Below are 576,716 nucleotides of genomic sequence, written 5' to 3'. Positions count from 1 at the left end.
ACGCGGAGCGGCCGCGGATTCGTACCGAAACGGTGGACGGTGCCGGGATAACTACTGGACCCCCTTTTACCCCCACTCCCGTCGCTTCCGAGCTGGCCGGCGAGCCCACCCACCCCGCCCGCCCGGGCCAGTGAGGCCCGCCGAAGCGAGTGCACGTGCAGGAAATTTCCAGGAAAGTGAAATTTCTTGTAGAACGCACTCGATCATGGACGACAATAACACTATACGACGATTATTTACATCTCGACGATGAATATAACGAACGCTGCAGTTGTGTCTCGAATAGTGCAGTCTGTCGCGGCGACACGAAGTTGGGAACGGATACGCTATGTTTATGCGGCTGACTTCGTAGCGACGCTAACATCTCCCGCGACATCTTCAGGCGCGAAGTTTTGATTCTGTACGTAATTTCTCAATTAATTCATATACAGTTTTAAAAAGCTAATGTTTACAACATTAATTACGAAACCTTTACATATTTATGGATATTGATTATGACTCTCTAAAGTAAAACATTATTGCGATCATTATCAATTATTACATTTATAAATATTAAATTTTCCAGTTAAATCATATATAATTTTATAAGCTAACGACAAATTATAATATTAATTACGATACCTTTACAGAACGTTTATTGACAGTCATCATTAAATATTAAATTTTCCAATTAAATTGTACCAAGTAATGAGTTAAAAAGTTAAAAGTGATGTAATAAAGTTAAAAAGTTAACAACTTTTTATTTAACTTAGAAGTAAAAAGAATTGATTTTTACAAAAGTTTAGTCAACGATGAGATGGGATTTCTTGAAAAAAAAAAAAAAAAAAAAAAAATACATCAATGAAAATTAAAGTAAAAAATGCAAATACCTACCTTTTTATTCAGAAATATTCAACAAATAAATGATTTCGCTTCTATCTTTTTAGTAGAATAATCATAGACTTTAATCTATGATCGAAACCGAGCGTCCGTACACGAATGTCAACTTCAAATTGTTCTTAATTCATCGTGCTTTCATGCGATTTGTTCGTCTCGTCGCACTGTACCAACGATCATTTACGTGAACGCAATGGAAACAATATACCGAATACAAGTACAAAATTGACTCCGTCTCGTTTTTTTACATTTACTTTAAACTCTTTACACTTATTTCTTTTTCAGATGCCTCACTCTATTATTATAGATTAAATTTTCGAAAAAAGCAACTTTTTTTCCTCTAATTTGTCAATGTCTAAAAGTTTTGATTTAAGATAGCACATAGAAATTTCTTGAGAGTAAATTGAAGCGATCGTCGATATTGAAACGGCGTGTATTTATTAAAGTAGACTATTGATCATTAATTTGCGAGTATCACATGGAAACTGAAATGCGAGAAAGATGATCTAAAATAAGTTTCCTGAAATAAATTTGTCACCCATTTCGTCTCCAGTTTAATCATGCAAACCTCCCGTCTGTTCTTAAATCTTTTTTTTTTATTACACTCGTACAGACAAATTAATATACGCGCAAGCTAATGTTCTTCACCGTTTCATTAATTATGTGCGCATGCTTTATAATTATTACAGAGCTGGGTACAAAATCACAGTCATCGATAAATCCGAGAAGGACTGGTGGAAAGGCAAGTGTCTCGGTGGTCGTATCGGTTATTTTCCAAGTGCGTATGTAATGCGAGTAGAGTCTGGTCAAAGGACTCTACAGGTCACGCGCAACTTGCAGTTGGCTGAAACCACTCTGCTGCGAGACCAGGTATTTAAAAACCAACATTTAAAATTTTTATTTCTTGAATCATCAAGCATATCATTCTTAATGTAATGCCTATCATTGTCGATCCAGATTTTTGTAAATATTTTTTTAAAAAAACAAAGATCTTTTAAAATTAAACTTTGATTTTTCACACAAAATGTTTGACTGATTCAATTCATTAAAAACTGAAATAATTAAAAAAAAGTGGGCTCATCAGAGATTAAATAAATTATCGAAGAACATTGCCTCCAAATTTGAAATAAATCGGTCGAGTCGTTTCCGAGATATTGTGAACAGCGCAAACTGCATCACTGAGGAACACGGTCTACGCAAAAAGAAATAACAAAACTTTCTATGAATAAATTTTCGTATAAAAATTCTTAATTACAGTTAAATAAATGTACTTTTGATTAAAAAATGTGCAATCGAATTGCATAATTACTTTTCGAGATAAAAATTTCCAAAACTTACCGATTTTTTCTAGCCCGTTTACTCTGGTGCACCTCCTTAATCGAATTGAAGAATTTAATCAATTTAATACGTCAATTTTTTTTCTCAATGTATTAAACATCTTCATTTCCGAATTAACGTAATTCACGATTCTTTAACGCGAAAATTCGATTCTTTCATTACACACAATGTACGTAGATCGTAATCCAAGTGGGCGAAGAGGTGGACGGGGTGGCGATGGTGAGATGCGCGGCGGACGTACGTTCCGCCGATCACACGGGCAAGGAAGGCGACGTTCTCTACAAGGAGATCCTCTGTCCCCTCAAGTACCTGCAGGAGGTGTGACAGCAACCTTATCATCATCAAGTTGTACGCGGCGGTAGCGCGATCGCGAGCAACGAGCGTCGCCGTTGCACCGATATGCGCGATCGTTTCTCGGCACGCCGCCACGTCGCCGAGAAGTACTACGATTGCCTGCAATGCGCCGAGCAGTGCCGTCATGCGGATAACAGCAACGCCAACGGCAGGAACAACAATAATAGCTGCAGTAACAACAATAACAGCAAGAGCGACGGCGGAGCCATCGCCGCCGGTCATCGGTTTCGCGGTAATTATCATCTGCCTACCTCGAGCGCAGAACTGTATCTCGATGAAGAGGCGCCGATGTCTCCCGATGAGTTCAGAAGAATTCGAAGCGCGAGAAGCGGCACGAGCAAGTCTCTGGCGAGGCATCAGGCCGCGCACTTGACACCGGTCAAGAAGAGGTCCTCGCTGGCGCGACCGGTTCGTGTTCACGACTCCTTCGTGCAGCCCAGGCGGCCGATGGCAGAGGATGATGGTTATCAGGACCCACAGCAGAGCGAGCAGCAGACGAGCTCGTGCAAGAACCCGTGGTGGTGGGAACGTCGGGATCACCAGGAGCCTAACACGTCGAACTACACCTACCATCGGGACGCCGAAGACGGGAGCGCCGGTTGGCCTATTCGCCTGCGGCTCGAGCAGATGCTGGAGCTGACGTTGCCGCAGACCAAGCGCAAGAGGAAGAAAAAAAAGAAGAAGAAAACGACAACGGCGACGATGATGCTGATGAAGCAGCAGCAGCAGCAGCACGGCAGGCATGGCTTCAAAGATACCGAGAGACTTCTCAAGGTACTCAGCATTAACAATGTGGACCAAGATAATAGGTACAACGTCAAACGATGTTCCGTCATGTAGAGATTAGACTGCGATAAAAGAGAGGAGAGAGATAAGAAAAGAAAATAAAGCGTGTAACAGACTTCTTAAAGAAACATCGTAGGATACGCTCGTATCTGAAATCCTGCTTTCGGGCGTTACTCGCGGCCGAGTGGAACTGCGAAGATCAAAGTTTCGAGTCTGTGCTTTCGTACTTGATTAATTTTCGGTAAGTTTTATTTTATTTTAAAAAATTCTCTGTTTTACTTATAGAACGCGGGAGAGAGAAGTCGCGGCGCGACGAGAAAAATCTCCCGCGTGCATTTATCTTCGTCTCTTTATTTGTCTACTTAATTTTTCTTATACGCGAAGTTCTCATTTTTATCCCCGTCGTTTAGATTAATTTTTATGTCTTGGACAGTAAGTGTTCACTTTTGTAGTAACATCTGTGTCAGACAATCGAAAAAGGTCTGGATTCATTTTCGTTTTCTTACTTTTCTACGTAACGATGTGCAATTTGTTTCACATTATTGTCTTCAGTGTCATCTTCAGTGTCGTTAAGTGTTAATGGCGAGAAAATTATGCTATTACGCGACGTTTATTCCGAAGCATTATTTTTCGATAACCATTGCGGCCTCGATAACGCGCAAAGCACTTAGAGACAGAAAACCGTTTCCGTTTCGTTCTTCCCTTTTCTCAGTTTAGAGATAGAGATTATCTCCTTCTAGCTGCGCATCCGATCCGGCATCTCCGAAAGCCAGTACACACCTTTATTGCTTTGATCGAACATTTTTACTTTTATAGGATGAAGTGGTCAGTGTCTTGCGACTCAAAAGAAAAAGCTTAGCAGCGGCTTATCCGCGTTATTACCGCGTTTGCAGTGTGAGAAATGTCGCGTTGCCGCTTGGTTTAAAAGTCGAAAATCCACTTTATCTCCGTGCAAATGTACAATCGCGCGGGGCTAATTAATCGTTCGCACCCGCATCCGCGCGAAAGCGAACCAAAGATTAAGCGTGAAAGCGAGCAAAAAAAAAAAGAGAGAAAGTAATACCAATTTCATTCCACTAAACTGCCTGGGATCATCGCGGACGCTAAATCGCGAGCTCCTCTCAAGTTTCGCGCGTCAGCACCGCTCCGAATTATTTTTTATATCGAGGAACACCGACGGCATATCATGTCGGCGTGCGAAAGTTATTCACGGCGGCTTTGCGAATCGCTTTTTTGCGATTGGAGAAACGAGTGGATGAAGGAAGTACATCACATATATAGAAGGTGATAGTTTCGAGAAAGTGAAATTCCAAATGCAGAGAATTTATGTTGTTTCAGTTTCAATTATTTTATATTTCTCTTTAAAAAAAATTTTTTTAAATGAGTTTTAATTATTTAATTCTATATCTTGATAACTAGTTGTTCGTTCTATTTTTAATTTTTAGTTGATCATCGCGTATTAAGGATGTATCGGACACACAGTCCCTGCAAAGTAAATAAAATTTGGAAATGTATTAACACTTCAAACTGTGTACACAATATACGTATGACAGTTGTATGAATAAGATTATATTTTTATTTATAACATATTTTTCTAGTTTATTTACTTTATTTGTTATTAAAAATGAAATTGTTTTTTACAAACATTAAAAAAATCTCAATTTTTTTGTGTAAGTAGTTAAGTGTTCAAAGTGATTCAAAGTTTCATTGTAATTGTCTATTTAGTTATTTTGTAAATAAATAAATAAATAAATTTTGTTTATTTTACAGAACTGATCTCTGCATCACAATGAAACGTTACATAAATCATCTTGAATATTTAAAGTTCTTCAATAAAAAAATTTCAATTTTTTTTTACATTTCATTATTAATTATATTTTCATTAGGGCACATGTCTACTTCTTATTGAAATAACTTTTTATCCAGATAAGAAATTGCTGCCAAATTTTTTCTACTACTTTCGAACGCAATATAGAACAATCTGTAATTTTTTCATAATTTTCTTAACGATTGGAAAAATGTCCATACATCCTTAAATTAATAACGGACATGACGAACAGCTGTATTTATAGAGATAAATAAAATTTCGTGATATATTTCCTACGTTCTCTCAGCTCTTCGAGTTGTCTCGTTAACGGCGATCGTCCAGAGAAGAGCAGCACACAAGTACCTACAATCAACGGATGTACACGCGTAATCCAAGTGCCATATTGCGTCGCGGCAGCATTAAAGCCTATATAAAACCTAAGCATTTGAATGAACGTTCCAGTATTAAGTAACATAACAAACAAGGTGTGTGATTCGAAGTATAATTCGTGACGCGATGATTCGAGATACGCGCACTCCCCCTCGTCGTGTCGTAGGCAACCCGCACGCATATAAACAAATAGATAAATGCGAACCCTTCCTCTGTCCGCGAACGAACGTCACGAGGGAGAAGAGTCGGTTCGCGTGAGCTCACCGCGCGTTAAAATCATATGATTATCGATTAGCAAGCGAATGAAAGTGAGCGCGGTCCTAATCGGATCTTCTTTAAATTATAATCGTCAAAGCGGCACAAACCGGTTTTTAACATTTATATTTTTATTCTAATTTTTGCATTTCTGATTCGCGAGCGATCGCGAAGAAACGCGACGTCGGGGTCTGCGTTCAAGTTGCGCATTTAACGAGCATTTACGGAGGACTCTTCCGTCGGTTTTCACACGTGTGAACTTGCGAATCAAGGTGAGATAATCGTAGACGTAGTGGTATCAAGCAAAAATTAGGCGAGTGTCGTTTCGTTATGCATATATTATATGTAATGTGTCGTCACGAGTGCCCTTTCTTCGTAACTCTGTTGGATTGTCAGCTATAGCGTAGAGACGTAAGGCCATTGCAGAGCTACCACTCCCAGTATTTTGTAAAAAAAAAAAGAGAAAAAGTACAAGTTTACGCTACGATCCACCACATCGGCGTTCAGCACGATCAAGAGACGAACAAATCGCGATGAGAAGATCAGATTTACCAGCGACTCACTGTGTGCGTATCCTTTTTTTTTATTATGGATTCACTGTGCCGAGATAGGAAAGGAGGTTTGACTCGAACCGGCGTAAGAATGGCTGCGGATTATTACCTGTATCCGGTTTGACGTAATCCTCAATGTTGGATATGTTAACGAGTCTATAGTTCGTTTACAGGAGAACCTTTGTTATACACCCGTGCAAATGTATCGTTTGGCCGGAAAAATAGACTGCACGAAGAAAAAATATATTATCTATATGAAGGAAAAAAAAATATATATATATATCATATATAAATGTATCTCTTAATGTTGCAGTTTCCATTTTCCCTCCACTTTTCTGTCCTCTGCCCTTTTCAAGATCAGCGTCACCTCGTTATCTCGTGGAGAACGTAAATTAATGTAAAGACGCTGACGGCGGCTTATCCCATAAAGCTGCGCGCAGCTTTCATCCTTAAAATCAGGTGATAATATAAAAATTTTTTAATTCTACAGAAGACAATTTCAACGCAGATAACTGCGTTCTGAATTCTTATTGGGTGATTTTTAATGCATCTTTTCTTTACGGTACGAGCTTATCTCTTGAAAATACATAATGTGAGGATTAAGATTAAAAACAACTTGAATAATAAAGCAGGGAGATTTTTTTTATTATTCACATGTACAATACATTCGCGAGCATTACGGTCCTCATTAAAATTCTCTCGTTAAAAATCCTCTCATTAAAAGTCTCGATAGTTTGCTCGTCGAGAGCAATGCATATAAATACGACTGCCGTAAGCGAATCGGCAGCCAAAATAATTTTTTCCGCTTCCTTCAGTCGACTATTGATAGATAAATTTTTTAATTACAATTTCAATTACCGATTCTAGATCAAATCTCCACTCTTTACAGCTTGTATTTAGCTGCCCGTACAAGAGGGTACTTGTCGCCGGTGCAAATGCCCCGGAAATCGTCTAGGGACAGATCCACGATGGCGACGCCTCCGAGACCCTTGGATTTGACAAATGTGGCCTTGTTGCCGGCGGTGTCTGGATCCTCGTAACCCGCCCAGATTCCTTCCGCTCCAGTTTCGCCGTTGTAAGCTTTATAAGCGTAGCTACCGTACTTCTTGGATGGATCGCCGACTCGTTGCAGTCGTCCCGCCGCGTGCTCGGTCAGCCTGGAGCACATCTCGCCGTATGACAGTAGACCCGGTTCGTTGGTGTTAGTTCCGGGAGCACCTGGACCATCGGTCACGATGGGCGGTACGCCGGAAATCTGGCTGTCTGCCGTCAACTTCCACGTGCGAGCGTACGTGGGGATACCGACGACGATCTTGCTACCGGGAGTCCCGTTCTCCAGCCAGTACCTGTAGAATCACTCTCGTTATTCCGATATTATTCTTATTGAATTATAGTTTTGTGCAAAAAGTCTCTTGCTCTTAACGGAAAAATTAGGGAGAGGTCAAAGTAAAAAGAAAGATCCAGACACGTTTAGCTTCTGGGATATGTTAAGATTGTTAATGAATATTTATGAATGTTAATGTAAAAGAAATAAATTTTGCATCATAATTTATTTAACATGTTATGAATAAGCAAAGTTGGGTAAAGTTAATTAATTTTTTTTTTTAATAAATTAAGATAAAGTTTATGACTTAAAAAATTGATTTTGTTACGTTAAAAGTTACATGAACAAAAAAACTAACTTGATTAAAAGAATTACGTTAAAACTATAAATTATGTTAAATTAATAGTTAATTTTATAAAGCATCATTTATGTTAAATTAAAAATTTGTAATTTTTTAAAGTTAGATTACTCGATAAAACAATTAATATGAATTATGGATCATTAAACAAAAATGTTTGTTTAATGATGACAAAATTAATTTACATAAAATAATAAAAAAATATTTGTTTATATGGGAATATACTTTTTCTTGAATACATAAATTTTTAATTTAGGAAAAAAGTTAAAAATTAAAGCTCGTGTTTTAAAAATGGCTAGTTAAAGTTAAAAATTAAATAATTTAAAATTCAGTTAAACGTTATTAACTTTTAACTTTATTAACTATTAACTTTTAACTAGTTACTACCCAACTCTGGAGTCAAACGTAGTAAAAAAAGGCAGAATAATACGAAAATTCAACATAAAAAAATCAAGAAAATTGAAAAATGAGATTGCGTGTAAAGTTACTAGACGGGTGCTGCATTTTATATTATACATTAAAATAAGTGCATTTGGGGGGAAAAAAAGTTTACCTTGCCGCGTCATCAATATTGTCAGCCTCCTCACATGCACGTCCGCAACTGCCATAAATTGATCACGTTATATATGTTAAATTTCGCGCGACGATATGGAAAAAAATTAATGGGACGTGCTGTGAAAAAGAAGCAGGAGACTTACCTTGTCGCAACGTCAACATTGTCTTCCGCCACGCGTCCATAACTGGCATAAATTGGTGCTGTAAAGTCGGCTTCCTTTGGGTTGCGCTCCGGTGTTTTTTGATCAAAGGCAAAAAGATGCACGGCTTCGATGTTGGGCGCCAACAGTCTCGGGTCGTAGTAAGCTGTCAGAAAAAAATACATATATATAATTGCACGCATTGCAATATTCTATTAATTGTTAATAATAATTATTGCCCACGTAGGATACTGACTGGTAGCGTTAACGTGAGGCAACACCGTGACAGTGAGGGCCTTTAGTCTCGATCTGAGTTGCGTCTTGAGATCACGGACTAAAATCGTGAAACCATCGCGATGTTCTTGCTCCTTCTCGTCCTGGAATTTCCCGTAGCCGAGCTTCTTCTTGAAACCGTGCCAGAGAGAACTTAAAGTGCCGCGATGTTTCTTGGGTTTGACTGGCGGGAACTGCCATGCCAGATCGATTCCGTCGAAATCGTAGTCGTTCAGCAGCCTGTTCACGGAGTTGATGAACTTCGTTCTGCCTTCCGAAGTCTCGGTCTATCGATCCCAAAAATTTTCCCATGCATCGTTCCGCTTAATTCTTTATTTTCTCGCTTATTATTCTGATTATTACTATCTTATTTCGTTTCTGAATCTCCATCGTTTTAATAATAACAATAATAATAATAGCAATAAAGATAATAATGATAATGATGATAATCTTTGTTGCAAAATATACAACATTATGAAATTTGATTAAATTTGTTTTAAGGCACTTTCATTAAATATAAAAAATTGTCGCGCGAAATAATAATGAGATCATAAGCATTGATACAACTCACCAACACGAGGTATTTGTGTTCATCATCGTAAGGATCGGAGTTTCCTCCGACGCTCAGGTAGATCTTCAGATTGGGGAACGATCGCTTCAACTGCGTGGTCAGTCTGTAATAGGAATAGCCCGATCCGGTATCTAAGCTCGGCGAACCGGGAACGATCTCAAAATCGGAATTAATGTGAGCGTATCCGTAGATCAGGTGAGTGCAAAGAGATAAAGCGGCTCCGACATCTTCAAGTTGGAACTTTGCTGGACCTTGAAAGACAGAAGAGCTTTGTGAATATAAAGCATGTATTGGCAATAATAAATAACTGATTAAATGGAAAACGATGAAGGCTAGACAACTAAAGATAAGGAATCTAAAATTACATTTATAATTTGTGATATTATCGGAGTTCAATATTATAAATTGCCATGTTCTATGGAATGTCCTTACAATGTTAGATTTATTGCCACTCATGTTTGACTTTAACGTCTACCGCAAACTTACACAAATTCTCTTAACACATAAATACAAGTCAGAGAAGTTTCAACACGTAGAACACACATTACCGGTTTTAAATATCTAATAAGATGGGAAATATTAAACAGCGGAAAATTAAAGGAAAATTCCAACACGTACTTCTCTTGCAATTATTTTTGTTTTTACAAATTAAATACGTAAAATGACAATGACAATGTTTAACGATGATGTATGGGGTATTAACTACAATTTTAATTAAACCCAAATTCATAAAAACTATATTTAACATTTGCTCTGTGATGTGTCACTTAAAATATCACGTAAATTAAAAAAAAAAAACAAACAAGAAATTCTCTTCTCTCAGACAATTTTAACATATTTATGGCTCGATAATAAAATCTTTTAGACAGCACATTATTAACTTTAACAATGTGCTGTCTAAAAGAATATAATATTTTAATTTACATTTAATTAACATTTAATATTCTCATGCAACAGAACTGCAGATCATTAATTTCTTTATATTACTTAATAGATTTGATACGCTTGATAATTTCTAATTACCAAGAAACGATTCTCAAGGAAATCGTTTTTTTTTAACCACAAGATAAAGAATATTCTTCCAACGAACTGCGTGCGTCGCAAAAGTATGAGTAATGAGTATATCTAGCAAACAGTCTCACCTTGCCTCTCATAAGCGGTGCTATTCCAATAACAAACCACTTTGTTGTGCTCGTTAGGGTCAACGCCGAACACCGCCTGAACGCACAGCACCGCGAAAACAGCCGAAAGTAACGTCTTCATCCTCGCTGTCTGAAATTGTAACACGAATTGCAATTAATCAATTATGCGATATAATAAGTAATAAAGCAATATTATTCTACAATTAGCAGTCCGATTAGCACTGGACTATTGGCGATATACATAACACTTTATAGTTTCTCCAAAAACGAGCCAAAGTATTTTATCCAAAATAACACTATTATATGATCACAATTATAGTTCAACAAAAAGAATTGAATCATCCTTGTACATTCATACGATTAACATGTTGCAAAATTTCTCACTCTATTTCATATAATTAATCATTTTATTGCTTTTATCTCTTCGTGCGATAATTTAGTGCTCTTGTTACTTTTTATCTTCGACGTAGTAATTATTTCGTAATATATCTCACGCTTTTATTTAATATTAGATCGTGCTCTCAAAAATTTTAGCGCTTTCTGTAGTTAATATCCGACTGTTCCAAATATTTGCTATCGTCTTACCTTCAGTAACGAAAGGAGCGTACTGGCGCGCGCTTGCTCCTCGTCAGGGACTTTGAAACCTCGATCCGATCTTCGAATCGAGTAGTGGGGCCTAGGCGATATTACGTCAGTCCCGTGATCATTCGTAAGCGAGTTTCGTCGTTGTATTAATACATATATGCATATGTACAAGGTGGTCCATGTACGGCGTTACGAGCTGTTTCCCAAGAAATCATCGAGGCCAATGACGTTCACATCCATATCCAATTTCAGATTTTTCAGAATTATTTTTTAAACTTCCACACAATTGATAGAATTCTGGCCTTTTTCCTCAAACGATTTAGAATTGCTAATCGAGAAGAGTAGTTCTGACAGTTAACAGTTTTTATACCAAAACGATAGAAACGGAAATAAAAAAGTTGTGATGTCTTTCTTTTAGTTCTCGAATAAGAATCTTCCATATCTCTCCTGCGAATCGTAAATATTTTTCGAAAGTTTGGCTCTCGCGTGAATCACCTTGTATGTAATATACTGTATATCTTAGGCGACAAGGTGTGCGAGAATTCACCTGATGAATGATCGAAACTCACGCACATCGAGCCTCCAAGGTCGAAGATTGCGAAAACTGAGACGAGCTGATGAACAAACGAACGAAGCTATCAATATTATACGTATCACTGGCCATTATCGCGTATTCTTCATAAACCGAATGATAACCAAGAAATTAGTTCAGTATTTATCAATGTGGCTGTTTTGGGATACGTGACATTTGACCTTTCTTCACTCCATTTACTTTTCCTCGCTGCATTTCTCTTCGTGAAACTTACTTGTAGAACTTATGAATAAATGCATTAAGATTTTCATTAAATCCGATTTCGATGTATTCAACAAAAAGGGAGGAACGCGCGATGGCCCTGCGGCACCCTGTATACCTTTGCTCTCCTAGAAGTACTGAGTTTCGAGGGCGACGCTTCATCCCCATAAGCTTTGAAGGATCGATCGCTGAAGCATACATAAATGATTCCCGGCGGTTTTCCGGTTTTATTACGACACCTCGTGTATAAAACTCGCACGTTTACATCGACGGGTGTCCTCTGATTTGCAAATGATATTAACGCGGCGCTGTGGAAGCGACTCGGTTAAAGCGAAACCATCGCGGTCAGCTAAAATCACAGATACGAAATATATTCTGCAATAGAATCATTCTTGCGGAAATCATAAAATATCAATAGAAATTCATGCGATGTAGTTTAAATACGTAAATTCCTAATCTTTAAATTCAGAGAGCGTCATTAATAATTACACTCTTCATGCAATTAATAATATACAACATAATTATATTTTATTGTACACTACATTTACATTTAGCGTGATGTTAATAATTACATCAATCACATTTATGTTGCATTTTCTCTTAATTTGGCGGAATTTCCGTTTTAACGGGTTTTTTTTCGCTCCTTTCCTGTTCAACTAGGTCACTGGTGCCTAATAATGTTTTTAAAAAGGTTTTTAGGTCTAAAAAAAATCTGAAAAAATTCTGGAACATACTTCCAACATTCCAGAATACGATTTCACATTTGTTTGACCCAAAACGCTTTTCACTTCTTTTGTACGTACAAATTTGAGGGAGAATAATTGGCCACAGTTATGTCCAACCCACAAAATTATAATTTTTTAATTATTGTAATTAATGGGTAGTTCATACATTTTTCTACATAAGATAAAAAGATCCAAGCTTAATATTACCCAAAATTAATTAAAAAAAAAACTGTTTTTACCTATATTTTTAATTACATATAAAATATAATTCGCATTTTTCTCGAAACGGATTTCATGTAAGTTGAACGTTTCTTGCATAACTATGGCTAATTCGAGATTGAAAATTCGCCCAGGTCTTTAAATTTGCCCCGGTTGATCCACGGAGGATTAATTCACGTTTAATAATTTGTTACCATTAAATTTTGAATTAAAGAATATGTAATTTAACATAATAAATTTCCATCGACTTTTTTCCCGATTAACCTATTTTGTTCACCAAGTGACTCAGTGCGGTCATGCAACCTTGCACGAAGGTCGCTATAACGTGAGCACATCTAATCTATAAGAAGACTTTTAAGAGGATAATTGAACACGACCACTTAGTGCATTCGTAGACACGTTTACGTGCGCATCTCGTCCTGTAACAATAAGTAGTGTAACGTGACTACTTATCTGCGACGTCTTCAAAATATAGCAATGTTACTCGAACAGCGAATCTTGTCGATAAAATTCTCCGCGTTCGAAAGCCGCCGATTCTATTTATTTACGATTCAATCGCGAGTAATGAAGCACGCGTAAATGTATTTATTTTTTTTTTCGTAGATCTGTAATTATCAGACATTATGTGTAATTATCAGACATTATGTATTTTTCTGAGGGATGTTTACGGATAATTTTTCAATCAAATCAATCACGAAATAATCGAAACGTCCGTGCAAACTTTCCTTAGGTATTCATTGGATTCGTCGGGTAGCCTGTGTTCTCTAAGCGAGAGAATTACTGCAGAACATTTGATAGCCGGCGGGAAATTATCGAGTTAAAAAAGATTAAAACGACGATCGTGCACGCACGAATCTAAACTATGTTTGCGTTCTTGATTTTGCTGCGAGAGCCTGTCTGAAACACGGTTCACCGAGAATAAGGTCCGCAACGATAACTCGGGCAAAAGGTTACTAAATAAACTGTTTCTCTCATATTCCGACGAGAAATGTGAAAGCTATGTGCTAAGAATGTTAAAAGTGTTTTTTAACGCGTAAACAATTTTTTTCTGGTTGAATATATGAATACAGAAAACGCGGCGATAAAAGGATACAAAAAGTGCAGCGAAAAAGTATTTTCGCATTATTTTTAATATTGCATAATAAGCAGAAACAAAAATAAAAAATGCTTCCTTGCATTTATTTATAAATTGCGGACGTTTTGTAATTTCATCAAATGAAGAAATAACGTCACACAAATCTCATTTTAGAAATAAATGTGTCTTCTAAAAAGAGGAAATCGAAAAAGATTTTACAGAAAATCTAGATAAGAAATTATAACGTATACTTATTAGAAATATTAATCATAATATATCTAAAACGGTCTGTACAAATCAAAATCTTTATTGATATTTATCGTTAGATTATGAAAAATTATAGGATTTCTGTAAAATAATGTATTAAAAAAAAAACTCAAAATAATGAAAGTAATAATTTACTTTCAAAATATTTCAAAAGTTAATGCAATACACTTTTGATAAATTTGATTACATTTTTACAAAACTTATTTCAACTGCTAAGAGAACGGTTTTCTACAAAATAATAAGCGAAAGCAAAATATAATATTTCATTCGTTGAATCATGATTCGTTGATACATAATTCGATTCTGAGAAACGCTGGAGTTGTAGGATGCTGCTAAATGCTTATGTAATACTTGTGCGAGTCATAATAATCAGTAAATAGCATTTCATATAATACGTTTATGTTCTGCTTCGATAAATACGTTAAATTATTCTTCAAATGATAAAAAATCATCGAGTAACCAAATTTTATTCTTATACAAGATATTCCACTTCACGTATTATTCTTCAATTTCATTATTCTCTCCATCAATCTGAAATTGATTTTTCCTGTTTAGAGAACACTCGAGGGAGATTTAACCAGGTCATTTATCGTTGCCCTCTTTAATTTTTAATAATGTATATCTTAGCGATTAAATCAGATTTAAATTATTAAAGTAAACTCCTTCTAAAAATAATTGTAAAATGTTAATTTCAATTTTGATTCTCTAAACTTAGGTTCACGAAAAATTCTTTTCTCAATTATTTATAATTTGAAAATCTCAGCACTTGTTCACTAAAGAAAAATCAATTTTGAAATATTTAAAAAATTGTTAAAATGAATACGCAAAGAGGCAAAGATGCATTCTATGCATCTTACATTTTGTTTTTACGTATATCTATTTATCTACATAATTTCTCAAATTAAAATCAATTTAATTCATGCATATTTTTCAAAGTATTTTCAACAGAAGTAATGTTTTTGTCAATAAATAACAATTGCATTGCCAACAGGCAACAAAATAACGTTTACTTAAGCGAGAAGTAAATATCTTTTCGTTTCCAGCCAAAAGCTGATTCGAGTGATTGGACCATGAAAAAGTAAACGCGCACGGTCCCCTCGACATCGGAAATGTACGTGACTATGTTTAAATCATTAATAATTCAATCTTGAGTTATCGATTCCGCTATTAGCCTGTTATATTATCATATTGCTCGAAGCGAATTTCAATTTACTGATAACAGTAAGTTCCACGAAAAACTGATTTGCAGGGAAATTTTCTAAAGACAAAAAAAATCAATGGAGAAAGGTCCGTTTTTTAATCGTTTTTATTACGAAAAAAACGTTATGTACATTTATCGTCTCTCTGTATATCTATTTATATATAACTAAAAATCTAAAACTATAACAAAATATTATGCTATATTCGTCATAAACTAATTAATAATTCTTTCTCAGTTAAGTTTTCAACACTTGGGCTACGGTATACTTGACGTACTTGACGTACTTAATGCTACAGACGTTTCAAAGGATACTTTGATTAGTCAATTTATAAAATTCTTTGCTCCAATTGATCAGTCAAATGCTTCGAGGCATATGTAGCATTTGGTCAAGTGAACTGTAGCATTATCAGTTAAATTCTTCTTCAGGCTTTCGGCAAGGACAGAATAAATAAGATGTAAATATTTTTCTATCAATCGCTTTTCTAACTCCTCATTAAATAATTTCAGCAAAAGTTAACTTGATAATACGTCGAGATTCATCGATATATAAACATATATGTATATATATCGTCTATATATTGATATATTTATATTTATATATCAATTCGACAATACGTCTATTTTTAATTTCGCTTAAAACAGACGCGCGTAATTTGCGATCGTTAGCGACAACGGACATCGGTAAAAAGCAAACAAGATTAAAAAATGATTTGACTTTAATGTAAATTGTCTTAACAAAGTTGACAAAATCGATTGTCGATGTGCCATTGTCGCCGTAATAGTACCGTAAAAAAGTTTAGATTGCAGCAGTAGAAGTAACTTTTTTATTGCATAAAAATTCTGGCGTGTCACGACGTACTAAGTCATTTATAAAACGATGATAAAATTTTTTTTAATGTACGCAGAGAATTGAACGAAATTACTTAAATTTCTATGCACTTATATATTGTGCACAAAAAGACTGACGTTATCACATATAGATCATATTAAGTTTTCATACATAACTTATATGTAAATTATGTGATTAATATAAAAAAAAGTAATTCTATTAGCTCTTATGATACTTTTATTATTGTAATTAATTTTAACGCATAAATACTGGATGGTTTCAGAAATACTTTCATATTTTGTATTACGTTATAAAGTTAATTCTGCCAGTGCAATCCAACTTAACGCATTTGTAACAAAGTCATGAGTGCCCCAAGTAATAAACGCGATTAAGTCACTCGACTCGTGCACGTTAGGTCTTAATCTAGAAAAATACAGTCTATCTTTTCTTTCTTCGAAAGTATGCGTTACAACAGTTCATTTTGAACCTTGTGAAATTACTGGAACCGCCTAAGTCAAACGCCCACAGCTGCGCTTGACGATATTTGTACCGTATATACTATCATATATCGATATCTAACTAAAATCTTGTACAAGAGTCTTCGTATGAAAGATGAAGATGGATTGAATCACTGTTAGTTCCTCGTGAGACGTCACATCGAATGGTTCATACAGATTATAATACACAATAAGTGTTCGTCGCTGATTAAATCCGTACGATCAAGAGTATCAGGTCAGGTCAGGTCAGATTAGATCAGGTCGTTTGACTGTTTTTCAGTCGATTGCCTCTTGTGCCGTCCGGGTTGCCAGTCGCATTTAAAAAACATTTGAGCAGTGGTGCTGATTTTATTCCCGTTTTCCTTGTTTCAAATTATGCGGATATTCAAACATGTCGCCCTCGTCTGAAATTCAAATACAAGAATAATTTTGTGCGATCGCGACATCAATTGTGAATTGACTCGATCGTTACCTTCTCCTTCGTCCTCGCCTTCCGCCAGGTGAATATCGTTCTTTTGCTGCGGCTCCTTGTCATAATCGCCACCGTCGTACTGATCGTCACCGCCGTTAGCTTGTCCATCGTCCAATCTAAAATGAAAAAATGTAATATGATAAATTTATCAAAACTGAATGTACCGTAGAAAAATTTAAATAAACAAAAAATCTAAAATAACAAAATCAAATTAATTAATAAAAATAAAATTGATTAATCAAAATTTAAAATAAACAGACATTTACATACAATGAAGTTGTATAATCTAAATATTTTATACATGATAATAAACACGCTATTTATACATTATTTAATCGAGATAAAAGTATTAGGGCTCACCCAGGAACTCGATTGAGCTCTTCGCCGACTTCTTGTACCCCAGGCCCCACCCTCAACCAGGTGTCTTTCGCTCTCCTCTCGATCTGTTCGCCAACGTGTCGCGCGGGAGGATTTACGACAAACGGCGGATCCAGATTACCAGCTTCAACCACCGGTTCCTTTTCCTCCTTGTCATCCATCTCATTCGCCGGCGCGAGTTTTGGTGGCGGTGGCTGCAAATTATTATGAACCGCCGCCGCCGCCGCCGCGTCCTCTCGCTTTCGGATATCCTCCTGGCGCTTCTCCTCATCCGCGTCGTCGACGACCTTCTGCTCGATAATTTCCGGTATCGGCAACACACCGACCGGCACTTTGACCTTCGACAGGGGCCTGGCCGGCAGCGGCGCGGGCTTGTCGACGACAGACGGTGACATCAAATTGACGTTGTTTGCTACGGTGATGTTCTCCACTTTTCGTGAACTCGTCACACTCTGAAAAACAAGTTTTTCACACTATTACACACAATACAAGGCAGTCATTCAGTAATCACCAACGGGAACTGCTCGATGTTGCGATGTCTTACTTATTCAATCTTTGCTATTACATAATGTTACAATACAACCGGTTATAGCGACAATTATCACTTCTCAAAATAAACTAAAGAATCGTGTATAATTTCCATTAATTCAGCATAATTCATCCTGGCATTATACATCGTTGAAAATCATTGTCGGTCTCGCTACATAAATCCATTATGGTGTAGATGTGTAGAGAGTAGTTATTCGCATCATTCAAATAAATAATTTGTTCAATAATTAATTTTAAACAGAGCAAGCTGTAAGTGCAGTGCAGAATGTAGCAATTTTATGCATCGAGATAACTGCAGTGTTGGAAGTTATATTCATTAGTAATTCAAAGAGAAAAAGAATTATAGTATGTAAATAAAAGCTTTCCTCACAATAACAAATTTTCAAGCAATTTATTTAGCTAAAGGTAATAGCCTTGAGCAACATAAATTGGCGATACGACAAAGGAGCGATGCAGAAGCTGATATTAGGTCTTTACGAGGTTGCCAATAAAAATGCAAGCGAATAAACGTAATAACAATTTATTAATGCATCGTAGAACACAGATTTACAGGCACATTCAGTATGGCTCGCAAGCCATTTGACACGTATACATGAATAGTCTTATTTCCAATAACAAAACTGAGTTCGATAAAAGAGAACGATCGAATAGATTATATATATACACAAATAAACTCTGTATTCTTTGAACACCCAACATATATCAAATAACAATCAAGTAACGATAAAGATATCTACAAAATTGTGCAAATAGTACAATAGTCGAAAAGACATGTAAAGATATCTGTATGATTACGAGTTTTAAGTATCTGTTAAACTTTTTAATCAAATGTTTAATAAAAATATTAGAGTTAATTTATTTATTCATTAATAATATTTACTGTTAGAGAACTGTACAAAGATTTTCATATATGACTTGAAATTTGATCAGTTCATGCATATTGTTAATAGCTTCCGCATTCATATTAATAAAATAATACGCGCAAATATATGTTTTACATGAATCAAATAATAAACGTTATAGGAACGATACTGCTGCAATAAATAATATATAAACGCTGTTAATAAATATATTAAGTATTTGCGACTAAAGTCAACTTCTTAAAACCGCTGAAAAATTACAAATTGTATCCATTAACAATACATCAGACGTATTTTCAAAAAAATCAAGCAATTTTTATTTATTTCTTATAATTACAGAATAATTCTTTTCGTGAATTACTGTATAGCATAATAAATGCAATACGCAGTAATTTACAAAAAGAATCATTCTAATCATGAGTAATAAATATATTAAAAAAAAGGTAAATAACTTTGCTTTATTTTGCATATAAAACTATGCGCTTTGACTACATATATCGCTTATTTATCAAGCTTAGTACAAATTCTACGTGTGATACAAGGCAATAGTAAAAAAAATTGAAAAAATACAATTGAAAAAATTATTATTTGAAGAAAAGATGAAGTAAGGAATAAAAAAGTAGAAAAACTTAACTAGACTAATCTTATTGATGTACTAAATTTATCCCAAAAGCATACAAAATTGTTAGAAAAAAAAGCAATTAGTTCTACAATATATTTATCAAAGTTTTATTGTATAAAAGAAAAATCCTTTCATTCGACTTAGAGAATAAAACGATAGTAACTTTGTTTTAATAATTAATTAAATCTTCCTTATCAATTCATGAGTAATGGCGCAAAAATATATTTTATTTATGTATAATATTAATTGATCATTGATTATTAATTAATACTAATAATTAGATGTATATAATTGTAATTTTATATTTTTGTTAATTAAATAATGATTATCATTAACAATTCATAATATATTAATAAAAATAATTTCGATATATTGCGCAATAAAAAATTAATCTTTAATGCAATTCACGAATTAAGACTCAAAGACAAGCTGAAAATAATTCAATTATAAATATTTAATAAATGCAAAATCTAATGAATTGCGTTATGAGGCACGTCGCGATCGAGAATCCCATATATTCTCCCCTGTAGATCCTGCAACTCGTCATCTTCTGCATGGGCTTTGACACCAGTCGATCGACCAGATACGGCCGTAGAGGCTCGCTCGACAGCAGGCTGCGCTAACGGTTGCTCAGCTTGAGAACCCGGCACCGCCGAAGCGTTATCATTTTTCGGACCGTCATCGTCTCGATTCAGCGGCGGTGACATTACCTGTTTTCTTTGTTCTTCATCAAGGCCATTCTTCTCTTCGTCTACAACATTCGGACGATCGACAACATCTTTTTGCTGCTGCTGCTTTTGTTGTAAGTCGTTAGCTGAAGATTCGCGTTGTTCGTTGATCTCTTTCGCTTCGCTGGGCCCTGCTGGAACGATGTTGCCATTCTGCTGAACGAACCTAATATCGTTGACTGGCTCGTTGATGTCGTCGTTTAACGTCTTTTCCACCGACGGAGTTGCTCCACCGATTGTGTTACGGTCATGAGACACGTACGGTGGCCTTGGCGCACTTACCTGCTGTTGCTGTTGCTGCGGCGCCGGGATCGGTTGCGAGTCTTCCTTCTGCAACGCCGATTGTGACACCGATGCTCGAGGAGTCACCAGAACTGAACTAGGAGGTGTACTTTTAGCATAGAAATTCTGAAATGCATAAAAACAATCGCAACTTTATATAACTGTCTCGATACTTCTCATGTAATTTTGAAGAAAACGTAAAAACGTAAATCAGTACTTGACAAACAAATGTAATGCTTAATGTCTTCATAAGATACCTTCATAAGAATTATTAATTGCCGCATATAAAATATAATTATTCTCTGTCTTTTTAATCTGTATTGTATCTGTTCATGCATATTATAATTGGCACTAATACTAAATTATATTGCTTTTAGAAAACGAATGACGTACTTTGGCGTTCTCCAATTCGCGTCTAAGCTGGAAAATCTCCTTCCTAAGATGTTCGACGGTACTACCGGTATTGTCTTTACTTTTCAACAATTCGTTGTACTTTTCTTCCAGCCTGGTCTTCTCGTCGTCTACTTCCAGGTACTTGGTCTTTAAATGCTCCAGAGCTTTGAACTTCTCCTCCTGTGCCTGTCGGATGCGAGCACGCAAGTCCTGCAGCGTTGTTTCCAGCCTACTGGTCTCCTCGAGCGCCTGTTTTTCGTGCTTCTTACATTCCTCCTGCAGATCCTTATGCTCCGTCTGTAAGAGCTTGTAGGTCTGCTGAAGTGAATTGAACCTCTGCATCGCCTCTATACTATCTTTGTCTCGCAGGGACTTTTCCCGCGACGCCCGTTGCTGCAGCTCTTGCTTCACCGCGGCGTTCGAGCTCTTCTCCTCGGCCAGGGACTTCTCTAGCCGTACTTTGTACTCAAATATTACTGGAAAGTATTTATCATATTAAATCCAGCTGAGCGCTTAAATCGGGAGGATTTAACTCTAGACTGCTACTCATTTTTCTAATGATAATAGTATTACTTTAGATGAAAAATTCGCCTACATAGTTAAGAACTTTTTTTTACTTTATACATTATAATTAGAATAACTGAAGTAGCACTGTTTTAATTTAAAAAATATTATTAAACATTATTCTTAATCATCAAAAATTTAATAGCAAAAATTTAATAGCAAAACTTGAATTAGCACTGGCTTCCAAAGCAACAGTCTGAGTAATATTAATTGTCTATAATCCCTACAATTGTAGAAATTTGTAGAAATAGAGTACAAATTCATAATTCTCAAGATTTGCTGAAAAAAATATACAATCCTGTTGCAAAATCTATAACAGGTACATATTAATGTCTTACTTTTCGCAACAAATTTTCACTCTCTGAAATGGATTAAAATTTCGGGTACTTAATATGCCAACATTTGCCCTCGGTTTAAATAAAATATTAACACATTTCGATTTCGATTTCAATCCCTAACAATTAATTATTTATGTTCCGTTGTGTTGAACTTACCTTGCAGTTGAGCAGCGAGTGATTCTTGCTGATGAAGACATTGCACTTGCATTTCCTGAAGCCTGGTCATCTCCGAGATGGTATTGCGGTACACGATCAACGTCAAGATCACCACCACTATACAGCCCCCGTACAGAGCCAGGCGGCCAGTTCGGCCTCTGCCAAGCCGCGAACCGCTCATCGCTCTATCAACAGGAAAAAGCATTCATTATAGTGTTATCTATTATAAAAACAATCAAGGTTGTTACATTGAGCGGAATCATATCAGTGCGTTGAATCGCAGAATTATATACACGCGTGTATTTGGTGTGACATAAATATAATGTATAGTCCCCCTCGCACATTAACGCCGTTTATCTATTAAAACAATGATTTACAGTGGCCAATTTCTGCCGATTGTATCTGATTGACTATTGCGATTAGAATAACAGTAATATAAATTCCGTAGTATACGGTAACATAAATTCATGATTTTAACAAATTTCTAGCATTACTTCAATATTTATCACAGAAACAATTAATCAATGACTAATAAAGATTCTTCAAAAATTAATAAAAACCAGTTACTTTTTGCAAAACAATATAGGAATAGCCAAGCCAAAAACAAATAAAATTAACGTTTAAAAAATAAATTTATTTTAACAAAAATATTGAAAAAGACAGAATGCGTTTCGATTTATTTAGTCTTCTTCAATAATAAAAAATAAACATTAATAAATATCTAAGGACAAACGCATCGTTAAGAGAAATATAAATATTGTAAGAAATAATGATATCAGAAACATTATATTAAAAACATCGAAGATTACATCAAGTTTAACAAGTCAATTATGTTAAAATATAAAAAAATAATATAAGATAAATAATTGTTAATCTAACAGAGTTCGAATAATAATAATACATACAGATCTCGACCGATAAAAAAAATGTATAACTGATTTTTCGTTATAACGTAAAAATAATTTAAATCCGAATATTGAGATAAATTAGTGAAACTATCAGAAGTAGTCAAGTATTGATAACAAAGAATTATTTGTTTAAAGAAGAAATAAAGTAATATTAAATTAAATGGTTGTCGCAATTCTACAATCAAAAATAAAAACGCAATTGTTAACTTGCTTTGAAAATAAGAATAATATTGTTAAATGGTGAAAAGGATGAAAAAGATGAAAAAGTAAGCAATCGTAAGCACCTTTTTTCAAACGGAGTTTGACGAAAGTGAGCAGTGTGGTAAAACAATAAAGATATAAATATTTGTATAATTATGATGTTTAAAGTTTAGTTTATTTTGTAAATAAAATAGATAAATAAATAACTTGAAAATGAGAAATTTGACCTAAAAAGAATTTTTCAATATTCGACATCAAAATATACATCATCTAGATAATTGTCAACAGGCAATCAAATTATGGGACGCAATATGAGATAGAGAGAACGCGAATCTATTGGACGTAATTAAAGTTACAAGCATACATTTCATTAATATTCTGCATTTAATTATAATCGTTTGTACTCTACAATCCTATCAAAGAAATAACAAATAGTATTTACGCTTAACCGTTTGCCACGTATACAAAGTTCAGTTTTCAAAATTTGTCGCTCCACAACAAAATATACATCAAAAGCAACGACGAACATAATTAAAGAAAGAATAAAAATACTAAATAAGTTTACGAAGCAAAAAGAGGGAAGGTAATTACTACGTAACGTTTTGTTTTAATATCTTTAGAAATAACATCATAAATTCACCATATTTTAAAATAATTAAAAAATGCGTATTTTTCATTCCTTTAAATTAAAATAAAACAAGGAATATTAATTATTTGCCTCCAGCTTTATCTGATATTTATAAGATTAAGTAAGTTAATGTACAATATTATTTAAACTAAATTAAATTAAAGCTAATGGTTTATAAAATTAGTTCAGTTACGTTGAAAGTCGCATGAACAAAAATCCAACTTAATTAAAAGTTGCTTCAAGATTCAATTAACTTTAGTTAAATTAAAAGTTGATTTTGAAAAGCATCATTTATTAGTTTAAAATGTAATTTTTTAAAGTTAGATTGCTCTAAATAACAAGACAACATAAATCGTCAAATAAATTTATAATTTTATTTGTAAATTGAGTTTATATAAAATAACAAAGAAATTTCTTATATAGAAATGTATTTTCTTTTCTTAACTTTTTCTTTTACATAGATAAATTTTTCATTTAGGAAAAAAGTTAATCAAACGTATGACTGCATTGCATAATGTAATTGGTAATAACGAATGTTTAGATATATCTTGATATGCTCTTTGATTTACTTGTAAATATTATTTGCCGGTTCGTGTAGAAGATATTTCCTAAACAGGATAACAATGAAGAACAAAAAGTTATTAGAAGTTAGAAATATTAAATAGAATAGAGCGAGAACAAACGTGTATAGAAACATATGATAGAAAAAAATATGAAGGAAATATCAGAAATGTTCTGTCACCAGAAATAGATAAGGTGGGATAAAAAGATTAGATACTAGATATTAGAGTATAAAATAAATAGAGATAAACGATATATATTATAGAAAAAAAGAAGAAAGGTGGCATCAGGGTTGGAATATTCAGATATGCCCAGAGTATTATTAGTATAATTTACGAAACAGTCTTATTGACCTTGTTGGTCCCACCCTTTAGCTTTCGCTTTCGTTCCTTTTCATGCGTATCATCCTATTGCTGTTCAATCTCGAGAAAACAAAGGGACGTTCAAGTGTTCTTCAGTCTTCCCTATTCAGATCTCCAGATAGAAACTCGCAAAACTAACAACGCGCAATTTAATTCCTTCATCCTTTGTGTTTTATTAAAAGAAGGAAAAATATGAATTCAATTTTTTGACAAAAATTTCCGTGGCAGAATCGGAGATTTTTAAATAATTAAAATCCATCTTGTTTCTATTAAAAATTAAATTTCGCGTTTAATATTTAATTGTAATACGGATTTGCAATTAAGCACAATTTCGATGAAAGACATTTTTTCCGCGATTCATTTTTATTGTGGCAAAATGTCTTCGATTTATGCAACAATAATACACCCTGATAATAAATATTATTTGTAATAAATATTAAAATGCTGATTAATTATATGACTAATTAATTGATTATACAAAATTTGCAAGAGAGGTAATATATTGATTTTAAAAGAGATGGACTGATTTGTCCACTCTCTGATAATTAATCACTGATTTCGGGGATTAAGATTAGAATTCTTTTACGGATATAAATCTCTTCAAATTTACTTTGGTCCATATATCCTTCGCACCGTCGCTTCGCGCTTTTTTTCTCGATCTAGGCGAATCAACGCGAATTTTCGTCGTGCGGGAATCGCGGGGAGGCGAAGTGGAGAGAAAGAGAGAGAGAGAGATGCAGCGGTCGGCTACTTAGCAGCTGGATCGAGTTCACTGACATTTCGGAGCACGCGCGATACGAGTCCTGTTTTGTTCGCAAACACGATGGCAGCGACAACAACAGCATCGTCGTCGTCGTCGACGACGATGACGGCAACGAACAAGACAACAAGGAAAAAGATGAAAACAACGAAGAAGAAAACAAAGACGAAGAAGAGAACGACGACGACGACGAGATGCGCCCGTGCGCACGTGTACCGTTCGCGCGGAAACGCGACGCTCGGTTCGCAAGCGGATTCGGTACCGTACGCGTATCCTGGCATTCCGCCACACCGCCGGGCGCGGAAGAATCGCTGCCCGATATATATGACACTCTTTGAACGCTCACATGCAGAGCAGTCCGGTAGGAAACACCGAGTCATTTAAGATAATTTTCAGGGTCTAGAGTTTCCGAGTGGGAAACGCGTCACGTATGTAGTCGGGCAGACTGGACTTGAAGAAACATTTAGCGTGATGCATGGAACGCCTTGACGTCGGACTTGACAATTAACGGACAGCAGGTATCCGCATAACTGTTTATTAATCAGTGAACTAAATGCATATAGATTACGCTAATTGTAAAATGCGTAGCCGACAGCTGCGAAAACATCGTGATACCGCGAGCATCGCGAATTCTGCTATGTGTCTACATTCTACATAATGAATTGTTGACATTATTGTCATTGTTGATATTGTAATGCTAGACTGAATACAGCATAAAGAAATTGCTATATTGTAGTATAACCAAACATATTGCGGCCCTGATTGTAAAGCAAATAAAACTCGTAGTGATGAAATCGAAATCATCCTATTTCGATAATTACATTGATCGAGAGACGAAAACATTTTTATCAACTCTAATCACAATAAGTGTTTCCCTAGATCACACTGTCGATCATGCGCTGAGACCGAGTAAGTGAAAATGTATTCTATCACACAGTAAGTTTTAGAGAAAAATAAAGCTGGAAAACGTTTTTGAACTATCATTGGAAATGCATAGCTAGTAAACTTGATATGCTATCCTGAGAAAAACAAGTTGTTAAATTGAAAAATTTTTTTCAAATTGATTAAACTTCTTTCAAATATTTATGTATTATATTTAACTCAAAAACATAAAAAACACTTGTATTTTAATTTAAGCATTTATATATATAGATGTTTAAATATTTGAACATCTATATATTTAGCTTAAATACTTAAATATTTGAAATAAAGAAGTTCAATCAAAGAGAATATTTTAATTAAAGTTAACAACTTTTTTCTCTGTGTAGAGACTTTAAAAAGAGCTCAAATAAAAGCTTGAACACACATTGTACTTTAAAATAAAAATATTGAATCGTTCATCGTAGGCATTATCGAATCTCTGCAGCGTTTTGTTTTAGCAATAACATAGATACGTAAAATGATATACAACATTAATCAAAAAAAATTTGGTCAAGTAACTTTAATTAGAATAGGTGTATGTTTTTATATTTTGGACGCATTGAATCCGTAAGTAAAAAATGAAGCTGAAATCCTCTTCATCTCTTATGGAAGAATGATTTCTAATCTCATTTTTGTCAAAAATCTGATAGAACATTTTACGGATTGGGATTCAATACATAAAAACTATAGGAAACGTCTATTCTCACAATTATCTGATAAAAATTTTTTTGTATCGACTGGTATTATCAAGAATCGTACGTACGCAGCTTTTACTTAAAATTAATTTTAGAATTGTAGCAAGGGGTATTCGTATCTTCTCTCAAATTATCTTGTAGCAATAAACAACAATTAGAGCACGATATTCTTTGTCTTCCTCTTTGTCTTATTAAAAAAAAAAAACAGTTTGTTTTCGATCAAACGAACAAAAATTTATTTATTCATCGAGTCACTTCATAAGACACTTCAATAGTCGCTGAAATCATTAAGATTGTCAGGGACCGTTTTGTCCACATCGCGTATGCTTTTAGCTCATTTGCGTTGTTGGTCTCCTTCGTCTCCTAACTTACAGAAGAATAACGCTTCTTACCTATACAATTAGGTATTACCTTGTACGTAATTATTAGACTCTTAGATTAAGGCCATACATTTGCATATGCATACATATTTTTTTCTAGATTTTTTTTCTCTTTCACTGGAATTTCAACGTATGTTTTTATCTCTAGTACAACACGAAAAGGATATACGCAACAAGAATGTAGTGACGTACTATTTAAAGATATATGTATATATATATATATATATATATATATATATATTGTACATTAGACTTCAGAATGGTTTAATACGGTTTCGTAACGAGAACATTGGTGTGTGCGAACTAAAAATAAATCTATTCCGAGAATACGGGAGCAAGAGAGAAATTTAATCTGAGTCTCTTGATCTCGCACTTGATAAAACACGGATAGCTCGAGATTAGACCGGAGTTTATCTCCAGATTAACTCTACCAGCTCTCTCTTTTTCTCTCTCTTTTTGAAGCATAGAATTATATCTTAACCTAGAATTTTATCTAGAAGAGGAAACTTCTCCAAACGCTGTGATAAGGATTTTTTAATATTTAAGAAATCTTGTTCGGGGATTACAGTTTCAACAGGTTTTCTAGCTCAAATGCACTTTCGTAGCGATTTAAATTGGATAATTATTTAATCTATCCCATTGAAAATAATTCTATAAGAGCATTGAGAGACATTAGGAGAAAATTATTCATTTTTTATTATTTATTATCAACCATTTATTATCTTAATGCCTCGATCAATCTTTCGCATATGTAAAGTTTTATAAGGTACCTAGGTACCTTATAAACCTGACTCGAACAAGGCTCAGCACTTTAAATAAGGTCCACTTGTAAATTTATTATTAAAAATACGCTTTATGCCTAAAGTATATGCTTAAAAAATGTATCATAGGAAATATGTAAATAGGGAAATATGTATGTAACTAAGGAAAATTTGAATCGACAGCAACGCGTCTGTGCAACAAAAACTTGTGACAAATGGGTATGTGAACGTTTTTATAAAAATTTACAGCTAAGTTTATTAAGTGTATGTACATATATAAAATAAAATGAAGGATTTTGTTTCTGTCATTAATAATTATTTTAAAATAAACCGATTTATACGATAATTTGGTTCTTTTGTTACTTTTCTTTATTAATTTATTTTAATTCAAGCTTTATTATATTCATAAGCATGTAAGGCCTAATGTCAGAGTTAAAAAAAATTGGGTCTGCTTATTTATAAATATTTTATATATAAGATACATTTTATTTTTGTGAATCACTAAAATAAAGATTTTATTTTCATCACTTTGTTTCAATATCACTGTAAATAGAATTTTTAGAAAATAAAACCAATTAAGTGAACCTTATTTGGCTCATGCACCATTCGATTATGATTTTCGCAAGGCATTTTGCAGATATCTAAATCCCATTTGGCATTATCACACACTCCCTAAAATCATATCGGATCGATCGAATCGATGAGGATGAGCCGCCTCGCCGCACGGATTGCAGTTACCTCTCCGTCCCCGTATTAATTAGCGCACGACCATTAGCACAAGGCAACGCGACACGTAGACACAAGTCGCGTGTGTTGCAGTCGATCCACGGGGCCGACAGAGCGGCAATCTGAATGCGAGAATGTCCCTAAAGCTAACGACGACTCGCGGAAGGCACTCATCCCGCGTATCGTACACGTGGAACCGCGCGGAGTGACGTTTTATATCCGCGAGGAGAAAGACTGCCGTCTGGATGCAGCGACGTTAGACTCGTCTCGTTAATAGAGGAATTAAATTGCTATGTATGCGCGAATCGCGAGACACGTGGATGCTTCGTATTCTCGCGAACATTGCGTACCCGTTAATTTTCTATATTTCTTGGCTTATAAGAAAAGTTACACAGTACCAGTCGATTGAAATTAAAATTTTATTAAATTATTGAAATTTAAGAAATATAAATGTTTGTAGTATATAATGGTAATTTATTCTTGTGTATTAAAAGTAATTATTTTTAATACACAAATCAGCATGAAAAAAAATCAGCATGACCATCTGGCTTAGATGTAAATAACTAATTTGTTTCTATATTTGAAAAGCTTTTGACTTTGTTATTTTATTAACAAGTTTTTAGATATTACAAATTTAGATACAAATTAATAAAAAAAAAAAATATTTTTTCCTTGTCCGCTTTCTGCAGAGTATAATTTATTTATGTAAAATACAACACTTCCAATTGACAATTAACTAACTTTTAATTAAAATAATAAAAAAATTACGCTAGAAATGATTAATTTTAAGTTTTACACTGGGAGAAAGAGATTAAAAAATTAGGGCTAGTTTCACAATTAGCTTTAAACAAACATAACTTGCTTAAATGAGTTTTCATTAAAAAAAAATATATTATAGCATTATTCAATTATTTTCATGAGATGGAAAAAAATACCAACCAGAAAATAACAATATGTTTGAACCAATTGTAGGAGTTAAAATTTTTTATATTATTGTTATCAAAATAATCACATAGTGCTCTTTAGATAATTATAGATGATTATAATATTTAAAAATATATATATTTAATTATATATTATATATATGTATATAAGTTAATTATATATTTTTTTAAATATTATAATCATCTATATATATATATATATATATATATATATATATATATATATATAAAATATTATACTATACGTAATACATTGTATACATGTATAATATACATAGAAAAAAATTGTATCAAATCAATAATTGTTTTATACATGAGCAAAAATATAAAATTTTCTTGAAAAAAATTATAATCTATTTGCTTACATAAAGAAAAAAATTTTTTATATTAGCAAATTATGTCTATTTAAGATTATTAAATTTTATTTGCTTAGCAATGTTTATATATAAAACAATAAATCATTGATATACATATATACAGAAAACAAAAATACATATATAACATTTTGCAGACTTTTAAGATTATTAAATTTTTTAAAGAAAATTAAATGAGGTGTACACAAGCAAGAATGTAATATAATTAATAGAATATATTAATTTCAATTTGATGCTAATGCCTTTCTGTGTACAGAAAACCATGTTACAGTTATTAGACATTTTGTTGCAGTTATTAGAAATATACATACGTTAATAATTTTTTAGATACATAATTTACGTAAGTTGTAATTTTTCAGATATAAAAATACGTGTATATAATATACGCGAAATAGATGTAATATAGGTATAAATATACATACTTTTTTGCATCTTAAACGATACGGATTAATGTGGGATAGCTAACAAAAAGATAATTCTTCGAAATCGAATATATTTAGACGCGAAATGAGCACTTTCGCATCACTAATGAGCGCTGATGTTAATTCTCATTAAACGGCGTAGATAATTATATAGCTCTATGTACAGAAAGTTCAAACATTATTAAAAAGCCTCTGTAAAAACGCGAATTTATTGTACGTCATGTAAGATAAATGCAAGACGCGGAGCACACACGTCTTACGCGGCGAACACGTGCGTTAACGTAAAAAATAAGCTTACGAGATTATCTTTATCGCGACATAAACAATAACGCAAGAGCGAAATTTCTAGTACTTCCTCGCGCGCGAGAAGAACACGCGCGTTTACGCGACAGCGCACGTTTCGCTCGGGCACATCAACTTTAATCTTCATTACGATAAACGCGGTCGTAATCGTAAAGCCATATGGTGACAAGAATTTTGTTCGCTGTTGGCACACGCGCAGCGGCGCGCGTCACCAGGAGAATCGCGACAAAGTACCTTGCTTATACAAAAGTTAACCTCGAACTCTCCGTCAGCAGCGTAACCGCGTCTCCACGGTTGAGCGGTATCACGAGAGAGAGAGAGAGAGAGAGAGAGAGAGAGAGAGAGAGAGAGAGAGAGAGAGAGAGAGAGAGAGAGAGAGAAGCGAACATCCGAACGACTCTGACATTCGCCAGCGCGTTTCGTCCACAAGAGGTAACCACAACCATCACCGGAACGCAAACGCTGAGACGCGCGAGTGGTGAGAGAGGAAAAAAAAAAGAGAAAGAAACATTCCTTCGTGTATGCACCAACACCGACGCTCGCGTCAGGGACGCGCCCGGAACGCACGTACCTCGTGTGCCCGGCGTGTACGACGGCGAGCGTTCACTCAGCTCTCCTTCATCGCCGCGGCGAGTGTCCCAGCGTCAGCGTTCCTCTCGTCCTCGTCGTCGCCGTGATCGTGGTCGCCGTCCCGGTCGGCGAAATGGCGACGGTGCGTCGCGACGCGCGTGCGAACGATGACTGCGACGGCGGCAGCGGCTCCACGCAGCCGTGCTCGCGGAACGCTGTTGCGGGGCGACGGCGGCGGCGCGGCGCGACACCGCGTTTGCATAGATGCGGCTCTCGCGATCGTGAAAGTCGCTTCTGCGGACGTGTGACGTGTGGGACGCTCGCTGGAGGCAGGCAGGACGATCCGCGGGAAATCGTGATTGCGCGAACGCCGACGATCCGACGATCACGGCGACTCTACTCGATTCGACTCACTTTCGCGACCTCGTGCCCGTGCTGGAGCGAGTGGAAACTCCGCGGTCAGCGTGTCCGATGATTGGCTGGCGACGCGCCAGCGGACGAATGGCCGTCGCTGGCACGAGATCGAGCGACCAATCGACGGTGAGATCGAGCGGACAGTTTCGATTGCGGTGCATCGCGATGCAGCGGTTCTTCGTTGCGACGTGCGTCGCCGTTTTAAGGATGGCGAGATGTAATTGGGACGAGTGACCAATTGTAAACTCGATTAACTTTCTCGGCGATTAATTCAACCGACAGAATTGCTTAAAGATGTATATGTCGCATCTCAAAGTATTATCGAGAATTTTTAAATTTCATAAATTGTTCTATTGTCACGTCGATAATGCGTAATCGAGCGAGCGGAAGGAAAAAAGAAGAGGGAAAACGTAAAGGACGGATGAGAACCCCTGCGGTGGTGACTTTCGTCGGCGCTCCGACAACGGTTGCCAGCAGTGGCCAGCACTGCCGCCTCGCGGGGCAAGGCTCCACGGGCGACGGCTGCTCAGTCAGGGATCTCGGTTGCATCGTGTCGGTTCGCAGGACTTACGTGCGATCGCAAGCGTAAGCGGAGAGAGAGCCAAAGCGCGCTCACACCCGCCGCGCTCTCTCTCTCTCTTTTTATCTTTCCCTCTCTGTCTCTTGTCTAGTCTCCCTGCGCCGCCCATCGCCGTCCGTCGCGCTTTGCGCCGCAAGAAGAGAGAGTCGTCGAGTTTTCGGCGGGCGCGGACGTTACGTTTAGGGTCACGTTCGAGGACCGCGGTCCGTCCACATCGACCGCGGTCGTGCACAGTGCCGCGAAGAGACCGAGAAGAGAGTGCAACCAGGAGGTTCGAGAGAAGGCACGAACGGCCGGAAGTAGGAAACCTACCGCCGTACAGCGGACGTGCGCTCTTATTCCTCCCTTCTCTACCATCGCGCTCTCCCTGTCTCTCCCCCATCGTGCTCGTTCGTTCTCTCTCCCTCTACCTCTCTCCCCCTCCCTTCCCTCTCTCTGTCCGTCACTCTCTCTCTCTCTCTCTCCCTCGCGCGTTCTCTCCTCTGTCCCGCGTCGGTTTCTCGTCGACGGCCGTCGGGTCGCGCCGCGCTGCGCCGCCTGCACCGCCTGCACCGCGTCGTGTCGTGTCGTGTCGTGTCGTGTCGTCGAGTCGTCGTCGTCGTCGTCATCGTCGTTGCCGTCATCGTCATCATCGTGTGTCCGCACCAGAGAGAGAGACCGACCACCCGTCGAGTCCACGAGCCGCGCCTCCTGGACTCGCCGCGCTGCCAAAAACGCCCGCTCGCCGGTGACAGTGACATGTGCGTTGCTCCAGTGCTGTGCCCTGCCGTTGCCGTCGTCGCCGTTGTGGCTATACGCCGGAGCAGCCTGCCGCGTGCCCGCTGTGCTGACTGCTGCTGCTGTTGCCGCTGCTGTGCCACCGTCGCCGCCGCTGTTACCGCCGTGCTGCCTCGCCGGAGCCGCTGTCGCCGTCGCGATGCGCCTCGCCGACGATGCCACCGCCTGCGAGATGCTGTGAGTATAACGAAGGTGTTTACGTTACTCGCCAGGTTGAGCGAGGAATCTTTATTCATCCGCGACTCGGAGCCGACGGCAGCGAGCTCCGGCGCTGTTTCGCTCCGAATCGTCGTCGCCGAATCGCGTCTCGAAATCCCACAGAGGTCACAACGAGGAAGAGAAAGAGAGAGAGAGCGAGAGATCTCATCCGTCCGGCCCGCGTTTTTCTTTTCTTTTTCTTTATTTCGTTTTCCTTTGCTCCGGATTATTTATGGTCGAGATCCGCGCGCTCGAACCGCTTCTCTCCTCTCCCTTTCTCCCTCACCCCCTCGCCCCTCCCGACTCGAGATACGCTCTTCCAGTGGAATAATAATTTCTCCGCTGCACTTCTGGCCGCGAACGCGCGTACCGCTCGGCTTCTTCCTCTCCTCGCGCGTGCATTAACGCCCGTGCTCCTCCGTCAGTTCCTCGCGCCACGGCAGCGCGGAACGCAGGAAGACAACGGCGGCTCGATTTCGTCTCGAGAGAGACGTCGTCTGTGCGTTGTCCGGGAATGAATATTGCACCCGCGGGGAAATCGCGCGCCGCTCGTTATCTATCGATTCCTTCGGCGTACGTGACCGCCGTGGCTGCCGTCGCCGCCGCTGCCGCCGCCGACGGACGACGGCGTGTCTTACATCTGCTGGCGATCCGTTCCTTCCGTCGGCGTGTCGCGAACGAGCGTTCGTCCTCGCGCCGCTCGAGTCCCGTTCCGGAGCTTTCCCGCCGACGAATGAATCTCCTCCGGAGATTGGATTCGCACGCGGCGAGGCATTTCAGGCGCGAGAAACCGATACCCGCGCCGGAGGTATCGATTTTGGGGAAAAGCCCCGTTGCCGTCGGCTGCCGTCAAGAGAGTTCATGGCGCGAGATCCTCTTTCTCTCTTTATTTTATTTTTATTTTAAATTATCAGTCTTATATGCGTAATTCTTTACTTATAACTACATTATTTCGCTTTTTATCCCTGTATGCGGTCTTCCTGCATTATTCCGTTTGTTCTTACACAGCGAAAAAAATGCTGTTGAATCAACGGTATCGGTTTAATTGCAAATAACTCATCAATTCAATAACACTATTAATTAAACAAAAAAAGATTAAAGTTGCTGGGAGTTGTTATTTGAATGTCTTAACGAAAGCTCGACAAAGTTATTTGACGTTTAAATTTATTTACGCTTTGTTTAATTAAGCTATATATTTATTTCTTAAATCATTACAATGATTCACGGCACCTAGAATGCACTTTTTTGTATATGACGACATTTGGTCATTCAATGGACGAAGTATCTGTAACATTCTGCTTCCAATAGGAGCACAGGACATTTTAGGATTTTATTTCAACTTGTTTCACGTCACACTGTACACTGTAGGATTACTCCAGATAGAGTTGAAACATTTGTATCTATTTAATGTAGTCTTTTCATGATTGTTTAAAATTAAGGATGTATCAGACATACAGTCTCCGCAAAGTAAACGAAATTTGAAAATGTGTTTAATATTAACACTTCAAATAAGCTATATACGTATAAAAGTTGTATGAATAAAATTATATATTTATTTAATAACATATTTTTATAGTTTACTTGCTCTATTTTTCCTGTTATAAATAAATTATTTATTTATGACATTAAGAAAGATCTCAATTTTTTGTGTAAGTACACAAAAAAAAGTTGGTATCAAATCAATAATTTATTGTTTCATAAGCAAGAATATGAAATCTTCTTGGAAAAATTTATAATTTTAAACAAACATAACTTGCTTACAAAAGACTTTTCTTCACATAAACAAATTATGTTTGTTTAAGAATATAAAATCTTCCAAGTAGACTTTATATTCTTGCTTATATGTATAATAAATGAAACAATGAGTTGCTGATTTAAAACTAAATTTTTTTGTGTACTTTAGGTATTCAAGATGATACAAAGTTTTATTGTGATTGTCTGTCTAGTTATTTTGAAAATAAATAAATTTTATTTATTTTACAGAACTGGTCTCTAGCTGCATCGCAATGAAACTTCAGATAATTTATCTTGAAAATTGAAAGTACTTAATATAAAAATTTAGATTTTTTTATTATTTCTTATTTCATTATTTTATTATTAATTACATTTTTATTGGAACATATATCTATTTCTTATTAAAATAATTTTTTATCCAGATAGAAAATCGCTACCACCAAATTTTTTCCATTACTTTCTAATGCAATATAAAACAATCTGTAATTTTTATATAATTTTCAGAATTTTCTCTGTTTTGAGAAATGTCTTATACATCCTTAAACCGTCACACCTCAATAATTGCGCTTAACTCTTATTTGTATATTTTTTAATTATTGAAAGTTCCTACTTTATTTCTTTTTAAAAAGATTAAAAATAATAACAATAACAAATATAGTTGAATGGATAAAATTTAGGTGAATCATCTATTTATTTCTTGAGACAGCGTGTGATTCGATGTTAATTGAATCAAACTAGCTTTTAATTTATATTACAGCACTTTTTTCAATGTAAAGGGTTTGCTCTAGAGCACTTAATAATATCCATTTCCACCAATGTAGATTAATGTTGATCTCAGTTTAACTTACTCTTCATCTTATTCTAATTTTTAGAACCACACTGTTAAAAATCGTTAGCAGAATTTAATGTATTTTAACGGAAGCAGATTTCAAGCAGGTACATTAAAAAACATTTAATGTTGTAAAAAATGCACTAAATTTCACGCACACACTTTTCAATTATAAAGATACATTAAATTTAATGTGCTTTAAATGCAATGCTTAGCTTAAAAATACATTGAATTTCATGACATTCTTAATGTTCCAACACTGTTGGAAAAGCTGAAGTAAATCAAACCGAGAAACCAAAGTTAATCTACATTGGTGAAAATGAACATAAACTGTCCATTTCTCTCCATGCGGCACCTCCTCTCCTCGAAATCGAAGCGCGTCGTCGGAGCTCTGTGCGGTGTGTGCCTCGCCACGAAATGCCCGAAATGCCGCTCACCGCGAGACGGTGGAGTCGCGCGCCTAGGGTCGGTGGAATTTTCGGCGCGTCGAGTCCATCGCTGCCGCGTCCGCGTCGCGGGGCACGTAAGTGTGTCGCGTAACAGTTGCCCGCGGAAGAAAACGCGGCGATCCGGGGCGAGCACGTCGTCGTTCGAGACACGATTGATCGCGCGGTAAGTGCACAACGCTCGGTGCAACGGCGCCGTGTCTGCCCAATCTCTCTCTCTGTCTTTCTCTTCATTTTGGGAAGGAAAATGAAAACGGCGAAATGATTCAACTCAGTGAACTATCCCGCAGTTCCGCGAAAAACGCGACAAGTGAGGTGATGGTGATGATGATGATGATGATGATGATGAATCGTTATTTATTTTGCGCCCCGGGATATATTCCTCTTAAGACAATAATACATATTAGAGATAAGAACATGTAGAAAACGCAAAATATCAATATTTTAGACTATAATACTAATCAAAGGTTTAACGCTTTGCGCTCTAAGCTAAAATACAAGTAGAAGAAAATAAGGTACCTGAGTCGAATGAGGTTCACCTAACTTATTTTATTTTTAATAAACTCTATAGAGATATTTTAAGTAAATTGCACTAAGTGAGAATAAAATGTGTATTTCAATCAAGTACAAAATGTTTATTTTAATCAATACAGAGTTAAATTAACTTTCATAATAGAAAATTTGTAAATAAACAAAAAAATTTTTTTAACTCTGCAATGAGAGAAAGAGAGAGAGAGAGAGAGACGTTAGGCTTTATTAAAGGCTTGTGTTTTTAATGGGGCTCAAATCAGAAATAAATTGAAGATAAGAAAGGAACTAAACATCATCTAAATCACTTTTAAAATAATTATTAATCACAAGAAAGAAATTCCTTAGAATCTATATACTCTATTATTGAACATCACAATTATTTTTAATTTTTTCTGTAATTGTGTTTTTTAACTTTTGGAAATTCTTGATCATTTGAGTGCAATTTTAGTTTCTTAAATGTTAACAGCATTGAAAATCGTTATGTATCAATAACTACATTCAACGCTAAACATGTTTTGTAAGCGGAAAGGGAGAAGGAAGAAGTAGCAACGTTATTATCTCGCGAGATAACGTGTCTGTTCTTTTCAGCTGAACTTCCTATACGATTCACCTTTTCTCTCTTTTTCTTCAACGTGAGAAGAAAAAGGAAAAAGGTTGAACCGTGCAGAAAATTCGGTCAGAAAGTGCAGGTCTAACGTCGGGATGACCGCTAGATGACTGAACCCAGCAACGCAGGACGACTCTAGGCCCTCTCTATTGATTCAAGTTACCCTACTGACTCATTTACTACAATTTCACCCAAACATGGATCCTCGCCTCCCGTCGTCGTTTCACGTTCGTAATGTGCGCGAAATATTACATTAAAATAGCTCGTGTTTCCTCTTCGGCTCGGTCTCCCGGATTTAAGGGCAAAAGTGGACGGTTCTACGAACGCGCGCGCTAATGAAGGGACACCAACGGCGAGGTTTCGTCAGCAAAAGTGGAGTAAAGCTTTTCGATGGCGTTACTGCGCAGTAGGACGAGCCTGACCCCCCGAGTCGACGCTAACATGGTGGTTCGTTCCATCGTGAACGCCGCCGACGCCGGCGGCGGCTTTTCCGCCTTGGGTCTCCCCGATTCCGGCATTTCGTACGCGTGTCCAGGTGATCGACCTTATCGATATGATCGAGTGATCGTAATCAGTAGGTATGTGCGATTCGAGAAACCATTATAACGCTATTAGCTTCGCGAGCCTATCTCGTAATAGCTCGATATCAGTTTGAACGGTGCTCGTCATTGTCCGACGATAATTAGATCGTTTCCAAGGTAAAAACGCCAGCCGCGACACAGATCGAGACACGAACAATGGAAGAACGTCGTCGTTGGCGTATACGATCGAGCTAAACTGTCGCTGCTTCAGATGAAACGTCGCACGAGCTCGAAGTGAATCGGACTGGTCTCGTTTCATCGAATTTTTATAAGGCGAGTCGATAACTCGATTATCAGGAGTTCCGATAAGTTTCAACTTCTTCCTCGAAAGGTCTTTTCAATTATTCGATGGTTGAACATTGTTCCGCGACTCTTTTACGTTTTCGTAAATCGCTCGCATTTAATTGTATTACTCGTCTTACATCGTAATTCCTAATCCCTCCGGCTGTTTGGCTACCGCTGAAACCGTAGCGACGAAGCCCCTAAGCGCGAAATCGTCAAACTGCATCGTGGATACATCTCGTGTTTCTGTCCCAAGTTATTAATCTTTCGCGACACCTTTCACAGAAATAAATCGATAGTCAGCGCTCCATTATTTTTACTTTACCGTGTCGCGTAGCGCGGTTCGTTATTCATACACACGAAAGACTACTGAGAGAAGCGTTTATTCAATTTACTTTTTTTTTTTCGTTTAGATTCGCACAGTAACCGTTATCTTTAACCCTCCGTGGTACAGCGTTTTTGTCACTGCTTTCCTCGCCCGGGTTATCTGGTGTCTGATAGCGTTTTCGAAAGGGTTTTTGGGCTTAAAAAGAAATCTAAAAAAATTCTAGCACACTCCTTCAACATTCCAGAATACGATTTTGCAATTGTTTAATCCGAAACGTTTTCCGTTATTTTGTATGTGTTCGAATTCGAAGGAGAATAATTGGGTTCTAAAAAAATCTGAAAAAAAATTTTGGCACTCTTCTTCAACATTCCAAAATACGATTTCACAATTGTTTAACCGGTAACGATTTTCACTTTTTTTTTTATACGTGTCGAATTTCAAGCAGAATAATTCTAAATGGAAATTTTGTCTTTAAATCCCTGGATGGACCATGGAGGGTTAATAAACGTTTTCCTGATAATAATCTTAAAACTTGTTATTTACTTGAGTAGTAATGTTTAAGAAATATATATACTTCAGAATATATTCACTACAGTAATACATATTTCTTATATTTCTGATTTATTTTCATCAAATATTACTTGTCTCAAGTAAATGATAATAAATGTATTTTGAGATTATTGTCACACGAAAGAAAAAATTGATTGCAGCATCAAAAATCTGCGCTAGATTTCAATTGTACATAGCTAAAATTTAGTTGCACCCCACACAGATTTTTGTTGCTACAACTAACTGCAACTAATCTTTTTTGTCCGCGCAAGAAAATAGTTTTTATAAAGATAACCATTACTCAAAAGAAGAAAACTGAAGATTTGGTAATTCTTTTTTCTCTTAGCATGCGAGGGGAATGACATTTTCCTCTGTGCAGCTTGCCATCGGCTTAGGAATATTACAATTTGGGAGTTATAATTGCATGTTATGTGGATCGTTTGGGAGAGGCATGTGTCGTCATATCCTGCTAGATGAAGTCCACCTCGATATCGTAAAGGGTTAGAAAGCGAATCAGGACGCACGCGAGGCGCGCTCGCTTCGTTCCCGTCAACACGTTTTACACGTTATACGACGTTAGACGAAGGACGGTAAACCAATCTTGCCGGCCGAGCATGGCTTCTCAAAGCCGTCTCGTTGAAAAAGGAAAAAAACGTAGGTTCCGCTGCACCGACATCGCATTCAGTCCGAAATCTTTTTCCTTCTACAACGCTTCTCGGAGCACGACGGATTACTGCCGTGCATTCGAATCTTTAATTGCGAAGCAAGTAACTTTATTTTGATAAATTAGAAGAATTAGAAGATTTGAAAAGAAAAGGATTTGTTGAAATAGACTTTAACATAAAGTCCTCTTATAATAGCTTTTCTTGATTCTATAAAGGAAAAAAAATATATATATGGAAAGATAATTAGACACAAAAAATGTATAATATATGTCTCGTTTAAAGCCGTAAATTTAATTTTACGCTAACATTAAATGATTTTTACAATGCGAGAGCAATTTGGAATGCAAATAATAGCATTTGAGTTATAAATGTTTTATTACTTAAAAAGTGACATAAGTAAAGCGTTAGCATTTTTTAAATGAAAAGAAATAGATCCTAAAAATTGCAAAATTGTGAAATAGTTTTCAAAAATTCATTATAATTGTGTGTGTGAAAGTATAACATGGAAAAAAGTGAACCTATGCATATTCATTCTAATTGAAACGTTCCAATGCAGAATTTTTAAAATGCTCTGAAAAGTGCTAATTGCGGGATGTCTCACTTTTCTGCAGAGAAAAAGGTATTTGGTATTTATGACCATAATTGAATGAGAAAATAATTATGATAAGGAGCTCCATTTTCACAGTTTTCACTTATCATAATGTTAATAATAATATAATCTTCTGATTATAGTTTTAACTACTATGCAAAAATTTTACTATAAATTATGATAATTTTAAATTCTTAATATAAAAGAATATCAAGATATTTAAGACGGATGATTAAAATAAAATAATCACTTTTACGTAGTAAATGTAATAACAATTATAATGAATATAATTATGTTCTTAATATTCACTTATGTAGTAATAACCAGTAACTATAATTTGCATGGTTAAAAGAATATAAGTACACTGAAAATGACTATAAATTGTGGTTCAATTATAATAAGTGCAACTATTTTTTCTCTTAGTGTCTCAACGGAACGATATGTCAAATAGAAATGAAAATATTACAATTATATTATAATTATCGTAGCAATTTATTAGGAAATAAAATCTGAAATTGAGAAAATGTGGAAGATGTTCAGCTTATATCGAAGTAGTAAAACAAATGTGGAATTCGCGCGCGAGAAGTCGTTACGTACGAAAAAGAAGAAATGAAGAAATTCTAGTTATGAAGGTTTCTACCCGCAAAATATCGGTCATTTCTTCTAGATAAGCTTGCAGTCGATTTAGAAACGTTACGTAAATCCTCGACAGCGCGATATCGATTTTAGCGAGCTTTTCGAAAGCATTTCGCGTGCTGCGAGTAGATCTAAGCGCACGATATACGCGGTTTGTGACGTCACACACATCGGAATGACGTTCGGGATTGAAGTGCGAGAGCGAAGCTCGCTCGTGTCGGCAATGGATCTCTCTGTTAGGCGTCAACGATAGAGAGGCGCGATGCCGACGACGTCGACGTCGACGTCGCCGTTGCAAGTAGGTCAACTGGACTCGTGCGCGCGACCGAGGCGATGTTTGCGACCGCGAGACCGTTTCGCTGTTAGCGCAGCTAGCAGAGGCGATTTCGCCGTAATGCAGCGCTGCGTTTCACCGATCCGATTTGATGAAAAATCGCGTTCTACCACAGGATCAAACTATGCCTGATTATATAATACTCCTATCTCTTTATTGTTGCACTGTTGAAAAGTCAAATTTAAACCAATCCCTTAAATTAAATAACATTTTAGACAATTAACCAGATGCGATTGCTTTTTTTTTTTTTTTAAATTTCACTGTAGATAGAACACTAAGGATGACCTGACGAATGTCGAACGTAATGAGCTTTTGTATAAATATTAAATTATATTTTGTCTTAGTAGACGTGTAAACAAACTATGACTTTAGCAAGTGCATCCGGCTAGACTTGTATGCTCCATCATCACGATATATTGTTCAAATGACATTTTGTTATTATTTTCACTTCCATATGTGTCAAAATTTGTCTTGACACAAAGCATGTAGTTAGAAGAACAACTTCGTGCAATCAACCCATTTCTGTGGCTGAATTGCTTCATTTTCAAGCAGTGTCTATATTAACGTGCGCACTTAGTGAATAATAGACTAAATCTGAGTCAAATTTGATGTTTCTTGAGTTTAATTTCATTATCTTAAATTAACGACGTATTGAATAAGAGCAATAGTGACTTATAAGAATGATTAAAAATTACTCAAATTAAATAAAATTCGATACTGTGAAATTTACAGCGTGGAGTGCAAGCGAAATAAAGGTACATTGTTAAAAATGAAATTCAATGTATTTTTAAGTTACACATTAAATTTAATGTATCTGTAACTGAAAATCATGTGCATGAAATTTAGTGCACTTTTGACAACATTAAATTTACATTAAATGTACATTAAATGTTTTTAATGTATCTGTTTGAAATTTGCTTCCGTTACATTACATTAAATTCTGCTACCGATTTTTAACATTGTACGGACGAGAAGCGCAGAAGGTCGCGAATATACTAAACTAAATTTGAAATGTATTACATTTAAATCAAATTGAGTCAAATTTAATGCATTTCTTAATTAAATTGTTTAATTACGTTATTTAATTAACAACATGTTGAGCAGTGATGAAACGGACCGTATTTGAGAATTTTGATCTGTTAAAAATTAATAGTTACACTGTTAAATTCATAATGTCGATTTGTTCTCAATTTGTCATTGAATTATTTTTTAATCCTTCCTGTATCGCCACTGTTCTTGCTTAATGTATTGTTAGTTGAATTAAAACAGCAGAGTTGAACATATTTAACTTAGAAATGTATTAAATTTAACTCAAATTTAGTTTATTCAGTACGTACGTACGTTAATATGAACACCGCTTGTTTTAAAATTAAGCAATTCAATCACAGATGTTTTTGTGTCAAAATAATAAATTTCTACACACGTGGAGGTTAAAAATAACCAACTATTATTTAACTCGAAAGTTAAATTTGATCCTTTAACATTTAATAATTTAAGTTCGAACAATCGAATCTTTTTGCTGACGAAAATTCCCGATTTCTAATAGCAAATTTAACGTTCTATCAAAATTCTATAACTATCAAAATTCATATTACTCTCGAATGTACGCATTTGTCAATGTCGCTCGAGTCAATGAATTCATCGACGTAACGTGGTAATTTTTGAATAACAAATGTGATAATTATTAGTTACGTAGAAGTAAACATAATTTGCGGTACCATTGTCGCCTCGTCGTCGTGCTGTGGTTAGTTTATATGTATATGCGGATAGTGTGTGTTTCCTTAACGCACATTATTCTCGACAAGTAATATTTCTTTCCCCGTGCATCTTTGGAAAGAGGCGTTTTCGAGAATAACGGGTCGGGTCAAGGTAATCCAGATTTGTGGAGAGCCAAGTTTTGAGAAAATGTAGCTCATATAATTTATATCCAATCACACAAAAAAATGAATTCTTAAAAGAAATGCAAATATGCTTTAATCAAGAATATTTTATGCTTAGAATAGCGCTAGGAATAAATAATCTCCGATAAAGAATACTACGTTATTTTTAAAACAAAGTGAAAAGATGTTTTTAGTTAAAAACAAATTTTACCTTATTTAAAGAATAGAGTTGTGCCCGTTCAACGCTAAATATGCTTGCATTAGGATTATTTTTTCTTCATCGCGGGCGGATCTGCTGCGGCGGATTCATTGCTCATATCACACATGTTACCTGTGGGTAGCAAATCCACCGCAATAGATCCACCGTGGCAGATCCGCCTGTGTGTACGTACAAGCAACCCCGGCCTTTCTCTATCGCTGTGACAAAGTCGGCCGTCTGTTAATTAAAACATAGATTAGATAGAATGAGCTGAACATTTTACTTATCTTTGAAAGTTTGAATCACATTTTGGAGGTATATTTCATAAATATAATATTTCACTTACGAAACTATCCTCGCTTACTTCATAATCGTTGAATCATCTTGATTGATACTAGAATCCACCGGGCTCTCGTGCACACTGTTGCTCACGAACGCGAAACAAGTGAGCTTCGAACGTAAGTCGAGCGCACTTTCAATTCTTAATCCAAGAATAAATAGCTTTCAAATAATGCGATTGAGTTTGTTGTGAGAATAATATAATATTAGAAACGAGAATACGATCTTAAGGATAAAATAGATATAATTTGCACAGATCTACTTATCATTGATGCAAGTTAACAGTTGTAGTTGAAGAGAACATTTTATACTTGAATGAGAACAAATAGCATTCAAGAATGAAAGTACACATGAATTAAGAATTCATTTCTTTTTTGTGTGTGATAATAACAAGCCTCCGATTCGCGATAGATGATTAAGGAACATGACATACGTAAATGGACATATCAACAAGTATGTGTTCTATAACATGGAGCAAGCAACACATTAATTATGCACGCTTGGATTACGTTTACATTGCCATGGAAATACGTCGATCGATGCTCGTAGCCTGGGGAAAGCGCCGGGGGAGCGCGTAGTCAGGAAGAATCGAGGAAAACCCATAAGGAAGACGCGAGAAAGTTATGGCTCTTCCAAACTTTCCTAAATAGGGTTTCACAGTTTTGTCGAGATTTATTACGTCCTTTGGGACGCGCATCTACAAGTAGGGCCGAATAAAAAGGAAATATGGGACTTTCGGAGACCTAGCGGATAAAAGATCGGGGTAATTAGCGTTATTTAAATCGAGAATTAATTTATCAATTTCCCAACTCTCGTTAGACAGTAATTGCCAATATTCCGACTGACGATTTGCTTTCTCGAATCTTGAAGGAGAAAGAGATGGAAGAAAGAATTGAGAGAAAATTGCAAAAACGAATATGGCAATCACATGAAATTGTTTATCGTAATTAAAACGATAAAACGCGATAATGAATTTAACTCATTTACGTGAAATTATCATGTATTAATAATAAATCTCGTATTAATACATATTGCTAGGCGACGAAATTATTGTTTAATGCCCGCGTATAGTGTAGGGAGCCGGTGTGTGTATATTAAATTTCTGATTAACGATTTATCTCCCGTTGCTTTGTGTGCCGATATTCTCTCAAAATAGCAGCTTAACGTACCGCAACATGAAAGAATTAATTGTACTCGTTTAGTGCCATAATCGTGAATACTCAAATGCAATCCAACAACATTGTTATCGTCGTAGATAATGACTACGGCTCCAAAATAATCTTTGATTAAGTGCAAGCCTGTTGATGAGTCGACAAAATTAAATAATAGCGAGATAATTTTATCTTCGGGGATTATCAGTATTTTCTCAGTAGCTTCTCTTTCCTCGAATAATAATCGATAAGTACCCACGGTGGCTCTTGTCGGTCGCTTTTTTAACTTTTAATACAAACCTGACAAGTATTTCACTTTGTTCAAAGGCGATATTTGTCAGAAGCAGAAGTTGAATACCGATAATCTCGATGGTATTAATCTTTGATGCTATAATATAAATATGCGTTTTTTTATAAATATGAAAGAAATGTCTCATATGATTATACGACGGCCATTATAAATGTTTTTATGTCTCTCGCGTACTCGTCGTTGTTTTAATAATTTAAAAATGATTTTCTCGCGATAATCACAGTCGACGATGAAGTAATATGGATTTTTTTCTATCTCACAAGGATGCATTCAGCAATTTATTATCGTCACAATGATGTTATTATTCAATAGTATTATTATTTAATTAGAAATTTCATTTTCGATAATTAAAGAACCATGAATAATATATTAATTTTGCATACCGCAGAGGTATTTGAAAAGAATTATTTGTTATGGACATTCGTATTTCGTTATTATTTTTATCCGCAGCAAAAACTGTCGATCGGATTTTTCGAATGTAAAAGAAAGAAGTGGCGAAAATAATAAAGCGGCGCTACGTCATAGACTTTTCCATCATAAAATATCTTGTTTTCGTATTCCTCATTTCACATTCTATTGAAGAAGTTAGGGGGATGTTTGAATTTATTAAATATTTGGATGTTTATTTGAATTGACAACAATGACGATACCCTGAAAAATATTTTGACAACGAGTTTCCAAGGCTCTTAAGTGAACTTTAATGTTCTGCGGAACATAAAACGATACTAAAGAAAATTAAAATATAAAAGAAAACAAAATTGTCCAACTCTTTGTCCAACTAAAATTTAGTAAATGTTTATTGTTTGAAACAACACATGAAACAACAGTAACTATAATTACACTGAGAAAAAAAGATATACTGAAATGTAAAAGAAATTTAAGTAAACTATGAACGCATTTTCTTCAAATAAAGGATTGTATTTATTTATTTGAAGAACATACTTTTTTTTAATAAGTAAATCATTCACTATTTATAAGAATTATTTTATTCATTGTTGTGTGAAATTGAAATATAAATTTCATTTTTTATAAATTAGTAATTTTTTAGTAATATTAATTTATATAATTTAAAAAAATAATTTTTCTATGCAGTAAATTATTTATAATTTGTCACAGATAATTAACTTTCTGCATTATAATAAATGTTTACTTAGAGTCTTAAAATTATTATTTATTAGATATTGTAGAAGTTGTATTACAGGGGGATTTTAAATCATTTTAAAAGATATATATTTCTTATAAGTAACTTATTTTTTTATTTTTGTAACCTCTCCTTTCTTCTTATAGTACCATACGCTTAGCGTAGCGTGTGGATGTTCATGTGTTTATTGCACGATGTGGAGCGTGTCTTCTTCTGCGCGTCTGAATAAAGTGGCAGCATCTTAGATGTCACACCAATTCCTGAGGCTGCGGAGCTATGAGTGTTGTTTGTGCCCTCGATCTTTCCGATGGGAATGATTTTGAGGAGGTTGTATCTAGATCCTCGTAGTATATGTCCGAAGTATGAAATTTTTCGTAGTTTTACAATGTTCAATAAGTAATTGACGATGTGTGTTAGTACGGTGTAAGCACTCTGCATTAGATATATGATCAACCTAGGAGATTTTTAAGAAAATCTTCTTAGTATCCACATTTCGAAGGCTTCTATTCTGTTAAGGGATACAACTTTGAGCGACTAGGTTTCAACTCCATACAACAATACTTCTCCTTTAGAAATGTGAATTTAAATAAATATTGAAATGTTATTTTTGAAGTTGAAATATTTGGATTGAATATTTTAAACATTTATTTATTTAGATGTCAAGTATTATTAATTTCTGCAACGTATTAATTTCTCTTTGAATTTGATGGAAAATAAATTATTCAATGAAATGTTCTTCACTTTGATTTATTATAATTAAGAGAAGAAACTTTATGCTTTAAACATTATTTATTTAAATTAAATAAATCGAATTTTAATAAATACTAAAATTTACTAACATTGAAAAAATATGTTCTTAGTAGAGCTGGTTATCACGGAATTATCACTCGCCTATGCGAGGCAGATACGTGCTAGTAATAATTCTCTAATTAAAATTATAATAAATTATAAAATGCATTAGCTGTCTTAGATCTAATCTCGTCGCGTTTAACTACAATAGAGTAATATTTATAGATCCAAAAGATATCAATAAGAAGCTAGAAGACTTGGACGCTGCTCTCTCCATTCTCCCTTGAAGTATCATTAACCTCACGACTGACTTTCGTTGAAACTTCATCAATATCGTGCATCTGAAAAGCATCAATTTGGACTATGTAATGACATTAGCAACGTAATACGACATCCCGAAAATATCGATGAATTATACAGGCAATGTTGTTCGGAACGGGAATCCTCGTTCTTCCTGTATAATTTATCGATATTTTTGGGATGCGCCACGTTGGATGCAATGACACCCAAGAGAAATCGCTATTTGTCATCCTTGCACATGAGGTATCCTTCGACAGTCTCGCGCAACCGCGGTCGTCCTTGTTCCCGCGTTACGCCAATCCTGTATACTCGAAATTGACGTCATCAGTGTGTCTCCGGATCGCTTAGGTATTTCCACGCCGTACCGGCGACGGCTCTCAGCGTACCGGATTTTCCACTTTTTCACCTGTTGAAAATTCCAGCCGATTTCTATGGGGCTCGATAGAAGCAGTGCCCACCTTCCCGCGCGTAGTAGCGTCCAAGTTCTATTTCTAGGTTCTCCCCGACGACGACGACGACGACGACGACGACGACGACGACGACGAGCGTCAAGCGGAGCGACGCAGCGGGCCGCGCCGCGTCGCGACGCCGCGTTTCCCGAGTTTCCGGCGCCAGCGTCGATGTGCGTGACGCTCGATATTTTAAGTTCCACCCAGGACAGCGGAGCGCTCTCCCCACGGCTGATCTCCTCTCCGTCCTTTCCACCTTCCCCCCTCTCCCCTGGTGTGTCACCGTTTCCGTTTTGCTGTTTTTCCCTTCTTCGGCATCGCTTCACCTCCCACTTAAATGTTATCGCTTAATCCTAAGAGGAATCCACACATGCGGTTTGTCCGGCAGATCCCCTTATATTGCATTTTCTCTACCCTGCGGTTTTCTTATTTCGCCGGAATTATCAGAGCGAGCGCGAGGGAATATCGTGCTCATGCCATCATTAAAATTCCTTTTATCACAGCCCTTAAGTAACGCATTTTCGCGTTTTCCTATTTTCCCTCTTAAATTACGTAACGCGATGTCCGCGCGCGCGAGAGGCTGCTTTAAAAGTCCACGAAGCTTTTAACTTTTAAAAGTTGTAAGAAGAGAGGAGGCTTCATGGAAGGTAATTATTACTTTATGAATGCCTGTGGATGTTATAATAAGATGTTTATTAAAGAATTTCGTATTTAGTTTGTTTCTACGAATAAAACGTTTAATGGACGTGAGAAGATGCCGCACGGTTTCTCCCCCTCCCCCCCCCCCCCCCCCCCTTTACCCCTTTCGTTACGTCGCGTCGAGGAAAAAATATTTGCACTAAACATATAAAAAGGAAGATTCTTTTCTATTCCATTCTATTGTTGTTGCTTTTGAAAAGATTTTGTTCTGGTCGGGTGGGATGCGCTGCGTCCGAGGTCGACGTCGGTTCGGCGAAGGCAAACACCTTTCTCCCTGCCCTCTTCTTTCTTTTTTCTTCTCACTTTCTCTCTTTCCTTCTTCACCCCTTCCTTCTTCTCGTTCCTCGTCCGAATCTCAGCTGGCCCGCTGGCCCGCGCGCTCATACGAGAGTGTATCGAACTTCCGCGTGGCTAGACTAAGCGAACGCCCCGAGGCCACGATTTCTTTAAGCGATTAAAATGCGAATTTTGCCAATGGCACTTGATTCATAGTCGCTACGGGGTCAGTTGAGTTGCTCGCGTCAATTTTTGCCATGTGCATTCTATATTTATATGTGATACAAATTTGATTATATAATTATTATTCTATATAAATATGTATTCTACATTTATGACTTGTTATCGGGCGAACAAAGAGAAAAGCAAACAGACTGTCTCTGCAATCACCGGAAATGCAGAGAGAAAATATAGTATTAGAGAAAATTAGAGACTTCGATCGTACCTCAAAGTTCAGTTCGGGGCTAATTTTCCTTTTTTCTTTTTTCTCGCTTCTGAAAGTTACGTAAAAGCGCCATTTGTTCGTCAGCTTTTAACTTCGCCATCTCGATTGTGTTTACTCGACGATGCATTCATCATTATAATAATATCTGACAATAATGACAATGATGATACTGATAATAATACTTGTTACGACGTTGTTGATTTACGCGGATTTTGTCCTGTTACCTGTTTCAGAACTAAATGATGATGTTAAGGGATTCAACGGGTAAGCATGAGGGAAAGAACACCCTCTGCCGACGACACCCCGAAAAGGGCTCCACCGGCACCCAGCAGAGGTGAGTGCCTTCGATGAAAATTCTCTACAACGTCGCGTTTCTCGCAGAAACACGTATATTGCGATAAACAACAGCTGATAGTATTCGTAGAAATGTTATTTATCACGGACGTATTATTTAAATTATGAGAAACCTACTTTCCGCGAGAACAGCCTTGCTGATCATCAGGTTCAGGATCGTGCCGAGTCAACAACGAATAATGATGAATTCATTCATATGCGCGAAGACATCATATCTTCACTGCCTCGTGTTTCATCGATGCGAGTGCCCGATGCGGCTTTAATAGATTTTTAACTTGAATATTCTTTGGCTGGTCCGATCACAAGGATATTCAACTTGGCGAGTTGAATTAACTGAATACATATAGTGCGAAAACTTGCATGGGCATATCCAACGCGGAAGGAAAAAATTTGACTTTTTTCCTCCCCCCTCCCCTAAAATTTTTTATTTGTGTTTTTACTTTTATATAAATTATTAAAAAATACAACTTTATTTTTGACTCTTTGAGCAAATTTTTTGTTATCATGTAAATATAAAATATTGAAGCTGCGTTAGATCGCTTTGGAGAAAATCTTTGCATAATTTTTAATTTTTTAAATTTTATTGTGTAATCTTCGCTTTTTATTCATCGTCCAGTTTAGTTTTATTTAACTTTAGATTAATATCGTATTTTTAATAATATTTGCCAATGTTTTTCAGCCTTTCTACGTTCTCATTAAAATTTTTAAAAATTTCTTTTCCCAGGAAAAATACAATAATAATAATAGCAATATTAAAAAACACATTTCGGTTTTATTTACTGTACTTATCTCATTTTCTTCAAGAAAAAGAATTGCGATTTACAAAATTTAATATTTTTTCATTGAAAATCAGAAACGAAAAGATATTCTAAGCTCTAAAATAAAAAAAAGACATTAACATGAAATGTACTGTTTACGTGATAAAAAAATTGATAATAACACGAATAAAAAACAAAAAAAAAAGAACCTGGATACGCCCATGCCTTGCGCATTTGCCCTTATGTTAATTATCGATCGAAGAAAAGTTAGTCGGCTGAGATTTGCGATTCAATCTCGACGTTCTCGACCCCCGTGCACACGGTTATAAACGCGAATGCGATGGATTACGATGGCGTAACGATTGTTCTCAAGGCTCCGACGCTAGAGGCAGCTATGACGGTTATATTTGCATCCGCGAGGCAAACGGATGTATGTCCAGGAACTAATCCTCCTTTTCTCGAGGAAATTCTCAGAGATGGACGCGTATAAATTTAATTCTGTCAAAATTGTGCGCTAAACAACGTAGGTCGTGACGTTTCATTAAACAAATTTCATTAAAAAATAAAAAGGGCATAAGTAAGTTGAATCCAAGTAGAACCCGCGAAGCGACGCGTTTTTCAACGCAACGCGCATTCGCCAAGTCACGCTATCCTCGAGTAGCCGTGCTTGGAAACTGTAGCTCGACTTCTCTCGTCCTTAACACGCTGCAGAACTCGTTTTCCCTAATCAAAACGATGTAGATACGCTAAAACCCGTTAATTTTAGCCTTCATCTGTATTATTACCTAATCATCTACGGCGCGGCATAAGTAAACTGCGGCGGCCGTGGTCGGTCGCGTGCGTCGCGCGTACGCATACACGGACGCAGGTATGAGTAGGCGCGCGATCAACGCGCATCGCGCGCGTGCACTCCGCGCTCTCCGCGCTCGTTCGTCGCATCTCGTTGCGCAACGCACGGCGGCGGTGGCGGCGACGGCGGCGGCGGCGGATCCGCGCACGGTAGTAGCGTATACAAAACACACGGGGGATTTTGAAAGTAGTCGCGCTGGTCGAGATCGTAATCGCGGCGAGTCGTTGGCGGCTGCGGCGGCGTCGACGCCGAGGCTAATTATCGGACTTGTTCGCGCGCGCACGCGAGCGTGGACGTGGACGTGGACGTGAACGCGACGCCGCGCGCCGCGCAGACGAATCCCGCCTCGAGCGATATCCGATGTACCGACCGCGATCTCTCGATTAGGACACGCAGAATCCGGCGGAACGAGTCCGGGGCCGGGGCGAGGACCAGCGAGGACCATGGAGGACTGGTAAGGTCCGACTCTCGGACTGAACTCATATTTCAAAACAGGCTCCGTGAATCGCAGACTGCATCCGAATTCCTTCGAGTTTCTCTCAGAATCTCTTTCCGGATCATTGATCACACTTCGGCGTTGGAATACTGTAGTAGCGTATAGTCTTCTCCTATCGGGGATTGGACGTCGTCCGATACGAGGAAAATGTCCTCTGATCGAGAAGAAACATTTTTTTCCAAGGAAATTTTTCAAAGGCGGTATTTCCTCTAAAAGGAAAAAAATTCCGCACAAAATTTTCTTGGGATTAAATATTTCTGTAAATTACTACTGAAATTATTCCCGACTAAAAAAAAATTTTCCCGGATGAAGGAAATTATGTCTGATGTAATTTTCCCGAGGAAAGTATTCTACGGGAAGATGGGGGAAATTTTCATACTGACGAGAATGCAAATTGAGAGAAATGTCGAGAAATATACTTGACTCTAACTGGATACGTGACGAATAATCTCCATTGATAAATTATTATTTTTTTTATTTTTTTTATTACTGTACACGTGTGTGTTTCCGCGCTAGTGTTTGCTTTCAGCTCTTTCATTATTAAGGATAATGTAATTACTCGAACTGCTAATTCCGCTTAATATTAAGCAAATAACTTATTGCCTCGCGGATTATCTGCATACATCTATGTACGAAGCGCCGGTGAAAATTACTCATTTTAGAGATTAAAATACGAGAGGTAAATTACTGTGTGCGAGTAATCGCATTACTTTCCCTTGATAATGGGAAGGGTAGTATTGTTCGTTATGAAAATGTAATTCCTTTCTTCTTTCCATTATTGGCTGGGACTTTAAGCCATTGCGTTGAACGGCTCCTGCAGCCGAAGATTGTCAGCATTCCCTGGAATTGCACATTCCTTGCGGGATCGGGTCCTCTTTCGCAATTCTAACGATGATAAAGTCCCAACGGATCTATATACCACGCGTCGCGCGCGGTAGCCGTATAAAACGCAAGGAGGAAAAGCTCAGAAGAGACGGACGGGAAATAAATCGATATCGCGTGAAATGGAGGGTGGCGGTATATCGGTAACGTTAATAGCCCGCGATAGGCAAACCATTAATTACCATTGTTGTCAACGCCTTTCGCAAAACGTACCGGATGGTCGAAGGGATTGCCGCGGGTATTACTAAGCCGGCCGGTTTTTACCACCTCGGGGCTGTTGTCAGGGGCCGTGGCGTATGTCTGCTGCGCGTGCACATGTAGGTGTGCATGTGCGTGATATACGTGTATGCCCGTCTATCTTTCTCTCCCTTTCGGAGTGCACGCTACTCGTACAGCCGTAACCCCTTTCGACGCGGCAGAGGGACGGTTATCGATTCTCGCGCAGCCTCCCTTCTCCCCGACTTCCGGATAAAAAAGTGTCGGCAGAGACATAGTCGAGGAGAGCCTTTACCCTCTTTCTCTCTTTTTGATTTGCTCGCGGTGGACGGTATTTGTTTGTCTTTGTTTTTGATATTTTTAATTTCATTTTAAACGAGAAATATATTTTTTCTTTTTTTTAACAACGGGAAGTGCGAAGAAGACCGTGTGATTTGGTGCAAAGAATTGAGACATCCGAGATGAGTAATCCGTGGTGAAATTCACTTTAAACTTGCGAGTTGCCGACTTATTCTTGTACTATGATTTGTAAATTATATATTTTTTTAAACTTGTATGAAGAATACCGGGGAGATATGCTAGTTACATCAGAGACAATACCGAAAATCATCTAAAACAAAAACAGAGAATTTATTATCCAGAGAAGAGTTTCTTCGAATAAAAAAAAATGTGTGCATGGCTGTACGATTAAAGAAAAGTTCCTTTAATCTGATGAAAATTTGTAGGTGTTTCTTTTATTAGAATTAAAAACATATAGTTTGAATATGCAACGTAAAGCTTTTTTTTTAATGAAGGAAATATATATTTTAAAAGTAATATTTTTAAAACTAGAACAATTTAATTATTTCTTACATTTCTGTCAGTATTTTCTTTGAATTAAAAAAATTATTTGTTTACGTTAAACAAATAATCTTAATAAATAATCTGTTTACTTAAAAAAAGGCTAATAACGTCATTTCTTAGAAAGTCAAATTTTTATTTTCCTCAAAGATATTTTCACGTTAACTTAAAAAAAATCAAGTTAAAGAAACGATTTCATCAAGTTTATTTTTCTCTGGGTGATTACTTATTTATTTATTTCCGAAAGTTAGAGTGTAGAGTTAAAATGTCCGCTGACATTTTTTAACACAATAAAGCTATGGGCACAGCAATAATGTACGATTTTATCACTTATCGCTAATCAGGTAGTCTATTTTTTACTTCCAATTGTTTTAAAACGAAAGTTGCATAGTAAAAAGAAACGATTTTGTGAAGTTAATTTTTTTCTGGGTAATTATTTATTTATTTCCGAAAGTTTATAGAGTGTAGAGTTAAAATGTACGCTGACATTTTTTAATACGACAACAATCTATGATTTTATTAACGTCACTTAAAGCTAATTAGATAGTTTATTTTTCACTTCCAATCGTTTTAAAAAGAAAGTTGCTTAATCGATAAGACAAATTTATTCAGGTTAATTAAATTTTTTAATTCTACATTGATGCGATTACAAAAGAGACGGAGAATTAATGATTAATAGTTAGCTAACTTCCGTTTTATCGAGATGCGATCGAGCGGGGGAATCAGTTAAACTAAGATTAATATTAAGCAGCGTCGGGGTGAGAGCGGAGGTTTCCACAACGAGATTACGTGAAACTTCGCCAGCCCTAAATAAATAAACAGCCGTCGTACTTCGCTTGTTTCTCAATGGCAACGATTTATCGCCCCGCCGCGCTTCGTTCTTAAACAATTATCCTCGCGATCCAAAAATAAATTACGCGATATCCGTCGAGGAAGCTGAAGTGCTTTAAGCAGCATTTCTGAATTTTATTTTTTAACGTTCGAAAATGCGAGACATCAATGGATCAGGTTTCGCGGTAATTTAGCGATTCGGAAGGAGGCATCGCGTAGCAACGATTACAAGGAGAATATCTTTTAGAGGCAGCTTCGGCGGACGTAGCTGGTAGCGAGACACCGAGCGACGAAACGGTCGAGGGTTGTCACACGGCGAAGTTGTCCGGCATCCCTTCGGTATCCGGCTCGACGCCGACGTCGTCGTCGTCCGATAGGATGGTAGCGTCGACGCAGAGCTTGGAGGATCTGGGCGTTAACCATCCCACCAACGCGGCAGGGAGTAACGCCGAACGTCAGCAGCAACAACAGCAGTTGCAGGAACGCTACGGTCACACCTACAGATCATCGGCGCAGACCGCGCAGGACAAGCGATCGCGGCTGAGTAACGTGATCAACAATCTGCGTAAGAAGGTGCCGGATGGAGCTGCTGGCGAAAACTCGGACTCGCCGAGGAAACAAGAGGACGATCGGAATAGCGTCGAGAGAAACCTGGAGACTCTGGAGAAGTACGTGATGACGGTGCTGAACGGTGTGATCAAGGACAACGAGGAGGAGGAGGAGGAGGAGGAGGAGGACAAGAACGCAGAGAAGACGAAGGAGCTGGAAAGGCAAGATGCCGACGAGGAGGAGGAAGAAGAGGGAGAGGAAGATCCAACGGGCACGGCAGACAAATCTGAGCCTTCGAGCGAGGGTGATATCGAAGCAGCTGTTGTGCCGCGTTTAGAGGATTCCTCGACTGTCGAAAATGCCGAAGACATCGAATCCTCGGAGACTACAGACTGCTTGAATAGAAAGGGTACGACGGAAGAGAGTCAGGATTCAGAGATCAGAATTAGTCAAGATACGAAGGAACCTCCCTCGAGAATGGAGGAAGAACGTCTGGATATTGAGGAGAGGGAATCATCCGAAGAAGATCGAATCGTTTTGAGGGAGAAGGAGAACCGGACCCTCAGCACGATTATAATGGACAGATTGAGCGAGCATCAAGTCGAGGAGAGGGCGAATGTCGATGACGGCAGAGGAAATCGAGCACGTGACGAACACGTAGTCAGCGAGGAAAATAGCGAGGCACAAGCAATCTGCGGTGAACTGCTGGACGATCTGTTGAACGACATCTATCGTACGGTTGAGAACCAGCCAAAGCCCGATGAGTGCGAGAAGTCAAAGCAAACCACCGACGCGACCGAATCGAGAGTGAAGGAGACCAAAGATTCAACTATCAACGTTCAGGAGTTGCCCGTGACGAGCCTGCATTGCAGTCTACCTTTGGACAAAGTCGCATCCGTGCTTCAGAACTGTCAGACGAGCGAGTCTGTGATCTCGCGACTCTCGTCGGGATCGCTTTCGAATCCTCCGCAGTCGGCGCAGAAATCGAAATCGTCGTCCTCCACACCGCCGGTCAGACTTCTCTGTCTCTACTGCGATAGGAAGTTTCTGTCCATGTCCCTGCGGCAACGACACACGGAGAGAGCGCATCAGCTCGGCGGTGGTAGGAGATCGGAAAGGAACCTCCGGAAACCTTCCCAGAACTGCCAATACTGCTCCGAGAAGTGTGCCGACACCCTGGAGGCTCTGTTTCAGCACATGATCGGTAGCCACGGGGATAAATACCACGCGTGCGTCCAATGTTCGACGAGATATCCCACCCGGGAAGCTCTGATGGGACACATAGGCGAGACGCACGGGGGTAACGCCGACAGGATCGGCCAGGTAAATGTCGCAGAAAATCGATGAGTGATGTGAATGCTATTTTACGTGTCTTAGAAAATAGAATATAGAACTTTTATGCTTTGCTCGATATTTATTAGAGGTTAAAAGTGATTGAATTTGTGAAAATGTGTCTCTTCCATTCTATATTCCATTTGTAATTTATTTATAAAACATTTATTACTGGCATTATTCTGCTGTTTACATACTTTAAAACATTTTTTTTTTTTAATTTTGTTTTAACTTTCTAAATATGTAATTGTTTATAATCTTCTATATCTGTTTGTAGTTAAAATACTTTTTATGGCTTTTAAGCATCTTTAAATTATTTGATAATTTTTAATTTTTCAACGAAAGAATTTCATTATGGTAGAAGCAAGAATCAAAAACAAATTCCAAAGTATCACTAGAGTAATAAATCGTGGCATTATATTCCTCGAAGGACAGAGAAATCCAAATAGCAGGAATATTTTCAGAAATTGACTTTAAGAATACCGTTTTCAGGATTGCTACAGTAAAATCGTGAAAAATAGTAAAATAATAATCTGAAAATTAAAAAAGGTCAGAGAAAGCTGGAAAAAATTAGGGAATTTATAAACAGAAAAAGCCGCAAAGTGAGTGTCGTCCACTTTGAATGGGATTTTCATGATTTGTAGGGGACTTTTCCCCAAATACACACCCGTAAAATATCCGTAACAAATACACAGTAATTTTTCTGTGTTGTCACCCGATTGGCTCGGATTTAAGTTTTCGGTCACCTCACTTTGTCTTCTCTTGCTTTTTTTGTTTTTTTGTTTTTTTTATTTATTTGCAATGTATGCACTTAAGAAAGAAATCGGTTTTTTTGCAAAGCTTATAAGTATATAAAACTTTTTAATTTTTAATTTCTTGAAAATTGTACATCTACAGATAATATTTTACCGGTGAAACCCATGGATCATCTACATACCGTAGAAGTTCTATATAAAAATCTATGACTCTCTTCACTTCACGGTTTCTCCTTGTTAACCTTTATAAGATGGGAAGCCGTCATAATGGCGTCGAAGTGTCATATATTTTGAGACAAGGAGTAAAATGAATTATAATGAATCTTACTCAAAGTAAAACTGAAAAAATTTTTAAATAGTCCCACTTATACTTTAAAGATTAAAATGTTAGATTATTGTGTTACTAATTTTTACCTTTTTATAACTTTTAAAAACTATTTTAAAAAGCTACTATAAAAACTACAAAATTTTTTAATTGTTTAAAGAAACACTGTAAATATCTTGCATGATGTTTTTACAATTTTACATCGAGTGATTTATAAAAAAAAACTTAACAGATATTGTTGAAAAGAAAAACTATATTTATAAGACTAAAATTTTTTGTTTTTAAAAATTCCTTAAAAATAACAAATGGTTTTAACGTTCTATTTTTTTTTGTTTTTTCTTTTATAGTTTTCAGTTTTGTATAGTTTTCTTTTTAATAAATAAAAATTTTTAATATATATTTTTCTTTGTGTTTATTCAGTGTTTCTTTCAGGTAGGGTATTTCTTTAAAAAGTGACCTAGTAAAAATCTGGGAATATTATTTTGCTGTTTCTGTAGCAACCCTGCTTTTATTTCCAATTCGACTCTCTCTCTCTCTCTCTCTCTCTCTCTCTCTAATAGTTTCTATGAAAACGTCAGTGACCCATCATTAGGTACGATCTTTCTTCTTTCAGGAGAAAATCAAAGAAGGGTCGCCCACATGTAAAGAATTTTGTAGTCAAACTCTACGTGAAAAAGTAAATATGTCATCAGTTAGAGACAGAAGATCCGAAGAAAAGGAATCGGAGGATCAAGGCGACAGTCGACGATTGGATAGTAGCCGGACGAAACTTATCACAGCGCGAGAGCCTATCGATAATCCGGCCAGTCCTGAGTTCGACAGTTCTTTCTACGTCAATGTGATCGGCAACATTCGCGAAAACCTGCTGCACCACCTAGACGGCAAGCTACAGACAGTGAGCGGCCCGTCGTCGTCGACATGCACGCCACCGATCGCTACCTCAAGCTCGACAACAGTGGTGTCGATGATGGAATCAAAATCGCCGCAACAACAACCGCAGCAGTCGTACTATGAGCACAGTGTCAATCAGATTCAATTTCCCATTGATATCTCGCTGACCGCTGCGACGCCGGTCTACAGCAAGGATTATTCGGCCAGCGAGGAGTACGAGAACTCGAGCGAGTACGCCCGGAAGGCCGGCAAAACTAGCAGCGGTTCGCGACCGCGCCGGGTCTCCTTCGAGAAGTACAATTTCCCGCGTAAGTACGACGGCAAGGAGCAGTGGACGTGCTCGATCAAGGATCTTAGCAAATTCGACATCTCCACTCAGCTGTCACTCCGAAAGAAGCAACAGCTGATCAAGGAGCGCCTCACCACCAACAAACTGCATCAGATCCCATTGCTACCCTGCGAGACCACCGAGGTAACTCTTTGCGATCAGGAACAAATCAAGTCTGTCATGGAAACGGCAACGAGTAATCAGGATAACATTGACGCCGGCTGCGTGGTCGATGCGCGTGCCACGAGTCTTGATGTCCGCTGCGATGTTGACGAACCGCTCCTAAACGAGATCAAGAAGGAATCGACAATCGAAATCAAGAAGGAACCGACAATCGAATTGTCCAAGACTTCGATGTCATCGTCGTCGTCGTCAAATTCAACAATTGTCACGGAATTTACTACCGAATATGCAGACTTTATGAGACTGAAGAGGCTCGAAAATGGCAACAACGAGTCCGCTAATAATCAGGAGATTATTTACGCCGAGCTGAGCGGCGAATGGTCCCGATTACGGATCTACATCTGCGGCGCTTGCGGTTCCAAACACGTGAGTATATAGCTTCTACATATATATTTTTTATATTGTAATTGTTAGAAACAAATATTAGATGAGAAACATGCAAAAATGCTAGTTAAGTATTGATAATTACAATAATTTAAATCTTAGCTTTTATTTTCGGTAAATGTGATCTATTTCTTGCTCTCTCAGCGTTTTATTTCTCACAATAAAATCAAAACGTCAATCGGTGCGATTTTTTAAAGTTATTTTGTGTGATTACCAACCCTTTTATTAATAAAACTTTTTACGGGTTTTTTTTATAAAGCAATTTGATGAATGTAAGATTTTCATTTAAATATTTTAGTAAAGTAAGCGCAGAATGTTTTAATTTTCTAAATTTATTAAACTTAACTAGGATTTTATGGCATTGTTCAAGTAAAGAAAAAATTTTGGATACATCGACTGCAAGAAATTAAAAAAACTGTAAATTATAAAGCACTTGCAAGCTTTTATATATGATTTTGAGATAATTTTAGATATTATTGTCGTGTTGCAAATGGTCTTTTAATTGGTATGAACGCGGTCTAGATAATTTATCAAACAACGTACTTGATCTTTGACATTCGTGCGATATATACGAACCGGATGGTAAGCGTTCGCGGCGTATAAGTCTTCTAAATCATCAACTCACTCGCGCACTTTATTTCTACGTTGGCCTATTCGCTCTTCACGCATTTGAAGCAGAAAGCAGATACGCTTGATTTATCTAATGAAATCTGTAATACTGAAATAAACTCGGTCCTCTTGTTATCACGTTAGCAACATAAAAATAACACATTTATCTATCTGCCGCGTTATCGAGGGAAAAATCGAGCCAAAGAAGACTACACGATATAGCCTCTTCGTTGTATCATCGCGTGTTGATTCAGTTTACAAGAATTGAAACACTGCGTATTCAAGAGACGAAACGCCAAACGCGGAAATAATGACTTGAATCGTCGATATTCCTGTGCAGGTGACGCTCAAAGAGATGGAGGATCACAAGGCTTCCATGCATCCGCGCGTCCTGTGTTCGCACTTCGAGTTGGCCGGCGATCAGCGCGAATACTACAAGCACCTGTATCTGCCGGGGCGAGACGCACCCACCGACGCGGCACGCGACGCTTGCCTTTCAGAGATGGTGTGTACCAAGTGTGCTAAAAGCTGTCCGAACGTGGGCGAATTGCATCGTCACATGTTGGAGTGCGGTGGTGATCAGGCCTGGCTGCTCGGCCTCACTGGCAGCGGCAAAAAGAAGTGCAAGTGGCGGCCGTTCGGCAGCCGCAGCCGTCGGCGGCGTCAGCGTGGCATGAAGAGAAACATACAGAACTCGCAGACGCAGCCGCGGGTCATCAGCATGGAGCGATCCAAGGAGAAACAGGCATCGACCGGCCCTAGAGTCCGCCCGAGCGACCGTAAGACTGAAATTCTCTTTTAACATGATAAAGCTTAGCACGAAGTTACTCCAGCTTTTCCGTATCACTTCTTATTTCGCGTACTTTATGTAATAAAGTGTAATAGGTTCATGAATAAACAAACAAGATACAGGAAACGTATTAAGGATAACAAGAAGTAGATTTAAAAGATGCGCTTTTTATGGAGTAGATTGTCTTTTGATCTAGAGAGACATTATATAATTACATAAATTGTAAATAATAAAGTTTTGATGCACGCGTATGCAATATACTTTTCACCTATAATCTTCAAATGTTATTGCTCGAAAGAAGAATTTATATATAAAAGATTTACTAAGATTTAATTATCTTAAATATTAAGAGAGAATTTATGAGCTATTGCAGTAGCTTCACGACCGATTACTCAAATTTGTTCTTAGGCGAGAGTATTCAAAAAATGCTGGCCAATCTGCCGGCTAAACGAGCCACGAGGAAGGTTCTGCAGGACAACATGCTACGATCACAGAGCCGACTTCGTAATGTAAGTAATTTAACAGCAAACACAGTGCCTACTTTTGTCTCAATAACACACTTGATCAAAATTGGATCGATATTAGAATCGTGAAGGACGATTATAATAGCCGACTGATTTAATTAGGATATCGACAGCATAATATCTAACGTTAATGTGTTCTTTATATAAAGGTTTGTGTTAATAGAATTGAATACTAAATGGAAGGATCGGAATGGATCCTTTCATTTCGATGGAAATTGCATATGTCGTAACATTAAAATTAAAATTTTCACGGATAGAAAAATTAGCATAAACGACCGATTGAAATCGTAAGTGTGGTTTGATGTAATTTTATCAAGTTATATTATTAAGATGAATTACGTGAGCAACAAAACGACGTCACTACCAATCAATTTGGACGACGTACAGTGTAGAAATCTTAAAAAAAATGGTCATAAATTTAATTTTAAATTGATATATATTAATTGATTTTAGCTATTCAAGTTGAAAATTTATTAAATATAATATTTCAAATGCTAGGCAATCGATGACACACATTAGTATTTCTTGTAATATGATGTTTATTGTTGAGAAGCATATTACATATTTATATTTTGATATATTTCACTATATTTAAATATTGTTACAAACAATGTTTTTATTTATAAATTATAACACTAAAAAGTAAACAAGAACTTCTTTGCAATACTCATTACATATTGAATTACTTATTATTGAATTACTTATTACTTGTTATTTATTGTATTTATAATGGATAACATTTTCTATTATTAATATTTACTATACTTCCCAATATTTCTCAGAAATCTTTTAAACTTGCATTCAAAGACTTTCTAGTGTAATTTAATTTGCAATTTAAAAAAGTTAGAAAAACATGCGGATTTTTAAAAATAAAAATTAATATTTAATGAAAATTTGTTTGTAACATTCCTCCGCTTTTTTTTTTTTTTTTTTTTAAGTCCGGGAGATGACACTTTTTTGGTCTTTGATGGTTACCGCTTGAAACCGTCATTAATTCGTCATTTGGACCTCTCGCTCGATCGTATGTTTTATTTTGATTAACGGTCGAAACACAAAGACAAATATTAAATACAAACAAATATTTGCTTTGTTTAAGTTTTTTTTTTTCAATTAAACTTAAAAAAATAATTTTTAAAGTTAAACAAATTTGTTATTTTAATTTAATCAATTTATTTAAAAAAAAAACTTTTTTTTAGTTTTTTAACAGATCTTATTTTTAGCTTAATCTGTATTCATTGTTTCTAACAACAAAGGAAATGTATAGACTGTAAAGTATTAAAGTAAACGATTGAAGAAAACGATTTTCGAGTTTTGTTTCAAGCTCGTACAATGTATAGGTTTTATTATAAGTTATAATTGATAAATAATTGAGCAATTATAATTGTCATATAAAAATATCATAAATAAATATTTACAATAATTATATTTTTAAAATATAAATTTTGATGTTAAACACTCAAATCACAGAATATTAGCCAGAAATATTTTAAAATCTTGCACTGTGCAACACTAATATACCAAGTAATCGAGGAAGAATCATGAAAAACTTGAGACTCGTCGAAATATAATGATAGAGTGTTATTGCCTTGCGCGCCTCGTCGCACACGAGCGGAGGCATCGATTAGTTGACGTACGCGCTCGTCGAAGTATACATTCCCATGATCGCGCATACGGTCGCGCGAGCAGAGCGATTTTTATGCCGCTGTCACATTTATTTTATTTATTTTCCTTATAAAAACCTGCCTTTCTTGCTTCAACGTGTTGTTTTCTTCTCCTTTATACCCTTATCAAGCAATGTAAAAGTAAATTTTTGAAAATAAAAATGTTTAACGAGAATGTTATTAGCTTTATGAATATAGAAGCTTAGAATTCTGAATAACAATGAAACCTGAATTCACCAGCGATAAAGCTGTAGCGATATCTTTGGACTTTGTTACAGGTGCAGACTAGAACGAGAGCTCGTATGATTGGTGATAACTCGTCCCGAATCTCACGGAACAAAGCCGCCTTGAGGAACAAATTGCTGAAGAACGCCAAGTCGATTCAGCGGAATCGCTGCCGAAGCGACAACATCGCCGCAATAATCGAAAGCGTCGTGAGGAAGTGTCACGAAACTGAAAAGAAATCGGACAACAAAGGTGATAAAAGCGCCGAAACCGAGAAGGAAGATAAGAAGGATGCCAAAGAGACCGAGAACGAAGGTTCGTCGAGGGCAATCAGCAAGCCTTCGGTACAAAATGATAGAACTGTTCGACCGAGAGTTGTTGGACGACCTAAATTTCTGGGCAAGAGGAGGAACGTGAAAAACCCAAACCTTCAAAGTAAAAGCGGTAACAAGCTGGTGAGAGCGATAAACAAGTTCACGAAGTTCAAGAATGGCGCTACATCCGAGACGAAGGGCGAAGGCGAGGAAACATCTTCCTCAAAGAATACACCAAAGAACACAAAGACGACGGTGAGAGCGATTGATAAAGACGATATCAATTCCGATGGCAAGAAAATATCGACGATTTCTGGAGTGAAGAACAAAAACAAATCAATACAAGGTATACTGAAGAGAAAACGTCTCGTGGATCCGGTAGCATCGTTAAACGCTTCTATCAAAGCGAAGTCGCAATTACGAACGCAGGATGGCAAGTTTGCTCGCAATCCGAATAAGAGCTTGACAGCGAAATCGTCGGAAATGAAAATTGATGACGGGAAACACAAGGCTGTCGACTCGATTGAAATCAAGCCTGAGCCGAAAGCGGCGCAGAAGTTGAAGAAGACTGAGGTTCAGTTACCACGAAGAGTTACCCGATTATCGTCAGATAGCGATAAAATGCCGACTTTGGAACCAGTCGTACAGATCGTTTCTTCTAATGAAGAATATGCCGATAAATCAGCGAACGATCTGCCTATCTTATCGCCAGTGACATCGTCGGGATCTCAGGATCAAAAGGCATCCCGAATTTCTACCAAGGGAGTTTTGAAGGAGAAAGAAGGTAATGCTGATCTCGAAGTCCCTGAAAAGAACAAAAAGGAGCTCAAATCAACGAGAGGAAGAAAGCCAAAGGAGGTAACAAAGAACACAGTGAAACGAAAGAAGATTAATATAGTTGAAGAAAACAAAATTTATAAAAGTAATGTAACTGTGCTAAAAGATGATAAAACGAAGGGTAGAAAGAATTTATCGGCTATTACTAATAGCAGCGAAAATAAGGAAGAAACATCAAAGAAGGAGGTAGTCGCTAAAAAAGATTCTAAATTAAAAAAGGAAGAAGTGATCAAGGAAACTCGAAGTAACTCGAAAACCAGAGCAAACAAAGATTCCGTGAAGCTATCAGATGTTCCGTTTGAGGTGAAGAAACTGTTGCGTCAGGCCAGAGGGTTCGGCAAGAGCTTCTTTAGTGCCAAAGATCTCCAGAGTACGCTGGAACTCGCGTCTAATGACTCGAAACGCAGCTTGAGGCAATTCACGCTAAGATCAAAAGTATTGCAAGTGAATGATAATAAGAGTGCGCGAGAACTCGATGACGAATTGGACGAATCGAAAGGCATGAATAAGAAAGAGAAGATTGAGGTGATTAGAAAGTCGTCTAGGAAAAACATTGAAAAGAAGAGTGATGACAAGATAGCGAAACCGAGTCTCGAGAAAGATTCGGCTAGCAACGCGACTGCGGCGCAGAACGAAAAAAGTCATCAGGGTAAAAGAGACAGGACAGCGAAAACGAAGGAAATTGCGATTGACAATCCCGACATGGAAAGTAAAATTGAGACAAGACAAACGAGAGGATCCTTGAGCGACGCCAAGAGCGAGTCTTCCTTGGAAATTGCAAGCGATAGCTCCCGGAAAGAAAGCAGCTTTTTGGGAAAACGTCGCAGTCGTAACTGCGAAGTGAAGGAAACCGAAAAGAAAGTTGAGGAGGTAATCGATAAAATAATAGACGGCGAGAACAATGAAAATTCCGATCGATTAGATTTGACAGTAGTGAATATCAATTTGAGCCACTTGCAGTCAGAGACGAGTAACCTCTCCATTGACAGCGGCAAGGAAAACTCCTTGGAAACTACCGTGAACGTTCACAACAAACTGAAGGTAGGGAGACCTAAGAAAACGTGGGGCGCGCGTCGCGAAAAATCGTCGAGAAAGAGATCTCTGAACAACGTTATCGGTATCTTGACGGAGGGCATGAATATTCCTGTAGAAGCGCAACAAAATGTTCAAGTGCTTACAGTTCAGACTAGTCTGGACAATCCGGATAGAGTAGTGCGAAACGGAAGCGTGCAACAACCGAACGGTGGCGAGAGCAATATGATCGCGGTAGATTCGGCATTCAGCGAGTTATCGGTCCTCGCCAAAAGCGAAGAGGAGTCCGCGGAAAATGAAGCCGTTACGGCAACAAGCGCGACTGATAAATCTCACGTGGACGATGAAAAGAATTCTCGTGATGAAGCACAGATCGAAAATGCCTTTGTCGATGGAAAAGTTGAGATCTCGTCTAAAATCACGACTGCTAAAGCATGTTCGCCGCCCAACGATATCATTCTCGATCTGTCCAGACGGAAACCCAAGGGCAAGGGCTCTTTTTTGGAGAAAATTGTATCGAAAATAGCCAAGCAGAAGGACGCTCTGCTGGAAGGTGAAGTAGGTTCTTTGCTCGACACTGCGACCGATGAGTTGACCAGCATTCTTGACGAAGTTGGACCCGCCTTATCTGATAACGTGGAAAACGTGAATGAAACAAGTCACGAAACAAATCACGTTTCAAAGAATGATGATAAAAGTATAACAGTTACATCCATTGATAAAGAATTACCGATGATTATCGAGCCTGAAATCCGAGAATCAGAAAACGATAAAACCAGTGTTGAGAGCGCAGTTTCCAAGCGTTCAACAGATTCTTTAGAAACTTTAGATAATTTTCAGGAAAATTTGGCAATGAAGATTGAAATGCAAAGCAAGAAGCAAACTGAAGTAAATGATATTTTAAATGTTGAAATAAAAAATGACGATAACGTGGATAAAAAAGTGAACGATACGATGTGTTCTGAAGAATTGCATATTGAGCCTTGCGAGGATAAGTCGATAATGAATAACGAAGAAATTTCAAATGAGAATCCTGCATCAATCGATGATTCAATTTCGTTAATTATGACGCAAACGGAAACTGTAGAAAAACTTGAAAAAAGAGGTAGCGTTACGAAATCTAGGAGAAAATCCAGGCAAAGATCGGAGAATATAAGCTACTCTAGAAAAAGTAGAAAAAGATCGTTAAAAAGCGACGCTTGTGTTGAACTAGATGTTGCGCAAAAAGAACTCCAACAGTTGAACGATATCATCGCGTTTAAGTCCAAAGAGGCTTTCACTGTTGAAAATGAGTCCTCAAAGAAAGATAGTGCCATCATAGAAACTTCAAATACAGATATCGAAATCGAAAAGTTGAAGTCCCTTCAACACAGCGAAAATAAAATTATCAAGGACGATTTGAAGCCATCGAGTTTAGAAAAGAGCCTCACGAAAGTTAACGACGAATCGAGTCCACAAAAAATCACCGATCTTCCGGAAGCGGCTTGTGAAAATGCGAAATTAATAACGATCCTTGAAAAACCTTTTGATAAAATAATTGCCGAGGAAGATGCTGTTATTACCAATGTTCAGTCGACAGAATCGATTGAGAAAACTGCCGATTTCTCACTATTATCTTCACAAAAAAGCATTGAATGTGAAAAATCTACAGATAAGACTCAGAAAAAGAATCAAATTGATACGAGCAAGCCTTCTAGACGAACATCAAAGAGAAAATTGAAACCTGTTTTACCTGTAACGCCGCCGATAGACGCTGACATCCTCCAAACTTCAGCAGAACCGATGGACGAGACAGAAAAGGTACTATCTTCACCGTCCAAAAGGAAAGAACAATCCTCTGAATCAACTGATGTTCAACCGATTGAAACTGGGACCACTAGCGAAGACTCAGACGTTCCTTTAGAAAAATTCTTACATTCAGTGGAAACAATGTCTGAGGAAAAAGAGGCACAAAATACAGACAATACAAGTCTCGTCAATGCGACGCCTTTAAAAACAACGAAGAAACGTGGCGCGAAGAAAAAGTCGTTGGCCGATGAGCATCTGGAGTTACCAGAAGACGAGCCTGTCAAAGTTGCTCCAAAACTCAATGACGAAGCTAGCACCACGGATTCTAACGAGCGGTTATCCGACTGCTCGGAACACTTTAAAGTACCGGAAGTAAAGGATTTTCAGAGCGCGAAGAAACGCAGCCCGAAAAAGAAGTCGCAGCCTGAAGACGGTCGTTGGAACGGTGGAAGTGTTCCTGAAGATTCTCAGCTGAACGAGGAACTTGCAGAGCCCGGCGAGACATCCAATTGGACCGAGGAGAAAATCGAAGAACAAGAACAAATAGAAAAACATGTCATGGGAGAAGACTCTAGCACGAAGAAGCTTGAGAGATCAAATTCTTCAGGTTCGATTGGGCTCACTCCAACTAAAACGCGATTTATGTTGAGAAAAAAGACACAGCTGTCAAGCGAGGATCTTGCTGATTCCAGCGTTCGAAGTCAGGATGCCGAAAGCACGGATGATCTGTCCGAGAGCTCGTGTGTCAGCGAGTCCAGTTACTTCAGGAAGAAGCGATTCGCGAAAAAGAAGAGGAAAGAGGAAACGATAGTTGATGATGACGCGCAAGCTGATACTTCTGTCGCAGATTTAACAACTCTGAAAAGCGATAACGCAAAAAGAAAGACGAGCAAGATCAAGTCGTTGCTCAACGAACACCTTGATCTTTCCGATGCAGATGAAATTGACATTCCGATGGATATCCAAGCTTCATTAGAAAATACGGAAGTTTTGGAGAATATCGAGCAAGAGTTTCAACTCGCTGAAAAATCTTTGGATCTACCAAGTGAAGACGCAGACAAACCAACGGATGACATAGAGAACAAAGACTCGTGTACCACCTTAGAACAACCGGCATCGAATAATCACGAGTCTGCGGATAATCCAGTTACTCCGAAAAAACGCGCAGCTGGTAACTTCGTAGTGGTACATACAAAGACCGGTGAGATCCTAATCGTAGAAAAGAAGAAAAAGTTGACAAAAGAAGCGGCGAGATTCTTCTGCGACGTGTGCGCTACCAGCTTCACTCGCAAGAGTTCCCTGAAGAAGCATACGTTGTCACAGTCCCATCTATCGCAGTTAGCAAAATCCTCCAAGGATAAAATCGAATTTGTTAACAGCAACACATTCGAGAATGCTGAGGAGGAGGATAACGAATGGAAAAATACTCAAGAAAATGATCAACGGGCAAAGAACGTTTCAGAAGACGCTCAACTTCATGAAACCGGTCGGAAATCTTCGGAACCGAACGAGAGCTATGTTCCTTTCGCAACTAGCACAGAATCCGAAAAATCTCTGATGGATCTTGGCACTACAAGGCAGACACTAGAAGATGAACTGCTGGACGAAGAGATTTGCAAAATCACTGAGAACATGAGTCACGACGAGTACGTTTTGACCGATCATATGACGCCAGAGGAGCTGATTTCGGTGACGCCGATCAAGCCTGTTCAAAACAAGCAGGAGGATTTGGGACGAGGCAACAACAGCGACAAAAAGTCGCGGAATAAATCGAAGAAGAGGAACCTGGCGGAGGAACATTTACTTTTGGACTCTCCCGAACTGGAAAAGTCTAAAATTGATTCGGATGAGCTTCCAAAATCAGCTAATGACGTAGTGCGAATTTCCTCGCCATCTCGTGACTATACTTCGACAAAAGAAATAACGGAAACAGTAGAAAAGATTGAAGATGTTTCTAAAGAAAGTGTAGATATTGCTGAAACGAAGAATCAGTCGGAATTAATTATTAAATCCTCGAATGAAGAAATAAGTTCGAAATCTGCATGTAACATTGACGCACAAGCTGAACAGCAAACGGAATCTACGAGGCCTACGAGGAGGGCGCTGAGAAATCTCTCTAAAGTAGATAATGAGGAAAAAGAAGAAATGTCATCCGAAACTTTGACCGACACAAATCGGTTCAGTCTAAGACCTAGAAGGCGTAAAAACATTCAACATTATGAAGAATCTGATATTGAAGATATATATTTTATGGATGCTTCCATCGAGATTAATAGCGACGAGATAGAAAATAACCGTGACGATCAAAAGAGACAGACTGAAGTGGAAGAAGAAACGAATGGGAATACATTGCAGGAAAAAACACACGCTGACACTGAAGATAAAAGTTTCCAGGATATGGAAGTCGTAAAGTCAAAGACGGATTCGGCAAACAACGGTAAGAAAAGGAAACGCGGCAGACCGAGGCTCAAAGATGTTTCGAATTCGAATGTTGCTCCAGCTCATACAGATCCTGAAGTCAGTGGAAGTGATGCTGTCGCTGCGGGCGATCTTGACGAATCAAAACTTAAGGATCAAAAATTAGATTCGTATACCAAAGAGCGCCTTGACGAGACCGCTAAAGCGTCACATCTCGATACAAATGTTCAGCCTCCCAGACGAAGTAGGGGGAGACCTAGAAAAAATCCTATATTGATTGTAAACAATTCTTCAGTACAAGCAGATAATTCGAGTGCCTCCGAATCAATGAAATCAAATCACGATGAAGTGAAAGAAAAGACAAACGCGATTGAATCACGTTCCAAAACGATTATCGAAGAACCGATTACTCCCATCGATTCTTTAATACTGAACGCAGAGTCTTCTTCTGCCGTTCAAGATTATACTCCGGAATCGGGTTTATCGGAAACAAAGGAAGATTTATTAAATACACAAGACGTTCAAAGCACCGAACTGAATGTTTTTGAAGATCGTTCGGTGCACAGAATTAAATCTACAGACATTAAGACAGACGATACCATACTCGCAAAAAATTGCGAGATTTCGCTTACCTCTAACATTTCATCAGAAAAAGTGGAAATATCGATGTCAGAAACGAATACAAAATATGTTGACGATTCAAAATGCGTACTAGAAGACAAACACAATGACGATAAGAGTATGAATGTTTTATCGAATTTAACTACCGAATCTTCAGCTGAACTTCTGCATATTGTCGAACAGGTACCGATAGATAATTTGAAATCAGTTGAATCAAAAGCAATCGACAACGATAAAAGTTTCAATATTGAGAATCTTGCAGACATCTCAGAAGAGAAACAAACAAAATCAGGAGAGAAACTCCCCGAAGAAGAAATTCGCGAAGCAAAGCTTTTGTCAGGATCGGAAGGTAGCGAGGACGAAGCATTAGTCCCTGATGATAAATCTGTTCCCACCGCAAGTTCCCATGAATCTCAGAAAATAATAGATGATTTAGAAAATGATAGTATTTGCGACAAAAAGGCTACTCGACTGGAATTGTCTAGCAAAAAAGTACCCAGAAAGTCAACGAGCAAGGAACGAGAAACTGATCGCAAGAGATCGAAAACATCCAAAGGTAAAAAGAAAAAGATCAAAGTTGCTGAACTGTCGAGTGACAGCGAGAACGATGACAAGATTGAATCTGCTGCTTCGAGCAAAAGCAAGATCGTGAAGAGCGTGTTCGGTCGAGTGTTCGGCGGCGAGAAGGTGGACAAGGTGAAAGAAGTGCTGAACGACTGGGTGTCACGGTCGGAAGACGACTCGGATATGTCCAGGAGTGCCTCGGAGGCGAGATCCTCTCTGCGTGGATCAACCAAATTCTCCGAGAATGGACATAAGAAGGAGAAGAAATGCAACCTTAGTTCCGAAACAAAGAAAGATATCGAGCGATCACCTAGAAAGAAAGGAAATAACAAATACGGCAACGAGGTTCACGAGAAAGCTAAGAATCGGAAGAAACGAGTGAAGGATACCGAATGGATATTAGAGAATATGGGATCACCTGTCAATCCGACCAAGCGAAGACGCAGCAAGATCAGAGCCAACGAGAGAATTCGACTGAAATTGGACTTCGAGAACAAAATTAAGGAAACGACCGATCAGGTTGATAATGAATTGAACGAAAAAGATGAGGAAACTAGGAAGCACCACGAAAAAGAATTGAATAAGGAGCGAACAAAGGATAAGAATTTGATCTCCGATAACTGGGAGAGTCCTCAAGTCGATCACGACTCTCATGGAAAATCAAAAAATAGTTCTAGTCATCGTAGAAAGCAAAATGTTAACGAGCGTTCTTTGTCGCCGTCACAGTCCAATATGTTCGAGTACAGGCAAAGGGAGAGCAAGATCAGAGCCGGCGAGAGAATTCGACTGGAATTTGATTTGAGAGATTTCGACAATGATATTTCAACGTGTTTTTCCGATGATCAGGATCTTGACGAAACGCATAGAATTTCTAAAGAGCAGGAAAACGAATTTTACGAATCTGAAGACCTGAATTGTTCAGATAATTCGAAGAGTGTCAAACAAAAAGACGATGATTTTTGGAAAAACGCCAGTTCGATAAATCAGGAACAAAGTGAAGTGCATGGTGGACGCGGGAGATCTCGAAGAAAGGACACAAACAGCCGCAAGAGACAAGATCTTAACCTGATTAAAATAAACAAAACAAAAACGAACAAAAGAATTTCTACGGACAACGAGCCATCAATTCTTTCAAGAGATCAGGAAACGAAGAACAAAATGCAAAATGATCAAACGATACAATCTACAAGCGAATCGAAGAATCGATCAAAAACTTTGATCAAGGATAGCGCTTATGAGTCCTTTGTCTACGACGATTTGATTATTTCGAAGCACATAAATAAAGATAATTTGCATCTAGATCGATCAACGAGCTCCAAAAAGAACAAAAAAGAAATCGTCAACGAAAATTGGAAATGTTCAGCGAGAAAATTAGAATTTGATCAAGAAGACGATGAGCCGACTGAGAAGGAAACAGAACGAAAGGACGAGGGGTCCTTGATATCATCGCGAAGCTGCAGCAGTTTAGCGGCCGGAGAACCAATCGTGACAAATAAATTGGCCGATCTCGATGGAAATTCTCAGACGAATCAAAAGTCCGATGATAATGACGAGGATGATGAAGAAGAAGAAGACGACGATAATGATCTCGGACGACAGAGAATGTCGCCGTTCTATGCTCGCGAGACTCCTGATAATTCGATAGAAAGCAGTTCTAATGAGGGGGAGGAGGAAGAAGATGACGAAGAAGAGGAAGAAGAAGAAGAATGTGTAACGCATGAGGATAATTCCAGGAAGACAAATCCTAACGAATTTTCCGGGGAGAAGATCATCATCAGGTCTCCATCGTTGGGCCACAGATCGGATGTGATAACAATCGCGCCCACTGACGCGATTGAAGACAATGCTTTGGATGTGCCGAGGGAGATTGAGTCGACGACAGAACCGCGTCAAGGCAAAATCCTTAATTTCGACGAGGAACTCTTCGTGGAATGCTGCTCAAGATTAAAAGCTACGAGTGAAAACGAGTTGAGAGGCGCGAAAAAGATCAAGCTGGATCACACGGAGTCATATCATAGACTGGACGATCAACCCCAAGGATTCAGGGTTAATAGAGACCGATGGAAGGATGTGGAGAGCCAAAACAGTCTGGGCAGTCTTCTGGAGTCGGTGAATCAAGTAAGTATTACACGTTAAAAGTTTTTCTCATTGAATAATTTATCAATAATGAATCATTAATTATATATTCATGAATCGATTATCTCGTATAAAAGACAAATGGCTTATTATCAATTTAACACAACCTGTTTAGTGATGTATTAATAAATATAAATATTTCCGCGATTATATATAATAAATTATGAAATCATTTAAAAATTGTGTGTACTTATTTAATAAATTTAAAAAGTAAAATTTTTTATTATCAAATTGACTTGATTAATTGGCTAAAGGATTAACTTCCAATGCCGGGTAAATTGAGTCACAAATTTTAAACGTGCTTTGCTGTAAAATTTGTTAAAAATAAATATACCGTAAAAAAAATATTGTGATAATAATCAAATTTTGATGAAATAATTTCAGTTAAATGTTTGATTAATATAAAATATAAAATATTTAATAATATTTAGTAACTATATTAATATTAACCTAACATAATAATAATTAATCCATTACTAAACAGTTGCTAAACGGTTACTAAATGTTATTAAATATTTGATTATATTAACCAAACATTTAATTGAAATTATTTCACTAAAGCTTAATAATTATCATTTAAGTTTGATTATTATATTACCAAACTTTTTTCAGTGTATATTTTATATATATATAAGTCATTCAATAATTTAATATCGGTCTTTTTAGAATTATAAACATAGAACTATATAAAGAGAAGCACACTGCGCAATGGACGATACATGTTACTTGGAAATTTTAGTTGCTCGGCGAGGAGATGTACAACAGCCACGATAGAAGCTATCGCACGCGCGGTAGTGAACGATCGAGCAGGTCGGCTAGCCCGGACGCGTCGCGAGTCGACAATCTCGGTTACGAAGACAGTTTGGACGTAGCTTTCGAGCATAACAACAAATTACGAGATAAGATTCAGCAGCGCATGAGGGAGAGCGAGAATCTGATAGCCAGCACGTTCGGTCAGAAGATTAGCGACAACGATCATCCTGACGATGACAAGCGGGACAGCGTTGGAAACTCGTACTCCTCTAGTATTCACGAGCACGAACAGCTGTCCACGTCGAATAGGGAGCGGGAGACCTCGCCGGAGCATAAGAACAAGATGAACTCGACTCTAGGCGGTCTGCACAAGGCGCTATCCAACTTGTTGCACAGTAACGGCAAGCATGATCATAAGTAAGTATCTCGATACTCAAATTTATACATTATATCTGTACTGTAAATATTTTCATTGTGACCGTATATAGCTAATAGTTTTGAGAAAACAAATTAATATTCTATCAACGAGATAAAAGTATTATAATAATGAGCTTTTCCCAGTTGGTTACGGATAGGTTCAATAAGTTTGATAAGTTTCTCGCGGAAGACGAGGGTTGTTCAAATTCATAAGTACTTCATGAATAAACTCGCAAAATTTTCTTGGCCAGCTATTGTTTGCGGACTTAGTGATATAAGAATCCTGTTTTTCCGTTAAGTATAGATTGTCCTAATATATTTACAAGAAACTAATCTTATTATTCTATTTTTATGATGCTATATAGACGCTAGTATTTTAATACATTACTCTCAAGTTCCATTTTGAGCAGAAAAAGACAAATTCGAGAAATAGAATGCACATATGACAGAATGCCGCAAAAGGTGACTAAAAATATTTTGCAGGTCGAGATTCGCGTATCAAAGCACATTTTTCAGTTTTACATCAACACCTGTTGATCGCTCGTTTATCTGCCTGTGCGTTTATACATTTTGTCTTCGCCCGATTTTTCGATTGTGCTAAACTAAATGTAGCGTATGATTGGCGCATACGAAAGAACACGATCGCGTTTTTCCTCCTTTGAAAAAATAATTCCTGTGACCCGAATCCCCATTATCATCGAGTGATTGTCTTCCCGTGGGAACCAAAATCGAGCTCCGTCGAATACGATGTTACATAAAACACGTGCCGTAATAGAATCTCGTAATATCGCAGCAAACGTTATAGTTTCTATCTTCTCCACTCGAGTTGGAATTATTCGAGCGTGTCGATGGTCGATTTCCACTAAAGATGGTCGAGAGACCAACGTCGAACGGTGCCCATTCGTTCGCGTTGCGTATTGATCCACTTTCGTCACTCCACCCTGTACGCGATGAACGATCTCTCCCACAACAGCACTGGCGTGTAACGCCTTGCGATACATGGAATTTAATATATAGCATGTAGCAAAGGGAACATCTACCATGCCGCATGTTCATTATCCTGCTAATTTATTTATTAACAAACATGTTTTCCCAGGAATTTTGTTTGAAAAGAGAGAATATTTAAAAAGAGAATGTTTAAGTGCGCCTTTCCTATAGCTTCCGGAAATGAAACGAAGGGATGAATTTCACAAGAATATGTATTGATTAATTTAGATTCCACAACTTTTATTGACTCTATGTCTACAAAAGAAATTTACTAAGACTAAAAAATTAAAGAATAATATTTATTATGCGTTTCATGTATTAAATTCCAGAAATAAATTGAAGAAAATTATTATTTTTACAATAATATCCATTAATTTAAATTTTATAATTTTGATTAATTTTATTTCTAAAAAAGAAATTTGTTAGAGTTAAAGGATTAAAGACTGATACTTATTATGCACTTCATGAGATTTATTTTTTATACTTTGTTATTGATTACAGCATTATTTGTTTCATGTAATTTACGTGAGTTATAAATAATTTTATATGATATATTATCGTAAAATAATAGCGTAAAATTTTCTGTTTGTTTGATTTATTCCTTGCGGTGATTGCCCGAATTACAATGTCCATTATTAAATGTAATTACTCTATTAAACCCTTTACAAAAATATTCTTTACATTCATATTTTATTCATCGATATACTGTTGGCTGAAAAATACTATTGAAAAATAATCCCTCGCTTATTTCCTTTATCGTTATTAACACAATTAAAACTTGTATAACAAGCCATCAAGAATGCACAGTAGCTTTTAATAGATGATTACAGTCATCTACGTGACCATATTTTCTATGCAATTAGCCACACGATCGCACGTGAGTTTAATAATAAATCCCGCTATCGTTTGTCGATGTATGAACAATCTCATTCGTTAATAAAGCTGTTATAAACCAATTTCATTTCCACAGCGGTTCTGCTCCGATGAAGCTGTTGGCGGAATTGGCCTGCGCCCGAGCTCCAACCTCCACATCACCGGAGGATACCACGAACAGCGGCAGGAATCACCAATCGGTGAAGATGGTCGCGGCGGCGGTTGCGGCGGCAGCTGCAGCTGCGGCGGCAGCGGCGGCGGTAGCAGGCAAAGACATCCCGATCTCCCCGAAGAGGTCGACGAAGGACACGGCGGTAACGCCAAAGAATTCACCGGCGAAGAAGACGAGAAACCCCATTAAGGAGCTGTTCGAGCGCAAAAAGGAGATAAATGATAGAAAGGAGCAGGAACGCTCAAAGACCGCGCTCATTGAATTGAACGTGCAGAAGCAGCGCAAGTCGAAGAAGAACAAGAAGCAGCAGCAGCAGTTCCCACTGATTCGTAAAAGCGAGCACTATGGCGGTTTAATGGAGAAGAAGAAACGCCGTGACTTTCTTGACCGGAAAGGGGAGTCGGAGAGGATAAAGGATGTGTACGAGTTTGACGAAGAGGAGAGCCAAATAGCGCCCGCTTTAGGTAGCGTGATGTCCTATAGGTGCCAAGTCGACAAGAATTACGAGACCAATTGGAAAATGAAAAATATTGACGAGGACTTGGATGCCGTCTTGGAAAACGGCAAGACGAATTATGCAGATTCCAAATTGGACGTTATAATCAACCGTAAATTCCAAGACTTAGAGAAATTTGCACCAAAGACAAAGGGCGCCCTGAAGTTGTTCCAAAGCGAGGAGCAGCAGCAACAACGGGTTGCTGAGTCGATTACCGGACCAATGGACGAATTTGTGGAAAGAAAGCAACAACGCGTGAAACGATCCATGGAGCAGAGCATCAAGCAATCTAGCAAAATCAAAAGGCGTGGTAAAAGTTCGAAGAAACGAGTAAGAAATGCGTGGTACGAGAACGACAGCTCGGACGAATTCAGAACGGCCGCAAAGACGGAAGACGTCGGCGTCGGCATTTCAAAGAGTCAACGTTCGTGCTCGAAGGGCAAACAGAACCTCTTTGCAGAGTTGTCGACATCGTCTGAGAGTGAATACGAGCGGAACGACGTTGATTACATGATCGCGAACGAGCAACGCTCGTTGAAATCAAAGAAAAATTTGAAGAAGACGCTCGACGTGGACATCGAAGAGACGGATGATCGATGCGTAATCAACGAACCCGAATTCGATAATGAAGATCAAAATGATTGGGATCGAGTGATACGGGAAGACGCTATAAAGATCAATCACGATGCAAAATCAGAATCGGAAATGTCGGATCATTCATTGGTAATAGACGAGAGGAAGACTGACGAAATGAGGAACAGCGATGACGACGCGGATAATCAATACGAGAGGACGTTTGAGTTGGACGATTTGTATAGGGAAGACAGCTCGGACACGGAGACGGATACCGAGGAGAACGAAGAGCCGACATCCGAGGAAACGAAGAACAGAACTGGCACGCAGGTGCTAGGTGAAACTGAAACTCTGCAGGCAAAACTCACTTCTACGAAAGACGATTGTGCAACAGAGAGTGAATTGATTTCCTTGGAAGAAGCTTTGGATTTCCTGGATCGACATGAGAATTTCGAACCGAAAGTTGAGAATGCTTTACATGCAAAGAACAATATTATCAATGGTACTATAGACGAAGCTTCTAATGATGAAATTAATGAGGAAGTAGATAGTAAACATCTGAGCCCAGCAGAGATGCAAGATGAGAAAGAGGAACTAGACGACGATATTCCGGCTTTACCCGAGAAATTATCCAGCAATGAGAAACCGCAGAAGGAATCTGATCACAATCTCCCTCTTCATGTATTTCTCAGTAGAAAGGTGCAAGAATCGAAAAAGAGGAAGCAGCAACAATTAGATAAATTACGAGAGGAGCAAGAGAGGATACTCATGGACTTTCAGCCAACCAGAAGACAAAGAAAGTGCGCGATAGGTAAGCAAGGTTTGCTAGCGGAAATAAGCAGCTCAGACGAGGAATCGTACGTGAGAGATAACAACAGGAAAGGTAACGATGACAAGTCGCGGAAGAAGAGGGAATCGAAAGAAAAAAGAAAAGAAAGATACCTTGAGAAGAAGCACGAGCAAATGATTGCCAAAGAGCAGAAAGCGATTGAAGAAGAAATTCTGCGAGAGGTCGGCAAAAGAAAAGAAATTCTCTCACAAAGCATGGACGATGTCTCATTGAATACTGATACTGTGGAAGTTTCCGGACAGACTCAAAAGAAGAAACATCAGACGAAAGAGAAGCACAAAAAAAGCAACGATGAGAGCATTAAGGAGAACGCAGTGTACATTGGTCAGTCTTCTATCGACAGCTCAGAGGATAATCATAACAATTCAGATCATATTTTCTTCGTAGAGGATAACACGAAGAATAACGGTCACTCACCAAGTTCATTAAGACGAAAGAAATCGCCTTCAAAATCGCCATCGAAGTCAAAGAAAATTTCCAAACCTGAGAATGGAAAGATCCCAACGAGTAAAAAAAGTAAAGAGTCCACCGTGGAGAAATCCAAGAAAACGTCGGCAAACAACAAGGATTCCAAGGAGCGTAGATCGTCCAGTGGAAAGCGCGACTCTGACGACGAAGAACTAAAGACTACCAAGTCATGGAACAAAGTCGAGGAAGGCGTCGGGGTTGCAATCGGTCGTCGAAAGCGCACCGCCGCTCTGCAGTTATACTATTGGTCCAGTTCGAGCGACGAAGAGGAGGCACCAGAGCCGATTCCGGCGCCCGAGGAGGAGGAGGATGATCGACAAGAGCAGCATGGATGGATAGTAGGCGATTCCCACAAGCGGATGATAACGATGCTGGCAATGGAGAAGCAGTTGAAGGAGAAACGTCGCAGGAGCGAGGATGAGTTCGAGCCTGGCAAGACGAAGAGTAAAAAGCATCGGAACAGCAGCACCTCTTGATACGTGTTTCACGATTAAAACCCGATCAAATCCGCGCGAGATAGACGTGATGCAAGATAAATGAATGACTACGTCATCCCGTTGTTCTAGGAACATAAATTATGAAGACGAGAAAAAGTGGAGGTCGCAAGGATCTCCATATTTCTTTTTAATAAGAATTGTATTATGTTCTTCCACAATGATTACTCGTGGCAGATCTGTCTAGGTAGATAGAAACAGTGGACAAGTGCGATTTATGATCAGAAGAGTATTTGTTGTGCTCGATCTTTTTTCTTTTTCTTTTTCTTCTTTTTGTTAGCAAATGTTAAGCGAGTGAAAATGATTGGAGTAAGCGTGAGGAAGAAAAGAAGAAGATATAAAATGTACATAGTTGCTTGACGTTAGAGATTAGGATTAGAAGAGCATCCTCCCCCGTTGCAATCTAAAAATTATGCATGTATAAATATAAATTGAGCTCTTATAAATACCGGAAAATATAGACTGAACGTGAAAAGTAGCTGAAAGTGGAAAGAGCACTCTTAGACAATACTAGGACATTTGTAACGTTTAGTTGTACGTAGGGAAGTCTACATGAGAAACGGGTGAGAGGTGAAGAAAAAACGGGAGGAGTCAGTCATACAACCGCTTATTTAGGGAAGGACAACGTAAAACCGGGTCCAATCGAGTTTAGCGCTTCTACCAGCTTTTTTCGTGATTCGTAAAACATATTTCTTCGTATTCTTGCATATTCTTACATGTTCGTACGTATTCTTACATATCGCAATCAATGAAGCAAGAAAAAAAATGAAACTTCTCGGGTACAACCTTCAAAGACGAAAATACTCCATTCGAGGAGTGCTCGCGAACAGAAGAGGCGAATCTTTCTTGACCTTTTGCACATTATTTTTACGGATTTTCTAGATCTCAAGCTTGCGTGCGCGGCCGACCGTGAATTCCACGCGCGTATCCGCGGAGAAACAAATGCTTTATTAACGTATGAAACGCGAACATTACTTTTTTTCTCCTTTCGTACTCGCCTCGTGCACATAGGATTAAGTATGTAGATTTTCATATATTATGAGAAAATGTTATATATGTTATAAGCAAGTGACAAAAAAAACGGTTATAGACTTTTAAATGTAAATGTACTGCCATAATCATATATGTATATATATATATATATCATAATATATATTATATATAATTATATATGTACAATATGATATACATGTATATAATATATATAATTATATAATATGTATATATATAATTATATATTATATATGTTTATATATATACATACATATATATACATATATAAAATACGAAAGCCTATGCGAATAGTAATTAATATTATTTCTGTAAAGATTTAAAAAAAGAAATCTCTAGCACAAAACTAGGCGACGACCCAATGTACATAGAGCATATTTTCAATGCGTCTGGAAAAGTATGTTTTGTAATATAAGGATTGCAAAGAAAAATAAAATTATTCGACAATTCAGTCTTTCTATTTAAATAAGAACTAGAAGATATATTTAAATTTTAAATAATACAGGATTTCTATTATAGAAATATTTTAATTCAAATTTGACACAATTCTCAAAACATTCAAACTGAATCGCCACACAGAAATGTCCCTACATTACCATTCGTGTTCAGTATCGCCAATCATTTGGATTTTAGGATAAAATCCCAGAAATGAAAGTTAGGGAATAACGTGGTGACCAATTGGCTTTCTGGATTTTCGAAAGTGCGGATGCGCTCACATGGGATTCGAAATGGCGGAACATTCGTGATTGGTAGCGACTTCATTCCGCCGATTCCGCTCCCTTAAGGTGTATTTTTTCATGTTCCATTGAGCGGAATTTGCGGAATGCGCAATTAGTTCTGATCAATCGTAAGAGCCTTCCCGTGGATCACTTATATGAGATCTGCCGAAATAATGTTTGTCATTGGCTTGCATTGCGCATTTACAAGTTCCGCTTCATGGGACATAGGAAACAAACTGATGATTGGAAATTACAAACACATACCCTATAACACAATATTATTTAATATTAAATAATATTCCTGAAATATTAGATTTAATATTAAAAAATATTATATTCTCGAAATATTATTTTAATATTATTTTAATTTTTAATAATATTTGTTTAATATTCTAAGAATATTATTGTAACTCTTATAGGGTACAGGAATCGACTGTGTATGTGATTTTGATTTATATTTTCGCTCTTTTGTTTCAAAAAGACAGACAGATACATATACAACATAGCAACACGTTTATTTATCTGCCATTGCAGCAATGAAATATGATAAATTATTTATTGTTATTTGCGGGTTTTTAAAAAAATTAAAACAAAATCATAGTGCATTTGATCAACGAAGACTGCGTCAGAAGATTGCAAAATTGTATATTCTGTATACAATTGCAAAAAAAAAGAGAAAATCGCAATCCTTCTGTAGAATAAAAGTACGCATAAAAAAACTTGGATAGGATAAATTTTACAAGAAAATCGAAAAGAAAAAGAGAAGAAAAAGCTTGAGAATGGCCATGTCCACGATTTAGCTAATACGATTTTTCGAGACACCATACACCATCTCTACAACGTGAACGTACACTACGATGCCAATGTATTTACATATGTATATACAGTCAATAGCGTATCAATCGCGTCTGTTGGCACACCTGGCGAAGAGATGAGTGCCGAGCGCGCGTACATAAACTTTAAATTTTTCCTATCCTAACGGCTTATGCGCGATTTATTGAGTCGCAATTTATGCGAGCGCAATCAGGACGAGACATAAATACTAAAATATGGGGGCGAATAAACAGTAGATACTCGTACAAATAAATTGACTCACCGTTCGCTGATCGCTCCGTCCAGCTCCGTCTCGTTATAGTCTCAGCCGGCGCTTTCAAAGATCTAAGATCCTCCTCCTCCTCTTGATTCATACTTGGCACAAACGCGCGACCTTGATTCGTTTTCGGCACTCCCGGTATTCACGCTCGTCGAAAACTCGAAATACGGGATAAGGGCAATGGAGAAGACGCGATTGAACACGCGACGCGACTTTTCGTGCCAACTGATCATTGTCGTCTGAGCGATACGAAGGATCCAAGATTCTCCTCACAACAATTCGTCTTGATTCATACTTGGCACGAACGCGCGAGCCTTTGTTTTCGGAACTCTCGAAACCCTCTTGGTACTCACGTGTGTCGGAAAGTCGGAGTAAGAGGCAACGGAGAAACTGCGAAACACAATCGAATGCGACACGACTTCGCACCATGCATTCGACATGACGGATGTCGGTACGAAGGCCGACACTTTACTTTCGGCAGTTCACGACACTCTCGAAACACTCATTTGCAGCAAACACTCGTAGGGGATGACGAGAATACAAGTTGAAATGCGCTGCGACGCACCACGATCTTCCGCCGTGCTCCCTAACCGACCGACTGCTGGCACTGCGTACTGCGTAGCAACGTGACCCACGCGCCTGCGCGCCGCTACCGTCGCTGCTACGCAGTGTCAGCAGTCGGTCGGTTAGAAAACACGGCTGAAGGTCGCGACGCATTTCGACTCACATCCTTGTCGTCCCGTACGAGTTTTTGACGTGAGCGAGTGTTTCGAGAGTTTCGTGGAGTGTCGGAGACTCGGAAGTGAAGTAAATTGTCGGGCGTTCGTGCCAACATTTGTCATCAGTCGGATGCGATGTATTGTGCGAAGTTGTGTCGCGTTTAATCGTGTTTTGCATCTTCTCCGTTGCCTCATATCCCGAATTTCCGATGCAGAAAGAAGATTATTGCAAGAAGCAAGTGAAAATTTTGCGAAGGAAATGCAGGCTCAAGCTGAAAGAAAATATATGGATTATTTTAGATTGTCACCTCAATTATTTGATGAATTACTAAAATTAGTCGGACTTGTTACTATACCAAAGAACAAGTAATTCGTGATCCCATTTTGCTTGAAACTCGACTATACATAACACTACGTTTTTAGCATCAGGGGGTCTATCATGTAACATTTCCCCTAGGGCGGAAACGTGAAAAGTGAAAAGTTTCACGTGAACTGCACGATCATGTACGATTCCACGGAATCATGTAACTCACTCATGAGCGGAAATATGAACTTTTTCACGTGAACTTTTTCGCCATCAGCCGTGATGGCGAAAAGGTGAAAATTTAGGGAATTAATAAATTGTATGTATTTTGAAATAAGAATGAAAGTGTGGTAACAGTTTGAAGAGGTATTATTGAAGAGGTTAACCTTTTTGGTATTGCATTGCGTTGATAGGATAAAATACATAAATAAAAATAATGCTTTTGTGATGTAATTAGATTTGATATTTATATTTGACAAATTGATATTTTGATAATTATATAGAATGAGGTTTCATCAAATGCAAATTTAGATAAAAATATACTTTAAACGCGTTTTGATACACAATGATATAAGAAAGGTGCGTCTTGTGAAATAGAATATTAATCAATCATGTAAGTGTTTATAACTTATAAATTTGGAAAATACATGTGTGAGCGGAGAATTCAGTTTTGATCAAGGTCGTATTCTAAATTATTCAATATTTTTTAATTAAACAAAGTTAAATTTAATGACTAATGAAATTAATTTACTTTAAAATTTGCACACATAAAAAACTAATTAAAATTAATTTTGAAAAACAATGTTTGAATTAAATTACAATGTAATTTTGAGTATTAGATTACTACATAATAAAATAGTTGTTACAATATATGGATCATTAAAAATAAATGTAATATATATTATATTTGTAAATTAAGTTTATGCAATATAACTAAGAAATATTGCTATTTATTTATGAATATTTTTTTTACAATTTTTTTTATATAATAAAATTTTTACAGTAGAAGTTATACTGTAAAAGCAGGTAGAAACTTTTTTCACGATCGCTTGATAGTTGCAATGATAGAGTCTCTAATGGTGAATTTCGGATCCTAAACTAAACTTCCGCGCATTATTCATACATAATCGCTATGTGTGAAAAGATTCACGTGAACTCTCTATGAGTGAAAAATGAAAAATGAAAAGTGAAAAGTGAAACGTGAAAAGTGAAAAGTGAAACGTGAAAAGTTCCACGTGAAATTACATGATTGACCCCCAGGAGATAGCATGAAATCGATATCGTAATGACAATTATTTGATGAATTAGTAAAATTAATAAATAAATTATTTATTAATTAATTAAGTCTTGTTTTTCTTCGTGACAACATGTGAAAGACGAATACATGTGCAAAAATTATTCCGCTGAAAAAGAAAACGGCAGAATCAGCGAAATGAAGCCGCTATCAATCACAAACGTTCCGCAGTTCCGTTCCGCAGTTCCATTCCGCATCCCATCAATCCCATGCCATGTGAGCGCACCCTGAGGTTACCATGCGAAGTTTGAATCGGACAGACTAGGAATTTTTTTCGCTATAATTTGGTATTGCTTCCAAATTGACTAGGGACGAAGGACAATCTTGCGGCAATCATGCCATGCGTATGTATATTGCATAATGCGCAATGTTTCCGAACAAGTGGATGAATCCGCGATGCATGTAATGCCCGGATCGTCGGCTTTTCGAGATCGTTTTACACCTTTGATTTCTTGACTTACGTCACACGTATATTTGCAACGCATGCACGTGAAATTTCGTAGATATTTTTCATTATCTCAGGCGCTGTTATTCATCGACGACGGACTACAATCAGCTACGATCGCTCCGATAAAATGGAGCAAATCATATGTGGAAGATTTGGGTGAGACAGAATGATTATAATTGAAATAAAACAAAATGACGAATTGTTTCTCTTTCACTTACAAACTTATACGTTACATTTGTTTGAATTGAATGTAATTTGTATTTCTTGTAACGGAACATCCCCTCACTGCAATAGGTTAGATCCCAATACTCCTTTCTCATTATTAAAATTTACGTGTAAAAGAAACACATTTTTTGGCACCGAAATTTGCTCCTAAGTTGCATTTACTACGAGATATTTTATTACCTTCTTCATGTCTTTCTTCTACATTTCTCTTTTATTTAAACTTTTTAAAAATTGTATAACCTTAATTGCTTAGAATTTGATTCTTTCTTCTCCCAGTTGAGTCAGTATTTGTTTCTTTTAGCCATGGAATTTTACTAGTCGCCAAAACCTCCAGGCATCCAATAACAATTGTTAGCACACGGAAGTTAATGTCCGGAAAATTTAGCAGACACTGTAGGCCGTTGCTAGCGTCACCTCAACTAAGACATTTTGCAAATCCACATCGTGGATATGCTATGGTGATAACAAGGATATTAAGAGGAGCGTTAAAAATTCGATATCTTCTCTTAGGAGGTGCAGTCGGTGGTGGCGTTACCTTGCAGAAGGTAAATGTTACTTCACATCCTCTTCAAAGCCATGATATTTCCTATATTTCTATTAATTATACCTTATTTAATACTAACACTTGATGAATATTTTTGTTTTCTGAGCTTTTACTACATCTCGGGTTGTTTGTAATTAATTTTCATCACTTACAAGTATCCCTGATAAAAATTTTTATCAGAATTTTTTAGAATTTTTGTATAATTTTATCAGAACTTTGTCAGAGTTTGCATACAAATTGAAACACTTTTCAGAGATACTTTGAAAGTTTACATCTTTTCTCAGAATTTTTTATATATGATAATTATGAAATATTCTAAGATTTGTAAGATATTTTTTTCTGACAAAATGTTATAAAATTTACAAAAGTTAAAAGTATTTTTTAGAAATTATGGGATGAGAAATGTCAAAAAGAATATTTCAGAATTCACTAGTATGAAAAAGAGATTCTAAAAGAAGATGTAGACTATGTAGAAGAAGTATTTCTAAGTTTCTGATAAATGTTCTAATTCGTAAATTAAAAATATAATATAAAAATTACAAGAAAAATTTTTACCAAGAATAAGGGTGATTATTAATGGTTGTACCCACTTTTTACTATAGGAGCATAATTTATCGATGAATATTTATTTCTAATATATTATTACATTAGAAATTACAAATGCGTGCTCCTGTGGTAAAAAGTGAGTACAACCATTAATAATCACCTTGTATAAAGATAAGTAACTCTTGCATACTTTAACATCTTTAAAACATATTTGCGTGTTTTGTGTATTAAAAAATTTATAAATGTTATAATTAATTATAGCTAGCAAGAACATTCCTTTTTTAAAGAAAATGAATGCACAGAACACAAATGTGCATTAAAGTATTAAAAATAATTGTTTACTAAAATGTTAAGTATTATAATCATAAGACTGTTTATGTTTAGAAATATGAGCAATGGAAGGAGGGACTCCCAGATTTGGAATGGCTAGAAAATTTGATGCCCAGTGAAAAGCAATGGCAGGACTTCCGCGAATCGCTTATGTCGATTAAGAATGTAGCCGATAAAATTGAAATCGGTAAGCAGAATAAATCTATAGCCGTTTGTAACTATGAAAATGTGAGGCAAAGTGAAATGGGTTAATGATAAAAAAACTGGCAAACGCAAACAGATCCACGTATAAAGGAGTTTGGGGTAACTAAGTATCGAGAATACAGAAACTGGTTTGATCAGAGACTGGATGACGCTATTAAGGCAGCAGAAAGTCAAAATAGCTATCAAGAGAATAGCTCAATACAGAGTGAGTGATAAGTCCATTGACCAGCCTTTTTTATTTCCTGATATATATTTATACATCACATTGCTGTTTGTTCCTCCTAATCCTAATGACCTATATTTATTCAAGTGTCCTGTTTTATCCGTTTAATCTCCCGTTATCATACATTCCTTTTGCCTGACATTTTCTTATCTTTTAATAATCTTTATCCTCACAATACAGATCACCATCATATTTAATTCCTTTTTGTAAGTTTCTTTAATTGCTGATTTATTCATATGCAATGTTCATTTAAACGTACTGCTTGTATGCAAAAATGTGCATGATAAATGTGTTAACATTGATATACATTTTTGTTTGTTTTATTTTAATCTCGAACATATAACTTCAATTTCTATTTTTATAAAATACAAATATTTTACGTAAATTTAATGATATGTAATTTCATTACTGCAGAGCACTATATCACATGCATTTGTATCATTAATTTATTGTGGTCTGTTCTGTTCAGGTGCGTTTGATACCATCTCGATGGTAGCAAAACAAACTTATTCAGGTGTGTAAAGATTTTGAGATTATTTCACCTATCTTCTGTCCATTCAGCATTTTTCAGACAAATGTCTTTTTGATAATTGAAAATTTATGAAGCAAAAAAGCTGTAGGTGTTAAACACAACTATAGGATCTAATGACAATAACACATATTCTAAATACTGAATGGGACAGAACCATTATTTGCTGCTTTTATTTTATTTTTTGCGTTGGCTGGCATGTACAAAGCAATTTGAAAAATTTGTTTTAATTTAATTTTGTCATATACGAAATTGCTTATGCACATAAAATAGTCATATTAATTTTTCACATTAATTGATACTAGCTTTCTTGCATTTGCAGATCAAATTGCAAATTGTTACAAATTAAAGATACGTGTTGTCTTATTTTTAAGCAGAAACAACAGAGCAGTTGTCCAAAAATGTGGTTGCCTTTGCACGCCCATTGGCTAGTGATAATAATACTGACGAGGAACGTAAGAAAGCTCGTACGTACATATCATTGATTTACGATCTTTTCACAGTATCGAAAATCATTTTGCATTCTCACAATATTTTCTTTTTTTTTTTTTTTATTAAAGAATCATCACAGCAGAGGATGAACGCCATGCAGGATGAGCTGATGCAGATGCAATTAAAGTATCAGCGCGAAATAGAGAGATTAGAAAGGGAAAACAAAGAATTACGCAAGCAGATACTTTTACGAGGGAACCAGAAGTTTAACAACAAAAAAATTAAAGTAATTTTTGCACACGTATAGCATTAGCATATGTAATTTGTTTCAATTTTCTAAGTTTTTTATTTTTACAGAAGTCATTAATCGATATGTACAGCGATGTCTTGGATGAACTTAATGACTACGATAGTGCCTATTCCACTGCTGATCATTTACCTAGAGTAGTAGTCGTCGGTGACCAAAGTTCTGGTAAAACATCTGTGCTTGAAATGATAGCTCAAGCAAGGATATTCCCAAGGTACTTGCTTCTCCATTTTATTTGATTAATTACATTATTTTATTTATTTTTATAATATTTTATATAAATTAATATAAAATAATATAAATTAATATATTATTTGATCATAAAAAATAATAGTAATATTGATTATTGTGCTGTATAGAGGCGGAGGTGAAATGATGACGAGAGCACCAGTCAAAGTTACATTGAGCGAAGGTCCTTATCACATAGCGCAATTCAAAGATAGTTCTAGAGAATTTGATCTCACGAAAGAGTCGGAGTTGGCCGAACTTAGACGGGAAGTGGAACTGCGAATGAAGAATAGTGTTAAGAATGGAAAGACAGTCAGCCCTGATGTCATTTCCATGACAGTGAAGGGACCAGGTCTCCAACGTATGGTTCTAGTCGATCTACCTGGTATTATTAGTGTATGTATATAATACTTTTTACACTATAAATTTTCAAGAAAATTCTGTTGACAAAATTTTTAAATTTTTTGAGACAGACAGTAACCGTTGATATGGCAGAAGACACTCGCGAGGCAATCAAACAGATGAGTCAGCAGTACATGAGTAATCCTAACGCGATTATTCTATGTATACAAGACGGTTCCGTCGACGCGGAGAGAAGTAACGTGACTGATCTCGTAGCTCAAATGGATCCATCGGGAAAACGAACAATCTTCGTTTTAACAAAAGTACTCGTTTTTTTACCTCAACTAAAAAAAGATGTAGATATCACTGCAATTGTTACTTTCTTGCGTTAGGTTGACATGGCAGAAGAGAATTTGACTAATCCTGAAAGGCTGCGTAAAATACTATCTGGTAAACTATTTCCAATGAAAGCGTTAGGCTATTTCGCCGTGGTCACTGGTCGCGGCAAGCAGGAAGACAGTATACAAACGATCAAGGATTACGAGGAGAAATTCTTTAGAAATTCTAAACTCTTTAAGTAAGTATAGACATAATTCAAAAACATTGTCCACATTAAATGATTCATTATTTAATAATGAATTTCTGATTGTTCAGAGATGGTTTAGCAATGTCCGGTCAAGTGACCACCAAAAATTTGAGCCTTGCAGTAGCCGAATGCTTTTGGAAGATGGTTCGTGAAACGGTAGAACAACAAGCAGACGCATTCAAAGCTACTAGATTCAATTTGGAGACGGAATGGAAGAACAATTTTCCAAGGTAAATAATTGAAAGAAATAGTTTTTATTTCAACTTATTGTCTTACGTATTTAGGTTGAGAGAGCTGGATAGAGATGAACTTTTTGAAAGAGCACGGGGCGAGATTTTGGACGAGATAGTTAACTTGTCCCAAGTGTCACCGAGACACTGGGAGGAAGTATTGATGACACGAAATTGGGAAAAAGTCAGTATGCACGTTTTCGAGAACATCTATTTGCCTGCTGCTCAAAGTGGAAATCCAAGTATATATTGATAGCTTGATTTCTCTCTCCATTGAATAGATAGAAAATCTAAAAATAACACTTCTATTATAGACACATTCAATACCACGGTCGACATTAAGCTCAGACATTGGGCTGAGCAACAATTACCTGCGCGTAGCGTCGAAAGTGGATGGGAGTGTTTGCAACAGGAATTTCAAAACTTTATGTCACAGGCTCGACTGAGCCCGGATCACGACGATATTTTTGATAACCTCAAAAATGCTGTAGTAAATGAGGCAATGCGACGTCATTCGTGGGAAGAGAAGGTAAAAATAAATCTTAGATTTAGCTCTATCTTCTCGATTTTTTCTTTTATAAAAAGTTGTAACATTAATGAATTAAACATACCGACAGACATAATTTCTTTTTTTCAGGCATCGGAAATGCTACGCGTTATCCAACTTAACATTTTAGAAGATAGAAGCGTGAATGATAAACGTGAATGGGACCAAGCAGTGCGTTTCTTGGAAACCTCTGTTAAGGAAAAACTGCAGAGTACAGAACAGATTCTCCGCGATATGCTGGGGCCTGATCGCAAGGAACGGTGGATGTATTGGCAGAGTCAAACCGAGGAGCAGCAGAAACGTACGTCAGTCAAAAACGAGCTGGATAAAATTCTCTACTCTGATAAGGTACATATACATAGATACAAACTCGCAGTTAAATAAAACTTTTTTTATTGCATTTATTTCATGTATTTCTGATCATAGAAACATGCACCGACTCTAACACATGACGAGCTCACAACCGTTAGGAAGAATTTACAAAGGAACGGATTAGAGGTTGATAACGAATTCATTCGGGAAACGTGGCATCCTGTGTACAGGAGATTTTTCCTACAACAAAGTTTAGCGAGAGCGTATGATTGCAGAAAAGGATATTATTTATACCACACCGGGCATGAAAACGAAGTACGTGAAAAGAGGAAAAAAAAAGATTTACACAATCACTGAAATTTGCCCGTTTGAACATTTTTATAGACAGAATGCTTTCAGATGGAATGTAACGATGTCGTACTTTTCTGGCGAATTCAGCAAATGCTGAAAGTCACTGCGAATGCACTTAGACAACAGATTATGAATAGAGAAGCTCGGAGGCTAGATAAAGAAATCAAGGAAGTTCTTGAAGATTATAGTCAAGATAATGAAATTAAACAGAAACTACTCACAGGCAGACGAGTCACATTAGCAGAGGAACTCAGTGCGTATTTTTCTTCTATATCGCCAATTATTCTTATAATTTATAAGAAAATGTTAGCTTCTATAATTGATTTAGTTTTTTTTAATGTATTTCTTAATATATTAAATTAATGTTTTATTATTAAATTATATAATTTAGTAATAATATAACAGATGTAAGAGTAATAAAAAATAAATGATTACATGATTAGTTAAATAGTGAAAAAATTAAATCTTGTTGCTGCTAAATTACATATCGCTAACTAGTATTTTTACTTTCAGAACGAGTTCGGCAGATCCAAGAGAAACTAGAAGAATTTATTCAAGCACTGAATAAAGAGAAATGAGCGTGGTAAATGGAATATCAATGTTGAGCACTATATCGCATGCAAAGCGAATCTTCAATGCAATTCGCGATCGAACAAACGATACATAGATGAGGTATTTAGAGATTAATATCTCGAGGGAAAACGTGAATACACTTTTCTATAGTTTAATTGGAGAAATCGATCGTTAATTGAAGTAGCGAATTGTTTACAACTCGTCAAGCATATTAGTGCGGGCACATGACAGCCCACATAAGTGACTGCCGATGGTCTTAGTCAACTGTTTGTGTAATTTATATAATAATAAATCGAAATCTCTCCGCTCAGATACAATTTAGATTTGTAAATATTAAATGTGATTAAAACGGCGAAAAAAGCTTATCTATATACAAAGTAAAAAAATACATTTACATTTCTTAAAATACATTTCAATACATTTACTTTACATTTTTTACAATATGTTGAGTAATAGTATCACAATTGTTTCCTGAACAAATCGTATTTATACCAAAATGCAACAGTGTAACACTATCATGTTATGGTTATAAATTGATTGTATCGCGAGCGATAAAATATTATTGCAACGCATTACAAAAATTATAAAAAATATATAGGTAGCTATTTGAATAAATTAACTATGTGTTCATGTGTCTGATTATTTAATACACACAAAAGTTTAATATCTTAATCTTAAAAGTTCCTTTGTAAAATCTTAATCTAGATATATTTTAAATGCATTTTACTTGACAAAAAGATAATTGATTATTTGTATTTGTATTAAATAACATTTTATTGCATATCGCAATGGTGAATTACATCACATCATTCTTCTACTCACTGAAGGGAGGTATTGCAACTAATTTAGATTCAATATGATCCTTATCCATCTCTGAATGAAGACGTTTTACTCGACGCGTTGTATAGTCTTTCGCAGTTAATGGACATAGAAATGTACATTCGCTTACAGATGGAACCTGCAACCCATAAACTAATTACTGAAATAAATAAATTAAAATGTGTAAATATTTTTTTATAATTGTTGATACAGTAAAAAATATTTAGCCACCGCCGATATGAATGGCTGTGTCCTATCAGACAGTGTCCAAGTGGAACGCTCTCGATTGGTTCTTATGCATGTACTAATGGACCAATCAATTTTCTTATTAGAGGGTCTCTAGGAGCTACGCAAGTTTACTGCGCATATTGTAGACAGACCATTATGTTTCTAATAACGTTTTCTATTGCAGTGGGTTTTAACCCAGGTTTGTCGTCATTTGCCAGAATCGTCCAATTAGAACATACGATTGTCCGTTCTAATTGGACGATTCCGACAAATGGCGACAAATCTGGGTTAAAACCCACTACAGTTGAAAACGCTATAAGGCCGGTATTCATAAGGCTTGTTTTCTATTCCTGCACTAGACTGCACTGGAACGTTCCATCTTGCTTTCACTAGCTTTCAAATATATATCTATTTCATTTTAAGTGCACACTAATTCAGAGAGTTCAGGAACAGAAAACAAACGGATAGTCGGTTCTTATTTCAAGATCGCCTAAGTAACGTCTTAAAATGCTAATACGGCTTTCTGATTGGTTGATGGCATCTTAGGGTGATACTTAAGACAATCTTAAATATAAGAATCGACTATGAATACCGGCCTAAATGTAGTATGATGTATGGTAAAATGTAGTATGTATACAATGCAGTATGTATCATGGTATGATGCAGTCCATGATGGGTGCTTCCAATACATTGAACTATACTCTAACTGGAATGGGCACTGCCATATAACGTCCGTAAGCGGAAAACGTGATAGAAATAGCACGATGCGAGGGGCCACCTCTCTTTTTCTAAGCGTTCTCTGCGCATGCGTTAGCATTCACCTTACATTCCTACTCAAAAGTTAAATTTCTTCTTTGTTTTCATGTTGATACAGCATGTAACGGAATTCGTGGAAACGAGGCAGAAATTAACTTTTACTTAAAAAGTTACTTAAATACTTAAAAAAGTATAATACAATTTTGCTTTTGTTTTATTTATGTATGTCACTCAAGTTGCTCGTTTATCTATTCTCATGTGCCGGTACTGCAAAACTTTCTAACGTGACTGTACTGACAAAGAGAGGTGGCCCTTCAAAATGGCTTTTTCTCGTCACGTTTTCTGGCGGCTACAAGGTCCGTGGATTGGCGTTGGAGGGGAAGGAAGGTCGTTGCATAGCCGCCATTTTCGAGACAGCGAGTCAGTGTTAGTGTACGTAGGTACTACAGCTATTAGTTGTGTGAGTGAGCGAGTGTGCAGTAAAAGTATGGCCGCCGCCATTTTTGTTCCACATCGTTGAAGTGGATGCAACGACCTTCCTTCCCCTCCAACGCCAATCCACAGACCTTGGGCGGCTAGAGTCCTATATAAAGAGAGAAGCGACATTGATGTCCGAAACTCTGATTGGTAATCTGATTGATACTTGATTGGCTAAGCGAGCAGCCATATTGTGACCACAGCTGTTTGCAGAATGATACGAATGGTGTTTGATGACGTTAGAGCGGTCCCAAAATGGCGGTGGAGGACTCAATTGGATACTAAGGGCCACTTGCACCAACGCCGATTAAAGCCTGCCGCAGACGATACGTTTTTTCTTACTGGATTTCTAACTGGATTTTCTTACTTGCTACCGTACGGGCAATGGTACCGGCAGTGCTACTGGCCGTGGCTTCACACGGTGCGAGCCCGTTTTCGTACAAGCTAAGCAACTGAAATTTGTTTCATAGAAGCGGCACGCTTAAATATGGATGAGATAGATGAGATGGATGAAATTATTGCAACAGTTGTACATTGTCGTAAAATTGCATTATTTTTAATTATTGAAAAATTGCGACAACGAAATAAATATCGCCGACGTTTATGGAGTCGACAGTCAATACATTCTTTAATGCCTCACTTTTACTGTGTTTATTATGGTAATTTGGTGTGTTTATCGCATATAAACATGGTTCTTATTAGTAGGCCTCTATTAAACATAAAATACTTTCTTTGGACTATTTTGAAGTCTTTTCATTTCTGCACGATGTTATGTTTGCGAAGTGAATTCACGTTTGAACTTTGACAACACTTCGATAGTATAACCTGGTATAACCCAGTATAATCTATAAGACTGCGTCCTGATTGGCTTTCACAATAAACCAGTACAGAATCACGTAAGAAAAATAGGACATGATCTATTACGAAAATCCAGTACGCGAGCTAGTAGCGTAGCCCGTAAGCTACCCATTTCCAGTACGGGAGCACGTAATCTTTTATGCACTCTAGTGACCGTGTTTGGTAACTTATCTGTTCCAATTAGACTACACTAGAGTCCTATATAAAGAGAGAAGCGACATCAAACCCCCACCACAACCTTCAGTATCCAATTGAGTTCTCCACCGCCATTTTGGGACCGCTCTAACGTCATCAAACACCATTCGTATCATTCTGCAAACAGCTGTGGTCACAATATGGCTGCTCGCTTAGCCAATCAAGTATCAATCAGATTACCAATCAGAGTTTCGGACATCAATGTCGCTTCTCTCTTTATATAGGACTCTAGACTACACAACTGTGTTACATTAAGGGCCTCGCACATGAAATACATAACATAACATAAGCACAACATAAAACCGATAGACCAATGAGTATCCAGCATAAAGTCGCCATATTGATTTACATAAGATTCCCATTGGTCCAGAGGCCTTATGCTACGCTTATTCTCTGTTATGCATTTCATGTGCGAGGCCCTTTAGGCTTGTTTTCTATTCCTGCACTAGACTGCACTGGAACGTTCCATCTTGCTTTCACTAACTTTCAAATATATATCTATTTCATTTTAAGTACACACTAATTCAGGAAGTTTAGGAACAGAAAACAAACGGATTGTGTCTCTCTGTGTGACACACTCTGTGTGACAAGAGTGTCACACTGTGGCACTCTTGTTGGAAAGCACCCAATGTAGTCTAGTGTAACGATAAAGAACTAACCATAGAGGACTGCTCCGGGATCTCCCGTTTCATAAAGGTGATTCCTGCTTTTTCTTATTACTATTGCACATGCATGTAACTAATCTCGATAAGTCAATTTCGCGATCCAGTTCGCTGAATTTTACGCATGTTTTATTATCTGACGAAGAACTACTTTTATCACTATCATTTATTTGACGTAGGTTATATCCCCCATATTCAACGGGATTTCCACGAGATCGAAAGAAGTGGCGCGAAGCCAGAGGGGCGAGCTTATGTCGCCTATTACTTTTCGAGAATCGCGTTTTGTAAATGGACAATCTGCCGGAGCTTATACCGGCGAAGAAGAGATGCACAATGCTGATGAATGGGGGCAGATTGCGGCCGGTGGAGCATGTGCGGGAATTCCAATTGCCGCGACAGTACCCCGACACGATGAAACAGGCCTTGAAGGGTGGTGTAAATTCCATGGAGTCTACTGCGTCAAATTTTACGCCCCCCGACGATGCGGTGTTATCCAAAACAAAGAGTCGAATTCCATACAATCTTCCAAAGTTGAGAATCTTATCTCCAGGTGGCAGGGACCTAGGGGAGTTCAACTTAAAGCTACGGTCCGATGACCCAATGAAAGGGAACGCGATTATGATCACAAAGTCCGGTATCAATAAGTCAGTAACCAAATTGAAGCTGTCTCCAGGTTCAATAAGAGTGCTTCCACGAATACTTAAGCAAGGTACCAAAAAGATTCAAAAGAATAACTTAATCAGAGTGACAGAAGCTTGCAGCAGCGTCTCTTGGAAGGATAACAACACGTTACCTCATCAACCACAATTGATTCTACCAATAAGTAGAATACTTTCAAACAATCAAGGTATGGAAGGTAAGATGGAAAAACAGACATATAATAATAGTATTAATACAACTAAGGTGCCATCTACGGGTGGTACAAGTTCTAAATATTTTATGTGTCAAACTGTTGATAGCAATCATCAGACGTATGTAGTACAGAATGGTACAGGTGATACAGATTATAATTGCATAAAAAATCAAGAGACTACAGCTAAGAGTAATAAAGTTGCTTCAATTACAGAAATACCATTGTATAAAAAAAGTATTGAATCACAGTACCCTGCAAATTGCAAAAGACTCATAAATTATAACAATGAGAGCAACATTTTGTTGCCTCGGAAGAACTTTAAAATAAGTAAGGGAAAATGCATTGCTACTATAAAAAACACAGAAAATGGAAAAATAGTCACATCGCTGAAGAGTGTGGCAAATCTTATGCCAAGATCTAATCAGCATGACTTAAGTAATAATAGAAAAAATTTCAATAATAAAGTCTCGTATGATAGAGATAATTTGCTTGAAGTTAAACCTGACCCAGATTCTAAGAGTCAAGTATCAGAGATGAAGACACAAAATATTATGACAATTCTACCTAATAATAAGGTTCTTTTGTTTAATCAAAATACAGGTCTGATGCAGGAAGATGGTACTCCAGTAGAATTTACGAGTGAAAGTGTGACAAGCGTCGATCACGGTACAGCAAGAAACAATATGCAGAGCAAGGACTTGAAGGCAGGATCTCAAAATGATCATTTTATTAATGATGGTTCTATGCAACATATTTCACAGCTTACAGACATTGATGTGAAAGCGCAATCAAATGTGCAGAGTAAGGCTATATCTCAAAAGAAATTGTCGACTCGATTAAACATTATAAGAAAGGCGATGGACAGCGTGAAAGACCATGAGCTGCGCGAATTGGCGCTGAAGGCCCTCGCGGACTGTGGCATCGGGATCGAGAAGTACGTCCCGATACGTCCGCCGGAGGCTCACAAAACTGTGCACGATACACAAGTGCAAACCACAGTGTTTGGCCTGCTTGATCCCAAATCCTTTATATTAATAAACAAGGACTTGGACAATATGTATAGACAAAATCAGATTACTCTTCATGATATGCCTGGCGATCAAAACTTATTAGCAAATGAGCCACATTCTAATAATTTAGTTTCCAAAGATTCCAATGTAGTAGAGCAAGAAATTCCTTTTGATTTAGACAGTTTAGTGGAAGAATTTTGGAAAGAGGAATCAAATACTGCTAAAATAAAGGAGACTCTATCGGTGACGAATGAAAAACACAATCTTCTAAAATCTTTGCAAAAAGATTTCGAAAGTATCAAACAATATGATCAGAATGGCATGCTAAATATACATAATGCTGTCATAAACAATAATAGCTTTCTTGTTCAGAAACAATTAGTAGTACTGAAGTACTGTAAACAAAGTGTTGATATATTGACTGAGGACGGAGTGGTGAGTTTATCCAATTTTGAATTTAAAAAAGTTAAAAAATTAAGAAGGCCAAGAAATAAGCAATTCAAATAAAGATGAATAGAAAATTATATTTTAATATTAAGTTATTAATTAGTACACACGTTTCGAACTTCATAATGTTCATCAGTTTTAATGTTGTTAAAATAGTAGACATCAAAATTATTTTTGATTGAATTTAATGTTATTTAATTTTAAAAAATACGATACACAAATTATTTTATATGTTCCGCAGACGAGCTTGGAATTAGCGATCAAATATGATGCATGCAGTGGAATAGTAAAACTCTTACTCGATGCTGGAGCGCAACCAGTAAGATCCATACATGAATCGGCGGTAATTATAGCTAGTAAACAATCGTCATCTTTACTTCCGATGCTCATTAGCCGGGTCTCAGATCCAAAGTTGTTCAATCAATTTGATTCAGAGGGTAAGATTTACATATACAAGTCTGTCCATAGATGTCATAATTTCAAATCACGTTCAAAAATAAAATCCAATTTACTATTTTTGTACTTAAGATGTTGATTATCTCGTATACAATGCAATGGCAATTTTCAACTAGATTTTGATTCCAAATAAATTTTTCGAGAATTTTTTTGCTGTAGTATTTTAATTTGTGATTTTTGGCACGTCCTATATATATATATATATATATATATATATATATATATATATATATACATATATATATAAAATAAGCATATAAGAAATAGTTTATAGAACTAATTGCGCGAGAAATTCTTTTTAACGTCGTTTAATTTATTTCTATTGTCTCTGAAGGTTTTGCAGCAATACATTATTGTAGTAGACTTGGTAATTTGCAAGGGGTCAAGGCGCTGTTATCAGCTGACGCGACTGTAGACCTGAAGGATAGAAAATCTGGACGGACGGCTTTGTTTCATGCAATAGACAATGGTCATAAGTTGGTGATGCAAGCACTGTTAAGAGCCGGAGCGGTCGCAACCATTGCGAACTATGCGGGACAAACGCCTCTGACCATACTTAACGATATGAAGATGTCTTTCAAAATGTCATTAGAAGGAAATACAACGTAATCGTTTTGGTTTTCACGAAGTGACGACTTTTTGATGAGACATACTTAAGCAAGTTTATTTTAATTCTTGCCGATCCAAGATGAGATCAATTTGATACCCTAAAATATAAATCGCATAAATTTAAACTGCAAAAAAAATATATAAAAATGACGTTACAGGGTCAAATTGACTTTGAGTGAGGATTAAGTGTATGATACGAAGACTATTAGAAATTATTTTAGTTCTAATGTAATTAATCGAAAGTTAAACAGGTAAATTGAAGTACATCTTAATAGATAGATGGTTTATCTATTTCCGAGTATATCTAGATTCCTCTAATTATTTTATTCAAATTTTAAGTATTCGAAATAAGAGAAGCTACACGTTGAAAGTATAACATTATATACAGTAAAATCTTATAAATAAAATAAAATAAAATAATAAAAATATGGATTTGAGTAGTTACTTCGTTCGATGACGAGAATAAGAATCGGAAATGAATGAAATATTTACATATAAGATGTATTATATTTCAATTTACTCGTTTAACCTTTGATTGATTACGTTTGTAAATAAAGTAAACTTATCTTTGTAATTTATTAGTTTTAATGCTAATTTGGCTTTCTAGTCAAAATGACGTATATAGTATTTTTTAAGATGATTTCAATCAAAGTCTGATTAATTTTATTAATGACGAATTTCGTGGATAAAATTGTTTACAAAATTATTAATATTAATAAAAGTTAGTCTATCATTTTACAAGTTAATCACCGTTTAAGTAATAAAAGTTTAGTAAAAGCTACTTTTAGACGTCTTCCAGTGTTGATACACTATTAAGTATTATAAAAGAAATTTTTGAAACTTGTAACACAAAATATTCAAATAATGTTGTTAAATTTTAATGTGCATTTATGTACATATGCAACACTTGTTTTATTTATTAATGTGGAAATACTGAAAATTAATCATTGATTTTTTTGTATTTGTTGTTTTTTGTGCCTGTGTTACACAAGCTTGATTATCTCAATCATTGCAAATGGAATTGAGTAATATATTTACATTGAAACTGACCTAAAACTAAGAATCGAAACGTCTGTAATAATAATTACTTGTTAATTACATTAATTTACATATGAACATCTTGTGTTGGCTCTCACGGAATTAATTCATATTTTGATTTACTTTTTCAGAGGCTTTCCTAGTTTAATCATTGATTAAACTTTTCTGTAGTTCAACATCATGACAATTGGAAAAAAAACAAAAATTTTTGTCTATATAAGATCGATTAATAATGACCTACCTTAGTGGACTTGTAAAGAATATTTTGTATAATAATACTTTATTTTTAACTAACTGAAAATATTTGCAAATGTGTCACATAAATGGCATTACATAACATTATTATATATACATATGTATGTATATGTGTAACATACACACATAATATATGGATATATGTATATGTACGTATAAGTGTGTATATATATAGTACAGGGTGTACCTAAAAAGACACAGAATACACTACGAGATGCAGGACAAAAATCCAAGTCGAAAAGTCCCGAATTATTTTTTTATCTGAGCATTCTATTTGCATTTATTAGTTTGCGAATCAGTCTATAGATGGAAAGCAGGAGTAAGGAGTAACTACTTTCCGTCCCTGCTTTTCATCTATAAACGGGCGCTAATTCGCAAACTTCAATACCATATAACTACAAACAGAAAGCTCAGATAAAAAAATGATTCAGGACTTTTCGACTTGGATTCTTGACCTGTATCTCATGATATATGTATTTTTAGTTACACTCTGTATATATGTATATATATATATGTGTGTGTGCGTGCGTGCGTGCGTGCGTGCGTGCGTGCGTGCGTGCGTGCGTGCGTGCGTGCGTGCGTGCGTGCGTGCGTGCGTGCGTGCGTGCGTGCGTGCGTGCGTGCGTGCGTGCTGCGTGCGTGCGTGCGTGCGTGCGTGCGTGCGTGCGTGCGTGCGTGCGTGCGTGCGTGCGTGCGTGCGTGCGTGCGTGCGTGCGTGCGTGCGTGCGTGCGTGCGTGCGTGCGTGCGTGCGTGCGTGCGTGCGTGCGTGCGTGCGTGCGTGCGTGCGTGCATTAATATTATAAAATATTACCATTTAAAAAGCATTGTAAAAATAATAGGTACTTTTATACTGTAAATTATAATGTAAATATTTTTATATCATAAGGACTTTGTTATGACATAATAATAGTGAAAATAATGATATAATTTAATAATTGATTTGCAGATGTTGTAATTGTAACTATTGTTTAATTTAACACTATTATATGTATATAATAGAATTAAATTACACATCACCAAATTTCATATATATATATATATATATGTGTGTGTGTGTGTGTGTGTGTGTGTGTGTGTGTGTATATATATAAAAATGACATATATAACTTATATATAGAGAAGAGAGAGTATTATGGCTACCCCTATTATTTCCGTTATTAGGTGACGTATTCTAACAATTGCTTATGGAGTTATCTGTTTAGTAGCCCGCCGTTTTTTTAGTAATGCTAATATGCTAATACATAATAACTAAAAATTGTTATAAGGCATTTTTACTTTTGAGCACTTCTAAACTTTTTCAAGGTACACTTTTAACCTTTAATTACATACACTTCCTCATTATTCTTAAACTTGAGTGTATTATCACACAAAGATATATACACTCGAGTGTTCTTTTGTTATTTAACTTTTTATTCGGCCGTATACATTTCGAATTATACAAAGTTAAAACAATAACATGGAATTTTATTAATATGGTTTTCTAAGCGAAATATTTATATCGAAATTTCTTCGATAAATCGATTGCCATTCTAAAGAGCAGTGTTCAGAAACATAGAGACATCATTTTATACTTGTTGTTTAATGTTAAACAGAGATGAAATGATATTTTTAATGAAATTTCTAATGGTATTTCTAAAGCTTCTAAACGCAGGAAAATTCTAAACAATGAAAAATTAAAAATTATATAATTTTGTAACAAAATACTGTGTTTCTTTTAAACTAATTTTTTAAAATTATTTTTATGGATAGCCATATTACAATCACTTTTTTCTTCCACCGATTATTAGTGCATTAGATTTTTATAAATCACGTCCTAAATAATAAATATTTTATTACTTTGAATCTAGAATCTGTCAAACAACACTCTGAGACGAATGAAATCGTTTAAGTTTCAATAGAAAATATTAATTATAAACAAAGTTATTCAATAAAATGAAAATGGGTGCCATATTACCCTATTCTCCACTATATATATAAAATGTATAATTGTATATATTTATTAATGTTTTATAGACAATTATAGAAAATAATATTGCATGCAATTGAATAAAAATAAAAACATACAATTTGTATAATTCCAAGTATTCTATTTATAATAATATAAGAAACATCCATTTATAGTCTTAACTTTAAAATCTAATTTTGAAACAAACTTTATTTAATAATTATATATTAATGATGTATGTGTTTGCAACTCAAACCCAAGAACGGGAAAAACCATTGAAAGGTACTAGGTACGTAGCCAGCCAATGCTACATTTGAAAACATCACTTGAGTGCTTTCATGTATGATTTTATTTTTATTTAACATTCGATGACCGACAAGGATAAAATGATATATAGGGGCATTCGTGATGTTTCCGATCGCAGCCTGAGAAAGAAAAGGATCGCAAAATTACTAAAAGTTTCTGGCATTGCAGAATTGATCGAGAATTTGTTATCCAAACGAAAATCTTGGTCCTGGTCTCTTCTTGAAGAAAAAAAAAGACAGATATTGTTGAGACAGATTTATAAAATCTACGGATTTACATGATGCGTGAATATAAACAAAATCAAATTTAATTTAGAATTTGCACAAACTCCGAATAACTTGGTGACTAGCTTAGAATTGTTTCCTATATACAGCACAGAATTTAACATTCTAGCCATTACAGCAACTTTGCAATGTTTTTAAAATTATACGCTGAAATTATTGCAAATTTGCTATAATATTGCCGAAATATTGTATTTTGTGCTGTATGTAATTAAAAGTGTTAAAATTTTAGAGAAACAACACTAAATAAAAATTGACTGATATAACATAAATGAGAAGCTTATATTCGGAACTGAATTAATTTTGCAAAAGGAAAATGTTTAAAAAATAATTATTTAAACGAAAACTTTGTAATATATATATAACTTGTAAGTAGTCTCCGATCCAAAGTAGAATCTTCTTTTATATGTTAAACAATAAATTAATTAATACTTCATGTTACAAAGTAGTCCAGATATATTACTTAGTAAGTTAATCCCCAATTAAGTTGATCAGAGTTTTGTCGAGGAGTAATCCCTAAATCTCCTGTCGATTGCACGTATCTATAGCGATACTACCGTACATACATACAACGTATCATTGACGTCTATCGTAAAGCTGCCAAGCTGATCAGCTGCCGCGTGACGTTACGGTTTTCCCGGATGGCCAATGATCACGACGCACGAGTCTATCTAGATACGATGCATATATTTCGAATGCGCGCGAAACCGTCGCGGTTTCATGTATCGCAACCTTTGTGTATACTTATTATTTATTATAGATGTACACATATTTACATCTATACATAATTATTTTATGCGACGTTGAAATATTACATAAAAGATTCAATAAAAAAAATTCCATCGTACTGACGTTCGTGCGATCGTAGGGGAGGAGAGAGAAGGCGTGCCGCCGTGTGGAAGAAGAATCGGAAGGAGGAAAAGAACGAACCGGGGAGACGGAAAAAGAAAGATAAAGAGCAGGGGGCGGGAGAAAGGACGAGAGACAAAGAGAGCGAATGCGCGCGCGCGACTAGTGAAAGAGAGAGACGTCTAATTCTCCATCCGTAGTTGAATCGGAGGGGGACCGATGTGCCCCGGATCGAAGGAGGCGCCATCGTCAGCGAGCCCGGTTATGAGGTTATCGTCGTCAACATCGCGGACGTGAGAACCCAACATCGTCGTCGTCATCGCCGTCGCAGTCGTTGCATCCTCACGGCGATGGAGCGCGCGTGATTCCACGGCGACGATGCCGCGTAATGTCGGCGGCTCTTTGCCACGACCGGTCACCAGCTACAGCGCGCGTCACGCTAGTGCCCGCCAGGCACGGTCCCGCGGAACGTCGGCCGCGCCGTTCACGTCGTCGTCGCCGCCGCCGCCGCCGCCGCCGTCGTCGTCGTCGCCGCCACCGCTCCGCAGCGTATGATTCATAAGGATCGAGCGCGGGGTTGCCCTCAGGTATGATGACGTATCTCTCTCCCTCGTCTTCTTCCTCGGAATCTGGTTCCCGGAAACGGAGCTCTGCGGATCGAGCAGTTTCAACTTGATTTTGATTCCATTTCGGTAGACGGGGCTCCGAACGTGGATATCGCGAAGCGAATGCTCTCCCGCAGCGAGGGCTTGTTAAAAAAAAAAAGTTATACCGATGATCTTTTCGACGATATACGAACCAATAATGAGATAGTTTTCAACAGTTTTCGATTATTTAGGCAAGTGTATGTGGAGCATGTTACATTGCAATTATTGTTATTTATTATTGTTCCGTTGATAAAATACATGGATTGTACACAATATAAACATTACAATGTAATGCTCAATGTATACAATATTTTTGTTAAAGGGATAGAAGTCAAATTTTATACATTCGGAGATGCTAGAAGTCGGTTTGCGAGTTGTCCGCGGCCAGGACTGGAAATGGGACGATCAGGATGGTGGCGAGGGTCACGCCGGAACGATCGTGGAGATCGGCAGACCTCCCTCCACGGGGAACTCAACTTCCAGTCCGAATCCCACCGATCGAACGCCGGACAAAACGGTCATCGTTCAGTGGGATCACGGTGCGAGGAGCAATTACAGAATCGGATACCAGGGTGCTTATGATTTATTGGTGTTCGATAACGCGGCCGCCGGTGTCAAGCACTCTAATATCATCTGTGACGGTTGCAAGAGGCACGGGATAATAGGCATAAGGTGGAAATGTACAGAATGTTTCGACTACGATCTCTGCACACAGTGCTACATGGCTGATGTACACGAGTTGACTCACACCTTCGAGAGATATCAGACAGCAAATTCCATAGGGTGAGTATTGACTTATTATAATTTTAATTAAATTATAAGTTAGAATATTGATTTATATTATAATAAGATATTAGACTATTATGTAAATAACACAAGATACAAGAAAAAAATGCCATTTTTTGAAGCAGATCTTTGTGCTTAATAATATTTTTATATCATATATTAAATATATTTTTTAGTTTTAAACTGGGTATCGATATAATTGTTAAAACACAATTTTAAACTGAAACCAGAAATAACATTTCAAATTAATTTAATCGTCAAATTTATGCTAATTATAAAATTCTTTATAACAAGTTTTTTAACAATAAATTCTTTACAGTTTTTTAAAGATGCTTGTAACATTATTATTAAATTTGACAATCAAATAAATTTGAGATATTCTAACTTCAGATTGTGTTTTAAGTTTGATAATTATATTAATTTATAAAACTGAGAAACATATTTAATAATTGATATAAAAACATTATTAAGCACCAAAATCTTGGACCAAAAAATAACTCTTGTTATTTTTTATGTTAAATTAATTTGTGTTATTTATATAATTTGTGACATATAATATAATCGCAATTATATTTTTAACTGAGCACAGAGTTCGTTTGGAACCGAGAGAAGGATGTGCGAAGATACCTTTGAAGGGTATCTTTATAGGAGCAAAAGTCATTCGCGGACCGGATTGGGAATGGGGAAGTCAGGATGGTGGACGTGGTTTGTATATTCTGTTTAATTAAATTATTAAACGAATTATATTATAATAAATTGTTCTAATTTTTCTTGGAATTTCAGGGAAAACTGGTAGAGTCATGGATATACGCGGATGGGACAACGAGAGCAGTCGATCCGTTGCTACTGTTACATGGTCCACGGGCAGCACTAATGTGTATCGATTAGGTTTCAAAGGTTGCGTGGATCTGTGTTACGTGGAGGAGGCTAATGCTGGTACTTATTACAAGGAACACCTTCCGTTACTCGGCCAACCAGTCTTGACCGTACCGGATAACGGAAACAACACGACTCTAACGAAGAGCGATGTCGCCAGCGTCACGTCTAGTCCACACCCTCTAACATTTAATGTCGGTGACAAGGTGAAAGTGTTAATGGAGGTCGATATGTTAAAGGAGATGCAGGACGGTCATGGTGGATGGAATCCGCGTATGGCCGAATACATAGGAAAGGTATTTTGCAAAAGTTAGCATAGTTGTTCACAAATTGTTTCCATAAACATTAATGTCAAGTAAAATTTAACTTTGTTGATTCCTCAGCTTTATTTTCAGACAAAGTTAAATTTTATTTCAGCCTAGTTAAGGCTGAACTAAAATTTAACTTTGTCTGAAAATAAAGCTGAGGAATCAACAAAGTTAATTCAATAATCTTGAGAGATCAATTACATTTTAACATATTTAAATAAAATTAATATTGAAATATATTTAATTAAAATTAATATCGTCATGTAACTAAATTTTTTAATTTTAAATCTAGATTGGTACGGTGCACCGAATTACAGATAAGGGAGATATTCGCGTACAGTACGAAGGCTGTCATAATAGGTGGACCTTCCACCCGGGTGCTCTGACGAAAGTTACCGCTAAAGATGCGTTCTCTCTCGGTGATATAGTCCGCGTAAAGAGTGATTTGGCCGCCGTCAAGCAATATCAACGTGGCCACGGTGAATGGATAGATGTCATGAAAAATGTTAGCAATTTATATATTTCTTGTTTAATACAGCTATGAAAATAGCTGTAGTAAATGAATGTGTGATATTGGATTTGTGCTTTATGTCGTAGGCTCTAGGGAAAACCGGAAAAGTAATTAAAATCTATTCTGACGGTGACTTACGCGTGGCGTTAGACATACATGGTCAAACATGGACATTTAATCCTTTGAGTGTGGTTCCGGTATCTTCTGCCACAAATGCCACGGCTGTTGCGCACGATGATGCAAACAGAAGTAGGGATCGTTCGGGTACGTTTATTTTTATTATATACATGAATTTTTGTTACCATTAAAATTAAAAAGGTAGCATATAAATATCAAATTGATCAAAAGAAAATTTTATCTATGTGGTTGCATGTAAACCAAGACTTATTAATTTGTTCTTATAATATAGTTGATGGTACCGATAGTGAAGTGGAAAAGCTATTAAGAGACGCGGCTAGAGGCGAAGCTGGGGTAGATGCGGTACGGGAATTTCTCAAAAAGTACCCCGGTAGGGTGGATGCATGTGCTCCTGGCGGTGGTAGGAAAACGTGCTTGCAAGTAGCCGCGCATCAAGGTCAACGTGAGCTCTGCACTCTCCTTCTAGACGCTGGTGCTTCTCTACGTGCAATCGACGAGGATGGAGATACACCCTTGCATTATGCGGCATTTGGGTACGTTGGAAATTGTTACCAGCTCTTCCATGATGTCAACTATATCGGCGTTCTCTCTTTTAATTAGCAATCAGCCGGAAATAATGGATCTACTGTTATCGCGGGGTGCGTCTATCAATGCCGTCAATAACGGTAGATGTAGCGCTCTACATGTGGCGGTTAACAAACAGCATGTGCATTGCGTGAGGGTGTTGCTGCGATATCATTGCGACGTCAATCTCCAGGACTCGTACGGCGACACAGCATTACACGACGCAATCGGAAAAGATGCATTAGACGTGATCGACGCGTTATGCTCCTGCGAGAGGGTCGATTTCACATTAAGGAACAAACGAGGCTTCAACATCTTGCATCACGCCGCCCTCAAAGGCAATGCTCAGTACGTATATAAGGCTTTATTAATATAGCCGTATAACACTTCAATACGATTATGTCTGTGTAGCAATATAGCTTGATCGTGCTTAAACTCATTTTCATCTGATTCATTTACTTAAAATCTGTGAATTTGCAGTGCAACGGAGAGGTTGGTTGCGCGCGCGCGTCACTTGGTAGACGTGAAAAAGGAGGACGGATTTGCAGCGTTGCATCTAGCAGCGTTGAACGGACACAGGGAAGTTGCGGTCATTCTTCTCTCGCAGAACGGTGGCCGCGCCAAAGTGGACTTACGCAACAATCGACGGCAAACGCCGTTGCACTTAGCGACCTCGCAGGGACACTGGTCGCTCGTTGAGCTCCTAGTTCATCACAATGCGGACATCGGTAGCACGGACGAAGATGGTGACTCTGTATTGCATATCGCAATAGCCAAGAGTCCGAATCAACAAACTGCCGTGCCTACACCTGAAAGTAGCCGTGATTCACCGCTTATATATGCTGTATGTTGTCTAACTTTTTACATTTTACGTAAACACGTAAACCACTTTTTTATATATATTTTAGCTTTATACATGTAATTATGTGTTATCTTATATTTTAAAGCTTAATAATTTCCTTAAAAATGAAACGAATCATAATCAGGATAATTCATTTGATATGAAACAAGCTTATAGATTTTTTCTCAAATTGGCTATAAAAAATTAAAAATTTTTTTATACATTTAAAGTACACACAAGAATAAGTAGTAAAATACTCAATTTTAAAAATAAACAAAAATTACCGACAAAATAATTTTTTAATTTTTTCTTGTTCCTAAAATTAATTTGAATATCCTGCGATTTATTCTTGTATGTACTTTACACATGTTAAAAGTTTTTTTAATTCTGTAAAACCAATTCGAAGAATTTTGTACCCTATAATGTCAATAATTCTATCACTTTAAGAAGGCATATAGTATCACGAAAAAAGTAAAACTAGATATAATTAACTAATAAAATTTGGCTTTTATTATTTTTATTTTTGCAATTTAGTTTCTTTTTTTTCTTGATATATATATATATATATATATATAGAGAGAGAGAGAGAGAGAGAGAGAGAGAGAGAGACTGAGAGAATTGATTGAATTTTTAAAATCATTTTATAAGTTTGATTGTAAGAAAAAGAAAATGAAAATAAAATTTATCAGTCTTTTCTAACAAATATCTTTTATCTTTCGAGCAGATATGGCAGAATCTGGCGAGACAAGGTGCAAAGACTGAATTAGCATTAGCTTGTTTCTTGGTAAGCGTGGATAGAAGCTGCAAACTTCTTGAACATGTCAAAAATAACAAGGACAAGACACCGCTTGATCTTCTGGAAGGCAATCCACAGGCCGCTGTGCTTGCTGATCTCTTACGATCTTATAAATACCAAAGTCACAGCACGCAATTAGAGTAAGTCGAAAGAATATCAGCAAACATTTTGATATGTATGGGCTTATTCTTATTCGCGTGCCATACGCTCGTCAGCGCGTAGGCTTGTCTCTTCTACATATATCCGTAGATATATGAAATCTACGGTTTTAACGCCAGTATCGAACGGTCTATTAGAGGCCAGTTTTTTTCCTCTGAGAGAATGTTTTGGAATGTAGTCTCGGTGTTAGTCCCAAGTTTAATTGGGTTTAACAAAGTCCTTATGTAGCCTAAAATTTTTAATTTTGAAAACTGATCTTTCCAATCACTTAATTGATTTTAACAATTTATTGATTGATATGTGAAAATGTAATTTTTTATTCATCTTGCAGAATAGAGAACAATCCATCGACCGATTATGTAGAGCCTACGTATCGGATAGATAATGTATCGCAGTCGGAAGGATTGCGCGGGACAAAGAATATAGTCGGTTCCGGCGATGCTGCGGAATGTCGGAATTGCTCCGGAATCATAGGAGATACAAAACAGGAAAACCGAATTAATCCAAGCAGTAGCGTTACACTCGTTGGTTGTGCACGTTGCGGCCATGCCGTTGTCAAAACGCAAACGATTCAAGGTACGTGATTTTATCGATTTTCCGCAAATGATCTAAGTTAAGGAATGTACATTATAAGTGTTTGCGAGATATTCTACATTACAAATTATAGCTATAAAACGAAATAGTTTCATATCATCTTCGAATATTTGTCTAGACGGTCAGCTGGCGACAGGCGAGGTTTCCATAGCCAATTCGGATGAAAAATCGAAAAACGTATCATTGGAGGGTAAACGGAAGGAAGAAATCGGCGACAGGGAGAAGGAAAAAGACAAAGATCTGGAGCGACTACGTTATTTGGAAACTAGAGTCGCTGATCTCGAGGAGGCGAATATGTGCAGCATCTGCATGGAACGTCGTCGTAACGTCGCCTTTCTTTGTGGGCACGGTGCATGCGAACTCTGTGCCGCTCCGCTGAAGACCTGTCACATGTGCCGCAAAACGATTACAAAGAAAATCAATTTATATTAGAAGATCGATTATTGATCACACGTTTATACGGTACGTTGATTTACAGCACGTCACGGGAGGAAAGATAATGGTAAAACAGCCCTGACGTGTCCAGTTTGGAACAATTTAGATTTTACACAGCTTATAATGAGAAATACGCAAAAATTTCTTTATTAGCTGTGTTCCTTTCCAGACACTCTGTTTACTCACATAACGGGGAATTTTGCCAATCGCGGTATTAGCGTAAAAAAATGATCATAACAAAACGTGCGTCACGTTGTGCGTTGAAGAAATTAAACTGCCAAAATGTACACCTCTTTTTCGCGATAATTTGTATAAAAGAACGAGAAATAAAGCTCTCCATTATATTGCACCAATGTTGTGCCATAGCGAGACAAGTTGGCGCGCAACGCAAGAATTACGTTTGCAGACACGAGATAGTTCGATTTTACGTTACCTCGTTTTTTTTTCGATTAGTTAAGTAATCGATTAGTAAAAACTAATACGGAGATATCTTGTGTCTCGCGCACGTACACAAATACGCGCGATGTACACTGTGTACACTTTCCTCTTCATGAATCGGCGTTTTCGCCTGTGCTTTATCCCGTCCATTTTTTAATCATATTTAAAGAGAGCGCGGATAATGAGCACGAAAGAACGAGCTTCTCATTTTCATGTAGGAAACGCGATCGTGCTTATGCGACAACAATCATAGAAGCTCATAGAAACGTTCGTACATATCGCCACAGTACTGCGGAAAAAAGAACACTTCACATGTTCGAAAACTTTTAAACTGTGCAAACTTCTGCTGCTTCACACGCAGTAAAAGGGAAGGGGGCACATTTAGATTAATTTTGAATTGTCTCGAGCTTTGGTTTTTTATGATCAAGAAATTTTTTTAAATTTTTGCCAAGAAATCTTTTGTTTATACATCGATCATTTTGTAAAATATTTTGTTGACCCTTTAGCTACAGTACAACTCGAAACGCGACTAAACACGACTAAACGATTATGCGATGATGACTGATTTTGCGATTTTTTATATTTTGTTTTTATTATCTATACATATATAACGAAGAGAAGAAATATAAAAAAAAGTGATAGTAGCGCTTCGTTCTAAATAATCGTTTAAAAAGAAATCATTATAGAGATACGTAACAGCTGAAGGGTTAATAATATATACTATTTCGCAAAGCTAGATATTTAATGCGGATTTAAAAAAATATCGCAATGAAATGTTTTCAGTGTAGCAAACATTCCGAGAAAAATGACGAAAGTATTCATTGATACCTACTGTGAGAATCTGATGTAGCATGCGTTTAAATGTATCCCCCTTTTCTCCATCACATTTACATCATCCGATGAACGTTTTGCGTAATAAATAAGGGACAAATCCCACGCTAAAAGGAGACATCCAGTCTTATAGCCAAATTTTCTAGGTAGAATAATTATACTTATTTGTATAAAGTGATTCATTTGTGATCGAATGCGACAAGTGGAACCAATTAATTTTAAGCGCGCTTCCCGTCATGAACGCACCTTTTAACAAAGGAAAAGCAACGTGTTTGCATTTAATAAAGAAACCGACAATTGCCTAGGTACAAGCTTGTTATTAACACGAGAAGAAATCGATCTTTTGGGAATCTTCGGAAATTATATGCGATTCTTTTAGAACTTTTTTCCATCAGTATTAAACGTCTTGCCTTTCTACTCAACACAACGAAAAAGCTTGTACTCAAGGCGCGTAGAGAACTCTATTTAATACAAATAAGTCGTAAGGTGTACCCCAGAGCGGAAAATGCGTAATCGATTTTTCAATCAACTTTTACGTCGACTAACGTAATTTCTACATTGGTGGTTGGAGAAGTCGAGAGTGATTTTTATGGATCATTACTGGGGCGAGAGCAATTTTTCAGGGTAACACATCGCGAATTTTACGTTCACGATGAAAAACGTACAATTTGCGAGTGCCAATCTGATTTCGTCATCAAGATATTAGCTTTCTTCCTTCTTTTCTCTTCTTTTTTTTATAATAGCTGTATTGTCGTTTAGATATCTGCGCGTATATTACAAAAAATGTTATATTACAGTAAGGCTACAGCGTAATTCTTAAGTGTCGATAGATTTCTACAATTGTAATTTAAAATGTAATTTAAATAAACAATTTGACGGTAAATGAACTTTAATTCAATATGCCTTTCATATGTTTTTCTTTTTTTCTTTAAGTTTTCTCAAATAACGAAAGCGTTCTCTTTTGCATTGTTTGCTTGTCGTATCGTTGAATAAAAATGATGAACAAAATAATTATAGAAACAAATGAGATTAAGTGTATGTGTATGTATAACAATAAACGTATATAACGGCACCAGATACCTCACATGCAAAGAAGAACCGCAAAATAAACATACCCCTGGTTTAGCAAGCAATCTTATTTATTTTGGTACTCGATAAAGGTTCCGATAGTCGTATATTACAATATTGAGCCAGTTTTGCAAAAATTGTAATAGCGGTATACTAATGATATATAATAATGTAATAATGGTAATAATATTTTCTTCTTCCTAAAGTAAACCTAAACGCAATGTATTCTATTAGTAGTATGTGACACTGTATTATCTGGTAGTACCTAATTAACTTAAACTTAAATCGTGGGGCCGTAGCACGCCATGAAATACGATCACGCAACTTTTCATCCTACAGAACTGTCTTATACGCTTTCCCCGAGCGTATCGATCTCATCCTTTTTCGTCTTATTTCCTTGAAGAATAATGTATAATGTGATCCTGTGAGGCAAAGGGTAACCAAGCGTCGAGATATGATTCACCAACGATTAAGAAATACAGCATATTTCATCATATGTCATATGTGCCACAAGAACTGATATGAACACGCTATTTCCAACGCAACTCTTTTCAACTTGAACCACTTTACGCCTCACTTAGACACATAATCCTCTATTCTTGGATCGTTCTAAATTACATATAACGTAAAAAATAATCTTTCATTTCCCTCGTATCTTCTTCACTTTCCTTTTACTATATTTTCTTTTACTAGAGTGCATAAATATGATTAACGACTGAAGGTAGACTGAACGAATCTGAAATATTGACTTGACAAATATTAACTAAATATTGAAGATATCGTAAAACGAACACAAATATCGGAAGATACTGAATAAAACAATATTTTTGTATCTCATCCAATTTCCAGTCTACCAGGCCAGACAGTAGCATTGAAAATACAGTCAGCCTTTGTATTATTCACTTTACCTCGTTTAAATCTTATTCTTGTATTGTTACTTTACATTTTTTATGCGTGATCGTGCACGTGTGTACAATACGCAGATAGACGTACAAACATCGCCAACAATCGATGACATTATTGAAAAAGTTTAAATGGAAAATACTCCAACGTACATCTGCATGCAGTTAGTGCAATTTTAATCTGAAGAAGACGTTGGGAAGTGCACTTGCTACTTACAAAAAAATCGCGATTATTTAGATCAATCAGTCCGCAAGGGACGTAAAGTACAAATTTGCATAGATTCTGTCACGCGCGAATTATCTCGTGGCATATTTCTTCTTTCTTCTTCTTACTTTAAAAGCAACAACGAGTTGCGTCGTCGAGAGCGGGACGCGGCGAGATTTTGCCTGTTGCATTTCCCTCGCATTGACGATCCATGCAAACGCGCGTGATCATTCTATTCGCATCTACGTATAAGACTTCGAGTGCCTGATAGTGAGAGAATAGTCAAGAGAGTCTAGTAAACGCGCACAGATGAAACTATGGCGATTCTGCTTCTCTTTTTTTCCGTTTCCTAAACGCGTGTGGCGTGTTTATCGGCGAGTTTTACTTCTAGCAGGAAGTTCCTTAATAGGAGCCTTAATAAGAGCTTTGCTCTTTATTTTTCTCTTTCTTTCTTTCATTCTCTCTCTCTCTCTCTCTCTGTATTCCTTTCACTCTCTCTCAATCTCTCTCTCTCTTTCTTTCTTTCAGAACGATTCATCGACTTCCCGCGCGATGTCGATGTATAAATACGTAAAACCGTCACACTGATTCATTCGCCGAGCGTAATTATTGTCAACTACGATCAAGTCCTGAGTCCGGCCAAACACTGCGAGATCACCGTTTTATTAACGTTCGGAAACGATAGCCGTAAGATACCCAGTATTTCGTTATACTAAATACATGTAATGGTAATGATATAGATATAGATATATATATATGTATAATATATGTGTAATATACATTTTTATTATAGCGGTAACACTATATATTGCCTAATGTATAGCGGTAACGCCACGCACGATCATTTTTATAAATATCCAAATGCCCTGATGCGAATCTATGGCTTCACATCACGTTTGCATCACGGAAAACGTTCATGTTATAATCACGATGCGTTGTCACATTGATGATAGTAATAAGCAAACGCACGATTGAGTTGAAACGATGCGTCCATGGATGAAAGTGAATTGCAAGTGGTTTTTTTTTTATGGGACGACTGTGTATTAATGCGTGATGCTATACAATGCATGTTGTATTGCAGAAAAGATTTTGATCTAAAAGAATTTAATAAGAAAAGTAGAGAAAAAAGAACTAATCTCTTAAAATCAGAACACCTAAAACCAAAAAGACAAAACAGGAGATATAAAAAAGAAACGTTATATTAATCAAGGGATGATTGATTCTATGTGAGAAAAGGTAAAGAAAAAAAGGATCGATTGGAGTTTGTCTTCTGATTCGTCGGCTAGCGAATCCTCGCAAATTATGTCTATTTGCATAAGGTAACGCAAATAGGAGAAAGCGAAACACTTGCATAATACGGAGAGAAACTCAGCGGATCCGCGGTAATGATTGAGACCGTGTACCGGGGTATCAACGAAAAACAGGTGTCAAATCAAACGTTTAAAACGTTTTGCAGCGTTTGGTTGTGCGGAACGAGAGTTGTACGGAGCGAATGTAATTGCGTGATAGGACACGTTCGACCCTGCATATACTCTTCCTTCGGAATAAATCAGTGCGATAGGTAGAAACGAAAACGACAATCATATCCTATGTATACGAATATAGAGGATACTACTGTGCCGTGAATTGACTGTTAGTGACGTGGTATTTAAGCTACGACCGGTTCGGGGCTGCACGGCTGAAGCTCCGGCTCATTCTGCGGCTCCGCGCTGTTAGTGGTGGTGGTGCTCGAGGTCGCAGTCGACGTGTTCGGCTCGTGGTTCGGATCGGCAGGAGTCATCGCGGCCCACTGTGTGGTATATGGCGCCGCTCGCGCCTGCCGCCTGGCTTTTCTCTTAGCACGACGTTGCTCCATGACTAAGCGCAGCCGACGCATCTTGCCCTTTGTCGCCTCGTTCTCCTTCGACAATTCCTCTGCATTCCAAACATTACGCGATGCATTAGTATTAATAGAGACTTATGATATTAAGATCTTAAAAAGTTATAAATTTTTTTATAAAAATAATGACACGTTATAATTACAAGATATTAAATACATAATTAAATCATGTTATACAAATTTGATACTTTGCACACAAATTATATCATAAAATCTTTTCTTAATCTTATTATTTAGAAGAATTATTCGATATAAAATTATAAATGCACACCGCTGGAATAACCTGGTGTAGAGTCATGACAGCCAACCGTCGTTGTAGATCCACTCGCGGCGGCTGCGGTGCTCGCCGAAGATGTGGACATTGAAGAGGATTGCTGGCGAGTATGCGAATGCCTATGATGATGATGCCTATAGTGGCCTGCGGATGCAGCCGGTGTTGCACAGAGCAAGTCATTCAGGATGTGAATGATGGTGCTAATGTCTCGCTTCGGCCGACCGTGCCTGTCCTGAAGGGCTGGGTTCAGAGTACCGCTGAACGTACCGGAATACACGCCCTTACCATGATGATGCATACTCTCTATTATCGCACCCTGCCTGCGTCTCGCGTTCTCCTAAATTTAAAGAGGCACGTAAGATTCTGTAATGTATTTATTAATATGTCCTTATATAGTTATCTTCATACTTATGTCCAATCTTCTGATAAAGTTTTGAAAAAAATTTTACAAAATATCTTGCTTGTTAAATATCATTTTAAAAATATATTATTTTAATAGCAAGCAAGTTGTAAAAATTTGTTTCTATCCCCTTGCCTTTTCTCTCTTTATATTATATTTTTAAACTTTTTAATTTTTTTTTAGAAAAATTTATAAATTTGTAAAATATTTAATATACACCAAAGTTATGCGTAACTGTGTTATGGTATCATTTAAGCAAATTAGTATATTATGAAAAAAAGTCTGAATTTTTCTCTTTTGAGACTTTCTTTAAGCTTATGAATATGAAGAGAATCAAATTATTATGTTATAAGGTGTTAAGTTTATGCGTGTGAAATTATTATATGTAGTTTCAAAACAAATAGAAATTTTATATGTAATGTTAAACTTAGAACATTTTTTTATAAAAAGTATAATATGAAATCAATATTAATGCATAATATTAATTGAGACATTTTACTTTGAAATAATGAAATTTAAACACTATTAACATTAATAATATAAAATGATGCTAAAGTACATAATACATAAATATAATAATTTAAGGACCTGAGAGTATACACAAACAGAAGCATTTGTTTTCTTGAATTCTTATTCACGAAAAAATTAATTTAGTGTCAGTGAAGAATTTCGTCTCGCTAAGACAGACAATTTAATTTGTAAAGAGACTAAATCATGACAGACAATTCAATTCGCGGATACGACCGGATATGATCACGGCACACCTCTTAGGACCTTAATTTGATGTGCAATCACGAATATAAATGACGAATAATGATACACAGGGGAGAACTGGCTTCGGTAACAATGTATACCTCTGCGAGGTCGACCCGCGAGGTGAGTACCTCAGAGGAGAGCTGCTTCAGCTTCTGGGTGAGGTTGCGAGATGCTTCGGCGAGCGCTCGAGTGTCGAGGGTAGCGGGCTTGGGCGGCGACTGCTCCAGCATCAGCGATGAGGTACATGTCGGACTCTGCGGATTTGATTCCTCGTGCTGACTCCTGGTGACGTCCATACCACTGGTGATGGACGATGATGGCTGGCCGTGATGGTGGTGGCCGCTGCAGAGTTTCTTCCTGGGTAGCGTTGTGTCGTAGGATATCGGCTCCAAGGCGGACTGCTCCTGAATCGGGGACGAACCCGAACTGAAGGAAGATGAAGAAGAGGAGGAGGAGGAAAGATTGGGCAAGCTGGGTTTGTTCCTCGAATGGTGATGATGATGGTGATGATGGTGATGGTGATGGTGGTTATGATGATGACCGTGGTGGTGGCCGTGATGATGATGATGGTGGTGATAGACTGGACAGGGCTGGCACGCGCTGGAAGAACTGCCGTTCGTAGGTGGGACGCCGTGCGAATTGCCACGTGTGGATTGAGACTGGCCCGAGTTGTTACTGAACGACGAGGATGAATGCGCTGGGCTAATTGACGCTGCCGAGACGGATGAGGAGGATGTTGTGACTCGGCTGGAGCATACCGGGCTGGTGGTCGTGGTAGTGATGCTGGCGGTGGGTAAACTGCCACTGCTGCTGTAGCTGGCGGCTGCGTGTAGGGCGCTGGCAAGGCTGCTAATTAGATGCGACGTTCTGCTAGCCGGTGCTCCGCTGACGTTTTGCGGCTTGACGATATTTCCCGGTGATCTGGCCGTTAAGAACCTTCTGGTCTGCAACGAGTGACCGCTAGACAAATTGGACATGCTCGTGGCATTGCTACCGTTGGGTAAGCTAGCAACGTTGTTGCTGCTGCTGCTGTTGCTGCTGCTGCTGCTATGATGACTATGACTGGTACTGCTGGCGGAGCTCGCCTGACTGGTGGTCGGCGATGCCGGAGTTACGGTGGACAGCTGCAGCTGGATCAACATCATGTGATCGCCCAATCGCATCGTCAGATTAAGCGGCGCCTTGCCGGACAAGAAGTCATTCACCTGTGAATCATTGAGACTCTCCAAGGCCTGCATTACGCTCTGCTCCGGTCGTTGCGCCTGGAACAATGGAAAAGGATCGTTATTTCAGAAATGATAACAGTTTGACTACGTATTTGATGTCGCTATCGAAAGACATACGATTAACGTGAGAGAACTGCTTGCTCACTTCTTAGAGATAAACAATACAACGCAATGCGATTTGAGCAACAGTGACGTATTAATTCCTTTTTATTAACATATTTATTAATGTATATAAATTGGGTATTATAAAATAGCAGTATATTATGCACAAAAATTATTGCATATATATTACTATTAAATTATTATAATAATATAGTTCTGTTATGTCCACATAATATTTCTTAAACTGTCATGCAATTTTATTTCATTTGGACACAGTTCTATGAAAGACATGCTATATCATCTGAACTTAAAATAATGTGTGTTGCAAAATTATTACAGAATTGTAAAATAATATGTTAACATAATGTTAGTTAATCTTTCATACAATTTTATTTAAACAGTTTAAATAAAAGACGTGCTATTATCTAAATTAAAAATAAATATAACGTAAGAATTATTACGGTGTAAAATGACTAAAAATGATTATAGTACTATAAAACAAGAAAAGAAGAAATGCAAAGAACAAAAAATACAATTTTGTTTCAAAAAATTTATTACCAAAGGACAGGGTATTATTAATCATGCAGATTTGTGTTTCGGTCGTTAATAATAATAATAACAGAGATAAATTATATTATTTAGTATTAGTGATATTAATTCTTAACTTTTGTGTTCAATATTGACACAATTCCTTATTTTGCGCTATCGCTTATTGATAAAAAGAAATACCTAATTAAGCAAAAATTATGACATGAAACTATGTCATGAAGATAAGCTTCACTCTAAAATAAAATATGCTTAATCACTACATAATTAATTCTTCTATATTTTAGAAAAAAGTTTACAATATTGTTTTAATTTATTCGTCAAATTAATCCTATTCATATTTAATTCCATATATTAAAAAAAAACATTTGTGAAACGTTTGATCCAGACAAGTTTTTCCAAAATGCGATATTAACTTAAGCTGAAATTATACGAGGTATAATTATTTGAATGATTAACTTGCATGCTGCTGTACCTGCATTAAAAGTCGTTCTGAATTAGACAGTCAATTAGAAGCGCTAATATTGTACGATCGACTAGTGCAAAATGATCTTTGGTGCAAGCACAGCAAGCAACAATCATTCAAGAAATGCGTGTGAGTCAAATTTTAGATTTTTTTTTTAAATAACAAAATACCAAACACGTCGACGTTTTTTCAGACTACTTTGATGCAAGATGAAACCACGCGAATCGATGAGGCCGCGGCGCGAGATGGAAGGAACGAGAAGACCTGCAGAAGAGAGGAAACCTCGCGGAACCGAGGCTCAGACCCTCGACGAGCACAGTTAGGCATCCCTCACGGACACCTAACGGACTTCCTTTCGCCGGACGCGGTCATCGTCGGATTCGGTAATTCGATTCGCGGACTCATTCGTAAGGAAAGTCCCGACTACGCGGGAATCACGTCCGACTGTGTCGCGAAGAGTCCATTGTTTCTTTTGAAAGACTTTTCTTTCTGTAGTTTCACAGAAGGACAAATAAATAAAAAATAAATAAATAAATAAATAAACCAGAAATATATAAAATAAAGTTGGCACGTGTAAATATCAGAAGCGTACATTAGAAACCTTATCGTGCCAAGTAAATTCATTATTAGCGCAAATTTTGTCGAAGCCCGTTGCATCTTTAAATATTTTCAATTTTTAGTTAAATTTTTGTATAATTAATTTATATATTACATTAGAATTCAATGTAAAAAAATACAGAGTGCTTGAAATTAAATAAAGGATTTATCTATTTGCACGTAAGGTAAACATCTTAGTGAAATGCACTTATATTGTATTAACTGCTGCAAAAAAAGTCGTTCTATTAATCTCAAATGCCTTTTTTATTATAATATTAAAGCCCAATTGTAAATTTAAAAATTTAAAGATTACAATTAAATTTTGGTATTATAATAAACAAAAAAAAACATTTGTAATTAATAATGAATGAATCCGGGTACAGGTGCATGTCCGATCACTAGAAAAACGTTTACCTTATCAAAATAAATTTGTGGAAAGCCGCGTAGATTTTTCGATTCAAACACGAGCTTCTGCCGTTTATTTTTTGACAAATTCTGTCTTCTCTATGTCGTTAACGCGATCAAGATCTCTCTCTCTAAGAGAATCTTATAGTTTAGGTCAAAAAGCATACAGTGCGAACAGAAGTCTTCTCTCCACATTTTTTTATTACGACGCAATAGTGACAATGATTCGGGAGGAGAGCTTCGATAGAACAAAGCCCGCCCCTCTCTCGTGACCGATCAGATTCGATCAGGCAAAAATGCAACGTAAAAGTACGACATGCAAGAATGCGACCTTCACGCGTGCCTGCGTATCACGCTCTCAGTAATCCGCAGTTTAAAAATGCGATCGAGTGTCCGTTCGACCATCTGGCAAAAGAATGCGTGCTATCGCTGCCACAGGCGAGCCTGACCGAGCTATCTCGGGATACCTAGACTATCGGAAATCTGCCCCTCCGCTAGTCGATATCCGTAGGTCGTGATCGGTGGACAGCGGCGCGGAAAGGAGTCGCGGATGTTAAATTTACCCGCCGTATACCGTACGTCGTACGCGACGCTATAAATTATTAATCTGGCCGACGCTAAATATAAGAAATCGACCCCGGCGCGCTTGCACGCGCGATCGTCGCACCCGATGTTGCAACGGCTTCAGCGAGAACGGCGCTGCTGCACGAGCTATCGGAGTCATCGATGCGCTCGCTCCACGTGTCGCATTAAACTCTATTCGCGGCTAAAGGACGGGAGATATCGATATCAGTCGTTCGTGGTGCCAAAGCAAAATAGGAAATAAGCATATTCGTTATACGTTCCAAATTGACACTTTGCTTTCGTTAAGAACAGTTTGATAATAATAATTAAAATAATATACAGTTACCTTGACTACATTTTTTTCAATTCAAATATTTATGTATTTGACTCAAAGAAATTTAATCAAGTTAAAAAATTTTACCAAGTTAACAACTTTTTTCTCAGTGTAGTTACTAAGCTTTAATGAAATAGTATCAATTAAATGTTAAATGGTTAACGTAATCATTAGTATAACTATTTAGTAATGATTTAGCAATCATTTGGTTATTAGTTGCAAAAAATATTATTAAATGTTTCTATTAACTAAACATTTCATTGAAATTATTTCACCAAAACTTGATCATTATTATCAACTTCTTTTTTTCAGTGTTTAAACGTATGTGACCAGTAAATTCTTTCTGCATTAAAAATTTTATTTTTCTATCGAAAATTAAAACACGTGTATTATATTAAAATCTCTCAACGTCGTGATTTTTTTAAATATAAAAACATCTCTAAATAAATAAAAAAATAATTAATAAATTTATAGAATAAATTTTCTTTTTTGAACAAATTTTTAAATAAATTTATATTCAATTCAAATGTTCAATCGCATCTAAATAGATATAGATATAATAAATACCAAGTAAAAGGGGGACATATATAATTTTACATCACAAACTTTCTCGATGTCTTATTTGAATAAATGACAGATTTCAAAGTGTTTCAAGCAATTTCGCTGGAGTTGACGAACTGATCAATCGCTATCTCTCTTATATAGCTCTAAGACCTCCGGAACAAAAATATTGCGCATATTTATACGCTCTTGTGAATTAGACTGCATCGTCTTCGCCTTCGCCGCGAAATCAGGCGCTCTTTCGCTCGTTCGTGAACGGAGCCGTGTCCCAAGCAAGCCGATCTCGTCGCTCGGTGAAACGCTCTTGCAAAACGATTAACCAATCGGACCCACTCCCGGCACCCAATCTCGCCCGAGTCTCCCACAGCGAACTTCCTCGGTGCGGCAACGATCGATCGGATGGGACTCGTGAATCGCGATGGACCGTGTGAATCGCGATGGACCGTTTAAGGATTGCGAAGCGGGCGATGGTGACTGGCTCTTTCAAACTCCTCGAGAAAAGAAAGAAGAAAATTCGCTTCGTTTACACACGAACTTGACTTCCTCCCGATTATGAAATCAATTTTTCCAGAGCTTTCAGAAAAGTGTTAGACTGTTAAATCGCTTCGATTATTCCTCGACTGATTTACACAAGGGACTTTGCACGAGGAGATCCCTACGCGGCGCCGTTCGCAACTTCTCGAAAGCTGATACTAACTAAACTAAACGAGTGAAAGCGATAATAAAAGCGATAGCGGGTCAAGAGTAGATTGAACGCTGACGTGGTCGATCGCATAACTGACGAGATGAACTTGTTCGCTTTCCGTTATCTATATTAAATACAATTAGATGTAAAGAGCAAAGGAATAGAGATCCATAAAAATGAAATCTCGATATAACGTGATTCTCGCTCGGATATCACTTTAGCGAATTTTCGGTCCTTCCTCTCTTTGCTGCGTCAAAAATGTACATACACGATAATTGAATTTTCTATCGGATATTTTCACGAATATTTTTCACGCGGAGATAATTTCACTTTTCCCCTTTCCATTCGCGAGTGGGAAAAAAAAAATGATTCGTTCGCTCGATTCAATCTCCGCGTCCCCTTCATTTCGCTCAAAATTCCAGAAATGAAAGGAAAATTCGGGTCGGCACGAGAGCAAATGCAATGATAATCCGTCTATAACTCCGTGCAATTATCCTGACGGTTAATAGCGGCTACTGGTCGCTCTGTATTTCCGACGGAAATAGTCGACGCCACCGATTGGCTTGCCGTCATCTTCGGCCGCGAAATCAATTTACCGTAAAGTGGGTGTGTATGGCATACGCCTTAACGCGATAATTTCGTTTGCCGTTTAAGCCAAAACGCCGGAAATCCAGACACTGGCTAAAGTAGTTAGTCGAACGACACGTACGCCGATGAAGGCAGCTGGAGGGTTTTGTAAGTTGGCGGAACAAAGTGAGGGAAATCAATTTTAAATAACATTTTTATTTGTTGCTCGTTTGTCGGCAAAAAGTTGCCAAAGAAAAAATTTGTTGTTCCATAAGTTTTTTCTTAAATAATGTGTCGCTATAAAAAAAAATTAAATTAGCGGAACGATATCAGAGTTGCTAAAAAAATGATTGTGAAATTGATGTTTTCCAGACAATGAAGAATTTTTCATGACCAATGTGTAACCATCTTAAAGAGAGATATGTATTTAAACGGATCAAAAAGAGATTTAATTTTGTAAATTTGTTATCAAAAAACGGAAAAAGATAGGGAAATTATATTTATTCCTTTGTAAAGATTATACTTTTCTTTATTTGACCTTTAAACTCTATTAAAAAAGAATGAAGAATTCTCTTAATATAAAATTCAAGTGTTTTCCCAATATAAAATTTAAAGTTTTGAATAGCATTGATATTTAAGTTTTCTCGAGTCATGTTTTTCAAAACAGCGTTGACCACCCACGGAACTCATTAGAAAGTAAAATGACACAAGCTTTATAAAGCTAACATGGATTTAGTGATTGACGTAGCTGTTTTCCGAAATATTGTGTTTAAACAAACTGACAGCTGTTCGAAGTCAACATAGTGGTTTCTCACGATTTTACTACGATCTTTTTGCTGCAACAAAAAACAAAGCATCGTAAAAAACGTCAAGCACTTTTTTAGTATCTAGTTTTTAGTATCTAAAAAAAACGTGCATGTAAATTTAGAAGTGTATGGGTTGAGCAGTCTTCAAGATTCGCGTTTTGAAAATATGATTTACAACCACGCCACTATATATAATTTTTTAAGAAAAAATTATATAAATTAAATAGCAAATAAAGGCAAATATGATTTTTACAATGGAATAAAATACAATAGAATAAATTACTCTATCTTCTTACGATCGAGGAATATGATTGTGATTAGTTATTTTTCTTAATTGCTCAAGTTTGCATTCTATATGCCATAGCTCTAACACGTAAAAAGTGATTTATAAAGTGCGTGAGTTTGAACACATTTGACTATGAAGAAATGTTAAATTATAAAGTTTTCTTTAAAATAAGAACATTTAAAAAAATTGTAAGCAATGTTCAAATTCCAGACTTGTTTATGTCTCTCCCTAACTTTTCCCAGACCGATTTAAATTTCCATGATATTTCCTGATTTTCTCTAGGTCTGAGGCAACCCTGAATATGTAAGAACAATGAAACTGTATATAACAATAACGTTAGAATTTGTTGCTCACAAAATATGCTTGTCCTGATTTTGTTGTTCGCGATAAATAAGACGTGGTTAGAAGAGATATATGGAAAAAACAATTTTACTGAATAAGTAAAAATTTAACTAGATAAGAGAGAAAATCTGAAAATAAATTTACTGAATCATTAAAAAAATTATGATGGACGTTCAGGCATGGAGTACAATGCTGGAAAAAATTTTGATATTTTAGCAATCAGCTTGAACGTTCTACATAATTTTTTGACGATCTAACAAAATTACTTTCAGATCTGTATGTAGCTAAATTTTTAGATGCTTTAGCAAAATCATTCTTTCCGAGTAGCATTTAGAACTCCATTGTCTAGCATAGAAGACTATTGTCTCCTAATATCTTTAATATTAAAACACCAATGATTAATTTCTAGTACTATTTCTAGTACTATTTTAAATATACTGTGTAATATACTATTTTAAATATATCCGTATTTAGAGCGTGCTTATAAAAAGGTTATTCCTTTTTCGTCATTCTATCTTCATCGTTCATTCAGATGTATAAAAACAGAATGGAATGTATAAAAAAAGAATAGAGTGACAAAAAAAAACGCTACATGGGAAGAACAATTTTGCTGAAATACAGATCTGAAAATAATTACGTTAAATTATTAAAAAACTGATATTGAACTACAACGTCAAAACTTTTTGTGGCAGTATCATCATGCTTGAATCTCTTACACAATAATTTTTATAGTTCAATATAAAATTATTTTCTGATCTATATTTAGCTAAATTTTTAGATAGTGCAATAAAATTGTTCCTTCCGTGTAACATCTTTATAAACACGTTTTGATTCTGAATACGGTTCTATGCATATGTTATCTTTGAAAAAAAGGAAAGTGAAGCAGGAAAGTAAGTCGATCAATTTAATCATTTACATATTGCAACAAGGTAGCAGAAAATCTCAAAAAAATGTGCTGTTATTTGAGAAATTAAAAAAAATTACAAATCAATTATTTTAACGGCTTTTTTAGTGTTAAAGCAGACTACTAAAGCATTCGAATTCAAAAGAAATTCCTTACGTGTTTCAAAAGATAAATATGACGGTAGCAATATATTTATTTAAAAATAATTTATGGCAGACAATGTGTTTTGAAGAAAAAATTGAACGATGGATTCCTGTATGGAAAGAACAATTTTACTGTAGTATCTGAAAATTTAGCTAGTTTTATGTTGGTCTATCAAATAATTATGTAAGACATTCGAACATGATGATGCCACTACAAAAAAATGTTGACATTTTAGCAACCAGTTTAAACGTCCAACATATATTTTTTAATAATTCAACATAATTATCATCAGATCTGTATTTCAACAAAATTTTTTGTGTTTACAATCTCAAGTAGTTCGTAAAATAAAATACAGACATTAAAGGTGTGGCTTTCCACACGCGGTTTTTCTGTTTCGCGATCGTGTCGTTGCAAATTTTTCCTCGTACAGAAAAGCGTCTTAAAATGTCAGGGACGACGCGCGCACTGTAAAACGAGAAGCGATAACGTATATAAGAAACGTAATGCGTGAATTAACGAGACTAACGATGTGCAATAACGCGCACCCGGTGGAGAATACGAAAGACATCATTACATCTCTAATCGCGCGGGTCCCGCCGTGAGAACTTTCACCGGAATATCGGTGGGCGATTCGACGGGAGGGCAATTCGGAGGGTCGAGGCTGAAACCTCGACGAATGGCTGGGAAATATCACGAGTGCGCTACGCGTTAAAAAAATGCCGAGTCGCGACACCGGTCCAAATGCATCAGCACCGAAATTAATCGGGCTCCGGCGAAGATGGATTCTGCCATTTTGCCAACATCTAACGGTGATTTCGCGAGAGCGCCGAGGCGAGAGAGCTGGTCGCCTCGGACGAAGTCCGAAAAGCCGACCGGGCTCACTCTCTCTCTCTCTCTCTTTTTCTCTCGGCGGGTCGTCGGGCGAGCGCACGAAACGAGGAAAAAAGGAAGACGCAGAGATAAATCGCGCTACGAAACGCTGCTCTTCGATCGCGAGGCGCTCGCTCTCGCAGCCGAGCTGTGTGAACCCGGCCCGTGGGTCTCGCCTCGTCCCCCTGCCCCGTACAACCACCCACGAGCGGCTATCTACAGGGTGTGCCGAAGAGCGGCCACAAGTTCGCGAACGCTCGTGGAGGATCGTCGAACCTTCCCCGGACAAGAAAAGCGTCGGGATCGAAGCTGACGCGTATGATCTTGGAGCGTCCAGAGATGTTCACATTTCTCGATGTTACGAGAGCAATGCAATGTTTACATAATACAAAGTGTTAAATTATTCAGCTAAACGGTCGTGATTTCTAACAAAGTATGCATACGCCAGCTGGAAATGTGCTGAAAATAACAAGTCCATCTGTCAAAAATGTTTAACGCGAGTATCGAGCCAGGGAATCTAATTCCCGACGAATATTCACGAGCGCAACCGTCGCGCGTAGCGTACAGGAAATAATTACGGTACGCACCGAGACGTGTCTTTTTTCCGCGACGCCCTGTAGGCCCGATCGCGACTAGAGACGAGGGGGGCTGAAGGCGAGGGCGCGCAGGAGAGAGAGAAAGGGAGACGCGCACGCAACGTATACTCGCAGGCTCGGTTGGCACGTAGGGACCGAGCCAGCCATCGCGCGGAGGCCGACTTTAAAATTGACTGCGGGTGACCGGGAGAGTCGCGCCGAGTCGAGCGGGCCGGACCCCTTGACAGCCATGCGAGCGAGTCTCGGTCGCGCGATAAGGACCCCGGGGAAATGCGTACGCGCGAACGCGCGCGCGCGCTGTTGCTAGCCCGGGTCGGAGTCAATTTCAGACTCAGGGAGAAACGAGAGAAAGAGCCTTCGTACGGACCCCTTCCCCTAATACCTTCAACCCTTTAACCCTCGGAAAGGCTTAGAGACGCCCGTAGCCGAGAGTCCGTTCGCAAACGAGGTGAGGCGAGGCTCCAGAATCCCGACTCCTCTCTCTCTCCCTCTCTCTCTCACTCTCCCACAAACAGGAAATTTGTCATGGAAACAACGCACATACAAGCCTGTTGTATAAATTATTCTAAATTATCTTTCTGGCATTATTCCATATACAATATCCACATAAAAAAAAATCTTACAACAAAAAATTATTCGCAATTGATAGATGCCACTCGGTGGGCCCTAATAGCTTATTTAACTTGCATTCAAATTAAAAATTTCTTAATTAAAATACTTATGTAAATAAATGAATAAATAATTTTTAATCAAGTATTTTTTTCTTTTAATTCTAGAGAGAAAATATTTAGTGCTTATTTTTATATCAGATTTAATCTAAAGCCCATTTCACATAATCTATAATTTATGATCAAATTCGAGACAGAATTCTATTTGTAATTTTATATAAAGAATATGTGAACAAACAAGACGCATGAAATATACGCAGTGTATGAATACCCGTGAATTATTGTAAATGACATAAATTATAAACTTAACTTACTGTCATATCTAATCATCTACATGAAAATGTCTTGGTCCCGAGACCGCGATCTTACTTGTTACATGTTTATATAACTAAACATAAGAAATATCCTTGTCTACATTAAAAGTCTTTAATTAAAAAAAAACATGCTCGTATCGATGCATTAAAACAAATTTTATTTTTTAATAAAATGTTACTTAAGTAAATACTTAAATTGTTTTATATGTAACTTAAAAAAATTTTAAACGCTATAAAATCCTCGACTAAAAATTCGTTATGTAACATGTTAAGGGTATTTTAATCTTTTCTGATATGCCATAACTTACTCCAAATATTTCTTTTACTTAGTTTATTCCTAGCAAATATTACTATTATTATGAATATTATTGTAACTGATATTATTAAAGAATTCTCCATGATATATTTTTATTATATTTACATGAATTTTTTAATAACCACGTCATATTATTTTAATAATCTAACTATGTCAAAGAAACAATTGAATATTCTATACATAATTTAATATAAAATTATAAATATTTGATTGGCAAAAAACTCGTGTCGTTCTTCCTCTATGCAAATAAAAAAACATTTTTTCATACAAAGCAAAAACTTTCATTTACATAAAAAAACAAATGATAAGACATTTTGCCAACTTAATAGAGTTTCTATCTGGAATTTTGTTTGAGATTATAGATCAAATGTAAAATTGGCTTAAGAAAACAATTTAATTAATTAAATTTAATAATATTATTACTTATTTGTAAAATCATTATTTAAATGTAAAAAATGTAAAAATACAAAATTATATACTTAAGATAATATGTAAATTTATTTAAAAATAAATATTTTTACTTAAATAGAACAAATGCATCAAAATACATGGTTTTAAGAAAATGTATTCTTTTTCAATAAAAAAATTTCCTCTCATTATCAGTGTATCTTTTTTGTTTCATCTTACATACTAATCATCTTGTTTTTATTACATCATAGCAACAGGAGCTTTTTGCTGGCGCTGTATCTTCTTAACGTGTGCATTTTTTCCATTCGTGCTTTTTATAATTGTTATCCGACATATATATCATATACCAATCTTGTATGCACATAATAATGTTGTTGATGTCATTATTATATCAAAGACGAACATACAATTCCAAATAATCCATAGTCGAATCAGCAGCGTTGGCTAGTGAAGCGAAGGGTGCGTTACACCACGCGTACGCGTCTCTTCTCAGGAAGTCTTGGGCATTACATTCAGCTTCGTTTTGTTTCGTCTGGCTCTACAATATCCTCCGCGGTTTTTAAGCGGAAGCGCGCAACGAGAGGGGGAGAGAGTCGTTTCCGTGGCGTTGTTACACCTTGTTTCCTAAAGGCTGGTGTGTTCTGCGCGCGGAACGCAGCACCTGTATGTCGCGTTGCGACCGGTTAAGGTTCGAGTTAGAGTTACGTTACATTACCTTGCCTCGGCCAAACCTTACGAAACATTACATCGCCCCAAGTCATATGGCCTGAGCGTCATATGTTTACGCGCTCCGATTTCTGTAACAGATCGTTCCGCGGCCAGATGTGCCGTGCGCGAGTGTGACGGACGAATTATAGGATCGAAATTCGCGCAGAAAAAGTTCGATACAATTACGGTAATTATTACACAAAATTAAATTAATTTACGTTAATTAAATTAATGCGAGCCCAATTACATCATCATAAATACTGATGTACAGTTGCACGTGTAAGTCCTAAATAATTTTATTTTTAAGCTTCTCGTTAAGCAGAAATAAGTGCTGAAATATTTAAAAACTTAACTGATCTACAGATCTGAAAATAATTATGTAGAATTACACTCAAATTGCAAAAATAAAATTAAATCTTATTGCCTTGCTCATCAAGCTTAAATGTCTTTTATAATTATTTGGACAATCCAACAAAATTCCTTTCAGATCTGTATACAGCTAAATTTTCAGACATTTCAGCAGAACCGTCCCTTCCATCTATTTTTCAAATTGCGACGTATCAATCGCGACTCACGTGGATCGGCCACGATAACGCTAAATTGCCAGCGTCGAAATAAAAACGAGATATTTAGACGTGGTTTTCGTTATAAAATGATCGGTAAGATCTGCGTCTTGGCACGCAAAGGGCCAAGGGACAAGGTGCATGTCAATCGCGATAGCGGACCGGATCCGCCTGCTATCGAAGGATAAAAGGTGTCGGGGACGATATGACCGAGAAACCAAGTGACCCGGCGATACACACGCGAGTGCCGGAAAGTTAACGGCGTTTGTCCGCGCCTCCGTGTGTGCGCTCGCTCTTCCCCGTTGCCGGCGTCCTCCGCGCCAGCGGAACGGCCGAGGAGGAACCGTTCCAGGACGGGGAACCGTCCGCCGGTGTATGCCGGGCGCGCGAGAATCCGGGTTGCGATCGCGGACACGACGGAAAAACCAGACGGCGGCGGCGGCGGCGGCGGCGCGGTGTATATTCCGTCAGCCGCGCGCGAGCACCAGCTGGAAACTCCGCTTATCGGAGTCGACAGCGGCAGATGGAACCTCGAAGCTGAATCCAAACCCGTTTCAGCCGATCTACCGGATAAATCTAATTCGCAACAGAACTCGAGACAAAGTAGAGCGTATCTCTCCATTCTGCCATATATATCCGATTAGATTTTAATTCTTAGCAGTGCAAAAAGCGTCTCCCCTTAACTCTTTAAGGTCAAACGTACGTAATTACGTACATTCGCTTTGATCGCTTTCCAAATGCTGTATATTGATAAAGTAGAATGTTTAGCGGTATAATCTTATCGGTGTACCTCTTGATCCATCGTAGATGGAACTAGATTCTCCGTTCTAATTTGAAGAAAAAAACCAATAATATTCATTAGACCACTCTATTGTGATAATTATAAAGAAAATTTTATTCAAACAAACTGCGCAGAAAAAAAATTAATGTTAATTAAATCAACAATTCACTGTTTCACATGCATTAAAAATGCCATCAAATTTATTTTTTAAAGTTACATATTAAATTTAATGTATCTATAACTGAAAAACACGTGTACGTTTAGTGAACTTCAGATTCAACATTAAATTTTCATTAAATGTGCATTTTAATGTACCTGCTTGAAATTTGCTTGCGTTACATTAAATTCTGCTGCCAATATTAAGTCTTGAAAGTATCTGATAATCTTAAAAATACATAATTTACTTAAATGACAAAACAATATTTCTTCATGTTAGCAAATTATGACCTAAGATTATGAAAATTCTTTCAATTATTGCTTATACACTGTTAAAAATCGGTAGCAGAATTTAATGTGATGTAAAGGAAGCAAATTTCAAGCAGGTACATTAAAATGTACATTTAATGGCTAAAATTCACTGAATTTCGTTCACGTGTTTTTCAGTTCTAGATACCGAAGCAGATTTCAAGCAAGTTATATAAAACAATATAGTATTAATCTGATATTAATTTTTTTCTGCGTGTTGATGCCTAAGCCTGAAAGACTAAGAATAAGACGGAAAGAGGAACAGGCTGATTTTATCAGGATCTTCCGTCTTCGTGGCGTTAAAAATCACGTCGATCACTACTGATTAGCGCGCCGAAGTGCGCCGTGGGTCGACTTGATTAGTATCCACGTGCGAGTGCGGGACACGAGAGTTCAACTCACCAACAATCCGGTTTCCACGCTCGGCAGCAGCGTTAACCGACTGTCGTTCTGTAGGCCGTTTTCCGCGAGCGTGCCTTCGCGCAGTTGCCTGGAACAAGAAAATCAAAGAGGTTAGCATCTTCGTCGTCGTCCGGCATCGAAATAAAAGCTATCGAACTGCCCCTTGCCGTTTAAAGCATACACCGATATTTGTCACAGAATTATGGAGAATGTGAAGCTTTAGAAAACACACTTCTCTAAGCTATTAACAATTATATTTTCGTTACCGTAGAGAGTTTGGCTCTTTAATCATACATTGAAATAATTATATTCTTAGTATATTCTCAACATTTAGGTAAGATGGGGGTCGTGAGATATCATGATATTATTTGCGGTAAATTCTAAGATCAACCGTTAAAATTACTTTGTTATAGTCTATTTAGACATTGTAGGATAGTTATTAGTGTTCATTTTATAAAAGTTGAATTTCAGTTTTGCAGGTAGCAGCGATTTTTACTAACGTATATTCTCTATATTATTTAATTTTGAGAAGTATGTCAGATATTATTTGTTTAACTTTAGTCTATGTTACAGACCTCGAATGTAACTTTCAAATAATACAATTGAATTTAATGTGTGCCGTAATATGTGTATGTGTATTCGGCATCATATCATATAGAGAGGGTCGTGAGATAGTCGTGAGTCTTGCATTACGAGCGTAAAACCGCTCTTGCAACTTTATAAACTCATAGTGGACATTGCATAATGCTTACTAGCAGCAAAGAAATGATTTTAAAAAATTTACCTTTTTCAAATAAAATATATTTTATAAAATGTTCACAAAACCTCGTTTTATGGCACTTGTTAGTGTGTAACGTCTACGAGAGATCATTATTTTGTGATTTTTTAATTGAATTAAATGCCTTTTATCGCATGAGTTGTTAATATTTCACAATCTCCCTTGCTATTTCATAAATGCATCCTTTTCCTCTCCTTTTCAGTAAATTGTAAATTACATTTATTTCGTTCTATATATTCAATAAACATTTACTAATAGAGTGATTGGAAGAACTCTATAGCTGACAAACTGATATTGATAAGAATTATGTCGTGTAAATAAGTCATTTAAAAAAAAAAAAAAAAAAAAAATGGAATTTCCACCCATCCCTTTCCTTTCTACAATAACGCATTAGGAAGAAGATATCTAACTTCTTTTAGCAGATTATTCTTTTCTCTTTGGAAGAGTTGCTTGTAAACATAATAACGACAACACATACAAAATGTGGAGCTGTTAACCGATAAAGCTACTAGCGACACTTACTATAGTAACATTATTCATAATCAATCGCTAGTGATCGTAAATGCTTTGCCTTTACGCAAGTTGCGCTCAAAGTCCATATTAAAAGGCTTTGTGGAATTTATTTAAGAAATTGATATATAACTGAAGAACCGGTTTCATTATATTGGCTGCAGTTTATAATGACGAAACCTGAAGGATTCGTTCCGTAAGATCATTACGATTCCCTCGCGAAAGAGTTTCTCGTCGCATCTGTGAACTGTTCTTAGAAGAGAGGCCCGAAACTCGCGATAAATCATACGACGAGGCCGGAAAGGTCGGCGAGATGGTTGGAAATATCTCCCTTCGAGCGAGTGTTGAACGAGAGCAGTCGCGAGTTTGGCACTTTGAAAAGCGGCGTGACGGAAGAAAGCGATACGACCGGAGCTGCACGAAGAGGTGGCGAGAGAAGGGAGTCGTGCATACAGTCGATGAAAAATACATATATGCAACAGTCGACAGAATTGGGTCGCGATCGCCTCGCCTCTCGCCACGGCATAAACATCCCGGTCTATATATCGGTTATCCCTCCCCGGCTTTCTAAATAAATCGCGACGCGGAGGACGTGCGGTCGTCGTCGTCGTTCACCATCATTTTCAAGTCTCTCGAAGCGCGGCCGTTTGCGAAAAACGCGCGATTTATACCGGTTTAAGGATTCGCAAGACCCTGGCTTTTGTCCGCTCTCCGCTCAGCGCGAGTTGCATCAACTCTTAAAACGGCATAACTCGCAGGAAACGCCGAGGCGACGATGATGCCGATGAAAAGAAATGAATAAAGAAAGAAAGAGAGAAGGAAAGGATGGAAGAAAGGAGAGCGTTTCTCTGGACTTCGCGTCGTATATTTCTGACAATCAAAGTCCACCGCGACCCGGTTCGCACGCACGTCAGCACGGCGCTATCGCGAGCGGTCTGCTGATGCAACCGCTACCGCGGAGCGGAAATCGACCGAAATAAACACGCGTGCGTGTAAACGCGCGCGCGATAAAAAGTCGCACTGGAGCAGCGAGCGGAAGCACGGAGCCCCGAGCGCTATCAATTTTTCTTTTTTCCTAGAGAAGGGAGACAGTCAAATCGGCTGACTTATGTTATACGGAATGTGCGAAATGCAAAAAATGGGGCAATGTCATAAAATCAGAGTTCACGATTCTTATCTCTGACGTTATATCCTCCGTTATCCTCCGTCGGGCTGAAACGGAATTTTCTAATCTCATTTTAGTATCCGACGTTATATAATTATTTAATTTTAACGCTGCGAGATATAATTAAGGCAAGAGTAATTACCTACTGTATTATATCACGTCTAATTTAACATAAATAAAAGCCAACCATAAATAATTATAATCTATTTTTTCTTTATCTATTTCAGACGCCGCTTCTTTTTCTTTCACGCCGAGGCTTTTTTATCTTGATAAAAAAGAAAGTTATGCGCGCGGCTAAAAATATCTCATTATCGACTCGTTAACCGTTGAAGCGATTCGATCAGCTCGCAACTCACACTTCGATTCGTCGTTTTCGACATGTCGCGTCGGGGGAGGGGGGGGATTCCACAGGACGCAGGATTGCAGCGATAACACATTGATAGCTTCCGGTATCGGCCGATACCGCGTGCGATTATGGCGCGCACGCAACGAGACAATAAACGCGGGGTCGCGATACAAATCCACGGCCTCTCGGCTGGCATTGACGGTGTGCCACGATAACGCGAGCGCTGGCGATCGCGCTCGGACTTGCACGGCACGTGAAAAGAAAAAAAAAGAGAGAAAAAAGAAAAACAGAAAAAATCTCAGATAAGAAAACGGCGACCTAGAAGATTTAAACCGCACGACTCCCGGTAACGTCGCCGGATATCACCGGCCGTTTCCATTAGCGACCGTCGCTCGTTGGACCTCGATCGAAGGAACGAGACCTTGCCGCATATAAATACGGTGGCATTTACTCCGATTTACGCTCGATCCTAATCGGAGCGCTATTACGATCGTTCCCCAGGCCTGTATATAATTAATAATAATAATAATGATTTTATTACAGGCATATCGCGTAAGATTGCCGCTACAAAAGCCTAATCAGAGAAGAAATTAAATTTTGAAGATTAGGATAATTCCGGTACACCCAGAGAAAAGTGTTGTGTTGAAATTGATGAAATCGCGTTTCTTTAACTTAATTTCTTCCAGTTGAATTAAAGATACCTTTAAGAAAACTAAAAAATTTATTTGATTTCAAGAAATGACGTTATTAGCCTTTCTACACCTTTGTGATCTCCGTAGACCGCACGATTTTTATTTTGTCGAAAAAATTATCGCTCTATTTTTTTTTTTTTACAGGCAAAAGAACCAGTGTACGATTCCAGAAACGGAATCCGAGGCCGAAGGAGCGAGACGATGCGCGTAGCTCGCGGCTCGCGACGTTCCTAACGTCATCGACGGAGGCGTACAGAATAACGCGCTCAGCACTGCTCGGATATAAACCGAAGCGGAGGACGAAGACGAAACGACACACGGACGACCACCGGTGCCCGTGCCAGAACGTTCCGTGCGTGCGTCGCGCACCCGGGTTATTGCACCCTTAGGCCGTTCCTCGAGAGTGCCAAAAGACCAGCCGTTATCTCGGGCCTTGATGAATGACCGAATCTGCGTGCTCGTACCTCTCCCCGGCGTTCTCGATAGCCGGCCGGGAAAAAAGTTCGAGCGCACCATGGCCGTGTTTCGTTTCTCCTCCTCGTCCTCATCCTCCGCCTCCTCATTCAAAGCAGCCCCCGCGTCCGGAGCTGTTTCTCGGGTTTATTCATCGGCGTATTTACCGGCGACGTACGAAGCGATGACTCGAACGACGAGGCGAGCCGACGATGAAGCTAAAGCCAATGGCTGGGCCGATGAATGCCAGGCTGATTAACGCAAGGTCAAATCAAATTTCAATCGTCGAAATATCGTCTAACTATATTTACAGGTCTGAGGCAAAAATTCCATGGCGAATTCAATAGCAAATGTCGTATCTCGACGCTCGTTTCGTAAGTCCCAGTCGCACCTTCTCTTAAGAAAGTTCTCCAAACTTTTTATAATATAAGAATTTCATCAAATTTTGAGAATAAACATATAATTAATATGTACAAATTTTCCCGGAATATTTTCAAATTTTTCAATCGGACACTGGGAAAAAAATTTGTTGAAAAACTAAAATATTCAGTCCGATATAATCAATTAAATTAGGTAGATTCAACAATTATTTAGTTGTACAAAAAAAGGTATATAAAAAGGTACAGTTCATTCGTATCAACGTTCAAATTTTTTAATCAAAAATTAACTAAATCAGCTCATTATTTAGTTGAACGTATCGAACAAAATATTTTAGCTTCAACAATTTATTTCAATAATTTCAATAGTTTTTTCTACAATTTTCTATTACATAACACTGAGACTTATGGGAAGAATTTTAAGTATATAAATTTTAATCGCAAACAAAATACAAAGATTTTAAAAAATTGTATGAAGGAGTTTAGGGAACATTTTGGAATTAAAAAATGAAGTTTCACCGCAGTATTTTCTTGTAAAAAAATATGAAGAAGTGTTGAAATGTTCATGAATTACACAATTCTCTTTAAATATGACGTCACTGCAGTGAAAACGTGACAACACCGCATGTTACTACAGGCACGTGTAATTTTAATTAGTCATTATTTATTTAGAAGACGGCAGTGGTCAAAAAAGTTCTCGTGTTAAAAGATATTTAAAAAAATCACATGTGTAACTCCTTCCCATATATACATAAAGTTCTACCGGAGATCTTTTCTAAATAAAATTCAGCGCTAAGCAATAGCACAAATTCGAATGTCGTTGAAGAAAGCAAAATATCGTTGACGAATCGTTCGACGAACGATTGAACGTTCTCGTTACGCTTCTGCGTTCCGTGCAATCGACGGCAGAGAGAGATTTTACGTTGCACGGGGTAACGCCCCGCTCTACCCACCCTCGGTGGGTTGCACTTGGGCAACGTGCAACCGACCACGAGAGTTGGGAGTCTTTAGACTTCAACACTGTCGTTTTCCTTCGACGAGCGGCGAGCGGCCGCCGCGACGATTCGCATTGCGAAACACCATCGCGGCGGTACCACGGCATGCAGAATCGGCAAACAAGAGCCGAGGAGAGGCAGGGAAAAAGGCGAAACTTCACGGCCTTGGCGAATATATGCATCTTGCATCGATCACGAGATCGTTCGGGAGATATCGACTCTGGTGTATCCGCAAAATAGGTGTTGCTTCGAGACACTGACAGCTGTTTTTACTCTCACTTTTTTTCGACACGACGAATCTGACACCGTAATTAAAATATAAAAATGATCCTTGCGTGTTTTCTAGTGTCAATCATTTCAGTGCTACTATGCTCATTTGTATTTAGAAAAATAAAAATATCAATATTTTTAAAATGTCCGAAAAATCTAAAAAATAGTAAAAAAATAAGAATGAAAGACAGAATATTTAATTTTCACATAGCTTAGTCACAAAAGAGCAATTTTCAAAATAAAATTTTGTAAAATGAAATTGTAAAATATAAAATTTCATTAAAAAAATAAAATATATAACATAAATATTTATAAAAATATAAATTTTCATACTAAATTTTATAACAAAAACTTGCAAAAGTTTTCTTATAAATAAATCTCTAGCATTTCCTATTTATATTGCCTATTTCTGCATTCGGCATAAAATTACATTGGATATCACTTGATTTCACCGACATACAAAGTATAAAAAGATCGAATGACATACGCATTATTCGCGCAATCGTTTCAAAATTAACGAAAAAAAAAAAAATCCAAAATTAAAGGTTTAATAAAGTGGAATTAGTGTCGAAAGCAATGTTCGGCAATTTCAAAATATCAACATTTAAATTTATTACATGGCCGTTCGTTTGCTCTATCTTTTGTATTCGAGAGTTGTGGCAATATCGCCATCCGTCAGCGACTCGCAAATGTTAAGTGCTCGCATACTCGGAATCGGAAGCAATGTATGATTGCGAAAACGACGAAGCGCCGAATATTCCCCACGTCGGCATTTATGCAAACGTGACGAGATTCTTATGGGTGATTCGTGTCGTGCGAATAAATTTCACGCGATTAAATTTTGCGATAAATTTTGCCGAGAGAAGGCATAATTCACTGCATTAATTGTGCAACCGATCGCGTGATGATTTAGCGGTCGCGCAATCACATGTAGCCAAACTACTTGGTAACAGAAATGACCGGACGCACGCACACCTCGAGACAATTATGCGAATAAATTGATAACTGTTATCTATACAGACCTAGAATTGTAAAAAAAAAATTAATTATATGTAATCGTTTCAAATATATTATGCTAATTAATTATAATAAATCCTATTTAAAATAATACAATTATTATATTTAATATAATTAATTTAATGTACCTACGCATTTAATTATAATAAAGCTAAATTATATTATAATCATAAATTCGATTATGCTTAATATATGTATAACATTACTTCGTTATATCAACAACCATATCCGTGATATTTATGTGTATCTATGTGTTGATCTTGTTTTATTATTATTCTTATAAGAATTCGGAATTGATATCTTTTTCAGAATATTACTTCATTACATTAATTACGTCTATGATAACTATATCTGTGTTAATCTTTTTTTATCATTATTCTTGCGAGACCTGGTACTCTTTTCAGGCTCTTATCGCAATTATTGATAATGACGTACACGCATGGTCGCTGGATTTCATAAAAATAATATCTTTCGTGCGCCTGGCTCAAAAATGGAGTTTCGCTTAGTCGACAGTTTGTCAACGCGCGTTATCTCCTCACTGTAATTCCTAAACTTGCTCGTTAACCAAAGTTGCTTCCTCCTCCTCGAGGCTCGGCTCCGAGAGGTATCGCTGGCGACACATGTACATACGCGCGCGCGAGTCGTTAAAACGGCGAGCGAGACCGGTACGAATTTCGCTGAGTACAGATTTCGATGCTACAATGCGCGCGGAAATTTCCCCTCCCTTTCTCCCCATTCCCTCCTTCTTTCCTCGCCGAACGTTTCACGAAATTCGCGCCCGACGAGCGGAAGCCGGAGAGAAATGCAAGCGAGCGGAGCTCGTTACGCGGAGCGCGGCCGAGCGATTGCTTAACGGGTTTTCGTTCAAGATCCTCCGGTCCAGTCCGGTCCGATCCGATCCGATCCGATACGATACGATACGATACGATCCCGATGCGTGTCGCTGACCTTTACGCTCGGCGATAAAAAAAAAAGGCAGCCGCGATAACGCCCGGTGCCTCTGGTGATCGCGATATTTAAAGTCGAAAGCCCTGGTCGTACGTTACGAGAGCCGGCCTCCCCGATACGAGCGTGCCGGTGAACGTAACGCGAATGTTTCGCGCAACATCGAGCATCCGCCTCGCGTCGTCTCGCCTTTATTCGTAGCGGTATACTCCCGGCTTTTTGTATAAATTAAACTAACGGGCACACCTGGCGCAATCGCGAAAACGCGCGGAGACGGCAACGCGCGGCGATCGCGTTCCGTTCGGGCGTGAGCTTAGGACGTACGCGATAACAGAGACCCGGATGTTTTTCAGGGTTGTACCGCGCGATACAAATCGCGGTAATGGGGTAATACAAATATACGACGGCGGAGGAGAAAGTGCGGTATACTCGTTGTCCGCAGATTACGATGAATGAATAAATAATCGTCCGCGGGCGTAAGTGCGCGCTCCATTTAAGCCCACGTAGCGCTAATGATTAAGAGATTTCGTAAAAGACGCTCGAGAGAGAATGTCTGAAAGAGTACAGAATTCAGACCTTTCAGTTCTTCAAATGCCCCTTTACACGCGCAACGCCGATGCGGTTTAGAGAAAAGAAGGTACAGTGAGATATCGATCGTAATGCGACGGCACGCCAAACGTGTGATCGACAACTTCCGATGTCTACGAACGAGGCTCGGCTAATAATAATTAATAAACGTGACGCGGCACGAAGCATTACAGCGGCCGTAAATTGCGACGCGCATTTTCCTAGCACGCGGCAACTCTCTTTGCTTCTTAATAATGGGACCGAATCCAGCTCTCTCTCCGCCCATCGTCGTCTTCGCGACACGTCAGCGACGTGCGAACGGAGTTTATATTATAGATGCACCGGCGGACGCGAAAACGCGGTCTTGCACTCGCGAAATGTGACAAACGTGAGATTTCCACGCGCGACAAAGGGGGAAAAAAAAAAACGTATCAGCGTAAACGTTGAACGCCTCGAGAGAATTTATTCTTGAGAACGAGAGTCAATAACTCGCGGCTTTCAGCAAGTGCCACGCGCGTCTAGATATTCGCACTATACGGTATATCAACGCGTTTATATCGGCGTCGAACGAATGAACGCAATTTTCTTCTTATTGAATCGATAGAGAGGGGAGGGGAATGGAGACAAAGAGCGCTTAAAATATTCGGCGAAGTGAACCTTCCTGGACTGAGACGAGCGTAAATAAGCGTGGAAGACGCGATAGGGCTGAGCCCCTGCCTCTTATAGCGAGCGTTTATACTATAAATATTATCGTTCTGCTTCTCTGTGTCGCTATCGTTCACGCCCGCTGCCTCGGGAGAGAGGTCAGGCGCGGAATATATTCGTGCGAACGGAACAAACACGTCTATAATCGCGAGACGCTTTGTCCCGTTTGCCCAGCGCTTTACCCCGCTTTACCGCGCGCTCACTTCGCGAAGTATATCGGAGCCTAATGTCACAGATAAAAATCTCGACTTCCTTATGATATACACGAATGCCCCAATCAAACCGTTCCGCGAGCGTATCCACGACGAGCTTCATCCGCGGAGTTCCTCCGAGAAACTCGGTCTTTCCTCGGCGACAATTTGATCGAACGCGCCGTTACTCTTCGGTTCTCAGAATTAAATATCTTGACTTACAATTAGAATTAAACATCGAATGTTTAATTCTAAAAGCTAAATGTCAAATTAAAAGTTGTATCCAAATAAGACCTATTGAAATCGAACCAATTAATAGAGACGGATAGCAATTAGGAATTACATGTCGTATCTCAAAACATTAACAAAAATATAAAAATTTCATTGTTCTATTATTACGTTTGAGTATCTGTGAACAATTCTTTTAGCACAATTCTCTTACTTGTTTAAAAGTTATTTAATTTTTTGTTTAATCTTGACGCTTAAGTAAAATCGCGTTTTGTAATACTTATTTTCAAATTTGATGAGAAAGTAGCATTACAAAAAGCACAATTTAAAAAAAATGTATAGACTAACAAAACAGTTATATGATCGGTATCCTAATTCCATTTAATGAAATATTATTTAAGATATCACTTAAGAGCGAGATAAAATAATCGATGTGTTTTGAGAGAGATTCAGCGTGAGACTTTTCCTCGTACTCGTTATATGCTTGGAGCAATTGCTCAAATGCTTATCTCGAATTTGTTTCGCGTGTATTCCAGGTCAATTTACACTATCCTCATTAGCGGGATACTTTCGAGCGTTTAGCCTGACATAATTCGCGCAAATCCATTTTGGGTAAATTAGGCATGCGTTTGAATACATTTTGTTCGCTTTAAATAAATTATATTAGAGCTTATCATTAAGTTCATTACAACTGTAATATGAGGTAATCTTTCGCTTCCTCGTGTAACGGAATACTTTTAATCTTTCTTAATTTTCCTTTATAAAAATACCGGATGCAGTTTCATTCCGGAGAGACTGTTCTTTTTAATAACATTTTTTCACACTTGCTGTACTTAAACTGATCCGATTACATGCCCGCGCTTTGGAGAGCGAGACAGAAAATAGACGTAGAAAGTGCAGATTAAAAATAGAAGCCTTATTACGGCTTATAAATAACTCCACGATGTTTTAATGCGTTTTAATGCGGTATTCTTTCAGCATAGTAATCAATCACCTAAAGTATCTACGCAGTTTTACGTTTACACATGAGAACGTTAAACGACAATCGTAGAAATGATTTTTTTCGAATAATAATGATAATAATAATAATAAATAATTATTTACAATAAATTACGATAAATAATTAAAAATAGATTTTAATAAGTGCACTCGTTCTGAAATGATTTTCTTCATCAGTAGCACTTATACGCGTCTTTGTATCTCTAATTCCTGCATCGGAATTTCTCATGAGAATTCCGTTGCTCCTTTACAGAAAAAAAAAAGCGAATTGAGCATTAGGCCGCGCCTCTCGCCGATCGATAAGGCCATGCAGCAGCTCGCATGCAACGTCGCAAAACAGATAGATGATCTCTTCAAGGATAGATTAACACGTGCAGTTACGAATGCATATGATGCTAGCAAGAAAAATCATTATTTCTCGAACGAGATTTAAATGCGAATCGAAGAAACGCACGTTTATTCTTATCTTTCCCTTTCGACAACGTATTGAAGCGAATGTCTGAGAGAAATCTCAAAGCGACATATAAAATGTCTTCTTGTTTTCTTTAAGAATTTAATAAATATTTCCCAGTAAGTAAAAATAATTTACACACCGAGAGAAAAATTATGTTTAAATTGAAACATTTCTCTAACTTGTTTTTTTTTCAAATTAAAATAAAAATACTTTTGCAAAAAATAAAAATTTATTTGATTTAAATGATGTTATTAGCGTTTGAAAAAGTAAATAAATTACTTGTTCAAATTATTTAATTTTTTAATTCAAAGAAAGTATTAACAAAAATATAAGAAATAAATTAATTGTTTTTGTTTTAAAAATATATTTCATTCATTTAAAAAAAGATTTGCGTTGCAGAAACAAACTACTTTTTTAATTCCAATAAAAGGAATAACCAAAAAATGTTGTCAAATTAAAAAAATTTTTCTTATAGCACAATGCACGAATTTCTTTGAATCAAATATTTTTTAGCTTAAACAAACTCTTTCTGGATGTACTCATTTGTAAACACCGTCCATTTTTCTATGTGTCTTTTTTTCAAAATACATCACAAAAATTGAAACATCATGCGCACCAAAAAAAATTTGTTAAAAAAACTAAAATATTTAGTACGATCAACTAAACATTGGGTTGATTCAATAATTATTTAATTGCACAAAAAAAAAGTATAATTTATTCATGTCAACCATTTAAATTTTTTAATCAAGAATTAATTAAACTCAGTATTTAGTTGAACGTATCGGATTAAATATTTTGGTTTTTCAACAAATTTTTTTTTTCCCCATTGTCTCATATACATGCCAATTGGCATTATCGTAAGGGCCCTCGTAAATATCTACCTTTTTCGTATTGACGCGCGCTTAATTCGTGTGTCGCTATAAATATTTCCGTATAATCGATAGAAGGACACTTCGATATCTAAAAATAAAGATAAACCCGTGCGCTTCGCACGTGAAGGCTCGTGTGAGGAAAATGCTTCTGGACCGCGCTGTGGATGTAGGACGCCCGATGCCACCTTGAATTCAGTAAAACGATACCACTCTGTTTTCCACAAGGACCAAATTAAACTCCACATTTGTTTCGTTCCGTTTTGCAGATTTCAACGGCGGCGGTGGCGGTGGGCGCGCGAGATTCGCGAGAGAGACGGCGCGCAGCTGCGAAATACCTTCTTTCTTTTTCTTCTTCTCACCGCGATCTCATCGCAGACATCGAGAGAGCGCGAGGGACGGGGAGGATCGACCTTCTCCGCGCGTTCTCATGCGCGAAATATCGTGCATCGGTCGCGCCGCGCCGCCGCGCCGCCCCGACGACGCTGGACGACGCCGACGTCCCAGCCACACACATGGCGTGTAAACAATGCTGGTCCCACGCCTACGTGTTAGGGGCTACGTAAATTAAGTTCTTGCGCTCGAACATGTGCGGACAATGCAAAATCGATTCTGACAACGCTGGCGATAACCGTGCCCGCTTTTCCGCCCTTGTTGTTTTCGGAGCAAAGCGCTCTAGCGCTCTCGGCGAGGTAAACTACGCGCGCGCTGTGAAATTATTTTCCAACGTTAAATATTTGGACGAATAAATGTTCACAATTTGATTTCGGTCGTTTCGCATTCGTCACGCGCGGAGATCGCGCCGGAGAGGGATACATTCGTAATATTCTCCAGCGACACTCGGGTGCTAATAATTTGCACAAACAGCCCCGCGACAAACGATCGTTTCCGTTCTTTGTGAGCTGCGCAATGAATTATACAGGGAAAAAAGACTAACGCGAGTGCTTATGCATGTGCTTATGCGTTGCAAAGAAATTCAGCCATCGCGATAAAAGTCTCTAACGACTATATTTGTCCTTCGAAAAATACAACTACTCTCATTGCTAATTCACGTAATAAGTTTGCACTTATCCGCCGACAGGCAGTTTATCACCTCAGTTAAGCAAGTAGGTGCAATGTACCCATTTGTAAACAGCTATTTACAGGTACAGAGGAGCAGGTATTTCGGGTATCACATGGATCTCGATTATCTTGGCTATTAGCCGGGTACTCGTTAGATACAGAGACCACCCGAGGCCCGTCTAAAGTCTAAAGCGCAATTAATCGATGGTTAGAACAATAAATAAAAAATAAAAAATAAGAGAAAAAAAATATGAAAATAATATAATTTCAGACATCATAAAGTGATGATTAATCCTCAATTATAAATGTAAAGATTTTTGATAGATTTTTTAAACTTTCAAGTTTTAGTTTTTTTTACTAAAATAAAAAAAACAAATTTATTCTGTACGCAATTAACCCTCTGGGGATTTTTTCGCTGCTTTTCTGGTCTAACTGGGTCACTGATGCTTAATAGTGTTTTTGAAAGAATTTTTAGGCTTTAAAAAATCTGAAAAAATTCTGGTACACTCTTCAACATTTTAGAATATGACTTCACAATTGATTGACCCAAAATGCTTTTTTTTATGTAACCAAATTTGAGGCAGAATAATTCAAAATTAAAAATTCGCCTTTAATCAAATTCTCGGTTCGACCACGGAAGGTTAATATTGAAAAATACAAAAAAAAAAAAATAGTGGCAAACGGGAGAAGAGAAATTATTTTACTTCTTTTTCATATATAAAAATAGAAATCTTTCGAACATATCCATTAGAATGTAATAAAAATTTATGTTCACAGATAAAAGTTAAAATTGCATTAAGAAATTTCTCTCTTGCTTTTCCTTGCGATGATTATATTCTTGATTTTTTTTGCTTGCTATTATCTCGTTTTATTGTGTCCACAATTGATTCAGAGACGCAGCTTCTTGCGTAATGATAAAATATCGCGTCGACTTACGCAGGCCTCTACCAGTCTACGTGAAAAGACGCTCGTGTAAGCGCAATGCTTAAACAGAAAAAGTTGAAAAACCACGTAGACGTAATTTCATAGCCTTATGGCATAATCCTGCCACGCGCCGTTGTCTTCGACTTGCACGATTATCGCGCTAGTACACGCGCAATTCCTTAGTCAGCTGAATTATCATGATAATGCAAATAATACAACATGTAAATGAAGCAATAAAAGAAATATGATTATAAAAATCTGATGATAATCACATGGAAAAATGTACAAAAAGAAATTAATGAGCTTGTGTAATATAGCCATAGTTTTAGCCAATCAGTCATATAAAATTCTAATCATGTCATATATAAAAATTTTCAAATACATCTCTCATATTTTTTTTCAATTGGGAATTTGCCATGCAACTCAATTAATTTAACATGTAAAATTTTTTACTGATGAAATCATAATCATATGTAATTACTATTTCATTAAACATATTCTTATATTGTACAAAAATAATACACTCTGACAAAAATTTTTAATTGCAACCAAAATATTTGGTATATACATTACGATTGGCAATACAAAATATTTTACTTGTTTCAAATTTATTATAAATTCAAAAATTTATTTAAACCAACGCAATCAAATTATTTGCTTAATGTCTTTCATTAACTTCAATTTAAAATTTATTGATAAAACAATTTGTACCATTAACCATTAAGTAATTAGATTTCGTAAAAAATTTGTAATTATGTTCCAATCGTATTAATTTAATATTGTATTTGTATGTTGATATAATAGATTATTTTATGAAATTATGAAAATATAAATTTTTTTTTAAATATTCTTATAATGCTTTTGTGATAAGATATTTTAATTTATAAATATAAATTATTAATTTTGTTATGTATAGTTTACTAATAATAAGTTACTTTTTAGTCTTTTTTGGATTTGGTAACTATAATATTATCAAATTTGATAATAGTTTACTATTTAAATCCTTTCTTTAATATCCCCAATGTTTAATTACTCCAACAAAAAAATTTAATATTTTAGTTCTGGCTATAAAAAAAATATTTTTCTTGCTTTAAAGAAAAATATATTTGACAATGATATTTTAAATCTACCAAATTTTGATTGCAACAAAATTATTTTTTCAGTGTGATTACATAATTATGAATGAATTGATCTTTCGAGGGGCAAAGTACTCAATGAATATTCTTGGTGCTTTACATTATCGCAATATCTATTCCATCAATTCCTAATATCGGAGATAAGTAAAGATAAAGTTCCTCGTCAGACGGCAAATAACTCGCGATCGACAGGCAGCCTGATGATAACTCGACGAGTTATTTCGGGTTGTTTTTTTTTCGCGTGGCGATTTTCGTGGCGCTGCCGCGAACCAAGTGCTGCGTGGCTTTTTAAATCCACCGCAAACCGCCGAGGAGGCAATTTCGTTCTATCGATCATCCTGTTTTCTCGAATTGGCGACCGGCCACAGCTAACTGATTCACTCGCCCGACGCGTTCACTCGCCTCGCGACTTTCCACGTTTCGTCCCCGGCTCCCGCGACACGACCGATAAACATGTTTTCGCTCGCCAATCGTGAAAAATAACAGCGGACGAACTTAGGCTCATTTCACCGACGCGTCAACCGCTCATTCGAATTTCGCAGAAGTCGACGATAAAAGCGGCACGTTTTATCGTGTTCCGCAATTTTCCGGAATTTCTTCCTTGCGACGTTCACAAAATTATCCATTCTAGCGTAACGCTGCATGATGTAGCATTTGGAGTGCAGATTATCGAGTTGACTAAGTGTCGAGAATTTTGGCAAAATCTTCCTCTTTCATTCGATACACATGCGATGAAATTAATTCTAACAAATTCTTCTAATCGTAAGCAAAATTATATTAATATTTGTACTGTTACAACTTTACACGGTTATACTATACTGAAATCTACAGCAAACATATCAACTTGTTAGAGCAATAGATTGTTAATAATGTACTCGAAATGTGAGTCGAAACGATTGCAAATTTTAATGCACATGCTTCAGCGTTTGAATAACATTAAAATAATAATTATAAATTAATAATAATTATAAAATAATAATTAAATATACATTAAATTAATGCCCTTGCCAATTGTTAACTTTTCGTAAGTCATCAATGGGGTTTCCTGAACATATAATTAAAAGGTTACATACTTTCTTAACTTTCAATTTTTTTAAATCTTAAATCATTCTTTATAGTTTTGAATGAGAAAAAAAAGTAGAAAGTTGCCCAAAATATGTAATTATTCACATAAATTTTCTTTATTAAATTTTTAATGCGTAAGAAGATGGAGTTAGTTACTCAGTTTAGTAATTTAATTAATTATGCTTCAATTGTTATTAAAAGGCAAATTTTATGGGACTCCATTACAAGAAATTATCTCTCTCTCTCTCTCTCTCTCTCTCTCTCTTACGACACTGAGAGACCAGAGAATTCACTCTTTAATATGGATATATGGTAGGTGTCTCAACCGCAAAACAAAAAAGAAAGATATATCGCTAATTGTTGTCCTTCTACCATAAACGGCCGGTGCGAGCGCTTAAAGTCCACTCCTTCTACGCGTACACGCGATGACTAACAGAAATCCCACAATGACACATTCGCACATCGACGATGACGCAGAGCGCCGTATCGCGTGGATCGCGCTATCCAACTGAATTTTATACAAGTCCTCGTTTTAAAAAAAGAACGGATTATTATCATTAACCGTCAAGCGCGAGAAAACGAGTCTGATCGAGTAGGATCGGCCTGCAGTGGCTTAATCAGCGTCCTTCTTACCGATAATACTGCCGGATAATTTGTGAAAATCTTCGTCTCTCGCGAAGGCAGAAAAGTGAAAGATGGGCGCGACGACGAATTAATATGCGAGATCACGAGGTAACGAGGACGAGTTCGTAGGGCAAAGATAAACGATAACGTAACAGACTATCGTAAGAGACACACAGTTGCGTCACGTTGTTCGTGACGCAACGTGCCACGAGGACAGAATGTCACACGGTGGTTGACAATGTCGCGTTTCGCACCGAAGGCTAACCGAAGGTGCCGCGCACCGGGCTGTCGTGGCAGGTGTCGCGTTAACTATTAACCTCGCCCGGAAGGTGAATTCGCGGGGCGATATTCGGGACAGATTCGGAAACGTTGAGACGAAGGAGCCTGCGAGACGAGGCCGAGCGGCCAAAGTTATGCTCGCCGATCTGTGACGCTCGCATTACGCACGCTCGCCTCGAAAGAGATAGGGCCTTCAGCAGAACGGACTGACCTACAATTTTTGTAAGACAATGTTTGATGCTTTGTGCCTTTGTCTTTAATAACGCACAATAACCACTTTGTACCTAGAGTCCTACATTAAGGATGTATGTGTCGTGTCTCAAAACATTATCAAAATATAAAAATTTCATTGTTCTAGTGTTACGTTTAAGTATTTGTGTATTTGAGCACTATTCTTTCATTGGATAAAAGTTATTTAATCTTTTGTTTACTTTCTTTTTTGATTCTTATCGTACAATCGCGTTTTGTAGTATTGCCATAAATTTGATGAGAAAATAGCACATTGTAAATTAAAACATTTTTTTACACATATTAATAAAACTTTAATAAATATTCCTTTCATTGGGGTTCATTTACTTGTTTAAAAATTATTTATTTAAAACTGCAGCAAAATATGGTGATTTTCTACAATCATTTTTCGTTATTTTCTACAGCTGGTTTCAGCCAAAACTCGGGACCAAAATTTTTGTTGTTGATTAGAAAAAAAGAAATAAACTTAAGAAGCCTTGAGATTTTTAATTTCGATAATTTTTAGTATTTATATTATACGACATATATCTTTAAAGAACTGTTCTGTTCGTGGGATGATTGGCACACCGCTGTATAACGACAAAAGTGTGACTAATATTATTTTTTTACATATGACAAACGCACGTGGAATTATGTAATAATAAATGATGTTAACTGTCTTGAAATTAAACAATTCAACTTCTGCTATAAAAGGCAGGAAGACAGGGTCTTAAAACTTCAATCTTTGAAACAAGACGTACACAAAAGTTGCTTTATCGGAAATACGCGTGTGGCTTTCGACGTTTTTTTTTTTTTTTTATATTTCGTCTCCTTAGACGTTTCTCTTTGTACACGGAAACGTGTTTACAGAGAGTTTGAGGAGATAGAAAAACTTCACATGATCACGTACGCGTCGAGCTGGTTGTATAGATTACGAATAATAAAAGAGCTGGAGTTAAGAGTTAAGAAATTCAAATTTGTTCTGTGGCAAACAATTGCCACGACCCTCAGGTAAAAAATTTAACTTAACCGGGCGTAAGACTCCCAGATGTTAGTCATAAAAATTTCTAGCACTTGATAGTCATAAAATTTCGAACCCGTTCGATCAGCAACGATTCAAAAGTGAAATCGTTGGCCCGGACAAAGCAGATCTCACTTGACTACGGCCGCGAGCACATCACCGTCGCGTATTAATATCAATATTGTACTGTTAAACAAGTAAAATTATATATATCGATCAATCGTTTCTTTCGTTAATCTCTCCGCACCATCACCATCCCGCTTCCAGAGTTCATTTTTCTAGGCCTCCCCGCTGCATTCTCTTCAATTCGTCATTCAAAGATGTTTTAGCAATACAAGTAAAAAGTTGTCAAAATTTTAAAACTGAAGATACACACTTCTTAAATAAATTTTTAACCAATAAGAGAATTGTGATCAAGTTTTACGTAGATACTCTAACGCGATAATAGAACAATCTATGACATTTTTATACTTGTGGTAATGTTTTGAAATATACATTCTTAAAGCTCGGCTTTCTCGCGATACAATATTGTTTATACGACGTCAGAGGCAAGAAATAACAAGCAAGAAATTATTTACTATGTACAGCTTTGTTTTATTAGTTTTCCCTTAAAAATAGAATAATTCCGTAATTCTGAAACTTGTAAAATATTCAGTGAACTGAGACATCTGTTTCGGTGTGTCACGTAAAAGTGTAAAATGATTCTTGAAATATTGGTACATTTCTCAACTGTCAAAATTGCTGTGATAGATTTTTGAGCTGTAAATGCATCATTTTAAGAATTATTTTACACTCCTACGTGACATATCGGACAGATGTCTCAGTTTATCACATATTTTACAGGTTTCAGCATTCTTGAAAAATCATGTTAGCCAACTTGAAAAATGTGTTTGTTTTCGAGTTACGTAAAAACTAACAAATATTTAGCTATCAAAATTTATCTACGAAATACATACATACACTAAAAATAAAAAGTTATTAACTTGACTTAAAATTTTCAACTTAATTAAATTTCTTCAATTCAAGTATTTATGTATTTAAATTAAATATATAAATGCTTAAATCAAAGTCAAGTATTTTATGTATTTGAATTAAGTACATAAATAATTGAACTGAAAAAATTGAATCGTGTTGAACATTTTAGTCAAGCTAACTTCACAGACACAGTTAAGAACTTTTTTTTCTCAGTGTACGTATAAGTAGATGTATGAAAACGACATAGAAAAAAACGTGCAGCAATTTTTAAAGTTTCACAAAAATAGGCACTTTTTTGCGTTCCGAATTAAAATAGTTCCTTTAAAACGAAAAGAAAAACGGAAACTGGCCATTTATAAAACAGATCGGAATACAATATCTGTAAATATATATTCTCGTGTTCGTTTGCATGATCTTCACTTAGCCAATGGAACTATCAGAGAATACAGATACACAGGATGTAAAGGGTAGAATTACCCCTTTGATATTTCCGTTCTTTCCAGTAACCTTCTAATTTTACCATTTTTGCATAATGATGATGCAATGCAAAGGTTGCAAAATAAGGGATATAAACATCACTTTTTTCTCATGTTTGTAATTTTATGTTAAAAGGTAAAAATATCAAGAGGAAAGAAAAAGATATCGTGACATTTGGTTTCATTCACATTTCCATCCATAACCATTTCGCGCAATGCAATAGACAATGATTAATAAAACTATAACGCAAAATCGATCTGTTAATATTATTTTCAGCGCGTGTTTGCAGGTTCCGAAAAATCTCCCTTTAATAATGCGCATTCGTGTTCATCGAAAATATTCTCTCGGCAGCGGACATGTCAAGCATGCTCCTGCTATGATGCTGCCGAACCGATACACGCATAGCTGCCCGTATCTCGAGGACACGCACGCCACACGTGCGTATGTACGTGTTGTTCGGAGGAGGAAAAAGATCCGGCGTGCTACCTGCGCCTGAAACTGCCCCGGCAGGCACAAAGAAACGAGCGGCGGCGAATAGTGGCTCGACAGAGCCGGGCCAAGGAACACGCGAAGAGAAGAGATGCGAGTGTGTGAGAGAGAGAAGGAGAGAAAGAAAGAGAGAGAGGGAATCAACGACGAGAAGGAATTACGCGCGGAGGCACCGTAAGAGAACAAGAGGCAGAAGAAAAAATGCCGAGGACTAAAAGCAAGCAAGTAAGAAAGAAAGATCATCGAAATTATATGTATAATATAAATATATATATAATAAAAAATTATATCGATCGCTCGGATAACAGCACTAGGCTCATGTTGGCAATTAACTTTTGAAAAAAATTATATGTAAAATACATATTACAAAATATATAAAAATTATATATTGTGAAATATATAATAAAAAGTTGTATTTACAAAATAAAAAAATAATACATGAAAATTTTTTCTTTGTCTCTCAATTTCTCCCTTGGTTACTTGCGTGCACGATCTTATATTTTTCAATCCGAAGTAGAGTTGAGCGAAAATTCACTACCTGTGAATTAGTCACTGATAATAAAAATTCACGTTCACGACCTGTAAACAAAATGAAAATTCACTGTGAATAGTGTGAATGAGACTTTTGGCTTTCCGCACTGTCGGGTAATCACCAAATTAAAAAGCTATACATTAAAATGCGTAATTAAAGATTATTTGCAATGCAAAGTACAAATTAGAATCTAAGATTTATTAAATAAAAGTTTTAGTTTACGTTTTTTATAATATATATTATAGATTATTATAATAAATATTTACACATGACTGTGTCTTCTCTAAAATGTATTTTGTTCGATGTAAAATTTGATAAAATCATAATAAAACTTTAATTGATAATTTACCTAGTATATATTATACCTAAATCATGATTTTAAGCATTCACAGTTCACTGCTAAAAATCACTGATAAAAAAAAATCACATTCACAATTATCACTGTGAATGAAAAATCACAGATATGCTCAACTCTAATCCGAAGTAACACCATTCTTAAGGTTTAACAAAATCGATTTTTTTTCTTAAATTATTAATTTATACTTATAAAAATATGACGCAAGTAGTTCTGGAACAAAATTCGAACCGTATTATAGTGTTTGAGCTGATCAAGTGAATCGTCTCTGTGCGTTTACCGAGCAGCTGCAAGCGATTCGGAGCGGCCTCGTCTTCTCCATGTTCCGTAGGTATATGGGCCCATTTATGTACCAAAAATAAACCTTTGACTAACATGATATAGATGTCATTACTTATATTAGTAAATAGTTTTGGAAGCATCGATTTCTGCATTTATGCGACACCATTAGTCCTTAGCTAATGGCTAGAAAGCACGCGCATTGTATTAATCTGTCTTTGCGATCAATTTTGAGAGTATTAAACACTATGAGTGATACAAAAAAACTGTATAGTCGTGAGCTAAAAGGTTGCAACACATTTTCTTCGATTGTTTTTGAAATGTAGACTTGTTCATCAAACGGCGAACGTCATTGGTTTTTACCTGTGGATCCAACCAATTAAGCATCAAACCATCTACCATCAAAGAAAATGTGTTGCAACCTTTTAGCTCACGACTATACAGTGGGAAGAAAGGTAGCCGTGATTCGTCTGAATGTGCTTCTCAACGTACTATTAAAGGAAGAAAGCCATTGAATCGATAGGTATTAGAGAAGGCAACTGAGAGCGTGTGCACCTCTGCGAAAAAGCTGAAGTCTTCAAATGAAGAATACGATGTACATGTTTCTTCGTCCTTTGAGTATCGCTTTATCGATTTTCTCACTGTATTTTCCACGTTATCTCAGATATTAATATATATAAGCAGTGCAAAATAAATATTACATTTATTGATCAAAGTAAGAAAGATTTAGGCTATAAAATTGCAGTGAACTGTAAAGGATGCGGACCAACTGTTATTAATGGAGTTCCTCTAATTGAACAAACTGCTCATGATATAAATCATCGTATCGTGTTTGCTATGAGACTACTTGGCATCGGCCTAAACGGCATTACTAAATTTTGCGCCTTTATGAACTTACCGCATCCAATTTTTCAATCTTTTTATGACACTGTTATAAAAAATATTTCCGTCGCTACTGCAGCTGTTTGTGAGAGGTCAATAAAAAATGCAGCTATCGAGGAAAATAGACTTAATGAAGAAAACACATGGGGAAAACACTGGCTTGACAGTATCCGGCGATGGATCTTAGTGCAAAAGAGGCGTTTTTTTTCTTTATTTGGAATTACTACGTTAATCGGCTGGTATACACATAAAGTTTTAGATGTGATTGTTAAATCAAAATATTGTAAAGGATGCGAATTCTGGGAAAAGAGAAAAAAAACACTGCTGAATATGACGAATAGCTAGAAAATCATGCAAACGAATGCCAAGCGAACCACGAGGAATCTTCCGGCAAAATAGAAGCTGACTCAGTCATCGAAATGTTTTCTCGTTCCGAAGAGTTACATGGCCTGAAATATCACTGTTATGTAGGTGACGGCGATAGTAAGACGTTTAAGGGCATGTTAGATAGTGAACCTTACGACGATTTGACTGTGTCCAAAAAAGAATGCGTAAGCCATGTTCAAAAACGCATGGGGACCCGTCTGCGCAACTTAAAAGAAAATACGAAAAGCCTCGATGGCAAGGATAAATTAACTGGAAAACTTATTGATGAACTGTCAGTTTATTATGGCTCAGCAATACAACGAAATAAGGATTCCATTGAAGATATGAGGAAAGAAATATGGGCGACAATTTATCACAAAATTTCCACCGATAGTAAGCCGCAGCATGATTACTGTCCTACCGGCGAAAATTCGTGATGCTCGTATGAAAAAGCAAAGGCCACTAATAAACTCTCTGATTACAAACACGAGCCAAAATGTAGATGTATTCAAAGCTGTACAGCCGATTTATAAAGAATTTAGTAGCGATGAGTTACTCACAAGATGTATAGGAAGCTTTACACAAAATTGTAACGAGAGTTTCAACGCTACAATATGGTCGATGGCTCCAAAATCCTATTCAAGTGGCAAAGACATTTTAGATATAGCAACAAACTTGGCTGTTTGCTATTATAATTATGGCTACAATGGTCTAATAAAAATGATGCAAGTCTTGAACCTCATGGTGGGCCCTACTTGTCATCATTTTTGCCAAGAATCGGATGCGCGACGCGTCGCACTTGCCGAGTGCAGTTTCACCCACGAAGCAAAAGAGGCCAGAATATCATTATTAGCATCAAGAAAGGAATATAATGAGGCTGCTGAATTCGTGGAAGGACAGCTTTATGGGGATAGCTATATTGACGAATAAAAAATATTTGTAATAAAGCCCTCTAAGTTTTTTTTATATAAAGTTATTCATTTACCCACAATAAATTCCCGAATACTTAGGTATTATTTTAGGGCCTCAGAGGTGGTGCTACCCCTTAAATATGTGAGAAAATTCACTTATCGGTGAATTTCGCGAAGCAATTAAAGAGTAGCAAAGAACTGAGTGGATAAGCTTCTTTCCTTTTACCATCCATAAAACGCCTACTTTGCGTTTATGCTTTTTTTACCGTACAACTTTTGTAAAAATATCAGCGCGCTTTATTTATATATATCTGATTACGTTCCGTCATGCCTTTCTGTTTGCTATTATTACAATTACATTTTCTCCTGTCTACAATTTCTGTTTAGTCATACTCATTCTGGCGGATCTTATCCCGAATAATAAAATAGATTCCTTTCTCCGTCCTGCCTTCTCTCGCCGCCTCTTTCGTGTCTCTCTCTTTCTCTCTCTCGCTGCCTACCACCGCAGATGGCTGTCACTGTTCCACTTTACGGGAGCGCGATTTCCCGAGATATCCTCTACCTACTATACTACTACACACCACCTCCGCCGCCTCCTCCTGCCGTCTCCCCCACCGTTTCTTTCTCGACTGCTCACCGCGGTATGCCAACCTTCCACTCTACCATATTTCTCTCGCGTACTCGCACGAAGCGGCGGCAGGAGGTGGTGGTAGTGGAGGTGGATGGATCCGCGCTGCGGCCCCCACGAACGCCTACGAGAGCAACGTATACAGGCGGTTTCAGGAGGATAGGTCGATACTTCGGGGAGCCACGGCTGGAGCCGTGGGGTTATCGGTACTCAGGCAAATCCGGGGAGGACCTTTCTTCCCTTCGCCGGAAATTCCATGGAATCCTATTTAAGTTAGCAGAACTTTATTTCTCTTCTGGATTTTAAATTAGTACCGCTGGGTTTTTTTTAAGTAAAGAATACGAAGTGATTGATAAAATATACGCGAGGTACACATCAAGAGAAATATCAACCAATCGTTTAGTTAAACAGTGCTCAAGTAAATTTTGCAATTACTGGTACCAAACACTTAGTTATATTTTATAAATCACTTGGTTGTATAAAAACAATTGTTTGCTTAAGCTACAAATTGTTTGGTCAAAACAATTATATAATTTATTATAGGTATGATTACAACTGTAAAATTTATTTGATCACTATTCAACAAAACGTTTGGTCTACCAATATGTATAAATGAAAGTTTTCAAACATTCACTTTTGTTGTACGATACTCCTCTTTATGCGTGCTATATGTATCGATATGCATCGCGTAAATATTTAAGTTTAGATAAATATGGCGATTTACGCGTTGAATATTTTAACATACTGATTTGAAGTAGCACAAAAGATCGGGGAAAAAAATATCTGCGTCGGGAAACTTGAGAAACTGCGCAACTGATAAGATAAATAGAATGACAACGCTGTGTTATTGTGAGAAAAAAAAAGGTTTCGAAAAACGCGTATCCAATTTCAAATAATCTCGTAAAAATGTAAGCACATCGTGATGTGATAATAAGGATCGAGTGGCAGATTACCATCTCAAATTTAGCGTTTCAGCATTTTTAACGTTTTAGCATAGAGATAAGACGTAATGAATGAATAATCGCCACGGAGTTATTCAAGCTTCGAAAAGACTTTCAACCTGAATACACCCGGTAAACTTGCGACACACGCGCGTAAGAATACCTATATGTTTTTTTTATCTAGAACAGCAAACGAAGAAAACGATAAGATCGTCATTTCGTGTCTCATCCTCTCGAATGCTCCAAGTTCTTCGAAGCGAGAACTCTTGTTTTGTTTGAATACAACAGTATCTAAAGATAAAGGGATTATCTATTCAGGAATTAATAATTGTTATTGTTTTTTTTTATTCTGGCCCTACCAATCGAAATACGCCAAATAATTCATTTTTTTCACACACAGATAATCCTTCGCTGAAAGAAATATTTGATGAGATAGACCAAAACGTTTAGTTAAAAAGTGATTAAATAAATTTTATAGTTATAATTACTACATATGTAGTTGTTTTGATCAAACAATCTGTACAATAAAAAAAAGTTTTTTATATTCAAGTAAATATATTTATTTTAACATTATAAATCAATATTAACTATAATAGTAAAGAACAATTTATTTTTAAATTTAGAAAATATTTTTTTAAATCAAAAGGAATTTCATAAGGAAGTGATGATGAAAATAAATATACTTGAACATAATTTTTTTCAGTATGGCCTTAACCAAACAATTGTTTTTATACAACTTATAAGCAAACGGTTCGTTAAATGTAACTGAGCTTGTAGTACCAGTAACTGCAAAATTTATTTCATCACTGTTTAACTAAACGTTTGGTCTATCTCACCAAGTATTTCTCTAATGCTTCAAATGATAGACGCGACGCTCTGTTTCCTTCATTTTTTGCCGAGCATCGAACTCTACCGTCTCTGAGACACCCGGTATATCGCACACACCGGGTGTATGTGCACTTTGTCCCTCTCTTTCGCTCTTTTCTTCCTCTTCCTCCTCCTCTTCTCGGCGTCCAAAAGTGCACCGGCACGAAGGACGAGTCTGCACACGTTCATTCGTTCTCTCTACCCGGGTCTCTATTCTGCCTTCCCTTCCTCTCTCCTGCCCCTATCCCCGCCTTCTCTCTCTCTCTCCCTCTCTCTCTCACTCTTTCTCGCTCTCGTACTCTCTTTCTCTTCTTTCTTTACGGAGCCGGAGCATGGGGCGAGGTCCGATTCGAACGCACGTCGCGCTCGTGGGAAAAATAGAAGCGACAGAGCGGGACACGCACCGCGTCGTCGTCCGGGCGTCGTCGCGACGACGGCTCTCCTTGGTTTCCACCTTTGAGACGTCACCACGAGACAACAACGCTGGGGAGCGGTGCACACGTTGCGATCGCGCTTGCTCGCTCGCGAAAGACGAGGCTCCGTGCACGTCGCCGGATATCACGAACGTTTCAGCTGACCGACGATAATTCCTCGTGATTCATCCCACGGTTTTACGTTTCTTTACGTTCGGCCTGGTGTCTCTCCGCCTCGGTTCACCGAGTCGCGCGTTCCGTCTCGTTTCGTTTCCACGCGCGGAGAGCGTGATAAAGCCGATGGCGGTCAAGAGGCGAGGACGCATTTTTGCCCGGTTGCGAAGGAAAAAATCGAGAGAAGGAACGCGAAGCGCTGGAAAAAGAATTTGTTTTTCGAAAAACTAAAATATTTACTGCGATACGTTCAACTAAATATTAAGTGGGTTTAGTTAAAAATAAATAGTGTACATTGAGAGAAAAAAATTACATTAAATTGCAATAAATATTTGTTTGAATAGTTGCAATCGAAATATTTACCTACGGTACACAAATATTTACTAAAAAAAAACATAATAGTTAAATTAGTTCTTGTACTAAATAAATATTTACATTTAGTAAATATTTCATTGCAACTATTCAAATATTTATTAAAATTTAATTATTCTTCGTTCAGTGTAGGAACTCTCAATAATTACAAGTAATTTAAAAATTAATGTAGTCGTTTCAAGATTGTTTAAAATTAAACCGCCTGAATCGCACCTTAATAACTGCGTTTAACTTTCATGTGCCCACCTTATTTGTGTATAATTTAGTTAATTTTTAATAAAGAAATGTTAAAGATCGACAAATGAATTGTACGAATGAATTATACCTTTTCTAGTGCAACTAAATAATCGTTGAACCAACCTAACATTTACTCAAACGTACCAAACTAAATATTTTACTTTTTTGATAAATAATTTTTTCTCAGTGCAGGCGATCTGTCTTTGAGAAAAAAGCGTGTAAAACATTACGCAGCAACGGAGCAAGCGTAATATCCATTGTCAAATCATGCGACTTTAACCGTCGCTCATATGATTTTACACACTTTTTTCCCATAGCATGTAACTGAATTTTACGCTACGTTTCCCGGTGTTTTTCCAGCAAGCCTCTCCTTCTGTCGGAATGTGATTGTTGTCGGAATGTAATTGTCTCGATTTAAGAGCGAGAAGCGTAAAAAGACGCAGTTAAAACCTAAGGTACGATCGAGATCTCCGATCTATTCTTCTCGGCTCTCTTGTACTTTCTCTTCAAACACCTCTTCTCGAATGCGAACTTTTGTCCTTTTTTTTCCCCCCTCGCCTTAAAAGCCTATCTCGAGATGTAACAAGCCACACGAGAGAAACAGACGAAGTCAATCGTGAGAAATAAAAAAGGCCGTGATCTCTCGCAAATATATGTTTCTGTTATTAATTAAACGATTATCACATCCTGTTATCCGTGTTTCTCTGTTTGCTCCACTTAAAAGGCGAACAGCTTACGCGAATTTAACCTCTAAAAAAACAAAACAAAAAAAAACAGGAGAATCAAGGTCACGATTTCGGCGAGTTCGGGAGCCCGCTATAGGTATCCACCAGTATCCACGCAGTATTCCCCGCAAGCCGAAATCGCGCCGAGAGGTAAGAAAGGAAAAGACAGGGGAGGGGGGAGCATCCTCACTCACCTCTCACGATGCAGCAGGCAGATGCGCTCCTTGGCGACCTTCAACTTCTTGGAGATGATCTTCTTGAGATTCTCCACGGTGTCGTTGCGGTCCACCGCGAGCTCGAACTGGCCGCCGGTGGTCGGCGTGATGCACACGGTGATCTCGTCCTTGTCGAGCGCGGTGGCCGCGTTAGCCGCAGCCACGCAGCCACACCCCGGCTGCGGTGACGGCGGCAGCTGCGGCGTCGTCGTCGTCGCCGGACAGGAAACAGTGACAGCGGCAGCGTCGCGCGGCTCCGGGGACGCGGCTCTCATCATAGCGTTCCGATCACGACACTCGACGGGATCGACGGCGGCGTCGCCGCCGACGGTTGGGGCGGCGGATGACGCGGGGGCGGCACTCGCGTCGTCATCGTCGATCGTCCGCATCTTTGAGGTGGTGGTGGTGGTAGTGGTGGTGCCGCCGCCGCCGCCGCCGCTGCTGCTGCTGCTGCTGCTGCTGCTGCTAGCGTCGTCGCTCTCGCTTCCATCGCCGCTGCTACGTCCGACGTTCGCGGTGGGCCCGCGGTGTCGTCCATCCTGCCACGGTGCCGGAGGAGACGAAGGGTGGGGAACACTATACCGTCGATCGAGGCGGCACTGGCACTGGCACGACAATAACGAGAATAAGAAACTTTTTTTGATCATGCACGAGGACAACGGGACGCGACGAGGCAAGGACGAAGACGTCGACCCGTCTCGCGCTCCGCGACTAGCGCTTTCCGCCGCTACGCGCTCGCGTGTATGCCTCTCCGTCTGCTGTTCCTGCTGCTGCCGTCGCCGCCGCCGCCGCCGCCCGCCTCCTCTTTCTCCCTCTTCTGCTTTCCCTCTTTCCGCGCCCGTCCCCGCTGACTTCTTCTTCTTCACCTTCCTCCCCCTCTCGCCTCGTTCGAGAGACCTAGCGCTCCCCTACGTGGGTACGCCGCGTACGTCGTCGTCACCGCCGTCTATATGCATGCACCTGCACCTGCACTCCTCCCGGCGTCCCACCGCCGCCGCCGCCGCCGCCGCTCTTCCTCCTTCCGCTCCGCGCGCCACGCACGGAGAAGCGTCGGACGAACGAAGGCAGCCGGCACCCTGAAGAGAGCGGCCGTCGTGGCGGTGCGCGCACGCGGCAAAGAGGAGGTGGCGGACAACAACGCGACGGACGAACGAAAGGCGCGCGAGGCAAGAGGGGAGGTGAAGGAGATTGGAGCAAGGGCGCGAGGGAACGAGGGGAGACGACGACTGGTGGGGGATTATATGCGGCGCGAGAGAGGAGAGCGGAATTCGTGCGGCGCGTCCGCACGGTGTCCTGTACGAAGGAGATCGGCAACGGAGGAAAAACGGAGGCGGCGATGGCAACGCGATCGATAAGCAGCGCGCGATAAAGTATTCGCCAAGACCACGCTAGTCTCGGAAAAGAACACTGATCGTTTCGTTTCTCCTCCTACTCCTGCACCTTCTCGGCACGCTGTGCGACACACCACGTACATACAAGTCGTACAACGCGACGAGTCTCTTTCTCTCCCTTTTCCTCCCCACCTCGCGCTCTTCCTTCTGTCCTTTCTCCCCTACGAACAACCAGACTTCGTGTACCTTCTTTCTTCCTTTCTCTGTCTGGCGCCTCTTCTCTCTTCTGCGAGATCCTTCGTCCTTTTCTCTCTCTCTCTCTCGTATACGAGCAGTTCGCCTATCCCACGCGCTCCCGCACACTCCACGTATATTCACGACACGCACGATACGCACGACATACGCATCACACGACCCGCCCTCGAGCGCTCGAATCCTGCGACTAGCAACCGAAAACCGGAGCCCCGGAGCTTCTGCTAGATTCCCAGACCCGGCGGTCGCTGTACCCGTTCCACGCACGGAGCACGGAGCGAATACGCGGTCGAAGTTGCACGACGCGAGCCGAGTCGAGCCGAGCGCGATCGCGCAGCCGAAGTGGCGCGACGTGAGCCGAGTAGTGCCGAACGCGACCGCGCGGCTTATCCAAATTGATCATCACTTCAATTCAACTTTAATTAACTTTAATCAATTTGTACTTATGTTTCATTAATATGATTAGAATTGTTAATTTTTCATTGCTTAACGTAGAGAGTTAGAACGAATAAGAAGTAATATAATTAAAAAATTTGTTGTAAATAATTATATGGTTAAACCAATCGCTGTTTATCAAACAGCATTTATTAATTGCTGTTAAGCATAAGTTTCTTACTGTTGAGAGCAGGAACTGAAAGAGCGTCCTAAATATATTTTAAAGCAATTATGCAAATTCGTTATTTTTCACTAATTTATTCAATATCTTAATTAATTAAAAATTCATAAATAAGATAATCTACAATATATTTTTCTTATAAAATATTGCTTTTGTTTTGCAATACTCAAACGCGAATGTATGTCTTGATTTCGTAGAAATTTCTCTGAAAATTAAAACAGAAAAAAAATGAGAAGAATAGCGAGAATGGGGAAAAAAGAATAGAAAAATTTTGATAATCTAGACCCGTAAATAAATTAGAAAAAAGAATGTAAAAATAAAAAACCGTTGCATTTATAGCTTAAAAATACAGGTCATTAAAAAACATGAAAAAAATTTGCTTTACTGTTGTCAAATAATATCTTTTCACTTGAATGACATCCAAAGAACCTTAAGAAATTTGTTTAATCAATTTTTTTTAGCAAAAATATAATTTTATCTCATTAATTGTGAAAATTAATAAAAATTAAATTTTCAAAATTATTAAATTTCTTTTAAATTTTAAATTTCTTGACTATGAAAGGGTTATAAAAAATTTTTGTAAAAGTGTGATAAACCAAACAACATTGTTAATTACTTGCACACGTATCTGATTAGAAAAATCTCTTTATTTGTCACAAAATATCTTTGCACTTTTTAACTTCATAGAAACTTTAGCTAAGAAAATATTTTGATTTTGGTTTTTATTCGTCTTTGAACTTATTAATAAGTTCAAGTTGGACTTATTAATAATAAGTCCAAGTAACCATTGTGTTTTCTTATAATTATAGCGAACTATTGAGGAAGTATCTCAAAGTACAATAAAACATTATTAATTCTGTTAAGATATGTATATACGAATATATTATAAAGCAGAATTATAAAGTTTCTCCTAAATACCAACGGAAGCGATATCACTTGTAATAACTTTTAACGGAGAAAAAAGTCTGCAATTGCAATATATGGAAGAAAGAGAATCGCAATTGGTTCCTCAAAGTGTTCCTTTATACATATGCTTTAACGATTTTAATTTACTCTGCAATTATAATAATTTTTTATCATAGCATCCTCCTATTGTTGAACAATTTCGTTATGATTTTTTAGGCTTGATTTACATATATCCAAGACATATGTGCGATCTATACATAATGGTAATAATTACATTCTTATAAATCGTATTTTATAGTAAATCCTGTCATGTACATATACATGTACATGTACATATACACTTTTTCTCCAATATGATACAACTGTTAGTAAATTCTCGCACGATTTTAAAAATTCTAACCTTACATATATCATTTACATTGTTTAGTTTGGCAAGTATCTGCTAAATAGAAAGACAATTTATCACTGGTAATTAAAATTTACACTGGAAACCTCTAAACACTATAAAAAATCGAATATATTTACAATACCTCAAAGAAGGATCTAAAAGTATCGTATCATTTATGCTGATATTACATACATTTCAAGCTTTTAAGTTTTGTTCAATAATATATTATCAAAAATATATTGATCAAAATATTGATTAAAAAATATGTCGTTCTGCACGACAGATTTAATTGCATATCTGCTTGAAAAAATTCGTGATAGAGCCGAAAATGACCACAATAACGCGGTTTATTTTCATTTCACGTACCTATTTGTGTATAGTACATACAATCCTATATATTGCATATACATTCTACGTAAAGGCATCTTGTGCACTATATGTAATATTCAATAACACTAAACTTTCTCGTGGTAATTAAATTGCACTTTATCTATTAAAATTACTAAATATATGAAATTTTATCTATTAAATTGCAAGAATTGTTGAATAATCGTTAAATGGAAAAAAAAAGACTAAGATGTCCCTTGCATGCAGGCATATTTTCGTGTATGCAAGGGACACAAGAATTCACGATCCGAATTCTATCGTATCTTGTTCGATAGGCTTGAACTCGAAACTCCCCCGACCGTCCATGTGTAAGTAGTACTACAAACAGTAAATAGAAAGTTAAGCAATGATAAATAAAATAACATAAAAGAGTTGTATGATCAACAATCATACCTCGTGATGCTTCCAAAGGGAGCGACGATGCGAGACCGTGAACAGCGTGATGTTTTCTTGTCTACAGTATCTATACATGGAATCCTCGACGTCAACGCTGACAGCACTCGTGCACTCGTCCAAGATCGCAAATTGCGGTTTATGATAAAACAGCCGAGCCATCTTTGTAAATAAATTAAAAAGATTATTAAGTACTAGTGTCATGATACAATACTGATACAGCAAAAAATATAATGTTATTGTACTGTTTAAATTAGTTTAAAGCATCGATAGGATAATTTTATAATTGCAACAAGGTGCACAATCATAAATAAGATTAAATTATTTCACAAACTGATAAGTGCCAGTAAGCGCAAGAGAAAATAGAAAAGGGACTCACTGCTATACGTTGCTTCTCGCCACCCGATAAGACGTCCATCCAATCGGCCACCGCATCCCAACCCTGTTCTTCACTGTTAACGAGATTTTCCCTTTCTAACAGATGAGTCAATTGTACTAGCTCCAAGAACTTCTTGAGGTCTTCATCGTTAGCGTTACCGCGTCTCTTCATCTCCTCCTTCGTGTGGGGATATATGACCTGGTCTCTCAATGTGCCTAACGTCATGTAAGGACGTTGCGGAATGTAAAAGAGTTTACCACGCGGTGGTTTCGTAATGGTTCCAGACCAGACTGGCCACAGCTAAACATTAAAATTTTTAAAATCAACATTAGACATATATAGATCTGCAAAAGTTATCACACCTATTCTTATGGATAATATAGAACTTTTAATTTATCATTCTCTATATCAAAACTAACTTTCTTAACATCTATAAAAGATATTAAAAGTCAAACAAATTTCGATATAATTTAATCGATATTGACATTGAAATTAGTGCACAAAGATATGAAACATCATAATGACATCAGGTCTTTATGAATTGACTATAACACAATATGCGAGAACGACATAGATAACAGGATACATACTTCACCGAGAATCCTAAACATGGAGCTCTTGCCGCAGCCATTCGGACCGCAAACCAGCACATTCATCCCCGATTTCACTTCAAACGACAGCTCCTTGATGAGCACGTCTCCATTCGGCGTCACCAAAGGAACATTCTCAAATCGTATAATATTGTCGCGCGGCACAATCCTGCCATTACCGGGACTACCGATTAAGTTGTCCTTGTAATCCGAAATCATCGTTCTCTCGTATTTCCCGGTGTTTAAGTCGTCGAGAACCTTCTTGATCTCGGTGACCCGCGCCGTGAATCCCGCCAACCGCGTCAATTCCCTGCCGGCCAGCACCAGTCGGCCAATAGCCTCGGCCAGCTTCACTAACATCCGACCATACGTGTAGTACGATTTGAACCTATGATTGGGTGTGCCAGAGAGTATGGGATGGTTCTCCTGGAAAAAGGGTATGCTCACCGCGTAGAATCCAATCACGCTTGCAAAATCTAAGAAGAGATAATAGCGAAAAATCAGAAAATTAGTTATAGATAAACCACGATATGCGCGCCATTAACATAATTATCACTATGTAAATTACGTCTTACATTTTGCAATGAAATTATCTACGACACCCATCAAGACCTTAAATTCCAAGAATTTACGAAGATGAGTCACCTACAAAAAAAAACAGGAGAAATAAGTGATATTAATAAGTGATATTAATAAAATATAAATAATATTTGGAAATACACTTACGAGTTTGTGAAAGCTAGTTAACAACGTCAGTTTTTCTCTGTTATTTCCTCCATAAAACGCTATCTCCTCCGAGTTGACGATCAATCTTGAATTAATGTGACGATACTCTCCTTCCAGCCGCTGCTCTTTGACCGTCATTGTCCCGATAGGTTTGCGAAGATGAGTCAAAAAAGTGCCCGCTACTACCAGGTACGAAAGTATCAAGAGTGGGGTCTACAAAAAGTGGGAAAAATGACATTTTTTGTAATAATAAAATGTAAATTATTCTTAAATGAAATAAATATTTATGCTACGCTCACCTGCCCGCCAAGAGTAGTTGTTAATCTATATACGTAAAGTCCAATGTCCAAAACAGGTTTCGCTATGTTGCTATAAAGATCAGTACAGCTTTCGCAAAATTTATCGACATCTGTAGTTAATAGCTGATCTGGATTCGCAATCCGGGTATCCAGATTACTCATTTTGTAGTACGTGTAGCCTCTGTGGGAAAGAGAAAAAAATTAGCTCTTAAATATTCAAGATATGTTTTAACTTTTAATATATCTTAAACGTAAATAAATGCTATTTCAATTTCTAACTTATTTAACTCATGAATTATTAAACGAAAGCAATGTTGCTGATATCAGTGACAAGGCATATTTTGCGAAATTATGAATACACATGTATTGATAACAAATGCATTAATGGCAGGTCTGCTGTTTCATAAATGAGAAATTGGAATAATCGCATTTCCGATATTGATATAAATCAGACCAAACAGAGTTTGAATTAACAAAGAAATATGTATCAGCTACTTACTTAAGATAATGATCCAGCAAATAACGCGTAATATTTGTACGCAACCTCAACTTCATTTCGCATATACCATACTTTAGTATGTTGGTCACAACTGCGATCTAAATTAATATTACATGGAACGTTAACATATGATCAATTTTTTTCCTTATTGACTAAGCTAAGAATATGCTGCTTGACTGTTTAAGTAGAAAGATTATAATATGAATACTGTATTTCAAGTCGATTGTACTCCACTTACCATCGGAGTTACGCTGACCAAAGTCAGCAAATGCTGCTTGAACAATGCTCCGTCCATATTAACAATCGACCTGATGGCATAATTAATAAAAAAAATTCTACATCATGTGGACAAAACTTTTTTAAACTGCACTAATCAAAAACACTGCACGTACGTTTCTATCAGAGTGCCCTTATTGATTAGCCATAAGTCACAAAGAGTCCTGCCAACCAGTGCGGTCGCTATTAGGAGTACAAAGCCAAACTCCGGCGACAGTATACCGGGGATACCGATCTTGAGTAGCTGATACAATCTGCGGAAGAAGACGGCGTTGATCTGCGCCTTGGGGCCCTTCGGCTTCTCCTGCGGAGGTCATTTAGTCAACTGATCTGTTCTTTTCAGCTGAACTTCTTGCACGATTCGTCGTTTCTCCCTTCAGCTGAACTTCTAAAGAGACGAGATAAACCGTGCAAGAAGTTCAGCTAAAGAGACCAAGACCAAATGCAATCTCGATCTGTCTTTCACATCAGGTCACCTACCTCCTTGATGACATAGTGAATGTCGTTGCCGACGGGCCATTGACTCCTGCAAGTTTCACATCGTTACCAATCGTTACTGATCGTGAGAGACACTACGCAAGATAACGATCGATTGATGCGCAATATCTACCTGATCCGCTGCGTCCGTCTCCTTCTGCGGTTTCTCAGTATCCAGATCAGCGTGCCGATCGCGACCGTGCCGGCCAGCGTGCGTCTGGTGACGAATTTGCTAAGGGCCGGTGCCATCTCGATGGTATCAGGCTCGTTTGCGTGCACGCGTTATCAGCTGCACCGTCTTGGCGCGACGGTTGAACTATCGCGCGTGGCCTTTGGAGCATAAAGCCAGGGCCAGGACATGGATGAGTCGAACGCTAGGTATCGAGGTAGTAGTGGCAGTGGCCGGCCGAGTGGGAGGCGAGACGGAGAGAAGGAGAAAGAGAATGGCAGCTGGCAGCACGACGTCAGGCTGCCTCGCCTGACCTCGCCGTTGACTCAATCATCGGCGACGTTCTGCGACGTGGACTTTCTGCGATCACGTAATAGCGGTGCATATCGCTGTTGCACGTAATATTGTATATACCGGGGATAAAACGTACTCACGTGCCAGCCTTTCCTCTCTCCCTCACCTAGCCGTCACAAACCTGCGGTTGTCGGCGTTCTTTCTCTCTTTCTTTCTTTCTCCTTCGACATCCACGCCGGCAACGAGAGTGCAAAATACAAGTACGCGCTTCGAGTGTGCCACTCGAGATTGCAAACATCCGCCACGAGTTCGAGCGATATGCTGAAAGTCGCCGTGTTGCGCGACGACGCGGCCGAGGTCCCCAAAATGGACCATTCTATAATACAGGAGAGGCGGCGAACCCGCGTCTTTCTCTGAATCCTCTGCAGGTTTACTCTATATTGTCTCAGGAAAATGAGTTAAGTGAGAAACGCGAGAAACTGATCCTCGCGCTCATTTTCTCATGCTTACGGACTTTAAACGATTGTTTTTTCTTAATTCTCAATTGCATCATGTGCAAATTTAACTTTGCTCTATAAAAACTATATTTTTTGTTAAATGCTTATATAATTACAAAAGTTATCAAAGTAGAATGAAAAAAAGAGAATGTTGATCAGTCATGATTATTCAAAAATATACACGCATACACATGCAATATTATAATATTTATAATACTTTTTTTACTCCGATAAATATTGCCTGCAATATTTATCATCAATATCGCAGCAGACGTATCTTTTATCGAACTAATATCTTACTATCGAACTAATGTCTTACAAAATAATAACTTTCCATTGTTAATAAAACAATTTTGTAAGCGTTTCTGTCACAAAATCGCCAAGTAATGTGCTTTTTATATGTAAATTTTTCTGCAGTGAAAAAAAAAATCGTGAAATAAAAAAATTTTATTTAACACAAAAATGTTATTTACTCGGTAGGTCCTAATAGTATTTTTTACTTACAGTCTCGTTTAAAATTTATTGATTGAAATATTTATGTAGATAAAATGAAATACTTTGGATCAAATAATTTTTTCTTACAATTTTAGAATATATTGACTGTTCGATTATTTTTATATTCAAGATAATTATGAGATTTTTTCTAAAAAAATAATTTAATAATATTGTTAGTCTATGTGTAAAATCATTATTTAAATGTAAAAAAATGTAAAAGTATTACTTAAGTTAATACGTCATTTACTTAAAAGTAAATATTTTATTTAACCAGAACAAACAATGGTCTTAAGAAAATACTTTTTATTAAAAAAAAATTTTTCTGTGTAGAAACGTAAAAATTCAGAAATGGTTGTAAAATAAAATAATGATTAATCACAGAAATTTTTTTTTAACTAACCTTGGTAAAACGTTTTACATTGGCATGAAATTTATTTATCATATGTAAATTTTTTTAGGAACGTAGAAAAAGAGATGTTGAATTTTTAACTAAATTTTGGTTAAAAAATTTTCACACACACTGAGAACAAAGTAAAAACATTAGCAAACAGATATTACTTTGTGACATTTTCTTCCATATTTATTGGTTTTAAAATAATTTGATTGTGATGAAATATACATTTCTGTGAAATATATTCTATTTTTCTTATTATTTTCGTTATTTAATTTATTTCTTCGGAATAAAATTTTATTTCGCCATCTATAAAAAGAGATTTCATTGTCAGTGAAATAAATTTATGATCCATAAATACATGTTTAAGTATCTTCTCAGTATAATAATGTTTCATCATTGAAAAGATGTAAACACATATCCCCCTCTTCTCCGCTTCTGATTTTACGGTTGTCACAACTACCTTCCTTACATTCCTTATCTTCGTATGTTCCTTACAAAATTTATAGCAGCATACGATATTTATTCATAATATACGATATTCATTCATAAATATTTACAGTAAGTAAAATATCATGGTTCTAAAAAAAAAACCGCTTTTTTTTAATCGCTAGAACAACCAAAAATTTCCATGTAAATGACATGCTAATTTTACAGTATTATTGTACATTCTGTTTTTATTTATTTTTGTATTTAACATTTGTCTAATTTTATACCGACCATTCTGTATTTTTCATTAACGCAGATTTTTAACTTTAGTTTATCATACTCCGGTCCAGTAAACTCCTGAAGTGTAGTCTCGTGTTACTGTTTATTTTTTCCTGCATATTATTATAAATTTAATTATTTTAAATTTAAATTATTTTCTTGACCTGTTATTATCTTACGAACATGATATTCAGACTATATATTTTTTATTTTTACAATACGAGTTTAAAAATATTAATTAGAATGAAAGTGATAAGACGAAGAATCGACTTGTCTCACGGACTGGAGTATGGCAAACTACAGACTCGAAAATAAGCATGGCGAACTAGAACTAAAAAATCATATTGTAAAAAAGAAAATTTTGATACCGGTGAGGTGTTACAACAGTAACCATTTTTTTCAATGAATTTTTCTACCCCTTAGGAAAAAACCGAAAAAATCCGCGGAAAAATGACAAAAAAACGGGTTTTTTCCCTTAATCTTTAAAACTAAAAAATAAATATGCTTATATTTAATATTTTTATAAATATATTTTATATATATTTTATAAATATTTTTATATGTATAATAAGTCTTTATGATCTGTTCAATTTATGATTATAAAATTACTTATTAAATATTTTAATAAATATTTATAAAATATTCAAATAATTATTATAAACGTAAAAGATTTACAATATTTTGTAAATCTTTAAAAAATATTGTGTGTTGTCTGGGTATTTGCTTTTGACAATTCAGCGAGATACACGTCTGTATCATATGCGTTGTAAACAAAAAATGGAAACGAAGAGGGAAGCAGGTATGCGCAACAAAGAGAAGAAAAAAAAACGGAAGTGTTCTCTTTTTCATCTTCCGCGATTTTTATGCTTTTCTATTATTTTTTCTTTGTCTTTTTTATCTTCCCAAATACCTGCTTGTTTTAACATCAATGCAGAACGTTAATAAAGTCATAAGTAATAGACGCATAAAATAAAGATATGTATGTAGATACAATTCATCTAATAATAAATCTAATCTTTAAAATTTTTCCATTCTTTTTCTAATCCTGTGATATATTATGTATGTAGATACAATTCGTCTGTAAATCTAATCTTTTTAAAATGTATATATAAAATTCATACTTTGCAACTGCAGTTTTTATAATTTTTTGCATTTTAAATATATAAGTAGGCGTTGGAAAGGTAAAAAAGGAAAACCAAACAAAAAGCCAGCTCCAAAAAAACTTTGTACGTAATACCAAGAGGAGCAAAGTCTGAAAGGAGCATGACGCAACAAAACGTAAACGTGTTTACGAAATAAATGACATCTTAGATTAAATCATGCAGCGTGCTGAATCAGACCCTCTCGACACATAAAGAGAAAAAAGCATCGCAAAAGAAGGAGGAATTCCGACAAAGATACATAATGAACGATAAAATGAACAATAACGATGACTTTAAAAAAATTTCGATTAACTTAATCAGCGATTAATTCATCGAGTACCATTGTATTAAAATTCAGACAGAATTATTAGTCTTTTTTTTATTCAACGTATAAAAAGAGATTAGATTAGGAACATTAGCAAATTGTTTAAATTATAAAAATTTTGCTTTGAACAATTCTACCGATTGATCGGGGATTAATTTATCAAGCAGTGCCTATATTACATATATTTAATTAGACAGAATTTTTTAATATTTTCTTAATATATTGAAGCAAATAGAGTAATTAAAATTTTTACTTTGAGCAATCTATCAATTAAATTGATTACCAGTTAACTGAAGATTATATCATCAATAATATCTGTACTATTATATTGAGATTAATTTATTAAATGTCTGTATCATTTTAATAGACAGAATTTTTATTTATTGTGTTTAACACATGAAAAAGGAATGATTAAATTGTGGAAATCGTGTAATTAGAAATTTGAGGTGATTTTTATCAATTGAATTAATCGACGATTAAATTAAATAGAGTTTAAAAATTTAATAAAAATTAAAAATAAAAATCTTAATTATAGATACAGAAGAAAAAACCAAAGATTATATTGAAATAGAGTTAATAGAAACGACACGTAATATTGTGTTATGTAAATGGCGCGAATGCAATACGGTGATAATGAACGACAATCGTAACGCGATATTACGCATTGGCAATTCTTACACACAGTACATTGTGTCATAAATAACGTTTCGTTGCCTAGTATTGCCTAGCAGCTGATTGTTTGCTAACTATCGACAAAAAAAAAGAATGCCGTGCGCTCTTCGAGAAGAAAAAATGTGTGCAATTAACGCTCGAAATTTCTGTGCATAGCTTGAATGACGCGATAAGATAAATCATCACACTTCTTTGTTCATTCTTTCCGACTCGAATGTGTGAGGGTTCGGCACTGAATAGAGAGAATTAAAAGTTCGGGACGCGGCAATATGGAGAAAACAGATAAAGCGTATAATAAAATACAGATTACGTAAATCGTAGTGGAAAATACTATTATAAACATCCGTAGCAGATTAAAGGCTAATCTATAATATGCTCTTTTTTTTGTCTCTTCGTATGTTACGCACATTTTATCGGGAATCGTGTTTCTTGCCTCTTTCGGAGTTTATCAAATTTTATCTCGTCAATTTAAACATTGAACGAAGAGGCAAAAAGGCAAAAAACGAAAAAACAGGAAGTAAAGAATGCATTGTAGATTAGCTTTAAAAAAAAATAACGTAAATTTGTATAAAATTTCGCTGAAAATATGGGACATGCAAGACTTGAGACCGTGTAATTACAAGTTTTAAACATAGATTTATTATTCATTTTTCGTGATCCGCACATTCACACAGACTCTCGAAAATCTTGCATCTCGATTTACACCCTAAGTTCGCTGTTTCTCTCCCCTTTCTCTTTTTTTCTTTCTCTCTTTTTGAGCGGCGTTCAGTAAAAATAATCTTATTCAAGCGGTAACGAATGACACTTGATTTGTGCAAATCTGGAGGTATCAAAATATCTTCTATACGTCATAAGGAAAAATGCGTCGCAATTTCTTCTTTCTTTCGGACCTGTCTCATTCCTAAATCCTCCCATCAATCCTCATTCTCTAATCCTCTATTTTTCCTTCTCCGTCGTACAGTCAGAAATATATTTAAGGCCGTGTGTTTACTTATCTCGCAACATAGGAAACCACGATGTGTGTTTGATCTTGCGTACAGTACAGTTACTATCGGACTACCTTTTCAATCCCTCTCTACCACGGCGGGATTATAAAACTTACGATTAGAGCGATCTCTTTAATTTAGAAGCGGGCACGACGCAGCGACTGCTAAAAAATATGCTGGAGAATTCTCTCCTTCAGGATTTCTTCTTCTTACGATCCAATCTTGGATTTTTAATCTTATATAATAAAGTCACAGTATCACGCTTAAGATCCAAGTTATGACAGAAGTTTGACTCCTTTTCCTCCTATTCTTTCCTTTGCACCGGCTGAGTCGCCCCCGCATTCGGACCTTTCCTTCGTTGACGACGGGAGAACGCCCCGTAAAGCCGTATCCTTACATCCTAGGTACACATAGGTATCGACGATAAGTTTCATTCTCTATATCTTTACACGTATAAGCTCATTACAGTTACGGAAACGTCCTAGATCCTGCTCGATGTCTGCACGATGTGCTTTCACCCTCTCGAATCACTCATCCACTCTTCTCAATTTCTCGTATCTCATTACTTTAGACCACACTATCAAGTTCTCTTTGACTAGCACGCAATAATTCTACGCAATAAATTATAAACGCACGTATTCTATGTATCTTTATCGGCGGCGAGACGCTTACCTCGCAATTCGCGAAACCGGTTTCTTTTTTTAGTACCTTTGTTAAATCGCGGCCACGAACAAAACATTACGCAGCTTGTGGAAGAGGAAACGTTTGCGGGAACATGGACGCAAAGTTTCAGTCGTGGATCGAAGAAAAAACAGAAAGGATATGCTTCCCTACGCTACGGTCACGTTTTCGCACGCAAATGAGGAATGAAATGCAGAAAGAATTAAATTATTCAGACATTGGAGGAACTTAAGAAACGGACGTAAGGCGAACGGTCACGCGTGTGTACACTGGCAAATAGCCGAGTAGTCTATAACACAAATGACATAGTGACACATTTTTTAATCGCACCCAGCACATTTATCACAAACATTTTTTGAGTTGATAAACAGCAAGGTCGAGAGATCGTAAAGTCCGCCTTCTTTACGCAAGCCGTCGCGACAAATTAACAAGCGTGTTCATTTATACAGCTATTGGATAAGATTTTTACGCTCGTTCACTATTAGAATGAAGTGTGAAAAGATGCTCATGTCCCTTCGTCTTTATAAAATAAAAGGCACCGAGTTCCTTTTTCCTCTTTTTTTTTCTTCTTTGTAATATTATTTCTTACATATTGTGCAATCTCGTCGAGAATTCAATGAAACGCGATTCAAATAACGCACGTTAATACGAATTAATTCATTCGCTTTTTTATCGCGCATTAAAACGATACTCATTCTACATCAGCAAGTCTGCCGAGTCATTCTCGAGCATTATCATCGTTATCGTTTGCGCCACTTCACATGTCAGACTGTAACTTTCACTCAAGTGTAAAAATAACGTTGCGACAGATGTGTAGATATTTAATACTTTGCAATGAAAAATGTGATGTTAACTAAAAGAGGATTAATTTCACGTTCGAAAGAATAATAATTTCATAAAATTATAGTATCAGATTATAAAGGATAAAATCCTTTATTAATTTTCATAAGCAACCTCATTACTCCTCTAACGTGCTTTTTCGCATCTCGTATGTCTCTCAGCAATCAATAGTGAATTTGTGGAAAGTAACCTGCGAAAACGTAGGATTTGTCGATGCGTTTTTAATGCAAAAGTTACAGAAACGAGTTAAGCTATGCAATGGTGCACTTTGGTTTCGTTGACACTGCGCATTTTATACGCATCTATATATGTGTATGTGTAGATGCGTCGCGTAAAAAATATTAAAAATACTTCTGTCATACATAAACATTAAACAGAATATGTTGCCTGTAGGCGCGCTTCTCATGAGTTATAATTTACTTAAGATATACATAATAAATCAACAGTTATATTTAAAATACAAAAATCATCGTGAAGAAAACGGACGTGCTGAATTACTGCCCGGTGCTACAACATAATAAATAGTATCTGTCGATTTCTTTTTCTTTTTTTTTTTTCTTTTTGATTAAACGTCTTCGATGTTTAAGAAGCAACTTGTCGTGGATATATATTATAAAGAACGATTTATTATATAAATATTTGTCGCTTGAAACGTAAGACTGATTCAACTTCAAATAAATAAAGATCCGTGCGCGTAACCGCTGCAATTGCGCTTATATATATTAAATTACCTTAAATAATGTACATGAACAAACTAAACTCAACATATGAAACTGTAGCGATGCCGGAGTACTTACATCCTAATATTTTTACAATACAAAAGACGTTATTGAAGTGCTTATAAATACAAAACATATACCGACACATATTTTTAGTTGTAAGCAACCTCAACCGACTTTTGAAGTGGTTGGAGGCGTTTGTATCGCGTTTATCATTATATTTTGCAGCTTTTTTCTTTAACTTCAACAATCGTACGTATTTTCATCCACTACATTTCATTAATATATACACATTCAATGTATGAGACGCACACTGTATTCTATCAGTAAATTAAAACAATCTCGTTACTCGCGTCTCTCCCTCTCCTATCTTTCTCTCTCTTTCCAATAAAATTTTGTACTATTCGTTTAATTATACTGAGAGAATAGCAACCGACTGCAATAGAGATTGCTCTCAAATGAAATCTCTATACACAGAGCTCGATGTGTTCAATCAATAAATTACGTTAAAAAATATGAATGTCGGATATATGTATGTGTGTAAACTTTAAAGTTTATATACCGTTACAGCAATCTATATTCCGATAGGAATACTTTTGACATATTACCGTCGGATAGGGCGGATTTTTGTAATTGGTTTGCGTGTAATTTGTACACTGAAACTCGCGAATGACACGTTAGGTGAATTCTACCCTGCTCGAGGCAGAGAATTTTATCTCTCGCGTTTTCCGTTGCACAAATTGATGATCATTTTAAGCCCACTCGATGTAGTTTTCTTCAAACGTATTGTCAAATAATTTAAATATCTTTACTAACTATAATAAAAAATGGATGTGTGTGCGTGTGTGTTTATGTACACACACAATATTCACATAAAAATTATTTTTCCAATAAATACATCACATACATTGAATATAATTAAAATTATATAATGATTTATAAGAAATACAATCGAATGGGCTTTTCATACATGTTTTAGTGAGGGCATGACAAATTCATGGTCCCGTATACTCTTATTTCCTTCCAAAGATGTTTCGACTAGATTCGATATATATACTAACGTACTAAAATCGTGCCAGCGATACTTTAAACCTGCGCCATACCTGTATATGAGACAAGGCTTTCGCGGAGTACAATACAATACCTCTCTATATCTTATATCACACAGACTTACTTGAATTGTATACATCGTAGGCATTATGCAAAAATCCTCTTCTTATATGTCATAATTATAATTTGACGTTATACAAAATAATAATTTACGAGACTAGTGTTTTTTTCCTTTTGTAATAGGCCTGCATGCTTTCGTGCTAGTATCTTCGTATTTTCGTGTGCTACGGGTTTACTCATAAACTAAAGGGCGTAGGCACACAGTTAGCTTAGCTTCATACGTTTTGGTTGGCTCGCATTAGACGCATCTGAAAATTAATTTGCGTTACTTGTATCGACTAAATTTTTATATAATAATAGGATTCTAATAAAGACAATTGCAAGTGTTGTACAATATAATGTGTCTCACCTCCATTGGACGTTGCTCCAAAGCTACTAACTAAAGAGCAATTTTGACTTTTCTGAAATAGAAGCAATTATTTAATATTTCATGAGATACAGTAGAAATAAAATCGGTTTATGTAAAATTGTGATTAATCAATTTTAAAAAAGTTATGGACAGATTTCATATCCAATTTAAATTAAGATAATTCAAAGATTAATTCAAAGATACAATATTTAATTTCATGGTATTAATGTAATAAGTAATATATACATTGAAGTAATATATACTAACGTCTCCCATTACAGCTATTGGTGTAGTCCCAGTTGCAATAGCGACTTGGTGCTCTATTAAATAAAACATATACTCATCATAAAGTAATCTGATGAGATGAAAAGATCCGAAACTCGCAGCGCTCCTTAAAGTGAGATCTCGAATAACCATCGAGCTGTATGAAAAACATAACATATAAGTTTGATTGAAAAGACGTTCGTGAATATAACAAAAAACATACTATACCTATAGAACGACCACTTGAGCAAGAATTGACGTGCAGCTTTAGCAAATGTTGGCTTCTCCTCATGTGGCTTAAGCGCTTGAGTTACGACTCCTTTCAGCCAGATCGCCCAATCTTCCAGTGAATTTTGTTGCTGTAATGTTACTTTAAAATCTGCCTCGAGACGTTGTACCATCCCATAATCACATTGGCATACCCAAGAGGCCTGAAATGGCGGTTGCATACGTATACTACATCTTCTTAAATATATTAGGCGCGTGTGTAACAGCAAAGAAAGGATTATTTAGAAATGTTTTGTAATGTCAACTTACTTGTTCTTGCACGTTGTGAAAATCAACGCGGTTTAAGTCAGCTAACATTTGATTAATTTGATTAGAATTTTGAAGCACTGCTCGCGCGGCCTGTGCGAGATGATTTAATGACGTATAGCGTCTTAAAGTTTGAGCAAAAGCTGACACTGCAGTTAACTGGAACCAATAATAATTATACTGCGTATAATTTTTAGAGATATACTTTTTTATATATTCTTTTTTCTAATATCATTTATATAATAGATTAAATAAATATATACCTTAATTTGCGTCATTTCTTCAGGACAATCGGCCATTGCTGACTGTAACCAAGATTCCAATCCCTTTGCAAAATTTCGAATAGACTGTGTCAACGTACCTTTCCAGAACAAAAAGAAGTATTTAATATGCAAGTCTAGATAGAGAAATAATAGTAATAAATTATAATAACATACTTGGTATCGGTCGCAACACATTAGGCATTAAAACATCGACTAGATTCTGATAGAACGTATAGTCCACTTTTTTGATAAAGTCTTGTACTCCCGTACACTGACACATCTGATATAATTTAGTTCTAAAAAATAGAAAGTGAAAGATATTTATTGCGCATATCAAAGATTTTAATAAAATAAAATATAAATAATTTATACATAAATGCATTCAAATAAGGATTTGAAAATTAAATATAAAAAAAATAATTACATGTTAATTTCTAATGCAAAACTTAAAGTGCATATTTCCCTATTCAATATAAATTTTTTAAATAAATAATGTGTCATACTTTGACAAATACTTCTCCTCTTCGCACTCATCACCATTATTATTGTCCTGGCTGCGCCAGAATTCTCTCCAGAGGCTCTCCACCGTGGCAAACTCAAAATTTAGCACCGCGTCGAGGAACGCCTCACAGTGCTCTCTATATATGCTGCGGAACGTATCGATATCCTCGAGGGTGCAATCCTCGGGCAGGGACGAGTCATGACTAATGAAGATTTCTGGGAATTCGGGAATAGCGGCACTTGCTTCGCCGAGATACTGGTGATATTGCGGCGGCGAGGAATTGTTGGAGATATTCGTATTCGTGTGGGTGTTATTTTCATAGGACGACTCCTGTTTCTGATTGACAAATTTGAACCGCTTAGTCTGAGAGTTCGCACTCTGCTGTTGTCTTGACGTGCCGTCCTCGTTCAAGACAGACAAAGGCGAGCTTGGCTTCACACGAATTCCGTAGTAATGATATTTCGAATTTCCCCTGCAATAACAATGACAATATCAATCTGATAAACATTGCAATGTTTCTTTAATTATTAAGATGCTTTTTACCTAGTTCCTAAACGCCTGGTTCTCAATCCTAAGAATACAGAACGTATTAATTTTCCAAAACTGGCCGCGTTTACAGGATCCAATTTGTTTTCGGAGCAGTGGCGTAAATAATGATTGTAAAGAGTAGATCTTGGCAGAGACACGCCATCGGCGGTTTCATAATTCTCCAACAGCCATTGTACCTATTTAGATCAATTCATAAGAACATAATATTTATAGGTTTTTATATTGTTTTTATTTAAAAAAATATACAAACAAGAAAAATAAAATAATTTTACCAAAAATTTCAGAAAAGATAATTTATAGAAAAAAAAAATTAAATATTCTATAGAAAAAAAAGATATCTTATTAAAATTGAAATAAATAGTAAATAAAAATAGATTAATTGTCATTCTTTTAAAGATCTATCAAATGCATAACCATTTCTCGCGTTTCTCGTGGGAGATTCCAGGAGATAAGACGTTTAGAAATCAAACTATGCATAACAAAACATTAGAGCAATACAAAGCAATTTAATTAATAACAGACATGCCGAAAAAATTAAAAAATAAAAGATATTGATTAGTACGCGTCAAACGAACTACGAAAAGTGGGGAATCGGTTTCTTTTTTTTGGCTTACGGTGGCCTGGGAGACTCTAGTGGCATGCGTCACGTTTGCCGCTGTCTCTTCCACGGTGACAGTGGCACCTCCAGAATTACCGCTGATCAAGTACGCCCCGCCACCACCGCTAACCACAGCCTCCTATCAAACAACCCAACATACCGATGCCTCGTTAACCCCCCGAATTAAGAGATGGACAAGGATACTTCTTCTCGAGGACTAATGTCCACAATTTTGTTTGTGAAACTTTAGACTGGAATCCGTAATACAAGTTACTTTAAAAACTACGAGTATTAAAGCATCCATTTATATACAAAGTGTCGGGAAATGCAATATAAATTCTTTTTTTTTTGCTTTTAAAGAGAAAGCATTTCCTCACTGGTTGCACTACAATACTGAAATCCACCCCGTTTGTAGCATACATTCTAGTAAACTTTTGACTTTTGCTATAAACGATTATTATGTATCTTCGTTAAAACTACTGTAAAATCTGATACAAATTTTGACGCCCCATGTAATCATGCAGAGCACAGATCCCCATGCCTGCAGCGATAAGGCATAAATATATATGTCGTATCGTCACAAAAGTGTACGTTAATCATTCAACGTAATCGAGACTAATTTATCCAGCGTTTAAAAAGGTGAAAGAGCAGCCTGAGAAAGTCGTAGGACATGCAATTTACCGCCGTTTCCGTTTGCGGGCTAGCGCGCGCGGCTGCCGCGGATATGAGTGCGTGAGTCGGGTCTCCATCTACTACGCTCTGTTGAATCAAGTACGTGCCGTTGCCCTGTGATAACAGCTGTCCGGTGGTCGAATTTGTGCCTTGTCCTGTGACCTGACGCAATACAAATAATAATATCAACTGTAATTTTATCACGATAATTACACTTAGATTGTAACTATTTGAACGCGTAATTACCTGCGCATATGTTACTGGCGTTGTTGCTGGAGTATAGTACTGACCCGAAGCTGGAGTGTACATTGCTCCCGCCTCGCCAACAGCGTAAACGGGATATGTCCTACATAGAATATTAATTATTACAAAGCATGTCGTAAGTTATAAGAATAATTGATAAGTGCGAGTATTGTGACACTTACATCTGGCCATTCGCCGGTATATACGTGGAACCATCCCCTTCAACATACTGAACGTAAGTCGGATGAGAGACTGACTCGGACCCCACCGCCTCTGCGTCACCAGACACTGAAACAAAAAAGAAATGTGACTGAATGTATTTAAATAAAGAGACTTGTACCGACACACAAAGCTCGCGTAAACGCAACAAGTTTTAACGTACTGTCATCACTTAGAAATTTTCTCAATAATCGAAAGGCATCGAAAGTATGTTTAGCACTGTGTGTGCATTTGAATAGATCAAAAATAGTTTTGTAAATTGTTAAAAGCTCTAAATTACAGTCATGTTTACATTTGTCGACAACAATGCGTAGCGACGATAGATACAGATGAAATAAACTAAATAATATTAGATACCGGTGTATAAGAATCCATTCATTAATCTTGTAACGTCTATGAAATAAAAATTGTATAGATAATAAACAGAACATGTAAGGCATGCTGTTTTATAGTCTGCCCTCACCTACAGCCGTTGTGAGGGACGCGTAGGATGGTGAGTCACTGGTACCTAGTGTGGTCAGAGTAGAAGTACAGAGGTGCATATTTTTCAGCAACCATGGAAGGGGCCAAATCTCTACTTTTTAGTATTTTTATAGTATTTTTACTATAATCTTTCAAACTGATCCTTACATGCTTACCGCAAATAGTAAATTTACTTGCAATTAAGGTTTGATATCAATTTCCATCTGTATGCTTGCAGTGAGATATGTAACACTTGCAACTTGGTTCACAATTAAGTTTTGCGCGCATTGCAGTAAGGTCAAATAAGGATCAACTCTTACTGCTTCAATATCAATGGTAGAAAGTTTATTAAGTTTTGGCCATTACCTGTGACTGTTATGTAGTGACCTGCCGGAGAACCGCTGACGATGGTGCCAGCTGACGTAGAAGCGGCGTCGGAATCCACCAGCGTATGCTGGCCTGAGTGAGTGGTATTAACCACTACTTGTGCTGTAACATGCGCTGGCGTACCTGTTGAACCGTTGGACGAATCTGCAGCTGTTTCAAGCGAATCCTGAACAAATACCTAAATTATTATTTATAGTATGCGTGTCCTTGTGACCCACGTCTCGTTTACATAAAAGAAATAAAAAAAAGAATTATATATGCCTCTTGCACATATGCGAATATTTATATGTGCAAAGTAGAATTGAGACTTGGATTTTATTTCAACATTTATGTGTATCACTCTTATCAGTCGCTAGGAGCAGATGGTTCACACATGTTATCAGATTGGCTGTACAGCATAAAAGTGCGTCGCAAACGGAGGCTATAATATCCACAGAAATCACATGTATATATTGAATAACTTTTTTACACAACCTTTATGTTATATATTCTTATCTGCTTTATAATAGTAATAATAGAAAGTATTGGAGAAAAGGAAAAGTAATTTGACACATAAATCACATTTTACAAAGCTTGAGATCACTGTATTTATAACGCTTGAAGTCAATGAGAATGATTACTTCCATAAATCACACCAGCAAGAGGCACAGCGCAGAAATAATGCAGGCTAATATTGCTAACCTGGATGGGCTGCAAATTATTTGGACTGGAAGGATCAGGATTTGTCACAACAGTGATGAGTTGCTGGCCTCTGGCAGACTGAGTCTGTGCTCCGCTGCCACCACCACTGGAGCTGGAGGTAGTAGTCACGACAACCACATTCTGCTTAGATTCCACCCCTACCGCCGTGGAACCACCCCCACTGTTATTAGCTCCGGTGGATGCTGCTGCGAGGGCATACTGGGCTCCTGTCGTAGTCATGGCAATCACTCCTTCGCCTCTCTCTGCACCCACTGAGTCGTCGCCACCACCGCTACTACCTCTCCTTTGCTGGAGAGACGAATCTATAACAGAGATACACACATACACCGTCACACTAAATATCAATAACATCTTCCGCCAGACTCAGCGGGAAGATCTTTAAGAACGGAATACCTTTGCAACCCTCAATTTCGATATCGACTCACCAAAACAGGAATATTATTTGGTAATTGTGAAACAGTACATAAAGTTCATCAAATATAATTTCACAAATACTTCTAAATAAAATATCACATCTAGTGGCAGTTCTAGTATCATTTCTAACTTGAACTATTATATTCTATAAAATTTACATAAAATTTATTATATAGAATATAAGAATTCTCAAAATTGTATTTAAATCAAAATAGAAACAATTTTCATATATTAATTATTACAATATTAAACTTTTAAATTTAAATATTTCGTTTAAAAACGTAAATAAAATTCGAAAACTATATAACTTTACTATATAACAGCCACAAGATTGACAACAAATTATAGATATTCATATCGAAGCGTATGGTCTCGCTTAAACCTGTCGATAAACCACTGTCGCTAAGGAGTAACGTAGAAGAGAGAGCAAGAGAAAGAGAAAGAGAGCGTGAGAGAGAACTCTAACACTCTACCATTCTCTAAAATAATTCTACTCGGGAGATGAGAAACATCTCGTCGATCTTGCAAAACGTAGCCGACGAATGATCGGAGGCATGCTCGCGCGCGCGTTGCCAGAGGAACAAACGTCACAAACGGGGATAAAGTCCCACTCGCGTCCCGGCCGTCGTCCTAACCTATATCGCGGCCGATAGAGATCGCAATAAAACGTACTTTCCTCGCAGGTGTGGCGTATTCAGTAATCCGCAGATCAAAGGGAAGCCCCGGCGAATCGCCCACGATACGAACGGTACACGTCACTGCCATTATTGCGCGCGTGCATCATGGTGTATATCGGTGCGCCCCGTGTACCTGTTGGGGCGGCAGGTACCAAACACAATGTATCAAGGGGGAAGAAATCGGTCGGGCGGGCTGGGAGGGAAAGGGGGCGGAAAGGGCGCGCGCGAGGGGTGCTCCGGGGAACCACGGTGCCGCTACCCACGCGTGACTGGACGCGCACACGGTTCCGCTTTAAGAGTTGTATCAATGAAGGCGGCCCGGGATCACGAAAGCAATTAGAGAGCATTATCCCGAGTCCGGCGAGTCGCAACCCTCCGCCGCTCTGTTCTCCTTCCATCCAAGGATGGAACCGGGGGCTAATAAGCGCGACGCTCTCCACCGCGTTAATACGCTTCGCCGCGAGGGAGAAGCGGCCACGCTTCTCTTCCCCGAGTCCTATCTACGCGCTTCTCTGCAAACTGTGTAATAAAATACAATTAAGATACACGATATATTACTTTGTCCCTCGCTTCGTTTTGATGCTAAAAATATAAGACTAAGATAAAATTTGTGTATCCCAAATAAGAAAATCCGTATCGTTGTTACTCGATAATATATCGATCAGGAGAAAGTAATGGTAACAAGATCTGGATGTTTCTTGTTTTTGATATATACACGCTAGCTAATTAATATAGGATTTGAGGAGATACTAATATTACATCAACATTCTTGCCCTAATGCGACTGAGAGCCAAAAACGTTATTAAACAAAATGTCGAGCAAATAAAAGGAACGTATTCGTTCTAATAATAATTGTTCTAATTTTCATAACAATTTTCTAAGCTAAGATTTTGAAAGATTTTCATCGATATAACTCAATTCTTTCTTTGAGTGAAGCTTCAAGGCATCTGTTATATATTATTTTTCTCTTTTTTCTCTGGATATATATATTTAACGTTATATTTAGAAAGATATCCTTATATAGCATTTGCTGCAAATGTTACTGGTAGGCTGATACGATAGTCTGTGTTTGTTACCTATACATGTAATGTTACAAGTGCACCTGGCCTCTGTCATGCATGGCTGATGGGGAGAGAGAGACTTCTGTTGTCTCTAAGTCCTTCCTATTCATACGGGGTATTTATGTATCTTATACATATTTCAAAGTCCCCTGTGTAATTTGTGCATGAGAAACCATTACTTAGGCTTGTTATGTGAAGGCTATATTTCTGCTTTTGCAACTAATATCCATGGTCTTCTAGTCCCAGTGTTCTACAGGAAGTGATATGCACCTGGAGTCAGATAAAGCCACAGGGGCTGAGAACTTATGCAGATGGTGAAAAGCAAAACGGCTAGAGATAAGGGAGATAGATAACGCGAAATCAAACGACAGACACTGGTAGAGAAAATGATAAAAAATTCTAAGTTAAACGTTGATTACAACAATAACAACAACACTTGCAACAACAAGTTAAGACAGACTAATTTCGAAATGAGTCGAGGCAGAGATGGGTTAAAGAAATTAATATGAGTAGGCTTAGGGCTATGAGGCGAAAGATCACATTCATCTAATTGATAAACCTATTTTAATTGGAAATCTTCGTAGCTCCTTCGCGTTAGGTGCCCCACAGGAAAAGTAGAATGGGTTCGTCAATGCGTTACAAATTTGGGGGTACCTATGAAGCCTATTTGTGATCTCTTCATGGAGAGAGCATATCACAAAGGTATGATCCCGCTTCGCAATATAATATCTGAGTTCAATCGGCGTCCCTTAACAGATCAATATACAAAGAATTGAAATCATAAAATCACCTAAGAATCCCCAAAAGGTATCCGGCTCCGCGCTCTGCTTTGGCACAGCTTCTCACATGAATAGATTGAAATGAAATTGATTCTAACAAACGGATCGCCCTACCCGAGAACATCTCCCGCGAGTTGCTCCAGCTATGAACGAATTCAACGTGTGACTCGGTCAACGATATTCCATGCTCTGTATTAAACTCGGAGTTAAACATTTGGAGCTAAACATTCGGAGTTTTGACAGGGAAATAGGAGAGTTCTCTCGGAGTTGTCTTGTACTCTCGCGAGCGTGCTGAGCAACCGCCTACAGGTGAAATCGTCGGAGAGCGAGGGAGAGGAGGGGACGATCCGTGACGACGGCGGCGTCTCCGTCGTCCCGACGTCAACGCTCGCATCGGTTCCGAAGCGAGCGGGAACGACGAGGTCCGTACGTCTCTTTCTCTCTCTCACTCAATCTCTCTTTCTTACTCACCTGTCTTCATGAATGTCGTGTGCTCGAACGCAGCGGCGCCCGGGCGCACTTGCGCGGCCGAACGACGTGTTCCTCCGTCGTCGTCGTCGTCGTCGTCGTTGTCGTCGTCGAGCAAGCGCGCTCTCTATCTTCCTCTCTCTTTCTGTCTCCTTCCACCCGTGCGCGCGCGCGCGCTCTTTTTCTCTCTGTCTCTCGCCGCCTTCGTTGCTCCCTCGGTCTCGAAGGCGACAACGGGCCCGTCACCCAGGAAACCGCGCGCCGCGGTCCGCTCGTAGACTCGTTTGCTCGCTCGCTCGCACGCACGCACGCACGCACGCACGCACGGCGCCGGCACGGAGCGCGAAAAGAGCGGGGCGACACACTCCGACGAACCCCCTAGACTTTGTTGTGGACGGCTGGCCGGAGTGGTGTTGCTTGTCTGCTGCTACGGTCGCCTTGGCTACGGCATCACTGACCGCGTCACGCGCAGGGCCGTACGCGATGCGCGCGGCACCACCGGGCCACAGAAGCGCGGGGATCCACTTCCTCCTGACTTCACGGCGCTCGCACGGCGCGGAACACAAACGCGTTCGTCGCAAAGGCATACATCTGGTTTACACTTTTCCATTTAATATCTACAAGTCGATACAAACATTATTCTATCTCTTGTTTGGTATTCAATGAGTAACAAAAATAGAACAACGTTTATGTCGATTTGTGTCATTAAATGGAAGGTACCCTATAATACGTACTATCCATGCAGCATCGATTTTAAATTTAACCCCACAGACATTTTTGAAACGTTGCAGATATATTTCGAAACCTTTCTAAAATGTTTTATTTTTTCAGTTGAAATATTTCTGAGACATCTCCGAAAATTTTCGACGTTATATGAATAGTATGCATATCAAAGTGCTCGGTAAACTAGATAATAGAACATAGAACATTGCACCATTCGTGTGTAAAATTGACAAAAATGGGAAAGATAGGATGTGAAGATGACCAGTCTCTGAGTGATATTCGCAATTATTCACGTCGCTAATTATTTAATTTAATATAAAATATTCCAATTGCTGTTCTAAGAGAAAAGTTGCGCTGTAAGTGGTCAAATGCAACGTGGTCAAACGGGACGCTTCCAAATAATTAAGAATAAGAATGAAAATCTTAGAATCAAAATGAATACTAAATGTAAAGTATAATGGATGTTAATAAATAAGATATAGGACATACATGTATTATAAGAAACACAACATAGTTTGTCAAATTATTCTATAGTGTTTATTGAGAAAATTGATTTTAAAACTTGATTACGTATTTCTAATATCTAATATATTCCTCCATTGTCCATTGTGCATAGGGTTATAGGGCCAACATAGTTTATCAAATTATTCTATAGTGTTTATTGAGAAAATTGATTTTAAAACTTGATTACGTATTTCTAATATCTAATATATTCCTCCATTGTCCATTGTGCATAGGGTCATATGCAAACCGTAACTGTTTAACCTATGCCGAAACTGATAAAACTCAACAATAGAATTTCGATGTTTTCATTCATAGAGAGACTTACTAAAGCATTCAAATCTTGCAGTGTTGAATTTTAGTTCCGGCTCCGAAATAAAATAAAAGTTAAGGTCTGCATAAATCACGCTTTAGAAAGGGAGGGAGATTGACCGTCTTCACTCTCTTTCTCTCTCACTTTTGTTGATCACATTTGATATACTGTTTAGATATGGATGTCGCAAGTCCAATATTCTATATATCTTTGATCGTGGAGACGTTTCTTGAGATGGTATCCTAATTTTTTTGACCTTTCTGCCGCTCATGACCCTTCTTTTTTCTCATTTTTTTTGATTGGTAAACACAAATTTAAATTTCGTTTCTATGAATGCTTAATTAGTTCTGTTACTCAGTACAGTGAGAAGAATTCTTCTAGTTCTAAGAATTAAAAAATTCTTAAAACAATTAGAAAAAAATAAAAATTTATGCAAGTTAAAAGTCGATATTGAAATTAATCGGTAATCGAACGAAGTTCGATCGAGAAGATAATCAAGAGCATTACTCAAAGTTTAATTTCATTCAAAATCCTTTTAAAAAAGCTGTAGCCAATTATTTCACTCGAGGACAAGAGCGCGTCATAATGCAGCTTTTTAGTGCCATCTGTGCTACATACGTGTAAACGCTACGTCAATGACGTATTAGGCTCCCGTTTCTAATTTCTGTTCTTTGGCAAGTTCTTTGGTCACTTAATTCGATTACATTAATCGGAGTTAATAAGACCAGTTAATGGAATCGGAGTTAATGAAACCTTATTACAATTGGAAAGATGTAGTTTCAAATAAATTAATAAGCACGAGAACTAATAAGAGATCAGGAAAAATGAGGCTCGCGGAGATGATCGGCGACTTTAACGAGTGGTTGATGGTCATTGCCTCATTACCTCGCGTCGCGACAAAAAAGAGCACAGGTCGCCGGGCAAAGTCCGTCAATAATTAAAAAAAAAAAAGAAATAGTGGTCGCTTACATAACAACGATCGGTTCCTAACGACGTAGCAATTCGACCGATGCTGTTCGTTCGTCCTGGCAAACTTGGGACTGTAGCGGCCGAAGGCTCGCGGGACCAGGAAATTGGGATTCGCCATATGCTGCGCTTCACCATCTGCGTTCTCTTCGAATTCTGGGAAAAGTTTTGGGAAAAATGTCGATCGGCGTCTCCGTGCGGGATGTAACCTCTGTAAACGCGAGAAGACTTAAAAAAAGTCGATCGCGAGGATAATCATCGCCGCCGCGATAACAATCGCGAATCGCCGATCATCGATTTTCTGGTTGCGACATCACCAGCGTCCGTGCGATTTCAAATCAGTTGGACTCTTCGACAACGGAACGAACTAGTTAGGAGTTCGGAAACATTGCTCGTTTTTGGAAAACGATTCGTTCATCACCGTCGTTTTCTTTTCTCGAACGCGCAAAAACGAATTACTGTGCACGTTGCACCTGATCGGAGTAAAGGGGGATGTGGGTCAATCGTCGCACCATACGCCCGACGTGAAGTTGGCGCAGCATTTTGAATCGATGATCGATGTGCGTGTGGCGCGCGCGTGCGTGCCGTTTTATTCGCAGTGGTGGATCAAGATACTCGGCAGCCTCGAGCGCTCCAGATTGAGTCGCAATCTGGAATAGAAATATAAAAATGACGTTATCTTATTCACTTATTTTCATTGCACATAATCCATATATTCGTTCCTCATTGCAAGCGAAATCGTAAAAATTGCGTTAAAATTAATTTATTAAAATGCTCTAAAATTAATTGCTTTAAAATGAATTGGTCTAAAATTAAACAATTCAAGATCAATTTATTTTTATAATTATTTGCCCTAAAATTAATTGACCTAAAATTAATCGGCTTAAAATAAAAAAAAAAATTGATCTAAAATATTTGCGTTTTCAGAAAATTGGATAACTCGATCGACATATCGCCGACGATCATTAACATTGGTGTGGCAAAGAAAAACTTGCGCTATTAATGTAATATAATGAATTGATACTGGCAACGCGTTTAAAATAGAAAAATGAAATTTTTCACATAATTGCGACGGCCAAAGTCTCCCCTCGTGCACCCCCTTACGATAATCCGTCGCTCGCGCGGCGCCTGCGTCAAGTTATCAGCAGTTGTCTCGCGAAGACGGCTGACTGGTGTCATTGGCGCGTTGTCCGATCGTCGTCAGGAAAATGATGACCTCGTCGGAAACGTCGGAGGTGGAGAATCCAGGTGGTGAGAAAGTCACCGAGGACTCGGCGATCCTGGAGGTGAGCTCCATGGCGGTGGGCGGGATCATGAAGCAGGAGAGCCGCGACGTCGACTACCTGTCCAACTGTAGCACCTCCATCGAGGGATCCGTGGTACGTAACATAACATAACCTGGGACCCACTTTGATAATTTTCCGTACATTCCTCACTGACGTCTTTGGCCCTGGAAGAGATTGATAAATTGGAATTAGTAGATAGTGTTAATATATGTGACATAGCATATGCAACAGAGGGTTTGTGTTATTTTTTTAACTTTCATTACTTAGTATTTGATCATAAGTTTGAATCTGAAGAGTCCCATATGATTGATTGTTAATCGATCAATACTAAGGAACTTCTGTAATTTCACAGGTTGCATCCCCTTCCATCGATAGTTTCTCCACTCTGCCAGATCAAGAGATATCAGACTTTCAGACAGACTCGAGAGATCTACAAGTGAAAGTGGACAATCCACAGAAACACCTGGAAACTCTAGAGACATATATCACATTCCGTATAACAACTAGAGTATGTATTGCCTTTATTGCCAAAATTTAATTCAATTTTGTAACTTTCATTTCGATATGTTATAATCATAAATATTTCTGTAGACTACACGTCCAGAGTTCGAGGAAGGAGAGTACATAGTTCGCAGGCGGTACAATGACTTCATTTGGCTGCGACAAAAATTAGTGGATACTTATCCGACACATATCATACCAGTAAATTTTTATTATTTTCATTAAATTTTGATATGTGAATGATTATAAATGATATGTATAATTAAAAAGCTTTATAAATCCTGAATTTTGTTACAGCCAATGCCAGGTAAGCATACGCTACTTGCCCAACTGGATCGTTACTCCAAGGAATTTATCATAGCACGTATGAAACTTCTACATATATTCCTGAATAGAGTGGTGAATCATCCTATTCTCAGTTGTGACAAGAATCTCCATATTTTTCTCACAACAAAATCTTCAGTAAGTATGACAGTATTTATGCTATAGTAATACTGTATTAAATTTTAATCAGTTATTATTTAAATTAAATTTTAGGAATTTCTTATTCATCGCAAAAATCGTGGAAATGTGCTTGGAAAAGTGACAGACTCCTTGCAAAACATAACGACTACTTATTCAATGAAACAGCGTCACTTGGAGTTTGAACAAATTCGGGATTATTGCACAGCGCTGGGTGAAAAGTTGTCGGCTATAGATAAGATCAATCATCGCATACATAAAGAGAGGCAAGGTGCGCATGAAAATTGCTCGAAAATGCATATTGTAATAAAATAGCTCTCAGTTGTATCTTACATTATACTTTATAATGCAATAGATTATTTATTGGAGCTTCATCAATTGCATCCTATATTCACTCTATGGGCAACTTCGGAACCGGAACTTGCGCCCATTTTACTGGCGATCGCTAAAGCGGTAGAAGCGAACGCAGTAGCTCATCAAAAACTTCTGGAGAATGTTCCCAATGATGAACGCGAGTACGTTTCTTACATTGAAGCGGTAAAGAACGCATTATCCCGGCGTGACTCGATGCAGATTGAATACGAGTTAACAGTCGATGTGTTAGCGAAGAAAAGAATAGAAAAGGATCAGGTACAAACCTTGCTTAGATCTTCCTCTTTTTTTTTTAATCTATTCAGATTTAAATTGGTTAAACAACATAATGCATTTCCAAATATATCAATAACAACTTATAATTCTTTGCGATATAGATGTTAAAATCTTAGATATTTAAATATAAAGAGATTAATCAACATTATCTATATTTTCATATTGCTAGGAAGGTGGACAGATTTACAGTTATATTTAATTGCATTCGTACAGTTGGTAGGAAATCCCAGTTACACGATTCCTGCGCAAGGTTGGGGCGGATCTCTCTGGAAAGCGGAATCTCGCGATGAAAAATTGGAAAGACTTGGCCAGACTATTCCGCGACTGGCCAAGCAGGCGGAACTACTGCAGGATCGCGTGGAATGCGCGAACGAGAATCTGCGAAGTGACTTTCAAAGATGGAATACGGAGAAGCAGCAGGATCTAAAAACCATGCTAATCACAATGGCGGACCGACATATCAGGCACTATCAACAGTGCATGAACGCGTGGGAAGAGAGTCTTACCGATCTCAAATTGGACGGAATCGGATCTGATGTTAACGTGGGACCGCCTGTTAAAATACCTGTTTGAACCGCTAGTCTCTTCTTCGCCATTCGAAAGGATATGAAATAATTATTCGTTACATATATATGAAGATAACACATCAGTTAAAAAGAATCTATTAATTAAATAATGACACAAAGTTTATTACAATCTAAAAAAATAATCTATCTTCGATCAGCTTCGATAGCATTGCTTTTAAAATTGAAGCGTCGTGTCAAAATTTCGAAAAAAAATTGTGCAATATTTACCAATCGTAACGGACGCATTTAATGACGACGAAAGTTGCATTTAATGTACAATATATGCTAATATCAAAATTCCATTTGAAAAATTCGCCTTTATGATACAATAATCTTGTGATAATGTGAAAAATTAAGTATAATGCATTTGATCCTACGTATGTAGGATAAGTTTCAGTGTATATCATGTACAAGAAAAAATTTTCCGACGTTCTTTCTTCTTTAGAAGTTTAAATTATCAGTTAATTTTGGGGACCAAAGTATATCAAGGCAGTTTATCGCCATATTCCCTTCTCTCTATCTTTCTCTTACTTTGAATCACATTACAATACATTTATTGACAATCAGTTTAGTCATCTATATATCTACTAATTACCAAAGTACAGCAGTTACCATGATAGCGTAGATAGCGTCAATGTATAGTATACAGCACTGGTAAATTTTACAAATCGGAGCAAAACTTGCAAGAGCTTCGTTGTATCATTAATTAGTACCTTTAGCCTATGCCTCTAAGTTATGAACAAGTCGCACCACGCACTGAATCGATTCCGTTTAGCAAAAAAAAGTAGCAAGAGTCCTATATGGCTTACACACTCTTTTGTGTATTATTTATGCTCGAAAGGGAAGATACTCTTTGCAACTGTTAACAATGCGGAGTACATTTCTATAAGTTATATACCGCTGCTTGGCAAGTTGGCAAAAATGGCGGAATTTGTATCAATAAATTATTGTTTGCAATGAAATATGCGATAATGGCTCCTCTGTTTTTCCTCACTCCATTAAGGCGTCGTTCGTACGTTCCACATCACATTCCATCGGCGTTATGTAGAACTGCACTAGATTGTCCAGATCGATGAGCTTGGTTATAGTCTCGCCTGTAGGGAACGGACTCGATATATGTGATTGTTTTTAAATATTCTCTTCGAAAACTTTCCGAAATAAATACTGACCTGCTAAGCTCATCTCGTTATGAAGGAAACGTACTGTATGCGCGTATGGTTGTTGAATTTTTTCTCGTAACTGCGTAGCTAAACGACGGGTCGGATTCCATAACTGGCTACGAAAATTCGGTATGTTTGTGAGTGTCGGTTTCCAAGATTCCGGCTTTACTTCCTCCATTGGCAACACATCCGTTATCCTGTACTGGCTCGTGTCGATGTTCCACGTGAATTTACATCCGACCTCGTATAATTTCCTCTCTTGCGCACTACATGCAGTGTATTAATTAAGACTATAAATGATACTTTAAAATTTAATACTTTAATGTGCGAACAGTTCGTGCAAAGGAACTAACAACTAGAATGTAATTCGTAGGATGGGTGCTTACCATTGCGTTTGACTACATAACTCACTTGCTTGGATCTTCATTATGTGCAAACATATAATGTCGCCGCTAAGCGCACACACGTCAATTATTTCGATATCATAATCGCTGCAATGCCAATATTTTTTCTTAAATCTCGCGCAGATCCAATCTGCTATGTGATGAGAAAAAGTCTCGATATCAAAACTCAATTGTGTTATAGACACGCATGGCACTATCTGAAAGTATTTTGGTCGTTATTATTTCAGAAATATTATACATTCATGTTTTATTTATATAATTATTCACTGATTATTTTAATTATCTAAAGGGATTAGCTTTGTAAAAAAAAATCATAAAATATTTAGGCTGAATGTGGCCCACTTAATTAATTTTATTTTTAAAAAACTCAGTGTTTTTAGAATTGTATTTTTAAAAACTTTATTAAAGTTTAAAAAAAATAAGATAAATTAAGTGGACCTTATTTAGCTCAATATTTTTACAATAAGAAAGTTTAATAAACTTTTCGAAAGAGTAAATACCAGTTTTTCCGCTTTGCTATTGCTGATCATCTGCATTTGAACATATCCGGAGCCATGCACGAGCATCGGAAGTACACATTGATAACTTACGTACCCTCCTGTTTCTTCGTCTGCATTCAATATAATATTAATTATAATGGAAATAGGAAAATATGAAAAACAAGCTTTGAAAGTACAATCGTGTAAATTTAAATATATACCTTCTACATCTGTGATCACCGAAATCATCTCGTCGTCGAGCTCTATGTAGCTCCGTTTAAAATGTGCAGTGCACTTTATCAGAGGGTATTGCAAGTTATTTCGAGGAACCAGCGGAGAGAAATTCGAGCAGCACTTGCCGACACGATCTCTGTGCACACTCCCGTTAGACAGTTGATTCTGGTTCAACGGTCGTAGTACACTTTTCTCAGCTGGAAAATGTGTAAATTTTATTGTCATTTTATTCGAATCCTCCTCGCATTCTGTTTCTATAACAATGGTAAAATTATACCTGATTCAGTACTCGACAAGTCATTGGATATACTAATATCTTGAGCAAGATTCAATTCGTCCGGTTCGCTCTGATCTGAGTCGACCCAGTGCCTACGGCCGTTCGGCAGAACCGGTGACATCGCAGGCGAGGAGGGAATCTGATGTATGGAGCAGGTACCGCGATGTCTGAACTGATCGCGTATGTGTTTGAAAGGAACTATGTTCTCCGCGTCCTCCGTCTCGTCGCAAAACTCGTATTTCTTGTCAGCAAGCCGGCGCTTCCTGAACGAGCTGAGTTTCTCGCAGGTCGTCTCCTGCACCTCGTCAGTGAACTCGTATGCCTTTTCCGCTTCAAGAATAAGCTTGTGCGTTGCTCTCGTCGTCCTGGTCGACTGAGCCGGAATAGGCGGAGGTGAGTGTAGATTCGATCTCTTGCGCGGACTTGGATAGCGAAACGAACGGGCAATTGGCGGTGACATTAAACGAGCTGAGTACGAAGACGAGGGACTGATCGACACGGATTGCAATGGTGAATTTATGGAAGCCACGGAGTTGTCCTGTTGCGAGGCACCAGGTTGTGGCGAGCTCGAACGTTGCTGGCTGCTACTGCTATTACGCTGGACTTGGATTCTGTGACTAGATTCCGAATTGCGAGTGCGCAGGATGTCCGACGGCGGAGTAAGTATCGGCGAGGACCATGTGGTCATCGCCTTAAGATCGGCAGGCAGTCTCTGCGGCGTTGAGCGCGGTGAGCACGACGGATGTTTCACCAGCGTGATAAGATCACTGCCGATGTTGAGTTCCTGTGACGTGTCCTCGCAGAAATCCTGCAGAATCTTGTCCCGCACCGAAATGGCCGTCTGCTCAACACCAACTGGCAGCGAAATCGGACTGCCGCTGCTGTTATTCCGACACTTGCATTCAGCCAGGTCCGAACATTCGCACAATTTAATGTTTAAAGCGATTGCAGCCGGAGACTTATTATTTATATCACAGACATAGTCGCTTTGATTACTGCTTGAGGTATTTAATGGCAAATCGCGTCCTAGCTTATCGTCTAACTTAATTGGCTCATCTAAAAAGTCGTGCTCCAGGCTAGATTCGCATTTTGGAGATCGATCGACGCATTCTGGCGTGCTCACTTTCTCGTCCGAACTCTCGTAACGTTCCGTCCTCGTCGAGTAGTCCGTCTCCTCAACGTCGCTCATGTCAAGCGGAATCGTGTCCGGAACTACGGAGTCATGTATGACGCCGTCCTGTTTATCGCACGCTCTCTGATTCTTCGATTTAGGTATATTTAAATCTACCCTGAGAACATGTAAGAAGTTTCCTGTGTTAACCACAACGTGATTCCAATAATTCAGGCACACTGTGGCGCGAAACTTCGGATACGGCGAGATGACTTCATAAGTCGTGTGAACCGTAAGGCCATGTTGTAAGCAATTACATCGTACGCAACCATCCCAATTTGCGGCCAACTCTATATGAAGTACATAATTCAATTAATTCTATTATATCTTGATGAAAAATTCTCATTTATATTTTTAAGAAGTTTTTATGTTTTAAATTTATGAAAAAATACCTCGAGACGATTCTAAAGCAAATTACTGACATTTTATTATTAGAAAATATCTTTAAATTGGCTTTACAGAATTCTAAATTCTTTTACACAATCAAAATATGCAAAGAAATAGAGGGCAAAGAGCTTTTCATACAAATAATGAAAAGATTTTAATTTTTTAATATGTAAGACAAACTTTTTTCATTATTAATACGAAATTGTTCTTCGCCTTCTTCATTTATGTACGTATTTTAAATGTGTAAAAATATTTTGGAATTATAAAAATGTAATTAAAAAATGTCTCTAGTTTGCTTTAAGATTCCCTTAAACTTCTTAAGATTTTACAAATTTTTTTTTATATTATATTATAGAATGAGATATCTTACATATTTAAAAATTGCAGAATTCATAAAGAATATAAAAAAATAGTTTTTCTTAGCACTTTTGTAAAGTGTTTTAATTCATATAAAAATTCTTTTAAAGAGTTACGTAATTAAACAGAAAATTCTATAGAAATTATTTAAAGTATTCTAAAAAAATTTTTACTAGATAAAACACGATTTTTCTTCTTTTTCTCTATCTTCTTGTGAGTATATTTTATATAATATTTTTCTGCAAAAAGTATTATAAATTATTTATTACCTTCACCTTCTTCTTCGTACGACGCGGCAATTTTCAAGCAATCTTTACAGTGGTCGAGAGATGGTACTGTGGTTATAGTTAAATACGCTCTATCAGTCGGTTGAAATTGTAAGAAATTTGTACTATAAAAAACAAAAAATATCACTAATCAGTGCATCTTATTTTATAGTTTTTTAAGGAGACGCAATTCTATTGTACATACCAGAGACCGTGAATTACAAGTTTATTCCGCTCCATTGGCCATTGCGATATAACTATGCTTAATTCTCTACAAATCGAATAATTGCCGAACAACGTAACTTCGGCAACTTTGCGAGCTACACGATTGGGCGTGAAGGCCCACCAGTGCAACAGATATTTGTACAAAGACGTATTGCTGCTGACGTCCAACGTGTACGTATACGTGAGCAGAAACTGGCCACATTGCGTCAATCCCATAACAATATGTCTTGCAAAAAAAAAAAATATCTTTACTATTGTGTCATTAATCTAAAATCTAGGGCTATTTTACATTTATATCTCTGTGCTTTAACGAATTAACATTAAATACTCGCTATTTACATTAAACCATTTTTTGCCATTTCTTGGTTTTTTTCAGTTTCTGTAGAGAACACATTAAGAATGTTTTGACTTTACAATATACAATATTAAAAATTAAAAAATTAAAGATTTTTTAAATTTAATCTTTTTTCCTAATTAACAAAAAGTTTTAGTCATGAATATCCAAATTTTTATCATGAAACTAGTAACAAAGATAAAAAAACGAAAAATTTGACTTCTAACAAATTGTAATAAAAATAATCTTATTTAGGTAAATAACTTTTAAATGTAATTTAAAAAAACGAGTCAGTGGTTTAGAATAAATGTTTACGTGAATATTTATTAGAGTTTCATTAGTATGTGTAAAAAATTTGATTAATTCATAAAGTTACTTTCTCATCAATTTTCAAATAAGTACTAATACTACAAAACACAATCTTACACACAAATCAAGAGTAAATAAAAAGTTAAAAATAGTTTTTAAATCAATAGAGAAATATTCTCGAATTTTACACAGATGCTCTCTAATGTAATACATCTATAAAATATTTAATAATGCTTTGAGATATGACACATACATTCTTAAATGCTTATAAATTTACATTTATTTTATCTTGTTTAAATCAGCTACAAGGAGCATGTGGTAAAAAATGGATTAAATAAATCTGTGTATTGAATCAGTGTTATCGGTATACCCTGCTTCAAGTGCAGACTTCGGGATTATGTGTAGAAGAGGCAAATGCCGCCACTTGGGTACAGATGTAAACAATCTCTCCTCTGAGGCGTAATTGTGCGCTGACAGACATCCTCTCATCTGCAAATAGAAACCATGTTGTTGCAACGCCTTGTGCATAGCAATTATATATGTGTGTAAATCAACGCATGCCATTCTAATGAACGTCTCTAGGTGTGAAAAAGACTTTGTGGGATACTTGAGACCGATAGTTTTCTCTCAAGATATTTAAAAAGATATAAAAAAAGAAAAAAAAAGAAAGTCTGAAAGTTGTGAATTCAGGGAGGTGCGGTTTCATTGTTCCGTTTAACGCGAACGGCACCTCGCTCCAAGTGAAGAAAATCAAGCCGAGCAAATGATCCCGTATTTTTACGAGTCGCGAAGTCTGTCGCGGGTAAGAAATCGCTCTTGACAGCTCGAGGTGCGGTGGCCCCGAGGCCCGTCGTTCAGGTTGCCAACTCGCGGTCACGCGAATCAAGACGGCCTACCTCCCGTATCATCAGCTTCTGCAGGAAGTTCCGCTTGCTGCGACGATGCGACAGGCACGGCTTGCGTCCCACCACGACGCATTCGGACTTTTCCGACGTAATGTCAGAGAAACACTCATTGCAGCAGTCCGAGGTAGTGTCGGAAGACGACGCGTCCGCCATTTTTAAATAACCTCGCTCGCCCGTGTGTGGCGTCGCCGTCGTGGTGCATATACGCTCTCGCGTGGAGCAGCCGTGTAGTGTGTGCAACGACTGCAACGCCGTACGCCGTACGCCGTACTCCTGCGTACTCCGTACGCCTCTCGTCCACTCTCGTCTTGTCGCGGCGAATGATGAGAAGAGTCGCCGTCGTGGCGGCGGGCGCCGGAATCGCTCCTCCGATTCTCCTCGTGCGATAAGTGGTCACGCACAGTCACGCACACGCGTGCGTGCATGCGTGCGTGCGTGCTTATCTGTTCGATCTGTTTCTACGTGGTGCGATTCGCACCGCTCACGCTGGCGCCGCTGGCTGCGACTGCTGCGAGTATTCTTCGTGTTCACGTATGTTGCTTGACTCGCAATTTGACAGTTTATCACACCGGTGACGTTGCGCCCATAATTTGCAGGCCTTCTTCATGATAACGCGACCGCGGTAATTTGCTTAATTGCGTTTTAGCTATCTCTCCTGATTCTCTTATTGCGGAGTCTTTTTCGTCGCTCCCTGCAATTGCATGGGACGTCGACAAAATGCACGTTACGTTTGCTAAATCTTAAATAGGAATAATCTGAATTCTTATACGATTAATTGCAAATTAAAATGAAAAGCTTTCATTGGAGTGTTGTTCACTATTGCTTTCGCAACTCTCACTCTCTTTCGTTGAATGTAAACAATAGCTTCCAAACAAATGCCTACTATAAGTGCAACATGGGTCTTGTATGCAAATGCAACTAAATTGCATTTTACAGGCCTAATTTGTATAAAAGTTCGTTTTTTCCTTGATTAAAAGAAAATAAAGTGCCTACAAAAATAATCAAGACTGATATTAATTAAATTACATTTTTTACTTGTTTATTTATATAAGATTTATATTATATAGATCCATTATTTTCTTCTGATAAGAGAAAAAAGCAATTTTTTTTATCCTATATATGATATATTTAGTGAAATTTTCATATAGATGTAAAATATCTGAATTCTAAATATCTTATTTTTAGATATGAAAACATTTATGAGGGAAAGTAATGAGGTAAAGCTTTAGAGATCACTTCTCTTAAAGCATTGTATTATATGCATATTTATTAAGAATAAAATAAAATGGATGTTACCTTGGATGATAAACTGTCTGCACTGCAGCAAATCAGTCAGCAGAAGCTTATAAAAATCCTGGATACCATCCCAGGATCAAAGGATCTAATAATAGAACAGAAACTGATGAAAATACTGGATAGCTTTGTAGGAGTGACCATATTGAAGTAATAAGTAAATTCTGATAATTTAACATACACACTTATATATTACTCTTATTATCACAATCTGTAATAATTGTGTCATTTTGTTTAGGCGATATGGAGTGAACAAGATTTATAAAATGGAGGAAGGACTGAAATTGTCCAATAGTCAACGTATATTTTTAGTATCTAACAATCTTATCACGTGCAAGAGAGTCCTGGATCAGGTACAGTCCGAAATATCCATCACCAACAAACCTCATGTCGAAGTGTGCCATCATTTGTTGGTCATGCCATTTGTGCCACCTGTGCTATACAATCTAGTTGAAGAGGAAGGTCAGTGAATACAACATTAACTTTAATCTCAGTTCAACTTATTCTTTTTTTAATTGTTATAATAAAAAACAGATAAAGAGTAAGTTGAACCAAAATTAAAGTTAATCTACATTAGTAAAAATGGATGCATTATTTTATTTATTTTACTTATTTTTATAACATTCTATTATTTTCTCAGGCTTGTCTGAGCTGATTACATTGCGGACGTTTTCCGCAGAATTTATAAGATTAGACGGAAATGTTTTATCCCTGGAAACTCCAATGTTTATCGATCTCTACTATCACAAAGATACCAGTCCTCTGCGAGCGTTAGCGCGCAACCTGTGGTCGTTGCAACTGATTTTTGGGTCGCCAAGACTCTCGCTCTTTCTCGGTAAGCACAGCCAGCAGATGAGCAAGCTGATGGAATCCATGGAACAGGGTCTGGGCTCATCCAGTCTAGAAAACGAAATCGGTGCCTTGATCATGATGGACAGGAGTTTTGATCTGGCCACGACTCTCTTAACGCCCGTGACTTATGCGGGCCTCTTGAATGAGGTTGTGGAGGTGAACGTCGGTATGGCGACATTGGGAAAATCACAGACCAGATTAGATCCGAATAAAGATCAGATCTATGGAGAAGTGAGAGATACGCCCTGCAGCGACGCCTTCCCGATTTTACACAGGAAAGCCAAGTCACTTAAATGTATTAATTTTTTTATGTATCAATAATTATATTACATTTCTCGTGCTTCGTCGATATTTAAATGCTAACTGATATCAGCCGAACAGGAAGCAATACAGACGATGCAGCTGGCCGAGATGGAAAGATACGTGTCGACAAGATTGCAAAGGACCAGAGACATGACTCGGCAATTGGCATTTCATATATCTGCGTGCCAGACTATCGCGGATACGTTAGGCTCCGAATTTCAAGTCTTGCAGACAATTGAAAAACTAATGCTCGACTGCAGGGACCGAAAAGAATGTTTGAGTTATATCGAGAGAAATATAGGTGCATTTTCTAATGCTAGAATTAATTAAATTATAATTATATTTAATATTGAAAATTAATTGGAACCAATATATGATTAGATACCATTAAAACGTGAAATACTTTTTTTGCAGACGAACACGCGTTGCGTTGCTTGCGTCTCCTATGCCTGTTGTCCATCACTACCGATGGTATTACGCAAAGCGAGCTACAAAATATTCAAAAACTGCATCTCCATTGCCATGGTTATCAGCATATTCCACTGTTCTACAAGCTGCGCACAGTTGGCTTGCTAAAGTATAGAAACGAATACATTTTACATAAATTGCCGAATTGGAGCAGCGAATGGAATAGTAATGCGCAAAAATTGAAGCTGTTACCCAGTCATTCCAAGCGGTCCGATCAGAATGGTCGTACCTGTGCCAGCTATGTATTCAACAACGCTTATATACCTGCGATAGTTCGTATATATTTCATTCTTCCCTCCATATCAAGTGATGTATGAAATTAATGCAATATTGTTAAACGTATTATAGGCACAGATACTAAACATTGTATCGAATCAAGAGAAAGACCCTCGCAGTTTTGAAGATCTGGCAAATTTAACAGGTTGTGTTGTAAACGGTCAGCGAGGCGCGTTGTCGCCAAAAATGGTTGTGGTCTGCGTGATAGGAGGCATCACCTATGCAGAAATAGCGGCCTGTCGACTCGTAGAGAAATCCACGGGAATACGCCTCGTTCTTACATCCGACACTATTCTAATGGGTAGCAAACTCATCCAGAGGATACAAAAGATATGAAAATTCTCTCGACAGCCATTGGAAATATAAAAATGTTGTTATCTTTTCATACAATAAATAGACAAAAGATTATACATATTTATTTTATATAAATCATATATAATACCTTTTGTGAGAAAAAATGCAAATAATTTTGCGGTGTCTCAATGGGATACAATTGTTTTTGTCATTTTTAATAACGCCATCGGTATTATTTATATATTGGTGCTTGAACATTACAATAATGTTTGACACATGAAAGTTTGGGTATTTTCCAGATTACGCGATACTGTCAGTGTCGCGTAGCTGGAAAGCATCATATATCTCGCACCGTTTTAATATTGATGTTTTCATGTAATTAATAATTTCTATTCTCTTCTCGATTACGATCACGATCGCGATCACGATCACGCCTCTGCCGGCCCCAGTCTTGCCCTTGGCGATTGTAATTCTGACGATCGCGGAAGTTGCCTTGGTTTCCTCTTGAGAAGAAGTTACCTGCAAAAATGTATTATAAATTAGAATTTGTGTAATTTTTATGCTACATAATGAATGTAAGAAAGATGTGTGAAAATGTACATTAAAATAAATTGATATATATATATTTTGTGAAAAAGTTGTGGTTGAATAAATTTCCAAAACCCAACGTTCTCTTGACATATCATTACTGCAAAGTATTCTAAATTTTATCTTTTATAAATGTATTTAAAAGTATTTTGGTAAAAAAAGTTATTTGATAAAAAAAGTTAAATTTATAAAACATTCAGATAACTATGTATATAATCGAATATCTTAATTCTCGTTGTCACTCTCTCTTCTCTTTAATTTTTATAAAAAATTAAGCTATTGTTGAAATTGACAATTTTAATAATATTCAAATCAATGATTTTAATGATACATCAAAATAAAGCGTCATTTGTTCGTATATACCTTGCTTCATTTCGAAGATACGCTCGTTCGAATCTACAAAGTTGTTGACTTTATCCGTCAATTGCAATGCCAACGATTGAAGGCGGCTCGGTTCGCTTCGATGCATAACTACGGTTCCAGTTGGATCGTCCAAAGATGCCTAAATTTAAAGAAAAAGAAACATATGAGTTACGTAAATCATTATAGGACATAAAGATATCTTTATATACCATAAGCTCCTCGTTGATGATCATTTTACTGATAATTGAATGAACTATGGGCCGCTTCAGCTGGAACATGTCAGCAAGTTTCGGCATCGAGATCGAGTCATACACATGCGAGTACGTGAATAAATATGTCCTCAGTGCCTCTTCCTTAATCAAACGTGTTAACATCGCTCGCACTTTGTCCGCTTGATGGAAGAGATCCCACACCTATTTTGATAAAAATAATCACTATCTCATGTTCATAATTTGAAAAAAAATTACCAATGTTAATCGTTAATACCTTTGCGTTCATCTTTTCATTAATAATATAATTGTTACAAGCAGACCAATTTCCGTTACGCATCGCTTTGGCGGCAGCAACAACGTGCTCCCTCATAGACTCCGGAGGTCCAACCAACGATTGACGCTCGCTGGATCTTAATTGTTGGTAAAATGTTTTTGAGATCATTCTTCGTCTTGCATCGAATTCGTGCGCTAGAAATAAATAATTGTAGTAAATTTTGTAATTGTTTATGCAATCGTAAAAATACACTTAATATATTTTATATAAAAAATATCAAAAAAATTAGAAAATGTACCAGCCATGTACGGAATTTCGATGAGCATTGCTGAAACGAGATATACACATTCCAAAAGTTCTAGATTAATGTGCATATGGAAAGGCATTTGCCTTTGCTTCTCGATTTTCTCCTGCTCTTTGCTACGTTCATGTTGTCGTTGCGGAAGCAGACCCTGCGCCAAAAGTTCCTTTACTTTGCCCGTCACCATCAGGTCGACCAAGCAATTGTGAGCATCTTTAATATTCGCATGACGGAATGCACATAATCCTAAATGGGCTATTGTACGGTTATATAAAATCTAAAAAGAGCAATAAAATTATTTTTAACATATTTTTTTATTAAAAATAAAGAGAAATAAGTCTTTTAAACCTGGGTAGCTGGATCAGAATGTTGAATGGTTTCCTGGAGATGCGACATCAGAATCAAGTCGCGAGCTTGGAACCAATTATCGTGAAGAGCATGATGATAAATGTGCGAAAGAATCGCGCGAGTTCTCAACCGATCAGTGTTATCATGAGCATAAACGTATTTGCAGAGCTTTTCCATGACTTGCACAGATGTGATTACATCTGATCCCAGTTCACCCTAGTGTATGTTCAATAATTTTGATAATTTAATAAAACAGAATTTTAAGCGCATATAAATATTTCACAAAATTTACCTCCTTCTGTTTCAGAACGTTTGAATCAAATTTGTAATATAAATGCTCGATTTTACGAAGGTACACGCGGCAGAGCTCAGACACAGTTCCCTGCCTCTCCAAATATTCTTGCACCTTATCTATTATGGCAGCAACTTGCTTCTCATCTTTCAATCTGTAACAAGTGCATATTTTATGATATAAAAAAATAATAATAGTCATAAATACATTTTTCTCAAAGAATATTACCGTTCCACATATTCATTGCTGTGTGGATCGCATTCCTTCAATAACTTTGTAAATTCCTCGTCAAGACGTTCTACCAGCGTTAATACGCAACCGTGTATTTTATACGGAGCCGTTTCATATTCTTCCACTTCTTCCGTTATTGTCTCTGCTATCACCATATCTAAATTGCTCAGCAACATGTCCAGCATCTCGGTAATACGCTCCAATATTCTGTAACATAATATTTAATTATTATTTATTTCAAAACAAATCTTAAGATTTAGAAATTTATATGTGTATACACATATAAATACATATATTGCTTATTTGCACAATATAATTTAAAAAATGTCACTTTTGAGTTGTCTGCTAAAAAAAAATTCTCATAAAAATTCAACATACTGAATAAATAGCTAATGATGCTTTATTTAACAATTAGTAGGTCAAATTGTTACACCAAAATCATATTTAAAAATATCACAAAATTTTAAGGATTCAAAATATTTCAACTAAAGTTTTTTTTTTTAGTTTTTCTTTTTTAGTTTTGTATGTCATCAGTAAATGAGCTATCCATTTAAAGGAAAAATACATACTTGGACCAATATTCCGGTTTCATAGCATCAGAAACCTTTGGATTATAGTCAAATATGGAAGACACAATAGAAAACTTTATCTTCACGGTTACAGCTGGGCCGAGATTGTGCGCGTCGGCTATCATTTGCAACTCATGCAAGAGCTCTATCTGCTCGCGTCTGTCCGTGCGCTTTTTACCGCGAGCGGCGATTATCTCGGAAAGTTTCTTTAATACCGCACTGATGTTAATCTCTGCATCTTTGGCGAACATTTTCGGTTTCTCCGAAGGAATAGCCACACCGCCCTTGACGGTCTCCCACTCCCCTTCACCATCATCCTCGTCGCGTTTCTTCTTTCGTTCTTTTTCCTTCCGTTCTTTACGCTGTTCCTTCCTCTTTGCTTTATCCTCGTCCTCCTCCTGAGCTAAAGCTCTAAAAAAACAATTATGGTTTAATATAATATATTGTTAAACTCATTTCTTTCAAGTAGAATTTACTTTATCAGATTTTTATGTAAATTGAAAAAACATACTTCTTGATGAAACGCTCACGAATGTTTTGGTATTGGCCTTCATCGTCGCTACTTGTGCTCTCACTGTCCGAATCACTGCCCCAGTCAGATTCACTTTCACTACCCTCTTCACCGTCAGTTATGGTTTTCTGCAATGGAAAAAAATAGGTTTATAAAAATTGTTTCATACAATTTTTAATGCTGGTAAGTCTCAATGTTATAAAAAACCTTAAACTTGGAAACATCTGGTTCACTTGCTTCCGATCCCGCCTTCTTGAAAGCTACAGCACTGTCCTCCTCTTCTTCAGATTCTATAACTTCCTCAGCTAAAACAGAATTTACTTCTTTTTCTTGCGAAAAGATTTAAACTTAAACAAGCATTTATAATAAACATTTCTCTACTAAACCTTTTTCTTCCTCCTCGTCGTCGTCCTGATCGGGATTCTCTCTAAACTTGCCAATGTCCTCTTCAAAGTCCTTGTTATATTTTCGGAGCTTTTGACGCAATGTCGAGAGCGACTTGGAATTATTCTTGGACATGTTCTTGCGCCCGTCTCGATCTTCCCACACTTCATTAATGAAATCCTCCATTTCTACCAAACATCTAACGTAGAATCGTGGAGTTTGTCCAAGCTCCTCCTTCGTAATTACAGGCAAAGCTTTTTGATAAGCTCGCATCAAATCCTCAAAACCTAATATCATGGAAACAAATTCTTGTTACTAGATATAAACAATTATATAACAGATTTATAATGGAACATAAATTAACTAATGATGATGACTCATATTTAATCCTACCTAATCCAATGTTCAATAACATAAAACACAGAAAATTTATAAAACTGGTATTACTTACTGGTCAACATGCTGCTCATATCTTTAATCTTCTTGTAATTCCTAATAAGCTTTATAAGATTTGCAATTTCCTCATATCTTTTCTCCTTGGTTGAGCGTACAATACGCTTTGTCTCTTCCTCGTCATCGCTAAACTGCAAAGAGATATTTCGCGTTATTTTAATGATATAACGACATGGTAGGAGAAACTTGCTGAAACAAAAATTTGTTAAAAATGCTTGTGCTGAACTTACAGTAAAAGCGGTCGCAGGCGCCCTTGGCACCTGCTCTTCCTCAGAGGCGCTATCAGATTCAGAATCTGAGCCAGTCGCGAAGAAACGACTCATGGTTGCAAATACTCTGTAACAATCAAAATATAATAAACAATATACATACACTCTTTAATTACATCTTAAAACACTGCATCCTCAAGCTTAACTGTACACAACTTAACTAATGATTATACACACGTATAAAACTCCGAGCATGTAATACGCAAGAAATGAGCTTAACAAAGTATATTTAACAAATAACAGATGTAACGTGGCAGACGTGATCTAATGATTCTAGAGCCGCAAAGTCCGCATGTCTAATGTATCTCTTACTGAACAAATAAAGCGATTTTTTCTTAATAAAAAGCAACTGGTTCGACGTCCATAAAAAAACGTGCGCAGAATCAATTCGAATGAAACGCAAAATGCGGCTAGCAAACAAAAGTTCAAGATTACCGATTCTCGTCCTCGTGAAAGTGGACACGTTACGAGGTTATGCAGCCAACATGTAGCAGGCGGCGACAACGAGTGGCAGGTTCACATGACGTCTGTGACGTCTCCGACAGATGTCCCTACAGTCTCTCCTTAAGACCTTGCACACAATAGAGGAAGATCATTTGGACATTAGGAATAAGAATTAAATGAATAATATTAAACGTAACGCACAATAAATGTATATTTTATGTATATACGCACAATCCTGTGCAACGTCTTAGCACGAACATGCACCACGTCCATTTTATGAGAGACGATTTATCGACAGCAAAATGTATGTTAGCACGGACATGAACCACATCTATTTTACTATTTTAACGGCACGATCGCAAATTGGACGTGACTTGTAGTTCACATTTCGGACGAAAGTGGACGTGATTAGTGTGCGAGCACGTGCGAGCAGTTTGGAGCAATTTTAACAAGCAGTTTTGAGCATTGAGGAAAAAGACCGCTTTAGTTGTTGAGTTGTTTTCAGGTTTTTTTCTGACTGAAAATGTACTATGGAATTCTCTGTATGACATGCAATCGATCTCCTAATTTTAGAGATTCTACTAGGGGGTCTCACGGAAAAGATCGGGATGGTCATACTCAGGTTTCTCTTTGATTGTAATCTTATCATTTATTTACAAAACGCGCTGCCAAGACGGTGATGCCCATGCGGAACGTCGTTTGCGCGGGAACGATAATTCTGTGTCATAGAGCTCTTGCAAGATTTAAGATCGATCATGCCTATCACAAGTACAAAGTTACAAGTTGATGGCATTTAGACTAATACGCAGAGAAGATATAAATAAAAATCACTTGTAGTACATTACATATAATAAACATGAAGAAACGTCAGTTATCACAGAAGAAGGTAAAGAAAACGTATATCATTTATAGGTTATTTGTACATCTGCACGTTGTATTGATTTTTACTATTATTTTTTTTCCTATCTTTCTTTTTCTTATATAAAATAATAATGCTGAACTTCAACATGTCTTTTGATTTTGAGAATTCTAAAATAATTTCAGAAAGAATATTTAGTATAATTACAACAGAAAAGATAACAATATAGTAAAAGTGTATTCACATAAAAAGTAGCTTAACAAAATTAATTTGCGCTTCAAGCTTCTCCTATATCTTCTCTGTTTGCTCGTAGATTTCTGTCAATGATGTCGGTAAATCTCAGACAAAAATATCGTCGTTCTTTACAAAAATTCCAAAAGTTGCAGTAGGCGACAATAAGATTGTATCAGATACAAGCTCTTTATTTCGAACTTCAATTGAAAGAAAAAGGAAGGAAAGAGACGATGTGCTCGAAGAGGAATCCCACGTGAGTATTAAGAAGAGATGTAATGCAAGTGAAGAGTCATTGAAGGAACGTTGTGTTGCAAAGACTGAATATTTTGAATCGGACAAGGATCCAGTATTATCTGTATTTGATCATTTAGAGAAGTCGCATAGTAATTTTAAAGAGAATAAAATGACGCGTAAAGACGCAGTATTCCAGAAAGTAAAAAAGGAAGAAAACACGTTGATAAGCGAGCAGAATGTTTTGCAGGATGCTGCCAGTATTAGAAATACAAATGTTTCTGATGATACTCACAGTAATGGTCGTGTTCTTAAAGAAACGCAAGACATAAATACTGTTGCTTTAAAGTCATCTGTTGTTGAATCGTCTAGGCATGAAAAAGCTGAGTTACATGATTCGAAGAAGATTGAATTATCTGAACAGTTCTCAATGATGATAAACGGAGATGAGCTCGACGATTTCTTTGAACAGGAGTGGCAGCCGCAGATTGATTTTACCATTCTGCAGAGATGTAAAATAATCGACGTGAAGCATGAATCGAGAGTTACTGTGTTGACGGTGCAGCACTTGGAGTCTGAAAGCATCGACACTGTCACATGTACAGAATCTTGGAAAGACGCACGAGTGAAGATTGATGATGTTGTCACGATACAAGCGACGAAAGATACGCGACGATGGATTATAGACAATAATAACGGTCTCCTCGTTACACAGCCCGATATGCTAATATCGGGTACGACAATAATGGGCGGTTTATTTTGCAACAGGCGAGCCGTGTTGAGCGAGAAGTTCCGGAAGATAGAGTCGCTGCCGAATTTGGACGGCGATTATTCTTTAATGACCATCGGATCTCTGGTCCATCAATGGCTGCAAAGGGCGTTGCAAGAGAACATCAGCGCGCTGTCCGATGTAATCATACTATTGGACAAGATGCTACGGTCGAAGGACACATTGAACTATCTCTATGCGTCGGAATTATCGTTCGCGGATTGTAGAAAACGCATGATGGAGTACGCCCCAAGGATTTTCGAGTTTATTCAACATTACATCAAAGGTAATAAGCAACAGCATATAAGCAAGCTAAAGGATAACTTTCAGGGGAGTATCAGTAACATCCAGGACATCGAGGAGAACGTTTACATACCAAAGCTAGGTATAAAGGGGAGAATAGATGTAACGGCAGAAGTGACCATCAATTCGAGGAAAAGGATTATGCCTCTAGAGGTGAAAACTGGAAGGGCCTCCTATTCGCATGAGCACAAGGGCCAAGTTATTCTCTATCTCATGATGATGAGCTTCATGGATCAAGATATTGACACCGGACTTCTGTTGTATCTAAAGGAAAATGCGATGCAAGAAATTAAGAGCAGGCATCATGAGAAGAGGGACTTGATATTACTGCGAAACACCTTGGCGTATTATTTTGCTAAGAAACCCGAGGATTCGCGGAACATGAACTCGGAGTCGGATCTGAAGGCGCTGGAATTGCCCGAGCCGATAAATCATCACAGCGCGTGCGGCAAGTGTCCCTATCAGGCTTTATGCTGCGCGTATTTGGTAAGAGATTCGAATGTAAATTTATCACCGTCGCATCCGCTAACGGCGCTAATGAAAGAATTGAAGGATGACTTTGAGACCAATCATTTGGATTACATTATGAAATGGATTGCGTTATTGCAACTGGAAGACAGCTATGAAAACAAAAGCAACAGCTTAAGCAGCATTTGGACGATGAGTCCCGAGAAGAGGGAGGCGAGAGGGACGTGTATCTGTAACTTGAAGACTATAGGTAAGGTGGTGAAGCGAAATGATAGATATGAGCATAGATTTGCACGCGTCGACATTAAGGGGGAAACTAACGAGAACGGCGCACTTGGCGATGCGTTCGACGAGGATGATTTTATTTTTGTTAGCACGGATGCACGAATTAATATAGCCGCCGGGCATATAATACACGTTTCGCATGACGTTGTCGCGGTCCTATTGGACAAAGATATTGCACGACTATACGCACATTCTACGTTCCACATCGACAAGTATCCCTCTACGGGATTGTCTACGTTCAATTACGCGAACGTGGCTGGTCTGTTGAGCAATGACGAGACGAGCGTTAGGCTTCGACACATCGTCATCGACAGAAGACCGGCCACGTTCGTGGAGAAGTTGCCACGTTCAGTGGTGTCTGCTAGCACCGAACTAATAGGCGATCTAAATGAAAATCAACAGAGAGCCGTGCTGAAAGCAGTGGCCGCCAACGATTATGTCTTGTTAAAAGGCATGCCGGGCACGGGGAAAACGAAAACATTGGTGGCTTTAATTGAGTTGTTGCAGAAGCTGGGCTTCAGCGTGTTGATCACCGCGCACACGCACAGCGCGGTAGACAACATCCTCCTCAAGCTGCTGGAAAGAAACCTCGACTTCCTGCGCCTGGGTTCGGCAAAGCAGATCCATCCGCTGTTGACGTGCAAGAGCGAGGAATACGCGATCGCGAGTTGCGATTCGCCGGAAGACCTGGAGGCGCTTTACAATAGCAAACATATCGTCGGTGTAACCTGTTATGGTGCGTATCACGCGCTTCTCAGGAGACGCAGATTCGACGTGTGCGTAGTCGATGAGAGCGCGCAGATCGTGCAGCCGACGGTGCTACGGCCGTTGTACAGCGCGCGCAAGTTTGTCCTCGTCGGTGACCCGGATCAGCTGCCGCCCATTATTAAGAACAAAATCGCCGCAAAACTCGGCGCGGATGAGTCTCTGTTTATCAGGCTAGACAACGATGATAACACTATCAATCTGTACAAGCAGTACAGAATGAACGGGAGAATCATGCAGCTGGCGAACGATGTAACGTATCGCGGCAAGCTGATGCCAGGCAGCAAACAGGTTGAGAACGCAACCCTGACCGGCGTAAACATAGAGCAAGTTCTCTCGTCCTGCGAGAGGTGGATAAGAAATGCTCTTTCCAGGCACTTGGACGACTCTGTGATGGTACTTGATACCGGGAGTACTTACAATCTGAACGTGGAGTCTGGCAACAGGGGCGTTACGTCGGATCAAATGTACTCTAATATCTGGGAAGCCGCCATTACCTTGCGTCTCGTTCAGGTGCTCACGGAGGCAGGCGTCTGCGCTAGAAATATAGGAATTATCGCACCTTATAACAACCATAAAAATTTATTGAGGAAGATTATAGATAAAGAAGTAGAAGTGAATACCGTAGATCAATATCAGGGACGTGATAAGGATGTTATACTATACTCGTGTACGAAGAGTGTCGAGGATAACACAAAGAAGGAATTTGAGATATTGGACGATCAGCGACGCTTGACAGTAGCTATCACTCGTGCGAGGCACAAGCTGATCATAATCGCTGATAAGGTCACATTACTGAGATACAAGCCATTTAAAAATCTGTTTGACGTCATCGATGAGAAGAATATGATAAATCTGCGCGACGGCGAGGACGACTTCAGTTGGAAGAGTCTTATTCGTAGAATTGACAATCACAATAAAGAATCGAAGGAGCAATCGAGTAACAATTTAACATTAGAAAAATAGACTTAAACTGTTTGTTTTCTGTTCCTGAATTCCCTCAATTAGTGTGCACTTAAAATGAAATAGATATAAGTTTTGAAAGTTAGCAAAAACAAAAAGAAACATTCCAGTGCAGTCTAGTGCAAGAATAGAAAACAAGCCTATTTAGTTACGTTTAGTGTCAATATTTTATAAAATTACAATTGTTCCAAATTGTACAATTTACGAAAACCTCGCAATATACACGATATATCGAGATATAAGTATGTACGAGATTTTGTAAAAAAATATATTTATTTTCATTTTTTTATATATGCATGTTTTTTTCCTTTGTATAAATAATCAGAAACCTCGGTACATATTAAAATAAAATTTACGAAGTTATTTTGTGAAAATCAGGTAAAAGATAGCTTAAAATACAATCGCAAATTTTAAAAATTTTTGAAAAAAAATGTTTCAGAATATAATCTTTTCAAGGATAAATTAACTAAACAAAAATATTCGTGGTATTTATAAAATAATAAAAATAATATAATTATAAGGAAATACTGAAAAAAAGAAAAATAAATAGACGATTACAAACTGGCACTTGTGCTTAAGTACATGTCAAGCATAAGTCCCTGTATTTCACATAAGTCACATAATCACATTTCATGCGTACGTCTTTCGTACACCAACATAAGTACAGAAACTCCGGTGATAATATTTTTGATGCTATATACATATGTACAAGATAAAGTGGTAATGAGCAGTTATTTGAGCGCGCGCGTTATCCTTTCGCGACTCTAATTGTTAGATTCGTTGTAAGACGCTCTACCAGCCAATTCTAGTAAATAACGATCAGGATGGTCCAGCCAATCGCTCGCGCTCAACTTGACGACCCTCTGTTTCTCTGCCTCTTTCACCTGCCACTTCTTGATCTCCAATTGCTTCTCTCTGCAAACGCAACAGCATTTCTCGTTATCGCGCGTTACATTAACAAGCAAATTTTATTTCCCAGTTCGCAAGACATTACCTCAGTTTTGTATCGCCACAACCCCAGACTTCCAAGTTGGCGATATCATAAGGCGCGCCGGCGATAGACACCGAGTGGAATGATTCGTCGATACTGATAAGCGGCGAACGCGGATCACTACCGAGTCGCAAACCGTGCGGGTAGCCTCTGATATTTGTGTTCAGGTATAATATTTTCGGACCTTTCTCCATAACTCTATAGGACGGAATCAGTTGAATGCCTATCGAGTCTTCGTCGCCCCAATAGAGATGACTTTCATGCCATTCGACGGCCGAGCATACACAAAACGTCGGACATTCCTCATCTTTCTTTACGCTAGTGGCTCTTATAATTAGCAGAGTAGGACCTCTGTAACCTAATACATGATGAAGGAAGCGATTAGCCCCGGTCCCATGCTCTCCGCTATTGTACAATAACGTCCAATGCCTTGGACAAATACTGCCTGTTGTTCTCGCTATCAAAGCGTGAGTTGTGTCCTTCGGCGAATCGTTGGTCTACACATACATACCGCGCATACATAGATATGTAAATCCAGTTTTATACATAGATATGTAAATCCAGTTTTATAATATAAATCCAGTTATACAATACTAGGTTTTTCGGCAATAATAATTAATCTTTTTATACAAAATATTCTTTACAGGCAAGACATAGTATCAATTATTTCTGTGGCATTCTATGTCAACGTACCTGGAGGTAGCATTGTGGTAGCGTACACGATAACAGCCAGACGTAACTTATTGGCAATGAATTCTCTTCAGGAAATTCTCGATCTGACTTTTCCAATACGGGAGTAAGTACTTCCACGAGAGGTTGCGGTTGCTCTTTCGATAGAAGTGCTTTACCATTGCGATAAGCAGTCGTTAACACGTGTACTACGTATCGCTGTAGACCGTACACTAGGCGTGGGCAGTGCTGCCCGATCCAATTGCTCACGTAGCTCGTGGACAAGTTAGTCTTGCCGTGAAACTATAAAATATTTCAAAACCTATTAACTGCATATTTGTAATTGAATTATTCATTCAGAAAACAAATTCAGATTCAGAACTTACGTACTAATGAATAGTTACATTGTATAACAATTAAATTGCCATTATATATTTATATCGTATGAATAAATTTACTAACACATGAAATAACAACTGCGTTTATTATCTGCTGCGAGTGAAGACACAAACTGGTACTATTATTTTCCATTGCCAACTGGTAGCAACACATCAACAACGCTCGTAGTGTTTCGGGAGTAACATTGCCACCGTTCTTCATGTCAGAATACATTTTTACATAATTCTCCAATATAGCTTGGTCATTCATTACTGACAAAAACTTCTCGGCTTGCTGCTTAAAAGCTGTTGTACTTATGTATGCAGTTGTGGCATGGGCATTGTAGTGTAAGTAAGCAAATAGCTTCTCACTCAGTTCTGGATGAGTAGGAAATAAGTACATTTCGAATACAGACTTGGTAATGCCGTTAACATGTTTCTCTTGATAGGCTAGATGCGACAGTATCTGCAAAATATATATTTATGTGTCTACTAAAAATACCAAGTTTAGTACTAAAAATACCAAGTTTATACTAATATAAATTAATTTTGATTTAGCTTATTTTCTATCTTTTTCTAATTGTTAGAAAGTAAGAAAAACTTAAAATTAATGCAAGTTAACCTAATTAGTTAACTAATTAGTGCAAATAAGTCCAAGTACAGAACTTATTCCAAGTGACAAATTGGACAAAAAAATAAATTGCTCCTTATGTTTGTAAGAAAAACAATTATTAAGTAAATCAGAATATGTTCTAAGTTTGATCCTATAAATAAAACTAGGCAGGTAGTGCTAGCTTTTGATAACCACCAGTCATAAGATGTATAGCTACTAATCTATATGTAACAAAGTGATATAATAAAATATCTCTAATTGTGGAAAGTTTTAGGATTTTAAAATAAAACTGGGAAAGCAACCACTTGATTCTCTAACTCTACAATTCTATACTACAAACACAATATTTTCTTACAATTTGAATAACTTGTTATATTTTGTTTTTATCAAGCATCTTTATTGAAAAATAAGTTATCTACTTGACCTCTACATATTCTAATGACAGTCTCAGATTTAATGTGTTAATCAAGGTTAATCTAATTGGTAGGAAGAAAAGGATGATTCACAAAATATCAAGAAATTATAATAAAAATATTCAAAGTTAATTGAGAGAGAAATGCGAAAAAATTTCTGTGAGTAGCAGTACAAACAAAATAAGTATATCAATGTGAGAAAAATAATTATAAAAAACCACGAAATAAGGATTGTTTTTGCCGTTTCTCTCAACAACTGTAGAAACAGCTGTAGAAGATGTTTGGCAGTAGAGTTGTATTTTCCACTGTACTTTCTTCGAATAATTCTGCAGAGCATCGAGCGTACGATTCGCTATCAAAATTTGAGAATAGTTTGAAACAGCCCGAGCGGCTGTCACCTTGGCGAGGCTCTCGATCGGGAAGAATTGCGTGTGAGAGTTATGATGGTCCGGCTCGCTCTTGGAAACGACGGCAGTGGCGGTGGCGGTGCCGTGGTTCCCATTACCGTTCCCGTTACCGGCGCCTGTCGCGGTTGTCGATTCTGTCTTCCTGTGCGACGTGTTCCCGACGCGTGCCACGTGGTTGCCCATCATGCGTTTTGCACCGCGTGAAGGGAAAGACTATACCGTGACCAGTACCGGCAGCATAACACACGCGATAACAAACGGACAGCACTAAACGGCACCATATGCATGCAACACGGATGACCCTCCTGGTTAAGCCGATGAGGCTGGTGAGAGCGGTGACTGCTGTGAGACTGTGAGTGCTGGTAAGGAAACCGCATCGACGTAATGTTACTAGAAAACCTTTTCTCTTCCCCCCCCCCGCGCCCAGAAATCGACTAGTGAGTTTAGTGACCAGCGTTGCTTGTCATTTTTCTTGATTTTTCTCACGCATGCGTATTGAAGAAAGCTTCGGTAAAGAGTTTTCAGGTGTTATTAAAGGGCACATAATATATTTCGAAATAACGAGAGAATTTTAGAAGATTAATAAAAAGTATCGAATAAGATATATGTATGTGAGCATGCATACATACGAATATATATGTAATTATGCAAAGTAATAAGAAATATTTATAAATCAGTGATACTTATTATTATAAAACTTATTTTTAATTGAGTCATTTTTAGAAGCACAAGCAAAATCTTATCTACTTTGACCCTGGTAAAATTTTTTTTTTCAAAATTTTTCCTACAATTTTTCAGCATTTTTTCAGAATGTTTATGTAATTTTATAATTTCCTCAAATTTTTTACGATTTTTTATACGAATTGGAATACTTAGAAAGTTTATTTTTGTAGAATTTTTCATATATTATGAAATATCTTAATGCCAAAATTTTTTATTGTATAATTTCCGAAAAAAATTATAAAATATAAAAAAGTTAAAAGTATTTTTTAGAAATTATGGTATGAGAAATCTAAGAATATTTCAGAATTCACATGTATGAAAAATTTTGGGAGTCGATTATGTATACATAAATTAAGTAAAATTTACAAAAATGAGCAAATTCACTGACTTGTGTGTGTGTGTGTGTGTGTAATTTTCACCAAGTTATAAAATACAATCGGCCCCATGAGCATTTTTGGAAGAGTTCTAATTCGTATAAAATTATGAATAAATTTTCACGTGTATACGCACGTACGCACGCACGCACGCACGCACGCACACACGCACGCACGCACGCACGCACGCACGCACGCACGCACGCACGCACGCACGCACGCACACACACACACACACACACACACACCAATATGTACGTAGATAATAATTATTAATATTATATATTTACTATACGTCGTAAATATATAGTTTTAGAATAAACATTAATTAAACATAAATTCTTGATTTATTATAATAAGAACATTCTTCCGCATTTTTTGTTAACTTTTACATATGATAAATTATAGTTACAACAAATATAACATTATCATTCAATAAGGTATTATAACGAATCTTTTCTTTGTAATCGCAAATAGTCTTATTTCAAATCTGGTATAAACATATCAAAAATTTAAATCGTAATATATCAACTAATTTTTATAAAATAGTTTATGTAATTAGTCTGATACAATCCAAGGAGAACAGAAAAGTCAAAATGCATTAATTTGACGTCATATTGATAAAAGAAATAACGTAAATTTGACCAAATTATTTTAACTTTCCTATTTTCCGTAAGTTATATATTTAAGTCATTAATATAATTAAATTAACACTATATTGCGTATAAATATATTATTATTACTTATATCTATACCAGATAATTAAAAAAGAGAACGTTCCTTATAACTAACTGTAAAAAAAATAAAAAATTGAAAAATATCTAATTGTTTATGTCTTTTTTTTGGTGAAATAAATAAGTACATGTACACACATACACACACACGCGTGTGTGCGCGAAATAAGTATATATTGAATATATTGTATAGGATGTTTTGTAATTGATGCGACTAGAAAGATTATTCTACATAAAAATATAAATCGAAAACATAAAATAAAATTTTTTTATATCATCATTTCTAACATAATCGAATTTGAAAATTGGCATATTTTAACATAAAATATAAAATATTTTGTAAAGTATTTAATTTTTTAAATTGTTTTTTAATACTTTTTACGCATAGTATAAGATGAATCAATTGAACGAAAATAGTTTAAAAAAAATTATACAATATCATTGATTACATCATTTGTTTCATTATTATTGTACATAAAAGTATTACATAAAAGTTAATTTATTAAGATGATTATTGAAATATTAGTAGATTTAAGAAATATCTTATATTTCATGTCAAAATATGTTAATTTTTAAATTTGATTTCGGAAATGACGTATCATATGAAAACATTTTATTACACGTATCATATGAAAACATTTTATTACACGTTTTCAATTTATTTTTTCACGTAGAATCAATCTATTCCCGACTATGTACTGTCAGTTACGAAACACTTAGGATATATAAACTAAGAGTTTAGAATTTATTCTTAAAATTACGATAATTGTGGGATAACATTTTTTGAAGAATTTTATATAATTTTCTTTAATGTATTAATATCTATTAAAATATCACATTAAAATATTGAAAAAATTTAGTTAAAATTATAATTTTATTAAAAATTTTGGTAAAATTTTAATAAAATTATAGTAAAAGCCGTCAAAATACTATGTTATCTCACACGATTATCATAAGTTTAAAGGTAAATTCTAACAAAATTCTTTTGTGTACATATATATATAAAATTTGTTGAATTGATTGAAAGTTACATTTATAGATTGCACAATTATAATTGTGTATTAACAATATTCGTTGTAGTTGTGAAAAGAAGTAAGGCTTTAAGAAGTTTAAAAATCAATATTCTTGTTAATTTTTTTTCTGTTTCTCTATTTTATTAATGAAATAAAAAAAACATAGAATATTAATACAAATTGTCCTACATACAGAAAAATTCCATTACAGAATCCACACGTCAATAGTTTTTATGTATTAATTCTTAGTAACAATATAATACTGTTTAATTGAGAAATATTTATTCATTTTTATTCAATATCTCCAAATTATTTTCAAAAAATATATTCATATCTAGTTTCTTAAATAACAATGGCGATATGCTTTTAATGTTCACGACATTTGGCATAATCTCAGGGACTTTGGAATTGTTATTTCCTACGGAAGTACATTCGACAATATTGACATTAAGAACATCGTATTCACCGGAAATTTCTTTTTTTTTTTTCATTTGTATCAACAGGAACGTCTTCTTGAACGAAGTTACATGAAGAAGTTTCATACGTCTGTTTGAACATATATTTTGGTTTGAGAAGCTTAAAATGCTAAGAAAAGATTCTCGACATTTATATTGCAGTTGTAGTCATAATTTGTTAGATGTGTTTTTAAACTAGATCGATATAGGTAAAATTATCGCCTTTGCATTGCTTGTGATGTATCGCCTTCCAATACAAAGCTGAGCAACGTTTTGAGCAATAAGTCGCTTCCAAGCAAGCTTGACAACGTACCATACTCTTACGTTTACAGCGTAAACAGGGTATGTCGTTCACATCCGAAATTTCCAAATCGTCGTTTATATTCATCGATTTTTCATCATTTTTATTCAATATCTCTAAATTATTTTTAAAAAATATATTCGTATCTAGTTTTTCAAATAACGATGGCGATATGCTTCTAATGTTCACGATATTTGGTATAATCTCAGTGACTTTGGAATCATTATCATTTTCTACGGAAGTACATTCAACAATATTGACATTAAGAACATCGTTTTCAGTGGAAATTTCTTTTTTTTCATTTACATCAACGGGATCGTCTTCTTGAACGAAGTTACATGAAGAACTTTGATATGTCTGTTTGGATATATATTGGAGCTGTTCATTGATCGTGTTAATATCATTGTGAATATCTTTTATCATCTTTCCCTCTTCCACGTGTTCATTGATTAAGTTAATATCGTTGTGTGTGTCTATTATCATCTTTTCTTCTTGTATATCTTCAAGAAACTCTCCTATATTATTATTATCTTCAGAAAGGTAAGTCAATTCCATCGCATGTTCTCTCATACTGTCATACTCATATTCATCTTTCAAAACTTCAATTTTTGTCAGTGGTATTTCCTGAAGGTACATTTCCTCTATTTTTAATAACGATTGCTCACTCTTTTCTTCTATATTTTCAGTATTTTGTGTTTCGGTCACAAATTCTTGACATATATCAGCTGAATTTGCCTCAGAGATATTTTTCGAAAAAGATAATGCTACTTTTATATTTTTCGCACTCTCGTCGGTATACAATTTTCCGGAACTCTCAAACGTTTCATCGATAACATTGTTACTTTGTTCGTTCAAAAAATCTTCTTGCTGTGGATTTGAGCAAAATTCTGATATTGTTTCGGCGTGCTTTTCAGCCGATTGCTCACTATTTTCTTCTTTTATATTTTCAGTATCTTGTGTTTCGATCATAAATTCTTGACGTATATCAGCTGAATTTGCCTCAGAGATGTTTTTCGAAAAAGATGATGCTACCTTTGTATTTTTCGCACTCTCGTCGGTATGTAGTTTTCCAGAACTCTCGAACATTTCATCGATAGAATTATTACTTTGTTCGTTCGAAAAATCTTCTTGCTGTGCATTTGAGCAAAATTCTGATATTGTTTTGGCGTGCTTTTCAGGCGATTGCTCACTATTTTCTTCTTTTATATTTTCAGTATCTTGTGTTTCGATCATAAATTCTTGACGCATATCAACTGAATTTGCCTCAGAGATGTTTTTCGAAAAAGATGATGCTATCTTTGTATTTTTCGCACTCTCGTCGGTATGCAGTTTTCCAGAACTCTCGAACATTTCATCGATAGAATTATTACTTTGTTCGTTCGAAAAATCTTCTTGCTGTGCATTTGAGCAAAATTCTGATATTGTTTCGGCGTGCTTTTCAGTAACTTGCAGTTTTTTCGAAGATTCGTACATCGTATCAAATGATACTGAATCTCGTGATGTACTTAAGTTATCTTTTTCAGAAGATGATATCTCGTCGCACTGTTCATCGTTTTGCGATTTCTTCGGGCTTTCATCGATATACAGTTCCCAGGAACTGTCAGACGATTCATCGATAAAATTGTTCGTAGGATCTTGTTGTGCATTTAAATAAAATTCTCTTGATTCAACTTGCTTTTCGTGTATCTTCTCGGAATCTCCTTGCATTAGTTTCGTAGATTCGCATTTTGTCGTATTAGTTAATGATGCTGAATTTTGTGATGTACTTAAATTATCTTCTTGAACGCATTGTTCGTGCAATTTTTTTGGATTTTCATCGATATATAATTTAAAAGAGCTTTCAGATGTTGTATCAGAATCGTCACTCCATTCGTTTGTAGGATCTTCTTGCTGTGCTAAGTAAAACTTTGATATCGTTTCGGCATGCGTCTCACGTTGCATTATTTCCGTAGATTTGCATTTCTTTATTGAAGATACCGATTCCGACATGTTGTTTAACGAAACTTGTTTTAGACTGGGCGATATGTTTAATGGCTCACACTGTATTTCTGTGGAATTTAATACTGCAATATTTTCATCATTACGCATTTTATCTTTCAAACTTTTATTAATTATTTTATTATTATCATTATATATTTCATTATTTTGATCTTTCGTATTACATGAGAATTGTGATGGTGCATCGTTTCCTGTACTATTATTTGACGTTGCAACGTCAGAAGTTTCATGTACGTTTTCTATAATCTTTGGCTGTTTTTCGATCAGTGGCTTTTTCCTATAAAGTAATAACTTCTTTAGTAAATTATTATTCGACTCTTGTGAGCTCATGTATTTTGAAAGTGATGTTCTGGTTGCAAACTCAGGCGTAAAAAGTGACTCTTTATTTTGCGCTAAATTACTCTTTACCATTGTAGATTTTGAAGTCTCCTTAATATACGAGTCAATATTTTGTTTTGAAGATTGTTCTTTTAAATTGTTATTACAAACTGGAGTATTTTCATTGACTTGATTAGACTGAGTCTTTGTTAACTTGTCTACGAATGTTTGTATCGTGTTCTCTTGTAACACCGCCTCTGATATATTGTCTTGAGATTCTTTATCAACATATTTTTCAACAGTCTGTACTTTTCTTATCTTGCTCTTTAAGTAATTATGTAAATGCTGATAAAAATAAAATAGTGTTGTTTTCTCACGATGAATACGTTCACATTCCTGTTTGTTAAGAGAATTTGTCATTTTGTCTAGCATGTGGAAATATGATCGCATTTGATTATATAATGTAATTGCCTGATTATCCATCATCAGATTAAAATTATAGATAACTTGATTTGCTTGTGTGTTTTTTGGTGACGTAAACATTTTACCACTTGTATCACTGTAATATTGTGAAGACATTATCGTATTTGGAAATACATTTGAACTCTGCAAAGTGGAAGTTTTTGGAGAAGTGCCAGATGTATTTTGCAATATGTTATGTGCGTTTAAATTTTCTCTTTGTAGATTTGTAGATTGTGTCTTCTTTCGCATATAATCTTTATTTAACGATTGGGGAATTTCTTTATTCACACTTTGTTGTACATTCTGCGATATATTGCTAATCGATAAATCAATTACACCTGAATCTTTTGGTTGTAAATGCTGATTTGCAGTTTCGGTACTGCTAATTACATTTTTTAACGTGACATTTGATTGTCCTGTGTTGTTTGCAGGACGCACATTTGCATTCGCTTGATTTACCAGCAATTTCTGCTGTGATATCTGCTGCATGTTTTGACCTGGTAAAATATTCTGAATGGAATGATTTTGCATCTTGTGTATTGTAACATCTGGAAGTAAGTGCAAAGAAGTTTCGTTTGGATTTGGATAATTGTACTGCGGTAATAAGTTCGTTCTTTCCAAAGGTGCTGGAGAGACTTGCGAAATACAGTTTACTTGCTGTTGATTCACATTTGCGCTTTGATGTTTAACATTTCTTATTGCAGTATTGATTCCTGGAACAGCAGGACTTACTGTGAGAGATTCAGATAACGTAGCATTGTGCACAGTTTGACATGTCCCAAGAGGAACATTTTGATTTGCAATAAGTGGCGGACAAATTGTTATCCTCGAGTTTATTTGCGACGACTGGGAATATATTTGTTTTTGTTGCTGCACATTAGCAGCAAACGCGATTGCAGTACTGCTAATGGTATTTTTTGCAACATGTGGTTGTCTCATATTGCTTATAGGACGCACGTTTACATTCCCTTGATTTACTGGCCCATATGAGTGCATGTTAATATTCCATGATGAAACGTTACTCATATTCACGAAAGCTTCTTGAGTGCCAACATTCGATATATTTGCCGATCGCATATACTTGCTTTGTATTGGATTTTCTAAAGATTGTTGTTGATTGACATTCGATTTATGTGAGTGTGCTGTAAGTGATATATGAGACTTATATTGTTGGCGCATATTTGGCATAGGTTGTCCCGAGTGTGGTATTTGTGAATAATTAGTCGAATTGCCCAACAATTGCTGCTGATTGATATTTGAGATCGTTGGCACCGGATGTAGTATTGAAGATTGCTTAAATTTGTTTGTGTCTGGAAATGGAGCATTTCTAAAAGATGATTGCGTGTTAGCGTTTGATATTGACGCACTCGAAACTGATTCGCCAACATTCGGATGTTGTGATGCATTTGCGTTCTGTTGCGAACTTAGTGTGATACAAATATGCAGGAGATCAAGATAATTGTTTAATTCTGTCACTGTCAGTGGTGGATTTAATAACGTATATTGATTAATGTAAGTTACAATGCTCTGAATATCTTTCGCCCACAGAAGTATTTTCAAATTTATCAAATTTAAATATATTTGTTTCACATGTTCAGATATTCTTTCTGTTAGTTCCACAGAAATATGTCTTATTATAGATCTATATTGATTAAAATTGCGACAGCATCCAATGTGATAATAGAGATTTTTCATTGTAATGTAAATGTTATTATGATTTGTGAGCTCGTTGTTAACATTTGGAGTATTAATCTCAACTGGTGTAACTGTTGTGTTTATTTTAGATGAGAAGTGTATTTTATTAATAGCAGTATCATATGATGGCAATTTTGGTACTAACTTAAATGTTAATTCAGGATGTGTTGATTGAAAAAATGCTGATGGATCAGAAGCCGATTGAGATATTAATTGAGAAGGTACTGATGGACGAGATGCTGTTTGAGAAGCTAATTGAGAATATGCTGATTGAGATGTTAAATGCGAAGATATTGATGAACAAAGTGTTGATTGAGTAGGTGCTGATTGAGTAGACGCTAATTGAGAAGATACTGATGGACAAGATACTGATTTAGTAGGTGCTAATTGAGAAGGTACTGACGCACGAGGTGCTGATTGAGTAGGTGCTACTTGAAAAGATACTGATGGATGAGGTGTTGATTGAGTAGACGCTAATTGAGAAGATACTGATGGACAAGATACTGATTGAGTAGGTGCTAATTGAGAAAGTACTGACGCACGAGATGCTGATTGAGTAGGTGCTACTTGAAAAGATACTGACGGATGCGGTGTTGATTGAATAGGCGCTAATTGAGAAATTACTAACGGACGAGGCGCTGATTGAGTAGATGGTAATTGAGAAGATACTGACAGATGAGTTACTGATTGAGTGGACGTTAATTGAGAAGATACTGATGGACAAGATACTGATTGAATAGGTGCTAATCGAAAAGGTACTGACGCACGAGGTGCTGATTGAGTAGGTGCTATTTGAAAAGATACTGATAGATGAGGTGTTGATTGAGTAGACGCTAATTGAGAAGATACTGATGGATAAGATACTGATTGAGTAGGTGCTAATTGAGAAAGTACTGACGCACGAGATGCTGATTGAGTAGGTGCTACTTGAAAAGATACTGACGGATGAGGTGTTGATTGAATAGGCGCTAATTGAGAAATTACTAACGGACGAGGCGCTGATTGAGTAGATGGTAATTGAGAAGATACTGACAGATGAGTTACTGATTGAGTAGGTGCTATTTGAAAAGATACTGATGGATGAGGTGTTGATTGAGTAGACGTTAATTGAGAAGATACTGATGGACAAGATACTGATTGAGTAGGTGCTAATTGCGAAGGTACTGACGCACGAGGTGCTGATTGAGTAGGTGTTACTTGAAAAGGTACTGACGGATGAGGTGTTGAATGAGTAGGCGTTAATTGAGAAATTACTAACGGACGAGGCGCTGATTGAGCAGATGATAATTGAGAAGATACTGACGGATGACGTGTTAATTGAATAAATGTTAATTGAGAAGATACTGATGGACAAGATACTGATTGAATAGGTGCTAATTGAAAAGGTACTGACGCACGAGGTGCTGATTGAGTAGGGGCTACTTGAAAAGATACTGACGGATGAGGTGTTGATTGAATAGGCGCTAATTGAGAAATTACTAACGGACGAGGCGCTGATTGAGTAGATGGTAATTGAGAAGATACTGACAGATGAGTTACTGATTGAGTAGGTGCTATTTGAAAAGATACTGATGGATGAAGTATTGATTGAGTAGGTGCTATTTGAAAAGATACTGATGGATGAGGTGTTGATTGAGTAGACGTTAATTGAGAAGATACTGATGGACAAGATACTAATTGAGTAGGTGCTAATTGAGAAGGTACTGACGCACAAGGTGCTGATTGAGTAGGTGCTACTTGAAAAGATACTGACGGATGAGGTGTTGATTGAATAGGCGTTAATTGAGAAATTACTAACGGACGAGGCGCTGATTGAGATGTTAATTGAAGAGATTCTGATGGATGAGATTCTGATTGAGGAGATACTGATGCAGAATGTGTTGACTGACAGATTTTTAAGCTTACATCCCTTCTTGTATCTGATGCTTTGAGACTCGAAAATTTCATGGCATATCGACAATTAATCTCCGTAATAGATCGAAGTGTGCTATGCGTCATATCCGAGAAAGTCTGTGGTAGTTGTTCTTCTAAATCAGGCATGTTGTATGCAGTTTTAATTCGTTCAGGATTATCTGCTGTTTGTATTTTTTTCTGTTCGATACATGATGTGTTTTTATCCTCTTTTTTCTGATTATGCACCGACTCACTTCTAACTTTTTTTATAATCGTATTATCTTGAGAATGTTTTTCGTTATGTTTTCGTTTGTTCCTCGTGGAAGCGTCATGTATTTGTTTTTCTAACTCAGACATACCGCATGCAAGTTTTCTTGATAAAGAATTGTTCTCAGTTTTTATTTGTGTTGTTGTTTCAACAAGTTGCATGCATTTATCCCTTTCTCGTTGACTAGAATCTATCGCATTTTCATCTTCTTTTGAAATTGGAGAGTTTTGAAAATTTTGTTGTTGAGAACATTTTGCATTATCTTTAGCAGTAGAAACAGAATCATATGTAATTTTCTCAGTTTTAATAATAACATTTTGATTATCACTTAATGACATATTGTTTTCCGGGCTTTTATTTGTTATCGTATGTTTGGATCTTTCAGATGATTTATGATTAATTTCAAAAAAATTATTAAGGGAGTTTGGATTATCCTTAAGCGTATGTAAATTTTCGATACATGAATTTACTGCAGACCAAGGTGCTTTTAGTGAAAACTTCTGCAATATTTGAGACTTCAATTTGGGTTTTATTTTTATTTCCACTTCAATATCGCTACTGTTATCATCATCTGACGAGTGATTATGATTGCAATTTGATTGACTTGGAGATATAGATGAATTTGTCATTTGTACGAGACAAGATTCATCACATCTTCTTTCCAAAGAATTTTTATCTAATTTCGTCACTGAAGACTGATCAAGAAAGCTCGTCTTTCCATCTTTCGAAATATCATTACTTGTTAATAAATTTTTAACGTTTTGCAACATGTCACAGCTGTTTTTCTTATTAACATTGCATAGTGCTGAGTCATGTGCAAACGCGATCGGTAATCCCAAATTTGATGTTGCGTGTCTTCGTATGTCTTGTTTCAAATCAACATTTTCAGTATTGCATATTTCTTGATTTTCCTGCTGGTTTTGTAGAATAGACATACAAGTAATATCTGCTTGCTTTTTTATGTCTTGATCCCCCTTGCTACTCGTATTTTCATTTAAACCCATTTCAATAGTTGATGGGTTAATATCTTTGCTTTGTTCTACGCGTGTATCACTTTTATTATTGTTTTCTGTAGCCACAATTGATAAAGAATTCTTTACGCGCTTTTTTTTTACTGGAATTAATTTTCTTTTATTTCTTTGCAAATCATTAGCTGACGTGCTACTTATATATTTTGATGCTCGATTTTCTACTTTTTTATCTGTTGCAACATCATGCATAGAATAATACTTTTTGATGTTTGCAGTGGAATCGCATGAATTATCGGATTTTTCTTCAATTGATTTTGCATTCTCTATACTTTTCTGCGAATTATTTGCAGACACGTCACGTATGCGTGTTGATGCTCCATCTATTGATGATTTAACTATTTTCTTTTCTGTCGTAGTATCAGGTGTAGCATAATTTTTTTCGGTGTTAACAGTGGAATTGCATGAATTATCAGATTTTATTTCGGGCAGTATTGTGCTTTCTGTAATATTTTTCTGCGAATTATTAGCAAATGTGCCATGTTTACCTGGTCTATCTTCTATCTCTTCGTCTGTTGTAGCATCGTGCATAAACTTTTCCATTACAGTAGAATCGCACGAACCGTTTGATTTTGCTTTATCCCGAAATATTACAATATCTGTATTTTCCTGCGAATCATCAGATGATGTATCATATGTGCATGTCAATGCTCCATCTTTTGCTCTCATTTTTGTTGCAGTATCTTTTTTAGTACTTGCAGAGGAATCGCATGAATGATCGGAGCTTATGTCTTCTGTATTTTCCTGTGAATTATTAATTAACGTTTCGTTTTTGCATGTCGATGCTTCTTCCACTTCATCTGCAGTATTATACATAGCATAGCATTTTTTGGTACATGCTGTGGAATCGCATGAATTATCAGAATTAGTGCTCTTCATATTTTCCTGCGTACTATTAGCTAACCTAATACGTTTACCTATCGATGCTTTGTCTTTTATTTTCGTGTCCATTGTAGCATCGTGCATAGCACATTCTTCGATGCTGGTTGTGAAATCGTCCGAGTTATTGAAGTTTATGCTTTTTATATTTTTCTGGAAGTTAGTATCATGTGTTAGCTTTTTGTCTCCTTCTTCATGAAAATATTTCTTTTCCTTCTTTGTAAAAATATAATTTTCCTCTTCTTTTGTTGTATCATTATGCAATAGATCAGATTGTTGTTTCCTTTTCACATAATTTAACAAAATTTTGTGGTCTTCTTCAGTTTCACTTGTGTCTGGATCAAAGGATTCTTTAAAATATTTCTGAAGTTGTTCTTGTTTCTCTTTATATTTATCACTTCTTCGCTTAAGCGATTTATAATTTTCATTTTTTGTCATATATCTTGTAATATTCCCCCAAATTTTTTGCTCTGTATGATTTAGTTTATATTTGGATATTTCGATATTATTATGTAGTACTACTTTATCTGATGATGTGTTAATTTCATTCTTCTTTCGTATTTTTATCGGCAATGCATTTTGATCTAAACTTTTGGTACTTACTTTTCTTTTAATTATTTCTTTGGAATTTTTTCTAATATGTAGGCTAACTGTTGATGGATATTTAGATTCTAAATTTATTTTTGTTTGACTGATATTATTCCCTATATCTTTATATTGTAACGATGTATCAATATGTTTAACTAACTCTAAATCTAATTGAGCATTTTCATTTTCGTTTGTAAAATCATTAGCTTTTGCTTCTGAAATTATGTTGCTTGAGCTAACATTGCATTTAGAAAAAATTTTAACAGTTCTAGATTCATTGGAACATTCTTGTAACGTATCTAGTTTGGTTTTTAATGAGAAAACCTTTTCTTTATGTTGTCTAGCAAAAACATTAGCATCTTCCGAAGAATTAATGCTCCTTTTAGGATCAGAACGATGTTTCGTCAATCGAAGCGGTACGGTTGTATCTGATGATTTATTTTCCGACAAAGGACATTCCTCATTAATATTCACTTTTTTTGCGGAAACAGAAATAGATTTATCTTTTGAAAAATCAATTTTACTTTTAGAACAAGAATTTTTATTTGCAAACTTGTGAGGAAAATTCTGTTTCCTTATCAATTCGTCTTTCGATGAAGACGAGCTGCATGCTGCTTCAATATCTGATCTTTTAGAAACATCCCTATGCTTTGTTGACGTAACATAGATCTGAGAATCCTTTTTTGTTGCTTTTTGAGTGAAATCCTGTACAGGATTGACAGTTTTTTCCCTTGGGTTTGATAATTCTTTTCCTAACAAATTACAGTCTTGCTTTTCATTTCGACAAGTTTTACTAGCGTCTAATATACTAATCGGTGCAGTTTCAGCAGCAGCGCTTAAAATTTGTGTGTTAGACTGTTGAAGAAGATATTGAGAGTCTTCTATTTGCCTTTTTTCGGCATCGTCTCGGTGTCCGTATTGCGATTCCTTGTGGGACGTCAGAAAATTTTGATTACTATTAGGCAATGACTGCAGTGATTTCTCTCTAAAACAGAAATATTCTGTATATAATAATTATATATATTATAAATGTAATCACATAATGTGACAATTGCCTACAAAAAATATTTATAACCGCATAATTATTAATAAACTAGACAAATAAAATAGTTGAAACAATTAGAATATGTATATATGAAAGGTTTTCCATAAAAACTAAGCAAATCCATTTTTTCCGCCAAAAGTCAAATAGAAAACAGGAAATATAATTATAAATAAGTAATGTAAAATTTTTGTAAAAAAATACCCAAGTTTTTATTTCATTTTTTATATTTCCTCAAAATATTAATTAAAGTCTATAACTTTGTTTTTATATTTTTTATATATCCAGAGAAAAACTACCACATACAATAAATGGTTTAAAAATGAGAATTTTTTGTTTCCTAAAAATTCAACTTTATGGATTTATTTGTTTTTTATAGGACACCTTTCATGTATATTTAAAAAACAAATCAGTTTTGCTGCGCGATATGTGCCAATTTCAATATTATTTAATTAATAATAATAATAATATTGATAACGCAAATTGTTAAGGAAAAAAGGATCTCTATATTTTAGAGTAGACACTTATGCATGTCGATTCTATTGAAATTCATCAATATTTTAAAAGTTGAAGTGCAACTGTTTATGCAAAGGCTGTTAAATCGCGCACTCGGTTGACAGTTACACAGAAAAAGATTTTACAAATCACCTGTTTGTAAAGGAATGTTTTGAAGTGGTGTATCGCTTTGGAAATTTTGTTCTCTTTCCTTTAGCATTGTCATCGTATTTGGTCTTGATCGTTTTAGTTGGTAGCATCGAATTGTCCATGAATTTCCTGCGATATTTGTATTTCATGATTACGTCAAAATATGAACCATTTGCGAAAATCCGGATTTTGGATCAAAGAGCGTTAAAGATAATTCTTCATAAAACAGTTGCAAGATATTAAACAAAATATCGCAGCAATTTTTGTCAATAATCATCATTGCAAGATCTTTTTATTCGTACCTATTTTTGCCTTCGCGAATAAATTGAAAGCAATGACTGTGTTAAGGCAAATTAAATGTAACTACGTAACTAAAACGACACAATTCTTATGTATCTTGTATTATTCCACTGCTAGTAGTAGTATGTCAGATGAGTCGAATATCATTGAAATTACGAGATTTATAAATCCTACTGGTTATCTTATTATTATTATCATCTTTAATTAGTTATCATTTGAAAACTATTGTGAAAACTTGATTTTCATATTAGAGTTTTATACTTTATTTTTTTCCAAAAAACGATATTGAAATATTTTACGGTGATTATAAGCCATCCCGATTTGAAAGAAAAATATAGAAATAACAATATCTTCAAACCAAGAATAAAATTTTTTTACTACTATTATTATCAAAACAATAATATTGTGATCTTTAGACTATTATAACACGAAATTAAAAATATAGTTTGTTGAAAAGAAAAATTTAAAATCATTAAATTCTTTAAAGAAGATTAAATTAGATGTAAACAAGAGTAACATTGCTTCAATTATAAAGAAAAATATATTGTCTTGCTTACATATGAACCAATGATTGCCAAATAGAATATTAAATATTTATTAAATTTACTTTAATACTAAATAGATAATAGTTTGGTACTGTTTTTTCTGTCCGAATGTTATAGCATAATAATAAATTTTGGTAAAATTAATCATATCGAAAATTAGAAAGCTCTAATAATACTACATGTACCACATGTGTTTATTACGCAGTAAATATGCACTATGAAAGTCACATGCTCGATACTTTCACAATTTTACATCGCAATATTTACACTTATTAATTTACCTTGTATAGATACCTTTAATTATTATGCAGATTCAATGGCTTCGAACAAAACAAATAATGCATCACTTGATAAATTGTTACAACGCTAAAATAATTTTATTGGGCATTTTTCGTAGTAGTATTAAAATAATTTTATTGGGCATTTATCGTAGTAGTATTAAAAATGTGTTTTTGTTATTAGTCGCACCAACTTTGAGTATTAACTATCGTGTAAAAAAATCTTTCTCGCTAAATCTTATGACAATAGAAGAGCGGGCGTCTAGCTGGCCCAAGCGTTTCGTCCCAACTGTCGTTATTTCTTTTACAACCCTTGGGTTACCCCAGCCGACATAACCACATGTGGAAAGGGCAAAGTGAGAAAAACAAGAAGGAAAAGATAAAAAAAGGAAAACAATGAAACAGTGAGATTCTTTCATTGTATAGAACTTTTTCTATTTAAAAACATGTTTACGAACGACTGCTGCCAACCAAAGGTTATTACTCTTGAAATTTCTAAAAAGACCTTGAGAGTTCAAAAATGTTATTTATAATAAATTAAACTTGAGGAAAAAAGATATAAATAAGTATAAGCCAAAAACATTGGAACAGTTCTTTTTTGGAGTAAGTTAATGCCAAAGCTTGTTTTATGATGTTTAGATTTATTTGCATTCCATATTTGAAAAACTAAAAAAAAAATCACTAGCTTATATTTCTCTTTAAATGTTTTTCTCTACATAAATATTAATTTTAAAAAATAAAAAAAAAATGTATACATATACAGCGTAATGTTCCTTTTTCATCTACTACTTATCAAAATTACATTTTAAACACTTAGTGAGTTTTGTGTGAGGAAAAAATGTATAGTTTGAACATTTAAAGCATGGCATTTAATACTAACAAAAAGAAGAGTTTAATTTAACACAATAACTCGTTGTTTCTTTTGAGAATTCTGTCGCTAAAGAATAAAAAAATGACACGAATGCCAAAGGATTGATTCACCTTGCATTGTTAGTCTGAAAAACGTAAAGATATTTCAGGTATAATGTACTTGTACATTATATTAATAAGTATTAATTCATATAATATAATTGCAATCGATATAACGTGCGTTTTCATATGTATCTTTGATGTAATTATAACGTTGTTACGATTTGAATCTTATGTTAAAAACAATCGTATATCTTGTAATTAGCACATATCTCGCAGCAAAAATGATTACCTCATTCTCACTTTATACAAATTTGTGGGTTTATAAATTAGCGTATATACGCTAATAATTTGTAAATACGAGCTGTAGTCCATGTAGTGATATCGCATTTGAATTAGAGAATCATTGAGCGGATACTTACTTGTAACTGGAAGCCGGCCATCGCTTAAGAACCACGCATGGTCTGACCGCTAGTTGCCTCAATCCCACACGCCTCGCCCGTTTTGATAATCCTAATTTCCGCAGAGCCTCTTTTAGCTGGAACAATCATCATCTTGTGATATTGCAAAATATTCCTGTAACTTCTTTCCTCAACTAAAACTAAAGCGACGTTTAGATGTTCAATAATAGTATAATAATGGGTACGTTCTAATTTGATTGTAAATACTGGTAGAACTACGAATAGTACGAATACTGTTCCGATATACGAGACAATAAGCTTTCAAAGCATGTTTGTGATCAGACGACGCTATAGATTTTGTTGTTACTTTTTGCTTTTGTTACTGCGACTCACGAGTTAAGGCAGTTGCAGTGAAAACATAGCGACATTCATGGAAAAATTAACTCTCATAAACGTTTTGACAATTATAACAAACAGATTATAAAGTCTTATTATATTCATGCTTCATTTTTTTTCTTCTTTAATAGCCTTTGAATTTCTTCAACTAAATCCTCATGAAAATTTTTCTCATAATTTTTATACTAATTGGAACATTTTTCAGAAATACTCAGAAATATTCAGAAAGTTTATATCTTCTTAGAAATTTTCATATATGTGAATTTTGAAATATTCTGAAATTTCTCATTCCATAATTTCTAAAAAATATTTTTAACTTTTTTAGGGTTTATATTTCATCAGAAATTATAGAACAAAAATCTTAAAAATTTTAGGATGTTTCATAATTAACGTATATGAAAAATTCTCAGAAAAAATTGTAGACTTTCTGAGTATTTCTGAAAAGTGGTCATATAAAAAGTTTTGTATAATTTGATAAAACTTTCTCAAAGTTATAAAATTATACAGAAATTCTCAAATTTTGAAAAATTATGAGAAAAGTTTTCACTAGCAAATCGCACATGGTTTTAAAGACGTCAACACCGAACGACTAGTGTAAGTTTGGTCGTATTATTAATACGATTTCGCGGAATTAAAATATCCCTTTTTAATATTTGTATTTCACTTGGGACAAGGATTCCAATTAATATTATAGATTATGATCTAACAATTTTGGTTGCGCTTCAAAATTTATTACCAGTTCTGCGAATATCGTTCCATTATTGCAGAAAGAGATTTAAATCTATCTTTTAGTTTTGATTCTACGATACTCTGTTTCCTAATTCGATAAAATTGAAAATTGCAATGGTATTTTTTAAATGTTGTTTTTCCTTATTTTGAAGCGTTGTACACCCAGCGAAAATGATTCTGTCCCTCTGAAAATTTCCCAAACTGAGAAGTTGCTATCTTTCTACATACTTACAGTTCTTGATTAACGTAACGACCAATAAGCTCTAGTTGTTACATTAATCATGAACTGCGAGTATGTAAAAAGATGGTGACTTTTCAGTTTGAAAAATTTTCCGAGGAACAGAATTATTTTCGCTGGGTGCCTTTATATATCATTATTGGACAAAAATTAACAAGACATTTTAAAGTAAGCTAAGTTTTAAAATGTTTTAAAAAATTTAATGTGATGATTTTGCACAATGATATCAGAAGATCGTTTACGGAAAAAAAGAATGTTGTAATGTGTTTAGTTCACATAAACTTCTTCAAAACTTTTTAAAAACTTTTAAGCGGTAGTGTATGTACATAAGGTGTGTTTGGGGAGGCACTAATAGTGGTCTCTCCGAATGCACCCCTATATTTTTATATACAGGGTGTTCATTAATGGTTGTCCCCATGTTTTACCATAGGAGCACGCATTTGTTATTTCTAATATAATAATATGTTAGAAATACATATTCGTCGGTAAATCATGCTCCTATGGTAAAAAGTAGGGACAACCATTAATGAACACCCTGTATATACATGTACACATCTATATATACATCTATATACATATCTTCTATATATACATCTATATACATTTCTATATATACATCTATATACATATCTATACATACATCTATATGTACACCTATATCTATATATACATATTTCTTATTAAAATTTATTCAGAGGAACTCCATACATATTCGAGTTATATCAAATTTCAATTTAGATAAAATATATTTTTGTTACCTAAGTTCATTCCTTACTGAAATTGAAAGAGTAAAACCTTTGGTTTCTATATATGTGTTAAGTGTTACCACATGTCAAACATGTGTATTTCAAAAAATTACGTCAAATGCATATTTTTTCAAAATGCGTTCAAATGCGCACATGTGACTCACGTTATATTATAACACATGCATGAAACCAAGAATAATAAATTTCGTCAAAGCATACAGTGTTAAATGTGCTAACCGAGATCCTAGCAAAAAAAATTTTCGTATTTCATAATATTTTTAAGACAACGAATTAGAGATAAACCTTATTCAGTCAGAGCTAGATTATTGCTCAATATTTCTTGTGTAATTTTATATAACTTTTCCAGTATAACAAACTGTGCACTAAAAAACTTTGAATTTTTATATTTTAAATGTATGAAAATTTCTGTTTAAAAAATATTTTAAATTTCTTCAAATTTTACAAGTTTTTTCAGAAATTAAAATGAGAAAAATTAAAAATAGAATACTTATCAAATTTCTTACAAATTTTATATTTCAAAATTCACATGTAATAGATGTTCTGTATTAAATTATCAGTAAGTTCTCTAATTTATTAATAGATATTATAATCTGTGACTTTTTTTATTTTTATTAGGATACCCAAACAACAATTTGATGTTTCGGGACATCCACAATGTGTCATAAAGTATTTTGTGTCACTGAAAAATTGGATGTTTAAAATACGTCCCAAAGACTTTATAACACACTTTGCCCTGTAATAACACTTATATAAAAATTGTAGAGACGTCCAACGATCATCAATATGTCCAATCAATATATCTTTATTAACTAGTTTAAATAAAATTTTTAAAATTTTAATTTCATGATATTGCATAACTTTAATTTTTACATATTTGATCTATGGATGTTTTGATAATAATTCAAAAAATATTGTGCTTTTTTTTCGTTGTGAACTGACATCTAAAAAACGTTCAAAAGACATCTCATACATGGCAGTATGTGACATCATCAATAAATGATCAGTGGAGTAAAAGACGCAGCATTATGAAATTTTTCACGCTTATTTCAACAAAAGTATATTTTGAAACAAGATTTCTTAAAATCAAGTCCTTAAAATTAAGATCTAAGGTAAAAATAAATAATACATATTTTAATAGTAAATTTTCCTTTAGTTCCTATAAATTAATTTAAAAAATTTGATATTTCTGGGAGATATATATGTTACAATATATTAGTGTAATTATTATAAAACTTTTGTAATGCAATGACAATACACATGTCTAAAAAAATGTAAAGGCATCTTTATAATGTATATTGTACATGTGTTATCTGATAAACATCTTTGGGTTTTACGTTATGTACATACATATCATACAAGATGATTTCTATGTAAGATAGGTTAGGTTAGGTTAGAAAATCTGGACTGCAATTAAATTTGAATGGATATAAGGCATTATTGCTTTGAGCTGCATGAAGAAACACTACCTAGATATCATTTTATCCTTACTTAACATTTGGTAAACAACAAGGATTAATTGATATCTCTGATGTTTCTGAACACAGCCCTGTGTATACGTCCTAACCTAATGACATCTAATGGACAATGATGTCTTTGGATAATATGCAGTACTTTGATCATATGTAGAAAAGAAGTCTCCAGAATATCCTCAAATTATGTTTGGTACGTCAAATGACCATACATAAAGAACGGGGACGTCGTTCATACAGGACATTTATACAGCATCAAATTGTTACTTGGATAATGAATAAAAAATATTTTCAGATAAAAGTTGTATGATCTGTGAAAGAGCATAAATAATGGTAAATTAATTTTAGAAAAAAATCGTTTTTTTACAGTTACTAAAGGCAGAGCTAGTAAAAAAAATGGAATAGATTAAAAGAAATATTTAAAAGATATAAAAAATATCCTTTACAAATAATATAAAAAATACCGATTTTTAGAAAAGATGTAGACTTTCTCAATTATTCTAAAAATTATTTCAATTTGTATAAATAATTTGATAAATTTTCTAAAAAGTTATAAAATTATACAAAAGCTCTGAAATTTGCATAGAAATTTTAAAAAATTATATGAAGAATTCTAACAAAATTTTTCGTCAAGGAAAACTAAAAATTCTATACACATTGTATTGGAAATTTTTAAACAGATCAAGAAAAGTTGATAATTAATTAACCGCGGGAAGTTCGCACCTTGACTAGCAGCATGCGACGACCTCTATTTCCGTGAAGGCTCCTCTTGAGTTGAGAGTAGTTGGTGAAGATAAATGTATTTTGCTCCTTGTATCCCACCATTTTTGCCGGCACAGCCAAAACAATTTTTTGTTGACTTTTGATATCCAAATTCCTGTCCCTGTTCAGGTTCAGAAATCAAAGAACAATCGTAACAATCCTTACTCTCGGTCATAATATGTAATAGAACTAACACACGAACTTTTAAAGAACTGAATCGTCGAGAAAAAAGCAAATACGCCTTTAAATTGTGCAATCAGTGAATGAGAAGTCAGTGAAGAATTTCCACGAGAGACCGCAATACGCTGGGGTTAATCTTTCATTTATTATAACCTTCTTCGACTCTCCTTTCTTCATTCGCTCTTCTTTCGATTTGTCTAAGCTCATGAGACATAAAATATAAAATGCATAGTATAGGTTGTTCGCGTCGAAATCGTCGCATGCTTCAACATACTCCTACTCACTTCAACGCACTTCGATACGTTAGACTAATGTTGTGATTGGTGATAAAAGTGATGCAAATGGAGCCCCTTGGAGCTTGCGACGTGAACAAACCTTATGGCACAAGCACAACAAAATCGCTGGACCAATGAGTCTCATGTAAATTAATATGGCAACTTCACTAAATACTTATTAGTTTGCTATGCGTCTTGCACATTCAAGCTCTAACGCAGTAATAATCTAAATGTGATAGAGTATTCACCCCCCCCTCCTCCACCTTATGCCTGAACAGTTTCTACTGTTTCCCCAATTCGCTTGTGGGGATGCTGACATCTTTCGGAAAATCGTGAAAGAAAACTTGAAGAAACCTGTTGAGAGCTAGAGAGAGAGCTATTGAGAGAGAGAGAGAGAGAGAGAGAGAGAGAGAGGGGGTGGGGGTCGTTATTTATCGTGTGCTCTGAGATAGGATTTCAAATGCAGAGAGAGAGAGAGAGAGAAAGAGAGAGAGAGAGAGAGGGGGAGGGTATAGAATTTATACCTGACGTCCTTTTCAAGGCTACACATTTTAAAATATCCTCTACGAGGAAAGTTTAATTCGATATAATATATTATACGTTATGTATTCTACATATTTCAAGTAAAATTTTTCTTGGAAAGAACGTTTTGGAATTTAACCCAAAAATCTATTATTTTATTAGGTATATGAATGTTTGTCACGAAACCATTATACGCTGCAAAAGTTTCATTTTTTACTCTAACCCTTTAATTCTCTTTCTTCATGAAACTTCTTTATTTTCTTTTTTCATTTTGTTTATTAATATTTATATCTTTTTTTGTCAAACTTTTTCAAAGATTTGTTTACATAAAATAAGCTCTCTAATAAAACAAGATTTTTTTTTATGAGAATTATACACATAGAAACAAAGTCATTTATATTTATGACTTTCCAGTAGAATTTTATTAATCTTTATTATATGAAAATTTCTGCATTGCAAATCTCATTAATAAATGCTTTCTCCTTTTTTTTTTAAACTCTTATTTGTAAATATTTTCTCTAAATTATTTCGCATTTTTTGCGACGCATGAGACATGTAGATTTGCAGTAATTCGAGATGATTCATATGCTGAGTAGATGAGTTCATTTCTAAGCTCTTATCTGTTTTTTTGCATTACTAACCGCGCGTAACTCTCATTGCCTTTTTACTCATTTCTAATTCTGTTAAATCGCAAGAGTCTTCTATTTAAATATAATTGTTTTAATCTTTCTTTTCTTAAGTCTGTAACAGAGTGATATACCAAAGATTTTAAACCTTCATAATGGCACGCTAAACAAAAAAGGTTGATTTTTTTCTAGCCATTAATATACGGCTTGTAATTAATCTCATAATTTTATTCTACTTTTCCATCGCGTCTTTTAAAAAGTATTAAAGAATAGATCTTCGACAAATTTTTAATTAAATCAGAATATGTCCATTGAAAGCTTTCATGAGCGTTATAATTTATGTCGACATCGCGATAGATCCTGAGATAAGCGAGCACTTTTCGCACGCAATTCAACGTAATATAAAACATTCTTTAGAATCAACCGGAAACCACTAGCGAAATTTAATTCCTACGAGCCTTTGAGATATTTATGACATGACGAATCAAATCGAAAATGCATAGGCGTAATTCATGCAACAATCTTGTATGAGATTAAATGTATAAATGCGTTGAGTCTACAAAGGAGATGCAAGCAGATGGCATAAATAGAAGTAAGCTTATTCAAAGGTATGAATTTTTTTTAAAACTAATATTATCCTAGTGAGGGACGTACATTTGATATGTGTGTCAAATGGTGCTGAATAAACACAGAATGCTTACGATTGTCGGAACTCCTTCGAGATAAGCAGTTCTAAGAATGATGAAACAGATGAAATTCTGCAAGATCCATTCTCACATATATCTGATATGTTTATAAAATTCCTCAGACGCATATATTTCATTATAACAAACGTACAAATATAATATATACATTTAATATATATATTTATATATTTAATTTACACGTACATATTTAATACATACATTTCAATAAATAATGATTATCCAGAAGCGATAAACAAGTCTATTATGAATAACAAAACATAAGAAAAAGCAAGAATAATTAAACAATTACGCAATTTTCAAGTTCTCGTTTTACAACGGGATTTCTTTTTATTACAATTTCTTTGATGAAAGAAATATTTATCGGCGCTTTATTTCTTTTGATTTAAAGTATTTGCGAATTTTATTAAAGAGTATTATACTGTTCAGCAAAAAAATCCACAAGAACATCATTTATGAATTCAGATAAGAATTTTTTCATTATTTTTAAAATGTTTCAATTCGTATAAAAAATAAGAAATTTTTTAAAAAGTTATAAAATTATATAAAAATTTTTAAAAATTCTATATATATATATATTTATTTATATAGAAATTTTGAAAATAATTACACGAAGAGTTCTAAAAAACGTTCACATATCGGAGGTCACACATCGTAGTTAATAACAAATATTTAATAAATAACTAAAACATTTCTTTTTTACAATTTTAACCATAACTTTCTAAATCATGTAATAAAACGCTAAAGCAGTTTTGGTAAAAACGGGATCGTACTTAATGTCCAAACAAAGAGAAATCCTTGTGCTCGAAAAAAAATCATTTTTTGTTGAACAGTGTACCCGTTCTGTTTGATTAGAATTTTTTTTATACGGTTCATTTTTTCATTTTTTTTATGTTGAAAAAAAAACAGAAAAAATAAACTGTACAAATTTACAGAAGTTTACAAGTAAGATGAGCAGTAACTAAACATAACTGCTTTCCGTGAAAGCGTAATATCTGTCCGGAAAATAAGCCATACATAAATTATATACAAAATATGTTCTCATATATATATTTTTCTTTCTTTTGTATAATGTTTGTTATATATATATATATATAACAATATATATATATATATATATATATATATAACAATATATATATATATGTATGTATAATAAAGAAATAGAAAATAATTTGCGTGATAATTGTTTTTTTTTATAAAAAGTTTGAAAAAATAAGAATATGTTACCTATGTGTAATCATATACAATAACATGTAAAATTGTAATATATAATTCTAAATAGAATATTGCATAACGTAATCGTAATTCCACTTTTTGTAAAGAAAACAATGTGCAAAATTTATTTTTTTGATGATTTTTTCTATAGACAGAAATTATACAAGAGAAAGAAAACATATAAGTATTTGACATATATTACATAATTACATATACTTACATATAATTGTATATAACAATATTTACACTTATATAGTATATTTACACTTACACGTATATACATATTTCATATAATTATACATGATATGATTATGTATAGGCCATTTTATTCCTAGATGGTCATGCTAGCTAGAAGACATCAAATCACACGATCTTGAACTTCTCTTCGTCTTACGGCGGAGTAAGCGGAGTTTCATATTATAGCATGAAATTGTCTCACGAACATCAATGCAACGTTAGGACATGCGACTCCTATCTCGAGACATTTAGTACCTTTTGCATTTCGCGGCGACATCTCCGACAAATGTAACCGCTGATCGGCAAAACCGGCAGTTTTCTCGCGACGGTCCATGACAACACCGTCTTCAGATGTCTGCGACCATGAGTCGCAAGCTTGAAAAGCTCGCAGCAACTTGCTGCCTCCGTTTCGTTCGTTTCTCGACACGCGTCTCGTTCGGCGTCCTCTGACATCGCAAGGCGACAAAAAAACGATACAAATGCGAGATTGGATTAAATTTATACCGCTGTTTTTCGTGTTCATTATAGAGATCACTTTACACCATCGTCGCTGGACGAAGTCGGTTTATGCAAAATAACGACTGTCGTCTTTGATGACGCTTTACCGAACACCGATGACGTCAATGACGCAATTGTTAATTAATATAACGTAATAAAAATCGATAAAATAAACAGCAAAAGTTCCAACGCTCTTATCTGCGAAATGTTTAGTCTGAGTTGCGGACTCTTCACTCCTCGTATAGAGCTAGGGTTCGAGATTGTTTTACCTATTCCAACGCGTTGATTCACTTCGCCGCTCTGTTTGTAATATGATTCTGTTTGCGTCCCACTCACATATCAAAATATATTAAGTACCTTGAAACCTCAGAAAATTAACATCGTTTTAATTTACGATCCAAACAGAATACAAAGATTGAAATTTCCAGAAAGCAAGATTACTTGCAAAATAAAACTTGACAAGAAGAGTTGAAAAGTATGGACAACGAGATGAAAAGCGCTCGATCGACGCCATTGGCGTGACTCACAAAAAAGATGCTTTCACCCCTTCACCTTTTCTCTTTCCATCATGTTTTCATGGCTAACATGAAATGTAATGCTTGTAATCAGCATCTACAAAATGGTTCATCGATGCTAGCGCCAATTATAAGTTTGTTCGCATTGCATGCTCCAATATATTCCAATATGCTCCAATATATTTGCCGCATATGCATTGGAGCATGTTGGAGTAAGTTGGAGTATGCGACGCGAACAAACCTTATGACACGGTGCATCAATATCCATCGGTATCTCGCTGTCATGCGCAAAACAGCCTATAGCTAGCCACCTTGGTGATATAACGAGAGAACATGTTTTCTTTCTTCTATTTCAGATCTCATTATATTTTTTAGAATTTTTTATTTTTAATATTAAAAAATTTTTCAATTTTTAATTTATGAAGATTTCTAAAAAGAAAATATTTCTCCTTTTCATATAAACATGCTTTTACAGATTTTATAATTTTTTTTTTTAATTACAAAATGATAAATCTTGAAATATTTTAGAGTTTACATGTAAAGAATTCTAAACTATTCAAGAAAATTCTAGTGAAAAAAATTTTCATACAATAATACTCTTGTAATAATTTTTTATAGTTCAAATTTCTAAAAATTTCTAAAAATTTTAAATATACTTTTTGAGATTTTATAAATTATTAAAAATTATAAAATAAAAAATCAGAGAAATTTTCTAAAAAATTATAAATTTATATTAAAATTATAAAAAATTCTCTCTATTGAAATTCTAAACATAATAATATGAATATTTCTAAAAAAAATTAGAATCTGCCTATACGGGATCTAGTTTTCCATTTTTTATGTATGAAAAGTTTTATCTCCACAATTAGTTGTACTTAGAACAATTATCTAGTTTTTTCGGTTTATGTAAATAATTATATAGGATATATTTTAAACCTTAAAAAAGTCACTATTATGAATCACATATTATTGCTTGTTGTACATACAATTTATTAATATTGGACAGTATTATATATGTGTGTGTAAATACATACATACATATATACATATATATATATATATATATATATGTATATATATATTTATTTATTTATTTATTTATTTATACCATATAGGTTTACTTACTAAAAAAAAACAAAAACAAAAAACAAACAAACAATTCTCAGTCAATGAAAAAACTACTATAACTGATGAGCTTTGTTTTCTCACTGCGCTAGGGTAAAAATTACCCCAGTGAACTGATGGATTAATTACTCTCGATTTAATAGGGTAGGGTGATTGAAAAGCATATCATGATCTCTTTGCCCCATGACGTAATATTGACGACCTGTATTGCCGTACTACGTAATCGCTATTCAGCTGACGTTGCCATAGTAACAATTTTAGACATCCAGAGGGATTTCTCTTGAACTGTTTAATGATTAATTTAAAAAATATATCTTATAATTATTTTTTTCCCTTTTAAAATAAATATTACATATAAAAATATTAAGAAATATTATATGTATATAGAATTAAAAATAATTTTTAAATATGCTCTAGTATATAGCTATTATAAAAAAACTGAAATCTTTATGTATTAAGTTTTGTGACGCTGTATAAGATCCACCGATTTTATTGTCTATATATAATCATAAAATCATATAAATAACGTATTTCAATTTATTGCATTTATTTTGAGCAACATAACAATTATATATATATATATATATATATATATATATATATATATATATATATAGTATAGTAATAACAAATATACAGAATAGTAATGAACAAAAAAATGTATAGAAACATACGTGCTTAAACGTATGTATAACAATGTAATTGATAACATCACGTTTTCTATTTCACATAACGCGTGTTAAGCTTGCTCTTCAAATTGGATTTCATATTGAGTTATTCTGCATCTAAAAAACTGTAACATTTGCTTTCTTGTAAAACGAAAAAGCAGGTACCTGCAATGTTTCGTTTTATTTATTATGATGAAATTAAGGCTACGTTCCGTTTCACGCATGATGCGCATGATGTATCATTTTGTCCTTGTTTAACATTTGAGGAACCTCCGTTCTTGCAGACAAATTCAAATCTAATTCCCACGATTTATTTGTGTTATCAAATAGATGGTGGGAATCAAATTTCATTTCGTAAGTTAAATGTGTGTCAAGTGAGTCGTTTGCAAAACAAATGCAAAAAGAGCTATTTTTCACATACTTTATATTATAATTATAATACCTAATGTGTTAAAGAAATTCTATTGCGATCAAAATTAAATATATTTTTAGAATTCTTTTTATTGTAAATTTGTGTTCTAAAATAAAAAGAATTTTGAATATATTTTTCTTGGTAAAAATGTAAAAAAATTTATTTAAAAAAATTATGTCTGTTTGTCAAATCCTTAAAAAAGAAAAATTTTTTACTCTTGCTTATAAAACAATGATTGTTGATGTGACACTAATTTCTGTGAGTAAAGGAAATTATTTCTTTCCGTAAACATACTTCTTCCCTTCAATTGAATAATTGTCCACGTCGAAAAATCTCGGATTAGCATCTAATATCTATAAAATTGTGATTCGTCTTGCCTAAATATACCACGGATCAAGTGATATAGTCAAAACAATCAGAAATATCGCAAATGATATCAACTGCTGGGTCATTCCAAAAGTCAAAGTAAACTTTATTCTCTTAAAAAGTACTGTGATAAACAAATTGTCTTATCAATTTGTTTCTGCTTCCGTTAAACTCTATATAGGAGTCAAAAGGAGAATTCTCTGTAGAAGTTCTCTTCAACCATTTTAGAACAAATAGCAATTTAAAAACAATAACAATATCTGACTCAAATATAGCAACAACAATAAACACAATATATTTCAAAAAACTCAATTAACGAGTATCAACAGATGTTAATTATATGTATGTACATACATAATAGTTTATTGAATTACAGAACATAAATTACGTCCTGTAATTAATTAATTGATCTTTTTCAAATCTCTTGTTAATAACAACTGATGCACGTTTAATTGATCTGATAGGGTGTGTTTGGATTTTCTCTCGAGTGCTCCTCAAATATCATTTTATTATTATCTAACTTTGTTATCTAACTATGTGTATCATCAAGAGGCGCGGTCGCGCTACGCGCCAGGTGACACGCAAAGCAAACATAGATCATATAATATAAAACCTGGAGGAATATTGAGAATTTTTTTTTAAACTGGACAAATAGCATTAAAATGATTGCCGGCTGATAGTTGACACGTACACGTTAAGGGATCCCTTCGAACCGGGTTTTTAAAATGGGAGACAGCCTATGGGGACAATTTCCTCAGTTAAGATCTCGGAATTCCTACCGATGAGGGTAGGTCGGCTCTCTTTTATAGAAAAGAGGAGAATGATCCCCCATCGAAAACATCTCCTGACACTATTTACAAAAGGAAAGACCCTAAATCTTACCCAAAAAATAGAATCTTTGACGGTCTTATCGTTTTTTTATTTATTTATAAACTTAAGTCTTTTAATAGATTTAATTTCAATATTCATGTTAGAAGTTCGAATAGCCTCAAAAATATCTTTAATTGAATGTTTTAAACCAACGCCTTTAATAATACCTGATAACCTTATAATTAATAAGGAATTCATCTTCCCAGAGGCAAGAAATTTGATCTTTCGACAGAGTTGTTAGCATCAGTATGGATTTTAAAATTGACACCTAAGAGCCCTTGTTTAATTCACATAATACTTCTAATACTTCTATTATCACACAATTTGAACAATTTTTTTCCTAAATTTATAGTGTAAATTATCGATATTTTTTTTATCAATCGATTTAATGTGAACCAAAAAAGGCACAATATTTCTTGAGTTATATTTATTAAGCTTGTTGGTTAAGTATAGATTCCACTCTGTTAAAAGTTTGACTATTGTCAATATCACTCCGAGTAGCAGTTCGATCATTACCACTAGCAGACGAACTACTTTCATAGACTAACAATAGAGATAAAATTTGAGAAATTGTATTAGCTCTATTACCATGCCTATCACTTCTTTCTAAATTAGTAAGAACGGAACGTCAAAGTTAACATTATCTTGAAAAAAACCACTATTACCTTTACAATACTTTGAAGGATCAGTCTTATTAGATTTAGTACAACATTTTTTGGAAGAATTATTATTACGTCTGGTTTTAGGAAGAGAATTATTGAAGGAAAATTCTTTTGGCCTAGCTCTTATGATTATTTATATTAGGATTATTATCTACCATAGTAACAAGAATAAACGAGAATAAAAAATAAAAATTAAATTAACATATATAATCAATAATCATAAAAATAAATGATGATAAATATTAATACATAATATAAACATAAATGAACATAAATGAACGAAACTAATAAACTATTATAAATACTATGATATATAAGAATAATTAACAACATCAAAAGATTAGTATTATATTAGTGTACAAAACGAGACCAGAAATAATATTATCAAAAAACAGCTTTAAATAATATAAAATAAATATCTCTTAATTTTTTAAATAATTTTTTCTCCCTCTATATTAATTAATTGTTATATTTTAATCAAATTTGAATTATAACAAAAAAAGGAAACAAAAAAAATATAAGTTTAAATTTAAATTTAACAAAATAAAAATTTGTTGAGTTTTCGTAGGCTACTCATCGACATTCTAATACAAGCATCCATCCAGAATCAGTCTTAAAGCTCAATTCTGATCAAGTTTCTTGGCGGAATCCCTCAAGTATAATAAAACTTCAGTAATCCCAAGAGTGTATAATATATAAGGACGTAAAGACGACGATTAATATTAAGTTTGCACTTCGTGGAACACGGAATCTCAAATGACTGTCCTACTTGGACACAGATATGTAAAAATGTGCTGCAGGCCAAGCGTGAACATCTCGATTACGAAAAAAAAAACTTTCTCTTGAAGGAAGATTCTCTTGGCCTAGCTAGTAGAACCGACCTTGATTTAACAAACTAGTTAGACCAACTGGTTTTACTAATTAATAGAATCAACCTTAATTGGTTTTAATAAGTAATGGTTTTACGAATAATGACAGATTAGACATAAAATACAATGTTCTTCAACAATCTTCCCTGTAGGACGGCTAACAAGCGGAGGACCCGACAATATTCTCGCCGATTTTAATAAAATTTTAAGGATATGTAGTATTTATTTATACCTTTATTGTAGTAAAGCCGTTCGTTGCACAACTTAGGCATTTTTGAGAAAATGACGATTCAATATTTTCAGCATCTTACAGTACCGTTACAGAAGAACGATTCTCGAGCAAGCAACGTGGCATAAGGCATTAGGACGTTGACTGGTACGTTTGGAATCCCACGTTTAATCCTTGCAAATGCGATTTCTTTTATCTTATATTTTTTAATTGTTATATATAATTTAAAAAAAACCTGGGATCCAAAGCGTACCAATCAACGTTTTAATGCCTTACGCCACGTCGCTTGCTAGAGAATCGTTCTTCTGTAACGGTACTATAAGATGCTGAAAATATTTAATCGTCATTTTCTCGAGAATGCCTAAGTTGTACAACGAACGGCTTTACTACAATAAAGATGTGAGTGAATACTACACACCCATAAAATTTTATTAAAATCGGCGAAATCACTGTCGGATCCTCCCTTTGTAAGCACGAAGTTTCCCTGTTTCTTGTCAGAAAATTACACTTATTCGTAGATCTTTATATATTCATATATGCTACACGTCTAAAAACTATAAATATTAGATAGTCTCTTATCGCAAAATTATATGGACGCACGTTGATTTGTAAATCTTAATTTATAAATTAATTTCTCTTGTAACTGTGGCAAAAATCTCAAAATAATACAGAAGCTTTCTGTTCAGTTTAATCCATTCTATCTACTCACGAGTGCTGTATCAATAATTACTAGATATTCTTGCTTACATATAAAACGTATAATTCATGCTAATAAACAAGTATGAAATATGAAAATCTTGTTAATGTATGTATAATTTAATCTTCTTTAAAAAATTTTCAATAATCTTAAAAATTATAATAAAATATTGTCAGGGTTGGATAGTAACTAAAAAGTCAAAAGTTAAATAATAAAATTAAAAAGTTAATGATTTTTAACTTATTATGTAAAAAAAGATTTTCATGTATTTTAACTCTTAAAAATAAAATTAAAGCCGTACATACAAAGTAATCGAATAAAGAATCTATAATGAACTGTATCTATCGATATACATATCAAAAACTCGAAAAACTTTTATTTGAATTGAATTTTTTTGTGAAAATTCGACTATTTTTAGAATTTAATTAGTTGATTGATATGATGAGTGACGAGGGAATTAAATGCAGGGGAACTTTGAGAAACACCTTAGTATACAAATGCATTTAGAACGTATTAGTCAAACATCTTTATGTATGAAATAGGGTCCGTTCTGTTTCTCTAATGAAGTTAACCGGAGCAAAGGTCCGGATGAAGATTTTAAATTACGATTTTAAATTGTTTGTATTTTTTTTTTTTTTAAGACTTTTGAAGTGCCGTTAAAAACGTTTGTAAATTATTCAGAAAATCTTAATTAATTTTTATTTAACCTTCCTATACCCGCGCATTGATCTGTCAGATCGACAACTCACATTATGTGTTTTTTGTTTTAATTTTGTTCAGTAAGAAATAGAGTTTTGTTCAAGTTTTTATAGTACGTAAAATTTTCTAACTTTTGCCAAAGGCTGTGTTACGTCCAGCCTTTAAGAAAAGATGGTTAAGGAAAGGCCATCTGGAATTTAGGGAAGGCGGGAAAGGACGCAACAGAATCTTTAAACTCGTGATCGTACTTGTCGGACGTACGACACGAGGGCGAACGCACTTTTATGACTCTGGAAATTGGATCACCGTGCCACAATACGCTTTGACGCCCTTCCAAGAGTCGTGTGATCGTCGGTCCTTATTTGAGTCAGAGAATCGAATCTCTTTAACTCGGGATCGGACCTCGCGTGATCTTTTACTAGGAGGAGGCTCCTAAAAGAGAAAAGAAGATTTTACATTTGACAATTTGATTTGCCGCATTTATTTATTACTAGAGATGTATTGGTTTAACGTTAATTTTTCTCATTAAGTTGTAAATAAAAGAGATAATTAATTGCGAACATTACAAATTTGACAGTTCATAATCTAAGCATATAATCTAAATAATAGTATTCGATTATTACAACATTACTCAAATAATTATAATTTATAGATTATTAAACAATTGTTACAAAAATATATATAAGTAAGCGTATGTATAATTATGAGACATTTCCGAGGGCGATTTGATCAGATTACAATTAATTCGATATGTCGGAAAAAGACGGGATATTAACTTCTGTGATTATTCTTTAGTAATTGATTTTTAGTTAATAAAAAAAAGGGGGGGGGGGGGAAGAAGAAAGAAAGAATGATGACTTACTATTTTCACGTAGCGGGAGACTCTCAAACGAATCTTGGATTACTAAACTTTTACAATTATGGTAGTGGCCAACGCGGGTTTCTAATTGCCCATCGTGTGGAGGTACGCTCGCAGTAGATATTTAGCCCCGTGACACTCGCGGAAAAGTAAAAATGCGAACTTAACCGGCACTGGGTGACTGACTGAATAACGGATTAACGGAGTTGAATGGATATAGCTGAGTCTCAACGAATTGATGAACTCAGTGAAGGAAGAAAATAAGTACCGACGAACTGACGGACTCGGGTGGATGGGATGAAACGAAAGAATAAATCCGAGCGTCACAGATTCGAGCATACAAGATGCCACGGACTGTGCGATGATCCTCCTGCTTAGGAATGCTGTTTATTTCTACTGGTTTTGGCCGATGATTCTTGGGAACGTGTGCACCAATTTTATTTGTTGTAACGTCTACGCGCTCTTCTACGAGTTTCAATTTAATAACGCTCTTTGTCTCTAATGCTTCGTCGATCGAACACGTGTCAGGCGTCAAAAAGCGCCGTCTACTTAAACAATCTCATAATTTCTTTTTGACAATAGACTTCTCGGTAAAGAACGTAGGTGACTTATTAGCAAACTGCAGAGAATGACAATTTTAGAGCAATTTATTGTGGTGTGAGCGCTGAGTTTCTGGGAGCCGAAAGGGCCGCGTACTCGTGTTTATCGATTTCCTGGCTTTAGCGTTTGGTAGGAGAGCTTATGCGTATCTTTCTGTCGAATAACGGTGTACCCGCTCAAGAAAAAAAAATGTTACTACGCAGGACGTAACAGCTGTAAAAAAAGACTGTTAGTCAGAAATAAAAGTAAATTGATTCTATAAAACTTTGATTAATTGTTTTAACACATACACAGCTATAATATTATACATAAGTAATTTTATTAATTCATCATATATCTATAAACATGGCCTTACCACTTTTGGTCCCACAGACCGTGCACGAGTATATGTGTTACTCATCTATTTGACGCGGGTATAGGAAGGTTAAGAATCACATAATTGACCGAAATATACATTTAAGTTGCTAGTGTTCCGAAAGTGTTACGTAAGCTTTTATCGGTATAGTCTCTGTAGTAATCCGAGATCCGTAATCGATTACAAATCTTTTAGTATTTTTTATTTTTGCTATATAAAAAGATTTCTTCCTCTGGTCTTCCCTATATCATGGATTTGCATTACAATTTGCCTGCCGGGACGACCACTGTGCCACCTTGCTATTCTCTACTGTTTTGATAGATTACTCAGTGATTCTAAAGACACGTACCATTAATTAAAAAGAAGAACAAAAAAAGTCTGGATAGCAGTTTTAGGTTTCTCTTTGCTACAGCTGGTTAATTATAGTGCTCCACATGCGATTGATACCGCGCCACGCGCTGTGGCGACTCGGTCCCATCAAGCCTTGAACGGTAGTGGGGAGATAGTAAGTATTGCTTCAGAAATCGGCCTGACTGTTCATGTTATTGCGAGCATTGTTTAAAGCATTAATATTTTATATTCCGATTTATGATTGCATTTCAAGTCCGACGAACATGCGGCGGGCAGTTTGAATAAATTGGAGATTGTAAAAAATTAAAAATTATTATTTGGCACTAAAAATCGCCGTGACTGACATAGGTTTTCCAATTTTATATTATTCATAGACGGAGACTTTCTTATGAATGCTATGGTATAGAGCATTCTGGGTGTGAAATTCAGAGTATTTAAAAAAATATTTTAATTTTTTGACAAATTTTTAAGTAATCTTAAGTTATTAGAAGACAGTTAACAGAAAACAATATTTGATTAGGATGCAAATGCCCACATTGCACGATGCAACGCATTCAATGCAACGCAAAAAGGTAAACATAAGATTAGAAGGCTTATATCAGTTACAGATTCTTGTACCGAATAATAATTTTTAATTTTCAATCTACAACAATCTCCAACTTATTCAAATTGCGCGCCGCATATTTGTCGGAAACACAGTCTTGAAATCGGAATATGTAATATTAATGCTTCAAAATCATATATTAAGACCCTCCTTCACTGAAAAAACTGATAAAATACTCTCTTCTATCTCCCGCTTAGATAAAGTATTCCACACCCAGAAAAGTCAAAAGTCTCTATCCCTCATCCTACCTTTACTTTTATCATTTTCTTTCTCTTGAATCTTTTTCTTAATTCATGTTCCCTTTCGGGAGAGAACAAAGTAGTCAAAATTAGCTGTTTCGTGCCCAATCTTTGAAGAAGTATAAATTAAATAAAATATATTTTGTGACAAACATATGTTGTAACAAAGAGTATATTTTGTATGGTAACTATCGTACGATACATTTCGTATATAAAAACAAAATTACGTATCGCGGATTGCCGCGTGTAACGAGAAAACCGCACATAGCGAGAGTAGTGAGACAGTTGTTTTCAAGGGTATCCGGTGACCATTTCGCGAACTTTCTGTGCTCGTCCGTGTGTGAGAAATCCTCCTTCGCGAATTTGAACTTAATATTTGCGAATCTCTCACAATAATCACGGTTGCCACGTTAGAGAACGTTATTTCCTCTAAAAGGAAAAGCCATTCGAATATAAACGATATGAGTTCGAATTCGCGAAGAAGGATTTCTCACACGCGGACGAGCACAGAAAGTTCGCGAAACAGACATCGGATACACTTGAAAACAACTGTCTCACTACTTTTCGCTATGTATGATTTTCTCGGTATACGCGGCAACATGCAGTACGTACCGGCCATGATGCGTCATGAATAGAAGAACCCCATAATGACATTACGGGATAGTAATTTTTTACAGGGATGCTACTATATAATGAAATGTTATGCAATAACTATTATTAGATGTATCTTACCATATGCTGTTGTTAGTTTTTATATTATTTTTAGTTTAAAGTTGTTAAAAATTATTTAATGTATTTGCCTTCTCTTTCTAAGTATTAAAAAGGAATTCTTTTTTAATTCATTTCGAACAGATTATGCAAATTCGAAATAAACTTAAGAAATGGAATTCTTTTTGGATTTAAATGGATCAGTTGTGTTATGTGGGTTAATTTCTACAGGCTACTGGTGTATACAACTTACTGAGTTATTCAGCACCATGTTCACAATCAGAATAATAAACATCTTAAAAATGACTTAGAAATGTCTTTAAATCATGTCATCATGCTGGTTTTTAAAATCGTTTTATGTCCCGATTTTGGATATACATGCTGTTCGAGTACCATAATATCAATAAGAATTACTATATATGTTAATAGCAGTTTTTGTAATATAACACATTTATTACAAACACTAGCACACTAAATAAATTTATTAAAATTATTTTATAGTAATACTTAATACACACTTTTCTTTTTAAGTTTTTCTTTATTTTACGCCGTGTCTTGTTCGTATTAATTATTAATTTTTGTCATTTTTACAACCCAGCTATATAACGCTATATACACACACACACACACACACACACACACACACACACACACACACACACACACACACACACACACACACACACATATATATATATATATATATATATATATAAAATACATGTATATGTTATATAACATTACAGCTATGTTATATTTAATGTTTACCAGGAAGTATGTAAAAATTATTAAGTGACTTTTACATGTACTTTAACATTTTTCTAGAAAGTATTTATGTACGCTTGTTAAATAAAAAAAAATGTATATAAATGTTATAACTAATTATAGCCAACAAGATTAGAGAAATATATGTTTTCATATAAAAAATAAAAAGTGACCTAAGGAGGCAGGACTTTTTGGAAAGTTAAAAAAAGTATATCTTTATGAATATTTTTACGGAAAAAATGATATGAGCAATTGATTTGAAATTTTGCACACATAAATGTTATAACTTCCATAATTTTTCAAATTTTTTGATAAAAATGCAATTAAAAAAAAATCGATTTTTTTAACTCTTCAAAGGGTCCTTGCCCCTTAAAGCAAAATATACTTGCTATCACTAACTATACTATCATACTTTAAAGTAATTGATATTCTAAATTACAAAAAAAAATAATTTAAATGTTGATTATCAAAAAATGGAATTATTCAATAATAAATTAGGAATGAAAAGATATTTTGCCTTAAGTCATTTTTGTTTCAAAGTTCTTTTTATTTTTATTTTTTATATGAAAACGTGCATTTCTCTAATTTTGTTGACTATAAAAATAATGTTTGTTTTTAATACATATAAATAGATATAAATTGAAAATATAACAAAAATAGAATAAAAAGGCACAAAATAAAAAAAAATTAGCTAAAAAATACTAACTTTATACGACACCTCGGATCATTCACCTCTCAGAATATCTCTTCCGTAGTGTTTCGAATAAAGGGCACGCACAAACTGGCTGCTAGCATCTGGTCAGTGACGTGAGACTGGTAAGCTATATAATAGAATCAAAAGTACCAAACTTATCTTAGGGGGGGGGGATAGAAACCATATGTTTGCCTAGAGGTTTTTTCGACACTTGTGTTTGAAAAGGATATGTAAATAAAAAGGACAAATAAAAGAAATTATTACAGGCATAGTAAAAATAAAATTCGATAATACAAATTTGAATAACAAATAATATCAATAATACGTTGATAAAAAAAACACGCAATTCTGGTAATGACATCTACCGCGGCGCATTGAAACTACGTGTATGAATCGTTCAATTAACTCAATGGACCATATGTATATGATCAGGTCCTCCTACGTTTCTACCAACTCGATGTCGCAAGAACGAGAGATACCGATGTAAGCAGATCCGGTTATCGCATTGGCTTAGTTTACACCGGGTGTTTGATACACGTACTAACTAGTAATTTTCTATTAAATTATCTTAATTTCGGCAATAAATTTAAAGAATAGTATACTAAGCTGGTACAATATGAATTGAGATAATTAAATATATGTATCATGTATACACGCATCGTAGAAAATAAGATAATTTAATAGAAAGTTACGAGTTAGTACGCGTATCAAGTACTCGGTGTAAACTAGGTCATTATGAATTTTTCGAACACGTTGATTAATTACAGAATAAAAAATTTTCTGCAGCTACAAGAGATTGCAACAATCCAATTAGCACGTTTAAAAAACTCATTATCAGAGAGAAGACTGATGGTGTCGTCACATGGAGCGGAATAGCGGAACGCGGAACGAGCGGAGCCAATCACGTTGTACGTTCTGCGTTACGCAGTTTTCATTACGCAGTTTTCAATACCCCCCATCCCTATAAAGCGGAACGAGCACATCGCGGACTTTGCGCAACTTGCGCAATAATCACAAGTGATTATTTCAAAGAGTTCTTTGATAATCGCGTAAATCGTATCTGTTGGCACACCTGGCGAAGGGATGCGTGCCGAGCGTGCGTACACAAACTTTAAATTTTTTCTATCCTAACGGCTTATGCGCAATTTATTGAGTCGTAATTTATGAGAGCGCAGTCAGGACGCGACACAAATACTGAAATGTGAGGGCGACATAAACAGTAGATACTCGTACAAATAAATTGACTCACCGTTCGCTGATCGCTCCGTCCAGCTCCGTCTCGTAGTCTCAGCCGTCGCGCCGCTTTCGAAGATCCAAGATCCTCCTCTTCTCGATTCATACTTGGCATAAACGCGCGACACTTGATTTGTTTTCGATACGGAGCAACGGAGAAGACGCGATTAAACGCGCGACGCGACTACCATCCCGACTAATCATTGTCGTCTGAGCGACGCGAGGATCCAAGATTCTCTTTACGACGATTCGTCTTGATTCATACTTTTGACACAAACGCGCGAGCCTTTGTTTTGTACTCACGCGTGTCAGAAACTCGGAATAAGAGGTAACGGAGAAGCTATGAAACACGATTAAACGCGACACGACTTCGCACCATGCATTTGACACGACGGATGTCGGTACGAAAGCCGACACTTCACTTTCGGCAGTCCACGACACTTTCGAAACACTCGCTCGCATCGAACACTCGTACGGGATGACGAGGATACGAGTTCAAATGCGCTGCTACGCACCGCGACCTTTCGCCATGCTCCCTAACCGACCGACTGCTGGCACTGCGTACTGCGTAGCAGCGTGACTGGCGCGTGGCCACGCTTACGCGCCTGCGCGCCGCTACCGCCGCTGCTACGCACTGCCAGCAGACGGTCGGTACGTCGGTTAGGGGTGACGGGAGAAGGTCGCGGCGCGTCGCGGCGCGTCGCGGCGCATTTCAACTCGTATCCTCGTTGTCCCGTATGAGTTTTTGACGTGAGCGAGTGTTTCGAGAGTTTCGTGGAGTGTCGGAAGTGAAGTAAATTGTCGGGCGTTCATCTTACATTCGTCGTCAGTCGGATGCGATGTACTTATTATGCGAAGTTGTGTCGTGTTTAATCGTATTTCGCATTTTTTTTGCTGCCTCATATTCCAAGTTTCCGACGCAGAAAGATGATTATTGTAAAGAGCAAATGCAAATCTTGTGAAGGAAATGCAGGCTCAAGCTGAAGAAAAATATATTGATTATTTTAGATTGTTATCTCAATTATTTGATGAATTACTAAAATTAGTCGGACCTGTTATTACCAAAGAACAAGTAATTCGTGATCTCATTTTGCCTTAAACTCGATTACACTGTAACTTTTAGCATCAGAAGATAGCATAAAATCGATATCGTAATGACAATTATTTGATAAATTAATAAAATTAATAAATTAATTATTAATTAATTAATTAAGTCTTTTGTTTTTCTTCGTGACAACACGTGGAAGACAAATATGCGCAAAAGGTATTCCGCTGAAAACGGAAAAAGAAAACGGCGAAATTGGCAGAATAAAAGCTACCAATGACAAACGTTCCGCCATTCCGCATGTGAACGCACCCTGATGGCTTCTGCACACTCACTCTACATGAAAACACTCGTCGCGCGGCAAACGTTTCCACGTCCATCGTGCAGGAGTCATGAGGGTGCAATCCCATGCAGCGGAATAGCGTAATGCGGAACGGAAACGGAACCAATCACGAGCGTTTCGCAGTTTTCAAAAACTGTGTTTCGAAACTGTTTTAGCGGCCATTCCGACGTTTTACCCAAGATGGTAGAAATCATGTAATGGGAGTTGCTCCTATCATATGATTTTAGCACAGACTTGAACCATTTTTATCGGCAGTCTCGTAAAATGGATGTGCTATGAATATCAATTTCAAAAATGAATATACTGGCGGTAGTGTACGAGGGGTTTCTACCGTCTCGGGTAAAACATCGGGATGATCACTCTTAGTCTTCTTTTTGATATTATAAATAAAATATTAGCCTAAAAATTTCATTTTTAGAACTAGTTTCACAATCTCTGGTTATTCTGTCCGATCAATTAAATGTCAACCGTGATTGGTTATTTTTGATCAATTTTATTTAACGACAAGTGCGATTGGTTGGATTCAAAGAAAAGAATTAATTATTTGAGCCTATCATTTTTGAATTAACTACGGATTAGTTATGGATTACTTGCAGTTTGATTATTGATGGATTGCAGATTAGCTACAGATTAGTTGTGGATTACTTGCAAATTAATTGCGGATTACTTGCGGATTAATTGCGGATTACTTGCGGATCAATCCACACTGTGGATTACTGTTAATACTAATTTTACTTACTTAAGATATGATCAGGAGAACATGAGTTCGAGCGGCGATGCATATTCTTTGATATTTCATATTTTGGCGCGGCGACTGCGCGACTAGCAGGTCGATCATTCGATAGCGCGGCAATCGATATTCGATCCGGCTCGCAATCGATAGTAAGATCGGGGGCGCTTTTCACGATCATCGAGTTTCGCTTGGCCGTGCCGTAGAGCTGGCTGCGCTTTGTGCGCTTGATTTGTCAAGGGGACGAGCGTAGCGTAGCATAGTGAGAGGCAGAGCGGCCCGTCGCGCCGGATGTCGTTACGTTAATTCGTTCTCATCGGCGAGAGGAGCGCCGATTCGACGATCTGAGTAACAACCGAGGTGCCGGCGACGAGAGAACGACGACGACGACAACGACGTCGACGACGGGAAGAATAGAAACGCGCGGCCGTCGGTCTCGTGTCGGCGATGTGGCGAGCGTCCTGGGCTTCTGGGTGTCCGGCGGGGGTGCTCGCGCGTCCCGTGACGGCCGTGGCGAATCTCCGGATCGAGGGGTGAGGAAGTTGACGTAGGAACAGCTTGGGGCGCGCTCAGGCGAGAGCTCGCGTTCGTGTGAGCGAGCGAGCAAGCGAGTTTCACGAGGTCGCTCTCTTTGAGCCGCGCCGGAGGTGTTTAGGAGGCCAACGACAACGACAAGCCGTTCGACGATAGGTAGAAAGCTCTACTTTCTACGCTAGCTCACGACGATGGCATCGCAGAATCAGACCGCCGTCAACGTTACCTCGCCCGGTATCACATCGGCAGCGATGACGACGACGATGACGACCACGACGACGGCGACGACGACGATCACGGCGACGACGACGGCGACGACGATTACGGCGACGACGACAACTGCGGCGAACGGACCGCCGCCAACGTCAGCGCCGTCGCCGGGTTCTACCGTCCTGAGCAGCGCAGCCACTATCTCGGCTGCGAAGGCACAGACTCTCGTCCTTGGCGCTCAGCCGTCTCAATCCCAGCAACAGTTACAGCAACAGCAAGCCAACAACATCGAATCGCTAGACAAGAGTACCTCCAATACTCTGAAGGTACGTACTTGGCAGGTATCCTAGGTTTCAGAGTCCAATAAGTTGTAAGGCTCTGCAATATCTGATAAACTAATTTCTAAATCTTGTAGAGTGAAACATGACTTCAATAAAGTAAAAATTAAATGAAGAATTGTTTGAGTGATTTACTAATTTAATAAGAGTAACTATCACTTTTATGGAAATTTTATTCAGTTTTATAGAAATGAATTTGACTCCTTTAAAGTATCAAATCACTTGTATAACTACACATATTTTTATTCTATAAAATTTAGAAAATACAATAATAATTATATTTATGTAAATTTGGAAATGCTTAGTGATCTCTTTGTGTACATTTGTAGCGTAATCCAAAGATGGAGCTGAGCAAAACTGATTTGCTGAAGTTACTGGGATACCTGGAAGGTGAACTCCAAGCAAGAGACATAGTGATAGCGGCATTAAAAGTAATCAATATGATATAACTTATTAAAGAATTGTTTTATCTTGTGATCATCTTCCTGTATAATTTTGCAAGTTTTTCAGTTTGAGTAGTAACATGTGTAAAATTATATATTAATAATAATTGCAAAATATAAATATCAAAATTAAATATTCTTTTGTTTCAAAACTATTATCTTATTTTTTTTAATTATATAAAGGATAAAGAATTTATTAAAAAATTGAGTTGAGTTTTAAGAGTATTATCTTGTATGACATGTTAAACTTCCATGTTTAAGCTTTTTAATCATGAATAATATAAGGCCAAAAATGAGCTATTCTTTGGTTTTTTTAAATACAATTTATTTTAACAATCAAAATACAATTAGTGGGTTCACTAACTGTATCTTGGTTGTTAAGATTAAAATAAATTGTAATTTGAAAAACCAAAGAATAGCTTGTTTCCAGCTTTATATCAGTGTTTATTGATATGGGCATAAAAGATTGTTACTCTAATCATATTATCTCTTCCACAGAATATGTTATGTAATGGTTGTATGACTTGTATAACTATCATTGTTTTTTTCCTTTCAGTCAGAAAAAATGAAACACCTTCTAAGTTCCCGGTATCTTAGTAGTACTGTAGATCCACACGCGGCATTAGCTCGCGACGTCGCGATAGTAGGTGGTGTTATTGGTGTCGAAGGAAATCAAATTGATCAACAAGTCGCTAGTCTTGAAGCACTAGTGACACAACAAAGAAAAGCACAATGTAGGATGACTAAAGTCCTTAGAGATGCTGAAATTAGGCACAGATCAGTAAGTATCTTATTTTTATCATATTTGTCATTACATTTTATAATAACTACAATATATAGCTTAAACATTGCAATGTATTAGAAAATTGTATTATTACTTTGCTTCATAATTTTTATTTTATTGTGTATATAAATGAATATAATTTTTAATCAAAGGTAATTAAAGAATTGGAGGAAGAGAAGCGCAAACACGAACATGATACCGCTCAAGGAGACGATATCACTTATGGTCTTGAAAAAGAACGAACAAGATTGAAGAAGGAATTAGAATTAGAGAAACAAGAAAAGAAAAGACTTGAGATGGAGTTAAAAAAGGTTAACGACCATCTCGAGGAAGAAAAGAATCGACAGAAGCAGATAGTACTGCTCCTCTTAGCAGAACGTAAAAAAATTATTATGAAATACATTGAGGAGAGGAAACGATCCGAAGATTTGGCCCAAATACTCAGTGAAGAGAAGGTGAGAATTGACTCGATGGCCGAGGGCCTCGAGGAGGAGAGTAAAAAGTCGCTACAGATGGAAGCAGAACTGGAGAAACAATTAGCCCAATTTGATATGGAGAGGCAGCAGTATCGGCAGGCTCTTGTGAAGGAAGAAAAGAGAGCGAAGGATTTCGAGACGGAGGTGGAAAAGTTACGAGTCGAGATGGATACGTGGAAGGAGTCGCAGGCTCGCGGTCCCACAAGGGGAGTTGGCGCAATTCCACCGCCGCCGCCCGCAAAACCAGCGAACCTGGTTGCCATGCCGACTCTCAGGCCGGCTAGTGCTCCACAAACAAGTACGTTGCGCGTAGAGTCATAAAAAAAAATTACAAATAAAAGGAAATTTTGTTAAATAATGTGAATTAAGAACGAGTTTTTTTCTTATAAATTCGCCCGTCATATGAGTTTGATATTACACACAGAATAGAAAATCTCTTATAATTCTTTTTATATTTTTTACAGTGAAAGGGGCAGTCTTAGGTACAGGGACACCTATGGTTAGCAGTAAAGTTGTTCAGCCTACTGCAACAGTATCCAGTGTTCCTGTCAGTGGACCGAGTAAGATTTTTTTCTTAAACAGTGGCATAAATATATCAAAATATGTATTAAGTTCCCAAGTTTAAATGAAATCTTTGATAAGATACAAATTACATGTACATATATGTGAATTTCAAATCAAATTACATAGTCATTTTAAATGATAAAGTTTTAAATGATGAACGTATAATAATTTTTTTTTTTTTTCTTTAGCGACCGGAATTGCTAGGTCTGTAATACCAGGACAGGCACTTCGTGGAGTCGCATATACGCCTAATTTAACATCTGTGGGTGGAGAGTCTCCAGCTGCTTCAGATACGCAGGTAACCTATCCACATTTCCCTACACACTCAACGTTGATTTGAAGATTATATAGAGCCTATTTATACATGCAAAGTGTTACATACATTAGATATTTTTATATCTACGACGTTAAGAAGTACTTGTGCACTTCGTTAGTATTTTCTTCAAAGAGACATAGGACGAACAATTTACCATTATGACAGAAAAATTTAGTTGGAAGTAGAAATTAGCTAATTTAGATAGTATTGTGTTTTGTGCGAAAAATAGGGATTAGCTTTAATTCGATATATATAAATTTGCGTATCAGATATTATTTAAAAATATACTTTGAAGAGGAAAAAATAATAATTACGATTTATGTTGTAAATTATATGAGATAAATAAGGTATTTTTATCTTCTAAAATGACGTAAACTCTTTCCTAGAAAAACTTTAATTAATAAGTAGGCTCTTTATAATTTAAGAGACACATGTAATTTAAATTTTATGAAAATGATTCTTTATGTTCAATGTATTTAAATCTTATTTAATTAACAATTGAAGAAATTTGAAACATTTATATTTTTTTAAGTGTAAATAATTGAATTATCTTTATTTTATTATTACAAATTATTTATGTTAAATCTTCAACCATTTTTTTAACTCAAGATTTTATAATCTTTAACATTGCAATTGAAACATGTTGGAGGATCATGTACAAAAAAGTTATTTAACAAATCATATTTATATAATACATCACTTAATAGTTTTACTTTAGTAAGAAAAATGCATTTGTTATCACTGATTTTACACTAGCATTTTTAAGCTTTACTCTAGTCTTACATATCTTATTTTCATATTTACATATATCATATATAATGCACTTTGATCATGTATTTATTGCAACTTCATAGTTGTTCTAATTAAGATGTATTATTTTTCTTTTAATTTAAAAATACAGATGTCATATATTTATTAATTTTTTTCTGAAAAAAACATACGTTTTGATAACTAATTTTTCATGTTCCTTTGTATATAGCATTTGGTTAAACAAAAAAATATTTCTGCATCGTTAAATCATACAACAATGCAGAAATATTCACGTGGTATAATATTAAATATTACAAAATAAAAAAGGCTAAATTAGAAGAGTTTGGCTTCTAATTTTCTAAATAACACCGTTTTCGGCTTCCCAAATAATTTTACGTTTGATGCACAAGATTTCTGTCACGTTGATCGGAATATATTCTCACTATTTTTCTGTCGCTCATTTACGAAATGGTGCACTAAAGTTTAAGAGAACCTCACAAATTTCTACAAATAAGGCCGCTATAAATATCCGCAAGATTATTTTCAACAAATTTGTTTTATATTTGTACATGTATCCATTTTTACATACACGCCATTTATTTAAAAACAATTGTTACACACTCGCAATATTATACATACTTCCACTATATACCGATTTTATAAGTTAGCACATTATCGATACCTAGAGTTATATTTTATTACAATACTTTTATTTTGTGTACATAAGATTATTATTATTTTACATATGTGTACATCGATCTATTCCTATAATTAAAAAAGAGATTGTATGCAAGTCATTTCTGAGCTTTATTTAAACTGCCCTAGCTTGACTTCCTAATCGCAATAGCGTACTCGCTGCTACTAAATTATACGGTCTCACGGTCTTACGGAACTTTGACGTTACTCTACTATTTAGTTGGTTTACAGCATATCTTAACAAGTAGATAAATACTTGGCCCCAATCCATTGTTGTACCGTTTTAAACGAGTTTCAGCCCGATACATTCTGCAAATTGAAATACCTATCTTTCAAAACATTAGCCCTTTTGTACCTCGTATATTCCCTGAAGAACTGTCGCGCATATTACAGCACTCAAAAAGAAATGTTTAATTTTAAGGTAGTGAAATATTTTATTTTTGCCTCTTTGTTTTTTAAATACTTAAAAATGTTTTAGTTTTACATGGTATTTAGATTTAAGGCACTAAGCTCATTTCTACCAATGTAGACTTTGATATTAGTTTAACTTACTCTTTATCTTTTTCCAATTCTTAGAACTAAAGAAAGATAAGGAGCAAATTATTGAGATTAAAGTTAATTTGCGTTGGTGGAAATGGGCATAAAATACTTAAAGATTTCATTAAAATTATTTTATCATTTTAAAGATTTCTATGAGATTTTAAACATTCAGTGCTTTAAATCTAAACACCGTTAAAACTAAAATATTTTTAAGTATTTAAAAAATGATAACATTTTAATATCTTAAAATTGAACACTTCTCCTTTGAGTGAGTTTTGCTAATATATTTCTTGGTTGCGTAACTCAAACTGCGTTTTCAAGTATATCTTATTCTCTGATGATTTGCGAGTATGCCGGAAAAGGTGCTCCTGTATTCTCGCAATTATCTATTAACAGCACAATTTGATGATGTATACATGCACTATTTGATTTCAGCATCTCGAGAGCCTCAGCCTAAGTTGTGATCGTTTGCTGCTTAAATAATGGTGTTTCTCCTCCTCTTCGGTCTTGACTTGAATTTTTTCGTAGCTATCGTCCCTACTTTCCACCGAGTCTGCCTCTGTTTCTCTCTCTCTCTCTCTCTCCTCTCTCTCTCTCTCTCTCTCTCTCCTCTCTCTCTCTCTCTCTCTCTCTGCTTTGGATTAGTTCTTTGGTATGGTTCTTTTTTTTCCATCACCCCTTGCAGCCCTGAGAATAACGTTTTTTAACGGTGTGCTCGTTCTTGTTTTGGCGGTGGAGCGTGTACAAATGCGTCTCCGCGGCTCGACTCCTCTGATATCGGTCATGGTTGTGTGTTGATTCTCCTCAGGCCGTAGACAAGCGACAGCCGGTTGTACCTGCATCCGTTAGTAGCGCGGCCGCTGCCGCGGCTAAGCTTATCACATCGTCGCAAGCCGCCGTCGCCGCTGCGGGGAAGCTCGGCTTTCATGTCGGCCAGTCTTCAAGTTCTGCCAGCCCCACTGTTCAAGCGTCCGCTGCTGCTGCTGCCGCCGGTGCTGGTGCTGGTGCTGGTGGCGGCGGCGGCGGCGGCGGCGGCGGTGGTATCCTGCCCGTGAAAAAGCCGCCGATCTCGCGCGGCGTGCCGCCTCCGGTACCACCGAATAAGCCAGTGGTACCGCCGAAAAAGGAGGCGGCCGTTTATCTCCGGAGACCGGAACTGCAATCGCAAAGCGCGCCGCAGCAGGATACCATTAAATACGGTGGTAAACAAGCGGCCCCGTCGCACGGTGCGACGAGCACAGTGGCGAGCGGAGCTGCATCCATACAAGCGCAGCAGCAACCGGCGAGCACCGCCCAAGCTGCCGCCGACGAAGAGGTCAGTAGCAAGACGGTGAAGTCGAGATAGATTAGTGGAATGATCGTTATATTCTTGTAATGTGATACAAGATGCATCTACTAAAGATGTACTCATCAATAAACTCATAATAGATAAATGTAAATATGTACACATACTACTTATACATGTAATACGCAATATGTGTTCAATATATACAGAGCATCCTGTGAATGTGATTTCAGACAAAGCCGCGTTGATTTAGCGCTGAAAGAGAAAGAAAATAAAAGCGATACATACACTACGATATCGTAGTAGAAAAGAAACAGAGATGCTACGTCACAAAGCTTGGGATCTATGCCGGGATCTGCAACGGATTGCAAGAGATTCCGTACTTGCAGGAGACCATTTCTAAGGTTGCCAGAAGGAGAGAAACGAAAAAGAGAGAGGCGCTTTGTACATTCGATAGACTTTCGGATAGACCGTTCTTTAAGGACGGCCGCGTTGTACATTACGACTAGATCTCATTGTCGGCGACACCGATGAAAGGATTCAGGATTCTATTCGCAACGGAATGGTATTCATACGGTTGTAGCAACCGAAGCAGCCGCGCGAAAAACTAGAGATATCTTTCAGATATGTAAGATAACCGCCGTAGGTTCCTAGCTCATTCTGTACGGACATTGATTATCATTTATGAACATAAGTCGTTTTAGGAGGGTACGGAAAGCGTTTAATACGACGCGGGAACTGTTAATATCTTGCAAAAACTCGAGGGCTCGACGTCATGTAATATCAACTCTAATTAATTAGATTTTCATTTCCTACTCGAGGAACGATAACGCAAAACAAGTTGAATCCATCTCTTGCAAATCTCATTGGCTTTGTAAAAAAAGTTTTTTTGGTATACATATTTTTATATATTTATAAATTTTTATATATATATATATATATATATATTTCGCAATCTCTAGATATTTTTTCCTCTATCTTTCTCGCTATTATTATACGTACACTGTATAAAGTAAAGAATCTATATCTTTGTAAAGCGGACTTGGACGTATGGCGTTTTGCAGATACACCACGAATTTATCTGATTGGATTCAATCTGTTTCGCATGATCGTTCTGTGTATGTATGTATGTATGTATGTATGTATGTATGTATGTATGTATGTGTATATATATATATATATATATATATATATATATATATATATATATACATATATATATATACATACATATATATATATATATATATATATATGTATATATATATGTATATCACGGGTAGAACTGTAATCTCTAAAAAAGGATAGTGCTAAAACATTAAATGAATTCAGTTGACTAACTGAAGTTAGTTAACTTATAGAAACTCTATCACGTGCTATAATCACTGCCTTGACTCACATAATCGTATTTACAAGCTACAAGCTTAGAGCTATCTGAATGAAACTGTTCTACACATTGCCAAAGAATAGGCGTCACTGTTTTTCCAAGGCACAATTAATCTTTGTCATCGGGACTTAAAAAAATGTCTGAGGAAACGAAAGCAGATAAAGGAGATCAGTGTTTTCTACTCAATCCTTTAAAAACCCTTGATATATAAAAAAAAGATGGTTATACATTTGTACATTCTAACGTCTTCTTTTTTCACATAAGGATTCATTCGTATCTCAGGTAAAAAACGCTGTGTTGCGCTAAAATGTACGATGAATAGATGGATCATAGAGATATTAGTTTTTTCTTTATACCTTTTTACTGTCATTAATTTAGCAACGATGAAAATGGAGATCTATTACTTAAACGCGAACGCTAGAAATTTGCAATTATCAATTGGACAAGCAGGGCACGATTTAATAAATCACGCAATTCTCGCAACATTTTAAATAGTTTTCGTCTTTCGAATTACGTTATTAATGTAAAATCAACATCCTTCTGCGTAGAAGAATTGTATATAACTCTATGATTTTAGAGTTCTTAGGTGACGTATCCCTGATTACGAGATACAGTGTGATCTCTAAAATTACGAATAATACTCCTGGCAAAGTCTATTGTAAAGTCTTCCAGTGTTTTACGTTACGTACGTTTGTAGAATTTAAGTTCAAGGTTTAGTCATGTCCGATAACTGTTAAGTTAATTAATTGAATGTATTCTCGCTATATACATATAAGAACTGAATTATCCTTTTGATCGTCATTGCGAACACAAGCGGACAAGTAGCAGGAACTGGGACCAGGATCAAGGGGATTAACATGCAGCTTGCAACACCGAGAAGAACATATGCTCGCAATAATAGCAACAGCAAGAACAAAAAACTAACCGCAACAATAAATAGTGAACTTTAAATAAACAATAACAATAATAAGAGTAACAATATATCGCTAACGATTATGTTGATTATTGATGATAGTGGTATCTGATATAATATTAATAGAGAGAGAAAGAGTTTTGTTACTTTAACAAAACGCTAACAAATGTGTAATTTTAGTAGCATTTAGCAGCAGCAGCAGCAGCGTCAGTAACAATAGTAGTATATTAATAGTAGATATATAATAGCTGTAATGACTACAATAATAATAACAGATGTGCTTCTCAAAATAAGGGAGAGAAATCGTCGGCGAAAGAAACCATTAATAAAAAGACGGAGATCTCATTGCACGTTGTGCATACTCACTATCTCTAAGTCAAAATAATCCAACAGAGAGATTCGTCCGAGTTAGGCTGGGTGTACATTTAAGAGTTTTACTTTTCGATAAAGTGTTCTCGATAGATGAAACACTCTTTAGAGTTAGGACCATGAATGGCTTTTAATGGCTAGGATCTGCTTTAAAACTTATCCTCCAAGATGGCAATTCTTGATATATATCTGTATGCTATAAATATGAAAATTTATACATATATATATATAGAAAATGGTGTAAAGAAATGTTCAGTAAAACTCTCAATGAACATCTGCTTTCGAAGGCCGCTGTGTTCTCGCGTATCATCCATCGCACAAAGTTTTTGTTTTCCGTGTCCGTGTGAGTGATGGCTAGTTTAATTAGTAATTAACACGAGAAGGGTCCGACCATATTGATCTCGAGCAAATTATCGAAAATTATCTCGCGCGTTATTAAGCAAAGTTTTACATCTTTCTGATTATTTTACAATTTTGAATAATAAAAACTTCTGTATAATATTTAAAAAAAAGCGGGTCCTTTTGGTGTTAATTTTACACGAACGCGCTTATATATATATACATACACGCTCATATAAATACACAAATGTAGTTCTGTAAAAGACGAATAATACTTTGTATACTTGATAGATAGATAATCGGTGTACATAGATCGTCGATATGTACGTGAAATCTTAAGTTAGCCGTAAAAAATAGAGATGTTGACGGAAGACAATGGTCATACGAAATCGTATTCATGTCTTGTTAATTTTATCGAATACATGATGTATATACGTGCATAATGCGCCAGTCGCATGTGAGCGGAAGTTAAAGTTTTAAGGGAGACAGTCATTTTGTTGACATTAAAAAATATGAGAATGAACGTGTGTATTAAATATTCAAACGAGCATCGGATGATGCTCGCATTTCGAGGCTGTCAGGATACTATATTCTATAAAATCGACTCATTTGATGCTAGCGAGCCGTTAGTCTACGATTTTTATCGGCGTTACTCATTGCACTTGTTTCCGCATAACTGTATGCGTTAATGGCGTATTTAATAACTGTATTACACTCATAAAGGAAATGTTTAATTTTAAGATGTTAAAATATTTTATTTTTGTTTCCGTTTTTTCGGCAGTTATGAAAATGGTTTTAAAAACGATGTTTAGATTTAAAACACTAAAACTTCCAACGCTGTCAAAAATGTTTCAGTTTTAAATGTTTTGTGTTTTTAAATTAAATCGTGTATATATATATAACTAAAATATTTTTAAGTATTTAAAACGAAGACAAAAATAAAGCATTTAATATCTTAAAATCTTAAATCTTTTTATGAGTGTGACGGTGAACCCTTCTAACAATTTCACGCAATTTATTTCACGTTACAAATCTTACTAATATATGTTAAAGATGGTTTTCTCCGTCTGTCAAAATTTGCTAGAACCGGAATTTCTAAATATTACCCAACGAAACCATGTAAACGCGATTTACATGTTAAAAAAATATATATTATAAATACCGAATTAAAATCTGAAATTTGCGTTTTCTCATGTTACTGTAGATCTCGAATTCTCGTGATGTTGTACGAGTAGAAATATCATCATCTGGCGACTGTCTTCGTATGTAGAAAAGACTTTACCGTTTAAGTGATAGCGAGATATTAGAAGAGAGAGATAAACTTTTATACATGCGAGATATTCTCGCAAACGCCATTATATGCATATTACGTGTGTATTCAATCAAAGCGACCCCTTTTCCTCGCATTTCTCTAGTAGCATAATGGTCATTAACAAACACATGGAATGCGTGTGTTTATTAGCGATTGTGTTACTAGAGTAGTAAAGTAAAAGACATTAACCGCGATCAGCGGCTATGAGCGGTATAAAATTGACACTCGAATCGTGATTAACTGTCATTTGAGCTAGTAACTAGTAATTCAGCGAAGTTACAGAGGTACTGCGAGTAAAAGTTATTTGTCTTGATTCTTGCAGATAATAAATTTAGTTTATAAAAATAATTAATAATTTTTTGATAAATAATAATCGATTATTTTTTTTATTAAAATATCTCTAGGATTCTATTTGTTTTATTAATAAACAAGACTGTGATGTGTATAATACAATTTCTTGAATTTTTAATAATTAAAAGAATTTGATTATTAGTAGACCTGCGGTAATTAAGCATTTTTGGCAGTAAGTTGGGATCGTATCAAGTAAAATAAGAAAACTGATAACTACTGGCTCGTATGACATGTACTATTGTTGCTTGAGTGTGATTACTACCGATCAATATCACGTTGGAGAACGTACTTTTTATGAAAAACGCCTTATCGTTGCTTGTTGTCTTTTACCTTAGTACGACAAAGCGCGAGAAACCTCACCCATGTCAAAGTATCGGATCAAAATAATTGTACTCACGAGTGCGAGAGCACGTTATTTTATAAATGTTATATTATTAACTATGTTCTCTCTTTCTCTCTCTCTCTCTCTCTTTCTCTCTCCAGATTTCTCTCGCAATAGATAGACCGTCGTTTTCGAGCGGGGCTGATTGAGAGAAAATACATTATATTATTAATTGAGTAATTATTAGAGCGTGTCTCGTGTGGCTCGATAGGCTGCGTCAAGACTTTTCTCGAGATTGTAAATAGTATAATTATTTAATATCGCTTACACACACACACATATATATATATACATACGAATTTAGATTTAAATAAAACTGTGATTTTTTTACGTTATTAGGTGTCCGGTTGCTGATTTATTTACCGTCTTTTCTGATTGTGAGTTTACCGAGCAGCCTATGACCGATGTATTTAAGGCTTCTTAAATATTTATCTGTGTTACTCACAAGCTGTTGGTCAATATCTTTAACGCTGTTCTTCAAAAATCAAATTTATAATTAATACGATCATGCTCAAATTATTTTATGGATGTTCTTTTGATAGAAAAAAGGTAAAATAACAAAATAACAAATAAAATAAATGAAAGAACTGACAATATTTGCAAGAATCTTGGTATAAAATTTGATATTAACTATATTAACGTACTAATGTGATACTATATAATTATTGCTGGACAGTAACGCTGTTAGATTTTTAATGACACTTTAACGTATGAAAGATTTAAAAAAAAAAAATTGAGTTATTGACCGACAGTGTATACTTTTAATGTTCTTATGTACTTTTTTTTTTATTTGCACTCCAGTCGATTCTTAGTGCTAGCTTTAAATCTCATCACACATAGTGTAAATATATATATCAAATAACTCTCTCTTCTGCGCTTTTCTAAAGAGTAGTAATATTGAAATTCTGTTCGAGATCTTCCAATAGCAGTCGTAAATCTCGCAAGGGATTGCGTCAAGGAAAAATTTAACAAACCGGATTCCCTTCGACGATTGTACTTATATGCAATTCGTGTACAATTTGTAAATTGCATCCTCCGTCGCGAGATATTTCGCGTGAGAGGGATACTTGGAAAGATTTTGCAAAAAATTTATCGTATTCTTAATTGATATACTCTGCCGCGATCACTGAGCGTTAGAACATAGACGAGAACTGTATTTATTTTAAGCTATATCCTGTATACTGAGATATATCAGCATGGTACCTGTCGATATTGATTGAGTTTACATTGATCACGAGTAGCGGGCGATTTCATTAATGTACAGAATTCTAGTGAGTTTTGCAAACGCGTCTGTCGCGGACGAAAGAGCGTTTTGGGCTGTAAAACTAGCGTTTTAATAGTTTAAGAGATTATATATAAAAAGAGAAATGGAAAAAAATGCGCTAGCGCAATTTTTTTCGAAGGCGCAGTCAAGGAATCATGTCATAATCACTATTACCGTTCTGTTTTCTTTGTAGATAACGCGAATTACGTATGCAATCTCGTTGCGACGTGCGAACTCGTTCGAATCCGTAAAATTCATAATCGACCGTAAAATTATGGTACAACGAAATGCTTTCGTCAACTTTTGTCTTACGATTTGAACGACATGGAATTAAAAATAGAATTGAATTTATAATTAATTATGTAATTTCAATTTATCATTACAAATGTTTTAGACGATAAACGTATTCTATCTATTCAATAAATAAACATTTTAATGTCTATTAGATGATGCCAATTACGAAAAACTTTTTACGAAAAATTAGAAACACTTGTGGACAATTTCACACGTAAATCAAGTGTATCAAGCAATTTAATAATAATAAAATACTTTTGACAAAGTGTTCTCGTTCGTCAAATTATAAAAAGGAAAGACTGGATTCGAACAGCGCAACTAGATATTTAAGAGACATATTTCTATTAAAATCTAAGTACTTTGTTTCTACCATAATTGTTCGACATTGTCATTAACATTATCTGTCTTTTGTAGACTGTCATGATCATCGTCATTATCATCCTCTATGTCCAGAATGACAACAAATGTAATGTAATACAATAGTAATTGTTATCTTCTGTGCTATACAAAAGGAAAAATATACATTGACATATGATCACAAGGCTCTTCTTTCTCCCTATAACATTTCTTTATCAAACGTTATCATAAATGATTAAAATAACCATAGAAATTTCAGTAGTTTATTATTATTTTAACTAAATCTACATTTAATTTGCATTTTTTTGGGAGGAATATTTAGCTTATAATTATTATATTTTAAATTATATTTTTATATAACAATTTTGCAGATAAAAAATTAACTTTTAGAAATTAGAATTTTTTAAAGCTTTGAAATAAAATAATGTACTTACATAGTTGCTTCGATATCTCCTAAGCCTCTTCATTCTCATAGTCATTTGTATACTGAAAAGAATGATCTGATTATATTAACAAAACTTGTATGATTGAGTGTTTCTGGTGAAACACCAAGCTATTCAGCTTGGAATTTTTGGCTGTTATAATAAAACTCTGGTTATTATAATCAGAACGTTTGATCAATTTTACTGGTAATTCCTACAAGATTTCGGATTCGTCCGTTTTCGAACAGACATATTGGTTGAATCTACCAGATTTTCAAATGATGCAACAAGACTTTCCAATATTAGTATGATAATAGACTTGTGAAAATGTGATTAACTACAACTGTGAATAATAATAATCAGCACAGAATCGCACGATGCATCTTGGTATTCGCGATCTTAATCTCATGGCTAAAATGTATGATTTACATTTTATTATTAGAGATCGCCATGTGGAAAAAGTATAAAGCTTCATAGTTTCTTCGACATTCGCGATTTGTAAATTAATACAATAAAATAATTTTAAACAACACAACAATTTTCCAAGTTATAAATGTTTTGAACATTCATAGATATTAAATTTTTAAATAATAAAAATTATTAAATACTAAAGAAATCACTGCTCACGTATAAGCATCATGATAAAATGATTCATCCACCTCGATTACTACGTGAAATATATCGCTCGAAATTATAGCTTCAATAAAGTGTTAATATATTTGCTGTCGTTAATCTCGCTATCGCGAGTTAATTGCAATTAATCGCTTACTGCTAATCATTAATTTCTCATAGAAAGAAATCGTATTTCGATGAATAACATGGCAACACGAAGCGGTTCGCGCCGCTCAAACACGCGAGGCCAATATTTATCTGTCTCGATAAATAACTATCGTCTAAATACGTGGAATTAATAGACTGATATTAAGAAAATTATCGTAAGTAGCAATTCAATGAGCGGCTCGCTCGAGCGTCGCCACGTGAATATTAATGTAACGCGTGGCAGCCTTGCGTTTGAAGTCGCGTGATACTAAGGCCAAATACAGCATGGTTACAGAATATATTTAACGTTATTATTTAAAATAATTAACAGAATTTTTATATATTTATAGAATATATAAAAAAGAATATTTTATTCTTCGTATTTTAAATTAACTTCGACAAGTGAACTGTTGCATAGATTGCATGAACTATTAGATTAAATTATATATATTTGGCGCTTTGTTTTAAAAAAGAAATGTTGGATCTTGCAAATTTGCACAGTTTAACTTACTGAACGTAATTCTCTCTAAAAAGGGAAAGGAGACTGTCGACGAAGCAAGGCATAACAGACCGGTTTATAAGTTGACAATCAGTTTTAATAGTTGCAATAGAAAACAATATACAGAATACAGATACAGAATAATCCTAGCTGACGAAAGGCTCTCCTAGGTAAAATGTTGTTAATTGTGTAGTGAAAAATTATGAATGGAAAAACAAGATGATATACACATAATGAGTGGCTTACTTTTACCTATCTGCTTATCGGTTAGTTTCATTTACCTAATTACAGTGATTGGAATCGTTAATTATAATTATGTCTGTATAGACACACAGGTGTGTATACGTAATAGAGATTCTTAAACGCTACACAATGTTGCTTTTACTTTGGTTTTAAATTAAGGACTAGCGCGTTGAGCTCCGCTCTGCCTCTGCGTATACATTTATATAAATCAGCATTTATACCTCTCCTTCTCTAATATCAAATATTAGAATATTGGTAGTTCATTCGAACGCAAATCCTGCAAATAATGCTAATAACGCTATGCTAATCGCGTGGAATATTAAATGAGATAAATGAATACATAATTGTTATTCAATTATTCCTGAAACAGCGTTCAAAGGACCGTCTCTCGTCACTCATTTCGCAATGAGCACAGCTCATGAACAAATCGCGCGTACGTGTCCCACAAATAATAGTAAAATGCATCGCGCACAAGGTATATCTTTCCTCTCCCTTCGTTCAGCCCTACGTATTACGGTTTAATCAACGTGATGCGGCGAAAAGGCACAAGGCATGCGTTTATTAAATGTCAGCGCGAGAATGTAAATGCACGTGGAGGACGCGTGGAGGAGTCATCAACGAAGAAGAGGCTGCTGCTGAGCAATAATCACTGTAAATGCACTTTTGTACGGGATACATCTCGCCCCCCTTCGCCCCGGATGCGTAGGGGTGGTGGACGACCACGTGGAGCGGAACGGCGGCTGTCGTCGTCGTCGCGACACGATACGCAGATGACAGAGCGAAGCTCACAGTGAGTGTAGTGTTGTGTATACCATTTAGAATTGGAAATGTAATTTAGAATTAGAATGTAAAAATACTATGTATATGTACATTAATCAGTTAATCATGGGCATTCAATTATGTTACACCATTACGTCGATCAGAGAGCTTTTCCTTTTCGCTTTGTTCTATCCTTTTTTTCTCTTTATTTTTTGTTTAACTTCATTACTCCTTTTTATTCCTTCCCTCTGTTGTACTCGAAGAAACAGCACCGGCCGCGCGCTGAAAAATTTCCCGTCAAAACGGCCCTCGACCGGTGCTGATTCCTTATCTCTTTTTTTTTTCTTCACCTTTCGTCTCATATTAATATTTCGTAACATATGTTACACACGTCGAAGAACAACGTCGATCGGTTGGCACATAAAACGGAAGCAACATTTAGATCAGTCGCGGCGCGATAATAAGTTATGTACAAACTCGAAAACGCATGGGGAGGAGTACAACGTACTTTCGTGTATTATTGGCGTGACGCTCTCAGCACAAAAGGGGTAAAAATCATCTCCCTACGCGCGCGTATGTGTGTTGAAAAAGTAGAAGTGTAGCTCGAGCAATAAGAAAGATCCTCGTAAAAGTATCCCCGTGTATACATATATGAAAAACGCGGCGTGTGACGCAAAGGCGATGGAACACTGGCGATATCAATTTTGGAACGGATATAATTTTCGCGACGTCGCTCGCGCTTGTTCGTCGTTCTGATGCTGGTTCTCCACTTGCATTCTCAATCCCTCGTCTACCGTCGTCAATTTCCTAATCCGTGATGCTCGCGCGCGTCGTCGAACATTTTTCTTGCCGCGCTTTATGTTTTTTTTCTTTTTTTAGAAACAATGACGCTGCCGCTAATCCCTATTTATCGACAATTATCTCGTCGCGGTAAAAAGAACGATATAAAGTGAATATATTACCAATATACACCTAGTATACAAAAGCTCTCGATTTTCGTTTTTTTCCTTTTTCCCATACTTCGTAGTTTGATATAATTCGTAATTTTAAGTATTCTTCATTATTTCCTTTCTCCCTTTTTGTGTCTATCTAAGTGCTATGTACATTATACGTTTATATACATGTAAAACGATTAATTGATTCTTTTCCTCCATATCCTTAATGATTGTATAATTAGGATTGACTATGTCTTAGAGTTAATCAACGGAATTACGAGCTGTTCGTTATTATTATGTAAAATATCAAATGTCGTACGTGTTAGATGGTATGTCCATCTCCAAGGTACCATTTTGGACGAATAGCGGTCCGTCTAACATGCCTAGCACTTTGATGAGCAAATACTTTGGAGATTACATAAATCTAATAATAATCTTCAGGTAATATTAAGTATAGATGATTTGTTTTTTTTAATTACAAATATAAAACATGTATATGTAAATAGAATTCTTAATTATGCGCGAACATGTTCATCTCTAATTGAGCATACGTGAATTTCTTATCATCAGTCTAAGCCGAACTGTGCGGCTCCATACACAACGGCGGTTTAACAATACACGTCTCTCTCTCTCTCTCTCTCTCTATCTTTCTCTCATTTATTTCTCCTCTCTTTTCTCCCCTTTGCCTTAAGCTTCGTAGTATCTACCGTGTTAACAAATAATATCGCTGTAATGAGAAACAACAATATATATGCGTACGCTACGGAAAAACGTTATTCATAAAACTTTCAAACAATCTCTTCAACGAGCGATGTGACGCACGTGGCCGTCGGCCAGGTAAAGTATATAATTGTCTCCTACAAACAATTCCACCTCGTCATGGGGTGAAGCGTAGATCCCCATCGTCGCGAATCGGTTCTCCTCTTACGTAAATCCCGGCTCAAAAGAGAAATCTAAAGCGGCCCGTAGACGCTCAATATTATTGAACAATAATAACATTGTACAATATTTTTTAGAATTCAATATAAACGGCTTCTAGATGATCAATATTATTGCACAGTATTATTGATCGTCTATAGGCTATATTGAGAGTTTGTGCAATATATACTGCGCCAATCACGTAACAATTAAAGTTCACAATACACTTTTGACGTATTGTGCGATTTGTTAAATATTGGATTGTCTGTAAATATTATGGCACAATATATTACCAATTGCTAATTTATGACATTCGATCTTTATTTGTAGCGTTAATAGACCATATTATCAAAATTAATGCTGATTAATGAAATTTGAATAGTTGCTTTTGATTGCATAATCTATGATGACTGAAATGAGCATGAAAAAGCATCTACTATATCAGTTATTTAAGAATAATTACAGCATACATTATGTTCGCAGGATCTAATGATAATATACATAAAATATAACACAAAAATTTTAACATAAATAGAAAATATTTTCTATTGTATATTTGTAAGTTTAATGACTTTGATCTTATTTCATATCATTAGAAACATGTTGCAATTACGCAGTATTTGAATATTGTACTATATTATTGATCATTTAAAGGCTATATTTAGTTTGTTTTGAATTGTCTATAGAAATATTATATAATATTATTGATCTAGAGGCCGCTTTATCGCCGATAAATGGACGAAGAGGATGTATTTCCCGCGCGGAAACGAGCAATCTTATGATTGGCAAAGTTACAACAATTATAATTATTGTACAGCGCGGGAATTTTGATGCACTATGTTATATATGCAATGCCTCTTGATAGAACATCTCGTGCAGCCGGTAAGTGTCGATTCGAGGGAACGCGACGTTGTTGGGACCCCCGCACCTCATTGTCACAGCCCTTTACCGCCGAAACGCAGGCGCAACGTGCATTACATGGCTCCTTTTTGTATGGCTCCTTTTTGTCGCAATATATTCTCCTTATGGTAGGCCAAACGCATCGAGTTTTATCGTCATTGTCATTGTCATTATCATCATTATCATCACCATCACCATCATCATCATCATCATCATCATCATTATCATCATCATCATTATCATCATCACCATCGTCGTCGTCGTCATCGTCGTCGTCGTCGTCGTCGTCGTCGTCGTCGTCGTCGTCGTCGTCGTCGTCGTCGTCGTCGTCGTCGTCGTCGTCGTCATCGTCATCGTCGTCATTATCATCGTTACTGTCACTTTCAAAAATATATATACGCTGACTACTTAGGCTTTCGACGAAGAACGGAAAGACTCGTTCATAATTGTCTCGTTCATAATCAACAAGATTAATTTTCTTTTTTTTTCCGGATATACAGCGTTATTACCCTCTAGCAATACTTCGTTTATAGCCTAGGTAATAGTGAGACCCTCATATGATCCATTTGAATTACTTTTTTCTCGGTTATTTATTTTTTTTTGTAATTTTTTTTTTCCACTCTTGCGACCGCGTGAAACATTGAGACGTTATCGACTATTTACACGATTTAATCATAATTAGTAATTGGAAATAAATGCAAAAATATATGTATATGTATGAACATTTAGTCGAGTGTTTGCGCGGTTCTTTTTCGACTGTCCGCGCGTGAGTCGTGTGTAACAGCTGCGCTCTTTCTTCGCGCGGTCCTCTCGAAATATCGCCGCGCCGTCGGCAGAGTATATATTTATCCTTAACTAAAAAACCATTACGTAGCAATTAAACTTATGTACTATTGTCTTTGTTCAAGATATCACTACGCCGAGACGTTCACTAGTACGGCTCCCCCAGTTCTTTCGTTTCTTTCTCTGGGATGTCTTGCTGATTACATTATACCTCGCGTGTCTTCATCTTGTGCGGAGACATTCGCGGTGAAAATCCTGGCAGGATTTGCGATGATCGAATCACAATCTCGACTCAACTCGATTCAGCCGAGTGAGTCTGCGTCGTCGTTATCCGGTTTTCGCAAACGCGTGAAGATGCATCGTGGATGCAACTTGATCCGCTCGTATATTCGTGACGAACGAAAAGATTGGCTCACCAAGAAAATCGGAATTATCAGTAAAACGCAAACATATGTAGGTTTCTTTTTTTTTTTGTTTAACAAACGACCGATCGCTTGTGATTTACAATCGTAAAATCGTAATGTAACAAGCGGTCGTTTAACATACATTGTAAACGTGTATATTTATCGCGCGTGTGTAGAATGTAAAAAGTATATTAAACAATCGGTACGGATTACCTACAGTATTGACTTCAGGATCGGCAGTGAAAACTTCGTTCTCTACACATGACAATGCTCAGATTCGTTTTTCATTGAAATTACTCAAGGGATGACAATCGCAGCGCAGTTACGTAAATAGCGATATAAGTAATTTAAGCGACGTAAGTAACTCCAACAGAAGTAATTAAAGTGCGAATGTGACTTATGATATGCAAATTGCGCGATTATTCTAACAACGTGCTTCAATGGGTCGTTCACGTTTCAGAAACAGTGGTAAAGTTCTTCCGCGTACTTTTCAACACATTGCTCAAGTTGTCGAATAATCCCTTTCTTGCGCAGTATAATCCAAAGTCAATTGAAAAAGTGGAAGATAAATGGGACAATTTAAGTTGCAACGGAAAAAATAAAATCTAGAAATTTTCATGCTTGCAGAAATGCAATTTGTCAATTGAGTGATTCAAATAAAGCTTAACATTCCGTATTAAAATATAATGTAAAAATAAATTTACAATAAAAATTTAAAATTGTTAGTATTTATATTGTAAAATATTGCATTGTGTACAAATCATCAGCATACAAATAATTCTTTTAAATTTATAGAGACTGGAAAATTTGCCTGATATTAGATTAAAAACATATTTCTAGCTAATAATTTTAGATATTAATTATGATAATATCTAAAATATTTCAACAAAATTTCAAACTACCGAAGAGTTAAAGTTTGCGACAAAAATTTACTTTCGCGCGTTATTGCGAAAAATTTGATTCTATTTCTTAATCCTTCCTAAAATTGCAATTGACTTCAAATTCTTATGTTCGCAAGAATCACAAGATCCTAAATGCTTTTGTAAAGTGCAAAATAACAGACTCGCTGAATATTCTTGTCATTTAGTACTAAAAGTGGCTATATTCTGTAACTTTAAGTGTTTCACCGAGCGGTAATGTCAAGATTAGAGATCAAACAGCCACATTTAGCGCTAAACTCTGGGCTAGCACTCATTGATATCGTGTAGAAGGAGACGCCGTTAACTCAAATAGAGAATCGTAAACGACACGAATGGAGGGTGTGGAAAAGGAAAGAAAGCTTAACGTCGTTGCTAACGACTTTGCTCTACGATTTTCCATGCACACCTTTTTTGTAATAACGATTGTCTCGTCTCCTTCAGTCTCGAATCGTCGGGATGAATCGACTCATCGACGCGAAAGTAAATAATGGACGGTTATGACGGATATGCCCACTCTCGCGAGTTTTTAAGGGGCAGTATTGTGCGATTATTAATTAATTGCTACTAATATTTTAGAAATCAATATTACTGACCTTGCATGATAGTCGTAATCGTAAAAACTTGATACCGATGAGATCCGGTATCTTGGAACTAGGATAACCAACGTCAAATTGGAAGACAGGCAGATAAATTTGTGCATTAAAAAAAGGTTGCAAGAATTCACTTGTTTTCGTGAATTAATTTTCGAAATAGAGATTTACAATCTAACTGGAAAAATGTGTAAAATTATATACAAAATTTTGTATAAGTGTATTACTTGATATATATAAATTGTAAATATTATTTCATATTCCAGTAAGTAAACTGCCCGCAGTATGACAACAGATTGGCAGCAGACTTGCTCAGATATTGCAACAGATCCAGTATTATTCGCATTAAACTCATGTTTTGCCGGTAGCGCCTGTCAATATAATCTGACAGCAAATTGTCGGTAGAAATCGAACGGAATCTGTCATTTCATAAATATTTAAATGAAGTACATCATTTAAATGAAACGGTTACAAAATGGTAGAGTCTGCTCAGTTTTTGTAATCAATCTGCTGTTAGAAAATTCCGTTGTATGTCTATTGATATTCTATCAACAAAATTTGTAGTAAATATTTTCAAAATTTCAATATATTCCAGTTATTCAAAATTTCTTTATGAGGATGTATTAACAAACGATAAATTCGTAAATAACTTGTATATAATAGATATATAAGCTACTTTTTCCTATTGTAATAAAAAATAAAAACCACATGATCTGAACATACATTATCTTTTTTCTTCCAAGCTTTAAATCGTAACATGATACTGGCGATTCTAGTTCCAAAAGGGAATGTATTTCGTATTTATAGTGACAATGTCACTGTTGAGCGTGAAGATTATGACTGTATACTTGGAAATTTGGAATTTTTGCATTTCGGCGTCAGTCACAGTAAGAGATCACTCCCTATATTGATATTTCAAAGATCTCTCGCAGATTTTCTCGGCAGTCGTTGACACTAGCATAGTGATATCTAAACATAATCGCTATGACGAAGAAGTGTGCCGACGTGCACGAAACAACCGAAGAACGAAATTATCGCGGGGTTGTTCTCTCGTCTATCTCACGGATTATGCGTGCTATTTACAGAAAAAATATACTTTCCTCGACGATCGGTGCGTCGATTTGGAGCTCGATCGTTCGATGCGTCGTGATTACGTCGCTGTTTAGCGAGTACGCTAAATAACGCTAAGGCGAGCGGATAAAGACGAAGAGTTAGAGCAGGGAAAACAATAAAGATAAGAGGAGGGGAAGGCAGAGTAGCGGAGGAGGAACGGTAGAACCGTTCTCGTGCTTTTTTGGAGAACGCTCGCGCGCGTGTCGGGGCGCGGTCGTTCCCTCTCCTTCTCCAAAATCGCTCTTTGTCGAGCGTTCAATTATGCATACATGTATCCCTAAGATTAGAATTCAATCGCGTAGGAGAGCCCCGCGCGTGTCTCCTCTCGTCTAGGAAGTAACCGCGTGAAAGGGAAAGGCTGTTTACAGCGTGAACCTGGTGCACCACTCTCTCGTCCCATGTTAACGTTCTTTCTCTCTCTTTGCCTCTGTCTTGCTATATTTACACACTTCGTCGTACTTTCGTTCTCGCGCACCAAACAGAATCCTTGGAGATTGTTCAAGCGTATGGTGATAAGTGCCAGGGCCTGCAGCCGCGCCGTGACGCCGTCGTTCGCGAACCGTCGCCGTCATTCTCTTCGCTATCGTTCAAGGAGATGATCGGTGACGAGGCGAATGACATGGACAGTTCGGAAGAGGATCCGCCATCACGACGCTTTGCGTTACTCAGAGACGCGTACTCCTCTCCGTGGCCGGTCGACAGTCCTCTGGATCATTCTGGGCGACGGCGCGATATTTTCCACGCGTCGAGCTGGGCCCGAAGATCGGCGAGCCTCAAACAAGATGACCGTCGATGTCGGAGTAGGTCGGCGTCGCCGCGAATGTCGACAGCGGATGGCTCTGGCAGGACGGCGGCGGCGGAGTCGGATGCGAGTGCGGGTGCGGATGGGGCACGCCGTTGTTGGTACCGACACGGGCGAACGTGGCAGGTGGCGGCGGCACCGACGGCGGTATCGGCGACTTGGTGCCCGCGGTCATGACGGTGACGTCGGGCGGCGGCACTGGACGCGGCAATGTTCTGGTACGCGTCAGAGTGCCGGTACCGGCTCCCAAGTGTCCGCCCATTATGTGACCCGTCGAGCCCATGGACGAGGGATAGTAGGGCCCGCCAGTCGGATCGATCGCGGGCGGCGCCGGACTCGGATTGCCGTCGTAGCTCATGTAGCTCCGGCCGCCGTTGTCCATCTCCACGCTGTAGAAGCTCACGTCGTTGGGTGGCGCCGGGCTCGGGTTGCCGATGTAACTCGACTTCGACACTGTAACATTAGATGTGACAAGACGTTAGATGGAAGTTACATAGAGACACTAGATATAGCCGAAGAAACAATGACGAGGAATCAACAGATTCTATGCCATTTTGTTACCATTTACCTTCAGTATTTCTTTACTTTCTTATACTTTATTTTTCGTCACTCCAAAAAATTTAGAAATTTATGCAAAAGATTGTTGTACAACTGAAATTATGATAATAAGCGGAGGAGCATAATTAACTTAACTGGTATCCCGGGGCCACCAGTGATCCTAGCTTGTATAATTTTAATTTTTCTTCAAGACCGGTATTCCTTGAATTTTCTTCAACTTTCAGTTGTTTCAAAGTACTGTTCTTTTTTGCTTTTTTTGCTTTTAGCCAAAAAATAATTTTTTTTTGTTTTTTTTTTCCATAACGCAAGCAGGACTCCATCAGACCCCTAAATTATTTCAATAGCTTTATGTACTAATTACATAATTAGTACAATAATTATCGCATGTAATATTTAAATTAATGCATTAAATAAATTAATACCATTAATACATACTTTATTTAATTTTAAAAGCTGCCTCTGAGTCTATCAAATTTTGCTTGCCCAAATAAAGTTACGTGATGAATACAACAAAATTATTACGAAACATATAATTTATTATATATTTGTTCTAAAATAAAATAATATCACTGATTAATGTTACTGATGGCCGTATAATATTCCAGTAAAAAAAAAACATCAGTTAAAGATTAAAATTACAATTAAAAGTATATATTAAAAAAAGTATAGCGGGTAGCGATGTAGTTATATAATTTGCGTTTAATTATTGATACTTACACGTACCTGAGAGAGTCCCGCTGGCGGTAGTCCGCTGCGGCGGCGAATCCATGTTCATGGACGTTTGCATGTGATTGCTACGACGACCGAGAGTGCCCTGATGAACCTGCATCTCTAAACCACCTTTCCCGAAATCCTGTATAGTTTGATCTATTAAATACGTGCTAGCTGCGGTTTTGCGCCCCTCGTCCTGTTATACAACAAATTAAATGACAAATTGATTCGTGATTTGTGGTCCGATATCCGGTTGCATTTCGCAAATAACAGACAGGCATAAAACGGCCTTTAAAAGCTGAATGTATTTGTCTCGAAATTTTGCTTCAATAAAAAAGTATATATATATATATATATATATATATATATATATGTATGTGTATATATATATATATATATATATATATATACATATACATATACATATACATATACACATACACATACATACATACATATATACATACATTATATAACATATTTCTGAGACATAAGATTAGAATTATTTTATTACGCATTGTTTCTATAATAAAACGTTAAATATAAAATAATGTCACTTTTTGTGACTTAATTCCTTGCGTTTCACGCCATTCTATAATTAATATATTAATAGAAGTTTCAACAAGTGTTTTCTTGTACTTGAAATCTTATTCCCAGTGGAAGTACGAGTAGTGGAGTGAGAGTTGTTTATATCTTGGTAGTATCAGAATACCGGTAATTAATGTAGCAATGCTTTAACTTTTTGATAATAGAATATTGTATATCCAACTTGCATTTGTTAACATTTACAATTAGTCTCGTTTTCATTTCAAATCTTCGTACTAATTTTATGAGAATGACAATAATAATAATATTGAAAATATCAAACGGTTTAACAATTAATTTTACTAATCTAATTAATAATATAATCAGTCTATAATAAGACTCTAATTAGCGATTTATTGATAATACATAATATTATATTATTAACAATAAATTAATAATATAATCATAAAATCTGTAATCGCCTGTAATTAGCAACACTTAATCGAGAATCAGTTTCGATAGTTGCAGATCGTTAAGTGCAAACATGTAATTAACATACACAGGAATATTACAAAGCTCGCTTGTCTCATATTCTGTTTGAATCGCGCGATTCGCGTCACTTCATTTCACACGTTGTCTCGCAGGTTTGTAAGTTGCGAGGCGTTTTCGCTAAAAAATTTGCTCCTATAATTTTTTTCTATCGTGTTTTCCCCGACGGGGAGAAGCGTATCTCGCGTGCGCGAATGTCGGCAGCGTCGAACGGCGTCGTATAATCGCAGTGGCGTGTTAAATCACGCGATCGAGATTAACCGCGTTCCCCGATATTGCACTTTCCTTCGCCTCGCGCGTCTGCAGATGTGTAGATACGAGATAATCTATTTATTAAAAGATGCATCGTTTCGACATTGTTTACTCTTTCGAAGCTCGTTGCGCCTGCGATCAAATGGATACTTACGTTAATTGCATAAACTTATACAAGAGATATCGATTCTTAGGGTTGGGTAGGAACTACTTAAAAAGTTAAAAGTTAAATAATAAAGTTAAAAAATTGAGAAGTTTTAATCTTAACTAAATATTTGTAAAACACAAATTTTAATTTATTAACTGTTTTCTAAATTAAAAATTTACCTGTAATAGAGAGAAATGCATTAAAAAAAAAAGAAAAAAAAACAATATTCCTGTGTTGTTTCATGTAAACTTAATTTAAATTATTAAATTTACTTCATGATATATATTGTAATTGTTTTGTTATTTAAAGTAATCTAATTTTTACAAATTACGATATTCAAACAATGTTTTTCAAATTTAACTTTTAATTTAATCTAAGTTAATTTAATTCGTATACAACTTTTAACTGCGTTAGTTCTATTTACGCAATTTTTAACTAAATTAATTTTTTAAGTCACTAACTTAATTTAATTTAAAAAAATATTAATTTATTTCCTACTATTTCTATGAATAAATTTAATAACATAAATTATTTTTTACATTAAAAAAAGTTTTGTTGCATGAATAAGAATTCTGTTTAATTCAACCAGTATGTTTGTTCCAAAACGTACAAATCAAAAATTTTGTAGAAATTACCAGATTATAATAAAATTTATCAAACGTTCTGATTATAATAAGAATCTTGTTGTAATAACCAGAAATTCTACTCAGTTTCACTCAATCATATAAGTTTTGTTAATATAATCAGATTATTTTTCTCAGTATACCTTTTCTTATTTTTTAGAATTAGAAAAAAAAATTAAATTAAAACAAAATTAAAAATAAATATAAAATGTACAGATTTATTATATAAATACACGGTTAATTATGATAATAATTTAATATTAATTTCTTTATTAACTTTTTAAAGATAATAAGTTTCGCGGTTTACGGAGCAACGTGAAGTTGTCTGTGCATGCTTCGACTCATTTCTAATGTCGTGCATACGTGTAACGGATATGGATACCACCAGCGTGCCGAAGAGCGTCGGTTTATTGCGCGTCGCGATATTTACTCATCCCGAATGCGTCGCGAATGCAATAAACGGAAATGCCGAAACACACGACGGGTGATCATCGCGTGTTGTATTAACGTGTACGCTCTGGCGCGAGATTAATCGCGTTGACGTCGCACGTTACTCGACGCGTTTCCCTTCGGTCGAGTTCTCGCCTCGCGCGTTATCCATGAGAGCAATCTGTTTGTTTAAAAAATGCGCGATTTTTAGCATTAGTCATTCATTTGGAATTTATCATGTCAGTAATTGAATGTTGATATCAATTGTGTTTTCATTCTCTTGAAATTTTTTCTCTCAAAATTTCGGAAAAAATTATACAAAATTCTACACAAATTTAAGAAATGCTACAAAAATCTACTTGAAAATGCTAGGAGTGGAACACCTTTCAAAATTTTTATAAATTTTTTTTATTTTTATAGTGTGTCATTTCTCCGATTTCTATGAATTTCTTGGTAAAACTATAAAACTAGATCAAACTACAACAAACTACAATATTCTACACATTTCTAAGTAGCCTGGCAAAAAAAATAAAAAAATGCAGTTATAATTAAAATAGAAATTTATAGAAATTTATTTCTTTAGAAATACATATTTGACTATTAAACTTAATAAATGTGTTCCAATTCTAGCATTTTTGATATTTTTTGTAGCATTTTCAATGCAGGAATTTTCAAATATCTTAAATGTATTTAAGATTTCTCATTCTACAATATGTAATTTCTGGTGAAATCTTATAACATCTGAAAAAGTTCAAGATATTTTTTATAAATTATAGAGTGAGAAACTTAGAACATTTAAAATACATGTATCAAAATTCATATATATGGAAAATTCTAAGAGAAGATGTGGACTTTTCAAGTTTCGCGGTTTGCGATGACGTGATCAGTGCGAAGTTGCCGCGCGCTTCGAATCCTTCCCAACTTCACGGCGCATCGAAGTCGGAAAGGACGTACTACTCGTCGAAGCGTCGCATCGGTTTGCTGCGTCTCGCGCCACTCGCTTAATCGTTCTGGAATCTGGAACGCGTCGCAAACGCAACGAACGTCGGAAATACCGAAACGAACGATGGGTGGGCGAACGTCGCGTCGCATTACATCTTAACGTTTTGCCCATGATTCCGTTTTGTCCATTGACCGTGTCGTTCCGCGCTCTCAATCGCGTCGCGAGCCCTCCATTTTTGTCATTCGCGGAAAGTGCGCGGGAAAAGAGCATTCCTGGTTTGAGAATACATCTCATATATATGAGCAAGAATACATAATTACTTGCTTATATATATGTGAGACGCGATGATCGTTAAACAGAATATATTAGTCTCCATCCGCTATTAATAATGCCTTTCTGTGTAATTACCGAGACGCGTTATTCTATTTTCCGCTCTTTTAGATCGCGCGTCGCGTGAGATCAAGCAATTAAAGTATTTGCCGATTTATTCAATTAAACCGTCAGTAGCCATATTATATTAATAATCGCTTATAACTAGCTTTGTATCTGCATGCGACGCGACTCGCGAATCGGCTTGACACCGCGGCGGAAAGGTGTCGTTCGCACGCGCGAATTTTCCGTTCGCGGCGCTCGCTCGGTGGTCCGCCATTATATTTTCGCGCGTAACGAATGTCGGAAATCGCGGGCGGACAAAGAGTTGATCGTCGATCGCGGTGTCGCGTTAGTTTTTCGTCGCGATCGCAATCAAATACCGTGACGAGCGCGTCGCGTCGCGTTAATTAGCATTCGCGATCGTAATTAGCTGTTTAGTGCTTCTGATCGACTATTATTTACCTGGGACTATTCTGGGACAACGATGGGTCGACGACGGAAAAATGCGGCGCGCGTGGCGGCGACATTATAACGACCGGTAAGTAAATTCGTTCGATCGTCGATCAATTAACCCCGGCATTATCCCGAAAAAAAGCGAATTTATCGCGGAATCAAAGGAAAAAAAAATTATGTGCGTGGTACTCTCGTATTACCTTCTCGCGTTCGATCAATAGTAATAAATTTGATATTTCTCATGCTATATTCGTTAATCCTATCTTTTTAACGGAATATAAAATAATATAAAATAATTTAAAAACCCTTTTTAACTAAATAAATGACAATAAAAGAACTTTTTTAACTAAATAACATAATAAATAACAAGTAATAAAATCCAAACAATAATCAAATGAAAAACAAATAGTTTTTTTAATTTTTATCAAATTAAAAAAAATCATTTTGTATTTAATTCCCTTTACGTAAAATTTAATTTTTTTCATATTTAATATTATTTTAAAAAATTGCCAACCACTTTCAAATCCTCTACTTTCAGAAAAATAATTTTTATATCGATAGATATACATTTTGTATTGTACGATAAAGAAATCTTTTACATGTAAAAGTTTTTTACATATACATTTTTTTTTCATTTACAGATCAACGACCTGTGCTCGCATCTAGCTCCACAGCATTCCGGTGAGTCGTATAAATCTTTTATAAAATGTAAAATAACGGGCGATTATAAAGCGAAGAATTAAAATCGGAATATTAAAATTTGTTTCTCTTCGCGATTGAATTTCAACTCGTCGGTTACTTCATATTCTATTACTCTCTCGTTACTACTCTTACTTCCATTGTTACGCGAGATCTAACTCTACTGAAAGAAAGCAAGCATGTGTTTAATGATTAGAAAAGCCACGTTAGAGTGATTTCGTGGAGTTTACTTATTGGAAATCTTATTGGATTAAGATGTTGCGAGCATTTAACACTAAAACTGTTCTCACTATAGCGTAATTTTTTATATGAGTTTATGAGATAGATTTACCTTTACCTGAGAGTAGTTACCTTTAGGCGAATACTCTGCGATCGAATGATATGAGATCATTATGACATAAATATGTGATGATATATTATAAAAATATCAGGGTTTTACGTACGAAAATAAATTGCATACTATGTATGACGTATCAAGCTGCAAAAAAAATTGTAATTAAAAAAAAAGAGTAATTTAAATTCAAATAATTAAAATTAATTCTATAACCAGAAGATTCCTACAGATTTTAAAAGGAGAGTCTCGCGCGTAGCTTTAAAATAATCGATAATTAAAATAGCGTTGTGCTCTATAAGTGCAATACATATTATTTCGAGTACAAACGACTGTAAAATAAAATGAAAAGCAGCAAGAAAGACAGTACGGCATTCTGCTCTATGACACCTATCACAACATCTTGCGTTAGAAGGAAAATGAAAAAACAAAACGTAGAGATCAAATGGTAGGTAAAATAAAAGACAGGGAGAGAGCAAGAGCGAGAGCAGCAAAACTAATAGGGGAAGTGGAACAGAAAAAGTGTTGCTAGAACTCAAACCTACCCTCCGGAATTACTTGTTACTAAGAACATACTGACTGATGGCACTGACCACGTAATCATTAGCGTCGAAGTTGACGTCGCTCTTCTCATCCGACATCGAACTTAATTCGCCGGTCATGGTGTCGCCGTTGACAGTGGATGGTGCGTACATATCCGCGGTCTGTGACTTATTAATGCCTGTGCAAAGATAACATGTGATGAATACGTGAATGGCAAAGCGAGATGTGGGTAATAAGGGTAGTGACTACGGCTACGGCCGCACGCAGAAGATGAATGTAATCAAATCAAATTTATTTTATTTTTTTCACTAATTGCACATGCAAATCGCAAATTTTCTTAATAATTTATATGAATAATTTAAAAGACATAACAGTAAAGTTAATGTTTGTGTAATAAAGTTATAATAATGAATTCATTATGTAACAAACTTCAATCCATATATTTATTAGTATTACTAATTAGCTTTATATTTAATTGACATAATTAAAATATTAATAATTTGTATATTTTGATTTGATTAAATATGTACGGTATCGTGTAAGATTTTAATTTTAAATATTTTAAAATCTCAAAATTAAAGAAATAGCAAATTGGACTCATCTCCTGTTCATGGCTGTAGCCAAATGTTAACTTAATCTTCTACATTAAAGCGCGTATGCGCTAAGTATTGTTGGACGCAAACTTACGAGCTTTATTTCGTTTTCGTATTATGTACCACAACATGATGAAGACATTAACGATAAAAATGATGACGGAAGTCGCCGCTAACGTATAGATATAATTCATCGGAAAGTCGCCCTTTTCCAAGAGGACATCCGGCAGGTTTTCCTCTTTATTCGGGCCTAAGGAAATAAAGGAAAGAAAGAACACATGATATCATATTTACCAGCACGCTGGACCTTCTTTTTCGACTTTATTGTAGCAAAGACTATGGTCGCGGCAATGAGTAGGCAAGCAGAGGCGGAAACAGTGATGATAATGACGATGATGTAGGAGGAACTATTCTCGCTTGATGTCAACTCGGTTGGTGGCGCCTCGCCTGTAACCCAAGCCAATGCCCCATCACCGGTTTTGTGTTATTCATGCAATGAACAGGTCTACGTTGTTAGTCACACGTTCAACTTCGAAATCCTCGGCTATTGTGAACGTCGTAACGTCCCGCTAATACGATGGATTTACAGCCAATAATTAGACAGGTCAAATGCAGCAACTAAATACTTGCTTACAACTTAACTATTTTCTTCCTTCAAAAAAAAGGCAAGCGAGTAACTGTTGGATTGTGTTTCCGCACCGGTGTAAAGTAGCCATGACAATTACGCGCGACAATTACGCGACAGTTTTATATCGGTTTTGAAATTTCAACTATAACTTTTTTCTCAAACCTGCAATTTCTCTATCTTTGAATTAAAAGCGCTTGAAAAAGTACTGTATCAAAAACAAATTTCAAAGCTAAGCGTCACCGTACTGATACGACCATTGGAGCGAATCATGCTGAAAATCACTACATTGTACGCACTATGATGTTTGTAAATACTATGCTATATAAAGTCCAATGTACTTTATTATAACTAACCCACGAAATCTAGATGCCATGCAAACAACACTAAATGTATGTAACATAATACACGATCAACCTAATTACCGAGTACAATTAATTACGTGGATACGTGGGGCAATCGCGTTTAATTATGTCTCGATGATCTGCATAATGATTTAGCAAGCTGTTATTTTCTACTATGTAGCGTGAATAACGATGTACTATCTAATGCAGATACTTTGGTCGTGAGAAAAAAAAATTGTAAATCTCCATGAGAATGATCTTTATGATTAGGACTTCTGATAACTAGATGTTTCGTCGGAAAGTCGCTGTTTTCGAATAGGAAAGCAATCTACGATGTTTATCTACGACTTACGAAGCGTCTGGACTTTGACGAGATCCGGCAAGAAACCACTGTCTCCCTTTTCGTTGATGGCCTTTACGCTAAACACGTAATAAGTCCCCAGCGACAGGCCGGATATGGTGGCCTTGTACTCGCCGGGCGAGATGTCCAGGTAGTGATAGCGATCCTCGTAATCCTGCGCCTGTCGCCATCGTATCTGATGGGACGTCGGCAGGCCGCCGTCGAAACCGCGCTTCCAGATCAACGTTACCGAGTCGTGCGTATAGTTATAGACTTCTAAGTCACTCGGCTTGTCCGGAGGCGACGTTACGTCCAAATGTATATCGTCTGTGGCTTGTCCCATTTTGTTTTGGGCGCGACACTCATACTTTCCGTAGTCCTGCGACCTCACGTGATGGATAGTCAACGTCGTTTCCGAATAGAGCTCGGACAACTAGGGAATGTAGAGAAGATTTTATTTTATCATTAAGGATACAAATATGATTAAGATATCAAAATCAGAAAGATATTTCAAGCGCGCGCTTTTGGAGTCCTTGTGATGATATCGTTACGTATCTTTCGGGTAAAATTTTAAATGAGTGTGTTGTAACCTCTTTACAACTTTTGAATTTACAATGGTAAATATCTCTTTAACTATGTCCAATATGGAAATTCTGTCAAAGTAAAATTCGTTCTTCAAAGTTAAACGAAGAACAAGATTTACAGTATGCAATACAATACTGTGAAGCTTCGGCGCGCTCTAAAGGAGATGTACTGGTAAAGGAAGTCGTTATTTAAGAGATAAGTACATCTTATAAAGCGACTTACATCACTGTGAACGATACTGTATTTATCCTCGGTTGCATTCGACAATAAAGTTTTCCCATTGAAGATCCAAGTGAAACGCGGCAATGGAGATCCTCGCGCTTTGCAGAACAATTGGACGCTTATTCCTCTGTTCGCCGCTGCCTTTCGCGTCAGCGGGGTGTTCGTCATTTCCGGTTTAACTGCGCATAAAAGTACCCAGTAAATTCTTTATTACGATACGCGCTTTTCCGATACGCGCGAATTGCCCACGCGAATATATTTCGCAAAGTTTCGCGTATATCGCGCGTATATTTGTAATTACTTTTTCTATCGAGATCCAATTCGACATTTTTTGCAGTAATTGTAAAGTCAACTGCGCTTCTATTGACTTCTATTGTTGATTATCTGATATTGACTAAATAATTATCGCAATAATAATATTGTAATTTAGTTATTAACATCAATAATTAGGACACTTTTCGCTAAACTACTATTAATTGTGCACCGTATGAATACTGAGACTAAATATTAGCAACCAATAATTATTAGTCACGCACGAATTCTCTCGATTTTTTTGTTTCCACTTCATTTACATACTAAATGCACTGCTGTTTTACTTTTTTCTACAAATATAATAATATTTAATATCTAATTAAATCATCGTTATTAGATGAGGTACAATTAAATTCAGATAATATACAGTGAGATTAAATTACAATATTATTATATAAATTGTTAAAACTATTAAATAAAATTCATTCAATTTTTATCGCACTTAGAATTTCTCACTTACAATTAGAGTTCAGCTATTATTATTATTATAAACAAAATAAAATTCTTTACGTACAATTCGTAATAAATAGAATAGGGTCCGATGTTACGTTGCCGATGCCATTGTTAACCTTGCATCGATACTCGCCGACGTCTTCCTGGCTGGGATACTCTATATGAAGATACGATGTCCGATTAATGAAAGACGTCGAGTAACGTCCCGGCAGTTCAGGATTCGATCCGACTTTCTGCCATGTGACATACTCGTCGCCGATCGGACTGCCGTCGACTTCGCAGAATAGCTTCGCCTCGATACCCGGCGGATAAACTAGCCCCGACGAAGAGGTGCGCTTGATTTTAGCTGGATCTGCGGGATACCGCGAGTAAAATAATGAATTATGATTCGTGAGAAAGAAAGGAAAAGAGATTATACAAAAGATTAAAGAAAGATTAAAGTAATTAAAAGAAATTGAGCAAAAAATTAGTGATAGAGAAAACTGCAAGAAACTAATTAATCGATCACCTGTAGACACATATTATAATTAATTGACAATCTTTTAAGATGTCAAATACTGTTAATTCTTTTTTCAAAACCATTTTACACGATCTATAATTTGCAACAAAATTCAAGACAGAATTCTATTTATAATTTTATATCGAATTATGTATAGAATATTTGATTGTTTTTTTTTTTGACATAGATGAGTTACTAAAAATATTACATGGTTATTAAAAAATACACATAAATATAGTAAAAGTATGTCATAGAAAATTCTTTAATAATGGTACCAGTTTCAATAATATCCACAATTGTAACAATATCCGTTCGTAGAAATAAACTTCGTAAATGTAAAAGAAATATTTGTAAGTTATGGCATATCAGAAGAGAGCGAAGTATATTTAACATGCTATAATAACGAAGTTTTAATTGAAGATCTTAAAGCACATCAAAATGTTTTTAAGACTAATTAAAAAACAATTTAAAGATTTACTTAATATTTTAGTTCAAAAAGAATCTTCTAATGAGCATGTTTATTTTTGATTTTACTGAAATTTTTCTAACTGATTAAATTTCACTATTATAGGCAAGGATATTTCTTACGTTCAGTTAATAAACAAGTAACTTGCTCACAAGATGTTATCACGTAGGTGATCAGATAGGTAAATTGTAGTTTATGTCATTTACAATTCAAAGGTATTTATACACTGCACGTATTTCATGTGTCTCGTTTATTGATATATTTTATGTATAAAATTATATAAACAAAATTCTGTCTCGAATTCTGTCGCAAATTATAGATCACGTAAATTGACTTTATAATAAAATAATTCATCGCGATAAGATTGTAATGAAGTTGAATTGCACCCTGTAAATTAACACGGTGATATTGGTTACTTACACTGCACGGTCAAATTTAGCTGGTAGAAGGTGGTTCCCTCCTTGTTCAACGCCTCACATATGTACGTGCCGGCGTCATGACGATCCAATCTCGTGATATTTAGCGTGGCACCGTGCGCGGTTATTCTCTTACCGCTAGTACCCAACGGCAGACCATCCCTCGTCCACGTGTATTCCGTTGTGTTGGGATTGCCCCTCGCCGATACGGAAATTACAAAGGGCTCTCCTTCCAGGCCGGTTAATTCGTAAGGGTCCAACGGCGAGAATATCGGCTTGTCTACGGAACAAAAAGAAAATACGTCCGTATCGTATGTTATCACAGTTTATATTTCCGTCATATCTAATTGGGCAAGGTATTAAAAAAATAGCATTGCTTTGAGACGATATACGTTCGATATAATTTTCAAATAAGTATTAAAGCAAAAAAGACAAATAGATCTTTTAAAAATTGCTATTTGATAAAGCTACATAGTTTCATTTCTTTTTTCCCAAGTTTGTACACAAGTTTGAACGTTCGTTGCACAATTTTATTTCTTTCATTTCCTCGATATAACCACGTGCAATTAAAAAAAAACTTAATTCTTGTATTATTGTATATTCAAGCAGCAAAATTACAATTTTGAAAAGTATGAAAAAAATATAAAAATTCGCTACATTTGCATATCCATTTATTATATAGTTATATCTATTTAATATATAAATTCTTTTCATCATCAATATCACGCGTGTATATTTTTAATATGTTTTTGTAACAAGTTTATATAAAAATAAATAGCGGATTAATTTTTTTCTCTTCGCGATCTCATCCATGCATTCTTTTCAACTCATTTGTGCTCCGATTGATTGTTATTGTATACCATTGTTATTGTACATACGAAATATCGCGGATAAAATGCAAATAAATTTATACCAGCGCGATTCGATACATATCCAGAGAGATAGAGATACCTGCCGCGCATTCGCGCTTCGCGGAGATTTCCGGGTTGAATGCACCTCGCGTGTCGGATACGATCGCGCGTGCATGCTAATCTTCGCAGGTGTGCGGATTATATGCTGTTAAGAGCGATCTACTTAAGTCTACACTCACAAAGTACGTCGAGCGTCGTGGCGTCGTGACTGGATCTCCCCAATTCAGTGTTCTTGGCCTCGCAGGTGTACACCTCGCCGTTCATATCCTCGGTTAAGTCCAGCGAGAGCTCGACGGACGAGACGTAGCCGCTGTGTAATCCGGGCTTGGTACTGTTCCTGGTGCCGGGCACCGGTATCCCGTTCTTCCACCACGACATCTCGGCGGCGGGATTGCTGCTGCTCGATTCGCAGATTAGACGTCCCTCCTGGCCGGCGTGAAAATCCTGGGGCTCGCGGTTAATCTTTACCCTCTCGGGCGGAACTGCAGGAGGCAAAAAAGAAGTCGACGGTTTAAAATATCGCTGCGCCGAGATTCGCGACTCGCGAAGAAAAAGAGAGTAATTACAGCGTCGTTCAATCATCTCTACGTGCTAGCTCTTCTTACTGGAGAAACTTAATGTCTCTCCCCTCGATCTAAGTGCAAGTCTCGATAAAAACACACAAAAGGATTTTGATAATGAATATACGGGATGAGCTATATCTTACAATAGACTTTTAGCACGAGCATTTTGAGCATGGGGTACTCGGTGGCGGAATTCGTCGCCTCGCATCGCACATGGGCATTGTTATCGGAAGCGTTGACGAGTATCGCTAGCTCGCTCGAGACAGCGTGATTTCGCTGTCTCACTGTGCCAGGTACCTGCGGCATAAGGCAATGTTAGTGTAACGGTCTACGTAGTGGCAAATCTCAAAATATCTAAATCAATAGAGACCAAAACGTAGTAAAAATTAATATTTGCTTCAAAGGAGTAAAAGATAAGTCCATAAATTGTAAGATTTTTTTAAAACATAAAATTGGATTTAAAATGGATAATTCTTACAAATTACAGATTTTTATCATTCTTGCCCAGAATTTCAATTCGAAATTATCCTCTATTCGAGGAAGTTACAAGAAGATTTAAAGCTGTTACTTTTAGTAATTATTATAACTTTAGAAAACGAATTTTAAGATTTTTGTTTAATTAAAACATTACGAAAAATTTAAAATAACCACAAGTTTTAATTTCCGGTCATACAAGATCATTTTCCCATATTTAAAGATGTACGGGTCATATCTAAAAACATTACCAAAAATATAAAAACTTTATAGGATATTTAATATTATGAATATTTGTGTAAATTTAAACACAATTCATTCATTGGTTTGAAAGTTATTTAATTTTTTGCTTACTTTTAATCCTCATATAAAATCACGTTTTGCATTACCAATTAAATAAAAATTTTTTATATAAAACTCTAATAAATATTCGTACAAAAATGCATTTAGATCCACTTACTTCATTAAACGTTGTTTATTTACTACGGTAAAATATAGCAATTTTTGTTGAAAAAACCATTATAACTATAGATTAAATTTTTTCATTATTGCAGCTATAGTTTCAGGGTCAAAATTCAAGCATTCACGACCAAAATTTTTTATTATTGATTAAAAAAAAATAAATAAATCTAGAAAAGAGCTTTCAGTTTTTAAATTTCAATAACTTTTAACTCGTGTTGTATAGTCAAAACATCCTTAATCGAACGTCTGAGAAAAATTAAAAATTTGCATTTTGGGACTAAGTAATTTATTAAATTAATAAAAATTAATTGCTTCCATTAATATTATTTCTTTAATTAAGAAAAATTTGTGAGAAGAGAAAAATGAGGAAGGAGTTTTTATGCTTAGAGTCTCGTGTCTTTTCTGTGTGATAATCCGCCACTACTAGATTTACGACAATCCCTTGTATGAGTTCACGTACCTTGCGGTCGTTCTTGTACCATGTTAACGTGGCCAATGGATTACCCGCCGTAGCGGTGCACATAAGCTTCAGCACCGTTCCGGCGACTATCGTCGTGCCCTCTTCGTATCCGGTGACGGTTAGTTTAGAAGGTGGATCTGCAAGATCGAATAAGTCCGATTAATTATTGTTTCACCGTCCACGTATTATGATTCTCTAACATTTGCCATTATACTCGTACATATACGCAATTCAATAAAAAAAATTTTATCAAAAAAGTGGATGTGAGCAGAAGAAAAAGATTATACGGTGGAAAAATTTTTGAAGCCCAGAGCGAATAACGTGTAATAAAAAGAAACACAAACTTTTTGCCTTCATTTTTTATCGCGCCGCACTCCGCGCGTTTATCGTCTTCATTTTCCTCAACTCCATCTCGCTGTTTAATAAACATTTGGTAAAAGGCTTATGATAATTTGTAAGGATTATTTGTTGAACGCAGTTACATTATTGGACACGAGTGGCATTCGTTATAGTCTCGGATTGCCGAGCGGTATTGATTGGAGGCCACTAATTGTTTAGTATATTCAGACAGCGAATAATTTTAATGCATGTAATTACAAGCTGAAAACGCAGTTGATTATACAAGGATTATTTATTTATGGCGGAAATTAATGTCGGTCGATTACGGTTGTATTATTGCGAAAGTGTATCATGCGCACAACATGACGTAATGTCGAATATGTTAAATGAATTCTGACCATCGGATTCGCGAGATAGTGTGCGTATGCGTGTTTTGGGACCCCGGATAACGGCGGCGTGGTCGATTAATTTGTCACCGTGCGCCACGAAGATGTCAGCGAAAACAGGCAACAGCATTATCGTTACCCAATATTCTAAACGCGTTACAAATTGATCAATGAGAAAAATCAAACGCGTTATTCGTTATTATTTCGACAATGTACTTAAGAAAAATATCCACGTGTTTATTCGTTTTGAAACTGATTTTTTTTTACCTTAGATAATTTTGTTTATTTTTTTTCTATTTTTAAATTGTACATATTGTCTAGCATTTTTTTGATCAGAAGTTAAAAAAAGAAATGAAGATCTTTATATGACGTTATTTTATATTATATTTACCTTATTTACGTTTTAATTGAAAATACATTAAATATAGTGGGTTCCTCTTTAACGAGAATATCCATGAAGAAAATTAATTTATAAATGAAGCCCGAAGTGCGTAAATAATCAACTAAATTTCGTTAATCCTGTATCTTGTATTTTATCCTGTCGAAGATTTATTCGAGGCGCGGCCACTAAAAAATTTAATATCGTCAATTGGCAATTGAAAGGTCCTTCCGTAAGATATCTCGTAGTAGTTCCGGTACACCCGGTACGGGTTCTTTGACGCGGAACGGAAATTAGATTTTCACCGCGGGCGAGAAGCGTGGAGTCTCTCGTTACAACTGCAATGTGTCCGCGTGATGCACTTGCACCGAGCACCGGGATGAAATTGTATGATAGAGAAAGAGGAGGACGCTCACATATCACGTTGATGGTGTGCGTGCCGACCACGTTTTCCGTGAGCTTCGCGTTGGAAGCGTGGCAGATGACGACGATGCTGCGGCTCCTGCGATTAATGCTGAACGTCACGTTCGAGCTGGTGATCCAGCCACCGTTCGGTGCCATCTCCGTCTTCGAGGCGTTGCTCTCGAAATTATGCCCGTCCACCGTCCACTTTATATCCGCGGGCGGATTCGAGTTCTCAGTCGAGCAAGTAATGAGCACCTGGTCGTCCGCCTTCGCCTCGGTCGGCCCGGTGATGGTTACTCCGGCGGGCGCAACTGCGGGATCGTAAAAGCAAGCGTGTGAAAAAAGCTCGAATTAGTTCACGTAAGCGGTGGTTCATAAAAATCCCTGATAGAAATAAAGTAGATGAAGAATAGATGAGGTAGATATTAGACATGTGCGAACGTGCGTTTTTGTCGAATCGAATTCCATTTCAAATCGAGAAAATTTTTTCCGAATTAAATCGCTGATACATAACTTTTAATTAACATAATTATTGTTAAGTTGAAAATTAATATATAAATGTTAACAGAAGAGATTTCTATATTGCAAAAAAAATTATTGATATATTGATTGTATGACATAAAGTGAATTTAAATATAATACAAGTATGATTAAATTTTCATCATTCGAAAATTTCAAATCTAAGAGGTTCGAATAGGTTTGAATAAATTTGAATCTTATTCGATTGAATTCGTATTCAAATAATTCGCAGATCGATTTGAAACAAGATAGGAATAAGTACAAATTCTTAACGGAATAAAAAAAATATATGCATATCAGTACAAAGATGAAAGCAAAAAACACTAGAAGAGATAATGAAGAAGGATAACGCAAATTATTGAATTCGCGCTTTCAAAATCTCGATATTCTAAGCAAATTTCTGGGTACCGAAAACCGAGCTTTTCGAGAAACGAATGTCGTTCGCCGTCGTCAATTTTCATTTTTGACGTTGGCCGTAAAAATATAAAATAGGGTTTACCGACAGGCTGTCAATAACTGCAACAGCACGGTCGACAGCCGTTTACCCTTAATCGTAAGTGTACGATAAGCCACCCACGGTATTTTTCTAGCTTTATCCACATATATCACGCGAACATAAAGTTAGCAAAATTTCAATTTGGGTAACGCGAACGTAGCCTTGGCAAAAATAGAGAAGCGGAATTATTTATGCGGCTGTTCCGTCGGCAAGAGATCGTCCATACGCTGCACAACCTTAGTTGTGCAATACTATGCATTGCGGTAAAGTAATGGTAAGTGCCACAGACAGGCACCGGGCAACGTTAATATTCTAAGACCTTAAATACGTCTCAAGTATCACTCTCGAGAAATGCGCATTCTGCAAGTTTCAAAAATAGTACAAAATATTGGAATCTTAAGAGCAATAAGGTTCATCCCTTCTACTTTTTAAATATCACTTTTTGAATCCAGTTTCAATAATATCAATTAATTAATTCTTTAAAATTATTAATTTATCCAGATAAAAAAAATAAAATCTGAAATTCTCGAATGCAGTCGTGATAAATTAAATTGAGATATTTCGCGTTATTCAAATATTAATATAAAAAAGATTACAACATATAATACATGTATATAGGCGAGATGTAAGGATTATAATATGTACCTATTACCTAAATGTATTAAAAATTTAAGCCTATTATTCGATTCCCCAATTAATATAAGAGTTGCACACACCATTATACGAAGGATGGGTATCATATGCAAGGAAGGGATGGGAGAGCTCTTCAGAGTTCCTCAGAGCATTTCTCGAAATGCAATTTGCAACGTTTTACCGCTACCTAACCGCGCGCAATTATCGCAGACGCGCACACTTACAAAGTACGGTGAGGTCGACGTGCACTTTCATGGGCTGCACGCTCATGATGTTGGAAACCTCGCATCTGTAGCGGGCCTTGTCGTCCTCCGCACGGGCTGTGAACGAATACACGTTCTCGCTGAGGCCTGGGCCTCGCCGATGGGCCGCCGTGACCTTCTCGTTGTTCCTGTACCAGACAATTTCCGCCTGCGGATTTCCGCCGCGTGATCGACAGGCGAGCTCCACATTTTGACCGCGTTGCACGGTCTCGCCCTCGGTGTAGCCCTCTATGTACGGTGGACCGGGTGGATCTGCAAAGCAGAACGCCGGCGTTACACGGAAGTTTCGTTATTCACGCTAACGAAACTTATTTGAAAACGTAATCCGGATAATTGGGATCAAAAGTCATTCTCAGCTCAAATAACTCAAAGAGACGACGCGCATGCGAGATCGGAGAAGAGCTCCACGAATACGTGAATCTGCACGTCGCGCGTTCTAATTCTGTATATCAAGCGAATTGCAATTCATACCGAGGATTATATCACGTAATAAACTCAACCTAACTTGTTACATTAATTTCAGCAATAATTGGCGAAAGCAACACTAAATAATTTTGCTATTATATGCCTCGCAATACGTATCGCGTCATGTATCTCTAAATTGGTAAAGTTACTCTCTAGGCTCTTGATGTCCTATCTTGTAATTACGATACGTAGAAAGCATTTGTTTTTATATACGCGTACAAATGAGAAACTACTCGCGTCATGCAGTTTTGTTACACTAATAAAGAATCGAAAAATTAAAGGGAGCGAGGATCGGAAATTAATGTCGACTCGTTTTCGACTAATTCCGGTAACGCTGCGAACTCTAATTTCGTATAACGCCATGCTTTTTTCGCGACAATATATCGAGCGTGCTGACACGGGGTAAGCGATCACGCGAGCTATTACATTTTTTGCTGCGTACATTATGTCGGTCGTACTTACAGAAAACGGAAAGTGTAATGGTGGCCCGCATAGGCCTGTCTATGGGTATTGCCGGGTGGCTGGCCTCGCAGGTGTAATCCATCCCATTATCGTCCGCCGTAGGCGTGATGATAATGGAACCGCGAGTGTCGTACTTGAGCAATTCCTTCGTTTCCCCGGGCTTCTCCTTGTCTGAAACATTGTCCGCGCAAATCGCGAAATAAATACCACCTGCCATCCGCTTCTACTTTAAAGCCGCGAAATTAACCACTTTCCTTTGCGATTACCATTTTTTGCCTTTCATGTTACTTGAGAATTTCAGGAATGCGGAATAGCAAATTGCCGTTAAGTCCAGTTGCCATTTTAGCATTGTTTATTGTCTGTAACTCTTTGATAATTTCAAGAAAGTATAATGATATTACATTGATATTTTATAAATTATACTTTTTAGAATTTGTCAAAAGCAGACAATTGCTTTCAATTCAAATTATTACAATATTATGTTTATTTCAAAATTAATTTTAAGCATTCACTTATCCCTTAACTTATGAGATAAAAAAAAAGTTACGCTTCTAATATCGTGGATCTTTAATTTTCAAAGGCTAATGAAATGAAACCCACATTAATCTTAAAAGCGTTTTCATTATATCTTTAATATATGGACCCTCATTTATCTCTTTTTAATCAAAACTAATAAAATGATTGTATCAAAACTTATAATGATGAGTCTTGCATTATTCTTATTTAAAGTATGTTAACAAGCTTTCAGCGTTGAAAGATTCAATATGGGTCCAATTGGTCCACCTCGTAAGTTACCCAAGCAGAACAGGGAGTCATCAAGACGTCAAAATGATGTCAAAGTGACTGCAAAATAATTATTAAAAGTCACTTTTCAATCAATTATGATTCATTTTGATGTCATTTTGACACAATTGTGAATCACTTTGATGTCATTTTGACTTGTTGTTCTGCTTGGGTAATGGTCAAGAAAATTAAAATTACACGTCTTAACGCACATGCATTTATGGGAGAACTAATTTCAATGCGCGATATTGATTCTTGTCCGAGATTCAAAGACGCTTTAATCGCTCGATCATTTGCGGGGGTTGTCGAATTAATTCGAGACTCGCGAAGAAAGCTGAATTATTCATGGACGGCGCGCCGGCGTGGATACCCGTAATTTACATTAGAACCGCGAGTCTACGCAACGTCACGAGAAAGATGCGCGTATTCGCGTATTTCGCAATCTCTTTTTAAATCTCCGTTAAAAGCCCCGGGCAAGCTTTTACGCGGGAAGCACGACGCACGACTCTTTATACTCCGCGCGTTACAATCCACACGGTTTTTGGAGACACGCCGGGGACAGAAACGCACTCAACGGCGACGAAGTGCGTTGAGTTGACTGGATGCGTAACAGTCGGGGGAAAGATTGCTGTTGAAATGACGAGCATCGTAACAAAGGAAATGACGACGACGACGACGATTACGATTTATTTTTGCACGTAGACTTACTTTCGCGTTGTTCACAGCCTCGCCGTTGTTAGATTGTGCGCATCTAACTATGAGTATAGCGAGCGCTAAGATATTGCTCCTTCAATTTCTTGTAAAGTTGCGTTAAGGGTGTTTTAGCTTTATAATACTAGCTAAAAGTTATCAAAATTTAAAAGCTGCAGGCATCTTGGGTTTAGTCTTTCTTTTCTTAATTAACGACAAAAAAAATTTTCCTCGTGAATACTTGAATACCTTGAGACCAGCTGTAAAGAAAAAACAAGAAAAAATTTGGCTCATAAATGATTTATGTAGCGAAAATGATTGTATTTTTTTGCAGTTTCAGATAAATAACTTTTAGAGTTTTATTAGTATATGTGAAAATTTTGATTTAATTCGTCATGCTGTTTTTTCAACAAATTTGCAAATAAGTGTTATCAAACGCAATTTTACATAAAAATCAAGAATAAACAAAAAAATCAAATAACTTTTAAATCAATAGATAAAGAATGTTACAATTTTACAAATATTCAAACGTAATGATAAAATAAAATTGTTTTTAGTTTAGCACTTGGAGATGTACGCATCCTTCGCATTATGCTAACTTCAGGTAAAATATTGAAAGTATTAAACAGTTTCCAGCGAGGGCGAGGAGAAGGCAATTTTTATCGCGCAAAGCGAAAAGAAATGTTATCGCACTTTTCGTAAGACCAACTTATTCATGAGTACAAAGTTCGCGGGTGTGGCGATTTTCATTGCGGTACATTACAAAATATATGAATGTTGTTCCCTGTTTTGAAAACGTATTACAAATTACGACGGAATTGATGTTCACGTTTTACACCGACAGGGATAATATTAAAATACGTAATGTAAAATAATATCAAAATACTCATTTTACCTCCCATCGAATAATCCGCTAAATGTAAAGAGCAAATTTGTTTTAAATACCTATAAATTCATCACGGTCTGGTTACGTGTATTTTCCGATAATGAATTCGTGTTATATGCGATAACCGCGATATTTGTAAAAATATACGTGCCTTCCTTCTCCATGAATTTTGTGCGCGCGCGTCGAATATAAGCAGCATTCGCGAAACCGTGGAAAAACGACTAAATTTCTACAATATATTGAACCAATCATACATTTAATTAAGCAATAAAGCTGCTATAATTTATACAAAGCTGCAGTGAAATTATAATATTTTTGTACGATACTTTTATGTTTAAGCTTGTTGCTTATTTTTTTTAATTAAAACTATTTGGCGCTACGTGACGGTCTCGCATTTTACAAAATTAAGCTATCTCCTTTTCTGCTGCTCTTTCTTTTCTTCCTCCTGCCTTTTCAGTAGATACTGATTAATATTTCATCACTGACAAGAAATAGCAGCTTCTACATTCATTGGATATTTATTCCTGCTCATCAAAATAGTTAATGAAGCGTCTTTATGCATCACGTTCCGCAGAAACTTTTCTTATCTATTTTCGACTGCTGCAAACTCGCATTTGCAAAAATATTGTCGTATTCATTTCACGAACACACTGTGCGCCGTATCGCATCGCATCGCAACGCGTCGCGTCCTTTTTCATTTCGTCCGCACTATTTATCGATGTTCTTATCGGGATATATTTTAGCCCTGTACGCGTCGGATGGTGGTAAAACGGCGAGCCGGCCGATGCAATCGTTTGATGTCTCGTCGAGCTGCGTCCCCCGTCGAATGTAAAAACGCAAGCGGTGGCGCGAGCGAGAGACAGGAATGTCAATTTCGGTAGTTGGAGCGCGGCCAGGGCTGTGTGTCACGGGGATCGATCGAAGATGCTCTTGGCAACTGGAAGCGGCACTAAGAGGGAGAGGCGTCTCGACGCCCGCCGCGCCGTCCCAATCTTTTTCCCACTTCCACACGCGCGTTGTGGTGAGTGCCCGAACGGCTTTCGACGAAACACGAGATTACTTATTCGCCTTTGAATATATCGCGCGCGGATTCTAAAGCCGGATCTAGACCGAGCGCGAACGAACACGAATGAACACAGCTTGCCTCATCAAGAACGATCGGCAGCTATTCATTCGCTAAAGTTATTCATTCAATGCTTGTTCGCGCTCGTTTGCTTATTCTGAATCTGAGTTTACTGCTGTATGCATTTCATGGTATTTCGTTTAACTTGTAATTACGACGGATTTGATTAATTCGGACAGTATATAATAAAAGATCGTGAAGAAAATGTAGCAAAAACGCTTGGTTTTTAAACGTCTGAAATGAAAGATTTGGAAATCCTTTAAACGCCTTTTACGAGTCTTTGGATTTAAGATTGCTGATAACAGTAACTATAAAAATCTTCCTTCCTGTATAGAGAGAAACTTTTATGCATTTTAATACTGATTCATTTCTATCTGTCGAGAAAAAATTTCTTTTAATTTTTTTTCTTCTGAAAGGCACAAAAAATGACAGAAAAAAGTTAATAAATATATATTCGAATAGTACTAATATTTATTAAATGTAAATATATATTTATTTAGTACAAGAACTACAAATTCAATTTAATTTATTATTTTCTCTTATAGAGTAAATATTTATATACCGTAAGTAAATATCTTATTAGTACTACACGAATAAATATTTATTAAAATTAAAAAATTTTTTTTCTTTTAGTGTAAAAAATAAAGAAAAATAAAGAAATATTAGAATAAAATCGTTTAGGAATAATATAAAGCATATTCAATTTTTTAAAACAATTACGTAAAATAATTCGTGTGTCCATAAATATAATGTTGATAAAATATATTTATTGTGCAAATACAATCTATTAATCTACTAACATTAACAAATATAATAACGTTCAAGTTGTCGACAACTTCTATTATTGCTCAACTTACAATAACAAAAATTATAAAACAATTTAATTAATCTCTTTGCAAATAAAAAATCAATGTAAAAGGAAAGCCAATAACGTGAATAGAGCATAGAAGTAATTGTCTTAAATATAATGGCAATAAATATTATTTCAGAGTAGAAATAGAATATTATTTATTCTATCATTTTAAATTACAACCATGTGAGATTGATAATATTTTATATAATAAAAATTTATTGGATTTTTTTAATTTCCGAACACAATAAAACATGTTAAACAATAGTTTAAACACTTTTTTAAATTTAAAATTGAAAAAATTATTACAATAGCAAAAATAAATATTTAATGAGAATATCGTAATTCCATATAATAATAATCTGAATTCTTTTTACACCCTAGTAACATTTTCTGTAAAGCAGAATCTGTGTGCAGTTAAATGCAGCAAAATTGATTGCTAAAGATTAATTCTCAATATGGTCCTGCTGACAGTCTATCAGCAAGATTTGTGCAATGTACATGCAAATGATTTGTTTCCAGGTTACTGCAGAAATCAAACTTTGACTATTGTCCACTTAATGCTACAGATGCTTTGAAGCATTCTTTAATTGAATGAATTGCAAAATTCTTTGTTTCAATTGGTTAATGAAACGTTTTGAAATATTTGTAGCATCAAGTGGACCACACTCTAAATTGAAGCAAATTCTTCTCCTAACTGCAGTGTGTAAATCAAATGCTGCAATTCTTGCAGCAGTTACGTGCAAGTTTCTTACACAAAGAGAGCAAGTATTTGCCTTACAGAATCCTTTAGAAGACTTCAGCAAGATCAGGAAAACCATAATGCGTTGCTGGCAGAATTGTCAAGATCTGCTACAAGATATACAACATTCTAACAGCAAATTGCTATTAGAGCACATAAATGTGACTGTATTTTATTAATTTTATCAAATGTAGGAATAAAAATTTACTTTTATTTTTACATTTAACTTGTCAAATCCCACAGCAGATCTTGACAAATTCTGCCAGCAGGACGTTATGATCTTCCTCATCCTGCTCAAGCACCAAAAGATTCTGTAAGGCAGATACTTACTCGCTTTGTGTAAAAAACGTGTACATAACTACTACAAGAATTGCAGCATTTGGTTTACACACTGCAATTAGAAGAAAAATCTGTTTCAATTTAGGCTGTAGTTCCCTTGATGCTACACATGTTTCAAAACGTTTCATTGACCAATAAAAACAAAGAATCTAGCAACTTGATCAATTAAAGAATGCTTCAAAGCATCTGTAGTATCAAATAAATCATAGTCGAAATTTGATTTCGGCAGTAAATATCTGGAAATAAATCATTTGTATGTACATTGCACCTCAATTTTGCTGCATTTAATTGCATGCAGATTTTGCTCTGCAGAAAATACTACTAGAGTGTAAAAAGAATTGAGATTACGATTATATTCAAATGGAAAAATATTCAGAGATAAATCAGTTAATAAAATTAAATAATACACGAGTTACTCTACTGCAGTCGTTTTCTGCTGATATCTCATTATGCTGCTTTTGTTGAATTGCACGTTAATAATAAACAGCAGATTCTTTATTCGGCATTCCCGATAATACTTATATCACACACAAAAGCACATGAAATGCGAAATGCACGCGAAACAAAAGTAACTTGTCGCAACACAATAGGCCGCGTATAGGAGCTTGCTACAAATACGATTATTTCAACGTTATGCTTACGATCGTTACTAAACTCATAACTTTTGACACTGTATCCGTGCACAATTTACTCAAAGAACGCGAAACGCCCGACCAGAAGCAAGCGAGTAACAATATTGGAGGAAAGAGAGCAGCCGGCACATGTCACGCACGCCGACTGAGGTTAGTTTACCTGAACGGTGGCAGCATGATAAATGCACGCGTACGTACAACGTGCGTGTTATTCGCATTGTTAGAGACGATTCGGCTTTTATATCTAATTGAGTCAACGAATATCGTACGTCTATTCACGTATCACTCGACGCATCCACGATGTTTGACTGCGCAGATGAGGCGAATACATACGCAGGGAAAGCATTCTCGAGCAAATGTTTTCGAAAACGTAACTTGTGACAACAAACGACAATACGACAAAGTCATCAAACAGTTATCAAACGTACTGCGTATCACAAACGAACAGTACAAGTGAACACAAGCTGCTACAAACACGGTGGAGCACGGCCATAATGGCAGCAGCGTCGTCTCGGCCGCTCGGTCGTCTCCGCCGCCGTTCGGCAATAGTCGTCGCCGCGCAGGCGCCCCCGGCCGGCCGGACCCTGCTACGCATTACGGCCGTTACCAGCGCCCTCTTTGCTAGCTAGCGCCGCCGGTAGTCGGACGTTCCGCCATTTTGTTGTTACATGCTCCCGTGTATTTCGAATTGTGCGCAGATGATGAGAGTACTGAATGTGATAACGGATCATGTTGCGACTGTATCGTATGTAGAACATTGTGCTCGTTCGTGACACCCAGTACGTTTGATAACCTTGTCGCGTTGCCGCAAGTCACTTGTTCGAGAATATTCGCTCGGGAATGCTGTCTCTGCGTACGTACTCTCGTCGAGCGTGCTCGAGCGCTTCATTGCGCAGTAAAACGTCGTGGATGTGTCGAGTGATACGTGAATAGACATCGTCCGATATTCGTTGACTCTGTTAGATATAAAAGCCGGATCGTCTCGCCTCTAACAGTGCAAATAATGTGTTGTACGTACGCTTTTATTCAACGGCTCTCTTCTTCGATCAACGTATTGATACTCGGAGTGCGTGACGTCACGTGTTTACTGCTCTTGTTTGGCCGGTATCGTCACTCGCTTTTGGTGGGGTTTTCCGCAGTTTTTGTGTTTTTCGAGTGCATATTGTGTACAAATACGGTGTCAAAAGTGACGAGAGCAATAGCAGACGATCGTCTCAACATGCAAGTAGAGCAAAATAGAAATAATCGCGTTTCTAGTATGTTCTTTAGTTAAAGTTAGCACCTGTTGCGTTGCAATATGTTACTTTCGCGCGTGTTTCTTATTTGATTCGCGTTCGTGTTCATATGCAATATTTAAACAATGCCGAATAAAGAATCGAGCGGTTATTAACGTGTGATTCAAGACGAACAACCAAATGAGATGTCAGCAGAAGACGACAACCATGGAGTAACTTGGTAAGTGTATTATTTTATTAACTGATATATCTCTGCTTGTTTTTGTATTTAAATTTTTGCAATTTGAGTGAAAAATAAAAGTAAATTTTTATACTTACGTTTGATAAAATTAATAAAATATGATGTGTAATATTTACGTGCCCTAGTAGCAATTTGCTGCACAACTGCTGTAAATGCTGCAGATCTTGACAAATTTTGTTAGCAGGATGTTATGATCTTCCTCATCCTGCTTAAGTTCTCCAAAAGATTCTGTAAGGCAGACTCTTGCAAGAAACTTGCACGTATCTGCCACAAGAATTGCAGCATTCTGTTTACAGACTGTAGCTAGAGGATGAATCTACTTTAATTTAGTCTGCAGTCTGATGTTACAAATGCTTTGAAACGTTTTATTGATCAATCAAAATAAAAAATTTTACAAAAATGATCAATGAAAAAAAGATCCTTCAAAGCATTTGTAGCATTAAGTGGTCTGTAGCCGAAGTTTGATTATACTGTAGCAAATATTTGGAGACAGATCATTTGCATGTACATTGCAGAAATCTTGCTGACAGACTGTCAGCAGGATCATTTTGAATATAATCTTTTACACATTTGATTCAATTTTGCTGAATTTAATTGCATGCAGATTCTGCTTTGCAGAAAATGCTACTAGGGTGTAAAAATAATTGAGATTACAATTATATGGAATTAGGATATAAAATATATTCTCATTAAATATGTTTACTTTTGCTATTGTAATAATTTGTTTTATTCTAAATTTAAAATGTTTAAAATGTTTAATGTGTTCAAAAACTAAAAGATTCCAATAAATCTATATTATATAAAAATATATTATTAATTTCACACGGTTGCAAATTAAAATGATAGAATAAATAATATTCTATTTTTACTCTGAAATAATATTTTATTTCTACTCTGTATTTATATTTTTGAATAAATATATTTATTATATTTTCAGAATTTGCAGAAAAGAAATGCAGTAACAGCAACAGCGGTAACAACAACAACAATTGGTGAGTGAATTAATTTTGCAATTTCTTTACATATAATTAAACAGAAACGCGCATAGTTTCTGAAATTTAATGGATTAATTAGCACAATTTTATGATATTATCTTTTTTTTGAAGGAAAAATCAAATTTATCACATATTATTAGCACTTTAATTTTATTTTTTTTTAAATTAAGGATACCTCTTGGGTTTTATTAAAAAAAAATAGCTGCATACATACAGATTTTTATATATTATAACCAGATCTATTCTAACTTTGACTTTCATATTGAAATTATGATATTATAAGAGTAAAATCATATTACAGTATCAAATGTCGAAATTATAAAAGTTTCTTTTTATTAGGATTAATTAAATATTTATATACATGGTTTAATCATAATTAAAAATACATAGTAAAAATATATAATAAGGAATTAATTTATTATATTGTATAATATTAATTAGATTGTTAAAATAACAAATATAAAATAACAATGAAATATTGTTTTTTATATAAGAATGAATTTTTTTTTATAATTCTTTTATATAAATTTTAAAAATTTTTAACTTAAAAAAATATTAATAAATTAAAGTTTCAAAAATAATTAGTTAAAATTAAAAATAAATTTATCAAAAATTAAATAAGTTATTAATTTTTTAATTTTATTATTTAACTTTTCATTTTTTAACTTTGAAATTAAAAACCTGAATATGTACAAAGTGTTTTACATTTTACACTATTTATGTGCATTTTAATTTATTTTATTGCATAATATTAAAATAACAATTATATATATAAAATAACGAACCAATATGGCAGAGTAATGGTAGTTCAAAAACTCGCTTTTACGTGTAAACGAGAGAACTATTTGTACTCGGTTGCGAAATTTAATTAGACGATACCGCGTTATTAGATCAGAACTGCGCTTATCTGCGCATACGTGTAATGCGGTCATTTAATCCTCGTCGCGTAATAACCATGATATATTCATTCGCGCGCGGGATTATCGTAATCGAATATCAACGTGCGTAACAGGATAACGCAGCTACTTACCACCCTGGATGGAGATTGGGGCGATAGTGGTGTCGCCGCCCTTGATCTGCACGTTTCCGCGATACCAAATGATCGAGGCGGCCGGCTTGGCCGCGCTAACGACACACTCTAAGCGTCTCGATTCGCCCACTTTCACCTCGATTATCTGTTTCTTTGGGTGATTGCTAATCGCCACCTTCTGCGGAGGCGCTGGAATAAAAGAAAATACACTTTTTTATTATTTTTGAAATTATCAAATTTTGTACGTGATATTTGTAATGTGAAACAAATTTATTTTTTAAATGTACACTGTTAAAAATCGACAGCAAAATGTAATGTAAGCAAATTTCAAGCAGGTACATTTAAAAAAACATTTAAAGCTGTCAGGAGTGCATTAAAATTCATGCGCATACTTTTCAGAGTTAGAAACATTAATTTTAATCTATTTTAAATTTAATGTTTAATTTGAAAATACATTGAATTTTATGACACTTTTAACAATGTATTTTTATTGTGTAATAGCGTAATGTGATATATATTTTTGTAAATAGTATTTACATTGACAGGATCTTATTGAAAAGTCTTCTTTATTTATAACATATTGAATTTTTAATTTAAAATATTTTAATTCATGAACAAGTATTTTCTTCTGCCTTAAACACAAGATTTAAGCATTATTCTATTCTATTCTTTTTTTGTCATATACATACATATATTTTATTAATTTAAGAAATAAAGCAGCTGCCCCGAGCATCGTAAGTATTCTACATGCTAATATTCTAATTTAAAATCGATTTGCCCTTAATGAAAACGAACCGAACATGCACCGTCATTTTTTATAATCTCTCCAATATTCAATATTAAAGTAACTGAATCTTAATTTAAGACTCTACTTAAGTCTACTGAAAGTTAATTAAGGAATAAGATCCTCTTATCTATTAGTTTCGAATTTCGCTTCGCGAGAGAATTCATTTTCGTACCTTAAAAAGCTACACATCGGCGTATATACACAATGTCCCACAATAATGCTACGTAATAATTTAATTCCGAGTCAGAATTAAAACTGTTCTAATATAAAAATAAAGTTGCAATTTGTTTTCCAGCTACAGACGATCGAAGCTGGCCATTTCATGCTACGCATAAAATTCACGTTGCTCATAAATGCGCCTATCGATCCGCTATCTATTACTGATATTTTACAGCTGAAATAAATTATGCAAATACCTTTTCGTTCGACGTAACATAGATGTTACTTGTGAACAGACGCGTCACATGTAACGCGCAATTTAAGAATCCGTTTATTTGCAGCTATTTCGAAATGCAAGGAGCGGAATATTTGACATACATTTATTTTATAGTTCGTGCCCAGCAACTGCCGTGACTGATACACGGTGTTCGGCGCTCCGTTTACAATTGTTTACATTATAACAACGCGTTTACATTGTAACATACGCCGATGCGCAATACGTATACGCGTGTGCTCACTTTGTTATCATTCACACCAAAGGTTTTGGCCGATCTGGTTCTCCGTTAAGGAGTCTGAGGCCATTTAAATAAACAACAAACGAGTTATCATTCGCGCCACAAGGTTCGAGTAAGGGTTGATTCACATTATACGTCTACTAGACGGTGGCAAGTAAGTCGCCGTCAGGCTGCGCTATATAAAATATTATACAATACAATTTACAATAGAGTATTCACATTGTCCGTTACCGTCACGTCTAGCTGCTGTCAAATGAACAAGCCATTTTGTTCGATTCGGTAGACTCGGAGAGAATATTCTGATGGTCAGTGCTGGTAAACAAATGACGCTTGCAGCATCCGTCAAATAAATTTAATAAAGAATAAAGAATTAATTCTTCAAACAAATAAATGAAAATTTTTTAAAATTCAAAGTAAAGAATGTTTTTATTTAATCACATAGAGTGGTAACAATTTGAAAACGAAGATATGAAAGATGAAATTACAAGATCTAGGATCGTCACTTCAGCTAATGATTCTTTATACAATGTAGAAATTATTAATACAAAAGTTGAATTTTTAATAAAAAGTAAAAAAATTAAAATAATAAATTTAAATATACATTGAGAAAAAATATCAATAAAATAATTATAATCATACTAAAAAGTTTGAAGTTCTCATTTTCATTAAGTATTATATTACATTGGAATAATATTTAAAATATTTAAAATATTAATATTTTTAATATTTATTTTTAATATTTTTAATATATATTAATATTTTATTATTATCATAATAATAATAACATTTTTTAATTATTTTAAATGATCTTTTTCTATTTTTCTTTTCATTAAGCTTTAATATTTAAAATATTATTCCAATGTAATATAATACTTAATATAAAAATAACAACTTCAAATTTTTTAGTATGATTATAATTATTGATTATAATTATATATATTAATAATTTCTACATTGTATAAAGAATTATTATCATGTATAAAATTCTCTTTCTGTATCAAATTTTTTATCTTTTTGTAAATTCTTTTCCTTCGAGTAAAATAGTAATAATCGCCAAGTGTTTGAGAATAATATTTCTAAATTTCATTTTTTTTTAATAAGCTATTTAATATGAAAAAATCTGCCAACGTCGAATTATCTAATAATGTGAATACGATATAAAATTGATGGTAGCCTGACGGTGAACTAGCTTGCCATCGTCTAGATACGTAGTGTGAGTGTGAATCAAGTAGACTTGTGGCCGTTCTGTGCGTCGTTTGAAATACGATCCTTGAAATACGATCATTCTTGATTATACAAACGATTGAACGATTAATAATTAACTCTCGCAATCTCGTGAGCATGCCGATGACTTGCTGAGATACGAATAACGTGCGTTATTCATTCGTTCGTAACAAGAGTTCGAAATAATAAAAAAACGAGAATTATTTATGATCGATTGTGTTATTGCTCAATGCTTATTCATATTATTCAGTACGAGAGGTACTTGGCGTCGTATATATTCCGCATCAGGCTTTACATTTTCGGGTATTTAAATTCAACTTGCGCACTCGTATCAAGACCGCGAGATGTACGAGTATTCTTGAAGCGATTCAAGCAGCCGCGCGATGTCTGCGTCGATTGTCTACCATTTCAAGGAAATGGAATATTCGAATACGTACGTGTGTTCTATAGTATACATTAGTTATTAGTCCATTAAATATTTCGTGGAAGCAGTAAATCAACTGATGCGCAGTGCGCTTTGTTCTATTGTGTAAACAAGGTGACCTACGTGAGGGACCCAACGTCGGCAGGCGACCATCACTTTATCTCTCGTAAAGCTGGCCACGCACATAAAAAAAATTTATCAAGTATGCTTGAGCAAGCATGTTTGTCAAATCTACCTGTCGGAACAATCGCGCAATTATTTTGGCCTGAGCAAGCGGCTTGGGGAAAGGTAAAAATGCGTTGGATTTGACTTGAATCAAATTGGCTTGTTCAAGTACATCGGGGCGTGTGTAGCGGCGTGACGGGCTCAATTCAAACCAAAGGAAATTGGCGTTGCGAGAATAAAAGTTAATTATGTTGAAACATACACAAAAGAATTGCTTTTTAATTGTTCCTTCTATTTCCATAATTGCTCAACTCAATATTAATAATGCCGTTACACGAAAAGACATAAATTTTTACTTAGCAAATAATTCTATTCACATTTTTTTTCTTTTGAAATCTGCTCTTACGAAACGATTGCTTTTCAATAGCTTTTTAGCCATTGTTGGATTTTTAATTTCAATTAAAAAGCAGTTCTTCGGTGTATGTGTATGTTTCACGTAATTATTTTTAAGCTGCACATACACATGCTTGAACAAGCGCGCTTGTTAAATCTGTCGGAACGTCTATTATAGATGACAAAACTGCATAGTTATCGCAAATACGGTACACACGTTTCGATTGACTTGACAAGTGTACTTGGCAAGTTTACTTGAATGTGTACGGCTGGCTTAACACGAATGCGAGAAGTGTCAGAGAGCACTGTACACGATCGCGATTCTCTGCAAACACTTAGGAATTATCGGTCCGCGTGCTATTGATTTCAGCGATCAACATCTCGCGAGCGTGCACGGTTATCGGCGACAACAACAGTTATCTACCAACGTAAATTCGACGTAATAGGCCTTCTATTCGCTTTGAATTCTCTCATTCTCCGCTAATTCAGAGGTGTTGCAAGAGTTAAGCGCGAATCGTATCCTCGTATCGTCCTTCGTTTCGCGTTGCGCTCTTCCGTCTCAATGCGTAGTAAAGTGCATTAACATCACCTGCGATTAACGTGAGGAAAACCGTGTAAAGTGCCGCATCGTCGTCGTCGTCGTCGTCGTCGTCGTCGTCGTCGTGTATCCTGACGATTAGCGTGCGCATGATAATTAACCGTGCTCTCGCGAATGAATATCTTCCGAGTGTCAGGAAGAAGCAGCTTAATGAAGGGGTATGATTTATTGTTTATTTATGCTTTATTACATAAATAAAATACGGATATTTTATAAGACGTATATTTATATTAAATTTTATAAAAATATGTGAGTATGAAAATGTCACATAATTTATGTATTTCTCTTCTTAATCTTTTTTTTTTTAATCCGGGAGTAATTATCTAAGATATTTTTTTTTTTACAATCCAGCAAGAAGAAAATGAAGCTCAGTACAAGTTTGTGATTGAGAATCCGTATCCATTTTTTTATTTTTCTTTACTTAAAAAAAATATCGAGTGTAAATTTATATGCATAATGTGATCAATAAATTATAAATATTATATATTATAAGTGATCACAAAAAACTAGGTGACTATTTACTAGTTAGTTAAAAAAAATATTCATCTGTATCATTATATTTTAAAATACTCATTATTTTGAGAATCTTTAAAATGCTATAACTCAATATATGTATTTGTATTTTACAGATCGAGATATTCTTCGAATCGACGATCGTGCTGGAACTATGCTGCTTTATACCTACATCGTTTCGGTGAGTGTTAAATTACTTTTTTACTTGAATCACTGAAACACAATGAAGGCGGAAAGAGGAATTTGTAAAAAATGATATCAAACCTCAACAACGTTTCCATTAAAATTCATTAATTTCAAAATAATCCATATTAATTCAAAATTAAATGTTATAACAACTTGTAAATATATACGCGACATCTCAGTCTCATATAATTATAATTCCATTTTCGACTTTCAAATAAATCTCCAAAATACCAAAAAGTTGAACCGTGCCCAGTGATTGTACAATATCGCACGTATATATCTCGAAATATTTTCAATTATTTAACTCCCGTATTGTGAAAATTTTTTTGCATTCGTCTTTTTGTGTCCCGACGGGATCGCAGTAATTACGTCGTCATGCGCGGTTGCATTCGGTTAAGTATGCCGTAGACGGCATTTAAAATTGAACCTACACGCGTTGCGCACTGTTAAATGGTCGTTTCGAATAAATTGCGCATATCGTATACATAGATTTTCGGACAGTGGGTGATAAACGACGCAATCTGCTGATTTCGGACGATCCGTCGGCTCGCACTTGTTTTATAGCACTCGGATTTTCGCGCGCCAATCTCTCTCCACATCCACGAGTTAATTTAATGTCAGAATAGCGTACGCGCACGATTTATTGCCGAATTCTATTAAGCGCATACAGAAAACCGTGCTCGTCGGCGCAATAATTATATACGGGATGTGGCTCTACGTATATGCGTAATCGCATTTAACCTGATCGAATTCCTTCCACTTAGGTGCAATAACTCGCACGTAGAACGTGACTACCGTGGAAAGTGCATGTAGATTCTGTGAGATAAGGAAATTATAGACGATAATAAAGTGCTGTAAAAAACGCATGGACATTCCTCGCGTAACTCATCTTCATTTTATCTACGATTAGAGAACGGCACAAGCTAGTTAAGTTTAAACATTTATTTAATACATTTCATAAAATAAATACTTTAATATATCTGGGATGTATTACGTAATATTTAACCCCTGAATAATAAATTGAAAAGACAAAAAGTAAAAATGCAGCAAGAGTTTGTTCTAAATTGTGGTCGCACAGTTGTCTAAATTCGAGTTGCATAGTACTTCTCGATGAGAGAGACTCGATGGAATGAGTCTCGAAACGATGAAAAATGAAGAGCATGTAGATGGTCGACAAGTACACGACTGATGCACTGATTTGAATTTAATGATTATTCTATTGACACCTATTTTCGCCGTTGACAATATAATTTTTTTTTCCTTTTATTGTGATCCTATTACAAAGTGAAAAGCCGTCATTGAAGTATGTTATCGAGGGCTACTTGTGCATCCATTCAGGCATTCGCATTCAATCGGTCGACAATGTATCAATTCGCTATTGGCACAGTTGAATGCAACGTGTACTTCGCATAAAATACCTCGGATAAATAAAATCTGCATTATAAAACTACTATCCCAATGGAACTTTATTTTTTTCCGTTAATAACATTTGATTCGGTGCCCGTGCACTTTGTCGTATTTTCGGAAAATTCGAACACAAAGCGGTTATAACTTTTTCAAAATTATATCAACAACACATCAATGTTTGTTTTTTTTTTTCTTTCGAACGTATTATGTGCGGTACATTGATTACAAAAGTTATACGAATGGAAACTAATAAGTAATTAAATTGTTACAAATTGATAAGAATTAAATCCCGGAAAATTGATTGGAAATCTAATCGGTAGCAATTGACAGAAGTTTAATTAAAAAAAATCAATGAAATATACAATAGAAATCGATAAGTGATGTATTATTCTATCGGTCGGTCTCCTTCCGGTATAAAAAATTTCGACATTTCTGGAAGATGACAGAGAGGCTGCTCGCTCTCTTTTTGAAGAATTCGAACAACGAGGTCGTTTATATAAAGGAAGAGAGACCCTCGATCGAAGACCAAACACATTTATGCGCGAGCAGTTCCATTTTTACGGTTCGCGTAAAGAGACACTTTGCGCGGCCGAACGACGACGACGTCGACAACGAACGGGAGGAGGGAAAAGGGCGCTGATGCTGGTTATCTGGGCGCTCTACTCCGTCTGTCTCCTCGAGTTTATATTGACAGCCGCTCGGAAATCCTCCGGGGGATGCACGCGACGAGCAGGAGCAACTACTACGCTATCCCGGAAGCTACTTCGTCACCGCGAGACCCGACATTGCGCATCGGTCGGTCGGCGCTACGCCGCTCCGATCGGGACCCATTACCGATCCGAGATAAATTTTCCCACTTCGATATCCCCCTGGGCGCATTTGAAAGGGTCGCGTTCGTCTTTGGACGCGTGAGTGTTGTACTACGGTGCATCGGCGCCGATATAAAGCGCGGGCGGTGGATGCATCCGCAGAGTAAACGTATAGTAGGTAATGGTCGTTACGCGTGCGTTTCCTGACGGCGGTAACTGCGAACATTGTCGCGGCAGTTGCTTCTCTTTTCCCTTCTCTTTTCCTTTCTCTCCCTCCCCCTCTCTCTCTCTCCCCCTATATATATATATATATATATATATATATATACATATTGTATTGTATTGTTCTCCGAGAGAAATATTGCTCCCGATACCGCTTTCAACATTTAAACGCGCTGGGTATTGTGTCTCGTGCGTTTTCGATACGTAAAAATCTCGGCGCTTTCTTAGGGTGCTTTTGAAAGCCGATAATTTCACCATTAATTATAAGGACTGATGATTCATTAACAATTCTCAATGAAAGATAATTTTCGTTTAATATTAATTAATAATTAATACGTACATACACATAGATATTCTACTTTGTCAATTGTTTTAAAAATTATACTGAGAAAAATTCCTAATTTTAATAAATATTTATTCATAGTACTAATAAAATATTTACTTACGGTATTATACGTATTTACTGAAAAAATGATAAAATTAGTGGCTTATACTAAATAAATGCATATTTAGTAAATATTTTATTAGTACCATTCGATCAAATATTTATTAAAATTTAGTAATTTTTCTTTCAGTGTAGTTACGAGAAATTAGTTTCAAAAAATTAGTTTCAAGATTGCAATTACCAAGTAAAAGACAATTAAGACAATCACAAAATTAGATTATTTTAATCTTTGTAAAACTAAAATAAATTTTTACACTTTATTATTTTTTTATACTTTTGCACCTTCTATCTCTTTATCTTTTTGGATTTTTCTTTTTCTGAGAAGAATCCGAAAATATCTTTATTATATGTATACATTCCATAATCATGAGATGTCTTTATAAACTTTTTCATGAATTTTGCATTGGATCGCGAGTTTCCTAATTTTTAATACCTTTTGGTATCTTCCGCAATTAAGCATGGAATACTTAATGTCTTGATTGGAATAGCAATTACTGTTGTGATGTACGCGACATAAAATACTATCATCTTAATAAGGAGAATCGAATTAAATTCAAATTAGAATGTGGTGTGAACGAGATATTTAACGTCCTTCCGCGTCATGTTCGATGTAAACCGGTCTTGGAAAATTGCAGTGTAAATGCTAATATTTCGCGGGGGCCGTAATTTGTAATAAAAACCTTGTAAATATCTACTTACGTTGTAGGTAAGAGAAATGGGAGGAGGGGGGGGGGCATTTATTGACGAATGCCGGATGACTATTATTGGCGTCGATAATTTGTAACCGTTCATCTCACCTTCTCGGCGCGAATCGCGCGAGCCATTCTCGAAAAGATCGTCGCCACGGAGATTGGCGCAGAATTCCAGAGATTCTTGGCCGATGTCATAAATGATCTCTTATATAGATCCGGTTTTGGCATCTAAGCGCTTCAAAGCGCACAGACAGGCCAGTGCACGTTAAAATGTAATTACGCCGCGTTTGCGAATTACGATCGAGATATATCTAGCGCAGGAATGGAAATCGCGTTGTAAAACTTTAACACGTAAAGCAGAACTCAGACTCTTGCATAAAATCGCCTCGATACGATATTGCAGCCAGCTGCGTTCGCAGCATATTTCGTCGACAATGCAGCCAACAATGCGTTACATTGAATTTGCACCATGTAACAATAAAGTATTGAGCTATGCCCGCCACTGAAAAAAATCGCATTGTCAACCTTTTTTTTTTTATTCTGCGGTGATTTTGGATATTTCTGTTATATAAAATCGAAGTTATAAAATTACAACGCTCAGAAAATCGGATAACAATGGACGGAGTTTAATAAAACATTCAAACAAATTTGATAAAAGTATCGCGTATAGATTTTCGGAATGACATCTCTCGTTCAAAGCGCGCTAATATTAACGTGGAAATGAACATAAAACCTCTCGTCTTTATCGTGTGCACGTGCGTGCTTTAACGTCGCAATTGAATGTGTCACACTAAACAGAATATTAAAGGCCTTAATAAAATCATTCAAAGCGAGTTGTACGCTTTCCGACATCCATTTCGACTCGTTTGAATCGCTTGAAATACGCTGTATAAAATGGCAATCGGGGAACAATGTGCGACATTGAATGAAGATGCTAAGCTTTGGTGCGAGGAGAAGAGACAAATGGAGACACGGTTCTACGATAACGTCGCCTTTGCTAAACGTGGGATAATGTCAGTTATACGCTAAATGCTTATTTAGCTGCTTAGTCGCCGTCTGTGCCCGTCCTTTACTCGCGTTTTTCTCACCCGGGTTATCCCGGTAGCCGCATCCGTCTCGGCTCTTATCTTCTTCGGGAGGCAGTTTCAGCGCGGGCAGGCGCGAAAGTCGAAGGATTGTTCTAATTACAGGGGACCGGAAATACGGAGGGGGGCGGAGAGGTAAGAGGGGAGGGGAGGGGGAAGAGAAAACGGCTTATATAGTCGCGAATATTTCACGAAATCCCTCGAGTGAGTATCTCGACTCTCCGAGTCGAGGAATTTATCCTCGCCTTTATGCACGAACGCGCACTTCCTCGTAAGTGGATTCGACCGGGATTTATAGGCTAATGATCGTTACAGCTTCCGATTGCGCGCGTTTGCGCCCGTAATCGCCCTGCCCGACCGGTCGGTCGATCCTTCGAACCGTGCGCTCGTCCAGAGATTACTCCGAAACTTCCTAATCTCGACAGGCCAACGTCCGCCTTTGCTGTATATATTTCGAATCGTAGATATGCGAATCGCGTACGTTTCCGCACTAATCGGCGTATGCAAGCGCGAACACGATCGCTTCTCGGAGCCAATAATTTTTAATGGATTCTCGCGAAGTGACCATAAATTGAAATCAGATCAGAAGATATCAGAAGGAAAATGACGACGCGCGTCTTCTATTCTCGCAGTGTGCAATTTTGAAATTATTATTTAAATATTAATAAGTATTTTTGCACAACATTATTTTGTCTTGACAGGAATATGAAATTTTATAACTTTTGTTTTACAGATTTATATTTATTTTTTATTTCTCTTGTATACTTGTTATATGTAACGACATAAAAGTTCAAGTTAATTTTATACAAATATCAGCGCGTAAAAATTTTAACAAATAAAATACAGTGTACGTATTATTTTGAAATTTTTAATTAAACATTAATTAAATGTAAATATTTTTGAACAAAATTATTCTGTCAGAAACAGTAACTTTTTTTTTTAATAGATACTATACTATATATTTATTTTCTATTTCCTTTGTTCTAACGTGAGTTTGTCAATTTTATATTGGCGTGTAAAAATTTTAAACATGAAAATGCGATTTGCGCCGAGGGAAATTTAACTGGCGCGTAGTAAAGATGTCCGATTGCGTATCTCTCTGCTGAAAGGAATTGCATATATCGGTAATGCTCACATAAACTCGCTTCGATCTTACGCGGAAGCGTCGCGCTACGATTTATACGTCGTGCTTCGTTTTACAGCCATTAGTTCGAATTAATAGGATCTGTACTCACGTCACTGCAATGTATGTACGCTTATTTCTCCTGACTAATCGATAGCCGATGACGCGTTGTGTACATCAGAGCTGTCCAATACAGACGGAACCTGTCTTTCGGTTGTTACTCAATTCCCCCTTTGATTAAGTAGACAGCACAGAATTGTCTTTTAATTAGAATATGTGGAAAATAGAAAATTGTTTTAAATTTCATTACCGCTAATAGCGATTTTATAATGGTAATAACGTTGTTATAATAATGTTAGCTTTTCATCGATTTAATTAAATTAACGAAGTAACAGCAGCTCGGCTTTGCGTTCCGTTGTAATTCGTGCGAATTTTTATAACATACGTACACGAATGCGCATATACGTGATGTATACCAGATAAAAATTTTAACGCACCTGAACTCGTTTATAAAATTTCCGGGAAGTTCAAACGGAAAATGGTAACAATGCGAACGCTGGCTATATTCGTGGATTGCATACATACCGCAAGCAAGTAGCGTTCAAAAGGCTGAATCTGAAAAAGTCTAAAGTTTCGTGAAAGAAAATCTCATGCCACGGCCATTATCTACTTCGCTTGTTTTCATACAAGTCGTAGAAATGGAGACTGGTACAATATACCGCGGTACAATATGCGCATCATACATTTTTATATCGCGCGAGATACATGAACCCGACGCGCGTCAGTGCGCCGTTCTTTTTCCTACCTTTATCAAAATATACAGCTGTCTGTAAACTCAAATACGCGACGCAACGTACTCCGTTCTTAAATTAAACCAGAAAAAGGAAATGCGTTCTTTTTTTTAACCGAAGAATAAAAATTGAAATTTGCTCTTTACTGCTAAACTTTTCTCATAACATTTAACAAAGTTTCCTTCAAAATTTTAATGCCGGCTTTTTTATATTCTATACGCGTACTTCTTATACTTTTTTTTTTATCTCCCTATTCGATCTCTGTCTTTTCTCTTTTTACCGCTTTATATTTTATATTTCGTTGACAAAGGATAAACGACGTTTTCATTACGCCAAGTCAATTTGGAAAACTTTCGACGTCTTTCTTGTAACGACAACCCTTGTCTTTACCTACCACGGTTTCCGCACGGTGTTAGCGTGCACGGTGTTAGCGTGCGCCTAAAGAAGCATCGCCCGTTTGTTTCGCGATAAATCGCACCCGCACTTAACGGCAATTGGATTCTAAGTCGCGTGGATGCGGGTAACCTGATAGACCGATAAAGCTCTCCATCCCTTTTACGCGAAATCGAACGGGTGGCGGCGGGTTTATCGGCCCCCAGTGGCTACATTGAAGAACGGCAGGTCCTCCCGACGTTCTGTCTGCCCTTTTCTTTTTTTACCTTTATCTCTAAAGGAAAGCGCGAGTTCCGGTTTGACTCGTCATGAGATTCCCGCGGGACGCTGCTATTTAATTTAATGGGTACGGCGGCGACTAGCACTTTTTCTTTAGATCTCCGTAAGTTGAGAAAACAGGGAGGATGGGAAAAGTGGTGTTTGACGTGAACAGACGATAGGAACTACCAACCGCCAATCTATAGATTGCCTCTAACGAATGTAATTAAAGAAGTGTGAATCGCAACGAGACTTGTTTTTAAACTATATAATTTTGGAACCCCAATTTTATTTTTCTCTTTAGCCAAATGTTGTAAATGAACGAGGTAAACGTAAAAATGTAAATGTTTATTTTTTCCTAAAAATATGCAAATTTTGGTTTAAACAGAGTCTCCAACGAAAGCTTTTATTAAATATAACGTACTGTGCTTACCATACATAAAATATCTAAAAAATTGTAAATTTTATATATGCTAGAAAATGAAAAAAATGTTGGTTATTTCAGTATCGAGTAATCAATAGTTTGTGTTGTGTGTTTGTGTGGTTTCTAATTAAAAATTTTTAACGAAGAAAAAGAAATATATAATATTTAATTAAATTACTACTGGATGAATAATTTCAAAAATATATCTTTGGTGAATGAAAAGCAGTGTTTTAAATAACGCACTTTAATCATAAATCTACTATAGAATTTTGTTGAAGATACGTGATTACTTGGAATATCAATAGAAGCGGGAGATTGGTTTACGCGTAAGATTTTTTATGACATTGAGAGAGGTGAATTGGTAATTCAATCCACTTCCTCTGCTGTCGCTTTTTTACGAGGTAGCAAGCCGGATTTCATATATTTAATAAAATTCGATTTCCATGCCGTACAAAGCTTGTAACGGGATTAAAGAAAATTAAAAGTGCATGAATGAATATTTCATTATTAATTATAATAGCACAAAAAAACATCATAACTAACATACGAGCAAACAACACTAAGTTTTATAATCCTGTTGGATCTATCAAAATTAATTAAATCTTTAAACTGTTAAAATTCTCAGTGAGTTTTATTCATGTACTAATATAATTGTTGGATTTGAATGATTATTAAATGATAATATTTAAAAGGGTAGCAGGATTCATCGTCGATAAATATTTGCAGCGTTGCATTCGATTTACAACTCTAGTCGTATCGCACTTGATTTATTTCAATATGGTGGGTGTAAAATACGAGATATTGATAACGATAATGCTCATACGTGTTTCTGTAGTCATTTCGAGTAGTTCGCGACGCGAGAGGCTGAATAGTCGTTACATAGAGATCCGCTGTAGTCTGGAAATGGACTTATCTCCCTTTGAAGATGCTGTCACATTATACGACATCCGCTGTCCTTTCGCCGGACGCAAAAGGAATTGAATCCGGTTTTTGGAGTCCGCCGGCGGAGTCCGATCCGCGCGATCTCAAAACATCCATTTTACATTTTCCGGAGCGGTGGGCTGGAAGGACACCGCCAATATGCCCGGAACTGGGTCGATGGATGGATCGCAGTCATGCCGGTGAACAAGGACGACGAGAGGAACGGATACGATGGAGAGGAGAGGAACGGATACGATGGAGAGGAAGAGAACGAGAGGCGGACAAATAGAGGGAGGGAAGGAAAGGATCGGCCGAGCCCACAGGGTCGAGGGGTCGATTGTAAATTCGCGCGTTGGTTCGTCATGGCGTTGTATCCTTCATTCCCATATACATGGGAATCGCAAGGATCGACAATGGTATAAAGGGAAAGAGAGGAATAGAGAGAGAGAAGGAGAGAGAAAGAGAACAGGATGAGATAGGCAGATGGCGGATGAGTCCCGGGGTTTAGTGATAATTGAATGAGCCGGCGTTGTATCACTGCGGGATTTCATGCGGCATCGACCGTGCCATGCCCTGCCCCACCTTGCTTCGCCGTGCACACCGTGGCATTCGCGAAAGTGCGCGCGCGTGGACCAGCAGCGTCCTGCAAAAATGCGGGGAGAGCTTTCAGGGCGACCGGCATCGACGTTGATTCACACCGTGCTTAACCCGCCCGTTATGCGTACGGATTGTCCGACTGGTCCACTTTATTTCTCGAACAATGTGCGAAACGTATATTAAAAAAGAAAAATCAACTTGGCATCGCGAAAGAGTGATTTGCGAGAGGTGCGAATAATCCGTTTTACGGGAAAAAAAAATTTCGCCCGCGACGAATGACACTTCGCTCATTTGCTACAACAACGACGTAACTAAAAAATTGTAATTTGTAAAGAAAAAAGAACTTTGACGAAAATTGAATATATTGGATAAAGAGCTAACGATACTCTAATTCCTCTATAGTTAGAATAAACCAAATTCTAATACCAAAATTGCATTTAAAAATTGTATTACAAAATTCCACGACTGGTTGTTGCATCTCCGAATAAACCATGTGGTAAATTTATCAAGTGGATAAACGTCTACGTCTACACACCCACCCACTATTTGTCTACGTGTAGACACAGACATTTAACTACTGTACATATTCTCACGTAATTTATCCGAAAGTGGAACTGGCCTTAAATAATTCAAAATATTCAAACTGGAAAATTTTGTTTTTTGAATTATATTGTTATAGCAAACGGGCGATTTGTTAATCTGTTTTATTTATTATCATAAATATCTAGAGCACGACATTCAGGCGCGATGCGAAGATATGCTCCAAAATAAGTATACAATTTATGCATATTTTTTTAATTATTACATGATTGTATTACGTGTACAACATTATAATAATGATTTATGTTCCGTTGCAAATTTAATTGTTTTATCTCGGCGTTCGATTTATCTTATTAATTGCGTCTGATTTATCGTCATTCGTGGTGCAATGGACCGTACTTTATTGGTTCTAAGGGAAAAGTCATTTCGAATTATGGCGTCGCGCAATAAACCGTTTCTACGACCCAACCATTAAAATGACATTTTCATGTTACGCGCTATAATATCGACGACGTTCTGTTTCTTACATTTTTCAAAAAGTTAAAAATTCCTCCTTGGAATACAACGCGACAACTCGGCTTTTCGAAAAAGTTTCAATTTTAAGACGCGATTATGCTGAAACGCTGAAACTTTTCTGGATGTTGCTTTGACGAATTCAAGAAGGAACGACATCTTTAACCTACTTACGCGCTTGCGTTTTTCTTTTTCGAAAGTTGGAAGAATATCGTTCAGCGTTTTAGTTCGTCACAATATCTCGGTTTGAAATTTCGTCGTTGTTCCATTTCCGCAATGGAAACGTTCCTTATCCCTTCGGGATAAAACCCATGAAAATCGAAAAGCCTCGACAGGCCGAGTGCGCATTTTAATCGCTACGGAGAATACGCCGATAGCCAAGGAGAGAAGCTCGGCAAACAGACATTCCCAGACTTACGTCAGTCTCCTGCGAAAAGAGAAAGAGCTCTGAAACCGTTCTCCGGTGCATAACACAGCGACATTGTGTCGCCCGGCGTGTACCGCCCGTTTTTCCGCGGCGTGTCTTTACTTTTTCCCGGATGTACCTTACGTCTTCTGCGGCGAGTAGTGCTCCGGCGAGTCACGCAAGTACCACGAGTTTCATGAAAAATCGGGAAAGTTGAACGTTCCTGCGCGCGGCGAGGATGCACTACCGCCGTGAGATTCCTCGAATTCGCCTATCCCTGTAGAGATGGTCGAAAGAGGACGAGCAGTAAGAAAAACTTTCTGGAAACACGTACAGCTCGCGAGTAAATTTTAATAATGCCTCGTTTATTATTAAATTCGCCCATTCCCATCCACGTTTTCACAAGAACAACGGACTCTGCAAAGTCAAAATTTCTTTTCCCCCAAAAAAAGCCCCCCATCCCGAGGCTCAAATATCACGAGCGGGATCGAAACGATGTCATTAATTACTTACAACATTCCTCGGGTGTTCTGCAGTTTCATTTGGCAAAAAGTATAAAAAAAATATTCATGCTGTGATTCATACATCACTCAGAATTTTTTGATTAATCACGAAGATTCATATCGTTCAGCCTCCTTTATTTGTCATCATTGTGACTGTTTCTTGTTAAAAGCGTGATGATCCCTCAGCGTATTTCCGTGGTGTGCGTTTTTATCATTTTTATGCAGATATACGGGATGTTTTACGATTTTACAGTTTTAACATCGTGCCAGTTCCGGTAACGTCTTATTTAGAGAAATGTCTTCTTATAACAAGATACCCTCTTAGTTTGCCATTCCCTCTCGAGAAGTAGCGATCGAATAAAAACTCGATGTTTCTGATCGGATTTGAACTCGGGTCTTTGGCACGGAGAGCAGAATCACAGCACGCACAACTGTCTGCGCACACAAACTCATGTCGTGCATAAATAACACTGAAATATTTTATTCAAGCGAGCCTTGAAGTGCGAGTCGATAATAAAACATTACTTTTGTAATTAAATTTTATGTAAATTTTCTTTTGAAAAAATTTTTTCTATACTTAATTAAAGTTTTAACATTAATGTTAAAAAGTTGATCGGTCGCATTTTCGCTGAGTAAAATTGGCTTCAGATTTTCATAGACTTGCGGAAATCTTTAATCGGGTGTGCGACATATTTCGTAGGTAATTAATCTTTTCTTCGATTATGTTCGCAGTGCAATCTTGACAGTGTAGTGTGCAAAGCACGTGCTCGCCGAGATATCGAAAAGAAGAGCGAGATGAAAGAGACATGACGGAGCAGATTACGAAAGCGAGAAGCGTTTTCGGATCGTTATTCGGAAAATTTATGTGCCCGAGTCGTTGTCGTCGCCCGTGATCCTAGGACATGTAAGAAGAATCTTGCACGATATGCGCTCCCGGTTCTTTTACAGCGCGACTAACAATCGGCGAATACGACGGCCATTGAGAATAGGTGAAATAACGTCAGCTAAGCTCGGTACGAAACGGCTTTCACGGCTTGTAAAACCGAGCTATCAAAATTGGTTTCGTAACTGAAAACGGTACCGCGTGTCCGAAAAAGTTCTGCGAGGAAAGACCACTGCATTGATCGGGTACCAATCGGACGACGAAGCGAAATGCGTCGACCCGTGAATGTTCGCGTCGTGAAACACGTATATCTCTTAAACTTTTCTCTTGAAGTAAGAATTATATGAAGAACGTATAAATTTTATAATATTAGTCCTTTTTAGTTCAATTTTTATCATATTGTTCTCGTTAGAAGGAAACTTTTATTTCTTGTTTTAAAGTATTAGTTTGTCAAGCATACTTAATTGAGAAATTGAATTTAATCCTCTATAAATTCATACTAATATTTGAAATTCTATTAACGCAATATTAATATTTCTTTATCATTATTATGTTTTTTTATAGTTTTGTCACATACAAAAGTACATAATAATTATATAAAAAGATCTAGTGATTTTAAAACTCATAAAATTATTCTCCAGAATTATTCGAATGATGTTGACAAATTAATTTTACTATAATTTACACTAATAGCACATTTTAACTGCATGCAAATTACTTAATACTTTTCAAAATAAAAATTTGAATTGGAATAATCTCGATTTATTAAACCGAAAAAAATAATGAAATTTAATAATAAATTTAAATATGTAAAAAATAAATTTATTTTCATGTAATAAAAAACATGGGGAGAAAGAGAGAGAGAGAGAGAGAGAGAGAGAGAGAGATTACTTTATCATATTTTTTCTAAAATTTTATGTCTCAAAAAGAATGACATTTACATGATTTTAATATATATTAAAAAAAAGAAATAAAAAAGTGTAGACTTATTGGCGACGATTTAATTTCATCTTATTAATTTATTAAAATCCCGTACGCAATTTTATTATGACTGAAAGAAGAAAAAAAATAATTTTATTAATAAATCAATTTTTTTTATAGAAAAACTTTTTTAATCGTATATAAAAAGAGAAGCAAAAGATAAATTTTATTCCTCGAATAAGCATTAGAACGCGCAACAATGGTCCATTTATCGAAATGGAAATAAATATTGAAATGTTGTTTAAAATGTAAGAGAAGAAATATCCGATATGTATTTATTTCAATTCGTTAAACATTTCGTAGTAACAAGTCGGTTAGCGCGGGACCTTGGTGTTTGTTATTGTAGGGTACAGCGCGCTGTGCAAAACAAGGTCAGCGTGCTGTCACTTGCTCATTATTCGATCGAGAAGGTAACTGTGCGTGCGTATCTTCGCATTACCTCTCGAAACGTGATCCAGTCGAGTACCAAAGACGCTAATCGCTGTTGCCTACGAGACAGTAATAATTACTAGCAATTACTAGCTCACGCGATTAAATAATTCTTGCAATTAAAAACTCGAAAACATGTCCAGCTATTTACTGAAACAAATAGTCCATCGATTTATTCTGAATCGACGCGATAGAATTGGAAATTATAGCAAGGCTATGCAATAACGATGAAGTGAATAATTTTTATTTAAATTATTTGTGAATTCGATAGCTTATTTATGACATTATTTTCTAATGTAAAGCTTATAAAATATTTTTAATCTTATTTCAAATAATTCTTATTTAAATTATTTGTGAATTTAACAGCTTATTTATGACATTACTTTTTAATGTAACGATTATAAAATATTTTTGTTTTTATTTCAAGATATATAAGTACTTTGAAATACTTGATAAAATATTTATAGCATATACAGGATGTATAACATATCTGGTATATTCAATAGATATCTTGATTGCATCTTGCAGATATTTCTGAAGATAAAAATCCAATGACGACAGGAAGCGAATCCATCGTCGCCGATTTATAATAAAATAAATGAACCGCAGCCGGTTCGTCGCGTCGCGCGTATTTTCCGGGAGTGTCGATTAAGTTATCGGACTAATAGACTTTTCATAACTCCCATTCGATAGAATCCTAGTTCGAGGGCCGGAAATCGCACCCCCGCTGCTTGGCAGTGGATATCTCCTCTCTGGGGCGTTGCGCATGGTGGCTAAGAAAGACGGCGCACCGCGACGTTCCATGCCGAGTGCCCGTGCACGAGGTAATGCCGGGCCGCATGTACGACATGCCCCGTGTGCATGTTGCGCGGCTGTCTGGTTGTGTGAGGTTACACGCTCTGTCTCTGACGATCGGTTCGGTCCTAAGCGGTAAGAGTTCGGATCAGTTGCCTTGGATTCGCACGTTTCTCTTGCTCTCGTCCACCATCCTAAGGCTTTCTTAGATCCTTGATACCATTTTTGGATTCTTTGGATCTGGGGTTCGAGCTAGGTGAATCACGTTTAATCTGACTTGGTCAGAACTTGGCCTTGTAGGTTAAGCTTGTGACGAGAGGCTGGCTCTCATTTCCTGATTCGTCTAAAATGCTAGACGTCGGCAATGAGTACCTTCTTCTCTCGTCCTGCCGGAGTGTCTTGTCGACGCCGCTTGGATATAAGATCCAGTGGGACTGATCTTGATGATCCGTTGGCTGGGCGTATGAACGAGTCAATTTTAGACGTAATTTTTGTGAGACAAGAGGCTTCGGATTCAATACCATTGATTTCGTTTTCTTCCGCGTGGGGCTTACCCTTTTTCGGGGGCGGGTACGCGTGCGTCCTACTCGCCGACTCGGGGTGCTGAAGTCACGGGAATCCCTCTGAATGGGAATTTATATCATGGGTTTTATAAACCCGAAGTGCCGCAGTATATTCGCGCGAAAGACTTTTTTAGACTTAATTAGTCCACGGGCGCAATTTTAGTACATTATTATTCGCGAGTGTTTTTTGCGAGTGTTTTTCGCGAGTGTGTATTGTTCAACGGAAGAAGGAGGCTTGACAACCCGGACATCTTGAGGAAGAGGTAGAGGAGGAGGAGGTCTAGGATAGGCATCGGGCCCCGGCGGAGCAACTTTGGAGTAAATTATATAATTTATTTTACGTATTATTTATCATATATCTTGTGATACTAATCAGTTATTTCTATTTACTTGGATTCTTCATTCGAATAATTTAACAGTAAGAACTAGAAAAAAGTTATTTATAAATTTTTAGAAAAAATTTGCTTAAAAAAGTTTAGGTAAAAATAATTATTTTAGAAGGATTAGTTAATTAATTATTTCATGGATATTCATTTTAAAAAATTAAGGATTTAAGGTTATAATACCTTTTTTGCATATTAATTATTTTAAGCATAATAAATATATTAGATATATTCTTTATGTTACAGTTCAACGCAGCTTGTAACGTGATTTACTCCGCTGTTGCGCGTCGTATTGGTGAGTCAAATAATTTTTTTATAAATAATAGATTTATATGTAATGGATATATAAATCCATTATATGTAATGGATTTATGAAAAATAATATTAAAAATATGAAAATCGTATTTATAAAGGATATAACAATATTCTTGATAATATAAAATCTCATAGATCCATCAATCTTTAAAATGGATGGGCTAGAATAGATTAAAATCAATACGTAACTCTGGAATGTACGCAAACAACTTGTTATGCACACAAGAATGCACTTGTGTGCATGTACAACTAAAAAAAATAAAACACATTATATCGACCGTATCTTGTACGACAAAATACTGAGCGAGATATGTCACTCGTTTAAAATTTTATAGAGCAAAAAATCTCGCAAGAATAAATACAGTAAAACAAGTGTCAGAGGAATATTTTATGAGGTAGAATAAGTTTCATAAACAGGGAAAAATAAAAGTTTTCATAAAAGAAAAATTGTTTTCAAAGATAATAAATATATTATTATTCTTCACGCTTTTTTCTGTTGTCAAGCTTTTTACACAATGAAATTTTTAACAGTTGATACACCACGTTGTATTAATAATATTATTTAGTTAATTCTTTTTTAATATCAGATACATTTCAAATGTTTCAAATTTTTGAAGTTTTTCACTTTTTTATGATATTCTTCTTTCGCGCGTAAACGAAGATCAGAAGAAAAACCTAGAAAGGAAGAGATATTTATTGTATTTATTATGAAAAAATACAAATAAAAAAAATATTTATGGAAACGATATAGATTATAATAGAAAAATTTATTATAATTTAACTTAATTTTATTTAAATCTTAAAAACAGAATGGTGTGAAATTCAATAGATATTTTATTGCGGAGTAAAAAAATTATAATGTACATTATTTCAGATAAAGGAAAAAACAAAATACAAAAAAATTAATGATAATGTTTAAAGGTAATTTAACATTAACGTTGGTGCAAAAATGTATATAAAGAAAATGAAAATATAATATAGTATGAATTAAATGGAAGATAAATAATGATAGACGCGCGTGACAAAAATGATCGAGTCTCAAACGAAGTCCACGTAAGTACAAGTTCCATATATATCGTAAGTATATAATATTTATTCCTTATTTTATCATCGTAATAATCGAAATTACATTATTCGTAGAAAAAACAATTGTATTTTATATACTCATGCAACAAAAGCTTGGAACTACATCGCATCTAAAATCGGTGGATTAATTCGCCATCGGGCCTAAGTATTTCACGAAGCGTATACTCGTATTTCTCCGCTAACGATTGTTCTATTTATCGTTCGATATACCTCCATTTCGCCCGGGCGATATCGTCGGCCGCGAACAGCCGCATCGGCAGCAAGCGAACAGTCGGATGATAAACGCAGCTTTGGGGACCGGGCGCGCGGGATAGGATAGGAGCTCTCCCATTCCTTCTGGTCGAAGGAACCCCCCCTTTTTCCTCCTTTCACCCCGTTGTCGCCTACGTACCGCGTTTCTTGGCGAAAGGGGGCACGTACCGTATCGTGATGGCGCGGGACGGTCGCACGAGGGCACTTTACTAAACGGTCGATAGAAGGCGGCGGCCGCCCCGCTTCGATGAAATACGAGCACGACGCGCCAGCTGGCTCGTATCGTCGCTGGGAACAGTGTACAATGTTCGTACAATGTTCAACGGCGACGCGGCTCCAGCGGCAGCAGCGGGACTTGTCGTGTATGTACGTACGGCCATTCTTTGTTCGAAGGCCTGGCTGAATTACGAAGAGTTCGACCCGATACCACCGTCCAGTGGTGTCTTTCCAGTGGTGGGCAGACCGCACGACTGCTCCGGAAATTGGGTGACCGTATTTTTCGTGCGCGTACAATGGCAGACAGAAAAACCTAGGGCCGTTCGCAGCTTTTAAAGAAGGGAGGGGGAGGGGGGCGAAAGAATTAGGACGTTTAAAAGAGAAAAAAAAAATTTTTTTATCGTTTTCATACCGGCAACATCGCGCATGCGCCCGTGTAAAGCGCGAATTGTTTCTCGAGAATTTAGAAAAGGAATATGCGAACATTTGTGCATTTGCACTATGCGCGCTCGCCAAGTCAACGCCCTCCCGCGGTTTTGACGCAACGAAAACGTGCCGCAAACATGCAACGAGCGAACTGAATTTTCTAGTGAATTTTTTCTACGGCCACTTTTAGCGTTTACTCTTCGTTCCGCGGCGAAAACGAAACCTGAAGGTAAGTCGGGACCGCGAAGAGACAGGCACCTTCCGCGCAGGAAACCTCCACCGTGTTTCCATAAATATTTAAATGAAACCGTAGTTTTCTCTAACAGGCGTCTCGTTATAATTTGCTCTCATTTGCTAAACGTAACCAGCTTGTTTCAATGATTACTACCATTGTATTTAAGCTGATTCTCTTCTCATCCACGAGAATATAAACGAGATAACGGCTGAAAATATAATTACGACCGTGCAGGAATGCGTAACTGAGAGACGCCCACTGTAAGGCAAATTGCATTTATCAACGGATTAACAATGTTACGAAATCATCAAATTATCGTTAAAAATACCATTACTAAACAAGAACAAAATTGTTGATTTTTTTAGTTAGTTTTGTAAAATCAAATGACTTTCGTGAAATTAAACTTACATATATGTATTTTTTTTATTCAACTGGTTCTTATATAAAAGTGAATTTTTTTTGTTCGCTCCCAGTCTTTGTATTCAATATTTTGTTTACTTTTTTCAAGTACTGCAAAAATTACAGTATTGCGCAAAAAGAGAATGTAAAACTGTCGCAGTCAAATTCTATGCAGAAAAGTCCTATGAATCCTTAAAATACTATAACACTACGTAGGCAGGTCTCTTGCAACGCAAGCTCCTCGGTTCCACCGTCTGCCAGCAATCGACCCAACTTCCAACGACTGCTATTACATAAATCGTAATAGACTTAGCTATGCATGTTTTGCCTTATTAATGCGCGTAAAAACACGTTACCAAGCAAAGTTCGAAAATTGAATCAATTATGAAGGATAAAGTGTTCCTAGGCTAAAGAATTATTTTGATTTAGTTAACAGCATCTCTTTTGTTAAAATTTATTAACGAAAAAATCATTTTTTTGTTATAAATAACTATCTCTACTAAGAATTGAATGATTATCATCTAGAGATTAATTTTAAAATTTTTAAGGAAATTCAGGAAAACAGAATGCGTTTTGAAAACGATGAATTTTTAAAATAAGAAATCTTAATTTATGTAATCGCTATGTTATTTTTTACGTATACCGAACTTTTTTTACATCAAATCGAATCTAATTAAATTTTCTTTATTCGAATTCGAATGGATAAAATTTTGCCCAAATCGAATCAAATCTTGTACAATTATTAACATAATTATTATTAGGTTGTATATTAATATGTTAAGATAATAACAAAAGATTTTTATATTATAAGAAAAATAATATTGATTGTATGATATCAAGTCATTTCAAATAATTTTATAAGATATTGTCAATACATTCGTATTTGATCTTAGATTCTCTTATATTCTAAATTTTCGAATAAATAGTTCGGATTCAAATCATAAAAAAATTTTACCTGAGTTGATTTTTCAAGTAAAGGACAATGTTTTTTAAATGTTTTTTTTTTAATATTATAAAAATCGATATAATAAAAAAGAAATATTTAAAAACCTTTAAAAAAAAACATTGCTGATTGCGTTGTATTCGGATGGCGTATCTTTAATTAATACACATGCATTATTTCGTTCTGAGATATCAAACGTTATATTGTCGATAGGCAATCAAACGTAATCCTTAGAGCCCTGTGGATCGCAGGGGTAATGGGTACACAACTCTAAAATCCGAGTGGCGAGCAACGGCACTGATTAACGAACGCGGTAGTGTAGAACCCGCCGAGTCGATGAATCGAGTAATCGTTTGCCCGCCTCTCTAATCCTGATTAAAACTACGAGAGAGCTCCGACATGGGCTTTCTGTTCCGCGGGCGTAACATCTGACTAGGACGTACTTACGGCGGCGTATAATGTAGCTTGTTAATGCGGTACTTACACCGTTCGCCGTATCTCCTTCCATCCTTCCTTAGCGTAGAAGTGCGCGCGATTCTGCGAGTCTGCTCGACATGCATTATTCAGAAACACTTTACATTATTTAAAGGGACATTTTCCCAGTGTGCGGCTCTTCGTTGTTGGTTACGGAAGACAATAAGGCGGACGGTAGGTGAGAGAGAGAGAGAGAGAAAGAAAAAAGTTTCGGCCGGAAAGGTAGTGAGCGAGTAATTATAAGACCGCGGAAAATTAAACAACAAACGTGCAAGCGCGAGCTCACGCCCGGAGAGTGATTTATCCGCGTCCACCGTGAAATGAAATAATTAAAACGCCGATGATTTATCGTTCTCGTACTATAATGTCCAGAGATGATACGCGGATTTCGTCTGCCGTGGAAAATAAATATCGTTGATATGACGCAAGACGTAAAACGTGAAAACGTTTCTGCTTTTTCGAGATGCATTCCCTGCTGCACGGTCATAAATCATGATTTATGAAAAGGACAATTAAAACAACGAATATTCGCATTGTTTATTCTCGGTGTCTTTCGTTTGCTCTTGCATAATCCCTTAACACCCTCGCGAGATCCACCGTCTCTCGGAAGGTAACCAGAAATAAAGGCTATTCATGCAACAGAAAATTAGAGGATCCTTTCAGCTTCTAGACGCATAGTGTAGAAATTCGTAGAAATTGGCGGTGAAAAGGAGTCGGAGAGGAAATTGCGCGATGTAGGAACGCTGCGGCGTGCCTTAATTCCGTAGCCGATCTTTCGGGTCAATGAAATTAGGTCGTGAAATCAATCTCGAATACCTGCATGTTCCTCGTGATAGTCGGCCATAGACTTTTATTCGCCTCAAATCGATATTGTTTTTCTTTAATCGCTATTGCCGACGGACATTGTTAAATTCTTTCACTTGTGCAATTGTTTATCGTGTTTCTTCTTACACTTGGATGCGAGTGAAACTTAGAAACTTGAAAATACTTTGTTAAAATGACAAAGCTTGTAAAAATGTGTGACTGCAATTTGCTTGCGATGTATAAAATTAATGTTGGAAACTTTTTGACTTTGTATTTTCCTTTTGTTCATTAGTGATCTTCATTTTCATCCCGCTAATTTTAAGAAGTAGCATTAAGCAATTGCATATTTTTCCTGTTTAATTCGCGTTTCATAAATTAATTATGTCCTCGTTTTTTCGCGTGCAGCAGAAGTGGAGCTAATTTTGCATCCGCACATTTCTTCAGAATTTCTTTGCATTGCCTAAGAACGTCTTTCCCGCGTAATTTATTCCCATGATGAAGAGAGAGAGAGAGAGAGAGAAAAGTTCCGGAACTCTTTGACTTTGTCTTTGCCCGACTAATTAGTTATCCGTGCTATGAATATTATGACGTTGATAAAGCGCTGAGATTGCGATCGATGGAAAATGGAAGATCAGCGTTTGCATTCGGAACAATTGTTTATCCATCTATAACGATGGCCGCAATCTCGGTCACCGGTAAGGTCCCGCCGATATTATTTTAGGAGGTATAAAGTCGCATAGTGGAATCTCTTAATGAAAATAAATGTAACCAACGTGCCAGAATTCCGAGATAGCGTTTTAATCTCGGTTTGATTATTAAGTCAACATCCTGACGAAGATTCTGCGAAGCTGTGTCAGTTTTTAGTAAACGTATCGGATCTAAGCCTTGCCTCTCGCGGAAGAAAATCATTCGCGTTTTCTTTCATATCTGAAGTTAATTCAAGAACCGAGGAATAAACTAAATTCGAGAATAGATCACTAACGATAGATGCAGATTCCGCGCAGTAATTTCTAGTAAAATGTAATAATATGTAAATTGAATAAGGAAATCGTATAAGTGAATTGATTACACAACTTATTGATTACACGATATGTAACTAAAGGATTTTTTTCTACAGAAATAAAACAAACCCCAAAAGTTGAATTTTCAAGTAATAAAACAGAAACTTCTCGTCTTGAAACCGTTCGGTGTATAAATGCGATAATTTTTCTCTGAACATATAATCAGTGTAAGAACAAAATTGTAGGCTTTAATATTTTGAGGGTCCATTTAAAAGAAGAAAATAAATCTCTGGACTTGTTTGGTTTTTGCTGGAAATTTTATATATTTACTTAGATTCATATTTTTTGTTTTCTGTTTGATTCTTGCGGAAATAAAATTGTTCACGATGTGAGACCATAACTCGGATTTGAAAAAAAATTGTTTGATTCTCGTAGAAAATTTCAATTATAATTAAAAATGTTGTTAAAATAAAAGTATTAAAATCTACGCTTTCGCGATTCTTTCAAAATTTTCGAAAAGTTAGACTTTAACAAGAGCTACGTATTGAATAGCTATGGTTCTGGGATACAAGTGAGGTCATAGAGCATTTCGGAATTTGAGCTTTGTGCGAGGTGTTCGCTAGAGTCGAGGATCCGTCGAGGTACTGTTTGCTCTTTGACGAGTGCAATCATGACTTCTGAATGCGGAGCATCGCGTTAGTCGGAGTAGAGAAATGAAAGAGAGAAAGGTAAGAGAGAAGGAACAGCACGTTGCTATCGCACAACTCGTGCATCAATGACCGCGTCGGCTTAAGCTCCCAAGTGCTTCTTCAGTTTCCGTGTTTGCCTTCGTCGACTCGTTTGCGCTCAAATTAAATACCGTGTAAGAATAGAAAAGTCGAGAAAAGAGGGAGAATGCGTCGATACCTGCGGTCGTCCCTGTGGTGTCGACGATTTCTTTGCTTTCATCATGGACGCGCCAGTCCCTTCTTTTTCTCTCGTGGTACTTGTCGAACAAAGTATCATCGCTATATATGATATACTCGTAGAAAAATGCAACTACTTTTTTTATTTAATTTTGCGCTTCGAGAAGTCGCACGAACGTGAAGTCACGAAAAAATGATCTCGACGAGAATATTTTCAAGACCGAGTTATTCACTCGTAATGTTTTGTAACCCCTGCAAATATTATGCAATTGGCTATGCATATGGCACAAAGAAAATGAAAAATGTTTTACATAAAATTTTTAGGACGAAGTCAAACGTTTTTTAAATTTATTGTTTCTCTCATAAAAAAAAAATGAAATATTTTATCACGCATCTTACACAGGAAAAAAAGAACGTTCTTGTTTTAAAAATATTTTCATTTTTAAAATACTGAATATTGAAAAATAAAATTATATAACATTCAACAGACATAATTTGCTTACATGAAGCTGTTTTGTATAATAGTTTTATCAAGAAAAATATATTCCTTTCATTTAATAATTTTCATAAGTTAAGAGGAAAAAGTATCACGTAGAAAATAACTTTATATCTTTAAATTAAGAATTAGAACTTTTTAATGCTATTATTATCAAAACAATTACATTGAGCTTTTCAGATGATTATTATAATATTAAAATAAAAATATTAGAAATATATGAATATATTTCGTTGAAATTAAAATTATCAAATTCTTTGAAGAAGATGAAATTATATACTAACAAGATTATTTTATATATGAGCAAGAATATAATTTCTTCTTAAGCAATGATTGTCAAATAGAATGTATTAGGTTTCATTTGATAGCAATGTTTGATACTGTTTTTTTCTGCGTGAGCTAACCGAACTCGGAAATTGCAGGAGTAGTTCGATATCGCTCGTTTTATTTTCCATTTCCATTTCCTCGCGTGTCGCGAACTCCGAGAGCAAGCTCCCGAGGACGACGTTGACATGTCGACATGGTCCGAACCTCGCGCGGAAATCGTCGAGACGACCGACTCTTGGACGAGACGAAAATTACAGTATTAACGTCGCGACGCGCTCGTGTTCCACTCGCCGGACGCGAAATTTATTGCGTTTATCGCGCGCGCGGCGCGGCGACGCGACGGCGTGCTCATTGGTTCTATTTCGACGTCAATGTAAATTCGGCTTCCTGCACCGAGAACGAAGCGAAACGTTCACTACCTACCGATCCGCGCGTTATACGCGTTTCTCGTCGATCATTCCGCAAATGCGAGCGTATTATGCGAGAGCCCCGACACATCGATATTAATCGGACGTGTTTCGGCGTACCTTTCCGCCGATGCAGTCGACGTTGAATTACACGTAACAGCGATCGATCGGATGACGATGATTTTCCGACCGGCTTTAAAAGACCGTTGCGGTAGACTGTGGCAGTTGTGCGAAATGACATAACGATTGTGTTGCATTTCACGCGATTATTAATTAAATGGCTCATTTTCAAACGCCACACGTACCTATAGGTCCATTAGGAGTAGAATGATGGGTCACTTTATATGCGTAATTTGCTGAAGTATGCAATTCAAAACTGCATCTACGCTTGTAAAAAATTTGCATTTTTATAATTCTCTTTTTATTGGAAAAAAAAACGTTGATAATTTTGGTCTAATGTTATCTATTTTTTTAAATATTTTATTTTCGTAACATTTTCTTCTAAATACAAGTAGAAATTATGCAAAGAAATTGAATTAATACGTCTATTTTAGGCACGTTTTGTGTCAAATTCGTAATTAATAATTTAATTTCAAACTCCATATGCCGCGAGATCGATTCCATGTTTGTGGAAATTGCCCGCAGCTGAAATTATGCGGCTGATATTGATAATTGTCAATCAAACGCGATCGAAATATGGGCGCATATTAGCAGGGATGGAAAGTATCCGACGGGTAATCTGCGGTATAAAGCGGGATGAAACTATCTCTGCCATCCTCTTTTTCTTTCTCTCCGTTGCGCGAGGATACCGGACATTCTTTATTTTCACAACAAACATGTCGTTACAATGTAATGACTTTTACAGCGACGGCAGGTAGCCGAGAAAAATCTCATTTATTCCGCGACAACAACAAATTTTCATTGTCCGTGTCTCTAATAATGTCTATCACGCTTGGAGGACAAATACACATAACTTTTCCTTTATATAACTTCTTAATCTTCCTGGCGGTGAGTTCTAAGGAAAGGGATATACCAGATATGAAAGAATATACCGGATATATATTAAGAGAATTTTTTTCTCCGTGTCGCAGAGATAATAGAGATTAAATTGCAAATTATATATTTCGTTTTATCAGCGGAAATGAAGTATCAATAGCCCCGTTCAAACGGTAGGTAATTAAAGTCTTGACAAGTTTCAAAAGTATGCAAATGCACAACAAGCGTTTTATCTTCATTTAATTTTGTATCGACTCTGCAACGACAGAACTTCAACTTGACGTTTCTTTAATGACGTATTCAATTATTATAATTAGAAAATTGCGGGAAAGGGAAGGTGGCGTTGAAATAAACGGGCGATTGATATTTCGGCTGTATCGTACACCCGCGATGATGAAAAACAGTGTAACGGTAAACATCGTTACATATTAGCGAGAAAGATAATTACGTTGACGCTCATAAACATGTTGAACAAACAAAGTAATTAGAAAAAATGGATGCGCGGTTGCTCTTTAACCAGTGAAAATGAAACGGTATCGATCGCGCGGTATGCAATTTTGCGGTCGGCGAACCGCGAAACTGCTCTCGTCGCTCAAACTTGGAATTTTTTTTCCGCTTCTAGAAGTTTGCCGGCGATAATCAAGCTTTACCTGCCGGCATATAAACTTGGCACAGCACGCAACCTGTCGCGCATTATTTATCTTTTTCACCCTTTTTTGTAAATAGTTTCCGCCCCCTCCCCTCCGCCTTTCCATCGTTTCGTTACCGTTGTTTTCAATTATCACGCAACCTTTGTTGCGTCGGACAAATGAAGAGTTCGCATCATCAATGGTACAAATTCACATCTGTTTCTATATATCGAACGTTCACTCGACGTTAAGTTAATTTCACTAATTAAGTTAATTTTAATACAAAAACATGTAATCGTATTTATGTTTTCAATTGATTTAAATTTAAATTAATTTAAAGGGATTTGCAAGCTAGCGAGATCAGCTTGTTTTCCCTTTTCCAATCGAATTCGGAATTGGACGACCATATTTAGGGTTAAATTACCGGTGCAGCGAGAATATCTCTCGCGGGCGAGATAGTTGAGCGAGTTTCCAAATAATTCCTGCAAAAGGGGACGAGAGAGATCGCGCGGGTATAGCGGCTTTTTCAATTATGAAGGGACGCTATTTGACAGACACGCGGAATGCGATTTCCGGCGCGGCACCGCAACGAGCCTCGCGTGTTATTACACGAGCAAGATCAATTCTCCGTGTATGCGCGCGCGCGTGCTGATGCAACGTCAACGCATGGAATCGCGAACTCATCGAGGTTTATGCACGCGCTGAATAATGCACCTGATACGTGTGCACCGAGCGCGCGCACACGTTGCATATGGTTTTAGGTCGTCGGCGGTCGTCGTCGATGCCTGGCCTACATTATGCTTAACGAACTTACTGTACGAGTATGATACGACGAGTATATGCAGCGTATAGTCGTGTACGCGTATGCGTTGTAACGCTGTAATACCGTGTAGTGTTAATTAATTAATCCAAAGAGTGTAGTCCTGCTCTCCCTCTCTCTCTCTCTCTCTCTCTTGTTTAGAGAATCATTATAGCTAGATAACGATTACATAATTAAATGAGAGATTACCGAGAACAAACTAAAACGCTGCGGATCTTTTTGTGTGTTAAACAAAAAACGGCACCTGGATAATTTGTGCTTCGAGCTCTCTATGAGAAACAAAGAGAATTCCGTGGAAAAATGTTACGATGCAGTCATCGCGAGGTTTTCGATTTAAGGAAACGCGCGGAAACCGTGGGGGAAATATCGAATGGTAACAGGCAATTTGTTTCGCGGGATGGATTTTGCGACGCGGTGGCGAATCTCCACTCTCATTCGATTCGGCGTCGAATTTTCGCGTACGAAAGTCACTCAAGTCTTTCAACGGGGACAGTCGAGAATTGCGACTCACGTCGTTCCGCCCGTGCCTTTAATCCACGGACGAGTTTGCGCGCGCAGGAACCGCGAGCGCGAAATGAGATTCATAGCTTGGTCGACATAAGGCGCGCGCGAGATACGCGCGCGACGCGCCTCCATTAAGGCGAAGCTGGCTGGATGGAAAATCGTATATATGCGGCGTCTGCTACTATGCGGCACGTACTATCATTTCGCAACGCTGCTGGCTGGTGCACGTTGTGTGCGTGTGCGTGTGCGTGTGCGTGTGCGGCTGCGGGTTGCAGGTGCGCGGCCCCACGTGTGCGAGAGTCGCATGAACGTCGGATAGATGCAACTTATTCGACAGCTGCGACGAGTACGTTGCGTTACGTAGAAACGCGAAACAAATTTCAGACTCGGAATTGGAAAGATTCGGCGTAGCCGACTGCCATTCGCTGCGCGGATACTTCCCGCGAGATATCCTGCGTACGTGCAGAACGCTCGTAAAAAAAAGAGAGGAAAAAAAAACAATAAAAAGACAAGAAAAATTCTTTGCGCATCGCGATCTCCGGATATAAGGTTCTTCTAAACATGGGTATGTTATGACTACAGATATGGATAACCGGATTTTGTAGAGATCCCGTGGAATGCGAGGTTTTCTACTTTTATTGCGATTATCCGTTCTTCCTTATTGGCTTGTTATACTTCTTGTTTAGTTATGCTTCAACGCTGAAACTATTTTACAACTCGATGATAACTTTATTATGACCAATTAGTTGATTCTCATTTACCTTTACTTAAGTATGCATTATTAATATCTAAAGACGTTCTTTTATGACTTCTTAATTTTTGCGGATATATTTCACAAAAAAGCATATACTCATTAAAGTTAAACACTTGTAAATTTTATTGTCTATAAAATTAATGTTAAAAAAATTTATTTTTAACAATTCAAAGTATAAATTTGCCAATGCGAGCCTACGCAGTTTTTGGTGCGAGTACAATAAGATTATATTTGTTAATAATCTTATTTAATTTCGGAGCCAATAAATTTATATTATAACTTTTATATTATTTATTTTTAAAATTAATTTTTATTAAAATAACCTTGTAAATAAATCTTAAAATATTCAAAGATTACAATTAAATTTTTAATATTATATATATTTTTACAATATTATATAATATTTAAAATTTAATTGTAAATATAATATTATATTTTTTTAATATTATGAAAAAACATATTTAAGATTAACAAACTTCCATGTAAGAGTCCGGGGATAGAGAAACATATTTAGTTACCGGGATTTGTATAACGATAATTCATATACATTTTGATAAAAACAATTTATAATATTTATTTATTTGTGCGAAAAAAAAAGAATTACTTTCGAAAAAGATATAAATATTTTTAATGAAAGAAAATGGATAATTCGTTTCCATTCTTCCTCACCAGATAGGCTTTTTATATTTTTTTCTTATATTTCACATTCCACGTTCCTTCCTGGTACATAATGAAGAGATTTATCCAGCGATAAATATATAGACATATCGTACGTAGTTATTTCACTCTCGTACAAGGCACGGCCCTTTCTCTCGGGTTCTCTTCGCAATGCATCTTCTCCTCTGTCCGCGTATCGGTTTCCCGTTCATCGCGATCGAGTGGCCGGGGAGATTCGTAGTAAATATTGACGTCCACATCGACGTTACAGTCTACGGTCGATTCGCACTGCACTGTTGTGGATTTTACGATTCGCGACTCGGCCCCGCGTGAAGCTGACGGCTGTCGACCAGCCTAGCTGAATCAAGGCCGCGTAATTGGAGTTCGCATCGCAGAGTTCGATTTACCTTCGTTCTGTTCCCATCATCTCCCTCGTCGAGAGAGGCGGGAGAGGAAGTCATCGAGGTTCTTCTCCACGCTGGCGATTCTCGCCCCGGCCCCTTTCATTCCGCGGAATTAGCGCGTGTAATTAGAAATGCCGGGTTCTCCCGACTGCGATACGCACGAATCGAATCAGGCCGGTTCGGTTTAATCTGTCGTTCCGTCGAATGAGACCCTCGAAGGATAATGTCACTTTCGTACGGTTCAACTCACGCGAAGCCGCGAGGTGCAAAGCTGGAACGTGCTCTCTCATTAAAGAAACCATTGCAGTCAACGTTAATTGGCTAATAACACGCGACGTAATTCGTTGGACACTCGCCAGGTTTAGTGAAGCTGTTCTTTTTGTTTAAATTTATAAAATATGTGTCGAAAGTTGACTTCTCTCTTTACTTTCACATTCATCTCATTTTCTTCTTATTTAATTTTCTTTTTTTTTTTTTTGTTTTTCTTGTATCTTTCTCATCAAAGTTTTTTTTCTTTTTGCGTGACTCAACTCATTTTTTATCTTTTCATTTTATCTTTTTCTCTAAATTTTTATTTTGTTATTCCTCTTCATTTTTTTTTCTCTTGACGCATGTATGTTTTTAGAGGGCGTGTCCTAGACTAGTAATAAACGCACAATCCATCTCTCTTTCCAACAATTTTTTTGGGGTTAATTCATTGAGTAAAGTTTTATATATTTTATATTACAATATATATTTTTTCTGCAATTACACATTCTCATAATATTTGATAAAAGATAATATTTTTTATTCTGGTGATTCATTTTTTTTTCGCTAAAAAGAGATTCATTTTGAACATTACGTTTCGAAATTTTATTTTTTCTATGTTGTTAATTATCGGTACTGATAGACATTGAGAAATTTCAGAAAAAATAAATTCATATTTTTATTTGTTAAACCGCGATGCTACGTTTCTCACTTAGTCGCTATTCCATCCTCGCACTTCAATTAGCTCGGCCATCTACTGGACGTGACGTTACGAATTCAGCGGCGAGAGCTTTATTACAGGTGACGGCGGATCGCAATGATCCGTCCACCCCCGGATGCGTTGCATTCGGAACGATTCATCGGGACGCGCGGGTGTGTCGACCGGTCGAAGAGCGCGTCTCGTCGCGCGTTGTCGAGCTCGTCGCGCAGCGGAATTTCCGAAAATTGCCGTGTTGCTTATGTAAACTGGGTCGCGTACGTACGCGTCACGTACAGAGTCGCGAGGAGATGCGCACACGCGCCGGTAACTCGTTCTCTCTCTCTCTCTCTCTCTCTCTCTCTCTCTCTCTCTCTCTCTCTCTCTCTCTCTCTCTCTCTGCCGAGAGAGAATCCCACGCGATCGTCGATTCCGCGCACGCGATGCCGATTGAACCTGGCATTTCGCGCGCTGCGCGCGAACCCGTTGCGGCACAGCGGCGGGCGGTCGGCGACGCATCATAAATAAACGCTTGCCAGCGGCCGGATATCCTCTCGTGTCGGTTTGTCATCCTGCGCCACTGCCGCGGCACGACTCGCAGGCAGCACTGACAAAGCGTTCGTCGCGCGTTTTTAAAACGCGCGTCACGTATCGCGGAGCGTCACCCGCCGGCCGACCCGCGAGTGTGGTTCTGACCGGATCACCACCTCTCCGTTCTCCCTTTTCGGCTGGTACCAATGCGTCGAAAAAAAAGGAAAGTAGAGAGAAAAAATATTGGTGGAAGGCACTCGCACCTACGCCCATCGTCGGTTCATTAACTCGCGATTGTTCGTCGAAATTCGTTCCAGGAAAATTATACTAATCGTACTGATCAATGATGCATTGATGTAAGCGAGTTGCTAGTTAGGACTCTGCTTCTATTCCGTTAAAAATTGGCAGCAGAATTTAATGTAATGTGACGGAAGCGAATTTCAAGCAGGTATATTAAAAAAACATTTAACATTTTGCCAAAAGTCCACTAAACTTCATGCACATACTTTTCAATTAACATTTTTAATATTTAATTTAAAAATACATTGAATTTCGTGACATTTTTAACAGTGCAGTGGCTCTGCGAGCATTTCACAAATTATTACGAGAATTTATAAATTTTTACGATTAACAAGCGAAAATTAGTTATTAATTTTTAGTTTTTTTCCCTAGATTGAAAGTTACATTTTTATTATGTTACCGATGAGTTCTATTTTTTTACAATTTTTAAGTCTACCTCCCCTCTCTCGCTCTTTGATGATTAATTAATGTTGAGAATAGTGGATATTTACTCTAAATTAGCTTTATCGTACCAATTAAGCGTAAAGATCAAATTACATTCTACAGCAAGCCTGTCCAAGTTCATCGAGCGAAGGGGCCCCTTATCTCCTTCCGCAAACGTTCACGCCGCCGTAATGATGCAACTAATCGACCGCAACACGTGAATACAACACATGCTTGCATAATGATCTGCAGATAGAACCTTGCCATCTATTCGCTGTTTTCTCCCCGTTTTGCTCGCGAACCGGAATTTAGGGAAGAGACCTGCTTCACATTTAAATCGCGTAATTGTGGAAACGCGAGTACATTCTTAATTTCGCTCACTTTCGGTCGTCTGCATGTATGCGTAACCATATACATTAAAGTGTAATCTGCATACGCTTCGAGCAATTATTATGAATTGCAAACAAGGGGATTACAACGAAGGAAGGAAGGTTGATGCAACATTATATCGTGCATCGGCACTTTCTGCGAAGTGCAGTTGACATAATTGGAGAGCTTAAAGCGATGGCGCGGTAAATCACACGAGCAAAAGTTATACGAGTTTCTTGCCGCATACTTAAGCGAACGTTTTAATCATTTCTAACTTCCTACTCTTGTATTTCTTCGTCTGACGATATTTAAATTTGCACTGGAACGCTCCCAAGTCTGTCATCTTTTTAAAAATCTTTCTCCAGCAGTAATAACATCGTGAATTTTCAATATTTGATAGGAAAAAAAAACGATATTTTTTTTTAAAGTTATAATCTCTTTTTCTAATTCGGCACACTCAATGTCCTTCATTTTATATGGGATTGAATTAAAAATATAATTTGATAAAAAAGCTACAGGGGAAAAAGATACTGAATCTCATTAACGATTTATGGAAGTTTTTACATGCTCGCATATACGGATTTATCCTGTGCGGCTTAATGTGCCGTTACGCCAAATCCATCAATTATTATAATTAAAGTGGTCAAGCGTTCTAGCGTAATGTTTATTTATCCGCGTTTAAATATTCCAGCTTTTGCATCAAAAAATTACGTAGCTTCTATTAAAATATTCATTAACGCTTGTAATTTGATGCAACACGACGTGAGCGTATTAAATTTGATATTTCAATGTGATGCTGCTTTACTAGACCACAGAGTGTAACAGCCAAACCAACCTAGTTGAAACGATCCAGCGTACATTCGCTGCGCATGATGCATAGCAGATACGCTGCACTTCCTTTGATTGTGTTTACTAATTCAAAAGTAGAAGCTCAATATGAGCCAAACACTAAAAATAATATTACTAGCTGCAACAAAGAAACGTTTAAACATTTGCATTTGCAGAGGCGTTAATTTATGTTGATTAATTAGAATTATAAAAGAAATTTCAAGTGCTACAATTAACGATAATTCCACGGATATGAGATTTGAAATATTTGTTCGTTGTAATTGAAAAAGTTGAATTTATTCCGCCTCTCCGCTTTTCAATTACGCCGTTAATTTAGGATTGCGTCCTCGTAATTTAAATTCTGTCTCGTCGGCGTCTAATCGAATTAGTAAGCCAGTCGGCCTCCCAATTTGAATTAGGAAAAAAAAAGGGAAACGTTCTTAGTAGATCGAGAGCAACCAGGAGCTTCAAGTATGGCGCACGTTTGTGCGACCCACATTTCTCGCAAATTAACCCGGACTTTTAGGGTCACGCGCCAGTTGTAAAACGTAGTCGAAATTTAAGAATGCAACGAGGTTAAGTGTTTGCAGTTAAGTCGACATTACGAGATAAATAATGCGATGGCTTTATTGCTGTAACGATACACTATTATGTATCTAACAAGGAAGAGCAACCGACAAAAATTTCTATCGACTCGGTAACGAGAAAATGAAGCAGAACGCAAGAGTTCGTTTCTCTTAAGTCGATGTAATTTCTTGTAAATAGACGAAGATATTTTTCCGGACATTGTATAAATATCGTTTATAAAATTGTCTGAAGTTTTATTGGCCCGTCAAAGTAATTTCGATGAAAAGAAAACGCAAGTTTTCACGATTAAAAAAAAAAAAAAAATTCATAATCTAGAACGCTGCCGATCTAACACGCAAATGGATCGTAATCCATATGAGAGTCTATTAAACATTATGACGAAATTGTGGTAGAAATATAATACGTGTAATATTTGTGTTTATGTGTGTGTGTATGTGGGATGGGAATACTGGGGCTATTGTTTCGCTGAGCAACCGTTACTCTTCTTCACCTGCCCATGTGAACGATCGCACGACTCTGTTTACGGGTGGAGAGGAAAGACAGTATCATGCCGACAATCGCTTATCCGCCGTCGTGTTGCAAATTTGTTCGCCGTGTCGGATCGAAGACCTAACATACGAACTCCGGCGAAATTCAATCGTGACTTTACGTTTCTCTGTGATTTATTCATGCCCCGACAGTTGCAACGGTAACAAGCGTTAATATAGATGACATAGTTCATATAATATAGATGTACGTGACGGATAGAACGCTGCTGCAGCATTTGCCAATCTCGCTATAATTATTTCCGTTTGTCATATCCTCTCAAAGTTCAGCTTTCTTTTCAAAAGTAATTCTTATTTATTTTTCATTTAGTTGGAAATTATGAATTATCGTTAACGCGATGAAATGTTGTATTTTAATGATTAGTGAGTAAATTAATTTGAGTGACGTTAGATTGTTGTAATAGGTCCACTTTTCTGGATAGAGAGGTTTGGTACATGAGAACTGAAAGCGATCCATCGACTCAAAGTAGAATAGTCGATAGATAGACCACTTGTAATGATGGTGGACTTCTCAGTTACAGAGAACGAGCTATTAACTCGTAAAAACAACTCGAGATCGATGCGGGTAACACGAAGATGCGTATGCGACATTAAGCTTTAAAGACCGATTACGCCGACACTGACTGGATTAGGTTGGCTTAATTGGAGTTAGCAATTCCTGGATTAATATCTAACTCGAGGTTAACTACCAGCTTGCATTAGATTTTAGTTAAATCAAATTAAAGTAAATGTTGAATAATTCTGTATAAAATTGAAACTTTGTGAAGAAAGGTGAGTGCGCTTTTAATCACTGCAAATAAAAATCAAATTTATTTGTTACTGCGACAGAATAGTAAACGCATGGTTTAAAAGTATTAATTATGAAAGATTAATGTAAAAATTAATATCAATTAATCTCTAAGATTAAAATACTGATAACCTGGTGAAATTTTCAAATTGATCGAAAAATGTGCGAGAAAAGGGAAGTGCAAAGTTTACAAAATAATTTATCGTAACATAATTAACATTTCAAAAAGCTTCGACACCTCGAAAAAAACTCTGGGAAACTAGATTAAGTGCACTTTATTTCAATAGTTCAAGGGCTATTAATTTAAAATCTCCCATGATTCGCGTGGTACAGTGTAGCGCCATTGTACTTGAAAGTTTGACACGATATAACAGCTGGCAGCCCACTGTGTGAGGAGCCAGCTTGAATCCCAGCACTTTTAACATTCGTTTGCGCACATCCCGCATTGTTCTATTCTTTTTCTGGCCGGTGCCAGAAAGCTCCGCGATATACGATGAGTTTTTACGAGGAATTTTACTCGCGAAGGGATTGCTGGGCGACGGGTGGGCGAGGAAAGCAACAAAGGACACATCGAGCGCGAATGAAAGGAGGTAGTAAGGTTCGCGAGAGACATCGGCGAATATCGCGGCTTTCTCGCCTCGCTTTTTGCCGCCCCGTCTTTGTCGGACCATAATTCTCAACGGCTCCACTTATTGCCGTTCCCCACTGTGTTGTCTGCTGGTTTATATGGCCGCCACATACTCCGCTTAAATCTCCGCTCCGATTCGCGTTGCCAGGTTCTTTCAATTAGACCCGGCTACCCTGCGTTACGCTCGTAAGGTTTTGATCCCGCTTTGATGCTGGTACTTCTGGATTACGAGTAAACACCCGGAGAGATGTTAAAACCGTACGAGATACGTATGAATGATACAGTTACTTTATTCATTATAATATGGTATGATATATAAAATTTCGCAATTTAAAAAAATTTTTTTTTTATAATATAAATCTCTCTCTTTCCTGATAATCAAATATTATACATCATATTGACTTTGATTTAAGAAAAAAATATTTCGATCTCTAAACTAAAATATTTGCGAACTTCAAGTTGCAATTTTAAATGAGAACATCGTGAGATTCGTGTCACACTATATATTACCTTATAATTTAAAATCATGTAACTTTATAAAAACCGCATATAAGGTAGGAAAATCAAATTAAAAAGTACTAAAAGTGCGGAAAATAGAGAAAGGAAAAATTTTAGTTTTCAGCCTCTCTTATTGTTTCTAATATATTTGAATTTGTAAAGTGATCTCAAAATGAGCAGGATACTTCTTTAATGTTGATTCGTTAGATTGATAAATTTCATTAGATGTTGATAAATTTTTCCTCGACGAAAATATAATGACAAATCAACGGTTTTGAAATAATTAACGTTTAAAAATAAGAATCTTCTAAGAAACTAAGCTTCAAAGAAGAAAATAGATGATCAAAATCATATTCTTCGGTTAATTTCAAAGGAACTTAACTTTGGTAGAACTTTAATTCAAAACTCACAAAGATGTATAATCTTGAAAATCAGGAAAGTGTTTGTGCGCGATAAATAATGATCTCACCACGACATTTTCGCTAAGGAAAAATTGTTTAGCCGTAGCAGCTTATGGTTGAAAGAACCTGGAAGATGTATGAAAAATTTCATAGAGAGATATATCAGTGGTAGAGCTTTATTCTGTAGATGTAGATGTATACCTTATGCGTATTCGACCTTTGTTCACCGAGAAATTAATTAGAAACTTAATTACCTAAGTGCAATTGATGCGGCTGCCTTTGTACCACATAAGTTACTTTGACGAAGCGAACTTGCCTGTTTCAAAAGAAAATTCTTTAGCTTAGCCATTTGAAATTGCTTTTATAATCACAGTAGTACAGTACATTATAGTCCGAGATCTATATCTTACAAAAAAAAGCAAAATATAGAGCATACATACTTTAATAATATAAAGAAAATAGCATCGAGATTATATTAAATACTAGAAATTAAATTACATTAAAATATTAAGATTTACAAATTATTAACAATATAAATAAATGGAAACGATTTTTTGTTCGCTAATTTATCTGCAATGGATTCTTTATCTCTATGACGTCAGTTTTAAAAATATTTCTCACATACGCGTATGATTTTCGATTATAATCAGTTTAACAAAATAAGTACTATGATATTTTCTCTCATAATAAATAATGTGTAAATTACTCATTAGAAGAAAAATTGTTAAGAGGGATTTGAAACAATATAAACGCCCACGCGCTGGGATCAATAGGTCTCATTGATTGAAAGCCAATGTTGTAAATGACGGTTATGAGTTTGTAGACTTTAACGAGAAATGTATGACGTCTCGCGAGGTGACAATGATAGCCTGCGCATTAGAGTAACACAGTGTCACTCATGAACGGGGTTTTATTTCAGCATTGAAGTTTTTTTTCGTGTTGGACTCTTTTGTTACATCATAAAACGTGAGAAAAAATGTGTACAGATATAGTATACGTATATATGCGTGCATACATGTTTCTGAAAAAAAAACCTACGTGATAATATTGAATCCAAAATTTCTTTTTAGCAATTTATAATTTTCGAATCGCCAATATTAATTAACTTATCTATTTGATTATCAAAAATAATTCTTTTACCGATTAAAATTCACTTAAAATTGAGTCTTTTCACTCAATTTTCTATGCCAATCTATTTATACGCGCTTAATTATTGTTGCTGTAATAGTTGCGGAGAAAAATAAGATCTCATCGCACGTTTTTCTAGATACTTTACATAAAAGTAGGTTCGCAACGCGTTAATACAACGCCTCGTCTCCTCGCAACTCGCAACATCGGCTGGCACGTGATCGGTGATCCAGACAGATCCGATGCACCGGTGCATCGCATGCGGCAGGCGTTGCTAGACGTCACCAGGGAATTTACCCTGGAAACACACCGCCGCGCCGGTTTCATTACACCCGCGAGAGGCAGAGAGAGAGAGAGGGAGGGAGGGAGAGAGAGGGAGAAAGAGAAGTAGAGAGAGAGATCATTTCCGTAACTACCATCGTATCTACTGTGGTGGATCACCCAATACGTCCCGTCGCGCTTTAGACGTATTAAATCTGGAGAACTTCGGAATTAATTACGACGCTTTATATCGGATCCGTCTGCCGCGTCTTAAGTTTAAACTCAAGCTTGCTTCTCTTGTAAACAACAATTGAATTGTCAGCGGTGGCAACAAGTTGCGTCGTTTGGTAAATCTCTGGTTATCCGTGATCTGCACCATTTGTCGAGCATCTTGGAAACCTTTGGCAGCCAATAACAACACCTAACGTATTTTCTATAAATATGTATAAGAAATTATCTAGATATATATATGGGATATATGTTTTAGTGCAATATCATGATTATTGAACAATGCATAAATGTTAGAAATTAATTTTGCAGGCAGGATAGAATTAAATGGTTTATTAGTTATTCGATAGAGAGGTTAGGTATAATTATATTCTTACTATAAATCATATAATTATTCAAACATATTGATGATGTACGTATACGCACGTATCCCGCCATCAGAGATATTATCGGAACATATCTTCATTAAATTTGAATAGATAAACTTATTTATTATAGATAAATTCAGATATATCAATTTTGTATTCGAGGGATATTCAAATGAAGCTACTCCTATTAAAATGCGAACACGAAAAGTGATGCATTTTATTCCACTTTATTGCAAAGGAATCTTTCAGTAACGGACGATCATTATCTAGCCTGTATCGATTTCCTCTGAATTAATGGGACTTCTGTAAAGTTTTCAGGATTTAAATCGTGCATCTACCTTCGACTGATTCTGCATATGCTTCGCGTTTATTCATGCCGCCCATTTAATGTACCTGCTTGCCTTCTGTGGTACTGACTATCGTCACTCCCTCGAATTTCAATCATTCGACATTTTTCAATTATCTCCACCGGCGGCGATGACGCGCACCGCGTGCGAGTTCCATCGCTTGTGAAAATGCAAGGCGATGTAAATGGAATGCAACCGCGTTACACCAACTGCCGCCGGTGTCGTCGGTTCATTGATGCCACAGGCAATCTCACGATTCGGAATATTTTTCTCTTCAGCATAATAGCAGAAAATTTCTATCTTTCATCAGACTCTTCTCATGTTCTTTCTTTATTTTATTAAACTTCTTAATTCTTATAAGAATTAATATATATCTTATTTCTTATACTTTTTAAATATAATGTACGGTTAGGCTAATTCTAAACCAATGTGAAATTATATATACAAGTTCTCTTTAAAATAATTACGTACGTCAAAGCAAATTTCGCGATATTTTTCTCGATAACCAAAAAATTTAAAAAAATGTTTAATTAATTGGAGATTTATAACAAAACAGAAAATAATAAAAATTACTTAATTAAATAAGTAAATATATAAAGATTCAGTGAAATTGAAATTCAAGTTAAAAAATGAGGAGCCAGATGCAAGTGCTCATATTGAGATATTAATGTATTGAAAAACAATGATTATACATTAATTAATTAAAATCATCAGAAGTGCAATTAGGCCGTGTCTTCGTTCCGAACCCTTTAAAACAAAAATCCCGATAGCTATGCCGTCATTTATCTACCATTCACCGATACTGCGAGTTACAGTCTCTTCGTAGTATCTAAAGAACTGAGTTGCATCATTACCGTTAGGTAATATCGCCGATAATAATTCTTGCATTAAGACGAGCGCCCCGTTGCGCTTAAGACATCGTTATATTTCAGGTTCAGATTCTACTTGGTCTTGCGCGCCGCGAAGGTATCTCGCGCTGTTTCTTAAAACCCATTTAAATTTGCGAATATACATGTCATATTTCTCGCGAGGAAGTATACGAGGAAGTACGATGATATACTTCATCGCGAGAAATAGGATCAGTACGTCACGAGTCGTAAACGAGGAAAAATGGCACGTGATGTTGCCTAACGACGGTAACGATCGCAACATCATATGCAGTAAACATTTATAAACGATTACAATATGCAGACGAGTCCGCCGTTGATTTTCTTCCTTTTAATCGCGATAACAGATTGAAAGTTTTTCCATTGCTCGCTGGTTGAAATTGAATTAAATTAACTATAGCGACAAAATTAAATGTTAGAGATGTAAATAGATGATTGAAAAAAAATTTGGCTCTCTTAATTAATTTCAAACATTTTCAAATTCAACAGGTTGCAACGCAAATGACCAACTATAAAATTCTCGCTAAGAAAAAATATGTTCATTTTTCAATCTTCTAATGTGAAAATCCGCGCGTAAAAATCGAGAAGATTGCTACGATTGTCAATGTGGTGAACAGAATCGACGCGTAAATCGCAGAGCCCGGCGAGAGAAGGCGCATTTGCGCCTTTCACGCGTTCGTCCGAGTTTTCTCTGATAAATCCATACATATGCGCGCGTGTATCGGTCTTATGACCAATTAATCGCGAGAGCTCCGACGACACACACGGTAAATTATTCATCGCGCGTCGCGCGACATTAGCCTTCTTCATCTACAGCCCGTTGCATCACACACACCGGCATCGCAACCGCGCTTAATTTTATCGCGCTCGCGTACTCGCTCGTTTGTCAAATTATCTCTTTCGCGCTGCTTCAATTATATCCGCCGGCGGTGATAAGCGTGGAATTGCATTTGCGCGCGCCGCGCCGCGCGCGACACACGCGGGGAGCACGGCGGCACGCCGTGTGTGTACACACAATCGCGTTATGCCAGGCCGCGTCTCCTGTCAGGCATCATTGGCATTAACGGCTGCGCCCTTCGTGCGTAACGCCGACGTTTTGCAAAGTTAATTATCAACGAATGGAGACCTCCCTCGCCACCTCTCTCTCTCTCTCTCTCTCTCTATCTATCTCTCGACCTCTCTATCTTCTCTCTTTATGAGTGAAAAAGAGAAAGAACATCCGCTGTGTTTGTAACTTCGTTCGTACTTGTCACAAATGCGAGGTTCTGCATCAGTTCGAGTACTATCGAATTTTCGGTCGAATCGAAGACTCTATCGAATTTATGAAGCGCTCGATAAAAATCGTATCACGAGAAGAAATGCTATAAACCTTCCATTCTGGAGATCCGTAATTGATAAGAAATAAAATATCCGCTAGGATATTTTAGTACTTTCTCTTAGTGAGTGCAGTTACGTTCAAATATATGGCAAATATATTTTGCTGCAAATCAATTATTGCGCATTAAATAACAATGCATTTTATCCTTTTATGAAAAGTGTTTTTGTCTCGCATAGTCTTCCACCAGCAGTATTTCGAACTGCGTAACGATTAATCATCGTGTGCTTTATAACATTAAGTAAATTTTTAATTTCTAATTTTGAGCAAATTTTTAATTTTTAATTTTATAACATTGAGTAAACTTCTATTCTAATATAAAAATATAAAGTGAAATTTACATGTATAACTCTTGTAGAGAGGGGAAAGACAGGACAATAAGTCAATCTTATTTAATTCGACGCAGGAGAATAGGAATTACCTATCTAATCTTAATATTACTTTATTTTATACTGTTCATAAGATTGCAATAAGATCATGTGCGTCAAGAATATTTTTAGACTTATCGTTAGAAATCCTTTTTTGAGAAATACCTAATGTCACTTGCTTTTCCGTCAAAAAATGGTAACCATAAATGGCATAAGCTGATAACTGTATTGAATTTGATTCTCATATCCGTTTTATATGGCTCACTGCTCATGTTCCAATGCTACATTTCGTTTACGTGTCATTCTTATCTTCGCATTTATGACCGAGGATTTATTCGCGGCGCCTCGGTCTAGTAAGAAAGTATTTTTCTTTGCCGGGTCGTCTTATAAGTCTCATTTTTACCGTTAAGCCGTCCGTGGCACGCGCGAGACAGAAAAGGACGATGGTAACAGGCGACCGGCGCGGCGGCGGCGGCGAGAATAATGTATATACACCAGAGGGGGTGAGGAAGGGTAATGGAGAGAAGCGGATGGCCCTAGATGCAGCTAGGGTGTAGGAAGAGAGGCGGCGGTGTGCGGAGCTTTTCCTTTGCGCAAAGCGAAATAAATGCCACTCGTGGAGCTGTGCGACACCGTTTTAACGCTGGTGGAAAACTGAGCGCCCGAACAGCATCAGTCGCTTAACTGTATGTTCGAGAAGGATGAGGCGGATAAGGTGGCGAGAAATAGAGAGGACGGTCGAGGGTGGTCTTACGGGGACAAAAAATGTAGCGATAGAGAGACAGAGAGTGAGAGAGAGAGAGAGAATGCTGCTGATGCACAGGCGTGCTGGTGCACATTCGAGCGATTTCGATGGATGCCCCCCTGGCCTTTTGTAAATAGCAGATAGAAACCGTGACACGGTATCGATCAGGATGCGCGATATGTCGAAAACGAGCGAGTCGGGCGCGACGAAATGGCACGTAAGCAATGATGATAACACGGGAGCGCGCGTTTCAGGAACCGCGTTTCGTGAGACGGCGCGCGATGACCGTATAATCCTCGAAGGTACGAAAAATATTTTTTACATCGTGCTTTTTCACCGAACGAAAATATAGGCGGAAGTGGCGCGTAAAGCGGTGCGTTCGTTCGCGCGCCGTACCTTTTTGTTTGCGAAAAAATGTTTGATTCGCACTTTTCGAATTCATTCGTTTCGCGATCGTTGAATGTGGATGGTAGTAATCCTATTTAAAAAAAAGTAATCAAGTTTTACGCGCGAAAAGACGTGGTAAACACTGTCTAACGCAAAAAGTACTTTTTTTTTACAATATACGCATTATATATTTTTCATAGCTTTCTACTTTGAAGATTTTTTACAATACTCTACAACTGTTGTACGTTACTCGTGTGAGTATGTATTTGTATGTGTGTGTGTGTGCGTGCGTGTACACAATCATATCTATGTATAAGCAGAAAGAATAACCATGGTGGAGGTAAACGACAATCACGCGTGGCCCCTTTCCAGCAAACAAACCTTTCCGCCCTTCAAAATTTTATACACCTTCCACGAATACGACGAGCTTTTCCAGGGCTTTTTCAACTCTGGTCGCATATATAACGCGTGCCGCGCTGCTCGCCGATGCATGCATATGTATACATACTCGTGCATCGCACCAAAGAGCGCGCACACGTGGTCTCCTCCTGGCCGTGAACGATTCAGCGGGCTAGTCCGGAATATCCTTTCTAGACTTATACGTGTCTCGAATGAGAAAAGGGAACGGCAGGATGGACCAGCGCGCGCAAAGTTGCACCGAGGAGGAAAAAAGCAGGACTGAGCGACGACTCCACGTCGCGTGTCCACGGACGAATAATTTACGAAACTCGATTTCTTTCTGTGTTTCTCATCGCACTCGCGGTCGTGACGCGCGCGATATCACGTCGAAAAAACCACGAAAAAACATCGCGTAGGAAACGCCGCGTCGTCTCGTCCCTACATTTCACGAATAAATAATGCATAAAATAGGCAAGCGAATATCGGATAAATAATAGAGCATTTTTTTTTCCTTTTTTTAATTTAAAGGAGAAAAGCACGCAATGTCCGTGCGCGCTTTTAAAATTTCTTTTCACACCGACGATCTATCGACGTCCGTCCCGTTCACGTTCCGATGACGTTCACGTCAAAAGTCTGCAATCTCGCGCGCAACGTTAGATTACTTCGACGCGAAAGCCGATTTATGAAATACGGGTGTTTCGTCGTGTTCTGGGATCCATTTTGCAAGGCAATGTGTAAACGCAGCTCAGATTACCTGAAATTATCCGATGTTTACAACGGCATTGTTGCGAACGATTGTAGTGCACACTGAATGACGTTTATATAATTGTTACCCAGCAACGAATTAACTAACCGATACGTAAATTATATTGTAGAAATGCCAGCCAGTCTGTAATGAATCACTGAATCGAATGCATGTATAATCTGAAATCTATATAATCGGAAATACATTTCGTCATTTTGCTAAATAGTTTCGTATTGTTCAATGAAAATCTTGTAACTTAATAGGTAAAGTCTTTTAAATATAAAGTTTTTTTTTAAAATATAAAGCAGATCTTCCTTGATAAAATAATGTAAAAACAGTGCGATCGGGATAGGAAAATAAACCACGGCAGATTAAAATGGCGAAAAATAATTAAGGAAGAAAATTGAAGAATAAAAAACGAGATCAATGAAAAATGTAGCTGAAATACATTACAAACTAAAATTTAATTAGCACTGAAAAAGAGAATGTACGCTCGTAATTATAAATGCAAAGAGTAACAAGATAAAGAGAAATAAAGAGAGAAAGAATGAATACGGTAAACAAAGAGAAAATACGTGAAGAGCAGAAAACAAGAATGTTTCAAATGGCAATTTGGTAAATTTGAAGAAAGTATACAGCACGGTCCAACGCGGGAGTGCAGTGAAATTATTTCACCAAAAAAATACATCGAAAACTAAGATGAAAATCGCGAGAAACTTTCGCCGTATTAAATGACCGCAACTGAAAGTTAACCGTTGTCGGTGCTTACAGCGCTTTTTTAATGTCAGCCGGAAGATTTAAACGTCTCATCGGGAGACTTTGGTCCGCTATTTTTAATAAAGCAGCAGCGTCTTATTCCAGTAAATACTTATATACATATATACCACTTTCGTTGACGTTTAGCCTTCCCCAACTTTATTTGCTCGTTGGATCGTAAGAAATGTCCCCCCGTACTCAGACATTTTTATTTGTCCTTGCCCTGTCCCTTCTACCCTTCCTCATTCTTTGCGTATCACGCCGCGAATTCGTACGATTCCTGAAGAGATACGTGAGCTTTTTTCCAAGACGAGTTCAAGGATGGCACGGTCCTTCCCGCGTCATCGACAATCCGAAATTGTCTTAGCGGTGGTAGACGTAAACGTGAACGACGAGGACAATGACCGTGCGTTTTTCTTCTGTCGTGAAATCTAAGAGAATTTCGTTTATCGTGTAGCGACATTTGTAGGCATTTAATTATTCTTCATCTTTAAAAAAAAATCATGCAATAAGCACACGCATTTTGAGAAGGGACGATCGATAATATGGGTCGATTTTGGTTCGCCTCCAGAGTGGCGAGTAAAAACGGTGTCTTTTTGTAGTTTTTAAGTTGCTGAATTCGATTCTGGCCTTCAAAAAATTTTAATTTGCCGAAAAAATATTAAAAAATTAACATATGAAGCTATTAAACATTTAATATCGTTAATTATTATTGCAAATTAATTTTTGCTCAAATAAGGCCTTCTTTATTTAATAATTTATGTTGTTCATATATCAATAGATTTTCATTTAATATTATTTTATTTATTATATTATTTATTTTACACTTTTATTAACATACTGTCCTTATAATAGCTTTTTATATATTTAATAATTTTGATGTTGATTTAATATACTCTCTAGACAAATTAAAATTGTTGAAGAAATTTAGCAGTTCAACAATTACAAAAAAAAAACATTGTTTTTACTTGCATTCCAAGGATTAAAATCGATCCATTTTACTCATTGTCCTTTATACATCTCCACATTAAATTCGAAATATTCGCAAATATATCGTCTAGTAATGGTACGTTTTACGTTAAATATAATTATTATAAATCACGCAAATAAGAGGAATTATCTTTTTGTGTTCGTTAAAATAAGAGATATCTACAAAGTAGTAATAGTAGCAGTAAGTGAACAATGACCTCGATTTTTAAAATTTTGATTCCTCCGCAAAACGTGAAGTTACATTAATTCGCTCCCTTGCGTCGCTCGCGAAACTTGTTTTTATTACCGCAGATATTTTCAAATAATTAAAAGGTAACGAGAAGTATCGTTATCATTTCATAAGAGGATATAGCTACATTGTTAAAATGTAAAACGAAGAATTCACGCCCAATCTTGAGAGAACATGCGGACGTGTTTTTAATGCCGTTTTATTTAAGAACAGGTACAATGCCGGCGGTTGCATTACGCGTGTCCCAATAGTCTCTTTCGCGAAATAATCATGTACACGGAAACACTTCCACGTGCGCCGCAGTCGAGAAGGACCGAGTTTCAAATGGTTATGGCATGCATACGAACAGCATTTATTTTCTCGTCGTTTGCATACCTTCGTTTCGAAGTAGAAAAACATGTTGCAATTTTGCAATGATCAATAAAACGTGACTTCAGATGTATAGCGTCATCTTGAATAGGCCAAGCCTGAACATCGCGGGTGCTTTATCTTAATTTTTTTTCTTCGACATATCTTTTCGCCGTATTTGCATACACATAACAAGATCAATCGTAGAATTTAAAGAAGGTGAAATAACACAACCATTTTTATTTTTCAATAAAATCGTTTTCCTAATTTCAATAGATTTCTTAAAATAATAGAATAATTTTTTATACTAAATAATATTTTCAACCTTAAATGGTTCAAAGATAATTGGTTTACAAAAATACTTTTGTTCTTAAATAGTTATCCTTATAATGGTTGAACACTGCGATAATTACTTCTTCATCACTAGTCTTATAACTCTGACTTAGCTCGTAATGGTTTTTTTTTATTTTGAAAATTAAAATCCGTTTTGTAAAAATTTATCAGTGACGGAGAAATGATCTTCGCAATTAAATTATTTTAAAAATAAAAATTTACAAGATATTTTAATTATGGCAGAAAAAAGTGAATTTGTGTCATTCTAAAAAATATATTGAAATAATGGATAATTATATCGAAAAATAAAAAGTTCTCTTATCATATTTTAGGCCAAAAGTTTTTTAGCTTTACTACTTATATTGAAAATTCGTTTTAATCAAGAAAAAATATATCAGATCTATCATACTATTTATTAATAAAATTTTTTTTAGTGACTAATCCAAGGTGACATCGAACCAATCATACATTTTAATCTATTTATTTTCTTAACGTTTGAAATATCTTATTTTCCTCTCAACTTCGCTAATTGACACGATTCGCTGGAATTTCCACAAGCGTTGTAAAATCGATCAGACGTGATATCGACGCGCTGTCGACTCTAATTTTATCCGATAAATGCATTTCATTCTCTCTACGCAAACGATGGAAGGTTAAAGACCTTTTCTCTGACAATTATTTTCACGAACCTGTTACACTCTCGATACCTGTAAGTCTGCCCGTGACAGGATAACTTCGCTATTTGGCGATAATAGCGGCAACGACCGACCGGGAAACAAATCGAGAAATCGATTTGAATTATTAAGGTAGAGGAAATATGACGACGACACGGGGGTATCGATAGAGTAAAGCGAAATACAATTATATCCGTTTACCGGTGCGGGATCGGGAAAATACCGTTACGCGCGTAATTAACGGCGCAGATTGGTCCTGCGTTTGTGCACCGCGTTTTGCACGTGGGTGCATGCGGGAGAAATACACCGGACCTCTCTCCCTCGGTGAGAAAAACACACATGCACGCGCGTTTACAAAATAGGCGCATCCGAACGTGAGAATTTACCGGCTTGATGTCGCTCGTTAACGATCGCTCGAGATTTGCGCGCACGATTTTCACCGATGATCCATTTGACCCGCAGCGTGGATTATCGTCGACGGTGTCTGCCACGTATTTTCAGCGTCACCGGTATATACGAGCGTAATGAACGCGGACGTGTGCAACGAGGAAGATTGATTTGACGGATATGACGACTTAGTAATATGCCCGCGCCCCACGATGGCCGTTTTATTAAAAGCCTGGCGCAGGTGTAAAACCAGACTTATCCTCGAGAACGAAGAATTTGCACATCAAGGCTAATATCATTTTAACGGTGCTCGTTTCCTACGCGTAAACTCGTGTAAAAAAGTTATCCTGTTGCGGATTTATTGTCGCGTAAAACTTTCTCCATTTTTTGACAGCGTCATTTAATCGATATTAATCATGGATAATTATTATTAGAGTGCACATTTGATGGAAAATTCAATATCATATGTGTGCCATTAAATGTTAAATAATCAAATTTAAACCAATTCCTCGTGTTAAACAACAGTTTATTATTCTCAACTTTCATGCGTTGTATCGAAATTTATTATTTGTATTGTTTTAGCACAAAACAAAAGAACAATCTCATCTAATCAATCCATTTATGGCACGGTTGAATTACTTAGTTTTAAAGCAAATAACGTAGATATTAATGTATGCACCCCATAAATAATAAATACAATTTAAGTCAATTTAATATTTTCTGAGTTAAATCATTTAACTCCGTTATTTTAGTTAAATTAATGACGTATTAAATAAGAGCAACGGTAATCTATAAAAATGATTAAAAATAACTGAAATTGGATATATTTCCATAGTACGAATTTAACAATGCCCATATGAAAAAAATATTCTTTGTACTCCTACAATGTGCGAAATAATCTGTGTAAATGTAAATATGAAGTCGTAGGATATTTCTGACAATAAAAAGGGAAATATAGTCGGATTAATAAAATGCTCTTCTCTCTCTCTTTTTTTTTTCAATACACGCTATCCGTGCAGAAGTAGGTCACATCTCGAAAAGTTCTACCCTTTCATCCAATCATCGAGCATTCAGCAGATGAGTCGCATTAACTCAGAAAATTCCTTGTTATGGTAATTCCGTAATCTATAATTTATACGTACATCTGAGATCCGGAGAATTCAAATCAGTTACAGTTTATACACGGTGACTTTTTTGAATAATACCGCCGAGATTGTGCGCACGTTTTATCGTTCAAAATAATTATGCCGATAGAAAAAAAAATATATATATATGTATGTATATATATAAATTTTCTCGTGTCTCTCTGCAAAACAAGCAGAGGGAAAAATGTAATTTCATTGTACTCCGAGAAGAATCCCGGGGTATAAATGGATCAACGCCAATCGAACTCGCGAGCGTTCTCGTTTCGCAAAGCGTGAAAGAAAAATTCATTTTCGAGCGAACGTTTGTCATCGGAACCGCTGATGCGCTGGGAGCAGTCGCGGAATTAGCTTTGCGATGCACTCGCGAACGCACTATTGCATTCCGGTCATAGCGAACGAAGCATGGGGCCGCGATGCACCACCACGTATGCGACGCACGCACGAATAGGACAGGAAGAATAGCGCGGTTGATGGATGGTCCCGACGAAAGGTCGCGATTCCGGGCGGGCTCGCGACATTAAACCGTCGTTCCTCAAAAACCGAGGACTTGGTCCTTGCCTTCGTAGTCGCGCCGGAAAGAGGGCACGCGCGTGCGAGAACTAGCTTTGCTCCACGCTTCGCAAAACTAGTTTACGCGGAAGTCTGTCGGACGAGTGCATATTGTCGCGCTTAATAACTTCTGTATAATTTACCGGCGAGAGAGAAAGAGAAAAACGGAAGAGACATCGTCGATGGCGCGGAAACTCTGGTACCGCCCAACGGATGCCATCGTAGGTGTGATCACTCGTCCTCGCAGAACCCCGAAAGTCGACCTTTCGCGACGGGACGACGGAGCGTTACACAACGTAATACCCATACGACCGCGTAAATTAACTTTAAGCACGGTTTCGAGATCGTGAGTTTGTAATTCGAGTTACGGCACGCTTTGCATTTTAAGTGCCACGCCCGTACGGGGCTATCGTCGGAATGACTCGGTCACGATTATTCCCAAGCAGGAGCAAGTATTTTTCGTATCCTGCTGCCGCTTGAGTTTCCCCGGAATTTGCCGTGGAATATCGCGGGTCACGCTCAGAAAATGTTAATTAACATACAGTGTTCGCGCGACAGTCGACTTCGTTTATCTTACGAACTTGGCGATTCCGCCTGGCGCCTGAGATCTATCGATAGATAGCAGATGCTTCGTGTCGCTCTTCCGTTAAGAGTCTCGTGTTTAAAAAGATAAATAGAATTCGTTGTTATGTGAATAAATAAGCGCTGCGAGATCTTAAATCACAAGATTGTGCGAACTTACACTTCTTGCATACATTCTATTAATAGAGATTAAAAGATTAACATTAAAGAGAAATAGTTTAACCCTTCCGCGTGCCGGTTAAAATTTTGAGCTTATTTTAGCTCAAGATAATTTTCAAATCTTGTAATTTGAGTGAAAACGACGATCATGCATATTTGTGTTTTTATAAAAAAAAATGTGTGTGTCTGTGTATATATATATTTAAATCAAATGGAAATACATTAACGCGTTAAACTATCAGATTCTCGCTCAGCAGTAATCGGTGGCGAAAGGGTTAAACCAGACCTGTCCAAATTTTCGCACAAAACGTCTTCTCCTTTTCGTCGTCCCGTTGAATGAAACTAAGAGGAACGGAGAGGAGCAGGTCCTGTAATTATAAATCGTCGTAATTTATACACCTATTCATTATGTCTCGTAGTCAGCTGCAATCTAATCGTTAAAAGGAATAATTGTTTCATGAGTGGTGCTGCACAGAAAAAAAATTAATATCAAATCAACAATCTTTGTTGCATATATAAGCAAGAATAGAAAATCTTCTTGGAAGAATTTATAATTTTAAACAGACATAATTTGCTCACACGAAGAAAATTTTTCTCTTCATGTAAGCAAATTATGTCTGTTCAAGGCTATAAATTCTTTCAAGAAGATTTTATATTCTTGCTTATGTATGAAACAAAGATTGTTAATTTGATACTAAACTTTTTTCTGTGTGCAAATAGAAATAAGAAGTCAATCTAAACTTTTTCCTTGACGAATTGGACAGGTCTGGTAAAATTTTCTTCTCGTACATCATCATATTTCGACTCACAGGTGACGACCAGATGTGCGCTGGCGCGGATTGGCTTGATCCGCAGATATCGTCCGACTTGACACTCGTACTCGCCGTCGTCGGTCAGAGACGCGCTGGTGATTCTCAGGTTGAAAATACCTGAGGCCTGATCGCCGATCAATTTCAGCCTCGGATGGCCCACGATTTCACCATCTGTAACATCAATTCGGGATCGTTGCACGTCGACTTGTATCACTGCGCGTTCTGCGAATAACGATCGCTCGTTGGAAATTAGCTAATTAACAATTTTCGCCTTGTGGTTAAGGAACGTCGTAATTCATGAGAGAATACGCGGCTAATATCTCGACTTTAATTTTAGCTCTGTTTAATACGCGCTTATTCGGCTGGTATGCGAGCACTCTCAGCAAAACGATGCGATTACGATAGGCGGAAACCGACGAGACCGCTGAGTAATTAACCGCTCGCTGTCGATGGTCCCGTTCTCGGACGAGGCTTCTCTTTCCAGTCGTGCTTAAATAATAAATCCACGTTTCTATCTTCTTTAAACGAGATCGTGACAGTTGTGCGTGCGTGTGCGCGTGTGTGTATATAGAACAGGGATAAATTTCAACATTTTTTGTATTTTATCAGTTACCAGATTTTTCTATCGTGTATATAAATTAATCTTGAACATTTTTAAAACTATTAACAAATTCAACGGTTGCTAAAATTTTTAGACTAATCGATTATAAATCAAAGGTTCGTTGAAAATATCTTTTTCATGGATGAAAATTTTAAATAAAATGATTAGTCTATCTGAAAGTTAAAAGCTTTGTAATTTTTGTATTAATGGATTAATGAAATAAAATTCTACATTTATTCATTTATTCATAAAATTCCGTAAAAAAAAAATGAATTTCAGAACAGTAAGATTTTTTTCACAAACAAAATTTCAGTTATCATATCAGGTCTAACATTTAATGATAGAAATAGATTGTGAAACTCTGTTTTTAGGGTACGTTTTTTTGGCTGCGTGTAATCATAATGTGTACTTGTATGTAAATCCATGTATAAACTAGAAAACAACAAGGGTAACATTAGCGATTTTTGATCAGCGCGTTAATGTGTTTCTGAAAATTCTCGTGTAAAACAATCCTGCGTAAAGCAAAAACCCAATTTCCTATTGAAAATATAAGCTGCTTTTGTGGCGCGGTTTTAATTGGTGGCTTTAGACGAACGGGTTTTCCCGAGGCGTTAATTGTGCAAACACAGGATTACCTATCTTTACTGAATTTAACATGCACGGTTTGTTCTGTATGCATTTTATCTTTATTATTACCGATACAGTAATATCGAGCGACTTTTTGGATCATCTCTTTTTAAGTGGGATTATTCGAATCCAAATGGCGAATGGTAAAGACAGATAAATTTCATTTCACGAATGAATATAATTTTAAACGAAAATCGTGTGCTCTACAGCAGAATTCACGTTTACGCATACCATTTTGAAAATCTTATCTCAAACTCGTGTTTTCCTGAAGAAAACGTAATTGGTCGTCTTTATCATAATTTTCCAATACTTTCATATTTCACGCTGTTGAAGATTCAAACTGGCAAGCGTTAATACCAGGCAAAAACTGGTCTAATCAGTTTCCCCCGATGGGTAATTGGCGCTCAATTAAGGCGGTTCGAGAGGAAATCAGAAAGTAACGATCCCCTTCTCCAACGTCGTTCAATAAATCTTAAATTAGACACCGTTGAAATCTAGTTTTTTTTTAAACAATAAATAATAAAAACAGAGGTATAAACGTTTTTCTAGTTATTTTGAAATTTTCAAAATAATTCTATCGCCACATAAATAATTATTGCTGATAAGTCTCGATATTTTTTCATTGAGAAAAAATATCTTCTTGCGGATCGTTGAACCTGCGACTTCTCCAAAAGACGACGTTTGAGAAAAGAATGGTCGTACAATGTGTATTTCAATTTGTTGTACTCACTGTCTTGTATGACATAAGCAAATCCATCTTTGACCCATTGGACGGTACCGACTCGGTTCCCCACCTCGCAAGAAATTGTCACCTCACCGCCCTCCAGCACGGAGCTGTTGCTCGGCCTAACCCGAAAATATTGTCCCTCGCCTGTAACAGAAAGATAAAAATGATTTCGATTCGGTAGCTGCGCTTCTTTGGTAGGGTGATAAGCTCGTGTGTTTCCGCGAGCCACCGCTTTGCGTTTTACTCGCTCGATAACGTAAAGCAAAGTAGGGTGATGTGTCATAGGCTATAAAATTACATTTATGGCGGGTTTTCTCTTCGCAGAAATCGCCTGCGTGAGATTTATGCGTATCTATCCGCATGAAGAGGTATTGCGAATTGATGATTGATTTTATAATAAATGCTTCGATAAATGTGCTTGATCTTTTATACTTAAAATTAACAATTTGGTTATATATATATATATATATATATATATATATATATAGAGAGAGAGAGAGAGAGAGAGAGAGAACGATTTCTTTGGACTTAATAAATTTTATTGTATTCAAGCAAATTTATTTGGAATGGTCCAAACGAAACCAATGCTTGAATCAATAAGTACGCTTAGCAATAGTGTTATTTTCGTCCAATAACAGATGTTTGAATGAAACATTTTTATTCAAACAAGTAATGATTTATGTAAGCATATGTTGTTTCAGTTAAACAACTTTCAGTCAAATAAATGAGGAATATTAATTCCAATGTAATCTCTTTCTCTATGTACTTGCAAAAAGTACATTTATTACAAATAAATTTCGCATATTTCATGTAGGGAGGAGAATTTTGATAAGTGAATTTAATTCGAGGAATATTTTATAATAAAAGAAAGAAACAAGTTATTCTGTATTTATAATTACGAACAGAAATAGAGACTGGCAGTTCGCATCGTGTTTAATTTTAAAAATTAAAATATTACTCATCGTAACAGCAAACGGATATGTATAATATATATTCATGATATAATATTAACATCGTATCGTTGAAACTTCAGCTTGGCGCGCATTAAGCAGTACAAACAGGTATAATTATGAAAAACCTATCTCAAGAGTTCTAAGATACTTGTCATCGTTTCTTAAAAAGAAAAGGAACGAGCGGTCCATTAATGGCAAAAGGTATAAGCGTAAAAACGGATCCAGTTAGAAACCCGCAACTTTAGAATCGATAACTGCGTGGTGGCTAATAACCGTGCGGTTATCCAGCATTTATCGCACGACGGCACGACGTCCACTTCCGATTCCGTCACTCGCTCGTAATCCACGACTTTACGTCCAGTTGCATCGATCGTCTTGGCTAATTAACTTTAATTGCATATTACGCAGACCTTTTTGCTCCTCGTGCCACTGATTATCACGCGAGTCGAGGAAGAGTTTCGCGTATCAGCTGCGCTAACCCGACGTCGGCGCAACTATCCGAGTGCACTTGTGTTGAGTTTACCAGGAACCGAACTATCAGCCGGCTCGGTATAATTTCTCATTTTTAGCGGACGATAGTGAGGTTCTAATTGCTTCTTATTGAACATCGTAAAGATGTATCCCTATGCCAACGCGGATCGATTAGGCGCGCTAGCGGAGCAACCAGAGAGCACAATAATTATGCCAATAATGTCTGCGATCACGCAAGCCGCTAAGCTCTCCGATATCGTTGCTGGAAGAATCAAGGTAATCGGACGGGTTTGGCTTCGATACGATCGATAATCCCTGTACCGCATGGTATTCCACATCTGTATTGCACCCCGGTACCGCACGCACGAGATTGGTCCGCGTTACGCATTACACGCGAGTGTTTCTCTCTTTATCCACTACGACCACTACCATCGTGTTAAAAGCGAATTCGCTCGATTCACGAGCGAATCGTCGACTGACGATTTAAATTAATTATGCAATTGTGTTAATGCTATAAATAATAATAAAAATTTGTTCGCGTAAGATAATTCAATAAGACATGAATAGGGGTGGTATTTCTTTGATCACGTTATCCTGAAATTATCTATCTTTTGGAAATTTGTGAAGATACAAATATATTGCTTACAGAGAGGGAGAGAGAGAGATTGAATATCAAAAGTATTTTTTAACCTACAATTTTAATAATAAAAAAAACTATGCTACTACGAAAAATCATTTATTGTTGGAGCATGAACAAAGTAAGTAAATTTTCAAAGTTTCCTTAATATTCTTATATATGAATTGTTTGTATTGTTAAGTAATTATCCAGAAAAAGTGTTTAAAATTTAATTCTGTCAGTTTTAACCTATAATCTATAAAATTAACAACAAGTAGAAAATGAACATTCATTGTACTTGCACTTTTGACCAGTCACAGATATTGTATCTTGAGAAAAGTAAAGGTAAAGTGTTGAAAAAAGAAACATTTATAAGCTTTGTCTTTGTTAAGACTGAATTTTTGTAATACGAATTTGTTTATTGTTATATTATTTCAGTTTGTTTAAGTTAACTTTCGTATATTTAATGTGAAACTTTAAAAATGTAATGTAAAAAAAAAGTTCAAATATAAATATAGAAATATGAAACTATCTCAACCTCTTTTTATACACATCTTTTATGTACATTGGTCAGAGGTACATACATCGTAGGTGTTGCGCCTTTGATCAAAATTTAATTTTACTTTACTATTTAAAAAAGTATATATAAAAAAAGAACAAGTTAAATGATGAAATAAAAGAAAAATGACACCAAAATGAAACTTGCATAGTAAAAAATGTCGAAATTGGTAAAAAATATATCACCTTCCCCTACTAACTTTATCTCCAGTTTGTAATTTGACCTTTTTACATTTTTTTCTTTTCCTCGTAAAAGCTTAAAAAATCGTATATTTATTTTGACATACATAATACTATTAAATATATATCTTTTAACAGTTTTTCCATATGGCGGCTTATCATGAAAAATTGATACATACACATATTGCAGTAAAAATGAAAAGATAGGTCATGTGAAGTGATTTACAATTGAATTTATATTAAAACAGCACGTTTTTTGGCCAAATTGAATCAACGATGCTTTCCAACCTCAACTCTCTACTCTGAAAGGGACACGTGTCTATCACTCATCATTGCAGCGACACACGTTCTCGTGAATCTCGTGTTGGTTTTGAAAATGCTACAGGTCATAAATTATCGCTGCTAATTTCATTTCAGCGTAAAAATATTGACCTTTTTTGATCAGTTAGTTTTATTGCAAAGCGCAGGATAAATAAAGCACAACGTTGCTGCGATTCCATAGGTTTTCATTTAATTCAGCGTATTTTAATCGACTTTACAATATTCCAATGACAATAACATAAATAAAATTTTTTATTTTAAACAAAATGAAAAACAAAAAATATTTTAAGATTAAATTAACACATACTGCAATTTTCCCGTAACATAAAGCACAGTTTTAGTTAATTTAATGATCTATATGTATAGAGTCCTACGAGTTGTACAGAATTTGTGATTGTTAGAGACGCTAGAGTTTATTTTCTCGAATGCGATTTCCACGCTTGCCATAAAATTGATTGAATTGCTTTTGTAGCCTAAGCGAGCAATTTAATCGTGTCGTTGTAAAAACCTAATGCATTGTAATCAATGGTGCTTTCGCCAAGCGCAAACAACTCCCCTGCGCACCACGCGCCTGTATTTTTCAAAAAGCGATTAATTTTCGTGAAATGCCTGGATTGCATTTGCTAGTGAATTTGCGATGATGCGTCTAAGCAAAAACTCATTTGTGCAATACGCATACGCACTTGGGATGATACATCCGGAATGATCGTCCGGAGTGAACCGTGTAAATTGTGTTTCGAGCGGTCGCCTAGTCTGGCCCGAATTTACGCAATCCGACCGTCCAAATGCAACGTCAATAAAATATAGGTGAGTCGGCCAGCCGAGGTCTAAACGCGATTCGGTTGGCATCGTTTAATTTTGTAGCACAGAGCATTCGACGCTCCGATTCGTCCAAAGGGATTCAATGATTGGGCGCGATTGTGGAGAACGGATTAAAACGACGCTGGCCAGCCGCGGTCGACGAATGAGAGTTCGAAAACAAACGAGCGACGAGAGATACGAAAATAAAGTTTATAATTGAGTCCACATCGCCGGGCTCTGGCATTATCCGAATAAAAATTTCATTTAGGCAAAGGGCTTGGATAAGTGAAAAAAGAAATTAACTTCATCTCCACCTACGGGATAAATGTTTCATTCGAATGTGAATTTATTCCGAGTTAAAACCTATCTATGATCCTTTATTTGATTATAAAATACACTTTTGATCGTAACAGATAATTTATTTGTGATATCAAAAAGCACTTTTTTTTAATTTTCTGCGTGGTAGTTTAAAAAATTACTACGCATAATTTTTCGCGTTGAACATGTTGAAAAAACAGATACGCAATAAAATTAGACGAGAAAAAGAAAGAAGTTGAGCTTTTAGATTATTTTTATTCGAAGCAAACAATACATATTCAAATTAATTGATTTTATGATTATGATTGATCTACGTTGATCATAATAGTGGGATCTTCAAAAGTACATTGAGCGAGATTTTACGACTACGATTGATTTATACGCGATATTGAAAGCTACATATCTTTTTTTATCTTTAAAGCTTTGCTATCAAAAATCTTAAATCTTTTTCAATTCTGTTTTTCTGATACAAAAAAAAAAAACAAATATCGGTAAATCTTTCCGAACGTGCTGATAGAACATAAATCGTTAAAAATATCGCAGCGTTATAACTATTTTATACTTCCGCGAATGCATACAAAGCCGGCTTTAACAGCTGCAAAGACGATAAATAATTGTCATGGCAGCAAGCACAAGCTCCGCGACACGCAGGGTAAGCGTAACGCCGCGGCGCATATGTAACAACGTTTCGGCCGATTGCTTAAGTAAAATTTATCTTAACGCACCAAAGCTTTCAGCGGGCTCTTAATTGACGCAGAGCGGAAAACGCGCGTAATCGGCCTAGCGAGAAATAAACATCTCAGTCGAAAGGAAAAGAAAAAGGGAAGGAAGAAGAGAAAGGAAGAAAAAAACAGCAGCGGCAAATCTGCCGTATGAATTACGCGATTATCGGCGCTTCACAACCTTTTTCCGTTCAGCTTGCGTCGCGCTACGCAGCTCTATGCACCACCGGTGCATTCTAATAAGAGTGCATTCTACGTCACAGGGCGCTCGAAGAGCTTTCCCCACATTTTCGCGTAATTCGTTCTGGACAAAAAATGTCGAGCCATCAGCTGTTTTTGAATTATAAATTATTGGAGAGATGCCATCCGCATGCACATGTGACAGAGATTTTCAAGAATTAATTTTCGGAACGCATAAAAATTGATCATAAAACATTATCTCTTATTTAATTTATTTTAATTTAAATGATGATTATTTCGACGCTATTCTTTATTCGAATATTAAATTAGCCGCGAAAATACCTGACAGATGGAATGATAGAAAATTTGCCGGAAAATACGGAGTCGAAGGAGATTTTCATGGCGGGGAAGGTCGACTGCAAATTGGCGGAAGGACGAGAGGAAGTGCACAGCGGAATCCGGTATATATACACACATATACATCCGGTATGTACGGCTTAGACTCTCTCCTGGTTTGTTTATTTCAGCATGAGCTCGGATTAAATCGCGCTCCAGTTCTTATTTCAGCTGCGCGGAAAGTGTCGTACGGTAGAGACACACAACGTCACCGGCGCCCGCGTAAATTCCGCGATTAATCACCGCGCCGCTGATCAATTATTGAGCGCACTTTTTTTATTCGCGCTGAAACATCACTGTCGCATTGAATTTCGCTTGCGCGAACCGTACATATTGACCTTTCGACCGTATTACCGGCAATTCTATGTAGATCTCACTTCCTTCCCGCGCTCGACCATTAGAATTTCAAGCGTGGATCCGACTCACGGAATTTTCGATAAAATCACTTCGCCGTTCTACTCAGTTCTTAGAGGAAAGATCGAACCGTCGTACTTCTTAAGCCCTATTCATTCCACAATCAGCTCGTCTTATCCGCTTTAATTTATTAATCATTTCATTGATGAGGGGAAAGGCGTCTGCACTCCGTTAATCCCTGAGAGAAAAGCAAAACTTGTACTCGAGTATCTAAACATTAGAATTAGATCACTTTAGAATTAGATCACTTTTGCGAACGATATCTGATACTATAATTTTTTTTATAATTTTCTTACGCATTTGAACAATTTGTGTTAAATTATCGCATGTCCCAAACGGGCCACTCAAATTTTTATGTTAATTATACATAGGACGAATATGTTAGAAAGTAACATAAGTATTATGTAAAAAATGGACACAAAAAATATAATACTTTAACACAATTTGGAAACAAATTCTGTTATTGTGAAATATATTTTTTTGATAAAATTAATATTTATGTATACTATTTGATATGTACAGTTTATTTACATATCGTAAAATTTACGTTTCTAAATAAAAATGAAAATTATATTTTCATATTATTTGTTCATTTATTTAAATTTGTTCATTTTTAAATTATTATTTTAATACTAAAAAATATTGAATATTAATTTAACACAAAATATTCAAATAACGTATTACGTCGAAGTATCATTCGGAGATATGTTGAAATTCAAAAATTTTATCAAGGACTGGTGATAATATAAATACAAAATATTTTTTTACTGTGTGTCATTTGTTAAAGACCAAATTGGAAAGAGGATTAATTGCAAGATTGAAAAAGTTCTAATGAGATGCAAAAAAAAAAGAAAGAAACCCTCGTGCTTGATTGTATCAACACGAATTTGCTCGTGACGATTGTATTTCCTAGTAGAGAGACATTTATCCTCGAGACCGTCGTTAGCTCGAAACGTCCCCGTGTTGTCCCGTTTATCCTCCACCATCGTCAGCCAAATATTAACGTTGTTGAATTCGCAGGCATAACAAATTCCGTATTTCGCGCTTTCTTGTTCCGATCGGGTGGATTCTGTCACCCGCAATGAAAAGGTAGCATAATGACTACGGGAGGGTGGATGCAGAATCTCTCCCTTTCTTTCAGCCTCTCTCCCATTCTGTAGAGAAACGACGATCCACCGTTTCCTTCTTCTCCTTCTCCTCCTCCACCTTCTTCTTGCGCTCGAAAATGCAATTTCCAGCATTGCGACGACATCTAATTCAATCCGCGCTCGTTTCTTCCCAGCTTTTGTGTCTGCCTTAAGTTTCAGTCTTAACGCAAATTTACGCTTTCGACGATTTACTACGAATCATCTAAATCGAAAAAGATGAGACATAATGCGTAATGGTTCAGCAAAAGAAAAAAAGCTGCTAGTTTACGACGGAAAAAATTGAACACTGTTTCTTCGAGCCTTCTTCGTTTTTTTTCCCCCTATTCAGTTGGATCAGAAATTCGATTTCATCACAATTTTGGCGAGGTTAAATTTTAAATTCATACAAACATTCATAAATCATATTTGTGTTAATTCATGCGAAACATGATAATACGTTTGAATATTTTATGTCATAAATTATAGAATGTGTTAAATTATCTAATGCATCTGCGATACACCGGAAATGCATAATCATCAAGAGTCGATGGAGTTCAATCCATGTTTTACGTGATCGTTCTGCACGAGAAGAGTGTACGGAAAAAGTTTCATCCTGAAAGACATAAATAGTAATTAAATCATAAGAGTGCATCACAGATCTTGCGCGCGAGATCGTTGCACAGTTCATTTTCGACGGCGGAAGTTGAAGTAAAAAGTCGTTCGATCGGTGCATTCACTTTGAATAATTCCGATCCAGCGTGATCGTCCGTGTTGAAGCGTGCAAACCCGCCTTTAGCCGGGCAGAAAAGAGATCTCGCGAGAAGGAGGAGGAGGAGGGTGAAAGAGTTGCGCCAAGCCTCGTCCTTTTTGCCGTTTCGTGCCGCGCCGATTTCCCCCTCGTCGGCGATTTCATTCAGCTCGGTCGCGGCGCATCGCACGAAATGAGAACATTCGTTTACGCCGGCACAAAAGGAACTGGGGTGTCGACTCCTCTTTTGCCCGAGCGAGAGAGTAAAAGCGTATAAGTTATCTGAAAGGCGACGTGTGCTCCGTCGCGCTTCCGGTTCACTCTCGTCCACTGTCGTCGCATAATGTGCGGATTTCTTCGCTTTTTTTCGGACGGATTCCCGTGTTGAAAAGACGCGAGGCGAACTCGTGGGAAATTATCGGGAGCGTCGAGGCTCTGACCTCGAATTAGAGTACGAAACGGCCTGAGAATAAGCCGCGTTAATTCGCAGCGAAAAAGAGTACAACGCTGGGACACGTACATTATGTCGGGACTTTGCGCCGGAGTTTCCAGCCAGATTGTGCCGATATAAAGGGTAAAAAGGGTGACCTCTTCCGGATATCTCTCGGTTTTCCGGTTATCAAGTTTGATACTTTTTAGTCGAGTACCGTGGCATCTCGAGGGATATCTTAATTGTCTTTTCTAGAATATGGCTCGTACGCGTGTCCTGACTACTGATTTTCCCTAATATTTTTCACGAATTTGTTAAATCTAATTAATTCGCGATTTTATCTTATTTTTTCTCAGAATTATTATTTTAATAATATTTTTTTTAGATTATGTAATTACAAATATAAATATTATTACACGAAGAATAAAAAGTCATAAATAAAATTAAGTAGAATAATTAAAATAATTAATATTATAATTATAAAATAATATGAGACATGATAAAATAATTCTTAATACGTAATTTATATTCGTATCTAGATGCGCCATTTCAAACGTTGCATATTTACACAATATTATTTTCGACTTGCTGTTTTTGTTTTTATTCTCTTTTGCAAAGAGAAAAAAAATGTCTTGCTTCCGTGATCTTAAAGTCTAATGAACCAGATGTACGCACAGCGGGAGAGATAGGGGACGCGGAAATAAACGCAACATGTCGTTATCTCGTTATTTCAAATTAGAGAATCGCGCATTGTGCACGGTGCACTGACAATGCGGGTACAGATAGGGCAACCGATACAATGATTGGCCGATTTACGGTAATTGACCACCGCCGCGCCTTCGTTCGCGGTCTGCAGATATATCAAAATCGACATATCGGCTGTAATTGTTTTCAGAACAAACCTCGAGAGTGTTCCCCTCGTTAACTTATAATCACCTCACACTAGAGAGTCGTCGCCGCACCGCCACCGCCGCCGCCGCCGCCGCCGCAGAGCATGCACGAAATATAACGAAGTCTTGATTAAAGGCAGGAGCTTAAAACGACATCCTTTTGTGGTTTATGCGTCATTGTAGCATTCTCTTTTTCTCTTTATAAACAATATAATAGGTACGCGAAGAGAGAACTACAGAGATAGTATTTCCGGACTATTTGCAACATTTAGCACTAATATTTTATTTTATATTTCGTTTAATGGACTTTCGCTCAGATATAATTAATAACTTTATAACTATGTAAATTATATATTACAAACTATGAAAATATTAATGATCGAATTAGTAACAAAAATCAATTTTGCTCAATGCAAAATCCCTGTTCAGAGATAAAAGAAATTCGATCGTACGGTTAAAAATGTCTCTGCCGAGATCAACGTCCGTCAAAATGTAATAGCAAGCTCGTTTGTTCCATCTATCATCACGGAACATGCAGCGAACCGGAGAGAAGATAGTGTACATCGAGCTGTATCTCCGCGGAATTTCAATGAGCAGTCTCCGTTCGACGTCGTTCGATATTATCAAAGAAACGTGTCTTATTTCATATCGAGCGAAACAGGGCTCCTCCGTGGGGTCCCCTTCCTGCCTCCAGATCATCGATTTGCGTAATTAGTCGCATCGCTACGCAATCACGTTGCGGTAATTGAAGGTTTCGCGAGTGCGCGAATCAACTGCGAACACGATAACGAGTAGGACGAACTCCTTACCAAGAAGCTCCCCAACTTCCCCAACCAGAAGGCAAGAAAAAATATTTATATTTTACTAATTCTTAGTCTCTGGCAATAAAGTGCGTTGTACGCGTCGGGAGAAAGCGAGGAATCTTCGCGAGGAAAAGCGCCGCGTATCGAGGAGACTTTGCTAAAATTGAATTTGGCGAAGGAATTTATTGAGACGTATATTCTTCGATCGGTTTGACAGAAGATATACGACAGCTTTACAGGTGAAACGTGTTACTACGTATAAATTAGATATTAGATTTTCCTTGAATAGATGTTTGCTTTGAGGCTTATACCACACGGGGATGAGGGGAGGGGAGGGGAGAGAGAACCTATAAGTCACGGTCGACTGAGATCGTGCGACTCTTCATGGTCGAAGGCTTTCGCTCTATGCGGTTATAAAGCACCCAGTGCAGTCTGATCGGATGAGAAATTATGATTTATGATAGGTGCCTGCGTGCGATATAAAGCGGCTATCGGGGGCGCCCGCCACCGCCGCCACCATCGCCGCGCCGCGTCGCGTCGCCGGAAACGCCAAAATGTAATCTCGTCATCGTAACGAGAATTCCCTACAGCTCTATGTACACTTTTCCCGAATAATAACTTCTTCGCACCTCTTGGCGTTAGATATATATATATCGGGACTTAACTTTTCGAGAACGCAGGCAGATGACAATTTCATTCCTCGGTCGGCTTCAGAGTTTAGTGTAACGTAATTTAAGGCACGCTTGTCGAGAAATTTAATGTCGCGAATGTAAAAGTTGCGGGAGAGACGGCATCTTAACCGAATCTTCCCAGAGGAAAAGTACATCGCAAGTAGTAAAAGTTTCTTCCGCGACTTTTGAAGTATATATTCCCCTCTGTGTGCGCGAGAAAGGAGATAAATATTCTCTCTGTGCCTGATTACTCTCGCGTAGGCTCGCTACTTTTCCAGACTCCACCGAGGCGTGTTACGCAGTGAATAAATCTATTTCGGTTAATCAATACCTCGAGATAGCGTTCGTTTCTGTGCGCCAAGAAGGAAATACGCGTACAGTATACGTGTGCGTATACACAACGGAGGGAGGCTCGCGGTCGCCGCTGGCGCGACCGGATGCAGAGCTTCGCCGTCGTCGTCGCTTACCGCAGCTCGCTTCCTTTCGCGCCTGGCGATCTCCATTCTGTCCGGCGGGCAGGCGGGCAGGCGGGCAGGTTATTTCAACGCTCTTAATTGCGCTTCTTCTCACAGGTCGGCACGCATGGCCGCGCGCGTTACGCAGCGCGTATCGTGGGATTGTTTCGTGTTTTCTATCGTGATATCAAAGGGGGGCAAAGAGGGATCTGTCTTAACTCGCCCTTTATCGCGGTGAAAAGTGCGCAGAATTTCAGAGCAGGAACAGAGGTCTGTTTATTTCGGCTGCACTTAAACTGTGATAGATGTGTGCTTCGGGTTTTCGTGGGAAGGAGGAAAGAGAGAGGAAACAAACCGCGGAAAGAGTGTAACTAAAACCTCGTAACGATAAAGTACTTCGCTGATACTAGACGCCTGATAAGAAGAGATTAGTAGTCTAAAGTTCCAGTTCAAACTATGGAAAAATTGGTGGCTGGAATATTAAATAGTTTCTAAACTAAACATGTATTAAATGTTTAATTCAACAACCAGGAGAATAATGAAAGAATAATTAAAATATGCATATGAATCTCTTTATTATCTTTCTATAATAATAAATAATGTAAAACGATTGCTGTTTTTTCATTAATTTCTGATATTAATTTCGATGTTCAGTAAAATTCATGACTAATTAAGATCGAGTAGAATGATCAAAAATTAATTAAAAAATAGCATAATTTGCGTTTTATTATCTTATTATTGGAAAGACGATAAAGAAATTCACATCCTAAACGTTTCTAAATTGTTCTTTTGATCGTAATCATTTAGCACACATTTTGCTCTTAAATTAATTAACAATTGTATAACTGTGTACACATTTAAAATTTAATTAACCTTACCGCTAAATAAGCAAAATAAATTAATTAATCGATATTGTTGTGTGCTCTCTAATTGCGTTTTTCATAATCTGCATTCAACTACAAAACAATATTAATTTTAACAATAGTAATTTTAGCTACAGAATCTATTTCTTTAATGCAACGTACAAAAATAAAGATTCTTTCGTGACTATCACTCGCGCCAGTAACGTCTATTAATAATTCAACTATTAATAAATAAACATGCATTATTAATTATTCACGTCTATCGATCGTACATAATATTAATTCACAAGTTAAAAGTGAATTAAATAATCGCGATCCTCGTAATAGCCACATTGTGCGATCACTATAAATTAATAAATCAAGAAAATATTCGTGCGAGTTGAATTGTTTCCTTTCTTTTGTCGACGTTATAATAAGAGAGACATAACTCCAAATGTGTTTTAATTCTGTAAAGTTGTATATTCTTTAGGAAAGTAACATCACACGAAATTGAGACTGTTAAATGCAAAACTATGCAAGTGCCAAAAACATTTTTCATATTTTTATACTCTTCACGTTTCGCGCTGTCATATCTACTCTGTAATATGCAAATGGATTTTACTGCACTTGCCTCGAGTACCATTATTTGTCCTCTTTCCACTTTTCTACATTTAAAATTCTAATGTACCTTTCAATACATTAAACTTGTATCAATTTACTCAAAAGTTATCTTTCTGACATTTACATTATTATGCATTTATAAATTTCTAATTAAAAAAAGAACGCGTTATTATAATTTATTCGTTAATTTTAGTTCAGTCTTTCTTACATAAGATAACAAGCATTCGTTTCTTATGATAATTGTTTTATCGTACAACTGGAATAATACCTGACGCGGTAACAGAATATTTAGGAAAAAATATTTTGTTTCATTGAAATGTGATAACCACCAATTTTCTCAGATAACTCGAATCGCGCTTGTCTGCGAAACTATACATTCGCGCTTGGTGAATTCCTATTGGAGAACGTCTCGTTGATATTTTCCCGAAAAATGTCATTTAAATTACCGCAACGTCTAGCAGTTGCCGAGTCGTGCGTCGAATGTTTCGAAAGAAATATCAGTTTGAGGTAGGATTTTTCGACGGTGTTTTTCAGCGGGTGAGAGGAAAAAGTATACGCTTCTCGAATATCTCGTCTAATTTCTGGCTCGTTTCGTAGTCGATGGATCGAGAGGAAGAAGGAGAGAATGCGTGTGAGACAGAAGGGAAGAGAGAGAAAGTATCTCGTTAGCGGTACGCCACTGAATCGACCGAACGTTAGATCTCTCAACCGTAGATATCTGAAACGTAATCGCCGTGATCGTGACGTATATATATGTATATACGACGGGCGTCTTTTAAATTTATCTGTGAGAGCCTCCACATAGGGATAGGGATTGTAGAATTGGATAATTAATTACATCACGCTGCACCTGCACGAATGTTACAGTTTGAATTCGGTTTCGAAACGTCGCGACGTGTACGATAGTGACGTTAAAATATTAATATACGGGAAGAGAGAGGAATATGAAACGTATGCGCGAGGAGCATGTCCGAAAGATCTCCAGCGAGTTCTGGAAAATATGATAGTCGCGCGTATAACATGACTAATTGATACATCTCATTGCGAACGTATGTAACATAATTAGGATATGAATAATCCTATTACGTAATGTAATATAACATAATATACCCTTCATTTTTCACATATTCGATTTACTGCACTTCATATAATAGATTTGCCACAAATTTATCCGTTTGGAGTCCATCATTTATCAACGCGGACGAATTTTCGATATTATATACGTAAGTCTGTATTGTTAAATAAAAATATACACAAAGTAATTTGGAACAATCGTTTGCAACAACTTTCTTAAGAACGAGTTGTAGTTAAAAAAAAAATACTTTAGAAGAAATTTTTTAATTACTCCTGTCGGGAAGATTATAGATCGCTCTAGATCATCTTCTTTTGCAAAAAAAAAAAAAAATAAAATCTACGAAGAGTTTGATATATTAAAAATCGATTATAAATAACATAAGTGAAATGAGAACACGAATTTGTTCTTTTTCTTTCGATTCAAAAAGACTCTTCTTCGAAACGTCTAAACAAAATTGCGCAATAAAATCTAGATATATAAGTTTAATCTAGAATGAAAGCTTCCGATATTTTCGCGCCGCGTTATATTTTCATGCGCCAGATGGAATGCGATAATTAAAACGCGAAGTTGGAGTTATTCCGTAATCACTACCTGAATAATTCCCTCACATATACATGTTTTCTCTGTAGTGGAAACAATAGCGGGAAGCGAACGTTCAGTTCGAAAATTACGAGGCTTATGTATGGTTTTGAGTTTCGGATATGTCGATATTACTGACATAGATATTAAGCCGATCGTGAACAGTTTTTTTTACCGTGCTTACATGTACAATGCGTCCCAAAGAACTTGAACAATGATAATAAAATAACGTTGAATCTTACAGAAAATTTCTACAAATAATTGAACGGATGAAAAAAAAAAGTTAAAATTCTTTCTCTATAATTTCATAATTTTCAAATTTTTCATATCTTTATATAAGCTAAATTTAATAAACTATAATATATTACCCAAATTTAATTATACATTAATTTCAAGCTGTCAAATTAAAGGTATCCAATTAAAATTCTCTCTGTTGTATAATTTAATAAAATTTAAAATTAAATGAAAAATAGATTTGAGGTTTATTTTGAGATCCTCCCTCTCCTCCTAATAATTCGTCTACACTAAGCAAAAAAAGTTAAAATATTTAGAAACAAACGTTGCTTATGACTTTTCTTTGATATTTGGTTACAAAAAATTTGATTGTGGCAACGAATATTTCTATAAAATATCTCCTCTCTGTGAAACAAAGCTCTTTCTTGTTTACTAATTGATGTATTCAGTAGAAACATTTTATTTCGCCGTATTTAAATAAAGATTTATTTCAGTAAAATAAAGTTATAAAAAATAAGAAATATTTACATACATAAATTTTTCAAGTTCTTTTCTCAGTGCATTCGAATCCCATACAATTTTCGCTCTTGTGAATTCGTACCGCGGGTATAGTTTCCATTTTCAATCTTTAATGGGAGAAAGAAATTGTTCCAAAATTCAGATGGAAGACCTCTCCATACTATTATTATTGTTCGAATTGTTTGGTGCACCCTGTACTTCGCTCGCGGTTTATAATTTCGAGAGTTTCGAGCTCCTCTGTTCCGACGCACGAGCGAGCGCGTTTGCGTCGGCTCAAGTTGGATCGTCATCGTATACGGAAGGAGATTCGAAAAGGAAGACGTCGTCGAGCGAGCGTAGGTGAAACGACGTAAGAATGGGCGGGAATGCGAAGCCGGCGAGAGAAGCGGATAGAGAGGGAAGAATAGCGAGGCAGTTACACGGATTATAGGCCGTGGCAAGACGGCAGCGGATGCATGTGTCGGGATCCGAATTACGTGCATCGATTCACCGGGCGGGCGAGTTCGGAAATGGGGAAAGTTTCATGGCAGACGAACCGTCGTCGGATCCTTTCGGGGGATGAAGAACGTCCCCGGGTGGCGGAGACGTAGGTGGCGGACCAGCCCCCGATGCAGTGAACGCTTCGTCTCGGATCAGAAACTCCGATGGCGATCGTTTGGCAACGGCGCGGGCGGATCGGGTGCTCCAAGACGGCGGGGTGCTCGCGCGAGCAAGCTTTTACGCTTCCTTCGGGATTAACGAGTTCTTTCGGTTACGTACGCGCCCGTAACGCGTCCGTGCGCGAGTGGAGTCGCCAAGTAATTGGTTGCTACGTGGCGTAACGTAGAAAACGTGTCGCGCCGTTTACAACCTTGCTGAGCTCCCTCGTCGGAGATGATACTGCACGGCGAGCCTGCGCGTGGCCACGGGGAATTGGCTGCGGGAGATATTTGCACGAAGATGATAAATAAGTATTATGGAAGTAGGTATACTGCGTGCGCTCTCGTGCCAGCAACATTAATTCCGTTGCGTAGCTTCTTCACTGAGTTTATTCAAGCGTTTATTAACGCTTCTTACGCAGGTTGCGCTCCTGAAATAAACCTAGGCAGTGCAACATACGCGCATTCATAAGACAAGCACGCGTAATCTTCTTATACATTTTTTTTTAATATTCGAAAGAGTATATATTGAATTATGTATTGCTCTATAAGATACAAATGGTATGGCAATTTTGTGTTTTTTTTTTTTAAACATAATTATCGCCACCAATACGCTATTCGTAATTTTGATAATTTTAAAATTAACTTGTTTATACGCCAAGTAAAATGTATCGGATCGCAAAATATCTCGAAAACAAGACATTTGAGGAAAAAAAAATGTTTCGTAAAAAATTATTTATACGATTTGAAGAGAGATAAATAATAGTAAAATTAATTTTTGAAAAAAAATCAATTTTTTAAAGTCATATAAAGGCCATTTTTTTAAGTAAAGTTATATATATTTTTTTTACATATTATGATTCTTCTAAATATTCTGCACGTAAAAATATTAGAGTTATCAAAGAATTAATAGTTTACGAGATATTTTAGATTTTGTGTCGAAATATTGCAAGAATAAAATAATATTTCGACATAAAGTATAAAATATCTCGTAAACTATTGATTCCTCGATAACTCTATTTTAATACTTTTATGTGCAGGATAATTAAAGGAATCATGCCAGGTACAAAAATATATATATAATTCCAGTATTTTGTTTTATTTTACCGGTCCGACATTTTTGCTCGCCCTGTGCATTGTAACATTAATAACAGTATTTTACGCTACAATGTGATACGATCTCTATTAATTATACCAATTATTTAACATATAAGAAGAGATACTTGAAACATTTTACGTAAAATTTCCCGTTCGGTTTATCGGCTCAAATTAATCCGGTCGACTAGATAACGCCGTAACAACAAAAATTTGCAAATACAAACTCGCGAATTCTCGACGCTGCTGCCGTGTGTCCGATTGCGTTTTATTGGCAGACTGACATGCCCACTCGGGAAATGACGTACTCTCGTCGCTTTGTCATTTAGAGCGTATCGGACAATCGAGTGTGCCGGCGCGACGGTGGACGGCTACGTCCAAATGTTACATGTTAAAATTGTTATATCCTATATTCGGTATACACACCGCGCGACGGTATCGCAGCGAGCGCACAGATGCGGTAAGTGCAGTTTACTAATTTTCCACGGGCACCGATTTGCAAAGTTTGCGATGCTAAATTGGTAGATAACAGAAACCCTGGGGTTTCGGTGGGCTTTCCACAGCTGCCAATGCCGATGATCCACTTGTAATTCACCACCAAAGACCAGAGAATCCACGGGCCGTGAAATAAAATTTAATTCTCAAGGTACATATGTCAGGTTTTGTGCGGCATAATTTCATTTATCATTAATTAAACGTCGTATTTTTCGAGATGGTTGAAGAAGTGATTGAAAAATAATCGTTTATCGAATAGCAAGAGAAAAGTTAAATTTGACGAAATCGTTTCTTTTAACTTTGTTCTTTTTTTTTAAGAAGAAGCAAAAATACTTTTGAGGAAAATAAAAATTTATTCGAGTTCAAGAAATTGATTTCAAGGAACGACGTTGTTAGAGTTTTCAAAGTAAATAAATTATTTGTTTAATTTAAACACATACTTATTTAATTCGAAAATACTGACAGAAGTGTAAGAAATAATTTAGTTGTTCTGATTTTAAAAATGCATTTCTTTTATTTAAAAAAAGATTTGCGTCTCACAACCGAGCTATTTCTTTAATTCTAAGAAAAGGGACAATCAAAAAATTCCTTTCGGGTCAAAGAAACTTTTCTTAAACCGTATACAGCGATGCACAAATTTCTTTGAGTCGAACAAATATTTGTTTACTCAACCTTTCTCTGGGTGCATAAATAAATATGTGATGTAAAAATGTCGAGGAAACACGTTTTCTTTAAAACATTCTTTGCTCGGTCGCGGAATCATCGTCCTCAGCCATCGAAAAATATCGCTATCCGTCCACGGTCGCTCGAGAGTACTCGAGTTATGGTAATCGTGTCGCCGTCGCGCACGACCGACATTTCTTTGACTAACGCGCGCTCGGACATTTCGCTAATTCGTATTATCTTCCTTGCAACGCGGACGGATTGTCTTTCGCTCGGAGGCCATAACCACCGCATGCGGCTGCGGCGGCCGCATTTTCCGCGCTGACACAAATGGGATTTGCATCACCAGAAATAATGAAATTCTAGGCAGACTTTATTACTATTACGGGGCGCGGGTACGGGAGTAGCGGGTGCCCCCCCGTTCTCCGCGATGCGGTCTCTCCTATCCTCCGAGGATGCGCCCGACTTTGTAACTTTGGACGAAATTGAATTCTGCGCGCTTTCGTCGGTTTAACTGCAATTTGTAAAAGTCCCGCACTCGGATGCACTGTCAGCCGCCGTCGTTGCCGCCGTTGCTGCCGCCGCCGCCGCCGTTACGAGAGCTCCGACATTTTTCAAAAGTCAACTTTCGAAGCCGGTAAAAATTTCCCGCACGCTCCTGTTATTAATGACCAAAGTGACGTTTCAAGTAGCGCGTGAAATTCCGAAAATTCTACTGCGCTAAATTAGTTCTTTTTAATCCTTTCGAATATTCGACCAATTATGTCGCGCTAGGTGTCCATCATATATTTCGAAGGAAGCATCGGCAATTAATGTCACTGTAATTTGTTGCAAGCGGTAATTTAATATCGCATATATAACATGACAATTTATAATCAACACGTATAGATGGCTATAATTAAAAGAAATTTAAAATAAATGGGAGATTGATGGGTGTAGTTTGAAAGTGTCCACTTAAAGTGGCACTTCCGATGCGCTTATAATCGTAAGGTGTACTTTCTTACGGGATTTAATAGCTGTGTCCATACGCTTAATAAAGGTGAAGGACTTTAATCTCTGATACTCCCGTACTCACGAGCGCCTTCATCTCCATAAAATCGAAAGAATGTCCTGTCGCGCATTTGTCACTGTTCGCCGATACTATTTTTCGCATCTCGAGCAGGTTTTCAGGCGCGATTAGTATCTCATTTCCGCGAAGTAATTGCGGCATCGCCGGTTCTTCCGTTACTCGTTACACGTCGGCCGAATGAGTGAGGAATCATAGCGCGTAATTTACCCGCGTAACCATCTCCGTCGTGTTGTCTTGTGTCTCAGGTACATAACGTGTACGTTCTAAAGTTCATCGGAAACGAGTTTCCTATGTCACCGTAATCCTCCTGCATTTGCTCATATAAGCGCACGGGATTCCACATTTCCTAATGTATTCAATCTTCTCAAACGGAGTGTATCACCCTAATGTATAAAACATGAAAAAAATTTAGAGATATAAATTTGCACGATAAAAACGTTAATATATTTATATTTTTGTAAATAAAAGTTACAATTTTATGAACACAGCTCGGTCGATTAAATTCAATATGACAGACGCCTCCCGAAGTCTCCGGAAATATCGCAAAACTTAAAAAAAAAATGTCGAAAAGTGAAATTTTTAAGAAGTAGGCTACACAATGAGGCGATCCAGAGCAAGGTTTCGCAACACGAGTTGCGGTAGTTTCCATCACTTACATGCTTCCGTTTCACCGATAATTTTAGGTCGTGTGATAGACGACATGACAGGTGAGAGTGGCCGCCTTTGAAATTCTCGGAATTGTTATCTAACCCCGGTGGCTTTTACCCTTGGCAATGGTTTCTACATAAAAAGGGGGATGATGAACGACGTCAAGTACTATGAGGGGGAACGTGTATGGCATGGTCCGTGAATCGACCGAGTCTTCTACTGGTTAACACGCGAGCCATTCACAATGTTGGGAAACCGAAAGAATGCGAAAATTTATTGGTTCTCTAAACGGATAATAACACGTAGGGACGCGTGACTAATTGGATGCGTTACATTGGCCTCTTCAACCGCAAACGCGACTCCAGGCCGCGCGGTACAATCTGTTAAGAGTACGCTACCCCCCGTCCTTTTTTTGCCAGTTCTATTTGCTCAACTGGATTGGCAACCGGCTAAACTGGTTTTACGCCCGACATGTCGCGACGTAAAGTAGATAATGGACAACCATCGCCAGGGCCAGGGTTGCGCGCTCGCGAGTATCGTTTCAGAATGAATGAGAGCCTGGAATATCGTAGCACGTCGTGAAAACCCTATTCTGCGCCCGTCGATCGAGCGGCGCTTATCTAGGTTATCGGTTAGAAAATCTCTCTGGAACATCGAAACTTGGCGCGTAAACATTGATTGCTATTGTCGCTTCTCGATTATTCGACAGATCTTAATTACGCTGCTTGTTTTCCTCTTTATCTCGTTCATAGTTGCATGTGTCGTAGTAACAGAGGTTCGCGATTGAAGAACGTAGCGTAGAGAAAAGAGAAGATAAAAGTCATTACATCTACATATCTATCGGTGGGAAGTAGCGTCGATCAGGGAGACACTTTACACATACGACGAGATCCGTGCAGATGTTCGAGATTGAAAGAAAATATCAATTCTGCTGCCGATTCGGACCGTTAAGATTCACTTCCTGCTCCGGCGAAAGCAATTGAAACCTAGTATTCGATACGAACTTGAATATCTGATATTGAGTTGGGAAGTGGTCATCCGATATCGAGTGATACCTTAGATGTCCGTTACTTTGACCAAGTTGTATTCAGATACTATGGGATTTATACACATTCTTATTCCGACTAAAATCTAACATCTTGTAAACTGCAAGGTACGACCGCGCTACACCTCGCTCAACACTAGAACTATCAACTGATTTGCATGTAGTTTCTTTCCAAATTTATAACATTTTCCGAAGTAATTTTTGCTGCAATCTAAATAATTAATTTTCAGGGGGGAATGGGTATATAGATGCAAATCAGCATCAAGTATTATATTTAATTAATTAATTTAATATAAAAAGTGGTATTACTAATTCTTATTCGACGTGCTGTGTTATGACCGAAAATTAATTCGGCGCGCATTCTGGTTGAATTCGGAGAAGTATATAAAATCACATAAATAGATATAAGCACTAAGGCCTAGCTACGACCGAAGAAAGCTTTCTTACTATCATTGTGTTGTTATACTATCGGTCCAATAACATATTTGTAATCTAAATAATTAAGTCGCTTAATTTACTTTCCTCCTTTGTTTCTCTTTTATTAAAAAAACTATACATATATTTAATAGAAATAGATGTATGTTAATTGGCAGGTTTAATTAAGGATGTATCGGACAGTTCCTGCAAAGTAAATAAAAATTGTATACACAAGTAACTTCAGATTACGATCAAGATTACATTTCTTTTCTATTGAAATATTAACGCAGTAATAATGTTATCATTTAACACATCCACATTATGTTAAATTAACACAAAATTTTGAGTGGACCGTTCTGGACATATGATTTATGTTAAATTTAACACAATTTTTCCAGCTGTGTATTTTCTAATGCAATATAAAACCATCTGTAATTTTCTTAATAAAGTTTTGATTTCAAAACAAACAAAATTGCTAAGTGTTAATTATTGCGTCATAATTTCTCAACAATTTGTCTACATATGAGATACGTCCTTGATTCCATTGATTTTCTAATACAAGTTTATTACAATCAATCTCATTATAATCAAGATAATACGACAAAGTATTATTTATCTAGAACAGGTATTAATTCAGCATTCAGGATAAAAAGGGCAAAAAAAAGGGTACGCTAAGTTTATTCACGAAGAGGGTACACTCGAAGAAAGATCTGCGAGCGCCAAGTGATTAACCGGTGATTCCACGCGATACGCAATAAACAGATGTTGAGCCGTGATTTCTCGACGACCATGCCGGGAGATGACATCCCGCGGATACGAGCTCCGGCTAACGAGTCCGCTGTCTCGTAGTTCGCTCGAGTTTGCGACCGCCACGGTCCGGCGGAATACTACGAAGAGTCCGGTTTTATTCCGCCTTTGCCCGGGAGCGGATTGCGGACTCATTGCTACGCGAGAGACTGGTTTCCATTCATTCATCGCGGCGTATCGGGTATTTACTGGATCGTGGCCGGCCCGCGGTGCAGCAGGCTTACTTCGCCGCGAGTTGTGGGATAGGTAATGGCCGGTTGGCGTGTTGGCCGAGTGAAAATCCAAGCGAGTCGATCCGTGCATACACCTTCCTTCGTTCCTCCCGTTCGTTCGAGGGGCGAGGCTGCGCCGCAAAAACACGTCCTTGTTCCCGCACGGATCCTCGGCGCTGTCGGACGAGGGGGGCAATTACGGGACGGATCGCCTTCTGTTTTCACTGCACCGTAGCACAGTCCGCGCATGAATTTCGTTACTTGCCAGCGCGTTTCGTCGAGTTTCAATACCTTCCCGCGCGTTCCACGAGCTCGCTTTGTGTATGAATGAAACGCAGAGGGAGGGGACCGCAATGCTTCAGTTTTTTTTATTTACAAAATAAAGCCTATGGAAAAAAAAAACGCGAATAAAGATTACAGTGCACTCGATTGTCTATCGCAGTTAAAGCGTTTTACGTGTTTGAAACAAAGAGGCCGTGGAACTACGGAGCTTTTATGAATAAAAAAAGTGACATTTACCGTCTATCACTCTTCGATCAACTTGGTCAGCGCGATTTCGACACGTATCTTTCATTTCTTTTGTAATATCCATCGTAAAAAACTTGAGCGTTTGCTCCTCCATTTGATTTCACACTTTATACTGTGCAGTTCATAAAGATGACAACTTTTCATTTTATTTTTTACAAACTCGTCTCTAGCACAATATTCCGCACGCTATACCCAAGATCCTTAAAAAGAAGACATTTTATCGGACGTTGCATTTCAGAATCTTCTCAACTATATTAAAACATCATATTTATATAAATGTTCTAATTAGTTATCAAGTCACGAGTCAATTAATGCAATTAAGGGAGTTACGACGTTCTCGCCGGCGAGACAGCCGGCTGATGGGTATGTACGCGCGCATCACCGAAAAACGAGCCACCAAGCGTAAAAGCGCCTATTTTGCAAAATCGATTCAATCTTCTTACACCCGCGTAATGAAAAATTCCCCCCGAGATTGCTTGCCCATGTAAGAAATTGCTGCCCGCGTTATCTCGAGCGGCTGATAAAAATTCGAAAACGACCCGTTGTATCTGCACGCGTTGATGGTTACTATCTCTCTTTTTTTTTTTTAAAAAAAATTCTTTCTCCTCTCGCGCAATTAAACGAATAACATTCTTTTATCATGCGAGAAGATATTGCAACGCTCGTGATAAACCACACAATAAAGAAAGATTGAAAAATAGCTGTCCCGCTATTATTTATTGTTACTAAATTCTCTTAACGTACTTTAAGATACTCACATTGACAATTCAACATGATAATTTTACATATCTTTAGTACAATTATAAATATAATCTTAACCTTTTTAATATTTAGCATAATAATATTTTTTAATTATTAGGAACTATTATTATTATTTGCACTGTATTTTTTATAATATTTTATGACTTTATTGATTATTTTGATTGTTGTGATACTAATGCGTGAGGCATTAGTCCGAGAATAACCACTTGTGTGCTTTTATACTCCAGCGTCGGAAAAATAAAGTTCGGGTCACAGCGAAAAGATGACCATTCCCTCTGCCCTCTAAATATTGATATCCAATTGTACGATCGAAAATAGTGACACACATTCTTGCGATTTATACGGAAAGAAAATTAGGCATTACAACTTGAATCATTTCTTCTCCATTGTACGTGTTAAGGGTAGTTACTGTTCTTTCTCCTGTTTCCCGTATATACATTGAATGAAGATGTAGTCGCGAACTGGGAATGTGACTACCTACGACGAGGTCTATAAGTCGTAAATATGATACTTTAAGAGAAGCTCTTGTGGGAAAGTATACTTGCGGGGGAGCAGAAAGTTCGTGAACTACATTACGGCGAAGTTTACGCCGTATCGACCACGACGCACATCTCTCACGAGTTCCAAAGTTAAACAATGATGTAAAGAAGCTTATTAGCGAATGGAGAAACGCATTATGTTATCAGGTCTCTGACCTCGCGTAGCCTCGTGTAACGCGACAATAATACGTCTCGCATGGAGCTTGGAAAATCTAAACTGAAACTACGATACACTCTCCCGTTCTATGTGACGTTCTAACATAACGGAATAAAACATGAGTTCGCATGACGTGACAAGTTAGTATGCGTCTACAGCGAGTAGGAAACAAAGGCGATGCACCTTTTTAGTGCTCTGCAATTTTTTTTTATGGACGTTGACGTTTCTTCTCCGTAGATTAAAAATATCTCGCGTTCCTTTTTCCCCCGGTATAGATCGTATTTGTATAATATCTCCATAATACATCCATTATATCTCCATTACACGCTAATACATTCACATTATTACGATAATGTAATATCGATAATAGCGTGTAATCGAAATTAATGGTGGAACTATGTAATAAGAATAAATCGCATAAAACTGGACTTTTAATGTGCGAAATGTACGAAAAGTCACATACACCTTTTATTAATCTTTTAATTACACGTATTTCTATTCACGTATCTATGTTTTAAAATATTGTAATAGATTGAAACAAACTTTTTTATTTAACAGTTATTTAACATTTTTCGCTCTCCCGACGCGCAATACTAAATATACACAACTGAAGCCAGTTGCCGATGGATGATTAAATTATTTCCAGGAAACGTGTCGTTTATTTTTTTACTTCACAGGATCAACGCATGTGTCACGATTGGGCATAATGCAGAAATAACATTACTACTCGGACGTAACAGCGAATGTAACACGAGACATTACGCGGGTAGACAATAAGAATTTATCACAGTGTGAAAAATGTATGGATAGGACCGTCCCGAAAGTTTCGCGCAGCGCGCTCTAATAAATTCAGTCCGCGCGGTTCCGTTTTTCGGCGGGATATAGCGCCTACACGTCTGCTCGTAGCTGGGAACAGGCACGGATAGTCAGTTTATAGCTTACACGCCGGTTGCACGAGAACGTGGCGCGATTCGAGTCGTGCTCCTAATATCTCGCACATTCGAGAGAAACGGGAGATAGAGAGGAAAAGAGAGAGAGAAAGGGAGAGAGAGAATAAATTAGAGCCAGAGATGATTCACGTTTCGAGGTGTATGCTCTCCATTATGACTTACTGAGACAAATGAAAGATTGATAAAGCTGTTCTCTCACGAATTTTCACACATTTAGTATTTCTGGCGTTTCGTGCATTTATTCTACGCATCGAGCTTGAATTAATTGTTACACTAATATTTATTAACTCTCAAGTGTCATGGTATTCCATGTCTCTGACTAATTTTTAACCATAAAATCGGCCAGACACTTTTCTAAACATCTCTGCTCGAATAATTATACTTTTCGAACAATTTTGAGTTACAGTATTTTTTTTCAAAGCTTTATACCGAAATTAATAAATCTTTATTTTTTTATGCATTTTATTATAATATTTAAAAAAATTACAATTTTCTCAAATCAAATCACTCTTACCCGATTTGTGTATGATTAGTCTTCGATAATTAAATTATACTACATTTTATTTTTTTTATTTTTTTTTTTAATAAAGTACAGGCATTTGCTCTAGAAACTCGAAAATACGTTTGTGAATTTTTCCATATTTTTTAATAATTTAAATAGATGAAAAAATGGACAGGAAAGACATTTTTTAATACTTTAAGGATTAATGTTAGAACTATCGATGATTAATACATAATTTCTATTTAGATATATACATCTTTGACGCAAGAGAAGAAAGAGGAAAATAAATTACTCACACACACATTTTCATGTTGCAATAAAGTCACGGAAAATACACCGTTATAAATTTGATAACAAAGTTACAAGTCAAACACTGCTTTGGTAATTCTAGTGTTAATTTATTATCGTTGAACTTTTTCGCGCCGGTTACGTACATAGATATTGTGGATGTTCTTATCTCGTGCGGTAGATATCGAGATTTTTTTTTTTTGAGGTAGGTATAGATATTGAGAAATACCGGCGAATAACGGAATGGTAATACGAGTACTTCCGATACGCTCGCAATCCCGTACATTCGGCAAGCCTCGCTGATCGCGCGCTAAATCTGCAAGAACGGCACGGAGGACGAGGACAAACTCGCCTAACGACCCCATGCTGGCGCACAATGAATACCTCTGGCTTTGACTCGCGTGCGCGCGAGTCTTTGAACGTCGGAAGAAGCCTCGGCGAAACTATTCAAACTCCGTCAGGGGGTAAGAGCGTCGCGGTGCGAAGACAAGTGGATGGAGAGAGCAATAAACAGGTGGATGCAGATAGAGACCGAGACCGAGAAAGAGATTGTCTTTCTCTCCATCCATCTCGCTCTCTCTACCTCGTCTCCTATGCGGCGGAGTCAAGGTGGAGCTTTCGACGAAGCAACGCCGGCGGGCCTAATGACTCCGGCCACTCAGAGAATACACTAATTACCGTGGAAGCGCTTCGTACACGCTTCCGGAACGTAAGCATTGTGCCAGTCGCCGCGCATTGGTTGTGTCATCTCTCTCTCTCTCTCTCTCCCTGTCTCTCTCTTCCTCCGCGTCTCCCTCTTCTCCCATCGTTCTGCTCTTCCAAATGTGCGAGATATTAGGAGCACCGCTCGAGCCTGCACTACGTTTTCCTGCAACTGGCGTTTGGACTATAGAGAGCGCCCGTCTCTTGGATTCCACGCACTTGCATTCGCGCGCGAGGTCCTCGGACAAATTTTCGCGAATTTAAAAATATCCAGAAATATTTTCGAGCGTAGTTTTTCAAACTGTCCCGTTTCTCTTCAACATTGCAAAATGTTGCGGTATCGCTGTCGCAATTATTCTGATTCTATAGTCATCCCGATTTGCGCAAACTATTTTTTTCGCATGGATTCGGGTTACGCGCTCGCGTGCGCGGCTCGGTGCGAATTACATAAAAAATAGTATAGTTTAACAAAACAAAACAGAAAAATGTGAAAACTATTCCACCTATCCTATTCTGAATATTTTCCTGTGAGATTTTCGCGAGCGCGTAAAAACAAAACAATGTAGAAAAACACCGCGAAAATTGAGAATTGAGAGCACGCCGTACGGGTGTACAGAGAGTAACAACTAGAGTTATCAACAAGGTTTAACATTTTTTTCTTTAGCATGCGTCACGGTGACAGTGCACCGATGTTTTTTATTTGATATTAAACTCCCAGGTGATTTGACGATATTGCGAGCGAAGATACAGTATCGATATGTCAGGAAAAAAAACTCAGCGTCAAAAGTAAAATATTCATGATTCCTTTTTCTCTGAAGAGAACGAGATTACTTTTATTATGTTACTATTGAGTTGTCGGCTATGCTTCTCCTATAACTGCAATCTCAATTCAAACGATAAATTTGCTGATCAAATTTTAATCGACTTTTCCTCTCGCGGAAACGTGAAAGTGTCCATAATTTGAAAATCATAAGATAAAAAGAAGATGCATTACATAAACTGAGCTCCAAAAGGGCAGATGGGTAGATGACAAAATCATATTCTCCAGTTAATTTCGCAAGGAGTTTAGAGGAATTTTAATTTCAGCCTCACACAGTCTCGCAAGGAAATTCGACATTAAAAGAGTTGCAAAAAGTGATATCCTCCCTCGAACATTTTCGCCTAGGAAAAATCGACTCCAGATTGGTCGGAGAATTTGGTATTAAAATTAGAATCGCAAATTGCGGAGCGTTCGTATATGACAGAAGCGGAACGGTCCGAAATTGCGCTTTCCGCAGCTTCCCTGCGGGTCGTAGGAAGCGCAAAGTTCCCGCCCTCTGTTTTCTTTTTCCCTTTTCAATTTTGTCGACAGGACGGGAGCGTGATAAGCAAAAACGTTGCGACGAAGTTGGCCGGCTTGACATTAGCCCCGGCCGGCCGGGGCGGCTTAAAGTAGCCGAATATTCATCGCGCGCGGAGCGCGCTCTCGCTCGTTAAGCGAGTTTGTCGCCACCGAGTTTGCATACGTTAAACGCGCGAGGTGTTTGCAATAATCCGTTTTAAACGCGCGTGTAAAACGTAGCACGCGCGATTTAAAGTGGAATATGCCGTGCGGCGTCCTGACATGCGCGCGCACATAAGAAAACACGATAAAAAATAGGGGGCAGGGGGGAAAAAAGCAAAGCTGGGAAAAAAGGGATATGATGTAATATATGTAGATTTTTCGGAGGTAAAACGCATTACCCTTTACATTGGCGTTACATGGCGATATACCTATCGCAGAAACAACGAATGCCGAAGTATCATTTTCTCCGTCTGTTTTTCAGATAAACAAAATGTTATTTGATAAAGTAACTTTCGCGGATTACTTACTTTCCTCGTATTACCATTGTTTCTTTTTTTTTCCACGTAATATCTTTCATTTCACGTCTGCGTCGTTGCATTGAAATTCATAATGTTTCGAAACTAAATTTACTCAACTGCGAATATGTAATACTTCGAGTTGTTTTACTTTTATTCTCGCGCTCCATATGTTTTCCTGGCTGTCCAAGTTTCGCGGATGTATCGAATCGGCGATTGCTTTAGAGCGAGCGTATTCATGATATGCAGCTCGGCGTATAAGAGCTCTATTATCTCTATTCCAGCTGCTCTTTGCGTTAAAGCGTAACACGTTGTTACAAAAGCGAGCGGGTTAATTGAACGGAATCTCTCCCTTGCAACCTGTGATTAAATGGGTCATCTCTTAATCGCGATCTCGACTCGGCGCGAAAACGTCTCTTGTTTTTGTTACGCGTTCCGCACGAGAGATCGCAGAGGCGTTCTAAAGGCGCGTTGATAAGCATTATTACAATTCCGTAAATCTGAAAAAGAAATATGGATTACGCAAATCCGGGTCGCGTGATGCGATTCGTGAAATCTGCATGGACGTAACAAGCTTTATAATTCTGTTTCTGATTCTGGAAGTAATATATTGTTGTTGATGCCCGAGTCATGTTTTTTACTACTGGCTTTATTTCGGTTTTATATTAAAAAGCTCATGCAGCGAGAAAATCTGTTTTTTTTTTACCTTGGGTACTTGCAGCTCTCTCTCTCTCTCTCTCTCTCTCTCTCCGCGCTCCATCTTATTTCATGGCGAAATAAGATTACCATTATATAACTAATAAAGCTACTTTACGAGGCGTTATCTTTAAAACTTATGTTATCGGTATGCTAGAATCTGGGGAGGCCGTCAAAATAATCTTTTTTCTTATAACAGAATAATTATAATGCAATCAAATATGTATATTGCACGATCAAATATTGAAATTAATACATGCAATAATACCTCTCGCTAAATTTATCTCTTCGTTAAATGTACCATCGATTAAGTAATGATTCTAAAAAAATTGAAAAATTGAAAAATCTAAAAAAAAAAATTATTATTTTTCTAAACTAGCATTCGAATATATCTCTACGCATCGAAATCCTTTTCTTTTCTCTCCTTTTTTCCCGATTATCCCGACAAGAAGAAGAGTCGTGATATTTTTAACTTTGCGAGTACTTCGTTGTCGTCGATCGTTTAGCGAGGACGTCTCGCAAATCCGATACGAACGTGAAGAATCGACTTATTCGCGCCGGTGCGCGGGGTGGTGAGATCGCTGCTTGCAGAAATGTTTACCCGCTCAACTCCTGTTAAATTACGTCGCCGAATCAACTTATCCGTGAAGCGCGCCGCGGTTGGCGACCGCCGTAAAGCAGTTTAGTACCTTCGGGTCGCGCACCGCGAATAATTTACAGGGACGCGAAGAAGAACGGTAGGTAGGTGGGTACCGCCCGCGCTCGTTTAATCTTTCCATCGAATTCGGAAGTGAGATTGATGGAAAATCTCCCGTGAATCTCTTCGACGGAGATAATGGGAGTCCAATGAGATCGGCTCGCTTTGTTCGCGGCCGCATTAACGTTTTATCTTTCACGGCTCGCTAAGCCTCCTGGAAAAAGTTCGCCGATCGCGAACGCGTATATTTATGAACGCGGATACGTTTGACCCTGCGAGCAATTATGCGAGCGGTTATCGGTATCGTCGATCTCTTGTTTAATGACGGTCGTATCGAACGCGATGCCCGGCACTTGCTGCATACCCGATGCATTGGCAATGTTGACCGCCTGGATGCAATTGATAGCGTCGAGTTGGAGCGAGGATGTAGTTATCGGTAACGCGTGAAGGTAAAATAAAAAAAATAAAAACGAAATGAGATCGCAGATATCCGTTAATTATATTCGCGTTTTCACTTATTTAGATCCGACTGAATCGTAGCCGAGAGAAATATGCAGAGCGTGTTCTAAAGATACGAAATTGCTCTCGCGAAATTGTTAGCGATTTGTCTTCGATACAAGAATTTATTCTAATTTGTAACTGAATATATTAATTCTAATTTGTATACTTGAGATTGATTTAGAATCACTCGAAGAAAAATCAGTGAGATCATTGATAATACGTTGATTCCGGTCAGTGAGAATACCCTCCTTTTAAACGGAATTTATTAAGAGACAGTGAATAATCACAGTTATAAGTATAGCACTGTAAATCAGAAAGTAAAAATTTCACTAATGACTCAGATTTAGAGAGTACACAAAATAGTCTCAGCGAAAAACATATTACTGATCCCAAAATATGTTATAGTAAATCATCAATTGGTTATTATGGCATTATGTTTAAAAAAAAATTGGTTTAACTAGAAAAGTGTAATCGTCACCACTTATGAAGTCCTTATAACCGTGCAATGTATTAGTTAAGTTGCTATTTCACTATCAATTGATGCAACACATAAATTGTAGCAGTAACTATATTTTTTTTTTTTTAATTATTCAGTATTACACTTTGGTACCTGTAACTTCGTGAAACTAGCGATAGTACTTAAATTTTCGAATTGTCAAATTTATAGTTGCCAAAACTATTTCGTTTTCTCTCTCTCTCATCCGATTTGCCTCTTATTTGCGCACACCTTGTTAACACGAGATCCAAGAGTCGGATTCTCTTGTTTAGCGATCAAATTTGCGCGACGCGGAATAAGAACGTCTTTGTTAAATTGAAGTGCGTCCCTCCCGATTCTTCGAAACATTTCAGTCACGAGTGTTCGGGAAAATCGGAGAATCGTATCCCGAATCTCATCGCCGCTGCCGAGGTCAAAAGAGGCGATCGGCCGGTCATTTTCCTTAGTTGGTTAGAGGCGGCCGAGCGAGGCGTGCGCGTTCAGAAGCTTCTCGTTATCCGAAAGGCAAACTTCTTCCGTCGATGAGAACGATGAACGAAACGATAAGGAAACTTCGTCTCGGAGCGGCAATCTCGCCTAAAGAGATAAGAAAGGTGCACGATTTTACGAAGCCTCACCCCCGCGCCATCGTCTCGTTAATAGTCTCCGCGAGAAGACAAACGAAGAGGGAGAGTTGGGAACAAAGTAAAGGTGGCCTTAAGCCGTGAGGTGAAAAAAGACCGGCCGATAACCGTCGGCGGACGGGGCGCCATTTATTGCATCATCCGTTCTCGCGGAAAATTCTTGTCGCGGCACACAATCAGCCGGAGGGTGAAACAATATGCGAGACTCGCTCTTCACCCCAAATAGAAAAATTCCCGTTTCCGTTGGCGAAATAAATTTTTTCTCCCATAAATCTTTCGTTCGTTTGGCCGATCATTGAGATTTTATCTATTCATCCGTCTAATAGCTTCTTAACGTAGCGCGATTCTTGCGTTAAAAAGTACTTTAACAGTTATATATATTTCACCGATTGACATCTAAAATCAACAATTGATGATCCGTATCGTGTAAAGCCATCTAACCAGGAAACATCACGCGTATCACTATATAAATCAGCGATACGTACTACGAATCTTTGCGGTGAATCAACCAGGCGCTCGATATTTGGACCTCCGTTTTACTCCTTGGGCTTCCTGGAACGCCTGATCCGATGAGTCAGTGATAGCGCAGCGCTTATTTATTTGTCGCCCGGTTATTACGGCGCGCGGAAGAGCGTCGCGATCTGTCTCACCGTGAAATTACTAAACACAACGTCGGAGAGAGAAAGAGAGAGAGAGAGAGAGAGAAAAAAGAGAGGAGGAGGAGGAGGAAGAGAGCGAGCGGCCCTGACTCTGCCAGTCGCCTTTATCGCGGCAGCAATTTTTTCCGCGACACGCCTCGTTTGGTCCACGCTCGGAGCACACGCTTCGCCAGACGCGTCGGCCGAGGCGTCGGTGCGCGCGACCGGCGGCGGCGTGCGATGCGAGCCGCGCCGCGCCGCGCCGCGCCGCGCGCGCTTTCATGGTACTTAGGTGCTCACGCCGGCGGCGAGCCGAGGAGTCGTATCGCGTGAAATCTCGTCTCTCGATCTGCAATCAGCGTGCGTAACATGCGACGACGACGACGTACGTACGTACGTACGTAACTCGGGACATGCTTTTACCCGGGAACATAATTCTCTCGTGCGAGACGGCGATATTACAGTGATCGCGCCGCCACAGTCCGTGTAAAAGTGGAAGATAAGAGGTGCCCCTCTTACGTTCTCCTTTACGCGATACCTAGACTGAGCTGTCACGGACCGAGCTGTAGAGGTGGCAGTGCCGGATTTACGTCGCCGTGCGTGCTCCCAGCAGGCTCTTATTAATTTACTTAAATGGATCTCGTCTTTGTCGTCGTCGTCTCTGTCGTCGTCGTCGTCGTCGTCTAAACTTGAATGCAGTTCTTGTAACATATAAAGTGGTTTTAAAAGAGGGGTAGAAATTTATCAGCGACGCAAAGAGTAACGTAAAAAATAATCACTCATCTGTAAGAGTGCTTGGTTCCTATCAGGGTAGTCGAGTTTTACCAACGCAACATGTAAGAATTATTAAAGGAAAGAGGAAGAAAGTATGTGCATGTGTTTCATGCTTGGTTAGTTCGTACAATTCTTCGCATAGAAAAATTCTCGTATTGAAAAAAAAAACGATCATTTAATAATTTTTAGTTTTCTTCTTTTAAGTGACTATTATCTTCACAAGGATTTTCTTGATAATAGCTCCAAAATACATTTATTGTTTATTTGGAATATTTACTTAAAATAAACTTTTGTATGGAGGAAAATGTATACTTGAATTAAGTAAATACCTATCACTTATTTCTCAAATTTCATATATCCGCAAATCTATCATAAGCATCATATTCAAAATATATATGTTGAATTCTAGTAATTTAATGTTTCGATCAAGAATATTAATTTGAGACAAAAATTTGATTTACTCATTATTCTGAATTTTTTTGAACATTTATATTATTCTTCGAAAGAACTTTTTTTCTAGTATATGGTAATGAATGTTTTTAATTTGTGACGAGTATATTTTAAAACAATTATCAGAAAAACAGCCTTTGTTAAAGACGAGCGAAAAAGACAAAGAGAACTTAGAAGAAAGAAATGTAAATACGATAATCGTTTTTCTTGGCAATAGTATTGATATTTTTCTATGTGTGAAAACTTGATACGTCCTTCTATAAAAAAAAAAACAATTATTCAATATGTTCAATTTTCAAAGAAACATATTTATTTAACTTAATTACTCATTTAATTAACAAATTACGTGTATCTGAATACTACTTGGAATTCATTGGTATGCTCTTTCCCGCATGTCGATAAATCATTATACTTATTTAAATAAGTTTATTTTTCTTAGAGCTAATAGCGTTGTACATCTTGGCAGTGTAGTAATATTCATTCGTATTGACAAATGCCGAGAAATTAATATTCCTTAGGTTAAGCCCGATAATTTCTTCACACTTCCCGCAAGGATGACTGATCCGCACAGTCATTTGGACTTAGCAAACCCACGGACCTGAATTCATCACTGCGGACACCTATATACATTTGTACATCATATATACGTACTCATCTACAAACACACGCTTTCCTGAGTGATAGTATGAATAATGGAGGAAACGTACAGCAAAAGATAATTCAATTTAAAAAAAGGAACATTAAAGTTTCTCTTTAATTGAAAAATCTTGTTGAATTAAAAACATTACAAAAAATTGAAAAAAAAATTATGCATTAAAATAATCGGATATCAATTATTACAACAATTGCGACTAAGAGAATTCGCACAATTTTAGCAGATATACATTTCTAAAGATCGTTTTTTGCTCTTGTAGAAAAATGAATGAATCGTACGCACAGGATGCATCAAATTTAATGCACAATTAATACTTTCAATGTGATCTTTTATCTTCGAGTAATTTCTCGGTTGCTTGATATCATATTTCGAAAAATGGTCATGGATACGAAAAGGAAAAAGTAACGCGAGCATATGCGGTTGCGGTGAGATGCGCGCGTTTCCCATCTTTCGTGCTCCAAGGATCATGGGCAGCATCAAACGTCAAGGGCATTAGCTAAGTGAACCCGACGGAGCAGCGGATGCTGGCGATTATTACTTACTGCGGCTGCAGGGAGTTGCGCGTAATCGCGACAGGTCGTCCTTGGCTCTCTTCGTGCGGCTTCGCATTTTTTTTCGATTCTCCGGTAAATGGCGCCTGTAGTTTGCGTACGTTACATATACAGTTTCCAGTCTCATTGAAGGTCCCATCCACCGATGATTTATCGTTCGGAATGCGACGCGTATACCGCCAATGCGTACTCACCCCGTCGAAACATCGAGCAGGGGCATGCCCGTGAATTTCGCGAATTTCATTGGCGGATATCCAATTGCCTCGTAATCCTTCTTTTCCTCGCGTTTTAATACTCGGTCACAAAAGTTTATGGGAGACAAGGAACGCGTTCAATATAATAGGATATGATAATCACATTTGCATTCAGATCTCAATGATCAATATAATTTTATGTTACATAATACACATACGTACGAAGATACACGTATAAAAATGAATATTTTTATGATCAAAGCAATGATCAAAGACTAGCACAACATAAAAAGAGATGTGAAATGAAAAGGTTAAAAAAATCCTTTGTTTTTTTTCAATATATATATTTATGTCGAGAAATGTTTTGGAAAATATTTTTCCGTAATTAATATTGTATATTGTATATATAATATTACAGAATTGTTAGTTTTGTATTCTTTGGCTAACTCGATCCTCGTAACAACCCTAGTCCTTTTGACAGATTTTCATTATGTACGCAATATATTGAAAATTCATTTAAACGATACCAAAGACCTAACCATGGAAATGGAAACGGCAGTAACAATTAAAAAGTGGTAAACAGTTACACGCGAGCCATAGTCTGCGGTATGGGGTCGTCTGGGGGTTATTTAAAAGCGCGTTAAAAATGTTTGACGCGATATCCGGCGATGCGATACGCTTAAAAAGCCGACTGGCCGAGGCTATACCATCTGTTTTGCTGACAAAATGGCTCGTAACGCGTGCCCGTGTCCGCGCACAAAGCGGTTTGTACCGTTTCGCCTGTGCGTGGCTGGTAATGGCTAGTGGATTAATTTTGGGGAGACTCGAGCGAGCGTGAAACAAATTTGCGACGTAGCGGCGCAACACGCGCGGCGAGTTTATTCGGGCGTGGGTGATTTTCGAAGGGGGTGGAAGAGGAGGAACGGAAAAAAAGGAGGAGATCGATTTCGCTGCGCTGCATGCGATATCGATGTAAAAGCCCGGCCGTGAAATTTTGTTCGTGAAAATCGCGTCGACGACTACAATCTCGTGCTTCGTGTGCTTTTCGTGTCTCTCGTTACGCGCCACAAGTGTGAATGAGAGAGGTAAACAGGTAAATACATTTGGACGTTTAGATTCTAATGCTGAATGCAGTTTATCGACGAAAATCCAATAAACGTTTGTTAACTAGATACATACCGCACGCATTAAAATTAAAAAAAGTAATCATCTATAACATATTATAATATTTGCCACTAATTGCATCTTTGTTCTTTATTTTAATCATTCATTTGAATTTAAATAAACATTAGAGTAAAGAGATTTTTGCTTGTAAAACTATATGATCTTATGCTTAAAAGAAAGAGATTTTGGAAAATTAAATTTTACTCTATTTTAATGTACGATTAAAATTCTAAGAGCAAAATAATTATTTTTTTAAATATTCATTATTTTGAGCGCTACTATAATTTTCTTTTACTTGTTACAGATTAAATTGCAGAATCTGAGAGAAGGTGGCTGAGTAACTCCGCTCGTTGCGCATCGGGTCGGTGAGTCACGCATTAATTTTCTTATTATATTTCAATATTTTACAAATGTCCTGCGCGGGATAAAAAAAGTGTATAACGAGAAGAAGTAATTGTGATAAAAATTTTAATAGAATTGTGATAATTCCTGGAAAATTCTGGGGATAAATTTACAAATTTTGAGGTGGACACCATGTACAATTATATTTTTAGTTATACATTTTTTAATAATTTTAATGAATATTGAGATGAATAAAAATTGCAATGCAAGATTTTTTTAGAAGAAATAATATTAAATGTTAAAGGACGATTAGTGCTACAAAGTGAAAAGAATAAAAGAATATGAAGTTACAAAATTATAAATTAACAAGGTGTGGCTTTCGCGGGCGTATATCACACCAAATTATCACGTCAAAGTTTAAGGGTGACAAACAATTACGTTGGATCTTCTTCATTAAGAAATTTCCCAACATAATGAAAGTTATTTAGAGTATAAACTTTCTGGTGTATCTTGCATAGAAAGTCGTGGAAAACGACAACTGCAAGAATTACAGGTAACTGCCAAACGGCTCGTACGGACGTAGCGCCGGGACGGGAACTGTAAAACGCCAACGAATCGTGTTCGAAAGACGCGGAACTTGGAGAACTGTAAATGAAACCCCGCGGAATCGCGAAGTTCGGATCAGTTCGTTTCGTCCGGGAGAAGTCCGGGAAGTCGATAGGAGAAAAAGGAGGGCGGAATAAATGGTGGAGGTAAGAGGATACCAGGAGTGATTGGCCAAAGAGTCAGATAAGTACGAGAGAAGGAACGAGAGGGCGGAGGGTGCCGGTGGGACGCGAGGGAGCGAGAACGCGCTGTGAGGGGAAGAAAAGATTCGGAAGTCGAGCGGATACGCTTCATTACGTCATAGATTGTTGTAGGAAAGCAGGTCGAAGCGAGATATCGTCGTCGCGAAGGGGGAGTTTCATGCTCGCAGACGAGGGATTGCGGAACAAACTTATTCTGAGCACAAATACTCTGGCAAATTGAGTCGAACCATGGAGAAATAGAGAAAGATTTGAAAATAATTAGGTCTCGTTGACGGAATGATTGAATGAATTTTTCTCTAACTTATATAAATACGTCAAAACATTGTCTTATACCAATTCAAGACTTAAAAAAAATATATAATGGACTACGAGAATGCAAAAATACCTAAAGCGGGTAATATTCTAAATATCATTCGTGGTATTACATTTGTCGCATATCGATATTTTGAAGTCAATATTGTTTAAAAGTGCCCTAAGAAGTTCTGAGCTTATAATAAATTGCATAGAATGAATTTCAGATTACTCAAATAAAATCGTAAACAGTTTAACTTTCCTTTCTTGCCTTTCGAATATTTCTTACGTATTAGAAAAAGATAAAGGGTTTCCGTTTTGTATCGTGGTCATAATTCTGCTACGTAAATAGATGTAATAAGCCGAGTGCCCAGTGTGGTTTTCTCCCATGTGGTTTAACGTATCATTGCCTCAAGCCGCTTACATATTGAGGTACTACGGGACACTTGTGGCTTTCGCACCCGACCGCATAACGAGACGGATGCTTCTAGTTACTGAATATTGATAATACCGGATGATCCAAGGAGGGAAACTTGACGAGAGAAAATTTTAAGCCAGAAAACTTGGAGTCATTACTATGTTAAATATATCCATTAGTTCGTACATATCAACGTAATCGCATTAACTTGATTATTTCTACAAAGAAGAGATAAAATCGCAGGGATTTCGTCTCATTACAGTTTTCCTTAAATCGCAATCTCGTCTCGGACATCATTGCGTTTTTCAAGTAAAAGTGCGATCCATATTAGGCGACCTCCCCTTCTTTCGCACACGATAGGATCTCAACTCTATCTCGAACTATTAACGCAAACGCGGACAATGTCCGTAAATTTCTGAACTAATTTCCGCGCCGAAAGAATGAAAAGTTCGCGAGCGAGGAAAGATTCGCGATGGGGATAAGGGGGAAATGTTCGCGAAAAAGAGTTTCAACGCGAAAGTTGATGGCGCGCGTACGATATATTGAAAATTGCGAGGCGAAAACACGAAGTACAAAATGCACTAGAGGATTGGGGTTAGTCCGTAAGCGTAAAGAGGGCGGACAAGACAAGTGGAACGCGAGAGAGAGAGAGAGAGAAGGAAGATAGGAAAGAGGGAAAAACTAGCATTGCAACGGAGGAAGGAATGAAGGAAGGAAGGAAGGAAGGAAGTACCGAGGGTGGAAAACGCATACCGTCGCGCGCAAGTATTCCTCCAAAGTCGTGATTAACCCCTCGTCTCTCGCGAGCCGCGCGAGCTTTACCGTCCGACCTTACCACCCGTCTGTCCCTCCGCTGTCGGTCTCGTCTTTTCCCGATCCTCCGCACTCCTGCGAACCCGCAGACCGTGTCCGAGACTTTCCGAAGCATCCCTCTTTCCACGGGGCGCGCCACGTCGTAGAGCGAGAAAAGGGCGACGGGGGCGGGAGACGGAGAAGGGTCGACTGCGGAGTAATAAAGAATATCCTTTAACCGGGCGGCTGTCATTAACGCGTGAAATTAAAAGTTCCAGCTCGTTCGAATGCTCGAGGAGCGAGAGTCTGGGGTAAGAGGAGCCCGTTTCCGCAGACTTACTGCACTTCCGATAAAAATCGAGACGGAGGCCAATTATAATTGGCATACTCGCACCCGACCACGTCGCTCTCTCTCTCTCTCTCTCTTTCGGATATCCTTCCTTTTGTTTTCGCAGTTAGGAGTCGCGCAATTGAGTTAAGTAATGTGCCGAGGAACTTGAGTGACTCGCGAAGATTTATGAAAGTTCTCGTGCTATGGTTGCTACGCGGAATTCTCGATAATTATTAGCATTTTCTTAATAACTGCGGCATTTTAATTACACTTTTTATATATTTTTATTAATTCACTAGTCTCCCTGCGATATCCGCTTTTAACTTACTTTCGCCTTTTTGTTTCCTTTTTTTTTAATTTAAATCATTCGCGAGAATCTCCAATTTATCTCTTTATTCTTCATCCAATGTACACCACGCGAGCAAAATAAGTTTTTCTCGTGAAAGAATAATAAGAGGAATTTTAAAAGGATCTTATTAGATGTGATTACGATATATCTCGGCTACACGAGTCATAAATTACTCGGATTACTTCAATTTCGCACGCACATTTAAGTTCCAGGCGATTCTAAATCTTCCTCTCGTACACACGCCGAGAGATGAAAAGAGAGAGAGATCTTTGTGTTACGTCTGCTTTCCATAATTCCGCATCGCTGCAGTTATTTATCGCTCGGTTTAATGCCTTCGGGCGGGAAATAAAGAAAAAAATATTAAATGCATCGAACGCTATCAATCATACGTCGATCGTGGCATCAATCTGCGAACCGTTAGGCGAGGCGTGTGCGTGCTAATAACGGTGCAGCTCGGTGTACACGACGTTCTACCGTGATGCGAAACTGAAAAATCCTAATCTCGCGTAACTGGTATGACCACCACACCGGTGAGCGATTACTATTAGCCACCGCGCAACCGATCACGCTACTGCGCCGCTGGACAACGCGAACCGGATTGATGTGACATCGAGAGATCGAGTTAATTGGTGCGCCACGTATTTTATTCGTGGAATGTTTTAATGGCGGATTAGATGGAACAGGTGTAGCGTTTATTAGAGATTATAGCTACGACTTTGTGAACAACGACGTTACCTCGACGTGTGTTTGTTGTATCCATTATACTTAAAGTGTTATTTTCTGTGTAAACGCGGAAATATGCAAATTAAAGCACGGCATTTAAAAGTTAAATATCTTCATGAGTTCTATTATTAAATTAATATCGCACGAAAGATCAGCGTTTCATGCTGAATTTAGCCTGAAGAAAAAAAATGCAACGCAGTGACGTGGTATTTTGCAAATTTCATGTGCCACTGCGAGTATAATAGTATTATGGTAAATTTGTCGAGACTCTTTCTGTGTTTATAAAATCTTTTTATTGAACAGAACAAATATACATATCCATGTTTATCTACCGTAAGTGAACAGATATTTGTGGATATTCTTTCGAGGTATTAAAACCGCTTTTGCAATGTAAATGTTGCACATGCCCCTCGTTCTTCAGCCGAAATAACAATAGTTCATATATGTTTGTCTGTTTAACTAGCTAAATTCCACGCAACAGATATATTTATATCTTAAGAGTAAGATATGATCATTAAATCAAAATGTTATAATCTGTTTATTAAAATTGTATAGCATATTATTTAAAGCGAAACTAATATATTAAAATTTCAAGTCAATTGATCATAGTTTCTAAGAAGATAAAAGTTCAGGTTAAAGTTTTATACATGACATAACAGATGCCCCAAATGATTGATATATCACGTTACTTTTTGAAATGCTGCGATATACGTACATAAAAATTGCATGAATGGTTAGAGCGAATCTTTTTGTATGTCCTTGCAAAAATTCAATTTCATTCACCATGTAACTTTTTCACATGCAAATTGAAAGTGTAAAGATGTACTATAGATGTGTGTACTAAAAATGACGTTTGATAAACTAAAGAAACAAAAATTTGGCAAAAATATTAAAAAAAATAATTCAAAAAATTGTTACAAAGATAATAAATAAGAAAATAAGTTGTAATATTTGTAACGTTGCAGGTGTAGGAAAGCAAATGAACTGTCTAATTGTACAATTTGGTACGAAGCCAAAAGCATCTGAAATTTTTACCGACAAAATTAAGAATATGCATAATCAGTACGTAAAATCTTAATGATTATTAGAAACTTTTCATTAATTTAATTTTATGCAATGAAAACTAGTACTGATTTCAAATTCAAATACATGCTAAACTTTTAAAAATTATTGCATTCTTAATAATATAATTTTGGTGTTGAGATTGTACCTCAACCATACATTCTGAGACAACGAATTATAATATTTTTTTATCGACATTGCATCTGTGAAAATTATAAAAAAATATTAAGATTCCAGACGGTAAACACAAGAATGACGATAAAAGTAAAGTATATCGCCAGCGAAAGATTTTATATACTCGCAGTGGTCGCATGACACGACGATAGAGTAGGTAACGTGGTAACATTTCGTCCCTTACGATCTCTCATCTGGGACTTATCGAGTGTCAGCACACCTCGAGATACACCCACTAGCTGTCAGTGACAGACAAACCCCTCGGTCCGTACTCCTGAGGTTAAGGAAGGTTAATCGAATCAATATTGGCGTAAGGATCAGGGCTCGCAGGATCGCAGGAAGGTCCATCGATGTTGAATAGGCTAGCTTCCGCTGGATAATAAACCGCTCTCGCATTTTATTTTCCCTCGTTCATCCTGCGTGCACGATAGTTCTTCTATAGGATTAAAGAGGAAGCGTCGGGATTACTTGAGGAAATTTCACGCGAGCACCACTCGCGTACTCATCTCCAGATCAGATCGAATCTAGTGGTTAATTAGATTAATTGCGGCACTGGAGTAAATTTAAAAGTCAATGTCTTAATGAAGCGATAATTGTATATAATTATGTTTATCATGTATCAAATAATTATGATCGCAATCTCGGTAATAATAACGGTAGGAACACAGTGGCGTAATTTTTCGCGGAAATGCAATCCGTAACTTTTCAATGATATCGTTACACTGAATTAAATATATCGTTAGCTCTTGCAACACTTTAACAATGCACGCTCATCATACCGATGTAATTACCTCGATTGACCGCCTTGCTTTTTATTAATTTAGGACTTCATTGCGAATAGCCAATATGGAATATAATATGCAGAGAGTGAAGTATGTTCCCGAGGCTCGCGAAACCGGCATTTGCATGATAATGACTCGCGGAAATGGTATTAGCATTTAACGGAAGCAAGAGTTTATGGAAGATAATGTGGGAATTTTAACCGAAATTTTGCACAATTTTTCCCCCGTGATAAATCAATTTCGCCGAATGTAAACATTAATTTTACAGAGATCAAAAATTCAGAAAAAAGTGTTGTAATTATTCCTATTTATTCCTAATTGTTTTACGCAACTTTAATGGGGTAATTATTCGTGTTCGTTCTTGCGTATAAACGTATGGGAATATAATAACGTTCAAGAATATCCCGGAACTTCGCAACTACGGAGCCGAAACTTTTATAATCGTCATTTTAATATTGATCCATATATATATAAAACATTCCGGAACAACTCAACTAGCCAATATTGTCGCGAATGCGTTAATATCCGCTCGTTCGTAGCTTGCACCCCTGTGTAAAAAAAAAAAAGACGCGTGTATGCGCGCGCGCGATTTTTAAGCTCTGCATGCCCTTATACCCTGAAATTTTTGTCCGGTCTCACAGGCATCCACAAACTACATCATATACGTAAAAAGTGGGTCGATCATGCCCACGGGAGAAGGGAGGGGGTGGGAGGACAGCAGAGCGAGAACGGGGAAGAGAGTTAAAATGGCACCGCCGATAATAACCTGTCCGCGACGCGAATGGGGTGTGTCCGGCTGATTTATATCGGAGTACATAATTCACTTCCGGTTTTACGTCGACGGCCGCCGGTCCATCCGTCCGTCCGTCCGTCCGTTCGCCTCGGTATGACGGACAAATGACTATGGCGGCAGAAAATGCCGCCACGCAGCGAAATACGCGTGTGGATCGGGCATACGGAATGGTCGTAGAGCATGCGATTCCGATCTTATTGATGAACGTGCGCGTCGGCGGCGTCCCAGATTTGATCGCCTCGATATCTATTCGAGTCGCGATCATCCATTTTCTTCGCAAGCAGGAGATGGAGGAAGAGGAGATACGTCTCCTCGGCTCTCCGTGACTTGGTTCGCTCGTAGGAAATCTCTCCGCAAGGGAAATGGTGGTTTTCCTGTCGATCGCGACGAGTCCCTCGATTAATGGATATTTTTTTCCAACCTTCATCCGAGCAATCTAATATTTTTGTAAGATCATTAATTGTACGGCGTCTCTTATACAAATCTTTAGCATGTAAAATTATTTGAGTTAATTAATTACACGTGTAGCAATATATCTCCAGGGCTCTGGGGAAAGCAGAGAAAAAAAGTTATCTTAGTCTTGCTCTTTGAAAAAAAAAAAACCTATTCAATTCTTTCACGTTTGGCATAGAAACATAGTGTCGTAATTCTCTCCGAATCGCCGAAAAATAACGCGATCCCCTCCCGCGCATGTGTTGGAGATTTGCATGTGTGGTTTACACAAAGCGAGAGAGCTCCCGAAAAAAAAGCATATCCCGTACCTCTTTTCCATTTGAAAAACGAGATAACGATGGTTACGAGAAATCCAGTCATTTCCCGGACAAATATATTACAATGCAACTGGGGCCGCGACCCATGTTCGGTTTTACCATTGCAAGTATCGGGGATTCGTTGCGTTCGCGAATATAAAGACAAGATAAAACAACCCCCCCCCCCCTTCCCCCTGTCTACCCAGACCTGCCAGATCCCTCAGTCTACGAACCATTTGCAAACGCTCGCAAACGCGTTGCACTAATTAGATTGCAACCTCTCAAAAGGCACCAGCAATCTAGGCATCTTCTCGCTTAATTAAAGACCTTCGTTATTTGCCTCCTCCTTAATTCTCCCCTCTCATTCCGCCCACGACACTGCTCGCGAAAAGGACTCGCAAGAATTACCAATTTACATCGTCTAATTATACCGTCGGCCTCTGTGTGCGTGTGGTGTGCGTGTGCGTGTGTCGGCCATGTCGCGCGCAAGTTTAGTTTGTCACGCATGCCACAGTTTTCGAGCCACCATTCGCGGTCGAGCGGCGAGACACGACCGGCATGTATGCAATTACAAACGCGCGCGCGGGTTGTTCATATTTTTCAAATATTCGATTTCGATTGTAACGCGACAATGCTACTTTCGCGCCGGTGCGCGATGTGCTGCTTTTTGTGCGACTCCAAACCGTATCTCGCTCGACCGAGCTGACCGGGCCGGACCGAGCCGAGCCGATTGCGGAAACGGGAGCAATTTTTTTTTTTCCTCCACCGGAGAGGCGTGTAGAGCGGCGGTGGATTGACGCACAGCCCGCGCAAGGGCGACGCGAGCGAAACGCGCGCGCGGGGCGTATCGAGTTACGTCGTTTAACGGGTATCGATTCGCGAGCGCGAAGTCGCGAAAGCGCACGGCCCGGTTGCATTAGGGAATCCCTTTGATCGCGACATCGATATCCAAGCCGGCGAGCGTCACGTACGTAACGCGTTTGTGATATCAAATCGTGACTCCGCATCGAAATCGTCGCCGCAGCGACGGGAAGACGCGTTCGCGCTCAACTTGCCGCCGCGGATGATGCACCAGGACGCGTAACCCAGGACGGGGTGCCGGGGTGCATCATTTTAGCAGAGAGCCGCGCGATTTTAAGCGGAGCAAAGTGGGGATTTATTACAGATTCGTGGACTTCTCTGAATTTCCTCCCGGAAGAGTGTACTTAAAAACTCGCGATTAGCGATGCAAATAAGAGCATGCAAAGAAGATTGTGTGGGTAATCGCGTATGATTAAGCTTGGTCGCTGCTGCGAATAACCAGGGAAGGAATGGCACGTCACACAGCGTGGAGGCGCTCCTCGCGTTTAATTTTGCAAAATCCTAAATAAACAGAGATTGCGAAATTAATTTCTCTATTTTATATATAAACAAAAATATGCAAGCGTTTGAATAGATAATCCTTTTATTACTCTCGATAATTCGAATATCAAATCCTATAAATGTTTATGTTGTTAAACACGGATTATAAAAAAAAAAAAAAGTTTAAAATCAAGTGAAAAATCACTGTAAAATCAGATTAAGAGATAAGCTTTCATTATCTGTTTATATCCACAATCTCGATCTACGCAATTGCCTATAAAACTGTACATATTTCAATTGGCTGGGGGAAAATGCATTTTGAGATAATTAGAACATCCCGATAACGACCAGCTAAATGAAAGCGCAATGAAATATCTACCTGTTCGTCTCAGAGACGGTCGATATTTTTTTTTTTTCAACCGCAACATTAAAACTGCAAACAACGAATTTTTCAACAGCAACGTTAAAACTGCATATGGCATCGGAACAATTCACTCTTACTGCTCCCGTCACCGCGTATTGCGTAAACAATACCTCCCACGAATGGAGGTCAGCGCATTGCGAGCGCATGGAATTCCTGACGTCACCCCGCGATGCATCCCAGGTATTTCTGCAGCGGTCAACGTGGACATGTGTACAGAGGCCATAGGTTAAACTCGTCGAACGTCTTAGGGGATGAGGGATTGCGAGGCGGCTTGAGGGAATATTCATCGAGCGGCGAACGGGTTACATCGGTCGGGGCTGGTGCATTTTGAGGGAAACGACCGCTATCCTCTATATAAGATAGAAGAGCCCCGTTACGTCTATGAGGTCGTTAGTCTATATTCTACATTCGAAAATAAACGGCGCAAGAAACCAACGCGTCGACGACGGAGCTCTACTATACATCTCATTTGAAATATTAATTTTGCGGCGAAAAGTAGAACGCACGGCGCATCGGGGACAGAGCTCATTGAAGTTGCACGAAGGCGGCGTCTTATGGATATCCAACGACGATATCCATTTCTGTCGAGGAACGCTATCGACACGCGTTTTTCTTTCCTCAACGGTTGTCTGCGAAAAAATTCCCGATTAACATCGATAAGAATCATATTACAATGGATCATTGCGTGCGAAATGTCGTGTTATTAAATTTTAGAGAAGATTCATATATGCACCCTGATTTATTTAATCTTTTTTTCGAGATAAAACAAGTTTGCACAAAATTGAAGAATTGAGAATTAGGATAACATTAGGATCTTTTTTTTCGTAGAATTTTTTAAGGATCTTTTTTTTCGTAGAATTTTTTAATACATGTACGAGTGCAAAAAAGCAAGCCTGTTTTTTATTAATAATATAATTACTTTAAACAAATAAATACTTGTGCTTTTTACAAAAAAATTTAGTTTCTACTAATATCCATATCAAAATGGCAATTTGAACATTTATTATAAATTAATAATCTTGATAATTATGGAAAAATCTGTATTTTTACTGCAAATAAATAATTTAAATTTCTCATAATAGTGTTATAAATGTTCTAAAGGTTTTTAGTTACTAAATCCTAATTTAAAATCATAATTTTTTAAAATTTTTACCACATAATTTTCATGAAAATTTAAAAAAAGTGTTTAATTATTTTTTCACCATATTAGATCTGCCATTTAAAAATTTAAAATTATGACTTCTAATTTGTAATGAGCGATTCGAAAAATCCCCGAATATAAAATTTCAAAAAAAATCAGTGTAATAAAAAAATTGTTGATACAAAGATTAAATTTTACAACTAGAAAAAATTGTGTTAAATTAAAAAAAAATAGCTATTAATATGAAATTTATTAACCGGGATGTTATTAAAAACATAATTATGATTTTTAAACAAGCACACTTGAATTCGCATTTGTAAGAAAAAATCGTTATTTAAAAAAAAATGGTTTCTCATTTTGTGAAAAAAATAAAAAGTATTATTAAACTTTTTCTAACATATTTTATTTATTCCAAAATCAATATAAATCAATGATAAAAATCTAATGTAAAAACGATATTTTATTTTATAACATTCGATATTTCGTTTTTCTCTCTACATATCTCATAATATTTGAGTGCTCCTAGTTTAGTAACGTGCGCGATGCATAACACAAACGCATACATATGCATATCTACGATGCACAGAAGGAAACACTTCATATTAATTTATAATTTATTATAACTAATTTAAGCTTCTACATGATTATTAGTATGTACAGTAAAAGGCAAACGTAAATAAATAATATCTATAATGTCACAGATATCACAGATATTATTAATTTATACATACGTCGCTTGCATAATTAGTGTCTCATATCGAAATGATCCTCGTATTGCCTAATAGCGTTCCCGTTAAAAAAAATTGATTTGTATTCCATGATATCCACGGGATGATAATAATAGTTTTTGAGGATTTCGCGAGGCTCTTTAAATGTCAAGCGTTTTCACAATTTAATGTTCGTTAATATTATTCGACGAAAAGTAGTAATTACTGCAAAAATGTTGTTTTATTCGTTTGTTGCGACTGATATTGCAAAGGACCGAACCGTAACGCGTGTCCATGTATAAACACGTAAAACGAAATTGGGGAAAATGCGTAGGGGCGGGGGGGGGAGGCTGCACGCACAGGTGAATATGCATTTTCGTTTAAATGCCATTTTGTTGCGGATATATATTTTCGGTGCAAACCCGTGCTCGTGGCGCGGAACCGAAAAGTTAACTTTATCAACGCAAATGGAGATATTCAGTATGCGAAAAAAAAGGATATCGCTAAATCACATTTGTAAAGTTATGTCGTTACAAATGGGCACGGAAAACATTTGTCGATAACCGTCACTCCAATTGTATAATTCATACATATGTATTTACATCGTTAGCAGGAGCACGAAAAACGACAAATATGGACGATGACAAGTGAATTAAACATAACAAATACAAATAAACAATTCGCGCAGAAGCTCTGGCACATTGCGTAACAGTTAACTTGTTAGTACTCCCTCTGTTTCTTTTCTTTTTATTATAACGGTAGGACGTTACGGTTTAAATCTTTCTGATATAATGGGAATGAAAAATAAAGAGCGCTGCATTAATATTAAACGCCGTCTAACAACCTGTAAAACGATTTTTTTCTTGTTTACGCCACCCTTTGATATTTACATGGTAAATATTTAATTAATCCTTTTTAATTTAAACTCGCTCACCAGCACAATCGCCTTATTATGGCGTCCTAGTTCCAAATATTTCGGGAAATGAATATTAGTTCTGCGAACAAAAGCATACTCGTACTTTATCAAAGAGAAATACATTCGAAATATATTACGATTTAATTATCTTTTTGTTACACCCTCTACAACCGAATCAAAGTTTTTCCATCAATTTCAGCCGTTTCGAGGAACAATATTGAAATAAATTAAACAACAAAACCGTCCTTGTGCCAGATGATTGATTTTCGTCGATTTCTATTAATTCATCGCGATACCACGATTTAGGAGCGTCCGATACTTACACTGAAAATCGAATGACTTTGTTACGGAGCTACGCTGTTTCGTGCGTGATTTGATGAAAAAGGATTAGACATATAACGCTTCAACGAACGGGCAAATAGCTTCCGGGAATGATGGACTATGCTATCCTGACGCACATAAACCCCGGGTGCAGTTAGAACAGTCGGAGCCGTTCATTTGTCGTGCGTCTGCATCAAGTATCAGAACCGGCAGGCTGGCAGGGTTTCCACGTTCGGTGACGTGCGTTACAATTTGGCTTAATCCGCCGGCCCAGTAAATCAACGGTGGCTCGACATCGCAGGTTTACGGGCGTGCCTACGTGTCGACCTGATTCGCGTCTATCTAACGAACCTGCCGCACCGTGATCAGCGCAAATTCTATGACCGTGCCCATCGCTAAGAATCATACAGAAATGAAGAGAGATAGAGAGAGAGAGACAAAGAGAAAAACGGGAAGAAAGGCTTTACTTGAAAATTGCATCAAATCAGACTGGTTTGCCTGGCGAAAGGAATTTTGAGTGGCTGACCTGCGAATTATGCGAAGAGAAAAAATTAAATGGGAGAAAAATTAATTAAATTGTATAATCTTTTGTTATTATAAAATTTGGTACGGGCGTTAAATTAATATATTTAATTAGAGCTCTCAATTTGATACAATTCAATTAATTCATAGATCGAACGTCGAGATATTTGTTTCCGTCGTCATTCTGAAACTGACATCCGATACGTCAGATGTCATAAGTTCCATTTAAAAAATCGTTCGATCAATTAATTCGTAAATATTTACACATGTCTCTCTCACCGTGGAGACAGTATGAATCATGATATACTAATTTTACATTAATGATTTGGTTTGAAACTTGAGCGTGGAAGCCTTGCATTATAGTTCCGAATTGATAGTATGAATTAATGACTTTATTATAATAATCATGTTGCTAATTAATATATCGTTTACATATGTATATAACATTTTTCACTTTACGTCTTTGCTATTTGCATACTATTGCAGATTTTAAATTTAAATAATATAATGTACAGTAAGTTAAAATTTTCCATACGTCGTTACACATCCTGTTTTAATTTCAGTGAATAAATATCATTCATGTTTATTCAAAATTTTTAATAATTTTTTTATAAATATATTTTTTCCTTAAGCGAAAAAGATAATTAAAAATATTGGAAACATAAAATTTCGGCAAAATTCTTTAAACGTTTGGATGAAAGCATAATACAATAGAAAATAATTGTTACTAAATTTGCTTGTTCTGCAAGCTTTAGTAAATTCAAATCGATTATTCTGCTGCTTAAAAAGCACGAGACAGTGGTGGTTATTCAAAAGAATGTGAAACGATGCAGTTTCGCGATTTCTATTCGTACAAAAGACATTCGGAGGTCAGTCGACCGGTGCGCTCAGTGCAACGGGAGTATTGAGACCTTTTCTCTTCACCATTCGAGAGTATTCGAGCCCTTTACGGGTAAGGGTCGTAGACGACGACGGCGATCGGGATTCGAGGGCATGCACCAGCCGATGGCATGGCGAACCACCGGGCGTGAAACAAGTGCAGCGCACCGTCTGCGCGGTAATACGTGTGTGCATGTGTGTACATACGTGTGCACGAGTGCAGCATACGACCACTGACACTCCTACACACAGATCCACCGTCCTCGTCCTTCGCCCGCAAGATACCCTCGTGTGGTGGAACTCCGTCTACGGGGCTGTAAATATTTATACCGGCGAAGCGTGAGAAAATTCTGAAGCGGTGGTGTGTATGTGCCTCCGTCGAGTATGTGCGGGTGGCGGAAAGGGGAGGAATGGTTGAGGGAACGATGGTAGAGAGCAGAAAGAAGTGGAAGAAGCGTGCGATACATCGTTTCGCGCGCGAGGGTAGGAAAGCTGAGAGTTGAACGAGAAACGGACGATTCTCCTTCTCGAGGGTCTCGGACCTTGGTCTCCCTCGGGGACGATGAATGAGAGAAAAGGGCCCGGCGAAATTCACGTTGCAATTTAGATGCGAACGCGCGGAAAAGCCGGAGGTGGCACCATGCGCGATGCAACGGCGTCGCAGCTGCAAACGGCAAATGGCACGTCGAAAATTGACGAGGGTCATTACGGCGTCCTCGTCGCGAAGATTATACGGCGGTGCGCCTCGCGACCTGCCCCGCTTCAAACATTAACTCGAACACGTACGCGCAAAGTTGACGCACTGCGCAACACGCAGCTCGAGCCTCGACTGCTCGATAAAAGCTCGAGAAAAATGCGAGCGGAAGTACCGAATTGTACGTGACCCTGTTAAACCTTGTTTAATAACAATAATCATGCGTGATCCGCGAGAGAGTCGCGTTTTCTCAAATTCACAATTCTTTCTTCGAGACTCCGTCGTGTAATCACGAATACCGAGAATGCATGAGAATGCCTCGGTCTAAATATTAATTATCGCGCTTCTTGTTCTCGAAAATGCAATAAAGGTAAAGACGCAAAAAAAGTACGTCACAAGTAATATTTCGAAAATTTTCGAAATATTAATTCCTGCATAAAACTTAGTCGTAAAATATATAAAAAAATAAAAAATATTCCGGATGTTTGAGACCGCCAATTTCCCCTTTTAAAGGTTTTTATTAAAAATCCCAAAATTGTTATAAGTGAATCGGATACGTTCTAGTGAATGGTGATATTTTCAACTTCCAGTTTCGACCTGAACTATCCAATATTGAATGTTTTTAACGTAATATGGTATTTTTTTTATTGCAGGTTTGAAAATTACACCAAAAAAAATAAGAAACTTTTGTTTCAAACATTTTTTTTTTTTAGGAATTTCTCCACTAACGTTAAAATGATCTTGAAAGTATGAAAAAATAAACTTGAACTAAAAAGTTAATAGAGGTAATTTCAGAAAAAATGTGAGACAAAAGGTTTTCTTTTTTTTACGTATAATCCGAAACTGCAATAAAAAGCATCATGTTCCCTTCATTTAAAAAAAGTACTTTTACCGGCGCTCTCACGCATATATATACATGTATATATATTCTTTCTCTTGAGTCTAAATATGATAAACATATTTTTATAAATAATGTTTACGATCTTCTACAGTACCATCATATTTTTGCGCGTAGAATCTCTATCACCTTGTTACAGAAATTCTTTTTCTGTACCTAGTTTTCAACTGACATAATTTACAGACTGCTCTCCCAAAAATCGTGACTCAGCAATTAATTTTCGTCGACGCTACCGTGTTACGGATTGTAACGTCACGCTACGCTGCCGCTGGATTTGACCGGCTGGTATTGGATTACTCGCATTCGCCTCGAGGGCTTTTAACAGGTGCGACGACGACGACGAAGTTCATTTGGTGATTCCTTTTGAAGGCGCGACCACTTCCGCTCCTCGGCTCGCCGGTCCCCTTAAGTATTCAGAGACAAGGATAGGGGGCCCGTCGGCAGAGTAACCGAGCCAACGAGGAGGATAGAAACTCGGAAAGGTGGCGATGGTGCGCCATGGTAAAAGATGCGTGTTCCGGTGCATGCCCCGTGTGGGACTCTCCCACGGGCCCGCGGAGCCCCTGAACTTGCTTTATATTATCCCGCCGTCGCTTATAAGACGTCCCTCTTATCGTACCGCGAATATCTATGCGGTACTGGCGATAATTAGGAATTCGTGCTCCGCTAACTCCGCCGTGTGTCGAACTGTGTCGCACGCGGGTTTCGCTCGGCGGAAGGCACTAACGAGCGCTCTTATGATCGACGATGATGACGAACGCTGCTCTGATAGTTGAGAAGCTCGCGGGGAGAGTATATATATATATGTAGGTGAGCTTCATGTTTCATTAATTTTTCCACAGGCGGATTTAACGTGATAATATTATATCTTGAGAGAACCCCGTGGTTTAGAAACTGATCGCGCAAACCCATCGCGTGGATAAAAACGAACATTCTCGGGATATAAGTGTATCTTATAGATACGTGTAACGATAAGAAGAAAAACTTGGCAATTTATTTGTGACCCTGTAAAAATCGCTCGTCATCCCCATTGCAAACACGATGACTCGCCTCGATTCTTATCCGCTCGAGGGGGGGGGGGACTTACTTTACGGCGGACTTTACACACGAGGCAGAGATTTATTAATTAGTCAGCAATTATGCGCACCCGGAAAATTCGATATACGATACGGGGTTTTTTTCTGCGGCACGCTCGGCAGTGTACGCGCGAGAAACGCGACGTTTTTGCAGAATTATATACATTTTGCAATTATACGATGCGTCATGCACGCTCTCGCATCGATGCAATTTATCGCGAGCGACGCGGAGAGACAGCTTGTGAAACGCGAGTAAATTAAGGCGGAATGGCGAAGCAGGCGAGGTGGTACGTACATGAAATGCGTTACAAGAAAATTTGCAAGTAGCTTCGGTATCTCTCACGGATCACTCGCATAATTTAATTAGACAATTTCGGTGCGCCGTCATTATTTTTGTGTGTGAACGATAATCTCTCTGGCGTCATTCATGTATCACGATACAGCAACCTGAAAGTATTTCAGCTCTCTCGGTAAATAAACTCTTAATGAGCATGATGTATGCATGATATGATAATTTTATTCTATTAAAAGTCTCGCAACATACGTACGTTGAAAATATTAAACGAATAGTTAACTGAATGAATGTTTTTTAAATTATTATTTTTCATTGACGAAAACTAAGGGAAAAATGTTTTAATAACACGAGAGAGATTGATAATTAATTGTAAACGAATTAGCATATATACAATTTCATTACACTGATTCAGAAGTAAAAACAAAAATTGCATCGCAATTGAAAATTGGCAAGCTGCTAGACATACTTTACAAACGTAATGTCGTTTGATATAAGATAATTTCTCCTAAAACAGTAATTTCCTTACCATCACACAAATAACAATTTATTGTTTATAAGTGAGAAGGTTGAAAAATATTGAAAGCATTAAATGATTGTCGCCGGCTGATGCTACGGTAACGCCAGGATACACATAGCCGTTATAGATTCAATTATTCAGAATTCAATATCGGATGCTGTATGTAAACGAAAGAAAAATTGTAATATCTTCCATGGTAATTAGAAATCGACGATAAAAGGGGTCAATCGTACCAAGCGTCGGCATAACGATCGAACGGTCGACCGTGCACGGTGCATCTTTCGTTCCACGGTCGTTATTCGGCCCGGCGGGACAGGAGTAAACAAACGCTCGCAATAAATGAATGAATAAATTTGCAATATAAATTTCACGCCGGAACCATGCCGGCTGGCCGTGCGGGTGGATGAAAGTGCGAGGAAGACGAGCCAAGAGCAACGGGGAAAGAGAGAAAGAGGAATTACGCGAAAAAGAGAGACGGAGGGTTCCACCGCACCGACAGAATAATTTATTGGCAAGCGTGTCCAGACCTCGGGAACGTTTGTGCATGATTTATTCGCGTATTCGACGTAGCGCCAACAGCTACGGGGACACAAGAGAAAGAGAAAAGGGGGGGACGAGAGCACGCGACGCGGGAGAACAGGTTGAAAGACGAGAGTAAGGTGAGCGCAGGTGAAACGCGCGGGGGCACTCGTTGCGCGGGACAGGTTCAGAGAGAGTGGGGGAGGGGGAGGGGGCAGAAGAGGGACATCCGAGAGTGACTCACTCAGCGAGGACAGGATAAACCGCGTCCACGAGGTTTCAGAGGAAGTGACGTGGCTTCTGTCGAGAGAGAACAACTCCCTCTCGTCATTTGTCTCCTTCTCTCGCGTCTTCGTGCTATACCTTTTGTTGTTCCCGCGCGCGTGTATGTGGCCTGAACCCGGCTGAACCGGAGAAGGCCCGCTAACCGAAGGCATCCAAGAAAGGGAGACGGTAAGCGGGGGGAGCGGAGCAAGACGGGCAGGGAGGATCTGGGGACAATAATGGTAAAGGAGCCGTGACCTTTGACTCCGGTGTCTTGTACATGATGCGCTTTGTCGGACGCGTTCGTAATACCCGGGGTCCTCTTCCTCCCGACTCCTTTATTATCCCCCTTCCGTCGCGTTACCCTACATTGTGGAGAATGAGAAAATGAGAGTGGCATCTCGCGCCTCCTCGCCGTCGAAGATCCTTCCCGAGCAAGAAGCTTATAAAAGATCGACAGTTCGAAAAAAGTATTTAGAACCTATTAGTAAATAAATTACTGTTTCCCTGGTCAATCAGAATTGTATGATGCGAAGATGCACAAACAGAAGTTCTAAAAAAAAAATGCCCAAAGTTAAATGACTGATTAGGCAATTTCTCGACACAAATATTTACGCGAAATCGATATATTCAAACGTCGAAAATTGTACGATCGTCGAAATATTCTTTTCTTCTAATTTTCCGCCCTTGCGAAACTTACAAAGATTCCTGGAGAAAATTTCCGAGAATTCTTAACGAAACCTTTATCAATTAAAATTGTCCGGATAATATTCAAGAGCGAAATGAGGCATCGAGGGAAGCGCAAAATTAGCCTGATTAGTTCATCATCTAACGTTTCCACGTCGGTATTCATAGATGCACCCTTAAGCGACAGTTGTATGGATGGTCTCGACGTGGTTAGTGCGTGTATTGGCAAGCACGCGGATTGTACGTCTACATATACGCGTGTCTCGTGGATACATGTACATCGTCAAGAAGACGGGAGATCAACGGCAGCCGAAACTGCCGTAGCCGTGGGTTGGTCGGACGTAATAGCGCCTCAAACACCGTACTCGCGCCACTGATGAATGGCTGGCGAGGACGGACGTGTGGGGTTGGAAGGTTGTCGGCGAAGAGGATCCGGAGCGAACGTGTGGAGAGGTAGCACCGTCGCCACCGCGCCGCACTCCCGCACTCCCTGTTTGTATTCGCGCAGCGTGCGGTAGCGAATTTCGAAGCCGGGGCGCGGATGCTTCCAGCGGTTTCCTCAGAAACCGGAATTCCCGACGGCCCGGCGGCGCTGGACGAGACGGATGGTGGAGATCCAAGGGTGAGATCCGGTCGACGAAAACACGCCGGGGCTAATTAACGCTCGGGCGCTACGTGAGCCCCGGTCGAATTGCGGATTATTTGAAGAGGGGCCTGCGAGTCCGCGTCTCCGCCACGAGTGTGTGTGTGTATGTGTGTGTGTGTGTGCGTATGTTTCGCAGGCTTGATCGATGGTGGTCATAGATGCCAGAATAATGCGAGTATAATACGGCTTTTACCATTATCCGATTAATTAAAATTATTGCTATACGTATTTGTCCCGCAAAAAAACGGGATTTAACTGACGTGAATTCGACGTTGATTTTTTTCTTTAGCGCAAATTAAATAAAAGTTTGAATTTATAAATCCCCCTTTACTTCTCTAAAAAAAAAAATAAATAAATAAATAAAATTCACTTGAAGTTTGATGAAAAAGATTTTACTACGCGCGTTTTATTCCACGAATCTCGATTCCGCGGGATATCCTGTTCTTTTAATCTTTTTGTTATTATTCGGTAGTATCGACACTTCGACATTTTTATTAAAGGTGTAACGCTTTTTTATTTGATTAGCGAGAGCTCTCAATTAGCGGGGATCATATCGAAGATACATCGCGTACAAATATTGAAAGTACGTCAAAACGAAAGATTGACTTGCTCATACGCGAATGTTCGGGCACTAAAGCGAAATAGGTGAAGTATTCAGCGAGTTTGATGGATTTCAATTTCCGCTCGGATACACGCGCAGCCTGGAATTATACATGAAACGTCATGAGAAAAATACATTACGTACGTCAATACGTAGATTTTTCCGTACTTTTCAAGCTACGAAATATTTTCGTCTTTCTGAAAACTTGATAATTGATTTAAATCGATCGGGCAAGATCAGAGATGTCTGAACGCTTTGTCGAGTGCCTCAGCGATGTATCCTTGCACACGGAATCATGCACAAAGAAAGAACGGTTTTGCTGAAATATCTAAAAATTTACCTTCGTACACGTCTGAAAATAAATTGTTAAACCGTCAAAATAATTACGTAGGACTCTCTCTCTCAAAGCTGGCTGCTAGAGCATATTAACATTTCTTGCAACGTGGCTCGTCATAAGCTACTTCGAATCATAAGAGCAATGTTGCAAAAAGTTTTAATATTCTGGCAGCCAGTTTGAAAGAGTCCTACGTGGAAAGAGCACTTTTGCTGGAATACAAATCTGAAAATAATTATGTTGAGCCATTTAAAAAATTTTGTCAGACTTTTAACTTGTTTGCTGGAATATCAAAATTGTTTGCAACAACGGTATTATGCTCGAACGTCCTACATAATTATTATGATGGCTCAGCATAAGTTAAATTTTAAGATACTTTAATAAAACCATTCTTTCTGTGTTGAATCGATCGGCACACATTCAAAATAAAATATCGAATCGTCACGTTGCTATTCGCCTGAAATAGGTAAATCTACTGAAACAATCGGAACTCTAAATGGCTTATTGTTCGTAAAAAAAAAAAAAATGTGAGAACATTCGAAAGACCGGATGTTATATAATAATGCAATTCGGACGATCGTTAGATGATAATTTGGAATTGCGTTTAGATTGCCCATAATCGACTGCAACGAGTTAAACCGTTAAAGTCAACCATATCTATCCTATGACCTGATTCATCCTGGCTTAGCCTAACCAACCAACTATGATATTATACCGGTGATTAGGGGCTTGATTATAGCGATGAATCGAGCTGATGCATCGCTCTCGCACAGAAATATTTTCGCGTGAAGCGGACACCGTAAATTTATGAATATCATAATTTACTTCGGATTCATCGGGTCGACGATTTGTATCTGGAATGCTCGGTTAATTTAGTAAAATTACGATATCCATGAATATATTATTTTTGCAATCGGCTTTAACGTTGCGTACGTTGAATTTTCCATATCACTGACGATGATCGAATCGTCGGGACGTCAAAGCGCACTTTCCGGTGTATTTCGATGCTTTTCGCGAATAATGGGGCAATCGCCTATATGTGATAAACGTCATTACGACACGCGATTCTATTAAGCTTGCGGACGCTCCTATCCATTTTCTCCGTTATCAATAGTCACTACCGACCTGCGTTTCGTTTCTTTCGATCGGCGAGCAAAGAGCCATCACCGACCGAAGAAGGTACCATGCCGCCGCGCTATTTGCAAAATAGAACCGCGTGTCGTAAAAATATATTATCATATAAATAGCGAAGGGCGGCAACTAATAACGCGCCGCGCGGAACCGCCCCTATTGTTTCCATCTCCATCAAACGAGAAGCGCCGTAATGTCGAGAACATTTTATGGCTCACGTCCTGATTTCCTCTTTTTTTCATTCCCGTCTGGAATCCCGAGAAAAAAAATTTGCGGTTATGTGCAGGAAATATCATCGCGTATCCAGAAAGGTCCTTTCATTCGTATCTCTTGTGAAACACATAACTTTCACATATAAGGTAAAACTAATTTCAACAGGTCTGGAAAATTCTAGAAAAGATCAAAAATAAGAAGGAAAAGGGAGAAAGAAGAATAACGGCGAGTGACAAGAGTGAGAGGAGGAGATCGGAAAAAAAAGATTTTTGATAAATTGCTGTGTATTTTTTTATTAAATTCTTAAAATTGAATTTATGTTGAAACAAAATTCGCAAACGAAATAAATCGAATGACAGGTACAGCATTTCCCTCCGGATTTCTTCTCTCAAATATAAATATCGAAAGACAAATTATTCCATTATTATCGATGCTTCAATCTCGAAACCCTTTCGCTTCTCAATGTTCACGCCAGATGTTTATCAACGATAAAAAAAAAAACGCTCTGTATTTCTGGCATATCCTGCGCGAATGTCTCCCCCGTTGTTTCTTTCAAATTATTATTCGCACTTACGTGCATGTTGTTTCGCACGCGTGTACACGCTCACCTCGCAAAGCCTTTGATATTCAACGCTTCAAATCAAATAAAAACGTCCCGTCTGCTATGGCGGGCTTTGTAAAGGCAACGTTATGTGTTCTCGACGCGAAAATTTGAATAATACGTGTCTTGCACGTATTTTTCAAGGAAGAAACCCGTTGTAAACTAGAGGCCGATTTTTCGGCTAGTTATTTCGCTCTCTCTCTCTCCCCTCTCTCTCTTCGTAGAAAGGTGGCAGCAGTTATTTGTTTCACATGTAAAAAAGGCTGGATTATTTGCATAGCAAGTCTCTTTTAAACGTAATCTTACATCGTCGTCTTTTATATAAAGTCAGATATGGTTGCGGGCTTTTCTCTCTTCAGAGCATTCTCTTTTCAGTGTAATGTTTCCAAAATTCCTGTACGAGAAAAGACGAAGCAATGACTTCTAAAGTGAAATTTCCGCTAGCTAGCTAGTTGCAAATCAAATTTACCACAATATTTTTATCCTCTTTTCCCTTTGATTCTTGTTAGTCGGAATATTGCATGTCAGAAATTAAATAACTTACACAAAACGACACCGACTTTTTCGACTTTGTGATTGTCCAGGCATTTTAAAAAAACATGTGAAGGGAAGTGTGATGGTAAATATATATATATATATATGCGCAATGAATGTTAAATCAACAAGATTGTTTATTAAATACAGTGAAGACGAGGCGTTGGCGGAACTTCATAAAAAGTTTATTGTCAGTTCATATCGAAGATAATTTTATCCGTTTAAAACTAAGCGCAAACGTAATTTTTTCATAATTTTAATTCATGAAATTCTAAATGATTCTGAAAGGTAATAAATAATTTAATATAAAAAACAAAGATTGCAGTTATTTCCATGTTACACGATGAGAATCTGATGAGAAGATCTTGTGTTGTAATACTTATTTTGTTTCATACGCACGCTTACACGCTTGAAATCTGGCTGCAAGATAAACTTTATTAAAATTGAAAACCACCTCTCTCTCTCTCTCTCTCTTGTATGTCGGAGAGAAAGCATAATAGAGAGATTGCTTCTTAGAGATCAGAAGTTATGAAGTCAAACAAAAACTTACGTGAGCGAATTATTTAACTAAAATTTGGTGCAGCAAATTTCTACCCATACGCGAACTTTATTATCGGAGAACACTCTTCCACGGTCCGCCTCTTCCAAGGCTCGCCCCAATCCCGAGGGAAAATCCTTTCATCGAAGATCCGGGGTTCAAAACGCCGAAAAATATGTCGGGCGATATAACAGAGAAAAAAAAAAGTACGCGTTTGGAATATTACACTTTGCGACAGTTTTGTAGCGCGAGAGGAATAGAGAATTCGCCGATATACCTAAGGGGGTGACTTTCGCCGGGAAGTCCACGAAAGTCCACTCTCGAGAACTTTTCGTATCTCGAAAGTGTCGACCTGCGCATCGAGCAGGACCCTAGGACAGGACGTCGCGCGCGCGTGTAACGTATCGAAGTGTATCATCCGGCGTTTCTCTGTCGAAGCGGACGACGACGATGAGAGTTCGATGCTTCGTGTCGCGAGCGTGTCATTATTTAGAATTAACGTGTACCGTCGCGGTCGGTTTCCCATCCATCCGGTGATCGCTCGACGACGACAGCGCGGCGGGTGTGACGCGGAAATTTCCGAGTGGAGAGCCATAACTGAGATAAGTTACGAAGGAGCAACGTCTCTCCGGCACCCAAGCGAAATGACGGCGAAATGCGCGCGCGGTCGCGCGGCGATGGTGTAGCTTGCTGGGCTGGAAACGAGAGGAAGAGAGAGAAAGAGAAAACGAAAAAACTTTAAATCCATGTAAGAAGGAAGAAAGAGTGTCGTCGACGCTTATCCCGGAGATAAATGATTTCATGCTCAGCTTACGACGCGTCATCGTCGGTGTGTCCTCGTTTCTGTCTTCCTCTTTTTCTCTTCATCCTTCGACCAGCCATTTCACCCAACGCCAGCCATTGGCGGCGGAGAAAGAGATAGGAAAAAAAAGCGGCGCTTAGACGGTGTAATGCACGCGCCTCTCTGAAGTAGAATGCTGTTTCTTTCTTTTCGCGCTTTAGACGCGCTGGCCGTACTGGCAGGCGATAAAACGAGAGCGGAAGTGATTTCGCACTCAGAGGCAGAAAATCAGCAGCTGATAATTCTCGATGATAAGTTCATGCTTGCGCGCGAGTGACATAGTTGTCTGGAAATTTAGTGGTGCGATATTCCGATGATCGATCGCTCAAAGTTAGCGGCTGGGCTGACGCTGATACCGGCTAAAACTGCCGCTCGACCGTATCGGCGCAAGTTTTAGGTTTGAATTATGGTAAAACACAGCGAAGCTTATAATTAAGATACTTGAATTTTATCTGATATTACAGATTAAAGTTTCTTTAACATTTGAGGTTTCTCGAAGGTATGTGTCACATCTCATTAATATAAAAATATTAAAAAATTTCATAGATTGTTCTATTATTATATAATACGTTTAAGCATCTGTGCGTATTAAAAATGAGTTAGTAGTTTGAGTTGATTAAGCATTTATTAACCAGTGATTCAAAGCAAATATAAATTTTATATTAAATTTTATAGAGTTAAATTCTTTAGAAAAAAATATTGTTTCTTAATTATTTGTAGAAGTTAATTTATGTTAAGTTAAATATTAATTTAATTTTATATATAACGGTCTATATTATATTAAGAAGTATAATTTAAAAAAATAGTGTCATTTCTCTTAAATAAAAGTTTATATCATTTTTAATAATAAAATTATTTTTCATAAATAATTTTATTTATATGAGTAATAAATGTTGTTTGATTGATCATTGCGTCCAAAGTTTAGAAGCGTAATTCCTTCGTAAGTACAGAGATATTTGTACTTTTTTCTAAATTTAATGAAAAAATAGCATTACGAATTAAATCAAATTTTTTGCATATATTAAAACTAATAAATATTCAAAAGTTTATTTGGGTCTATTTACTTGTTTAAAAGTCATTTACATAAAACTGCAGCAAAATATGGTTATATACGTTGCATAAGATAAGATGCAACATTATAAGCCAAATTGTTTGCAGCTGGTTTCAAAATTTGGATATTTAAGATTACAATTTTTTGTCATTTAGGGAAAAAAAGAATAAACCTAAGAAACCTGTAGCTTTTAAATTTCCAAAACTTTTAGCACGTGTATTGATTCAGCGTCCGAAACATTCTTAATGCACTCCCTACGTAATAAGGGAGTCCATTAAAAAAAAAACCTAGCATGTTTAAAGAAAAAAGAACATATGTATCTTCCATACACTCTAACAATTATTTTATCAATAAACATATCGGAGATATCTATATAAATTTCGACGCATGACGCGTTTTATTATGTAAAGGGAATACTCCAATGAAACGTCCTACAGATCTTCAATGTAATAGGAGGGAAGACGGGAAGAAAACGTCGGGGATTTTAATATTTCGTGGGCTTGAATCGCCAATACCGTCCCGCGTAACACGATCCGATGGATTCGACATGAATGTATTATCAGGCCATTCCTGCGCTGTCTAGATAGAACGGCCGGCGTTCCTTAAAAATGTATCCGCCGGCCATTGACGTCAAACGCTGAACGAGATCGCAGGTAGTGCCACGCCCGATAAGTCACCGAGAACGGGTCTCGTTCTCTTGGCTCTGCAATAAGAAACGGGAGGAGAGCGAGTATCCGACACGTGACGGTCGGGACGGGGGCAGAGAGAGAGAGAGAGAGAGAGAGGGGAGGGGGAGCACGAAAGGGTGACCCGATTGTCCTGACGACCTGACGTCACGCGTAACAGATAACCGGAATACACGAAACGCGCGCGGGTACGTGAATTACACAGTAATCACACTGCACGTGGGAGACGACAGAAATAAAATTCCGACGCAATTGAGTGAATCATCGAACAATTATTCACACGTATCCCGCGAGACGTCGGGACGTCTGATTAATTGACTGCTCCAGTGGATCTATTAATGTGAGTTTACGGTTAATATTGCCGAAGGAAAAAAAAACAGAGATGATCTATCGTTGAGATCGCTTGAACAATGATGTACGCCTTAACGCCCGCGTTGATCGCGCATCGCGCTTTTATTTGTCCGTACGTTGTACTCTAACGAGTAGATAACCGTAGTATACTTCCGGTACACTTATACCGCACGATATATTCATCGGTATGCAAAATCGCGCTCGATATTCCGCCTGACGTATAAAGCGCGTGATCAATATGCGAGAATATTTTTCGCTTTACGTCTCCCTTTACTGCCTTTATTTCGACATCGCGCCGGCAACCGCATTCGCGAATCGATCTGCGCGCTGCAGAAAATTCGAGGAGCGGAATGCGAATTTCCAATCGACGACGGCGACGTTCCTTATTGTCGGGCCGCATTTCCATATTTCAGCATCTTACACAATACCACGGCGATGCGCGAGGATTTTTACATCCCTCAATGGAGCACCACGATGAGAGAAATTATGGAAGCGCGTCGCGCTGACAGAGATTCGAATCACGCCACTAATTTTATCGCGCTCCTCTCTGTTAAATAAAGTTAACATTTACGAACATACGGCTCTTCGCAGATTAGATTCTTTTTAAGATTCCTCTCCTTCGCCACGCTCCGGCAAACGCTGCTGGATCGCATTATAGTAATGAGCAAATTGGATTATAATGTATCTTATCGATCGATTTTCCATTTATGAACTTTGGTACGCGTATAGTATTACATTTTATGAGAGATATACATAAAACAGGGCGTGAAAAGTTGTAACTGCTGCAACTCCAATATAAGACATTTATTGCTACGTAACGTTGCGGTTATTAATCATGGTTACGTATCGATTTCGAATCAAAGTTAAATAACGCATACGCTACTTTGAAGTAACATACATTGTTACAATGCTCGTCATTTTCAAAATATTAACAGGGTGTTAATATATCCCGAAATTTAGAATTAAAAAAAAATACTACAGCAAGAAGGTTCTCGAAAAATTAAGTAAAACAGCTATTTGTAAGTTTTCATTTCAGCAGTAGTTTTTGAGACTTGCCTACCGCATGCGCGACTGTCTAAACGTTTGATTGATCAGCTTTAAATCCTTATTTAAGAAAAAAACTGTTGTTTGAAATAAAAATTTATAGCCGCTGTCAGCAATGTATAACGCGGAAAGTTACATTTTGTCCACCACACTACAAAAAAAAAAATTTTTTTTTTTTCTTCATAATTTTGAACCAGAGTGTACTTTATAAATTTTTTGGCCGCAGTCAATTTTCACTAACACGTTTCTGAAATGATTGAAGTTTAATGTGCAAAAACGAATTTTTTTTTGCAATATTCGAGTTGGTTTTAAAAAAGGTTAACGTTACTTTGAAATTCTGATTAGAAATCACGAACGTGTCGTTTCCCGTAAAATTTATTTTTTAATTTTTACGTCTTAGTTGTTAGGCATGATTACGAAGGGTTTAAACACGAAGTTTTGCTGAGACGAGCTTTTTACAAGAGTATTAAGAAAATGATATGACTGAAAAATTTTATTTATATGTAAAGCGTAAAGTCCAAAGGACGATCTAATATTTTAGCACTCTTTCAAACATCTTTTCCTTTCGTCCATCCTCTCGTTTATCCCCCAATGTTTCTCGATTCAGCCGTCGCATTAATTCTCTCTATCTCTTTTTCCCAACCTCCCGTTTGCGAAGGTTATATTAATTTTCTCCCTGTCCCTCGGCAAACTCGCTGTACTAATTTTCATAGCTCCAGCGCAACGTAATACCGTCAGACACATCGTCTCTTTACGCCGCGTTACATCGCGAAATGCCACCGTGCGCGCGAGCGAGCGAGCGACAGCGACGCGACCCGCAGCCAAAGACACGGGACGACGATGAGAGGTCTTCCTCGGGAGTTTCTGAAAAAGGATCCCCGAAGCCCGCCGCCGCTATGCTGAAAGGCAATGTTATTAGCACGACGCACGTCGTCGTCATTTCCGCAAAAAGCGAGGTGGGCGAGGCGAGACGGAGAGCCCGGCTGAACAATCACAGTCCCACGCTCCTTACACACTCATTCGCGCGGCCGGCTCTCCCAAGAGCTCGTCCGTTTCGTTCACATCCTGCTATTCACAAGGCGTCTATTTCTTCGCTCTTCTTCCTTTTTTTCCTTACATTTCTTTTTTTTTTTTTTTATTTTGTCTCGCCTCTCTGTCTTTGTCTCTCTCTCCATCTTTCTCTCTCTCTCTCTCTCTCTCTCTCTCTGCTACACGATTTAACCGACTTCCTTGACAGGTCATACACGGCGGCGGCGGTGAACCGCGACCTGGCAATTTGTAAGTAATTTAATGAACGAATCGAGCGTCGTCATCGTCGTCACGGTCGCGTTGTGTCGTCGGTCGGTGTGTCGCGCTCGTAGGTGAGTTTCAAGGTCCGTTTCGTCGCCGGAAGTGCCGAAGATGGATCGGGAATCCTCACCCGCCTGCACCATCGTAAAGCACGTTTTACAGATGCCGAATGAAATCGCGGAGAGCTAATCCTCTCTTCGCCGCGATATATGTACCCGTTTCCGTCATAGTCGCCGCCGATAGTCCAACATTTTTCGCGCCACGGACGGCAAATGTATGAGGTGTCGCAGTAGTCATGCGTTACCCTCTCTCGCCTGCTCTTGCGGGTTCCTTTACGGAGTTGAGAGTTGTATCCTGTATATACATATATATGTATATATATGTATACATAACATGAATTGGATATTCTGGTATTAAAACTTAAATTAAACTTCCAGCGAGAGAGGAACAAAGTCCTCTCTCTACAAATAAACAGTAAAAGGGGGGCCAAATTGTAACTTTAGAAATTAATTAGGATTATATAAAAGGGGAGGGCAAAAAATATATTCTTGTCCTATAAAATTAAACGCTGACATCTCGAATTTGATATCGGCGATGTCAGATGAGAGAGACGCTGGAGACCGCTAGTTCCGAACTTTCATCAAAAATGTCGAAAGCACATTTCGATGTCTCGAATTTCTGTTCTATTCCGTGTCATCTCCTATACCTTTGCGTCGTCTTATTGCGCTCCTTGCCTATTTGCCTTTTATTTCAACGACATTGTTGTAAAGAACCTTAGAACACGTACGAGAACCGCATTTCTCCTACCGTCTTCTCTATCCAATTTTCGATGTTTTATCCCGCCGCAACAGGCGCATCTTTTACTTTGATTTCCAGCAACGTAGCTCGTAGGAAGTGCGTCGGGTCACGTCCGATACAGCATGTACGTCCACGTAATACGTCATTGTGTCGATACGAATTCTCCACCTTTCCCCTTGCCCCCCCCCTTCCTTCACGAGACGTTCGCGAAAATGTGTTCCGTTTCGATTCTCGACTTTCTCTCGCAATCAGCCCAGGAATCGTCGTAGGTCGAGGGTCTTATTAAGCTCGAGGATTTTCCAAATAGAAATCTTGATCATTCGTGGACGAAGGCGGAAGAACACACACACACACATACACCTAGGGGCAAATAATACCAGTAATTCCACACGGAGGGAACACGGAAAATAACTGCGCCACTATCCGACAGCGATCGCCGTCGCGACGATCGTGACGGTGTCTTCGTTAGCCAGGCGAGTCGGACAACCTGCGCGCGAAGTTAAAGCGAGCGCGACCGGCTATTCCATTGGAAGCGGGAGAAAGAGAAACACGGCTAGAGGAGAGAGAGAGAGAGAGAGAGAGAGAGAAGGAGAGATTATACGGATAGAGATGTTATTGAAAAAGTTTCGCATGCTAAAATTTCGAGCTCGGGCGCTCTCCGCGAAACGGTTGCCGCCGCAGCGACTCTGTAGCATTAAACGATTCGGTTCTCTTCTATTTCCGATATATGTACGCCGCGAAGCACCAGCCGGACTCCCGATCGCCGCCGCCGGTGCGCTTCGTCCCGATCTTGCTACGAACGCTCTATTTGGTAGCAATTTCCGTTCCCATCTGTGTCGACTGCGACCGACTGCCTCTTTTTTTTTTTTTTTTTTTACTTTTCCCGACGCGGCACACGCATCGCTGGAAACGAAATTTGATGCATACATACAGCCCCGCGGCCCATGGAAGATTTAGTGACTGCTGCCCGCGCCTCTTAAGCAATTGTTCCGCTTCGCCGTAGCGTATTACACGTTCGTCGAATCGTAATCGCGATTCCCGAGTCAATCGACCTGTCGTATTTCGATTACAGTCAACCCACTCGTTGTTAGAGCCAATCGACTCGCGAAATCCATTGTCCCCGCGCTCGATATGTCGAAAGATTGCGCTGCACGGTTTAAAACGATCCCCCGGCCGTTCCTCGTAAGCATCGAGATAGCTCGGTGAACGTGTATTTTATTAGAGAGCCGAATGAGGAATGTATTATAATCATAATAATGCATATTATTAAATTACGCACAGTATGCGAAACGCGAATTCCACAAATGCACAACATAATTTTCCAGTTAAAGTTATATCAAATATAACCGTGAGTATACCAAAATCGCGATATTCCAACGTAATTTTCTGCAGAATAGTTCAAGATGTTGTTTTCGCAAATTTAGAAATTTCAACATTAAATATCTCAACGGCTAAGTGTTCTTAGTAAAAACTTTAACAATGTGTATATATAATTCTGCTGAATTATTTCGTTACGTGAATGTTCCGTACAATGAAGATTTCATTATCGCCACCTCTTCTTTTACGTTCGTAATCTTCATTGAAAAAACATCATGCGTATTTCAATATTATTAAACGTATAATTTCAATTATCATATTGCACATTAATGTAATTCCAATTCGTTGCTGATTCCTCGCGTTACGGTTCGATTCGATTTTCGATTAATAAATCCATTAGCTTTCATTTAGTTACGTAATAGATGAAATCTAAAATCATCTGGAAACTTTTTGTGGAAAAACTCGGATTAGAAAAATTCTCGACAACGTGATTACGTGATAGATGCTATCTCGAAAAACTTGGATGGAATCCGTCGAATCGCGAATTAGACGAACTTCGTGTCGGGGAGGGGAAGGGGCGGGGGAGGAGCGAGAAAAAAGGATCATTGATCATATCGTCCTGATTCTTTCGTGAATCACGCTTAACGCTCGCGACGCTACGCTCGCTAGGATTGTTCAATCTACTTCAAGTATCTCGAGTCTAGTGTAGGGATAGATGGAAAAGTTCTTTAAGGATGTGCTTCCCGGGAAATCGAAAGCTTCTACGAGTACTCTCTACGCGTGCAAAGAAATTTCCTGGAAAATCATCAAACAAAATCGGAATGCATCAACTACATAGGAAAGACTCGAATAATGCCGCGATCTTCCTTTTCTTCTTTTTTTTTTTTAAACTGCTTAGATTGTACGACGTCATACATTTACGTACACTGAGATCACTACATTCCGTTTTATTGTACAATAATGATTTTCGTACATTTCTTACTACGGAAAATATTGAGATTTGCAACGCGAATTATTTTTCTTCGAAGAGAAAACGAAATGCGTATTGATGAAAATTCAGCCTTGGTTCGATAAAAAAATTTATCGTGAATCAGACAGCAAGGTAATAACTTTTAAATTAAAATGTAATAAAAAGGAAGATTGTGAATTTCGAATGGAGATCCATTGAAAAAATCCATAGTCAAGGAGAAAACAGAGAGGACCCTTGGCGCATACTGAATTTTTCCGTGATAAGACGGACGAAAAAAAGACCAATGAATTTTCTACGTATGAATAAAATCGAAGATATCGTTAGAGACCGCAATGCATTTTTAACAAAGTAGTCTTGGCGAATCTGTAACGAAAGTAGCGAGCGTAATTGCTCGAATATACATCGCGTTTTTCAATGACTACGAGCGGCGAATAACAAGCGAATCGTTAAGGCAATCCACGCTCCCTTCCGTTTCCGGCATCAAAAGACGATGCCGATGTTCGTCTCGCGAAAGAAAGGAGCCTCGGGAAATTGACGGCGAAAGAGAGAGAAAGAGAGAAAAGGGGAAGGGGGAGGAAGAGAGAAGGAGAGAGAGAGAAGAAAGTGTGGCTCTCGATCGATGCTGCTGTTTGCGTTGAACGAGACTTCGCTTTTCGCTTCATCTTTACTACTCGCTTTGATTATTCGCTTTTTTTTCGACCCTCTCTCTCTCTCGTAAATTGCCTTAGGTCTCAATTTTCAAAGGGCTTTAGAAGTACTTTCTTCCCCTCGCCCCTTTTTCCTTTCTCTCGTATTTACATCCATTACTCGACGTATCTAGCACGGCGATTATTATTGCACAACGAGACGGCGCGGCGTCGAGAACAAACAGATTTCAGCCTCTAATGCATTTTCGCTCGCTCTATTGCATCGCCTGGCACCGTAGTAGTAATACCTTTCGCCTTGTAAGCGAGAACCTGGGAATAATTTTGCGGAACAATTTCGCGCGCGTACTACAGGCGGCAAATAAAAACAGAAGTGGACGATACCCTCGAACGACCGTTCGTTACTCGACGCCGTTTTTCAGATTCCGGAATCGTAGCAGCATATATTACCACCGCCGGCCGGGAAGCAACATCGCATATTACGGCAAACGGGCGCAAAAACAAACTTTGTAGGCGCGCCGTGTAAGTTATGATCCTCGCAAATATATAGGATGGTTCCCCCGGGGGACGGGCCCGAGCGTAGTTGAGAATCCACATCACAGAACATCCTTTTGACCAGGCGCGTATCCGGAAGACAAACCCGGAGAGTCCCTCTAGTAATAGCATCGATAATCGCAGAATTATATATTGAATATGTAGGAACGTAAAAGTTTCTTAATTAAGAGAACTTTATCTCTTCATCTCCAGCGCGAGATTTTATCGCGAAGATAATCCGACGGACGGGCAGAATTAAGGATGTATAGGTATATTTGGGACATTTGTCAAAACGTTAAGAAAATTATGAAATGATTATAGATTGTTTTGTATTGCTTTCGAAAATAGTAGAAACAATTTGGCGACGATTTTCTATTTGGATAGAAAATTGTTTGAATAAGTATGTGTTCCAATGAAAATATAATTAATAATAAAATAATTAAAACAATCCAAATTTCTTCATTTAAGTACTTTAAATATTCAAGATAATCTATGTAAAGTTTTATTGCGACGCAGAGATCAGTTCTATAAAATAAACAAAATTTTATTTATTAAAACTGAACGTTCACAATAAAACTTTGTATTATTACCCAAAAAATTGAAATCTTCCTTAATGTTGTGAAAAATAATTTAATTTTTAATAACAAATAGAGTAAATCAACTATAAAAGCGTTACTAAATAAAAATTTAATCTTATTCACACAACTTCTATATGCATATAGTTTTATTTAAAGTGTTAATATTAAGTACGCGTTCAAATTGTATTTACTATGCAGGGACTGTATGCCCGATACATCCTTAAAAGCTGCGTGAAAGAATAACTCAAAATTATCACTGAAAAAGGGTCGATTTAAATCTTTTAAGGAAGAGCAGAACGATAGATATTCAAGCTCCGTGACACTGTAAACGCGTATTCTCCCGACACGTGTAGCGCGTGCGACGAGAAGAGAAGAGAAAGGAAGAGGAAATTTATGTAGGACTTTCCGTAATTCTTACGTGTCTTCCATAATCTCACGGTTTTTACTGCATACAGTTTCCCGGGGCGTCACGCGAACGACCGCCATAGATTTCAGATTATTCCCAACTGCGGATATTGCCACCAGTCTTCTCTCGCAACAACCGGGGCCCCATTACAGCAATAATAAACGAAGTTCGTATGTCAGCGTATTTGTCGAGTCCGTCGAATTTCTCGCGACTTGTTCTGGCGAAACAAGCTGCAAGTGAGTAGAACGTACGAGAATACGAAAAAAAGCAGAATAGAAGTATAGCCATAACGGATGGAAATAAACTTGTTTCTTAGAAAAAAATTATGTCTAAGAAAGTAAATTGCGCGCGACAATTGATTCATTTTTATCAAAAGATAAGCGTCTTTCACCTTTTTCCCCTTAATAAATAGGTTTAGTCTATTTCTCAGTATTTTATTGATAATAAAATAATAAAAGATATATTTTATCATATAAATTATAAATAAATAAAATTTATTAACAATCTGAGCAGATTTAACAGAAAGTGCACTGGAATATTATTTTTAATATTCAATTTGATGGATTTTTTGCAATAGACTGGAAAATTATGGTCAATTATTGAACAAAAATTATTCAAACAAATTCATTTTATAACAAATGTATATTAACATTTCATATTATTTTCTATTACTTTTTATTCCATATTATTACATAACTTTGAGTTATTAACCTTTTGCTTAAATTCTGCAAAAAATAATATAGTCTGTTAACTTGCATTTAAATTTAAACTTGCTTGAAAAATTTTTTGTTCGATAACCGTGTCATAACTTTTTTTTCAATTTTTATAAATATATTGCAAAAAATTCGATTGCATATTAAAGAATAATATTCCAGCGCATTTTCTTTAAACAAAAGTTAATAAATCTCTGATGACACAATAAAATATTGTAGGTCTCTATAAAATAGTAAAACAATAGAACGTAAGAGACTCGGCAGCAGTGCGCGTGTGTAAGATTAATAAAATTTTCGTAGAGTATGATATTTCAGCTCACCGGCAGTTACGATCGAAAAACAATATTTTCGCACTCGCGGGTGTTTATGACCAGAAATTTTCTAAGTCAAAGTAAATGATCGCACATTTTTGATTAAAGGAAAGTTCGAGCAGGAAAAAAAAGCTGTGGAACTGCTCCCCTTTCAAGGAAAGTAGAATCACGCTGCGCGCGTGTTTCTACTCCGGTGGGCGACTATCGATTCTCCTTTACTTAGAGCACAGATACCCACGGCGTCGTAACAAAAACTCTCTTACTTGCAGTTCTTTAATTTATGTTAACTGAAAGCTCAGAAAATCGGACGGGTTTCAAAGTTTTTTGCCACTCCCCCCCCCCTCTCCTCCCTCCCGCATAGAAAGTCCCGGTCGTTACTTTAACAACGTTCGAATAAGTAAAAGTATCGCGATCCTAATTTGTAACTCATTTAGGTCGGGTTTCTTCAAACAAAAATTTTTAACTCTCGCGTAATTTTCTCAACTTGTAAGCGTGACGTCCCCCGGGGAAAAAGTTGGACCGCATATACCCCGCGTATTCCGCTAACCGGGTGATAGGAGTCAACGAAATTCGAACTTCTGTCGAAAATGCAACATCCGTGATGCAACATTCACGAATCTCCGTCAATAATCTGCTTTAAATGCTAATGCGTCTCGTTATCGCATCTCCCGTCTATCGTATCGTCGTCGGCGAAACCAATTCCACGCTCGTCTCTCCGCTTATGCAAAATGTACGCGTGCGAGTCCCGCTCGATGGGATACGAGGATGTATAACGTCAAACCCGGGCTCATGCGTTCTCGTATATTTCCCTTTCCATCTTTGCAGTCTGCGAGCCTTCAGCACAGGTTGACGACCGCCGCGCGGTGCCCCACGGTGTCGCACGAAATCCGCCATCATATTCCTATTTGTTTATACAAAAGGTAGATTGCTCAGAGGGCACACGCGCCGGTTTTATTAACCCGGAACACCTTCGCGGTCGCTCGTTATTGCGTGGAAATGCGTCACGCGTGATGCGCACGAATTATTAAACCGCCGTTGCCGTTGCCATCGTCGTCGTCGTCGTCATCAGAATGCCGCGCCGGGTCTACAATATTCACGAATTATTGAAAGCATCGTCAGCGAGGGAACGCTTGGACCCTATCCAGCCGCGGGATGCCGTAGGGCGGAAAATTCTCGCTGCTCTCGCCGCCTCTCGCTCGGCGAACGATGTACAGCGTAAAGATTTCAAACGCAAGGAATAGTTAAATGCTCTGTCTTTTCCACGAATTAATTTCCGTTCGAAGAAAGGTTCCTCGGGGGAATACACTTGTAAGAGTTTTAACTTGTCCGTCGAAAGTACATGGGACACGCCGCGCCGCCTTTGTGAAAACGGTTTTATCCCGAAGATTTGTAATACATAATTTTTCTTCAATTCGTAAAATTATTTTTTACGTAAATTTACAGACACGAGCGAAGTAAGGAGAGCCAGAGGTGGAAAACGGTGAGTAACGGGCAGCGCGATAAGTGGCATAATACCGGATAATTGATCGTAAAAATGCTGGCGACTTCTAATGACCGAAACACACCCGAAGACCAAGCCGCACCGGCCGGTGCCGTTCTTTGTCTCGCGTAACCAAGGCAATCAGGCTGACGTGGCCTGGGCCACGAGGAGGAGGAGGCTACTTATGTTATATTAACTGCGATCTCCGAGATCCTTGACCCTCAGGCCGGATTTTTATTCCAACGAAACAGATGGCGATCGCATACACGCGAAATTTCCAATGGGCTCCCTCATGCAGCTGTTGGTGCGTACCACAAAATAGAAACGCGCGAGCTCATACTAGGTCGCTGTGGAGCCCTACAGACTCGCAGGGGGCTTATCCGTACACAATCGCAACCCTCCGTTACCTCGCGATGTAACGAGCGGGAAACGCTCGAATATCGCGCGACCTGCTCGACTATTCTCGCTGTGCAGTCTAAATATCGCTGTAGCGCGACAGCCCGAGGTTAAATGCTATTTGTACACTGTTGTGTTCATCCTAGTCGGCGATTAAGAGCGACGCTCCACGCTGTAGGGAGCGCAATTTGGCACCCCATTTTTTTTTTCTTTCGAGCTCTCGTCGCGCGTTCCAGAAGCACCATCGGAATAATAAAATTGCACGTCAGAGACGAGTTCTTACGCTGGATACAATCGGGATATGAACACCATTAAGGCATTCTTAAACTTCTAAATATTCTTGGCGATTTTTTTGTTTTCCTATACATTGTTCACGCAATAATCGTGTATTGATTTCATTTGCGAATTGTATGCCATTGAATATTTGATTTTATTATATATATACGCACGATGAGAAATGCACAATTAATCTAGATGTTTATTTTGATTGCAAGTAAACTCCATTTGAAAATATTTGCATGCAATTGAAATTTTTCTTACTTCTCCGTTTTATCGGTCGACATTTCTGAACGCGCAAAAATGATGATTTATCATCGTTCTATTACAATTGTGTACTTTCAAAAATTCTGTATTAAATAAATAAAACACGTTATGCGTTAATAAAAAAATTGTAAGGCTCGTTAGTTGCAAAGTAATATGAACAAGTCAATGGCCAAGGACGTGAGCATTAAGATGGGCGAACATTTATAATAAAAATTATTAATAATTTATTCTTCAATTTTTATTTTCTAATTAAAAAGAAAAATGTATATTTCGACTTAATCTTCATCAGCATGACATAAAGTTAATTAAAAATAATAATACTTCGTAAAGTTAATTAAATAGACTTTAATAATAATTAAATTAATAATGAATAGATTACAAAAATTATATATAAGGCACAAAAGCTAGGTAACAGCGTTAATTTTCGACATGGTTTCTCATTATCCTTATATTAATTTTTTACTGAATTTCAACACACGATTTTTTTTATACTTCATTTAATTTTTGTAATCTGTTTCATTGTTAATTTTTTAATTATCGTAAAGCCTCTCTAATTAACTTTACCATGTTTTATATCTTCATTATTTTTAAATAATTTTATATCTTGCTAATAAGGACTAGGCATAGTCAAACCTTTTTTTTCTAAGTTGTTAAGGACTAAATTATTTGCCATGATTTGCTTTTGCTACTTTCAATTTGCATTGTATGTTAAACTAATATTTGTGCGTTAAATGAGTTTCTTAAAATATCCTTCGTCTTCGAGTAATACATTTTTCATTTATCATCATTTTATGTCGATTCGTGACGGTCCTTTTGGAAATATTGACTGAAAAAGGACGGAGAAAGCACAGAAGAGAGCGTCCAGTCCAATAAGAGAAATTAATAAACATACCACGAGGTTCACGCGATATGACGGCACAAGTTTCAAAAGAAGAAAAAAAAAAACAATGAATAGATCGGCGATATCTCGTATCTATAAATCAGCATTGCCTTCATCGAGGCAATATCATTTCGCCGATTGCATACCGAATGCGAGCCAACGCGATATTACATTTTGCGATATTCCGCATTCAAAAAGTTTTATCTGAGACGAGTTAATAAATCTGGTGGCGCGCGCTCGCGCGAAAGAGAGGAACAACGGAAAAGAGGGAACGCTCGGCGGCGTTTTACGCGAGATGCTGCGGCGAATCGTGGAGAAATAATTTCATTAAACTACGTAATTGGAATTGTTTCGAACGTTCACCTCGCGCGCGTTGTGCCGCCGCGCCGCGCCGCGCCGCGCCGCTCTCTGCTTCGCTCATTTCATCCCCAAGATCTCCGGCACGACGACGCACCCGTAAAATAAATACGTCGCACTAAGCCGCGACGTCTTTACACGTCGCGCGTATTTTCTCGACCATTCTGTTTCTCTACCCTCCGCCGTCGTATTATTCCTTCTTGCAGTGGCGCAGCTAGAATTCCTGAACCCTTATGCAAAACTCACCGAGGGAATTCCTCAGAGTTTCCTCCCTTTTTCTTCTCTTCTTCCTTTTTCTTTTTTTTTGTCCAACCGAAATGCCGACGTCGCTGTGCAGTATCTCCAAAAGTGTATTAGCGTTTTAGTGTATTACATTTCAGACGATGTCTGTCCGGAGACGTCAGAGATAACCATTTCTTCAGTAGAAACAAATTGAAATCTTATCCAATATCCTTCGGAATAAAACAGTCGATAATTTATCATCTGAATGATGAGAAAAGAAATGAGATTAATATAAAAACTAATATTAAAGGTCGATATCGCGCAGCGAAGTTCCGCAATAAAAATTCCCATTCTCAAAGCACACATCTGACTTTCTCATACGCGCCGGTGAAAAGAAAAGAGAGAGAGAGAGAGAGACTAGAGGTGTCTCGTCTGTATTCATCGGTCTCTGTGCTTCGCTCATTCCCGGTGTACGGCAGCCACGGTCCCATCTTCCTCCCCGTTTGCAGAGCGACATCGAGGAAGAAGAGACGTGGAAGGATATAGTGCTGAAGGAAGCGATGGCCGAGAAATTCAACGGGCCTGAATCCTGCATGTCCCGAGGCTGCTCTTTCGAGCGAGTTATGCATGTGCACCGCGGCGTCGTACCTATATACATAACACCTGGCGACGGCGAAACTACGAGAAGCCTTCTCTCCGTACGTGAGCAGACGATGACGACGACGACAACGACGACGCGACGAACCGGGGAACCTGAGCGAGCGAAGAGTAGGAATTCAAGGAGCCGGGTTCTGGCGCCTGCCCCGGGGCAAGTGTGGCTCCTTTTTGGGCTCGTTCGTTCGTCTTCATCTCCATTTTCCTTCCAGCTGGTTAGCTGCACAGACAGGAAGTACGATGAAGACGTCGGCGATCTTGCCGAGTTTTCTACGTAAACGGTTTCTTCCCACCGTCACGATCGCTACCGCGTTGCCGTCATCATCATCGATCAGGTACAGGAAAAGGCCCCCAGCCAGTGTCGACGCGCAACTCTGAAGATCGTAAAGCGCGGACGCGATTTCTATACGGAATCATTTAACGATGATGGCAACGGTACGTTGCGACAATTCGAGGAATGCGGAGGAATGAGAGGAAAGGTGGAAATAGTATTCTACTTTGTTAAGTTGCCGACAGGATTTTCTCTATTCTGGCTGCATGATAATTGCGACCTCGGCGCCAAGAAATCGATACGCAGCGAATGTCTTCTTTGGAAGACATTGGATTATTCCGTTATTCGATTTAATTTCGTAGATTGTTGAGCGTTCACCGAGAATTAATAGGAAATCTTTTCGCGAGACACTGATTTAGAATGCGACAAACTTTTTTTTATATTCCCTATATTTTTTTTTATTATTTTATGCCATGTTATCTACTATTATCTTGTAAACTAGCGAAAAATAGCGATAGTCAATACAGCAGCAAAAACTAGGTTACAAAAGAGTTTGAAATAATTAATAATGATAGTAAAGATCATTTCAAATTAATTTAATAGAATACGACAAAATTAAGGCAAGTATGAGCCTAAATAAATTGCATTAAGATAATTTTCAATGTAATTCAATCGAACACAATAATGAATTTATTTTTTCAAGCATTAAATATTCCTCACGCCATACTCGTCCACTTGGAAGAACAAAAAATGGAAAATATTTTAATGTGATTTAGATGATAGTTTCAACACTTTGTACACAGAGAATTCCATCTGCATGCCACGTTAAGGCAAACAATAATTTGTCATGGCCACATCACGCCCACAAAATATGCCACACGCTATTTAAAACAAACTCCACAACGGGCTTTCACGCTTCAAATAATAATATTTTCCAGAGGGGCAAGCATTTCTCTTTTCTCTTAACATTCCATGATCATTCTCCAACGTCTATCTAGATTCTAAACCAATAATATTTTTAATTATTCAATATTAACGATACGACTTGTTGTGCCAGACACGAAATGATTTATTAAATCATTTTATGAAATAAAATACACATTGAATAATCAACCCATATTACTGCTCGATTATTGACCTTGATTAGAATATTTATAATTTGTTGATACACGAGCTTTTTGTTACCTTATTATTCAACATTGATGCTATTTTTACATTAACATTCACAAGTTCCGTTATCTATTACATCTCTCATTAGACACGTTTTTTTTCCACCTACCCTCAAGGGGAACGTAAGATTCCGCGTATAATTACGTAGCGACGCTACCGCCCCTATTTCTCTGTCTCGCGGTATAGATACGTTTTCTAATTAAATCTCGCAATCGGCTACCGCCCAGCGACGATCCAATTGCGATCGACCCGCAGCTCGCACACCGACGAGCGAAATAGAATTTCACGTATAGTCAATTCTTCATGCCGATCCACTCGTAACACCCCGGGCGCGCGCGCGAGTCCAAGTTGCGGAGCATCGGTTTTATCGATGGCCCGGTAATACGTTTTCGCGTGTGGATAATTAATCCGCGGCTCGATATCGCAGCATCGTCGCGGCTGCTGCTACTGCTGCTGCTGCTGCTGTAATACCAAAGTAGTTACAGCTAAACCGATCCCGACCACCATCGGGATGGAGGGGCGGGAATTTATTGCCCCAGTCGTCGACCCAACCACCTCTCCGCTCTCTCTCTCTCTCTCTTTCTCGCGCTCTCTTTCCTTTTTCCTCCCTTTCCACTCTCCCTCTCTCACCCTTCTCTTTTCCTCGCACCGTGATTATTCTTCAAACACCGCCGTTCTCTTATATGTTTAAACTTCGTTTTTTTTTCCCCTTTTCCCTCCCTCTCCCTCCTCTCCTCCTTCCCGACGTCGCTAATGTAAGCCATTTGTTTCCTCGAGCTCGCGGCGCGAGTGTATATTTTCCGCTCCATCGTTGAATTTCAATGATGCCGCTGCCGGAGCGCCGCGCGGGACTCGTAAAAATGTACCGCGGGTATAAAGGGTTCCCCTCTGTACGTGCTTCTCGCTCTACGATAAGCGCGAAATTCGGACAATGCCAATAACACGTGTGTGTACGACAATCGGTCGTGTCCCTCCCCCTATTCGCGCGTTCTCCACGCTTCGGCGAGGATATTCAACTCATTCCGTATAACATGCGAAGCGCGTGGGTGGACGCATTCCATAAAAAAAAAAACAAAAAACAAAAGAGAATTATTAACGTGCCGTGCGGCGCATTTAACCCTTTCAGAACAGAAATAAAATCACGAAACTGTTAGGACACATTATCCATTTTCCTCTGAAAATATTTTGCCATATGGCCGTTTAAATATTTTAAAAATATCGAATGCGCCAACGGCAGACAGGCAGGCAGGCATTACTTACCAAATACATGTCGATGTTTAAATATGAATTTTGCTAATGGATGCACATGAAAATGTATATGCCATCTGCCAGCCATTATCCGTATGATAACTATAAATGTAATTATTCTGCGAAAGATTACCAAGATATTATTTTATGAAGTAAAGTAAAAGTGGTAATTCTCTTTATTTTTCGTGATTCACATCGATATGAATGTTTTCGATTCTTTCATTGCCATTCTTCACAAAGCCAGAAATCAATTTCTTTTTTTTTACGGATGAATGAGAGAAATCGATACTTTCCGGAAAATATCATAAACGAGTTCGCAAATATATGACGATGAAAAAACAAGTTTAGAAGGAAATTTACTAGTAATAATTGTTACAAGAAAAAAAAATTAAAAGTTAATTGAGAATTGCGTGACAGCCCTTTCACGCACGCAGAAAGATTTCTCTTTCTTTTGTAAAAAAAAACAGAAAAAAAAACAAGTTGTTTCCGCACTTCATTTATCGCTTCAATTCTAATTTGTTTCGTGTTTCCGAATTTCACGCGATGCAACATTAATGCAATCACTCCGCCAGTAAATCGAGGATCGGGAGCGCTTCGAGGAAAAAGAGGAAAATAAACGCGGTGAAGTACGAGGTAATAAGAACCGGAAATCCGTTCTCAATTCACGAAATGAGGAATTATCGAGGGCATGTTTCTCGTCCGAATGACAGACAGCAGCAGCGAAGGGAAACAAAGAGAAGATGGAAATGAATTGATTAGTCTCGCAGCCGTCGTCATAGTTCCGTCGTAACAGATGCGATATAAACGAGAAACCTTCCTGAAGAACAAACGGACAAATTCGTTTGGGGGAATGAAACTTTATATCGTCCCATTCGCGATCCTTATTGCCGGTATGATCTTACAACACGTTCTTACAACACGAAACCAAAACGACTACCTCATTATCCGTTTATATCTAGAAAACAGTAAACTTCTTACGAATAATGAAAAAGTTTTTAAATTTTAGTTAAAATAAAAAAGAGTTACAAACGTAATCAGCTTTCGCTGTAATAATAAAATGCATCTTCTCTCCTCAGGGAAATCTATAAATCTACTTATATTGCGAGACAGATAAAAAAAAAACAATAATCGTGTATAAAAGTTTGCGCCCCCTTGCAAAAAGGTCTCCGATAACTACCCCTTAATATTCTACGGATATTTGTATCGAGTTTGCACTTGAACTTGTAATAGCCGCAAAGGAGATAAGGCTGTTGCGGTAATTGCTTTTTCTACCTCGCTTTCCGCGTTATCCTGCAGCCACTTCCGCTTCCCCCCCCCTCTCTCTCTCTCTCTCTCTCTCTCTCTCTCTCTCTCTCTCTCTCTCTCTCTCTTACTCTTTCTCTCTCGATATCGAGAAGCGAAATCTTCGATGCCCGTCGCGATATATAAATCCACGCTGCGAACACCTGGGCGAAGTCCTCACGCCGACACTTCTGCTGGCAGCTCCTTTATATAATTCCGCGAACACGAGCGAACGCTGCGGAACTCGCGAACCCGCCTCGCGCAAAATTGCAGGTGTCGCGCACCGATGGCGGGCACGGTTTCTCACGGCGCATTACGAAAAGACGTGTATTAACTGTAACCCTCTGTTATCCCTTCCTTCCCGCGACGACAGCCAAGCTCTCTTGCCTGCTGTGTGTTGGTATATAAGCATCCCCCTTTTGCCATGCTCATAAACGCGATTTGCACGCGATGCAACCACCCCGAGCGAGCACGACCAACGATATTTTTCGTAAATCGATGTATCCTCCATCCCAATGCAATTCGACCGCCGTATAAAGGGTACTCCGGAAAGTGCATCTTTAATCTTTGATGGCAGATTCCCCGGCCACTTCGAGTTGAATTTCTTTTTCAGCTGAACTTTTTTACGAGTTGAATTTTTCGTCGACGTAAATATCGAGCTCTTCAATAATTGCGAAGAAAAATAAAAACTTTTCATGTTTACTTTACTCCGTGAAATTGTAATTTGCGACTTGATCGTCGAGATGTACTATATATTGAAACTACGGAAAATTAGAAAGTTACGAAAGATTCAATCGAACATTCACTGAGTTAAAGACGGAGTTCAAAGTAATTCAATACTAATAAAATTATATTGATATATAATTATAGAACGTTCTTTTTCTCCAGCGCCAATTCATTAACAGCTAACAGCTAACTGCGTGAATCATAAAAATTTCATTTTCCTAAAACCTATTTGAAAATTTACTAATTTTTTTTGCAAACCAAGTTCCGCGATGCGCGATCGATAAATATCGAAAGTAATGTAGTAAATGAAATTCGGAGCATGGATTGGATATAAAGTTAACAATTCTCATATGCAGAGAAAGTAAAATGATCGGGCACAAAAGTAACCGCTTCGTAGTGACTGACTGGAGCGAAGTTAGTAAAGCAAATTGAAACGAATGGGCGTAGGAAAGACTTTTTTATTTAAAATTCGATGAACTCTGCAATTCCATTCCGACCCGCTGTGTCGCTATAATATTCAATAGTCACACAGTGCGGCGTATGAATATGCACTCGTTCGAAAAGCGAATTCTTATCGTAACACGAGATACTTTTGCAGGCTTGCTAGGTCTGAAAAGCTCGGTAAAGTCTGGAAAATTGGAGAAAGCTCGCCGGTAATGAATGAGACAAAAATTATTCAAATGATATTTGTCTTGCTCTCTGAAATAATGGAAACCATAATAATATCCTCCGTTTCGGAAAATAGTAACGATTATTTTAATAACAATAATAATTATGGTGATAAAAGTAACAATAAAATTCAGAAAATTAATAATTTGTTTCGCAGAAGAGGATTATGGTAATTTGTACGAGATTAATTTTTGTTTTTATTTCAAGATTTAAAAGAGCTGACTCGCGCGCTAAACGTGTGTATAAATTTCGAGCGGCGCAGAAAACTTTCGAAATTCCACGTCGCGTACTTTTACTTCATCCGGAAGAGGAAGAAATATAGCGCGCGCGCGATTTAAAACTAGGAAATACGACGACGCACGGCTATAGTCGTGAGCGTTATCATCTCCGATGTTTGTACTTCGGATTACGCGAATGTGGCTGTCGGAAGGTGTTAGGTGTGAAACGTGAGAGGGCCCCGTCTCGAGAGCTATCCTGCTTGCGGCGACATTCCGAAGAGAATAAAAGTCAATCTGTCGGAAAGAATCATCCGTCGATGGAGATAAGACTTGCCATAATCTCACTACGGTTCTCTTTTTTCCTCAGTTTTCGATACCGTTCTCCTCTTTCGTCTATTTGACCCGCGCGAACGAGAAACTCGTGTCAGAAAGACGGCTGGGGGCGGAGTCCGATCGAATAACGTATAAAACTAAGGTAAAAATAATTACATTATTTATTTATAAAAATACAAAATATGAAAATTTTAAAGTTTCTCTTTATTTTCGAAAAACCTTTATTGCCAGTATAAATAATACGCAGGCATTAACGAATGATTCGTTCGCAATGGTTAAAAAGGGATGAAAAAAAAATCAAAGAGGATAAACCTGCAGTTCTTGTTTTCGGCGTTCCAAGTATCGTCAAATTAAATTATTCGAGCTCGCAGCAAATACCCCGTTGAAATTCGTGAATGATGCAGCGATCCTGTAATCGTAATGATGCGGTCGACGATTATTAGCGAATAAATGTGTGGTCGTCGCATTGCAGCGCGCGCGCGCTTCGCGATATCGCGCGCACTGCTCGCGAATCCGAATTATTCCATGAATGTCCAATCTATTTTCATTTATTTATTTTCAAGTGAGTTTATTTACTTCGATATTACATTCGCAGCTCCGGCGGTGATGATTTTTGATTTGAAATATTCGTGCGGCTTGTCGCATAAAAAGATAATAAACGTCAGCAGTCGCGCGTGTGATGCCACGAGTATTACCGCCGATTCCGGCGAATGTCGCCGTCGCGCGCTGCTGCGCTGGTCGCGAAATTTCAAATTCGCGAAAATGCGATTGCATTATGCCGTTGATGCGGCTGCTGACGCGGCTTACGATTTTCGCCGAGCCGCCCACGCGGCCTCTCTACCCTCCGCGCGCGTTATCGCGCCGTTAAATTCACCACACGCGCGATTTTAAATCACGAGTTTCAGCACGCCGCTCCGCTCCGCGCCCGGCGGAAAATTCGCACGCGGGCGCACTTGCGCGACGGCACGACGGGCAATCCCGGTGAATTCCGGTCGATATATCGAACGTGGCGGGTCGACAGAACTACGATGCGTGTAATCAGCTATTACACACGGCACCGGTGATGTCTACATTACCGCTAGGAGGCATTAACATAATACAATACACATCTTGCGGAATCGGAGCGCGCGCACGCGTGCACGCGACGTACCGTAACGAGCATCATCGAAGAACTCCCCACTCCTCTCTCGAGAAACTCCAACTCGTGCGAGAGAGCGAGTTACGCGAATGTCATAAAACATGTATCCGGCTTTATGAAATAATCGACAGGAATTTCGAAGTCTACCGGGACCCGGCCACGGATTCTCATCTATGACAAATGAAATTCCGCCGAGTGCAGTTAATTATTGATGCGCTCGATGATGTTTCGCTAATAGGATATAACGAGTCACCGTTCTAACCAGCCCGCTTAAAATGCCGCGCGTTCGTCAATATTTAATTGATAAGATGTACATTTTTTTTTCCTCCTAGGAATCGCGCTCGAAGAATTTAAAAAGTCGCACAAGTTGCGAGATTTTTAAAAATTGTATCTCTACAAACAATCGTATTATAAATATGAGAAATTTGATCGGGGTTTCATTATTAAGCAAATTAGCATGAAATGTTGTTTATAACATAATAATTGTTAAAGTTGTAATAGTAAATTTGTTTATATTATGTTATATCACATTTTACTCTTTCGTTATTATTATACGTTTCATTATTTGTGTAATATTATTCTCTCGTCTCACTACGTTTATTTTTTTCACTATTCTTCGTTATTTGATATCTGAATATTTCATCTGGCTTTTTATGTTATTCCATCACTGTAGCGGCACTATTGTTTTCTTTCGATGTTACTACATCCCCTTTTCTCTATAGCGATTACCCGGAATCGACCATCGGAAAATACGAAGCGAGAAAATCTATAAACACGTCGAGAGAGTATTTCGATTCCGATTACCTCGTCGCCGTCGTTGGAACCTCCTTCTTGTACACGATTCTGTAATCGAATATCGGTGCCAACTGTAGTGTACAGTATATATAGCGCCAGTTAGATCCGCACTTATCACGGCGAGGCAGCGGCCCATTCGCGCTCGTTATGTGTCGCGCGCGACTTGGACCTCGGGTTCGCATTGCCGGATCGAGATTCACACGTTGACATTCGCGCGCATTGCCCACCCTTTCAAGCGCACCGGCGCTTTTGCCGTTCATAAAACGAAACGACACGAGTCGACTGCGACCAACGGTATTGGACTTGGAGCGTGTGCGCGACCCTCCACACCGCCTCTCTCTCGCTCTCTTCCTGGCTCGCTTTAACCTGCCCTCGGAATCGACCACGTACGAACCGATCCCTTTGTCACCGCATGGCTCTCCCGGCGACCACTTCGCTCTCAAAGAGCCAGCGGTATCGCGCACTACCGAAATTCGAGAGAGTTTCCTCCCAGAAGAGCCCGAGAATGGAAGGCGCCACTAACGGTGTGCATCGCCGATCACGTCCCCCGATGCGGCGGTTCTAGCAGTTTATGGGCGACTCGGTATAACGAGACGGGAACGCATTACGTAAGTGGGCGACGGTAGCATCTTCGAGAATCGAGAAAATTGCCATTGATAGGGGCGTCAGAGTCGTGGAGTAAATTTCCCAGGAGATGTAAGCTTCGTTCCAATTATCACTTACGCGATTGATATTGATTCTAGATTCCTTCCTTCTCCCAGAAGAAAGAAAAAAAATTTATTAAACTCGAGAGGAATGGATCGGCAGGAAAATTGAAAACGGAAACATTATAAAAACTCATCATATCTCCAAGTAATTTTTAGTGACATCAGATGCGTTTCTAATTAGGATGGAGCTCGAAGAATCGGTATCTTGAGGTTCGCAAAACTAAATAGTACGTAGGTCCTCCTTCACGTTTCAAATTTTCAATTCGAACAATTTCGTCAATTCCTCATCGGTTTTTCATGATAGGACCGAGGTATAGGAGTCGATAAACTGGATCTTGGCGATCAATAAGCGGGACTCTCCCGGAAAGAAGATGTCAACAAAAAGTTGTTTTCCGTCTGGAAGTGCGGCTCTTTAGCAGACGCTCGGACCTGTCTCAATGATCGAGTGGCTCAACCCAGATGACCGCTCGAGTGCGAGGGGTTAGCTTGAGCGACGACGACGACGACGACGACGACGACGACGACGACGACGACGACGACGGTGCAACGGGCTCGCTCTCCCACGAAGGGAAACCGGCCGCGTATCTTCTCACGGCGCGCAACGTAAAAAACTAGTCGATCGGGGAGCCCCGAGTTGGTTCGAATTACGAGGTGGTCCCGGCTTCGCCTCGTCGCGCCTCACGTATGCACAGATACGCGAGCGTACGTATGTACAACGGTGTCGGCAACCGCGAGGCTCGATAGGAGTTGGTGCGAACAAGTATCGGGATACTTTAACCGCGAGCCCTCGATTTTTCCCGTATCTCTCGTCGTCCCTCTGGGAAAGCTCGCGCACCGCTTTTGATAAAAGCCTCGCCCGAAGGTGAGAGCATTCCCATTCCCGGAAACAGCGTTCCCGCTGCCATTCGCGTCGCGGAAGTTTGCCTTTACCGCATGCGACACGGACAATAATGCACCTCTGCATTATTATTATTATTACAACGCTTTCGCACGCTTTCGTGGCCACGTGTCGATAGCATTGACCGTTTGCCAATGTTGCGTGGCGCGGAATTTATACGACGACGCAATCTGAATTTCCTAGCTAAAAGATTCAATACGGCCGCGAAATCTCCCGGCCGTACGGCGGATATATACTCTCGCATCCCGTGTCGTTGAGAAAACGTTTTTCCACGGGACCCTCGACCCGTGAAAAGTTTAAGTGCCACGAAGTACGTGCATTACCGTGAGACAAGAAACATTTCCTTATTCCGCATCGAGAAACTTTGGCCATGAGTATATCCCTGGACGAATTTATTCTGCCTTTTTCTCGCGAGTGCGATACACAACGTGCGCTCCCTTTATACTTTTCTGGCTATAATTTTGGTAATAGATTCCTCGGTTGACTTTTACAAGAGTGCCGACACACACTTTGCACAGCTAAGAAAGTTACTTTAACTCTGTAGATTTCTGAAATGTAAATGCAGAACGGTAACTAGGTAGAAGAGAAATAATTACAAACGCTTAATTGGATATGTTAATGGTGAATATTAAAGCGGCTGGAAATCAATCGTGTATTCTTGAAATCTTATTATTGTCCGAAGAAACTTTTGCGGCGAGCCTTTTCAATTGAGTTCTAAAAATACACAAACTGTACGAAAGTTCGATAGGAATTTTGATAACGAATTTATTGAAAGCCGACTCCGGCTGGATTGGCTACGGCTGGATTGGCTAAAGAAGAATATTAAAATCGAGGTCAGCCATATTCCGGGACACCCCTATATTCGAGGCTAACTGCCCGATCTTTCTATCAGTATTCACGCGGTGGTTTAGGCGGTTAAGGTTTAGGCGGTTAAAGGGTGATGGATAGAGATGGGCGCGCGGCGCGTGCGCGGATGGCAGTTAAACCAACTTTGCTAATCTTCAAACTAATTTTGAATTTAATCCGCGGTCACGTATAGCAAGCGAAAGCCGAGGCTGAAGAACCAACCGACCGATCGACCGACCGACCGACCGACCGACCGACCGACCGACCGGCGCTCGCTAACGTCGAGGTAATAAAATTATTCGGACATCTTCTCTCGATAAAACGTCGATCTCTAACTTATGGGATTTCTACCGAAGCTCTGCACCGCTCTGGAGATTAACTAACGCGGAGCAACCCGTGAAGGGGAAGAGATAACGGCGGAAATTACAACTATGTTCGTCAAGGCTCCTTCGGATTAAGTGTGCATTGTAGTTTAATGTTTGCTGCGGGACGATAGAAGGATAGGCGGATAGCCATGAAACCGAATCCCTTCGTGAGAATACTTATATTATGTGTGTATAATAGTAGAAGCGAATATTGAATTCTCGTCAATATTCTCTGCCTCCACTTAGATCGCGCGCCCATTATCTGCAATTCTCAATTTTATGAATGTTTTTTTTATAGCTTTAATCTAAACAATTGATTGCTCGTTATCTGACTGTACAAAATAATCCTTAATAATAAAGTTCGTGATCGATCAAGCGAATAAGAACTTTCCCCTTACGGAGATAAGGAGGGTAACGAAGATCCTCCGACATTTCGCGAGTCTCCGTCAGTCAATAATTTTCCTTTAAATTGGGGAGCGTGAGATTTATTCGAGCAACAAACTTCAAGTTTACAGGAGTGGAGAAATCTAAGAAATCTTTTCTATCTCCGGATTGCGAAAACGAAGGAAAAATTCTCGACAAAGGGGGAGGGGGGAACTCCACAACAAACAAGCAGCCCCTTTTCAACGTCATCCGTGTGAGTTTACATGTAATTCTCGCTGTTATTATTACGCGAATTCGTAACAATGCGCGCTCGCGTCGGCGTGACGGCGCGTTACGTTGATATTAGAAAGTGGATACCGCGACGCGGCCTGCATAATTAGCGCATTTCTAACAATAAGTAAAAAGCGACGGGAAGCGCCGCAAGGATGAAATAGCTCGCCTCATCCGGTGAGCATGCATACACGTGCGGATTAAGCCACGGGATATGCGCCGCGTTTTTCCACAGATTTCGAATTCACATCTATTCCTCCCCCCTCCCCCTCTTCTCCTCCCGCTGGTCTTACTCTTCTTTTTCGGGGGTCGCGTGACCCAATTTTAAGAGGGAACATTTGCATCCCGGCCGACTGTGCCCGGCCCGTCCGTTCAAATGCACCGCACCGTGTCGGTGGTGTCGTGACGGGGCCCGGGGGGTGCGAGGCGAGGGTTTAAAGGGGAGCGCTCTACCGCGGAGTGTGTCCCCGGTATATTTTCGAAGACGCGGCAAATAGGTTTATCTCATTCACCGAAGTTTGCCTAACTCTTTTATCGTTTTAAGCGGAGCTTACTTGAAGGAAGAAATGCGGTCATAGTTTACCCGGCGCTCGCGCGCTTGTACGCGCGCGCGCGCGCGCGCACTCTGGGATCAATATTTCTTTTCGCGTCGGGAGCGACGTTTTATATCCATTTTGCGTTGAGTTCAAAAGTGAAATTGCGGGACGAACGCAGCGATGCGACTGTATTAGCGTGGAATTCGAGTTCATACGAGAAGAATTTCAACGAGTACTTTGCGAGGTGGCAAATAATTATCTAAAAAATGCACAGCGAAACGTAATACGTAAAGATGAATGAAAAAATTTTATTTCAACAATATTCACACGAATTTTAAGTATCGATCAGAGGGGTAGTTCGATCGTCACGCTATTACGCGTAAAATCTAATGCAGGGAGATCCGTTGTTGCGGGAAGAATATTAACGCACAAACCATATTTTTGGCCAGCGCGGTATAATCAGCCGGAAAATATCTGGTTATTATCCCCTTTGTAGTGAAATATAAAGCGAACGCGACGATACAATATACAACGCGGAAGAATGCATTAATGCGAGAGGAATTTTCCTCTAACGTGTATTTCGGACGGCGAAGTAATTAGTTACCCACGTTATTACCCTCCTTTAATTTATCTCGAATTCCTTTTATAAGAACCGCTCGCGCGCTCGCAAAACGCAGGAATTTGTTCAAACAAGCGCGCCGCGCCGCGGCGCGGACCGGCCCGGCTCGTCTCAGCTCGGCTCGGCGCGCCGCTCAAAGTGTCGCGAAAAAATTGCGGAGATCCGAAGATTATATTCGCTTTATAATATTCCAGCCTCGAGCGACAGAAGCAATTTTGCTCGCGAGAGACCCGCCCGAACGTTCAAACATGCCGAAGACGACGACGTTCGCCGTTGCCCTCTCTCAAATGCCTCGCTCATTCTGTGTACATAAGGACCTATATAGAAACGAATACGGCTTTGCGACTCTGTCGCGCGCTCGTAAATTTATCGCGTTCCACCCGGTCGGCGCTCGCTCGCTCGCTCGCTCGCCCGCTGCTGCCGCTGATCGTTGTTTAACCTTCGTGCACAGGCACAGTCGCGATCGGATTTGCACTATTTTCTCCTCACCGCGAAAAGCTCTCGACCGCGGGGGCTAAGGATATCGCATGCAATACTACTGGCTCACGACGGGCAATCTGCCAGACGCACGTGAACGTGTGCAATTTGATCTTTTGGCACATGATGCAGAAATAAATGGGAGCTCTTTTACCGTTTCCCCGAGATATTTTCTCAGTAATGAACTTTGCCTATATAAAAATCGCATTTCAACTAAGCTCATTCTCCCGCTCGTGTATTTTTAGCTTGGTATCTCTTACGTTCCTACTTTACATTTTATTTTACATTATATTTGCCGGGTTTTACTTTTTTATTTACATTCTACTTATTCACGTAAACATTTCTCACGAGAATGAAAGGTGCTTCAAAGGATTCCATTGCAAACAATTGAAAACAATTTTTCTCTATGCGTAATCACAAAAGCTTTTTTTATATAAAATAAACATATATACGCAATGCGCGTCCGGGTTTCGCGACGCGACACCTTGAATGGGGATTCGAAAAATTCTCGTCTCCTTTTGAGAATGGAATTCACGGAATTTGTAGTGACCCTCGTAATACCGGACAGCAGCCTCCCGCTGTGCTCGCCTTTACCCTTTTATATCCGTCCGATATCGCCCCCGTTCGCCACTCTCGCGCATAAGCGATTCCCCAGATTTTAGAATCGCCGACCGAACGTCATATCCAGCATTTCGCTTGATGGAATGAGTTTTCGGGGAATACGTTAAACGCGACGTTACGACGACGGGGATGATATTCGTCGCTATCCTTGTTGTATTTCCTGGTGAGAAGCGTTGTTCCTGTACTCTAGGCGCGAGAAGCGGGAGGAGAGATCTATCCTCTTCCCTTCGTGTACAGAACGTTTCAGAGGGAGATCGTGTAATTATTAAGGATTAAAGTGCATTAAAGAATAAAGCGGAATTTCAATGTTGGCGCGCCGTGGCGTAAAGCAGACCGCACGGTGACAGATATCCCCCTTGAATTTTGTTTCTCTCCTTTGGATTATGTCGGCATTAGGAATGAACAAGAACTTGTGAGCCGACTTGTATATATCCGTGAAACGTTGGACGCTGCAAGCGTCCTTTTCAGCGAGAGGCCAACGCCGCATTGTTGCGACACGACGACAATACGCGAGCGCGCGTGGCCCGATCGATTAAAGATATTCCACCGAGTTCGCCGTCCATGATACCTGAGACGTCCATTAAGAAGATTAAGCCTTTATTACTATTTGCCGGATGCCGCGCAGGAAGAAATAAGGGCGCGCGCGCGTGCGAGCGAGCGAGCGAGCGAGCAGTCGAGCGTAAACGCGAAGAATAAGGAAAGGAGGACGAATGCGAGAAAATGCAAAACTGCGTCCGGTTGATCCAAGCGCGAGCGGCGGATAATGGATGCTAAGTAAACGACCCTTCCTCTCCTCGAGGTAAATGATTTAAAGGTGGAAACGATGCCAGCGGTATCAAGGGATCATAAACAAACCTGCGCTCTCTCCGCTTTAATAGTCAGCTGGATCGATTCTCCAATTTTACGAACTCACCTGAAACATAAAGAAATGGAAATCGTTAAACTCTATACGCAGGCATATATACGTATACGTTGCAAAAAAATGTATACAGCGAGCATTATCTAGATAAATTCTCCCCTCACGGCGAGGCATCAAAATATTGTACGATTAGCAAGTACGTAGGAACTTTTCGATTTGACCGAAATTTAACTACGAGCGTTACTGCAACTTCACCGTAGCTGCAATTAATAACAATAATGATACAATAAAATGATGATACAATTAGCTCAGCCCAACATTAGTAACGTAGCAGAATAGTTTCCGGGAAACAATATGGAACTCCCACATTCTCATATCCGCCGCCCGTTTTGTTTATTAATTCGTAAGCTTTCAATTTGCGACGCACAAATTGCATTCTGCATCCTCACACGGCTGCGTTAACTCGTGGAGCGCGCGCGCGGCACTGCGTGTGCACGGCGAAATCCGGTGGAATCTGTCGGACGAGCGATAACGAAATGAAACACGCACGGTTCAGAAGATACGACCGGCTGTCCTGCGAGATGCGTTTCGCGTAATAAGAAATACTGTTGCGCTCGCTTTGTGTGTACGTTTCGACGTTTCCGGCGGCGAGCGGCTAATGAAATGGTTTCGCCATGGGGCGAGCGACGAGCGAAACTAGATATGTCGTTGCCGTTGTAATGGCAAGGAACGCAATGAATTAATTTCCATCATCCCCGGCGGGTTCGCGACCGGCGAAGCCGGCGAGTCGTGCGTCACGTTACTGACGCGCGACAGCGAGGCTCGGGAGGAGCTTTCCGATTAATTACGGTAGCCCGTGTACGAGCGGAAGACCAGAGATTGGATGGCCGTGACTGAACGCCGCGACAGAGCGGAGAGAGGTAGAAAAATTAAAAAAAGAAAAGAATTCCAAACGCTCCGGCGGCACGCTCCTATTATAGTGTCCCGAAAACGTCGCTCGTTCTCTTTCAGCCCTTTCGCGCAGCTCTTTTTGTCAAACTTGCGGGATCGATTTTTTCCTGAATAAAATTGCCGCGGGGGACCCCGTCGTGGTTTTTAAGTTAAGCAGCGATTGAAACAAACGACACACAAACATGCCCCGCGGCGCGGCGCGCGCTAAGTTCTACAACGTACAGTTCGGACGCTTCTCTCGAAGCGTCAAACTTGAATTTCACCAGCGGACGATTTACATAGCGCGCTACGCGAGATTGTTGCGTGTGCGAAGATAACATTTATACACAGTCTTGATTTCTCAAGACTCAATTAATACATGTATTAGCAATGAAATTTAAATTAGAATGTTGCATCATGCATCTCGATCGGCACGTACATGCACGGTATAATTGGCGAGAATTCAATATTTCATCTCCCTTACATTTTGAACTATTAATATTCAACTACTCAATATTCAAATGCTCGATATTCCGTTTGAGTGAAAAAGAATCGACGCGAGATAAAATCGAGTATAGCGCGATATTAGATTGAAATATCTATTAAAACTAAGATCCGCTGATTCCAGATTCGTTAGCGGGGTGATATATAACATAGCACAACATATCCTATTTCTCGTGTACAAGACGACTACAGCGATACTAACCAGATGTGCATGTTCGTGAATGCAAATGACTTAATCCATCTTCCTTGGCGCGTGTGTACGCGTGTGTCCCCGGGATCAGCCCCCGCGCGTCTTAACTCAATTTCAGGATAGATAATAGCCCCCGATGAGATCCCATCGATATCTCGGCGAGAAGCTATTAATGCGCCACGCGTACACGCGGGATCGCGCGGTATTGGAGAAAAAAAGGGAGGGAGAGGTATAGGTTTTTCCTCTTGCGAACACCGCGCGCCGCTCGCTCATTCGATATAACGCTCGTTTTGTCAGGGACTCCGCGGACATCGTTTGTCAATGTCCAATCAACGTCGCGGAGACGAGGACAACTGCAAGGAAAAGCGAACGAGACGAGAGCGCGGGCGGAAGAAAAAAAAAGGAGAGAGGGAGAGTGAGACGCCGAGGGGGAGACTTTTTTTCGGTGAACTTCGTTTTAAAAGAACTCGCTCTCTCTCTCCTCCCCCTTCCCCATTTGTTCTTCGTCGATCAGATTACCCTCCTGATCTTCCGCGATGTTCTCATCGGGTCGTCCGTTAATCTACGTTCTTCCACGTCAACGCGGCGCTTGATCATCCGATCTGGTCGTTTTTAACGCCGGGCCGTCCCCGGATTTGGGAATTGGCGCGCACCAGCGATAAGTTATTAATTATAAACGTCGAATTCCTTTTTTTCTCTCCCTCTCTCTCTCTTTTTCAACGTCCGCCTCGACGGCCGATATATCGTTATATCGGTTCTGGTTGGGTAACGACACTTTTTCCTGAGCTGAGCTTTTATTAAAAATTACACGCGTTTAATTAAAACGCTTTTGCGCCTTGTTCTTCTCTCTTTCATTCTTTTTTCTTCCTTCCGCGCCCTTGTCGATGATACCACATCGATACCTCTTACCCGCGCTGCTCGAACATGTCTCTTAAATGAAGTATGTGATGTGTTGAACTATTCTTTCGCTGTAGAATTTACAGATTTTCTTTCTCAAAACGATACTGCGGGAAATTTATAAGAGAGAGGGTATGCTATAACACTAGAAACAGTATCGCTGTACAGGAGAAAATCGATTACTGCAATAGGCGAAGACTTCGTGCACATAAGGCTATAAGTGTCATATTCGCAGAGAACAATTTCTCGTTGTGGACCAGTATCTGGATATGTCGTTGGCAGTAGCACTGTAAAATAACTTCCGTTTACGAAGTTCAGGATAAATGTGAAGAGTGTTTTTCTATCTGTCCAATAAATAAAATATTTTCTTAGAAAAGTAGCTCTTTTGAAATTTTTACTCTCTCCCGACTTGGAAAAGGGAGAGAAACAGGACGTTTACTCTTCCAGGCTTCTCGACGCAGCATCGGAAGATGCTTTCATTTTATGTGATATTAAATTGATTGATACGTTGACCTAACTAATTAACTCTTATACATCACGATCAGTAAATTTAAAACTAAGTAACGTAAAATTATATTTTACTTCTCGTAACATTTTATAATTAAAATTAAGTGCTTTAATTCCTCTCTCTCTCTCTCTCTCTCTCTCTCTCTCTCTCTCTCTCTCCCTCGTGGCACTATACATTGAACAGTAATGGATAACAAACATTAATCGAAATATTTACTTGAAAAACGTTTTATCGCATGAAAAAGTAATTTGCATCTTCCGCGGACGGGGTTCGCGTAACAGTCGAAATATCATTTTTGCGGCAATGTGTAATAATAACGCGGACGATTCCTCGCGCCGCGCGCGCGCGAGGAGAGTGCCGATGCATTAGGAGGGCGCGTTTAACCATCAATCGTACCACTCGCTCTCGCCGGATTTATTCCCGGGTTCGCTCCCTCGACAGGCGTGGCGTGGCATGGCATGGCATGGCGTGGCGGATCGGATTTATTATTCCGCGCATATCGATATCCCAGTGTGATATTTCCAGCATCGTTCGCGCGCACGTCCACCTTCCGAAACCCGAACTCCCCCTTCGGTAAATCGAGACGGCGCGGCGGACCCGCCCAGGCTCTGCAGCAACCTGCTCCGTCAGGTCGTCAAGTCCTGGGCGTTGATTACCGGTCTTCGCGTCGCTGCCGCCGCCACCGCGCACCGTGAGAGCCCGGCGAATCGAGGAAGAAAGACGAGCTGACTGTGCAGAAAAGCCGTGTGCACTGGCCTCCAATCTGAAAATATCGAAATCGCGACGGGAGGTCATGCGGCAAGGAAAGATTGGCCGATGCTCGCCATCGCCTATCTCTTTGACCGGCTCTAGCTGACGAACAAAAACAAAAAAAAAAAGAGAACAATCCAGTCGATGACCGATGGTGCGTGAATGCGAGTGAAAAAAATAGTAACGGTGTGATGTAACAGGATTCATATCGGGGCACCGCGTAAAAGCCCATGTTACGCTGTTGATATATTTGCAAGCGAGATTTCGTCAAACTTCGGCGCTTCTCGAACATACGCAAAATCAAATACTCGGAAAGTATCCTTCACGTGTATATGATAAAAGCAGCAAGTAAATATTCCAGACAATATACGCGTGTCTAAGAAACGTCTCGCAAAGAAACGTATTTTAGCTTGCGATATTTACAATTGCAAGAATTTTTCCAATTTTCAAGAATTTTCTCAACTTTTCTGATAGTTATATACACAGACACATTATATATATATATATATATATATATATATATATGTTTTTTTATTTTTTATTTTATATATATAATACTTTGAGATCAAATATAAACTTGTGAAAAAATTAAAAATAGATTTGTAGAATTTGTTTAAAAATTTCTTCCAGAATATTATAATAAATGCAAATCAATTTATATATATTATATATATATAACGCAATAAATCAGTGATATTATATGATTTTATCAATAAAAAAATTGATTTGCATTTATTATAATATTCTGAAAGAAATTTTTAAACAAATTCTAAAAATCTATTTTAAATTTGTTCACAAATTTGTTCTATATTTAACCTCAAAGTATTGCCACCTTAATTTCATATCAAAATCTCAGTAATTAATTCATTACTTTCATTTGTTCTCCGCCGCTCTCGGAATACTTCAGTTTCGGAGAGCTCGCGAGCATGCATGCCCATAATATCGGCTAATAAAGAAATCCAATTGATATTAATGACGAAACGAGATAAGAGTGAAAGCGGGGTCAAGCACGCCGAAAACGGCACGCTCCGAGTTAAGGAACCTTAATAGGCGCGACATCTCTCCAATTACGAAGGTCATCTCGCCGCTCGTCGACCGCTAAGTGGGAAGATGAGGAGGGCCCTGACATCATCAGGCCCCGTGACATTAACATGGGGAATTAGAGCCTCGCGCTGAATCTAAATTGATACGTCTGTTTCAAAGCCGACGAGACGCCTTCGTCGCACCCGAACCCAGCGAACGGCGACGGTGGAAATTCCCGGCTGCAAATTCCGCGCATAATTTTCCCATTGAAAATTCGGCGAGCGGGGAGGGGGGGGAGGACGTCGGAGGACAGAAAGACGTAGCGAGTTTCCTCTTATCGTTAGACGGCTCTTTCCAACGTCGGCGGCGTACCTCCGTCTTCCGGCGGCGGATACGGATTCCGTTTCCAGCCAATCTTCTTTTTCGTCACTACCTGCATTACGCATTGATCCCGTCGCGGCGCGGGCGGAAACGCGCGCCAAGGATCCTCCATTCCGGGATTCGGAAACGGGCTTGAGCCCAACGGGACGGTTAATGCGGAAAGTGGCATCCGCGCCTGACGAAATCCCGCCGAGTGCGCGGTCCCAATATCGCGGAAAAGCAGAAAGATAGAGAGTTAGAACGAGAAAGAGAGAGAAAGCCACAAAAGGCCGACCGAGAGCGACGCGATCTAGATATATTTTTACATACGCGAGAGAGAATTTGAATCTTGCGACAGCAAGAAGCGAGCGCGACGTTACGCAAAGACAATCCTCGATATGGAATTGCGACGGGCAATAGAAAAAAAAAAGAAGAGAAACGAGAGGGAGAGAATAAAGAGAGAAATGTCACATGTGTCGAAACGCGACGCTACCGCCCGTCGCGAATAAATCCTTTGTGCGAACATTTTTCTCCGTTAACACAAAGAAGATTCTCTCTAGCAAATTTTAATTAACGTAAAATCGCAGTTTTTCCGCGAGCTCGCGATAAATACAACGCAACAAATTGTTATTTATCGCGAATAAACCGCGTACAATTAAACAACAAATAAAGATAATTCATTGTTACAATAATCTCGCTTTTTTCAATCTTTTTAAATAAATTTATACAAATTTTTATTTTAGCTATACATTTTTTATACGTATACATATATTTCGCGACGGCTACTGCAAATATTGAACTATTTGGCTTTTGAAAACTATAATACGTGATCTTGAAATTCGAAGTTTAAACGTATCCCTTCGTAAAATATTTGCTGATTTTATGCAATTTCATTAAAAAATCACGCAGACCGTGCACACCGCTAGGCGATAAAGTACACACTATAAAACAATCAGTCTTACTGTTAAAATATTTCTTCTTGATCGGGAAACAAATATTTGTACAGCCACTTATTACTTGGTTGTCGTTGCGAGCCAGAAAAGCGGATGGCGACATACTGTTAAATCTTGCACGAGCGCATCGACGGTTACAAACGGACGAGAGGCCGAAACAAGACGGTGCATAAAAAATGCAGCAACATATGTCCAAGTCGATTTCGTTCGTAAACTGTCGGATCATTGCATGTGAGAAATGTCGAAAGTTTCGATTTTGCGGAGCGCCACTGTAAAAGAAATGTCTCTCCTTGTGCGATCGCCAAATATCACGTATCGCACATCAAAGTAACATAATTTTTTTTTTTTAGACGAAAATATATGTTTCGCTTTTTGCGAGACATGCGATTTTTTCGCGAGTCACGGTAAATTTATTGCACGGCAGGATCTTTTTTTTCGGTAAACCTAAAAAATTGAAATTGTTCGAGTGACGTAACGTTATAGAAACAGTCGCAAAGTAAATTCCACACTTGGACAAGACGTATTAATGTTAGGAAAATGAAAAAAAAAGAGGACTCGGGAGAGCCATTTTTTTTTTTAACTCTCATCTTTAGACCCTCCGCATTTGATCTTAAACGCGGGATGATTCGTTTTTCCGGGAAAATATCGTTTATGTCTTTCTCAATTGCCACCGCTCCCTCGAAAATTATATGAAAATGGTTCGTGATACAAGGACGTTTCATATGAAAAGATTCAGACCGCGTCGCGTCGCGAATATTTGACTTCTGTCTACATCATGCCGAACGAGGGAGTATAAAATTCCGTCGGAGCCCGCGGAATTTTTGCAGGGAGTCAGCGATCTATGTGTTTACGAGAAAGGGAGGAAAACGCAAATGAAATTAGACGCAGCGAGGTGGATTAAACGGGCGATGGGGGCTATCACGGAATCGGCTAACTATCGTCGCTATACTCGGAATTAACGCCGCGACACGCTGCTAAACGACTATTGCACCGAAGGCGCAGATTTTCGCGGGACGCGCGAGATTGGAGTGTAACGCCAATGAGACCCGATAACAATAATGATAACGACAGCGACGACGGGGTTAATAATAATAAAGAAAGGTTACGCGCTGTGCGAGATGCTTAAAGCCGATAGTGCCAGGTAAACGGAAAATATTGCGTGCGCCAGGGTGCGGCTCGGCCGGGGGGGAAATATGACGTAATGTTTTCCGGGAGGCCGATAACACTCAATTCTCCCCTATCTCTCGTCTAGGGCGCGTTTAGGGCTTGAGGGGTGAAACAAAATCATGATAATAGACACGTTATAGACGACAAAAAAATGTGCGTAACACATATTTTACTAAAACGGATGTTTCATTATATAATAAAAAGCGGGGGAAACGCTTAGGGAAACGCTTGTATTGCGAAACGGAGGGGAAAAAATTTTCTTTGTAAAAATGAACTTTTAATTGTATCATAATTGAATTTTATAGGCTGATGAAGACTAAGTAGAGCCAAAACATTCCTACGTAATTGTTTAATATGTTATTGTAAATTAAATCTTAAATTAAATCGTTTAATTTAGCTCGTTAATCTGACCGTTTATTATTATATATGTGTTTCATTATCTTATTAAAATTTCTTATATAATTACATTAAGCTATTAATTCTTATTTAATAAACAGAGATTTATTTACAGACGTTTATCCGAGCCCCGAGGGTTACAGAAATTACAACGTTATACTAACAATAAGAAATTGCGAAGAAAGGGTCAGGCACGCGATATTTTCTTATTTTATATTACATATTAATCGGCGTCCTTTTCTGTGTTTCGAAGTGAAAAATTACCGCAAAATCCGCCAGCGATGTTACGAGAGATCATTAAACAAATAGATTTAATCCGATGCGATGCGTCACACGGTTAATGCGAGTAAGCCGGACTTTGGGAGCGGGGAAATTAGTTGGCCGTAAGAAGTTAGTAGGCGGTTGTTTGCGAAATACGTGGGGACGTCTTGCCGTTATTTCTCGACGTGGCGTACATCATACAGTACGAGGATGTTATACGAGCCCTATTAAAATTTCAGCTCACACCGGGAACCTGCTCGGCTTACTAGTTATGACGCGCGCGCGCGCGTCCCGCTTCATATGCAGCTCCGTCGAAATGATACATTATTACGTCTCGGATATGTCTCGCATGCAGTTTCGCTAGACGGCGGTAAAATGATAAAAAGCGTGTAACGTTACCCAAAGAGGAAAATTAATGGCGCGGCTATTACCCTGCCTGAGAGTAGCCTTCATTTCGATCCAACCAACCTACTTCTTCCCTTTACGCATCGCATCGCGTGCCGCAGAATTACGCGGACCCCCGCACGCGAGGATGACCCGCGTATCGTTGTTAATTCGTTAATTCGAAAAGTATCGAAACGCCGATTGAAATCCGTCACGCCGGTATCCGGTAATAAAGTTGCGCACAATCATCGCCGAACCACCTTGATTTCGCAGAACGCGATTGCGGCGGCGCTTTGCGCCAGAATACAAGCGGAATGACTTGCGCGTAAATGATCGTGCATCTACCGAGGTATTGTTAAATCATGCACTTTACTAAGACGAGCGACGAGTTGAATAAAATAAAGGCTCTGCGCAATACCAGAGGAATATTAGATATTAAGAATAGGAATTGAAATTCAGTTAGAATCAGTTTCCTTAATAAACGTTGAACGGCAAGAACAATTTTATTGCGTATAAAAATTTAGCTAGGTACAGATCAGAAAATAATTTTATGTTGAGCAATTAAAATAATTGTGTAGGACGTCCAAGCATGGTAATGTTACTACAAACAGTTTTGACGTTCTTGAGTAAGCAAGTTCAACATCCGATGCAATTTTTTGAATGGTTCAACATAAAATTATTTTCTGTTTTGTATTTCAGCAAAGTTGTTTTATTCATACATAAATAAATAGTAAATTTCGTTATATTTTGTACGACGCATTTGTCTTGCGTTTTATTCGTATCCATTGTGCGTTACGTTTAATATTCATTGAGAAAACTGATTCTAAAATTTTAATATTCATATTCGTAATATCTACTTTCTAAATTCTTTGAAGTGGAATTTTATTCTAAGAAGCGAAAGTTCACTCCGAAAGAGCGAAAATTTACACGGAAAGAACGAATTTTTTGCTAAAGTATCTAACCAATTTAGCTGGATGCAGATCTGAAAAGAATTTTGTTAGGCCATTAAAATAATTATGTTAGACCACTCAAACCGATTGATGAAATGTCAAAATTTTTTACGACGTCACTCATGATGCTTGAACGTCCAACAAAATTATGTTCAAATCTGTATCCAGCAAAATTTTTAGATACTTCAACGAAATCGTTCTTTCCATGCAGTCACTTTTTTTCTCAAATTTGACTGAATTTTGGCTTTTTTTTTTAGAGTGAGACTCCACTCCAAAAGATTTTGAGAGTAATATTACTACACTGTGCCCAGGGTCCAACACTTTCGACAGACAGTAGCGCGTAACGATTTGTCGTGAAATGGAAGTGCGTATCTTTTGTCCTGCACAGAAAATCTCGAGAACCCTCTCAATACTTTCCGTAATGATTACTCTAGGAGAGGTACAACCTCGAAAAGCCAAGTCTCGCTGAGGGTTGCATAGCGTGCCAATTTTGAGTCGACCTGATCCGAAAATAATGATCGCCGGTTCCGCTTCGCGTAGCAAGTGAATCTACCGGACCGAAAAGGAAAGCTGCGAAGTGAAAGAACGGTGGACACGTGATAATAATTCACTTGTTAGTCGAGTCCTCGTCCGTCTATAAATTACTAATAACGTACGTGTGCGACGAATATATAGCTTTATTATACGCCGACGAGATAACACGCGGAAGCGTGACAAAGTGTTACGAACAAAGCATTATTGTACGACACGAGCAGCGAACAAAGGCAATTCGTTCGCAATTTTGATTGTCGTCGGGGGCTATTACAACATCGATATCGTTTTTCAACATTACCGAGCGCGCTGTCAACTTCTTCTGCAGTGAATTTCAATTTCAGGCGACGCGCGCGACGCGAAATAAATCGCGACGTGTCACACGTATCGCGAAAAGGCAGACAATTTTAGGTACCTTATTTACACAACATTTGTTTTGTATAGTAATTAAATGTATCTGTAATATATATTCATTTAATTCGTTGGGCTTCCGTGCGGTGAGGTGAAATGTAGCTTCGGGGTCCGAACGATGAATTTCGGCCGCGATAAATATTTCGGGGCCGCGCGTTACCTAAGGTAACATTTTCCATGTTTAAAACCTATTTAGTTTAATTTCCATGTGTGTAAATCTGAAAGATTGCCCGATGAAGTATTAAATACCAATATCGGTATGCGATGATGCTGTGAATTCCGCCACATTTCTAAAACACCCGTAATCTCTCGTTATTTATTTATTCGTTGGAAAATATTTAACGCGAAATGCTTAACGCAAGCGCGAGGAAGAAAATTCCCGCGAATGCGATAACCGCATCGAGAGGAGAGGAAAGAGAGAGGAGCACCGGGGGAGGACGATATCGAGATTGGGAGGACGATATCGAGATTTTTCTCTCGCCCACGCACCACGATGCGATGCCGCGCGCTGTAACCACGCCGTTTTAAACTTTTATGCGTATCTCGCAGAATTTTTCTCTCTCAGGTCGAGAAGAAACTCGACAAATCATCCGTCAGCGTGAACAAATATTAAGTGGCATTAACTAGACATGCATGTGTATTTTGCTCGCCGTATTATTATTATTACTAAGATTGGATTACAGTATGATTCAACTCTGTATAGATTATATTATAATTCAAATCTATATGCGTATTATTTCAACAGAATTACACGTACGCGCACGTGCGTATGTGCCTCCGTATCTCGATAAGGCAAATCGAAACGCACTGTTAATTTCACTGCAAGTTTGTTTGGCGCGGAGCGGCTGTCCATTTATTCGGGGCCGAACAGACCTTTTTCTCACAGTTCAGCCACGCACATCTCGCTGCCGTGTCGTGTCACGCCGCGTGGTGCGGTGCCGTGCCGCACCGCGCCGCGCCGCGCAGCGCCGCGCAGCGCAGCGCTGCGCCGCACCGCGCGGCCACGCCACACCGTGCCGATGTCGTGCCGATCTACTCTCTTCTCGCGTCCCCGCCCATCCTCACGGCTCCGTTCGCAGCAGTGGAAGTGTATTGATCGGCGGATGGCAGAGCGGGCAAGCGGACCGGTTTTCCCTCACAGCCTCCCTCTCAGTCTCCCTCAGTCTTTCTCGCCCTCCCGCGCGCGCCTCCCCGCCGCGCCGTCTCGTTTCCCATCTCCGCTCGCCCTCCACGGCTTCCTTTCCTTCTATCTTGTCCTCCTCCCTCCTTCGGTCTATCTTCTTCTCCTCTGAAACACACTTTCCGCGTCTTCGCGCTGCCGCGTGTCTCTCCGTCCCTTTCTCCCCTTCTCCTTTCCACCCTTTTGCGATGACATTGCCCTCGTCCCCACGATCCCGATGGAGACGCACTCCACCTCGTCGCGACGCTCGTCGCCGTTCACGTTGACTACCACCCTCGTTGCCGGCTCTCACTCTCCCCCCCACCTCCTCGTGGTGCCACGCACCGAGGCGAAAGAAAATATTTATGCCGATGTATCGGTTTGCGGTTCCCCATCACTCCGCGAAATCCCCGCGTGCGATCAGTATTCCTGCTGCCAGCGTAACTGTCAATCGTATACGGCATCAATATGAATGTTTCATGCCGGGGATCCACGTCAGGATCTTCGCGTGATCATTCATAAATCGGTATCCGATAGACTGTGATTAATGTTAAAGAAGGCACCGCGACGATTGCCGTATTCCAAACTGACAAACCTTCTAACGCAGCACTATTTTAACCCTCCGCAGATTAACCCCGTTTTTCACTACCTAGATTACCTAAGTCATTAGGTAATCTAGGTAGATGGTTGTATTTCTCAAGGAGTTTTTGTTTTGGGCTCTACGAGATCTGAAAAAATTCTGATTTATTCCTTTAACATTTAGAAGTACGATGCTAAAATCATATAACCCGAAAACTTTTATATCTCTTTCGTACATGTCCAAAATTGAATCAATAAAATAGCAAAAACCGTTCGAATCAATATGAGACCCAGGTTATGCAGAAGGGTTAATATAATAGGATATTACGGTCGAAATATTCCTGCGCGAAATATGTCACCGCGATGACTAACGCGATATCGAGGATGAATGTGTAGTCGTTTACCGTAGGTATCCGCCAAATACCATAGTTATCGCCCAATGTGGCACCTAAATCACCGAAGATGCAACAATGATTATTGATCGCGACATTAGCCGCCATAGTTATCTAAGACGTCAGCGGTGATCACGCACACGTGTGCGAGGCTTGTCAGAGCGTAGGCGTGCAACGATAATCTTCCGTGTTCACGCTCAATTTTGAGAAAAATTTATGTCTCGTAATTAACGTAACCATGAGAGAAAGAGAAAGAGAGAGAGAGAGAGAGTATATTTCGCGGAATTTATGCAAACGAAGGAATTTATAAAATCCCTATAAATAATTCGCAAATGGACCTGGAGGATTCTTGTAAAGTCGGAGGGCTGATGTTTATACGCTCGACGATACTAAGACTTTCTCACCGTGTTTCAATGAGATCGGGGTATCTCTCTCTTTTGTAATATAGCCAGCACACTTTTGATAATCTTTCTCAACTGGGATAGACATTATCGAGGTGGCGAAATGCTTGCATCTTAATGCGAGGAAGGTAATAACAACGGATCGTAATATCTCGAGCTTCCGATAATCCTCAGACCTGGGAAAATGCATTCCGCGAAATTCCAAGAATGTCGTTGCTTCCATCGTCGTCGCTGTCACCGGTGACAACCGAGACGGGTGTACTTTACGCTTCACGCTGATTTAACCCTCCACGTGCCGTTGTACGCACCCTCGTGGATTATTAACTTTCAACGAAACACAAATATTTGCGCTTATCAGCGACTCTATATAGATAACGGAAAACAATGTTAAATCGCTTTAAATGGGACGCGTCGCGTTGGTCGGTCGACAAAAATTCATCTTCATTACATTAACATCATTGTATTTGGCAATTTTCGATTTAATATCGATTGTGTCGCGCTTTTCCATTATCGCTGATCAATAGAAACTAATTAAACGTTAACTGTCCTGACGAGTGTCGGCGGCATGACACTCAGCGCGTATTTGTTTAATAGAAACATTAATATTAAAAATCTCATTATAAATTTAAGTAAATCGGGACACACGCTCTTCGTACTTCACCGCGCATATTAGAAACTCGGTTCGGACTTTCAAATAAGAGCCAATATCCTTTAAATCGCCTTACTCCCGGCCACGAGTTCGACGAAGTAGCAAAGTCGCGAGAAAGTTAACGGCATCAATTATAACTTGAAAATGCTAAGCATCTCCGCGATATTAAAACGGTGTGGTAAACTACAATCCGTAGCTAATTATTATGTACGAACGTCTCCGCCTCATTTTCTCACAACCGAGTATGCATCGCAAAATTAACTGTAATTTAGTCTCTTCGTTTAGCGTAAACGATGGAAATTGAGCCAGCTATATGTCGCATGATGCGGCTATAGTTTACATAATTTTGTCGAATTAACGTTACTCAATCAGAATATGCCGGCAAATGGAAAACAACGGAGCGTTATTCAGGGAAGCGTAACAAACCGCGACGATATGCAAACAATTTGCAAATTGGCAAGCTCAATTGGTCTCTGGTATCATTTTGTTACAGTCGTAGAAATAACAGAAATAACTGCAGGCAACGGTGACTAGAACGCAACGCTAGCGCTTCGCGGATGCAACGTTATCGCCGCGTAACCAACGCTAAGAATCCACCTCAAAAATGCTATTGTGACAAGTCCGCGGACGCGCGCGCGACAATCAGCGAGCGGACATCGCTTCGTCGGCGAAAGTTAAGCTCGGCCCGAAAAATATAATGGACGTGAGGAAAATTGGGAAAATTTTAAATGAGGACGAAGCGAAATACACTCGCGATTTACGATTGTTGACATTTCGCGTACATTAAATATGCGAGGTCGCTGCCGCGGCATATTTGCAGTTTCGTCTAGCCCCCAATTGATCCATATTTATTACAGCGTTTCGGCATACCGCGCGCTGCCGCCGCCGCCGCCTGCGTATTTTCCCATCGCCGCGGACGCGCGGACTTTGAAAAATTCACGGGATTTGCAGCAGCGAGCGCGCGCGCGAGCGCGCGTGTATGCGTGCGTCAAGTAATGATATATACGATGGCAATAATTTCCGAATAACTTGCGCAACGGCGCGCGGCGAGGCGCGTTGACGGGTATACGCGCGCGGCGATAAAAATGACAAAACGGCCGCCGTTTTTAAGGGCACGTTCAAGTTTTACATTTATTACGCGCTGCGCTCGACAGGACGGTAGAGTGCGTAATCTGCGTACATTCCGCTGCACAGATTACGAACGAGATGTTTATTACTTAACAAAAAAAAAAAAAAAAAGAAATATCGCCTTTCATGAAAAAATATTTATCCACGCTTTCGGACGAGCGCGCGTATTCACACGAGCGAATCAGCCGCGCGTTTGACTCGATATCTTTCGCGAAATGCGCGTGGAACCTCCCCCCCTCGACTGTATTTTATATTTTCCTTTGTTCCTCGGTTTTTTTTTATTTATCCGGTTTTTTAACGGTAGACACACACACACACACTCTCTCTCTCTCTCTCTCTCTCTCTCTCGCCCAGCAACGTTAAATTTTGGTGCAATAGCGTGCGGCGGATCCCAAGCTAGCAGTGATGGCTTTACCTTTTTCGCGCGCGTGACATTCGGATAACAACGTCACGCTCGTCCGTTCCGTTTCGCGGAAACAAATCCGCTCTGCGAGAGACGGATTATTTATTTTTCATACATAATTGACGGCTCAACGTCGCGCGGCTCTCAAGGAAATTAAAGAGTCCGCGTCGCGGGATAAACGATCAAAATCAAGGATAATGAGTCGACCGTTCGACCCTTCAATAATTCATCGTGAAACTATTTCCGTAACGTTCTCGTTCGAGTCGTTGCAGTCGTTCTCGACGAGAGAACTTTCGAAAGGCGCAGTGATTCTACCGAAATTCAAAGAGAGAGCGCGGTTCTTCGGGTAACGACGAAAAAGACCCTACAATTGGAGTTTTGAATTGCCGAAGTACCTTTCCACGAGCGACTTTTCACACGTTACTTTATAAAAAATGTGGAAAAAATAATGTGGTCGAGCGAAAGAATTGCGAATACTCGTTAACAATGTAATGCCGCAACGTTTTCTCACGATGTAATTAGTAGTAATTAATAATTATGAATATTCATTATTAGCAATAATTAATAATTATCAATAATGATACTCGATTAACACAGACTATATTAATTATCAATTAATATTTATATCTGCGCAAAAATATCCCAGTGACATGTTTATCCCGATTTAATCGGTTAAAGTCGGAGCTTGAGAATGATGTAGTACTTATCAGAGAGAAATCTGTACAAAATTGCAGCCCGTTGAGCCCCGAGGGGTACTGAAATCTCTTTCGCGCGATAACCATCGTTTCGATAACTAGGAACGGCATCGCACAGTGATAAGGCTGAAACGCTCGATCGCGCCGCGATCCGCTCTTAGCTCTTTTATCACGAGTTTCCTCAGTTATCGCAAAGTTATCGCAAAGTTCCTTCTCGTTGATGAAACGTGACGTTGATAAAACATTTCCCTTTTCCTTCCGTATTAAGCTTTATCTCGCGGAGGCAGTCTTTACGGTCTTTGACTTGACTCGAATCGACCGGCGCGCACCTCAATTTTGCACCTTAATTTCGTATTTTAATAAGTTAATCAAACTTTTAGTTTCGAGATTAATCAAAATTAAATACAAGCTAGGATAGGGCCTCCTATTAATATTTACGTGATTCCAAATCTAATATCGCGGAAACGGGACATCCTGTAAAAATATCCTTCTACATACTGCGGACGTGACCATTTTCATATAAATTGCTATCTCGATGTGTGTACTCGTGATTTTCTTTAGAAAATTATTCGTCCGAACGATCCCCGTCGATACAATTTCGCTGTCAGCTATGTTTATTCTCTCCCTCGAGGTAGCTCGAGACGGGCATTATTCTTTCCTTAAAAACACATGAAAGATACCACATAAGGAAATTTCGAATCCACGTCATGGATTTCAAGCAGTTTAAAAACGTTAAGTAATATTTAATTTTGCATTCTTTCCTACTTTACGCTAAGATCCTGAGATTTATGGAGTATTAATTTTGTGTCAATGAAATTTTCTCGAAAATTTTTTTCAAGAACAAATATAGATATAATCTATTTTCAAAAAATCTAATATATATTTTTCGAAATAACAAGCGATTTTCATAGAAACAGTTCAGTCAAATATAAGAAGTTTAATCGTAGCTCGAAAATGATAAATATTTCACAAAAGCTGAGATATCTTTTTATGAGAAAAAAAAATATTGCTTTAATGTTTTATATAATACGTGATTATCAGAAGAGGCGTTTACTCTCTATAAAGGCATTCTATAAAACATAATCTTTCAAAATCCGACGTTTTACATGCAACGACCTAATACATCACTTAGCGTAAACACGAGAGAGAGAGAGAGAGAGAGAGATATTGAATCTCCAATAAATGATTATTATTTCCGCTCCGGCCCTACCGAGACTGCAAATACGGCGGCAGGTCTGGCTCGTGAGTCTGGAGATTCGATTCGACTTTACTTATCGGAAGAATTTATTCTCGTCGCAGCGGCAAACTCGACTGTGATATTAATATCAAAGCCAGGGCAATCGACCGCTTCCGCGGCCCTTGAACCAGCCTTTAACCCTCCAATACTCGCATGCAAGACAATAGTTATCCACTCTTACCTGTTACAGCGCAAAGTGATTGATGTAGTTACGATGTAGTTACAGCCGATAAAGTTATATTCCATCATGCACTTCGCGAGAGCGCTATTAAATTTCGTGGAATTTATAGACGTCGTTGACAAATTGCAGCTGCCCGCTTTCCTCTAATTTAATTCGTCTTTCATATCTATTATATATTCTTACCCTACCCTGTCATTTTCATAAACTTTCCTACGCAGCTCTTCCAAAAAACATATATTTTCCGCGCAAGTCAAGAGAGAAATTTCTCGCAGTGAGGTACCGACAGATAATGGAATCCGTTATTTATTAATAGTGTCTGTAATGAACTCCCTTCATCTCCGCAGTATTCCCTCGTACGACGATTGTGAGAAATTAAATGCGCCGATGGTGGATTTTAACGTCTACTATTGCCGATCCGCAAGTTCGTTCTTCGCGGAGGAACGCGGCCTGTCGGCCACCACCACCACCACCACCACCACCACCATCGCCGTCGGCCCAGGTGGCAACTAAAGTTTCACTTTAATCCAGAATTCCCGCAGTATTTCTCGATTCCCCGTGGACTCGTAGTACTGTCGGTCGTCTCGCGGCGGCGGCGGCGGCGGCGGCGAGCAGAGAGTTTGCACTCGCAAAAGCAGCAAGGAAAGGAGCGCCGGTGCAACGATGGCGGGAACAAAGGAGTAAGAAGAGGCAAAGAAGGGTAAAAGAAGAGTAGGCGAGGGCGAGCGGAGAGCGAGCAGAGGTAGAGCGAAGAGCGATAGGCAGAGTGCAACGAGCTCATGGTGCGCGAGATAGTGCGAAAGGGAGGGCGAAGTATAACAGAGAATGAGAGAGAGAGAGGGACAGAGGGTGAGTTTAAACGGTCAAGTGGGAAAGCAATCGAGCGAAGTCGATAAAAGCGCAGCCGAGCTTGTAAAAGCCTCCTAATTAATCGTCGCTAATGGCTCGCCTGGCTGACTGAAACTCGTAGCGTGGCTGGCGTCGTTACGTTATGACGTATCGACCGGGAGTTTTCAATTTACATGGATTTTTCCTACAGGTGAGCAGACGACGGAGCATTGCTTCCCGCAGGGCGGTACATCAAAGGGAAGACGGGCAACAAATAATCTCATCGATCTGTCGTATTACGTAACTTGCCCTCCCTCCGGTTCATCCCGATTGATGAAAGATTGCAACGTTTGCTGCTTCACTACTGAAAACCGCTGGAACTGCTAAGGAGAGTTTTTATATAAAAAAATACAGACACTGCTTAATGTCTGTGGATAAAAATATGTATTGCTTTAAGCGCAAATTTCTACGTCTTGAGCATAATGGGAGAGAGAGGGGGGGGGGACATGCAAATTATACTTTTCTAATTTATAAATTTCTTCATTAATTTAAATTTCATCATTCTCTTGATAAAAATTTAATTAAACTTTACTTCTTTCGTGGCTTTTAATTTTCAACGTTTAGCATTTAATAAATGAACTTCTAATTGAGGACTTTGTCACAAGACCAAACTGAAATGAACAGCAATATATTTCACTACTTGTTTGCGTTTCGATAGATTAATTCGCGAAAAACCGCTCGTTTCGAGACGTTCATATTGCTCTCCTAGCGCACAGTTGACGCCAAATTGGTCAAAGAATCCGTAGAATCAGTGTTGCCGCTTTTGTCTCGTACTGTGTATTGTCAGACACTACAACGCTCTATGTAGAAAAATACTTTTCAGATCGTTCAATTGCAATCTTCACAAAAAGATAGAATGCCGTACAGAGAGTGCGTGTCTGTCTCTTCCCGTAACGAGAGAGTCAATAAGAATCCCATTTGATCTTCCCTAACTGGATGATTAATTTTTTCCATGTTAATGCGATTAACAATGTAAAAGTGAAAAGTGATCGAGCATTATATCGTAAACTGTTCTGGACGTAATGCGCTCCTGGATAAAAATACGTTGGACAAATTGGACAAGGTGACAATGGTACAAGTTGTTTTATTTCCTTTTCTTTCGAGAAAACAAAAGAGAATTCACAAAAATGTTTTATGTAAAAGTCACTTAGCTCAATGCCATTGCTTTTTCAGGATTGTAAAAGGGGAAACAAGTCACAACTTTGCGTCACGCCAAAACAATCGTTCGCGGTGCTTCGCCAGACGTCTGACTTATCGTTGACTTATATCACTCGTTACTAGATTTCGAAGACATAAATTGCAAATAATTTTTGCCTTCGTTTGCGATAATTTGGTATAATTGTACTGCATTGTAGCCTTAATATTAACCAATGATGTTAAACTAATTAACATTTATCAGCTATATTGCATATTGTAGTACAGTACTTTTTCATATATACCATAATTACAAATATATATTTAATAGCTTCGCGTAAAATGTTTGAGGCCATTTTCTTAGCAGATATTAATAAGATAATAAAAGTGGATTATAAATAACACAGACATTTATTTACAAAGAAAATATAATTATTTTTCTTTTAATTTAATCTTCCGTGGCAAATATAATCATCACCGCGTCCGATTCGTACCTCTATATCATAACCGATTTTTAATCCGCGAATGATTTCGCATTTTTCTTTTCTTTTATCATTATCTCGTTTATTGAACGGGATAAGTGCTTCCTCTTAGTAATCTCTGCGATTATCGAGTACGCCCGATATCGGCGTACCTTGCAGATTCCTCTTCCTCTTCGCGTTCCGCAGATAGATTCTGATTTATCGCGCTCAAGTGCGGGGCCATTGTTCTCCTCAAATTCAATTGCGGAAATATTTATGGCGGCCGCGAAAAGCGTTGCAGGGAGCGCAAAAGCGATAAGGGGACGCCGTCCCAACGTACTCTGACATAGGAGAAACGCGCGAGACACGAAAACTGTGAGTTTTTCAGGAGAGACCGCGCGGCGAGATTACTGTGAGAGATGAACGCGCGAATTGTCGGCGGAAAATGCGGTTTCTTCATACGCGAAAAACCGCGATCGTGGAAAATGTTGCGGAAAAGCGTGGCTGGCTGGTAATCCAAAAAAGGACGACGTCTCGCCGCATCAGATGTCAGATCAAGACAGCGGAGACATTAATCGAGTTTTAGTACATGGGCCGCGCGATACGAAAGGTGTAGTACGGCGCACTAAATAAAAGGGTACGTGCATACGTGCCCATACGTAGTAATTATAGATCATATATATATATATATATATATACACACACACTCTGGAATATAAAAATAAGAGTGTACTGCTAACGCAAACAATAATATCAGAGAATTTATACAATTATAGAGCGATTAATTGTTCGTGACTAATTAATCGTAAAATAATATATTTACTGATTTAATGAAGGAAGCTGTACGGTGTCAAAAATCTAAAGAGCGACGATATAAACTCGCTTTTCGTTAATTTAAATTAATTTAAATTAATTGGATTACGCTCATACATTAGCATATGAAGCGCTGTTTCATGCAGTATCGCTATTCGAGTGCGATAAACTGTTGCTCCGCATCAGATTCGAGGGGAAGAGCGGGGGAGGGAGGGATGAAATTTGATAACCGTTGCGCAACCGCCGTCGCACATCTGCACTTTACGTAATCGTAAAAGAATTAACATTCGTAGCCGCGGCATAACTCGCGCGGGCGGCGGCAGCGGCGCTCTCTCGCGCGGATTATTAGCCGTTTTAATAATAATTCTATTTTAATAACCCGTTCCGCCCCTCACCCCTAGCCCCAGTAATTTCGGCGGAAATGCAATTTCCTTGCGTTAGTGTCGTCCTCGCTACAACTCGTCGCCCGAAACGACGACGACGACGACGACGACGACGACGACGGTATTCCGGTTCCCGACGACTGGTTTATCCTCGTATACTCGCCATCCATCCGCCTGACGACGGTCCGGAGAGGCACGTAAATCGCGGCATTGCCTAATTCCAAATAATTTTCACGGCCTGCATCCTCCCCCTTATCGTTATAGAGCGCTGCCGCCGCCGTCGCCGCCGCCCCCGGTCGCGTCGTCGGTTTTGGTACGACGCGACGCCGTGGATAAACCCTGACGACGACCTAAACTCACTTCGTTCGCCTCCTGCCTGAATGGGGGGAGGCGGCGGCGGCGGCGGCGGTTGGTTCGGAGGTGCTAGCCGCAGATGCTGCAAATCACCGGGACAAAACAGTGCACGGTGGCTCTGTGCGGTAAAGTTCGGCGGCGGCGCCCGCGCAAGAGAGTGTACATCACAGAAACGAAGCTGAGAGAGAGAGAGAGAGAGCGCTTTAATGTGCACAGAAGTGGCAGTCTGTAGTGTGCACTAACTGTATATAAGCTGATGTCGTTCAAGTATTATTATTGTTGCGCAAATATAAATTGACTCGGGGATTGAGCGAGTGACAGCACTTTGTTGATCAAAACCTCAAAATATCCTTTAAAAATAATTCTTCGGGAATGAAATCAGTATTCTTTTTTTTTGCTTCAGTTTCGACGCATTCCGAGGTTAACAAACTTGCGGTATCCCACAGATTTGTCATATACGATGTTAAAAAGCTCGTGCAATATCGATTCTCAATATCGAGTAAGTCTTTAAAAAGCGATTTACGTGCGACAGCTGATACATTTTTTATTTTGTTAGTCGGCTTCCCTTAGTCTTTAAGGCAACGCCTTGGCTCCGAGACACTCTAAATTACAAGCTTTCCCTCTAAAGCGAACGAAACGAGTTTTCTCCCTCCGCTCTCGTTTCTCTAGCTAAAAATTAACCGTGACATTTCCCAACTTCAAAGAATTGTCCAACGCGTTCGACAGCGATCGTCCGCGACTGCTTCAAAGCGAGCCTTTCGCTCGAAACGCACGAGTACGTCCGTCGTCGTGCGTGCTTGTTACCATCGACGTCACTGAATGCACGTCAATGCATACGCCCCTAGGATGGAGATGCGGAAGTGTCGCGTCACGTCACGTCGAGAGAGACAGAGAGGGAGGGAGAGAGAGAGAGAGAGAAAGAGAGAGTGAGTGAGAGACGAGAGGGTGCCACATATGGGATGCGAGGGTGCGACAGTCTCGATTTCGCGACGGTAACGCACGCCGCGTTGCAAAGGCGACATTGTGACGCGCGAACGAGGAGGGAAGGAGATGAGTGTGAACGCGACGCGCGTGCCTATTCACCCACGCGTCCGCGTGTGCACTTTCCCTATCTCCTCTCTCATCCTCAACCCTCGCGCACTCGTTCACCGGAATACTAATTATTTGCACTGCGAAATAACGGCGTGCGACGTCGCGGCGCGCGGCGGCGACGGCGGCGGCTCGACGGTACATAATTCCGCGCGTCGCGATGGCGTATAAACGCAATCTGCGGCTAATGCAACGCGCTGCTCTTCCACCCTCTCATTCCCTCTTCCGCTCGTCTCTCGTCGCTGCAGCCACGCCTAGACCGTTCTCTCGCCCACCCGTGCGCCACGTCTGGGTTAACTTTCCGACCGGCAACCAGCCAGCCAGCCAGCCAGCCAGTCAGCCTGCTTGCCTACCTACTTGCCAGCCAGCCAGCCACCTCCAAGCACGCACTCGGGGGTGCTTATTCGTGAAACGCGATAATCAAGCGTTGAAAACGTAGTTAACCGTAGATCCACGATCCGTGTCTTCGCCGCGCTCGCCTAGATTACGGCAGATTGCCCGGGTGCGATAAATCCGACCCGCTCTCCTCTATCCCTTTTTCGCCATACCACCTGCACACCCACGGCTTTCACAACTCGGTAGCGGAAACGTTGTTTAACTCGCGGGTGGTCGCGCGTCACGAATGATCACGCCGTCGCCGCGTCGCATCGCGTCGCTCGCGTCTGAGCGTCGCGCCTCAGTGTAAATTCGGCTCAAGAGTCGGATTATGAGATGTCGGCGTGCAATGTGTACACATTTATTGGATTATCCTCCTACGTTTACGCATCTAACCTGTGCGACCACCTTTTGATTAATGTTTCACCGGAGATCGATGGCACGCCTATCTGAGTGTTTCGCCAGAGACTGATCATTCCAAATTGTCTAAGTCTTTAAAAAAGTCCTCAAATCTGACAATCCTATATCGAACAATCCTATTCGTTCAAACAGTCCAAGTCTTTGACCAAAAATCAAAGAGATATTACACTACTTTTTTTTTTTTAGAAAAAAGATGAAAATTTAGACCAATTACCAACAGATTTTTTCGTTTGTCGGAAAACCGGAAATTCGTTCAAAAAGAGCATTCGGTCGAAAATTGAAGCGGCAATCGTAAGCAGCGCGTATGAGGAAAAAAAGGGAGAAACTTTTGTACATGTTTGACGCACAGGATACCACTTCACTCGCAGATCAGGCGTTCATTAATCGTCGTCGCGTAGTGACGCTTCGAACGCGTAGCCGCCGCTTAATAGTATCTAATCTGCATTGGTCATTGACTATCATCGATATTGTTGATGCATGTATCGTCCGCGCCACGACGCGAAGTATTTCAGCAGCTACCTCTTCGCCGATCGGTCGATCTCGACTCGATACGGCTGATTGTTACGAGAAGCTCTTGTTGTAAAGAGAGCTCTTTGCTAATCAAGCATATGAATCTTCCTTTGGAGGAGAAGACGAGCGAGAAAGTGAAGGAGAAAGAAAAGGAGGAATGGCCAGGCTTGTTGTGTACCGCGACATTCTCTCGTTGCGGCGAGAGAATAAAACTTGCGGAAAAACTTCCGCGTCTCTTTAATCTTCGCCGAGTTAATCCATCGTCGATGCGTGGCCATCCACGCAGCGCATTTGCCTCACGCCTTCGTGCACGATTATTGACGAGCAGTTAGGTTCCTGCGTAAATACCGTTTGGGATGAAGGATGTCAGTCATGTTGTAATCGTCGTAACAAAACGAAAATGGAGCTATTCGAGCTAAAAAAAAATTTATTTATCAACTCTTAAAAATCTTTATATCTATTTTTTTATTATATTTATATACACAATATGTGTATATATTTTTAGATTCGATCCAAAGATAAAAATAACAGCCGTGGATCCTGGGAGTTTTTATCATTTTATTTTATTTTATTTTTTCTTTAATTGACCTTTGTTAATTTGATCACTCAAAATGTGTTTAAATTATGTGTTTTAATGGATTGGTTAAAACGAGATTTAAAGTTTGCGCCTCCATCTTTAAGATCGCTAGAATGCGAAAAGAGGAAAAGTATTCGCGTCCTCCCATGAATTTTCGTCAACGAAGACTCGGCTCCGAGCTCGTCAAAGTATTCGCCATTGAGGAATGTTTCGTATAGTTTGTAAGTCCGCGATAAGCAGCCTGTGCAGCCCTTTCCAGCTCTTAGATTCTTCTCGTCGGTACAATGGCGGGTTAAGCGCGGATTTGGGGAAGATTGAGAGTGGTTAGATCTACTCCGACCGACGAATAACTCGACCTAGATCGGTAGAGAAAATCGATAGCACAAGACATATCACGCACAAGCGCGCTCTCTCTCTCTCTCTCTCTCTCTCTCTCTCTCTCTCTCTCTCTTTGTTTCGCTGCCTCTCACTCACGCTAAATTCGCAATACATGTTCGCCAATTGATAATGCATGGAATTAGACCAACGCGTGTGTCGACGCGGAAATAACGGGCGGTATAACACGCCCGGGAAATGCGTTTACGACGATCGTTTCGATTATTAAGCGCACCCCGGGGGGAGGTAATTTCCCAACTCGATAAATATCAACCCGTTACGCCGCCACTACAGTAGAGAGCTACTTAGTCTGAACTTTGGTGGAGAGCATGTCTTAAGGCTGCTAGTAAAATCACGATGTATCGCGGGTTATGCCAATAAGCCGCGGCAAATATTAGGACAGCTAGTTAGTGCGATGTCTTATAATGTGCGCACCAACTGTGAAACTTGCGAATCCACTAGCGTGAAATAATAGCAGCCGGCTATTTACTGACGCACTTTACGTAATTCAACGTTATCTTCCGAATAGGTAATTCAATGATGGGATCTAGGGTAGTTCGCCTGGAATCGCGTTTATCTCGCGGAGAAACGGAGACACGTCGACGTATATCATCGCGCGATCTCTCTCGCGATTCTCAACAGTAATTTGGAGAAAACATGTCTGTATTTTCATTAACCCTTCAGAAGCAGACCGGCTTATATTGAGCCATTTTGTCGACTCTATTTCAAATTCGGACAAAAAGTAAAACAAATAAAAAAACATTTCGGGTAATATAATTATACAATCATATCCTAAATATTTAAACAATATATATATCAGAATTTTTTGAAAAATATAACCGTCTACCAGTGAATCTAATTATAAGTAGTCTGATTAAGAGGTGAAAAAGAGTAGTTTGCGGAGGTTTAATAAAAGAACATCATTTGTTTGCGACATTTGACACAATATGGAAGAAAAAACAGTTCGCTTAACTGTTTTTTCAGCTATTACTTTTCTTCTCGATGTACGATCGGTTGGAAATAAAGAGCTTGGCACTTTGTCTAGCGTGACGTCTCAACGTGAATGAACGTAATTGATTCCGCCAGAGTATTTTTAACAGCGGCAAAAAGGGATCTCGTCTCGATCCGATATAAACTCGGAATAACTCCCGAGGAGATACTTTTTATAGCTCGCACGCGGAGGGAGAATAGAACGATAACGTAAACGGCGTTACGAGACAAGAATGGTTGCGAGATGCGCGCGCGGTACACGCCTCGCTGCAGGTGAAGCCGATATTGCAGACCAGGCCAGGTCAATCCAGGTTGTGCAGGCTGCAACTGTAGTGCCGGGCGTAGCGCCGTAAGGGGTTACCCGGCTCTTTGTATCTCCTTTCCAGTAACCCTCCGGCGATACGAAGGGGAAACACCGCATCCCTCCCGGGAGAATTTCGCCGTTTGATCTTTCGCGTCCGGCAATAGCGGGCATTCGACTCGACCCGGCGCCGCGGCGCGCGCGGCGGCCAACCGCGCCGCCCGGCCAGTCGGCTGCACCGCGTTGCTCGGCGGCCAGATGCGGAAGGAAGGAAGCCTTGGGCGGCAGTATTACGGCAGAAATCACGGCACTCTGTCCACCGGTCTTCCGACAGCCTTCCTCGATGCATCTCCGACCGCAAAGCCTCCGATGCACACGCTCTTCGAATTCTTCCGACGATTTTTGCAGCAATGTCACGATCCACTGCTCTCGTTTGAGGCGATCGCCGCGAGATCCACCTCATTGCGTTAAAACATTTTTCCGCATTCATGAGAGATCGTCGTCACGAAAATTACATAAATTGTCGGTTGAGTACTATCGAATAGTTGCGTTTTTCTCGAACAATCGGCGATCGCAGCGGTATGGAAAAAAAATTAACGAGAAAATATGAGTTTCGTAAAGACAAAGGGCTCCTCTCGTTTAATGAGTCTTGAAAAATTAACGAACTTTCTATCGGATGAAGTTGCGAGTTTAAGGCATTTTCTTCCTCGAGGTAAGAAATTTTTAATAAAACAAAAGACGTCGAAAAAGAAATATAATCGGAGGAAAAATGGGAAATGCGTCATTGTATATTATTCGTTAACGATTCGCCAACTTCGCGATTTATTCCTTTTTTAAATCGCGCATATGACGGTAACAGTAACGATTACGTCGACCGTAAAATACCTTCTCGATCATACACGCCATGGAATTCGAAAAACGTAAAACCTCTAAAAACCGACAATACCGCCCTCTTAATAGTAGCAGGAATTTCACGGCGTGGGCACACGATTAAAGCTAACCGACCTCACCGCAGCTGGCATTTAACGTTCGGGATCGGTCATTGCTCGATCCCCTCGATACGAGCAACAATGCATTTGTGCAGTGTGCAATTTCTAGTTCGCTTCGTATGCCGTTGGTGAATAGTGGCGATGTAGTCTCGGAGAAACTCATCGCTTTGCCCTCGAATACGTAGCATCTCCTTCGAAATGTATACATTATGCGAGAGAGACAGAGAAAGAGAGAGGGAGAGAGTTAACCCTATCCCCCGTCAGTTTTCGTGCTTTAGCGCAAGACCGACTACACCACTGTGCGCCGAGGACCCCCCGAGGGAGCTCTGTGTTTCAATTTTTAACGCGTTCCACGCGCTCATCCTGGAATTATCGTTCCACCCTCGTTCCTTTTCGATAAGATAAGAAGCATAATGCCGCGACCCGCGCGCGCGTTTGCAATTTCCCTCATTAAAAGTTGAGTCTTGCCCGAGGAGGAAAATGCTCGCGCTCATTAATTTTGAACGCGACGAAGTGCATCGCTTTGATGATATTATTCTACCCGAGATTTTTTTGAGTTAGCAACTTCGTGTAATTTACCTGAATGCATTTCACGTAAAAACGTCTTGAAACAAAAGTAGTTAATATAATTATGTAATTCTATCGATTGCATAATGCAGGTAATTTGAATTTTATTATTTACATCTGGAAAACAGTCTGGAACTAGCAGACTGTTTTCGGAGAGGAAAAGCTCTTTCGAACATACTCTCGCCCCGTACGTTTTTTTCTATATTTCTTCACTCTTAATTATTATTTTATGCAGCGGTGTTTATAATAAATTGCCTATTTTACACAGTATCGAATACAATATTATAATATAAAATATTTACAGGAAATTGCCATTGTTCCAATAGCATTTTACAGATTTTTGCGCGAATTATATCATTAATTATCGATTTAAGTGACACAACAAATATTACGAGTCGTAAAATAATTATACTTTCACAATACATAATTAACAATTGCGAAAAGCGGACGCCTGGATAGACCTCCCTCTCCACGCAACAAATTATTGAAATTGCTCCGCATATTATTATAATTTAATACATTTTTAATTATTGCTGCCCGCGACTATATGTATATTCAATGTGCTTCGAAATTCTCTGTTTGACCCTTCTGCAATCCGCCCCCGACGGGGCTACTAATACGAAGTTCACAGGTGCCTGGGACACCAAGCACTGTATGCTAACAATTGTTTACGTTGCTGCGCTGCGCTTTGCGCCCGATGAGCTACGCTTCCGATACACCTGTTCTGGTAAACAAAGACATCCGCTGCCGCGGGATCCTTAGAATCTGGAGATCCAGAGAGCGAGAGAGAGAGCGGAAGCGCGTGAAAGCGGTTGTGGACGTGCACACACATACACATAGGGATGTGTGTCCTTTCGTGGCCCGCCAGTCCGTGGGATGTTTTCCAAAGCGTAAAATACGCGAAAGCTCGCACCGGTGCTCATATCGTCGTGCATCTCTGACCTATACCCGGGGCGATGCAACTCAGTTATCAAGTCGCGACCATCACTATGTGTTTATAGCTTATTCGTGATGTTCAAAGCTTTATCGCTTTGTTTGTTGCGCTTTTGAAGCGGAAGAGAAAAAAAAACCGCAAATAAAACGTAAAGTTTAATTTATACGACTACAAAAAAATAGAATGAATGGAAGCTAGATTATTCTTTATAATAAATAAGCGAGAATAAAAGGAATCTTTATTGAATGCGATTTCTCAGTGGTAATGCGTGTATTACTCTTTTTTTCCTACATTTTCCATATTTACACATTGTAATCTAGGATGCATTATATTTCATACGTATGCAGTAAAACTAGAGAAACATATTCAGCGGCGAAAACAGGCTTTATGAAATTTGAATTGCAACTTTGGTAAAACATGTAAAGCGCATGTTTATTAAAATGAATAAAATAATTTGACAAATATAAAAACCGGCGTTACGCGTAAACTAAAACCGGCGCGGGAGGATTTCACGTTGATGAATGAGCAAGTCTTTTATAAGCAATCTTCGCGCGTAAAGAAATAATACGTCACGTAATAAATAAATAAATCAATGTGCGCCCTGGTAAATGGCACATGCGGAGTCAACGCGACGAGGGAATTTCAGCGAGCGTTTCTCTCTCTCTCTCTCTTTTGGAAGAAAAAATCATTTCGAGAGAATGCAACGTTCTCGCAATCCTTTTTGCGTCAAATCCATTATGCTTCGCAAACATCGGTCCGTGACTCGGCATGGATGGACCAAAAACAATCGTAGCCACGGCCGATGCGTCGCTCCTCGACGACTCGCAATGTCCGATACTATTTACACGAGATTATTATACGCGAGACAACCGAAAAAGGCGTCGAAGTCGTCGAAAGGAACGACCCGCCCACTCGTTTTCGTTGAATAAAACTGCGGTACGTGCCGCGCCGCGCGCGCGTTCAGATTGATGATGATCGCACGTAACATTCACCGTCCAATTTCCTCGATGGCGAATAACGCGCGGCTTTAACGCTACAGAAAGTGGCGCTATATAGGGTGTGAACGAACCAACCAGCCAGCCAGCCAACCTGCCTCGCCTGTTTGCCAGCAAAAACAACAGCAAGTCGAAAGATGCCGAACCGTGTGTGTGGAGCGCGCTTAAGATGTAAATTGCCGCCGCGTCTCTTGGCGCACAGCCGCGCAAGTTCGAAGGGCAAACACAATTCTACCAGTGTGGTGCACAGCGTGGTGCGCTTTAGTAGTGAATTCCCCTCCCTTCCGTATGTGTGAGACTCCGTCGCCCTTCTCTTCGCTTTTCGTTCTCTCGACTCACTTCATGGCCCGGGTTATCCGCGTCCTATCTTCTTCCTACCCTACATATATAGCAGGTAGTATAGAGGTGCAGCCAGTGCACGATGCCGGTGTCACCACCAGCAGAGAAGAACCGTTCTCAGAGGCGGTTACCTACGACCTCTTGGTGCTCGTCGCCAGTTCAGTTTCTCAACTTCGTTTCTGCCAAATGGCCATTGCCGTTCCTCTCCCTCCCTCTCTCCCTCTCTTTCTTTCTCTCATTTTTTTTCCTTTTGCGTGATGTACGGACAGGGCGAGCACTCGGAACGTATTCGACGAGTCGAATACGCGATATTTTGTTACTCGGCTCGTTCGGTATTATTTATTGGTCGCCTATGGAATCCGCGTCGTCGCGATTCTTTTCGCCAGAGCGGAGGCCGAAGAGCGATTGGGCACGTATTCAACGTGACGCAAATTTTCCGGCGGACGTAATACCAGCGAAATTAAAGGAAAGAGTTATGCGCCGGAAAGATAGATGGCACACGCGCGAACCGGAGATTTTATATGATATAAAATACAAAATCCGAAACATATACATATATTTCAAATAACACGTGCGCGCGACACGCGTGAACATTTCTATTGTAAAACTAATGTCTGTGAAGGGGAACAAAAATAAAGGGGACAGTGTATGCGAATAACACTTTTGTGTTCGAACTTTCAAAAGGCTTAATCACTATTACGCAAATAATTTGACAAATGAATAAGAAATTCTTATTAGTTCGCTTAACATTACTTATTGTCATGTATATAATTCGTATCAATCTTCTGTCGCAAGTTCGTTGAAAGCAAAGTTTATATCTTGCACAATTGAAATGCAAGAGAGAGAGAGAGAGAGAGAGAGAGAGAGAGAGAAAGAGCTACAGAAAATAGCTTTTGGTGTAATTATAAAAAATCATGGAACAGCGATCAAACATACGCACATTTCCACATAAGCAAATATCCAGTTAACTGTCGAAAAGTTATGGGTACATACTATTGTATTTCCGTTTTAATTGCTGAAGCTAATGCACGACCAAAAGTTGACACACACAAAAAAATATTATTCGCGAAAAACAGGTCGCGAACGGTCGTTCGAAATTGTCGCGATGAATGCAATGGTGGTTCATAACTCACGAAAAATCTCTGGAATATCGCAGTCGCTTTGTTAAAAAAAACAAAAAACAAAAAAGGCACCGTTCATTTTAGTTACAGTTCAAAAGGCGTCACCCATGTCGAATCATAAAACCGACGAAGATAATCTAATTTACCCGCGTGCATTCTGCGCGCGTGATATATATGCAATTCTGCAATGCACAATGCTAGCATTCGCACGCGAATTTCAGGAATCCCACCGGCGCGCCGCCATCGCCCGGCCTCGCTGCCGCGTTACGTTCTTATTTGCGAAATTTTGCCACGGCCGTCATTTAATAATACTTGACAAATAACGACGAGCTCGTCGCTCCTCGTCGTCGTCTCGGTACTTTGGCTGAGTTCGCTCGTGAATTTCGTCGCCGCTTGAAATTGAGGCCGCTCCTTTGTAAGTGGGATTCAAAGACGGATATGTACGAAGCGCATGGAGCAGTATGGGGTTGGTGTTGAAAACTAACGGCAAAGAGACAGCGAATATACGGTACCGCGAAACCGACCGTGTCGAATATATATAAACGAGCTTCTATGAGATGCATTTCTTTTTTTTCTCTCTCCTCGGCGCGCGCGACGGGCGTGACTTAATTCCCCGCCGCCTCCTCCTTCGCGACTATTTTTACGCTTTATCTTACCATTTCGTTATCTGTGTCTCTTCCGTATATACATATGATATATCCCAAGAAGTAAAACTCGCAACAACGCCCGCAAGTTTGCGAGCGTGGAAAGATTAAAGTGGCGAGAAAGTTATCGACAAAAAAAGAAAATGCGACTGCCGTGTGCGCTTGTATATTTCCTATCTGAAATTCTTGTTGATATAAAAATTTCTTACACAAATCTGTAGTTTTATCGCTCAATATTACTTCAGGATCGTGCACATAATTTGTCTCGGAAATATCTAGACGTGTCTCTAATGATTGAAGAAATCTTGAGATTTCATCTAAAAAAAAAAAAAAAGTTCTCAAAATTTGTTGTTTTTTTTATTTTGCTTAATGCTAACACGCCACAACGTTATCTAAAAAAAAAAGTCTCAATGAATCGAGAAAAGTTTCTTAAACTTTTACATCTTTCCATAACTTCTCTTTTGAGAAAAGTGTTTCGATTGTGACCAGACTTTGTCGCAACTAGAGCGACCGTATCTCCTAACTTGCACTCGATGCAGATAAATATTCTGTGTTTCGCCGTGTCACGCTTATAAGCAGACCGTATTTAATATGCATTATATAACATGGGGAAACAAATATTTCTTTTCTGTCCAGCGTTATCGTTCATCCGCATTGCGGAATACAATCAAGCACTCGCGCGAACCAGAATTTTCCTGTATAGCGCACAGACACACACATATACACGTTTTATATACGGTAACCCCGTTCCCTATCCACTCAACCTCTCGACATTTTATCGACAAAGGATTTTCTCTTCGAGATTGGGTGATGGCGGAAGTGAAGCAGCGTCAGAAGCCGCATCTAACGGCAGTTTACTGGCAAACGAGTTTTATGAGAGAATCTCTAAAACCTCAGCATCTCTCCTGCCCAACCTGCAGCTACGCTAATTTCTTAATTGATTTCCGGCTTGAGCAAGTTTTATCGTAAGCGCGATGTTACTCAAACACGGGCGGGGGAGCTAACTCGGTGGAAACGTTCGCTGTTTCACATTGTGGTTAATATTCATAAGCTCCCGGGCCATAAGACATCAATTTTCGAACGTTAGGTGTATCTAGTGTCCTGCAACGCCGCTCGATCGCCGTATCTTCTGTAGACTTAACTCTGCTGAGTAGATTTCGAAAATTTGCACAACTTTTTAGGAGAGGAAGAAAAACTCCAACTGTTTTTTACGTATAGAGAGACGCGATGAGCGTCTTGCAGCTACATTAACTCGAGTGGAATACTTAATTAAGAAAACTAATACAAGTTCTGCGCTTGACGGGCGTTCGTTTGACGGAATGAAATTTGTAATACCCGAGAGCGGTGTGTATATATATCCGCGTGTAATTTCTGAAACTGTCGTAAAGAAATCGGTTCGGCTTTCCGAACTCGCGCGCGAGGTACGTGACTGCGCCATCGTGACACCTGCCGAAGATCCCCTTCGATTAACTTTCGAAACTAATACGAACCAATCGTACGCGGGTATATTGGATTGGCTCACGAGATGACGTTTGTAATCGTCTGCCATTTCCGAAGTGAAGCACACGAAAGACAAGTTAAGCGGGGTCCGGCCGTCGCCGACCCGATTCGCGGAAATCGTAGTTGCCCGAAACTTTTCGAGTTTGTGTTGTGCTGGAAACAACACTTTTCCTCGTCAAAAATTACACGAAAGGATTGCGCGTATTATCACGAGAGGCGATCAAACGTGATCTTTATCTCGGAAAATTCTTTCCTTCCCCTTTATACGGTCTTTACCTTTCCATTTAACTAAAAGCGAATTTAACACACAGGAAGAACAGTTGGTATCGGAATCTCCCGTTTAATTTCCGAATTCTCTTTAGACTACAAACACGAACTTCCGAAAATTGAGTTCAACTGCTTTCGAGAATCGCGTCAATCGTAAACGCTATCAATTTTCGGTGGAATCCTCGACGCGGAAAACACGAATTCGACCGAGTTTCGACACGGTACGGAGCGCAGTCACGTACCCCGCATAAGTTTCGCTAAAACCCGGGCCCGTCTTCTTCGTGATTCGATCGTTGGTGCGATCAGTACGATATCTCTTGGCGAAGTTGTTACGATCTGGGAACTTGAAAGTGTGATGGAGAGGAGACGAAACTATCGGGGAAGGGAAAAAGTTGCCGTTGTGAATACACCCGGCCGATGAATGCACAACGGATATCCCGCGATATCCTGGTATTATACAAGGTATCCCGGAGAGTCCGCGCCCACTTTTCCTCGCTTGTAGATGCCGTAGGTAGCTGAGAAAAACGACAATTGTTTCAAAGTCGGCGGCAGTCAATACGCTGTCCCTCCAGGACAGAACTTTGGAACGCGGCGCATAAATGGCCAATGGCAGTTGCAGAGTTGACGCGAGACACAATCGATGATGATATTTATCGACACAGCGATGGAAAACAAATCAATTAAAAAAAATAAATAATTGATATTGACAAATGTGTAAAAAAAAAAAAAATAAAATATCGAATGATAAATATTTTACATTTGAGTACATCTGGGATAACTGGGATAAAAGCACGTAACAGAATTTATAATTAAAATAATCATTTTTGAAAAAAAAAAAAACAAGAGAAAAGCTCCTTGACACAAGTTAGACTTTAGCTAGTACTTCTCTTTCTATTGAAATTCGATATGTTAAGGATATAGCGTTTATTATAAAACAACGACCTCTCATTTTCCTCAAAGTGGCTTTCTTCCTGCCATTACGCCACAATGCCTCTGTCTCCATAACTGTGCACGCTATACCATTTACGCTACCGCGATCGGTAAAATCCCTACTTCGGACGGCGTGAGACTACCTACGCATTCCAGATACGGCCACGTGGCTCTCACTGTTGGAGCAAACGGTCAAGACGCCGACCAGCATCCACGCTTACGACCTGCTTCGCGCCGGCCAAGAAATAAAAAACCTTCGAGACGAAGAAGAACGGAACGAGGACAGGGGCAAGAAACTGCGAGTTAAGCCTTGTACACATGGGCAACTCGTGAGTGATAAGAGATACGAATCGTGAGTGAATACATACAATATCTCCGATCGTTTAACAGAGATTGTGTTGCATTTATTACACTATCTTTGTTTGAATCTTCCTAAATTGCAGAAGCGATCGCATAAACGATCGCCGTTAGTCTCGTGTGAACGAGATTACAGCACTCGCATTGCAGTTAAGATAGAGATTCGGAGCAGGAGTGAATGGATCAAGGCCATAATCTGGTGAGATCCAGTTTAAGCATAAAATCAGAGTAACTAAAGTGCAACTTGTAAATGATTCCAGTTTCTTGCTTCAAACTTTTTTATTCGTTCATTCTACCCGGTACGATAATTGAAAAGTGATGACCAGCGCACTACTACACGCTAAAATTTCATTCATCTTAAATGAACTTTCGAAAATGAAAATGTTCAACCAGCGCAAAGAAATACCTATAGAAATTTTTTCTATTTCAACATACGCTTCATCAATCACTTTGGAGCTGTCAATTTTGACGGGGCAGAGAGGTCGGAGTCATCTACTTCACCGTTCGCCATTTCAGAGCTCGTTCGTCAAACGTGTGCTCGCAAATGTGCACGCTGTCTTACTTAGCTTACGCGAGCACTGACATCGGTAGAGATAGTGTTGTTGGCCATAGTATTGATATTAATAGCAACGATAGCGGGGAGAGGGAAAAGGGAGGTGATACGGTCGCGTACGGCAATATACGATTTTATGAACGAAGGTAAAAGACAAACGAAGACCGGCCGAAGGAGAACCGGGACGGGTAGGACAGGTGAAATGGAAGGTGGAGATGGCAGCCGACTCGTTTTGGCCTACCGGACACTGTGGGAAAGGATCTGAATGTGGATCGTCCTGCCACTGCCGCGCGCGCGTCCTCTCCTCCTCCGCGCGCACTTTCCGCCTGGCCCGAGACTGGTTTCACTCGGGTATGATGATCATCGATCGTTCCCGTACTCTCCGGACTCTAATTGGAAAACGCTCGTCATCTCCGTCTTTCGTCTTTCTGCCCTGTTGCTCGGTCGGGCCCAAACACGCTCGCTTTAACCGCGACCGTGTAATCTTCCATAAGCCTCACCTCCAGCCAAAGTCGCTAATGCTAGTAATAAACCAAATTTTATCTCCGACGTTGTTGCGCGGAGGCGTGCTATTTACGCGTCGATGATGCTCGGCGTAAACTCGCGACTATCGAAGCACTTTAGTGGCGATTCGCGTGCATATAAAGTGATTCGAACACGTCGTTTTGCCGCTTTGATGATATGATTCTTAATAAATTCAGAATTGACTCTTTATTGGCGAAGGAGGATTATTCTTAGAAAATTGTTGCTTCGTAATGTATCTGATTAAAACGAAACGAAACTATTCGTATTTATTTAACATTTTACGAAATATAATACGATTCCCATAAAAAGTTTATCAATACAGTATGATTAACTTACGTTTGTTATTAATTTTGTGATATTCGTTAAGTAACATAACATAAATAATGTAAACTTGTTTTAAAATGTTTATATTAAATTATTGATTCAGCGTAATACCTTTCCAGAAAACAAAATATATAATTAATGCTTAAACATAGAGTTTTAAATCTCAAAAAAAAAAAAAAAAACAATTATGTAATTAGTTCAGGACTCTCAAAATTTAAAACAAATAGTAATTGGAAATTAGGCTAATGAGCTATCAATGTAAAAAAATAGAAAATTCTAGCCGTCATCAGTCACCAAAACGGGAAACAGTCGACTCATCAACGATTTGCCAAATCCGTATAGCGGCGTCTTTAACCATGGCTTTAACCGTTGATGACTCGATTGCTTCCCGTTTTTGGTGACTGATGATGACTAGAATTTTTTTATTTTTTACATTGATACGCTGAAGATGGCTTCAAAGCGAGTCGAAACGTTCGTTTGCAATTTAGAATGAATAAATAATTTAATAATATTAATACTTGTGATTGCACACTTTTACCCGTGTTGACTCTCATTAGCCTAATTTCCAACTACTAATTGTTTTAAACTCAATTAGTGCGCGCTCTTTTAGCTTAAATTTTCCTGCTTTATTTTTTCCGATTTGATTTTAAAATCGTCGAGCCTCAACAGCCTTTTCCAAGTCCGAGTAATTTCAAGTGGCCAATGTGGCATAACGCATGCCAAAATTAGCTCTCTTTTTTCACACGTCGGCCTATTAGCGTGTCCATTAGTGCCTTTCGATACCCAACGAGGCTTTCGCCACTTCTTCAACCGTATGCACAAGAAGTAATGCATACGTCATTCGCTGGTAAATATCGCAAGATTTAATGTAACGCGAAAACGAGCCCGCAGAACTGCGTCCGTTCTGCACGATCGGTTTTTCAACATAAAAGCGAGGCGCGCGTTGACTGACGCGAAAGTTTTACCGCGCTGAATTCGATATGTCGTTCATCTCGCAAAACGATGCCAGGAGCCGTACCGAGTCGCCGGCCTTCGCAAGCACGTACTTCAGTTTATGTCGCGCTACGCGCGGTTTAGCCGCGATCGGGATAGGACGATTTGCTTGTCATTTGCTATCGTCGCGCTCGATGGCGCATCCGAGCTCTTGAGGTATCGCTTTGATCGCCGGCGAGCAAGCACCGGATCGGACGCGGACGATTGATTCTTCTGAGATCACCAGTGTGACGACTGGCGAGATATTTTCTTTACGTATTTTACGTGACCGCAATAATGCAGGAATTTCTTCTGCGGTAATAGATTTGCTTAGTGTCCATAAACACAGGATTTATAATACGTGCAGATGCAATCGTTATCGCGGAGTTTACTCTTCAATTTTTTATTCTCTGTAAAATGAAAAAAATTAAGAAAAAACTTATTTCGGACACTAGAACTATCGACGATTTCTGTGTGCTATTTAAGTATATTTCAATATATTTAATTTGCATATATTTTTGAGAAAAACAAAGGATAGAAAATTGATCAATTTAGATATTACGACAAAAGTCGCTAAAACTCTCAGAAAATTATACATTGGAGTAATTTTTTAGAAAAGTACAAACCAGTCATTTTGACTATTTTAATATCTAGTGTTAAATGTAATGACACGTGAAAAATATCGTTTCAAATTACAAAACGAAAGAGCGATTTTCAAGATTTTTTTAAATATTAGATTTGGTCCGCAAAGAGCATAAAACATTTGATATAGAAAACATAGAAATGGTCAGAGAGAGACAATTTCCTATTTAATACCACAAAATTATTTGTTTTATCGTAACACAATTTAAGTAGAAGCATAATAATTTCTCTTTCATTTATTTATCCTTTCAATCGTTGCGCGGTTTCTTCTTGCTTCGTTAGAGAAATATGTACATACATTTAAAAAATATTACCCGCTGCCTGAGTTACTTTATTTTTTAAAAAATTCATTATTTTATTTTATTTTATTTCATATAATACTCTGTATGGCTCAAAACACGGCATGCGAATAGTCGAGGTGATAAAATTGAGAAAAATCGTCATTCTATGAAAGTTTCATGCGGCGGATTTCAGCGTCGACGACGTGAATGCGGCGCAAAATGACCGTATATTGAGAGTAATCCGTGCTTTTTCGTCGCGCAAACAGATTCGTGCGTTCAACAAGATGGGAAGAATTCGTGGAATCTGCAAGTTAGAAAAGTGGACCGGACAATTCGCGCGGAACGTTAGTCTTGCGAAATGTAAAGGAACGCGCGCGCGCGACTATAAATATGGATGATACTTAACTCCTCGCGATTCTAAGTTCCAACGACGACGACGACGACGACGACGACGACGACGACGACGACGACGACGACGACGACGACGACGACGATGACGACGACGTCGACGTCGACGACAGCGATGGCGATGACGACAACGACGACGACGACGACTATGACAACGACAACCGCGGTGGGTCACGGCTATGTACGAGTGCCTCATCTTTTTATCAAATCAACGACTTCATCGTCAAGGCGCGATACCGCATAACTACCGCGAACGACCGAGCGGCCGGCTATTCTTCCCATCTCGAGGGAACGAGGCGCTTATCCGCCAGTTTCGGAGAACAAAGGCGAGGTAGGTAAGACAGCGAGCGTTGCAGCTAGACGGGCAGAGACAAAAAGGATCGATTAAGTCGAGTGGATTTTATCGTCGGTTAACGAAGTGGGCTCCTCTATCGCCCTTCGTTCCCATTTCGCCCCGGAGAACGACCGTTCCCGTAACTCCGCTTCCTCGGCCGCTTCCGTTCCGAGTACTCCGGTAAATACTTTCCTCCACGGTCGTTGCGTGTTCTTATCCGTTTATATTCCTCGCTCCAGGTTCACCTGCTTCCCTCCGATACCCCTGCCCCGGCCCCAACGTTTACTCGAGGCCCCCACATCGGCTTCGTATTATCCCGATCCCAGTTCCCTGCTTTCTTTAACTCATTTGGGAAACTTCATCGAACCGTATATACTATATATATATATACCGTCCTCCCCACGTCGGAACGAACGCGCCTCATTGTTCCTCGCTCGATCAGAAAAAGATAGTTGACTAAGAGACCTAAAGACTCTCGGTAAACTTCGATTGCTTGAAAAAGCGTGAGCTTGTGTTACGCTGTGTTGCCCGCGAGCGAGTTTGTGGCTTTGTGGAAATTACATCTCCCATTGAAATTTATTTTTTTTAATGCATACCAAGAAGTTTGAAATAAAGACGCAAATTTACCCAAGTGGATAAAGTCGCGTCGGCAAACTTTCAGAATAAGCAAGACACGCGACCCACTGCTCGCTCTCTTAGGAATAAGTTTTATCTTTAAAGAAAATCACCCGGTGCGCGGGTGCGTGTTACAAATTGTCAACTCAATTAACACTATCATTGATTATCACATCACGATCGAGCGAGCGACAGAAGGCGCCGATTAAAATACTACCTCTTACGCAACTTCCGACGTATAAATTATTACCACAACTCGGCCGTTGCCAAAGCGTTCCCATAGTCGTCGTCAAGGACGACGCGCGGCAGAAATCGTCGTTTCGTCAGCCTGAGGAAAGTTTCTCACGGCAATTAAATTAATGTAAGCGAGTTTAAGAGAAACGCGCGAGTCATCGACTTGGGCGCGGGAGCCGCATTAATGAGACGAGGAGAAGCGTATCTCTTTAATGTTATCCGAGACGAGCGAGGCCGTGGATAAATTCGTGCCCATAGCTCAGTAAGAAGTTGTACAAATTGTCGGCTCCCCCGCCTTCCTCCCTCTCCTCTCTCTTTCTCTATCCCGGTTGCCCTCTTTCCCCCGGTACCGGGGATCGAACACGGAAGAAACTCGGAGCAGATAAAAAGGCGAGTTCTCGCGTCGTCGGTTGCCCTCGGGCTACCGTAGCGTAGGTTTTAGGTTGATACTAACGATCCCACCTCTCTCCCGGTCGAAAAACCACCTGTCGAATCCAGCAGAGCGGTGCTGCCGACCGCGGTTATAGATTACAGCCGGATAAAAGCCGGCGTGTCAGCGGATAACCCGCGGAGATACGAGAGCGAAAACGGAATCGACGGGAGCGCGCGACGTCCGATCGTCGGATCGCAGAGGCGAGCATCCCACGATGAAACGTTTCAGTGGGAGGAGGGCAGCGAAATCAACGTCGGTAAATCAACGATAACGTCCGTCGTCTCGCCCCGGAGTTGTTTGAGCACGGTTTACAAAAAGAGGGTTGTCGCACACCGTGGCGCGTCGTAGCGAAAAGGAGTCAGCGGGTAACGATGTAACTTCCGACCTGAGAATCCACCGTGGCGATATTTCAAGCGCGCTTAATTGATGCAGCTCGAGGGTCGAAACACACCGCGCCGGTAATTCTACCCTCCGCGCGATTTTATCACAATTTTATCGCTCGCGCGAGATAGAGGTGGAAAAGAGATGGCTGTTTTGAATTTTTGCTTTGTCCCGCGAGGTTAATAATGGCAGCCACGAGAAGGAGCAATAATTTTTTTAACGACAAACATAAAGTGGCGTAGCCTACGAAGTTGTTAGAAAATGGCAGCTGCTCTTTCTTCACGAATAACATATCGCTCGATCCACTTTTAGTTATTCAAATTTAATCTATTTAACGATGTTTTGGCTATAAAATACAAACTAAAAGTTATCGAAATTTGGAAACTGAAGACTTCTCTAGATATATATTCTTTTTTTCCCCCTAATCAATAATAAAAAATTTTGATCGCGAATGCCCGAATTTTCAATCTGAAACTAGCTGCAAAGTGAAAAACAATGGAAAATTTAATTTATAATTTATAATAGTTTTTGCAGCAAAAATTTTGCTACAGTTTTAAATAAATAACTTTTGAATAAGTGAATCTAAATGAATTTTTGCACGAATATTTATTCGAGTTTTATTAGTATATGTAAAAATTTTCATTTCATTAATTGGTCATACTACTGCAAAACGCGATTTTACGTAAGAAACAAAAAAAAATTAAATAACTCTTAAACCAATAAGTGAATCATGCTGAAATTTCACAGATACCCAAACTTTTTTGAGACATTTTTACATTTTTGGTAGTGTTTCGCTCGATACAATCCGTACATCCTTAAATTTATTTAGTTTATTAAATTAAACTGAAAACAGTTGCATCACACACTATAATTACATATCTTTATTCAAAAGTGATTTAAATATTAAAACTTTTCGAAATACATTACGCTAGACAATCAAACTTCGCTCATGGGAGTAGAATAACATATTCCGCTTCACGTGTCGCGTGTTTGGGATATCCGATGCCGAGATCGTCTCGAATGACGTTGTACATACATCTTTTTTTATTGTTATCCATCTAACGTTAAGAGTCTCATAAGCGAAATATACACGGAAAATGCATATCTCGCTTAAACGTGTACGCGTCGCGTCAGCCGTTCTTCAGAGTTTAAGCTTAATGTACTGCTAACCTCCGTGAAAACTTTCTACGTCTAGCACTGTCGCATTTTAGCCGAGGGTAATTCTTGAGAGCTCTCACAGCTAATATATGTATTATGTGACTGCATTAAATGGATTCTGTGCGGCGCATCATAAGAATGATAAATACAGGCTGCAAAGGACTCGCAAATACCACGAGTTATTAAACACTCCGTATAAACATGCAAAATGCATGCCCGATAAAAACAGCTCTGCAGTAGGTGGAGAAAAAAAAACAAGGCATAAAACAATCGAAAAAACGTAACAAATATTGACGTTTGCATTATGTGTTTGCGCTCCTATCAATGTTTATACAAACGCATCAATAAAGGAATCGAGGAGCAACGCAAGAAAAGTTGAGTGAACCACGAACAAAAATCTCACGGTGTGGTAACTTTGAAAACAATTTCCTATTAACAATAATCTTCGATTTCAATCTTTTAACACTGGTACTAGTTTTTTTTTTTTTTAATTCTATTCTATACCGTTTACGATATATTTCTATTGCGTCGAATCTTTAATCGCTCGCTATTACAGTGAAGCAATGAATCCGATAATAAGTTTTAATTCCTCTCGCCGGAGACGAAGAGTCAACGAAGGGAGTCGGGGCTGCCGCCGGTTTTCAAACGAGACTCGGACGGCTCTAATGAAATTGTACGTCTCTCTCTGTATGAAAAAGGGGAGAAAGCAGAGCCGCGATTACTCTTAATTTATGCGCGCCGCTTCGGCTATCTATTGTCTTTGGAAATCCTCGTAGGGGGAATACGTATATCTGGACTGCGCCGAGACGTTACATCCACGACGCACAGTTGGCGTCATTAGGGTCTGAAGAGCCACGGGGGGTTAAGCGCTCGCGTGATCAACGTGTGGCGGCCAAGTGTAACTGTATACACGACGATTCCACGGATATGCATTTCCCGTGAAGCGAGAGGACCTCGGCGCGGCGCATCAGTATGTATGACACGTACACCGCGGGGGTAGGTGCACGTGGGAAGTGATTAGTCCGGCGGCGCGGCGCCGCGCGGCGCGGAATTAAGGTTTCCGCGCTTACGTATACGGCGTTGTAAGTAACCTTAGAAGGCAACGGACGAACTTTGGCGCACAATGACGAAGGCGAGGGCAACGGCAGGAAGACACCGGTGGGAAACCGGCGTAACGTTCCCATTATTAAACGCGCGTATAATCGCGCGGTCGACGTTAAGAAAAAAAAAAAGCAAGAAGAACACCCGGCCGACATCCCGCGCGCGATGAAAACAATAGCGTGCGATTGGTCGCGCGCGTTTCTCCCTCTCTCCCCCCCGTCTCTTCTGCCTTACGTTAGAAAACGAGATTATCATCTCGCGGACGGGCGTGATTAAGGGAAACGTAAACGCCAAAAGCAGGATACGACCGCGGTTGAGACTACCGCGGTCGTCTGCGCAAAGTGGCCGGGCGTCTCTGTCGAAAATTGCTCCGGAATCGCGTCGCAGGAACCTTCAAAGCGGTCCATTTGCGAAATGGCTGTAAATGGCTTGGAACCGTAAGCATCTTTTACGTCAATCCGCATGTTCAAAGTTCATCGTCATTGACAAGTTTGGGCGGCGTCGAGTGTTTCCTTGTAACTAGCCAATTATGAGAGAAACCGAGCGTTGTCGACAGAATTCGACATTCCAAAATTTGGCGGTATAATACGTCGATATTCGCCAGTATATTGAGTTACTGACCGCATGGTATTGTGGTTTAGCTGCGCTTTGTAGCAACGCGAAACGATAGAATATCGTCTCCACTACCAAAAGCGAGGCAAAAATGCAATTACCGAGCACATGCCGGCTGTTCCCCGATTCTATAATCCGATTATTACACACGGATATTCATCGTACGCCGGAGAATTTCGGAGCAGATAGGCAATACCTATAGCTCGAAGCTGTTATCTCTCGATCACAGACAAAAGCCGCGGCGCGTAGCTTCCGCAAACTTACCGCAGATCAACTTACCGCAAAGAAAGGGCGCGCGTGCGCGATGCACGGTGTCGCGAACAGAATCGATCGAGAGATTCGCTGCGTTAAATCGTAAGAAAGCGATCGATACTGCGCTAATAACAATTTCCAATTACGTATTGACAAATATTTAAATGTTTAAAAAAAACATACGAATGAGAGAGAAGTATAAGACTTCTCTTACTAAATTTTGATTTGCAAAAATGTTTTTGCTGAAATTTCTAAAAATTTATAGAACTGAAAATAATTTTTTATTAGACCGTCACAAAATTATTATATGGAGGGTGCTCATGCAATGCTGCAAAAAGTTTTGACATTCTAGCGAGCAGTTTGAGTGTCCTACATTTTCAGTCTAATAACAATATTTTCAGATTTATATCTAGTTACAGTTTCAGATATTTCACCAAAACATCTTTCTTTCCATTGAATCAAACAGATGAGAAAAAAATTGGTTGATAAATTAAATTATTAAAATAAATATTACTAAAATATTAGCAGTCTGATCTTTCAAATTATTACTGAATTGATTCAACAATTATTTAGTTACACAATAAAAGATATAATTCATTCATGTTTAACATTTTTTAAATCAAAAATTAACTAAGCTAACTCTTTTTAATTGAATGTATCGTATTAAATATAATATTTTAGTTTTTGGACAAATTCTTTCTATGATGCACAATTCTAAATCTATAATCTACGTATGAGTACATACGTGTGAGTGTGAATGCTATGTATAATGTTATTATAATAAAATGATTAGACTAGTAAGATTTTAATTAATAACATTAATTAACGATATTAATTTTAATTAATGATATTATAGCATAAAATAACTAATGTATGAAAGTTGATTAATAGTATGGTAACTCCGGTATTTACGTCGCCGGGAGTTTACGCCGCAGAAGTCAGAAAAAAAATGGAAGGTAATTTGCTCGCAACCACTCTGTTATGTGTCTTTGTGCTATATTAGTACTGTGTTGTAATTTTACTTTTTTATTCTTAATATTAACGAAACCATCGTGAGTTGAATCAATTTGTCAACGTTATGAGTGACGCAGCGATGCATTAAAATATACGTAAAATGATTTCTCTCTCTGTATAGGAAGTGTAAAAAGTTTAATGATTATTTCGTGATACAAGTGTAGAGAGATAGAAAAGGATGGAGTATACGAAAATACCAGCGCTTGGTTCTTGTATTTTTTTGTCTAGCTTGATTGTTCCACTCATGAATGACCCAATCCCTTTTGATACGTGCCAACAATATAATTTTTTAAGTTTCTTTTTCAAATAAGAAAACAAATATTTCATATCCCCAATTTTTTTATAGTAGTAGACAGTATAAAGTTTTTACTGGTATAATTCATTTTCCTTGAACACAATAAATAATACTTGATAAATTACGTTTTCGATCGGTGCTGCGTACATATCGGAGTTACCCTGTATCAGTTAGAAGCACCCCGATGTATGTTTAACTTTTCCCAGAAAGGTAAAACATCTGGCTCAGAGCGTGTGAACAATTTCTTTCCTCTCGTTAGAACATATTTCAGATATAGAAGCTGATTTTATGAAGAGCGCGCCCATTTCTAAGAGGCAGGTATACGTTTCTAAAAATAGTCATAACAGGTGTTTGAGCACACCTGTCGAAATGTACGATAGAGAAGTTACGTTAGACGCTCGTCGGCGCCGCTTCTACGCGCACACGAAAATTTCCTTCAGACGTTCAAGGTATATACGAAGCTTTGCGGTTGTAAAATTCTATTTCAGTGGGGTACAGGGTGCATTATACACTTGCGCGTTGTCTCAGACAGGAATCCGATACCGGGTACGCCATCTCGATATTACTGGCGATGATCGCGATGCCGCTACCGGTGACAAGGGGGAAAGAGGGGCAATCGGCAGGGGGGAGGGAGGGGGTTCCGTTCCTCCCGCGAAGCAAAGAGCATGCACACACAAACGAGATGTTCGTCCTTTAAGTTCTTCTGCGGTTCTCCGACGGGACAAAGGAGAGCGGCGTTTTGTGCGCCATGAGATTGGCTTCTGCGGATGATAGCCTCAGGCCCCCTCTCTTTCCTATGGACAAGTTATATCGGATAATGGGCTACGCTGGTGTGTGTACGATCAGCAGGAGTGCGAAAGAGCGAGCGGCCAGGCGCATGAGTAGCCAGGATAAGGACGGAGGAAATAGCTCGCGTGGTGAAACGATCGTAAGAGAACGGGAGGAAGGAGAAAAGGGAAGACAGGATCAGCTTGCTCAGTCGCTCCAGCAGCAGCAGCAGCAGCAGCAGCAGCAGCAGCAGCAGTAGAAGAAGAAGTCGAAGAAGAAGAAGAAGAAGAAGAGAAACGCGGAACACGCTTACCTGCCCCAGAAGAAAAGAAAAAACCAAGTTCGAGGGAGAGAGAGAGAGAGAGAGAGAGAGAGAGAGAGGAGCGCGAGGAAGATGGGGCCGAATGGAGCAGAAGGAACGAAACAACCCGCTGGCTGGTTCGAAGAGAAAAGGAGGAGACGAGGCGCGGAGAAGGACGGAAAGCGTGCGCGTGTACGGAGCGGCCGTAACTGATGAACGGTGTGCAGCGCAGCTGCAGGTGCATCGGGCCGGTCGCTCGACGCTCGCGTGGCGAGCAACGAGGACGGAGAGTCGCGTGGCCGACGAGGAGCGGCGATAATGGGAAGAACCGGTTCCAGGCCGTCCGGCAGCTTCTTCGTTATAGACTATCTTGCTCCTTGGTCCCTCCAGCCTCTCTCTCTCTCTCTCTCTCTCTCGCCTCTCGCTCGCCCCGCCACTGATTCCTCTGCCTGCCCTGGGTCTTCGTCATCGTCCCTCGTTTTGTGTCTCCTTTTCGCCCTTCCACTCTCCTTCCCGCCGAGACTACGTCCGGCCGTCCCCGTTCCCTTCTCTCGTCTCGTCCTTTCTCTCTTCTTCGCATGCCGGTTAACCAAACGTTAGCAAAACCACGTCGGCGGCAGCGACTTTCCTGCCGTTCAACCCGGCCTCTCCGTTTCCACCGAGATGGTTCTGGTAGTTTCTTCGCCGTTATCTTCATCGTATCCAGGCGAAGATCGCTCACGCTCATCGCCTCCGTATTTTCCACTTCGATTTTTAATTGCGATTTTTAGTTCAATGACACGTAAGGCCTGAACTATTTCGCGACGAGAGAGAGAGAGAGAGAGATCATCCAATTGAAAACTTTGCGTATTATCTTCATTAAACATTACAGTAAATTTTACGAGATTATCGCTGAATATAAAATATTTTTCTTTATGGCACTGGCTACTTAAGATTGTACTGACAACCGAGCTTCAAAATAATATCTTGTTTAAGTAAGTGATGTAAATTAGCTTTTCATTAACCATTTAACCATTTAAACTGATAAATCTTAATTTATTAAACTTGCCAGTTGCCCAGAAATTCCTCCAATTTTCTCTGACGAACAATTAAATTCGCAACAATGAGACATCGTTCTTCTTAGTTTAACCTCCAGTGTAATTCATTGAATGAAAATAAGGCAACGGTAAGACATCCTTTATGTACAAATAGAATTAGCAGAAAAGCGTAGAACAGTAACTAAATTGCTTGACGGGAGAGAATTAAAGAGCAAGTAGTTCGTTGATTCGCGCTCGGACTAAGGTTTATCATTTAAACCGAGTGCTCGCCTTCGCAAAGAGGGTAATGGCCGCGCGGAAAAGAAACTGCAGCAACGGCATGCGAAGAAACCGGCATTAACTTGGTCTCGGAAAAACGAGGCGCGAGTCGCTGCTAGGTACGCCCTTACCGTCGCAAAAATCCGTCGCACTAGCGAGAGCTCCAAGTCAAATGATATTACATATTATCGTCCGTTATGTAGAAATTATCCGTCCGTTACGTAAGAACGAATGAGCACGAGCTCGAATAAAGAAGCTGCGAGCAAACGAATGAGACCGGCACTTGCTGCCAAGATATACCGTAACACCGAACGTGGCGTTTTAATTTTTCGACTGCCGGAAGTCTTTACGTAAGATTAATCCTTAATGCGCGATCCGCAATTACTGTGTAACGCACAGATCAACGAGCAGATTCAAAGCAGTCCGTATATTTTCTCACGTTATCTCAAAGACAAAACATGTATCTCTTTTACCTCTCTTAAATCTAAGGTTAAGTTTAAATTTTTATTTTTAAATCGGACATATATAAGAATTTTAAAAATATAAAATAGAGTAAATGACTGAAATATTGACAGTGTCCTAAATATTGAAAATTCAATTTTATATAATTGCTTCTTTGAATATATAAATTATATTATTATTAATTATATCCTCTTTTACTTGAATTTTTTTAAAATCTATTTATTGTTATAAAATTTCATTAAAAGTAAAACTTTGATTTTCTAATTAATAAAAAGTATTTAAGGCCGGATTTTGTTATTTGGAACACTGTCAATAATTAGGCCGTTTATGTCAATAATGTTTAAATAAATTAATTAGGTTTTTTAAATATGTAATATGTACAAAGTAATTTTATTAAATGAATAATATTGTTAGTTTTTCTTTGATTAAGTTACGTTTTTAATTCATATTCGATGAAACGTAAAAATATTATAAAATGAGTTATATGGATGCATGACTTATATATACGAGACCTGCGTTGAAAATTAAACATTTTTTTTAGTTCACTTCAGACTGCAGTTGCCAATTGGGGGTTTTTCACCCGTAACGGCGCTCAGGGAGCAATCGTTGCAATCGCGCTTGATTCCGCTCTAAAACTCGTCGGAAATGTCACCACAAACATTCCGTAGAAAGATATATCGTTGCTGGTGGCGTAAGATCAAGACAATATTGTTTCGCGACAAATTTCAAGCGATTAAAATTAACAGATGTGTCTCCAAAGTTAAAACCTTCATTGAATTGTCGATTTTCCAACATTTTTTTGTGATTTTTATAAACAATAATTAAATTGTTTTATTCCGTCGAAAATTTTCAAGACGGATATAAGCGAAATCAAGACGAGTAAAAAAATTTAGAAATAATTTAAAAAATAAATGCCATTAAAAAATTTCAAATTTCGCATAAAATTTACTTCCTATTTTTACTTTGAAAAAGTGACAAAATCGAGGAGAAAAGACGCAGCGAACTAATAGTGAGTTAATCGCGAGAATAATTTAGTCCATTAAGTAAAAATCATTTCCGCTGCGCGCTCGCGCGGGCAATGCGATTCGAAAATTTCGCGGACGAGGTAATTCGACTGGCATAATAAATCCAGCGCGCGAGACGGGCCGGGCGGACAATCGAAAATGCAGAGAAATGGAAAGGGCGATCGGGAGGAGGAAGAGGAGGACACTGAGAGACGGACGTGCATATTTTCTACTCCTATAACTATCGACTGCCGCCGATCGAGTGACGCGTACAGAGACGGATCGAGTTTTCAAAGCTCGGGATTTCCTTTCTCACAGTACAGCAATCCGAGAGCGAGGTCAGGTGATATATAAGCGACGCTTATATGCCAGTGAAAAATAGAGACAGAGATAGAGATGGATAGATAGATAGATAGACAGACAGAGAGAAAGAGAAATGAGGATGGCAGAGAGAGAGAGAGAGAGAGAGAGAGAAATGTAAAGGCAGAGAGAATGGAATCAATCGGATTGCCCGCAATCGCGTACAACGCATGTATTCCGCGTCAAAGTGCGTTTGCACTCCTGGAACCCCTTTAATTGACGACGATACCGATACCCGATTTGCTCCGGTACTTTGCGTCCGTCCGTCCGGCTCCGATCTCCGATCGAGCGCCGCGATCTAATGCCCGACGATTTCGTGTTTATTTTATATCCGCTTCGCAACGCGCGCGGCGAAACGCACGGATTTACAATCTCGAGATAGGAAATTATACAACAGGCAAATAGATCGAGCAACGAGCACCAGCCGTATGTAAATGACCATCCCGCCTTGTGCCCAAGGCATTTCCCTTCTTTCGTAATTGCCGAGATTGATAATCGATTAATCTTGATACGCGAGCCTCGAACGCAGTAACGCCTCCGTTCAGTAAAACGACGGATAATGTAAATTTATATATAATTCGTTTTTCAACGGTAGATAAAGTCTTACTTTCCAGTTAGAAATGTCTGGTTAAATTAGGAGGCGCTCTCTCTCTCTCTCTCTCTCTCTGATTTATTGATCGGCATAAATCTCTTGTTTTAATTTTGGCTCAAAAGAATAAGCTAAATGTGGAGCGTTATATTTCTGTGAAGAATTGCTGCTGAAAGAAACTAAAATAAAAGTCATTCGACGATATTTATCTTTCTTTCCTAATTGTGCGGGATATTTTTGAAGGATCAATAAATCGCAAGCCGTCGTCCCGTGGAAGAAGAATTGATATGAATAAAGCGGCGTGGATCTCCCGCCGTTCTCTTATAGATCGAACGGGAACGCGTTGAACGATATGAATAAGGAGAATGTTAGAATCCTAAGAGAAAGCCATTCGCATCTAGGAGTAACAGGTTGTAGTACCAAATGCTACGGAAACGCGGGAATAAAAAGTAGATTTACCGTCTTTGAATGCAAATGCTTCGATAAGAATGCAGTCGCCGGTTCAGTTCGGTTCAGTTCGCAATACTCGCGAGAGGTTCGGAGAGCGGGAGTGGGTCAAGTTCGAGCGGAACTTAATGCACTGGCATCGGCGCGAGAATTACGGGCGCTGCACTGGCGGTGCACGCGTGCGCGCGTTTACACAGCTTGTTTAACTTTGTCGTGCGATCGTTGATAAACTAAGCAACGTGATTAATTTATAAACAGCACCCATGCGGAAACGCATACGGGCGCGTCGCGTCGCGTCGCGTCGCGTTCGAGCATCAGTTTTCGGTTGGGCATATCGTTTGCTAAAACTTCGCCGGTTACACGTAGTCCCCCTAGGACGCAGTAGTACTTGGGTTTACTGCCACAGAATGCGCCGACATTCAGAAACGACGACGACGACGATGCGCTCACCCGTACAAATCTGTACCGCATTCTGATGTCGGTTTCAATCAGGATTCATCCCGGGATCTGTCGCGACATGACGTGAAAGATTGGAAATCAAGTTTTTACCCGCGCGGCTGCCTCACCTAGAAAAAGATAGTCCGGAATCCGAAGGCGTGAAGGAGAGAGGAAGTGGATGGTTAGTTCCAGAACTTCTTCGTGGGAACATCGTTAGAAGGAAATGACAACGCAGCAAAACTTTAGTAGCCGGGGTCTACTAAAAGGTTGAATTCAGTGATTAACCCTGAATTATTACACGCAGAGACAAGAAGCGTCCATTAATTATAATTAATCGGTTAATAAAAATAAGTAAGGAGATAATATAATAAGCATACGCGTTCTTCGTTCCTCCTTCGTTCCTCTCTCTCTCTCTCTCTCTCTCTCTCTCTCTCTCTCTCTCTCTCTCTCTAAAAAAAGGACTGGCGCTAAGCGTATTAAGCGTGACGAGAAGTAATATCACAATTTAGTTAATAACAATTACGTATTATGTACATGCTCCCTAATCTAGTTTAGCAACTTCCATTACATCGGATCCCACTTCAGGTCGTTAGTATCGCCCTCAAAGCCCCAAACGATCCACGATACGACGCCGTATTCCCCCGCTTCCTGTCAAATCCCATCAGCTACGGTCTTTTTCGCCGATAGCCGGGTAAGAAAGGTGGGCGATAAAATTAGCCGACGTAAAGTCGTTCGGGAACGGCGAACGCCGCGCGCCGCCCCTTCTCTCGCGTGTGTTATCTGCCCGATTTTATGAGGTCGGAATATACGTTGCCCTCGTGATTCCGCGTTCACCGCGCCGGCGTTCGAACGTGACGGAAATATTATCGCGCGCAGGCACTTAGAAATTGCTCGTTTGTTTGCACATGCACACACGTACACGTAGAGAATGTGCGGGGTCGCCTAACGCGCGGCAATCACCGACGTTCGATCTCTCCCCCCCCCCTCTCTCTCTCTCGCTCTCTCGGTACAACTTTTGAGTCGTGCACTCACAGCGGATCTCTACGGCGAAACTATTGGCAATCCGGTAAAACCCGGGCCCACGGGCGTCAATGACAAAACAAGCGCCGCCCGTCCCCGGGCGCTGTTATTATCGGATTTTCATAAAGCCGATCAAAGACCGAGTGTCGTGAAAAAGCAAGCATACGCCACCGTCATCCTGCGATCCTGGACGAGTCTCTCCCGCGTCTCTTTCTCTGTCGTTATCCGCCTTTCTTTTCAGCTATGCACACACATGTGCCGCCAGTGGAGGTTGCCTTTTGGCTACCGTGGACATCCCTTATATAAATTGCTTACACTTCCACATGGCGAGTGCCACGAACGGCCGTTTTAAAAATGTATGCGGTGCGCCGCGAGTGATTTGTTGCTACCTACTTTTAAGTGCTTTCCGGTGTACCCAGTGTTTGTTGATGTAGTAAATTTCGCGAGGTTTTTTTTTCAGCACGCTGACGATTCTATCGATATTACAAGATGTGTAGAGAGCCAGAATTATCGGATTCGAATTTTTGGGAATGATTTAACGGGAAAAAGCTTAATCCGCGCACTTTTTCGTTAAAAGCTAAAGTAAACGAAGCTACTGCCGTTTAACGTTCATCATTTAAAGTTAAAAGGGTGTTCGGCGAAACAAATCCCTTGGTAACACGAAATCCCTTATTCTTTAGAGCGCCCCGTCTCTCGCCCTTACCACTTGTTACTTGAGTAAAAATTCAATCTGAGATTTAGTTACCGCAATATTTAACGACGGGATACAGAAGACTGAAATCGAATTAAAAATAAAAAGAAAAACTTTGATTGGATCCTTAAGAAAGGAGGTAACAAAATAAAAATCTGTCCCGCAGACGTTCGAACGTATTCAATTCATCGCCACGACTTTTGACAAGCCCGCGACGCGAGGCGGCGCGGCGCGAAACGTGCAACGAACAACGTGCATTCGTTGTGAAGAAAACGCGATCTCGCCGATCGTCGGGCGCGACATATAACGGACCGATGTCTCTCGGAAGGAGTGGATGGGGTGCACACATGGTGCATCTCTCGCGATATTCTACTTCTTCTTCACGTAGAGAACATGTGGTCGCAGTGTGTGTCCGTGCGCCTTCAGAGGAGGTTTGTATCAGGGCTTCGTGTATATCTGCAGCCTCCTCCCGTGCAGCTTCCCTCCCTCCCCCTTCCCCCCGTCCCTCTTACTCATCCTCCTCTCGCTCATTTTCTCTGCATGTCGTAGCCGGAGACTATTCTCCCGCAAAGATGCAACATCTGTGCGTCGCGTCGCGCGCGCGGTGACATTCCGTCCTTCGTTCCTACAGAACGAATCTATCGGGCGTCCGCTGCATGACGAACGAAGGAACTTTCCCGCCGGGACGGACGATATTTTTCGCGAAAATATCGGGAATTTTATTCCAACATCGAAAATAAATTCGTCCCCCTCCCCCCCCCCTGTTTTGGGAGAAGAAATGGATTTCATTTCTTTTCAACAAGGGCGAACTGATTTCCAATCTCTTTTAACTGCAAATCGATTCATTGCTCCCCTTTTTTTTCTCGCCGCTCCTATATTCGAAAATTGGAGAGCTACACCGGGGGATCGGCAGAGAAAATATCGAGAATTTTGCGCGAACATTTCCCAGAAATTGGAGCCTCGTGCTTCCTTTCACGAATCGTTTTACTCATTAAATCGAAACATAAAATATTTTATCAGGAAACATTATGCAAAATTGGAAATTTACTTTTTGATTTAAAGTACTTTAGTGCTTTCCGCAAGTTCATAATTACTTTATATAACTGACACCGCTCGTAATTCCATTGAAACAGAATATGTGTGCAGAAAAGTCGGTGAAAGTTTTCCAAAAGATATATTCTTGGTTCAAGAATTTTATCGCTGCTCCAACGTTATCCGCACTGGTTGGAAACTCAAGTTATTGCGCGAGGGAAAATCGCGCGATAAGAACGAACAGTTCCTCTTTCATAGCAGAGGACGAAAGTTCCCCGAACGGGCGCGACGGCGTTCTCTTCTTTAAAGCATCGATGGAAAAATCGATCGATAAACTATGCGGCTTTCGCGAGCCTTTTTTCCGCGGGCATAAAGTGTGTCTCGAGTGCGCGACTGTGTGCCCACAGCCGGAAAATCCGAGACCGTATAAGAAGTAGGGCTGTTATAAAACCGCCACGACGAATCGCTTATGCAGCAGAGATCATAGATTATCCGGCGCTTATATCAGGACAAGTTGGACACTTCGAAAACCAGATGGTTATATGTATATACACATATCTCTTTCTCTCTCTTTGCCTCGCTTTCTTTGCATCCTCCCGTGTATTCTTTCGCCATTCTGTTGCGGCTGGCTTTCCCGGCGTCAAGGGTCCGTTTTTTAGCGCTTCGAAATCTCATGAAAAATTAGCACATATTTTCTCCCAGACGCATCGTCGCATTTTCCAACGCCGCCGTTAAACCTATTCGGGCTAATCCCGTGGGAGATTTGGCTCAACGGGAAACCTAGACTCGAAACTCGGTTACCATACACGAAGAGACTGACTGTAGAAAATTATAAAATTGTGGAGAAGCATGGTACAACCTGGATATCCTCGAAACATTCGCGTGCGTATTTATCTGAGAGCAAATATTAACAACTAGCTATCGATATATGTCTTGTGTCGGTGTACCAACCTATTCTAATCATGTACACATATCCCTCGGCTACTAAATATCTAAAGCACGTGTACTGCAATATATATACATACATACATTAGTACTTTGACGTACGGAATATTATATTAATATTGGCGCATCCATTTTCACGTTTGCTATCAAATTCACGCTGCAACGTAGATACACGTATATATCATGCGCTACTGGATACTGTCAATGTTGACGATACCGCAAAATAGATAGACGATCGATGCTCTCCTTCACGTTCGACTGACGCGACATTCAATCTCTCAAGAAGGTGTCTCAGCTGGGACCGCCTGCCGGAATTACGTCGTCGGTGAATTTTCGATGAAATTTAATGAAAAAGGCTGTGTGCCGGGCGCCGGGCGCCATGCGCGACGACAGCGAAAATGAACAATTATCGTTGTACATCAGGAATTACGAAATAGTTCGAAGGAAAAGTTTAACGAAGTTCCGAACAAGGCGGCGCGATCGAACACAAGGATACACGAGGCTTCTGAAGGAACGTCGGCTTTGGGGCACGACGACAAATTCTTGAAAACTCATTTAACGAGAAGACCGATGTTGAAAAGGAAAAATTGAGCGACCGAGCGAGAAAGGGAAAAGAAGGGAAGGGATCGGAAGGAAGGGGAGAAGAGAGAAGGAAAAAAAATGGAATTTGCGCATGATAGACGTATCCCCGATGAATACCAATGATCCCGCACGACCTGTCAATCACGACGAAGAGTTATCAGACATGCCTACGAACAAAGACGCGCCTCGCACGTCAGCGGGTCAATTGCGTTTAATTGAACCAGCAGAATCGAATTGGCACGATCCAATTATCTACCGACCCTACGATCCTTGCATGTTCCCATTCTCGACCGGACGGTTTATTCCCTCCCGTCGGTACCCTTCGTACACCCTTGCGCTGAAACTCGTAAGGAAATATCGCCCATGTCAATGACGTAATTAGAATTCCCCAGCCTTTTCCCTGGGAATGCCTTTCTTCATTTTTATTATTAACATCGGCTGCCATTCTACGATATTTTTGTACCCTTTTGTACCATGAATTGGCCTTAATTTTTCAGACGTTAAACAGATTTCATAAAAGTTTACATCAAAGGAAGTTGGTTAATATGATAATTGACTCTATAGCGAGTAATTAATTAAAATAATAAAAAAAACTTAAAATTAATAATTAATTATTATCATTTGGATAAACTCTTTTTGTACGTATACATTTAAGAATACGATATTGGAAATACGATCTTAAATCTATTCCGAGGATGAGTACTGCATATTTATGCATGTAACAAATGTCGACTCTTCGAAGTCTCGGAAAGTGAGAGAAAATGTTTGTGGCAGGAGAATGTATTCACGGTGAAAAATTAAAGCGCAGACTTTATATGGCCGATATCGAACTGTATGAAGAGTTACAAGAATGATATCCCGGGATTCTGCGCCTGACGCTGTCTGCAGCGCGCCATCGGTTAGAAAAATGGGAAATGAATTATGACAGACCGATTCGTCGGCAGGCCATCGACTTTGCATACAAACGAAGACGCATGTCGCCGGACGAATTTTACTCGCATCGAATCCGAGTGCCAATTGACACGTGGAATTAACCCCAATTGCCACGTGTCAATCACCGTTTAACTCCGACGGCTGCCGCCGACTCCTTAAGCTGAAGGAGCCAAGAAATTCAGAGAGAGGGGGAAAGGGGGGTGTACACGTATGCACATCTTCGTGTAGCGTGTAGCGCGTGCAACACGCGCGTGTACACGTACATGCCCGTGCAATGTCTGGGGGGAGGAGGGGGGGGGGAGGTAGAAAGGGCAACCTTCTTACCTCCTCAGCAAATTTACGCTGTAATTATTCAACGCGTTTGTTTCCGCCTTCTGCTAGCTAGCAGTATTTATTAAGGCACGTTCCGCCCTTTAATATCTTTGATGCGAACAAATATCTATTAACGTGCACAGAAGCAGAATACCGGGTGTACATTGTACGATCGCCCCCGTAGTCGTGTGTTTGCGCGAACCCCTGTATTTTACGCTCGCTGTCCCTTGTACGAAGATATATAGAATGAAGAAAATGCGGCAATCTACATACACGGTGTGCTATATTTGATTATGTATGATCTCCCGTAAGCCTTTATTCAACCATAAAACAACTCCAGCAACGTATAATACTCTATACATTTTCTAAAATCATGCATCCCCAAAATAATTCACGTATACAATTAAATAAATTAAGTCAATTCAACAGAAGATTGGATATTTGTTGTAATTTCTTGATCTCTTCAATATTATACGCCACTCTTATTAAATTTGTTTCAATTTGACATTTAATAATGTCATACAAAACGCTGCAGAAAATTCTTAAAAAATTCTTGCATCGTTTACGGTATTCATAATAATATAAACAATTTCCTTGATCAGTTATAGATTCTAGATTTCCAAGATTAAGATACGCGATATGCAGCTTAGCTTCGCGATCAACTCTAATCGCGCAATGGAAAGATGACGCGCGATACAATGGAAAGATGACGCGACACGTGCGCAGGATATGAACAAAAAAAAAAAATAAATAAATTAACCTCTGATTAAGCATTCCGTTAGAACGAACTCGCGAATAGACGGCCAATTTGTAATAAATCACAAGCGTGTGCATCGATCAACGTGATGGGTGGCGCCGCGGTAATCACGTAGAAACCGTAGTGAAGTCTCTTAGAGCTGACCCAGTAGAACAGCTCTGCGCGCAGCGTGTGGCCAGTTTCAGAATAATCGCAGCTTCGTGGGGCCCTACGTTCCCCAGCAACGCCTTCGACGATAAAGCTGACACGAGCGCGCTTGTAACGACTCATGCTGCGACGATGACTGTAGCACTGTTCCTTATTCAAGGTCTAAGTACCTACAACTGTAGTACGGCTGTGACGGATAAAGTTTGGCGGAGTGCTCTGAATTTTGACACTTTCGACAAGCGCTCTAACTTCTAAGTCGCCCAAAAATTTGCGAACATCTCCCGACGAATTAAACTTCAAGGATACAGGCGAGCGAGGAAACCTTGTTTGTCAGTTGATTTTAGCTTACGGTACAGCTGAGAGACTGAGTGAGAGACGGAGAGACGAAATTTTAGCATGTTAGATACTGAAGAAATACACTCTCTAAATATTGTAGAGTGAAACGTCACTCCAAAAGAAAACTGAGCTTGTGCAATTTTCGCGTGATTTTTCCACTCCAAGAGATTTAGGGAACGTGCGTAACGACTTGGAACTGCTGAGGAAAGACAATCAAATTGAAATTTATACATTGACTGTAGACTTTTCCCAGTGTCGTCCTGTGTGTCACATTGTCACACGATTGTCGCGTAAAGGCGGCGACCACGCTCCTCTAGACAAGATTGACGCGCTTTCCCTCTTGGGAAAAGATATGTAACGACACGTTTGTCTACTTATTCGCGCAGTTCGCGTCGACCACTCTTCTCGTTCCAAGAGGACAAAAGAATGAGTACGTAATACCGAAGGGCGTGTAAGAGAAACTGCCACGACCGACCGTCGAGAAAACGGGTCGAAAGGGACGATGGCTGAGGGAGAAGATGGCTTTTAAAAGTACGGCTGCCACGCGAATGGCAGGCAGCATGCGAGCGGCCAGCAGCTAAAGAAGCGTCGAGTTAAAGGAGAGCGGCGCGGACTCATGTTACTACACTTAACCAGAGCGACTATAAAGAGAGTCATAGTGTGGATCATGCGACAAGTACAATCGTTTCATCGCGCGGGTATACCATGCCTTTAACGATCAGCGCGACTCAAAGACGCTTTTTTTTTACGTTCATCTACTCGGTTGCTCTTTTATTTTTTTGTTTTATTTTTTCACGGCGTTTGCACGCTTAATTGACATATATTTTAAAGGCGTACCTTTCACCATAACGCTACGGAGATGCGATGTTTTTATAATTAAGCACATATTTTTCGAAGAAATGTTGCAAGTTAGTAGTTAATAAATAAGTTAATAATAATTTTTAATGTTAATTCATGAAAATGATTCGATCGTATTGTTTTAATGGAGAAGTTTGGATTAAATTCTTATTTAAGAAAATAATGGAAAATAAAGGAATCCGTCATTATAGGAAAATGTACAATTAAACATTCAGCTAAATGAATCGTATTTATATTATACATGATATTTTAACTGAAAATATTGTATCCAAAATAATATCTCGTAATTCGCGTACAACATCAACAAGAATATTGCCGTGATTAACTAATTACTCATTAAATTGAACCACTTCCAGCACGGAATCATATGAATGACGTCAGCATTCACACGCAAGAAATATAATATATTACTCTATTATTTTGAGATCGGGACAAATTACACTTCATTAAAATATTGATTTACATGCGAACTAAGTTATTCCTCCAATATCCTTCGTTATTTAATACGATATAACATTATTTTTTTTAATTTAACTTCTCGAAAGAAACCATATTAAACGTTCTCTCCAACTATTTATTATTTTCGTTCAAACATTTAAGTCGTACAATTTTTTAACAAAATATGGAGAACTGGGAACATTTTTGCCCACTTTCATTTTCTTTGTTAAAAGTCCTGTAACATTCTGTAATGTCGAACGACTGTCTCTGCTCTTTAAACAACCGCGTCAGTTTTCTTTATTCATCCTCTGCGATCAAAGAGTCATCTAATCGTCCCGATCCACTCCCCGATATAAGCTGCGCTAGTCACAACCATAGTGACCGAGATCAATCTAGCTTCAAGCTCGGTATGCGTGGTTATCGGTGCGAAGATTAAAGGCGCAATGTCTCGAGCAGAATATCGAAAAACAAGCAGGCCAAATATAACGCGTTCGGGCCGAATAATGAGCCTAAATGCGGCGAGCCGATCGTGGGGCGAGGGGTTCCGAGCTCAGTCGTCCGGTCATCCATCTTCTTACGAGCGCCGTGTCATGGGCAGCGTGACATTTTCACGTCAGGAGAAAAACCGCCGGAGCAGTCACGGACAGTCTAAGCGGAGAGAGAAATTGCGCGACGGATAAGGGAGCGCGAAATTGTGTGCGTGTTCGTTCCGTTCGTCGCATCGTGACGTTGAAATTCGTGGACGACGACGACGACGAAATAGCCGTCGGCGGCGATGAAGCTGCTGGTCAAAAGAAAAAAAAGTCGACCCCACAGTCTTGAACGGAGTAAATATTTTCGCACTCTGCGACCTTCCGAAGGATATAGCTCGCCGTATTGTCCTTTCCGCGACTATCGATAAAACGATCCCCCGGGGATATCGTGACGCTAACCTAGGATGAGTCCTGTTACAGTTGAGAGATTGATGGATAATTATTCACCGTATTTACCAATCAATAATTTCCGCCTCTTTCCAAAAGCGCTTGTGTGATTAGGTACAATTATTACTGTATTGAAATATACATTATAATTTTATAGTCACTAGAACATAACGGCGATTCTTTTGCAAATTTAATAAATATTTATATTAATTAAACAATTATACAATTATTTAATAAAATTATTATATTAACCATTTATGCAATTATAATGTTTATATTAAACAATTATTAAATTAACAAATTTATAATCAATCAGAAATGCGAGGCAACAGGCTTCAAATTAGAGAACGTGTGTGGCCAATTTTATAACAGAATTGTGATAACTTTTAACGTAATCAATAATATTTTAAACAATCGAGTAATAATGAAACGTCAGTTTAAAAATAGATAAGCGAAATAGATATATCGAGATGCCAATTTAAAAAAAAAAGACATATCAAAATATAATTTTTTCTTTTCTTTTTCCGCTTGCATTTTTATTTTAAAATTCGCAGAGAATGTTGCGATTTGAAATTAGAAATCGTAGCTGGTATAATCTTACAGTAGACGCACGAATAATAACCGTATTTATTCGCAGCAACAGAAACTGCGAGTTTGAAGGACGGCCTCAATAAAATATCCCCAAGGGTTTAGCTTCCCAAAGCCAATAATCCTGCTAACAGACCTGCCTGTTATTAATTTAAAAACATACTGTATATATACACACACATCGATATATCGATAGTGTAATGGAAATAAAACCTTATTTTGAAATCTTTTGTATTTTGAGGATTAAAAATCTTAATCTCTTTTGTTTAAATATAGGTTTAAATATAGTGTCCTCTATTTACGTAGAACGTACTTTGGCCATTATATCCATTATATTGTTATCAATAGCATTATATTATTCACGATGTTTATAGCACGCCCTGGTTGGCGTTAGGACAGTTTACGATATTACGCACAGTATCAAAACTCGAACTCGCCGAAACCGGTTTTAAACTCTTCTCTTCGAACGCACTGCATATCGAGGCTTCTTGAAATAGCCGTGGCAAAACTCGTCGCGATATATTGAGGGATGAAAAAGCGAACTGATCGAAGATTATAAGGATTATGAGAAAGAGAAAAAGAGTCTGACTATGATAGAACGAAGATACTGGGGAAGATAATCATCCCGATCTCCTCGATCAAGAAAAAAAATAAAGTAAAAAAAAGAAGGGGGAGGGGGATACGTCTCTCTCCTAATGCGGAAATGCGAACTCGTTTGATCCTTTTTTGCGGGCCTCGACATCGCGCACGTCATCATAACTCATCCCGCCGACTGCTATAAATAATAAGCCGGCTTCTTCGAAAGCACGAAAATTTATATTAAAAATGACAGAGATTTGCATTGTGTCGGATATCTGGAAAATGAGAGAGCGGATAATTGATATGAAGATATTTCGTCGGATTAATGAACGGTGAATCGTATCGGACAGGTGATAGATTTTCGTATTACCTCAGTATGCTTTTACTCGAAGCTTTATACTCTTGTCTTGTATTTTCATTTGGCTATATTTTACCCATTTCATTTCTCATATGACATATATGTACGTGGATCTACAATTATGATAAGTAATAATAGCAGAATATAAACCCATATAAAAACACAATTAATTAAAAAAGCCTTGTTAGCCTCGTGATATTTCTTGTGTAATTTACTTTTTCAAGTTCGTTAAACTGCGCGCCGCATAAATTTTCGGCTTGAATAAGTATAAGAACCTAAAATTTTCATTAAGAAGGAAAATAAAATTTTAAATTTTCAAAGCGTTAATAAAAAGATTTGATCATTCTTATTTACCCTAAATAGAAATTGTCTGGATAACGAAAATGTCTAAATAACACAAATTCAAAGATTAAAATGATGCAACTAATACTATATATCAGAGGTTTTTTCGTAAACGTATTTTTTATCAGCGAAAGATTACGAATAAGATTTATATGGGAAGTAGAATATTACCTATAACCTAAAGGAGAAACGATACATCATCAAATTCTGAAGCCTGTAATAACCAACATATAATAATAATGAAGGTAATAACAATGACAAAATAAAAGATAATAAAGTGAAGGAAGACCGAAGAAGTACGAAGAAGAGGGATGAGAAAATCGACTTCGTGCGGCCAAGAAAGAATGGAGAAGAGAACTCGGGCGGCAGAGGAGAGAGAGAAGAGGGGAAGAGGGGAAGAGCGAAGGGCAACGGAGCGAGTAGTGCACGACGCGTGGTCCCAGCGTCGTTTCCCATCCTGATTGGATGCTGGCTCGTGGCCGGCGCTCGCCATTCACCGGAAACGTGCGTCGGGCCAGGCCAGGGCCCGGCGTGCTCCCTTCAGCCCCCCTCTCGTCCCTCCCCTCATCTCCTTCGAGGCGAGAGCGAGGCATCGCCGCTCGGACAACCGGCTTCCCCATGCCCCCCATTGCCCAACGGCGGATTAAGACGATCCAAGACCTTGAGCGCGGCGTAACGTCGAAGCCCCACATGCGTACACATAGGTATCACATAATATTCTTCAAAAGGCAATATCGTAATATCATTGTAAAGTCAATAAAAAGGCAAATGCAATTTTGAGAATAAAGTTAGTTACGATTTATAGAAGCAAATTATAAGTTTGAATGACGAAAGAGCGACAAAATTGAATATATAAAAAAAAAATTAGCGAAGATGAAAGAGAGTGAGTCGAGCGAGAGCGACAAATCTCCCGTTTTATCGCTACGATATTTTATTATATATTAATAATGTACATATTTGAATAACTTTATTCGAATAACGAAGTAGAGGATGATTCAAGCATGAAACAAACCGCGTTTTCGCTCCGTAGTCGCGTTTTTATCTCGTTGGAAACTTAATTATCTGAAATATTAGCGTGCTAATTATATAGTTCAAGTGTAAAAGTCCCCTTTCACACGCGAGGCTGCAAGCACGCGCCTGTTGCGCCCAGCGAGCAGTCCGCCACTGGCCTTGCTCTCATCCTCCCTGCCTCCCTCCCCCCTTCACCACCCTTCGTGCCCTCTTCATTCTCTTCATCCTGGCCGTCGCCGCCACCGCTGCCGCCGCCGCCGCCGCCGCCGCCGCCGCCGCCGCCGCCGCCACACCCTTTCCTCTGCCATCCCGCACCTTCTCCTCGTCTCGCGGACGTTAGCATCTCTCCTTTCGCTGCTCTTTCACAGCCGGGACGAGGAAGACTGGTCAAACCGGTCAGCCGGGGCCTCTCCGAAGCTACCGGTGTCCCAGGGCATCTCAGGAGTGAGCTGCCGCTCTCTGCCTCTCGTCTCCCCTTCGCGAATCGCGCGACCGACCACGGTAATTGCTGGGAGTGCTCGCTAAGCTTGCGCGTTGGACAACAGAGTCCAGTTTTCGATTCGTAATGTCGCTTGGCGTCGCCCGACAAACCCAAGACTCGTTTGAAACTGGGTCCAAAGCCAAAACCAGCAAGAACGAACGATCACAAATGAACACTTGGGGCACGAACGTGAACGAACGTTCCTTTCCTTTGATCTACCGACAAGAGACGAGAGGTGTATTCGCCAATATACATTTTGGAAGGCTTGCTCATTCTCGCGTTGCCACATTTATCGAAGCGAGTCCGTATATTACGAAAGCTCGTTAGCGCTCTTTGCTTGGTCTCGCGGCTTGAGAGACGCCGGAGATGCGGCGCGCACTATCTTCGCAGACAGTTTGGAATCGCTCTTGAGACGATTACGATACTTATTACAAAGTGCTCAATTATTGCTTTCCCTGTGTTGCCATCATTTCGCTTTAACTGATTATTTAAAAATTTAATAACTTCATAAAAAATTAAACTGCACGATACTTATGCTTTCCTCATTACATTTCCTCATAGCAATAAAAAGCAAAATATAATATTCGCGTATTAAAAGTTTCTCATAATTACAGATTCTCTTTAAAAAGGAATAATCTTCAAATTATTGCACCGCTGTATCCGCTGGTAGTCATAAACTATTTGTGTCATTCACGCGATATCGTAAAGCATTTCGAACGGGTAGTGAAAAGGGCCAGGATAACTCTCTCAAATAATTTCCGCTATTCAGTTTGTCAGAAACGTTAATAGGCTTGCGTCATGTAATATCCTCCTCTATAGTTTAGCGAGCGCGCTTTTCCACGACGAAAAATCTGAACGCACCCGTGTTACCTACGCTTAACGCACGATTTAACCCGCGAACAGCAGAAATGTTTGCAGTTCAGGATTGTACGGATTGTACAATGCAATCGTAATATCGATCGTGCTGACTCTCTCTAACGGACCGGCTCTATTAAATTTCAACATCGTTATCGCGATGAAATGAATGTTATTTACACAATAATCGCATCATTTACGAATGACGAGATAGAGATTGGCGAGAACAACGTGCTAACGAGGGAACGCTTCGAATTGTCAAACTGCCCGGAGACAATTACATAATTATAGAGCAACTCAAGACAAGAGACGAGTATATTTTAATACAGGGATGATGTACCTAATTGGCTAGCTCCTTTGACGCTTGCGGAAGCATTTGCGGAAACGGAGAAATCACTCCGTTGCCAAAAAATTAGGCAAAAATGAGAAGTCATCTCACAAAAAAAGATTTTATCAATTTTTTAAACGCTATTTGGACATGTACACAGAATAGAGACAAAATAATGTGTAGATTTGAAAAATGTATTATTTTATTGAAAACCAGTTAATTTTTGTTTTTAATACAGATTTTATTCCAGTTTATTATCATTTAAGGTCATTCAATGCTTAAAAACAGTCATCAGTGCAACAATATTATATTCTTCTGGTAGAACATCTTTCGAGACATAAGTAATCAATCGAAAGATGTTCTGCTACAAAAATAATACATTTTATTAATGACTATTTAAATATTTATATGACTATTCCAACAAAGATAAAATTTATATTAAAAACAAATAATATATTATTTGTATTGTATTAAGAATAAATAATATATTTATTCTTAATACAATATTATTTGTATAAAGAATAAATAATATATTATTTTATTTATTCTTACTGGAAAAGTATTTTATTCATTTCCTGTGAGCTTTCATATTAATTAAAATTTCTATAGAATTGTCAAACTAAAACAAAACAAAAATACGGTTCTTCAATAATTATCTTTTAGAATTTCGCGATTATTTTCGAGTTTATTCTGGGTGATTCTCTAAGGAGACCCTATTAAATAATTCCGAAGGTAATTTAATACATTACGTAATTAAATGTAACCGCACTTCAAGGGTTTACACACACAGCCCTCACTGAATTGCATTAACTCACGAATAATATTGATGAAATAACAATAAATTATACGAGAGAGAAATTCACTTGTGCGATGAGTTGCGAAAAGATCGACTTTAAGCCAAACGGATAGCTCGTTCTGTATTTACGAGGTATGAATTAACAGCAGTTCGGGAGAGAGATAGAAAGAGAAAAAGCTGCGTCGGGGTGCGCATCAAATTAGTTGAGCGTGTAATCTCCACGTTGATCCGAGTGGTCCTTCGTCATATTTCGTCGACCGTGTGATTTTACATGCGATTTTCATGAGAACATTCATGGTTCGTTCATCTATCGCGCGCAAAACGCACGTCTTGTAAGTTAACGGAACAAAAATGAGCAAAACCAATTCTAATATTTGTTTTATTGTTGCTTAGTCATTTGCTAAAAAATTTTGCCAAAAAATTGTGCCAAAAAATTTTGCTGGTCTGTTAGTTTTTTAAGTAACAATAATAAACAAAAATCGTTAATTAATTCACTTTATATTTCTAAAAAACAAGTTTTACTTCAACGTCTCATTGTTTTCGCGCAATTGCATTAGCACCAACATTTGAGCATTCGGAGATTCGCCATAAAAAATTGGATTACGAGATATATACAATGCTAAACAGTTAGAAAATTTTGAAATAGTCAGGCAACGTGTGTTTTATTTGAATATTCAAATATATTCGTGTATCAACTGAAACTTTAAGAAAACTGTGAAGTTTACGAACGATAATCGAAATCGCTGAAAGATGCTGAATACCCAAGGAGTCGTAATATCCGGAGAATTATCTGGCTAAATTAAACTCAGCGCTAGCTGGCTAATATTCGTGTAATTACCCGGATGGATTAGATTACGCGAGCAGAGGTAAAATGCAGACAGATAATTTAAAATTTTTTCTTATGCTATTTTAGCAGATGTAAGGTATAACCTGTTTAATTTTTCTTAAAAAGAAACGTATGCGATGCTCATACAATTCCTGTGAACTTTAGAGGCGAACGCAAAGGGATGAATAAAGTGTTACAACGATATTCGATTAACTTTTCAGAAGAAAATGAATTTTCAAAAGCTCGTTATTTTTTGGCCAAAATTTTCGACGCGTCAAGAACCTTTGATATCGTGTAATCATAAACAACGTATTAACTGCTTTCGTTTCCTCCGAGTTGCTTGAAAGCATTTTATAAAAGCGAAATGGCATCGCATTTACGTCATTTCAATTTTCAACAAAGGAACTCCTATATTCACCAACTGCTTTTATAACAGACAACCTGCAAGCCGAATGATAATCCAGTCTCTAAGGTTACGTTAGTCTCGCACGTGCCAACCATTGATCCTTAAGAGACTCCGTTCCGAGAGATACACGCGGCGCCAGGTGCCTGCCAGGTGGAAGATTCACCTGCCTACAAGCTGCTACTAAGATTTCTCCCCTCATTTGACGCGTGCGCGAATCTTCGGGAGAGAGAATCGATGGAGCCAAGGCGACCATTACCTTTTTTGTGACTTTTGTACATAATTAAATCAAAATCGTCGGACACGCGAGTGGCTGCGACAGAAAAAAAATAACCAACTAGTAACGTCGACGTAATATCAAATTCGTACGAACCATCATAATTTTGTTTACAAGTGTCATGTATCGTATTCTATGAAAATTATTATTTATCATATTACTAATTAACATCGTTATTAAATTAATATTCTAACATATGGAACGTACTGTGTACTGGATGTAATTTTTAATCCTTGTACCTTCGCAAAATTAAAAAAAAAGCTTTTAACACTTTTACATATGACTTTTACAGGGTGTCCTATTTACCATTAATGACAAATTCCTGAGATCATTTCAGGACGGACACATCCATCATAATATCGAGGCTATAGTTTCCAAATGAGAAAAATTTAAAGTTGGCAAATCAAACTGTTCGAAATGCACTCGCGCAATCTGACTCTCGCATCGCGTCCTAGTGAAGGTGTTTCCCAAATGTGGGAACCCAAACCTTCTCGTTTAAACACCGTTGTAGCATCGACATTTTGATATTAGAATTTTCGTCTGGAAATGATCTCGGGGACCCATCATTAGTTTCACGATAAGTCTGGGACACCCTGTACATCCTATTCCGTCCCTTGAATTTATCAATAATCGCCCATTGTTTCCCGCGCGCGATCGGGTCTCGGACAAACGCGAGGTGGCAACGCGCGGTTTGCACGCCTAATGAATCCATCGAACGCGATAAATTATTACCGCGACCGCACGCAATCGATAAGAACTCGATGCTCGAAGGGGTTAACGAGCGTCCGATGACCTCCCTCCGCATCCGCGGAGAGTCCACAGGGGCGTACGAGGCACGGTTCATGAACAACGTAATACGCGCGACGACTGCCATTATGGGTATTATACGTTATCCCGGTTTACACGTGCGACAGCAAACAACGCGACCCAATGCACGTACGTGCATACGCGCGCGCGCGCGCGTGTGTGTGTGTGTGTGTGTGTGTGTGTGTGTGGGCGCTTCCACGTGTGAAACGCGCGCACTCTTCTTGCTTCGACGCGTAAGCCCGCCTTGTCGGCCTGCGAGAGTGCATTATGCACACCTCGATGCATCGACAATTGGTGCCGAAACGCAGAGACGTAGCAAAGACTTCAACGTTAACTTAATCCTCTAGCGTGTATCCACCGCGCCGTTTCAAACGAAATTACTTTTCTACAGCCATTGTAACGTCTTGAGTTTAGGAATCACTTATTCAATTAATCGTAATGTTCCAAAATAAATAATAAATTAGTTATGAATAATGAATAATAATCTTTTTACGAATAGTGAGATGTCAAAGCATTACGGCGCGACGTGTAATCTTTATAGCTACGAAAAGTTCAAAATTAAATTCTTTTTAAAATTTTTAAGTATTCTCTTGCGAACTTAATTCTACTTCAAAGGAGTTGCTATCCTTAAAGGATACTTCATGATATTTTCACAAGTATCTACTTCACTGATAATGCGAAAATCGGAAAATATGAGAACTTAGCACTCAAAGATTGATAATAATTCTTTTTTTCTTTTTTATTTACGAAAGTAATATGTGCCTCTAACGTCGTTCAAGTACTTAATAATAAGTAGCAGCTACGCCATTGTAAATTGCGTGCACAGCCGAAGAAAACGCGACACGATAAAACTCTTGTAGCGCAAACGGACGCCGAGATCCACCGAAATGGAATGGAGCGGAAATGGGTATGCAGGTGCTGCCGTTACAGGTGTAACCATCGCATCAACGGCATCCCCGTTTCCCTCTGTCTTTCTCTATCTTTCCTTCGTTCCCTCGTCTCAGCTCCGACTCGGAATTACCGAAAGTAAACTTTCCGCGTGTAATGCGGTTAAGCCATAATCGGATCTTCTTCCCTCGATACGCGAAACCCCCCGGTTACCCACCCGCGCCTGACTCTTTAGATGCCGGATACTACAACGTAGTTATTCCACTTCCGACACGGGGCAATAGTAGTGGTAAACGGCAGCTCGGACTATTAAGGATACAGAAGTCAGAAGTCGACGAAACTCGGAATATGGTACCCGCGATAGCTGGGGTTCTTACTTCAGTCCCGATATCAAAGTGATAGCCTCTTCAAATGTTAAGAGACGCGTACATAAGAGACGCGTACAACTTATTCAATGTTGCACTGGCTTCTCGCAAACTTCAGTAGCTTAATCAAACATCTTTTTACGAGAATACTATATAGTGCGATGAAATCTTGACCAACTTACTATCTCCCATTGATAAATGTAAGAAACGTAAGATACTAATTTTTAAAATAAAAACTGTATATATTATATATCGTGCAACTGACATATATAATCTATTAACAGTAGCATATCTAACAGGGAGTAGAAAAAGAATTAGAAAATCAGTTTTTAATATTAAAAAAATCTGCCAACAACTTGAAGGATGCTTATTAATTAGGCAAATCATTATGAGTGCACAGTCCCTTGTTTTCTAATAAAAAATTAATAAAGTTATTTAGATTACGTACCATATAAAGAAGTACCATATGACTGCTATAAACTAGGACTGTGGTTATGCTAGTAGAGCATCTGCATCGTAACTTTTGACTCGCAAGTTTCGAGTTCAAACCAAGTGCAATCTTTTTTAATTAAATTATTCAAATTAATTTATAATAACGGATGTGTTGACAATTAAATTAAAAGTTAGAAAATTTTTATACTTTATTATACATTTTATTTATTAATAAAAACAAATTTATTATAACATATAAATTTTTTCGCAGTAACAAGGTTAAAATTTGAAATAAAAGTGAAGCACCATACATTTTTGTTAATAAATAAAAAATGTAAAATTTAATTTAGCGCAATTATATAGTACGTAAATTTATTTATTTTTTATTAGAAAACAAGGAGGTCAGCCATGCACGTATAATAATTTGCTTTATTAACAAGCATTCTTCAAACTGTTTGCAGAATTTTTTTTTAATTGAAAACTGATTTATTAATTCTTGCCTACACCTTGTAGGAGAAAAAACATACGATAAGTAACGACTTTCAAAAATTTCCGTCTGTGCATAATACGGCTTTTGTAATATAAAACATCCAAAATATAACAATTTTAATTTTTTTACCAAATATTTTAAAAATATGCAAAATCAATTCTAACCAATATTTTTATTTACCAAATAATTTATGTTAAAGTAAAATTTTTATGTAAAATTGTTCAATAAGAAAAAAAACAGTTCGCGCGAAATTGAGAGAAATAGCTTCTTTTGCTCGCAGCAGTTGAAAAAAACTAGCAACGGTTATCACAAAAACTTCCGCGTGGACAATAGTAATTACGGCCGAAAAGTGAGCTATTTGCAGACAAAGTTGTCCAACTTACACATCACACAGGTTTGTACGCAACTCCCTTTTTCCCTGTCTTTCTCTCCTTGTCATCGCTTGCTCTCGCTTCTCTCTGCGCCATTTGTGGCACGCGCGTAACCATAGGCTCGCGAAAATTAGACGACCAGCTATTCTCCGACTTTACTGCACTCACCTGAAAAACAAGAACACACGCAACGAGTTAATTACATTTTACCCCGCAAATCCTGGTCCTTATGTGCATAACAAGTCCTCGCATTTCGCACGCGTTCCTAGCTACACGGCGCTTTTTAGCATTCGTCGTTTTAATAAAGAAAGCTCTTTCATGCTGACTCGCGAGAATAAGAGAAGAACTATAATGAGACCCCAAGATTATGTAATTATTCTTATAGCAATTGTAAGTATTTGCAAAAATCCAAGTAGTAACATCAAGTGATTCGAATTTTCGAATTTTCTTCAAACGCGTGTTACAAGATGTTAATGTGTAACGAATTCAAACAGTATGTACCTCAATAACAAATTATCTTCTTATAGTCTATTCCTTAAAAGTTTACACACTGAGAAGTTTTCCATTGTTGTTTATACTTATTTCGCGAGCAACGAAATTGAAACTAGAATATTTAATGAGGAATAATGACAAATTCTAACGTTACTTTTAGATACAATTTCGTTGTTATATAAATTATTTCGTTAATTTAATTTACCTTTAGCGGAACGTCATTTGAAAAAAACTTAGAGCAACAATTTTTTAACTTTGGCAATTTTTTTAGCAACGTAGTTTATTTCGTCGACGAGTAGCACTTTGTACAAGTTTAACAATTAATGACAGATTGATAATCGATTTCTATATAATTTTAAACGTTTTTTAATATAAATAACACAAGTGCCATATAACATAAGTGCCATTCACTTATTTTACTATCTGCACATTCGCTTTTTCATCTAGAGAGAGGAGAAAATTATATTTATTTAATATTATAAAAAATATTTAAAATATTTATTTTTTTACACAAAAAAATTAGTATCAAATCAACAATTCATTGTTTCATATATAAACCAGAATATAAAATCTTTTGGAAGAATTTATAATTTTAAACGAACATAATTTGCTTGCAGGAAGAGAAAAATTTTCTTCACGTAAGCAAATAATGTTTGTTTAAGGTTACAAATTCTTCTAAGAAAATATACTCTTGCTTACATATAAAACAATGAATAGCTGATTTCATACCAATTTTTTTGTGTATAAATTTATAAATATTTTTAAATAACGTAGAAAATGTGTAGATTAATTAGGCAAAAAAAGGAGGCTACGTATTAATATTCCCGTTAATATTATTTTAATAGAAGTCTATTTCTTCAATTAAACATCATCGTAAAAACTCCCTACAATTTCCTAATGATTTCCTTTCGCGTGATTTGCATCGAGTTATATTCCGAGCGCAGTTAAGACTGTCGATAACAATACCGTTAGGGCGAACAGGTAAACAGTAAACGGAAGCGGGTCATCTTTGCGCGACATGCCTTTAATCGACGCGGAGTATATCGGCACGCTTAATGAAAGACGGGAGTGCGGCTCTCGACGATGCGATGTTCCCACATTAGACGCTTGATATCGATCGTTAGTCGAGGATATACCGTCGAGATTAATTGAGTCTAATTAAAGGCGGGCCGAATGTAGCAATTAGTACGAAATCAATTAACGAGCCGGTCGTCAACGACGCCGATGTTGTGCATTCCGCGCGTCGCGTCTCGCTTCTCACCGTGATCGAATCATCAGCGCCGATCATCGATCGATATAGCTCCACGCGCGACACGGCGAATCGATAAGCCAGCTAGGATGACAGAATATCGTCTTGACCTTAAAGGCAAACTCGAGATCAAAGGATCCTCCGGCAATCTCTGCGATCGATCTTTGCTGACGCCTCCGCGCCCATCGCCCGTTTTACTTTGACGAGAAGTTATATTCGCGATTTCGTATAACGCCAACGTCTCAGAAATTTACGACTGTACGACGAGCGTGTTCGAGACGGAAAATTCTTATTCGGGGGAAACACGTGATATGAAACAATTGATATGAAATATTTCGCTGATCGCGCAAACATTCGCTTCCTTTTCCTTTTAATTGAATAAAGCGTGATTGTAACGTGTGACTGCTACAAGCTTGCGATTCTCACGGCCGTTTAGTGCTGAATGAATCAGATTTGCGAATGATCCTTGAATGGATATTACAATACGCTTTCCCTCGTCAGATAAATAGAAATCTCGTAAACTCGCCGATTTTGCCGAGTCACGTCTGCGAAATTGAAACGTGAACATTTTCGAAAACTCTCTCTCTCTCGATCCTAACCCTTGCTCTTTTCGCGTTTACCCAAGAATAAAGTTTCGCCGATGGAATTCCGCTTGACGCGCGCGCGATAGATTTAGGTCGTCACCGCCGAATATCGCGATCCACCTCCGCTTCCTTCCCGTCTGCTTCGACGGGAATCCGGCGTATTGAAATATTCGGCGCGCTCGCGGCGATAGGAAGCGGAATCGTGGTTGAGGGTTCACGGCATTTTCGAGTTGGAATCAAATTTCAGCCTCTCCTCTCCCTGCCGCTCGCCGCGTTCTCTCCCCTTCACCCCTCCGCTCCGCTCCTCACCCCTCCTCAACTTCATAGTACGAACTTGCGCCTTGAATTGCTGAAGTTTCGCGGCCGATAGAGGTGAATTCTCCCTCTCTTTCTCTCTCTCTCTCTCTCACGCGTGCGCGCGCGCGCGCGAGCGACGAGCGAACGAACTCGCGCGGCTTGACAGCAGCCGCGTTTCGCCGCGATTCGTATATCGGTTTGAGAGAGCCCGCAAGTCTTCCCGCAGGACACGGCTCTGCGGGACTGCTATAAAATTGGAAAAGTTCATCCTTCAACGCGTATCCCCCGTTGCGTCGATGTGCCCCATATGCGTTGCAGTTATCGAGTCTCACGCGAGACAACAGTGTAGGGAGAGTATTGTGAGTGAAGACAATAGATAGTAGTTACGTAAAAAAGAAACGTAAGCGATAAAACGTAAGTAGTAAACAAATCGTGCAAACGCAGTCGAGCATTTCTCGCTAGTTAAGCTTGTGACACACTACGCATCGCGAATCAATGAATGTTACGACGGGATTACAGTTCCAGAACTTCGGTCGTAAATTAAATTGACAGTAAATGGAATAGCATTTGCATTTGATAAAATGATAAAGTGTTTGTGTAAAATAATTATTTTGTTACTAAAAGCAATTACCTTTATTTAGGAAATGTAAAGAATCACACTTTTTTTTTTAAATTACAATTCTTAATATAATGTTTGCTATTATAAAATTTAGGATTATGCAGATATACTGTAAAAAATAAAATGCTAATTTAAGACTTTTGTATGTCCCAGAAAGTCCACTCTAAATTTTAAGTTAAAATAACTCTTATTTTAACTGAATAACTTAAAATAAGAGTTAATTTAACTTAACTTTCAATTTATTTTTAACTTAAAATTTAGAGCGAACTTTCTGGGACATTTTATTTTTTACTGTGTAAGTTCAACAAGCGATTAAAAAGTAACGTTATTTTTCCTTAAAAATATAATTCCTAATTTGTATAATATTAAGTATTATAAAATTAATATTTTATTTTTCGATCACTGATTAAAAAGTACTTGCTCAATTTCATTATAATCTACTAGCTCTTTTTTAATCAGTAATGTGCCAGTCATACGTCCGAAAATTCATAAAACAAGATCATAAGTAAAGAGATACTTATACATGCCATTTGCTCCTAATTTATGACTGAATATAAATTGCGTAGATCTAAGCAAAGATACTCCGCTTTCGTCTGATTGCCTAATTAATGATTCGCAGTTCGCAATCCGAATTCAATCCGCGTCCGCGATGCGAGTAGTAACGTCACGAGCTTTACGGAGAAAAGTGTCGGATGACAGTATCGAAAGCACGAAAGCGTATCGAAACGAAATATCGACACACGGGATAAGGTACTTGATAGCTTCTTTTTTTGTGCCGATACCCTTTTTTTCATACATGCGTCATCGCACCACGTAATACGCTTACTCATGTCTGGAATATAACACTGATATGATTATCGGATGATAGAATGTGGCGATCGGTGCTCGAGCAGTCCTGCTTATCCACCCGTTCCCCAAAAGGCAGATAGCCGTTTCGTACAGATGTCCCGAGAGAAATCTACCAGACTTTGAGAATGCATTATTCAAGTGATTTCCTAAACTGAGACTCATGTGGATACAGGTTGAACGTAAAATTTTTATAAAGTTGCGACCGTTTGCTATTTTAAGTCGCGACAGAGTAGTATCAATAATAATGCGCGAAATAACATCGTTAACTTTACTCTCGCTCAAACCTCGCGAGTGATCTTATTAAGCCAGATCGAAAAAGAAAAACGGGGAGGGCTCAAAATAACCTTTACTTAAAACGTCTGGCTCCGATCGATCTGCTTTTTGTTTGTATCGCTGCGTGTTAATTGCATTCCAGATAGGAAGATTAATTGGCACCGCTGGAATCCGAAAATTACTTTGCCCGAGAGATACAGAAAGAACGACGGGAGCCGAATAAAATACGTCTTGGTAACGGCGCTATAAATTTGGAAATTGCGTGTACAGAGTATTTAAGAAAGAGAAATTCCACCGAGAGAAAGGCTCGTCCGTATAACCACGAAACTTGGTATATAGGGCGTTCCAACAGTTAGTAAATTCATCTGTTTATATTGACGAATTTCTTGACTCATTAGGAATAGGAGGATTTGAAGTTTTAAAATCGTTTTATCGCCTCTATATGAGCTAAAAGTTATTAAAATTTATAAATTAAAAGCTTCTCTTTTATTTTTTTATTTTTTTTTTCTTAATCAACAGTGAAAAATTTTGATCGGGAATGCTCAAATTTTGGTCCTGAAACTAGCTGCAAGGTAAAAAAACAATGAAAAATTTAATTTATAATGATTTTTGCAACGGATATTACTATATTTTGCTGCAATTTTAATAAATAACTTTTAAACAAAATAAATAAATCTGTAAAATAAATTTGTGCATGCAGCAGTATTTATTGGAGTTTTATTAATATATGTAAAAATTTTGATTTAATTGATAATGACACTTTCCCATCAAATTTGTAAACAAGTACTGCAAAACACGATTTTACATTAAAAAAAAAAACAAAAAATTAAACAACTTTTAAACCAATAAGCGAAATGTGCCCAAATTTTACACAGATACTCAAACATAATACTAGAATATTCCGTGAAATTTTTATATTTTTGGTAATATTTTTCGACATATGACCCATATATATTCCTAACGTAAGGTAAATTTTTGTTTCATGCCTCATCTGCAACATCGAGAATTGAAGTGGGTAGCGGTCAACGTCGGTTTCAGTACTCGAGCGGGATTAAAAATGGGACCGAGTAATTTTAGAGAGATGCCTGGCTGCTCTCTCGGATATCCGGATATCAGAGGAACCGCCTCCCTTTCGCGTACGCCCCTTTCGCGTTCGTCCGTGCTCTGACTACTCGCGAGTGGCAATATCTCGCGAGTACGCGATAGACACACGGCACACACGCAGACACAGAGCGCACATTGGATTTCCCGCGCACACTCTCGTAACCTCGATATTACCGAGTCTCTCTTTGGGCTTTTTTCCGGCACAGGAAGCGACCACAATGGCGCTAACTCACCGATGCTCCGTACCATATTTTCGTCGATAGCAAATCTTGCGGTCGTCGACAATCTTCCGCCGCACAATTGTTACGCGAGTTCGTATTATACTTGGTCGTTTATATGCCGTTCGTTGCGATAACCGCGTTCCTTCAATCTACGAATCGAGAATCGAGAATTGCCGAGTCACAGTCGTGCGCCCCGTATCTCTCCGGAGGCCGATACAATACAGATCATATTTCTCTGCGACGATACCTCTAATTCGCGCCTCTAATTCGCGACCGTAAATGTATCGACGAAATCGGGAACGACGTGAACCAAAACCGTAGCGGGCAGAGAAATTCATCCACTCTGATAGGATTTAACAAAATTTACAATTGTACACAAACGTAGTGTAATTTGGAAAAAGAATTTGTTTAAAAAAAAAAGTGTCTTTCCAAACTGTCCTTTCATTTTCAATAGTAAAAATTTTTTCTATAAAAAAATATTTTAATATCGTGAAAAAAGTGATCGTAGAGATTTGCAAGATCCTTTGAAGATTATCTATAGAAAACATTTTTCCGCATTTATTTCAGAAAAAATAGTTTTTCAGAGTTAATAGATTTTACGGAACAATATGCTTACGGACAGTAATCTCTTTCAATGTTTGTATTTTTAACAGTGAACTATAATCTGTACTGAAAGGCTAAGTTCAATAGGAAGAAAAGAGGCAGATGCGGAACGAGAGACAAAAAAAGATACAGAAATGTCTACTGAAAGATAGAAAGAATCGAGAAGATACAATACTTTTAACCAATCACAAATCAGCTGGACAAAGAGGGAGATGTACCTCGACAATTACATCTCTTTCTTTCTACGTGCCCGGTCCAGGCTCGGCCTGGAGCATGGCAGTTAGATAGCCTTCGAATATATTGAAGATTATAGTTGACTGATTTTTAACAATGTTGACGTGAACGTCGAATGAGAAAATAGGACGAATCGAAACATGTTTTATCAATAGAATTTATTGTCAGCAAAAATGGACGAGTGGCTAGTTTAATTAGAGAAATACGATTCTTTTCGGCGTTTTGCGAAAAAGCAGTTTTATATGACACTCCACTATTTCATATCGCCATCGATTCGAATGAAAATTGAAAACCAAGGGTTCGCAGCGATACAATGTTTTCGAATGCATTTGCTTGTATTCGATTGGCATTTATTCAATCCAGCTCGACGAAGCGTCAGTTTGCAACACAAATGATCTGGTTAATAATCTCGCCGCTCCACGCGGGGGAAGGCGTCGTCTTTGATATCAATCATCCTATCAAAATCATTGATCAATAAATACCGTTCGTGTCGAATCGACGGCAAGCGTTTCTGATTGATGCAAAACCAACTGGTGACTTGTGCATATGCGCGAGGTAACAAATCGACTGTATTGTCGATAAAACAATGTCGCAGATTATGAATCTAATAACGATGGAAACTCCTATTATATCTACTATAATAAAATCCTTTCTCGCTATTGCCATATAGCGCAACATAGAAACTGCAAGAGAGAGAGAGAGAGAGAGAGAGAGAGAGACGTAGGGAAGGCATGCGGAGAAAGGGAAGGAGAAATTCGCGCTATCGATCGTACCGGATAATCGGTGCTGCGTGAGCTTACAGAATATCGGAGAGAGCTCGATAATACCGGTTGAAATTGATATTTTCGCCCGCGCACGCTACCCAACAACGTTATTGGGGCTTCGAATCCCGATTACCATAATATTCACAACAGCAACAAATGGCGAAAATGGCGTTGTCGGGGATTTGCGGATTATCCTGCGGCTGTATTAGGCCGCATACACACCGCGCGGGGGGCTCGCCAGAAACTACTACTGGCCAACTCCCATTGCGCGGCGCGACGCGGCGCGGCACCGCACCGGGGAATAAGCGAAGAGCGTCATTTTGTAACGTAATGGCAGTCGAATTGAGAAACGCAACGAGAAAGATATTGCACCTTAACGTTGCGCGTGTGTTTGCCAGAACTGATGCGATCCACGTTGCACTAATACCCCCGCTGCGAAATAAACGCTCGTTGGTTTATGCGCACGAGCCAGGAGGGATGGGAGGGGGAGGAAACTTTTTCTCGCTTGCTACTGGAAGCTTGTTGGAGGGAAAAGTCTTTCCGAGTCTTTTCCGAACAATAGGAGTCTCTTAAAGTCTTTGGTAAACGCCACGGAAGTTTTCCATAGTCTTTGCTAACTGCGGCCGCGTTCTTAATTCTTTAATGCGCTCGGAAGCTTTTCTGGGACATCTCGCCAATGATATTAATAAGTACTACTGTTCTAGTTAATAGTGCACACCAACACACCGTTGCGGGGAATATTTTAATGTAAATATTTTCCCGATTCCCGACACATTTTACATGACGGAGTTCTCGATGGAGTAAAAGCCGATCCGTACTCAAACACGAGCCCGTGCATTGTGTATAAATATTCTGTATCACACGTATTATGTATATAAATATAATTATAATAACAATTTATAATTATATATATTTATTTATGTAATTTACCTTATTTATTAACTCAATTTTATTCATTGACACGCTGTCTTCTTTCAACCAAACACTCGGATTAACGATACCGCGCGCTCTTTTATAATAGATATTGATTATATCAGCCGTTAACCATCACTTACGGAACTCTCGTTAAACATTCTCTTCGGAAAATAACCGCGTAAGCCCATAACGCGCCATTCGATACAGTTACGGAAAAATCTGATTTCCTCTGTAAAGTTAGTCTCGTTTTCAGAATTTCGATACAATTAATAGAGTTCCGGCTCCTTCCCCGAGGAGCGAGTTCTGCAGTTCCTAATAAGTTTCAGAAAGAGTTTTCGCGATTAACACTCGAAACAATAAAAGTAAAAATGGAAAAGTTCCGGTGATTTTATAGCCTCGGGGCTGAAAATTTTATAAGTTTTCATGTGGATAAAAAATTTTCGCAGAAATCTGACGATTTCTTTTCGAAGTTTCAGAACCCCCTCGAGAGTTCTAACAATTATTTTTAACAATCGGAGCGATAAAATCCGAAATAGGAGAGTTTCGGTTATATCTACCTCTTGTATGGAAATTTTCCTAAATTTCCATGAATATTTGGGAGAGGAGGAAAAACGGGAGGAGAGAACGTCCGTTTTCGAAGTTTTACGCAATTGTATTAGAACAACAAATTTTTCGGATCTTTATTGAAATTAAAAAAAAATCAAGATTAATTTTTCGTGCGACGAAAAATAATGCAAAATTAACATTCCGTAGACAATTCCGTTGTTTCACATCGCAATTTTCGAAATGTGTATCAAGGACGCCGGAGCCTCAATCGGTCACGACGAAATTCTAAAGACAGAGTGCTAAACTTCGCGGAGGTTGATTTCCGGCGATTTGTGGTTTACTCGATCGTCGATCGCGCCCGGCGAGAATCTAACGCGAGCGCGCTGTAATGATAGCACCGGTGTGTGTGCACACACGCGGTTCGCGGAGAGGGAACAAGTTCGCCAAGTGCGATGAACCACTCTCCGGGCCGGGTGCGCGGAATAAAAAGGCGCGCATACACGACCACACTTGCCCACCTACGGGTTCTCTCCCATCCTGCCTCCCTTCTTCTTCCTTGCCACGCTCGCCGGAACAACCTGTTCCGCAGGATCTGCCCGTAAAATTTACCCCACGTGAACGCCTGCACCGGGCGCACGCAAGGCGCGCGCGCGCACACGCACTCCCACGTGCGTGCACTGATCGTGTTTTTTCCCAGAAGAATAAGGACATGCGATAGTGTGCAAATTACGTTACTTAGTTAGGATAGTTAGCCGGGGGAAGTGGGGGTGGGAGGAGAATGGGGAAGGGGGAGCAATGGCTTATTCTGTGAATACTCCACGGGTTCTCGGCCACTGCGTAATTCTCAGCCTCTGATACGTTTCAATTTTCTAAATCTGCTCTTAAAATCTCGCTGTACGATGTACTTTGTACTTTTCCATGTTGCGCTGGCAACATTATCCGACTTTATATCGGGCAACGCGGCGTAATAACGAAAAACGATAAAATCATATGCGAGGAGACTAATGGCAAAAACAATATAAAAAAAAAAACAATTTAAATGTATAATTTTATAATTAAAAATTATAATGGCGACGTGCGTGTACTAATGTATGAATACGATCGCTTTTATCGAACTTCATAATACAGAATCTCTACAAAATATTCATATTAAAATTCCTGAAATATCTACCTATCACGCATTACACCGAGATATTACAATTTATTTGCAGCAGCGGTTAAATCATTTCGTCCGATTATTTTTTTTATTACTCTTAATCGTTGTAAGTATATTTTAATTATTTATTAATTTTATTTAATTACCTGATCAATGCGCGGTCTTTTTTTTGGTCATTTTAATGTGTAAAATTTTATTATACGAAATCATTTCGTCCGATTATTTTTTTTATTACTCTTGATCATTGTAAGTATATTTTAATTATTTATTAATTTTATTTAATTACCTGATCAATACGCGGTCTTTTTTTTTGGTCATTTTAATGTCTAAAATTTTATTATACGAAATCATTTTATGTATCGAAATATTGGGAAGTTTGACACGTAATTTTATGCTAAAAGAAATGTGATAGTGATAAAGGTTTGGATGCCGTTGTCAGAGGACACACTGAGAGTAGGAAAACGGTAAATATATGTTGAAGAGGTTATGTCAATTATTCCTCTATATAAATATATTTTATTACGTCGACTAAAAATGGCAATCAAATTGGTCAGCTTTAACGCGCTATGTTTGCATGTTGAAATTCCAACGCAAATGTGCACGTAATTGCACGCTAAAATTCAGCTTATGGCTATTTCGTTTAATAATGGCCGAACTTTTCAGCTTGGCTGATATTACGAAGAATATCCCGTAAATCTCTCTTACGTAAGAAATATCACAATCTATATATTCATATATGTTTTCCGATATTAGTTACTATATATTATAATAAATTTCTCAAACATAAATAGGACAAAAAAATGTTTTCATAAAAATAGCAACACATTGTTGCTAATGCAGAAATATTCATGCGTGATTAATTAGAAAAAAATATATTGTGCTCTATATCTTTTTTGTTCAAAATTTATTAAAAACACGTATAAATTTACGGTTCGAACTGAATATCCGAGAACATCAGTGAAAAAAAAATCAAGATAATTTTGCTCGTTTTTTATACGTGTAATAGAAAGTTTGAGGCAGCAACATGCAACGTCGATCATTAATTTAACAAAATTTTATCTTTTGTTACTTTTAATTATTTTCTACGTTAACGTAGACCAATTATGTTCCAAGCTTTAAAGCTCGGGCAACTTCAGATGGCGGAATTAATTATTTTTGACAAAAATATTAACGTCTAAATGAAAAGAAAAATAGTCTTATAGCGTGAAATATGGGGCGGTAAGGGAGCATTTCGCACAAAATCCCTTCGACGGCTACCTTCGCCGTAATCGAATAACGCACACATGCCTGGAAGAACACTAATGAAATTTATCACGTTCTTACGCGTGCGCGCACGTGTAACATCGTATCAAATAGATACGAAGCGCGAAGCGTGTTAATCGATTCCCATTATCGCGCGAGCTAGGGCGACCGACAGGCAGTCAATTATAGTAATAGGCAATTACGAGATCGTTTATGTGCCCGGTTATGAAGTCGTAAAAAGTCGAGTGAGGGTATACGTACGTAGCGGCGCCCATTAATCACAACTCTCCTCCTACGCTCGGTGCATTTCCGAAATATACTTACAATTCGACTTCCGACCTCCGACGCGTCGCGTCGCGCCGCGCCGCGCCGCTACGCGACTCGAACTTTCTGGATTCCTGATGTTACACGCCTTAAACCTGCTAGGGAACCGTCGGGGCATAACGAGAAACGCAGTAAGTCCGTCTTACTCCGCGCGAGAATTACGTCTCCCATAACAAGTTTCGTAACGAGAGCAACTTCTAGCGAAGAGCAACTTCTAGCGAAGAAGCGCGCGCGCGCAACTTTTGCGCGAAGCTACTCTACGCGAGAATGCAATATTTCGTAACTCTTAATATATTTTCGCCGACTGCATTGGTAATGTAAACACGATGAACTCATAATGCAATCCAACCGTCGAATTTAACACTCCGATCAACGGAATTTATCTCGAATTTAATAATTACCTTTTACTTGTTATCGCTTTTCGATTGTCGAGCGTCACGCGACAAAATGCGCGTATTCTGTAGTTAGTCGATGGCGATATTTCAGTCAGAGTTGAAATTCGTCTGGCAAGACGTTACACATATAATTCATTAGGCAAATTAGGGCAGATTCCATTTTCGCGCGCGATCGATCGCTGCGCCAACTCGTCGTGCACGTGCAACCGCAGTCTCGCGGCAATTTCTGGTCGGAGTTGTGTAGTAGCTGCGCGTGCAGGAATGGCGCGGCATAAGCGAGAGTTTAACTAGGACTGATGGGGGAGGAAACGAGCAACGTTTCTGAGAAAAAGGAAGAAACCGAAAATGAATGTCGCATCTCGGGGTCGTCTCTTTTCCTCGACGTCGTCAGACACAGGAAATAGGGAGCGTCGATGAGAGGAGGATGGCGCCCGTGGGGGAAAAGGCGCTTAATCGGAAATACTTACTGCGAACGCCGGGGCAACGAAGGGAGGGAAGGCGCGAAAGAAAAGGTAGAGCGAGGGCGAGTTCGAGGTCCGATGCGGAGACGCGTAATTAAGTATTGATCAGGGCGGTGGCTTTGCCGGACGCTCTCCACCTGTTGCCCATTTCTACACGCTCGAAGGCGCCGCAATTCGATAGAATTGACCTTTATCTCGTGGCATCGAGATACCCGGAGTATTATGCTTCACCGGATAGTTGGTCTACGCGGTTATCCTGGTCAATTGGAAGAGCGAACTAACATTGTGAAACGGCCCGAAATGAATTGCTCCTCGGTCGGGTTTCGACAAAAACGGTGAAATATTTAATTTAAAAGAGAAACAATCACACAGATTGCTGAAATATATAGTGAAAAGCGCCCATGGGTTCATTTAAACATTTTGATATTTAATTTAAATAATTTAATTTAGTTTATAATTTTAAAATAATATTATATATTTATTATAATATATTTTACTTAGAGATACGATTGGTTCTGTCTCCTTCTCTTTCTCTCTCTTTCTCCTTCTCACTACATATAATTTGTGCTATTTTGCATTACTTTAATATTATACATTTAATGTAAAATTATGATTTCTGATATGTGATTGAAAATATATTGAATTACAGTATCAAAAGCAGAATAAATGTTTTCCGCTGCAGCATAGATCGAAATAAACAAATTTTTGCGCTTATCATCATGCATATTTGATAAAATAGCTTTGAATTATTATGAAATCAAATAGTTATAAATATTAATTTGTCATCAAACGAGTCTATATCCGCTGGTTAATAATTAAATTAAAATTATTAATAATTTTGTAAAATATAATTTCCTTTTAATCTTAAATGTACATTAATATCTTATTACACTATCATTGTTAATGCAAATAAATATTATTAATAAACAGAGTACATTGACTTTTCATACGTGAAAACACAAATACTAAACGAACAGCCTTACGGGTCAAAGCTAAGTCTCGGTGCTAATATTTATTATGTGATTTTATATACATATTCAAGTATACGAAACTGCGCGCCGAATAACTTTTCGGTCTTAAAACACAGTCCCAAATTAAACGAGAAGTAGTAACATCGCGATATTAAATTGAAAATCAATCTAACCGATGCCAAGAAGAATCATCCCCCGAGAACCCCTTTTCCCCTAAAAAAAAAACTGTAAACAATTTGTTGCAAAAAACAACACCTCAACCAGGAATCGAACCTGGGACCTCCCCGAACATTCCGAGGCGGAAGTCTTAGCCAACTCCGACCACTTTAATATCGTGATATTACTATTTCGCACGCAATGCTCAGGGCAGTGTACATATTTTCTGAACGATCGACCGTGGAACGACCAGAAAGCCTAAGGCAACGACGAGTGTCGTCATTTTGCTTGCGAGTCATTAATGAAACATGAAAGCGGATTACAGACGTTGTACCTGTATGCGGAATATCGAGCGAGTCGTCGCACGAGAAGATGGAAAATCTCCATCGCGTGTAACACGCCTTTCGCGTTTCGCACGTCTTACAAATTAGCAAAACGAAATGAGCAAAACCAATTTTACGAGCAGCAACAAATGAAAATATTGAGATAAGTGTATACCTTATGTGACATAGTACCCAATATGGCCTACTTATTGTTTCTAGTATTTTTATCGGTTTTTATCGATAGGAATGTCATCGAGTGTTTTCATTTCCTACGGGATAAAAATACATGGCCTTTAATAGAGATTGAAAAGATGAAATTTTGACGTCGCTTTACAAGAGAGTTCATCGACGCCGTGAGCGTGTAATTCATCCGAATTCATGGCAGATGCGAATCAAACGGCTTTTTTTTCAATTTCACAGAAGATAACGATCGATGGGGATGTCAGTGATTACGAGAGGCGGTGTCCAAGCTGGATTAATACCCGCGCGACGCAGTGATAGACGGGAAAGGACGACGAATTCGTGTCTTGTGATTAGTGAGCGCGAATTGACCAGACGAAATTGCATATTTCGGCGCGTCATAGTCGAGTAAATTTTACCACGCACGCTAAATAGACTATTATGAAAAAGTTGTTTATTTTACTGCTTATCATGCTTCGTGACCCATAATTCAAAACATCTCGAACGAAAATCGCGCCAAAATGATCTTCGGAATTCGAGCACTGTATTTAACTTGCCATTTAAAAACTTAATTCTTCTAAAATCGAACTCCATTATTTTTTTAAAGAAGTAATCAACCTCACTAATTAATCCTTAATAACTAGTCATTCCTTTTAAGAAGTCGTTTATTATGAATAATCGTTTCCTTTATCGTATATTTGAAACTAATGTTCTTTTATTTAATGTTCTTTTATATAAATGTCGATATGAACAAAATTACGAATAAGAAGATTCAATCTTCCGAAGAAAATATCGGTTTTATATTCAATGCAGAATCTATTGTTACAATTCGTTGAAATTGTTTCGTAGCTACGCTTGAGATTTTTGCGAGGATAGACAGATGAAGAGTAAATGCACCATTTTCACGCGAGCATTCCGATTTAACGAATCGCGCGCTACTTTCAGTTGGAAGATGCTTGGTTTCACGTGTACTCGGAAAAGTCACTTTGCATGTATCTCGTAAAGTGACGATGTGATGGCGAAGTCGTGTGTAACGGGAAAGGGAGTATCCTCGACGGGAAAGCGGGCCGACGAGCGCTGGATTGCGAGAACGTGCGGAATGCGAACGGGAAATGGTGAAAAACCGTGTGACATGTAGCAGAAAAACGCGTCGTCTACGGAGCAATTTAGAGCGCGATCGCGAGGCGCAGACGAGTCGATGACAGTGAAGGAGAGATTCTCAGGCGGCGTACAAATTACTCCGGTAGTTCGTCTTCCTGGATTAGCCGGCTCATCCGGTCGCGGGGAAAACAAGTTTCAACGGATCGACGGTCTTTTAAGACGAAGTCGGTCGATCGTACGTACGCTGGTGGACAGGGCGAGTAAAAGAGCGACGAATGCTCGGCCATTAAAGCGATATAACGATTATAACGGCGATGTAACGCCCCTTCGTCGAAGCGCTTAGCCCGTTCGCCAAGTGGCAGCTCCATTTTCGCGTAACGTTACGTCATAACGATGTCCGCGCTGAGAAATCGCTGCTAGCGTGTTTGACTAGGGTAATTGGAACCACCGCGGGGCCGATTAAAGCCAATTAAACTCGCATTTCGTAGACTTCCATTTAATTGGAAATGTTAGACGTAGACATAAAAGAAGATCGCTGAACGCCCAACGATTCGCTATTTTGTAATTAAATCGTAAATAAGTGGCATTAGCTTTTTTGCCAGCCCTAACAATTCAATTACGTAACGTCGCTGCTTAAGAAGGTTTGCGCAGCTTCCATCCCTCTAAATTTCAGGTCCCCAGTCTAACAATCCATCGCGAAGCATTATCGCGATGCATCGACGCGCGAGTAATGCATCGCGAGCTGTCAGGGATCTAGGTTTATCGGTCGAATCGATTCAACGGAGGAAGTGTCTTTTGTGTGTGTGTCTGTGCGTGCGTGTGTGTGTGTGTGTGGGGGGGGTAAATCGGCGAGATTCGACGGTACGATAATACTCGGTTTCCCGCGGGGGGAGAGTTCGTGCTCGCGCGTTGAGATGACGAGGACGACGACAACGATGGCGGCGAGGACGACGTGTCGATGAATGCAGATAACGCGTCTAAACGCTGCTGGCAGCTCGGCTCGGCGCGGCGCGGAACATCGACGACAATGTTATATATACAAGTTCGCGATATGCCGTCACCTTAGGGAGCGCGCGCGACGATGATGGGAGCAGCCGACTCTTCTTCTCGCTGTGTGTACGATGCGGTTACGCGTATAGTCGTGGCTCTAATTATCGGAGAGACGCGCGCGTGCATAGAGTGGAAGCGCGCGCGCGGAAACGCTTCTTTCTCACGCGCCGCACCGTGGGACGCGCCACGATACGCGATCACCAACCGCGCCGCGTATAATCACGGTAATCAGAGTCCGGGGAGTACAACGACGCCGAAATTTCCATAACCGAACCTAACGCGCGCGCGATACGCTTCGTAGAAGAAGCACGTTTTCGCTACTACGTGACGCCGAGGAAAATCGATAGCTCGGGCCCTACGTAGAGGCGATTATACGCGTTCTTCCTTTTCGACACTTCTCTCTTTTAAGAACAAGAAGATGAGGCGGAAGAACGTGACAAGGAAGGGAGGGGGGGGGAACATTTATTATATCGGAATCAAGCCCCGATAGAATGGAGTTCGTCGCAACAGCGGTCCGACCCACTTTGTTAAGAACTCGAGAAAATTATCCTCATAAAGTTGAAAGAGTTAAACGAATTTGCATAAATTTCTAAAAAGAATAGATTAGGGGATTGGAGAGATAAATCATAAGTTGAATTCTTCAATTGTCTAAAACAAAAAAAAATCAAGATATAATAAAACTCCGTAAACAGAGCTGCATGAAGGGGACGAGAGAACGAGAGATATTGAACGTATTAATTAAAAAAGATTAATTGAATAAGATAAACTAAATTAGTAAAATTAACGATGAAAAAGCAGATGTTGCTGGAGTAATTAAGTATGGAGTAACAAAAACAGTATAGCGTTCTCTCGCCGGGATGTAAACAATTTCACTGGAAGACAATTAGATGAGAGAAGAGTTGAAAAAGGAAAGAAAGGAAATAATTCATTATGCGCTTTAATAAACGCTTTTACGCAATCGAGTAAGTGGGAGACACGCGAGATAACAGTGCAGTAGCGACATGACAAATAATGATCAAAAAAACGCATAATCGATTTATTAAAAGAGAACATTATCGCGGAGTCGATATTCCTCTTCGATATCACGTACGAAAAAGTAAAAATATTTGATTAGCAAAAATGACTAATTATGCAAATTTTTTAAAATTTGTAAGAAAATTACGAGTAATCAGTTTTTATCAGAGTACATGCGTTTATATGTTCTCATAAAAGAATATTATCATAAGAAAATTGGGATATAAAATAAATAAGAAATATAATATAACAAAACGCGATGCATTCACAAGCCTTATTACGAATTTCCTGTACGAAGCTTTATTACGAATTTCCTGTATAACGAAAAGGAGGGGAGAAGGAATACACGTTACACGCCAAAGTTGGAAATAAAGAGTGGAAAGCGGAAAAGCCAAATGGCTGAACAAAAGAAGCCTAGCGAGCCTAGCGAGAAGCTAACAGCCTGCTCCCTTCATGTAAATGACGGGAAAAGGCTCTTAGCTTCTCTTAGCTAGTGACACGCGGGGCCCGCGTTGACCCCGAAAGAAAGCGAATAATGACACCTGCCTGCCTTCGCGATACACGTCCGGTGCACCCTTTCGAAGACGCGCTATGGAGTGACGACCATTCTCACGCGGCGCGCGGTGCAATTTCACCGGCGCCGATGCGGAATCGGCGTGGAAACACCGAGCGCGAAATCGCGCGGGATAGCGGAGTCACACGGTTGCAACCGCGAAGTACTTAATTATCCGTAGCTGTTAATGGCGGACGAGCCACGGTCGCGAAAGTCGCGGCCACCTCGCGTACACCGCGCATAAATCGCAATCACGCGCGCGCGTAAAAACGGAAGGGGAGAAAAAAGAAAGAGAGAAGAGGTACGAGCGATTTCCGCTACCTGACGTTTTCTTCGGGCCCGCTACGGACGTATAAATTGCACGTTATTAAATCGCCCATCGGCGATTAAATTGTCAGGCGCGAAAGCCAAAGTGCACGATCACGCCCGCTTCTTGCTCACCCCTTAAAAATGTATTAATGCGCTCGAAGAAAGGGATCGGCCATTCATGGAGCTGACGGGTAATACCAGGTGCACTGGAAATCGTGGGACGATCTGAATATGGAGAGTTTAGCTGAAGAAACGTGCATGGAAAGTACGGTATGGGATATTGCCTTTTTTTTCCGTTTTGTAACCGTCGTTCAATCACTTTTCCAAAATTTATGTAACCTGCTTGTCAGATCATTTCTCAACATTCAATGAGTAAAACGTATTCGTAGAGGGGATATTTTTTAATACAAACGATCTCCTAATGTGACCGTGAAGTGTATCAACGTATTTAAATAACGAAAAAGATTATACTTTCCGATCGGAAACAAATTTCCATTCTCAATAATTTTATAGGTGAACTTACAGATATTTACAAAATTCCGCCAAATTGCGCGTCGCATACTTGCCGGATTTAAACTACAGCTTTCTTCAAAAGAATTCTTTTCGGGATAAGGGAGGATAGTAGAGATGCTTGTAAGCATCAAAATTATTAAATTGGTTAGTAATTTAATTTTCGTGATATTACATTTTTAGATTCTTCTTAAAAAAAGTTGTTTTAAGTTTGGCAAATATGCGACGCGCAATTTGGGGAATCTTGTAAATGTTAGTAAATTCGCGTATAAAATTATTGAGCACGAAGATCTGCAGTAAATGTATTGATATTTTTTAAAACTTTATTTTTAGAAAGTAAACTTGCTTATTACTTGCCAATTTATTAATAACAAAAATAATTGTACGTACATATACAAAATATAGTAAAATTAATAAACTGTAAACTTATTTTTTGAAATTTTTTATTTTTTACACTCACTGTATGTCGTAATGATTCTTTCAACGCACAAATGCAAAATCAATTTTTTTTCGTTTTTTAAATCTCATTAAAAATTATTTCATTAACAAAAATTCGAGGTGCCATTGAAACATCAAAGAGATGCGGATTCATGAACAATAATGTAAAAAAAAAAAGTAAGAGAAGCTGCTGCCTCTCTGTACTATCGAATGATGTATCGAAAACTTGCAGTGTGTTACTTTGAGTCTATAAAACAGAAGTTTCTTCTACTCGAATCAATACGACTATCCTATAGAATTCCCATAACCGCGTGCTACTCAAAACTGCCAGAAAGTAATGATCAATGGTTTTAACCTTCGCGTGGAAGTTGCCAATGTAGCATCGCGTTGCACGGAGGAGACGTCGCATGCGGCAGGAACGAAAACGAGAATGCAAATGCTGAAAATATGTTGAAGCAAACGTCCGCCTCAATGCGAAATATACATGACAATACTTGTCGCGACTGCAACGAGAGAAATTCCACATTATTCCGCATTCCACTTTTAACCCGATGCAAATCTCCCCCATCTCATTCGATCCGGTGCAGCGAGCGCGCGCGGGATTAAAAGCTGGAAATCAGGGGAGAATAGTTTATCCTGCGTTTTCGCTTCCCGTCACTTTGCTGAGCGCGCGGCTCTTTAAGGACGGCATTGGATCTACATATTTTGAAGCCCGAACCCGGAAAGCTTAAAACAGGTTTTTCTCCTTTATGTAAAAATTTTCGAGGATAGAAAGACACGTCGTTTTTCAGCGCTGTTATTGCGTCGACGAAAATTATTAATTATTCTTTCGTGGATTTCACTTTCAAGTAAATTATTGTCAGCTTCCTCTTTTTTTTTTATTATTATTACATGTACGACAGTAAATCAATCTTTGCGAGATACGAATACGAATACTGCTATCTAATATAGCCTTCATCAATTTTTCGGTTTTTCTACCTTGCTTTTTATCTTTTTATCAACGAACTGACGGTAAGATTAACGAAAAGTATACGCGGATATCTAAGACACTCTTAAAGAGCGAGCCTGAATACGATAATCGCCCAAGATATTCATCACTATGACGGCGCACAATAGATAAAATTTGCACGGCCGGAAGAGTTGTAGAGGGAACTACTGCGGCGGGGAAGTTTTGCCGATTCTACGCCAGGACCGAGGGAGACAGGACCGAGGGAGAATGAGGTGGAGAGGAAATCCCTTGTTTAAACAAAGGCACTTTGTACGTCCGGGGTCCCGGGACGTACGTCGCTCCGTTTTCCGCGAACAAATGCGACTACTCTTTGGATACTTTAATCCGAGGGATTGGCCGTAATTTATATCGTTCGTCCGACTACGCCCAGTCCCGCCGACCACCCTCTCCCTCCCCCCCCCATCCTTTCCACCTCTTTCCTCCCCGCAAAACTCTTTTCTTCTTTTAGATCTTGCTGGTAGTCTATTTGTAAACTGACGTTATCCTCGTTCCGGCGGCGAAACTTCTCCTCTCGCGCCGCCTCGCCGCCGTTGCCCCATCGCGTGCTACAGCACGAAGGGCGCGCGCATTCGCTCAGTATAGCGCGAAAATGCACGCGCGACGACGATCGTAAAACAATCAAGTCGTTTATTGAACACGAAGACGCAAGTTACGGCTGCGGGTTACGCCGCCGCCGCTAACCATTATTCAATGTCGCTTTTAATTGCGACGTCGCGGTTCACCAATAAGAAGCTGCCCTGTTAAAAGGACGTTTTGCTAAAGCCTTCACGCGGCTGCAGCGTTCTGCCGTGATTTATTCGTCTCTCTCTCTCTTTCTCTTTATGACACCGTCGATACGAAAAAGTATTTAACGTCCGCCCACGCGAGCCACTTGATTTATTGTTTGCCTTGAATCGCTTAGTGGGAAAGTAAATCTAGCAAGAAGTAATTTGCGTCATTTGTTCCTGGGACAGATGATCCGGCACCGGGCATCGGTTTTCTACTAAATATTGTATTTTTAGGAAATGACACGTGAGGGAGAGTTGCCAAATGCGTACTTGAGCTATATTTTTTATTAAATTTCACATTTGGTGCGGTTGTTTTAGATGCAAATTAAAGTTTGAAAAATGTAGCCTGATTGTTTCAGTCATCTGTTATTGCATGTTAAACCTTTCAGTAATAACAAATTAACTTGTTATAAGCTTTTCTGTAACATGCTGCGAAAGGTATGATTTAGAAAACTAGTTGTTTAAAACGTACCTGTGATTTCTTAAATCGTATCGTCTTCAAAAATAACAAATTTATGAAGTAAAGTTATTAAAAGTATAGGTAATGGACCATTAACTCATATTTATTTTATTAATAATTTTTCGAAAAAGCGATCAAATATTCAATAATAAATGAAAAGATAAGAAATAAAACTGGTTTGAATTTATTTTTATAATTGACGCATTTTTATTCATAGCAATTACTAGTTTTACTATCACTTAATCTTATATTAATCATTTCTTTATAGTAAAATTTGTGATGATATAAATTAGGAAACTTTATGAACTTTATAAAAATATTGATTTAATTTTTATAATTGTAAATATGTACATATAATGCATGTAAAATATTCTACGAGCTTTCTTTTATAAAAGTATAACAATTCAAAATAAAAATGCATAATTACGTTATTATCAGCTATGTAAGTTGATAAAAAATTTACATTAGCTGCACTTCATTTTCTAAAATGCTGATAGCACAAAACAAAATAAAACTTGTTAAATTTTTGTCTACATTATTTATTTCTCATTTAATTTTTATTTTTGTCACCAAATATTGCTTATAAGAATTAAAAATGTAATAAAAATGTTGAAAAGGTAGGCTTTAAGGAGTCTGATACGCATTGAGTAATTTTCCTCTATGTACATTTCCTCACAATTTTCGAATTTCAAATGACAAATCATGGTTATTATGTCACAAAAATATATGTTCTAGCGACATAAAAAAAAAATTGATCAAAAATAAAATAAAATATAAATTTCGTATTCACGCGAAATTAACAAAGCAGTAAGAGACAAGGGAAAAGTTAAAGAAAACCGCATTTTTCATCGATCTTTAAACTGCTTCTGAACCCTTTGCTACCTCTAAATTTCTTTCCGTCCTTGTGATCTTTAAATATTTTTAAATTCTAACGTCGGTTAAATGTATTTCTTGCCGCATTTGATCGAAAATTCTTCTATCTTTGACAAACCATTTTGGAAAAGTTTCATCTGCTTTGATCAGCGAGAGGATGATCCGGTCACATCGTCGAACGGTCGATAGCGCGCCACCGAGTGTGGTTAGCGTCCTGACGAAGGATAACGTGTCACGTTGCTCTGCCACCACTTCAAGCGTGTGTGGCACGTCATCAACCGAGCCACCTCAAATTCTACACGTGCGCAAGGCAACGTGAATGCCTTAATTAGGGATTCCTTAACCGCGTATCGATTTGTGCGCGCTTTGTAGCACGACGACAAGAAAGGGGTCGCGAAACGAAAATTTCCCGACGAGTAATTCGTTCCGAGCCAATTTTCTTTTCCATGCAAATATCGACCCACCGCGCCGGTAAATCGAACAAATAAAGGTCACAGTGTTAATTAATATAGAAGTCATTTAATAATAATTAAATTATAATGTGATTCGAAACCTTTGGGAATTATTATTGACTAATACTGCTAACAAATTAAACGCGCGATATTACAATTAAAAGGTAATTTAAATAATGCCACACTCCTCACCTCGCATATTCCATCTCGCCCCAAATCTCCATGGCTGGGCAAATCCGCGTTAATCGATCGCGAACGCGACCGGAGTTTCAAGCACCACGTCGGATATATCGACAAGCGAGATAACTACTTGCCATAGTTCCTTCTTGGGAGGATAGTTGGGCGTTATATCGGGCGCCGTGGTGCGCGCGCCCGCGCCCTCGGAATCCGATACCTGCCAAAGGGATGCCGACGGCCTTAATCCGAAACCGCCTTAACCGCCGCACGACCCTTCGCGGATTTACCGCAAGCCTCGCCGGAATAGAATAGAATAGAATAGATGTGGTGCGTGTTCATGCGCCGCCGGCCGGAAATGGACGATATCGGACGATGGGAGTTCCGAGCCCGGGCGGACGTCAAATTGTGAGAATACACGGTTGGCACGCGAATAGCGAGACATTCGAGCCCGATCCCCTGGCTACGGTGACGGCGCGGCGGCGGTTGCTGCTTGCTTGCTGGTAGCTCCCCATTCAGGGGAGAGGAGCCCGGAAACTTGGCCCCAGTTGTGCGGTCAGGAGCCGGCCCTTTAGCCCAGGTATTAACGTACTAACCGGGTAATGAACTTAGCTCGATGCCGTGCCCCGTTAACTTACGTAGTCCGAGCTGCGTATACCAGCCAACGTGGAATACGGTTAGCTCGAATGGCCGACCTGCCGGCGAGAAGTCACCATCCGTTAACGTCGGATTGCGTTAAGAGTCCGACGTAATCATCTCCGTTAACTTCGGTATACGTGAAGCTACCTAACGTTGCATTTTGTACGAAACGATTCACTGTTTCACGAATTTGGAAAAATTGATAAATGTCTGCGTTTTCATTTGCTATGAATTGTTAAACTTTAATTAAGACTTTAATCCTACTGCTTTGTGGAAAGTCTTTCCATACTGAAAAAAAAAAAAAAAGGTTTTGGTAATAATAATTTAAGCTTTGGTAAAATAATTTCAGTGAAAAGTTTGATTAATATATATTCATTAATGGATATATATCCAAATAGAAAATTTGATTAGTATAACCAAATTTAGTAATATCTATTTATTATACTAGTAAACAAACAGGAAGCAAACATAGCAGCTAAATCCGTTTCTAAACGGCTATTAAATGGTCACAAATATACGTAAATATATCATATTGACTGAATATTTAATAGAAAGTATTTCACACAATCTAATAACCATTCTCTACTAAAAAAGAAGAGTTTGGTAATAGCTGTCAAATATTGAATACAATAATGCTAATTAAATATTTGGTTAATATAATCAAAAATAATTTTACTTTTCTAAATATTTAGTAAGTATAACCAAATTTAGTAAATTCTATCTGGTAAGTATAAAGTTATTCTTAAGTAACTCGTTTTTACTAAGTATAATCAAATTTAACAAACTCTTCAGTACAGATTATTAAGACACGATTAAAATCGACGAAAGTTTTTAGAATGTCCATTATAAAAAACGACTAATTGTAAGCTAAATACGTGAAAGGTATTACCTTACACAAAGGCGGATTGATAATTAATTAGATCAGGCAATTCGCGAAACGTGTTCATTTAATACGAACATGTAGTGGCTACTATTAAAATATTCCTTGCCGAAGATTGGAATTTATGTATCTAATACCGCTCGAATGCGACACCACCATCGATCTCACTCTATTTCGGGCATCGTAAATCATCGGGCGGCTTCAAAGCGCCTAATTAGCAGTAGAAGCAATTGAGCCAAGGGTCGTTTGTTACGTGTACACCCGGCAAATATATGGCGTGTACGCACTGCTTATGCAGAAATGCCCGCGCGGCCGTGCTTTTTTCACCGGGTTAAATGAAGACACAAATTCCGCGCGCCGTGCACGGCAAACCCAGGTAAAATCCAATTGATTGTATGGTTGTGTATGACGCAAAAAAAAGCTTCTTCGCTGAAATTACTTTCCAGATTGAAATTCGGGTTTGTTTGAGAGTGAATACGAAAGTTTAACATACGATGGCAAATATCTGGTTACGCGAGGCAAATATAAATGTAATATACTCCGAGCCAGTCGTATCTCGATTTACTTGCGTTTTCCCGGACCTTTTTCGAGCAACCTGGGTGCTCACAAATTAGAAAAAAAAAAACATTAACGAAATATTCATTAAAAATGTATACTTCTATTAATACTGAAAGACTGTTCTATATATTTATTCGCGCGAAAGAAAAATATGAATCAAAGAGTATCTTGCGATTTTTCAAGTTAAATGTAGATTTATGGAAACACAGAAAATTGAAAAATTTGTATAACATTACTCTTTGATTATGAAATCGGGAATGACATACATATTCACGAAATCTAATATTCGGCAGATACGAAACTGAAAACATTTACGTATGTATATATATTTTTTTTTCTGTTTTTAATTCTTTCCGTCTGCAAACTTTTTTACATTTGATCAAAAATGAATTCACAAAAATAACTTTTCACTCCGAGAAACGTGAGGAACATTGCTAATTTTTATTAAATTATATTTATCCCCTCTGTTTTCTGACACAAGGAGAATTATTCTCTACTACAGAGTCATGGGTGTAAAAATAACATTTCATGTGCAAAAGGCGTGCCGTTACGTGAAACATCGGCGCAAGTTTTTCAAAGTGAAATTTACAGGGAAAGGTCGCATTCTCGTCTCTTTGCCTCTCTCGAGGTAATCATTTATTTTCGGTCGCATCGAGCTATCGATTACCGAACACCTGAGACATGTAACTCAACGTTCTCAACGTCCCGGGGAGACTTTAGGCACATCGTGGCGGCCCGGCAGCTCGCTTCTATCGATAATATGACGAGGTAGAGACGACGTGTCTTCCGATCTCTCCACGGGTTACACAAGACACCCGGCCTCGTTAGTAAACACGGACGAAGTTTGCCGGCCGTGGCTCGTGACGCTATTACGGGATTCGTCGTCTGTCGCACGCGCGTCTGTTCGCATAACCCTTCCGGCAGCCCGATAACTACTCTTGCTTTCACCCTAACCGACGTTATAGTCGCCGCCACCGGGATGACACCGGAAAGTTATGGGTTAATGGTTGTCGCGCGGTATTATTCCGTCCTGAATAAACCCACGTTGCGCTAATCAGGCTCGCGGCATGCCAGAGCTAGCGATAAACACTGCATCCGTCCATCACCGTGATTGTAATTCGTCACTCTTACAGAATATTTTGAAGCTTTTTTTTTTTTAAAGCTATTATATAACGTGTTAAAACAGCGGAAAAATGTTCATCCAAATATACGCGAAATCCTGGCTTATCTTCTCTCATTTGATGCATATCTTTTAATAGAAAAAAATCTTTCAATTTATATACAGAAATTATAATGTAATTTAATTGACACGATTGCCGCACAAATATCTGCATATTAAGATATAATGCTTATTCTTAAATTATTAATGTTAAAAGATATAAAGTTATTTAACTGAATCTTTATAAAATGATCGTGACTAATGTACGTACAAAGTACCTAGGCGTGCAAAACTAATACAATTTCAATTTTAGAAAGATATAACAAAAATTTCTGTTATAATAATTATTTGTACCTTTTACCATTAAATACAAACATGTAAGAATAAATACACGAAGCTTATTTTTAAAAGATTGTAAAAATAGAAGGGGTGTAGATACAAAACAGTCACATCGGAAAATCGATAAGAAGGCAAAAAAGTTTAGCAACACAGAAATAACAGGCGCAAAGATCGTCGGAAATAATAAATGAAGCTATTTTAGATAGGATCATTGCATAAGAACGACACGAGGCAAAGAAATACTATTCGCGTTTTTTTTTTTTTTTTTTTTTTTTTTTGAAAAAAATGTCATACGTGAAGACCTGTTTTGAAGTCAGAAATAGCATTACATTCATTTCAGCACTCTAATTTTGAAGATCAGAAGTTATTTTAAAAATATACATTTTTTTTTTAAATAACTTCCATATACACGTAAATCCGAGATACTTTGGTGTATTATGAAAAAATACGACTCTGAAAATATATTTCAAATATTTAAAAAATGTAAAAATACATCGTGTATATCAACGTTAATGAACAATATACGCCTCTGCTCCGTTGATTTTACCACAATCGTTACACGCTTGTAAACGCATTATTGTCAGCGTTTTGTCGCTCCCATAGCTGTTTGACCTAGCTGCTCTTATCGTTATCGTTTAACGCGCAAATTGGTAAAAGCAGCCACACCCGCTGCCTCCACTTAAAGGGTTAAATCGACGTGTATTAAACATAGTCACATAGCAGTTTCGTGCCGAAGGATGAAATCCACATGCGATCAATATATACGTGTGTATACATGAAAAATATTCATGCAACGTAAACGTTGACGAGCGGCGTAACGGCTTGTTACGCATTGCCGCATTGGCCCGATGCACGAGGGATGCTATCGTGTATATGGCAAGCCGACTGAATATATTTCGATCTTTTTGCAGGAATATATTCCAAAAAAATACCATTATATTTGAATCATTTATTTCAGAAAGAAAAGTTTTTAATGAGATCTTTTGTGTAAAAGAGTTCTACTGCGAACGTTAATATTTCACATACAATAATTCAATTAATATTTCATACAATAATTAATAGAAAGTCCCTTTACGAGTAAAATGTTTATAAATTCTTTTTTTTTTGTAAATTCAATGACTCCTTCCTTGTAAGCGCGTATTTAAAGCTTAATGAAGCTTAATGAAATACGAATTATTTAATTAAAAATTTGCTATCGATGTAACTTATCACAGATACAGTTATAATTCATGCTTGATTAATTCTAATTAAATGAGGAATCGAGAGCATTTTTAAAAATTACATCGGATTATTAGTTACACTATCCTTGATTCGTCTGTTGCAAGATGAATTCAAATCCACACTCCTGGCAGAGTCAATACAGTTGTTAATTTTATCACTTTGCAAAATTATAATATATGACCGCTTATTCTTACTTTGTTTGACCCGACTATTCCTATTTAGTCTCTTAGGTCAGATAAAATGACAATTTTCAAAGATATTCCGACGAAATGATATCTCAATTCTCAATATCGAATTGACTCGCGAGTGCATATTGGGCACGATCCCGTTTCTATACGCAACACCCGGCCAGACTCGCTTCGTGTAGCTCGCGGAAAAACTACGCGAGGCCGAGCGTAACGACTGATGCATATTTATTAGGTCCACCTGCTGCTATCGCAACGCCGCCGACCGCGTTTTAACCTTTGTAACCGCGTTTAATGCTGCCGCAGAGAGTACGAGAAAGTGAGAAAGCGAGGGGACGCAGATGCCATTTCATATGTGGTTGTAACCGCGCGTCGATCGACATCGCTAAATCCGCGTACGTGTCGATCGCGCGATATCCATGGACTTGAATCACCGAAACGGCGCGGATTCTTTCTCGTGAAATTGAGAAATAAATGCCCGGCGCGGCGCATCGTGTTATCAATCGTCGCGAAATCAAGACTTACTGATCCCGGTAGAATTGTGGATGTACACGTTGTTCACGATTCGTAAATAACAATTTAAGTATCGAACATGGAGTATCGGCATCGCTCCACGCAAAGCTGCCGCATTTTTTTCTGCAAGATCATAAAGTGCGAAACTAGATACGAAGACGTTATTTTTTTTTTATCTTTCCCTGCTTCATTACAAGTGTAAAATCTGATAATTGTAGATATGTATATTATAGATTGGAAGACTGCTCGCTCATTACTAAATTTTGAAAGTAATATGCAGAATTCATCTTATTCCTATTTTTTAAAAAAAGATTGTTGCAAGGGAGAGTTGCCGCTTAAGCTATTTTTTATTATGTTTCGCATTTGGTGCTGTTTTGGATGCAAATCAAAATTCGAAATTGTAACTTGATGTTTCAGTCATTTATTATTACATGTTAAACCTTTCAGCAATAACAAATTAATTTGTTACAAGCTTTCCTGTAACATGCTGCGAAAGGTGTACTTTAGAAAATCGACCGCCTAAAGCGTAACTGTAGTCTCTTGTATTGTCTTCGAAAATATCGAATTTATGAATTAAAGTAATTAAAAATACATATAATGAATGTAAAATATTCTACAACAAGCCTTCTTTTATGAAAATATAACAATTCAAAATAAAATTGCATAATTACATTATTTACAAGCTAATTAAGCTATACAAGTTGATGAAAAATTTATATCTGATGTAGCTGATTTTCTAAAATGCCAATAGCATGCACAAAACAAAATAAAACTCGTTAAATTTTTGTCTATATTATTTTTTAATTACTTTTTATTTTTGTCACTAAATATATGAAGTAAAAACGTGAAATGTTGCAAAGGTACACTTTAAAAGGGCCGGTGCGCATTCAGCAACTTTCCCCTGCGTACAATCCAATTTATGTTTATCGCAAATTTATCGGAAGAAAGCTTAACGAAATGGTCGTATCATATTGTCGACGGTACGTCTCGTGTTGACGATGTTAACCGCAGCAGCTTTATGGTTAAATAATTTTCAGATGTTAAAACGGAGAGCGGAAGAAATAAATGACAAATCCGAGAGGTAAAATCGCGTTAAGTTGCGCATATGAAAAGTAGGTGTTCGAGGCGGCAGCAGGTTGCAGCTTACGGCAGAAACGTCGCGCACGCCCTTTGCACTCGCCCTATTTAATTATGTTTCACTTGACGGGGTAGAGCGGCAAGTCTGCCGTCGCCGGTACTTTGCGGTAACGGGCGCACGTGCACCGCGCCCGGACTTAATTGCGTTTACAACTGTCCTCGTCCAGCTTTCGCTACGTACAGCGTAGGACGACTCCTCAGAAGCGACGAGACGAGACGAGACAGAATGGAACGAGACGAACGAGGTGGCGACTGGCATCTGCATATTTTGTTCGCAAAATCGACCGCCTTCGTTTCTATCGCACACCAACCCTCCGACAACGCGACGTAGAACGTTCCTCTACTTCGTTAAACCTAGAACGTTTCGCAGTAATTTATGGCATTAAATTAGAGCAATCAACACGCAAAAGAAGTTTTAATTTTGCGTACTAAATCATAGTAATCGTTCTCTCGTGTGTTATTCACCCAATGTTACGATATGTTGTGATTATTTTGCAAAATTATTCGGTTACGATCGTGACGTAAGAGCTGCTACCTGTGCCAAAGATCTAGGTTCAAATTCACTTAAAATCAAATATCAGATTTTTAATTGTTCACCATCACTCGCGGAAGGTAATGGCAAACCGCTAAGAGTGCCTTCGTCAAGGTAATCACCACGGAGCATGCATGAGCATGCGTCAAATGGAGACCACGATCTTGGGGTCTTAAAAGGACCGACTTGAGAGAGATTTTAGCAAATCTCAAAATTCTCTGCGACAAAACGTATCTACGATAAAACTTAACGATTTAAAAATTTGGATGTCTGATATATCTGCGACCTAGCCAGACATATCAAATTCTTGATTCGATGTTACAAACTGAACGAGTTGTAATATGTTGTAACGTTATTTGAACTAATCAATCGAATTGAAACGAAATACCTTAAACGATAAGGGTTCTTTCTTAAGCAGCCATAAATTATTCGACGATTTCATTTTACATCGCCTTTGTTTTCAATTGCTATGCATTTCTTGGAAGTACTTAATTTGTTGCAATTAGTTTATAGCGATAAAATAACGTTCATGCTGCTGTATTGACTGTAATATAATAGAAACGCAGTAACAAAACTTATAAATTAATTTTACCGAATAATTAGTTTAATAGTTTTGTAATTACACCGCGTTATTCAAAAATTAATATGAGATTATAAATAAGAAAAGTTTACAAATAGAATTGCAGTATTTAAAAAACCTCTGCTAATTTAAACTTTGCAAATCGAAATATGTGTGAGTGTGCGTGTGATTATTTAATCGCATAATTTTTTAATTCGCAATGTTTATCGTATCGAATATTATTATTAAAAATATGTATTGTGTACAAAGTTTTAATTATTTTATTCAATTGCATATCCGTATAATTGTTTTGCTATATCCTCTCATATATGCACGAACAGCAAACGTGTTAATGGATATGGTTAAGAACACAGTCAATAAATCCTCATCCATAGGTCATTAACCTCGCGAATTATACCTATTTTGCAGCCTGTTGGGAGCAAAAACACGCGGTAGATGTCTAGTATTCCTTCTCGCTTATTATAGATAAGAAAACTCAATTTCTCTATCGTAAGAAATTGACGGTAGATCTAAAGATGCTCCATCAAACAATTTCATAAAGTCATACAATATTTGAAATTGCTTATTAAAATTTCTTTGTCTTCTTAACTTTTAAGCAACTCACAGATCGCGGCCAATGACATAGCGTTGCAAAATTACTTGTACTTATCCCATCAAAGGCCAAACCCCCTCGTAAAGCCCGGGACAAAATTCGGGCGACAAGGAGAAGGACCTCAGAGAAATCTCGAATGTACGCAAGAGAAGAGAGAGAGAGGGAGAGAGGGAGGAAGGGAGAGAGAGAGAGAGAGAGAGCGAGCGAGAGCGAGAGAAGGAGAGAGGGAGGAGAGAGCACCGCTACGCCCTGGGGCACAGACCGCGGATCCTGGGATCGATCTCTCCCCATAGTCGCGCGTGACGTCATGGCCGACCCACTCTCGTGACACCGACCCAAGCGCCGCGCACTGTACCACATCCCCTGATGGGCGCGGAAGAGTCAGGTAGCACGTAGAGCTGATAGGTAGAGTAGCACCAGTGAACGACCACTCGCCAGTGAATGACCACTGAGTCTCCATGTTGCGACTGTGCAAACTAACGTAATTATGTGTCGGCAAAGAGACGTGGACACGAGACCTGAAGCTTATTAATTATGCATTACATGCTTATATTATTATAAATATGCTTAAAAAAATATTAATAGTTTATCCAAGTTAGTATTTTTAATTTTCAATAGCTGCCGACTTATCGGCGTATCAAAATTGATGTGTGTACATTTCTTTTATATATATATATATATATATAATTCTTTTATGCTTTTCTTATTTCTTTTACTAACAAGAAGAAAAGATAAAGTGCAAAGAGTAAGTATCATTTCAACCATGTATACACAGTTTTTGCTAAAGTATCTAAAAAGTTAAGTAGATTTAAGTGGATACAGATCTAAAAATAATTTTGGTGGAGCATGAAAACAATTATGTAGAATGTTCAAACTCATGCAACATTGAAACTTTTTGTAGCATTGTTCATTACTCGAATGTTCTTCATAATTATTTCGATGGCTCACCAAAATTATGTTTAGATCTGTGTCTATACTTAAATCTTTAGATACTTCGGCAAAAAACCATTCTTTTCGAGAATGATGTCTCTACTTAACCAAGATATTGAGATTTCTAAAAATTTTCTATGACTGGTGTATCTATATCTATCGTATACACCCCGGACGGGATGTCACCGATTCTGACAGTTGGCGGCAGTATTCCCCTCGAGCTGACCCTCTTTTACGCGCCGTGAACGTCGAGATGAAAGTCTCAGGAATACAGTTATCTCGAAGGAATCTCAAGAGCTCGAGACACCGTCCCCGAAGTCTGATACATATATCTCGAGTTGATTCGAGAAGAACCGAGGGGACCGGAGATAATTATATCAAGACGCGTCACAATTTTACCACCAATGACATAATCGTAAATGTCACTTCTTTCCGTCATTCGTGCCCACAATCAATAATTTACATTTAAGGCGATGTTAGAGTCGTCGGTGTTATCGATGAACTCGACTTACACACGTACGATTTACGAAATATCAACAGATCCCTACATCGAGATCTCACGTACACATATGCACAATTTGTCAAACATTCTATTCTCTTAAATTAAATTTGCCGACTTAATTCTAACAATTCAACATTATTCATTCATTTATTCTACACCTGGCTCTGCCTTTATTTCGCAAATAGCCTGCATAACATTTCCACAAAGTAAATGTGTCTGTGAATTGACATTTTAGTCGCCATGTTCCATAAAATCAATATGAAGTGTAATTTGTTTAATAAAATGGTATTTTTTGTCGGTAATACAGATGATTCTGGCATCGCTTTAAATAACTTAGATTTAAGTAAATGTGCTCGTGAATTGACATTTTAGTCGCCACATTCTATCAAATCGATATGAAATGTAGCTTGTTTAACAAAATGATATTTTTGTCGGTAATATAGACGACTCCAGCATCGCTTTAAATAACTTAGATTTCACACAGAGACGACTTGTTTGAAATTTCCGATACTTTAGCAATCTTTTAATGATCAAAACTTTAAGAGAATTAATTTAAAGACGGCAGGCACTATTCTTGTAGATTAAGCAAAGGCCGAAGAAATAAAAAACTAAAAATAAAGACGTAAAAGTCTCCGAGCGTTATGCAAGTATATTTTACGGCCCATTAATGGAACTAACGTGAAAAAGTATAAAGCAAGCTCCATAAATAACTTTTTAAACGTCAACGTTACACGCGTTTTTATGCTGCGAGCCGTAAAGTAAGTCTCCTAGCGAACCACAGTTCCCACAGAGGGGGTTACCACAGAGAAGAGTTGCCGTTGCTATATGCACTCTGAATGTTTCCTTCCGCTCTCGAAAACTAGGACTGTTATTAATAACGCCAAAAATATACGATTTACTTCGGAGAGCGCGGGAGTGCTTAGCCTTCGATGGAGTAAGACGTCAGAGCGTGTTTGTTTGGCCGACGGTTATGCGTTTCGAAAATGCAGTCACTCGAGACTGCAGCTATATTCCGTGCTGAGCGTTCTCGTGCTCTCTCTCTCTCTCTCTCTCTCTCTCTCTCTCTCTGCTCGCGCGGGCTCATACGGGGCGCGGTACGAGGGAGGAGGAGATTTCGGAATGCACCCCGGTGGCGCTGAACATCCAATTTTCCACGTCCTCCACTGCAACCGAAACTGCTCTCTCCTCGCGCGGATAAATTCGCGGAAAAAGGCACATGCAAGCGCCTGCCAAGCTCCCCGGAGTGACGGCCGGTAATACAGTTTTCACGAGAATAAATCTTTTTTCTGACGGATTATTCTCCGACGCTCTTTTATCTCTCCCCCCTCCCCTCCCCCTCTGTCTTCTCCGCTGCCGCGAAGAGAGCCGCAGTCAGGTAGCTCCAGTCCGCGATAGACGTCACTCCACCGAGAGCATCGCGAGCTCGAAGTAACGCGCTCGCGAGTATGACAATCGAGGCATCCTCCGCGAGATGCTGCGCCGCTCCGTAAAACGTGGCTTAGTTATGAGAAGCCTTCCGCCCCCTTCGCGGAACCGTCTCTTACAACATCCCTTTTAACAATCACTTAACGTATCACGTTGAGGAGGAACGGCACTGAGATTTCTTTACGGGAGTGTGCTTCAACTTTTGCGAAACGTTTGCCTTTGCGATTTGTGAAATCGCAGCAAACTCGCGGAAAAGTGGAAAATTTGTGTCGCTCTATCCTTTTAAAGTCGGATATGGCATGCGGAAACGCAGTACGTTAGCATAAATTCTGCACATGAGAGACGATTTAACGACAGAGAGAAATACTAATATACGAAATTTATCCTACGCGATGTGACGCTGAAAGCAACGGGTGTAATATTCCACACTTATTCAGATGTCGGAGGAAGGGGTGAAGGAAGAGGGAGGGGGAGGAAATGCGAGAGCGACGAGTTGTCTCGCCGCTTTTCCAGCCGACTCGCGATCTTGATTTGCGCCGCGCGAGATTAGGCGTGACACGCGAAACCTCGTTCGTTCTCGTTACTCTGTCGCGGCAATTCCCGTCCGCAAGAAGTTTCCCCGGGAGATCGCTAACTTTCCCGTCTTATCGTGATAAGTGTCGTGAACAATGCCGCGCGTAACCGCTGTGGAGTCATCCTCTAGCTCCCCCCCCCCTCTCTCTCTCTCTCTCTCTCTCTCTCTCTTTCTACGGTAGGTGGTAGCGGTGTCTGCGGCAAAATTACATGAATCTGTAGTGTCGCGTGGATTCTCCCTCCTCCCGCCATCTATCTATCTCGCTCGCGCCAATAAGGGTGGTACCGGAAATAATTTTGCGCACCGGTAGAACGGAATGTTAATTCGGTTCACGTCCCACTGACCGTGCTCAACGGACTCGTGACCGCAACTTGCGCGCAACATTACGTGTCCGATGTATACTACCTGTACGGGCCCGCACACGTTTTCTGCCAAGTTTCGAAGTGTCGACCGAGTTTGCTCACTTATCTCACCTCTGACCCGTCCAGCGTTACCTGTGCATTAAAATGGCGTTTCGCCGAGCCCGGTGAAAAACGCGCGAGGAACAAAGAGCGCGATTTGAATTTCGCGAGAAAAAGAGGGTTCCTCTCTCTTTCCCCCTCCTCCCCTCCCCATAAATTCCATAGAACTCGTCGATTAACAGTAATAAATTGTATCGCGAATTGTTAATTTGCCGAAGAATATTAATTCGTTTGTGATTCGCGTGCGCCGAAATTTGTAATAAATTATACGCGGCAAAGCGCGACACGTTTTATTGATTATTTTAATTGCTGGAATAAAATGTCTTTCGCGTTCGCTGTTTGTTAACCAAATAATCGTGTCTAATTACAGATGGAATCCGTGCTCACCCTCGCTGCGATCTGGAATCGCGGCACAGTAATCTCGGATACTTTCCACGAGCTGGAGTTGTGTGTTGCCTCGCGTAAAATTTCTCGCGGAATAGAGTTCTATTTCACGCGGCCGTGCCTAATATCCGATAGGAATAACGCCATCAGAAATATCTGCATACATTTTCGGATCTCGCATATCCCCGTCGGCAAATATCATTATCTCTTGCCCGATATATTTCCCGCTTCCGCTCCCGACGGATCGGCGAGAAATAATAACCTTGCGTTTCGGATCTCCCGATAAGTAAATGAACTTCCAACGCACAGAGCATACGCCGACGCGTGGAACGCGTAATTCATTTCACCTGGCCGCCGTATGCGCCCCGTAACATCGGTCATCAGGGATCGGTGGTGATTTGTTACATCCGGAAAGGGTAACGAGGCGAACGTGTGTACGAACGGCGCGCGTACACGCACATAGCGACCGGCGGCGACCGGGGACACACGGCGGGCTGTTGCTGCTGCTTTACTGCTGCTGCTGCTGCTGCTGCCGCTGCTGGGACGCGTCATTAATTCAGAGAATTAAATGTCGCTGCAAATGACGAAGATAATTAAATACGAGGCGCAGCGCGCGAGGCGAGATGGAATTAAAAAGTCGTAGTCGCGCACGAGCTACGAGCTAGATGAGACGAGAAGACAGACGCGCGAAACAAGAGCTGATAGATTGCTGTGCTACAGGGTGGCCATCAATTCGCGCGCTGCACACAGCGCCGAGCTTCTCCGAACCAACCGAACAGGCATCAATTTTATCTCAACAAAAATAATCGAAGCGTCAATCTTTGAATTACGAGCGATGGAAATGAAGAGCTCTTGAACGGGAGGCACTATAGCCGTGGCGGTCGAATAATGCAATAAAATCGGATTTTTCGGTTTAGCCGAACGAAATTTCAATTCGTCGTGAAATCGCCGAGATCCTCGGAATGAAATCGCGAGAGCGAAACGAGAGTTTGAAGAACATTTCGAGGAACGAAATTCGCAATGTAGAAAACGCGTTCGCGCGATCATCAATTTACGGTGTCCGCGAGTTGATGGGAGAGAGAAATATCCCGTATCCGCGAGTCGATGAAAGACCGAGGGAAAATTGATAAACTGCCGGAAGGGAATCGGAATCGTTGCTGAAAGGGGAAGGAACTGTGACAGTGGAGGCTATAACATAGGGCGGCGACGCGATCGCCGAGGACGGTAAGCGGGGGCGTCGCGCGTCCAAGATAAGAAAATAGGGAATGGCGCAATCAATTCACGGCGAAATTACAGCAATTGGCAGATACGCGTTATTACGAGAGCGAAAGGGGAAGGGTGGGCCGGGGATGCGCGTTTACAACGTCCGTTTCACGCGCAGAGCTAATTAGTTTCGGCGGTATCTTCAATGACAGGCGACATGCGCCGGCGCAGTGATAGCAAATTAGTTTTAGTTGGCTCTTTAACGGTGCGCGACACTATCCGTACGCAATTATGGGATTCATGATTGCGGACGGATAGTGCGAGGACTTGTCTATTGATTAAAAAATAAAACACAGTAAGCTTCTTTTGAAATAATATTGTCTGAGAGCTGTCGCAGAAAAATCTGAGTTCTTGCATTCAAATCGTATTCTCATAAATATGCCATTTTCTCTTTCAATAAAGTAAAGAATTCTAACAATTTTAAAACAATTATCAAACGGACTCTGAAAAAATTTTAATAAATGATTAATCTAAAGACCCGGACTGATAATTGCTGCTTCGAAATATAAATAACAAAGAAAATTAATGTTTACAGTTTTTAATATTAATTCGTATCACCATATAAATCTGTTTCGATTTTTTATCGTTGAAGAAAACCATTGGTAAAAGTTCGAAACGTTTATCGTGATACGGATTAATATTAAAAATTGTAAACATTTATTTTAAACATTATCTGGTTCTCAGTCTATTTATATTAATTATTTAAGGATGTTTAGGTCTTATTTCAAAACTGTACTAAAATTATAAATTTTATAGAATAATTTTCACATTCTAGAATTACGTTCGAATATCTTGTAAACTTTGAGCATAATTCACTTATTGGTTTAAAAGTTATTTAATGTTTTATTTACTCACAATCCTTATATAAAATTGCGTTTGCAATGCTTATTTACAAATTTAATGAGGAAGTAGTATTATCTTGCAATTAAATCAAAATTTGTATACATTAATAAAAGTCTAATAAATATTGCTGCAAGCAAAAATTTATTTTATAGATCCACTTACTCGTTTAAAAGTTATTTAAAACTGTAACAAAATATAGTAATATTCGCTGCAAAAACCATTACTTTTTTGTTATTGATTAAAGAAAAAAGAATAAATCTATAGAAGCCATCAATTTATAAATTTCAATAACTTTTAGCTATTGTATAAACATCCTTAATGAATTCTAATAATAACGTATTTTTCGCAAGTCCATTTGTTGCGCTGGAGTCAATTTTTTCTTCGTTAAAATTGAATTTTAAACATTTCCACGATTAAAGCTTCAATTAAATTTCTATTAAAATCGCGCGTTTTAGTGATTTAAAAAAAGATAACGTTTTATTAGCGATAATCGAATTATCGACGTAATTACTAACGCCTCGGCTGAATAAATTGTCAGTTTAACTTGGAGTATTTATTGCTCGAAAAGTCGTGTACGACAGTTCTGCTGTGTGTCTTATTGTGTCTCACTAAACTGTGCATGCGCAACCGAACATTCGCCAAGAATGTCGAACACTCCGCGACACTTGAGCATGCACGAAGAAGCTCGGCATCTGATCGAGAAGCGGAAGACACTGTAACCTGCGAGTCTCTAATACTGCATCCGAAAAGTGGACGCAGTCGCGCAAATATCAATTAGCGATTGCCACGCATCGACGAGTCAGAGTTAATTAGCAGCCTCCGACGACGGTGTTGTCTAACGTCCTGCGGGATCGCCCCTGGCAATATTCCAGAGGATGTGGAAAGGAAGAGAGTGTTCGAAAGCTTTGCTTGGAAAATTTCCCGTTCCATCGGCTGCCGACTTCAATCCCGTTCGGTAGCCGCCGCCGCCGCCGCCGCACCACCAACCATCTCGCTAATTTCAAAACCACCCCGGACAGTAACCGCATTTTTAATCGAATCTCTCCCGACGTCTCGACCCTCCCCTCCCAACCCTTCCTCGCTCGCATACAGATCGTACGGCATCCGCGATCCCGCTCGTTTCCCCATTCTTTCCATCCCGGGGATCCTTGTCGAAACGTTTAATCATTCTGCTAATCACATCTTTTTTCCCCGTCCTCGGGAGTCTCCCTTCTTTTCCCAGCGAGATACGAAAGCACCGCTAACCCATTAAAGCTCGTAATTCTCGAAGATTTTTTGTCGCGTGACTGCGTCCCCGGGTCCCCTGGCTCACAGGACGCTTAAAATCGATATGTATACGGTGTCCCGAAATCACTAAATGCTACGGAATACACTGGAAAAATTGGTAGTCGTTTTAAGAGAGAGAGAGAGATGGCGATAGAATTTATTCAACCGTCAAGGGATTAAAGGATTTGCCGAATTAAATCTTTTGCCGTAGCGGTTGCTCTAAAAACTCTGGGCTTTTACCTCGATAAGAATTTAAGTCGAGACTTATTATTGTAATTATTAAGATATTTAATGTTAATAAAAGTTAAAAACGTAGCGATAGCATGCCACGAGTTTCGTGAAACCTAGTTAAAAAGTAGTTCGCTGTTTAATGCAGCGTTCAAACGAAAACACGAACGCATTCAAAACACATTGCACAAATGTGTTTCGTCATATGTCTTTATGTTAATTCTATACAATGAGAAAAAAGTTGTTAATTTGGCAAAATTTTTCAACTCAATTAAATTTTTTAAATTCAATTATTTACGTAATTGACTTAAATACGTAAAATATTTGAACTTTAGTTCAATCATTTATACATTTAACTCAACTACACGTATATTTAATTCACATACCTGAACTGAAGAAATTTAATCAAGTTGAAAAATTTAATCAAGTTAACAATTCTTTTCTCAGTAAATTGCAAGAGTTATTGCTACAGGTTTTGTTTTGTATATAAGTTATCATTATTTTTCGATTTTACAATAATAAAATTTACATAAAAGGTATCTTCTTTCTCTCTTTCTTTTCTCCGCGACGAAAACCATAGGGACCGGCCTTGGTTACATGGATTTTTCGCGAGAACAGAAACGCTAGGGGAAGAAATGGTTTTAGGGGGCCGGAGAGAGAAAGAGCTAAACTGAGAGTCTACGAGAGCCGAACCGATCGACGCCGTTCGCCGTGGCGCATGGTATAGGGAAGATACGATAAAACGTACTTTCTATACGCATCGCCCCATTTCCATAAATATGCAAAGACGGTAACCACGGCTGGCGATATAGGAACATTTACCGTATTTCATCGCCCACTATATCCCGGGGAAGCAATCCGCGACGCGATCCACCGACACCCGGTACACGCTTTTAAACACGAGCGATTTGACAAGATTCTGCGGAGACAAGATTCTGCGGATTTTTACAAGAAAATACATAGTTTCGAAACCGATGTTATCAAAAGACACGATAGCGCCTCGAAAAAAAAGTATACAGGTGAGTCAGTTAAGTAACGAGTCCGCAAATATGATATAATCTGCGGACGAAACATACCAATTATTTTGAGAAATAGACAAGTACTGCATTGAAAAAAACTTGTGTTTAAGTAAATATATTTATTTTAACATCATTTTCTTGAATTAAAAAAATATTCTTCCAGTTTAAAAATAATTTTTTTATGCTAGCAAAATTTTTTATTTAAGTCAAGGAAATTATATTAAAATAAATAAATTTACTTAAATATAAAATTTTTTTTCAAAGCTTGTATCTTTTCTCAATAAATAGGCAAAGTATAATGCATTGAAAGAAACTATCCAATCGAATTATCCTTTCAAAAAATAACAAATATTTATGACTGCTTAGATCGAACAAAAATCCAATTACAGTTCATTGGGAATAAAACCAGAATGTTCGAAAATGAACAGAAAATATATCTGTCCATCACTTTTTGAACGGATAATCCGTTCGTTTCATTCCCAATAAATCATGGCCAGATTTTTTGTCCAATAGTCGCAAATATTTGTTTGTTACTTTTTAAAAGAATAATTCAATCGGAGAGTTTTCTCAGTGTACTTATACCTGGTCTATTTATTAAAGAAAAGTACATACAACTTAGTTATTTAATCCATGTACATTTTTTGTTGATACATGTTACTCATTGATTTAATGAAAAATGACTGTCCCAAGTATAATACGGCGACACTTCTTTTGGATAACACGTCCGTGAAAAATCGAGACAAACACAGGATAACCTCTGTGCCAAGTAGCGATGAATTAATAATTAATGATTAAATTTAAATTAGGATTGAATGAAGGCCAAGTGGTTTACCGCGCTCGTGATTTGTAAGTGTCCACTGTGAGTCACGGGGGAAAAGCATTTCGGTGATGTGTACAGAGTGGTTGAATTTATCGTTCCTGCAATTTTTGAATATAAATAACTGATTGCGACAAAATATTAATTATAACGTGAAACGGAATTGGCAATGACGACCGGTTTTCGATGTGATAGCCCGAGGAGAACGAAACAGAAATCATTTATCCGCACGCATTCGGAATTTAGAAGGGGTAAACGATAACTTCAACCTCTGCACGTATAGATATGTATATACGTGTGTACATGTATCGAAAAATTTCCGGCCTGTCAGTCCGCTCGCGCCGGCTCGTTTCCGACGTTACGAGTAGTAATTCCCGAAAATATCCCGCGATCTATGCTCGCGCGAGATTCACAGTGTACGCTTGTATACGCATTAACGAGTTTATTGTAGGCTTCATGAAAAGTTTGTTGCACTTAGCGGGAACATGCAGAGAAGGCGCTTCGCGTCGGATTTGGTGATTTTTCGTCCGCGGACCGTCCGAATTTCGACGATACAATTTTAACTCTTTAAAAAACAATGCGAAACATACAAAAGCCACACCATCATTCCGTCCGTTGTTCTTTTGTCGGTTTTTTATTGTTTATTTTTCATACCGCACTTTGTACGTGCAATATAAACTGTTTAATTTTTGTTTTAAATCATACCACGAGTACAGACTTCGACAACATCGACTTGCCAACTTACGGAAAAAGCTTTGTTTATTTTGTGTGTTGGCCGAATGGTTTTGCCCAAATTTTTACGAATGAAATCTAATAAAACAAAATGGCTATCGCCAATAATCTTTATATAGTTTAATTGTAAGAAAAATTTTAATTTCTATTTCGTAACGACCACGCAATAATAAACAGCGAGCGTTGAAGTCAAATGGAATTTAATATTTTAATATAATATCGAATTATATAAAGTATAAAATTATACATTTTAAATGTTAATATATTGTATATTATGGGATTAACGAATGCATCATTTTCAGTTGAATAATTATGAACAAATTTTGCGCCAGTATCGAAACTTCCCCTTGCAAGCGCACGTATCGTAACGTGAGATCATTTTCGCGTGTCTAAAACGCGTTGAAATCTCAACCCGACGAAATGACACCGGTTGCAATCCCTTAATCGCAATCCAAGCTCGAGCAGCTGGCGTGTAGATCCTTTACCACCACACACTTATTTACGCAGTGACACGCGTGTCGACGTTCGTCGTCGCAACAGCCGAGCCGAGCGAGCAGAATGGAAGCACAGCGGTTTACGCGGTATCGCCTGCAATCTGTCCACTTGTCCCTCTTTCTCTTTCTCTCCTCAGCTTTCTACGTATTACGACACGAGGGAACAAAGACATTTGGCGTGCGGCACGGCGGTGCTGCGATTCCATTTGGCCTAGCTATACGCGCGCCTGATCTCAAGAAGTCTGGAGAACGGAATAAGAGAACGCGGCAGTCTGAGGCAGCGTAAGATGAAAGAAAGAGAGAGAGAGAGAGAGAGAGAGGAGGGAAACCGTGAAGAAAGCGAGAAAACTCGCAAAGACGCCGACTAGGACGAGGACGACGACGACAACGTTCCGAGCCGCATCTCGCCGGCGCCGCCAGCAATCGGCGACGAGTCCGTGAAAAACGAGCGCGAACGAGCGGAGTGGATACACTCGAGGGCGATATCCACCGCGAAGAAGCGAATATACGTTCACTTGCAGCATATCCAATACGTACGTATGTACGCCGCGCGAGATATACACACGACGAGAAGTAAAATCTAAGTTATTATATATCGCTTAGCGCGCGCGTTTCGGTGGAGAACTAACGATGACTATTGTGACTACACTGAGACTTATCTCTCTTGTGAATTTTCCATACAATAAAATTTATTATTATTTTCTATTGTTAAAGAAGGGACGACAATGTTTGACAATCGCCCGGCAGATATTTTAAACAGCCGGATATTAATTTTAGCTATTCCGCGAGCGATTTAAAGTCGATCTTTCCTTAACGCAGATGGCGAGTATCTGTAATATTTTTCAGTTACGAAAGACCGATAAATAGTTTATCATAAATCGATTAACACTCTAGACGTTCCCTGACTTTGCTTCGGCTCGATTTGGCTAAATATCCAATTCTAGGAAGAAATATAGATTAAGAAAGATGATTTGATTATATCACAAGAAGACATGTATAATTGAGTGAGTTTTACTGAAAACAAACCGAATTTATGGCTGCTATAATAGAGCACAAAATTTTATACTTAGAATTTAATACACTTAATTAAACTTTATTAATGAATTTTACTATTCTGATATTTCCTACAAGATTTCTGTTCAAGTTATGATAACAATGGATAGGGTCCTCGAAACTGGTGTATTATTCAGGATTAAAATGAGAGTGTGTATGTCTAAGGTGTATGTCTAAGGCAACAAGACCACTCAAAAAAAAGTTTCTATCTTTTGAAGAAATTTTTTTAATTGTTTCTTTTATTAGAATTAATGAAACAATTTGGTTGTGCAACGCAGGTCTTTTTTAAATGAAAGAAATGTATATTTTTTTTAAATCAGAACAACTAATTATGTCTTCCTCTCATTTCGGTCGGTACTTGGTTTTAATTAAAAAATGATTTGTTTGAACAAATAATTTATTCACTTTAAAAAAGGCTAATAACGTCATTAACTATTTGAAATTAAATAAATTTTTATTTTCCTCAAATTTTTCAACTTGAAACAATCAAGTTGAAGAAATTTCATCAATTTAAACATAACTTTTTTCTCTGGGCGTTGCTTTTCCAGTATATATTCCCAAACGATATGCCAGCGTTTGGCTACGAAACAGCTGAGCCGCGTGCGATTTTTGTCACTAATCCCGACGTTATGTTACACCTGCAAGCTCCATCGGCGGAATACAGGCTTAACGCGGCAATGCGGTCGATGTCAAATCGCCGTGGCGCAATTGATGAAATCAATTGCCAAATCGCCGGCACGGGCCGCTAACATTCCACCCGCTGCATTATCAGTTTATTAAGAAACGCAGCAGAACGACCGCAATTACAGGGCAGAGTTTTGCAACTATCGCATGGTCAAAGTTTCCCAACCGAAAAGGAGGGCCGAATGAGAAAGCACCGCTTGCACATCGATCGCTCCCCTCGTCAGTTACTCGAAAGTTCAAGTTCGTAATTACGCGATATCCCAGACATGCGGAAAGGGAGGAACGTTCGTCTTGTCAAAGATCGCGGATGAATTCATAGTTCACTAGAGAGAGAGAGAGAGAAAGAGAGAGAGAGAGAGAGAGAGAGACTCATATTGGAATCGATCATTTGAAAAACAACATAGGTGAAATAAATGAATGCGTAGCTCTTCAACATTTTACATGTTCACAACATGTAAACAACATTTAGTGGCAAAAATAAAACGTAAATAAAAAATAAGTGATATAGATAAAAATTTAACAAGTTTTATCTTGTTTTGTGTATGCTGTAAGCATTATAAAATCAGGTATAACTGATGTGAATTTTTCATCACTTTATACAGCTAATAAAAACATAATTATGCAATTTTATTTTGAATTATTATATTTTCGTAAAAGAAGAGACTCGTAAAATATTTTACATTCATTATATATACAATTACTGTGAAAATTAAATCGATAACTCTATCAAATTTTCTAATTCGTACCTACACAAACTTTATTGTAATATAAACGATATTAATTTAATATTGATGAATGATAGCAATAAAACTAATAATTGCTGTGAATAAAAATATGTCAATTACAAAAATTAATTGAAGCCAATTTTATTTCTTACCTTTTCATTTATTATTGAATAATTGATTGCTTTTTCGATAGATTATTAATAAAATAAATGTTGGTCAATAGTTTCTGATATTTTTAATTATTTTAATTCTTAAATTCGATATTTTCGAAGACGATACGATTTGAGATATACGCTTTAAATGACGGTTTTTCTAAATCACACCTTTCACAACATGTTATGGAAAAACTTATAACAAATTAATTTATATATTACTAAAAGGTTTAACATGTGTAATATAATAGATGTCTATGACATCAAGGTATAGTTTTGAACTTTGCTTTATGATTTGCATCCAAAGCATTGCCAAATGTAAAATATAATAAAAAAATAACTTAAGTACGCATTTGGCATCTCTCGCCAAGTGGATTTTTATTGAAATTGAAATGTTAGGGGGATTCAGAATCGAAAGAGAGAGAAAGAGAGAGAGAGAGAGAGAGAAAGAGGGAAGGTAGACACACAATTTCCTTCTCAATTTCGGCGAAAGTCGATTTATGTTGTTTTTCGAATGAACGATTCATATAATAAAATTCGCCAGAGTTCCTTCCTCCTCTCTTTCCTCTCTTATATTCTCCGTTTTTTAATATATCAAATTCCTTTCGCTGTTGCCCGTGGTCTCTGTTCCGTCTCTGTATTCTCCTATCCTTCGCGTATAATCTCGTATCGCGGCCGCACTACAATCGACCCTGGCCACGATCCAAGAGGGAGTTTTCCGAGTCCTTACACACCGCGCGCCGAGTCCCGATGTTTTGAGGATTCCCGCTCGTCGACAGTTTCTACGTGCGCGCGTAGCATTTCGTGCCGGATATGCCGATACCATCGCGTGTGGAAACCTTATTACAGAGGCTCGAATTGCGTCCCCTGCTAAAATAACTGAGGGTTAATCGCCAGAATATTGAGCGTCAGAGGGAGGCGGGGTTAAATAAGCGAATATAGACTTGCGATTAAACGTTCACTGATCAAAGGGACCGATTCCGGGTTTATTCAAGAACATGCGTGTCAGTGAATCGCGTGTTAATCGATACTTAAACTTTAGCAGACATTTTGTTTATGCGCAAATACGCCGCTCAACGTCGAACTACGTCTACGTGACTGCGCAATAATTGGCTGCTGTATACGCGGTAAATCTCGATAAACTGGCGACTGCCAGGTCACGATTTGCGTTACGAATGGTACGTAATTTTTGACATGTAAAATGCGCGAGGCTCTAATCCCCTAAATCTCGTATCTTCATCGGTGGTGGCGAGGAAAAGCGCCGCGAGTCTGCGCAAGTATAACAGTTCTTCGGCTTATCCACCCGCGATCGTTGCGCCGGTTTAATAAAACAAGCTGCGAGGCAACAACGGCACCCAACGTGCTCGAAGAAAAGTAATACGAGATTACGAGGATATATGGAAAATGGTACGATATATTACACAAGTTCCACGCGATGTATCGCCCTATCGTATCGTAAACACTCGCGAGAGGAAGGATCAAATATATCAATAATAAAATCGCTCTCACTCTCTTTAAGTAACGCCAACGTTCGTTCCGCCTTCGACGATATTTTAATCTACCATTCAATTATCGAACTATTTGATTTTCGAAATTGAAACGTTTTCGTAAATTAAAAACTCGGAAGCTTTACGCGCGCGCGCGCGCGTGTGTGTGTGTGTGTGTGTGTGTGTGTGTGTGTGTGTATGTGTGTGTCTGTGTCTATGCGTACGTTAACGTGGACGCTACCGAAACTGGGTCGAATTCAACTTCAGGCTTTCAAAGGCCATTTTTTCGCGGAATATGTCACATTTTCAGCGAGGGAAATGCACAATAATTATTTTTAATAAGTGTCCGTTAACAAAAAAAAGGTGAATAAATATGTAACGATATGTAACGAGGAACGAAAATATGGTGTGCACACATATTTATATAGATGTATTTGTTCAATGGATCCATGGGTCTTTCTCGAGCAATATTGGCGCATCAAAGGTTAATGTAATGGACTTAAACGGCTTTAAGTTAATTAACGATGATTTCTTGTTAATGAGAAACGTACATTAATAAATTAAAGGATATTACAGATACACACAGCATTGATCAATGAGAATTTGAGAAAGTTTCGAGTGCAACGCGTTAATCGCGCCATATCCATTAAAAAACAATCGAGCCAATTAGGAAGATACGAATTGCGTGCCGTGGTAAAATTTCCTTCGGGCGCGTTTCAGCCTGGGTATAACCTGCCCCACTGCTCAGTGACCGCGGCACGGCAGTCAATTACGGAAAAATTATATCATTATGCAATAAACCGGCGATATAGAAATGATTAAATGGAGCACACGTGAAATCGGCGCACGTGATCGAAAGGACGGAATATCGCTGTGAGCTTTTTACGCGTCGATAAAAGTATAATGACGCAAATAGTACACAGCGCGCCGGGCAGCGGCGCACACGCAGAAAAAAAAAACCGGGCGTAATATTCAGAATTTTTCGCAATATGTATACATCCAGTATCGCGAAATTGGTTTCCATTCACAATTAAATCAGTGCGCGAAACGGGATAATAGAATATCTCGCGCGCGCGCAATGCCGCCATCCGTTTCGTAGAACCATTCTTTTTGCAAAGTTTCAGTTCGCGTAGTTTAATAGACAAACACATTACAATATCGATCCCGCGCGGCACCCTTCGTTGTTATTTTCGCGTTATTTCTTTTCGGCTGGCCGGACGGCGGCGCGGCGACGAGGCAACCGGATTGCATTGCGCGAAAACCGGGCCATCTCGTAACGGCACTTCAAAATTAAATCATATTTTATAATGAAATATCTCGCGTCTTCTCCCCCCTCCTCCTTCTCTCCTCCCCTCCCCCTTGTTACGTTCCCTCATTTTCGCCCCTTCCGAATGATGCTATCATATTTTTAACGCGCGGCCGCATAATGCAAGCGACACACCGTTAGCGCCGGCGGAAAACTCATTTTTCGGTAACGTGTAATTTTTTTCCATCCAATAACGCAGACAACGTTAATATAAATAGAGAGACCTGCACAAATAGCAAAATGAATCGACGAACGTGTGCGTATTCATCAGCTGCTAAACAGCTACGGAAATAAAGTTGAAGCAACAACATGAAAATGTGTGCGTTAACGGTAAATTAAAGATTAAAGATTACGAAATTTGTGTGATAGTGTCGTAAATTCAAAATGCGATACTACGTTTAGAATCGATCGAGATAAATTTTGAAATATTTTGATAAATGCAATAACGTGTTTAAAGATTTATCTGTAATTTTATCTGAAAGCCATTTTACTATCCAATCGCGTTTTGTATTTATTTTTAAATCTATTTTAAAACAGGATGGCTATCTCGCATGTAATTTTATGATTGTTAGGTTTATTGTGAAAAAGTAGCGCACTATCGCTTATCCTCGTCTCAAATAACCGATTGAAAAATCAACGAATTGTGTAATTATCGAATTTATACACATTTGTATATATTTATTATACGTTATTTATATGCTGTTTTTGTTTCAAATAGAGAATAATAATTTACAAAAACGTAGAAAATTGCAAAAATTCGTACTAAATTATTCTATTATTTTATTTTTAATACTTTATATGTATACATATAAACATTTATAATTTTTATAATAAATATACAAGGTGGGTCGTTAAAGTGTTACAAACTATTTCCTAAAACGAAGTTTCGAGTTACTATATGTTTTCTTTACAACAAATGATTCATCTCATTATCCTGTATATAAAAGTGATACAATTATCAAAAAATTAATAATGTATCAGATATTTTATATTTTATATCGAAACATGTTAGAATAAAGTATAAAATGTTTATTGATTTCAATAATTCTACCTTAATATTTTTACATAATAAATAGAGAAATCATATTGTATAAAAAAATCATATAATTCCATTTTAAAAAAAGGCAATAACATCCGCACGATTATAAAAAATTGTTTTCTTTTCATTTTTGAAAATTAATTTCACCTTTATTTATCCGCCGCCAGATCATACAACTTTCTAAAACATTTTTTATTATGACACGTAGTTTGGATAATAAGTTTAAACGTTCTACCCTGTATATTTTTTTATTAAAAATTATAAATATTTATATATTTAAAAAGTATTAAAAATAACATGATAGAATAACATTGTGTACGAATTTTCGCAATTTTCTACGCTTTCGTAAATTTTTATTCGCTACTGAAAACAAAAAATTGCGAGCCTCTCGTGAAATGTGACGTGTATGCGCGATATGCAATATCAGATTATTAAAAATACGGTTATCTTACGATTCTATAAAATTGAGATTTTTCCGAGTGGAACATTTCGTATACAATGACCCAGAATATAAACCGAAGAAGAAAAAAATAGGTCCTCTCTATATCCTGTTTCTATTAAAAATAAAAAGGAAAAGAAAAAATACGCTACATTATGCAACTACATCCAATCTGAAGTCGATTTCTTCAATACGAAAGCGGACAAACGTTACACTTCTTTCCTTTTTTCTTGCGAGTTTTCAATATTCGATATTAGATATCGCGACAACCAAGCGCTAGATTAAAATCCTGTTCGATTTAAAAGGCGCACGGAATTAATTAAAGGAAATTGTCGTTATGAGATTCTGTTATTTATTACAGAGTAATTTAGCGCGCGGAAGAGGCCGGCGTTTTAAATTGGTGTACAACTTTAGGAAACTATTAACATTTTGACGTTTTCAGTATGCGGAAAGCTCGACTTCGGATTACCTATGAAAAAAATCCTTCCGTTAAAAAATAAGACCAAGAAATTTCGTGCTTCTCTCCGCGAAACTGTACGCGCAAGTTTAACTTGGAGATGAGTAACCGTACATTAGGTGCACTTATGCTCCGTTGTTTCTCGCAAGTAATTTTAGTAGAATGGATTAAAAGCTAGACTCGTGATGGCAATGCGGGAAATGACGAATGCCTTGGAAGAATTAAATTTTTAAGACGACGCACATTTATAATAAATGTACAGAATAAAAATAATATTAAATCAATAATTAATTGTTTCATATACAAAATCTTCTTGAAAAAATTTGATAATCTTAGACATAATTTGCTTCCATAAAAAAAACAAACTGTCTTCATGTTAGCAAATTATGTCTGTTTTAGATATTAAATTCTTTCAAGATTTGATATTCTAACTTACATATGAAACAATTAAATTATTGATTTAATACTAATTTTTTTCTGGTACAGAAACAGTATATTATTGATGTAAAAAGACGGACATTAAGTGGAGTAAAAAGATTTATAACAGCGAAAACTCGGCATAATCTTCGTTAAAATACACTGAAAAACATTTTTATGTTCAAGTAAATATATTTATTTGATAAAAAATTTGTTTGGTATAGATATAGAAATGAATTGAATATGAAATTCTTTTGTAAATTATATATTAACAATAAAAAACTATCTCTAAAGTTACAAGATTAACATATCATATTAACATATCAAGCTGTTGCAGCCTCGAACGATGTAAATGATGGTTTTGAATACCAATATTTAACTGAACCAAACGGGATTATGTTTCGGAAGCTTTCCAATGTAAAATAAACTAGAATAAAAGAAATCCGGTAATAATTAATAAAATGTTGGCAAAAAACAAAAAAATCTAAGAAATAGAATTCGCTTTTTATTGGTATAAAACGTAAATAAATAACAATAACCATTGATTGTAGCTCCGTAAAAAATTTTATACTCTTTAATTAAAAAACAAAATAATATACATCTCAATGTCTCTATTCATTCTCGAGTTATCTCTGTAATGTAACATCAGATTTACACCGCGCGATAGATGAGATTGCAATAGCTTCATATTTTGTTAATATTTTATAACTCTGAAAATAGTTTTTTTATCGTAATATGTAATACAAATAACTCACAAAAGGATTATTTAGTAGTCAATTCATTTTCTATGCGTAAACTGAAAAAAAATACAGTTGCAATTACCGTAATTTCACTGTAATTCATGGTTATTTTCAGCGCCAACTGTATATTTATAGTAGTTGTGTTAATCATGCAAATTATTAGCCATTAATTATTACATAAATAAATACGAATGTTTAAAAAATTACATTACATTCAAGTATATATAATTGACTGCATTTACTATATAAAAATATTTATTGTATTTTTATCACGCGTATCTTAATACATGATTTTACAATATTAATATTTGAAAATTATAATTTATCATAATTAGAAAAATTTGTTCATAATTGATAAAACTATAAAGAGTATTGTTAAGATTACAGTGATAATAATTGTAAAAATGGAGCTCCTAATCATAATTAATCATGTAATTATAATCACAAGTATCAAAATACGAGTCAAAATTCACCGAATTTTCCGCCATTACAAACTTTTCTACCCCTCTCACGGTGCGTTCCGATTATTTCCCGAGTGTTCTCCAGGTATCATTTTATCTTTGTCTAATATTTAGTAAACAATAAGGATAAAATAATACCCTGAGGGACATTCGAGAAGGAATTTGAACGAACCAATAATGTTCGAAATGAGAGCTGGAGCTAAAAATACTCGACATTTTTCCGCATACGATTAAGCTCCGATGGAAATAAAATTGTAAGGGACGGTTTCCGATTCCAGAAAAATATGCAAAAAAAAGTTTCATGACAAAAATTCTGCAGCTCGCGCACGTGCGACCGCTCGGAAAACTTCGTAGTTCTTAGAAATTTCTAAAAGCGCTAAGTAAACAACGACTGCGTCTTGTATTCGCTCGGAGTCGACGATTCGAGAAATTACCGAAGAACGCAGTCTCGTTCCGGGAAATAATTATCCTTTTTATCGAACATTAGGTGAGGCGCGAAACGGCATTAAAACTTGGTCTTATTTCCTCTCTCGAAGAAAAAATTGTTTCCTCGAAAATTGAATCTGAGAAAATCGCCGGCGCGCGGGCAACATTTCACGTGCAATCCGGTAAAACGCGATAGCGAAAAATCTTTTAATTATAATCAGGTTGTCCGCGTTCTCGCGAGCGAGCGGGCGGGCGAACGAGCGGCCACTTAACCCGAGGAGGGTCCTCTCGCTTATCTTCGAAATTACGACGGTAATTCGATCCCCGGCCGCTGAAGGACGCTCCCCGAAACGCGAAGCGAGAGATACCGGGCGACTTCTTCCTTGCTTTGCGACGACACCGATCGCCGTCGCCGTCGGAAGGGAGCCTCTCTCTCTCTCGTCTTCCTCCCCGCGCGACGGTAAAAAAATTAAGACTAACCTTTTACGGCCGGTATCAGGCAGGCAGCGGCGAGCACCAGGAACCTCATCCCGACGAGCCTCATCCCCGGGAGCCTCTCCGCGATCAACCCGGATGCCTCCATGGCTTGATTAGAGCTTGTCCACTTGTCGATTACACAAAAGAGCACACAAACACACTGACACAACCGCGGAGTCTCGGGAGGATTATTAGGCGGCGTGACGAAAGAGTCGAGACGAATTCTCTCTCTCTCTCTCTCTCCCTTTTTCTCTCTTTCGAGGAGGAAAGGTCCTTTTACCACGACTTATCCTTGGTATCGCACTTTTCTCTCACATATCGTACGTGACGACGACGACGACGAGACACTTTTCTCCCTCGTGCGATCGTCCCGTGCACTCGTTTAAAAGAAGAGAAGAAAAGAAAAGAAAACGTGCGAGCTACGCTCGTAAGTTTCGCTTCTTCGGTCGTCAACAGACTCCGCTTCGCTCCTTCCTCGTTTCTTCGCTGCGCGCTGCTGCTGCTTCTCTTCTCCCGATCGTCGTCGGCGGGATGCGTCCCGTGAGTAACATATTACACTTCGGAGCAACGTCGAGGCCGTCGCCGAGCGGTCGCCGCTGTTAGAGCCTCAGCGACGACACGGCGCACCACCACCGGTCGGCCTCCTCGCGCGAACGCGTGCACATCCGCGCTCCGTGTGTCGCCGCGATCCGACGGGGGCACGAGACGCCGCCGAGAAGACGGAGAGAGAGAGACACTCTCCGGAGGACACTCCAAGGACGAAGGACGATGTCAGACCTGCGGTCCGTTCGATTTACATACGCGGCACACGGAACTCCCGAAACGACGTCACATCGGGGGCGCGTTCGTTAGACCCCGACAGAGGTCAAATTCAAACGCGCATTGAACTACACTCGCTGAGAACTGCTTTGCTCTTCCCGGGTCGGAATCACCCCGGTTCTTCCGGATGTTCGGAAACGCTGCGTCGCTGCGACGACAGTAGCAGCGGCGGCGGCGGCGGCGGCGTCGACGGTGGCGACGATCGAAGTGCCGGGGTTACGAAACCGGAGCCACGAGTCTCGGACGTTCGCACGCCGGGTATGCGGGGTATGAGGGACGGTCGGAATTCGTTTCGCGATACACGGCGTGAATACAGTCACGTGCCGAGTGTCACGACTCCCTCGGCGGCGCGAAGTTATCGCTGATGTTAAACTGGCGTGCAGCTCGCGCCAAAATTTGAAGCCGTCGTCCTCCCGGGAGAACCGTAGAACGATCGAGGGTGGGCGGGAATCACGAATTCGACGGCGGTCGACTCCCTCGCGCGGACGATTCTCCGCGCCTCGCGGGAGATACCCGTCGGACGTTTCGCTCGCGATCCGACGGGGG

At 38.0% G+C, this 576,716-nt stretch overlaps 20 protein-coding genes and 2 long non-coding RNA genes across 69 annotated transcripts in view; 11 read left to right on the top strand and 11 right to left on the bottom strand.

The window, feature by feature from the left end:
* Positions 1-2,724, top strand: part of LOC105207912 — a 71,933-nt gene extending 69,209 nt beyond the window's left edge. For all 4 annotated transcript variants that reach the window (XM_026133186.2, XM_026133187.2, XM_026133185.2 and 1 more), the window contains 2 exons: positions 1,566-1,746; positions 2,392-2,724. In XM_026133186.2, coding sequence (XP_025988971.2) covers positions 1,566-1,746; positions 2,392-2,538 — 328 coding nt within the window. In that variant the 3' untranslated portion in view covers positions 2,539-2,724. The remainder of the gene's footprint in view (positions 1-1,565; positions 1,747-2,391) is intronic.
* LOC105207892 lies at positions 2,552-4,402 on the top strand. Its single transcript, XM_011177564.3, has one exon. The coding sequence runs from the start codon at positions 2,614-2,616 to the stop codon at positions 3,406-3,408; it is 795 nt and encodes a 264-aa protein (XP_011175866.1). The 5' UTR covers positions 2,552-2,613; the 3' UTR covers positions 3,409-4,402.
* A 2,576-nt stretch (positions 4,403-6,978) lies between these two features.
* LOC105207894 (chitinase-like protein Idgf4) lies at positions 6,979-11,451 on the bottom strand. Of its 2 annotated transcripts, XM_026133139.2 has the most exons (7): positions 11,306-11,451; positions 10,721-10,850; positions 9,579-9,829; positions 8,991-9,294; positions 8,738-8,900; positions 8,593-8,640; positions 6,979-7,703 (listed from the first exon to the last, which is right to left on the bottom strand). In XM_026133139.2, exons 2-7 carry the CDS (start codon positions 10,839-10,841, stop codon positions 7,241-7,243), a joined length of 1,350 nt encoding a protein of 449 aa, XP_025988924.1. In that variant the 5' UTR covers positions 10,842-10,850; positions 11,306-11,451; the 3' UTR covers positions 6,979-7,240. The 2 variants fall into 2 exon arrangements, with proteins under 2 accessions (XP_025988924.1, XP_011175869.1); XM_011177567.3 differs by lacking the exon at positions 8,593-8,640 and having other exon boundaries at positions 11,306-11,449.
* Positions 11,452-16,916: 5,465 nt separating this feature from the next.
* On the bottom strand, positions 16,917-32,181 carry LOC105207895 (Golgi integral membrane protein 4). Of its 4 annotated transcripts, none has more exons than XM_026133147.2 (8): positions 31,771-32,181; positions 22,254-22,438; positions 21,196-21,671; positions 20,803-20,928; positions 20,503-20,676; positions 17,744-18,213; positions 17,384-17,499; positions 16,917-17,315 (listed from the first exon to the last, which is right to left on the bottom strand). In XM_026133147.2, the coding sequence occupies exons 2-8, from the start codon at positions 22,432-22,434 to the stop codon at positions 17,260-17,262; spliced, it is 1,599 nt and encodes a 532-aa protein (XP_025988932.1). In that variant the 5' UTR covers positions 22,435-22,438; positions 31,771-32,181; the 3' UTR covers positions 16,917-17,259. The 4 variants fall into 4 exon arrangements, with proteins under 4 accessions (XP_025988932.1, XP_025988933.1, XP_025988931.1 ...); XM_026133148.2 differs by having other exon boundaries at positions 20,503-20,673; XM_026133146.2 differs by having other exon boundaries at positions 20,503-20,928; positions 31,771-32,180.
* A 1,316-nt stretch (positions 32,182-33,497) lies between these two features.
* LOC105207913 (titin homolog) lies at positions 33,498-80,484 on the top strand. The gene is made up of 9 exons (XM_026133145.2): positions 33,498-33,717; positions 50,061-50,161; positions 55,302-56,926; positions 58,629-59,783; positions 60,751-61,189; positions 61,609-61,709; positions 63,664-73,302; positions 74,060-74,490; positions 76,448-80,484. The coding sequence occupies exons 2-9, from the start codon at positions 50,098-50,100 to the stop codon at positions 79,383-79,385; spliced, it is 16,392 nt and encodes a 5,463-aa protein (XP_025988930.2). The 5' UTR covers positions 33,498-33,717; positions 50,061-50,097; the 3' UTR covers positions 79,386-80,484.
* Positions 80,485-82,946: 2,462 nt separating this feature from the next.
* LOC105207897 (dynamin-like 120 kDa protein, mitochondrial) lies at positions 82,947-92,119 on the top strand. Of its 8 annotated transcripts, none has more exons than XM_039446676.1 (19): positions 82,947-83,377; positions 84,513-85,147; positions 85,518-85,761; positions 86,691-86,823; positions 86,917-87,045; positions 87,533-87,577; positions 87,967-88,059; positions 88,153-88,310; positions 88,382-88,545; positions 88,691-88,955; positions 89,033-89,224; positions 89,294-89,478; positions 89,556-89,717; positions 89,772-89,959; positions 90,032-90,246; positions 90,355-90,612; positions 90,691-90,891; positions 90,976-91,180; positions 91,441-92,119. In XM_039446676.1, exons 2-19 carry the CDS (start codon positions 85,119-85,121, stop codon positions 91,503-91,505), a joined length of 2,931 nt encoding a protein of 976 aa, XP_039302610.1. In that variant the 5' UTR covers positions 82,947-83,377; positions 84,513-85,118; the 3' UTR covers positions 91,506-92,119. The 8 variants fall into 8 exon arrangements, with proteins under 8 accessions (XP_039302610.1, XP_039302611.1, XP_039302606.1 ...); XM_039446677.1 differs by having other exon boundaries at positions 82,948-83,377; positions 87,970-88,059; XM_039446672.1 differs by lacking the exons at positions 82,947-83,377; positions 84,513-85,147 and adding an exon at positions 85,154-85,285 and having other exon boundaries at positions 87,970-88,059.
* Positions 91,891-92,639, bottom strand: LOC113003501. The gene is made up of 2 exons (XR_003268522.2): positions 92,551-92,639; positions 91,891-92,472 (listed from the first exon to the last, which is right to left on the bottom strand). It is a non-coding gene; the product is annotated as an uncharacterized LOC113003501 (long non-coding RNA).
* A 2,696-nt stretch (positions 92,640-95,335) lies between these two features.
* On the top strand, positions 95,336-99,003 carry LOC105207914. Of its 4 annotated transcripts, none has more exons than XM_026133156.2 (5): positions 95,336-95,529; positions 95,675-96,351; positions 96,562-97,793; positions 98,047-98,242; positions 98,596-99,003. In XM_026133156.2, exons 2-5 carry the CDS (start codon positions 95,784-95,786, stop codon positions 98,868-98,870), a joined length of 2,271 nt encoding a protein of 756 aa, XP_025988941.1. In that variant the 5' UTR covers positions 95,336-95,529; positions 95,675-95,783; the 3' UTR covers positions 98,871-99,003. The 4 variants fall into 4 exon arrangements, with proteins under 4 accessions (XP_025988941.1, XP_025988940.1, XP_025988938.1 ...); XM_026133155.2 differs by having other exon boundaries at positions 95,675-96,867; positions 96,949-97,793; XM_026133153.2 differs by having other exon boundaries at positions 95,675-97,793; positions 98,596-98,870.
* Positions 99,004-103,588: 4,585 nt separating this feature from the next.
* On the top strand, positions 103,589-112,352 carry LOC105207915 (E3 ubiquitin-protein ligase MIB2). The gene is made up of 12 exons (XM_026133213.2): positions 103,589-104,132; positions 104,515-104,975; positions 105,568-105,683; positions 105,762-106,150; positions 106,455-106,667; positions 106,760-106,937; positions 107,083-107,344; positions 107,412-107,723; positions 107,856-108,219; positions 108,941-109,152; positions 109,503-109,747; positions 109,884-112,352. The coding sequence occupies exons 2-12, from the start codon at positions 104,545-104,547 to the stop codon at positions 110,195-110,197; spliced, it is 3,036 nt and encodes a 1,011-aa protein (XP_025988998.1). The 5' UTR covers positions 103,589-104,132; positions 104,515-104,544; the 3' UTR covers positions 110,198-112,352.
* Positions 112,353-112,590: 238 nt separating this feature from the next.
* LOC105207898 (midnolin-A) lies at positions 112,591-160,331 on the bottom strand. Its single transcript, XM_011177578.3, is given in 6 exon segments — positions 112,591-115,558; positions 115,795-116,134; positions 117,052-118,215; positions 131,580-131,667; positions 159,297-159,807; positions 159,810-160,331. Coding segments are annotated over 6 exon segments (2,415 nt in total). The 5' UTR covers positions 159,856-160,331; the 3' UTR covers positions 112,591-115,292.
* A 1,814-nt stretch (positions 160,332-162,145) lies between these two features.
* LOC105207899 (ATP-binding cassette sub-family D member 3) lies at positions 162,146-167,875 on the bottom strand. 2 transcript variants are annotated; one of them, XM_039447395.1, is made up of 13 exons: positions 167,440-167,875; positions 166,970-167,365; positions 166,840-166,885; positions 166,476-166,663; positions 166,322-166,391; positions 166,084-166,181; positions 165,585-165,765; positions 165,286-165,498; positions 165,135-165,204; positions 164,560-165,035; positions 163,970-164,269; positions 163,591-163,752; positions 162,146-163,515 (listed from the first exon to the last, which is right to left on the bottom strand). In XM_039447395.1, exons 2-13 carry the CDS (start codon positions 167,083-167,085, stop codon positions 163,438-163,440), a joined length of 1,998 nt encoding a protein of 665 aa, XP_039303329.1. In that variant the 5' UTR covers positions 167,086-167,365; positions 167,440-167,875; the 3' UTR covers positions 162,146-163,437. The 2 variants fall into 2 exon arrangements, with proteins under 2 accessions (XP_039303329.1, XP_011175883.1); XM_011177581.3 differs by having other exon boundaries at positions 166,970-167,875.
* A 4,270-nt stretch (positions 167,876-172,145) lies between these two features.
* On the bottom strand, positions 172,146-185,503 carry LOC105207900 (DNA-binding protein RFX2). 9 transcript variants are annotated; one of them, XM_039447655.1, is made up of 17 exons: positions 185,072-185,503; positions 181,649-181,971; positions 180,947-181,145; positions 180,582-180,626; positions 180,082-180,187; positions 179,903-180,002; positions 179,666-179,818; positions 179,001-179,123; positions 178,381-178,562; positions 177,839-178,309; positions 177,510-177,631; positions 177,336-177,433; positions 177,076-177,231; positions 176,767-176,969; positions 176,542-176,695; positions 176,275-176,326; positions 172,146-176,203 (listed from the first exon to the last, which is right to left on the bottom strand). In XM_039447655.1, the coding sequence occupies exons 1-17, from the start codon at positions 185,079-185,081 to the stop codon at positions 176,181-176,183; spliced, it is 2,520 nt and encodes an 839-aa protein (XP_039303589.1). In that variant the 5' UTR covers positions 185,082-185,503; the 3' UTR covers positions 172,146-176,180. The 9 variants fall into 9 exon arrangements, with proteins under 9 accessions (XP_039303589.1, XP_025988954.1, XP_025988956.1 ...); XM_026133171.2 differs by having other exon boundaries at positions 176,028-176,173; positions 180,947-181,133; XM_026133170.2 differs by having other exon boundaries at positions 176,028-176,173; positions 185,072-185,502.
* A 2,918-nt stretch (positions 185,504-188,421) lies between these two features.
* Positions 188,422-191,996, top strand: LOC105207905 (sorting nexin-30). Its single transcript, XM_011177594.3, has 7 exons — positions 188,422-188,950; positions 189,210-189,365; positions 189,449-189,559; positions 189,656-189,820; positions 189,896-190,091; positions 190,176-190,450; positions 190,682-191,996. Exons 1-7 carry the CDS (start codon positions 188,780-188,782, stop codon positions 191,039-191,041), a joined length of 1,434 nt encoding a protein of 477 aa, XP_011175896.1. The 5' UTR covers positions 188,422-188,779; the 3' UTR covers positions 191,042-191,996.
* On the bottom strand, positions 191,468-197,732 carry LOC105207904. 3 transcript variants are annotated; one of them, XR_005574439.1, is made up of 10 exons: positions 197,534-197,732; positions 197,008-197,126; positions 195,975-196,220; positions 195,773-195,894; positions 193,589-195,049; positions 193,299-193,508; positions 193,099-193,208; positions 192,606-192,795; positions 192,204-192,460; positions 191,468-192,128 (listed from the first exon to the last, which is right to left on the bottom strand). XR_005574439.1 is itself a non-coding variant. In XM_011177593.3 (10 exons), the coding sequence occupies exons 1-10, from the start codon at positions 197,693-197,695 to the stop codon at positions 192,025-192,027; spliced, it is 3,006 nt and encodes a 1,001-aa protein (XP_011175895.1). In that variant the 3' UTR covers positions 191,468-192,024. The 3 variants fall into 3 exon arrangements, 2 of the variants coding, with proteins under 2 accessions (XP_011175895.1, XP_039303588.1); XM_011177593.3 differs by having other exon boundaries at positions 192,581-192,795; positions 197,534-197,695; XM_039447654.1 differs by lacking the exon at positions 191,468-192,128 and having other exon boundaries at positions 192,343-192,484; positions 192,581-192,795.
* Positions 197,733-197,847: 115 nt separating this feature from the next.
* LOC105207903 (vacuolar protein sorting-associated protein 33B) lies at positions 197,848-201,653 on the top strand. Of its 4 annotated transcripts, none has more exons than XM_011177590.3 (7): positions 197,848-198,073; positions 198,728-198,985; positions 199,074-199,297; positions 199,476-199,982; positions 200,061-200,291; positions 200,405-200,730; positions 200,807-201,070. In XM_011177590.3, the coding sequence occupies exons 2-7, from the start codon at positions 198,828-198,830 to the stop codon at positions 201,068-201,070; spliced, it is 1,710 nt and encodes a 569-aa protein (XP_011175892.1). In that variant the 5' UTR covers positions 197,848-198,073; positions 198,728-198,827. The 4 variants fall into 4 exon arrangements, with proteins under 4 accessions (XP_011175892.1, XP_011175891.1, XP_039303591.1 ...); XM_011177589.3 differs by having other exon boundaries at positions 197,986-198,164; XM_039447657.1 differs by lacking the exon at positions 197,848-198,073 and having other exon boundaries at positions 198,828-198,985; positions 200,807-201,653.
* On the bottom strand, positions 201,134-210,713 carry LOC105207902 (eukaryotic translation initiation factor 3 subunit C). The gene is made up of 16 exons (XM_011177588.3): positions 210,602-210,713; positions 206,259-206,394; positions 205,785-205,890; positions 205,553-205,685; positions 205,104-205,388; positions 204,925-205,022; positions 204,718-204,845; positions 204,207-204,617; positions 203,635-203,844; positions 203,407-203,560; positions 203,115-203,330; positions 202,764-203,043; positions 202,466-202,659; positions 202,189-202,392; positions 201,980-202,118; positions 201,134-201,547 (listed from the first exon to the last, which is right to left on the bottom strand). The coding sequence occupies exons 3-16, from the start codon at positions 205,875-205,877 to the stop codon at positions 201,408-201,410; spliced, it is 2,685 nt and encodes an 894-aa protein (XP_011175890.1). The 5' UTR covers positions 205,878-205,890; positions 206,259-206,394; positions 210,602-210,713; the 3' UTR covers positions 201,134-201,407.
* On the top strand, positions 206,664-211,433 carry LOC105207906 (DNA replication ATP-dependent helicase/nuclease DNA2). The gene is made up of 2 exons (XM_011177595.3): positions 206,664-207,153; positions 207,440-211,433. The coding sequence occupies exons 1-2, from the start codon at positions 207,124-207,126 to the stop codon at positions 211,145-211,147; spliced, it is 3,738 nt and encodes a 1,245-aa protein (XP_011175897.1). The 5' UTR covers positions 206,664-207,123; the 3' UTR covers positions 211,148-211,433.
* A 258-nt stretch (positions 211,434-211,691) lies between these two features.
* LOC105207907 lies at positions 211,692-214,993 on the bottom strand. 2 transcript variants are annotated; one of them, XM_039447658.1, is made up of 5 exons: positions 214,519-214,993; positions 213,267-213,647; positions 212,829-213,107; positions 212,139-212,632; positions 211,692-212,059 (listed from the first exon to the last, which is right to left on the bottom strand). In XM_039447658.1, the coding sequence occupies exons 1-5, from the start codon at positions 214,798-214,800 to the stop codon at positions 211,909-211,911; spliced, it is 1,587 nt and encodes a 528-aa protein (XP_039303592.1). In that variant the 5' UTR covers positions 214,801-214,993; the 3' UTR covers positions 211,692-211,908. The 2 variants fall into 2 exon arrangements, with proteins under 2 accessions (XP_039303592.1, XP_011175898.1); XM_011177596.3 differs by having other exon boundaries at positions 214,606-214,991.
* A 2,479-nt stretch (positions 214,994-217,472) lies between these two features.
* LOC105207916 lies at positions 217,473-254,143 on the bottom strand. Of its 9 annotated transcripts, XM_039446661.1 has the most exons (5): positions 236,289-236,595; positions 236,027-236,201; positions 235,786-235,945; positions 231,485-231,600; positions 217,473-228,328 (listed from the first exon to the last, which is right to left on the bottom strand). In XM_039446661.1, exons 3-5 carry the CDS (start codon positions 235,885-235,887, stop codon positions 218,104-218,106), a joined length of 10,443 nt encoding a protein of 3,480 aa, XP_039302595.1. In that variant the 5' UTR covers positions 235,888-235,945; positions 236,027-236,201; positions 236,289-236,595; the 3' UTR covers positions 217,473-218,103. The 9 variants fall into 9 exon arrangements, with proteins under 9 accessions (XP_039302595.1, XP_039302598.1, XP_039302602.1 ...); XM_039446664.1 differs by lacking the exons at positions 236,027-236,201; positions 236,289-236,595 and adding an exon at positions 252,384-252,480; XM_039446668.1 differs by lacking the exons at positions 235,786-235,945; positions 236,027-236,201; positions 236,289-236,595 and adding an exon at positions 239,842-241,032 and having other exon boundaries at positions 217,473-219,338; positions 219,603-228,328.
* A 1,745-nt stretch (positions 254,144-255,888) lies between these two features.
* Positions 255,889-269,804, top strand: LOC105197251 (CTTNBP2 N-terminal-like protein). Of its 3 annotated transcripts, none has more exons than XR_005574368.1 (8): positions 255,889-256,792; positions 257,134-257,235; positions 257,804-258,028; positions 258,184-258,805; positions 258,972-259,067; positions 259,260-259,369; positions 262,182-262,807; positions 262,892-269,804. XR_005574368.1 is itself a non-coding variant. In XM_011163548.3 (8 exons), exons 1-8 carry the CDS (start codon positions 256,448-256,450, stop codon positions 262,904-262,906), a joined length of 2,022 nt encoding a protein of 673 aa, XP_011161850.2. In that variant the 5' UTR covers positions 255,890-256,447; the 3' UTR covers positions 262,907-269,804. The 3 variants fall into 3 exon arrangements, 2 of the variants coding, with proteins under 2 accessions (XP_011161849.2, XP_011161850.2); XM_011163548.3 differs by having other exon boundaries at positions 255,890-256,792; positions 262,182-262,688; XM_011163547.3 differs by having other exon boundaries at positions 262,182-262,935.
* A 5,827-nt stretch (positions 269,805-275,631) lies between these two features.
* On the bottom strand, positions 275,632-576,325 carry LOC105197268 (nephrin). Of its 6 annotated transcripts, none has more exons than XM_039447072.1 (18): positions 575,355-576,325; positions 364,606-364,746; positions 362,645-362,818; positions 308,428-308,616; positions 298,882-299,052; positions 297,916-298,206; positions 296,055-296,354; positions 294,535-294,671; positions 293,282-293,435; positions 292,755-293,057; positions 291,669-291,944; positions 290,345-290,635; positions 289,519-289,697; positions 288,724-289,144; positions 287,697-287,849; positions 286,860-286,987; positions 280,949-281,138; positions 275,632-280,126 (listed from the first exon to the last, which is right to left on the bottom strand). In XM_039447072.1, the coding sequence occupies exons 1-18, from the start codon at positions 575,455-575,457 to the stop codon at positions 279,645-279,647; spliced, it is 4,083 nt and encodes a 1,360-aa protein (XP_039303006.1). In that variant the 5' UTR covers positions 575,458-576,325; the 3' UTR covers positions 275,632-279,644. The 6 variants fall into 6 exon arrangements, with proteins under 6 accessions (XP_039303006.1, XP_025988921.1, XP_039303007.1 ...); XM_026133136.2 differs by lacking the exon at positions 287,697-287,849 and adding an exon at positions 287,497-287,652; XM_026133137.2 differs by lacking the exon at positions 287,697-287,849 and adding an exon at positions 287,497-287,652 and having other exon boundaries at positions 279,645-280,126; positions 280,955-281,138.
* On the top strand, positions 305,588-401,083 carry LOC105197250. Its single transcript, XR_005574369.1, has 6 exons — positions 305,588-306,381; positions 307,340-307,394; positions 313,322-313,386; positions 327,342-328,489; positions 328,801-328,849; positions 400,626-401,083. It is a non-coding gene; the product is annotated as an uncharacterized LOC105197250 (long non-coding RNA).
* Positions 576,326-576,716: the final 391 nt, after the last annotated feature.

Source organism: Solenopsis invicta, chromosome 3 (genome assembly GCF_016802725.1).
Source record: "Solenopsis invicta isolate M01_SB chromosome 3, UNIL_Sinv_3.0, whole genome shotgun sequence".
Classification (NCBI taxonomy): domain Eukaryota; kingdom Metazoa; phylum Arthropoda; class Insecta; order Hymenoptera; family Formicidae; genus Solenopsis; species Solenopsis invicta.
This window is presented reverse-complemented; position numbering and strand designations above follow the sequence as displayed.

Coding starts and splice junctions, on each gene's coding strand:
- LOC105197251 (XM_011163547.3), top strand. CDS start 256,448: ATGGCATCGCAGAATCAGACCGCCGTCAACGTTACCTCGCCCGGTATC. Junction 257,236..257,803: donor TAGTGATAGCGGCATTAAAA/GTAATCAATATG, acceptor TTTTCCTTTCAG/TCAGAAAAAATGAAACACCT. Junction 259,068..259,259: donor TGTTCCTGTCAGTGGACCGA/GTAAGATTTTTT, acceptor TTTTTTCTTTAG/CGACCGGAATTGCTAGGTCT.
- LOC105207894 (XM_026133139.2), bottom strand. CDS start 10,841: ATGAAGACGTTACTTTCGGCTGTTTTCGCGGTGCTGTGCGTTCAGGCG. Junction 9,830..10,720: donor CACCGCTTATGAGAGGCAAG/GTGAGACTGTTT, acceptor CTGTCTTTCAAG/GTCCAGCAAAGTTCCAACTT. Junction 7,704..8,592: donor AATATTGATGACGCGGCAAG/GTAAACTTTTTT, acceptor GTGATTCTACAG/GTACTGGCTGGAGAACGGGA.
- LOC105207902 (XM_011177588.3), bottom strand. CDS start 205,877: ATGAGTCGTTTCTTCGCGACTGGCTCAGATTCTGAATCTGATAGCGCC. Junction 203,561..203,634: donor AGCAATGAATATGTGGAACG/GTAATATTCTTT, acceptor CACTTGTTACAG/ATTGAAAGATGAGAAGCAAG. Junction 202,119..202,188: donor TCATCAACGAGGAGCTTATG/GTATATAAAGAT, acceptor CTTTAAATTTAG/GCATCTTTGGACGATCCAAC.
- LOC105207892 (XM_011177564.3), top strand. CDS start 2,614: ATGCGCGATCGTTTCTCGGCACGCCGCCACGTCGCCGAGAAGTACTAC.
- LOC105207904 (XM_011177593.3), bottom strand. CDS start 197,695: ATGGCGGACGCGTCGTCTTCCGACACTACCTCGGACTGCTGCAATGAG. Junction 195,895..195,974: donor CTTGTAATTCACGGTCTCTG/GTATGTACAATA, acceptor TGTTTTTTATAG/TACAAATTTCTTACAATTTC. Junction 193,209..193,298: donor GGTGATCACAGATGTAGAAG/GTATATATTTAA, acceptor TATTGAATGCAG/ACGAAGAAACAGGAGGGTAC.
- LOC105207913 (XM_026133145.2), top strand. CDS start 50,098: ATGAGGGAAAGAACACCCTCTGCCGACGACACCCCGAAAAGGGCTCCA. Junction 50,162..55,301: donor TCCACCGGCACCCAGCAGAG/GTGAGTGCCTTC, acceptor AATATCTTTTAG/AGGCAGCTTCGGCGGACGTA. Junction 61,710..63,663: donor CACAGAGCCGACTTCGTAAT/GTAAGTAATTTA, acceptor ACTTTGTTACAG/GTGCAGACTAGAACGAGAGC.
- LOC105207895 (XM_026133146.2), bottom strand. CDS start 22,434: ATGAGCGGTTCGCGGCTTGGCAGAGGCCGAACTGGCCGCCTGGCTCTG. Junction 20,929..21,195: donor GCGAATTGGAGAACGCCAAA/GTACGTCATTCG, acceptor TATGCATTTCAG/AATTTCTATGCTAAAAGTAC. Junction 18,214..20,502: donor ATGAAGAACAAAGAAAACAG/GTAATGTCACCG, acceptor CTTGTTTTTCAG/AGTGTGACGAGTTCACGAAA.
- LOC105207914 (XM_026133154.2), top strand. CDS start 95,784: ATGGACAATCTGCCGGAGCTTATACCGGCGAAGAAGAGATGCACAATG. Junction 97,794..98,046: donor TATTGACTGAGGACGGAGTG/GTGAGTTTATCC, acceptor TATGTTCCGCAG/ACGAGCTTGGAATTAGCGAT. Junction 98,243..98,595: donor CAATCAATTTGATTCAGAGG/GTAAGATTTACA, acceptor TTGTCTCTGAAG/GTTTTGCAGCAATACATTAT.
- LOC105207907 (XM_039447658.1), bottom strand. CDS start 214,800: ATGATGGGCAACCACGTGGCACGCGTCGGGAACACGTCGCACAGGAAG. Junction 213,648..214,518: donor TGCAGAATTATTCGAAGAAA/GTACAGTGGAAA, acceptor TATATTTTGCAG/ATACTGTCGCATCTAGCCTA. Junction 212,633..212,828: donor TACCACAATGCTACCTCCAG/GTACGTTGACAT, acceptor ATGTATGTGTAG/ACCAACGATTCGCCGAAGGA.
- LOC105207897 (XM_039446671.1), top strand. CDS start 85,158: ATGATTATAATTGAAATAAAACAAAATGACGAATTGTTTCTCTTTCAC. Junction 87,046..87,532: donor AGAGAATAGCTCAATACAGA/GTGAGTGATAAG, acceptor TGTTCTGTTCAG/GTGCGTTTGATACCATCTCG. Junction 90,247..90,354: donor GTCATTCGTGGGAAGAGAAG/GTAAAAATAAAT, acceptor TCTTTTTTTCAG/GCATCGGAAATGCTACGCGT.
- LOC105207899 (XM_011177581.3), bottom strand. CDS start 167,085: ATGGCACCGGCCCTTAGCAAATTCGTCACCAGACGCACGCTGGCCGGC. Junction 166,664..166,839: donor TTCACTATGTCATCAAGGAG/GTAGGTGACCTG, acceptor TGACCTCCGCAG/GAGAAGCCGAAGGGCCCCAA. Junction 163,753..163,969: donor GCGAGAAGCAACGTATAGCA/GTGAGTCCCTTT, acceptor TTATTTACAAAG/ATGGCTCGGCTGTTTTATCA.
- LOC105207905 (XM_011177594.3), top strand. CDS start 188,780: ATGATGACCTCGTCGGAAACGTCGGAGGTGGAGAATCCAGGTGGTGAG. Junction 189,366..189,448: donor CATTCCGTATAACAACTAGA/GTATGTATTGCC, acceptor ATATTTCTGTAG/ACTACACGTCCAGAGTTCGA. Junction 189,821..189,895: donor TTCTCACAACAAAATCTTCA/GTAAGTATGACA, acceptor ATTAAATTTTAG/GAATTTCTTATTCATCGCAA.
- LOC105197268 (XM_026133136.2), bottom strand. CDS start 575,457: ATGGAGGCATCCGGGTTGATCGCGGAGAGGCTCCCGGGGATGAGGCTC. Junction 299,053..308,427: donor CCCAATCTCCATCCAGGGTG/GTAAGTAGCTGC, acceptor ACAATGTTTCAG/ACAAGGAGAAGCCCGGGGAA. Junction 286,988..287,496: donor ACGAAAACGAAATAAAGCTC/GTAAGTTTGCGT, acceptor ATCTTTGCACAG/GCATTAATAAGTCACAGACC.
- LOC105207900 (XM_026133169.2), bottom strand. CDS start 182,020: ATGTTATTGATATTTAGTGTGACGGTGTATGTGTGTATCTCTGTTATA. Junction 177,232..177,335: donor AAGAAATGACGCAAATTAAG/GTATATATTTAT, acceptor TATTGGTTCCAG/TTAACTGCAGTGTCAGCTTT. Junction 176,327..176,541: donor CAATAGCTGTAATGGGAGAC/GTTAGTATATAT, acceptor CTTCTATTTCAG/AAAAGTCAAAATTGCTCTTT.
- LOC105207906 (XM_011177595.3), top strand. CDS start 207,124: ATGAAGAAACGTCAGTTATCACAGAAGAAG. Junction 207,154..207,439: donor GTCAGTTATCACAGAAGAAG/GTAAAGAAAACG, acceptor GTTTGCTCGTAG/ATTTCTGTCAATGATGTCGG.
- LOC105207916 (XM_039446660.1), bottom strand. CDS start 240,039: ATGTCAGAGGACGCCGAACGAGACGCGTGTCGAGAAACGAACGAAACG. Junction 231,601..239,841: donor GTCGCCGCGAAATGCAAAAG/GTACTAAATGTC, acceptor TGATTGTTCCAG/CTAAAAGAGGCTCTGCGGAA. Junction 228,329..231,484: donor TGGCCGGCTTCCAGTTACAA/GTAAGTATCCGC, acceptor TTTCTGTTTTAG/AGAGAAATCACTGCAGTCAT.
- LOC105207915 (XM_026133213.2), top strand. CDS start 104,545: ATGCTAGAAGTCGGTTTGCGAGTTGTCCGCGGCCAGGACTGGAAATGG. Junction 104,976..105,567: donor CAGACAGCAAATTCCATAGG/GTGAGTATTGAC, acceptor AACTGAGCACAG/AGTTCGTTTGGAACCGAGAG. Junction 106,668..106,759: donor GGATAGATGTCATGAAAAAT/GTTAGCAATTTA, acceptor TTTATGTCGTAG/GCTCTAGGGAAAACCGGAAA.
- LOC105207903 (XM_039447657.1), top strand. CDS start 198,828: ATGGATGTTACCTTGGATGATAAACTGTCTGCACTGCAGCAAATCAGT. Junction 200,292..200,404: donor TTATATCGAGAGAAATATAG/GTGCATTTTCTA, acceptor CTTTTTTTGCAG/ACGAACACGCGTTGCGTTGC. Junction 200,731..200,806: donor ACGCTTATATACCTGCGATA/GTTCGTATATAT, acceptor AACGTATTATAG/GCACAGATACTAAACATTGT.